Source organism: Muntiacus reevesi, chromosome 1, assembly GCF_963930625.1.
Source record: "Muntiacus reevesi chromosome 1, mMunRee1.1, whole genome shotgun sequence".
Taxonomy (NCBI): Eukaryota; Metazoa; Chordata; class Mammalia; order Artiodactyla; family Cervidae; genus Muntiacus; species Muntiacus reevesi.
In genome coordinates this window covers 83643483-84136129 of record NC_089249.1, presented here as the reverse complement: position 1 = coordinate 84136129, position 492647 = coordinate 83643483, and the positions used below count along the sequence as shown (strand labels likewise).

At 43.9% G+C, this 492647-nt stretch overlaps 14 protein-coding genes, 3 long non-coding RNA genes, 33 other non-coding genes and 2 pseudogenes across 70 annotated transcripts; 27 read left to right on the top strand and 25 right to left on the bottom strand.

Moving 5' to 3' along the window:
* Window positions 1-16446: 16446 nt before the first annotated feature.
* Window positions 16447-16554, top strand: LOC136156717 (U6 spliceosomal RNA). Its single transcript, XR_010661203.1, has one exon. It is a non-coding gene; the product is annotated as a U6 spliceosomal RNA (small nuclear RNA).
* A 26296-nt stretch (window positions 16555-42850) lies between these two features.
* Window positions 42851-110612, bottom strand: RNF115 (ring finger protein 115). 2 transcript variants are annotated; one of them, XM_065905602.1, is made up of 10 exons: window positions 110352-110414; window positions 91410-91468; window positions 90613-90664; window positions 87259-87301; window positions 69435-69646; window positions 49367-49417; window positions 48107-48179; window positions 47080-47173; window positions 44859-44974; window positions 42851-44171 (listed from the first exon to the last, which is right to left on the bottom strand). In XM_065905602.1, the coding sequence occupies exons 2-10, from the start codon at window positions 91417-91419 to the stop codon at window positions 44040-44042; spliced, it is 783 nt and encodes a 260-aa protein (XP_065761674.1). In that variant the 5' UTR covers window positions 91420-91468; window positions 110352-110414; the 3' UTR covers window positions 42851-44039. The 2 variants fall into 2 exon arrangements, with proteins under 2 accessions (XP_065761674.1, XP_065761667.1); XM_065905595.1 differs by lacking the exon at window positions 90613-90664 and having other exon boundaries at window positions 110352-110612.
* A 191-nt stretch (window positions 110613-110803) lies between these two features.
* Window positions 110804-123996, top strand: POLR3C (RNA polymerase III subunit C). Its single transcript, XM_065905584.1, has 15 exons — window positions 110804-110948; window positions 112060-112226; window positions 112828-113083; window positions 113192-113377; window positions 114444-114532; window positions 116509-116613; window positions 116744-116836; window positions 118257-118337; window positions 118582-118633; window positions 119125-119185; window positions 119630-119780; window positions 120546-120647; window positions 120757-120806; window positions 121231-121380; window positions 122875-123996. Exons 2-15 carry the CDS (start codon window positions 112080-112082, stop codon window positions 122954-122956), a joined length of 1605 nt encoding a protein of 534 aa, XP_065761656.1. The 5' UTR covers window positions 110804-110948; window positions 112060-112079; the 3' UTR covers window positions 122957-123996.
* Window positions 123997-124892: 896 nt separating this feature from the next.
* On the top strand, window positions 124893-130050 carry NUDT17 (nudix hydrolase 17). Of its 4 annotated transcripts, none has more exons than XM_065905472.1 (8): window positions 124893-125289; window positions 125489-125636; window positions 125866-125891; window positions 126043-126135; window positions 126389-126487; window positions 126701-126837; window positions 127232-127379; window positions 129915-130050. In XM_065905472.1, the coding sequence occupies exons 1-8, from the start codon at window positions 125098-125100 to the stop codon at window positions 129939-129941; spliced, it is 870 nt and encodes a 289-aa protein (XP_065761544.1). In that variant the 5' UTR covers window positions 124893-125097; the 3' UTR covers window positions 129942-130050. The 4 variants fall into 4 exon arrangements, with proteins under 4 accessions (XP_065761544.1, XP_065761552.1, XP_065761527.1 ...); XM_065905480.1 differs by having other exon boundaries at window positions 124898-125145; window positions 125450-125636; XM_065905455.1 differs by having other exon boundaries at window positions 124898-125289; window positions 125450-125636.
* PIAS3 (protein inhibitor of activated STAT 3) lies at window positions 127651-137891 on the bottom strand. Of its 3 annotated transcripts, none has more exons than XM_065905436.1 (14): window positions 137746-137891; window positions 134707-135124; window positions 134463-134547; window positions 134175-134225; window positions 133842-133932; window positions 132991-133125; window positions 132683-132788; window positions 131894-131967; window positions 131591-131751; window positions 130151-130284; window positions 129902-130070; window positions 129635-129768; window positions 129361-129398; window positions 127651-128818 (listed from the first exon to the last, which is right to left on the bottom strand). In XM_065905436.1, exons 2-14 carry the CDS (start codon window positions 135119-135121, stop codon window positions 128552-128554), a joined length of 1860 nt encoding a protein of 619 aa, XP_065761508.1. In that variant the 5' UTR covers window positions 135122-135124; window positions 137746-137891; the 3' UTR covers window positions 127651-128551. The 3 variants fall into 3 exon arrangements, with proteins under 3 accessions (XP_065761508.1, XP_065761501.1, XP_065761516.1); XM_065905429.1 differs by lacking the exon at window positions 137746-137891 and adding an exon at window positions 137029-137127; XM_065905444.1 differs by lacking the exon at window positions 137746-137891 and adding an exon at window positions 137029-137127 and having other exon boundaries at window positions 131591-131694.
* Window positions 137892-140968: 3077 nt separating this feature from the next.
* ANKRD35 (ankyrin repeat domain 35) lies at window positions 140969-158625 on the bottom strand. 2 transcript variants are annotated; one of them, XM_065927063.1, is made up of 14 exons: window positions 158526-158625; window positions 152963-153093; window positions 151827-151915; window positions 151387-151451; window positions 150513-150570; window positions 150251-150321; window positions 149838-149944; window positions 149007-149191; window positions 148324-148361; window positions 146162-148168; window positions 144357-144446; window positions 144065-144130; window positions 143187-143284; window positions 140969-142633 (listed from the first exon to the last, which is right to left on the bottom strand). In XM_065927063.1, the coding sequence occupies exons 1-13, from the start codon at window positions 158562-158564 to the stop codon at window positions 143225-143227; spliced, it is 3006 nt and encodes a 1001-aa protein (XP_065783135.1). In that variant the 5' UTR covers window positions 158565-158625; the 3' UTR covers window positions 140969-142633; window positions 143187-143224. The 2 variants fall into 2 exon arrangements, with proteins under 2 accessions (XP_065783135.1, XP_065783136.1); XM_065927064.1 differs by lacking the exon at window positions 144065-144130.
* Window positions 158626-161958: 3333 nt separating this feature from the next.
* ITGA10 (integrin subunit alpha 10) lies at window positions 161959-179808 on the bottom strand. 5 transcript variants are annotated; one of them, XM_065905367.1, is made up of 30 exons: window positions 179024-179808; window positions 177410-177521; window positions 177101-177210; window positions 176425-176516; window positions 176084-176198; window positions 175012-175139; window positions 174690-174838; window positions 173320-173470; window positions 173005-173170; window positions 172795-172868; window positions 172407-172551; window positions 172052-172200; window positions 171671-171814; window positions 171334-171537; window positions 170207-170337; window positions 169631-169797; window positions 169392-169534; window positions 168855-168968; window positions 168562-168647; window positions 168266-168407; window positions 168022-168114; window positions 167795-167871; window positions 167546-167635; window positions 167027-167111; window positions 166751-166864; window positions 166405-166485; window positions 166139-166252; window positions 164284-164379; window positions 163895-164008; window positions 161959-163600 (listed from the first exon to the last, which is right to left on the bottom strand). In XM_065905367.1, exons 1-30 carry the CDS (start codon window positions 179073-179075, stop codon window positions 163535-163537), a joined length of 3504 nt encoding a protein of 1167 aa, XP_065761439.1. In that variant the 5' UTR covers window positions 179076-179808; the 3' UTR covers window positions 161959-163534. The 5 variants fall into 5 exon arrangements, with proteins under 5 accessions (XP_065761439.1, XP_065761447.1, XP_065761461.1 ...); XM_065905375.1 differs by having other exon boundaries at window positions 167546-167632; XM_065905389.1 differs by lacking the exon at window positions 177101-177210.
* A 121-nt stretch (window positions 179809-179929) lies between these two features.
* PEX11B (peroxisomal biogenesis factor 11 beta) lies at window positions 179930-185589 on the bottom strand. Its single transcript, XM_065905406.1, has 4 exons — window positions 185465-185589; window positions 184520-184635; window positions 183897-184098; window positions 179930-181131 (listed from the first exon to the last, which is right to left on the bottom strand). The coding sequence occupies exons 1-4, from the start codon at window positions 185518-185520 to the stop codon at window positions 180729-180731; spliced, it is 777 nt and encodes a 258-aa protein (XP_065761478.1). The 5' UTR covers window positions 185521-185589; the 3' UTR covers window positions 179930-180728.
* Window positions 185590-185622: 33 nt separating this feature from the next.
* On the top strand, window positions 185623-188464 carry LOC136146501 (uncharacterized). 3 transcript variants are annotated; one of them, XR_010659001.1, is made up of 4 exons: window positions 185623-185718; window positions 186317-186504; window positions 186615-186835; window positions 188198-188464. It is a non-coding gene; the product is annotated as an uncharacterized lncRNA (long non-coding RNA). The 3 variants fall into 3 exon arrangements; XR_010659002.1 differs by having other exon boundaries at window positions 185641-185713; XR_010658999.1 differs by lacking the exon at window positions 185623-185718 and adding an exon at window positions 185803-186190.
* Window positions 188465-191202: 2738 nt separating this feature from the next.
* RBM8A (RNA binding motif protein 8A) lies at window positions 191203-192981 on the bottom strand. 2 transcript variants are annotated; one of them, XM_065905344.1, is made up of 6 exons: window positions 192860-192981; window positions 192528-192587; window positions 192325-192402; window positions 191941-192077; window positions 191531-191667; window positions 191203-191421 (listed from the first exon to the last, which is right to left on the bottom strand). In XM_065905344.1, the coding sequence occupies exons 1-6, from the start codon at window positions 192924-192926 to the stop codon at window positions 191376-191378; spliced, it is 525 nt and encodes a 174-aa protein (XP_065761416.1). In that variant the 5' UTR covers window positions 192927-192981; the 3' UTR covers window positions 191203-191375. The 2 variants fall into 2 exon arrangements, with proteins under 2 accessions (XP_065761416.1, XP_065761426.1); XM_065905354.1 differs by having other exon boundaries at window positions 192325-192399.
* A 3236-nt stretch (window positions 192982-196217) lies between these two features.
* On the bottom strand, window positions 196218-216520 carry LIX1L (limb and CNS expressed 1 like). The gene is made up of 6 exons (XM_065905332.1): window positions 216145-216520; window positions 208561-208724; window positions 205306-205446; window positions 200100-200195; window positions 199462-199539; window positions 196218-198404 (listed from the first exon to the last, which is right to left on the bottom strand). The coding sequence occupies exons 1-6, from the start codon at window positions 216434-216436 to the stop codon at window positions 198162-198164; spliced, it is 1014 nt and encodes a 337-aa protein (XP_065761404.1). The 5' UTR covers window positions 216437-216520; the 3' UTR covers window positions 196218-198161.
* Window positions 216521-218787: 2267 nt separating this feature from the next.
* Window positions 218788-221104, bottom strand: ANKRD34A (ankyrin repeat domain 34A). The gene is made up of 2 exons (XM_065905303.1): window positions 220953-221104; window positions 218788-220400 (listed from the first exon to the last, which is right to left on the bottom strand). The coding sequence occupies exon 2, from the start codon at window positions 220282-220284 to the stop codon at window positions 218794-218796; it is 1491 nt and encodes a 496-aa protein (XP_065761375.1). The 5' UTR covers window positions 220285-220400; window positions 220953-221104; the 3' UTR covers window positions 218788-218793.
* Window positions 219960-242244, top strand: POLR3GL (RNA polymerase III subunit GL). 3 transcript variants are annotated; one of them, XM_065905307.1, is made up of 11 exons: window positions 219960-220098; window positions 220932-220954; window positions 221395-223142; window positions 223250-223408; window positions 231788-231955; window positions 232295-232424; window positions 233264-233332; window positions 233662-233718; window positions 233942-234015; window positions 234145-234258; window positions 240763-242244. In XM_065905307.1, the coding sequence occupies exons 5-11, from the start codon at window positions 231830-231832 to the stop codon at window positions 240928-240930; spliced, it is 738 nt and encodes a 245-aa protein (XP_065761379.1). In that variant the 5' UTR covers window positions 219960-220098; window positions 220932-220954; window positions 221395-223142; window positions 223250-223408; window positions 231788-231829; the 3' UTR covers window positions 240931-242244. The 3 variants fall into 3 exon arrangements, with proteins under 3 accessions (XP_065761379.1, XP_065761383.1, XP_065761390.1); XM_065905311.1 differs by lacking the exons at window positions 220932-220954; window positions 221395-223142; window positions 223250-223408 and having other exon boundaries at window positions 219976-220098; XM_065905318.1 differs by lacking the exons at window positions 219960-220098; window positions 220932-220954; window positions 221395-223142; window positions 223250-223408; window positions 240763-242244 and adding an exon at window positions 234573-235078.
* A 4273-nt stretch (window positions 242245-246517) lies between these two features.
* On the bottom strand, window positions 246518-249528 carry TXNIP (thioredoxin interacting protein). The gene is made up of 8 exons (XM_065905297.1): window positions 249023-249528; window positions 248461-248533; window positions 248196-248343; window positions 247885-247987; window positions 247496-247752; window positions 247235-247391; window positions 246969-247120; window positions 246518-246835 (listed from the first exon to the last, which is right to left on the bottom strand). Exons 1-8 carry the CDS (start codon window positions 249270-249272, stop codon window positions 246800-246802), a joined length of 1176 nt encoding a protein of 391 aa, XP_065761369.1. The 5' UTR covers window positions 249273-249528; the 3' UTR covers window positions 246518-246799.
* A 158-nt stretch (window positions 249529-249686) lies between these two features.
* LOC136146412 (uncharacterized) lies at window positions 249687-275599 on the top strand. The gene is made up of 4 exons (XR_010658988.1): window positions 249687-249904; window positions 256067-256221; window positions 258198-258312; window positions 274801-275599. It is a non-coding gene; the product is annotated as an uncharacterized lncRNA (long non-coding RNA).
* On the bottom strand, window positions 258498-260387 carry LOC136146392 (sharpin-like; annotated as a pseudogene).
* HJV (hemojuvelin BMP co-receptor) lies at window positions 264364-268741 on the bottom strand. Of its 5 annotated transcripts, none has more exons than XM_065905257.1 (4): window positions 268562-268741; window positions 267085-267289; window positions 266110-266672; window positions 264364-265657 (listed from the first exon to the last, which is right to left on the bottom strand). In XM_065905257.1, the coding sequence occupies exons 2-4, from the start codon at window positions 267179-267181 to the stop codon at window positions 265034-265036; spliced, it is 1284 nt and encodes a 427-aa protein (XP_065761329.1). In that variant the 5' UTR covers window positions 267182-267289; window positions 268562-268741; the 3' UTR covers window positions 264364-265033. The 5 variants fall into 5 exon arrangements, with proteins under 5 accessions (XP_065761329.1, XP_065761321.1, XP_065761338.1 ...); XM_065905249.1 differs by having other exon boundaries at window positions 267085-267271; XM_065905266.1 differs by lacking the exon at window positions 267085-267289 and having other exon boundaries at window positions 268562-268740.
* A 1275-nt stretch (window positions 275600-276874) lies between the features above and the next one.
* On the top strand, window positions 276875-277000 carry LOC136156484 (U6atac minor spliceosomal RNA). The gene has a single exon (XR_010661028.1). It is a non-coding gene; the product is annotated as a U6atac minor spliceosomal RNA (small nuclear RNA).
* A 4447-nt stretch (window positions 277001-281447) lies between these two features.
* On the top strand, window positions 281448-281519 carry TRNAE-CUC (transfer RNA glutamic acid (anticodon CUC)). The gene has a single exon. It is a non-coding gene; the product is annotated as a tRNA-Glu (tRNA).
* A 2042-nt stretch (window positions 281520-283561) lies between these two features.
* TRNAG-UCC (transfer RNA glycine (anticodon UCC)) lies at window positions 283562-283633 on the top strand. Its single transcript has one exon. It is a non-coding gene; the product is annotated as a tRNA-Gly (tRNA).
* A 769-nt stretch (window positions 283634-284402) lies between these two features.
* On the top strand, window positions 284403-284474 carry TRNAH-GUG (transfer RNA histidin (anticodon GUG)). The gene has a single exon. It is a non-coding gene; the product is annotated as a tRNA-His (tRNA).
* A 1009-nt stretch (window positions 284475-285483) lies between these two features.
* Window positions 285484-285556, top strand: TRNAK-CUU (transfer RNA lysine (anticodon CUU)). Its single transcript has one exon. It is a non-coding gene; the product is annotated as a tRNA-Lys (tRNA).
* A 2934-nt stretch (window positions 285557-288490) lies between these two features.
* On the top strand, window positions 288491-288848 carry LOC136162507 (cytochrome c pseudogene; annotated as a pseudogene).
* Window positions 288849-293743: 4895 nt separating this feature from the next.
* On the bottom strand, window positions 293744-293817 carry TRNAN-GUU (transfer RNA asparagine (anticodon GUU)). The gene has a single exon. It is a non-coding gene; the product is annotated as a tRNA-Asn (tRNA).
* A 5856-nt stretch (window positions 293818-299673) lies between these two features.
* Window positions 299674-299837, bottom strand: LOC136156513 (U1 spliceosomal RNA). Its single transcript, XR_010661054.1, has one exon. It is a non-coding gene; the product is annotated as a U1 spliceosomal RNA (small nuclear RNA).
* Window positions 299838-306956: 7119 nt separating this feature from the next.
* Window positions 306957-307030, bottom strand: TRNAN-GUU (transfer RNA asparagine (anticodon GUU)). Its single transcript has one exon. It is a non-coding gene; the product is annotated as a tRNA-Asn (tRNA).
* A 971-nt stretch (window positions 307031-308001) lies between these two features.
* On the bottom strand, window positions 308002-308073 carry TRNAE-UUC (transfer RNA glutamic acid (anticodon UUC)). Its single transcript has one exon. It is a non-coding gene; the product is annotated as a tRNA-Glu (tRNA).
* Window positions 308074-308981: 908 nt separating this feature from the next.
* On the bottom strand, window positions 308982-309054 carry TRNAV-CAC (transfer RNA valine (anticodon CAC)). Its single transcript has one exon. It is a non-coding gene; the product is annotated as a tRNA-Val (tRNA).
* Window positions 309055-309654: 600 nt separating this feature from the next.
* TRNAN-GUU (transfer RNA asparagine (anticodon GUU)) lies at window positions 309655-309728 on the bottom strand. Its single transcript has one exon. It is a non-coding gene; the product is annotated as a tRNA-Asn (tRNA).
* Window positions 309729-312865: 3137 nt separating this feature from the next.
* On the top strand, window positions 312866-312937 carry TRNAQ-CUG (transfer RNA glutamine (anticodon CUG)). The gene has a single exon. It is a non-coding gene; the product is annotated as a tRNA-Gln (tRNA).
* A 6653-nt stretch (window positions 312938-319590) lies between these two features.
* On the bottom strand, window positions 319591-319754 carry LOC136156512 (U1 spliceosomal RNA). Its single transcript, XR_010661053.1, has one exon. It is a non-coding gene; the product is annotated as a U1 spliceosomal RNA (small nuclear RNA).
* Window positions 319755-328399: 8645 nt separating this feature from the next.
* Window positions 328400-328563, top strand: LOC136156511 (U1 spliceosomal RNA). Its single transcript, XR_010661052.1, has one exon. It is a non-coding gene; the product is annotated as a U1 spliceosomal RNA (small nuclear RNA).
* A 6653-nt stretch (window positions 328564-335216) lies between these two features.
* On the bottom strand, window positions 335217-335288 carry TRNAQ-CUG (transfer RNA glutamine (anticodon CUG)). The gene has a single exon. It is a non-coding gene; the product is annotated as a tRNA-Gln (tRNA).
* Window positions 335289-338424: 3136 nt separating this feature from the next.
* On the top strand, window positions 338425-338498 carry TRNAN-GUU (transfer RNA asparagine (anticodon GUU)). Its single transcript has one exon. It is a non-coding gene; the product is annotated as a tRNA-Asn (tRNA).
* Window positions 338499-339098: 600 nt separating this feature from the next.
* Window positions 339099-339171, top strand: TRNAV-CAC (transfer RNA valine (anticodon CAC)). Its single transcript has one exon. It is a non-coding gene; the product is annotated as a tRNA-Val (tRNA).
* Window positions 339172-340079: 908 nt separating this feature from the next.
* TRNAE-UUC (transfer RNA glutamic acid (anticodon UUC)) lies at window positions 340080-340151 on the top strand. Its single transcript has one exon. It is a non-coding gene; the product is annotated as a tRNA-Glu (tRNA).
* A 971-nt stretch (window positions 340152-341122) lies between these two features.
* TRNAN-GUU (transfer RNA asparagine (anticodon GUU)) lies at window positions 341123-341196 on the top strand. The gene has a single exon. It is a non-coding gene; the product is annotated as a tRNA-Asn (tRNA).
* Window positions 341197-350592: 9396 nt separating this feature from the next.
* Window positions 350593-350756, top strand: LOC136156510 (U1 spliceosomal RNA). Its single transcript, XR_010661051.1, has one exon. It is a non-coding gene; the product is annotated as a U1 spliceosomal RNA (small nuclear RNA).
* A 4432-nt stretch (window positions 350757-355188) lies between these two features.
* On the top strand, window positions 355189-379909 carry LOC136162496 (uncharacterized). The gene is made up of 3 exons (XR_010662155.1): window positions 355189-355307; window positions 376991-378431; window positions 379003-379909. It is a non-coding gene; the product is annotated as an uncharacterized lncRNA (long non-coding RNA).
* On the top strand, window positions 369916-369989 carry TRNAN-GUU (transfer RNA asparagine (anticodon GUU)). The gene has a single exon. It is a non-coding gene; the product is annotated as a tRNA-Asn (tRNA).
* TRNAV-CAC (transfer RNA valine (anticodon CAC)) lies at window positions 378244-378316 on the bottom strand. Its single transcript has one exon. It is a non-coding gene; the product is annotated as a tRNA-Val (tRNA).
* Window positions 379910-384572: 4663 nt separating the features above from the next.
* LOC136144010 (neuroblastoma breakpoint family member 6-like protein) lies at window positions 384573-471470 on the bottom strand. The gene is made up of 5 exons (XM_065901625.1): window positions 471293-471470; window positions 469381-469495; window positions 468102-468316; window positions 385947-385995; window positions 384573-384786 (listed from the first exon to the last, which is right to left on the bottom strand). The coding sequence occupies exons 1-5, from the start codon at window positions 471468-471470 to the stop codon at window positions 384573-384575; spliced, it is 771 nt and encodes a 256-aa protein (XP_065757697.1).
* On the bottom strand, window positions 405595-405668 carry TRNAN-GUU (transfer RNA asparagine (anticodon GUU)). The gene has a single exon. It is a non-coding gene; the product is annotated as a tRNA-Asn (tRNA).
* TRNAH-GUG (transfer RNA histidin (anticodon GUG)) lies at window positions 406366-406437 on the top strand. Its single transcript has one exon. It is a non-coding gene; the product is annotated as a tRNA-His (tRNA).
* TRNAE-UUC (transfer RNA glutamic acid (anticodon UUC)) lies at window positions 411806-411877 on the top strand. Its single transcript has one exon. It is a non-coding gene; the product is annotated as a tRNA-Glu (tRNA).
* Window positions 414076-414146, bottom strand: TRNAG-CCC (transfer RNA glycine (anticodon CCC)). Its single transcript has one exon. It is a non-coding gene; the product is annotated as a tRNA-Gly (tRNA).
* Window positions 415299-415369, top strand: TRNAG-CCC (transfer RNA glycine (anticodon CCC)). The gene has a single exon. It is a non-coding gene; the product is annotated as a tRNA-Gly (tRNA).
* Window positions 417568-417639, bottom strand: TRNAE-UUC (transfer RNA glutamic acid (anticodon UUC)). Its single transcript has one exon. It is a non-coding gene; the product is annotated as a tRNA-Glu (tRNA).
* On the bottom strand, window positions 423008-423079 carry TRNAH-GUG (transfer RNA histidin (anticodon GUG)). Its single transcript has one exon. It is a non-coding gene; the product is annotated as a tRNA-His (tRNA).
* TRNAN-GUU (transfer RNA asparagine (anticodon GUU)) lies at window positions 423777-423850 on the top strand. Its single transcript has one exon. It is a non-coding gene; the product is annotated as a tRNA-Asn (tRNA).
* Window positions 471471-474492: 3022 nt separating the features above from the next.
* Window positions 474493-474615, top strand: LOC136156467 (small nucleolar RNA SNORA26). Its single transcript, XR_010661017.1, has one exon. It is a non-coding gene; the product is annotated as a small nucleolar RNA SNORA26 (small nucleolar RNA).
* A 16022-nt stretch (window positions 474616-490637) lies between these two features.
* LOC136156518 (U1 spliceosomal RNA) lies at window positions 490638-490801 on the top strand. The gene has a single exon (XR_010661059.1). It is a non-coding gene; the product is annotated as a U1 spliceosomal RNA (small nuclear RNA).
* Window positions 490802-492647: the final 1846 nt, after the last annotated feature.

Here is a 492647-nt window from a genome sequence, read left to right as displayed (position 1 = left end):
CTACCTGGACCTCCTACATGTCTTTCAAAGTAGACAGTAGAAGGGGAAAGATCTGGATGTAAGATCAGAACACCTGGATTCAAATTTTGACTCCATCGCTTACCAAGTGTTTGATCTAGAGGAATTTATTTATTTTGACTGCCCTGCGTCTTCTTTGCTGCACTCAGACTTTCTCTAGTTGCAGTGATCTGGGGCTACTCTCTAGTTGCGATACACGGGCTTCTCGTTGAGGTGGCTTCTCTTATCTTGTTATGGAATTCAGGCTCTAGGGTGTGTGGACGTCAGTAATTGTGGCACACAGGCTTAGTTGCCCTGCAGCATGTGGGATCTTCCTGGACTAGGGATGGAACCCATGTCCCCTGCATTAGCAGGTGGATTCTTAACCACTGGACCACCAAGAAACCTTGAGGAATTCATTTTTAACTCTGTCTCACGTACTTTCATCAGGTAAGTGGTTGTTATAACATTATTTTTAGAAGTCATTTTATATTGAATCAAAACATCTCTCACTTCTGTCCCTGAGTCCTCACAGCTCCCTCTGAGCTACACATTAAGTCTACTCTTTATTCTGCATAGCAGCTCTTCAAATATTTGAAGGCTGATGTATTCCTCATGTGTGTGTTAGTTGCTCAGTCGTGTCCAACTCTTTGCGACCCTATGGAATATAGTCTTCCAGGCCCCTCTGTCTGTGGAATTCTCCAGGCAAGAATACTGGAGTGGGTTGCCATTTCTTTCTCCAGGGGATCTTCCCGATAGGGATCAAACCCCAGTCTCCTGAATTGCAGGCAGATTCTTTACCACTGAGCAACCAGGGAAGCCATATCCCCCATAAGCCTTCATTCCTCCAGAAGTCAATGAGTCCCTTCATTCCTTCAGGTGGGCTGCCTTTGCCATAACTTCAATACTTCTTGTCCTGGATCCCAGCCTGTCAACATTCCTCTTAAAATCAAAGGTCAAAAGGGGAAACTTGGAGGTGAGGGAATTAGTTCTTTATCTTGAGTGTGGGTTTTGCCTACAATGACCAACCAAACTATACACCTACAAGTGGATGAATTGTGTTGCATTGAAATAATTCTTTAATTTTTAAAGTAGCCAAAGTCAGCAGAATTATTCTTGAAATTCCTAAAATAAAAAAAATTGGATGATTAAAAGAAAAGACAACTTCACAGTGCAGTTTACCATTGGTCTGTATTCAGAGACTTCTTAGACTTACTCTTCACCCCAGGCCAAATGGGATAAATAGCAACAGCCTGGAAACTGGAAATAGAAGAGGCCTTGATATACAGATACACTATTGATTCAAAATTAAATAGAAACAAGCAATTGTTTGTTTTAATGACAAAACTCTTCCCCACTGCTTTGTGGAACTGAATGAGGTTTGCCCTCACTAAAATTTGGATTTCAAAAAATCTCATGGCAATAAGTGGCTGTGAGCTGGTTAATGCAAAGCAGAGTATGTCTTTTTACTGATTATTTAAATCAATTACTTAGATCTAGACATTAAAGACAAGGAAAAATAACATTGTCTATTGTGTGTGCCTGGTAAGCCTTTATATCCATTATTGTTAACCCTCAGCATGATCTTATGAGACAATATCCCCATTTTACAGATAAGAAGCCTTTAAATCTTTCCGGTTAATTATCCTATCAGATCTCCGGGCTCAGAAGGCTTACAGAGCCTGTCTGTCTCCTTAGGTAGAATTGTTTTTCCTCTACAATAAGGCCTCCCACCATCCAGGGAATGTGCTCTTCTTCCCTAGAGGTACTCAAGAAGAGGCTGACAATAACCTGTGTCATGTTACAGAAAGAAGTCCTGCATTGTTAGGGGATTGGAGTAGGTGATTTCTTGGGTTGCTTCCAACTCCAAGATTCTGTGAATCTAAATGCTGGGTCTTGCCCATGAGGATATAGTGGAGTCCTGCCCTGGTGTGTGTAGGGGCAAGAGTTATGAGCATGGAATTTGGCATCAAACAGATGCTGAATTGAATCTTAAATCTGCCATTAGCAGTTTTATTTTTATTGTGAGCTTAAGTTTGCCTGGGCTTTATCTATGGAACACCTGGCATCTTGGGTGGAGCGTTTTCTGTTTTGTTTTTGTCAAGCAGATCTTCTCCATACACATAGAATGGTGAAGAAAGACACGAAAAACCTTGGTTCAATTTATGTTGGTTACTTGCTGTAGTGCTTCTAGATCATGCAAATAATGAATGTCAGTTACAGCACCAGCACCTCCTGAAAGCAGATCCATGGTCAGGATCTTGCAAGAGAAGATTCTTTTTCTTCTCAGAGTCCAGGCCAAGACAGATGGTTTCCTTCTTATTCCTGATCCATTTTACTCTGTTCTGTTTTTTCCATAAACCTATCTCCTTTTATCATGTTTATATAATGTTTATTAATTATATTATGTCTCTTCCCCACCAGAATATTATCTCCTCAGGAATAGAGATTTGTCATTGTTTTGTCACTGTATTCCAAGAGCCTAGAATATAAACCTAGCTTATAGCAAGCTTTCCAAAAATGAATGAGTGAGTGAATAAATTAATCTCCTTTTGCCAACAGGATTGGTTTTTACCCCACCCTTTCACTGAGACTGTTCTGAGATTCTGGGCTCCAAGCAGGGTCTCAGTTCCTAGGTCTTAACTCCTGTCCCAAAGTGACCCTGGGAAAACAGACTACTTGGTTACTGGTTTTCAGCTTTCTCCTCACTTTCTTTCACTTCACTTTCTCTTCACTTCTGAACCTTAGCAATTTCTTTCCTCTTTTCCAAGTTCAACTATCTAGTTGAAAACAATTTTTAAAATATATTTTACCCAGTATTTCCATGAACTTTGTAGAGAAATGGATTTCAGATTTTCTAGTCTGCCATGTTTCCAGAAATGATTCTATCACTTAACATTACTTTGCCTCTCAAAACATCAGCTTTAGACGATGCTGCAAACATACAATAATCAAAATAGTGTGGTATTGACACAAAAACAGAAATATGGATCAAAGGAACAGCCTAGAGAGCCCAGAAATAACCCACACACTGATGGTCAATTAGTCTTCAACAAAGGAGACAAGACTATACAATGGAGAAAAGACAGTCTGTTCAACAAGTGGTATTTGGAAAGCCAGGCAGCTGAATCAATGAAGTTAGAACACTTCTTCACACCATACACAAAAATAAAATGGCTTAAAGACTACAATATAAGATATGATATCATAAAACTCCTAGAAGACAACACAGGCAAAATATTCTTGGACATAAATCATAGCAATGTTTTCTCAGGTCAGTCTCCCAAGGCAAAAGAAATAAAAGTAAAAATAAACAAATAGGACCTAATCAAACTTATAAACTTCTGCAAAGCAAAGGAAACCATAAACAAAGTGAAAAGACAACCTATGGACTGGGAGAAAATAATTGCAAAGAATGCAAACAACAAGGGCTTAATCTTCAAAATATACAAATAGCTTATATAGCTCAATAAAAAAGAGGGGGGGGGGGGGGCAAAAGACCTAAATAGACATTTCTCCAAAGAAGACATAAAGATAGCTAAAAAGCACATGAAAAAAAATGCTCAACATCACTAATTATTAGAGAAATGCAAATCAAAATTACAATGAGGTTTCACCTCATACTAATCAGAATGGCCATCATAAAAAAGCCTACAAATGATAAAAGCTGAAGAGGGCATGGAGAATAGGGAACCCTCCTACACTGTTGGGAGGAATGTAAATTGGTATAGCCACTATGGAGAACATTATGAAGGTTCCTTGAAAAACTAAAAATAGGACTTCCCTGGTACTCCAGTGGTTAGGAATCTGCCTGCCAATGCAAGGGACATGGGTTTGATCTCTGGTCCAGGAAGATTCCACATGCCATGAGGTAAATAAGTCCATGCTCTGGAGCCCATGTGCCACAACCAGTGAAGCCCATACTCTGCAACTAGAGAAGTCACCGCAGTGAGAAACCCACACACCACAATCAGCGAGTCACCACCTTTCACCACAGCTAAAGAATGCTTACAAGCAACAGCAAGGACTCAGTGCTGTCAGAAAGAAACTAAAAATATAGTTACCATATGATCCAGCAATCCCACTCTTGGGCATTGACTCCAGAAAAGACAAAAAATTCTAATTAAAAAAGATACATAAACCTCCCCTCCGAAAAAGATACATATACCCCGATATTCATAGCAGCACTACTTACATAGCCAAGGCATGAAAGCAACCTAAATATCCATCAACAGATGAATGGATAAAGATGTAGTACATATATCCAATAGAATATTACTCAGTCATAAAGTAAAAATGATATAATGCCACGTGCAGCAACAAGGATGGATGGACCTAGAGATTATCATACTAAGTGAAGTAAGTCAGACAAAGACAAATATATGACTTGAATATGAAATTTAAAAAAGAATGATGCAGATTAAATTATTTACAAAACAGAAACAGACCCACAGACATAGAAAACAAACTTATAGTTACCAAAAGGGAAAGGCGAGAAGGATAAATTAAGAGGTTGGGAGTACACTACTATATATAAAATTTACAACAAGGTCCTACTGTATAGCACAGGGAATTATAATCAATATCTTATAATCACCTATAAGGAAAAAGAATGTGAAAATTATATATGTATAACTATATAGAGATAGATAGACATATATAACTGAATCACTGTATACCAGAAACTAACACAACATTGTATGTAAATCAACTATACTTCAATTCTTAAAAATTCATTAAAAAAAAACCTCCAGCTTCTTCTTCTATGAAGTACAGATACTAACAACCTTAGAGTATTTCTTGGAGACTTAAAAAGACATTTGTAGATCACCCAGAACCTGATGAACCCTCAATAGAAAATAACATTATTGTTGTTTTTGCAAGAACAAGACTTCTTAATTTATGGGCACACGTTGTACAAGCAAGCTCATGGAAATAAACGGGCTAGAAGTACACAGTGGGCAATTTTGTTTGGGAGTTCAGAATGTTTGGGGCATCATGGATGGCATTTTTGCCCACACACAACACGGCATTTTGTGCAAGTGATCAGGAACAGAAAAACTAAAAGGACATCCCAATGCTTTCCATTTTTTTTCCTATCATGTTCACATGGAGAAACTGGTAACAGTTACATAGCTCATCCCTAAAGTAAACAGATGAGGTTTTTTAAGCCTGGAGTGACCTGCGTAGGGCCAACTGTCCCAAGCTCTGCCCAGACTCCCCAGAGGGTGAGGGGATCAATATTTGGGTATGCTTGTAGAAAACTAGAAAACATCATTGAGGGCTTCCCTGATGGCTCAGTGGTAAAGAATCTGCCTGCCGATGTGAGAAACATAGATTGGATCCCTGATCTGGGAAGATCCCACTTGGCGCAGAGCTAAGCCGATGTGCCACAATTGTTGCGCCTCTACTCTAGAGCCCGGGGACTGCCGACAGCTGAGCCCACATACCACAGCTACTGAAGCCCACCCTCTGGAGCCTGTGCTCCACAACGAGAGAAGCCGCCACAACAAGAAGTCTGTGCACCACAACTGAACAGTAGCCCTGCACTCTGCAAACGAGAAAAGCTCAGGCAGTAATGAAAACCCAGCACAGCTGAAAAATAAGTAAAAATATTTTTAAAAATCATTGAGAGCAACTAAATAAAATTAAATAAATGAAGATTTTACCATATCCATTGATTGAAACTTCAGCACTAAGATAGTTCTCCAAACTGATCTACAGATTATTGTATTTCTAATCAAATTTCCCACAGGGATTGTTTGGTTATATGTTTGGGTTTTTTTGGTGAAACTCAACAAGCTCATTCTGAAAAATAAGAATAAGGAAGGAGTTGTTCTCCTGGGTGGCAAGATACTAGAGAGACAATAACTACTACAATATGGCACTGGCTCAAGGTAAACTGTAACACTGGAATAGACTAAAAAGCACCCAGACCAACTCATAGAAATAGAAGCAATATGACAACAACAGAGGAAAGGGCAAGTCTTTTTTCAATAAATTGCTCTGGTGTATTCCTTTGGGGTCTGGTTTATTTCATTCAATATGATATTTGTGAGATTTACCCATGTTGTTGTGTGTAGTTATAGTTCATTTGTCTTCATTCTGGGGTTCTGTTATATAACGTCCAAACAGCAGTCAGAACTTGGGGTGATGCCTGCTCAGTTGGCAACACAGTATCCACAATTGGAGGGGATCTATATCTTGGCATTGGCATACTTCAAGAATCTTGGGTCTCTCCACCTCAATTGTTTTTATTGTGGTAAAAGTATATATAACATAAAATTTACCATTTTAACCATTTTTTAGTGTCAGAGGCATTATGTACTTTCACACTGTTGTCCAACAATCACCACCATCCATCTCCAGAACCCCTTTATCTTCCCAAACTGAAACTACATGTCTATTAAACAACAACTGCCCACTGTCATCCCCTGGGTCTCTGGCAACCACCATTCTACTCTCTGTCTTTATGAATTTGACTACTACCTTGTACAAGTGGAACAACACAGTATTTGTCTTTTTGTGACTGGCCTATTTCACTTAGCAAATATCTTCAAGGTTTATCCATGTTTAGCATGTATTAGAATTTTCCTTTTCAAGACTGAATAATATTCCATTGTGTGTATACACCATATTTTATGTATTCATTCACTCAGTGTTGAGTGGATTACTTTTGACTATTGTGAATAATGTTGCTATGAAAATGAGTGTACAGACATCTGTTAGAGTTCCTGCTTTTAGTGCTTTTGTGTATATACCCAGAAGTGTAATCGCTGGATTATATGGCAATTTTATGTTTAATTTTTTAAGGAACTGCCATACTGTTTTTCCACAGCAGCTGCTCTATTTGCATTATCATCAACAATGCACAAAGCTTCCAATTTCTCTGTATCTTCACCAACACTTGATATTTTCTGTATTTTTTAAATAATAGTCATCCTAATGAGTGTGAAATGACATCTCATGGTTTCAATCTGCATTTCCCAAAATATTAGAAATGTGCTTATTAAACTTTTGTATATCTTCTTTGGAGAAATGTGTATTCAAGTCTTTTGCCCATTTTTTAATAAAATTGCTTGATTTCCTGTTCTTGAGTTGTACCAACTCAATTTTTTTACTATGCAAAATGACTCAAAGAGGTGAAGTGACTTAACCAAGTCACTTAACCCCAAGTTCAGAACAGAGCCATGGATAAAAAACTTGTGATTTTAGGGATACAAAGATGGTTTAATATCTACAAATCAACCAGTGTGATAAAACACATTAACAAAAGGAAGGATAAAAATCATATGATAAAAATCATATGATCATCTCAATTGACACAGAAAAACTTTTGACAAAATTCAACATCCATTGATTTTAAAGTCACATCAAAGTTGATATAGAGGGAATATATCTCAACATAATAAAGGACATTTATGACAGACCCACAACTAACATTATGCTGAATGGTGAAAAGCTGAAAGCCTTTCCTCTAATATCAAGAATAAGACAAGGATGCTCACTCTCACTTGTATTTAACATAGTATTGGAAGTCCTAGCTACAGCAATCAGAAAAGAAAAAGAAATAAAAGGCATCCAAATTAGAAGGGAAGAAGTAGAATTCACTATTTGCAGATGACATTACACTTAGATAATACTTTGACAATGCTTTGGCTACCTGATGTGAAGATCCAACTCGTTGGAAAAGACCCTGATGCTGGGAAAGATTGAGGGCAGGAGGAGAAGGGGGTGACAGAGGATGAGACATTTGGATGGCATCATTGACTCAATGGACATAAGTTTGAGCAAACTCCAGGAGATAGCGAAGGACAGGGAAACCTGGTGTGCTACAGTCCATGGGGTTGCAAAGAGTGGTACACAACTGAGAGACTGAACAACAATGACAACAAATGACACTAGAAAACCTTAAAGTCTCCACAGAAAGTTGTTAGAACTAATAAATGAATTCAGTAAAGTTGCAGGATACAAGGTAAATATATAGAAATTTGTTATTTTTTCTATACACTAATAATGAACTATCCAAAAGAGAAAATAAGAAAACAATCTTGTTCAAAATTGCATCAAAAAGAATAAAGTACCAAGAAGTAAACTTAATGAAGAAGGTGAAATAACTGGAAACTACAAAACACTGATGAAGGAAATTAATGATACAAATAAATAGAAAGTTCAAATAATCCTAAAATCTATACAGAACCACAAAGGACCCTGAATTGCCAAAGCAATCTTGAGGAAAAAGAACAAAGCTGAAAGTATCACTCCCTAACTTCAGACTATAGACTGTACTACAAAGCTACAGTAATCAAAAGAGTATGGTACTGGCACAAGACATACACTGGAAGAGAACATAGAGCCCAAGAATAAATCCACACACGAGGGTAATTAATCTAGGACATACAATGAGTAAAAGACAGTCTCCACAATAAACAGTGCTAGGAAAACTGGAGTGCTACATGCAAAAGAATGAGATTATAACATTTTCTCATACCTTATATAAAAATAAACTCAAAATGAATTAAAGACCTAATTGTAAAGACCTGAAACCATAAAACCATAAATCTTGTAGACGATAACATAGGCTGAATAATCTTTGACATAAATTGTAGGAATTTTTTTTTATCTATCTCCTAAAGTAAAAGAAAAGAAAAAATTTTTTAAAAATTAGACCTAATAAAGCTTAAAAGCTTTGCACAGTAAAGGAAACTATCAACAGAATGAAAAAATAATCTATTGAATGGAAGAAAGTATTTGCAAATGATATGACTGATAAGGGATTAATACCCAAAATAGATAAACAACTCATATAACTCAATATCAAAATAAACAACCTGATTCAAAAATGGGCAAAAAGGGAGGGAGGTGGGAGAGGGGATCAGGATGGGGAACACATGTAAATCCATGGCTTATTCATGTCAATGTATGGCAAAAACCACTACAATATTGTAAAGTAATTAGTCTCCAACTAATAAAAATAATGGAAAAAAAAAAGGGCAAAAGACCTGAATAGACATTTTTGAAAAAAGAAGAAATATGGATGGCCAACAGACATATGAAAACATACTCAACACTAATTATCAGAGAAATGTAAATCAAAATAATAATGAAATCCCACCTCACACCTGTTAAAATGATTATCATTAGAAATTCTACAAATAATAAATGCTGGAAAAGGTGTTGAGAAAGGAGACCCTTCAACTGTTGGTAGGAATGTAAACTGGTGCAGCCACTATGGAGAACAATAGGCAGTTTCTCAAAAAACTAAAAATAGAATTACCATATGATACAGCAATTCTACTGTTAGGCATACATTTGGAAAAAATGAAAACATTAATTTGAAAAATTCATGTACCCCAATGTTCATTACAGCATTGTTTATAATAACCAAGATATGGAATCAACTTAAGTATCCACCAACAGATGAATAAATGAAGAAAATGTGGTATATACAATGGAATACTAGCCATAAAAATGAATGAAATTCTGCCATTTGCAACCGTGTAGATGGACCTAGAAAGCATTATGCTTAGTGGAATAAGTCAGACAGAGAGAGACAAATTGTGTGTGTTATCACTTATATGTGGAATCTAAACATTAAAACAAACAAATAAATATAATAAAACAGAAACAGACTCACAGATATAGAAACAAACTGTAACTAGTGGTTACAGGTGGGAGAGGAAAGGGGGGAGGGGCAAAACAGAGTATGGGATTAAAAGTTAAAAAGTACTGTGTATAAAAAAAAGTACTATGTATAAAATAGGTAAGCAATAAGAATATATTGTACAGTACAGGGAAATATAGCCATTATTTTTCAATAACTTTAAATGGCATATAATCTATAAACATATTGAATCACTATATTGTATACCTGAAATTAATATTGCAAATCAACTATAGTTCAATAAAAAGTAAATCCAAGGTCAATGTCCTTCTACTACACCAGTCTGCCTGGTTTAGTACAAGATTCTAGCCTCCACCCTTTACATTTCAGATATATCTGTGATATGTTCATATTTTTACCCCGGCTTCAGACCTGATTATCCTTGTCTTTTTAGTAGCTCATTAACTTACCCGGAGCCTGATATTTTAAGCTCCAGCAGTTTTCTGCCCCTGACTGAGTCAATGTTTATGACAGTCTTCTCTGTTATTCCCAAGATTGCTCTGGCCTCATCCAACACCTGAAGAGACATTCTGTTTAGTCTGCATACCTTTGGAGGAATTTATTAGGCCAGGGTCCAGATACAGAATTGAGATAAATGTTTTACAGCAGTACCAGGCAATGGGCAGGAGGAAGGGCAAAGTCATGGTCCTCAGCTGGTTTACACACTGTGGCCCCACATGATTGCTGAGTTAAACTTCCTAGTGTTTTTTCAGCAACCAGGTAGCAGGTCAAGGCAGGTCTGAGGACCCCGAGAGAGCTGTGACTTATTAATACTTGCAAGTTGGCTACAAAGGATACTTTAGTAGTTATTCCCTCCCTCTTCCTTTTCCCAGCTGAGGGGTCAGAATACACAGTACTTTTCCACTGGTGGAGGCAGGGGCGGGAAACTGAGGTGCAGAGCAAGAACAGGCCATGTCCTCCCTTCCTGAATGTATCAAAGTCTGGGCACTCTTGGAATACCGATTAGGGTCTATCCTTACCTGTTTTTGAAAGACACAGAAATGGAGGATCAGTGGTCCTTGGGAAGTTTCGATTCTGTCTAAAAGAGTCAGCTTCTCTGGGGCCCCAAAGGGACAAGCTTAGGGACAGGAAAACAAGGAAGGTGCCAGGGACTTCAAGGCCACAGCCTCAGCCTGACTCCAGCCCTCACAGGGAGACTGAGGACCATCCCATTCAGGAGTGAAAGGCCAGTGAGAGAGAATCAAGACAAGGAACAGATTAATGGACCCAAGTCTATGGCATGACCCCTGCCTCAAAGTACTGCCTCCTTCAGGATGGTCTCAAGACTCCTTGACGCTCTAATTAAGAGAACCAACTAAGTCCTGTGCATGCTGTTTTTCCCCATTGCTTAGAATTCTAACATGTCGGAAACACACACGCACATACAATACTCACCTTCGTTATCCACTGAAGAAAGTACCTCTTCTCAGAAGCCCCAGTCAGATTAAAGATGATCCCATCTGATATGCCATAAGGTGGTATACAGTCTTTATGCCCCCAGCTACAGGAGTGCTGAAATCCTACCCTCAGCAGTGAATACCTTGCTAAACAATATCGTTTTCCTTTCCCCTAGATCAGCCTGGAAATCTTCTGAAGGGCAAAATGTTAAGTCCCTGATTCAAAGACTTGGGCATCAGGAGGCCTGGGATTCCTAGGGGCTGTAGGAAGGCTGAAGAAGTGCAGATGTCACAAAACGCAGGAGGCTAGTTTCCCCGACTCCTTTGGCCAAAGAAAGAGCTCGGCAGCAGACTTACAACAGAGCTCAGGACTGGGACTCACACCTGCCTCTCACAGGGCAGCTGTCAAAAGGTCATAAGCAGAGGAAGATGGGGATCTGCAGCTTCAGAGCCACGTGCTGTGTGACTCTGCTGTCTGAGAGGCAGTGAACTGCAGAAAGGAGCCGTCTTCCTATTTGCTCACACAGCACAGTGTGGCTTTGTGGTGACAGTGAGCTGTGACTGCAGCCACTTCTGCCACCAGGCTGCTGTATCCTGAAGAAACCTGGTATATCGCCATATGGCTCAGCATGTGGAGCAGGTGGCGGTGTTCAGGCGCCGAGCCAGCAGTTCTGCAGGAGGAAGGCCTGGCTGCAGAGGAACTGGTGTCCTCTGTGACCAGGAAGAGGTAAGACACTCTCCTGAACACCAGTGACTTAGGCAGACAGATTTTTTCTGCCTTCAGTTTAAAACTTGAGGTCATTATTCCCAGTAAGCCATTCACTACAGACTGGAAATTAGGATTGAAACTGTGAGAGGCATTGCTCCCAGAGCCTGCCTTGTCATCCTAATACCTACACCCCCAAAGCTGCCACGCCATCCCCATAAAAAACAGCCCTGACTCTCTCCTCATGATATTACCAAGGACTCTGGGCAAGAGGCCAGTAGATACAGAGGCAGGGGGTGGGGATTGAAATGCCTACACAACTTTGCTCTAAATGCCCTCTGGCCCTGAAGTTTGGTTTCCTTCCAGAAAACTATTGGCTGTACCAAAGGGGTCAGTTCACCCTTCCCCAGGGGAGATGCCGGGTCTCCCACCAGGGCCATGGAGCCAGGAGAGGCAGAGGCCAAGACAGGGAAAAGAAGTAGATCCCTTTTCTCTGTCAGCCTCTGACTGCTTCTTCACATGGCCTGTTGCCCAGGTTGCTCTCACAACAGTCACAAAGCAAGTGTAAGCCCCAGGTCAGACCCAGGATCAGAGTGATCTCCCCAGCCAACACCCCACACACAGTAAGAGCCCCATGTGGAGGCAGCCAGGGGAGCTTCAAGGGGAAATGTGACAGAATAACAAATTTTTCCTTATGTGCAGATGTGGCCTCAGGCATTTCATTGCCAAAAAGTCTGATGGGGTCAAGTGAAATGTGGAAATTAGCCATAAAAGCTAAAGTGATCTTTGGTAGCAGTGAGTATACTAGGTTCCAACTATGCTGAGGCCAGTGGCAGGTCTGAGCCCCATGCACACTTGACAAGGGAATTTTACAAACCAGACTGTTTGGAGGAGAGTAACAAAAATGGAGGAAATATTGACTCTGTGCCATAAGGAATAGGTGAAGAAACAAAGAATATTTACCCCAGAAAGCAGAAATGTTAGCTAAAATGATTAACTTTCTTCAGTGATTTGATGAGATCCCACGTAGAGAAGGTTTCCCTGGTGGCTCAGACAGTAAAGAATCCACCTGCAATGTGGGAGACCTGGGTTCAATCCCTGGGTTGGGAAGATACCTTGCAGAAGGAAATGGCAATCCACTCCAGTATTCTTGCCTGGAGAATCCCCATGGACAGAGGTGCCTGGTGGGCTACAGTCTATCGGGTCACAAAGAGTCAGACATGACTGAGAGACTGAGCGCACACACACATGGAGAAGGAAATTCAGGTAATGCTAAAACTCAACATTTGTTGAGTACTTACTATGTGCCAAAAAACAAGCTAATTATTTTATACACATTTTCTCATTTACTCTAAACATATTATTTAGATATTTTAGAAACCTATTATTTCCATTCTACAGATCAGGAAAATTCAGAAAAGCTGAGAGACTTGCCCAAGGTCACATACCTAATGGGAGAGTAAGGAGATGAGCCCAGGCCTGTGACTCAACCACCTTCCACAGACATGTTCTGTGTGGCACTTTCAGCAGAATTAGGAGCAATGGTTGGGTGGAAGTAAAAGGAAGGCAGTTCTGAAGGCAACAGAAGGGAGAATTTTCAAACAACTGGAGGGTTCAACAAAGAATAGTGAGTGGGTGCTGTGAGTGGTCATGAGCCACACACAACTAGAGATGAAAGCTGAGGATTCAAGAAGTATTAAATAACACAGCTGTCAAGAATTACAGCAACAGCAGCACCTGGAAACTTATTAGGAGCCCAGATCCTTGGACTCCACTGCAGCCCTACTAAATCAGAAACTTTGTGGCTGGGCCCAGACATGTATATTTTACCAAACCATCCAGGTGATTCTGATACACACTCAATTTTGAGAACCACTGACAAGGAAGCTTCTACATCCTGCCAAGGACTGGACTAGATGACTGTGTTCATCCCTTCCATCTCTAAGACCTCACAGTTCTACAAAAGTGAGATACAAGTATGATTTAACAACTAGCCAGATTTTCTTTTAACATGGAGCTCGTTATAGAAATATCTTGGAAACAATATATCAGCTGTTAAATTGTGTGATTGGACTCAGGTACCTGAGACACGTGAAGGCTGACAAGATAAATATCTGGGAGACTGTGGGCAATGGGGCTGCCCCTCCAGCCAGCAAGCAACCTACGTTCTAGCCACCTCAGCCACTTCACTGGTTTCCAAACAAGCCCCAAGTGTCCCCACTCCTTGTTCATTCCTATTGTTCTTCTATCTGAAAAGCACTTACCTTTTGAAATCGTCTCTTCTTTAAAAGCTCAATTCAAATGTCACCGTTCATGAAAGTGCCCAGCAGTATCTGGTGCACGGGTTAGTCCCTCTTCCCGCTTTCCTTCCTGGGTGTCCTCTCACTTCTGGGTGACTTGCAGCACCTGGAGCAGTCGGTCGGCTTTGGCTCCCAGGGGTGGGGCCTCAGCAGAGTGTGTTCTCCCGAGAGGACGCCGGCACTCAGGCACGTCAACCCCCCAGTGCCTACCATACAATGATGCTCAGTGCGGAGGGATCAGAAGCAGCACCTTAGGAGAATGATTTAGGCAACTATTTACAAGATGCACAGATGCCGCCTCACTGTGAGAAACAAGCCCTCTATGATTCAGTTTCTAGCCCTGAGGTCTTTGCAGAACTTAGAGGTTTTTGCAGTAACCAGTGTGAATACATATCTATGCTGTTGGGGCTCAGGGGGCCCACCTTCATGCATTTATAGCCCTGTTATGTTCAATTCCTCTTTATGTTCATAACAATCTTTGTTATATAATCCCTGGATGATGAGAAATGCTGAATGCCCTCAGAGCCAACCTTCTAAGTACCCCACAGAGACAAGCATGGACAAATCTCCTTTTTAGGGAACAAGGAGGTCACAAATTTGACCATTATTGTAAGGATAGCAAAGAAGGATACTGGGTTACCAGATACCAGGTCCAATTTAAGAGTTTATGTCAGCAGGGTCAGGTGTTCTGTGGGCTGTGGTGGACTGGTCTTGTGACCAGGATGCTGGTGAGAGTCATGGAAAGGGGATGAAAGACCACCCCCCTTCTCAACAAGGATTTCTATACCACAGGCTCTTGAAATTGACTCATTTGGAATACTGAAAGCTGAATACTTAGATGGAATAACAAGATGTTCCTGATGTATATCTTACCTGACAATGCCCAGACAGTGGTTTCCTTGTCCACTGAAAGGACCTCGAACTCCAAAAGTCCTGTTACTATTTGGGGGTGGGGCACAGAGTACTACAAAAGAGGAATTCCCTTTCCACACAAGTGAGAGGGACTCTGGTCATGAAAAACTTCCCCCAACCCAATTAGGGCCCCTGGGTAGCCCAGCACTGGTTGGCGATCATGGTAGAGTTTGCTGCAGAGCCAGGGGACTTCCTGTCGTGCTGGGTCCCTTCTGGCACAGGGCCTGGTCCAGTCTTGCAGAGTTAGAGTTTCTTGTTCTCAGACCAAGGCTCTTTCTACCAAAGTACACAATCTAGAGTTTAGGAATAATCGCCGCAGTCTCCCCGGCCATCAACAACCAAGGAGGAACAGAACAGAATAGAAAAGGGTGAGGGGGTCATGAGTGAAGAAATAAGGAGGTCAGTCGCCCACCCCCTCACCTCTACGTATAGGACCATTTGACTGCCATCACCCCTCATCGCCCTTGCTCCCCCAGCCTCCCTGCATCACTCCTGGCCCATCTTCCCCTTCATCCTGAAGCAGCTCTGTTCTCTGTCCTGTGCTGTGCTTAGTCGCTCAGTCATGTTGGACTCTTTGCAACCCTATGGACTATAGCCCACCAGGCTCCTCTGTCCATGGAATTCTCCAGGCAAGAATACTGGAGTGGGTTGCCATGCCCTCCTCCAGGGGGTCTTCCCAACCCAGAGATTGAACCCAGGGGTCCCACATTGAAGGTGGTTTCTTTACCATCTGAGCCAAGACCCAGTAATTAGACTGATTGTGGAATGTGGCCAAGGAATGAGCCCAGGACAGGAAGGCATTGTCTGGAGAGTCAAACAGCAGACTCAGGATTTTTGGAGTCAGCAGAAGCAGGCCCACATAGATTAACAGGCCCACCTGGAAAGTAAAAAGTAAAAGCATAGAGAATAAAGATATAAAAATGCCATCACTTAGTCTGGGTCAGAATGCACCCACGAATCAATTTTTGGCACCTTCACAGCTGAGGGAAAAGAAAGAATAACCTGGTAAGGGCCTTCCCAGAGGAGATTGACCCCAGATCCCAATGTCTTTATCAGGACCTTGGTGTCCTACTCCTAAACAAGCCTTCTCTCAAGAAAAGACTAGGCACCTTACTTTATACTTGAGGGCACATTTTGTCCTTTTATCTTCAAGATATTAAGATATTCTAATTTCAGTCTTATCCTTATAGTAAGCTACCAAGTGAAAAATCTTTGTCCCTCAGGGTGAAGAAAATAGAGTGTTTTTTCTCAGCCTTTTCAGCACCTTAGTCTATTTCTAACACACACACACACACACACACACACACACATACACACAAAAGACAGGAAAAAGAGAAAGTGGTAGAGAAGGAGGTAGAGGAGACAGAGAAGAAAAGATTTCACAGTGGGAGTGGAGGAGGAGGAGAAAAGCAGAAAGACCCGTGACTGCTAATAAAGAACTCATTCTCTGGCGTTAAAAGACCACATATAGTGCTCGCTTCGGCAGCACATATACTAAAACTGTGAACGATACAGAGAAGATTAGCATGGCCCCTGCGCAAGGATGACACGCAAATTTGTGAAGCGTAAAAAAAAAAAAAAGAGACCACATATAGCAGTAATGAGGGCACCAGCAATGACAGAAGAGGGGGATGGGGTTTCAACAAAAATGAAGAGCAAGTTGAGGACTGAGAGCTCAAAGAGCTTTCATCAGAGCCCCCAGCCTGAGAGCAGGAAAGAACTTCTGTCCTGAGGTAAAGAGGCCCAGTGGGGACCTGGGGCCTGGGAGCAGGGATGGGACAGTCGACAGGACTGGTCAGGCAAGGACAGGCTTCCAGTGAGGTCCCTGGGAAGCCCCATGTCTTGAAATGTTCTTTGCCCTCAAGAGCCTGGGAAGAGAAGTGTCCCTCACGCCCACGAAGCTGGCATGCTCAATCTTCCCCAGGAGGCATTCAGGGGTACAACCTGTCCTGACAATTTCCTCAAATGGGAAGAACCAAACTGTGTGCATGGGAGGGAAAGCCAGGTGAACTCCTTGAAGTAACTGTACCTGACAAAGTCTAAATTGCTTATGCAGTTCTAAGTCCTCCAACTCCTTTCTTCTGTTCAGTCTTGAGGAACGAATGACAAAGGGTCATTCTTATCAATAAAAAGGAGATAGTTAGCAGAGGAAAATTACCAAGGCTTGAATCAATTCTCCTCTGGATCCCAAGCCTAGCCTGGGAAAAGACACTAGGCTCCATGGAGCTTGGAGCTGGCCCTATGAGGTGCCTTGAGGGGAGCTCACATACCAGATGTAGGCTCTGGGGGTGATGCAAACAAGGGAGGCTTTGGCCACTGGCATGTTTCTGGCAGAGTAAACGTGGAAATTCCAGGATGAAGATATTGGTTTGGAGATAGTTCTCCCCAGGTTCCAGAGTTATGCACTTTAGTGGGAAGACCCTTCACCTAGGAATCAGGAGACCTGGTTGCCTCAGTTTCCCCACAGGCAAAATAAGGAGCCGGTCCTGCAGGACCTTTTAACTGTGGAGTGCATGGATTCACTCATGAGATCGTGAATTAGGGAGAAATGTTACATCTTTATCTTCACCAGTCTCTAGTTAAAAGTTAGCATTTGCTTCCATTATGAATGTAAGCAACAAACCACATTAGAATTCGCCATCAATAGAAATTACAGCTATTTACAAATCTCTTTAGAGTTGTTGCAGACTTTTTAATATGTCATATATGCTCATCACTTCTGTGAAATTACAATTGTTTATTTAGACTGATGCTACTTCTAAAGAAACCCATACACCACTCTATCACACATTCTTCTAATGTTTGGACAACTGTTTTTATATAATTTGTTTCCTTTGTTATTCTATATATTTTATGAATTTTTAAACGTTATTTTGAGAAGAAGATCCACAGGCTTCACCAGACAACAGAAGTGTTGATTAGCACGTTTATGTTAAGGTCGAGAAGCCCTGCTCTAGTGTGTTGAGAGGGGTCAGAATAGGAGGCCTGAGAAAGCAGACAAGTGATCCAAGGGTCTCCTGACTGAACTTTGGCTGACTGACAACTCTGCCTCTACCCTAAGGAAGTTGTGGTGACTGATGAAAACCTGTCTCTGGGTCTCAAGCATTATTTTCAATGTTGTGGGAGATCTGCAAACAGAGGTGTTTGTGAAGTGGATTGCTAACCTTCCAGCTCCTCTGAGAGGCTAGGTCTGAGCTTTGGGAGAGGAGAGAATAGAGTCTCTTCCTTACAATCTTGTCCCCACCAGTAACAGTCTACATGTCCCAGAAAACCTCGGGTACAGCTTCACGTACCATTTAATCATCACATGCCCATGATGCAGCTTGAAACACAAGAGGAATGTGAGCCTGATTTAGGAACGTGCCTTCTATCACAGGAAGCTTGCATCTGAAACCAGGACTCAGCCATCTCCCATTTGAAAAGGTCAGGGAAAGGAGTCAATGCCCTCTGGCTGCGGCTGAGGTCACTCCATGCTGAGAGTCCACAGGCCCTAGGCAGCCAAGGTAGTTCAGGAAACCCCGGGAAAAGGCCAAAAGGTGAGGGTGCCAGACTGGTGCCAACCTAGTCAGCATTCATGTCTTTGCCCGTTCTGCTCTATGAGGGAGATAAGACTTGTCCCCACACATGTGGTGGACCCAGAATGTCCCGACTTCCCGCCCCACCACTTTTCCGGCTATTTAGTGCCAGTTGCAACTCTAGTACAGGCTGTGATCCCAGGACCCATCAGGCCCGGAATTGCATATCCCTACCCTAGACCTCTGCCCCTAGTTTAGGTTTTCCTGGGTGAACCCGCAAGCTCCACCCCGCGCCCGGCTCAGGGGGCCAAAGCCTGGGCTCAGGAAGGCTTCAACCGGAAGGCAGCGCCCTCTAGCGGTCAGAGTGCAGAAACAGCAGGACTCTGCCTGCATCACAGCAGGATGCTCACAAGCACCAAGGTGACTTATTCCAAGAGCATCCTTGTCCCATGGACACCGCCTCCCCACAGCCCTCCATAACGGCCCATGACAGACTTACACGCTCTGCTCCAGCTCGGCCCTAGGCACCACGAAGCCTGGCGACTCTTATATCACCTCCGGCAAGCCTGCCAGACTTGTCTGCCGCTCTCTTCTTGGAAGCAGTCCCTGCACTGCCCCCTCCTGTCCCGCTGCACCATTCCCTTAGAGAACGTGCCTGGAAAAGGGATATGACCTCAGTATCTCACAGCTAGCTAGTGCAAAGCCAGGTTGTTTATTCATTAAGTCCTGTCGGACTCTTTTGCGGCCTCATGGAGGGTAGCCTCCCAGGCTCCCCTGTCTGTGGAAGGGGAGGAGACAGTATTCTCCCTGTCCCAGGCAAGAATACTGCAGTAGGTTGCCATTTTCTTCTCCAGGGGATCTTCCCAACCCAGGGATCGAACCTGTGTCTCCTGCATTGGCAGGCAGGTTCTTTACCACTGAGTCATGAGGAAAGCCCAATGCAGAGCCAGGTCTGGAAGACAAATCTCCCCCAGTCCACTCACCACCCATAAGGCACCAGCAAACATCTATCAAGGCCTAATTCCACTGTCACCTTGAAGCCTTTCCAGATCCCTCATCTAGAATTTCTCCATCCCTATTCCTTGATACACTTTACAACCTTATTATTGTTATCAGTCCCTTGTGTTGCAACTGTTCCTGAATGGCTGGATGGGTGGGAGAAAAGAAGCAAATAAAATTCCAAGAGAAAGACCTCATAACTTAGGAGTTAGAATCCTTGCTCCCCTACTTAGAAGCTGTGATTTTAAAGTGGTCACAATGCCTCTCTAAGCCTCCATGTGCTTTAGCTCAAATGACAAATTTTTAAATAACCATAATACCTCAGTGTTTGATAAGAACCAAACACAGGTCTTCCCTGGTGGTCTAAGAGGCTAAGAATCCACTTGCCAACGCATGGGGCATGGGTTCAACTCCTGGTTCAAGAAGATTCCACAGGCTGCGGAGCAACTAAGCCCCTTCACCACAACTACCAAAGCCTGTACACCCTAGAGCCGGTGCTCACAACAAGAGAAGCCACCACAATGAGAAGCCCACATATCACAACTAGAGAAAGCCCACATAAAGCAACAAAGACACAGCACAGCCAAAACTTTTTAAATTCTTTAAATGTAAAGTTAACAAAAAAGAACTAAACACCAGTCATGTATGTGTATGTGCTTGAGACACTGTAAATTGTCTCAAATGTTAGGAACCATTAAAAACATAATCATGGTTAACATTTTTTGAGCCCTTACTCTATGCCAGGTGCTATAATATATGGTTTACACAGGTTGCTTTGTTTAACCCAAACAACAAATCTGGAAAGAGAATATTATTACCACCATTTTATAGATCAATAAACTGATTTTCAGAAAGGTTTAAAAACTTGCCCAATATTATGCAGCTGATAATTGTCCAAGCTAGATCACAAACCTGTCCTAATTCTACAGGCTGCATTTAACCACTAAAATAGTTTGTCTTTGCATTTTAGTTATCTTTCTGTGTCCTATGTTGCCTGACACATCATAGGTGTTCAGGTTTGTCAAAGATATTCATTTATTAAGGACTTAGTGTAGTGCCTGTCCCAGGAGCCTAAGAAACTTACTTGTCACACAAGTAAATTTTGGGATCAAGAGTTGGACACAAGCTGCTGGACTTAACCACATCCTTTGGTGGAAAGAATCACTGCAGTCCTTTTTATCTTTCTTTTCCAATCAGATAATGCTTGGTAATGAGACCCAACGGGCTTTCTTGGTGACTCAGTAGTAAAGAATCCACCTGCAAGGCGGGCCCAGCTTTGATCCCTGGGTTCAGGAAGATCCTCTCCAGAAGGGAATGGCTACCCACTCCAGTATTCTTGCCTGGAGAATTCTATGGACAGAGGAGCCTGGTTGCCTATAGTCCATAGGGTTCCAAAGAGTCATAAGTGAATGACTAACAACATTACATTTTTAATATCCTGCTGAATTGGTTTGTTATTTTTTTCTTTTGTGTTTCCAGGTGAATATTTAGTACTTTCACATGAATAAGTGAGATTGGCCTGTAGACCTTTATATGCTTTCTTTTAGGATTAGAAAGTGAAAAGTCAAAGTGTTAGTCACTCAGTTGTGTCCAGCTCTTTGCAATCCCATGGATTGCAGTCTGCAAGGCTCCTCTATCCATGGAATCCTTCAGGCAAGAATACCGGAATGGGTTGCCATTTCCTTCTCCAGGGGATATTCACCACCCAGGAATCAAACCCAGGTCTCCTGCATTACAGGTGGATTCTTTACTGTCTAAGCCACCAAGGAAGGTATTAGTAAAAAGAAATGAGATTTCTTCCTTCTTCTATACTGCCAATTTGAATAGCATCAGAATCCAAAGTAGTGCTTTCTGAAAAGATAGTACCAAATAATACTCTCAATTTTTCCCATGGTTATTTGGCCTTTTAGGTTCTTTCTTTTTGACTCAGTTTTGGTTATTTGTATTTTATAGAAATTTATTTGTTTTTCTAACTTGTCAGCATACAATGCTAGAAAAATACCTTTTATAATTTTTAATTCCTTTTATATTTATGATTATTTTTATTCCTAATTTTTACTTTCTTTTTCCTTTTATTCAACTAGTTTATTTTATTGTGTTCCCCACCCCTATAGGGACATGGTCTGAAATTTAAAGGATAATTAAGAGTTTACAGGCAAAGAAAGAAAGGAAAGTATCTTTGGAGAAGTAAACATCATGGACAGAAATATGCAGCTGTAAAATATCTTCGGGGTATTGAAGGGGACGACAGAGGATGAGATGGTTGGATGGCATCACGGACTTAATGGACATGAGTTTGGGTAAATTCCAGGAGTTGGTGATGGACAGAGAGGCCTGGTGTGCTGCAGTCCATGGGGTCGCCAAGAGTCGGACATGACTGAGTGACTGAACTAAACTGAACTTGGCTACAACATCATGATAAGGGTAGGACAGTGAGCAGGTACTAGACTTGGAAGAAATCTCACCAGTGAGTATTATTCCACTGTCACCTCATTTTTTCAGCATACCCTCAAGAGCCAAAGACCTGATGGGAACATCCTATTAGTCCAATTCCTTCTTTCAGAGGGTGGGGAAAAGGTTTATCTGGTCTTTTGGGCTCCTGGAAGGAAATCAGGGCTCTGCCTTCAACCAACACTCTCACAGGGAGATAATGAGGGGAGAAAGGAGGAGCAGCTGGTTCCATCAAAAGATACTATTGAGTAGCCACAAGAATGACAAACACCCACCACAAGGAGTCACTGAAATCTTTCAACTGAGGAGAAAGCCAGGTTCAAATCTGTGTGTTTGTTTTTTCAATATTTAGAAGTAGGCAGCCTCCTCACTTACAAATGAGGAAATAAAGTTCGGGGGAGGACCTGAGACAAGCCAAGCAAAGAGTCATCAAGAGTTGAAATCAGGAAACCATAAACAACGTGAAAAGAACGTATAGAATGAAAGAACATATTTGTAAATGATGTGACTGACAACTGATTCATCTCCAAAATATACAAACAACTCACATGAGTTCAGTTCAGTCGTTCAGTCGTGTCCGACTCTTTGCGACCCCATGAATCACTGCACGCCAGGCCTCCCTGTTCATTACCAACTCCTGGAGTCTACTCAAACTCATGTCCATAGAGTCGGTGATGCATTCAGCCATCTCATCCTCTGTCATCCCCTTCTCCTCCTGCCCCCAATCCCTCCCAGCATCAGGATCTTTTCCAATGAGTCAACTCTTCGCATGAGGTGGCCCAAGTACTGGAGTTTCAGCTTTAGTATCAGTCCTTCCAATGAACACCTAGGACTGATCTCCTTTAGGATGGACTGGTTGGATCTCCTTGCAGTCCAAGGGATGCTCAAGAGTCTTCTCCAACACCACAGTTCAAAAGCATCAATTTTTCGGCGCTCAGCTTTCTTTATAGTCCAACTCTCACATCCATACATGACCACTGGAAAAACCATAGCCTTGACCAGACGGACCTTTGTTGGCAAAGTAATGTCTCTGCTTTTTAATATGCTATCTAGGTTGGTCATAACTTTCCTTCCAAGGGGTAAGCGTCTTTTAATTTCATGGCTGCAGTCACCATCTGCAGTGATTTTGGAGCCCCCTAAGAATAAAGTCTGACACTGTTTCCACTGTCTCCCCATCCATTTCCCATGAGGTGATGGGACCAGATGCCATAGCTCAATATAAAAAACAAACAAAACACCCAATCAAAAAATGGATGGAAAATCTAAATAGACATTTCTCCAAGGAAGACATACAGATGGCCAAAAAGCACATGAAGAGATGCTCAATGTTACTAATTAGTAGAGAAATGCAAATCAAAACCACAATGAGGTATCACCCACACTACTCAGAATGGCCATCATGAAAAAATCTACAAAAATAAGTGCTGGAGAGGGTGTGGAGTAAAGGGAACCCTCCTACACTGTTGGTGGGAATATAAATTGGTACAATTGTTATGGACAACAGTATGAAAAGTCCTTAAAACATGAAATAATGAACTACCATATGATCCAGTAATCCCACTCCCAGGCATATATCTGGAGAAAAACATACTTCAAAAAGACATATGCAATCAATGTTCATGGCAGCACTATTTGCAAAAGCCAAGACATGGAAGCAACTTAAATGTCCACTGACAGAGGAGTGGATAGAAGATGTGGTACATATTTACAATGAAATATTACAGTAATTTTAAAAAAATGCCATTTGCAGCAGCGCAGATGAATCTGGAGATTGTCATACTGAAAGAAGTAAGTCAGACAGATGTCAACCACAAATTGGTACTTGCCATTTACCTCTACAAGGATTAAATCATGTGCTGCTACAGCTGCTGATTTTCAACACCCCCTGAAAGGGGTTCAGGGAGAACAGAAATGAGACACTGTAGACTCAAGGAAAAACTGGTCTTCCCAACTATTTTAACAGATAGTAAGATATTTTAAGGAGTCGATTTTATGAGTCCAATTCTTGTATCTCCTCAGATCTAGGAATGCACTAAAATCCTTCATGGTGACAGCTATTCTTCATGACAAGCAGAAACCTTAACGAGACAAGTGGAAATCTTCCGGAAAAACATGTGCTTGATTGCATGTATTCTCTTCACCAAAATAACTTATTTTCCCTGCCTCTTCCCCCCTGCCTCTTTATAGAGTAGTTCTCAAAGAGCTATCTGAGGTGCAATTTCCTGGGTTGCAGTCCTCATTTTGCCCCAAATAAAGTAAACTCACAACTCTCACAATTGTGTATTTTTTTTAAGTCAACACAGAGAAAAACAAATACCATATGATATCAGTTGTATGTGGAATCTAAAAATAAAAATGGTACAAATGAACTTTTTTTTGATGGTTAAAGGCAATTAATAAAGTATTCAATATTTATTCTTGATATCTTAAAAATTCAATAAAATAGAAATAAACATATATTCCTTAACATAATAAAATAGCTAGCACAATGCTTAATAAGGAAACAATTGAAGAATCCCCCATAAAGACAGGACTCATTATCACCACTATTATTTAATATTTTCTGAAGATATTAGCCAACACAATTAGACAGGAAAAAGAAATCAGAAATATAAAAATAGAAAATGAAGCAATTATCACTGTTTACACTTAAGATGATTATATGACTAGAAAATCCAAAAGAATCAACTGAAAAATTATTAAAAACAATTATAGAATTGAGTAAGAGACATTAACTGGGTATGAAATTAATACATAATCATCATTGGTCTTTTATGTGTGAAAAACACTGAAGAGATAAAAGATATAATGAATGATAACAAAATTAAAATGACAAACATAAAGAATACAATGGGAAAAACATAACATTTTCAATAGTGATGTAAAATATAAAATACTAAGAAATAAACTTAAGAAATGGATAAGACCTTTATTTTAAAAACTTCTAAACATGGCTGACAGACACACATACCAAAACACAAGACTTTTAAAAACGGTAAGGAATATCATGCTCTTGGATGAAATAAAATCAGTGTCACTGGAAGCAACCTAGATGTCCGTCAACAGAGGAATGGATAAAGAAAATGTCATATGTATACACAATGGAATATTATTCAGGCATTAAAAAGGATGAAATAACGCCATTTACAGCAACATGGATGGACCAAGGACATCAACCCTATAGGAGATGAGCAATTTCACAGAAAGGGATAAACAAATGTCTCTTGAACATATAAAATGTGTTTAACCTAGGTCATGATAAGATAACTGTAAATTGGAACTGTATGAAGACCATTTCTCACTTCTCAAATTATCATCATGTTGTTGGCATGGGTATGAGGAAGCATTTCATATGTTGCTGGTAGAAAGGTATGCTGGTGCAACCTCTATGGAGGACAATATGGCAACTTTCTCAAAATTGCAAATACATATACCCTTTGACCAGCACTGCCATTTCTACAGATTCATCGTTAGCAAAATAATGCATGTACAAGGTAGGGTTTAGGAAACTTACATCAGACTAACCAAGTGAGGTTGCTGCTGGTAGCAAGGAGATGGTCTTGGAACTCTGTCAGGCCTAGTGTAGGAGATCCCCTTGTGCTTTCAGGAAAAGTGAGGTCAAGGACACCAGCAGAGCCAACATCTGCTATTCCTGGGGCTGCTGACAACATGCAACATGCTGATGGAGAGGCTGCTGTGCCCTACCCATTCTTCTGGCAATTGTGGACATCTAGCTTCATGGTGATCACAGCCCATCCAAAGATCCCCAGAGCAGAGACAGTCATCAGGGAGAATCCTGGGTTCATGAGGGATGGGACCCATGATTTTTTTTTTTTTTCTGGTGGGCAAGAAAAGGACCCGTTTTTCATGACACTAATGAAAGGGTGAAAAATACAGTTTATGTTTCTTTTTTTTTTAAGAACTAATACTATTGCCCTTCCCATCAGACATCTGCCTCTGCTATATGTTGCAAAAAAGCCTGGTAATCTGGCCCTTAGGCTCTTATATACTATAAATTTATAAAATCCAGGTTTGATATCCAGATACTCCAGTATTTGTCAACTTTAGCAACCACTTAACTACTCTGTGCCTCAGTTTATCTGTAAAATGGGAAAAATAATACCTGTCTCTAGGCCTATACCATAAATATATACAAAAGAACTTTTTAATAGTTAAAGGGCCTATAGAAGTTCAAGCTGAAGAATAGAAATAAAATATAAACCACTTCAGAATGAATGAAGAACTGGGATTGCAGACCTCCCTCAGATACAGGTATAGTCTGTAGGTTACTCTTCTAACAGGGTGGTATTCAGTGTCTAGGGAGCAGCCCCATCTCTACCTCAACATTTTTATGTGAGTGGATTTAGTTAGCCATGTATATACCTGTCTTCCAAGGCTAACACTTTCCTTCCTATTCCAGAATGAATGCACACACTCAGCTCAACTTCCCTGGAGGGAAAGCAACTGTAAGGCTTAAGAAAGAAGAGACTGAGGTGGGAATAGTGTTTTTTGTGCAAGGACAAGTTTTGAGATTGTTCCCCTGAGACAAGCTTGAAGCAACTGAGACTTAAATAGGATCCTGGGAGAGATAGTATTAGTGAAGTATCATCTCAGTTGGTGTTCACCATAAACCAAGCCATTCCATTGGACAGTGAAACCTACCAATGTTGTGCTAGAAGCCGCAAGCTGGATATCCACCTTCAGGGCCATTTTTGTCTATGTGAGTCATAGCTGAGCTTCTGATATTATCCCAATGCCACCAGGTGGGACAGTGAGCAGGGTCAACAGTTAGAGACAGAAGTAGTTATTTCAGGTCCTGGCAAGGCAGTAACCTTGGAAAAAGAGTCCTTCCCATTACTTAGATCCTTTGCCATCACTCCCATTGGCAAATGCTGTCTTTCCTCAAAGCATGGATACAAAGGTATCTCATTTGGTCTTTAATTTATAAATGGATAGGTGTCTCGAAGAGCATTTAGTCATAAGAAATAGAAACCTGGACTTGCCTAGTGGCACAGTGGCTAGAAATCCACCTGCCAATGCAGGGGACATGGGTTTGATCCTTGGTCCAGGCAGATCCTACATGCTGCAGAGCAACTAAGTCCATGTGCATCAACTACTGAGCCCACAATCTAGAGCCTGCAAGCTGCAACTACTGAGCCTGTGTGCTGCAACTACTGAAGCTGGTGTGCCTAGAGCCTGTGCTTTGCAACAAGAAGCCACAATGAGAAGCCTGTGCACCACAATCAAAAGTAGCCCCGAAGAAGAAAAAAAAAGAGTAGCCCTGCTCATCACAGTTAGGGAAAGCCCACATGCAGCAACAAAGACCCAGCACAATAAAAAAAAAAATTTTTTTTTTTAAAGAATAAATCTTAAGAACGTTCATCAGAAAAAAAAAAACTATTAAAAAAAAGAAACAGAAACCCACTCAAATTGTCACAGATTTGGGGGGTGGGGAATAATAATAAGTACAGCAAGCCCTCATGATTTCTGGAACCAGCAACCAGAAAACCAACAGAACCCGAGTTACTGCCTTACTCTTTTCGGGGTGGCAAGCCCTCTCATCTCTGCACATTTCCTGCGTGTATGTTCCCCTGCTTTGTTACTACTTTGTGTGCACGTGTGCAGTCGTTTCAGTCGTGTCCTACTCTTCACGACCCCACGGATCATAGCCAGCCAGGCTCCTCTGTTCATAGATTTTTCACAACAAGAATACTGGAGTGGGTTGCCAGGCCCTCCTCCAGGGGATCTTCCCAACCCAGGGATGGAACTACCGTTTTTGCACTGCAAGCAGATTCTTTACCACTGAGTCACCAGGCTTTAGCACAGCCTAAATATGGGCACTCCAACTTCAACTTTATATATGACTTCCTCCTATTCCTAGACAAGGGAGCAAGTCTTCAAACCTGTAAATTATGTTCTAGTTAGAATTCTATACCCAACCAAACTACCAGTTAAACACAAGGAAAGAATACTCAGTTTGACACACAATGACTCAAAAAAAAAAAAAAAAAAAAAAAAGGTGCTTCAGTAAACCAAGAAAGTGAATCAGTACAGCGGATAAAATGGGATCCAGAAAATGAGAAAATTAATATGGGGAAGGGGAAAAAGAAATTCTAGAATGAAAAAGGGCCCAAAAGGGTAATTAGTTGTGAAGAAAGCAAATGATAGAGGGCTCAGAAAGATCTCTAGGGGGTGAAATGGAATTGACGGATCATCTTTCTGAAGGTCTATGAGAGATCTGATAAAGATATGGATATGGAAAACTCTGCCTGTTTTAGATAATCATCATCTCCAGGAACACGAAATTTCACAAAAGGAAGTACAATTATAGCTCACAATTTGGCTCTGTAATAAGTAACATTTACAGAATTCAAATTATGTAAAAATAAAATTTGTGATATAAAGATTTTTGAAAGATGCAGAGAAGGGTAGAGGTTTAAGAGAACTCTACCCTCATTTTCTGTAACACAGAGTCAGTAGACAATGTCTAAACTTTATCATCAAGAAGTGGCAGTCTTAGGGCTCTGGTTAGGAATGTGGTAAAACATCTCAAAGAGTTGACAGTGTATATGCCAATAAAATGGACAACTTGGAAGAAATAGACAAATTCTTAGAAAAGTACAACTTTCCAAAACTGAACCAGGAAGAAATAGAAGATCTTAACAGACCCATCACAAGCATGGAAATCAAAACTGTAATCAGAAATCTTCCAGCAAACAAAAGCCCAGGACCAGATGGCTTCACAGCTGAATTCTACCAAAAATTTAGAGAAGAGCTAACACCTTTCATACTCAAACTCGTCCAGAAAATTGCAGAAGGTAAACTTCCAAAATCATTCTATGAAGTCACCATCACCCTAATTCCAAAACCAGACAAAGATGCGACAAAAAAAGAAAACTACAGGCCAATATCACTGATGAACATAGATACAAAAATCCTTAACAAAATTCTAGCAAACAGAATCCAACAACATATTAAAAAGATCATATATCATGACCAAGTGGGCTTTATCCCAGGGATGCAAGGATTCTTCAGCATCTGCAAATCAATCAATGTAATACACCATTAACAAATTGAAAGATACAAAACATATGATTATCTCAATGGATGCAGAAAAAGCCTTTGACAAAATTCAGCATCCATTTATGAGAAAAACTCTCCAGAAAAAAGGAATAGAAGGAACATACCTCAACATAATAAAAGCTATATATGACAAACCCACAGCAAACATTATCCTCAGTGGTGAAAATTGAAAGCATTTCCCCTAAAGTCAGGAACAAGACAAGGGTGCGCACTCTCACCACTACTATCCAACATAGTTTTGGAAGTGTTCGCCACAGCAATCAGAGCAGAAAAAGAAATAAAAGGAATCCAGATAGGAAAAGAAGAAGTAAAACTCTCACTGTTTGCAGACGACATGATCCTCTACATAGAAAACCCTAAAGACTCTACCAGAAAATTACTAGAGCTAATCAATGAATATAGTAAAGTTGCAGGATATAAAATTAACACACAGAAATCCCTTGCATTCTTATACACTAACAATGAGAAAACAAAAAGAGAAATTAAGGAAACAATTCCATTCACCACTGCAACAAAAAGAATAAAATACTTAGGAGTATATCTACCTAAAGAAACAAAAAACCTATATATAGAAAACTATAAAAAACTGATGAAAGAAATCAAAGAGGACACAAATAGATGGAGAAATATACCGTGTTCATGGATTGGAAGAATCAATATTGTGAAAATGACTATACTACCCAAAGCAATCTATAGATTCAGTGCAATCCCTATCAAGCTACCAATGGTATTTTTCACAGAACTAGAACAAACAATTTCACAATTTGTATGGAAATAGAAAAAAACTCAAATAGCCAAAGCAATCTTGAGAAAGAAGAATGGAACTGCAGGAATCAGCCTGCCTGACTTCAGGCTCCACTACAAAGCCACAGTCATCAAGATAGTATGGTACTGGCACAAAGACAGAAATATAGAATCAATGGAACAAAACAGAAAGCCCAGCGATAAACCCACGTACCTATGGACAGCTTATCTTCAACAAAGGAGGCAAGAATATACAATGGAAAAAAGACAACCTCTTTACAAGTGGTGCTGGGAAAACTGGTCAACCACTTGTAAAAGAATGAAACTAGAACACTTTCTAACACCATACACAAAAATAAACTCAAAATGGATTAAAGATCTAAATGTAAGACCAGAAACTATAAAACTCCTAGAGAAGAACATAGGTAAAACACTCACTGACATAAATCACAGCAAGACCTCTATGACACACCTCCTAGAATACTGGAAATGAAAGCAAAAATAAATGGGACCTAATTAAACTTAAAAGCTTTTGCACAACAAAGGAAACTATAAGCAAGGTGAAAAGACAGCCTTCAGATTGGTAGAAAAGAATAGCAAACGAAGCAACAGACAAAGGATTAATCTCAAAAATATACAAGCAACTCCTGCTGCTCAATTCCAGAAAAATAAATGACCCAATCAAAAAATGGGCCAAAGAACTAAACAGACATTTCTCCAAAGAAGACATACAGATGGCTAACAAACACATGAAAAGATGCTCAACATTACTCATTATCAAAGAAATGCAAATCAAAACCACAATGAGGTGCCATTACATGCCAGTCAGGATGGCTGCTATCTAAAGTCTACAAGCAATAAATGCTGGAGAGGGTGTGGAGAAAAGGGAACCCTCCTACACTGTTGGTGGGAATGCAAACTAGTACAGCCACTGTGGAGAACAGTGTGGAGATTCATTAAAAAACTGGAAATAGAACTGCCATATGACCCAGCAATCCCACTCCTGGGCATACACACTGAGAAACCAGAACTGAAAGAGACACATGTATCCCAATGTTCATCACAGCACTGTTTATAATAGCCAGGATATGGAAGCAACCTAGATGTCCCTTGGCAGACGAATGGATAAGAAAGCTGTGGTACATAGACACAATGGAATATTACTCAGCCATTAAAAAGAATATATCTGAATCAGTTCTAATGAGATGGATGAATCTGAAGCTCATTATACAGAGTGAAGTAAGCCAGAAAGATAAACACCAATACAGTATACTAACACATATATATGGAATTTGGAAAGATGGTAATGATAACCCTATATGCAAGACAGAAAAAGAGACACAGTACAGAACAGACTTTTGGACTCTGTGGGAGAAGGCGAGGGTGGGATGTTTCAAGAGAACAGCATTGAAACATGTATATTATCAAGTGTGAAACAGATTGCCAGTCCAGGCTGGATGCATGAGACAAGTGTCAGGGCTGGTGCACTGGGATGACCCAGAGGGATGGGATGGGGAGGGAGGTGGGAGGGGGGTACAGGATGGGGAACACATGTAAATCCATGGCTGATTCATGTCAAAGTATGGCAAAAACCACTGCAATATTGTAATTAGCCTCCAACTAATAAAAATAAATGGGGAAAAAAAAGAGTTGATAGTGGTTGTCTCTGGGAATAAAAGCACACTATTATTTTTTATGAACTTTCACATACTATCTTTTTGACTTTAAGAAAAATAGATCTAAATTACACTTCAGTTCAGTTCAGTCGCTCAGTCGTGTCCAACTCTTTGCGACCCCATGAATCGCAACACGCCAGGCCTCCCTGTCCATCACCAACTCCCGGAGTTTACTCAAACACCTACCCACCCTCAAACAGAATCTACCTACAATGCAGGAGACCTGGGTTTGACTCCTGGAAAGATCCCCTGGAGAAGGGAATGGCAACCCACTTAGGTATCCTTGCCTGCAGGAGTCCATGGACAGAGGAGCCTGGTGGGCTACAGTCCATGGGGTCACAAAGAGTCAGACATGACTGGTAGACTAACACTTCACCCCAAATAAAAACCTATCCCAGAGCCTTTTAACAAATTTTTTCATCATCACCTACAGCTACTAGTTAATCCAAATTTTCTACTTCAGCCTAAGGGAATTTGTTTTCTTCCTAGCTTTCTGGTGTCTTCCCATCTGACCTAACTAGCTTAACATTCAGACTTTCATTCTCTCCCTTATTAAACTTTCATCTCTACTGGCTTCTGTGACTATTTTCTGGTTTTTCTACCTTTCTGGCTGTTCTTTTCTTTCCTCTGCCTGTTTCCTCCTCCCGCCTCTCAAACATGAAAATTCATTCAAGACTCACTCCCCACTCCTTCAAACCTTTCTACTCTCTCTCCCAATTTCTCATCCACCCTCATTTTAAACCTGCAACACCCTGAAACTGACCCACAAATGAACTCTAACCTCTTTCCTAAGTTTCAATTTAAAAAATCTATCCTGACAACTGGACTCCTTGTTCTTGAATGCCCTCCCATTTCCTCACTCAAAATCCTATCTCTGAGACCATATTTTTGTCCATGATTCAGTCATAGCCTTGGTTCCTCCTTTTTCCTCTTCCCCTATCCGGTCAGTAAGTACTAGTTCTTTCCCACATTCCTTTCTTTCTTTCCAAAGGTGTTTTCCAGGTCTTCAGCATCTCACAGTTAGTATAGTCTCCTAAGTGGTAAACCTCAGATCTCAAATCTGCTCATGTCTTTTTCAATATTTAACCTCCTACACCTACCTCAGGGCCTGGCACTTAGCTACTGCCTAATAAATAGTCTATCATCTCTAAATACGATCTCTACCTCTAATCCATACTGCCACCAGACATCTAAAACGTAAATCTGTACAAACTACACACCATTCAGAGTTTTGATGGCTTTTCACTGTCATGCAGCAGTGAATTAGTTCAGCCTGGCCCTGGAGGTGCTCTAAGAAATTTCATTCTACTACTTAAGTGAATACTGTTCTGGTTAATCCCCCTAATGGAAACTCCTCTTTTATTCATCTGAACAGATTGATTGCATATCCCAGGCACAGTGCTAAGCCTTGGAGAATAGAATGGGAGTATAAGGAAGTCACTGTCCTTATAATCCAGTATTTGTGTTGTCCTAATACGGCTCAGAGGTTAAAACGTCTGCCTGCAATGCGGGAGACCTGGGTTCGACCCCTGGGTCGGGAAGATCCCCTGGAGAAGGAAATGGCAACCCACTCCAGTATTCTTGCCTGGAGAATCCCATGGACAAAGGAGCCTGGTAGGCTACAGTCCACGAGGTTGCAAAGAGTTGGACACAACTGAGCGACTTCACTTCACTTCACTTCAATACTCCTTAAGTATCTCTATTAATACTTGCGATGGTTCTCCTTAAGATAAAAAGCCTTTCTCATCCTCTCAGCATACTTAAGTACTACAGTCAGTAAATATGGATGCTCACCAAATGTGGAAATAAGGCTCTTTTTGGAAGGTGAAATAAGCCAAAGAGGTAACAGATAATACCAATAAACAATGTCTACCATGTACTGAGTGTTTACTGTGTGCCAGGCATTCTGTTGATATATTATTTCATTTAATTTTCATGGCCTTTTGAGGTAGGCAGTATTCTTGTCATGTGACAGATCAAGCTCAAAGGTAATCCATGTTAAGTTCACTCAGCTAGTAAATAGTGGTAAATAAAAATCCAGACCTATTAGAAAACCCAAGCTTTTAACTTAGACTAAACTGCTTGACTCACTCCAGAAGATGGTTTTCAAATGAGATTTGGGGACACTCAAATCTAAGGTAACTAAGCTATTTTAGCTGTCTCTCTGGCCTTTAGAGTTCCTTCAAGGTAGGCCAATTTGCATCCCCACTGTGACACACATAGATTCTATATTTATGTACTGTTGCTTAAGTACGTCATCATCACCACCCACAAACGTTAAAAAATACTTATGTGGGCAACTAATTATACTGAGAGGTATCCTTGGAGATCATGAAAAAGATGTCCTGAGATTATGCAAAAGGAGGTATTAATTTTCAAAACTTTCTCCTGATCCACTGATTCTCTTCTCAACTGCAGTAATGGTACTGAAACACAGAGGACACCCTGAGTTTGGCCACAGTAAATGTGTTCTCAGCTCAGGTTTCCTGAGAGAACAGTCTGGATGATGCTGTTCACCAGCCTGGTGACCCTTCAAGGTATGTTCAGAAGGGTCTTAAGCGCCACAAGAATTGAGGGTGCTATACCTTGAACATCTTGATTCCTCTCCAGGAGATGAGTGGAAAGGAAGTCCAGAATGGGACAGAGAAATGCTCCCCAGGCTCTGGCTGTCCACAAGACAGTATGAGGGCAAAACTGGTCCAAATGGACTAGTGACTTCATACTAACTAGGGGAGGTAGACGAATCAGACTTTCCATTGGGTGGGAGGTCACACCTATGAGAGAAAGCCTGTGGGAGAGGCAAGCAAACACCCCTAACTTACTGGATGAACAGAAGGCTACAAGTTGAGCCAACAGATGTTTGGCTACAGTGTGAAGATAAGAAAGGCAAGAAACAGACTTAGTCTGGAGGTGGGTTTTAAACAATGCAGCTCTTAAGCAAAGGATGATGGCCAGTCTGAGTACATAAAACACTTGTAGTTGAGTCCTCTGAGCATCAACGTAAATCAGTTTTCCCTATTAAATTAAAAAAGACACTGGAATTTACAATGGTTTACCATTTCATGTCTGCATAATCGGTAACTGATACAGGTTTTTGCCTCTCTTTGACATTTTTAATTTCAAGCCTATTGAGGCCTTAATAGAAAGTAATACTTCCTTACTTAAAGTATTACTTACAGTAAGTAATACTTTCCAAGTGCTACCAGAATGCAAGCTCTATAAATATGGTAAAGACTTTGTCTTTTTTACCCCAACAAAAAAAGTATTAGGCACATAACAGGCTCTTAATAAATTTGTTTAAAGAATTTGTATGATGGGCTAGGCTTTACAAGGTGCTTCTAACCTCACACAACCCTTTCAGGTAAAGATTCCCTGATTACTCACCAGCAAATATGTATAAAGAGGTTAAAGGTTGCCCCAGGGCACAGGAATTAACACAGGACTGTCTCACTCTAAAATCTGTGCACTCAGTGATCACCTGCTACATGCTAAGCAATTTCTCGCTCAACTCCATCACCACTCTCCCCATTCTGAGACTGCCTTCTCCCATTTCCAGAAACAGGACCACCTAACACTCTTACTTCACCCCTTAAGCTAAACTATCAAAAGAAAACAAAGACCTAATGTGTGCTCCTTGGCAAGTATCTGACAAATGTAAGTCTATGCCAGTTTTCAGGAGGAAACTGGTGAATATCACGCAGTCTGACCCTTCAGACATAATTCTTTATTGACTCCAAATCCTCTCAGGTGGCTATTTCATTGACAAAATAAATTTTAATTATTCATACAGATTAAAAACTTTAAAGAGGAAATTTGGTTTAGCCATACAACCTACTACCATTTATTACTACCTCTGACTCCCAAGTTATGCTAGAGGAAAAAAAATCTCTACGCTCTTTTCTCCAGCCAAGTGAAGAGAATGAACTTTGACAGTTCATCCCTTTAATCCCTCTCCCAACTCAAGACTCAGCAGAACTATGGATGTGGTAGTGTTCAGTAAAACAAAAACACACATTTTCTCAGACCCAGAGAAATGACTAGGTCAGGTTACCATGTATACAAGTGACAAAAAATGAGGGAACTTTCCTGGATCTCTATGCCTCAGTAAGTGTCCCTGTCCTTTCACTGTGCCAGGCATTCATTGCTATATATGGAAAACGTACCTTGAAATTGAATGGCATCTATTTCTTCTTTCATTGTCCTACCTTCCAGCAAGGAGAGATCAAAGTTAGGCTTCTTCTCCACTTCCATCAGGATCATGCAGATTTCACAAGATCACAATTGCAACTTTAAGCAGTAAGACACAACACATGTAAGACTTTCTTCCCTCCTTTCCTTGTCCATTCCCTCCAGTCATAAGGGTCTATCAAACACACATCCCAGGATGAAGTACATCAGGTATTTTGTTGCTATTCTTAAGTTTGTAGCATAACACAAACCTTCCTTTTTCTTTCTACAGTTTTGTAAGCTTTGTGCCAGAAGAAATTTTTTTTAAAAAGCTACAGCAAGAGAAAACTGACTTTCTTTAGCTTGGTATCTTTCACATCAAAGTATGCAGAGAAGGAAATAACTGGCAACAGGTGAAAAGAGGCTAAATATGCCAAGAATATGGGAAATATAAGATGGGCAAGTAAATCTATTCCTTCATCTCCCCTCCTCACTACCAGAACAAAGCTAACTTTCTTCCCACCTCAGGCACCAGTAAACAGTGCAGCTCACACAAAAGCAGTTGGTATACAGTTCTCACTCAAATACTGGCTAAGTATGTTGTGTTTTTGTACCCTGGAAGAACTTTTCCTCTATGCCTTCTGAACAAAGTCAAATAAACTAGCAAGTCAAACAAAATGAGAACACCAATGTTTTTGGAAGAAATTTTATTTGACACTGTTAAGGGAAGGTAGATGAAACAAGCAAACACAGTTAGGATAGGAAAAGAACGCCAGACTCAGTAACTGACTTGGCAGAAAATGAGGAAACAAAGAGACCTTCATGTTGAACAGCATCCATGTAGTGGTGTTGGAGAAAGAGAAAGATTTATTTGTGTAGGCCAGGTGCACCACAGATCCTAATTGTCCAGCTTCAATGAAGTATACTTGTCAACCTCTCTGATCATTTCTCTTTTTAAATAAACATCAAAGCAGTATTTGCAGCCTTTTCTTTTCTCCCTAAGTTCACAAATCCTCTTGTCTCTTTGGACAGATAACCTCTTATCATAGTTAAGCAGAGAGGGGGGGGGGGCAGGATATTCCTGATAGGAGGAACTATATGAATAAAGAGGTGAGAACACAATTCAACTGGGGCTAAATGGCAAACCATCAAAGGGAAATAGACACCTTACCTGTGATCCTTGGCCAGGACCTGCAAAATGGGAGAGCTAAAGTTTATAGGAACAGAGGGAGAAAGGCTGAAAACAGATGGGTTAAGACCTTTATTAGTGAACCTCAAACTAAGGATTTTGGATTTTGTTGTCTCATGGAGGTAAAAAGACTAGGCATGAAATCAAAAGGCCTGAATTCAAATTCTGACTCCGCAACATACAAGCTACGTGTCTACGTGTCCTTGGGCAAATGAAGTTTTGAGATACTATTTCTAACTATTTGTATCTACTTATCTGTAAAATGGCATATTTCCTACTTTATTTTCTGTTTCCATAGGATTCTTCTGAGAATCAAATAAGATTCTGGATAATCCAGAATCACTGGAATTAAACCCAGAACCACTGGCATTCTGACTCTGAAGTCTCCAAAGCTTTCTCCACTATAGTATACTCACTTTAATCTTTATTGACCTGTTTTATGTACTAGTGCTGTTCTTTTAACTAAATTTTAAGTTTACATGAGTGGAGATGTCTTATCCTTTTCTACTATTCAAAGACTCTTCTGAAACTACTCCATATTATACAATCACTGGAAGTCTCACAAAGAAGCCATATCCAACTATAGAAAAAGTTTTTATCCATTGTGCTGTGCTAATTATAGCCTACATAAAAAAAGTCTGCAGAAAGGACACATGATTACTGGCCAAGTTTATCAAGACATTCAAGAGCATTAGACTACTAACTCTGACTTGAACTAAGCAGAATAAACAAAGCCAACAGTAAGTCAGGAGTCCCACTTCTAAAGAATTTATTTATTCTGCTTATTTCAAGACAGTTAAACAGAAATTTGAAATACTTACATCTTGACTTTCAAAGTGTATTAATACCACTGATTTCAAATAACCCTATAAATTTCCATGCATGAGTAAGTACTTTTCTGGACATACATCTAAACTTCAATCTATATGAGTGATTCATAACTGAAGGAATTTGAACCTCTGTAAGGCCATGCAGTTACATAAGAAATCTGTATAAGTATTATCTCTAGCATATCTTACAAATAAGTATACACTTCTCTTCAACTGGATGTAGACTGTGTGATTAATAAAGACAAATTGATTTAAAAGCATTACTGAAAGCATAGCAGCTTTTTGCTGTGTGTTTGTTCCAGCAAAAGATACTAAAACTACAATTACAATCTTGTTGGGAGGGAATCTAATAATTTTTGGACCTCAAAAATGATACATCTTATTAGAAAAGGAATCATAAGCTTACATTCCATGATTTACAGATATTAAGTGTTTCAGGTGAAAGAGGAAAGGTAACATATGGACTCTACTTCTGGGGACACCTTAAGTGCAATTCGGCAAAACACAAAGCTTACATGTAAAAAATTTGAAACTTGAGTGTCTTAATTCCACTTATCTGGCAGTATATGAGAGATCAAAACCTCAATAATGTCCATTGGATAAGACATTTTGATCCTCTCTTGATCCTGGAAAAGATTTTTGGTTGTACACTTTGTATTCTACACATTCTATTTTAAAACCCATGGCACAGCCTGCTGGAATGCTGACATTACTGCAACTTACAATTCCCCGCCCCCAAAAGGATGGACACCTGTGATATGTTCACCTCAGTGTTCCCCAACCTTTTTGGCACAAGGGACTAGTTTCATGGAAGATAATTTTTCCACAGATAAGGGTGGGGAAATGGTTTCAGGATGATTCAAGAGTGGTACAATTTATTATGCCTCCACTGATCTGACAGGAGGCAGAGCTCAGACGGTTATGTGAGGGGGACCAGTTGTAAATACAGACAAAGCTTCACTTGCTCACCTGACACTCACCTCCTGCTGCGTGGCACAGTTTCTAACAGGCCACGGACCAGTACTGGTCCATGGCCTAGGGGTTGAGAACCCCTGGTTTACCCCACCAAATCTTTCCCCTAACTCCCTACATCAGAACTTATGCTAGATTCATTTTGGAAATTTTTCAGTAAGAGTACTCTCCCCTGTTAGTACCCTCAAACTGCCAAATCTCCACTGGTAAATTCTTGCAAACAGCACCTTTATCTTCCTACTTCTCTACCACAGAGACCAACGTAATTTCCCCTAGCAATCAAATATCTATTCATCAGCCCTGCTCCTTCTCCTAAATCTGTCTTCCTTCACAGATGTCAGTGGCCTTCTTAGATCAGCTCTAAAAACACAACTCAGAGGTGGTGTCTCTCACTTCTCGAAACCCCAGAGGCTGTTTTGTTGCTGTTCAAAACAAACTACAATCCCGTCCTGATTAGTTTTTGTTAAGTACTGATATACCTGTACTCCTTGAGAAATAGCACTTGGACACCAAGAAGAATGAAAGTGAAGCACATCGAAGGTCATGTGAGAAGTCAATTTGTCATTAATAATTTATCAAGAAAGAAATTTTAAAAACAACAGACAACTGTGTTAGAGTTCACCTAATTATAACACAGGAAAAACAGGTAATGAACATCCTTTCCTCAAAGCCATTTATTCTCAGCCTTCAAAAATGATAACCAGACTTGCAGCTCCAGTGAAACCCTTTGCCACACACCACGTAACAGGATGCCTGCCCAAGCCAACAGTGTCCCATAATAGAGAAGTATAGAGACACATGGGCCTAAGGCAGGGAATCAGACTGTGAGGCTCCAGCCCTCTGCTGCATCCCTGCTCACTTATCTATTTCAGTGCCCACCAAATCCCTTCTTCCTCTAGAGTGAAATGTGCATATATGCATGTGCCTATGGACACACACCACACACACATGTTCAATATAAAGACATAAACAAGGATTTTTTCTAATAATTATTTAATCCAAGTGAGACTTGTTGAGGGGGAAACAAATTCTTCTCATTCAATCTTCCTTCTAACTTGAGAAGTAACTTTTGGACCAGACAGAGTATTGCTTAAGGAAAACATTTAACAAGTATTTGCTCATTTGTTATGCAGCAAATGTTCACAACTAAGGAAGCTATTTGGACTCTCCAGGTTTCCTACCTCTTCAGAGAACTGGTAATAAGAGGAATTTTGAGGGAAAATTAATTGTTAGTACCAGGATTATTCCTTCTCTCTGTTGAATGTTCATCACTTTACCCTGCCCACCCAACTGCCCAATTCTAATTCATCTGAAAACTACCCAAGAAGCAATAATCACTCGGAGGCCAGCCTGGAGCTGACCCACATAACTTCTTAACTTTCAAGTCTACCAATCTCTAGGAAGTCTCTCCTAATTATGTGCTAACAAAGTTTTATTTCCTCTTATTTCAAATTATAATGAAAAAAGATTAAGGAAAAAAAGACATTTATGAATGAGAAAACAATCTGCTTATCTCTGCATGGAACTCAAAGGGTAGGTCATCTAGTACAAATGTAAAGGCCTCAAGTCTAATGCCTAAGATTTGAAATTGCAACTTTCTTCTATTCGCTTTGATAATGAGGGAAAGCTGAATCATCTCTCCTAGTAAGGCTGACTCCAAGTAAGGCTCCAGTTTCCTGAGTCTGTAAACCTTCAGGCTGTAAAGGAATGAACATCTGAAAAGTCTTCTGCCTTGGGCACTATATCAAACTGTGTTTGGATCCATAATCATGTGGCCCAATTCTTTATAATAAATCTCTATACACATGTACACACACAACCTTATGGTTCAGCTTCTCTGGAGAACCCTAAACACTCCTTACCTAAATTAACCTGGAAGTCTGACACATTTCCTATTCTTTGAAGAAACACTACAGATTCATTAAGTAGGAGGGGTCTTGGAAACAGCAAAAAGATTTATCTCCTTTATCTAAAGGAATAAAAAAAAAAGTGAAGGAAATTTCGATAACTTAGATTGATGCTATCTGCTATTCTTATATTGAAAAGTTAAATCCCTATCCAGCACTTTGTTTGCATACTTTTGTAAAGCCACTCAAGAGTGTTTCTAGTTGTCTAGTTTAGATTAGTTCAGTTGCTCAGTCATGTCTGACTCTTTGCAACCCCATGCACTGCAGCACGCCAGGCTTCCCTGTCCATCACCAACTCCCGAGGCTTGCCCAAACTCATGTCCATCGAGTTGGTGGTGCCATCCAACCATCTCATCCTCTGTCGTCCCCTGCTCCTCCTGCCTTCAATCTTTCCCAGCATCAGGTCTTTTCCAATGAGTCAGTTCTTCGCATCAGGTGGCCAACGTATTGGAGCTTCAGCTTCAGCATCAGTTCTTCCAATGAATATTCAGGAATGATTTCCTTGAGGACTGACTGGTTGGATCTCCTTGCAGTCCAAGGGACTCTCAAGAGTCTTCTCCAACACCACAGTTCAAAAGCATCAATTCTTTGGCGCTCAGCTTTCTTTATAGTCCAAATCTCACATTCATACATGACTACTGAAAAACCAAGACGGATCTTTGTTGGCAAAGTAATGTCTCTGCTTTTTAATATGCTGTCTAGGTTGGTCATAGCTTTTCTTCCAAGGAGCAAGCGACTTTTAATTTCATGGCTGCAGTCACCATCTGCAGTGATTTTGGAGCCTAAGAAAATAAAGTATCTCACTGTTTCCATTGTTTCCCCATCTATTTGCCATGAAGTGATGGAACCAGATGTCATGATCTTAGTTTTCTGAATGTTGAGTTTTAAGCCACCTTTTTCACTCTCCTCTTTCACTTTCAACAAAAGGCTCTTTAGTTCTTCACTTTCTACCATAAGGGTGGTGTCATCTGCGTATCTGAGGCTATTGATATTTCTCCCAGCAATCTTGATTCCAGCTTGTGCTTCATCCAGCCTGGCATTTCGCATGATGTACTCTGCCTATAAGTTAAATAAGCAAGGTGACAATATACAGCCTTGAAGTACTCTGTTCCCGATTTGGAACCAGCCTCTTGTGCCATGTCCGGTTCTAACTGTTGCTTCTTGACCTGCATACAGATTTCTCAGGAAGCAGGTAAGGTGGTCTGGTATTCCCATCTCTTGAAGAATCTTCCACAGTTTGTTGTGAGCCACACTGTCAAAGGTTTTGGAATAGTCAATAAAACAGAAGTAGATGTTTTCCTGGAACTTTCTTGCTTTTTCTGTGATCCAAAAGATATTGGCAACTTGATCTCTGGTTCCTCTGCTTTTTCTAAATACAGCTTGAACATCTGGAAGTTCATGGTTCACGTACTATTGAAGTATGGCTTGGAGAATTTTGAGCATTACTTTGCTAACATGTGAGGTGAGTGCAATTGTGCGGTAGTTTGAACACTCTTTGTGTGATAGTTTGAACATTCTTTGGCATTGCCTTTCTTTGGGATGGGAATGAAAACTGACCTTTTGTAATCCTGTGGCTACTGCTGAGTTTTCCAATCTGCTGGCATATTGAGTGCAGCACCTTAACAGCATCATCATCTAACTGGCATCATTCTAGTTCTCTAGTTGAAAGTAAAAATATACCTGCCTGTCCTGGCATCTCCAGATACTAACAAAACTTCCAGGCTAACATCATTTTTCTGAGATAGCTGATACTGTCAATATTGTTTTACTTGAAAACCATAACATATTTCAACTTCGTTTGAGCCTGTCTCAACCTAAGCAATGGCTGTTCACAATATACCTCTTCTGTCACCTCTGACACATCACCTCTCCACATTCAAAGCCAATGTGTATCTCTGGGTTACATTTCAATAACCATAGTGAACAGTTCACATTCTCCAAAGAAACTCTCTCTACAGAGGTATAACATAAGAGGCATATGAGAAAACATCTCATTCTCTCTGGGCCCAACCTGAATTATACCTTATGGTCACAACTTTTAGAAGCAGGCTATTAATTCAGCATTAAATTCTCCCACTTTCTCTCTTCCCTCCCTTACCCCTCTATCCTCTACTAAATTACACAGATATCTCTAACCCCACCCTTCATGCCCAAAACCAGTGTGTGACAGACTCCTAGCCAAGAAAGAGACTCACCAAAGACTCACCTTCTTCTTTTGATCATTCCAACCATGAAAGGCTGATAAGACCACACCAATGGTGCCCCTCTTGTCACCCTTTTTGGTGCACCAACTGTGGTTACATGTTCCCATCATTTATTTTTAAGACTTTGAAGTTCCAACAACATTCTTAAGCTTCTTCATTTATTCAACTTTAAACCCTTAAATGCACCAAAGAGCATGTGCACGTACATGGGAAAAAAGGCTGAAAAAAGGCGGCCTATCTCTCCTAGGCTAAGTTGTTTCAGCATGATCACAAAAATCAATATGACTCCAAGTAAAGCCAGAACCAAGCAAACAAAAAGGTTTCAGAGATGATAAATGGACTTTAAAAATTAAAATGAAACAACATAAAAGTCTCAATTCCTGAAGACCAATGAATTATTAAAAAAAAAAAACAAAACATGAATTAGCTGTAGAAGCAGTAATAAAATAATCCTATTTCTGTGAGGGAAATTACTTTCAGGTCCCCAGGATAAACAATGAGTTGAGAATCACTAAAAAACCTTAGAACCAGAGATTTCAAACATCTGTCTTTCTGAGTCTTTATCCTGCCCAGCTTATTCCCAAAAAGGAACCAGAATCAGATTCCTACCAACATAAGACTCTTAAGACATGTCATTTGTCATGTTGGTTTCTGCAGAAACTGCATCTTACGAAGTAGTTTTCAAAAATAAAAATGAGAAAACCAAAGAGTACAATTAGAAGCCTTCCCAATGTAACTTTGTTTTGATTTGCTCTCTAAAGATTTAAGGGAAAAAAAATCATTAGTCTCATATTCCTGATTTAACATTACATCACTCCATGGCTAATGTGGCCAAGAGTAGATGCTTTTGTACAATTAAAACAGAAGGACTTTATCAGTAGGACCTTAGGGCTCTGGTTCCACTGTATTTACTATAAAGTACACTAAAGACGGTGGAGGTTGAAGAAAGAGGTGGAAACAACCATCACAAGGTAACATGACAGACAGCAGGACCCTAGGCAGACTTTAAGGAACCAATTCTATTCTGGCAGGGGAAACCCACATAATTAACCAATTCTATTCTAGCAGGGGAAACCCACATAATTAAGTTTCACACTTACAAAATTATCACTCTGAATTCAGGAATAAGAGGCATTTGGTTCTAGATACAATTCCATCTGTAGACACTAACTTTAAATTTAGAGAAGAAAAACACTCAGTGAATTAATATTATGAGTTGGGGTTTCTTAAGTGATTCCTAAATCCACCTACTATTTTTTTTGCATTGATACAATTAACAGCTGGGATAGGTCTACCATGGCCCTGGCTCAGACGTGCTCTTTAGTCTCAGAAAGTCCATCGGTCATGGAGCTGGCTGTCACTGCTAAATCTGCTGCTTGCAGAAGCCCCCGAGCTGTGTGTTTGCTGAGTAGAGTCCTCACCATTTAAGCTCTTCCTACATACAGGACATGCGTCATGCTGAAACAGAAAGAAGATACAAGTCCATGTGAACAGCCTGACCCGAGAAGCTGGAAGAACTAACTAAACACTTAAGAAACCTTGACAGTTAGCAGGTAGATAAACAAAAAGGGCATGCATTCTCACAGAGTACCCGCTGGGCTTCAACTGTAACTCCAGGACATCTCCCAAATAGAACTTTTAACAGAACCGACCAAGAATTCAAGGCGGCAACTTAACAATAGCTAACACATACTATCAAACAGAACTAACTAGAAACAATGACCTGAGATGGTCTAGAGCAGGGGTCAGCAAACTTGCTCTATTAAAAGGAAAAACAGTAAATATTACAGACTCTGCAGGCCACACCACCAATATTCTAATTATTCAATTCTGCTGAGGGAGCACAAAAGTAGCCATAGACCATCTGTAAACAAATGAGCATAGCTGTGTTCCAACGAAACTTCATTTACAAAAATAGGTGGCAGGCCACAGAGACCTGTAGGTTATAGTTTGCTAACCCCTGGTCAGAGAAGTTCTGAACAGATTAATAACCTAAAACACAGTAATGGTGCTACTAGGAGTTAGCCAGAAACTAAAATCTGATTTGCTTGGCTCTCCACTAACCGTTAATTATGCCCTTACTGATCCCCCCAAGACATGACTGGCACAGGGGCCCCATCACAGATGAGAGTTGTCTGTACTTACCAGTTCTAACCATGGCACAATACAACTGCTGTGAAAGTAGTGGTTGCAAGGTAACTGCCGGACTTCCTCCTCAACTGTGTAATCCTCTTTGCATACTGGACACTCTAAGCCCTTATCTGTTAGAGGAGGAAATGCCTTTTAAAATAAACAAGCAAAAAGAAGGAAAAAAACCCAGCCGATTGTCTTTACCAACCAAAGGGACACAAACAAAAAACAAAGTGCGTCTAAGGTGGAGGCAGAGAAGAAGCAGAATTTTATTTCAAAATGGGGACAGAGCCAGGGATATGAAAAGGACTGATGAATGGGGCCGTTCCAATAAGGTCCAGACAACAACTCTATGAGGCCTATTTTTCAACATAAAGAGTTGGAAGAACTGGGGCTTAGATTATCTGTTAAGTAAAACAGGAAAAACTTCTTCTCAGATGTGTGAAAGTCTTCTGGTAGTTTCTACTTAGGAAACACTGGCAATCTGTCCACCACAACCAAAGGACTCATCTCAGCAATCTTAGCAGTTCTCATTCAATGTGTCAAGCCACTTTCACTCTGCTACTTTCGACATTACACATCCTATTTCATCATGGTTAACCTAAAGCCCTTTCTACAAGTTGTTTATTAAAAGTTGTACCAGGAGGTACTGCTACAGAACTGCAAGGCCCAAGGGTAACTCAGGCTCCAAGTCCAGAGACAGGAAACCTTCTTCTGAGAGAAAATGGCTACAAACTGAACTAGGATTACCAAGCAGCAAATTCCAAGTTTCCCAAGTTTGGCTAGTAACACCAGCTAGTCCATCTCTCCAGCAGCTGGGGTATGTATGCTACATGCTCCACAGTATTCACAGCATTTGGAGTAAAATACCACTTAAAAGATTCACTCCCTCCTCTCTACTGCCACGACGTTTGCCCCAATTCCAGCTTTTACTTCTCATGCCTAGTTTACTGCAATAGCCTCTTAGGTAACAACTCTGACTCCAAGCCTTCCAAATATATCCTATACTTTGCTACCAGTTAGTTTTACCAGCTCCACAGCAATTCCCAGCTCATCTTTTCTTGGATTCTCAGTTGGCATCCCCAAAATCAACAGATTCAAAATTAAAAATATCACATCACCTCCTTATCCAAACCAGGGCCTGCTCACAATTCTTCCATCCCTGATGATGTCAGCACCACCTCTGTAGTTACAGAGTTGCAAAACTTTAGAATCATCTTTCCCCCTTTCCCCTCCTTATCTTATGCAATCAAAGAGGAAAGCCTTTCTTCAAAAATGATCTGAATCTACCCTTTCCTTTGTAGCACTGCCACTATCACCTGAACCCCATCAGAATGTTGCAATAGCCCATTAAGAATATTTCTGCTCCTTCCCTCTTCCAATATTTTAGATACTACCCTCCAAACTAATCTTCCCCAAAGATCACTCAAATTCCCTCATTCCTCCAGTTAGGGACCTACAAAATTTACCTACTACCTAAAACACCCAGTGCTAACTCCTCTGCCAGTTTCAGGGTCCTCTACAACAAGGACCTATCCAGTCATACGTATCCAATTACATCTCCGATTCAAATATACCTCCCATCACTCCACAAATTAGATTCTATTTCAGATCTAACGAGGTTACACTCCTTATACCTAATTCAGACTCCATGTCCATATTGACACTCTTCATTGGTTCATACTTTGCCATAAACAGAATAATCTAAGATGGCCCATCCTGTCTTTTAAAATCTGACTCTCTAAAGTAGAATTCATGGGGAAAGAAACTCCAAGTCCAAAATAATGTCTCTCATCACTAAGTTCTTTTCATGCTTATAAACAAAATAATATCTATGTCTAATGTACCTAAGTACCTACCTAATTTGTGAAACAAATTCCTAGCCTCCAATTTTTCTCTTCCTTTTCCCCCAGAGTATCATTTGCTCAAGTACTTTTTATAATAATGTCTAATCATTTGGTGAGTTTTGCTTCCTCTAGTAAGTTCTTCAAGAAATCAAGTTTTATATACTTTTGTACTTCTTTATTTCCTGCATGGCAGCTAGAAAAATATCATGGTAATTGATCAGGAATTACCTGTTGACTAACCTTAATGAAGGGATAAGTACCTTTCCTATTTGGCACACAGATAGGAACTTCAGGAGTGCTACAGTTTCATGGAAGATTTTTAATACAGTACATGGCTCAGATTCTGAACAGACATAATAAAATGAAACAACATATGAAAATGAACCTACCAACTTGTTCCTGAGTTACTGTCACTGTTGCAAGAGATGTGATCTTTTCCTTGTCAGCTGGGGGAGGCCCTGTATTTTCCAGTTGTCCTAGAAGCTACAAAAAAAAAAAAAAAAAAAAAAAGGCAAAGAAGAAGTGGCGGACATCGAACTATCCCTAGGGAGGGAGCTGCTCCATCTGAGAACAGTGCAGACATTAGAAATGTTAGTTGCTTTGGCTTCCACAAGGCTCTGAGAGGCTTGGGTTTGCCCTTTCCTGCTGCCAGAATAATTGTTTTACAATTTCAGAGTGACATTAGTATAAGCCTACAGACAGATCCATCATTGCAAGGCTCACCTCTGGGCATAAAGCAGCTTGGAGGCAGCAAAAGGGTTGTGATGTCACAAATAAAACTACACCTTAACAGAAAATGATACTTAACCAGTTCAAAAACTTCGTTTTGCTGAAAGAAAGAAAAAGGTGAGAGTATGGAAAGTAGCATAAGGTAAGCCAAGAAATAGGTAAATTACTGCCTACAAGAAGACCTGGATATAAATGACATGCTTTCTAGTCTCAGCAATCCACAAGGGAAATGAAAAACCAATTAAATTAAAATAAACATAAACAAGTGGAAGCAATTATTCATGGCATGGGAATACCTTTTTCTCTGCTTCCTTCCCCTACTTTGCTCCATCTAGCAGAAATTCCTGCTTCAACATGTGAGGAGACCTTTCTTTTTTGTGAAGTACTTGTGAATAGAATCTTCATAGGAATGAACAAGAGGCCAAAACAGAAAATATTGTTTGTTATAGAAGTTTTTTCCTTTGGAGTTGAAGCTATCTTCTAGAAAGTCCCTAGGACCAAGAAAGTACATGGATGCTGAGCTAAACCCATAAACCATTTATCTCTTTAGCAAAACACAAACCCACAAGCTCAAAATATTAGGGAAAGCAGAGTGACTGCCATTCCAGAAAGTAGCAGAAGGAAAGCAGGAAGCCTGTGGAACCGTGAGACACACTTAACAGACACCCTCAAAAGGCAGCTCCTCACCTGGGTTACAATGGCATCAAGCCCTGTCTGACCCCAGGCATAGTCCCCGGGGTTGGAGTGCAGCATCCCGCTCCTATACATGAGATGAGACAGACAGCATTAGATGGAGTGACCAGGCTCCGCCTTACACCACAGAAAAAGCTGGCAGAGGAATCCTGCTCTCTCTCAGAGCTGGCAAGTCACTAGTTCTCTAGAACCAAGTGGCAAAGAATTGCTCAGTGATTTCAAGGTCAAACAGATTATCCAGAGGCAGTCTCTCATTCTAGAGGAATTTCTGCTTAACTGTATGGAACATAAAATGTGAAGCTACCTAAAATACCACCTGACAAACCAGAGCAAAAAGAGTGACTCATGGCCTGCTGGTTAAAAGTTTGTCTCCTCTGTGCCCATTTTAATTAAACATAGATGGAGCTGCTTTTTAAGGAGATTTTTCCCTTCCTGAGTGGCCAAAATTGACAGCAGAGTTCCCTCATTCTAAGGGGCAGCCTGTAGCCCTACACAATGAGCAGCTTTCAAGTAGAGAAGCAGCCACAGCATATCTCTGAATCACAACTTAGAGCAGTTACAAAGGGGATTTGGCAGCACCTCTTTCTGGAGCTGTTGGTGTACTACCCTGCATGACAGATATCCAGACTCCTTGGCTGGAACATGCTTAAAGAAACTAGAGGCTGGGGGAAAAAAAAGAAACTAGAGGCTGGAAAACAGGGTAACTGTGTGGAAGGACCAAGGTCCCTCTGAGCAAAGAAGCCTTCCGGGGTAGAGTCAGAAGTGGCAAATAATTGTCCAGACAAGAAGACATTTCATCTTTAACCTGTACCGTAGTTAACTGTCACTCTGTTACTGAATTTAAGCCTTTTGTTTCTTCTGAAAAAACCTTCTTACTTTGAGAAAAGGAAGTGAAGCAATGTTTTCAATTTCAGAAATTCTTAAGGAATAAAATCTTCCCATATAATCTCGAAGAGAAAGTCACAAATCAGACACCATACTTGGTAGGGACCACCTTACTCCCTACCTTAGCACGACCCTCAGACCTGAGTATGAATGGAATCAGACACCCTGCAGGACCAGGATGGTCCTCATCAGCCTGAATTATACAAAGTAAGTTCTGATTAAGTCTGGGCTCAGCAGACAACAGCCTGCCAATCACACCTGTACACTCACCTGTGCAGTTCCTTTTGTCTCTCATTATGGCACAGAAACTACAGTACTGGAAATTATGCTACTCCAGGAGCGTAAGACAGAAGGCAACTAGTTACTTACCAAGAAAATGGGGATCCAGGAATGAATCCTGCAATGATCTGTTGTAGTACTCTGTTGAAGAAAAAAAAATTAGGTAAGACAACAGACTCATCAAAGTACTCTATAGATATCCATGGCTGACTCATCACCAACTCCTTCCCCAAAACACAATGGCTTTTCACTGTATACAATAGCACCAGAAATCAGTCTGCTACCTGGTAGATGGCTACTTTGCTATTATGGCTGTCTTCCTGAGCTATGCTGCCTTATGTAATAATAGATTTTTATGAATTAAGCAGGAAAGGACTCTGACTGTATAGTTAGTGTTCAAACTATGATTCCGGGATCCTTGGCAGCAACATGCGAAGCTTAAAGAGATGCTAGGCCAGTGGGATTCTGGACCCACCTCCTTGCAACAAGAGTTGTTCCATTTTTATGTGTTATATACATTGTGCAAAATACTATTTAAAGGTATGGCATCCCCGCCCACCCCTTATTTGGCTGTGCTGGGTTGTCTTTGCTGCTCGGGCTGTTTTCTAGTTGTGGTGCTGTCTGTAAAGGTTTTTCATTTCTGTGGCTTCTCTTATTGCACAGCACAGGCCCTAGGACATGCAGGCTTCAGCAGTTGTGGCTCCAGGGCTCTACAGCACAGGCTCAATAGTTGTGGAACACGGGCTTAGCTCCTCCATGGCGTGTGCGATCTTCCCAGACCAGGGATTGAACTCATATCTCCTACAGTGGCAGGCAGATTCTTTACCACTGAGCCACCAGGGAAGTCCTAAAGAGCCTTTTTAAAAAAAATTCCATGATAGCTAACTAAGACCTTCACAAGTTATTTCATACTCCTTTTTTGGGTGTAGGTTGGACTTAATGACTTTACTTTTTTTTTTTGGTGTACAACTGACATATAACATTGTATTTTTTTTTTCAGGTACAACATGATTTGATGTTTGTATATATCACAAATGATCATCATAATAAAACTAATTCACATTCATTACCACACATAGTTATAAAATTTTACTTTCTTATCATCTACTCTCTTAGCAACTTTCAAATATGCAATACAGTATTAAAATAACACTGTAATGTAATTAACAGTAATGAACTATAATCGATCTCATTGTGGGTTTCATTTACATTTCCCTGATAATACAGTCATTGTGCTATATGTTATATCCCCAATATTTATTTTATAGCTGGAAATTTGTATCTTTTGACCCCCTTCACCGATTTTACTTCTCCCGCTACCCCTGCCTATGGCAACGCACCAATCTGTTCTCTTTTATCTATGAACCTGGATACTGACTTCTTTTTTTTTTTTTTAAGATTCCACCTGTAAGATCATATAGTATTTGTCTTTCTCTCTCTGATTTATTTCACTTAGCATGTCCTCAGGATCCATTCATGTTGTTGCAAATGGCAAGCTTTCAGTCTATTTTAGAGCTGAATAATATTCCACTATATCTATGTACCACAGTTTCTTTATCCATTCATCCATCAGGGGACCCTTAGGTTGCTTCCATGTCTTGGCTATAGTAAACAATGCTGCAACGATCATGGGATGCATGTATCTTTTCAAATTTGTCCTTTTATTTTCTTCAGATGAATATCCAGAAGAGGAATTGCTGGATCATAAGGCAGTACTTTTTTTTTTTTTTTTTTGAGGAACCTCCATATTGTTTTCCACATCGGCTATACCAATTTACATTCCCAACAATAGTGTATAGGGGGCTCATTCTCTTTTCTTGACACCCTCATCACTTGTTATTTCTAATCTTTTTGATTATAGCCATTCTAACCAGTGTGAGGTGATAGCTCACTGTGGCTTTGATTTGTATTTCTCTGACGATTAGGGATGGCAGAGCATCTTTACATGTACCTGTTGGCCACCTATATGTCTTTTTCAGAAAAATTTCTATTCAAGTCCTCTACACATTTTTTAATTCAGATGTTTGTTTTTATTGTTGAGTTGCATGAGTTCTTTGTATCATTTTGGATATTAGTCTCCTGTTGGATATATCATTTGCAAACACTTTCTCCATTTCAGTTGGTTTCCTTTTCATTCTGTTGATTTCCTTAGCCATGCAGAAGCTTTTCATAGTCTGTTTATTTTTGTTTTCATTGCCTCTGCTTTTGTAGTCATCCAAAAAAATCACCACCAAGACTGCTGTCAAGGAGTTTCCTGCCTGTTTTCTTATAGGCATTTTACAGTTTCAGGTCATGTGTTCCAGTCTTTAATCCATTTTGAGTTAATTTTTGTATGGTATAAGACACTGATCCAATTTCTTTCTTTTCCTTGTGGCTATCCAGTTTTTCCAACACCACTTATTAAATAGACTGTTCTTTCTCCACTGTATATTCTTGGCTCCTTTGTCATAAACTAATTGACCACATATGCATAGACTTATTTCTGGCCCTCTGTTACCTTGATTTAGATGTCTATTTTCATACCAATACCATACTGTGACTTACTTTTTTTTATTATTAAAAATTAAATTTATTTCATTACCAAAGTTAAGGAAGTCATATAAGACACAAAGGCTTACTTAAACAGGTTCTTACAAAAGATCCTCTGTCTTATCCAACCCCCTGTTCCTGCTCCTGGGAGGGAGTCACTTTCTGTGGTTGCTTCTGGGATTCTTAAATATTCATGTTCCTAAATACTATCATGATTGATTTGTCTCTTGATCAATCAGCTGCAGTCATTCACTTATTGATTTACTGATTTCCTCTTGGAGTAGATGAGCATTTAGCTCTGTGAACTAATTACTCCAATCTCATCCTGTCCTCCAGCTACTCTGCTTTCCTGTCCAGACAGAGTCTACTCAGTGATTCTGGCTATATCAGTATCAGTTGTGACTTACTTCTTAACAACAGAATATGGTGGGATAACCGTGACTTCCAAAAGTCAAAGTGAAAATGGAAGTGAAGACGCTCAGTCGTGTCTGACTCTTTGCGACCCCATGGACTGCAGCCTACCAGGCTCCTCCGTCCATGGGATTTTCCAGGCAAGAATACAGGAGTGGGCCGCCATTTCCTTCTCCAAGGATAGGTCATAAAAGGCATTGTGGCTTCTTCCTTGCACCCTCTCATGGATTACTTTCTCTGGCAAAGTACCATATCAAGCAATCCTGTGGAAATGCCCACGTGATAAAGAACTGAGGCTTCCTGGCAATACCCAGAACAAACTTGCCAAAATCTGAGTAATTCCCAATTGATTCTTAAGAAAACTACAGCAACGGCCAGTGAACTGACTGTAAGCTCATGAGATTCTGGGCCAGAACCACCTAGCTAAGCTGCCCTCAAATTCCTGACCCACTGAATCTATGAGATAAGAAATGTTTGTTATTTAAGCTTCTAAGCTCTGGGGTAATTGTTACACAGCAATAGATACCTAATACAGATTCTGATACCCAGAAGTGAGTGCATACATGCTAAGTTGTGTCCGACTCTTTGAAATCCCATGGACTGCAGCCTGCCAGGCTCCTCTGCCCATGGAGTTTTCCAGGCAAGAACACTGCAGGAGGGTTGCCATTTCCTCCTCCAGGGGAGCTACCAGACCCAGGGGTCAAACAGATGTCTCTTGTGTCTCTCACACTGGCAGGTGAATTCCTTAGGACTGGGCCACCTGGGAAGCTTGCTGTAAAAAAAAAAAAAAAAACCAAAAAACCCCTAAAACATGGAAATAGCTCTGGAATACAGCAGAGGGCAGAGGTGGAAGGAAGAGTTATGGGTGAGTACTTAAGGGAAAGTGAGGAAAATAGGAGGGAAAGAGATCCTTGTTATGTAGTGGCAAAAGCCTGCCATCAGATGGGAAGTAGAAGTTATGGCTCGTGAACGGGATGATAATCTAGCGAACAAGATTTCCAGACAGGAATGTTGAAGGTCCCTTTTGGTTTCATCTTGCTGCATTAAAATGCAAAAGAAGAGGAATACATTAAAGGAAGAATACTTAAAAAGGAGTTAAGACTGGATCATTCTGAAAATTCCCAGCCTCTCCAGATGGCAAATGATACTAAAATTAAGAAATAGCTTTTAAAAAAAAGAAAGAAAGAAATGGTTTTCAAGCAAAGATCAAATCATGGGCATTGCCAAAAGAAAACAAGAGTATGGCTATAAAAATTCTTTGTGAAGACCTCAGAAAGATAGTGCCTAGAGAAGTATTCAATTAAACAACTGTGGATGTTGTATTATTAATAGTTTCCTGGGGCTGCCATAACATATTCCCACAAACTGGGTAGCTAAAACAACAGGAGTTTATTCTCTCATAATTTTGGAAGTCAGAAATCTGAAATCAAGATGCTGACAGGGGCCTCCCTGGTGATTCAGTGGTAAAGAATCCACCTGTCAGTGCAGGAGACATAACAGACGTGGATTTGATCCTTGGGTTAGAAAGACTCCCCTGGAGGAGGGCATGGCAACCCAATATTCTTGCCTAGAGAATTTCATGAACAGAAGAGCCTGGCAGGCTACAATCCATAGCGTTGCAAAGAGTCAGACACAACTGAAGCATCTGAGCACACACACACATAAAAGACCTTACTTCCAAACAAGATCATATTCACGGCTGAGTTAGGAAGTTAGGAAGTTAGGACTTGAACATTGGTGGAGTATACAGGTCTACCCACAACAAGTATTGTCCTTCAGCAATATTGGCAGAAGTCCATGGTAAAAAAGGGAGTATCTAAAAAAAGAATTGTGAGCGTAGCTTTTGTTAATGGCATGGCCTTTACTAATACAGGAGACTCAAAGTTTTAAAAAGAAACACTACCAGCTTAAATTGAAAAAGCACAGAGGCGGTACAAAATGAAAAGAGATCTTTTAGGCCCTCAAAATTCTACTGGCAAGATGCAGGCTAAGAAAACTATGAAGCTGCAAATCTGGACTACTTTTTATGGAAAAAAATGACTCATAGGGTGGAATCAAGAGCCAGGAAGGAGGAAACAAGAGCCACGGAGAAGCATTCCTGGGCAGAAGTAGAATGAAGTCCTAATCAAGGACCGTCCAACATTTATCCAGACCAACATCAAAATTGCTACGAATCAGTAACTTCTGTGTGCCTTACATCTTCTCCCTTTCTAAACAGAAATCTCTATACCTGTTTATTATATACCTGTCCCATCACTATATGTTGTATATGTGAGGGGTAGAAAACTTGGGTCTTTGGTTTCTAGATCTCCACATCAAAAGGAATTCTGTCTATACCCAAAGAGCCTCATCTATACTCAGACCTAAGTAAATGACACCTGGATTTCAAGTTGATGCTATAAAGGGACAAGACTTCTGGTGGGTCTTGGGAGGAGGTGAGTGTATTTCTCACATGGGAGAAATTTCTGGCCAAAGGTTAAATTGTGGTAGTTTTAAAAAAATATGTCCGGGGTTTCCCTGGCAGTCCAGTGGTTAAGACTCCGCTTGCACTGCAGGGAGTGCAGATTTCAATCCTTGGTCAGAGAACTAAGACCCCCCACATGCCATGCAGCATGGCCAAAAATTTAAGGGAAAAAAAATTTTTTTTTTAATTTTGCAAATAAAAACATGTACACAAATTCTTTAATAGTCCTCCTCATGAAAGTGGGCTAGACTTGGTGACTCACTTCTTACAGATAAAATATGGCTGAAGTGACAGTATTTGTCTTTTAAGATCAGGATATAAAAGGCATTATGGTTTTCCCCTTCTTCCTTTTTCTCTCTTGGAACACTTACTCTAGGGGAAGCCAGCTACCAAGTCATGAAGACACCAAAGAGTCCTATGGAGAAGTCCATACAGTGAGGAATTGAGGCCTCCTGCCAACAGAAATGTTAGTTCACCCATTTTGAAGTGGATCTTACCAGTCCCAGGTAAGTATTCAGAATACTGCTGCCACTGCAGACATTTTGATTACAACATCATGAAAAACTTAACCAAAAACACCTAGCTAAGCTGCTCCCAAATCCTGTCCCTCAGAAACTGTGAAATGATAGATGTCTGTTGTTAAAAGCTGCTATGGGGTTCCCTGATAGCTCAGTTGGTAAAGAATCCTCCTGCAATGCAGGGGACCCAGGTTCAATTCCTGGGTCAGGAAGATCCACTGGAGAAGGGATAGGTTACCCACTCCAATATTCTTGGGCTTCTCTTGTGGCTCAGTTGATGAAGAATCCACCCACAATGTGGGAGACCTGGGTTGGGAAGATCCCCTGGAGAAGGGAGAAGCTACCCAGTCCAGTATTCTGGCCTGGAGAATTCCATGGACTTAACAGTCCATGGGGTTGCAGAGAGTTGGACATGACTGAGCAATAACTCTATCTATCATAAATTGCTAAATTCTTGTATAATCTGTTTACCCAGCAACTAGTATATCCTTGCTTGCTAGTAAAGGCATAGCTCAGCAATATCACAGGTGTGGTTCTAGACCACTGCTGCTGCTACTGCTAAGTCGCTTCAGTCGTGTCCGACTCTGTGTAATCCCATAGACAGCAGCCCACCAAGCTCCTCTGTCCCTGGGATTCTCCAGGCAAGAATACTGGAGTGGGTTGCCATTTCCTTCTCCAGATCACTGCAATAAAGCAAATGCTGCAATAAAATCACTCATATGAATTTTTTGGTTTCCCAGTGCATATAAAAGTTACGTTTACACTTTATTGTTGTCCACTAAGTGTGTGATAAAATTACATCTAAAACAATGTACATACCTTAATTTTAAAATATTTTATTGTTTAAAAATGCTAACCAGCATCTGAACCTTCAGCAAGTTAGTAGTAATACCAAAGACACTGATCAAAGCTCACCACAGCAAATACAATAATGAAAAAGTTTAAAATATTACGAGAATTACCAAAATGTGACAGAGACATGAAGTGAGCAAATGCAGTTGAAAAAATGGCACCGAGAGATTTGTTGGATACAGGGTTGCCACAAACCTCCAACTTGTAAAAAATGCACTATCTGCTAAGCGCAATAAAGCAAAGTGCAATGAAAACTGGGGAGCTGTACAGTTGGCCCTCTGTACCCACAGGTTCTGCATCTGCAAACTACTGAGGGGAGGGGGGAAACTCAAGAAAGCTCCAAAATGCAAAACTTGAATTTGCTGTTCACCACCAACTATTTATATAGCATTTACATTGTTTAAAGTGTTGCTATTTACACAGCACTGTATTAAGTGCTACAGTAACCTAAAGATGACTTAAAAGTATACAGAAGTATGTACTATAAGTTATTTGCAAATACTGTTTTCTATCAGGGATGTGAGTTCTCAGAGTTGGCTACCAGCGGGGGGCGCAGTGAACTTTTTTTAAACAAATACTTTCTTGTTAAAGTAATAGGAGCTAAAAGGGGTGGGGGGAAGAGGTTTATGTATTTAATTTTAGCAACCCACAGAAGAGAAAAATAAACCCACAGGGTCTGGGAGGGAAGATACATGCTAAAATCAGATAAGAGTATTTACTTAAGTCTCCAGAGCTGTATTCTCTCTAGGTTTTCCTCCTAGCTCCCTTCTCAGTCTCCTCTACTTATTCTTCCTACCTTCCAAACTTCTAATCAAAGAGGGCTCAGAGCTCAATTCCCTGAGCTCTTCTATTTTCTATCTTGACTCTTTTGGCAATTTCATCTAGTTTTATATTTAAGTACCATATAAAGGCAACAACTTCCAGGTTTTATCTCCAGTCGAAACCTCTCCCTATTCAACATCATCACCTGAATGTGTGGTAAGCACCTCAAACTTATTATGTCCAAAGCTGAACTCTTAGATCTTCTCCCCTAAAGCATTCCCCATCTTAGCTGATGGTGGCTCCATTTTTCTAGTTGTTCAGACAAAAACCTTTACGTCATCCTTAACTCTTCTTTCTGTTACACCTCATATCCAATCTGCCAGTAAATCCTATCATGCCCATTGTCAATCTTTATCTAGAATCCAACTTTTTTTTTTTAACTAACCCTCATCCAAGCCACTGGCATCTCTAACTTTAACGCAACAGCCTCCTAACTGGTTTCCCTGCTCCTGTCTTTGCCCCTGTGCCCCTTGTACACACACATACCACTGGCCATTCTATTATCAACACAGCGGTTACAATGATCATTTAAAGGTGTAAGTTAGACCAAGTCATTCCTCTACCGTAAAATTCCTACTGGACTTCCACTGCACTCAGAATAAAAGCCTTTATAATAGCCTACCAGTCTCTACACGATCTCAGACTCACCTCCTGATCTCTGGCCCCAACAAGTTCTCTGTGACCTCATCGCCTACTATTCCCCTCACTTACTCTGCTCTCTCTACATCAGACTCTCCTTGTTGGCACATTCCTGGCTCATTCCCTCACTTCTTTTATGTCTATTTAAATATGTTCTGAATAAGGCCTTTGCTGACTATACTTTTTGAAGCTTCACTTCTCCCACACTCCCAAACTCCCTCCCTTTTTTCTTTTCCATATCATTTACTGCTGTTTAACACTCTATTGATTAGGTTTATTTTGCTTGTCTGTCATCTCTCATTAGTATTTAAATTCCACAAGGGCAATCTTTTTTTTTTTTTTTTTTTTTTTACTGTTTTGTTGACTAATGTATGCCCAACATCCTGAATAGCACTTGGCAGCAATACACAAACGCTTATTGAATGACTTAAGAGACTTCAAGATGGGGCCCAATCAGATAGTCATTGAAAAATATATTCAATCTATGAAGATTTAAAAAAGAGACTATAAAATAGGTATAGTATGATTCCTCTTCAACTATATAGATGTAGGTATCTCATATATACTTATGGAAAAGGTCTACATGATTACGTATCAAGAAACAACTGTGGCTAATTTCTGGGTAATGCTGTTTTTTCAACCCAAACCAAAAAAACAAAACAAAGTAAACCTACTATTTTTAAATAACAAAAAAAGTCAATTCTCAAAATTTGAATGTGAGCAGTGGTCAGTAAACAATGGCCCCAGAACCTAGGGTTAACTTCAGGAGAACATATTTTAGGTTGAAAACCTGACAAGCTGGATAAAAAGTTATACTACTTCTCAAATCAACAGGACAAACTGTTATCAGGAAGAAGCCAAGCCAAAATTCAATCAATAAAAAAACTTATAAAATATGAAACTGTACAGTACTTTCAAATCACTGGGTAACAGTGTAATGATAGCTACTGTAACGTAATAACAATCATGTGGAACAATCTGGGTTGACCTGCTAATAAGAAGGCAGAGCAATATGCCCCAAAGATGTGTTCCACTTACACTTACATGAACAAAAAGAAAAAATAAATTGAACTTAAAACTTTCTAAGTTTTACTTATTGACACACTGATATGTGTCCCTTACAAGGAAAATTTTGAGAAATTTAGGCAAATGCTTAATTCTTTTTTTCCCCTAATTGTGAAGACTATAAAACACTATTAAAATTTCTTTAAGTATTTTGAAACATTCATAATCCCACCAACTACAAATATCATCATTTTTGCCATATTCTGGCTCCAATATTTAACTGGCTTCATATCTTCAGGCAATTTACCTAACCTCTCTGTGCCTCAGTTTCTACTGTAAAATGGAATATTCATAGTAACTTATCCAGAGTTATAATGAAGATTAAACAAATAACTGTAAAGCACTCAAACTACTATCTGGCACAAAGTCTTAGCTATTATTACTACTAAGTCATATGTTCCATTTACCTCTTAGAAACATAATTACAATTATTCATTCATTCAACACAAACATAGAGTGTATGTGTTGTGTGTTTGTGCTCAGTGGTGTCTGACTTTGTGAATTTATGGACTGGAGTCAGTCAGGCTCCTCTGTTCATGGAATTTCCCAGGAAAGAATGTTGGAATGGGTTACCACTTCTTTTTCCAGATGATTCATTCAACACAAATATATACAGTATTCACTATAAAACAGACACTAACTAGAAGCTGGGAATACAAATATGAATAAAATGCCACCCTAAACCACTGATCCCAGATATAACTGAAAAGGTTGTAACAGATCTGGTCCCCCAAAAGAGGCTAGGCCCAGATAAAAATTACAGGTAACTTTTATCAAACCTTTAAAAAATAGATAATTCCTGATTTAAACTATTCTCAACCATAAAAACAAAGCAAGATTTCCCAGTTTATTTTACCAAACTAAAATAACCGTGATACCAAAATCTGATAAAGACTATACAAAAAAATTACCAGCTTCCCAAAAATCCTAAAAAAGATTAGGAAGAAATCAACTCCAACAATGCATTAAAAGATCAATGCTTCTTTTACAAAGTAGTTTTTAATCAAAGTCTGATGAATTCATAGTGTTCATTCAATGTTAGAAAATCTATTAATAAAATGCACTAATTGTTTAAAGGAGAAAAACTATAAGGGTCATCTTCACAGGACTACAAAGAGCATTTGATAAAATCACTCACCATCCTCAATTAAAAGCCCATAATAAATCAGGAATAAAATAAATGTGATAGTGCACATATTAGGAACCAAAAGCAAATATGTTTAATAAAGAAACACTAATTCACTCTTACTGAAGTTAGGAAGAAGACAAAGATAACTATTAGGTTAACTTTGTTTTGATAATAAAATCAATGCAACAGATAAGAAAAATAGTGAGGCATAAACACAGGGAAAAAATATGATCAATATTTGTAAATGATACACCTGTTAATCTAGAAAACTTAGAAAATAAAATGAATAACTATTAAGACAACTAATTATTGTTAGTTGTCTTGTTAAGACAACTATTATTGTTAAGACAACTAATAACTATTAAGACAACTAACAAGACAACTAAATTAAGGAGCCAGATGTTGGGTAGCAATCTATCTAACAATCAGTTTAAAAATTAAGTGAAACTATAAAATTTTACTGAATACATCAAAAAAGAACCATACAAATTGAGACATGAGTCTCAGGTCCAGATGAGAAGTTTCAATATTATAAAAAGTACCAACTGTCCCCAAATAAATGAAATTCCAATCAAAATTCCAATGGGATTAAGAGAGGTCAGAGATTGACAAATTACATTTAAAATTCATCTGAAAGAGTAAATGTAAGAGAAGCACTCAGCAGTTTTTAAAAATGAATAATAATGAAATAGATTTTCACTACTAGGTATCAAATCATACTATAAAACTATAGAAAGTAAATCAGGAAGACATAGGCATGAGGCATCCAAAAAAATATCAGATCATAATACAGAATCTAGAGATGAATATGAAACTGTATACATAACAAAGGTAACATTTCAAGTCAGATGGATTATTCAATAAATCATAATGCGAAATAACTTTATACTCATATTTGGAGGGGACATATTAACTCAAAAAATGGACAAGAATAATACCACTCAGTACCAGAAGTGTGTGCAAAAAACACAGAAATCCTCCCTGGAAGTGGATAGAGCCACATATCCACTGGGAAGAACGTTCTAATGTTCTTATAAACTTGGAACTACCATTAGCTGTCAATCATTTTACACAGGAGAGCTATCTAATAATGATGCCAACAAAGAGAGGACAGAGACAGATGATAATAACATACTGACCAACCACTTAGATCCATCTAAGAACATCTAATTTACATCAGTGGTCAATACTGCCCCCACACAGCAACTGAGAAATCCAAAGAGATGGTTTTGCTCGATACAATAAATGGGGTAGTACCATTCATACTCAATAGATAAGAAGGAGCAGTACTAGTCATCCTGCCAAGAAATGGGAAGACAGCCAGGACCAACATGGAACTGTCTTCCAACATGCGTAATTTGTGAACATCCTGCCTGGACATTCATTTGGGGAATGTCTGTTAAGAATTAACTGTATTTTCTAGTAACACATCTACAGTGAAAATCAAGGGAAAATTATACATTCCCACCCCCAGCACTTTCCCAGGAAGTCTTCACCACTTTGGAAAATCCTAACACTAGCAATTACAGGTTCGATCCCTGGGTGGGGAAGATCTCTTGGAGTAGGAAATGGCAACCCACTCCAGTATTCTTGCCTGGGAAATCCCATGGACAGAGGAGTCTGGCAGGCTACAGTTCAGGGGGTCGCAAAGAGTCGGACATGACTGAGCACGTACACATGCACACAACTCTACCAATGCTATTTGTGGTAGACGGAGATGGTAGATATTACACTCTCATACCATCTGCCTATCATATTCTTTCTTTAAAAAATTATAGACATTTATTCTTTAGTTGAAAAATCTATACACATAATCAGAATATACAGTTTAAGATTTCTTTTTAGTGGAAAGGAATCCAAGGTCTCAAGAGCTTTGATAAGCCTGCAACATATTTTCTGGAGATCACTTAACTGAGCCTTTTGAGACTCTGGAACAAAACAGGAGAAAAATTGGTTCAAGAAAATCAGCATTTAAGATTTTGAAATCAAACTATCTATTCTTAATTCTAAACATCCAGAACTGGAAAGAACTGGAACAATTCCTCTTCTATATTTCCAACATGCTCAGATTTACCCTAGCAAAGATATGCCTGCTCTACTGGAAGACATAATGCAAACAGAATAAATTAAACAGAGATGGTGGTATGCTTTTTGGCCACACATGTGGCTTGTGGGATTTCAGTTCACCGACAAGGATGGAGCACAGGCCGTAGCAGTGAAAGCTCGGAATCCTAACCATAAGGCCACCAGGGAACTCCTGGTGGTATTTAAGGAAGACACAATTGATGGCCTGTGGCAAGTTTATGGAATGGTAAGGATTTTGAGAGTGGGGATGAGAAAAATAGCTATAGAAAAAGTAAGACTGCAGATAAGAACTTATATTGATAACTGAACTGAGCAATGATATATACCTTTAAACAAAGGTGGACCTCATTTACCTAATGTCCAATTTCCATCAGTTTCAATACATAGCATTGTGAATACCACTACTGACTACTTTGCATATAATTCAGGATTCCATAGACCCCATGGAGACATGGAATTCAATGAGAAGCCTTCATCTTTTATGTGAAATTCAAAGGCATTATGAAGACTGAGGTCAACTGAGCTAACTAGGTTAACTAGGATTTGTTTCATTTTTAAGAGAACCCTTCTGCAACAGTTCTATTTAATTCCCCTAAAAATGGTGGCACTCTTTTAAACTTTTCTCCTTTCAGAAGCAGCAGGTATATAAATGGGATGCTGATTAAACCTAAAAATAGGGGCACTGGTCAACTTTCATTATTTTTCTACAAATAATCATGGCAAAAAGTTAGGAGATCCCTCTTCCCACTCTACACATTTCTAATCCAAATATAATTTGAAAGTTTGTCCTTGCCAAACTATAAAACAGTTACTTAAAAATAAACCAGAAGAGCACTGCTGTAGGTTTCCTCATATGCACCAACAAATCTACAGGGGTAGTTTCTACACCCCTCTTTTGAAGACTTTATCTCACACCGCTCATACCACACAGCATTTTAAACACTGACATATAACTCCCTAATAAGATAAAGCAAAGATGAAAGTGTTTATAAAGCCAGGGATGAGCAGCTTCCACATGATTTTTAATTCTTTAGAGTCTCAGGATTAAGCTGTCAGTCAGGCTTTGATTCATGTTAAATACTGTATGGATGATGTTAATGTCGCCCCCAGGCCCCATTTCCTGGCCTACTCCTTAGAACTACTTCCATGAAAATGTATTTTAAAATAAATAAAGGGGTGTAAAAGATAAAACTGTTTATCTTATTAAACACACTATCACTTAAGAGTCTTCTAATATGATTGCACTTTAATTTTCAAAATTTCCCAATGCATTCATGAAGCAATCTGCAGAAAATGTTTTAACAAATTAAAGAGCTTTTTAAATCTGATATTTGTATGTATTGTGAAATGATTATCACATAAGTCTAGTTAATATTCGTCACCATACAATTTAAAATTTTTTTAACATGAGAACTTTTAAGACCTACTCTCTTAGCAATTTTCAAATATGCAATAACATTATTAACTATAGCAGCCACACTGTACATTATATTCCCACAACTTAATTTCTAATATAACTGAAAATCTGTCCTTTTTGACACCCTTCACTCATTTCACCCACCTTCCACCCTAAAATCCCTCTGGCAACCACCAATCTGTTCTCTGTATCTATGAACCTGGTTAATGAAATTTTTTTTTTTAAGATTCCACCTATAAGATCATACAGTATTTTTCTTTCTTTGATTTATTTCATGCAGCATAATGCCTGCAAGGTCCATCCATGTTGTTGCAAATGGCAGAATTTCATCCTTTTTCATGGCTGAATAACATACACACACATATATATGTATATCACAATTTTTTTTATCTATTCATCCATCAATAGCTCCTTAGATTGTTTCCATGTCTTGGCTATGGAAAACAACGCTGCAACAAACATGGGATGCCATTTATCTTGTCATATTTGTGTTTTTGTTTTCTTCAGATAAATACCCAGGAACTGCTGGATCATAAAGTAGCCCTCCTATTTTTAATTTTTTTGAGAAACCTCCATATTGTTTCCCACAGTGGCTACACCAATTTACATTCCTACCAACAGTGTAAAGGGGTTTGCTCCCTTTTCTCCGCAACCTCATCAACACTTATTATTTCTTGTCTTTTTGATAACAGCCATTCTAACAGGTGTAAGGTGATATTTCATTGTGGTTTTGATTTGTATTCCTCTGATGATTAGTGACGCTTGGCATCCTTTCATGGCATCCATCTGTATGTCTTCTTTGGAAAAATGTCTATTCAGGTCTTCTGCCCATTTTTTAAACAGACTGTTAGGCTATTTGCCTTTCATTTTGTAGATGATTTCCTTTGCTGTGCAGAAGCTTTTTATCCTTTGATGTAGTCCCACTGTTCATTTTTGCTTTTGGAGTCAGATCCAAAAAATCATCACCAAGATCAATGTCAAGGAGCTTACTGCCTATGTTACCTCATAGGGATTTTATGGTTTCAGGTCTTACATACAAGTCTTTAATCTATCTTGAGTTAATGTCTGTGGATGGTATAAGACAGTTTCATTCTTTTGCATGTGGTGACTCTCAGCCCCACAACAGCATCTAGCTTTCTCCTTGGCAATAGACTGAAGGCTTTGAGCAAATTTTCACTGTTTAACATCCTGATGGACAGGCCTGACATAGGATGCATCCTTAGGAAATGTGCATTTACAGCCACTAAAATACACACAAATCCAATATACAATATAATCTCACTTGGCCTTGTATCCCAGTCTGTGCACTTTATCAAGCCAAGTGGGGCAGGCAGTCTCACAGAGCTCTGAGAGCTGGTAACACTGTACCCTGAGAAGAAAGTGCATTACGTCTACTGCTTCTTCCTCTATAGCTCCTGGATGTATTAATACTTGTATCAATACAAGTACCCATCTTGGCTTACCTAATGGCTGCTGCCAGACAGAAAGGCACTATCACTTTCTTAGTGATTCTACACACAGAAGCAAGCATCTGGTATTTCACAGCCTCCCAAATCAGTCACAGTCAAGTATTTATAAATTTAAAAACATATTTTTATGTATTACTTTTAGTTCTCTTTTATATTAGTTGGAGAATAATAATGTAGGCATAAATGTTTTAATATATTTTATATTATGAATAAATTATAAATCAGGATAATAAGAAATGATATCATATTTGCTAAAAAAGGAGAGACGTTGGTACGTATGCTGATACAGCCAAGAACCACTTGAGTTATATGAACCAACACATTCTAATTTTTTCAAGTTATAATAAAGTGAATTTCTATTGCTTATAACAAGAGTTCTGACCATTATAATCAAAAAGCACTAGATAAGAAAATACTGGGAGAAAATATGGGAATATTTTATTTCTTTATTTTTTATTTTTTGGGAATATTTTAAAATCATGAAATAAGGAGAGAGACTTTCTAAGTATGGTGTGAAATCTAAAATATGGGAGAAGGAAATGGCAACCCACTCCAGTGTTCTTGCCTGGAGAATCCCAGGGATGGGGGAGCCTGGTGGGCTGCCGTCTATGGGGTCACACAGAGTCGGACATGATTGAAGTGACTTAGCAGCAGCAGCAGCAGCTGCAGAGGAAAATGCTGTCTCACTGGGAAAAGATCTGTTTGCTTCTTTCCTACCCAACATTTGGTTCTTTCTACCCAGTGGGTTTCTATCATGGCCACCGTGGGACAGGCCAGCCTGGATTACTCCTTTGCTGATTCTGGGTCTCATTTCACCAGCCAGGTTCAGACAGAGACAGCAAATACATTCTGGAAATGAATCAAAGACCATAACCCACAGGCCTCTTGGGGAGCGAGAAGGTGACTGACAAGGACCAGAGAGTAAAAATGAGGCTTGGTCAAGAGGAATGACTGTGGCTCTGTCCAGAGTCAGCCTTGACAAGCTCTGGGCTGGCTCAGAGGCTTCTTCTTTGGGTGCATCTGAACCGTACTGTTCTAGCCTTCTGGGCAACTTGCTCTGGCTTGCTCTTGCCACCTATGTCAAAGACCATATCGCCATGCATCTGTAGTGGTCATCTTCTTCCCATATCTTTGCTGGTCTCTGATGCTATCTGGTTAATTCAGATTCCTGGGCTGAGAAGAGAGAAGAAAGCTGAACATTCAGCATTGACTTGAAACAAGTTGTGCCTGAGATTATAAACTCTCTTATTTCGGTGGCACACTGGTTCAGAAACCATGAATCTGATGACTGGACGAAATCCAGGGGGAAGCACACTGTCATGTCAGGGGGGACAGACGCAGCAATGCTTATGAAGGGGGCACAGAATATTCTTTTGCGTCATAGGACAAGATACGGGTTTAGTCTAGATGCAAGACTGTTCTTTCCCTTCTTGATAAGGAAAGCTAGCAGAAAGTTTATTTAAATCACTTCTTGAGCTTTTATCTTTTTGACAATATACTGGAGAAACTTTTGAAAAACCAGTTCCAGCTGATACACATATACCTATTTTTTGATAATGTAAATACAGCAGCCACATGTTAATCCACCCTGCACTGCTTTGAGTGACTATACTTCGAAAAAACCTTTGTTAAGAGAGAAGGCTTTTTCCCCTCTAAACAGGAATGTAAATGTCTATTTTACTAGAAATAACAACCTTTTGTTTTTCTTCAATGAAAAATGAAATACGAGATAGGCTGATGATAAAGCATTTGTCTTGCAGACTGGGCATATGTATTTTTAAATATGGTCCTCATTCCCTCCCTGTAAAGTCCCAGCATGTTACAATAAGGGTTGTAGTCAGTATGCAACCTGGTTGGGAAGAGGGGTTTTAGAACCCAGTCCAATCTTTATTTTTTTAACAGAAGAAGAGTCTGAAGCCCAGAAAGATAAAGTGACCTGGTGAAACTCACATATTTAGTGACAGTAAACAGACTTAAAACCTGGACTGGAAAACTGTCCAGTGCTGTGTGCCTCAGAAAGAAACCAACAAATTAAGGCCTGCTAATTAAGGGCAGGCAGCAGAGTGATACCAAGGACAGATCTGCAGCAAGGGTAGGGAGAGCATGAAGACAAAAACAGGAACCTTGCTGGTCTGTGGCTTATTTAGGTCTAAGACTTAAATGAACAATTGTGTTCTGCCAAGAATAGTTTTGAATAGTTTCTACACATAGGACTAAGGATCAAAGGGAACAAGATGGGAAGGCAGAGGGGGCGAAAGTAAAGCAATGGTTTTCATCATTGTCATTAGCTGATTAACTCAAGTTTGGTGAAAACCCTACCCTGAGTCACAGGAAGGGATTATTATTTGCTCCACGTCTTTTTTAAAAAATTAGTGAATGTTAAAAGAGTTTGCTCAGGAGACTGGGGGAGCTGTGTCTTAGTGGACAGGAGTCTAAAGTACACTGGAATTTACTAAGAAACCTGTTTGTAAAAATTATTATTGCCATTTTCTTACAAAAATATATTTTGGAAAGTTGTATACTGTCGATTAAATGGCTTTTGTCTAAAAAAAAACAAGAAATTTAAAATATGTAATATGTAAACAATATATAAAAGATTAAGATCTTTGCTACATAGAGAGAACTCATATAAAACAATTTTTTAATTCTGTAATAGGAAAACCAAGCAAAGAATATTAATAAACAATTCATTAAAGAAAAATATAAATACCTAATAATTATATGAAAATAAGCTTAATCAAATGAAAAAAATTAAAAAGACATAAAAAGTAATATTTAGCATATTACTAGCATATTTTTGTCTATCAGATCATGAAAGATAAAGACTGATAACAGTTTGATAAGGATGTTCCGTACATTTCAAATACTGTTGGTAAGAATATAATGCTATAGTCTTTCAGAAGAGCAATTTGACAGCATCAATTTTCAAATGGTCATATCCTTTGACCCAGCTATTTCTCTCTTAGAATTTTATACTCCAGCAAGAGAATTTCAGAAAAACATCTACTTCTGCTTCACTGACTACGCAAAAGCCTTTGGCTGCATGGATCACAAAAAACTGGAAAATTCTTAGAGACTGGAATACCAGACCATCTTACATGTTTCCTGAGAAACCTGCATGCAGGTCGAGAAGTAACAGTTAGAACCAGACATGGAACAACAGATTAGTTCAAAAATTGGGATAGGAGTACATCAGGCTGTGTATTGTCATCAGGCTTTTTTAATTTATATGGAGAGTACATTATGCGAAATGCTGAGCTGGATGAATCACAAGCTGGACTCAAGATTGCTGGGAGAAATATCAACAAACTCAGATATGCAGATGATACCACCATGGCAGAAAATGAAGAAGAACTAAAGAGCCTCTTGATGAAGGTGAAAGAGGACAGTTGGCTTAAAAACTTTTTTGGCTTTAAGCCAAAAAAACTGGCTTAAAACTCAACATTCAAAAAACTAAAATCATGGCGTCTGGTCCCATCACTTCATGGCAAATAGACGGGGAAAAAGTGGAAACAGTGAACAGTGACAGATTTTATTTTCTTGGGCTCCAAAATCACTGTGGACGGTGACTGCAGCCAAGAAATTAAAAGACACTCCCTGGAAGAAAAGTTATGACAAACTTAGACAGCATATTAAAAAGCAAAGACATCACTTAGGTAACAAAGGTCTGTATAGTCAAAGCTACTGTTTTTCCAGTAATCATGTACAGATGTGAGAGCTGGACCATAAAGAAGGCTAAGCGCCAAAGAATCGATGCTTTTGAACTGTGGTGTTGGAGAATACTCTCGAGAGTCCCTTGGACAGCAAGGAGATCAAACCGGTCAATCCTAAAGGAAATCAACCGTGAATATTCATTGCAAGGATTGATGCTGAAGTTGAAGCTCCAACACATGGCCACCTGATATGAAGAGTCGACTCTGGGAAAGATCCTGATGCTGGGAAAGACTGAGGGCAGGAGAAGGGGGCGACAGAGAATGAGATGGTTGGATGTCATTACAGACTCAATCGACCTGAGTTTGAGCAAGCTCCAGGAGAAGCACAGAGAAGACTGACATGCTATAGTTCATGGAGTTGCAAAGAGTCAAACATGATTTAGCCATTGAACAATAACAAAATGAGCACAGGAACAACACCTACCATTTTACATGGATTAAATAAGTAGAAAAAGCACAAAGCACAATGCTATGCACATGGCAAACACTTAAATTTTAGTGTTTATCATTCCTACTAAATGGCATCCATGAGATCAAGGACCACTATCTGTTTTGCTCACCATCATATCCCCAGTATCCAGTAAAGTGTCCCAACATAAAAGACACTCAATAAGTATTTGTTGAGTGAATGTTTTGCAGTCACAAGACTCTATATTCCTATTAAATTTCATATTTACTCCATCACTCCAATCTATTGAGGTCTTTTTGAATCCTAATGTTATCCAATATATCTGCTATCTCTTTCAGTATCTTCTGAAACTTTGATAAACATATCACCTAGATATTTATCTGAAATATTAATAAAAATGTTAACTAGAGACCTATGTCACTAGTTTTATCATCCTTCAGTTTATCATCATTGCTAAACTGGTACTAGTTGAGTATAGACATTCAATTTGGCTTCATTTTCATTCTGCATATATATTCTCATCTTGTCCACAAAGACAGTAAGTATGAAAATCTTATTATGTCAATTAGATTATGTCAATATGTCCTTCACTGAAACTACCCTTAAAAAGAATTTAAATAACAACTTAGTACTCACCTTTCAAAAGCTGGGGATCTCTCAGGACGAGTACTTCCTCGAGATCTGTATCTCTGAGTCATTGACAGCCGTGGAGGCCGACTTGGACCCCAGAAGTCAGTGTGAGTTTGGTGACTCCTCTCATTGGCTCTGTTATCTTGGTCCAGTAGACTGCTACTTAGAAAGGGTCTAAAATCTTGGAAAAACATCGTGGGGTCCAAACGGTCCCAGAACTAGCAAAAACCAAAAATAAACAACATGTTACTTGTTTCAAGAAAAGGTGACAGAGGAAACAGGATGAAAAAAAAAATTGAAAAAAAGATAGGATTAATTTTTAAGACTTCAAAATTCAGCAGTTCCAAATTTTAAAAATGTATGCTTCCCAATTTCATGGAGGAAAAAAGAGAAGTACTTTAAGTGTATGCACAGGGGGAAAATTTTGTATACCAAGAAATAATTCCCTTCATATAGAAAGAAGCCAATAGCCAGACCTTAATACTGAGCTCATAGCCACATGGCTCTGACCAGTTTCCCACACTAAAATAAAAAACATGAACCAAAGGTTGATCATGAACTTCTGTCCTAAGTACAATCAATCATCTAGATCAACATTATAACCTTGTGTATTGTAACAATGACATCCACATTTCTACCATAGAATAACCTAAGATTAAATAAAATGGATGTATACACTTATGGGGGAAAAAAAAGCATCAACACTACAAAGTGAAGACAGATGTCTATAAAAATACTTAACTTACAGAAGGTGCATGAGAAATCTGTGTCAAAGCTGTGCCAAGGCAGTGCAAGAAGGTCTGATAAGGCCATTCTATTGTACACACTTTTTACTAAAAGTGCATTGGCATGGGATAGGCATGTCTAGGGGCAAGGGGGAAGGGGTTTGTTGGGTTTTACCAAGGAATCACTAAACAAAGAGTAAGAGGGAAAAATCCAAGTTACCTCTAAAATAATTTAAATTTTATTTATTTGGGCATCAGATATTTCAAGAGTTCCACAGAACACAACTTACTGCACTCCATCCAACCAAGTACATAACTCTGGTCACATCCTGGTCTTTTCACGTTGTTTTGAAGTTTTAAATCAAATAAAAAGAACCTCATTATTTATTGTATTTTAGTATGTTACTAAAATATTACACTACTCAGTACATGGCCTTAGATCCTAAAATCCTCACAGCTCCTCCACCCCAGACTGATCTTTCTTCCAGAGACCCATACTAGCAACAGCCTCCTTTAGAAATACTCAGAGAAGAGTTAGCAGCTCAGCTGCACATTAAGCTAAGCTGATTCCAGGACCATTTCTAGTCTCAATCTACCTTCCAATAATTTGTCACATCAATTCTTGAAGTTAAGGGGTTTGTTTATGTTTGTCAATAATGTTATTTTTTGCTAATTTTTCAAATTTATAATTTCTGCTTTATTTTCAAAGATGCTTTCTCCCTTTTTAGTTAAAAATATGCAATAAATATAAATTATAAAAATGCAAGTGCAGAATATAAAATACAAAGTACAATATAGCTTCCATTCTCTCATCTGTGACCAAACCCTACCCCTAATTCCAAAGAACTACTTAGAGGTTAATTTGGTATGCAGAATTCCAGTTTTGTTTTTTTTTTTCTTGAGAGGGAATTGTTAAATTTTTATCTTTTGTTTTCCTTTTTATATTTTATGACTTTGTTGTTGTTGTTTGTTATAGTTCTAGAACATAGGCACCATTCCACTAATAGAAACTGACAGAACATAGAGACAGAACTATCTGATGAATACACACAATGACTAGAAAAGAAATATTAAGAGACTTAGTTTATGAAAAGTTTACCTTAGTTTATGAAAAGACTTAGTTTACCTCTGAGAAATCATCCCCCAAAATAGGTCCTATATTAACAACTGCAAAAACTAAACAAACCCAAATGAAACGAAAGCAAATAAAACTTCAAAACATTAAAATACAGTGCAAAAAAAATGGTATGACAAATTTAAGTCACTTTCCAGCCTTTCAGTCAATAAAAGGCTGTGACTGTGTCCTTCTTTGGATTCAGGTCCTCCTTTTAAAATTACTGCCTAAAGCCCTTGCCCCAAATGATGGGGGGGGTTGAGGAGGGGGTTAACCGGGGCAGTGGAACACCCAGTCTGTGACATCTGACAGCATGCGCTTTCACGGTGGGCCAGCACAGCAACAGTGACACTCCCCTATTCTCACTGGTAAAGCTTTAGAATTTCAGATCTTTAAATATCTATGTGTACATACATTCACCAGGTTTTATAAACATACACACACATTTATTCAGCAAATACTTACTGAGCATGTACTATGTCCCAATCACTTTCTGGGAGTGATTAGAATACAGCAGTTAACAAGACGTCAAAAAACAAATAAGAACTTGTGCCCTAACAGATTTCATTTTCAAGTGGAAAGAGCAACACTCGCCCTCCCTCCAAAAAAACAATGCCATGAAAGGAAAAAAAGGCTTCCAATGAATAACTCAGAACACACAAAAGCATATCATTCTTTTCAACAATAGCACAGTATGGATGTTTTATGTTTTATATAGTCTTTAACATTTCTTATTATAATATATAGTATTTGACACATGTAAAATGACACAATAAATGAGATATAAGAAAATAAAACAGGACTTCCCTGGTGGTGGGAAGAATCGACCTGCCAATGCAGGGAACATGGGTTCCATCCCTGGTCTGAGCAGATCCCACATGCTGTGGACCAACAAGGTCCGTGTGCCACAACCACCGAGGCCCACACGCCCTAGAGCCTGTGCTCCACAAGAGAAGCCAACACAATGAGATGCCTGTGCACCGCAGCAAAGAGTAGCCCCAGTTCTCCGTCAACTAGAGAAAGCCTGCACACAGCAATGAAGGCCCAGCACAAACAAAGTAAAAATAAATAAATTAAAAATTTTTTAAAAGAAAACATATGGTCATGTAACCATCTCTTAGTTCATATGACCAAAACCACTGAAACCCTTTCTCCCTCCCTCCTCCTACCTCCAAGGATAACCACTACCCTCAATTTTTTCTTTACCATTCCTTAAATAGCTTTACCACAAATATACACATCCATAAATAAAATGTGCCTTATAAATTAATATGAAAGTGCCTAATGAAAGCGCTTGCTTTTCTGTCTCCACGTTGATACATTTATTTTCGCACACACTTTATGCCACACTTTTTAAAATCTTTTCTTCCCTCAATAAACATAAGGACATACTGTTCCCAGTTTTTTGCCATTACAAACAGCCACTGTGAACATTTTTATATATGTTTTCTGCTATAGAGATAGGGAGTTTCTGTTAGTGGTCTATACAACTTTATATATGGTCTATATTAATGCCAAATTGTTTTCCAAAGTGGTTGAACCAATTTACACATCCACCATGAGAGTTGAAGGGTTTCCACTGTATCAAATCCTGGTGAACACTTGATAATAGTGCTTTTTAAAAAAATAGTTTTTACCAGTCTTCAAGACAGAAAACAACTGTATCACCTAGAGGTTTCTCTTTTTGTTTTCTGTGTATAAGAATCTACAGGGGGTTGATTTTTAAAATGTGTATTTTTCTGTCCTACTGCAGAAAGTAAACTCAACAGGTCTATAGTAAGCCTGAAAGACTCCCTTCAGCATTTCTTGTATAGATGGTATAAACCATATAGTAACTATGAACTCCCTCAGCTATTGTTTATCTGGGAATGCCTTAATATCTCCTTCATTCTTGAAGACAGTTTTGTTGGATTTAGAATTTCAAGGTGGCCATTTTTTTCTTTCAACACTTTAAATATGTTATCTCACTGCCTTCTCAGTGGAGTTCAGTTCAGTCGCTCAGTAGTGTCCAACTCTTTGCGATCCCATGCACTGCAGCACGCCAGGCCTCCCTGTCCATCACCAACTCCTGGAGTTTACTCAAACTCATGTCCATAGAGTTGGTGATGCCATCCAATCATCTCATTCCCTGTCGTACCCTTCTCCTTCTGCCTTCAATCTTTCCCAGCATCAGGGTCTTTTCAAATGAGTCAGTTCTTCACATCAGGTGGCCAAAGGGTTTGAGTTTCAGCTTCAACATCAGTCTTTCCAATGAACACCCAGGACTGATCTCCTTTAGGATGGACTGGTTGGATCTCCTTGCAGTCCAAGGGACTCTCAAGAGTATTCTCCAACACCACAGTTCAAAAGCATCAATTCTTTGGCACTCAGCTTTTTTTTCAGTTCATCTATACTATACTATCCTCTCACATCCACACATGACTACTGTAAAAACCATAGCTCTGACGAGATGGACCTTTGTTGGCAAAGTAATGTCTCTGCTTTTTAATATGCTGTCTAGTTTGGTCATAACTTTTCTTCCAAGGAGTAAGCGTCTTTTAATTTCATGACTGCAGTCACCATCTGCAGTGATTTTGGAGCCCAAAAAACTAAGTCTGCCATTGTTTCCCCATCTATTTGCCATGAAGTAATGGGACCAAATGCCATGATCTTTGTTTTCTGAATGTTGAGCTTTATGCCAGCTTTTTCACTCTCCTCTTTCACTTTCATCAAGAGGCTCTTTGGTTCCTCTTCACTTTCTGCCATAAGGGTGGTGTCATATGCATATCTGAGGTTACTGATATTTCTCCAGGCAATCCTGATTCCAGCTTGTGCTTCATCCAGCCCAGCGTTTCTCATGATGTACTCTGCATATAAGTTAAATAAGCAGGGTGACAATATACAGCCTTGACGTACTCCTTTTCCTATTTGGAACCAGTCTGCTGTTCTATGTCCAGTTCTAACTGTTGCTTCCTGACCTGCATACAGATTTCTCAAGAGGCAGGTCAGGTGGTCTGGTATTCCCATCTCCTTCAGAATTTTCCACAGTTTACTGTGATCCACACAGTCAAAGGCTTTGGCATAGTCAATAAAGCAGAAATAGATATTTTTCTGGAATTCTCTCGATGTTTCAGTGATCCAACAGATGTTGGCAATTTGATCTCTGGTTCCTCTGCCTTTTCTAAAACCAGCTTGAACATCTGGAAGTTCACGGTTCACGTATTGTTGAAGCCTGGTTTGGAGAATTTTGAGCATTACTTTACTAGCGTGTGAGATGAGTGCAATTGTGCGGTAGTTTGAGAATCCTTTGGCACTGCCTTTCTTTGGGATTGGAATGAAAACTGACCTTTTCCAGTCCTGTGGCCACTGCTGAGTTTTCCAAATTTGCTGGCATATTGAGTGCAACACTTTCACAGCATTATCTTTTAGGATTTGAAAGAGCTCAGCTGGAATTCCATCACCTCCACTAGCTTTGTTCGTAGTGATGCTTCCTAAGGCCCACTTGACTTCACACTCCATAATGTCCGGCTCTAGGTGACTGATCATACCATCGTGATTATCTGGGTCGTAAAGATCTTTTTTGTACAGTTGTTCTGTGTTTTCTTGCCACCTCTTCCTAATATCTTCTGCTTCTGTTAGGTCCCTACCATTTCTGTCCTTTATTGAGCCCATCTTTGCATGAAATGTCCCCTTGGTATCTCTAATTTTCTTGAAGAGATCTCTAGTCTTTCCCATTCTGTTGTTTTCCTCTATTTCTTTGCGCTGATCACTGAGGAAGGCTTTCTTATCTCTCCTTGCTATTCTTTGGAACTCTGCATTCAAATGGGTATATCTTTCCTTTTCTCCTTTGCTTTTTGTTTCTCTTCTTTTCACAGCTATTTGTAAGGCCTCCTCAGACAGACATTTTGCTTTTTTGCATTTCTTTTTCTTGGGGATGGTCTTGTTCCCTGTCTCCTGTACAATGTCACAAACCTCCGTCCATAGTTCATCAGGCACTCTGTCTATCAGATCTAGTCCCTTAAATCTACTTCTCACTTCCACTGTGTAATCATTAAGGATTTGATTTAGGTCCTACCTGAATGGTCTAGTGGTTTTCCGTACTTTCTTCAATTTAAGTCTGAATTTGGCAATAAGGAGTTCATGATCTGAGCCACAGTCAGCTCCTGGTCTTGTTTTTGCTGACTGTACAAAGCTTCTCCATCTTTGGCTGCAAAGAATATAATCAATCTGATTTCAGTGTTTACGATCTGGTGATGTCCATGTGTAGAGTCTTCTCTTGTGTTGTTGGAAGAGGGTGTTTGCTGTGACCAGTGCATTCTCTTGGCAAAACTCTATTAGTCTTTGCCCTGCTTCATTCTGTACTCCAAGGCCAAATTTGCCTGTTACTCCAGGTGTTTCTTGACTTCCTACTTTTGCATTCCAGTCCCCTATAGTGAAAAGGACACGGTTTTGGGGTGTTAGTTCTAGAAGGTCTTGTAGGTCTTCATAAAACTGTTCAACTTCAGCTTCTTCAGCATTACTGGTTGGGGCACAGACTTGGATTACTGTGATACTGAATGATTTACCTTGGAAATGAACAGAGATTAGTCTGTTGTTTTTGAGACTGCATCCAAGTACTGCATTTGAGAGTCTTCTGTTGACTATGATGGCTACTCCATTTCTTCTAAGGGATTCTTGCCCACAGTAGTAGATATAGTTGTCATCTGAGTTAAAGTCACCCATTCCAGTCCGTTTTAATTCGCTGATTCCTAAAATGTCAACTTTTACTCTTGCCATCTCCTGTTTGACCACTTTCAATTTACGTTGATTCATGGACCTGACATTCCAGGTTCCTATGCAATTTTGCTCTTTACAGCATCGGACCTTGCTTCTATCACCAGTCACATCCACAACTGGGTACTGTTTTTGCTTTGGCTCCGTCTCTTCTTTCTTTCTGGTGTTATTTCTCCACTGATCTCCAGTAGCATATTGGGCACCTACTGACCTGGGGGGTTCATCTTTCAGTGTCTTTTTGCCATTTCATACTGTTCATGGGGTTCTCAAGGCAACAATACTGAAGTGGTTTGCCATTCCGTTTTTCAGTGGACCACATTTTGTCAGTCCTCTCCATCATGGCCCATCCGTCTTGGGTGGCCCTACAAGGCATGGCTCATAGTTTCACTAAGTTAGACAAGGCTGTGGTTCATGTGATCAGATTGGTTACTTTTCTGTGATTGTGGTTTTCAGTCTACCTGCCCTCTGATGGAGAAGGATAAGAGGCTTATGGAAGTTTCCTGATGGGAGAAACTGACAGAGGGGGAAACAGGGTCTTGTTCTGATGGGTGGGGCCATGCTCAGTAAATCATTAATCCAATTTTCTGTTGATGGGTGGAGCTGTGTTAATATAAAAACTAAATATTTTTTTAAAAATTTATTGAAGTATAGCTGATTTGCAATGTTGTGTTACTTTCAGGTATAAGCAAAGTGATTCAGTTATATATGTTTATATGTGTGTATGTGTGTAATATATGTATGTATGTGTGTATATATAGACATATATCTCCTTGTTTTTTATCTATATTATATATAGCTTTGTTATCAGTTAATCCCAAACTCCAAATTTATCCTTTCCCCTTTGGTAGTTTGTTTTCTATGTGGGTCTGTTTTGTAAATAAGTTCACTCATATCTTTTTTTAGATTCTGCATATAAGTGATATTATATGATATCTGTCTTTCTCTGTCTGACTGACTTCACATGAAAATGTCTAGGTCCATCTATGCTGGTACAAATGCATTACTATTTTTAATGGCTGGGCAGTATTTTACACTGTGCATATGTATACGTGCGTGTGTACCTCACATCTTCATCCTTTCATCTGTCAGTGGACATCTAGGGTGCTCTCATGTCTTGGCTACTGTTAAGTAGTGCTGCTATGAACACTGGAGTGCATACATCTTTTCAAATTAGACTTTTTATCTTTTTCAGATATATGCCCAGGAATGAGACTGCTGGATCATATGGTAATTCTATTTTTAGTTTTTTGGGGTTTTGTTTTTTTTTTTTTAAGATTATTTCCTCTTGGTTGTGCTGGGTCTTCGTTGCTATGCACAGGCTTTCTCTAGTTGCGGATAGCAGGGGCTACTCTCTAGTTGCAGTACGTGGGCTTCTCATTACGGAGGCTTCTCTTGTCGAGGAGCACAGGCTCTAGGGTACACAGGTTTCAGTAGTTACGAAGCATGAGCTCAGTAGTTGTGGCTCACAAGTCCTAGAGGGCTGGCTTAGTAGTTGTGGTGCACGGGCTTGGTCGGCCCGCGGCATGTGGGATCTTCCTGAACAGGGATCAAACCCATGTCTCCTGCACTGGCAGGCAGATTCTTAACCCCTAGACCACCAGGGAAGCCCTACTTTTAGTTTTTTAAGGAATCTCTATACTGTTCTCCAAAGTGGCTGCACCAATTTACATTCCCATCAACCGTGTGGGAGTGTTCCCTTTTCTCTACACCCTTTTCAGCATTTATTATTTGTAGACTTGTTCGTGATAGCTATCACTGTGGTTTTGATTTGCATTTCTGTAATAATTAGTAATGCTGAACATCTTTTCATATGCCTATTGGTCATCTACATATATGTCTTCTTTGGATAAATATTTGGAATTTTTGATTAGAAGAAAAATTAAGCACCAAACTCATAATATCAATAATCTGCATTGATAATTACACATGAGTTATTGCATCTAACATTTGTAAAAATTCTGAAGGAACCCAAGCTTAGAAGCAGCTTCAACATCAGCATAAGGCATTTTCTACTTGTTTGGAACTGCAAATTAGTGCAAACAGACAGCAGTAGTCAATGTATTTGTCCCAAGATACTCCTGTATGTTGACCATACAGCACCTGATAAAAAGAGCACACCACACAAATTTACACCAAATCAACACTAAGGATAACAATAGCTTCAGGTCATTTGCCTCTGAGCAGACTTAAGACAAACCTAAGAGAAAAAAATAGCTCATACAACAAAACTGGGTATTCAAGACAAGTTAAAAACAGATATTCAGTTTATTTTAATTCTTTTCTCACATAGGTTATCACAAGAATATCACAAGATGGAGTGACTTCCCCGGTGGTCCAGTGGCTAAGACTGTATTACCAATGCAGGGGGCCTGAGTTGGCTCCCTAGTCAGGGAACTAGATCCCATATGCAACTAAGAGTGCCTGCATGCTGCAACTAAGACCTGGTGCAGCGAAATAAATAAATAATATGGAGAATTAACAAAATTTGCTATACACTAACCACGATTATATAAGCTAACAAGAAGAATTATACAAAAAAGATGTTAATGACCCAGATAACCATGATGGTGTGATCACTCACCTAGAGCCAGACATCCTGGAGTTCGAAGTCAAGTGGGCCTTAGGAAGCATCACTACAAACAAACCTAATGGAGGTGATGAAATTCCAGCTGAGCTATTTCAAAGTCCTAAAAGATGATGCTGTGAAAGTGCTGTACTCAATATGAAGGCAAATTTGGAAAACTCAGCAGTGGCCACAGGACTAGAAAAGGTCAGTTTTTATTTTAATCCCAAAAAAAGGCAATGCTAAAGAATGTTCAAACTACAGAAGTTGCGCTCATCTCACATGCTAGCAAAGTAATGCTCAAAATTCTCCAAGCGAGGATGTATGCTGTATGTGGGATCTAGTTCCCTGACCAGGGAGCCAACTCAGGCCCCCTGCATTGGGAGCACAGTCTTAGCCACTGGACCACTGGGAAAGTCACTCCATCTTTTTTATATTGAAACATGTAAGTATTTCAGCCCACATATTTTTTGAAGCATCATCTTTTTACCTCCAATGCAGAGTAACATTTTCAGTTTTTCAAGACAGAACTTGTCAATTAGGTGCTAGCAAAGTAATGGTCAAAATTCTCCAGGCAAGACTTAAAAAGTACATGAACCATGAACTTCCAGATGTTCAAGCTGTAGAAAACACAAAGGAACCAGAGATCAAATTGCTAACATCCGCTGGATCATCGAAAAAGCAAGAAAATTCCAGAAAAATATCTACTTCTGCTTTACTGACTACGCCAAAGCCTTTGACTGTGTGGATCACAACAAACTGTGGAACATTCTTAAAGAGATGGGAATACCAGATCACCTTATCTGCCTCCTGAGAAATCTGTATGCAGGTCAAGAAGCAACAGTTAGAACTGAACATGGAACAACAGATTGGTTTCAAATTCGGAAAGGAGTACGTCAAGGCTGTATATATTGTCACTTTGCTTATTTAACTTATATGCAGAGTACATCACGCGAAATGCCAGGCTGGATGAAGCACAAGCTGGAATCAAGACTGCAGGAAGAAATATCAGTAACTTCAGATATGCATAGGACACCACCCTAATGGCAGAAAGCAAAGAGGGACTAAAGAGCCTCCTGATGAAAGTGAAAGAGGAGAGTGAATAAGCTGGCTTAAACTCAACATTCAAAAAATTATCATCATGGCACCCATCCAGTCCCATCACTTCATGGCAAATAAATGGGGAAACAATGGAAACAGTAACAGACTTTAATTCTCTTGGGCTCCAAAATCACTGCAGGTGGTGACTGCAGCCATGAAATTAAAAGATGTTTGCTCCTTGAAAGAAAAGCTATGATCAACCTAGACATAGAAAGCATACTAAAAAGCAGAGACATTACTTTGCCAACAAAGTTCTGTCTAGTCAAACTATGGTTTTTCCAGTAGTCATGTATGGATGTGAGAGTTGGGATCATAAAGGAAGCTGAGCTCTGAAGAACTGATGCTTTTGAACTGTGGTGTTGGAGAAGACTCTTGAGAGTCCCCTGGACAGCAAGGAGATCAAACCAGTCAATCGTAAAGGAAATCAGTCCTGAATATTCATTGGAAGGACTGATGCTGAAGCTGAGGCTCCAATACTTTGGCCACCTGATGTAGAAGAACTCACTCCTTGGAAGAGACCCTGATGCTGGGAAAGATTGAAGGCGGGAAGAGAAGGGGACGACAGAGGATGAGATGGTTGGATGGCATCACCAACTCGATGGACATGAGCTTGAGCAAGTTTCAGGAGTTGGTGATGGACAGGGTGGCCTGGCGTGCTGCAGTCCATGAGGTCGCAAAGAGTGGGACACGACTGAGCAACTGAACTGAACCATGATTATATGAGCACCTCAAATACTATGGTCAATTCATATGGCCCAGCAATTTCCCTCCTACTTATATACTTGAGAACACATAAAATACATACAGAAAAAAATTATACATATTCACAGCAATGTTATCTAAAATGGTTAAAAGGTGTAAATAATGGAAATGTCCATCAACTGATGAGCAGATAAACAAAATGTAGTATATCCACACAGCAGATCATGCAGCCATAAAAAGGAATTAAGTACTGATACATGCTATAAAACATAGATGTGTCAAGAAAACATTATGTTAAGTGAGCCAGTCACAAAGGTCACATACTGTATCATTCATTCCATTTATATCAAATGTCCTAAACAGGCAAAAGCACAGAAACAGAAAACAAACTCATAGTTTCCTAGAGCTGGGGGAATCGCAGAGAAAACAGAGTGACTACTAACGGATATAGGGTTTCTTCCAGGGGTGATGAAAAAGTTCTAGAATTAGACAGTGATGATGGTGATGTAAGTTTGTGAATACACCAAAACCACAAAATGTATACTTTACACAGGATTTGAATTATATCTCAAAAAAAAAAAAAATGATGATCTACAGAGATGAGTCAGCTGAGGGTGATTTCTAAATCACTGACTTTAGAAATGCAATTTTGAAAAAAGTTCACAAGCAATCTTACGAAAGCACTAAATCAAGATACAGAACATTTTCATCACCTCCAAATGTTTCTTAATGCATCTTAGTAATCCCCTCCTCCTGCCTCTCCCTGCCCTCAAGCAGCCACTGATCACTCTGTGATTTGCATTTTCTCAAATTTTATACTTTCTAGGAGTTCATGTAAAGGGAATCATACTATATGTATTCTTTGACTTCTTTCACTCAGCTTAATTATTTTGAGATTCATTCTAATTTTTACATGAATCAAGGGTTTATGTTGAGTCGCATTCCACATACTTTATATTGCTGAGTAGTATTTCCATACTATGGATATACCACAATTTGTTTATCCATTCACCTGTTGATGGGCACTTGGAATGTTTCTAATTCTTATTATTACAATAGTTGCTATGCACAATTATGTACACATCTTAGGGGAGTACAATGGTTAAATCATATGGCTAATATTTCTAAAAAAAAAAAAAAAAAAAAGCTGTTTGCTAAAGTGGTTGGACCATTTTTACAATCAATTTCAGTTGCTCCACAACCTTACCAAAAGTTAATATAGTCAGTCTTTTAAAGTCTAGCCATCCTGATAACTATGTAGTAGTTCACTTTGGTGAGTTTTTTTGTTTTTTGTTGTTTTTTTTTTGGCCATACCACACAGCATGTGGGATCTTAGTTTCCCAACCAGGGATTGAGCCATGCCCTCTCCAGTGGAAGTTCGAGAGTCCTAACGACTGGGCCACCAGGGAATTCCCTCATTGTGGTTTTAATGGGCATTTTCCTAAGTACTCAATGGACATGAATTTGAGCAAACTCTAGGAGACAGTGGGGGACAGAGGAGCCTGGCATGCTTCAGTCCATGCAGTCACAAAGAATCAGACACAACTGAAACAACAACTGAACAACAACAAACAACAACTAACAATGTTGAGATTTCTTTTGCCATCTGTACACCTTTGGTAAAGGAGATTGTTTAAATCTTTTGCAATTTTCTAAAAATGGGTTCTTTTCTCATTATTCCATTTTAAGAGGTCTCTACATAGCCTGGATACAAGTTTTCAATCATATATAAAATTCCTAAATTTTATAAAAATACAGAGCATTCAAATGCTATTCACAAAGAAAAAAATATGATGTCCAGTGCCCACCCACCTCTTAAAATCTAAACACTGTGCCATAAATTATGTCTTGAAAGCACCTTTTTTTCAAATGAGTTTAAGCTTACAGGCTACAGATGTGGTCAACTGGCAGTCACTGAACAAAAAACTGGCAGGGCTAACACCAAAACTATTTTCTGTTTCATTCTTGTTCCTTCAGTTACCATTGAGTTTACATTATGTTCTTTGCTTGGCAACAGAATTACTGGTGTGAACTTAGTACTGAATTAGAGAAACACAGTTATTCCTTGAACAACTGCTGAAGAGTTCTGGAGTTGATATTTCCAAATGGACTGTATGTAAAGCAGGCAGCACTGTGAAATGAGCTCTTTTAACTCTTTATACTAAAAAGTGAGACAGATGGAAGACTTGGTTGAACTAATTCATCCTTTAAGATCACATCCAGGGTGCAGCTACTCAGAGAATCCAAACTCTACCTGGCATTTGAGTACAAGCCCTCTGGCTGAGACTGAGAAGAACAGCAAACAGCTAAAAGGAAAACTTACTTGGGAAAAGAAAGTTAAAATTTGAAATCTTTACTGTCTTTACTAGGTTTAATCATTTAAAATTACCATCTTTGTAGGTCAAGAACAATAGAATATCAACAATTTTATTTAGCTCAGCTTAATTTACTGTCGTTCTTGATTACTTCAGAGCCTTCTCCACAGGTCCCAGGAGCACACACAAAAGAGCATAGTGGGTACTGGAGAGAGACTTCATGAAGGCAGGCATAATACCGCCCTCCCAGACCACTCATCTCCTCACCTAGCTGCCAGAGGTACTAGTTCCAGATCCTTGCTAACTAGAGACTTCAATTACTAAACTCAAAGGTGACAAGGGAAGACTCAAGAGCTTCCACGTCCACGTCTAACCTCTTTATTCATTCCTCATTACTCTTTCCTACCAGGGGAATGATGCATCTGATTGGTAAGTAGCAAAAACCTAACATCTGCTAAGTCACATTTCTCCAGTTGGTGGAGTTCATGTATAAGGACTCTGCACAAAGGCCAAAAAAGTGATTCTGAGTATTTGTGCCTGCTCTGCTGCCTCTAATTCTCAGGAGGGGCATCCTGTGCAGATTTAGGATGTCCATTTGGCCACAGATCAAATGTGGTTTCCAACTTCACTGAATAAAAATTAAATCTTTATTTCCATCTCTCTAGCATCTATATTTTACTTCTTAACATGTTCTAGACTCTGAGATGAAGTGAAGAGGTATGATCAATGATCAACCATCATGTATAGCCAGACATGTTTTAACACAGGATAACAGTTTAGTATAGAGAAGGCATGAAAGAATATGAAGCCATAAAATAGATAACTCATTAATTAGGAAGAGTCAAGAAAAAAATTTATGCTATAATCCTAAGTAAATTTTAAAAATCAGAAATACAACATAGCATATTCTATGATACATCTGAAAACGGTTATGAAGCATGAATGTGAGAAATGGAAAGTATGAGAAAGAAAGAAAGAAAATGAGAAAGGGAGGGAAGGAAAGGACAAAATAAAAAATAACGTAATGATAATATGGAAGACTTTCTAAAAATCTTCTTCATGTTGTTATAATATCTTTCAGTATCTATGCCTCAGGACAAAACCTGAAAGGAAATATATAAAGAAAGGAGGCTCTTAGAACAGTGGAACTCCAGATGTATTTTAACACCCTTTTTTTGCCCGACGCAGTGCTGCATATGTATCAAAACAAATTTTATTTAAATAAATATAAATCAGGTTGCTCAGAGTACCTTGCCTTCTTGCACACCTAGGAGTTCTTTTTCTAGGAAACCATCTATCTTATTTTCTGCTAATCCGAGGCAGAAGCCATAGCCACTCTTGCACTGAAGTGATATGCTCAGGAAAGCTGAAACTTTCAGATCAGATGTCTCACTGGCACCAGGTCATGGTCAGAAGCTTTCAAGTAATTAATAAAATGCTCAGATAGCAATGGGTTCAATTCCCCAGATTATCAACAGGGACCTCAGTATAGCTATGTCCTCTCTCTCTACAATCTGTTAGCAACATTTCTAAATTCACTCTCCACCAACCCTCACACATTACTCAAACATCGTTCCCATTTCACTGGCAACTCTTCTCCATCCTCATCCACTCTTTCTGTTTCCCCCACCCCAGACCTCATTTAGAAAAAAAAAAAATACACACACACACACACATGCTTGGATTAAGCCTCTTCTAATATATCTAGTGTTTTAAGAATCCAGCATTAATAAATACTAATTAAGAAAATAATCTCTTCATTGTACAAGCAAATCTGAAGAATAGAGCAAAACTGAGCACAAGCATTTGCTGGAATTATAAACTGAAATATAGAAAAGAAAAACAACTCTTGTTTCCAAACATAATTTTCTTTCTAAGCTTTTCCTCTAGGAATATGGATAAAATTATGAACTTAAAGCCTATGAACACTGTCTAGAGGAAAAGTGTTAGTGTTTTCTCATCTCTTTGCTTATCTAAATTCCACCTACCCTTTAAGGCTCTAGTACTTGAAGCCTTGTTTAACCTTCTCCATGAAGTATTAATAACAGCTAAAATTTATTAAGCACTCACTATACGGCAGGTACACTGGCCCACACACCTGGCATATATCGACTCAATCCTCACAACAACTCTCTGAGGTAGGTATTATTATTTTCCCCAATTTACAAAGGAGGAAACAGAGGCACTGAAAAATTCTAAGTAATTTTGCCCAGGTTACACAGTCAGTAAGCAGTAGACCCAAGATTTAAACTCAGGCAATCTGGATCTGGGCATATCACTATGTCATTTGACCTCTTTATTCCTAAACATCTTAGTCTTTTCAAAGACTGCAGCCCACCTAACCTGTCCTTTCTACTGTCTGTCATATACACCCCACAATTTAGTATACCCTCTGTACATTCTTTCTTGTATTCATACTTGTTTCATATGTTTGCACTTGCTCCCCAACTAAATTATAAGTTCCTCACACTCAAGGCAACTGTAACATTTGTTTCTTGCCCCAACTTCTAGCAGAGTGCTGGAAGTGCACTCAACATACTTCTTAGCTGATTTTAATCCTTGACAACTTCTACAATACTAAAAGACAGATTTTTTTCTATATAATTGCAAAATATTTTAAAAGGAGAAAACTGAAATATTCCCTTTGATGACAAGGGAAAACTGGGTGTAATCATGCCCTTGCTACAAATCCTGAAGAACATGATGTCACAGGCTATGATTAGGCCAAATTACTTCAACACCTGAAGGATAACTCACGCAGTATCAGATTTAGCATTACTAAAGTTAGGAAACTGACTAAATATATATATTTATTTTTCTTCTGAATGCATCTTCTCCTAGTGAGTCATAACTACAAAACCTGTATTTCTATCTCCTAAAAGAGAACACTTAAGGAAAATCAGATGAAGTTTTTCCTCTGCATATGTATAACCAGTTAAGTGACAATCTGTGTTATCAGGAATAGCTCACACAGGGAAAAAACAAACTAAAACTGGAAAGGCTTCCAGGCCTGGTGAGCAGAATCAATTTTAAGTAATGTTTCTTCATCCATCAAAACAATAAAATGGGAGTTCAAAGACATAATCTATCTTGAATCACACTAACCAACCCACGTATCAAGTCAGTTCACAGTCAAGTAAAAAGTTTAATACCGAATATTGGGAAGTACCACAGACCATAAGTAAAAGAAAATACCCTTAATAAAACAGGATTGTTACCCAAACATTAAGTTTCTTGACTATAAATCTAATAACATAAAAAATCTGGGGAGCTGAGAATTTCCTGGTGGCCCAGTGGTGAGGACTTGGTGCTTTCACTACTGGGGCCTGGGTTCAATCCCTGGTCAAGGAACTAACTAGGATGGGAACTAAGACCCTACAAGGTGCACAGTGTGGCCAAAAAAAAAGTCTGGGAGCTGCAAGTCTTAAACATAATTTTCAGAGGATAAAGGAGAGAAGCTTAGGGTTTTATGGGCTTCTTACTGAATACCAGTTTTCAGAAATACCTGCAAATACAGTTTTAATTTATACACAAATAAACACTAAAAAGTTTTGCTTGTTCTCAAAACTTGAACTATTTCCAAAAAAGGCAAATGTGATTCTGAAATACAGAGAAATTCCAATTATGGGATTTAATTTTTTTTCTTTTAGCATCTGTTAGCTTTCTAGGGCTAACCAAACTATATGGCAGTAGGAGCAAAAGCAAACCAGTGTTTTCTGTAGGCAGAGGGGGGTCTACCCTTGTGAGATACAGTCTCTCAATGCTTATAAACAAAAAGTACTTAATGTCCCTTAAAACTGTACACCTTAGGGCTTCCCTGGTGGCTCTGGGGTAAGGAAGCCACCTGCCAATGCAGTAGAAATGGGTTTGCTCGCTGATTCAGAAAGATCCCACATGTCACATGGCAACTAAGCTTGTGCACCACAACTATTGAGCCCACGCTCTAGAGCTCAAGAGCCACGTCTACTGAGTCCACCAGTCACAACCACTGAAGCCCACATCCCCCAGAGTGTTTGCTTCGCAGGAAGAGAACCCACATTATATAAAGAACTGGAAATTAACTACAGGTCCTATCTTGAGACCTGGAAGGCAAGTAAATATCTTATCCTTAATCTGGAACCCAAATTCCAATACATATACCAAACCACCACATTCATTCAAGGTAATCTCTAGAAACCAGTACCTCTGTGTAAAACTGTAGGCTGTGCCTCACTGTGACTTCAATTATAACTCATCCCCTGCTCTTTACTTGACAGTCACACCACTAAGAGTCTGCAACACAGTTATTAAAAAAAAAAAAAAAAAAACAAGCTTTACAATCTCACACTACATACACAATATAGATGCAGAAAATAACCGAAAACACCACCTAATCAAAGGTTTACTAAAAATAACATGCCAAAGCCCCAACTATTGAACACAAATCTTTCTAAGACTACTCTTGCCTACATTTTCCTTAAACATTCTGAGGTTTTGCTGCACTGGCAAGTGAAAATCTGTCACCGTTTTAGCACGAGCCCACTACCTAAAGAATCCATAGAGCCAAAGAAAAACTTACCTCTGAAAACTGTGTTGATGTGCTGCTGCCACCACCTAAAAAACTGAAGAGAAAAAGCAATGAGAAGTGATTCTATTTTCTACTCCCAGGAATAAGCTTCCCTCCCAGAACCTAAATATAGAATGGTACAATGAGAACAAATCCCAATAAGGAAAAATAGCTCATTCCAATGTGACACCTACAAAGGAAATTATGAAGAACTTGCATGTGGATTAATCTATGAAAAATACTATAACAAACTACAAAATCAAGGGAAAACCAAGTGAAAAATTAGAGAGGGGACATCACAGAGAAGGAAGAAGGACCCACAGCCAGCAATGCAACTCAAACCTGAGCAAAGGAAGAAAAATATTTATTCTCAGAAGCTAAAAAATAAAACTAGATTCTCCAAATAATATTTCACTAAAAAACCACTAACCATCAGATGAACACACAACATTTGAAACTACTAGAAATGATTAAATGTAGTAATGCAAGGGGTCTGGAACAATATTTAGCATCTTATAAAAGGGCTCAATAAATATTTTTTCTTCTGATGATTATCTTACCCACCCCTCAGAGCCATCCTTCATTAAGACTTTACTAAACTCACCTTTGGAAGGACTGATGCTGAAGCTGAAACTCCAATACTTTGGCCACCTCATGCGAAGAGCTGATTCATTGGAAAAGACCCTGATGCTGGGAGGGATTGGGGGCAGGAGGAGAAGGGGACGACAGAGGATGAGATGGCTGGATGGCATCACCGACTCGATGGACATGAGAGTTTGAGTAAACTCTGGGAGTTGGTGATGGATAGGGAGGCCTGGCATGCTGCGATTCATGGGGTCGCAAAGAGTCGGACATGACTGAGTGACTGAACTGAACTGAAACTCACCAAACAAGACTCATCCACAGCCCTCTGCACTCTTGACTGTGGTTCTATATTTGACCTTATATTATACATATCTAGAACTTGTTTCATCCATTTCTACTTCTTACCCTTCTTTCAGAAACATAAAATTCAGAGGGTAAATACTGTATTTTATTAAAACCACAAATATATGTATTTATTATATATCAGCCACTATACACAGCACTCACCACTTTTGATAATGCTGCTTTACTATATCCTGCATTGATAACTCAAACATAAACATTATTGAATTAATATTGCATGTGTAAACCAATTCCCAAAGACTAGGAAAAAATATTAGATCCCATTGTCCTCACGAAATTTGCAAAGAGAGAAAACTGGCTAAAACACTTTGACAGAAAGGGGATGGAAAGAATACCAAGAACTGCTAGATATCACTTTTACTTCAAGAGACTTACAAGGGCACAAAAGTACACACGTTAGCACACAAGCATGCACACACTCACCCCAATGCTATAAGTCCACAAATTACTATAGCAGCCTTCATTTTCAGAATTACAATAGCAATCCAGGCACTGCACTCAGCTCATTGAGAAAACACACACACCCTGGTTAGTCTGGAACCAAAAGTGAAAAAACGAAAGCTAATGCCATTCTCTATCTATGGCATCATTCTCAAGCCTCATTCTCTGATTAGAAACCATTTAACAACTGTTATTTGTTTCAAAAGTTTAAATGTCTTTTGTAAAAAACACTTCCTATGTAGAACAAGCCTCAAATTACCAGTGCCTCTATAAATAATTAAATAACCACTGTATCCGTTTTATTGCTCAAGCCTAGAAAGACTTCCCAGAGAAGGCAATGGCACCCCACTCCAGTACTCTTGCCTGGAAAATCCCATGGACGGAGGAGCCTGGTAGGCTGCATTCCATGGGGTCACTAAGAGTCAGACATGACTGAGTGACTTCACTTTCACTTTTCACTTGCATGCATTGGAGAATGAAATGGCAACCCACTCCAATGCTCTTGCCTAGAGAATCCCAGGGACTGGGGAGCCTGGTGGGCTGCGGTCTATGGGGTCGCACAGAGTCGGACACGACTGAAGTGACTTAGCAGCAGCAGACAGGCTTCCAGGGCTCTTACTGCCTTTACCATATATTGACAGCTTCAAGGATTCAGGTATCTTTGGTAATTAAAGCTATCAACTCTTTCTTTTAGGGTTCTTCTATCCCTGCAACTCCCCCAGCCTTCCCTTTCCTTAAATTCCTTTGTATATTAAGAATGACAGAGCTGGGGTTCCTTGGTGGCTCAATGGCGAAGAATCCACCTGCCAATGCAGGAGAGACGGGTTCAATCCCTGATCCAGGAAGATCCCACACACAGCATGGCAACCAAGTCTGTACACCACAACCCTTGAGCCCTTGCTGTAGAGCCTGGGAGCTGCAACTACTGAGCCCCACTCTAGAGCCTTCGTGCCTCAACCATTGAAGCTCACAGGCCATAGAGCCCTTGGTCCACAACAAGAGAAGCCACCACAATGAGAAGCCTGAGCACCACAACTAGAGAGTAGCCCCTGCTCGCAGCACCTAGTAAAAAGCCCATGCACAGCAACAAAGGCCCAGCACAGCCAAAAATAAATAAATAAATAATTTTTTAAAAAAGAATGATAGGGCTAACCATTGGGAAGGGATAATAAAAACAAACACATTTTTCTGAGAAATGTTACAAAGCTTAAGAAAATTTACAAGATGCTCCTCCAGATGAATGTCTAACAGCAAATGGAACCCATTATCCAATGTTCACATAAGGACTTGCTCTCATTAATTTTTACCATCCACTACTTAACACTGTAATTGCTAAGTATTCAAATCAGCAAATGTTCATAAACTTTATAGAAGGAAATAAATACCCTGCTACCTCTAAGACACTGATTCTAAGCAAAGATTTCTTCAACTATTTAAAACACTGATCTTTCAAAAGACATGATCTTTGCATTTGAATATCTGCTACCAATAGCACCTGTACAAGACAACCTTTGACTCACAAAAGCACAAATAAAAAACTAACTCAAGTGAGAGCAGGAGCCATAAAATTCAGTTTTCTTCTAGAAAAGATTTATCTTGTAGTTAATCACCAACCTCATGGCTAAAGAAACCAAAATTAGTATTCAAAACCTTTGAAAAAATGCTCCCCCCGAAAACAACTAACATGCTCTATAACACATGCAGAGCATACCCTGCTTGAAACAAGTATATGATGCAATTATAACAGCACAAATAAAAAGCTATCCCAAGTTAGCATGCCATCCACACAAAATTGCTAATTTTGCCATCATGCGAATCTTGTAGATTGAGCTGGTATTGTGTTATTTAAAACCAAGATTATTATATCAAGTGTTTGTAGCAAACTAGATCCTCATGCCATATGTTGCCCCAGAAGCTCCAGGTCAGATTATACATATAATCACTGATCATTAATAAAGTTAAACTAATTGTACATACTGTAAAATGTGTAGTTTTTCCTGGTTGTGGAAGGGAACTTCAACTTTATATTCTGCCAACAGCAACAGTAAAGGAATTATTTACTGCCATTAAAACCCCCAAAGTCACTCCAAAATTAAAAGAAGTCCTCCTATCAACACTATTCTACTTTTTATTAAGCTTTCATAGTTTAATCATATTAATCAAGAAGGAATATATAACATTGTCACTTTCAGAAATAACTTCCCCCTTTTATAGATTTTATACCATCAGTAAGAGCAACAAGAGCCAATTTCAAGCATTACCAACACACTAATACTACTGTGGCAAGATGGTATGTTTGACCACAATAATCCTAATAAGCACAAAGGACCCAATGCTTCCTCAAGAAAAACAACTCAGTTTCCCTGGCTAGAACAGCCTGTTTATCTTACTAGGTAATCTTTGTCACAAGTTGCTCCCCGGCCCACCAAAGGGGTATAAGAGCAATCTACCTTCAGGCAACAGAGTAGTCACTAAAAACCAACCAATAATTCAAGAGAAACCCCAAAGTCTCAGAAAATATATGAAAACTCATCAAATTTACTCTGATAAGGATATAGAGGTTTCCCAAGAACACCACAGTAGATCTCAAGACACCTACTATCACATTTTCCTAATTTTCCCATTTTTTTTCCCCTTTGCTCTGCTACTTTTCTTCTCTCTCTCAGCAGAGAGTGTAAGTTATAAAACAAATTTCTTTCTATTCATTCAGTTGATGCTAAAAAACATAATTTTGATAACAGAATGCCTGATTTATTCATGGGCTTGTACTATACCTGGAATCATCTGTCACTTCTTCAATAAAACCTGATTCACATCTGGGACAAGTATATTCCTATAAAAGAAAGGAAGACAAAAATGAGAGTCTTTCACCAGAAAGCTAAGTATACAGTTACAGAACAATATGCACTACACAAGCTGATGTTGTGAAACGCTGTTTGTACTTGCTGACTCTCAGGATAGTTTTTTCTGTTATACTCCAGCAAGTAGTGAATTCCATGTGATAATTATAGAATGGCTTCATAAGTGATTCCCACTGAAAGCTAAAAGGAAGAATGTCAAAGTTTGTTTTTTTAACTTGAATTTTTTTTTAACTGTAATGAGTTCATTATCTAATTTTCTCTTCAAATCTAGTGAAAAAGCTCCAAGAGATGCATCAGAGCAGTAAAAGATTATAACATTCAATGGGCATAGACAATGCTATTTTTCTCCCGCTATGCCGTTTTTTTCCTTTATCTACTCCTTGCCTTTTTGCCACACCAGCATAACCCAAGCTAGTACTGGCTCTAAACAATGACAGGAGACATAAACTGAATCACAGAATAAATCAATTTGTAGACTAGGAATTTACAGTGAAGTTTTACAGTACTTCTAACCTATTTTTTGATTATCAATGGTTCCAAATAAAACTTAAATATTCTCAGGTATTCTATAGAGATGTTAATTCAAATAACCAGAATAACTCCATTAGATCAGCTTCCATTTCCTTCATTACCAGGAATCTTTCTTTTAAATAAATATCAAGCTTTTGGGCCTATTATCTGAGTCTAGAACTTCTGGGTTAACTTGATGGATTTCTCCACTCCAAGGCTCTAACTGGGTGGCTCAGACAGTAAAGAATCTGCCTGCAATGCGGGAGACAGGGGTCCGATCCCTGGGTCAGGAAGATCCCCAGGAGAAGGAAATGGCTACCCACTCCAGAATTCTGGCCTGGAGAATCCCATGGACAGGGGAGCCTGGCGGGCTACAGTCCATGGGATCACAAAGAGTTGGACGTGACTGAACAACATTGGGGCTGATAAGAAAGAATATACTTCAGAGGTTGCTTTACCACAATTTTTAAAAGTATATTTTAACTTTTAAAAATAGTTAACTATTTTAACTATTAATACCTATTAAAGTAGATCTGGAAAAGACATCTTCAACTATTTTCTTGCTCTCTATATTTTCTAAACCCCAAAGTTCGTCTTATCAGAAGGAAAAGTAAGCTGTATTTGCCTACTCAAACAGAGTTAGAAATGTAACTCAAACATTCAAATGCTTTCTTAAAAGAGGCATAAAGAAAAAAATCAATCCCTTCTGTCAAGATTAGTTTGGTGAGCAGTCAATGTAAGAAAAACATTTAAATTTAATAAAACAATTGCTTTAAGCAATGCACACTGGGAATATAAACAAATACCAAAGTTCTCCTGAGGGAATCAGGGAAAGCTTTATCTGAAACAGAGACTTAGTCTATTTGCTCAATAAAAAAGGAAATTATGAGCTAAAAATCATAATAGAATATAGCATGCATGGTGGTTGGAGGGGAATGGTATGATGAGTGTGAATAGGCATACTGAAACCAGACTATGGAAAACTTAGATTACCATGAAATTTATCCTATAGAGCAGAAACTCTCAACCTTTTTTCTTCTCTACACACATGAAAGATGAGAAACACTAATAATGGGCATACTGTGAATTACCCCAGGCAGAAAATAATCTGGAGAACATATAAATTCCTGAGCCCTTCCCTCTGCTCCTTCATCCCCTATCCTCCCAGGTAGCAGTAACTATATTCCTTTCTCTCCCACAAAGAAAGTTATCTGAAAGCAAGTGAGATGGCCTACAGAAGGCTACCTTAAATCTATTTTAATGTTTAAAGTTAAAAAGAAAAAATCAATTAAAAAATGTTGTGATTTGTGATTTGCATCCCAATGTCAGGCCCTCCTCTTTCTTTTCTCTTCCTCTCTCATTCATTCCCATTGTTTTACATGAAAAATAAAAAAATAAAAATAAATAAATATCCTCTAGGTGCAACAACTCCCAAATGTGTTATCTCCAATCCAGGTCACTCTTCTGGACTCCAGATTCATTTATCCTCAAATGTATTCTCTCTCATGCTCTTTCTTACACACACACTCTTATCAAGAGGTGGCATATCAAATTTGTTCATACTGGAAAAGTCGGGAGCCACTCCCGACTCCTCCCTCTCTGTCATCTTCCACATCCAACCATCAAATCCTGGGACTTCTACTGTGAACACATTTCTCAAATCTACTCCTTGCCTTTTTGCCACACTATCATAACCCAAGCCAGCACTGGCTCTAAACAATGAATAAGTTCCCTCTTAAGTGCTGTCCTACTTCTCTTCCGGGCTCTTCCCATCTGTTCTGTGTGATAAAGTCAGAATGATCTTTCTAAAACATAAAACAGACCATATCATCCCATCTTAAAACCTTTCAACTATTTCCAGAAACACTAAGAATAAAATTAAAGTCTTAAAAATGACTTGCAAGGCCTTGATTCAGCTGGTTCCTGTTTAACTTGCCAACCTCATTTTAGGCTACGCTGCCTCAGTGAATTTCAGCCACAAAGACCTTCTTTCAATCATTCTAACTCATCAAGCTGATCCCTGCCTCAAGCTTTCACACATTCTGCTCCTACAACTGAAAACATTATTCCCCTAACTCTTTGCATGGCAAGGGACTTCCAGTCTTTTAGGGCTCCATTTTGAGGTCATGTCAGAAACCCCTCTTTCACCATTCAGTCTAAAGTGCCTTCCTCCTCTTTTTTGAAAAGAATTTATTTATTTTTGGTTGCACTGAGTCTTTGTTGCTGTGAGCTTTCTCTAGTTGCAACAAGCAGGGGTTACTCATCGCTGAGGTGCATGGGCTTCCCACTGCAGTGGCTTCTCTGGTTGCGGAACACAGGCTCCAGGCACACACGCTTCAGGAGCGGTGGTGCAGGAGGCTCAGCCACTCTGCAGCGTGTGGATTCTCCCGGACCAGGGACTGAACCTGTGTCTCCTGCATTCACAGGCAGATTCCTACCCACCTGTAACACCAGGGAAGTCCCCTCCTCTTCTTATTTTCTCCTTATGGCACCTAATTCATTCCTTTATAGCACTTATCACAGTTTGTAATTATATATTTGTTTAATGCTTTCTTAATATCTGTAACCATTCAGAAAGCTTTAAGTTTCATAAAGGCAGGGTTCAGATCAATTTTGTTTACCATTATATCCCTAAGACAGTCTGGTATTCAATAAATACTTACTGAATAAACAAACCTGAAATTACTTGCCACACACCTCACAACTAGGAGTCAAAGTACCAGAATCTAATACAATCAGAGAATGGTTAGAGTGAAAGTAAACAATTAAAAGAGCTGGAAGTTTAAGAAGTTGGGGTCTGCTCAGGGGATAGTGAAGCCTAAGATTTCAAAAGAAGCAATGTTTTGGATGATCACAAAGTCCAAGATAAAGCTATGAGAGTAGGTGGTGTAATAATTATACAATTATCATTGTATAATCACATTTATTTCATAATCAACATTAAGCATGTATAGAAATATTATACATGTATTTTTTAAATTTTTAATTGGAGGATAACTGCTTTACAATATTGTGTTGGTTTCTACCATACATCAACATGAATCAGCCATAGGTACACATATGTCCCCTCCCTCTCAAATCTCCCTCCCACCTCCTACCCCATCCCACCCCTCTAGGTTGTCACAGAGCACCTGATTTGAGCTTGGTGCATCATGCAACAAATTTTCACTATCTATTTTACATATGGTAAGCTATGTTCCACGCCACTCTCTCCATTCACCCCATCCACTTCTTTCCTCACTGTGTCCACAGTCTGTTCTTTATGTCTGCATCTCCAATGCTGCCCTGCGAATAGGCTCTTTGATTCCATATATAGGTGTTAATACACGTTATTTGTTTTTCTCTTTCTGACTTACTTTATTCTGTGTAACAGGCTCTAGGTTCATCCACCTCATTAGGACTGAATGTGTTCTTTTTCATGGCTGAGTAATATTCTATTGTGTATATGTACCACTACTTTTTTATTAATTCATCTGTCAATGGACATCTAGGTTGCCTCCATGTCCCAGCTATTGTAAATAGTGCTACAACGAAAGCTGAGGTACATGTGGCTCTTTCAGTTATGGTTTTCTCAGGGTATATGTCCAATGGTGGGATTATTGCATCATATGGCAATTCTACTCCTAGTTTTCTAAGCACTATCCATTATGTTCTCCATAGTGACAGTATCAATTTACATTCCTACCATGGAGTAAGTAAGGTCTTTAAAGGGTCATCTACACTGATCCTGAACTTTCAATGTTTAGAACTGTGATAAAAAGAAAATAATTTCAGAAGGTAGATATCATAATTGGGAAGACAGAAGAGAGACTTGAAACAAGAATCACACTGATTTAGAGTAGAGAAATGTACAAGTTCTCTCTTCGTGATCCCAGACATAGTTCTAAGAATCAGATCACTGAATCTGGAGAGTCCTGTGACTTCTTTACCTATAGAATACTGAGCTAATTCCAGACAATGCTCTTAAGTGCCTAACAGTTTCTGCTTTCTGAGTATTAAAGCCCTTAGCAGCCACACAAGTCTGGGCTACTCTGCTGGACAGCAAGCAAAGAGGAACTAAAGAACCTCTTGATGAGGGTGAAAGAAGAGAGTGAAAAGCCTGGCTTAAAACTCAACAGTCAAAAAAAGATCATCATGACATCCAGTCCCATCACTCCATGGCAAACAGAAGAGGAAAAAGTGGAAACAGTGACAGATTTTACTTTCTTCGGCTCCAAAATCACTCCAATCAATGACTGCAGCCAAGAAATTAAAAGATGCTAGCTCCTTGGAAGAAAAGCTATGACAAACCTAGACAGCATATTAAAAAGCAGAGACATTAACTTTGCCGACAAAAGTCTGTATAGTCAAAGTTATGGTTTTTTTCAGTAATCATATAAGGATATAAGAGTTGGACCATAAAGTTGAGTGCCAAAGGATTGATGCTTTTGAATTATGGTGCTGAAGAAAACTTTTGAGAGTCCCTTGGACAGCAAGGAGATCAAACCAGTCAATTCTAATGGAAATCAAACCCTGAATATTCATTGCAGGGACTGATGCTGAAGCTCCAATACTTTGGCCACCTGAAGCAAAGAGTTGACTCCCTGGAAAAGCCCCTGATGTGGAGAAAGATTGACAGCAGGAGAAGGGGGAAGATGAGATGATTGGATGGCATCATCAACTCAACAGACAAGTTCAGCAAACTCTGAGAGATAGTGAAGGACAGGGAAACCTGACATGCTGCAATCAACGGGGTCACAAAGAGTCAGACACGACTTAGCAATTAAACAACAACTCTGCTGGACAGAGAGGTCACACAGACAAGCACTGAGACCTCAGAGGAGGACTGGATTGTAAGAGGGAGAAACTACCTTGGAGGTCCATCCCAGTATGGCCTTCAGACGGCTCCCTCTAGTTTTGTGGACTACAAACATGTGAAAGATCTCAAGTGAGAACTGACCAGCTCAACTCTATAAATCCACAGGAACATGAAAGATAATACTGTTTCAAGTCACTAAAGTTTGGGGTGACTGTTTAGGCAGTAAGAGAAAACCAGAATATTGACCAAGGGATGAAGAGCTTTGAATCCTGGTCTTTCTTGAATTTAAAACCCCAGATTCTTTTCATTACACCTCACTGATTGACAATAATTACTCTTTTAAAGAAAGGAATAGGAACTATAATTTGCTGATGATTGAATGGAAAAGTTTATGTCAAGGCCAAATGAGGACTTGGGAGATTCAGCAACCTTCCAGCCCCCTCCTCTCCTTAACAGGAAAGCATTACCCTGATGAACACACATTCCAGGGTCTGAAACCTTCTATCTTACAAGATCAGAAATTAATCTAGCACCTAGAGAAGACCTGTCTCTTTAAGAGGAAGATTCACATAAAAACCAGAATGCCAATTTAATTTCAATGAAAAAGTGTTACTGAGTGGCTCATTTACTTTTACTATTCAGCACAGTCTTCCTCAATAAATAATTCTACCTGAACAGAGGAAAGACACATGAATAGAGGAGTTCTGGAATCAAGACCTGAATTCTAAACTCAAGTCTCTATTTATTAGTTGTATTATTATAAAGGTTAAGCTGTTTGCAAATTACCTAATTCAATGATTGCCACATTAGACATATAATATAGCTATTGTAGTTATTCCAGATTATAATCACCTGTTAAAAAAGCAGAGACTCGGAGCAGTAGGCAACTGAATATATAGCCTATGTCATCAGGCTAAGATAGCCTAATATATCCATTTCCACTATCAGCATAAAACCAGATTCTCAAAATCAATGATCTGTGTTTCTTCTCCCTCTGGGCAGGAAGAAAACAGCATATGTTTGCCTCTGACTCTTTTTTCTATTCTTTCACTGCTGATCTACAATTTCCACACCTTCCTCTCACAAGTACATTCTTTCTTCTGTTAGAATATAATACAATTACTTGGCTATATTTTCTTACTTACAATCACAGTTCAGTCCTGCCCTACACTGAGATTACAACCAGACTAGATTTTAAGTATTTATCTCTTGGGTCACTTCTAAAGATGGCTAACTTGGCATTTTAATTTTTCCTAATTTTTTTTCAGAAGTATGTTAAGTTCACTTTGGGGGAACATCCATGAATTAAGGAGAATTTATAAGAAGATCAAACAAGAACCAAACCTCGTCTCTGACTCTACACTCTTCCCACACCCAAGCCTTGATCTCAGTATATCATCCTGATATATCCAGATAACAGAGTTTTAAATTTTAAGCATAATAGGATTTGGAGGGGAGGGCAAAAGCAAGGATAAAAGTGAATTAAAGGCTCACTATAGGTCTGGCACTATGCATGTCTTCAAACTAAACTGCTTTCCTTCAGGGTCTGAATATTTACTATATACAACTCCAGTGAAGACACTCAGTAGCTTACACTTGAATGAACTACTTTGGATGATCCACTGCCAGTTTGATCTAAAAATATCCACAAGGAGAAGTATTTTTCACCATTAATAATCTGAATCAGGGACAACTCCCTAAGTACAGCTTAGGCCTGATGTTTACTCACTTAGAATAGTCCTAGAAGACACAAAGCACTCAGAATGTAAGTGAAAAGGGACTTTTGGGGTTTTTCTTTTTCTGTGTGTGGTTTTTAGGGGGAAAGGATGGTTTTAATGCATTATTTTATTTTCCTTCTTATATTTCATGGGCTAACATCACAAAATGTGAGGTCTTGGTAAAACAATAACCTACAAGCCAAGACTTATCTATATTAAATCCCATACTGTGAAATTTTTATACCCTTGAACCTTATACAAATTTATATCCAATGTTTATTCATAATATGAAATACAATATAAAAACTTACTATTTATTTTCTAATTCCACAGCTTTATTTTTCTATGTGTTCACAATCAAAGTCAGTTTTTTATTTTAGATAAAAGAAAAGCCTATTTTCTGTGTCATTTGACAGAATCCAAATCTAAGATCACAATATTAAGTCATTCATGTTCTATTGTTCATATTCTCCAGAGTATCACAAGGCAAATTACTGGGACTCCTAATTAGAAGGATTAGGAACAAACTGAAACACACCACAGTTCCTACCTAGGCTAGAACCCACCACACCATGAATTTCATGTCAACTTACATCTTTAACATCAACCACACTGCTTTTCTCCTAGAGAAAGTGAAAGTTGCTCAGTCTTGTCTGACTCTGCGACCCCATGTACTATATATAGTCTATGGAATTCTTCAGACCAGAATACTGGAGTAGATAGCCATTCCCTTCTCCAGGGGCTCTTCCCAACCCAGGACCAAACTCAGGTCTCCCGCATTGCAGGTGGATTCTTTGCCATCTGAGCCACCAGGAAAGCCCAAGAATACTGGAGTGGGTAGCCTATCCCTTCTCTAGTGGATCTTCTCAACCCAGGAACTGAAATGGGGTCTCCTGCACAGCAGGTAGATTCTTTACCAGCTGAACTACCAGGGAAGCCCTTAAGTTTTCCATAATCTCCTATGATTATTCTTTTACAATCCAGGTGACACTTTCTGACTTTTTAAAAGCATCAAGTGAACCCCAAAACAAAGTTAATAGATCTGAAATAGGCTGGGACTTGGGACCCTTTACTGGAGTGCTTGCACCTGGACAAACTAAGCAACTAAAAGCAAGAGTTTCAGAAAAACATCTGCTTTACTGATTACAACAAAGCCCCTGACTGTGTGAATCACAACAAACTGGAAAATTTTTCAAGAGATGGGAATACCAGACCACCTTACCTGTCTCCTGAGAAATCTATATACAGGTCAAGAAGCAACAGTAGAACTGGACATGGAACAACAGACTGGTTCCAAATTGGGAAAGAAGTATGTCAAGGCTGTATATTGTCACCCTGCTTATTTAACTTATATGCAGAAATCATCACGAGAAATATCAGCCTAGATGAAGCACAAGCTGGAATCAAGATTGCCGGGAGAAATATCAATAACCTCAGATATGCAGATAACACCACCCTTATGGCAGAAAGTGAAGAGGAACTGAAGAGCCTCTTGATGAAAGTGAAAGAGTGAAAAAGGTGGCTTAAAACTCAACATTCAAAAAACTATCATCATGCCATCACTTCATGGCAAATAGATGGGGAAACAACGGAAACAGTGAGAGACTTTATTTTTTTAAGGCTCCAAAATCACTGCAGATGGTGACTGCAGCCATGAAATCAAAAGATGCTTGCTCCTTGGAAGAAAAGTTATGACAAACCTAGACAGTGTATTAAAAAGCAAAGACATTACTTTGCTGACAAAGGTTTGTCTTGTCAAAACTATGGTTTTTCCAGCAGTCATGTATGGATGTGAGAGTTGGACTATAAAGAAAGCTGAGCACCAAAGAATTGATGCTTTTGAACTGTGGGGTTGGCAAAGACTCTTGAGAGTCCCTTGGACTGCAAGGAGATCCAACCAGTCAATCCTAAAGAAAATCAGTCCTGAATATTCATTGGAAGGACTGATGCTGAAGCTCCACTACTTTGGCCACCTAATGCAAACAACTGACTCATTGGAAAAGAGCATGATGCTGGGAAAGATTGAAGGCAGGAGGAGAAGGGGACAACAGAGGATGAGATGGTTGGATGGCACCACCAACTCGATGGACATGAGTTTGAGCAAGTTCTGGGAGTTGGTGTGGACAGGAAGGCCTGGGGTGCCACAGTCCATGGGGTCACAAAGAGTCAGACACAACTAAGCGACTGAACTGAATTGAATAGTAACTGCATATATGTGCAGTTGGGGAAATTATGAACAGTAAGATACAAAAAGGCCACAAACTTACTGACTTTTCGGAGATGTAGGCAGTGTTGGGAACAAAAAGCACATGGTACCTGCACACAGCATCACCTGAGGTGGGCAGACCACCTAAACTATGTTTCCTGCCCAACCCACCCGTCCACCCCTACCCTTACCTCATTTAAGGAACCACTAGCTCACCTCACCTCAGAAAATGAGCAAGAGCACCTGTTTCTTACTTGAAGCACAAGTCCCAATAAAGACTTGCCTGAACTTCTCATCTGGCCTCTCATCAATATGAGTACACAGACCCAGGTCGGTAACAGAACTTCTGGGTTCTATTTCCAGTTCCACCAGTTCACGGTCTTTGGGAAGACCTGTTTCTCCATCTGTAAAACTAGAACACAGTTTGTTCTAGACAACAATGTTGTCTTCATTTACTTGTCTCCTCTAACTCTCCTTCAGGAAAACAGGAAGTCGCATTCAATTTTTATTTTGAGGTTAAATAATACTGAAGATTTGGGGGCTTCCCAGGTGGCTCAGTGGTAAAGAATCCACCTGCCAAGCAGGAGATGCCAGTTTTATCCCTGGGCTGGGAAGATCCCCTCAAGAAGGAAATGGCAACCACTCCAGTGTTCTGGCCTCAGAAATCCCACGGACAGAGAAGCCTTACTGGCTACAGTCCATGGGGCTGTGAAAGAGGAGCACACAACCTAGCAACTGAACAACCACCACACTTAAGATTAGGATATTCACAGAAGTTTGTTTTATATGTCTTTACTTCAATAAGTGGAATTTTATTACTAGAACATAAACTTTGTACATGATTTCAGTGACTTTTAATCCCAGGTTATTTTTCTTTCCCCACCAAGTATGCTTTTCTTTCTGCACAATGCTTAGAATGTAGAGCTTAGAATATAATTGCTGAATGAATGAAGGTTGTCAGTTTAAGTAAGAAGAGTCTATCAGCCTAAACTGAACACAGGAAGACAAACTTTTCCCTCAGACTATGACGGCACACAACAGAACTACGGGCAAACTTTTAGGATCACTTACCATTTTATATCTATGCCACTGAGTTGTTCCCCTTCTTGCTGCTTTTACTGTAAGCAAGCTAAGAACACTATAACTAAACCCTTTCTGGCTCTACTGTATTAACTTTATCTCTGATAATTCTTGTGATTTAGTCAATTTATTTTTTCCTTAGAAAATCTGGCTTCTTGACCATCTGATCAAATTATATCAAATGACACTTTGTCTCCTGACCTGATTTTCTGCCTTGTTACACAATGAACCACAGAAAGTTGGTTGACTATATATTCCTGTTTGGAATCCCTGATAATGTCAAACTTGCAGGTCTGGAATGAAGGAACAAAATGATGAAGGTTGTGAATGTTACTATTCTTAGGGAATAAAGGCAGTTCTAATGGCCTAGAACTCAATCACAGCTCTCCAAACATTTAAATTGTATAGGTATCTTTGTATAACACTAAAAAACTGTGGCCTGATGGTAGACTTTTGTTTCTGTAAACTGGTTTTCTTCCTGAATAACAGCCAGGGGGGCAATCACTTAATACTTAAGTTCAGAGAACTAATTCACACTCAGTAACAGATTTCTTCTTTTATGGCACGAGTGTTGCAAGATGAGAAAGACCAATGTTACATTGCTAACCTTATTAAAAACCTTGGGAACTCTGAATTTGCTCATCAAATACAGATTGTATGCTAAAACAGAATGCTAGTAAAGAACAGTTCTCAAATCTTTCTAAGAGACTGTTCCAGGGTTAAAATCTTCAGTTTGGCCCAAATAAAAATTTCCATTTCAAAAACAAACAAAAAAGAACCAAAATGCTAGTATATTATTAAAAGAAGTCTCCCTAACTGAATTAGCACCTACACTTGGCACAGAATAATAATAAGCCAATAATTTTAGTGATTAGTAAAATAAGGTTGAAAAATTTAGAGAATTAAACACTTTCATTATTCTTATTTGTGAATATTACTTCCAAACACTTTTTAATCATAAATACGCAAATTAAAAACAGCAGTAAAAGCTAATTTGCTGAATTTACCTATTACATGTTATTAAACAAAAAGTAAATGTACCATTATAGTTTTCACACTATATCAGCAATCAAAATAACAGTAGTTTAGGTTCAGATCTGCACAGCATCAAAGTGAGTGGCAAGTAGGTGAATATAGGATACCTTGCCTACTTCCTGTGATACTTGTTGAACTCATCAAGGAAAGAGATCAGTACCTTAACAGATTTTCAAGGAAAACAAAACTAACTGGCCTGTTTTGGGGAAAGAGGCTGGGCAATCTATTTAACATACAAGAAAAGTGTGCCTGGTTTAAAATCACCAGTCACTTCTATTTATTATACACGTATCTGTATACCTCTAAGGAACTCTGAAATAACAACTTAAAAAAAAAAAAGGCTTCAAAAAAATCTTTCAGGATCTAACCTAAACTTTTTTATGTGAAACTGTAAGAACCACCTAAAATGTTTCTACTATAGTAAAGGCCTTATTTCTCTACACAACCTTTCAATCAAAGGTTACATAGCTCCATTTCTCTGAAGGCCCACTCAAGCTTTCAATGGGCACACCTCAGTATTATTTTACAGTGGGATACACCAAGACAAACTGAGAGGGTCAGATGACTCAACTTCAATCCTATGAATAAACAGTATTAAAACAAGGCTTGATAACTTCAATTCATCAACTCGAACCAAGAATTTGGGGAAACTAAAAGTTTAAGCACAAAATCTCCTAAGCTCATGAAAACTCTCAAGAACATTAAGAGAAACAGAGAAAGTAATGCTTAATTAATGTAAAGATGAGCTATAGAAAAACTAAAAGTTAGACTTGGTGTCTGCTTTTTACTTAGTTTTCAAACTGGAATTTCCAGATGTCTTACTAAGTTACATGCTGTGTTACTACTTCAATTAATTTCCAACTGACAAAAAATCTGCATACTTTTAGAAGTTGCCCCACAGTGTGTAACTTGAGAGGCGTGATCCAATTCCTCTGGTCTCAGTAACCACAAGGACAGAAAGTGACCCCAAGCGATACTGCTATAATAGAATGCCACTTAACTACCTTCTAAACAATCCCTCCCATTAGGGCTTTAGTTAAAATTATCTCAATTTTATCTCACAGAAAACTCTCAATAGGATTCCAAAATTAGAAATCAAAGCTACCCCAGGACAAAACCTTCAGCATCAGTGACACAAGACAATGACTATCCTTTTATTCTTCTACACCTGGGTTCTTGAACCACAGTGCTCTGGACATTTTGGGCCCAATAACTTTTTGTTGTTGGGGCTGTCCTGGTCATTGAAGCAGGTTTAGCAGCATCCCTAGCCTCTATCCACCAGGGGCCAACAACCCTGCCTTTCCCATAGCTGCGACAACCACCCTGCTGTAGAAAAAGGTCTACAGACATTGCCAAATTTCCTCCTAAAAAGTAAAACTTCCCCCAGTTGAGAACCACTACTCTACATTATCTCCTTTATTAATCAACATTAAGCTCTGGAGAGATGAAAAGAAGTCAGCATTCACAGGCTTATTCTCAGACCCTTCTAATTTGACTAGAGAGAATAAGAAACAATCCACATGGGTTTTTCCTCTTCGGATATGATGGCTGTCTGAGAGACCTCAGCATCCTCTCCCTTAATGTAAGCAAAGGTCATAAAAAGCCAAGTAAACATAAAGAAACAAAAAGTATTAGCAACCAAAAAGTGTTACTTCCCCTTAAAAATATAAGGAATTTCACCTGTGGTGAGTTTAAGGTTTTTGTTCTTCCTCATACTGAAAAAAATCCCAAGATTTCCCCAAGATATACATAAAAGTCAATGTATCGTATGACAAAACCCACTGAAAAATAAAAAAATAAAGTCAATTTATCAGCAGAATCTCAATACCAGAACTAGCCTTCTACCCATAAGAACATGCATATCTTTCTTCTAGCTCCTTGCAGGGAATATAATTACTGACACTGTTACATACAAACTTCACATGATAGTGGTGGCATTTTGTTCCACCGAAGCCTTTTAGGTAAAGATCTCATACCATTAACAACCACTACTTTTTAAAAATAACTATTGGGTATTCAACTCAAGGGCTTGCTTCCTGACGGCTCAGTTTGGTGGTTCAGCAGTAAAGACTGTCTGCCAATGCAGAAGCTTCAGGTTCAATCCCTGGGTCGGGAAGATCCCCTCAAGAAGGAAAAACCCACGTCAGTATTCTTGTCTGGGAAATCCCATGGACAGAGGAGCCTGGCGGGCTATAGTCCATGGGGTCGCAAAAGAGTCAGACACAACTTACCAGCTCTACAACAATTCAACTCAGAATATTTCAAGAGACATTTAATAAGCAACTGCTATAAAGCACAGAAAGATGCTAGATTATCAAGCAGACTTTTTAGATGGTAAGTCACCAATAGCAGAATTTAAGAAATCTAAATAATTAAAACCTCTAAAATCCAGTTCAAATCACTAATTCCTTCCTTCAGTTCAACAAAACTACTAATATTACTTAAGACACCATTCTAGGATCTTCCTAAGAGTCATGCACTTTTAAAACTCTAGGTCAGACTTCCCTGGTGGTACAGTAGATAGAAATTTGCCTGCCAAGGAAGGGGACAGAGGTTAGATCCCTGGTCCAAGAAGATTCTATGTCACGGGGCAACAAAAGTCTGTTCGCCACAACTACTGAGCCCCTGGCTCACAACTACCAGGCCCATATGCCTAGAGCCTGTGCTCTGCAACAAGCCACTACAACGAGATGCCCACGCATCTCAAAGAGTAGGCCCCGCTCACCGCAACTAGAGAATGCCCACACACAGCAACAAAGACCATTGCAATCAAAAATAAATAAGTAAATTTTAAAAAAATAAAAAACAAGGACAGGGAGCTTAGAGTTTTAAGAATCACAAAGTCTTTAAGAAGTCTACTTTCTAGCTTCTCTTATGGGGTGGTTATAAAGTTTTCCTGTATTAGAGTCATTACAAGTATAGCACAATAACAATGATTTGTATTGTTGTTTAGTCGCTAAGTCGTGTCCGACTCTTGCAATCCCATGGACTGTAACCTGCCAGGCTCCTCTGTTCATGGGATTCTCCAGGCAAGAATACTGGAGTGGGCTGCCATTTTATTCTCCAGGAGATCTTCCTGACCCAGGAAACAAACCTGGGTCTCCTGCATTGCAGGCAGATTCTTTACCAACTGAGCTACAAGGGATTTGTGTAGCACCTGGAAAAGAAACAAACTAGGTAATATTACTTATTGATAAGGACGACATTTTATTAGTCCAAAGGTGATATAATAAAGAGATGGAAGAGGGAGAGAAGTTGGCTACTTTCTTCAGGCAAAGCCTCAGAGGTGAGTAATAAACTTGCAGTCCTTAAGGAGACTGGTCTCCTCTCTGAGTCTAGATACTCTGATCTCCATAAAACACTTAAGAACCACCCTAGTTTCATCAATACTAAAAGTTGTTTACTCTGCATGATTTATCTCACCTGTTCAATGACTCTACAGAATTTAATCTCATAAGGTAATATTCCCTGACCTTGATTTTAAAAGGGGAGAGGATAGTATGGAGTGTAGTTGCATGACACAGTCCTCTGTGGCACCACCCAGTCATCCCTGAGGGGCGTCTCTCAGTGTTGCATACTTAACTCTATCAGTCTTGGCTTCACAGTGTCTCTCAATGGATAAACAGGTGAGGCAGAAGCTTCTGCTACATTCTGAAAATAACTTTAAGTTACTTAAGTATTTCCTCTGTCATCTGATGATCAAAAATATACAATACCAATTTACCCAATGATACTTAATATAAACTTGAAATACTAGGGCTTCAGACCATATAATCAAAATCTATTTTAAAATCCAAGTTTAGAGGAGGACTCACCCTCTCCCTCCCTAACTCATCTGGGGCCGGCAAAGAAGACAGCTGTAAGGTCCGATTCACCCAATGCCAATCAGAGGAAAAATGGCAAGAGGAGGCAGACCTGAATGAAGGATAGAGCGCATGCATTGCTCTGCTTTTGCCTAAGCGCCAACCATGCTGGCCACTTGGAATATGCTGACCTATCTTTGTCCACTTGTCTTGATTCTTCTAGGCTGGAATGCCTCCAAGAAACCTTCCCTGACTCGGACCCCAGCCTAAGGGATCTGCCTCTCCTTTCCTCTTAAGCTATCAGTGGCTTCCTGGATGCACTTGTTTATAGGCCTCTGGACCTTTCTCTGTTCACTCTCAGCTTGATGACAAGTAGGGTCCTGTGGGGCTCCTACACATGGAGGCTGTTTTGTGCCCAATTTCTTATAGGGAAGACTCCAGCTTCCATGACCTTCTCTTGAGTTCCACAGGGCAAAACAATTGCTAATCAAAGGAGGAGCAGCCAATGAACCACCTGAAGCAAGATTAAGGGACCAAAGAGGCTCATCAAGATTAGGAAACCTGAACACCTACCACCTAAGACCCTGCACACAACCCCACCCTCTTGAAACCTTGCAGAAGAGTGCAAGACTGTTACTGCCTTGATCCTTATCATATACCCCTGCCTAACTATATAACGGAGAAGGCAATGGCAACCCACTCCAGTATTCTTGCCTGGAAAATCCCAGGGACGGAGGAGCCTGGTAGGCTGCCGTCTATGGGGTTGCACAGAGTCAGACACGACTGAAGCGACTTAGCAACAGCAGCAGCAACTACATAACCTCTCCCTACTCACCAGGGAAAAAGCTGGCTTGAAACTCAAAATTCAAAAAACGAAGATCAAGGCATCCAGTCCCATCATTTCATGGCAAACAGATGGGGAAACAATGGAAACAGTGACAGCCTTTATTTTCTTGGGCTCCAAAATCACTGCAGATGGTGACTTCAGCCATGAAATTAAAAGACGGTTGCTCCTTGGAAGAAAAGCTGTGACAGAAGAAAGACTTCTGTCTTTCATAGGGAAGAAAAACATAGCGTATTAAAAAGCAGAGAAATCACTTTGCCGACAAAGGTCCATATAATTAAAGCTACGGCTTTTCCAGTAGTCATGTACGAATGTGAGAGTTGGACCATAAAGAAGGCTAAGAGAGGGAAGAACTGATGCTTTCAAACTGTGGTGCTAGAGAAGACTCTTAAGAATCCCCTGGACAGCAAGAACAAACCAGTCAATCATAAAGGAAATCAACCCTGAATAACCTTGGAAGGACTGATGCTGAAACTGACACTCCAATACTTTGGCTACCTGATGAGAACAGCCAACTCACTGGAAAAGACCCTGATGCTAGAAAAAACTGAGGGCAAGACGAGAAGGGGGCAACAGAGGATGAGATGGTAGGATGGCATCACTGACTCAACGGACCTGAATTTGAGCAAACTCTGGGACATGGTGAAGGACAGGGAAGCCTGGAGTGCTGCAGTCAACACGGTCTTAGTTAGTGACTAAGTTAGTGACTTAGTTAGTGACTTAGTGACTGAATAACAACTCACCAGGGAGGAGGGCACAGTTCTTGAGGCACTAGCCTACTATCCCCCTTTGCCTGGTAAAGTAATAAGGCCACTCTTTCCTTCTCCAAAAAATTTAATTAATTAATTTAAAAATAAAATCCAAGTTTAATATTCACTAAATTTTACTAAAACTATTTTCACTGTAAACAGGGAAACATTTTTAATAAAAAAGAAAATTCCTGAATCATTATTCACTTCTAAAATGAAGACTTTTTTGAAACCTAACAACAATATCACTGAATAATATTTTCATTCTAAAATCTCAAAAAAACTGAGTAGTCACTGCCCTTTTGTGAAGAATACTTATAACAGAGAAATCTCCATTTGTAAGGGTTTGTCCCTCTTTGCACCAGAAACAGAAGGATAGTGAAACCTCAATTCTTATCACTGGAGAAGTCCTGACTTAAATCTGCAATCATGCTTGTTCACTGTGTTTTGCATGATAATCTGCCAAAACTGGTTTCCCCTCTTCCCCAAAGTATTCTGTTTCTAGCTGAAGATGTTATTTAACATGATGGCTTTATAGTCATTTCAGGAAGAGATTCAGTTTTCCTTGGCATCTCCCCTGTATATAGGAGGTATACATGTTATTAAACTTTTTTCTCCAGGAAAAAATAAAAAATAAAATTCCCTCATGATTTCCCCCTCATTTCTTAGTACCTCCTTTCTAAAAGAAATTTGTCTTCTTATCTGAGAGGATCCAAATCAAAAACACACAAAGTTGAGATAGATAGATCAAGATTAGCAGTAAGGAGCAGCATGGCCAAAAGCAGACAGACACAAACACAGCCAAAAAGCAGCAAGTAAAACTAAAACAGCATGGAGATGAAACCATGACTACAAAATTGGGGGTGGGGCAAATAGTGAAGAAAGAAAATGCTCTAAGAGCCTGAAAAAGCACAACCTTTAGGCAAAAAGGCTCTACCTTTAGGCACTTTCTCCCTGGCCTCCATTGGTGTTTCTAAGAAATAAGATATACAGACACACTTTAGTAGGCTTTCTTACAGATTTTATCAGAGATGCTGTAAACACCAAGGGAAGTTGTTAGGCACCCTGACTTAAGGCTGAACACAGATACTTCTAAGGAGAAAAACAACCATAACTAGCTAAAGATGGTTGGCCAAAGGCAGGATTAACATTCATCCTGGTGGGTCTATAGCCCAAGCCAAAAAAGCCTGTGTGGTTTTGGTGTTGTAGCTGGCGAGCTTGCTGCAGAAGCACTTTTTTTCACAGCCATAGCACTACCTCTCTAGGGACTAACAAAATCTGGCAGAGTAGTGAAAACCAATTTTACATTAGATGATGCAGTCCCCAGCATTCTGTCCTAGATCTTTTTTATTAAGCGAAGAGAGAACCAGAGGAGGAAGGGTGAGTAAGGCAGGTGGTGCGAAAGACACTGGCAGCATGACAATCAAAATAAGCAAGTTGAAACAATATGTTCTGCCTTCTTCCTAAAGCCATTTCCTTCAATAGTGATAGGGAGCGCAGGCAGTCTGCAAGTCATTAGCACACTGCTGTTTTCACTTTCAGAAGAACACTGGAAACCCCTGAAGAGCAAAATCCCCCTCTCCATCCCAGTTACCTTCCAACCCTCTCTTTCTCTCCGCGTTTTCTCGCTTCCTTTCCTAGGGACGACCGAATAAGGACAATTCTCAGGAATCCGCTATTTTGCTTTAATGAGGAGGGGGAAGGGGGAGGGTCTGGTAAAAAGTGGCAAAGGAATAAAGGTGAGAGGCAACAGCGGAAAGAATATCGAATTGCAGGAAAAGAGAGGTCATCATGGGAAGGAGACAAGGTGAAGAAGAGTGCATGAAAACAGGGGACATGTCAGAAGAGAACTTGCTAAAGGCGGCCAAAAAAATTAAAAATGGAGCGCGGGAGGGGGGAGGGAGGAGCTGGTCAAGAGGGGAGAGAAAGTGAGGGGCAGGTGGAACATCCGAGCGAGAGTTGCGGAGCCTGGGCCGAGACGCCCGGGCAGCAGGGTACTGGAGAGACCGATGTCAGGTGAATCGGGGTTGTATGGGAAGCTTAACCCCCAATCCAGGACATCGGGGAGAGAAATCCGGGCCGATGCCCGAGGCAGAGAAACCGGGCTCTTACCGGTAGTTTGGGGCTGACCTCGCCCTTGCAAAAGTGGCAGAAAAACCGGTGCGCGGCAACCGCAGAGCCCGCGCCGGCCCCGGCCGCCGAAGCCTCCGCCATTTTTCTCTTTCGCCACGGCTGTCCGAGAGGGCAGCCGGCCGGTCTTTCGCCAGGCCGCTACCTCCCGGCTGCTGTCGCCTCCCCGGCCGCCGCCGCCGCTTCCTCAGTGCTGCCAGCCTCTCCAGAGCCCGCGTGAGTCACGTGAGTCCGCCCAGCCCACAGAGGCGGCGGCGCGGCTGCTGACCCCGCGGCCCGCCTCCCAGAATCAAGGAGGCGCAGGAAGGAGAGTCAGCCCGCCGCCGCCCGCCTGCCGGCTTCTCAAACAGCCCCTCGCCGGTCCTCCAAACTCCCAGCGAGAAGAAAGAAAGAGCGTCCCCGGAAACCACCGAAACGCTGGGGTAGAGCGGCACACGTTTTTCCTCTTCCCCGGTCCTCCTCGGTTGCCGTGCTCCTGCGCGAAAGGACCTTGGGCTCCCCCTCTGCCCCGGCGGTCAGCGGGAACCTCACAAAGCAGTCGTGGGGAACTCGGCGGCGTTACGTTGCATTGACCCAGAGGTTAGTGGCAAATGCGGTCTGAACGAGGCAGCCCTGTCCCTGGACCCGGGGATCCAATCCGGAACCGGAACCAGCGGGAAGGGAGTGAAGAGCCAGGACCCAGGCTCTCTAGAAATCCTTTTCGAGGAAGGCAGAGGGTCTGGGGATGTGTCCCGAAAGACCTGTGGATGGGAATAATGAAGCTGAAAGGCAAAGTCTGGGTTGGCTTCTGAGGAATTGGGAGAAATAAATGAACAAACCAGTGTTTAATAGAACTTGTGATTGTGTAGTCAACCATGTCTGTTTCTTTTTGTGTCTACTTAGTGAAGAAATCGAAATTTCAGAATTAAATACTGCCCTGCTAACAACATACTTCATCTCCTTTCTGAAACACCCTGTTGAGAAGCTATCATTTACCTCCTAACTTACCTTGCAAAGTTGTCATTGCCTGTTCACTTCCAATAGGAGTGAAACAATGAAGTATAGAATCTAAGGTCTGTGATAGATCGCAAAACCATCTACACCCAGTCTTTCAAGAAAATTAGAACCATACATGATCCCATAAAGATAAATCTCATATACATAGGTTTCCAGTCTTTTTCGATGCATATGTGGCGGGGGTGGGGGGTTCACAGTAATTAAACTTTCCTCTACATTTTGCTTTGTAACCTGCATCTTTCACTTAATGAATAATTTTCTACACTAATACATATTGTATTATGAATGTTGGCATAGAATTCCATTGTATGCATATACCATAATTTATTGAAATAATCACTTATTAGGTTCCCAGAATATCAGTATTCTAAAGTGACATGTTTTTACTGAAATGTTGTAAAGTGATTGGCCTCCAACTAATAAAATAATATTTAAAAATAAAAAATAAAAAAAAAAATAAAATAAAATAAATTAAAAAAATAAATAAATAAATAAAGTGACATGTTTTTATCATTCTCTTGGAACAGAATATCCAAAACAAAAGCATTAGGTCAAAGATATGCAAGATTTTAAGGCTTTTGGTATATCTACTGTCAAATTGCCATCTAGGAAGAACATGAATTTACATTCAGCAATTCTGCTCCCAACATAAAAGAAAAACTTTCCATCATACTGTCTTTTATTTTTTTCCTAGCTCTGAGACTCCTCAGCATAATGACTCAAGCAGAAATTAAACTGTGTTCTTTGTTGCTGCAAGAGCATTTTGGAGAGATTGTAGAAAAAATTGGAGTCCACCTAATCAGAACTGGCAGCCAGCCCCTAAGAGTTATTGCCCATGACACAGAAACTTCGCTGGATCAGGTATGTTTGGATCACGTCAATTTGCTTTCATTTCATTAATTTCTTTTACCTACCCTTGAATATTGTTACTGCCTGCCCCACAAGGACAGAGGAGCCTGCTGTGCTGCAGTCCATAGGGTCGCAAAGAGTCAGATATGAGTAAGAGACTGGATAACCCCACAAAATGGAAAAGAGCAAAGTCTGCCCTAGGATCAGAATGGTGTTATTTGATAGGAGAGAGAGAATGAGACATAGGGCCCAAGGTTCTGCTTCTCAAAGAGTTCTGGCTCCTTGTATCTTCTTAGGCAAATCTTTCCCCCTCTATCTCATACTTCATTGATTCATAAAGAGTCTGTTAATCTCAGTACTACATTTTAGGAATGAGAATAATAGAGGGGAAGTAAACTGTACTTTGAAAGATAAAGATTGGAGGAAATAGGAACATCATAGTAAGGAATCTTCCTGATTTTTTCCACTCAAGATTCTTACTAACTATTCCAGTGGAGGGAGGGAGCAATTTGCAGCTGTCTCTTGATATTTAGGAAACTGTTGGACAAAACTTGCCAGCAATAATGAACTGCATCTTCAGATTTTTCTTCTCTTTCTTTTATATCCTCTCTAGGTAAAAAAAGCCCTTTGTGTCCTCATCCAGCACAACTTGGTGATATATCAAGTACACAAACGTGGCGTGGTGGAGTATGAAGCCCAGTGCAGCCGAGTGTTGCGAATGCTTAGGTATCCCCGGTACATCTATACCGCCAAAACACTGTACAGTGACACGGGAGAGCTGATTGTTGAGGAGCTGTTGTTGAATGGCAAAATGACAATGTCAGCTGTTGTGAAGAAAGTAGCAGATAGGCTCACAGAGACTATGGAGGGTCAGTACTGTGTCCATGGCTGTTGACAAAAGCATAGATTGACTGGCTGCAGGAGTGAACCCTTAGCTCTCTGAGGCCGTCTCATGCCTGTTTCCTCCTGTCATACAGATGGCAAGACCATGGACTATGCTGAGGTGTCAAACACATTTGTGCGACTAGTGGACACACATTTTGTGCAGCGTTGCCCCTTGGTGCCTGCCACTGAGAATTCAGATACTGGGCCGCCACCACCTGCCCCCACTCTTGTCATCAATGAAAAGGACATGTACCTGGTTCCCAAACTGAGCTTGATAGGTAAGGAATTTTGACCCCGAGATCTGTGACTTGCCCTAATTGTAGATTCTTTCATGAAAGTTTCATAGTGCTTGTTAAATGAATGACTTAATCAATGAAGCAGTTACCAAGGATTTGCTCTATGCCAGATACTGTGGTATAAAGTGATGAAAAAAACATTATGGTCCCTGCCCTTATGGAGCTTGAGTCTAGTATAGGAAGCTTACATTAATCAGATAGTCTCATGGATATGTAACTAACAAACTGTGATTAGTACTGTGAAGAAAAAGTATGAAAAGTGTGTTAGCAGTGTTAGGAAAATATATAACAGGGGACCAGATTTACCAGGGAGTTTAGGGCACATACTTCTTTGAGAAAATGGCATTTGAACCAAGATTTGAAGCAGAAGTAGGAGCCAGTCAGTGAGGTAAGGTGTGAAGAGGTACAGAGGATAAGCATTCTTGGCAAAAGGAATTGTATGTAGTGAGGGAAAAAAACAGTATATTTGAGGAATTAAAAGAAGATCAGTGTAGTTAAAGCATAGAGAGCAAAGGAAAGAGAGCCATACAATAAGGTTAGAGAGATAGGCAGGGAATAGATCATGCAAGACCTCATAGAGCACTTGTTCTTTATCCTAGATGCGAAGGAAAACTACTAAAGGATTTTAGAGGAAGTAACATGGTCTAATTTGCATTTTAAAAATATGTTTCTGTCTGCAGAAAGGATGGGGCAAAGGTAAATGTAGACAAACCAATGAATAATCAGGCATAGAAGGGGTGAGGAAAAGAGAAATCAAGAATGACATCTGGCTGGCGTACATGGAAGGATGAGCATACTGTTCACTGTGAAAGGAAGCCTTGGAACAGAAGCAGTTTGAGGGAGAGAGACTATTAGTTTCTTTTTGAACATGTTGAGTTTCAGATGACTTCATCATTAACTTGAATTTCTTGTAGTTCCTCCGTCTCCTCAACATCTCTTACCTAGAGGCCATTACAGATGTCTTTGGGATAGCGACACCTGCTGTCACCTTCCGCTGTTTCCTGTCATCATAGATGTAGCCTATCAGTGCAACTGTTCTGTTTGGCAGGGAAAGGTAAAAGGAGGAGATCATCTGATGAAGATGCTACTGGGGAGCCCAAGGCCAAGAGACCAAAACAGACCACAGATAACAAAGAGGTAATGATACTTCTGGACTTGGGAGTCTTCACCCTGAGGCCAGCCAGGAAGAGCACTGAGATAACAAGCCCCGAAAGAGCTTCAAGGTTCTTGGGTTGAGAAGTAGTAGGATTATGAACTTCATCAAATGTTGGCCAGGGACAGACTAACAAAGAGTGCACCCCATTACTCCATTACTGTCTCTCTACTGTCCATTACTGTCTTCCTTCTGAGGCTTAACCTCATTGGACAGAGGTAGTAGCTTATGCAAAAATAAAGAGCCTAGAAAAAGTTTAAACTGATCACTGTGACTGGACTATAGAGACCACAGGGATGAGTGGACACAAATGAGTCTAGAAAGATATACGTAGGCCTGAGCTCTTACATTCAAATGTCTTCTCAGCATCCCTTTAAAGGTGTCTGATAAGCATCCCAAAAGTAGTATGACTAGAACAGAGTAATTGATTTCTCATTCCTAGCTATCTATTCTCTCCTAAGCTTTCCTCATCTTAGGGACATCACCAAGACAAACCACCTAGGATACCATTTGCTTAAACCAAAGTCCTGGGAGTCATCTGACCTCACAGTAAAACCTGTCAACCCAATTTCTAAAATTAATTCAAATCTGACTATTTCTTACCAGTCACGTTAGTCCAAACCACTATCACTGTAAAGACTTCACCAACGCTCTCCTAAGTAGTCTGCCTGCCTACATTTATACCTACATAAGAGCCAAAATGACTTCCTAAATTGTTCTTTAAAAAAAAAAAAACCATCACTGATATTTGACTCCTTTAAAACTTCCCATTACTCTTAGAAGCAATCTAGATCTTTACCATGGATTATTATCCTTTACATGAACTAAGTCTTTGCATGATCTGCTGGAGACAAGGCTCTCCAATCTCAGCTCTTCCTTCTGTCCCTCAAATATGTCATACATGCTCTTTCTAGTCTTTTGGCTTTCATCCCTAGGATTTCTTCCTCAGATCTTCATGTAGTTGCCTCTTTTTCATCATTCTGATCTAAGTTCAAATGCTGTTTTTTAAGAGCTCGTGCACCTTTGCCCACTCTCTACTCCATTCTCTACCACATTTTCCCATTTCATCTTCACAGCATTTAAAGGTAGATGAAATTATGTATTATTTGTGCTCCCAATAGACTGTAACTCTTTGAGGACAATATCTTGTCCCTGGTACCTAGAATAATAATATCAATAAATATTTTTTGATTGACTAAGAACTTTACACTTCACCCTGAAGATAAGGGGGAGTCGTAGACAGGTGAATGAATTAGCTAGATTTAAGTTTTAGAAATGTTACTATAGTACAGTGGTTCATAACTTGTACAATTTCATGGATGCATTTCAGAGAGTCCACCTGTACTTGTTCATATGTACATTTTTCTATAGCGTACTCATAGCTTTTTTCATATTCTTCAGGGGAACTGTATTTCAAAAGCTGAAAAAGCACAACTCTATGAGAAACGGGGAGGACAGTGCCAAAAGAGAAAGATTAGAAACAGAAAACCAAATTATCCTCTTTTATAGTGTTCATTAAAAAAAAAAAAGAAAGTTAGGAGGCTACTTATAGTCATTCAGGTGAGTTAAGATTAGAGCCTAAAATAAGGTAATGACAGGATAAAGAAAAGTAAACCTCTAATTGGGCTTCCCTTGTGGCTCAGCTGGTAAAGAATCCGCCTGCAATGTAGGAGACCTGGGTTTGATCCCTGGGTTGGGAACATCCCCTGGAGAAGGGAAAGGCTACCCACTCCAGTATTCTGGCCCGGAGAATTCCACGGACTGTATAGTCCATGGGGTCACAAAGAGTCGGACACAGCTGAGCAACTTTCACTTCACTAAATCCACACAATTGAATGCTTTTTTTCTCCAACCAATTTAGTCACTATTGTATAGGAAAAGGAACAGTGAAATCCAAACCCCTCTCCTGAAAACTTCACTGTATCTAAATGTTTCTTTCTGATACTTTTCTCCTCCTCAGCCCATTCCGGATGATGGGATTTATTGGCAGGCCAACCTTGACAGATTCCACCAGCACTTCCGTGACCAAGCCATTGTCAGCGCAGTTGCCAACAGGATGGACCAGGTGATATCTAAATGGGTGGGACAGTGGCTATCAGGAACATGACACTGTTTACCAGATGTGGCCATTGGCATATAGCCAGAGCCCACGCAGCAGACTGAATTCTGAATTCCAGTTCACTGTTCAAACCTAGACCAGTAGTGAGATCGTGAGGACCATGCTCCGGATGAGTGAGGTCACCACTCCCTCTGGTGCCCCCTTCACCCAGCCATTGTCTTCCAATGAGGTGAGCTTCATGCTTCTTAAACTAGTTTTCTCACAGATTCTTGGATGTTATAATTATTATACGTAGAGCCTGGGATTAGGTTAAGGTCCAGACCTTGAAAGAAAGGGTTTTTGCCATTTGAGGTGGGACAGTGATTATCCCCAGGTGGTACGTACTGAAACATTTGGCCTCTTAGGAATTCAGCCTTTAAAAACCTAAACCACTATTTTAGTCAAAGTACAAGTAATTCTTTTTTTTTTTTTCATTTTTAATATATTTTATTGAAGTATAGTTGATTTACAATGTTAATTTCTGCTCTACAGCAAAGTGATATTACATTATTTGGCTGCTTGTATTTTTTTTCAGTATGTTATATATTTTTTAATGTTTTAATATTTTGTTTTTTAAGTTTTGTTGATTTAATATATCAAATACTTTATATTCTGTTACTGTTTGTAATCATACTAATATTTATCCATGTTAAATATAGTTGTATTTTTACAGTGTTTAGATTTTTTTAAGTTATTATATAACAAAAATTTAAATACAAATGTTTTTCCGATGACAAAAATAATTATGAGGACCTGTATTTAGAGATCTATAGTTCTTTTTTAATATTTATTTATTTATTTAGCTGCACTGGGTCTTAGTTGCTACACGTGGGATCTTTGATCTTTGTTGCAGCATGCATTATCTTTCACTGCAGCATGCAAACTCTTAGTTGCAGCACGTGGGGTCTAGTTCCCTGACCAGGGATTGAACGTGGGCACCCTGCTTTGGGAACACAGAGTCTCAGCCACTGGACCCCCAGGGAAGTCCCTAGAAATGTATAGTTTTTCAAAGTTGTAGTTCCCCAAACTTTCAGAAATGGCAGGCAAGTGCTATGTCTTGTAGATGGTAGTTACATGGGTATATACAGTTATCAGCACTCATCAAACTGAATCCTTACAATCTGTGCTTCTTGTATGTAACATACTCTAGTTTAAATACATATGTAGTTTTGCATAGTCCCAACCCCAGAGATCTTTGTCAGTAGTTTGGTACATATTTTTATTCAGACATCTTATATATAGTCTCATTCAAATGTGGGTCTATGTATATTTTTTAATAAAAATTTTAAAAGGGATTATACTCTGCATACTATTCTAAACTTGCTTCTCTCGTATGACAGTATACATAAACTTCCTTTTCATGATCTATCTCATTCTTTATAATGGCCATATCACATTCCACTTAATGTGACCACACTGTACTATATTTTAATGAATTTCTTATTATTGGACCTGTGAATTCTTTCTAGTTTTTTATTCTTATCAACAATGTTGCTGTGCTTTGGGACATTTTTATACTTGTGATATCTAAAATTAAACATCTTTATTTCAGCAATGTCACCAGTTCTAAGTTCCCAAACCCATTTTCACTGTCTCTTTTTGCTCCATAGATCTTCAGATCCCTACCTGTTGGCTATAACATCTCTAAGCAAGTTCTTGATCAGTATCTCACTCTGCTGGCAGATGATCCAGTAAGTCTTTTTTTTTCTTTTCTTTCTTTTTTCTATTGTGTTTAGGATTAATTTCTGCCGATGATAACTGGTAGCAGTCTTCTGCGGCTTCATTCTCTACCTAGCCAGCTCAGACAACTTCTCTACCATTGCCTGATGGGAGAGCCTCCTGCTACCGACTCTAGCGGATTTGCTCTTCTGGAAACAGAATCACTGGACTTTCCATTCAGATAACACATGTTCTCTCTCCCTCTTTTTTTAATAGCTAGAGTTTGTTGGAAAGTCTGGCGACAGTGGTGGAGGAATGTATGTCATCAGTATCCTTATGGGTGGTTATTTCCTTAACAGTCAGGCAGCCTGCACTATGAGACAGAATGGTGACTTTAGGAAAGATTTGATATTTAGTATACTAAGTGGGGAAGGGAATGGCAACCCACTCCAGTATTCTTGCCTGGAGAATACCCCGTCAGAAGAGCCTGGCAGGCTACAGTCCATGGGGTCGCAGAGTTGGACACGACTGAGCAACTAACACACACATACAGTATACTAAGTAAGTTAGAAAATTGAACTAAAACACTGATGATAAAGAAGTAAAACAGACTGTTAACTAACTAAATTTTAGCTAAGCAAAACCCTGACTTAAGCACCTTTTGTTAATTAAGATTTTGAAATACTTACATAACATAAATGAGACTAATGTGAAAAACAAAAGAGTATTTAAATTTTAAATTAACGACTCAGGAGTGAAACTAAGAGCCCAATATTCAGGCCAAAACATTATGGAGTGACCTTTACCCTCTACATAAAGACCTGCATAAGGCTCTAGGATCTCTAGCCACGGCCACTCTGGAGTCCGTCGTACAAGAGAGGTAAGACGGTTACCCTGAAAGGGTTGGGGGTCAGGTACTTCCTTTCACACCCCATTTGAACAAGTGATTTTATCATTAGGTAAGCAACCAGTATAGGCACACCTTGGCACATCTTGCCCCATTTTCTATTGAACTGCTATGGATCCCATCTATTACTGGTCTTTACCCTAAATATCCTGCTGCTTAATTCCCAGGGATGCCAATTCATCATCCTTCCTAACACCTTTCCTTACACATGGGGGAACTGAGGCATTCAAGTCAGCAGTTGGTGACACTCTTATGATAAGCAGTATTGTCATTGATCTGTGGAGTTAGGAAGGATTCTCTGATTGCTCTTCCTCTCAGGTCCTTGCTCCACACATAAGACACTAAACAACCCTCTGTGACTAAGAACTCAAGCTAATTTATGTTGGCATGCCATTTGCTTTCTTTATTCCTTTCCAGATTTGGATCTCGCTGTGCCAGAATATTCCGTCTAGTTTTACAAAAGAAACACCTGGAGCAGAAGCAAGTAGAAGATTTTGCAATGATTCCAGCAAAGGAGGCAAAGGATATGCTTTATAAGATGCTCTCAGAAAATTTCATATCACTGCAGGTAACAATAATTGCCAACCAGCAGAGGTGACGGATGAGAGAAATTCCTGAAGCAAATATTCTGAACCTCAAACAAACTCTGTATCCATCTTTGAGACAGAATAAAAACAAAAGATTGACAAAGACATAGCAAGCACTTGCAAGATAACTGTGGAGCTTTATCTGGACTTGTAAAAAAGAGGCACAGCCAAGAAATCACCCCAGAATCACCCTACCTTTTTTTCTTTAGCTCCTTGTTCCTGTGATTTATCCTTTCCTCAAGCCTTAAGTTTATTACCAGTCAGTCTATCAATAGCACCTGTTGGGTCCTCACTGCATGCAGAGCTATGTACTCTACCCTAAAAGGAAGTAAGATAAAATGGATTTTGGAATCAGAATCACAGCTCTGCCTATCACCCAGTTATACTAAGCAAATTACCTACCGTCCTTCTTCCCACCTACAAAATGGTGATAGGTGGAGGTAACAGAAATAATATAGTTTGTTGTAAAAATCAAATACAGTCTACTTGGCACATAAGAGTTGCTCCGTAAATGTTAAGTCCCTTCTCTTTCTTCCCCACTCAGGATGTTGACAATCAAAGGGAAAAACAGGACATCCCAGTGCTCCATATGGCCGATTATGCTATAAACACAGATGCTATATGCCTGGGGAGAGGGAATATAGGTGAAAGAGAGGGCTTAGTAACTTCAGATGGCACAGGTATTTACTTTGCCAGTTCTGAAGGAAAGTATAATGTCCCTTATTTTTCTTTCTGTGGACAAACAGGAAATTCCCAAAACACCAGACCATGCCCCATCCCGGACCTTCTATTTATACACTGTGAACATCCTGTCAGCTGCCCGGATGCTGCTGCATAGGTGCTACAAGGTAACTCCTCCCCACTCCCTCTACAGAGATGTCTCACCCTCACACCCCCTTTAGTTGTTTTGCCTGAGCTACTTATATCAAACTATGTGCATTTCTTCTCTCCCCTCAGAGTGTAGCCAACTTAATAGAAAGGAGACAATTTGAAACCAAAGAAAACAAGTGAGTAACATTTTTCAACTGAGTAATGACATTTTTCAAGGCCAAAAAGCTTATGGGGAAATTTCCTATAGAAATGGAAACCAATAGAGATAATAACCTGTCTGGTTGCACTGAATTATTGGCTTAGTTTGGCATAATCATGCATTCGTATACACTTTTCTTATATATCCCCAGTGAAATAGTTTTGCAGATTGAATTTATGAGCAACATATAAACTGGCACCAAATTTTAAGTACAAGGGAGAAGCAGCAAGAGTTTCAGGAATAGTCACATTTCTAATTAAACTCGTAGAAAACATCCTTAGAGAGTGACACTGTCCACTTTGACCAGGAACATAGTAAAGGGGGAGTTATGCCCCAGGTCTATGGGATAAAAGAATTTCCAAGGCTAGGGGACCTGCCTCAGAGTTGTGTTGTTCTGACAGGCGTCTGCTAGAAAAGTCTCAGAGGGTAGAAGCCATCATTGCATCTATGCAGGCTACAGGTGCAGAGGAGGCACAGCTACAAGAAATAGAGGAGATGATCACAGCCCCCGAACGCCAGCAGCTAGAGACCCTGAAACGTAACGTCAACAAGTAAGCCTCACAAACTTCAAAGCTGTGTTTCAAAGTACCCTCCAAACAAATCCACTCTGATGTCCTGCCGCCCCTCCTCCTTAACATGAGCAAACTGAAACTCACTATCTTCCTCCTCACCTCAATTAACAGAATTTAATCCACGTATTTTCCTAAGCTCAAATTTCTGAAGATATTCTCAGCTTCTCGTCCGTCACCTCTCTCTCTCTCCTCTCTCTCTCTCTCTCTCTGTCTCATGTTCACCACAACTGTTGATGTTACTTCAGCTGTGTGTCCCAAATCTGGCCTTTGATCTTGCTCTCCATGCACGCCCTTCTCACCTTTTTCCCAGACCTTTGCAGTCACCTCCCCCTTCAAACCATTTCTTATAATGCTTTCAAAGTTAGTTTCTTTAAAGGGATTGATAATATCACTCTTCTACTTTAAATGCTTTATTGACTTCTTGTTTACAGCAAAAAGACCAGCCTCCTTGGCGTAACATACAAGTCCTTTCATGGTTTCATACTAGCCTGTCCCTTCATCCTCATTTCCTTTCACTCCTCACCATAGACCTTCATAGGGATTGCTTTGAATCTGTAGATTACTCTGGGGAAGATTCCCATCTTAATGATACTAAATCTTCCAACCCATGAATATGAAAGGTCTTTTTCCATTTACTTAGTGCTTCCTTAATCGCTTTCAATGATGCTTTCATTATTCAAGTCTTATAGTTTTTTTGGTTAAATTTATTCTTGTTTATTCTTTTTTGGTGCTGTTTTAGTGTTTTCTTAAATTTCATTCTTGAATTGTTCATTGCCAGTGTGTGGAAATAGAACTGATTTCTGTGTTTTGATTTTACATCCTGCAATTTTGCCAATTCATTTACTAGATGTGGTAAGTTTTTTGTGGATCCTTTGAGATTTTTCTGTCCATAGGATTATGTCATCTGTGAATTAGAAATAGCTTTACTTATTCCTTTTCAATCCAGATGCCTTTTGTTTGTTTTTCTTGCCTAATTTCCAGACTAGAACTTCCAGTGAAATGTTGAATGGAAGTAAAAAGCAGGCATCCTTGTCTTGTTCCTAATCATAGGGGGAAAGTTTTCAGTCATTCTCCACTAAGTATGATGCTCAGTATGGGTTTTTCATAGATGATTTTTATCATTATATCAGTAGAAGCAGTACTCCCTTCTATTCCTAATCACTTTCAGGCTTAGCCACTCTCAGCTTCTATTTTAAAAGACATTAGGTCCTTTTACACCTGTGCCTTTAACATGTGCTTTTTCCTCCTTGAAAATTAGACTATAACTTCTCCTGGGACAGAGGCGTTGTTTTTTGAACCCTCAGCAATTTCCACAGTGCCTAGCACATACGAGATGCTTGGTCAATGGGAGAATGAGCTATTGGTTCTCCTGCTTTCTGCCCAGTACTTTCGAGGGTAACCAGTCCAGCCTCTAATCTTAAATGTGCTGATAAATGTTCAGTATGGACAAATGCTCTCATTTTTTTCATTCAGGTTGGATGCCTGTGAGATCCAGGTGGATGAAACCATCTTCCTGCTGGAGTCATACATCGAGAGCACCATGAAGAGACAGTGACCCAGAAGAAAAGTTTTCCTCCAAAGATCTGAGGGAATTGGAAGGAAGAATAAAGGAGTAGGAGAGGATCCAGATTCTGTACTGACATTCCCTCTCCCTACCACCCAGAGTACACCAGAAAGAGTGTGACCTGTCTTTTTTTTAAGTTTGCTAATCCTGTTTTAGAACCATCATTATATTCTACCCTCATCAAATCTTGGCAGGAGAAAGAACCTTAAATCAACTAGATTAATCATCTGTTAGATGCATCAGTTCCCACCGAGAACACAGCTAAAGCTGTGTTTGAACATCTCTGACAATGAGAAGAACTTCTTCCTAAGCTTTTTATTCCATTTTCAAAAAGCTGCACCTGCTCTTTATTTTGTTAAACTGTAATATTAAACACACACACAGTGTAGAGAATGTGAAAGACTACCACGGAGAGGGGGATAAAAGCTATTTTTAGGGCTAGCTGGTGGATTGGCCCAAGCAGCCATACTAGAATCTATGGATAAATGTCACATTTGCCAGCTCTGGGCTTCTAACACATCTGAAATTATGTGTGTGAAACACTTAGCACAGTGCTTGGCATATGATAAGCACTCAATAAATCACTGCCTTTCTCTTCACCATTATTCCTAAAAACTGGCGATTGTAACTTCCCTCTCTCAGTACTGTGGATAGATGACTATTCTAGTTGGTATAATTTGTCCCAGCAGCTTCATTTCATTTAAAGCAGTTAGGTGTTGTTTCATAATCACTTCAGTTTGTTCCTACCAGTGTTAGTCCTAATTCATTAAACATTGGAATGCCAATTAACTGTAGATACAATATACAAAGATAACTCTTAATACAATACCATCTCTGCCTTCAAGACACTTACCATCATTTTTCAGCACAAGTTACGTCCCCAGTACTAGGATGCAATGATGAATAGCCTCGAGCACACAAGCGTAATGAAAGAAGACAAATAAGTTCAAGGATGTGTTGGGGGACTGTAGTATAAAAGTAAAGGGGGAAAGGGTTAGGCAAGAAAGGAAGCAAAGAGAAGTGACACAATCTGTATTTTGAAAGATAGGGATTTACCAGGTGAAAGGGGGAAAGACCCCAGAGGGAAGTAGAGTGTTTCTTAGGGGAACCACAAATAGGATATGACTAGAAAACGGCATAAGTCCTGCCAGAATTGACAGGCAGGAGCAAGGACTGGTGGGCGCTTGCTATGCTGTGGTAAGTAGCTTAGCTTATCTTGAGAGCGCTGAGAAGCAAAATGAGCAGACTTGTATTTTGGGAAGATCGCTCTGAACTGTAGAGAATGAATTGGTGGGGGCAGGACTATTTCAGTTCAGTCACTCAGTCATGTCCGACTCTGACCCCACGGACTGCTGCATGCCAGGCCTCCCTGCCGTCACCAACTCCCAGAGTTTACCCAAACTCATGTCCACTGAGTCGGTGATGCCATCCAACCGTCTCATCCCCTGTCGTCCCCTTCTCCTGCCTTCAATTTTTCCCAGCATCAGGGTCTTTTCAAATGAATCAGTTCTTTGCATCAGGTGGCCAAAGTATTGGAGTGTCAGCTTCAGCATCAGTCCTTCCAAAGAACATTCAGGGCTGATTTCCTTTAGGATGGATTACTTACAGACTTGTAATAATATCTCAGGCAGAATATGAGGAAGACTTGAACTAGGGCACTGGAGGCTGGAGATTAAGACACGGATTTGAGAACATTTAAGGAGGTAGAATCTGGTGGACTTGGCTGCCATTTGAGTGAAAAGAAAGAGAAGGTGTCAAGAATGTTTCCTGGGTGTCTGGCTAAGAGATAGATGTAATTAATCCGAGGTGTTACCTGCTAGCACAGGTGTGCAGAGTGCCCCGGAGAGATACTTAACATAGTTCCACCCTTGACTAGGAAATGACACATGAGTCCAGGAATCAGTCTGGGGATCATTTTCCTAAACAGAAGATGGGAGGACAAAAGGAGCTGAGGATTTAGAGGCGTTCCGCTTTGTCATTTATTTATTACACTCCTGGATCATCCCCAAGGCTCTTCCCTAAATTTCCCCCTGGGCCGTTCCGGAAGCCCGGCTTCCTTCCGAGCCAGAGGAAGGCTCGGAGGGGAAGCGCTGCTGGGCCACCAGAGGGCGCCCAGCGCGCCGGAGCCCGTGATGGCGGCGGCACGGGTGCTGCTATTCCTCTCTGGGCGCCCGGAGTCGGTGAGCTTCGCGCAGAGTGTGTGCGGCCTCCTGGGCGCCGGGTCGGGGCTCGGGCCGTGGCCCACGCACTGCGGCCTGAAGCGCGGACAACTGGTCCTCTCGGACAAGCCTTTCCCAGGCGCGTCGGCCAGGCTTCCGCTCCAGGTGGGGCGGAGGGGAGGCGATGGGGCGGGTGAAGGGCCGAAGGAAGGAACCGGGAGCGGGGGGAGCTGGAGGCGAGAGGCCTGGGCCGGTCACCTGCCTCGGGCTCCTCCAGTTCCTTGTCTCTTCTGCGATGTTAACCCCAGTGGCTCCCTCCCGCCAGCGACCCCCTTTCTGCCCTTTTGCGGCCCTGGACCAACAGCCCAGGGCTCCGGGGGTCGAGCTGCCCCCGAGTGGTCGAGGTGTGGATCTGGGTGTGGCGGTCATTCTGCAGTCCAGCGATCAGACTGTCTTGTTGACGCGAAGGACAAGCACCCTCAAAGTTTCGCCCAACCTCTGGGTACCGCCAGGTGAGTGACCGGAGAAGGCCAATGTCCAGGAAAGAAGTCTGCCTCTACCCCCACAGTGCTCTTCCCAGTGTCAGAATGACAGAAGTAGGCCCAGAAGTGTGGCAGGTCCCCGAACCACAAGGGGCTACAACTGCACCTGTGTCCTCTGGAGGAGGGGGCAAGCGTAGTGAGTGGGGGGTCCCTGGACAGGAACACTACCTTTCACCTACTGGTCCCACTGTTGTTGCAGGTGGGCATGTGGAACCTGATGAAGAGGTAACCAATCAACCCAGCCAACCTGCACCCTCTGCTGAAGGAGAGACCCTGTCTGGGACCAGGCTGGAGTGTGGGCTGGGGGAAGGGCAAACACCGGACTTGTAGGAGCCAGGCACTGGCCTCTCTGACCTCCTATCCTCTCACCCTCCAGCTGCTGGATGGGGGGCTTCGAGAGCTTTGGGAGGAAAGTGGACTCCAGCTGCCCCAGGGCCAGTTCTCCTGGGTCCCTCTGGGGTTATGGGAGGTGAGACGGGCCTGGGAGAGGTTCCTTCCTATCTAACCAAGAGCACATAATAACTACTAACCCACCAAAGCCCACAGAACAGCCCTACTTGCCTTGACCACAGGGGAACTGATGGAGTGTGGGTGGTTTGGAGTCCCCAATCCCATGACTCTTACCCATGTCCCTCCTATACCATTTCTACTCTCCACTTCCTCAGCTGCATTTTCAGTCTCAAAAAGGGACAGAAAGTTCTCTTTTTTATTTTTCTTCTTAGTCTGCCTACCCCCCTAAGCTGAGCTGGGGTCTCCCCAAATACCATCACATCGTTCTCTACCTACTTGTCATCTCCCAGGAGTCACAGCAGCAGCTCCAGGTAGGGCTGGCAAAAAGGAAACGGGGCTGAGGAGGCCCAGACTGGTTCCAACAATGACTAAGGTGGGGGGAAAGTCAGAGATAACCATGAAATACGATAGCCTCTCCCCTGTCCCTGCTCCAAGTCTCTCCCTTCCACCTGTGGGTAGGCTGTGATCAAGAACAGGTCTTCCGAGAGAGGCCATGACTAAAGGATCAAAATGTCTGGCCCCAGGACCGGATTCAACCAAATGCAGGAGAGGTGAGTGCCTTCATGTGGCTGGGACCAGACATAGCAGCTGCAGTGGCTGCCACAGAGGATGGGACAGAGACCACCAAACATCTTCCCCAGGACCTACCATCTTCTGTCCCGTAAGTAGGAACTTCTCCCTATCCCTCCAACACATAGACATTGAGAAGTTCACCTTCTGTCTCCTCCTCAGGGGAAGATATGTGTTGTGGGGGAGATTTAGGGAGGGAGTTGGTCAACTGATAATGAAGAAAGCACATAGATCAAAGACACTGCCTATGATACTCCCAAGGGTTCCTGTCTAATTGGCTAGCATTGAAGACCTCCCTGGGTTTCAGTCCCACACTCTCATTGGGGCAAGTCATTTTACCCTCCTTTCTGTAAAATGAAGTTAACCCCACCCACCCACCCCTCTCCTGTGGTGGTTGGAGGATCACATGACCTAATGGATATGGAAGCGGGCCTGGCTAAGCCATAAGGCCCAGCCCAGACAGGAGCCGTCATCCTGCAGTGCAGTGGAACTAGCAGAGAATGGAGGAGCCCGACCTCTGGCCTTGCCCACATCCACCCTGCTGCGGACAACACCAGCCACGGCAGACCGCAGAGAGAGGGTCAGCTCTGGGACCAAGTTTGCCCTCACGCTCTGGCTGCAACATCTGGGCAGGTGAGGATGAGGAAGGACATAAGGACTCCACAGTGTTGGGCTGAAGGGGCTAGTGTGCTTATGGGCTTGGGGAAAAGAAAGGGAAGAAAGAGCAACTGCCCTGGGAAGTCCTCAGTATAACACCCCTACCATGAGGAAGTGGAGCTCACTTGGACCCAGGGCCAGCAAGGGAAAAACAGAGCGTGGACCTCCCTCCCCATCTCCCCACACAAGGGATCTGGAAAGCCGAGTGCTTAATCCCCTCCCCCAGCCCACCTCTGTGACACTCACAGAACATTCACAACCTTTATTATGAGTAAGAACTTTGCTACAACTGTGAAAATAAAAAGTAAAATTACAACATAGATCCTAGGCCCCAGAGGAGCCTGAAAAGGGAGACAGGAGAGAGCACGAGGATGCTCCCCCCTCCCAGGAAAGGTGCAGAATGAGCCAGACCTAACCCCGGGCCACCAGCCTTGAGAAGCTCAGGCCCCGGGCTGGTCAGCGTAAGCAACGCTGTGAACTTAAATATATAAATAGAGACCCAGGCAGTCAGCCAGGCCCTTCTCCCAAACGCCTGGGGATCCGGGCTAAGGCCTTATCTCCTCCTCAGTAATACTGGGCAGTAGGAGGCAAGGAAAGTCATCTTTGGAATATTTTGGTTTTTCTTGTTTACGCACAAAATATCTGCAACCCAAAATAGAATTCTCCCTCCACGTGTCTGCCTATCTGAGTTACTCTACCTGTCTGTTTGGCCAAAGAAAACGGAATGGACGTGAAGAGACAATGGAGTGGGAAAGGAACAGAGCCGGCTGTGGGGGCTGGGAAGAGAGGGCATCTGGAGGACACGAGAAAAGCCCCCTCCCCACAAGGCTCAAGACAGTCAAGGCTGAGGACTCAGCCGTTTCCCCAACTCACGTCCCATCCCATCTGCCTCCCACTGCCTAGGTTAACGGACCCAAAGGAATGTGCTGGATGTCAAAGAACGTTTCCAAAAACAGACCCCAAATGTCCTTAAAAAGAGGTTAAATATTAACCCTTTGGGTGCTAGCCTCGTCAGGCAGAGATAAGGCCAAAAAATCAGTGTCCATGAAGGTATTTCTGGCCTTTGACCAAAGCCCCCTCCCCACCCCAAGGGGTCAGAGCGGCCAGGAGTCTAGACTCCACAGCATACTTGTTCAGTGTTGGGAGACTCAGTCCAGGGAAATGATGTCTGACCGACAGCCAGTCAAAGAGGGACCTGAGGGCAGGGGTCCTCCGTGCCCCTCCCTTAATGTCCCCCCAGGGGCCACAATGCTACTGACACGGCCAGGAGGGGGTGCCGGCGTGGCGCTGCGGTGAGAGCTCCCCAACGTGGGGGTGAGCGGGCCCAGGAAGTGGGAAGGGGTCCCTCGGTACTGGAAGAAGTGGCCCAGGGCATCCTGTTCATCTAGTGAGGTGATGACGGAGGGACCATAGTGCTGGGAGGAAGCAAGAGTGCGGTGTAAGATTTTATCCGGACCTTCCTTACCCGCCTCCCAGTCACTCATCTCACAAATATCATATGGGATAAATCAACCCCTCAGAATCCCGAAGAGTTCTCTGAGAAGCAGGAGAGCTCTCCTCTGACTCCTTCCCCCACATCCCCACACCCCATCCCTCTTCCCTGCCCTGAGACAGCCCCACCAGCTTGGCCCTGTGGGCGTCTGAAATGTGTGGAATGTCCGGCTAGGGCAGTCACGGTGCTCAAGTGCACATGGGTTGGGGGCAGGGTAGGGGGTGAGCAGACAAGAGCGGAACTACCCAAAAACTAGAGACAAACAGTAAGTAAACGGGACAGAGGAAGACATGGGTGAGAATCTGAGGACGTCCCAGGCAGGGCCCCCGAGGGAAATAAACTGCCCGTACCACCCCACCCTTCCTTCATGAAGAAGCCGATTTAGGTCTCCCAGGAAAATGAGGGGCCCCATCAGTGCCTAGAGAGGAAGCTTCAGAGATCTGAGGTGGAGAAGGGACTGCTTACCTGACTCTCAGTCTGAAGAAAAGAAAATAAATCTAAACCTGGTAGGAAAAGAAAAATTAAAATCAGCCTCCTATCTAAACATCACACAGACACACACACACACACACACACACACACACACTCTCTCTCTCTCTCTCTCTCTCTCTCAAAGAAGTCCCCTGGATTGTAGCCCTTTGCAAAAGAGCCAAAAACCTTTGAAAAGGAGCAAGGGTTCTGAACGGGTTTGGGGGAGGACGTGGTAGCGCAGGGCCCCACGCTGTGACCCGTGTCATACCTTGGATATCAGCCCCGAGAGGGAAGGCAGGCGGGTACTCATGTAGCGGGAGACTGGACAGGAAGTCCCCACCCAGCGTGCCCACAGCGGGGCTCCGCAGCACCGAAGAGGGCTGGTGACCAGATGTCAGGACTCTGTGAGGGAAGACGTGGAATCACAGGTGCCCTCACCCAGTTCAGCATCCCAAGTCCCCTCTCTGCCCCAGGGTTTGCGCGTTCCTGATTTCTCCCTGTGCCCTGTGCACAGATTCAGTCTGTTTCTCCATACCCTTTGCTTCCAGGTAGAGCCGGGATGGCAGCTGAGGTGACAGGACAGTGCTTCTTCGTCGGGGGCAGGTCCTCCTCGTCTGAGGAGCTTTCTACTGTCAGGTCAATAACTTCAACCTTCTTCTTACTCTCCGATGGATTGCCCTCTTGGACTGGGCTATACTGGAGGCCTGTGGGTGGTAGGAAGACTGTGTCTCAGAGAAGAAGCCACACAAGACTTAGCTGAACTGGGAGACAGGGGGTCACTCACCATCCAGCCCATACCCTGGCGGGGGGCAAACCTCAGATGCCTCCTTCTTGGGTTTCATTGGGCACCAGGATCCATCTTCCATGAACTGGATCTCATCACAATCCGAGCAGGAATTAAGAATCTCCATGAATAAACTGGGGGAGAGGAAAGATGGGAATTCACGTGGCTGGGAGGTGACTGGAACAGTGGCCATGGAATTCTAGGACTCACCTTCCTGAACCTGTTTCCTCATCTGTAAATTAGGGCTGTTATCCACTCTCCTGACCTCTCTGGGTTGTTGGAATCAAAGTAAGGTATATAAAGAAAGTGAAAGTGAAGTCGCTCAGTTGTGTCTGCCTCTTTGCAACCCCATGGACTACAGAGTCCATGGAATTCTCCAGGCCAGAATACTGGAGTGGGTAGCCTTTCCCTTCTCCAGGAGATGTTCCCAACCCAGGGATCAAACCCAGGTCTCCCACATTGCAGGTGGATTCTTTACCAGCTGAGCCACAAGGGAAGCCCAAGAATACTGGAGTGGGTGGCCTATCCCTTCTCCAGGGGATCTTCTCGACCCAGGAATCGAACCAGGGTCTCCTGCATTGCAGGTGGATTCTTTACCAACTGAGCTATGAGGGAAGCCCAAGGTGTATAAAAGAGCTGTGAAAACTTTAAATGCTAAGTTTTAAAAGAAATACATTCTAAAAAATCTGTTTCGTGTGGTACTAGGGACAAGACAGAAGGCGCAGAGGTACAGAACACTACGAAAGTGTTAGCCACTCAGTCGTGTCCCACTCTTTGCGACCCCATGGACTGTAGCCTGCCAGGTTCCTCTGTCCATGGGATTTCCCAGGCAGGAATACTGGAGTGGGTAGCCATTCCCTTCTCCAGGGGATCTTCCTGACCCAGGGATTGAACCCGGGTGTCCTGCATTGCAGGCAGATTCTTTACCATTCAGAGCCACCAGGGAAGCCCTCTGTACAGAACTCTATAAACCACCTCAAAAAAGGCACTGGTAACAAGAACCATAACAGAGGATCTGTAACAGAGTTAAAACTTGCTAGATCAGCACATCCAGGCCCTCAAAAGAACCTGACTGCTATGTACAGTAAGACGTCAGGTGATTGTTTTATGTAATAGTTCATATACTTGGCTCTGCCACTTATTTACAGTATAACTTTGAGCAAGATACTCCATCTTTCTAAGCTTCAGCTTCCCTCACCTATAATGACAGAGTTATTGGCATCTCACAGGATTCAATGAGATAAGGCATGCAAAGTTCTCAGCACAAAGTGTAGTGAGTCCTCAATGTTGGGAAGATACATAATATTTATATAAAATAGACCAGTAAGCAGGTTCAATGGAGGGGAAGTAAGTTATAGATATGGATTTATATATGGAGGGGGAGGGGCAGTCCTAGCAGATATCCTCAGTAAAAGGAAGCAGAATATAGAATGGTCCTACCCGTCAATGATAAGAGATTCATAGGGAGCTTTCTTGTCACACACAGGACATGTCCACGTTGGCTTCTTCTCGTTCATCTGTAGATAAAGGGCAGCATCGAAGCTCTGCAGGTGGGCGCAGGTGAGGGCACGACAAGGGACAGTCAGGCGCATCTTCCCCAGCTGAGAGAGACAAGTTCTCTGGTCAGAGTCCCCATGTCCCAGAAAGCTTTCTGCTAACTGTCCTACAAACCCTCATCTGCATCCAGAAGTTCATCCCACCTCTCCTCCCCCTTCTCCTCCTTCTCCTGTCCCTGGTACCCACCGGGCACATGAGTGACACCCGGAGACTCGTAGTAGCCACCTCACTGTCCGGGTCAGCGGTCAACTTTTCCTTGACTGAAACAAGAGTGGGGCCAGAGCCGCAGGGTCAGCAAGGCTGGAGAAGCCTGGGAGATGCTGAAGCCAGAAGCAGATGGCCCTAGCTGACAGGTAGCTGGGGAGAGCGCCTTTGGGGGCCCATGGGATATCATATGGGGGTGGCCTGGGACCTGCATTATGAAGGCTGTGGGGGAAGGGCATCTCCCAGTCCCTAAAGATGCTTAATCTTTAGCATCTTTGGCAGAGACGACCCAGACACTCGGCAGAGACAAGCTAGAGGGAACTGAAGTATCGCCAAGAGGGTTAGAGTAGACGATACTTAAAGACTCTTTCTAGGGACTTCCCTGGTGATCAGTGGTTAATACTTCATGTTACTGCAAGGGGCACGGGTTCAATCCCTGGTGAGGGAACTAAAACTGCATGCCATAAATAATTAAAATTTTAAGTTTAAAAAAGACTCTTTCTGGTCTGGAGAACCCATATTCCAACAGTTAGGGTCTGTGAGGTTCAAAGCAGATGTATAACTGGGAATGCAAGAGTGTCACTCAATGCTTGGAATGGCCCCACCTTTCAACCACAAAGACTGGTAAGAGGGGTACCACAAGGGTGAGAGTTCATGTAAAAGGTAACAAGGTTAAGTTGTCACAAGAAGGGTGTAAGTTTAACTATAAAGACCAGGGGGCCAGGAAAAACTGGATCTGGGTTGAGGGAAGAGGGACAAGATGTTACTCACTCAGTGCCCGGGAGTGGTCTGGGTTCCGGATGCCCTTTGCTCTGAGTTTTTGTAGCAGGGTCCCTGCCGTCAGCTGCCTCACCAGGTACACAGACAAGGAGTAATTCTACTTGGAGGTGGGGGAAACAATTAGCCTCTGCATTGTACATGACTACCACCACCTCCACTTTGTCACATGAGGGCCAGAGACAGCAAGTTAAGGGAGAGAGACCCACAAAGAGATGGATGTTTCTCCAGCCCAAGACACTTAATGGTTCCCTCTCAATCCGTGCAGGCTTCTCCAGGCTCCCTGCCTCAACCACGCTCACCCGTCCAAACTCAGATGACCAGTTGACCACGATGGTGTTGGGAACAGTGGCTGAGAGACGAGCCAGGGGTGTGATGTTGATGGGGCGGCTGGGTCTCTTGGGTTCAGCCCCGTTCTTGGTAGGGGGAAGGTAACCCTGGAGGAGATGGGGGGCAGACTGGTCAACACATCTTGTCTTAGGTTACTCCCTTTCCGGAGAAAAGGTCAGCTCACTCTCTGACCAAGGAGATGGGGGCCCATTCAGTGACTCAAAAAACTGGGGCACTATCTAGGGTTGGGAGTGAGGTTCACTCCTGGGGGAAAAGGAGAGCTTATTCACTGACCAAAGATAAAGGAAACTGCTCACTGCCTTCTTAAAAAGGAAGAGTAGGGATACCCGATTTCTTCTAACCCTCAACTCTAGGATCATCACTTCTGAGAATCTTCTCTGAGTCTTTGGGTTGAACTAATATCCCTCCTGATGCTGGGAAAGATTGAAGGCAAAAGGAGAAAAGGGCAGCAGAGGATGAGATGATTGAATACCAACACTGATTCAATGGACATGAACTTGGGTGAACTCTGGGAGACGGTGAAGGACACAGAGGACTTGCATGCTATAGTCCATGGGGTCGCAAAGAGTTGGACACAACTTAGCGACTGAACAACAACAACAATGTCCCTCCTCTGGGTTCTAAGAGAACTTTTGTTCAGCCCTATCCTAGTTGTCACTAGACTATATTGATTCAGGCAGTAAACTGAGCACCTACTATGTGTCAGGCACTGTGCTAGGCATGTCTCTTTCATAACAGATGTGTAGCTAACATTGAAGAACTGAAACAAGGACAGGGTGACTGTGAGAAGAAAAGCATTTACCGGCAGGGGGCACAGTTTCCCATTGACCTTGACAAAGAGGTTGGGGGGGAAGTAATCTTCCTGGGGGCAGCTGGTCTCACAGAGACAGAACCTGGTAACAGATAAGAGAAGATGAAAGTGTGGGAGGCAGTTTCTGGAACAAAATCTGACAGAGAGATGTAGGCAATCTCAGAAAATCAGTCAAGGATATCTGTACCCTTTAGCTTCCAAACAAGAACTCCAGGGCTAGGGCGGATGTGAACGGAGCAGGGATATCTCCTAATAGGAACACTCACACCCTCACTGTGTTCCCACCCTCAGTGGGAGTCCTGCTGGGAGACAGCATCAACTCACCTTAACTGCACCTGTATGGTATAATCACATTTGGCTCCTGGCAGAACCTCTCTGAAACAGGGAGGGAGGAGAGATGTCAGTATGTGGCCCCTGGAGGGTAGCATAGGGGTGAACAGATAAACAGAGAGTTAGATGTCCAGGGGATAGAGATGAGACATACAAGAGAATGAGGGAAAAAACAGGTGCAGGAAGATGGTGAGGAGGGCAAAAAAGAAAAGAAGAAAGTCATAGAGCAGAGTCTCAGGGTAACCACTCAAGGATGAGGCAGGAGGACTCAAAGAGACATACCTGGAAGTGAGAATCTGCTGCACTTGCTGAGGGGTGAGGGCAAAGGTGAAGTGCGCTTCCTCGAACCGCTGGCTAGAAGTGGATGCTAAGGACACAAAGGGGCAGTTACTCCCAAGCCCATGCCCAGGTGGCCACAGAAGTGGCCCCTATCCCAGCGTGCTGATCCCACAGGACGAAAGCCTTAGAAAGGCTTGAGGAAGAGGCAGAGAGGCCAGGAAGACCCAGGGACCACAAAGAGCCATACCGAGGGTGGTGGGCCGGATGAGCTCCCCGTAGATTTCATAGAAGGGCAATGGTTTCATGGTAACGTCAGGATGCACAGGCTGGGGCAGGGGAGGGTGCATGTCCACTTCACGCTTGGGGCCCAGCAGGGTACCAGGGGCCAAGAGGGCCGGGGGGATGGGAGCCAGAGGACCGGGAGAGCCTACAGGAGGGGTTCCAGGGGGCAAGGAGAGCAGGGAAAGATCAGAGGGTCCCAGGGTCTTGCGGGGAAAGCGTCGGCGGTAAAGCTCTTTGATCTTCATCTGGACGCTGGGGGCACAGCTGGACTTGAGGAGGTGTAGGGCCTTGGCCAGGAGCTCGTGTTTCCGTCCACTCTTATTCCGGCCAGCAAAGCCGAGGAGCACCTGGAGCTCAGACACCCGGAAACTCATCACCATGTGCTGTGGAGATCAGAGAAGCTTGAGGATCCTACCTTGCACAGGCCTGTCCTGCCAAAGACACTGGGGTTGAGCTATTCGGCGGGCAACTCACTTTCCCTCCAGCACGGATCTGAAAAATGCTCTGCAGACAGTGGATTACTGCCACACTGCCTACCTAGCCAAAAGGACATCCAAGTCCCATTCTAGCAACCCTCAGGTCACCTCTCCACTAACCCCAGGCTTGAGTAATCCTGTCTCCCCATCCCATGAGTTGACCAGGTGGGGGCAGGGTGCATGCCACCCTACACCACACCTCTGAGTCCACTACAGCCTCCTCCCACCTCCCTGCCTTGAGCCTGGACCCTCCTTTAAGCCGCTTATCTCCTCTCCTGCTCTTTCTCAGACTCTCAGACCCATCCTAGCCTCCTGGGAAGAGGACAGGAGACAGGGAGGAGAGGGAGAAGAGGATTCAGGGCAGACAGCCCCGCACGGAAGAAAGGGGCCAGGTGGCTGAAGGATTGTGCCTCAAAGTCAACTCCTCTCCACACCTCAATCTACCTCAGCTATTTTCCCCAAGCTTTTGTGGCCAGGTCAGGGTTCAATGCTCATAACTTCCCAAACCTTTTCTTGGTGTTATTTACATAACCACTCACCCCTCAGTCCTATTTTTTCTGGGAGAGAAAGAGGACCAAATCTTGGGGTGAGGGGTTAACAGTGAATTGTGGAGTCCAGGTATCGTTCCTGTTTACCTGTTTACTTCATCTGCCAGGAACTAATAACCTGCTTCTACCCAGAGAAAGTAAGTGATCCTTCCCTTCCTCCACAGGGGTGGGAGAAACAAGGAGAAAGCTCTAAAGAGAGTCCCTGGAAAAATGGGGAGAAGGTGAGCAGCCCCTGAGCCAGACTGCAGAACTGCATGCTCTACTAGGAAGCTGGAACCAGTGACTAGACCTCAGGCCTTCCCATGACTCTGGTTCCATTTCAAAAGGCAGAATAAAGCCAGGAGGCAAGGGGGTGAACCCCATGGTTTTTAAAGATTCTGCGAGATGGTTATCCTCAAGATTCTGGTAGTGGTAAGCTCTCCGCTTACAGGACTCACTTCTGTGAATCTCCAGGAGACCCTGCCACGGGCTGATCTAACTAGTCATCTGCAATTCTTATGGAGGCATTATGGCTTTGGCCCCTTTTGAGGAATAGGATTAAAAACTTGCTCCTCTACCTTTATCCCCATCCTTATCTCCTTGGTCCTGTCTTTATTTCTCCATTAGCTTTGTCAAGAAATTCTCCTTTTCAATCCCATAGTCTCACACTTCTCTCTCTCTGCCCAGAGATACCGACTCACTAAGAGAGGACCTTCCTCTCAGCCTTCAGGATGCTTCTGCCCCACCCCTTCGATCTATCCGTACAGCCCCGCCCCCTAGATCTCAGCCACCTACTGGTACTTCCCAAGGCTCGGATCCCAACAGCAGCCCCAAAGTCCCTATCCTCTCAGCGCCTTTCCCCCAGGAGCCTCCCGGTAATCGGCCCCAAGCCCCATTCCCATCATCTGCCCCCTACTGTCACATCTCTAGGCCTCGATCGACTCGCCCGCTTTGCCTCTACAGCAGCTTTTCCTCCCCGCCCTGCCCCTACATCTGCCCCTACTACCAAATCCGACTTCTACCCCGCGTCCCCGCCCCCTGAGCCTCGGCCCCCAGCAGCTGCAATTCCCCTCGGCCCCACCCCTACATCTGCCCCGCGGCCCCGCCCCCGGAGCCCAGCGCAGCCCCTTCCTCGCCCACAGCCACTTCTCACCATCCCCAGCAGCCAGTCCCCACCACGTCTCCGGCCCCCACCCGAGCCCTCAGCACCCAGTCTCGGTCGCTTCCCAGACTCGGCGTACAGCCGGGCTCAGTCCAGATGGGGATGGGGGAGGGGGCCGGTACCTTTAATTCGCCCAGCTCCGCCATCTTGAGACATCGCAGGCGCCCGAGCCCGAGCCGGAGCTCAGGCCCAGGGACCGGCGCACAACTCTCCACCCCGGCGCCGGCCGCAAATGCCGCCTGCTCCGCCCCGTCCGGCCCCCTACACCTCCCCTTCCCGGCCCCGCCCGCCGGGTTTCGGACGAACCCCAGCCTCAGCCCCTCCCTCCACAGCCGGACCCAGCCGCTGCACGTCTTTGGCCGCGGTGCCAGACCCATAGACCCTGAGGGAGTGTGCAGTCCGAAGGATCGCGGGGTCCCCGGTGGCATGGGAGAGGAGGTGAACCCGAAGTACCTGGGGGAGGGGGGCCTTGCCACGCCGGAGTCGGGAAGGGATGAGCTTTGAGAAAGCCAAAGATATTTGGGATATGGAGGGAAAAGTCTCGAGAAGGGCTTAATCTCAGAGAAATGGGGGAGGGGAGAGCGAAGTTGGAGCAAACCCCTTCATCTCCCTATCTACAAATTTAACCAGCCAAATTCAAGAGTTCCACGAACTCGGGAAATGGCTGAGATCTAATCCATTTTAGGGACGCTATGGAGTCGTGAATAGTTTATTTCAAGACGGCTATTCTCAATTCTTCACCCCCTCCCCCCCCGCCACCGGGTACATTGTATCTCCTGGTCCCGCAGTAGGACTCAAATTCGCCAGCAAAAAAGTTTCGTGCGGAGAGTGGGACTTACCAGCACAGTTGCAGGGAGCGGGGAGGGGGCTCGGGACGCTCAGAGGGTGGGCTGGGGAGATGGGGGGGAGGGGGCCCGGCGCCGCTCCCAAGGTCTGCACGGCTGGAGGTCGGTCCGGCAGCTGGACGTTGCAGCCGCAGCTCCGCCCGGGCGGGAGCTCGGCCCGGCCCAGCGCTGGGGCTGGGGCCGCCCCCTCCTGGATGAGCCCGCCAGGACGGCGGAGAAGCGGGGAGGGGGCGGAGTCTGAGACGGGAGAGGGCGGGACTCTGAGTCTGAGGAGGAGACATTAACTCCTCTCGGGAGTGGATGGGAGAGACGTTCTTGGATCTCACCATTCTCACTACTGTTCTGCAAGCAAACCCTTCTATGCGTTTTGAGTGGAAGTATGCTGCAAATAAGACGGTGTGGGCCAGAAATCCGATCGCTTAAAGAGGTGCCTACTTACAGTGAGTCTCTCCCTACGGGAAAGAAAACATGAGCTGCTAAAATCCGAAGTGTACCTAAACCCTACCTCCACTTGTGGTCCCCTACTTCCTACCTCAAATACACAGACTGTCACCAGAGACTTAAGAGCTTTAATGTAGTGGAAGGTGAATGGAGGGGAGGTTTTCTCACCGACTAAGGGCGCTTTTTCTGCCTCTCTCTGAACTGCCTACTTTCCTTTCTCCAAAGCCATAGACCTTCTCAACTAAGCTAATCACTCGCAGACAGTTCCTTTGAAAATACCAACTTGAGAGCGGTTTACCCAAACTAGGTATTGGAAAAATATACAGCATTTTGTACTTAGTTGGTTGGGACCTAAGTGATAATGTCATTTTTTCAATAAATATTTGATTACTGTTCAAAGATTGTTAGGTGGTGAGGACATAAAATCCTTGCAGGAGTTTCCAGTCTAGCAGCAGCCAGATGGTTAAACCAATAATTGGCATACAGAGAGAGTACTTTAGTAAATAGTATGAATAATCCTCTCATTTTGCTTGCTTTCAATATAATCCTTCCCATGAGACCCCAAAACTGTAAGATTGAAGGTGCCAGCCTACCAACATCCCCCGGTACCCGCTGAACTGGACCATGCCCAACTGCTTTGTGAATTTTGTCCCTAGAGAGGATGTCTACCCTCTCCTGACATTCAGGTTCTTTCCTTGCTGCTGTGCTACCAGCAGTAGTGGCACCTCAAGCTCAAATATTTGGTTCTAAATCCCACCTGCTACCTCCAACACTTGAGTCTTCATCAAACCCTGAGCTCATTTTTTTGTTAAGTCCTCTATAGCAAAGGAGGAGAAGGGGACAACAGAGGATGAGATGGTTGGATGGCATCGACTTAATGGACATGAGTTTGACCAAGCACCGGGAGATGGTGCAGGACATAGAAACCTGGCCTGCTGCAGTCCATGGGGTTGCAGAGAGTTGGACAGTACTGAGCAACCGAACAACAGCAACAAATCAAAAGTTACTGTGGACTAGTTTATATCTTCTAGAATTTTCAGTGGTTTCAGGGGAAGAAGAATAGGAAAGATTTAAAAAAAGAGATGGGGAAAGTCTTTGGAAGTGATGGGTATGTTCATCATCTTGATGGTGTGATGGTTTTATGGGTGTATGTGCTGTGGTTCATCACTCATTTGTGTCAGACTCTTTACGACCCCATTGACTATAGCCCACCAGCCTCCTCTGTCTATGGGGATTCTGCAGGCAAGAATACTGGAGTGGGTTGCCATGCCCTCCAGGGGATCTTCCCAGCCCAGTGATCAAACCCAGGTCTCCTGAATTGCAGGTAGATTCTTTACTGTCTGAGCCACCAGGGAAGCCCAAGAATACTGGGGTGGATAGCCTATCCCTTCTCCAGGGCATCCTCCTGACCCAGGAATCGAACTGGGGTCTCCGGCATAGCAGGTGAATTCTTTACTGGCTGAGCTACCAGGGAAACCCCTTATGACTTTATAATAAATATGTCAAAATTGATCAAACTGTACACTTTACGTGGAGCTTATTGTATGTCAGTTATACCTCAGTAAAGCTGTAAAAATATAAAGGAAAAAAGTCAACCTCACCTTGATTGCTAGTAATTTCATAAAGGAGGGATCTCCTATAATAGTTAATTTGAATCCCCAAGAAAAAGTGGAAACGCTCTTCCGAGGAGGAGCTGCTCAGCAATGGACTTGAAGAGGTTGCTGGTAGTGTTGCAGGGAGAAGTCAATTCTGACTCCATGTTGGAACTGTTTCTTTGACTTGCTTTCCGTTGTTTTTGTTATTATAATCATATATAAAGCCCTACTTCAGAGAATTCTGCCTCTCTGCCTCACTGTTAGGCAAAAGTGCCTTTATTCATAACCCTGTCCACATGTAGATTGCAGGAAGAAAGAAATTAACACATCCCCTTGCCTGAGGCTTGTCATTCTAGGAGATATTTGCAACATTAATGGCCTTTTGTTTTACTTTGTTTCCTCGCCTACTACCGCCCCCTATCTCTGATCCATAAAAGAACCTGGTATCCAGACCCAGGACAATATGGTTATTTTGAGATGTTGCCATCTTCTGGGTCAACCAGTTTTCCAAATAAAATTCCTTACCTCAACATCTTGTATCTCAGAGTCCTTGGCCTGCCATGCAGCAAGCAGAGTGAACTTGAACTCGGTAACAGTAGCAAGATCAGCAGCTCCAAGAGAAAGTTCCAAAAGCTATCCCAAGGAGACTAGAATGGACATTTCACTGATGGGGCATAACTCATGGAGATATTCCCCAACCCATCCCCTATATCTCACGAAAAACAAATTCACAAGGGGAAAAAAGAAAGTTCATTGCAGTTTTAAGTTCTAGCATCCCTATAGGATAACATAGAACTAGGAACCAGGGCTCCTGGGTCTGATCCTGCCTGCAAGCTCTCTCTATCCCCAGTGCCCGGCACTTAGTAGATCCTCTTCACATCAGTGTAATAAAGTTATGTGACCAGACAAAGAATGAACTGCACATCAGGACCAAGTTTCAGATCAAGGGCATTCAAAAACATGGTGTGGGGTTCAAACCCCATCAGGGCTCACCAAGCTTCACCTCCTCTCATGTATACATCCCATCTGGACAAGGAGAGAGAAGTGAAGCAGGAATAGTTAAGTCCCTACTGAAGTTCTACTAAAGAGACAGTCCAGGAGGAAAGACAGGAACATCAAGACTAGAGTTACTTTGAGAAAGAAAGATTTATTTATGAAATCAAGGAAAATGTCAGGGCTTGAGTTGTTGGGTAACAGTTTATGGGGTTGCATAAAGGGAGACTGCTTAGGAAAACCCATGGCTGGAGAAGTTTCTACTTCTGTGTTAATATTAACATCATTGACCATTCCCACAGCTCAGCCATCCTGGGATCAGCTTTCAGGAACCCCAGAGGAAGCCAAAGGCATGACTTCCATTACCAGAACTGTTTCCTGACTCGAACTTAGCAAAATGATCTCCCCTTCTCTGGACCCTTCTCTCAGCCATCTCTTCATTCTTCCCATCCCGCACTGCATATACAATAAGGAATGTTATATTCCTTTTCTATTCTGTGGTAACTCGAAGGGCAGGAAGGAAAAGAGAAGTTCAGTTCCCCTTAATAGAAATGACTTTGACCTTCTGATGCTTCTTTGACAACTGCACCCTTCTTTTTCCCCATCCATTCCTCCTCTCTTCATTCTCCCAACCTTAAAGAAGTCCTGTGCCCATCCGCATAAACCCTGGAACTGACCTCATCTTCTCTAGGACCTAATCTACATAGCTGCCTTTTTCCTGGCCAAACCCCGGAGACAGGCTCTGCAGCCCTGCGTGGCCCCCCTGTCTTCCACGACAGCCCCTCCCCACCCTTCTCTCAGCCCAGTCAGTCTCTTTACTGCCAAACCGCTGCCGCCTGACCCAGCGTAACCCAGCAGGGGCGGGCTGAGAGAAGGAATTGGGAGGGATCAATGTGGGGGCCACCGTTCCAAATATTTGAGTAACCGACCGCCTCCTTCTCACCTAGCGGTCTGACTGGTGGAGGGGCGGGAAGGGGCGGAGACCCAGGCGAAGTGACCCAGAGATACATTTTTATCAGTCTGAGAACAGAACTGGAGGGAAGAAGCCAAAGCTGAGTATCCCTTTATCCCTTTTCCAGGAATCAGACTTTTCAACCCTCTTTGCACCTGGGGCAAAGGACAGTGACTTCATGAAACCAGGCACCTCAAATCTAGACACCTAGTCTAACATATGATAGAATATTTTAGACTGCACATCCTGAAGAAAATCTAGGTCTCTTAATCTCTCCTTCTTAAAAAAGAGTGAAAAATAAATAAATAAATAAAAATAAAAAAGATAGTGGACTGAGGAGTCCCAAGGTAGAGAGAAAGATTAGAGCTGTTCAGTCAAAACAGATGTTAGGAGAAATGAGGAGTGTCGATATCCATTTTTACAGAGGGCTGTTTTTCCAACTGTGAGAATGCTGTTTTTCAAACTGGGTCTTGACTCATTAGTGGATGTAACCAATATGTTTTGATGGAATATAGAATAGAATAAAAATAATAAGGGTAAATATTATTTCAGGTATGTACACACAGGACGTAAAATGTATTTCTTTGGATCATAATCAAAGTTTGAAGGCAGCTAATTTACAGGGCCATTTGTGATCAAAAAAGAATGAAAAGATTCCTTCCCCATGCCCCCTTTAGAAGAAACAATGACACCCAACACCATCCTGCCTCCTGCTTTATTCTCCATAGAGCCGGCTTCCACCCACACCTCCTCTGATCTCATCCATGCTGATTCCAGGGTTCAGGTTCTCAGGTCTGGGGTCCACAATGTCAGGTGAAGCTCCACCCACACCAGCCCCAGTGGCCAACCCACCACCCACCACAGCCTGATGGAGCCTCTGCCAACCAGGATGCTCTGTTCCCTGAAAGAGGAAATTCAAGGATGAAATGCACACACTTCTATATCCTCAATCTCCTCCCACCCATGCCAAGAGGCTAAAGATGATCCTCACCTATCCAGACTAGAGAAGATAGCCAGCTGCATGGAGATCGGGAGAAAGAGAGAGGATGACTACACTTAGAATGAGTGGTGGGGGAGTGAAGGAAATTCTGGACTCTGTAGAATCCCACTCTAGGAAAAACCGTGCATCACTGTCCCACCATCACTCATCTTTCACTGGTTTCTCTCCGCCCCAGACCTTAGGAAAGTCACTCAACTCCTCCTTTCCATCTCTTATCCTGTAAGTCAGACCCTTTCAGTCTATCTGCTCACTGACTCCTGACTCCACCCAGGCATTCCCCATATCATGTCTACTCAAGTGACCTCACCTCAAACAGTCTATGCCCCCACAAGATATGTCCCACTCTTTCTCCCTAGTGTCAGTTATTACCTGGGGCAAAAGGAGACTCCAGTTTCCATCCTTAACCCCCTTTCTCCCAAGCTCCTTCCCTCATCATCCTGAGTCCATAACTCACAACAGAGAGATCCCATATTCTTCAGGGCATGGGTTGCCTCACTCCTGTATGCTGAGGATTCGCAGGAGGATATTATACACGTCCTGTTCCATGTAGCCCTGTAGGTGACAGGAAAGAAACAAAAGGAGATGAACAGAACATGAGAGGGAGAGTTTCTGCAGTACAATGCAACTTACTATGTGCCCTCACTTAATAGTACTTCTCCATAGCTGTTGCCTAATCTTTACAAGGAAGATAATGACATCGACTTTTCAGGACTGCTGTGAGGATTACAATTGTGAATACGGAGCAAAGCACCAGGTACAAAAATAAGTGTTCAATTCTTTGTAGTTAGTATTAGTTCCTAATAAAGGAGCAAGCCACTCACCTGTTCTTCCTTGGTGAGGGATAAGCTGGCTCGGGAGGAAACTGAGAAAGGGCATGTCTGTGTACTAAGTTGCTTCAGTTGTGTCTGACTCTTGCGACCCCATGGACTGTAGCCTACCAGGCTCCTCTGTCCATGGAATTCTCCAGGCAAGAATACTGGAGTGGGTTGCCATGTCCTCCTCCAGGGGATCTTCCCAACCCAGGGGTCAAGCCCTTGTCTCTTACACCTCCTGCACTGGCAGGCAGGTTCTTTACTACTAGCACCACCTGGGAAACGCCCCAAGAAAGGGCATAGGGACAGGAAAAAGCCTTTCAGTGAATTGGAAAGGAGGGGCAAACACCTCTTCCCTTCACATTCATACTCTTGATCTGCCTCATGAGGTCCAGAAACCTGATACTGGAACATTTAAAGTCCAGCTTTCTGAGAGATGACGTCTTTGCAGTTAAGAGAAGAGGCGCCAAATGCAATGCCCCCTGCCCAGCTCGCTGCCTCTACCTCCCCCCAGGCTCACCTGAGCAGCATTCAGCAGATGCTTCCTATAAGTAGAGATGATCTCTTCATGGGTCTTCTGGGAATCCTGGGAGTGAGCATCAGTGGGAGGTCATGTGACTCACCCTCCTCCCCCAAGCATGAGGAAAACAAAGGGAAGTGATCGGCTGTGGCAGGTGGGCTCCCTTGGCCCCTGAGCACCTCAGCCTAGACCACCGCCTGGCCTCTGGATCCCCAAAATCTCTCCCAGATAAATCACTGCCACTCTGCACCCTCCTCTCTAGCGGTGCCCATCTCCCGAGGACCAAACATACCTGCAGCTGTAGGGCAAGGCGAGCATTATCTCCCCGAACAGCTAGAACCTCCTCTGAAAGCTGCTCCAGCTTCTTCAACAATTCCTTGATCTGAGGCCAAAAGAAAACGGAATCAATGCGGCCCTGGTCATTTCCCACTCCAGGACCACTCAAAGTCAAGGTCAGTTGCCATTTATTGGGTATTTAATATCTGCCATGTGCTTTTACACACATTGTCTCATTTAATCCTCAAAACAACTCTTCTGTTCTAAGAAAAACAATACTTCTCTGAGGGAAGTATTATCATTCACGTTTTGTAGATAAGGAGCTGGAGTTAAGTAATTTGTCAAAATCACACAGCTAATAAGTGATGAAATCAAGATTTGATTTTGAATCAAGATATCTCTGAATTCATGGCCCACACTCTTAGCTCCTTACTGAATCCTGACCGACTTCTGGCTGCTGACCACTGAAGGAAATGGAGATGAGTTTTTGTGGTTCGTGAGGTTGAGACACAAATGCAGTTAATCATAACCAGCTGTAATAGGAATGGTGACAGGAATGGCAGGAGTAGCTAACCTTTACTGGGTATTAGCCATTTGCCAAAAATTTTCTGAGTATTTTCAATGTAATATTTAATGAATCCTCATAACAACTGTTATTATCCTCATTTTATATATGAGAAAACTGAGGCTTAGATAACTCACACGAGGTCAATCAGTTCAGGTTTTTTGTTTGTTTTCTGTTTGGCCACTCATGGCATGTAGGATCCTACTTCCTAGACTAGGGGTTGAACCTGTGCCCCTTGCAGTGGAAGCTCCAGTTCTTAACCACTGGTCTGCCCGGGAAGCCCCTCAATCAGTTAGTTTTGAAATTGAAATTCAAATGCAGACAGTCTCAATTAAGAGCCACTACACTATTTTCTTTTGCTCATTTGTCTAATCATCTTCAACACCAACATAAAATAACTTCTTTAATTAACCCCACCCAACACTGATTCCTATTCTATATAACATTCCTTCTACGTTTATGTACTTTATATTCTGTCACATGTAACTCCCTATAGTTTCTAATCCTTCTAAATTTGATCATGTACACAAATTCTAATAAGTCTGAACTCATTGCACAAGTAGTTCTAGAATTACTAAATTCATTTGTAAATTGATTTTTTTAGAATTCATAAAAACATGTCTTTTAAAAATATATAGACTTATATTCACTTTTGGAGCAATCATTAGTAAACTCGAGTATCTAACACATTGGTTTTCAAATTTTTTTCTCTGCATGGCACCCTCTTTGCCAATGAAACTCTTTTGTAGAACCTACTCTGATTGAAGTGAGAGGGGAGCTTCCGAACCCTGAGCCCCAAATTTTAATATCCAAGCTCCCTTCTCTCTTGAATTTATACCTTACTTCCAATTTTCAACCCCAAACCTCCTCAGACCCAGGAGAACATTGTGTGGTCCTTGCAACTGACTGGTATTCTGCTTGGGCTATTAATCTGACTGGCCAAAGATGGTTTCAGGTCGTACGTGCCTGCCAAGTCGCTTCAGTCGAGTCCGACTCTGCCACCCATGGACTGTAGCTCGCCAGGCTCCTCTGTCTATGGAATTCTCCAGGCAAAACTACTGGAATGGGTTGCCATGCCTACCTCAAGGTGACCTTCCTGACTCAGGGATCGAGCCCGTGTCTCCTGCGGCTCCTGAATTGCAGGCTGATTAGTTACCGCTGAGCCACCGGGGAAGCCCCAGTTTCAGGGCCGCAGACCCTAAGCACGCAGAAACCTTCCCTGATTCTCCCTTCGGCTGGCTGGCTGGCCTGCTCACCTTGGCCTCCTTGTCCCGGCAAGCGCCGATGAGATGCTCCACCTTCTCTTTGAGCAGCTCCGCCGTCTTCTCGAACTGTTCGGAGCGTCCGCGCATCTCGCTGGCCTGGCGCTCGTGCTCCGCCGCGCGCGCGGCCAAGTCCCCGCTCCGGCGCCGCTCCTCGGCCGCCGCCTCCCGCAGCCGACCCATCTCCCGGCAGGCCGTATTATACTTTTCCAGCAGGGCCTTTAGCTCCTGGCCCCAAGCCTGGGCCTGGGCCACCAGGGAGCCCCGAGTTTTCTCGTGCTGCCGCAGGCTGGCCGCCTCCCGGGCCCTCAGCTCCTCCACTTCCTCGGTGGCTTGGTAGAGCAGCTGCTTCAGCTTCCCTATCTCCTGGCTCTTCCCGCTCATCGTGGCCTGAACCGCCCGCAGCTCTTCCTCCAGCTTCCCCAGGTCTTGCTCCAGAGCCGCCACCTGAGGGGAAGCCGAGGCCTCCCCACAGCGAGGCTCGCCAGGGCGGGAAGGGGAGCCCCGCAGCTGCTGGTTTTCCTCCTCCAGCCGAGCCAGCCGCTGCTGGGCCTCGCGGTGCCTGGCCACCAAGGCACTGATGCAGGCCTGCAGCTCTTCCAGGGGCGCGGTGACTGTGCTCCGTGCACTCCCCTGGCCTACCAGGTCTGGGGGCAGGCAGTCCCACAGCCCCTGGAGGCCTCTGTTCTGGGAGGCCAGGCGCTTCCGCAGCTTCTCGGTGGCCTCCTTCTCCAGGGCCAGTTCATCTGTCAGCAGCCCCACACTCCTCCGCAACTGCTGTAGCTGGACCTGCGCCTCCGGCCTGGGCACAAACTCCCGCTGTAGCCGCTGGCTCAGGGACTGCAGCTCCCCCTGCAACCGCTGCCGCTCCCGGCCCAGCTCCCCCAGCTCCTCCAGCAAGTTACTGTTGCTCAGTCTCAGGGCGGACACCTCCTTCTCCAGCTGTCCCCTGGCCTGGCCTCCTCCTGGCATCTGGTCCCCTCCAGGAGCCCCTAGAGGCTCTCCCCGGGCCCCGGGGACCCTTTTCTCCTTTTCTTCATCTTCTTGGGTGATGGTCCCTGGGACTGACTTGAGCGCTCCCTCTCTGGGCTCCTGGGCAGGGGCCTCGGGTTTCATCTGCAATCCTGCTTTTGCTCGATCCAGTCTCACCAGCACCTGCTCCAACCTGGCCTCCATCTTCTCCCAGGCAGCTGCTGCAGCCTCAGCCCGGGGTGTCCCCAGAGCTCCCTCCAAGATGGGTCTTGATAAAGCCCCCCGGGCTGCATCCTTTTCTCGCCACACCGCAGCCAGCTCCTCCCTCAGCTGTAGCAGGAGCTGATTCATGGCTGCTGTGCCCACTGGCTCAGCCACTGTGCTTGTGGGTTCAGCCCCTGGAGCCTGGGGCCTCTCCTTCCGGCCAGCAAACAGCTGGTCAGTATGATCAGGGCAAAGGGCCTGGCCATCACTGTTGGTCAGTTGCTGTCCTGTGGTTTTCCCTACAGTCTCAGACTTTGGGCTCTGGGGTGGCTCCTGGTCTTCTGGTTGGGACTTTCCCTGGGCTTCATACTGGATCTCCCCTGGGACTGAATCCTCAGCCTTCTTGGAAGCTAATACTGGGTTGGCTGCTGCTGCAGCTGTGGCCTGCTGATGCTTCTTCAGCTCTTGTATGTGCTTAGCCAGCAGGTTGAGGGCACAACCCTGTTCCATGCCATCTCCTCCAGGCCGGAGACTAGAGCCCTGGTCCCCTGGAGCTCTGGGCTCTTGGGACAGGAGGAGCCCCAGCTCCCGCACCTGTTCTTGAATCTGTTTCTCCAGGCCCAGGTAAGCTGTAGCTTGAGCCTTGCACTCTTCCGTCTTTCGCAGCAGCTCCTGCTCCAACTGAGAAACTTTTCTCTTCTCCTCTTCATACTTCCACTCCTCTGAACAAGGATCCTCGTCCTCTTCTTCCTCCTGCTCCTCCTCAGGCTCTGCCCTCCACGGGCTCTTAGGGGGTGCACCCACCTGAGGCTCAGAGGGAGAGGCCTATGTAGAAAAAGGAACAGTGACGTCAACCCAGGCAGCTAGCCTTTCTTCTCTTAGACTGTCTGGATGCCCCAACCATCCCTGCCTGGGAGACATCCCAGCGGGAAAGACTGGGGTGGGTCAGAAGCAAAAGGAGTAGGTGCTTAGGGTCTTACCTGGGATGCAGGATCCAGGTGTTGAACTGGCCCCTGACCTACATGAAAAGATATGGGAGAAATGAAAGAGGAGACAGGGCCCACATGCTTTTAGCCCACACTCTGGCTTCAGACTTTCTCTGAAAGGAGTGGCCCCTCAGTGTTCATCCTTAACTACACGTGTCTTGCTGGTGCCAGAAGCCACCCCTATTTGATGGATCCCTAAGTAGCCAGCAATGTAGGTTCCCTGTCCCAGAGAGATGTCAGCTCATTTATTTCTTTCACTCACTTATGTATTGGACACTGTGCCAATAAGTACTGTTACAGTTAGAAACCAGGAGCCAATGGTGAGCGAGACAGAGGAGGTTATCTGAGGGCGTTACAGTATAGTAGGGGCAAGAGAAAGATTGACCATTGAATCACACAAATAGACATACAATTACAACTCATAAATGCTAGCAATAGTGCTAGCCCGAGTTGCCTTCAGGGAGAGACAAGGTTGCATTAAAGAATTTTGTGACCTTGCTTTTGGGAAGTGGGAGGCATCTCATAGCAGAAGCAATAAATAAGTAAATTCTCCACTAAAGTGACAGTTATTTATCACATGGATTGTTTCCATGGAAACAAATGGGATTCTAAGAAGCTTCTTTGATTCTCAGGCTATCAGGGAGCATCTTGGAGTCACAAAAGCAGATTGGCTTTACCCCCTCGGCCCTGCCGGTTCAGGGCCTGCCGCAGCAGCCTCCACAGGGTCCTGTCTTGTGTGCGTAGGGCATAATGCAAAGCATCATGCCCTGTGCTGTCCACTGCCCCCGCATCTGCTCCATGGCTCAGGAGCAGTTCAGCCACCTCAGCACTGCCTTTTTCACAGGCCAGGATCAGAGCCGATCTGTGGGGTGAGACAAATCTGAGCATAGGCTTTTCTCATGAAATCCTGGAGTCCTGGTTTCCAAAAACAAAAACAACAACAAAAAATCCACTTGCAAGGTCAGCTCTCACTAAGTGTGGTCAAGAGAACCACAGACTGTCACCAGTAAGTGACAAAGCATTAGGCCAGAACAGAACTGTTCAGATGTCATTCCAGGAGCTGTGACATCAGAAAGCGGGGAGCCCACATGAGGGGCTCCATTTTCCTCTGCTTTATATGTTGAGTTTCTATATAAATTCTTTACTGGGTAAACAGATTCTATATCTTAGAACATAGTTTGAAAACCAGTCAATTAAAATAGTGGTTCCAAGAGTATTAATTCTACTTCCAGAGTCATCTATGCTGGAAGGATGGTGCTGGCAGCAGCAGAATAGGAAAGTATAAAGAATAAAGAAAACATTCTTAACTCACCAAGAGGAAAACAATGAAGCACAGGCAGGGCGCTTCTGAACCACCACTGGGAAGAAAGGCGGTTCCCAAGAAAAGAGAGACCAATTTCCCCATCTCAAACACACACACACACACAAACACACACACACACTTTGCCCAGTGGCTCCTTTTTAGATTGTCAGGGTTGGGATTTGGGATGGGATGACAGACGGCTCACTTGTCATTCTTGTCGGTGACATTAACCCGGGCACCTCTCTGCAGTAGCTGTGAGCAGATAGCTGCGTGACCTCCCAGCGAGGCAATCATTAGGGGTGTACGTCCATCCTGCACAGATTGTGGGAACAGGGTTCATGAGGAGACAGGGGAACCAGGGCTTTGGCACAGTCCTACCAACTCCCTTATTCCCACACCTCTCCAGGAAAAGAACGCCAATTCTGGAGCTAAATACTCCTTCTCAGAGGGTTGAAAACTCTCCAGAAGATAAGCCTTAACCTTTCTGTATGGAAAAGGAGGAGGGGCAGAGGGAGAAGGAAGAAGAGGTGGTACCACACAACCCCTGGTCATGGAACTTGGCTAATTAACTTCAAAGAAAGCAGCAGCCTCCCCGTATAGGGTCCTGCCAACACTCACATTATCCAGGACGTCCAGGAAGGCTTCATGATCACACAAGAGGAGCACACTTGAGGCACAGCCAGAGGAGGCTATGGAGGGTTACAGGATGATTGGGTTCAGCAGAAGCAGGAAGGGCACCTCTCAGACCACAATGCAATATCCTCTCCAAACCTTTCAGCAGTCAACTCTGGCCTGCCCTTCCCCCGCAAACATTATCCTCCCCTCCCTCCCCACCTCTGGTCCCAGCAGCCCCGTTTCCCTCTAGTCCCCTGGCACACACCTGCCCAGTGCAATGGACTACGATTTTCTGCATCTACAGCGTCTTCATTGGCACCATGCTGCAAACAGTCACAAAGGGAAGCAGCGTGGAGCATGGTGTTAACACTGTCATCTCCCACCCTGCTGTATCTGTTATAGAACCAGCTTTCATCGTACTATAGGGAGGGGCAGAGGGATCATGGCTATGGCCAACTACTAGGCAAGTCCAGTTTATTCCTTGCAGACGATAGGCAGTCTTGAATTTCAGCCCTGGTTCATAAACTTAGGGCCTAAGAAAAATCAGATTATAGGTAAATAAACACATTAAGGAAATAACACCTGAGTCCATGTCTGGTACTTTAGGATCATAAATGAGAATCTTGGAAAGAACTAGGGAGAACAAAGCAGAATATCTGTTGGCACAATGGCATGGTTGAACTGGGCCTTTTGAACTTTGAGAAGCTTATTTCTGAACTGTCCACATGTCATTTCACATGTATATTTCTCTTTGTACTCCTAGACTACAAACTCCTCAAGAACAGACAGCAGACTTTGGGTTTAACATGAACACCTCTGCCATCCTTCCACCTGCCCATCATCACAGCAGTCAGTCTCTGCAGTGGCTCTGCCAATGGTGAAACTCGATACACGCATATTGACTGACTGGGTGTCAGTCCCTGACAGTGCTGCTTTTTGATGTGCCCTGGAGGGCAACATTAAGCTGGGTGCCTGCACATAGCAAATATTAAATAAATACTGATGAATTAATGAATGAGAGATTACCAGGGGATGTGAGGGGTACATTTGACCAAATGTTGCTAGTGAGTACAAGACAGTCAGGAGTCTCTGGGTCCAGTTCTTCCTTTCACAGGAGTAGTATCAGGGATCTCTCTTACCTGCAGCAGGACCTTGACACATTGTGGCTGGCAAGAAATGGTGGCCAAGTGCAGGGCGGTGCTTCCTAGAAACAGAAAGAAGCAGGGAATGGGGGTAGGTGGCCCCACGGATGCTGATGACTCACCGGGAGGGAAGGCGAGAGACGCACAGATAATCAGAGGGAGATTAGAGAGAGAAACTCTCAGCCACATGGGGCCAGAAATTCCTGTTCCCCAAGTGCCTGGTACCCACAGTGGAGGTGGGAGTGAGAGTGAGGTAGGCCCTCACTTGCAAGGAGGGGAACCTCTGGAAGCAGGCTGGCTTGGGACTTACAAGAAGAGAAGCAGGGGGGACCACAGTTTGAACACCCAGCAGTGCCCAGCACTGCCCCACCCCGCCCCCTCACTGCTGCTATAAAGGGAAAAGCAAGTAGCATGATCCAGTGCTCAGTCTAACTCACCGTCCTCATTCTTGCTGTTGATGTCAGCCCCATTGGCAAGTAGTATAGTCAGACATTCTGTCAGGCCTTTAGAGGCGGCCAGATGAAACCTGCCAGAGGCAAGGCCAGGAGGCAGAAAGATAAAGGGGCCTCATAAAGATGAGGAATAGTTTTACTCAGTCAGTCATGTTCAATTCTCTGTGACCCCATATACTATAGCCTGTCAGCTCCTCTGTCCATGGGATACTCCAGGCATGAATACTGGAGTGGGCTGCCATTCGTTTCTCCAGGGGATCTTCCCCACCTGGGAGAATCTTCTAAGCCCTGCTTGCTATGCTCCATCACCCCAAAGCCAATTCCAAAGGCAGAAAGGGAAGTTCCCTTAGCCTGACTTTCTGAGAAAGAGAAGCCTATGTAAATGGTCTACTGTTATAACGTCAGAGGAGGCTAGAAGCAAAGTAGAAAGAAGAGCTATGGGTCTTAAGCAATCTGAGTATCTCAGGGTGTCCAGGGTACACATAATTACCTGTCACTCTGAGCCCAATACCCTTAGCAGACTGGAAATGTCACAGAAAGAGTGGGCCAGAGCAGAGGGCTGGACATTTGCAGGTGGACTTGGGCAGAGACAAGGAATAACATCCCTCTTGTACTAATCACCTCTTCCAGCCACATGATGCTCATGGCCACCACTGTACTCCTAGTTTCTCAAGCACATACCCTCTGACTTGTGCAATGAAGAAATACCCTACTTAGTGTATGTTTCAGTTTTCCATTTGTTTCATGGCTTTATTCCTTTCTTGGTCGGTTTTGCTGATGTGGGTCATGTGGTGTAAGGACCTCAAGGACAATCTCTTCTTCTCCCACTGTGTGCAGCACTTGAGAAGTAGTGATTTATTGATATACTTGCTAATTAAGACAAAAAAGGGCTCTGAAGTTATAGATGTTTCCTAGTCTTACATCATATCCAGGCTTGAGGTTTTTAAAGAGAACCGCATACCAAGGGGGAAAAAGAAATGGCAACCCACTCCAGTATTCCCTGGGAAATCCCATGGACAGAAGAGCCTGGAGGGCTACCGTCCATAGGGTCGCAAAGGGTCAGACACGACTTAGCAACTGAACATGACACACATACCAAGGTGGGGATCAAGAGGACTTACGGGGACTGGCCGTTTGAGTCTAGCTTAGTGGGTCGGGCAGATTTCCTGGAGGCCAGGGCAGCCACGCGTCCCACGTCCCCCCGCTGCACCGCCTCCAGCAGTTTCTGATCACGGCGGTTCCATCTCTCCACCTGGACCAAAGCAACACATTATGAGAATATAAGAGGTGGGGGTAGAGCTGAGGAAGAAAAAAGATGGTTAGGAGGCCAAGCAAGGGAAAAGGGACATCCCTGAGGTCCTTTCAGTGTTCTACAAGTCACTCACCCTAGGTCACTGAATGCTTCACAGTTGGGCCAGTTCAGTATTCACCAATGTACATGCCACTTGGGACTACTGCCAATTATTGCCTGCTCTGCACCAAAAGAGGCTTGGACTACTGAATTAAAAATCATTGTTTGAGTCCTGAATGCTAGTGTTTCAAATGTCTTTTTTTTAAATCAGCACTGTGATTATTTGTAGGCGCACAACCTCCCAGCAGTCCTAACCTTGACTCCTTCCCTTTTGGTTGTTAGGTCTTGCTAGAGCAAACTGAACCAAACTGACCATCCCAGACTTGGGTTCACCTTGCCTCTCAAGCCCCTCTGCTGCTCTGTTTTTTGTTCTCAGATATTTGAGAAATCAAGGTACCTAGCTTTGGGTCACAGTTAGGAGTCTAAGTACCTAGCCATACCGTCTCTACCCATTGGCTTTGGGGTGCAAAATTTGGAGGAGAAGCACAGAGTTTCCATTTTCTCTTCTCATACCCAGCCCTTTGGCTAGTCCCTCTTCCCCTTCCCTGGCAACACCAACAAAAAAGGCCAAGATAGGTCTCCAGCTAGGCTGGAGGAGGCAGAAGAGACAGTTGCCCTCCTCCACCCTGCCCTCCCTCCTCATTTTCCTGGCAGAGAGCAGCTGTTCCAGACAAGATCCACACCTGGGCATACATTGTTCTACTATGCCAGCTTGACTTTTTCAGGTGGTAGGGTAATTACAATAATTGAAGTATCACAGGGCATGAAAGAGCTGTGTAAAAGCACCCAGAGCCGAAAGCCTAGAAAAGCCTTGTTTGCTCCAGAGAAGAGAAAGGAAAGGATGGAAGGATACAGAAATCTGTGGAATGGTGAAAAGAGCCCTAGGCGAATACTTGTCAGCAGGCCTAAGTTCAGGGCCTGGTTCGACCACTTCCTCAGCTATGTGACCTAGAGTAAGCCATTGAACACCTCTAACCTGTTTCCTCATCTATAAAATGCAGAAACTAATTACTACTTCATCATGTTGTATGAAATGAGCTAATGTATATAAAATCTGTTTGTAAACTGTAAAAAGCATTATAAGTGTATGGCATCCTTATAAAAAAAAAAAAAACAGGAAGTGGTGGGGGATTGGTGGTGGCACATTGCATTTTATGAGGTGTAATCGAAACAAGAAAGAAGCTATAGGAAGAGGTGGGGAAAAAATAGAGTCTCTGGAAGCCAGCTCATTTTCAAATACTGTTTACATAGCCAGGGCAAATTATTAATCAAGAGCAGGAAAGATTTTAAATGCCTACACCATAAAATTATCTAAGGTAAATGGCTCCTGAGGTAACACTCCTGAGGTAATTCCTCGTAGCCCTTTTAAATGTTATTTCAATTAACCTTTCAACGTTCCTGGAAAGTAGTTAGGGCTGATATTATTTTATCTAGTTGACAGAAAAGAAACTGAAGTGCACTGAGGTTAGATAACTGTCCAGGGGCACACCACAGAATAGTGGTAAAGTTGAGATTAGAACCCAGGCCACCAGATGCCCTATCTTAGTTCTCACCACCAGGTCATATTAATACTGAGCTATGGAAGGTTTATTTATTTTCAAATAAACAGTCTAAGACCGCCTCCAGGGTAAAGCCACCCACGTTCAGACACTAATCCCTGCAAGAGGAAGAGTCTCCAAACAGGTTAATTCTCAAAGGACAAAATAAGCAAAATGACTGCTCAACAGACTGAGATGTAATAACGCATTATCCAATGTCCCCTGAGGGCTACGTCACCCTCAGAAAAGGCAGAGAGCTAGAACTACACCTCCACCACAGGACACCACCATTAGCTGACCTCAATCTGAAGTTCTCTGTTTAAAATTATGATTCTAACACTTTTTATCCTTGTGAACTGAGGCATGTAACAACTTCTCTGAACCATAGTTTCCTAATAAAATAACACTATATAAAGCACCTAGCTCTGTCACATAGGAGGTACACAATAAACATTAGTTCTAATCACTACCCTTCTCAAACTTGCTGGGCACATTCTAGATATTCCTGGGTTCAGAATTCTCCATCCAGGGGAGTGGGAGGAAGGGTTCTTGCTCCTACTGGCCAATAGTCAAGTTGTATAGATGGTAATGGTATTTCTTAGCAATGTAGATAATTCTCTTTCCAGCTAGATAGTTTTAAAATCTGCCTCAGTTACTTTCTATAATCTTGTTATACCAAGAAGAATTTAAAATAGGTAGAAATTCTTCATGGCCAAACCTCTGCAGAGGTAGAGTGAAGAAGAACAGAGGGGGACCTCCCTGGCTGTCCAGTGGTTAAGACTCAGCATTTCCAGCAGGGGGCATAGGTTCAGTCCCTGGTTGGGAAAGCAAGATCCCATATGGCTGCATGGTGTGGCCAAAAAAAAAAAAAAAACCAACAAAACACAGAAGGATGCTTCTGAATCTGAATTCCAAGATCTAATCTATTTTTCATCCCAGCACCTTGGGAAAGAGGCACTGAATAACCATCACAGCCTCAAGGGAGCAATCACCAAATTAATTAGCAAACTCAAAAACAAGGATAAGCTTTGTATTTCTGTAGCCAAGACTAGAGGTGCCTTTGTAGAAATAATTGCAGCCTCTTCTTATCTCTGGCTGTGTGCCCATGAGCGTCCTATGAAGACGAAATATGCCAACAGTAGAGAGAATGGCTACCATTGTATAGGATGGGTAAATGGAAATGGTTTTGCTGCCCTGTAGAAACCAGGAGTTGACTCTCAATTTTTAAAACACAGTTGAGGGAATTCCCTATTGGTCCAGTGGCTGAGACTCTGTGCTCCCAATGCAATGGCCCAGGTTTGATCCCTGGTCAGGGAACTAGATCCCACATGACAATGAAGAGTTCACATGCCTGAGCTAAAGAACCTGCATACTGCAACAAAGATGAAAGATTCCATGTGCTGCAATGAAGACTCGATTAAGCCAAATAAGTAAATAAATAGTTTTTTAAAAAATAACAAAATGCAATTGACATTTCTCTAACCTGATTCAGTGCCTACTGTTCAAAGCTATTTTCTGGTTTACTTCTACATAAGCAGAGTAAGCTAACATAGAAGACACTCCTTGGGACTAAAACAAAATGAGATCATAGGAGTTAAGTTTTTGTTTGTTTCTTGAACTTCCTATATGTATTCTGGATGACTTAGATTAATTTTTAAATGATCACTGATCCTTCAGTTCTCATCTCAGTCTGAGAGTACAGTGAACCCAGGAGTTGGAGAGAGGATGGAAAGGGGCAATCTTCTGCCATGACTAGGAAGCTAGGCTTTGGGAGTGGTCAGGAAGGCTGTGACACTACTTCTCTGACAAACTGGTTCAGAGTGGTTAGCCACCCAGGGAGTGGAGGAATTTATCATGAGAAGTGTGGGGAAGTTTCATGAGGAGACAATTTACAGCTTAAACTAGTCTATTTTCAATCATTGGATCCCTACCCTGACTGAGGAAACAGTTTTCTTTCCAGCTAAGCAGTTCTAAATCCACCTAATTTGCTACCTATAATCTTGTTGTACTATGAAGAGTTTAGAATGGGTAGAAATTCTTTATGGCCAAACCTCTGTAGAGCTGGGACGAAGAAGGACAGAGGGATGCTTTCCAATTTCAATATTCACCCCATTGTTCACCCCAGCTCCCTGAAAAGGAGGCATGGACCAACAACTGGAGAATCAGGAAGAATGAAACAGTTTCCCCATTCCTAAGGAGCAGGCAGACTCCACAAACCTGAAAGGGAAGGGCAATGTGAAGGACTTTCAGTAACTAAAGAAGAGTCCATGTGAATGAGAAAATCATCATGAGTTAAGACACTCTGGGTTACCTCAGTTTCTGGTACCTTTAATAGTCATTCAATAATGTCTTTTGATTGGTTGATTAATGCATGGAAACTAATGGGGAAGCAAACATAAGTGGGATGAGGACAGGCTTCAACAGAGTACCTACTCTTGCCTCATAGCTTGCTTTCAGATTTCTGTGACCTGCTCATGCAGAAGAAGCTGAGCATTTCTCATGTTTGCTCAATGAGTGACAGCACTAAGTCAAGTTAGGCTAAGTAATGTTACTACAGGTAGCTGGCCACATTACTTCTAAATGAGCCACCATCTCAGTGTCCACAGAAAATTTCATCCCCTGATAGGAGGTTTGTCTGTAAGAGATCTTCAGAAAAGAAGCACCTGTACCCTCCCTTGGCCACTCCCTTCTGTAGACTTTCTCCCTGTGTCCTGTTCTGGGAGAACCTTGGGAGCGGATTGACTTCTAGGAACTCTCAGAGTGAATCCACTTTATTCTCTTCTTCTCTCACCATCACCATTCCCCAGCTGACTCAAAGGAAGAAGAGTAAGAGCCCTAAACAACTGGGTGAGGGTTTAGTATGAAGGAAGGTTCTGGGGAGAAGCAGGCAAAAGGCCTTGACTGACCCAAGAACCCGTCTGATGACCAGGCACGGCAGTGAACTGGCCAGAGTGGAATCTGCAGGCAATTTACCCATTCCTTGGGGAGCAGCCAGGCAACTGTGCCTCCTCTGGCAGTGCCTGTCAGTGTGGCCAGACTGGACTGCAAGATTAACCCACAGAGAGCAGGTAGGAAGAGATCGGGGAGTTGAACCACCACTAGGCAGAGACGGGCAGAGGTTGAAGAGGAGAACAGGAGAAGGCTGCTGCTGTGGGGATCCCAACTGGAAAGAGGTTTTGAGTGCTGTTGTCTGAGAGCCAGTGGTGGCGATGAGAGTGGGAGTGGAAGTGGTATGGGGTGAGATGGGGACAAGGACAGAGAACACTATGAAGGAGGGCTAGGGAAGGCACGGGGCTGCAGGTACTTGTGGGACTGAGAGCAAGGATAGGACCATAGAGGAGAGCAGGGTCGTGAGGATAGGGCAGGGCTGGGAAATGGAGTGTGGGGCAGTACGTGGGAGATAGAAAGGAGAGTGGGGCTGAGCCCAGGCTGGGGATAGGACAGACGCCTGATGGTAGTTCAGTACTGGGAAACAGGATAGAAGTAGAAAACAGCGCCTTTACGAGAGAACCAGGGGCTCCAGGGAACGTATCAGAAGCTGGGGTGTAGATTCTAGGACAAGAAAGGGTCAAGGGAAAGAACCTTGGGGAGGGCAGAGGTTAGGAAGGCAAGTCAAGGCTAAGGTACAGGGTCTTGAGGAAGGCAGGGCTGGAGGGCTGCACTACGGAGTGGAAGAGCTAGAAAGACGGATAGAGATAAAAGGCCATGATGCATGGAGTTGGGACTCAGGACTCTGTCACCACAGGGCTTGGACCCCAGCCCCATGCCCAGCCTCCCAGACATTTTAGCACATACCGCCACCTGTGAGCTGGAGCAGGAGAAGATGCGCTTCATGGCCGGGGCCGGGGCCACGGGGGGAACGGGGACGCGCGGAGAGCCGGGCCACAGGTTCCTGAACACACAGGACTCGGCTGCAGCTGTGTTAGAGAGCTGTCAAATGCAGAACGGGATCCGCCCCAGACCCGCCCCAAGACCTACCGCGTTCAATCAGAGACTAGAACCCGAGGGCTGGGCTTAAAACTCCGCCCCTCACCCATCCCTGCTCGGCCGCTGCGGAGGCAGAAGTCCTGCAGTCTCCGCCCGAGAAGTGGGCTTGGTCTCAAACCTCGCTCTCCCTAGCCGAACCCGCTCCCAGCTCTGACTTGCTCAATCCTAAAAGGGACGCCACCGGCTCTGGCTAAAACTCCTCCCCTGGCTCCGCAGCTCCATGCTGCGGTCCCGTCCTCAAGCCCTGCCTCGGGCCCGCCCCTCCGAGCACCAACTCCGCAACTGCTCCGATCTTAGCAACTGTCACATTTAACCGCTCGTGACGACGATCTGATTCTATCCAGAGACCTTTGGCAACTCAGTTACCTTTGCTTCCTCTCTCCATTCGGCAGCCCAAAACCCAGGCACAAAAAAGGGTTTGAAGAGAGCGTTTTGGAAACGGCAGGAGATCGTGGTACCGAGTCAAGGACTGAGCAGGATGACCCACCGCAACCTGAAGAAAGGGGACCAGGTTTAATATTCTAACACATCTCTAAATTAGAAAAAGGCATAGGGAGAGGAAGGTTTTCTTTTTATTTTTTAGCATCCCTTTCCACAAAAAAGGACTTCCCTGGTAGCTCAGACGGTAAAGCGCTGCCGACAATGCGGGAGACCCAGGTTCGATCCCTGGGTCGGGAAGATCTCCTGGAGAACGAAATGACAACCCACTCCAGTATTCTTGCCTGGAAAATCCCATGGACTGAGGATCCTGGTAGGCTACAGTCCATGGGGTCGCAAAGAGTCGGACACGACTGAGCGACTTCACTTCACTTCACTTCCACAAAAATACTCACAAAACTGTCTTCACTATTTCCATTGTCCTTTAAATTCACATTCTCAGCAGTTCATGCTTGGTCGGTTGCAGCCAGTCTACCTGTCTCTTCTCCTTCATCCAAAGAGAGCACACTCAAGTGCATATGAAAGCCTACAGATTAAAGTTGAGTTCTCAGTGTGATGTACAAGGTTTATTAGGAGCCGCACCCTGCCTTCTCAAGTCTCATCTCTCACCACTTTCACAAACAGCCTAATGTTGAGGCTGTTCTAATGTACGACAGTTCCCTTTCCAACTGGTGATTAATCCTCCCTGGAATATCTCCTCTCACACTTGGTGGTCCTTCACACTTGGTGGCCCCTCAAGACACACAAAATTTTTTTCTGTAAACTTTTAAAGTCCTGCCAACCCCACCTTAAAAAAGTATGCCTCTTGTATGTGACACACTTCTTGTGTGCGACTATTGTCTAGCAACCAGCTCTCTGTATTTGCCATTTGTTTACATGCTTTTTTCCCCTACTAGACTGGGCTCGTTGATGGTAGAAGTTGCATTTTATATTATTCCCATTGCCTAGCACATATTAGGTGCTTAACATCTTATGAGTGAATGAACAAAATAATGAATGAAGGAACAAAGGAGCAACAATGAGAAGAAAGCAACACCTTTCTGTGTGTCTGAGGCAAGCCTGTTGTTCTACAGTTTCTTCTCAAACTGCCTGTGCCTCAAAGGAAGAAGTAACAGGCTTATAGAAGAATAGATTGGGGTTAGAGGAAGTCCCATCCTGGAGCTGAGCAGTAGAGAGGAGAGGGATCTCTAGGTGGAAAAAAATATTAATCATGTGGAGAGAGAATGAGATGAACCAGTCTTTGAGGATATCCATCTCCCTTTGTGGGCTGACTCAGGATAAGGAGGGGGAATCTGTCAACATAACCATGGCCTCAGTCCCTGACCCAGAAACAGTGTGCTCCATAAAGGTTGATGAAATGATAGCCTATGTGCTGAGGGCCACCATGGATCCTCCAGCTACAAAATAACACCAGCTTGCCACAGAATGGTTGTCCCTGCCTAATAAGCTAGAAAGGCCACTATTCTCAGGGTTAGGCAACAAAGACAGAGACGTGGTCTCTAGAAGCCCATTGCTGAAGCGCCCATGTCCCTTGAGGATAATAGGAGAACCCTGGGTGTCTAAAGAAATCTAATCAATCGGATTTCTACCTTTAGAGCCTTAAGTTAATCACCTAATTATCATCTTTCTGGGCCTGAGGGCTTATATCAAAGGGGATGAGGCATAGGGTAAGATTTAGTGGCAGGAGATAATAACACATAGGAAAACAAATCTTGAGAGTCTGTGAAGAGCAGGCAAGTCACCAGATCATGAGCATCACTTGGTGCTTCAATATACCTCCTCAGTCCTCACAGTGCAGGTTATATAGGGTAGGTTTTCTTATAACAAATTATTTTTATAACAGTAGTTACCATTTATTGAGTACTGACTATATGTTCACTTTACTTCAATTACCTCATTTATTTTTTTTTCAATTACCTCATTTAGTCCTCACAATCCTAATACATTTATTTTTAAATATTTGGCTGAGCTGTGTCTTAACTGTGACTTGCGGGATCTTCAATCCTCATAGCAGCATGTGGGATCTTTACTTGTAGCATGTAGGATCTAGTTCCCTGACCAGGAATTGAACCCTGACTCCCTGCAATGCGAGCATGGAATCTTAACCACTGAACCACCAGGGAAGTCTGAACCTCAATAAGTTTAAAGTCAAGAAAGTCAAGACTTAGAGAAGTTAAATCTGTTCAGTGTCCAACAGGTTTTATGTGGTATGTTGTTTAGTTGATAAATCATGTCCAACTCTTTTGCAACCTCATGTTCTGTATAACCCGCCAGGCTCCTCTATCCATGGGATTTCTCAGGCAAGAATACCAGAGTGGGTTGCCATTTCCTTCTCCAGGGATCATCCTGAACCAGGCATTGAGCCCGCATCTCCTGCATTCGTGGATGAGTTCTTTGCCACTGAGCCACCAGGGAAGCCCTTCAAGTGGTATAGCTTAAACTCAAGTCTGTCTTCATTCTTAACTACTGTTCTACACAGCCTCTTAATCTGAACTTCAGGGTAGTCATGGCTTGCCCAAGGCCATATAGCTCATAAATGGCAGACCTGGAATTTCAATCCAGGTCTATGTGCTTTCCAAATCAAACCTACACATTTTACACTCTATGCTTACGTAAACAGGTGAGGATTGCAGGAGGCTAGGGCACATCTCCAGTAGGAGAGTCACAGAATCACTTCAAATCCTTCATAACTTCATCTTCTAGGGACTCAACTATATAGGGTCTCAGGTGAATCAAGTCTCCACCTCTCACAATTTTGAGCAGTCTATATCCCAGGGAACTCAAGAAGAACCAGAAGTCATTTGATACTGAACTTTATTTGTTCTGACCATCTGATAAACTGTCCACCCTATTAGGAAACAGAGACAATGCTGTCTGTAAAAGGTCAGAGACAAGTCAAAATAAACTCTCTGATCAGATCTCAAGAACAGCCCTGGAGGAGAATCTGTGGCTGCTAGTTAACTGCCCAGTCAGGTCCCCTCTCTCCTTGGCTGTAAATGGGTGTTGATTCTTCAAGTGGCTGTCAGAGCTGCTCTCTGGAAACCAATATCTGACTTTGGTATCCAGAGTCTTGGTTACAAAGAACTGAAAGTTACCCAGTTGTCAAGGAGAATCCACTTCTCTTTACTGGCCATGACCAAAAAGTGAGAGTTGGGGTGAGGGGGTGGAGGGTGGGGGTTGTTCAGAGATAGAAATTAACTTGGGAATTTCCAGTAAACATTAGGCAAGGGCTGGCAAACTGATGCCACCATAGAAGCCTCACAAGGTATGGCTGGAGATGCCCCAGAAATATTTCGTAGGAGCTATTTGTGCTATATAACCAGTGCCAAACAAGTAAGGGCTTGCTTCCCAGAGACCTCTTGCCACCTTCTTCAGCTTCTTCCTTAATTCAGACCCCACTTGTTCAGACCCCTTGATGCTTCTGCCTCCCAAATCTAGTAAGGTGAAAGGGTTTCGCACCATCAAGCAGCAATCCTGTCCCTTCTCTCTAGTTTCTATAAGGAGGCTCCAAGGAGGGCTTAAGAGGGTGTGCGGCCTGAGAAGAAAAAACTGCCTGGGGCATCCAGTCTTTCCTGTTATTCCAGCTCTAGCCACATGGGGGCCCCTGGCTCCAGAGAATCCGGCACCCAGCCCTGGCTTTGCTCCCAGGGAAGGTTGCAGAGCTGGGACACCCTTGCCCAGCAGGCCTGGAGCAGTTCCCTTTCACCAGCACCTGAGGGCGGGCGAGCGCTGGGCGAGTGCATCACGAAAGTCTCGGGTTTCAGGGGGAATGGCAGTTGCCTGTCTAAAGGCTTCTCTGTTTCTTGGAATTGTACAGAATGTCTCTGTGGCTTTTCCCTCCCTCCTTTTTTCCTGTTGACTCTCCCCATCCGGCCCTCTGAATCACCAGACTCCACAGGAAAGCAGCAGATGTTGACTTTACTTCGTGCAAGCCAACGTCAGCACTCTCCTGTGGAGTGGGGAGAAGGCAGGAAGGTGAGAGGTGGGGGAATGGTGGAAGATAATCCCCGTCCTTTCCAGTGGAGGAATCTGAAAGAAGTCAGGGAACTAGGCAAAAAAAAATGCTTGATTCCCAGGGACAGGGGAAAAAAGGGGCCCTACACTAAGGCCCCAGTGTAAGCTCTGGAGCCAGGATCACACGGAGGGAAGCACAGGGTGGGAATGTTCCTGGTTTTAGTGCCAGCCCTTCTTGTCTGAGGTGAGGCCTCATCTCTTGCCAGCAGCATCCTCATGACTCAAAAGTCAAGTCGGGCTGCAGGTCGGGGGAGACAGTCCAGAGGCTTTCTTCCTCTTGCACCATCTGAGCCCCCAAACTTCTGCTCTTAGGCAAGTCTTTTGGAGAAGCTGTAAGAGAGGTCTTTATGGATTTTATTCTACATTCATTGCTCCAATTTCTCTTCTCTTTTTTCTCCCTCGGGGATTTTCTTCCGGGCAAAGAAGCCAAGCTGTAGGGAAAGAGATAAGGGTCATCACCAAATGCCCTGCCTGGGGACCCTGCCAAAGGCTCTTAGAGGTATCTGAAGCCTTCAGTTTGTTCTGCTTCCAAAAATGAGATTCAAATTTATTTTATTTGACTTTGGCTTAATTCAACTAAGATTTGTGGAGGACAGTGAAGGAGATCTGGAGACATGCACAACCTGCTTAGTTGCCCAGCACAAACCCAGTTTTCCTTGCTGTAATGAAGGATACCTTAACTCATGGGTACCATGCCCCATACTGTCCACTACAGCAGTGCTTACCTTCCAAAGGCAGAAAACAAGTAGAGCAAGCAGGAGCAGCCCTCCCAGGACACTGCCAATGAGGATCCACAGAGAGATGAGGACAGGGCGGGACTGAATCACCTCCAGGAGGCTCTGCATAGAGAGGAGAGGTGGTTTTTACTTGCACCCTTTTGCTCAATTAGCTTCACCTCACACTGTAGCAAACTCAGCCCCCAAACAGAAGAATAAAAGGGAAGAAACTGAGGTCAGAATGGAGGCAGGGGGATCCACCATTCTGACTTATCGCTTCTGACTCCCTGAATGCTGCTTAGTGAAGACACCCCTGTTGTGAACAAGCTAACGGGTGCCCTGATGCTATCGCCACCCTTACTAGTTTCACAGCTCTCAAACTCAGTCTCCAGCCCTACCTCACTCCACCGGGAGGCTTCAGTCAGCAGTAGGACGCTGCCCTCTTCAGTGCCCAGTTCGAAGGTACTGACCACTGTCAGAGACTTGAATTTGGCCTGTGGAATGGAAACAGATTTAAAGTGAGCCATGAGAAAAAAATGTTTTTAATAAATAAATAAATAAAAATTAAAAAAATAAAATAAAGTGAGCCATGATTGGCTTCCCTGGTGGCTCTACGGTAAAGAAACACCTGCCAATGCAGGAGACTGGGGTTCAATTCCTAGTTCTGGAAGATCCCCTAGAGAAGAAAATGGTAACCCACTCTAGTACTCTTGCCTAGGAAATCCCATGGACAGAGGAGCCTGACAGGCTATAGTTCATGGGGTTGCAAAAAAGTCAGACACGACTTAGCGACTAACAACAACAAATACATCATCAGGTGGAACAGGTCTCAGGACCCTAGTGGCAAAAATGAGGCTGGGGGGATAACTTCCAGGACCCTCAAGACCAGGAGAAAAGGTTGGAGAGTGATAGGGAAAGAGAAGAAGGGTAAAAGATGGAAAGCCTGTGGCCCTTCATAGACTCTGCATGCTCTACTCCTCAGGAAATGCATTCAACTCCTCTTTTTTTGGCTAACTCCTACTCTTCCTTCAGGTTGAAGTTTAGATGTCATCCCCTCTGGGAAGTAAAAAGGTGCTTCCTCCTAATCCCCATCACCCTGGACTAGGTTATAAAATTCTGTTTATTTCTCTTTCACCTCTGTTGAACTATAAGATCCTTGAGGTCAAGTGTTAGTAACTTATGTGTCCCTAGTGCCTAGCACAACTTCTCAATAAACCTTTGTTAAAAGAGTAAATAAATGAATGAAAAAAAGATATCAAAGAGAGATAAAGAGAGAATCAGACTTAGAGAAGGATGGTCTGTCAGACTTAACTTTCCTGAAAAATGCCTACATCCCAGGGATCTTATATTATTCAAAGTAGATGGCACACAGGAAAGTACAATATAAACTCCTAGTAGTAAACAGCTGTTATAATTAAGATATCATTGCCCTGCTAAGGAACTCACACTGACTCCTGACTGCCTATCATGTTAAATTCAACTCCTCAGCTTTAAAGAATTTTCATAATTTAGATCGCTTTCACTATACAATATCACTTCCCACTACCCTCCATGCATATCCTACATGTAATATCAACTCTTTACTGGTTCATTTAATAAAATTATATTAAATCACTATAATGAGTTAACTAGACATGCTCAGTCATGTCTGACTCTTTGCAACTGCATGGACTGTAGCCTGCCAGGCTCCTCTGTCTATGGAATTTTCCAGGCAAGGATACCAGAATGGGTTGCCATTTCCTTTTCCAGGAGATCTTCCCAACCCAGGGATCAAACCCGCATATATTACATCTCCTGCATTGGCAGGCAGGTTCTTTACCCAGGAACCTTTTACTAGTGTCATCTGGGAAGCCATGATGCTAAATGTTGGGTATATTCTCCTTAGTCACAGGGGAGTATATATATATAACACAGGGCCTTTTATATAGTAGGCATTTGATAGATTGATTGAATTTAGGTATCCTATATACCTTAGTGATAATAACACTAAGGGATGATAAGTGGAGGATAATACAAGAACAGTAAGTAGCTTTGAGTGAGTGCATCTCATTAGTTTGTTCTTTACAACAACCTCATGAAGTAAATATTTTCTTCCTTATTTTACAGATGAGGAGAAAGAAGCTTAGAAAAATGAAATAACATTGCTAGTAGGAGGCAAAGCTCAAACTTGAACATGAATCTGTCTCCGAAATGCCTATGCTAAAGTCCCAGAGAGCAGCAGCAGGGGAGAGTAGTAGAAAAGGAAAAGTTTACCCTCCGGAAAAATTCATTGTGAATCAGCCTCAGTAGTCCAACAGAGATCTCGGTCCCCTTTGCCAGCCGCCCCAGGTGGCACCTCACAACCTGGCAGCGGGTATTGCTCTCATTCTACCGGAAGAGAGAGACTGATCAGGACCCTGGAGGGGGAACAATCTCCATGCCCCACTCCGGGCTCTACCTTCCACCCCAAAGCTCTGAACTCCACAGCTCCTCCCTGCATTCCTGCTCTGGACACCTTCTTCACCCTCTATGACTCATACCAGCCTGCTTGTGTGCTGAAGCTCCTCTGGATGCACAGGGGGCCCTGGGGGTTCGGTCAGGTTCTGCACTGTGCAGCTTGCCTAGAGGAAGAGCCAACTTGAGGGATCCCCTGGATGGTGAGAGGCCGGCCCCTCCAGGCTGAGCAGGAGCACACCACCCACACTCTTGAAGTTCTTCCCTGGGTAATCCCTTTCTTTCTTCTCAAAGAAGGTACATATGGAAAAGAAAGCACCTCACCCCCCAGAGAGGGAGGATCCCTGAGAGCAGAGACCCAGCAGATGAGGAGCTGGGTGAGTCCACCAGATCAAGGTGGCAGGGTTCCATTGGCCCCCAGGCCAGACTCACATTGTTAGTGATGACTTGAGACAGTGACAGGAAGTAGTTGCCCCCATAGGCCACAGCTGGAAGGAGGGCTGAGATGATGAGGCCGCTGACCACATAGCAGCCAAGGTTCTGAACCTAAAGGGAGGATTGGAAAAGGAAGGGGTGAGAGACAGAGACCCTTCCTTACCTGTTCCACTTTACCCTCGAGGCCACTGAAATCTAAGAGACCCTTCCCATGCTTTTCACAGGACTCCTCTCCATCCCTCTGCTCATGCCAAGGCCCCTCTGGCTTCTTACCCTAAGAGTGGTTTTGAATTCGGGGCCAGGGCCCACTGGGAGGGTTCCATAGGGGTGGACCTCATAGCGGTGCAGAGTGGACTCGCTGCGTGGACACCAAGTCAGGAGGTGTATGGTCACAGCCATGACACAGAAACACAGGCATATGATCAGCACACGGACAGATTCATGGTAGGAAGGGCCAGCACATGGATAAAAATACGGGGGTACACAGCAAAGACAGAAATGAAATATGACATAGACTTGGCATAAACTTTATGGCCACATCCCACCACCCCAGCTCCAACCCCCAGGGTCCAGCAAAGCCCTACAACTAGGATGTATAGGTATACCCATACCTAGGAAAGAGAAATGCTTAAAAGGGAAGGTTCAGCATGAGTGGGATTAAGGCCAAAAAGATGGGGCAACCCCAAGGGTTTGCTGTTCAGAAACACTGAAGCACATGGAGGGAGAGGGAGCGAACATAAAGAGGACGAGTCTGGGGTCAGAATGGGGTCCCAGTGAGGAGCTAAGCCATACCTGGAGAATAGGAGGTGAGGCTCATACTGAATGTAGGCTGAGGTCTGGGCTGTGTTATCTCGAAGTGTTCCATTTCTCTCCAGGCTACTGCTGTAGGGTCAAGGGGAAGGCTCACATCCCAGCCCTGTCTCAGACACCCTTCTCTGGAGTGAGGGAGTCATGCTGCTTCCACCCCCCACCCTCACTCCCACACCACCACCATCAAGACCTAACAGGAGAGGGCTGGGAGGAGATGCCCACTCCTCTCACCTGGTGGCCGTCAGCCTCACAAGGACCTGGCTCAGGAGGAAGGAGCAGCTAAACTCAAACTCTAGCAGGAAGGTCACCTAGGGGCAAGGGACATGATAGGTTTCTCTTCATGAGACAACTACAGAGGAATGTAGCCTCTGTGAGCCTCCTTCCCTAAACTCCCAGGCCCCACAGATTCCAGCCCCTAATCTCTCAAAGCCCCCTTCTCATCCTGGGCCCTGACTCACCTTGGCTCCCATCTGGAAGACAGGATGCCCCACGCTGCAGAGCCGGGCATGTGCGGAGGGGGCTGCACACTCCACCTTCACTGGGCTGTTGCTCTGAGAACAGAGGAAGCAGGCTGTGCTGGGGCTGCGACTGCCCTCTTGCCTGCGGCCTCTAAACACAGCCTTTCCCAGAGGCTCTCAGAGCAAGCACTCCAATTGGCTTCCTCCTTCCCTGACTCCCCTGAACTCCCTTCCCCAAGGGCACCTGAGGAGTGAAACTGGACAGGTGGAGGTTTCTGGAGAAGCCGAGACTCAGGCTAGTGTTGTAGGCATTCTCCTTCTTGTTCTCCAGAGTTGCTGACACCAGCACTTTCCGCCGACCACCTCGAACCACGAACGGGTCCTTCCTAGGAGTGGTGGATAAAGGACAGCCCAGAGTTGAAGGAAAGCCAGAAGCCTCGCTTCTGTTTTCTTGGGCAAGAAACAGCCCTCCATCTCCCTTCAAGTCCCTTCAGGTCTGTCTCAAGTCAGCCTGGTTTGGCCCATTCATGTCCATCCCACCTGGAGCCTCTGATGTCCATATTAGCCTGAAGTACCAAATCTGTGACACATTCATTGTCAGGGCCACAGTCCTTGGAGAAGGGGACCTAGAGGAGAGAGAAGGTGCTGAGGACTGAGAGGAAGGCATGGGAGAAAGGAATGGGATTGGAGGACAAGTGAAAAGAGAAGAGTGGGTGCCTAGGTCAGATTCCACTGTGATCTCATGTCTGCCCCCACCCCTTTCTCCTGAATTCACTGAGAAGTACAATGTGGTGACGCAGGGGCGGGGGCGGACAGGGCTTGGCACTGCTGACCAGCTTTCGGATGGAGGTGGGTGAGCCCTCATCCAGCACGGGCCCTGGCTTTGTGGTGTTGTCCAAAGCAAAGGTCACAGTCAAGGACACTGGCCGGAGGTAATCTGAAGTATCCTGAGAGAAACCAGAGTGAAGGATCATGGGGAACCAGGGTAAGGGAGAAGACCCAGGAATCTTGGTAGAATGTGGCAATTACACTGATCATTTACTGAGCACTTCCTGTGTGCTAGATACTGTCCTAAGGTTTTATCAATACTATTACATTTAATTCAAAGACAACTCCTATAACGTTGTTATTATTAATCTCCCCTTTTCAGGCAAAGAAACTAAGGTTTGCAGGTGATGTGACTTGCCAAAATGCACAGGTGCTAAATGGCAGAGCAGGATTCAAACCCAGATCAACCTGCCTCCAAAGTCTGAACTCTCTCACTTTTCCGGCTTTGGCTTTCTTGCCGATCCAACAGAATCTCCTTCTCTGATGCAGCCTTCCTCTCGCTCCCAGGCCCTGATGCCAAGCAGTTCCTGCCCCCTCCTCACCAGCACGTGGAAGTGCAGTTGCTCACAACTGATGTTCCCCACACTGAGCCGGAGCCGCCGAGGGGACAGCCTCTGGCCAGAGCCGTCAAATGCTGCCCGGGCTGCAGTTGTCCACTCGTCCAGCGATGCTGTGAACCGCACATCTGAATGGGGTGGGCAAGAGTGCGGGTGGACAGGGATCCTGAGACTAGGGCAGGGAGGGGTTGGACTGCTGCCCAGGGTGCACTCTAGTCACTCACAGAATTGGCGATCCCAGCGGCCAGGAGTGCGGGAGGTCACTTGGAAGCAAAGGGCTGCAGACAGGCAGGTTGCCTCCTGGCCTCGCCGCTTACAGTCCCTCTGAACCACGCTGATGGCCGGCGGGGTCACATCTAGTGAAGGGGCCAGGCGGACAATGGGCCGGGAGCTGGGAACAGGTTGGGAAAGAAAGTCTAGCCATGGGAGGAAAGCCCTTAGAGAAAGGCGATCCCCAGTATTTGCCTCCCTGAGGTCAAAGGAAAGAATAAGGAGCTGGGATGACACATGAGTCACCCTCCCCTGAACCTCTGGACAGAAGTAAGCTAATAGCTGATATTCAATAAGCACTTGCCATGTGCTCTAGGCACAGTGTTTAGATCTTTGTACAGATTATCACATTTAATCCTCACCACAAGCCTATAAGGCAGGTATAGTTATTACTCCCATTTTATAAACTAGGAGAATGGAAGCACAGAGTAAGTTGATCAAGAAGCCGGATGTAAGTCTGTGACTCCAAAGCCCTTGCTTTTAACAACTGTGCCACGTTGTCCACTGCTGCCTGAGCTGGGACTGCTCACCTGAGCAGGATGGCTGCCCCTTGGGCACCCACAGCCACATCGACCAGGTCATCACCATCGAGATCCAGCCGGCCATCCACACTTCGGCCAAAGTAGCTGAGGGCCTGCGGCATGGAGACGGCGGCAATCCGCTGAGAGGGAGAGAGGAGAGACTGAGCAGGGACTCACACACCTGGTTTCTGAGGCCTCCCGTCCGGCTTTTTCTAATTCTCCCCTCAAGCATGAGGCTGCTGCTACTGCTGCTAGGTCGCTTCAGTCATGTCCGATTCTGTGCGACCCCATAGACGGCAGTCCACCAGGCTCCCCTGTCCCTGGGATTCTCCAGGCAAGAACACTGGAGTGGGTTGCCATTTCCTTCTGCAGTGCATGAAAGTGAAAAGTGAAAGTGAAAAGTAAAAGTGAAGTCACTCAGTCGTGTCCAACTCCCAGCAATCCCATGGACTGCAGCCTACCAGGCTCCTCTGTCCATGGGGTTTTCCAGGCAAGAGTACTGGAGTGGGTTGCCATTGCCTTCTCCGCAAGCATGAGGAGGAAGGAGAAAAACCTGTGTGTGTTCAGGAGTCCCTAGTACAGCAAATGTTTCCTGCCCCCATCGCCTCACCTCTTTGACTACTGATTAAAAAAAAAACAAAGGCACTTGTTGGACTTCTCAGGTGCATAAGACTCCACCTGCCAATGAAGGGGACATGGGTTCAATCCCTAATCCGGGAAGATTCCACATGCTGCAGAGCAACTAACCCCATGTGCCACAACTACTGAGCCTGCGCTCTAGAGCCTGAGGGTCACAACTATTGAGCCCTCATGCTGCAACTACTGAAGCCTGCACTCTTGGACCTGTGAGCCACAGCTACTGAAGCCTGAGAGCCTAGAGCCCGTGCTCTACAACAAGAGAAGCCACCGCAGTCAGAAGGCCGAGCACCTAAACAAAGAGTAGCCTCCACTCACCACAACTAGAGAAAGCCCTTACAAAAGCAACAGACTCAGCCCAGCCAAAAATAAATAAAAATAAACAATAAAAAAAAGGCACTTGTTCAGCTTGGGTCTCAAGCCCAGGGGAACAATGATAAGAAAAGGGTGTGTAGCCCCTTCCCCGCACCATGCCCCTACTTCATCGGGGCTTTTCTGACCTGTGCAGGACGCGGCCGGACTCCTCTCTGGGCCCCGTGATAGAGGTACAGGGCTCCACGGTGCCCATCCTCCAGAGGCGCCCCCACAGCCACATCAGCAAAACCATCTTGGTTCAAATCAGGAAGAGCACTCATGGCAAAGCCAAACCGAGCATCCTGGGGGGATTCTGGCTGAAGTGTTCTCTGGAGTGTAAGCAAGGACGGCTGGTGGCGGTGAGGAGAAGACCGAAGGTGCCGATCAGAGTCCTGACTTGTCGGCCAGCCCTCAAATGTGTGTGCCTCCCCTCCCCCCTCTACCCCCTAAAGACAAGTTCTAGGGCATCCCAGCAAGTCTCACCTGGCCCACCAGATACACATAAACACGTCCTGTCTCCTTGTTCTGGGGCCCCAGGAACATGGGGGCAGCCACAAGTAAGACATCAGTTGTTCCATCCCCGTCGATGTCCAATGGGCAGAGTTCGCTGCCAAAGTACGAGCCAATCTGGAGAGTGGTGGGCAGTGGTGATCCCAGGGGAAAGGGAAGGCAAGATTATGGACAAGTGGGAAGCACCTGCTGATCTGGTCCTCGCATCCCTGACAACCAGAATTCATCACACATTTCTAAGGCCCCTCTCTTGCCCCTTCACCATCTTCCCACAGCCTGGAATCCCTCCCCCAGCAGCCTGGAGTCCCTGGGGACCCAAGGGCCTCAGCCCACCCCAAAACTTGGATGCCCTACCTGCTCCCCCTGGAGGCTCTGGGCGACCCTCACAGCCCCATCTTTCTTAAGTTGAAAGGCGATGACCTTTCCTCGATGTCTAAACCGAGGAGCCCCTGAGAGAAAGAGGCGGCGACCACCCCGCAAAAACATGGAGGAAACAGAGTAACCTAGAAGTGGAGAAGGAATCAGGGGTGAAAGGGAAAGAAAATGGAGTCAGAGTAGGAGGGTTCCTTAAAGGCACAGAAGGGGGTCCCAAGGAAAGTAGCAGATCAGTGAGAAACTGCATGAGTTAGCAGTGAGTACCTGATAGCCCCCACTGGGGAAGCATTTTCCCCCGCCACCCTCTAGTCCTTTGCAGCTCTCTGCTACTCACCCAGGTAGGCAGCATGGTTCTGCAATGCAGGCGGGAATTCATCTTCCAGGGCTGTCCGTGGTGGGAAGAGGCGGCGACCTTCTTCAAGCCATAACACTGAGCCCCCCCAGTCATAAGCCCCCACCATTCCAAAGAGAATCCCATCCTGTAGGGCAGAACCAGATGGGGTTGCTGAAAAGACAGTGGGGAATAAGAAGAAAAATCTCTCCAGGAGTGAGAGGGTCACTGAGGGCAGACTGGGGTCAGTTGGAAAGGCATGGGAAGGTCAGCATGGACATTAGTTAAAGGGGCAGTGTAGAAGAGCACTGGGATTGAAGTTGTCTGAGTTAGAGGCTGGAAGGAGTCAGATGTTGAGAGGGGTCATGGGGGTGGTCGGAGTCTGTCCAACCTTTAGTTGATGAGTAGAGAAACCAATCTGAGACATTTCCAGCCCAAAGGAGCTTTCATTTTCTCCATGGGACCCTGGAGTGTAAGAAAATATTGAGGCAATATAATGGAAGATGGTTCCCCCTTTGACCTAATAAACTTTTTCCAGGACTCCACCTATACCCCAGAACTCCCCCTGCCCTGTCCTCTTTTTCTCCAGAGTAATCATTACCCTCAAGGCCAAAAATCCGGTCCCCTAATGCATCCACAATGTCAGTCAGTGCTGCTTCATCTGTGACATTGAAGAAGAATTTCTCGTCTGGATCACTGGCAATAGCTCTGATTTCTCTAAGGAAAGAACTGGGGTCTCGCTGCCGCCGGAGGTAGTGACCAAGGACCTGGGGTCAGGAGATCAAGGTGGGGTGTGTTAGTTATATGTTGTGAGTGGTCTGTGAAGTTATCAATACCAGTTTTCCTTAAGTTCCCAGTCCTCAGTGTCACCATCCCCACCCCCTCCCATCCTTCCAGATCCAGAGTTGATTCTCACAGCAATCCCGTAGCGTGTCACTCTTCCAGCCTCACAGGCCTGCAGTGCTGTGGGAAGCTCCTCTCCATCATGGGACTCCCCATCAGTGACAACCACCAGTAGCCTGGCAGCCTCTGGTCGGCCCCCACGGGACTGACTGAATCCTTCTGTACTGAGAAGAGAAACAAAGGAGTGAGGTGGGATCAGATGTGTGCAGATAGATACAGATACCCAGTACTTAACACTGTCAGATGTTCACTGAGGTCAGACTTTTGCCTTTTAGCCCATTTCCCCAAATGTCTAGCATAGAGACTGGCACACAGTAATAAAAGCTCGTGTCAGGGTGTCCTGTAACATACAGAGCAACATATCATCAATGCAAAAAAGTATAAAATCCATCCACTCATAGATTCATTCAGCAAATATTGTATTTAGGGGGGTAAATATTAAGGGTGAGGGGAAAAAAATGAAAGTGTTAGTTGCAACCAAATCTTTGGACCCCATGGAATATGTAGCCTGCCTTTCAGCCTCCTATGTCCATGGAATTCTCCAAGCAAGAATACTGGAGTGGGTTGCCATTCTCTTCTCCAGGGGACCTTCCCAACCCAGGGAATGAACCCAGGTCTCCTGCATTGCAGGCAGATTCTTTACCAGCTGAGCCACCAGTATGTAGAATAAAGAATGGTCAGGTCAGGGGAGTCTTCCCAGAGATGAGTTTTGTTAGGAAAATGGGTAAGAACATGAGTGGTGGAGAACCCAAGGGCCAACATCAAAGTGGGAGTAAAGGGGCTTCCCTGGTGGTTCAGTGATTGAGAATCCACCTGCTAATGCAAGGGACACAGGTTTGGTCCCCGGTCCAGGAAGGTTCCACATGCCACAGAGCAGCTAAGCCCATAAGCCACAACTACTGAGCCTGCACTCCAGAGCTCCTGAGCTGCAACTACCGAAGCCCAAGAGCCCTACAGCCCATGCTCCACAAGAGAAGTAACCACAGTGAGAAGCCCATGCACTGCAATGAAGAGTAGGGCCTGCTCGCTGCAACTAGAAAAAGTCTGCACGTGGCAACAAAGACCCAGAGCAGCCAAAAATCAATCAATCAATCAATCAATCAATAAACAAATAACAAATAAATCTTTTTTTTAAAAAGGGGGAGTGGAGGTATACAGACAGAATTCCATCTGCAGACGTAAAGCAGAAACATGGAGAGACACAGACAGACACTTTGTAGAAAGGCAATGAGGAATGCAAATGATGGGCAATTTAGACTCACCCCACCTACCATTAGCATGCAAGCAAACATAAGCAAGCAACACATGTCGGGATGTACACACTGCACTCCAAACCTTCCCCTAACCCTTCTGACCTCCAAACTCCCCTTCCCAGTGTCTCACCAGGCCATCATTATTGCTTGAGCAGTTTTTGTTTCTCGTCCCTCTCGCCGGCTCAGGTTCCTTGCTGCTCTCACCACTTCTTCCTTGGTTCGGAAATCTCCCAGGGACCACTCATGGACAGAGCTCTCTCCATATTGTACCAGTCCCACCTGAGAATAAAGTATGCATGCTCACGGAGTGTGTGTAATGGGCAGGAGGTGGGAGAAGGAAGTATGTGAGGGAGGGGAGATGAGCACCCGGATACTACTGAAGAAACTGCCTACATTCATCTTCTCTCTCCCTGATTCTTCCCTCCATGCCCACCCATCCTGCCTTCTCTTACCTGTATCTGTTCCGGATCAATAAACAGTCTCCCTACCAGTCTTCGTAGGAAGGTCTGAACTTCAGACCATGGATAGATGCTGTTGGAGCCATCCAAGACAATGACGACATCCATGTATGTGGGGCAGCCTAAGAGAAGGGGTAATGGTGATGGGGAACAGAGGGGCAAAGGATATTGGACGTGGGGGCAACAAGGAAAGAAGTCACAGGAAATTGTTAGTCGTTCAATAGTGTCTGACTCTTTGTGACCCCACAGACTATAGCCCACCAGGCTTCTTTGTCCATGGGATTTCCCAGACAAGAATACTGGAATGGGTTGCCATTTCCTTTTCCAGGGGATCTTCCTGACCCAGGGATTGAACCCACGTCTCCTGCAGGCAGGAGTTCTTTACCACTGGCAGGCAGATTCTTTACCACTGTGTCACAGGGGGGCACATTTAATTCAAACTATTAGGCACTTCTTACATACAGGGAAGATTACCCAGTCCTGGGTAAATATAGAAGTGAATAAAAGAGAAGATGGGAATACATACAATTGACTCAAAAACAACAAAGAGGGAATTAAGCACAAGTGGAAACTTGGCACCATTTTATGTTGTGAGAGAACAATAGAGGGTCAGTTCTGATGGTGGGGAGTAAAAGGAGGCAGCAACTGAGAAGATACTGAAGACTGGAGATGTTTGAAGAGAACATAAGGAAAGGCATTTGGGTGGAGAACACTTTAAATAAAAGGAGATGGAGGTATAAAAACAGATGACATACACAAGAAAAGTGAAGTGAAGGCTATAGCCAAAGTGTAGGGTATGGAGGGATATAGTGAGAGTTGAGTTCTGAAGTTGGTTAAATTAGTTCGGACACAACTGAGTGACTGAATAAATCAGTTCATGGAGTCTTGATGCCCTGGTAAAGAGTCTGAATTCTTATCTGTTAGGAAACATGGAGCCTTCGCAGACATGTTAGGTCACAGTGAGGACAGCCATGCAGGTCCCTGGTCAAGCATCATAAACTGACGCCCCATCTTTTTCCCACCCTGCACCCCCTATTCTGGGGACTTGGCCCTTCTCCTCGCTCACGTTGTGCGGTGGGTGCCAGGCTTCCCTGGGGCCGAAACGAAGCATCTACACGGGCACATATTCCAGAACTGAAGACAGATGAGCCGCAAGCACGAGACCAGAGAGGGGCACAAGCCTGGGGATTGGTGAGGGAAACAGTTACTCCCAGGCTTGTGAGGGCATCCTCAAAATATGCTCCTTGTCAACGGAGGCAGTGAGACCACTCCCTGAGATTTCCCTTCTTGCTTTCTAGGGTTTTTAACTCCTTGACCTCTTCCCATAGACCAATTTCCCTTACCAGACTGCCCTTTTCTCTACCACGAACTTTCAGAGACCATACCACCACTTTTTCCTTAGCTTACCATGAATCCCCCATTGCCATCTGTCTCTAACAGAGACATCCCCAGGTGCATGTTCACAGCAGGACGAGATGAATTTCCCAGTGGATGGTCACCTGGTTGAAGGGGAGTGGAAGAACATGAGGTCACGAGGTCACAGATGGGGTGATTGAGTTCAAGGTGATTTTGGAAGAGGATGAGAAGGGGTCAGGATCAATTCAGGAACGAGGAGTGTGTGGGATATAGAGGTGAATAAGTGAGGTGTGATATCACTCATATGTGGAATCTAATTTTTTTAACTATATAAATGAACTTGTTTACAAAACAGAAACAGACTCACAGACTTAGAAAACACATTTATGGTTACCAAAGGAGAAACGTAGGGTGGGGGATAAATTAGGAGCTTGAGATTAACATACACACAGTATTAATAATAAAATAGATAACCAACAAGGACCTACTGTATAGCACAGGGAACTCTACTCAACATTCTGTAATAACCTATATGAGAAAAGAATCTGAAAAAGAATGGATATATGTGTATGTATAACTGAACCATTTTGCCGTACACTTGAAAATAACACAACATTGTAAATTTACTATAATACAAAAAAAATTTTTTTTAAAGAAGTGAGATGTAAGGGATCAAAGCCACTAGTATATTAAGGTTAGGGGTTAGAAGAGTGAGGAATCTTCTTACCCAAGTGGCCCTTGGCACAGGGGGCACTGTGGGAGCCCCCTACAAGGCAGCGATAAACGTCCCCCCTTCGGTCACCTGAAGGCCCATCCCAGGGGGCACCCACCAGCATCCTGGGGGGAGGAAATGAATACAAGCACAGTGTGAATATGACACTTAAGGCAGGCCAGAGGGAAAGGGCGTGGTGACGGCAAGTCTAGAGCCCCAGTCACTTCCAAAGAACCAGGTTAGTTTCTATTTCCATCCACCTTGCCTCCCCTTTCACAGCTCTACTCCAGTCCCAACCCCTTGGCCCCCTGATTTGCTCCTCACCATCGTCGTCCACCCCCAACATGTTGTAAGACACTGTATCCAAATTCAGTCTCCGGTGGGCCTAGAAATAGGCGTGGGCGATGCACATCCAGGTTAAAGGGGGAGCAGAGACCTGGGGGGGGGGGTGGGGGTGAGGGGGCAGGATCATAAGGTTAGCAGGAACCAGTCAGAAAGGCTAATGAGTGCACAGAGGAAAAGGTAGACAAGAAGCCGCAAAGGGAACATACTGATCTCAGCCTAACTCCCTTTGTCTTACAAGCTGCCCTGGACTCCATCAATGTCATGCACTCAGAGCTCCAAGCAAGGATGATTTCCTTCCTGTGTTTGGGTAGAGATGTCTAAGCTGTGGCCCTCTGCCATGCTGTTGCACAGCTGTATTTCCATTCCTATCCTTGAAATCTCATTCACAGACATGCCTGGAAGAGGCAACTTCCTCTTTTCTGTATCATTCCTCCTACACATTCTCCTCTCCAGGCCAAGTGAGGGTTGCCTCTCTGCAGCCCCAGAACAACTATTCTTTACAAATTCTACCCAAACCCAGGACCATAGGGAGAACAAGAGGAGGCTAGAGAACACTGCATGTTTGGGTCTCTTCTGGTTTCTTCTTGACTCCCAGTATCATTGTTACTTGCTCACTCTTTCTCCAGTGTCTAGGTCTCTGGTTGATTCCAGCCCTGGAAACCTCAGTGGTAATTAACTGGGTGGAGCCACTTGCCTGCCTACACACATGGTTTGCCATCCATCCTTTCCAAGGGTCCCATCACTCCCAAAATTTCTCACCATCTGCTTCCTAACTCATCCCTCTCCTGACGCCCCTTGCCTGCTTGCATTTCTTCCTTAACTCTCAGCCCACTCTGAAGACCCCCACAATCATGTCCTAGCTGACTCTTTCCTCCCAACCCCAACCCACTTAAAAATCAGAGCTGGTATTTTAGGAAACAAAGATTACAGGGCACTGATGAGGAAAAATTCCAGGCCTCTTGTCCCTCCCATGCTTCTTTCCCTGAGACTTGCTCCTTCAAGTAACCCTTCAGGCCACCCCACCACCACTTTCACCAATGGCTATTGCTCTGTCTCAAAACATGCTCATTTTCAGAAAGGTATTTTGTAAGTGAGCCTTACTGCATCTGGGAAGCTGGCAGGGCTATGCTACCAGTAACTGTAGCTCATTGGTTAGATAAACCCAGAGTTCTGACCACCCTGTTAGTTATTCCTCAGGAGCCCACAGACCACCAAGGATAGGGAGAATTAGGGGGGGTGGGGGCGGGTAACAGTAATCAGACTAGCCGCGTGGAAGTTCACATCATGTTTCTTTTTGGTCAACTCCAAGGTTTAGGACAAAGTTTTATATAATTGGACATAAATATTACACAAGGCAGTGGACAGCTTCAGCCTTTGCCAGGCAAGTCATATGTGTGGGCATAGGAATGCAAACCCATGCATTCATGCGCACACATGTACACACATACGTACACACACACACACACACACACACCATAGAACCAGTTAACCTCACCACCTAACTCCCAAAGAATTTTAACTGTAAAGGTCCCAAGGCCAAAAATCTGTGTATCTTCCATTCCCACCAGAAACCAAGAAGTTAACCTCCCTCACCTGTCAGGAACATCAGGGGCAAGAACAGGTGAGGGATGAGGGGGAATTCCATGCCTTGATGTTCTCTGTCCGTGTGAGAAGTCCTCTCTGCCTCTGTCCCTCTCCTTCTCTGTTTTCTTTACTTTCCCTCCCATCCTGCCCCCTCCCACCAGCAGCTAAAAATAAAGTTGGAAGGAATGGGAGGAGTGATGGTGGGGAACTGTGGGGAGCCCTAGCCCAAGGAAAGGAGGAATGAGCGATTTTAGTGTATTTCTCTGCCTTGGTGCTGCCCCCTGGAGGCATCATTTCAGTTTCCAAAGAGAACATAACTCTTGACTTTCTGTCATTTCTTTCTATTCCTTTTTTTCTGTCCTTTGTTGTTTGAAGCAATAATGCTTTCCCCGAGTTTGGAATAGAAGATAGGAGTAGGAAATAGATTCTTTTTACATCCTAACCTTACTTATCTCAATCTGGAATATGGAAAATTAAAGAGTTGACAACAGTGATACCATTTCCCCACCTACTCAGAGTCCGAACAAGTGAAGACACAGCCCCCCCACAAACCAAGACTCACCCACTCCACTTAGTTCTGCTTGTGACTCTTAGCCTATGCTACCTATGATATTATAGTTTTTGGAGAAAATATAAACCACAAATTGGTATGGGGTATGTTTTGTGGAACCAGTATAAATACTTTACCATTATACCCTCATCTCCTCAGCTAGATTATAAACTTCTGCAGTTGGGACCATGGTGCCTCTTAGCTTTTATATCTCTACCACTTAGTATTATGGTCTACATACCGTAGACACTCAATAAAAGTCTTCAGGTAATGATGCCAGTGGCTAATCCCATGGAAAACCCAAACCAAAGTAACAGAAATAGGGGCCTCAGATGACCAGAACACACAGGACCAGACCAAATATCAATGAGCAAATTGATCTTTAATCTGCTAACCTGGAAGGCTTGCTCTCCATCATGGGCTTGGGCCTCAGCTATTTACACAGAATCATTGTACAATATTTACAAGATGCTAGACATAGCATCATTCTGGATAGGCAAAGAAGGGGTATGGAAAGGCTAGAACAAAACCATGAAATCAAAGTGTAAGCAGAAACTTGCATGTGTGAGTGGAAAGAAGGGGAATGGCAAATCATGAGGGAGGATAGTGAGGTAGACATAAGCGAGGAAAAGGAAGCATGAAACTACTTCTGGTGCATGTGGGAAGAGTCCATTGGGACACGAAGCCTTTAAAATTATGATCTGGAGTCTGGAGGCAAAAATAACTGCCACAAGTCACTTTTGTGAGGAAAAGGAAGAAGGCAATTAGAACCTTACAGACCATACCTTCTACTTCTCATACCAAAAAGTAATTCTGCTGATTAAATTCCTATGACAGGGGGCTGAGAAGGTACAAAAGGGATACAGAGACAGAATATTAAACAGACTTAAGAGACAGTAAAAAGAGACAGGGGAGACACAGACAATGCAATGAAGGAGGAAAAGAACGAAAGCTCCAATAGATCTGAACATCTGAATCATCCAGTTGATTTCACAAATCACCTTTCCTTATCTCATCTTCCCCAAAGCTCCTTCCTTTTATTCTCAAATCTCTGGATTTTAACTTTAACCAAGGAGTGGAGTTAGAATGAGGCTGGGACACAGAGACGATCTATAAAATTCCATCTCACCAATTCAGGTCCCCTCCTTATCCTGTAACAGCATATCAGGGTTTGAGTCGTAGCCAAGGGCAGATTAGGGTGAGAATAGACAGGATGGAGGACACGAGGCCACAAAGCCCCACAATCCCAGGGCCACAGCGCCAGAGGCCTAGTTTGTCCAGTGGGATGAAGAGATCACAGGCATTTCTGACCACATCCAGCAGGAGAGGGGGATGACCCCGAAGGACCCGAGCCAGCAGCAGAACCTGGAGCCGAAGCTTCAGAGCCACCTGGGGCAGACCTCCTCCTGGAGCCCCTGGACTCCCAGGTCCTCCAGTTTCAATTCCTCCTAGGACTCCTCCAGAACCCTTCAGTCGCCGGCTACAAGCTGAAGACTCTTGTTCCATCAGTAGGCGGATCTCATAAGCATCACGGCTCAAATTCATGATGAGGGAAAACAGATAGTACCTGGGATACACAGAGAAGAAGGGTCAGGACGGGTACATATACCCACCGAGCAAATCCAACAGAACACTTAAACTTTTTTCCCTCATAGTGCAAACAGATTATATATTAGAATATCAGAAGTGAATGTTATTACCCACTATTAGAAATGTCCTTCCACCTTTCTGTAACTAATGTGTTTATGTATGTGTACCTCAAGATCCTGGTTTAAAAGTAATGAGGATCATGAAATAGTCCAAGATTAACTTCAAACTTCACTTTTCCACTTGGCAACCGATTAGCACACATGCACTCAACCTGAACTATAATAATGCGACTTTTTTAAAAAAAAGAACAGCTTCAGTGGTTTCAAAGATTCACACACATAATTTAAATACAATCCTTTTGTTAAAAAAAAAAAAGAAGCCAAGTTTGCCAAATGTGATAGATTGTAAATTCCTTAAGAACAGCCTACATTAAAAAAATTTTTTTAAATCCATTCTGAAAACAGTGGTCTGTATTCAGTTTAACTGTCCTACCTCTAATATATACCCTGAATCCAATCACATCTATCTATTACACTTAGACCATAGTCTAAGTCAGGGGTGCCCAATCCCTGGAACTGGGCAGTACAGCAGGAGGTGAGTGGCAGGTAAGTCAGCAAAGCTTCATCTATATTTACAGCCTCTCCCTATTGCTTGCACCCCCTTGGTCTGTGGAAAAATTTTCCATAAAACTGGTTCCTGGTGCCAAGAAGGTTGGGGACCATTAGTCTAACCCACCATCATCTCTTGCTTGAACTGCTACTTTAGTCTCTTAACTGGTTTCCCCATGGTCACTCTTGCCCACCACACCTAACAATCTAATTTCATATAACAACTGGCATAAATGTAAATCACATTATACCCTTTCTTAAAACTCTCAATGGTTTCCTTCCTATCACATTTAGAATAAAATACTACAGAACTCAACAAGCGACTCTGCTTCTCTGTCTTGTACTATTCTTTCCCTCAACCACTATGCTCCAACCACACTGGTTTCTTTTTATATTTTGATCCCATTTAGCTGATTCCTGCTTTAGGATCTTTACATTACCTAGTCCCTCAATCTGGAATATTCTCCCTCAAAAATCTTCACATGGCTGGCTCTTCCTTGCACTTCATGTCTGAGCTTAAATGTCACCTCTTCAGAGAGGTCTTCTCTGACCTCCCATTCTAAAGTAGCAAGTCATTTACCATCTTATCACTTGACCTTATTTTAATTTCCTACACAGCATTTACCACTCTCTGATGTTTTTCTTATTTACTGTGTCTTTGTCCCTTCCCATTACAATGTAAGCTCCATAGGAGGAAGGATCTTGTTTGTCTTTACCACTGCATCCTTGTGTCTAGACTTATGCCTAGCACATAGTAAGAGCTAAATAAATATTTATGAAATGAAAGAGTAGACATGACATAGAAACTCTTCTAGGGAGTTGCTTTTCCATACCATTCAAGCCATGCCTCTGCCCCACCCCTCATATACCATAAGCCTTGTTATAATTGTAAATCACTGAGAAAGATGAAAAGCAGGACATAAGCAGAGATGGAAAGAAGCAATATAATGTAAAATAACAAAGCGAATCATAGGGAAGCAAAAAAAAAAAAAATAGGTGATATACAGACAGAAAATTTTATTCTCAAATCATATTCCTTTCCACCTTCACTACCAGCCTGCTCTTTAATCCAAGCCAACATCATTTCATTAGAGAATCTTCTCCTCTTTAGTTCGACTGCAATCCATTTTCCACAGTACAGAAAGAGAGATCTTCTAAATGCAATTTGAATCATGTTACATCCCTGCTCAGAACCACTGGACTTGGGATAAAATTTAAACGAAACTAAATGAAAAAAATCCTACCATTACCTAGACGGGCTTGCATGAATGATCTGGCCCTAGTCTACCTCTCCAGTTTGAACTTATGCCCCTTCTCAATACTGTCAACCACACTGGCTTTCTTTCTACCTCTCTAATTCCAAGAAGTCTTTCTTGCTTCAAGGCCTTAGGATGAGTTATTTTCTGTTTCTTCTTTCTACTGCTTGCTTTGCATAACTTCTACTCAGACTTCAGGTCTGAAACAAAATTTAATTTTTTCGTAGGGTTCTCTTTTTCCTGACCTTTCTATCTAGATTAGCTCCCCCTGTTATAAAGCTCTAACATCCTATGTATGTGCTAAGTCGCTTCAGTTGTGTCTGACTCTGACCCTATGGACTGTATCTCGCCAGGCTCCTCTGTCCATGGAGTCCTCCAGGCAAGAACACTGGAGTGGGCTGCCATGCCTTCCTCCAGGGGCTAACATCCTATACTTTCCCACAAATATTCGGTTTGGTGATTATTTGTTTTAATATTGGATTCCCCTACTAAACTAGAAGCTTCATGAGAGCAGGAACCATATCTACTTAGCTCTTTGCTTTATTCCCTGGCTCACAGTAAGCAGCTACTAAGTATTTTTAGAATGAATGTGTAGACAGTGAAGGGCATAAATCTGTGGTATAGACAGAAGAAGAATTAAAGCAATATAATTAATATCTAGTGTTGCCCAATCTTAGTCATTCATCATGAAAGAGCATCTGTCTTCCATCTGCCCCCATTCATTCTTCTCTGATGGTTTAAGATCTAAATGAAGATTGAAGCCAAGTGATTAAGATGTGTATATTCTGGGAAGACCCTAAAAGATTGTTCTCTCATGAAAGGCAAGGTAGGCAGTATGAAGAATACGATAGACCTTGTAGGATAAAAGAATATCAAACCTGAAAGAACGCTGGGCCCACTTCTCCTGATCCACACGGGGAGCGAGTCCAGACTTCCCAGCCCATAGGACATTGTCACAGGCGAAGTACAAGGCTCTATTGAGATGACTAACAGTGATGCAGAATCTCAGGACAACATCTGATAGGTGCACAGCTCGTTTGGCTGACTCAAGGGCATCTGCTGAGTTACCGAGGCGTAGAACTTGTGGGGAACAACAACAGAAAGCAAGGATTTGAAAGTAGAAAGGCAAACAGAGAGCAAGATACAGAGAAAGAGAGAAAGCAAGAGAGTGAAAGTCAGGCAAGTGATAGAAACAATAATAAACAATTTTTTAAAAAACAGCAGAAGTTTTTTAAAACAGAAAAAGTTCAATCTTTTTTAGTTCAAATTTTTTATTAATTTGTGTCCCAGTTTAGCTTTCTCAAATCTGCCTCATTTTCTCCAATCCTTCACTGACGTTATCCCTGCTCTCTTATCTCAGCTGGGAGGCCTGCACAGGATAAGTACAGAGGCAAACCACGATGAATTGGCACTGGTCAAAAATAGGAAGGAGGGACTAAGGAATAATAGCTGGGGATGGAGGAAGTGTTGGAGTAATAAAAGGAAAGGCCTAGTTACTTACGCTTTCTTCCTAGGCTCAGATGACCTTCCAGTTGTCGAATCTGTTTCTGTAACTCAGGACTGGCCCCATGTTTCTGCAGTGCATGGCCAAGAAGGGAGCAAGCATATTGGGCAGCCCTGGAGGAGAGAGAGGTAAGGAAAGGTGGAGACCTCCTTTATCTCCCCCTCAAAAATGTCCTCCAAAAGGCAACCATGGATCACCCCTTTCCCAGTTTGAGACCATTCCCCTTCCTCCTCTTCAAGCCTATATCTTAGTTTCTTCCCCAGGCCAAGGGAAGAGTAAGGCATTGAGGATAAAAAGGAGCCTAGTAGGGGCTGGGAAACACTACTTGGAACTGAGGAAATAAGAGATTTAACAATGATGCAGCCTGAAGAGGACAGTGAAGAAGGCAGGAGGACCATCGCAAGATCACAAGCACCTCAGTGTGAGTGTGTAATGTTCTGCGAGGGGGCAGGAGATGGCTGAAGAACAGGTCAGTCTTCAAAACAGGTGAACTAAGAGATCTTCAAGGCCCTTGAGATGAATGAAGACTAGAAGGCAGGGCGGAGGTGGAGGAGCTAGTGGGTGACAGTAGGGTAAAGGGGACAACGGGAACTCAGGAGTGCCTCCTTAGCTCTGGGGACAGAGTCTACCCAGATCGCTATCTGTCACGGGGAGAACGCTCCTTGTCCCACCGTCGCCCAGGGAGGAAGGTGTTGGTCTTATGTAAACACACAACCCTGAGCCGCCTCCCCGCTGGCCCACTCGTGCCTCAGTTTCCCCATCTTTCTCACGATCAGGAACGAACCAAGGCCTCGCGGCCGGCTCAAATCAGCCCCTCGCGGTCCGTCCGGGCCCCCGTAGCCCGAGTTGACCCTTTTTGACCCCCGTAGTGTGAACTGACCTCGCCTCACGAGGCTCTTCCTCTGCCCGCCCTCCTGCCCCCCTTTCCTATTCGGGCCGCACCTACACAGTCGCTCCCGGGCCTGGCTCTGGGCGCTGAAGCGGACCCAGGCGTCCATGACAGCGGCGGCACCCGTTCTGCAGCTCCGCTCCCGCCCCACTTCCCGCCCCACTTCCCGCCCCCAGTCACGCCTCCCGGACGACCCAACGGTGCCGCGCGAGGGACAAACATCATCAGAAAATAAAGCGAGTGGAGCCGGCCCCTGAAACGGAATTTCAGAACGAGAAGCACCTGTCTCTGGGCAAACATCTGTATGGTTTGTGTGTTTGGCGGGGGGGATTGGGGGAGGTGGAGGGGTGTGTGTGCGTGCGCGTGGTTTCCGTCGTCTCATTCTCTTATCTGAAGATCTCTATTTCCTGAGCAAGCTTCCACAGGCACAGTCTTCTTTAAATATTCTGGACCAAGGATGAGGTTTGCAGGAGTCAGGGCGGAGCGAGAAGGCGCCGCAGTGCTCTCTCCAGGACCACTAGGATGCGGTTGCCCCTGACTCAGGGGTGCTTACAGCGGAACACTCGCAACACACACACACACACACACACACACACTCACTCACTCACTCACTCACTCACTCACTCACTCACTCACTCACTCTCACGCTCCTATCTAATTCAAGGCTCCAGGGGCCTAAAGGAGTCTTTGGAAGTAGAAGCCAGCACCAGATTCCTAGTCCCTGCAAGCCCCTGACAGTTGGACAAGTGACCTCCAGATTACAGACGGAGTCTCCAGAGGTAGAGGCTTTAGTGGACAAAATTCGCAAAATAACCATCTCAGATCCTGCGAAGGAGAGAGAAGAAACTGGACGCAGTTCACCTCTTCAGACCCACGCTTCATTGCCCCACCCCTTTTCTTTCCAGGTCACCATGTCTGCAGGCAACGTCACCCCTTGGGGGTCATCAGCGGCGGGGGAGGAGGTCTAGGTAACATCAGGAGTAGAGGTGGAGGGCGCAGAGCTGCCCACCTTCTCAGTTGCCGCCAAGGTGCGAGTGGGAGTGACTGTCGTGCTGTTTGTTTCTTTGGCTGGAGGGAACCTGGCCGTGCTGTGGTCAGTGACAGGACCGCAACCCAACCAGCTTCGTCCCTCTCCGGTAAGACGACTGTTTGCCCATTTAGACGTTGCCGACTTACTGGTCACTTTTGTGGTTATGCCCCTAGATGCGACCTGGAATATTACTGTTCAATGGCTGGCCGGGGACATTGCATGTCGGACACTCATGTTCCTGAAACTAGTGGCCATGTATGTCGCAGCTTTCCTGCCTGTGGTCATTGGGCTCGACCGCCAGGCAGCTGTATTCCACCCGTTTGGACCGCACTCAGCTGGAAGGAAACTTCTTGGGGTAGCCTGGGGACTCAGCTTCCTGCTCGCCTTGCCCCAGGTGAGTGACTTGGGACTCAGGGCTAGACTGAACAAGAATTTGAGTACACATGAGCCTTTGGATTCAAGGGGTGTGCTTGGCCATGGTCAACATTAATCCTCAGGGTGGGGTGAGAGCCTCTGCTCTTTTCAAGTTAAGATCATTGCATGTTAATTTGTATTTCTATTGAGTCTTTTTTACTACACTTGTCTTCCATCTCTTTGCATCATCCTAGTCCCACCTTCTCCAGATATTGCAGGGAAGCTTCAGAGCATGGAGTTTCCTCCATGGGAAGATATTAAGAAGACAGTGACAAGAAAAAAAAAAAAAAAAAAAGAGTGAAATCTGGGACTTTGGGTAAAACTTTGTGATACCTTCACTCATCAATTAAAAAAAAAAATGCAGTTCCCCCCGGTGCATTAAATGCTCTATCAAGGATAGAGCAACAAACTCCTGCCTTCAAGAAATTTAAAGATGAGTGCAGAGTCAAATAAGTAGGCAATTACAATATAATGTCAAGTGTTATGCTAAAGCTAAGCATAACAGCTAAGGAACAATGGGGGGTGTCTGACCCACTTTTGGTCATTCAGGGAAAGCTTCCTGACTTCCCAGAGATATTAAAATTTCATTCTTGAAAGATAGGTGTTAAAACAAAGCGGGAGGAATGCTGGAGAAGGTGGAGGGTATAAAATCTCAAAAGTAATCACAGTTATTTAAAGTTGAGGGCTAGAAAATGGCAAGTAATGAGCCTGGAGGGGAAGGAAGAACCAATTTCACAAATATTAAGCTTGTACTTTATCCTAAGGGCAGTGGGGAAACACTAAAGTAAAAAAAGTAGAGAGTGACATAATCAGATTTGTATTTTTTACTCTAGCTTTATTGTGTTAAAACTGAAACAAAAGGGTGCATCTGAACTTGAGTACCAATTAATCAAACCTCAGTAGTGAAAACAAACTATAAATCTAGGAAAAAAAAAAAAAAAGCTAAATATGGAGCAATTCCTTCAAAACAAAAACAAAACCACTAACACCATCTGGGAGAAGGGAGTAAAGCAGCATCTCTGAGCCTAGGGTTGGGATTATGTCAGGGATAGGGGTAAAATTTCAGTCTCAGGAATAATGCATTGTAGTCACATTTAAGATTGGATTCCCAAATCCTCAAATATTAGAAATGTAACTACCAAAAGTTAAGTCTGACTGCAGTTCTAAGACAAATAAAACACACTGCTTCCAACAGTATGTTGTAAACAAGACCCCTTTGCCTGTTGCCTCAGTGCAAAGAAATTGAGTTTATATGAAATGAATTTTAGAAGTGGACTGGGAACTAGAATTAGGACTGTTTTTGTTGTTTGTATTAATTTGCTCTGTTTTTTTCTGAGTCTAGGCTCTACCATTAACAAGCTGGATGACTGGCTGAAACACTTGAAATGCATAGACCACAAGATTATGAAATAGATGAATTTCATCCTTCCTTGTAGCCTGACAATCCAACAATGCAATTTCTATTTGCTTCAATAGCAAACTGATGGTAACATGATTCAGGTGCAAAAGATGTTATTTTGGGTTCCAAATTATCAACCTCTTGTATAAATTCTGCAATGCCCATATGTTGCATTTAAAATATGTCAATAAAAAATTGTTAGCATGGTCAAGGGAATACTGGTGTAGTTAGAGATTATTTTCGTAGACTCATTTCCAGGTATCAGAAGTAAAGGTTTCTATAGTAGGTGGTAAAATATAAAATGCATATAAAATAGTCAGAAACTGGACTAAAATATAAGTCCCCGAGCCTTGCCTATTTTTAAACCTTCTCGTAAGTCAGATGTTTCTAGGCATAGTGCCAAGCCATGCACAAACATCACCTTCACCACAGCGCTCCCCCTGCTCCCCCACCCCCACCACCAAAAGAAAAAAAAAAAAAAAAACCCAGCCAGGAATATATAGACTCAAGATAGGGTTAAAGGAAAGACCACTCCCCGACTAGAATAGCCTGGTCATAACGCCAAGCAGTTCATAAAATCATGTCTGTGACTAATACTATTCACTTTTCCTAAAAGTCCCTCATGCCAGCTGAAATTCCTTTCTGAAAGGCCTCATATCTAAGAATTTGATACCTACTAAGCCTGCCTTTTATCAAACTGACTCAATCTACCTTACCTGAACCAAGGTACAAACCCTGAAGCTCTCAATTGAAAAATACTGTTTACTGGTTCAAACCAAAAACCAGTTTATCAAACAAAGGAGGGGCAGCCAACAGCATATGGAAAATGTTAAATTTTATTAATGTTATTTCACCATTATAGTTATTGTACATAGGACTATTACTAAAGTCACTTTAGAGAGTGACTGCAAAATAGCCTGTAACTCTAGCACCTCCCATTTTATACAAGATTTCTTTTTTCCACAGAATTAATCAGACACATCAGGAAAATTATTTCAGCTAAAAAAGGTGAGGGGAAAAAAATGTTGGTGAGATGGTAGAGATATCCTCTTGTAAAATGGTAGACAGTACTCAAAAGTCAGGATTCTTTAAGTTCTGGATTTAATAAGCATAGCCTAAGAGGAAAATAGGGATTTTCAAGATACATTTCTGACCTTTTAAATATGGCACCACGGATGCACCATTACTCAGCACTGCAGGGAATTAAGAATGGATTGAGATTATGCACTGTTTTAGCTCCCAAATTTCCTAACAATCACACACACAAAAAAGAATGAATTAATCAGGAGGAGACAGTGTTGAACTGGTAGGTAGCCTGGCAGGGGAGAAGGAAGGGAGACCAGTTCTAATAGTCCTTGACTCCAATCTAGCTGTTCCTGTTCCATACCGTCTGACGCGCTGGTCCAGTTCCCTTCACTCAGTGTCACCAAAGGCAGCTTCAAGGCTCGATGGCAAGAGATCATCTATAACCTCTTCACCTTCTGCTGCCTCTTTCTGCTGCCACTGACTGCAATGACCATCTGCTATAGTCGAATTATCTGCAGTGTGTCCACTCCTCAGACAAGGAAGGGGAACCATGGTGAGACTCCAACCCCCAGGCCCTAACCCATACCCTAAAACTATTGTCTAACCTCATTAACATGATAGCTATCTATCAAACCAAGGGGCTTGCCCAGTGGCTCAGTGGTAAGTAATCTGCCTGCATTACAGGACATTCGAGTTCAATCCCTGGGTTGGGAAGATCCCCTGGAGAAGGAAATGGCAGCCCATTCCAGTATTCTTGACCGGGAAATCCCATGGACAGAGAAGCCTGGTGGGTTATAGCCTGTGGGGTCACAGAAGAATCGGATACAACTTAGCAACTAACAACAAACTGTACCTCTAGCAGCTAATGCCACACTAATTTCATTGAATGCATTCAATTCTAACCAGCCACTAGCCATCATTCTCTAAAGTTGACCTAACTTTAGAGAATTAAGGCAAGAATTAAGGAGAAGGGTGATCAGTATTCTCCTTTGCTCTTGGACACCAACAAGACTTCAAACAGACTTTGTAGCTTCATGTACCACAGCACCTCAATTGAAACCTTTTTTCCAGCACATTTGTCATAATCCCTAATGGGAAGGGAGCATATAGTCCCAGATTGGGAAGGGGAGGAGGGCTTGCAGCAGTCTCTTATAGAGGGAAGAGCTTTATCTCACAATTTTTGCCTATCAATTTAGAAGCTGAGTGGTTCTGAATTTGAGTGTATTTTCTAAATTCCCAGCCCCTGCAGGTGAATTTGCCCTCCGCCGCTCCTCAATCGCTCCCGTGCTCGTCATCAGGCCCTAGGACTGGCCCTACTTGTCCTGCTGACCTTCATCTTCTGCTGGACACATTATTACCTTCTGGGTCTTTGGTACTGGTTCTCTCCCACCATGCTAACTGAAGTGCCTCCTAGCCTCAGCCACATCCTTTTCCTCTTTGGCCTTCTCAATGCTCCTCTGGATCCTTTCCTCTATGGGGCCTTCACCTTAGGCTGCTGAAGAGGGCATCAAGAACATAGTATAAACTCCTCCAGGGAAGGAGGTTCTGGAAGAGTGCCCCAACAGGAGATTCAAGCTCTTAGACAGATGGAAGTACAAACAAATTTGGCAGTAAGAAAGGCAGGAGAGAAAAAAGAAACATTTCAATGATACCATTTGCTCAGGACAGCCTATATAGGAACAGAAGGATTCTTCCTTACTGTCATGAGAACATCTTACTTCTACCCCTGCTCTCTTAGTTTCAAAGAAAAAGAAATACTGAGCAGTGTCACTGCTTGACCCTAGCTGACACTGGAGACTGTATCTAATGTAGAAACTCACACAGAATTCAGGCCCTGGGAGAAATATCTCACAGTGACCCATACTGCCTCACTGTAAATAGTACTCCAGAACTTACAAGATTAGAAAAGGAAAGGAAAGTAATTTTAGAAAACAAAAATTGGACATTTATTCATAATTCAAAAGAAACACTAAACAGGGTAAGAGATTAAATATAAACACAGTGAGTTCCACCCCAGCCCTGTTTCTCAAAGGTTTCACCATCTGCATGGGCAGATGGAATCTCTGCAGAGAACACCTGAACAACAGAGGGCGGATTAGCGACGTCTCCGATCCGGACTCCTGCTGCGTCTTCGGCCACCTCTAGAAAGGAAACGGGGCAGAGTCCATGAGAGGAACATGATACTAAGTCCTTATTCTGTTTTGCTCATATTCCTTCCACTAAGATAATGTTTTGCCCTCTGCACTTTACCTCCTCTTGCCCTTGGGTGGACCCCGAACAAAACACCAGTCCACACTGATTGGCTGTCCCATCAAATCCTGGCCATTGAGTCCCTCCATAGCAGCCTGGGCCTCCTTGTATGTTTCATACTCAACTAGAGTATACCCCTGAAACAAGAAAAAGACAGATTATCAAAACTCCATCAAGCTTTTTTCTACTCAACTAGAAAAATCTATCAACTTTAAACAACAAATGCACGTCACATCCCTATTATATATACAACCTGTCTGTCTGTTTCTGCCTCTTTGCTGTGTCTTAACAATCAATTCCCAATCTCATTTTATTTCAACTCTTGGCCAACCACAGCCAACGTGGGAGAACCACCAATGCTGTTTAAGGGTTATGGATGAAGAGAAGCAATAGACTATGACTCAGGATACCTTTAGATATCCTGTACGTCTGTCCAGATTGAGGTGGATATTTTTTATTTCTCCATACTCTGCAAATTTATCATGGATGTCTTCTTCCGTGGCTTCCTCATGGACTCCAGTGACAAAGAGAATCCAACCTTCAACAGCTGTAGGGAGGAAAGTTGTTTAAGCTCAAGAAACACTTACGCAAGATCACAGAAGTAGAGTGTGTGCAGGCTCCAAGGGAGGAAAGTTGTCTAAGCGCAAGAAACACTTAAGCAAGATCACAGAAGTAGAGTGTGTGCGGGCTCCACAGAGATCGGTTAAGCGACCTCTGACTCCATTCCTACTGGATTTTATTTCATTGGTCCCTAATTCTCTACAGACAGATCTCTATAGGTTCCATTTACTTACAGCGTTGTGGTCCGGGTTCATCGCCGTCCTGCTCCACGCTGTCATAATCCTCACGCATCCGCGCTCGAGACCCCTCTTCTATTAGAAACACACAGCAGATCACCGGAAATCCCCCTTCACCCACTGTTCACCGTAGGTCTGAATGGGGATTCCAAAACTCGTAGCTCTCGCCATTCGACCGCATTCCACCCACAAACACTCACCGGAGCCAAAGCCACGGCCCTTCCGTTTCTTCGCTTTTTCTTTCAGTTTGTGGATGCTCTCTGGAGCCCCAAAAGAGAAAGAATAAGTGAGAAAGGTAACAGTTGTTTACAACAATATTCTCTCTGCAAGACATTTGAAAGCAAACTCCACCACCTCCAGGTTGTCCCTTCCCGGCCCGCCCCTCTTCCTCCCAAAGGGGGCGGAGTCTCCAACCAACAGAACCCGGTTCCCCGGCTCGCATCCTCCCCACTGGGGAGAAAGATTGTATTTTCCTGAAACGTCCTTCTCTCGCACCTTCCCCGCTTCCCGCAGCCGCCTCCACTGTCCTCACCGTCCCCATCCTCATCCATGGCGAAATCCTCGCCCCCGGCCTCATGAAGATCAAGTACGTCAGCCATCTTGCCTTCGCTCCAACTCTCGCCCGTGCCGCTCAGGCACTTGGCTCCTCGGAAACTGTCGCGGAGGGAAAAGGTCATCAATCAAGTTGACCAATTAAAAACTAACACTAGGTCCCGCCCTCGGCGCGGTAAAAATACGCAATGGAGGCGGGCCTAGTTTGAGAAGATACCGGAAGTGTTTCTGTAGCCATCTTGAACGGGTCAAGATCTGAGCGCGGCAACTGTGTGTGGCGAGGTAGGGAGTGGGCGGGCCTAGTGAGTTCCTCTTAACCAGAGCTTCAGACAAGACTGAGCGCCTAACACTAAGTAACTTAACCAGGGCAGCCAACGAAAAGTAACTACTGACTGAAAAGTGAAAGTGTTAGTCGCTAAGTCGGGTCAGTTCTTTGCGATCCCATGGGCTGTAGCCCGCCAGGCTCCTCTGACCATGGAGCTCTCCAGGCAAGAATACTGGACGGGGTTGCCATTTCCTTGTGAAGCCCAGCCCAATTTTTATTAGCGGATTGCTTTTCGTCTCTTGTCATTCCATACCAGGAAATGGAAGCCGAAGAGTTTTTTCTCTAAAAACTTTGCAGGCCTATACTGTTCCGAGGAGCAGCCGTATCTGTGATGGAAGCATTAAAAAAAAGTTCAGTCAGCAATGCTACTTTAAAAAACTGCTTCTGGAACGTACTGTAGCAGCGGCTTTCTCTCAAGAAAATCAGCCGACCTGGTTTCCCGTGAAATACTATTGATGAGACAGATATCAACTTTTCTTTTTTTTTTATTTAATAATGTCTTAGGAAATTCCGTGGCGGCTCCACACTTTTACTTCGGAGGCCCCGTTCAGTTCGTGGTGGGGGAACTAAAATCCCGCAAACCCAGGGTCACGCACCCGCCCCCCCAAATTAAAAATAGTCTCTTAAATTCTACCCATCGCTTCTGGGAGGTAAAAAGAAAAAGTCGTGATTTAAAATAAAACAGAGGCTTTAGCTTCTTTGAGGATAGTACAGATATTTCACATTTAAAAACCCAGGAGCTGAGCCGAAAAAGAACTTTGCTCCCACATCCGACGTAGGCCTTAAACAAACAGTAGTGGATAAGTAGTCACTTATTTATTAATTTTTAAATCAATTGTGAATGCCTATATGTGTGTCTAATATTAGAAGAGGTGCTAGCAATACAAGGGGAAATACAGTATCAACAATCACTTTATAATAACATTATGAAAGTGATCATTGCTATTACAAGGTACTACAGCAATACAAGTTTCTAATAGGACTGGAAATAAGGAGAGTGCATTTAAGGGAGTGCTTCCATTTAAACTGTGCTTGTAAGGCTGTTTTGCTTTCCAGGCAAAACAGTTGTATTGAGACTAAGACATATTAATCCATTCTCTACAGTACATAATATGATCTTTAAAAAAAAAAAAAAAAAAAGTCACATCTCTACTGAAATCCCCTTTACTTATTATTTGCACTTAGAATAAAATTCAGACTCACAGCCTGCTCTGCCTGTCTCCAGACTGTTTCACCACCATTCTTCCCTCTCACCTATTGCTTTACTATACTTTTCTCAATTATGTTTACTCCCTATACTCAACTATGTTGTACACTTTCTTATCTCTGGACATATTGTAACTTTCTGTCCCTGATGAGCTTCCTCCAGCTTTTCACATGGCTGGTTCAACCCCATCCTGTAGGTCTCCCTGAAATACTGCTGTCACCCAAAGGAGTCTTCTCTATTTTATCCTTCACTCTTATGTCCTTCACAGAACTTAAAATCAAATCTTGAATTACTTTGTTTACTTTCTAGTTTGTTTACTGTCTGTCTCATTTGCAGAAATTCTTATTTACAACTATATCCTCAAGGTTCAGACCAGTGCCTGATTCATAGTAGACAACTGCTAAATACATATCCAATGAATATCAGGAGGGCAAGAAATTTTTTATGCTTGATGCTGTCTAATTAGGAAACAAAGTCGGAAATACAGTTTAGGGTCAAACTGAATGTATGTCATGCTAAAAATTTTTAACGTACCCTATAGGCAAGAAATTTTTCTAATTCAATATTTTAGTATTCATAATTTTTAACATTTGCAAGTAGCCACCATACTATTTTTGATTTGTCTTTTTCCTTAAATAGACTGGCATTTTAAATTTACCTGCTGTGCTGTGTGTGCTTAGTTGCTTAGTCGTATCCACCTCTTTGCAACCCCATGGACTGTAGCCTGCCAGGCTCCTCTGTCCATGGAATTCTCCAGGCAAGAGTACTGGAGTGGGTTGCCATGCCCTCCTCCAGGGGATCTTCCCAACCCAGGAATTGAACCTGGGTCTTCCACATTGCAGGTAGGATTCTTTACCATTGAGCTATCAGGGAAGCCCCAAACAAATTTATACTATTTAAATATCACTGCCATCAGTGGAGACCACATTTTTCTATTACAAATTCAGATAAAAGCATAACTATTAAAAATAAAAAATATTTGGCCATCTACCACCTAAAATCTTGTCAGATAATGCCAAGGGTTCACATATAAAACTTTGGGAAGTGCTGCTAAAGGTAAACATAGCTAGATGATAGTTTAAGCAGGGGAGTAGTACAGTGATAAGTATTTTAGAAATAAATCTGATAGTAATGTAGAGGATGTGAAGAATGAAAGTAGAGATAATTAGGAAGCTGTTGCAGTGGTCCAGTCCTGAGATGCTAAAGGAATGAACGAAGACAGTAGATATGGACAAAATAGATTAGGAAGTTTATATAGGGTTAAACTCAACAGTAAGTGATTGATTAGATGATGGCAAAGAGGAATTGAAGGATCTCTCTTTTTTTTTTTTTTTGAAGGATCTCAAGGAGAATTGAGGTTCTAGCTTATATTGCTGGGCAGTAATTTCAGTAATGGGAGTCAAAGAGGAGCATGTATGGAGATATGGATTTTATTTTAGATAAGATCAAAGAGCTTGTGTCATTCAGGTGGTAATGTGCAGCATGTGGAAATACAGACGTAAAAGCTCAAAAGAGGTTGAGGTGGAAGGAACAGGTTTTAGAATTATGTGTTTGATAGAGTTTAAGCCGCCACAGTGGGTGTGACTGCTAGGGGAAAGGGGCAGAACTTGAGGAGAAAAGGTCAAGAACCAAATTCAGGCTCCTCAAATATCTGGAGATGGGGAAGCAGATGCCATCTCCCAGCAGTATAATCTTATTTCTTCCACCCTAAAAATACTAAGAAAAGTTCTTTTTTGAACTTTTTAAGAGAAAGGGTCATTTTAGAACTTCTCTGATACATGGGTCTCAAGAAAGAGTCAATATGGCTCACTAGACAAAAATCTATTTTTAATTGTATAAAATTATACATATAAAATACACAGAGAGTACTAAAAAGTAAAATTTTAACACCAAAAGTGGACATATCAGGGAACAATTATTTTCAAGTTCTTTGGGATCTTACTGGTTGGTATTTGAGAAAAATAATCAAGGAGATGCAAAGACAAGTTCTTTCCATAACTCACACCCCTTCCCAGAGAAAACAGCAAAGGAGAAATGAGAGTTTGTGATTTCTGGATTATAAACATAAATAAAAACTGAACAGACACACATTATTTAAAAGTAGGGAGCCTCTGCTCCAGCCTTACATGTGTTTCATGGAAAAGAATACAGAAATGGGGCTTGGATAATTCAAAGAAATTCCTTTCAAGTACTAATAAAACTGTTGTTAGATTCCTTACCCTCTGATCCCATATATACTGGTCACTAAGATGATTTCAAAAGCAAGAAAGCTGACTTTCATCTTTTCCCTATCTGATCCAAATGTGCAAATTGTAGCCTGTTTCCTAACCTATTTCTAAAAGCAAAGTATATAATTGTTAAACGGAAAGTGTATTTGCAGGAATATTAAATTTCCCAAACTCAGTTTAGGAAGTGCACTAAGCTATAATATAGTATAAGGTGATTACAGAAACAAGAAGAAAATATATCTTAGAGAAATGTACAAAAAATTCTCCCAAAGGGGAATGCTTTAGCTATACTCCAGATCATCTTTCTCCTGTTTTACCCAGGAAAGAGGTAGGGGAAGAGAATAATATTCATATTAAAAACATAAGTAGCTGATCATTGATTCTCTTTCCCCTCCTGGAGTTTCTTATGGTTCCCATTAGGAAGTGCCATAATGCCAAAGTATCTTCTAATTTTCCTGATCGGCTCATGCTCTAATAATCATTTTGGAGGAAGAGGAAAGGAAAGAGGAATACCAATGTGAATCTAGTTATATACATCTAAGGTCATAAACAGTAGCCACTTCATGGGAGTAGGAGGAACATAGCCCTCACCAAATTGGACAGATGTTTCCAAAAACCAAAATGATGGGAGGACATTTTTAAGAAAGGGAAATATGTTTTACCTTCTACCAATCTTTGCAGCAGGAAGATCTATAGACAGGGCTTAACTGAGCTTGGTGAGCAGGGAGGAGGAGTGAAAAGAGAATATTGAAAGATAAGTAACTTCAACCCTTACCCCTTCAATAGAGTCTGGTATGGTATGGTATCTATGCCCCAGAAGCAACACAGGTGATAAGCCCCTGCAGACTGTGTTTATAATTCCTCTCTTGTTCCTGGGAAGTTTCTCAGCAATGATTTTAAAATTAAGAAACCACCAGCTCTCCACTTCCTTTCAAATAATAAAGTGAGGAAGCCCTAAAATGGAGTACCGTTTGTAGGCAGAAGAGGAGTAAGGTGGTAGTGTGGTGTGGTGTAGGTTGTAAAGTAACCTAGTTACTGAGGGAACAACTTGGTACCAAGTAGGCCCAGCTCAAGATAAAACCAAAGCCAAAGTTCTCATTTTCATGCTCTGTTTGGTCCAAGAGAAAGCAGGAATGAGGATAAGGGTGGGGCTCAGAGTCCTTATTCAAGCTCCTTGTTATTTTAAAAGGAGACATGAACGCCTAGTAAGTCATTTTGTGCTATTGAAATGACTACACAGAGTTACTGGCAGTGTAAGAGCCCACAAAGCTCTGAAGACAGCCTGCTTTTCTTGTAAAGCAGTGTGGATATGTTTCAAAAGCAACTACGTCCAAAAACTAGAAGTAAGAAAAGGGATATCTCAACAAATAGGAATCTAGGTGTAGAATTTATACATACACATATATATATATCTATATTTTAAAGTATAAAATTGAGAAAGTATGTACAGAAGTCACACTAAGTCTTAGAAAGGACATACAAAAACCGGGCCTGGAGATGATATGAGTATGTGGGTAGACGCCTAGCAGTTGGAGGAATGCATATTGCCCAATTGCCCAGCAGCCAGCATGAGAATATCTTTCTTCTCCTTGTGGAAGCGCAGCTCCTTGCCTGCCAGCCGGGCTTCATCCAGCTCCCGCTCAGTAGAGGCCAGCTCTCTAGACAGTGCCCCTGGCACACTCTGCTCCCGGCTCACCCAGTCCAATGCCATTTGGTGGCGAATATCATCATCTAGGGCTCGGTGTGAATAATGAGCCAACACTTCCTGGAGGGGGAGAGGAATGTGAAAGTCACAGACAAAGTAAAGATTCATTCCTCATTAACCCAACTGGGACTAGGAACTCTCAGCCTTTGAGTCCTAACCAAAGTCAGCACTGGAGTCCTCTGAGTTGAGTCTCATGGGAAAACCTCCTGGTGGGAGAAGCAAGGCAGGTAAAAGAATCACAGTTAAGATTATAGGAATGAAGTGGGCACTTTACGTAAGACTTTCAAGACTCAAAACCTGGTTCAGTTCTGTCGCTCACTCGTGTCCGATTCTTTGCGACCCCATGAATTGCAGCACGCCAGGCCTCCCTGTCCATCACCAACTCCCGGAGTTTACTCAAACTCATGTCCATCGAGTCGGTGATGCCATCCAGCCATCTCATCCTCTGTCGTCCCCTTCTCCTGCCCCCAATCCCTCCCAGTATCAGGGTCTTTTCCAATAAGTCAACTCTTCACATCAGGTGGCCACAGTATTGGAGTTTCAGCTTCAGCATCAGTCCTTCCAGTGAACACCCAGGACTTAACTCCTTCAGGATGGACTGGTTGGATCTCGTTGCAGTCCAAGGGACTCTCAAGAGTCTTCTCCAACACCACAGTTCAAAAGCATCAATTTTTCGGCGCTCAGCTTTCTTCACAGTCCAACTCTCACATCATACATGACCACTGGAAAAACCATAGCCTTGACCAGACGGACCTTTGTTAGCAAAGTAATGTCTCTGCTTTTAATATGCTAAGTTGGTCATAACTTTCCTTCCAAGGAGTAAGCGTCTTTTAATTTCATGGCTGCAGTCACCATCTGCAGTGATTTTGGAGCCCCCCAAAATAAAGTCTGACAGTGTTTCCACTGTCTCCCCATCTATTTCCCATGAGGTGATAGGACCAGATGCCATGATCTCAGTTTTCTGAATGTTGAGCTTTAAGCCAACTTTTTCACTCTCCTCTTTCACTTTCATCAAGAGGCTTTTTACCATAACCTGGTAGACCTGCTTCTTTATAACACAACAGCCACCTCAAAACACCCCTTCTGCCAGACTCCCCTCATCCACAGGAACTCTTACCTGCCGAGAGCACTGTCTTTCCCTCATGGCCTTAAGGCTGCCATTCCAGTGCAGCAGTTGAAAAACTGTCATTAACTCCTGAAGGAAGAAAACATGAAGTGCCAGGACAGTGGTATATGGAGGTTGTATAAGAATTAAATATGGGGGGGAGTACTTCCCTGGTGGTCCAGTGGTTAAGAATCTGCCTTGCAATGCAAGGGGATGCAGGTTCGATCCCTGATCAGGGAACTAAGATCCCACATGCCACAGAGTAACTAAGCCTGCTTGCCACAACTAGAGAGTCCATGCACCCAAACAAGAGATCCCACATGACACAGTGAAAATACTGCATGGTGCAACTAAGACCTGAGGCGCCCAAATACACAATTAAATGTTGTTTCTTAAAAAATAATTAAATGGGGAAACTTTCACAAAATTTATTTGTGGGAGCATGCCTTATACCAACTCTGATATGTCCTTGGGGCCTTGGGGGAAGGAAGGTATTTATATTTTGATAAATATTCTATAACCTTTTCTCCCTTCCTTTCCAACTGAGTCTTAGTACGAGGCATGTGTGTGTGCATGTGTGTGTCTGTGTGTGTGTATACAGTCTGATCCATGTTATCAGAGCCAGGGAAGTAGGTGGAATAGTATAGTACCTGAAACTCCAACATTGACTTGCCCTTGTTGGATTCCAACATGAATCGAAAAGCACCAATCCCTGTATTTGGGTTGTCAGCTTCCTCCCTGTTGCCCTGGTAACAGAAGAAAAGAAAAGACAATAGATTTTCAGTCAGGATTATCACCTCGAGCAGCACTGTCTAGGAGAAATATAATGCAAGTCACATGTTTAATTTAGTTGCCATATTACAGTAAAAACAATTAATTTTAATAGCATATTTTATTTAACCTAATATACTTAAAATATTATTTCAACTATAATTAGTGTAAAACTTATTAATGAAGCATTATTTTTCTTATACTAAGTTTTCAAAATCTGGTGTCTGTTTCATCTTACAGCATATCTCGATTCAAGTGCTCAATAGCTACATGTGGCTAGTGGCTATTCTGCTGCTCAGCACAGTCCAGAGGCCTCTGGAGCCATCACACATTTTAACTTAGGTGACAGAGATAAGTCAATCTGATTTTTCCTATTTTACAAAAGGGAGAGCACTGAAACATAGAGGAGAGTCTTGATTTAGCTAAAATAACAGTGAGTTCAGCATATAAGACTGGACTAACCTAGAGGACAATTAGCAAATGCATTTTAAAGAGTGACTGTAAAAGTCATAAGCATGGCAAATTCTGGGTGGCAGTTTGGCCTCCTGGACATTTGCCTCATGTGTCTTCTACTGGCGATGTGACCCAGCCAGGGTCGAGTTAAGATACACTGTCCTACCTGTAAGCCTAGAGTGTATGCAAAACAATACAGTATAGAAGTTAAGAGCATGGACTGGACTACTCTTATGGTCTTGGTGAAGTCATTTAACCTCTCTGTTCCCCAGCTACCTTATTTGTAAAATGAGAATAATCATAGATCTATCTTACAGTATTATTTTAAGGATTAAAGATATTCTTTTAAAAATTTAAATTTAAAAAAGATAAATTTAGTCTAACAATTCCAAGCATATAATGTAAGTGCATTATCATATTGCACCTGGTATCCAGTTACACAATCCAAATCCATTCTGGTACTGGCTCTGGTTTGTGCCATTTGGTGGTGGTTTCATATTATTGAAGATAATTCTAGGTCCAGGGTCTTGCGGGGACTTCCAAAATGAGAACATCTCCTGGTTTACTAGTGATCCTTTTTGTCAACCTGATCTAGAAACATTAGGCCAGGAGACTACTGGGAACACAGGGATCCAACTTTCTCCTCTTGCTTCCTAAGAGGTTTCCTGCTCTTTCTAGCCAGTTCCACACACACACCCCCAAACTCCCAAGATACAAAATTTATTCTGCTCTTTTTGAGCAAAGGGATCAGGTAGAGGTCAGGAGCCAATCAAGTTATATTAAAATTCAGTTTATTGTGGGATACTTTATCATGGGGTTTTACTGTATATGTATCACACCTTAAATACTGTCAGGCACTTAGTAAGCATACCATGCTAGTTTATTATCATTCTTTGCCTTCACTGTGCTAGAATCAACAGGAAGTCAGAACTACTCAAAATCAACCCAGTTTGTTTTGTGGCTCATGAGAAATAATCATGCCATGCATGGTTAAATCTTTGTGGTGAAACAAAGATCATAAAATTTGGATCTAGAAGTGAAAATCTAGAGGATGGGAGGAAAAAAGTGGTGATTTTCATTATTAGGATTTAGGGCTCTGAAGCAAGCAAGAGTCTTCATTCTTATCTAGAATTGTTCACTGCGATACCTCCATGATACAGCACAGAACAGCTGCCAGCAGAGGCTGCAGGGCAGAGTCCATCTGCCCCACGCCTTTCTCAGTTCCCCTGAGAGTTGAGGGAATCAGTATCATGGCACATCTGTAAACTATCTGGAGTATACCAAATGGCACAACCCAACATTGGCAAGTTCCATCTCATAGGATACTTCTACACCTAACAAGGTTATAAATGAACTCCATTTATTCAATAGACATTTAATCACAGAATACTTGATTAGTGATAGGAACATTAGAATATAATTGGAAAGGAATTAGAATTAATTTAATTTAACCTACTTATTTTACAAATGAGGAAATTCAGAACCACAGAGGCTAGGTGATTTGTCAGAAGACAGAATACAGTGTCAGATTCAGGACTTTTAAAGGACAAAAGTTAAAAGCAAAAAATGTGGACATCACTCTTTACCCATGGCTAAGACCAAATGAAAATCATTTTTTTTTTTGGAGAAGGAATTCCACTGGGGTACTAATGAGAAATCCACTAAGTTCTCAATTTGAGAGGTTAATCAAAAAAGAATAGTGGCATGAGAATAATAATAGTTTACATTTCTTAAACACTTTCTAACAGACACTGCAGGTGACCTACCCAATGTCTATTTACTTCTTCCATACTACAGGACCTACTCATCTCCCAATTACCTCAGGGAAGAATGATTTTATCCTAACTCCAAGTGGGTAAATCCTAATCTCTTTTGCCTGTAACTGATTTTAAGATGAGAATTCTGGGCATGGGTGGTAGAGGAAAGGTCTGCTGGAGAGCTTTTGGGAAAAGAGTCCTTGCTACTAAGGAGATACTAGAAAAGATGGTCTCTTTCTCTCTCTCAATGTCATTTTCTCTGTATTTAACAAATGGAACTCTGTCTCTATCTCGTATCCTGAGGGGAGTCAGCCCAAGGGCAAAGCCAATATCTAGAGGATGGCTGAGTGGAGAGATGGAAAAAGTTTTGACCAGTAGATGACGATACTCTAGGAGACACAGGTTTGATCCCTGATTCAGGAGGATCCCACATGCCACAGAGCAACTAAGCACCACAGCTATTGAGACTGTGCTCTAGAGCCTGGGAGCCGCAACTACTGAAGCCCAGCGCTCCCTGGAGACTGTACTCTGCCACAGGAGAAACCACCCCAGTGGGAAGCCCACATACCGTAATTAGAGAGTAGCCCCCGCTCACCGCAACTAGAGAAAAGCCTGTGTAGCAACAAATAGCCAGCACAGCCAAAAGTAAATAAATAAATAAATAATTGTTTTTAAAGCCTGCTTTGGACTTCCCTGGTGGTCCAGTGGTTGAGAATTTGCTAGCCAATGCAGGGGGCTCAGTTGGATCACTGGTCCAGGAAGATCCCACATGCCAAGGAGCAACTAAGCCTGTGCTCCACAACCACTGAGGCCCATATGCTCTAGGGCTCACATACCATAACTACTGAGCTAACCCGCCAAGAGCCCACGCACAACTAGAGAGTAGCCCACAATCACCACAACTAGAGAAAGCCTGGGCACAACAATGAAGACCCAGTACAGACAAAAAAAACAGTCTGCTTCGTTCAGACCTGGTGACTAGACTCCCAGACAGCTGATTTTGCAGGAAATTTTGCACCTGAGTGTCTCCCCACTTTATCCTCCCAAGAGTGTGCTCCTGCAGATAGGACGACAGAACTCGTCCTTTATGTTAAAATGGGACTGGTCTTCAGGCTTGAAGTCCAGGTTGGAGCTACTGTGCTAAATGATGACATTCTTAACCCATGGAATCATCCAGTCCTGAAATCTGCCCTACTTCTAGACTTCTTATCACGTTAGGTACATTTCCTTCCTTTATTTATTAAGTCAATTTGAAGTGAGATTTTCTATTATTTGCATCCAAAGGCACCTAAACAGATAACATGTGCTAAATGCTGGAACATAATCTCTTTTATCCAATAATCCTATGTGATAGGCATAACTGTTATTCTATTTTACAGATTAGGAAACTGGAAAAGACTAACTTGTTCAAAGTCACATAACAAGTAGGACCAAAATTTCAAAATAAATTCAGAGCCCATGCTCATAAGCACTACTTTCTATAATCCAAACTGATGTTTCATTTTATAATATCAATACATTAGATGATTTAAGACTGAAAAATGTGCTTTTGAAATTTTAACTGATTTGATTAATATAAAATGTTTTGTTCCCTGCAGACACTGCTTGACAGGGGCAAAGACTAATAGGAGAAAAACAGATGGGTCCTAGGTAACAGAAGGATTATGAGTCAAAGTGTTCAACACTAATCTACAAAACAGATAACTGAAGCAGTTTAGTATATGTAATTACATCTTAAATGTAAAGAAAACAGAAACAGAAAATTGATCTGACTTTATCTTCCTATCAATGGTCTTTTGAGAGGAAGGATGAAGGCAGTACTAATTTTTAAGATGTACCTCTAAGCTAGAAAACTTTGTAAGCTGACTTGGGTTCTAGTCTTGGTTCTACCATCTACAAGCTATATTACTTTAGGCAAAACTTCACTTCTATGTTTTTAATTTCCTCATCTGTAAAAGAGGGGTATCAATAGTACTTATACCTCATAGGGAGGGCTTCCCTTATAGCTCAGTTGGTAAAGAATCTGCCTGTAATGCAGGAGATCCAGGTTCATTTCCTGGGTTGGGAAGATCCCCTGGGAGAAGGAAATGGCAACCGACTCCAGTATTCCTTTTTTTTTTCCCCCCCCCCCAGTATTCTTGACTGGAGGATCCAGTGGGCAGAGAACCTGGCAGGCTACAGTCCACGGGGTCGCAAGAGTTGGACACGACTTAGCGACTAAACCACCACCACCACCATACCTCGTAGGACTGTTGTGAAGATGCAATGAGATAAACTACGTATAAATCCCCTAGTATAGTCCCTGGTACGAAATAAATACATAGTTAGGATTAGCTATGGTTATCATCATTATCATTATCATCTGAAAGAAGAGATGTTCTTTTTAAAGACAGTAAATAAATTATCCTCCACATTCCTAGGAACATGAGAAGACAAGACACTTATATTGTAACATGTTCTTTATTAATAAGATGAAGTAATGGAGGCAGGAAACAAGTGACAATAGAAACAGTTGTATAAAAAAAAGAGTGAAGGAAAAAGGGAGTAAGGTCTTAAACCAAAATTGGGAAAAGCAAAATTCCGGTTCAATTTTTATTCTATAATATCTCTAAAAGCCCATAAATCTTGAAATAAAGATTTCTAGATACCAGAGGCATAATGAAAGAGACAAAATAACAAAAACTTACATAGATTTAGAGACTGAAGCATTTGGAGCATGTAATACAAAAGACTGACAGAAAATAAACAGAACAGAAATGTAGACAGGAAAGAAAACCAAGAATTCATGCTCTGTTTCCCAGTAATACACAAGATTTCACAATCAGCCAATTCTCCCATCCCCCACTCTCCTCCTTTCCAACTCCAAGTAACTCACATTGAAAGATGCCAGGGCCTCAGAGACACTCTTCTCAATGAACTCATCAGTGATTCTTCGGGAAGGATGTTCATTAAACACAGAGTTCATTAGTGCAATCTTTGCAGCACTCCGCCGGGCTTCAGCTTTTGTGGGGCAAAACTAGGCAGTAAACAGAGAAAATATGTGTATATGTGTATCTGAGAGAGAGGAAGAAAGAAGTGGAAGGAAACACTTGGCATAGACAACACTTGGATACTCTGGAAAAGTCAGTTTGTTCTACATGTCCTCCAAAGTTTTTATTGTAAAATGGTCAGGGAACTTGGAAACATAAGTTTGATTCCACATCCTGGAGTCATTAAGGAACTGGAGACAGCTGTAGCTCATACCAAATTGAAGGCAGGATGGAGGAGATTGCTGAAGTCAGCATATAATCACTGGATACAAAAAGTACCTCTGTTTAAACTGTCAACAGAATTAATTACTCAAAAGCCAGATTCTGGCCAGTCTGTTAGAAATCTGTATCTTGTTCTTTTATTCTGTCGACGGGCAAGATTTTTTTTTTATCCCTCTATATAATCTAAGATTAGAACAAAGCTGTATCTAGGCTACTTCTGCAGAGGAGCCCTCTAGTCTCTATCCGAAGCACCCATTTGGGATTCTTGGACTTTACCCTTAGCTATGTGCAGGCAGTTTCCCCAGTAATGCAATGAGCTAGGGAACTATCCATGAATGGAGTCTAAGATCTGAGGAAGGATTTTATAGTCTTTCCCCCACCCCCTCCCAGCAGAGGCAAAGAGAAGAGAGGTAGCTAGGGAAAGGAAAGCTGACTTGAGGAAAACAATAAAAACTTAAAAATTAACTCATGTTTTTATATTGTATCCAACATATGTATCAAAAAGAAAGTCTGATTTTCAAAAGTCTTGAATCACTCAACTTCAGATCCCTAGCCACCTCTAAAATTCATTTTTACTGGCTGTTTCAAAGGCCTCTATGCCCTTTGACATTTATGATTAGGATAAGAGAAAAGAAAGAATGTGATGTAATTTTAAAAAGTAGACCAGATTATGTTTGCTACTTAACCATCCTTAATTTCAGTAATTCCCAATTTCCTTTAGCTGACAGGTCTCTCTGAGACAACATATGGAGTTTGGTACATTAATCCTACATCTTCTTGCTTATTCAGTTTCTGTTTCCACTTCTCTCACTATTTATTAGCCTGCTGCCCATTCGGCTCTTTCTGAAAAATCATCTATGAAGAAAACCACCAGGAGAAATCTCACCTGCCAGAGTGGATATAAAAGATAAGCTAAAAGAGGCCAGGAGAGATAATTCTACTCTTTCAGGAAATAACAGAAATTGAGTTACTGTAATGGCCCAGTTTGGGGCATCCTGGAGAAGGGAAAGGCTATCCACTCCAGTATTCTGCCCTGGAGAATTCCATGGACTGTATTGTCCATGGGGTCTCAAAGAGTTGGACACGACTGAGCGACTTCCACTCACTTGGGGCATCACCATAAGATTATTACATCTTTATTCAACGGTATGATGAGGTAGGAGAAGGAAGGAAAGATCTTATTTTCTAGAAGCAAAAGATAAACATTAGTTACCTTGGGCACATATTTATTTCTCTGAAATGGCTGGGGTTCTGAGAGAAACATTGAGTCACCCGATTTGAAATGAAGCTCCCTTTAGACAGTTTCTATTTGAGACTGCAACTGAGCTACAATGGCACTTATTCGTGCAACAGATTTATTAAATGTCTATTCTGTGCTGGGCACTGAGTTGGACGGTAGAGATTTAAAACTGAATAAGAAAGAAGACTGACACTATCTCTGCCACCGTAGAGCATAGTCCACTAGGAGAGAGAAACACTCAATAACGATATGTTGTGGTAAGTGATTTGATACTGGAAGTTCAAGGTGCTATGGAAGCACATAGCGGAGGGTATAACTTTGTCTAAGGGTTATTCAAGTCACACAGAAAACAGAACAAAAGTGTCTAGTTCAGTTCAGTTCAGTTGCTCAGTTGTGTCTGACTTTTGCGACCCCATGAACTGCAGCACACCAGGCCTCCCAGTCCATCACCAACTCCCGGAGTTCACCCAAACCCACGTCCATCGAGTTGGTGATGCCATTCAATCATCTCATCCTCTGTTGTCCACTTCTCCTCCTGCCCTCAATCTTTCCCAGCATCAGGGTCTTTTCAAGAGTCAGTTCTTCGCATGAGGTGGCCAAAGTACTGGAGTTTCAGCTTCAACATCAGTCCTTCCAATGAACACCCAGGACTGATCTCCTTTAGTATGAACTGGTTGGATCTCCTTGCAGTGTCTAGTCTCCCCCCTAAATTCCTATTCAGGCTCTAAGTTGACATTTCAGGAAGCTATTCTCCTGTCTGCAATATGAAAAATTCATCTTTGTTGATAATATTCACACTGGTCAAATTTTTTGTTACCCTATAATACCATCAACTCTTTTCATCATCATATACAAGTCTTTTATATAACTGTAGAATGGCAGTACCAGAAATACTGGCTAGAAATAATCTACTCTATCTCCTTCATGTTATAAATGGAGAAACCGAGGCCCATAGAAATTACTTGACTTGCCCCGCTGCCAGTCAGGGGAATGAGAATTTGGATTTGCTAACTCTTAGATGAGTACTATTTCCACCATACATAGTCCTTCTCCTTTGATTTCTTAGAGAACTCAAACACTGCTTTCCTTGACCACAGCCTATGAAAAAGTAGTGTGTGCAATGGATATTAACCTATGTCCTCAAAAAGAGACAGCAAGAAACTGGAAAGCCAGATCAGAACATGAGTTAGGTGCTAGTAGTTTACTTTTCTTTCAGCTTTCAAAACTCAAACCCATCTGACAGAAAACAACAAAATTCTGTAAAGCAATTATCTTTCAATTAAAAAACAAATAAATAAATAAGTAAAACTCAAACCCACTGGAAGAGGGCATGACAACCCATTCCAGTATTCTTATCTGGAGAATCTCACGAACAGCAGAGCTTGGCAGGCTCCACTGGATCTCAAAGAGTCAGGCACGACTGAAGTGACTTAGCACACACACTAAAAAGAAAAGCATGCTACAAAGGTTGTTTTCTGGTCAAATGAGCCTCAGATGCTTATTAGAATAATTTACCCAGAACTGGTCCAAGTCTTCAAACAGGTGACTTTGGACAGAGATTTAATGACCAAAGTGATAGAGAAAGCCACTACTAGCACCTATGCATTTATCTCTGCTACATTTGCCTCCCAGCTCTTACCTGGAAACTCCCAAAGCAACTTCCCCCAGGCAGGGTGACATAGCAGACATAGGGAGGACTGTTGGCGGGAACCATCTCATAAACCACTAGGGCCCCATTCTTCAAGTCAGCCCCTCGTGACTGTTTCATCTGCCAGAATTCCTGAAGTGCCTCCACCACATTCACTATAAAAAGAGAAGTAGGTAAGTTCAGCAATAAGAATGCTTCCAAATGGTGCTCTGCTTCAATACACTATCTGTAACCTGTACTTACATGAAGAGACTACCCCCTCTAAGATCCCCACCTATCACCATTTAAAAGCATTTAAACCCATGTCCATCGAGTTGGTGATGCCAGTCAACCATCTCATCCTCTGTTGTCCCCTTCTCCTCCTGCCTTCAATCTTTCCCAGCATCAGGGTCTTTTCCAATGAGTTGGCTCTTCACATTAGGTGGCCAAAGTATTGGAGCTTCAGCTTCAGCATCAGTCCTTCCAATGAATATTCAGGGTCAATTTCCTTTAGGATTGACTAGTTTGGTCTCCTTGCTGTCCAGAAGACTTTCAGGAGTCTTCTCCAGCACCACAGTTCAAAGACATCAATTCTTTGGCGTTCTGCCTTCTTTACGGTCCAGCTCTCACATATAGTAATTAGTTGTAAATAGGGTAAAATCAAACTCCAGACTTGACACTGTATTCCAGGACAGTTCCCCGCATCCCCTAATACCTAGATTCAATTATTCCACAAAAATTATTGAGTACCTACTGTGTGCTAGACTGTGTGCTGGTGCTAGGCTACAATCATGAGCAAAACCCTGTTCCTTTTCCCTTGCAGCTTACAGTCTAAACAGGGAGAGAGAGATTAACCAAATAATCTCAAACAAATTAAAAACTACAACTGAGATAAATGATATAAAGGAGTGGTAAATGGTCGGAAATGTAGGAACATGTGACCTAATTAAGAAGGTCCAAGAAAGCTACCCTGACAAGGTAATATTTAAGCTTGGATATAAGTATCACTAGGTAAAAAGGTGAGAGAAAAGTGCTCTGAACAGAAGAAATAGCACGGACAACGGCTCTGTAGCAGCAGGAAGTACAATGAACAAGGGGACTAGTGTGGCCAGAAAAGAGACAGTGAGGGGTAATATAATGCAAGATGAGGTTGCAAGAAAAAAAAAAAAAAAAAAGCCAGGGCTAGATCAGGTCAGATGTGATGGGTCATGTTAGAATACTGGCTTTATCCTGGAACAATGGGAAGCTACTGAAAGGTTTTTAAATGGACGGCGGGATAGAATCAGTTTGCCTTTGGAAAGGATCTCTTTGACTCTAGGGTTCCAAAATTTCAAGTGCCTTTAACTAAAAGCCTCATAACAATAAATTATCATACACATTCACCAATATCTTCCATGACCACTCTCCACCCTTTGTTACAACAAGGACTTGTTAATTCTACTATATTATGTGAGTTAAGGTCTGACAAGGAGAAGACACCAAGATGGGTCAGAAATCCAAGAGATTTGTTGGGGAGGAAGGAGGAGAAGGGAGAGCCTTCAGACCAGGTTCAAGGTCTGACACCTGTGGAAGGAGAGAGTGAAGGCAAGAAGTGTGGATATGAGAGTCTCAGACTGCAGCACAGTTCCAAGAAAGGCATGGCCAGGTACTCAAGCCAAAGGAATCCCACATCTCAGGATGTGCCTGAGTTAGCAGCCCTGCTGCGCTCAGTCACAGACAGCAGCCTGCAGGCAGTATGGCCTCAACGCAAACATGGTGATGAGCTCAGAGGGGACAGCAGTTTAAGACTGTCAGTCAGTTATGCTCCCTGCAGCACCAGATATGAGCCAGCACATTTTCATGGCTGCCACATACACACTAAGCAAAATGTTGAGCACTCAATAGGTGCACAGCTCTGTTCCAGACATTAGAGATGCCAAGACGAGTAACATAAATTTCCTGCCAGGAAGGTGTTCAAAATATAGTGGACAAGAATAACTTAGCTGCTCTGCAACTGAAGCAAGCACTCCATGTACCAACCAGGGTTTGAAAAGCAGCATAAGCTCTTAACTAATACCCTATATTTAACTGACTTTTTAAAATATTCATTCTCCCATTAAAAGACAGCATGAAAAGAAAACTTTCTCCTTCCCATCCTTAGTTTTAGCAGGGACTCTTCAGAGGTCATTGCTGCCCAGAAAGCTTAGCCACCTTAGTTCTTTACATTGAGATCTTTTCAGGCTCAGTTCCCTCTTTGAGGCAATCTAGCACAACGTGTTGGGTGACAAGTTCCCTGACATAAAAACAACAAGGAGAATATTGAAATAAAGAGGAAGGGGAGAAGACTGCTATAATGGGGAAGGTCCTATTAAAAAGTATATGACCATTATATATCCAGTTAAATCCCTTTTGGCACAGACTATAGGACTTTTTAAAAAATTTTTAGGACTTTTTTTTAATGATTACTCAAAGCCAAATGAAATAGGGAGTCTTATTTCAGAAATGTGAGTATGAAATGAGAAATTGGGCAAATGATCAGGGAAAAAGGCAATGAATTGTGATCTGCGTTTGAAAATGCTCATAAGTGTTAGTCGCTCAGTCGTGTCCAGCCCTTTGCGATCCCATGTAGCCCACCAGGCTCCTCTGCCCATGAAATTCTCAAGGCAAGAATGTTGAATCTTCCCTCCCATTTCCTTCTCTAGGGCATCTTCCCTGGCTAGGGATCAAACCTGGGTCTCCTGCATTGCAGGCAGATTCTTTACGTCTGAACCACCAGGGAAGCCCATGAAGCTCATTCATTTCTAGAGCTAAAAGGGACTTCAGAGATTATCTAGTCTATCTCAGGCTAAGGAAGGGTAAGTGACTTGGTTGAGGTCACATAGCTGGAGCAGAACCTGATGCCAATGTTTTTTCCAACTTGGGAATCTTAACCCAGGGTCCAAAGTCCAGTCCATGGTTGAACTTCATAAGGGTTCACAAGACCTTTAAAACTCTAAGTAAAATTAAGCATGTCTGTGTGTGTGTGTGCATGTGCATGTGTAGGAGAATGCTCATAGCTTTTATCGCAGGATTTTCAGTGACAAACCATGGATATAATGGTTTACATAAGGATGGCTAAAGGACAGTGAGGTATAAGGGTAGCAATTACTGAGACATACACATCTGACAGCTACAATTGGTTTTTGGAGGTAACTAATAGACGCTGGGCTGAAAGGGACAGGAAAGATCAAGGTAGTGAAGAACATTTAAGTGCTTGTACCATAATTTTGAACAACAACATGAAAGAGAATACTTTCAGTTTTTCCCTTAGGAGATAAAATATTAGATGAATGTCTAAGTGGTAAGAGAGACAGAGTGCACATACACCAGAGTAAAAATACTAAAACAACACATGAAACTATAATAAAAAATTTTATAAAAATCAAAAATTTTATAGTGGGGCAGCATGGATAAACAGATAATGAAAGTAAGTGAGTGAGAAGGTTCTCTCTGATCATACAAGATGGTAAGAATAGTGTGGCCTGGCTTAATTCATGTTACTATGAAGATAGGGAAACTGGTTAACAATATTTCACCTGACTTTTCCTAATTCAGCTTGTAGAAGGCACCCCTGAATAGCCCACAGTGCACAGTCTCCAGAAGGGAGGGATTGAAAAGTGACAGTGACTTTGGGAGAGGACTATGGTAAGTGGAATAATGTGCCTGCCAAGAGGTTCATGTCCTAATCCTTGGAACCTGTGAACATTACCTTATGTGGCAAAGATTTTGCAGATGTGATTAAGTTAGGGATCTGAGATGGAGAAATTATCATGGATTATCTTGGTGCGTCCTAAATGTAAACCCAGGGGTCCTTAGGGAAGGAGACTTGATGAAAACAGAAGAGGAGAAAGCAGCAGGAACATGGAGGCAGAGATTAGAATGGTGCTGTCACAAGCCAGGGAATTCTGGTAGCACCAGAAGCTGGAAGAGGCAAAGAAACAGATTCTCCCCTAGAGCCTCTGGAGGGCACACAGGTGTGCTGTGACACCTTGACTGTGGCCCGGTGATACTGATTTTTAACTTCGGGGCTTTAGAACTGTGAGAGAATAAATTTCTTCTGTTTTAAGCTAAGTATGTGATAATTTGTTAGAGCAGCCACAGGAAACAAATACAGGGTCTAATCCTACATTTCAAACTTTGGAAATATCCAGACCAATCATTTTATTAATAACTACATAGTCACTTAGAACAAAGAAGCTGTCTGTGATTCTGAGGAAAAGGAACAACTAAACAGAAAATACCACATAAGATTCATTTGTTCAGCCTAGTGGAGTAGCTGGGCTGAATTTCCAATCATGTAACAATATGCAATATAAAAGGATAGCAATATTTTTTAAAATTTATTTGGCTTCAGAGGATCTTTAGTTGCAGCATGTGGGAATCTAGTTCCCTGACCAGGGATCAAAGCCTGGTTCCCTGTGTTGTAAGTGAGAAGTCTTAGCCACTGGACCACCAGGAAAGTCCCATGGGACAGCAATAATTTTTTTTTTAAAAGATAGGTTTGAAAAGGGTAACACAGAAGTTACAGATCAAGGAAAGCAACTTGGTTGTTCAGGCAATTGTGCCAGATTAGAGATTACCAGCTGTGAGTCATTAGAAGAAGGGGTCTCTATGCCATGTGGAATAGGGGTAAATGAAATGGTAATGCTAACAGTACCTATCAAATGCACAGTCTTCAAAGTATTCCACATGCGTAATAATAGCAACCACCCATTGAGTACTAACTAGCTGCTGCATGCATTCATTTAATCCACGTATAACTATTAAGATAGGCATTGTAATACCCACTGTACAAATGGTGAACAAGTTAGGAAACAGACCACAGTGGCAGAACCAGAATTTAGAACCAATGTTTGTTTGCCTCCCAAACCAATCCTCTTTCTGCTGTATTGTCCTGTTTTAGTGCATCATTAATTCTCACACATGCTCTATAAAGTGGACTGTGAGCTCCATGAAGATAGGGACTGAGTGTCTTGTTCACCCCTGGTGATCAATAAATATTCATTAACTGAATGACTAGAACAGGTGAGGCCTAGAGAGAGAAAGTAATTTATCCAAGATCACACAGCCACTATTTGACAGGGCCAGATTCTCTGATTCCAAATCCTGTGCACTAAACTGGTTAAGAACCTACAGCATACTAAACTAGGTGTGCATCTTGGGTGGGGACTGTAGGGAGAGATATAGGACAAATAAGTGAGATAACAGAAGAATCTAATGCTGAGAGCCTACAGGAGGTAAATCTAAAGACCATGCCTGGAAGGTGAATTTGGAGCAGTCAGGAGGAAGTTGAAAGATTTGAATTGAAGATAATCCAGTAAAGCATTGCTGGATTGAGGACTGGTCTGGGCAAAGACTAAAGTAAATTATATGCAGGGGAATACAGCCAGCCCCCAAATACCATGCCATCAGTCACAAGGGTGTGTGGACACAGGCCAGTGGCAGTTTTGCCTATTAATTGAAGCAGAGTAAGTGATTCCATGTGGTGAAAGTCTTCTGAGCCAAATCGGCAGAGATTCTGCTTGCCTGAAGCTGAACTATCTGCCAAACTTTCCCAAAGTACTGGCTGGACACCCAGACTGGAAATGAGAAACTCAAGAATAACGAGAAGGACTGTGGTGGGAGGTAGGCAAGCTGGAGGACTGAACTGCTGAAGAGTCTGAATGCTAACTGGTTGCTCTTTGTCAGTATAATTCCCTTATAATTACCCTCACCCTCATTTTTTCTAAGGAAATGGAAAAGTTCTTACAGGATGCTCAGTTTAAACCAGAGCCTCTTGAGGTAACACAGACAAAAGAAATTGTCACTCCTCTATAATTTTAATAAACACCTATAAGATTCTAGGAAGAAGGGATCAGATTTAGGGTTGCTACTCCTATGCTCAGAAGCAAAGACGTTCCCTTGGTCTCAATTTAAAAGAGGCCTGAAGTAACAGGACAATAACTAATGACAATTCCATTACAGTGCCCTGTTAAATCTAGGAGTTAAACTAGAAAAAACAATTAAATTCCCTCATGATGCATTTCAAGATAATATGCATTTGTATTCCAAGCACCTAGCAGAGTGCCAGCCCCTTGGTAGCAGTTCAAAATGAAGAACAAAGGGAAACTGATGGGAAATGTATCATTGTGCAAATAAAGCAAAATAGATCTTAAAATGTTTTCATAGGAATCATTGGTTTTACACTGTTAGGATTTAACAGTGGGAGAAAATATGTGTTCTTTCCCAAAGAAATGAACCAGTAAACTTGAGAGGATATTTATCATTTTTAAAGTACCCATTATATCTATCAGGTGCAATATCTCATTTATTGAGACAATAATTCCAAAGAAAATCAAAGCTCAGTGAAGTTAAGTCTCTTCCACAGAGACATAGCTGGCAAGTGACAGAGATTTAATCTGGAATTTAATCAGACTTGTCTGACTCCAAAGCCTTTGTGTGTGCTCTTCTCACTGCACTTTCTCAGGAAGAAAAAAAAAAGTCATTACTATCTATAAAGAAAGCCCTGCAACCTTCCTCTGTACTAAAGAGATAAACTAGAAAGTTAGAGATACAGTCACTTCCAGGTCAAGCAGGACTTAACCATGCAGAGAGAAATGATGTCTCAGAAATTTCAGGCCTGAATTCTGTACCCCACACCCCTTACTATATATTTCTTTTTACACTATAAATCTTGAAACTCAAACTCATGATATCCTGCACTAGTTAAACACAAACAACAAAGAAAATCCTCACAGCCCCTTTTTCAGAAACCCGGGAAATTACGCATCTTTAAGATGAAGATTTCTAAAGGAAATAGGGTTTCTGTCTGGCTCATTTCCACTGAACTTAACATTGAGAGAGCCAAGGCCTGGGATTTATCCTCAGTTCCTGGGCAAGGGCCAGGAAAACAGAGCCAGACAGACAGAGAGGCTGGAGTTGTGTGAGGCTCCATACTTAAAAAGACACCGAAGTAGGGCACTAAGTCATAGGAAGCTGGCAGGGGTCCAAATTTAAAAGCACAATTTACAGGTGGCTTATGAAAGCCCTGCCTAATTCCCCAGTAAATCTGAAGTTGCACTGGAAATCTCAGAGTGACATAAGTAAGAAAAGAATTTAAAAGTCAAGGTTAAGGAGATAGAGTAAATTAGCTGGGAGCCCAGGAATTGCTGAGATCACAGGAGAAAGACTGAGAGGATGTGGCTGAGAAACGTCTTGGTTCTGAGATAAAGGATAGGATCCCACACAATGGGGGCTAGTCTGTAAAGGCAGAGAGATGCTAAAGCACTAAGCTACAGGAGGAAGTCCATTTCTAAAGAGGAAAGGACTGGGAAGAAAAGAAGGCTACATCTGTAAAAACGGGTCCCTGGAGAATATAGTAGTAACTCAATAAAGGGGAGGGGTGAGAGGCTTAAACGTGTGTATGAATATGCGCGTCTGTGCGTGTGCGTGTCTGTGTGTGTGTAGCCCTGAAGGAAACTCCCCAAAAGGAAATGCATGTGAGGGCTCTGAGCCAGGAAAAGCGATCCAGAGGACTGTGGGAGCAAAGCTCTCTTACAGAGAGGGTGTCCCGGAGGAGGCCAGACCCCGCAGACTCACCTCGGCCATAGCCCTGCGTGTGTTTGGCGAAGCTTCTCACCACGGCCTCCACGGCCTCCCGCAGTACCACAGGGCTGCCTGCGGCGCCCGGGGGCAGCGGCAGCCCGGCGGCCCCGGACAGAAGCAGAGGCGGCGGGGGCGGTGCGGGGGGCGGCGGGGCCGGCGGGGGGCCCGCTGGGGGTGTGGCGGTGGCAGCCGCGGCCCCAGTCACTCCGGGCCGAAGCGCTCGCAGAGTGCCCCTCCCGCTGGTGCCCACTCCAGGCTGCAGTCGCTGCGCTCGCAAGGTCTCCATCCCGGCCGCCAGTGGAGTAGCGGCCCGGAGCCTGCCAGCCTGGCGAGCTAACGGTCCCAGCCGCCCCCGCCAGCGAGCGCCCAGGGACTGAAGGAGGTGCCGGAGCCCAGCCGTCAGTCAAACGGGGGCGGGGACGAGCCAAGTCCCATGCCAATCACCAGAGATGGGGCGGGAGCTGGCCGGCTGCCCTTCCACCATAGGCAAATTATTGAGGGCGGAGGTTCTGAGCAACCAATTACAAAGAGAAAAAGCGATACCGCTACCCTGGAGAAGCTTAGCTCTGGCGCATCTTTTCGAGTACTAGAAAGCGGGCCAGACTCATAGGGCGAGGCTAGAGGGGGAAAAAAGGGGGGGCCTGGATGCATGACTGGGGAGAACTGTAGACAAAATGAGTAGATTCTTAGTCTTGGTCCGATCACTTCATTTCATAGATGTAGATGAGGAAAATGACTCAGAGAAGTGATATGACTTGTTCAAGATCATATGCAGTTGATAGTAGAGCTAAAGGAAGAAGAGATACTGACATTTAATGAGCACATAATTACTGTACGTCAGACACTATACAGTGTACTTTAGTGAATTGTCTTATCTAATAATTGCAATCACTAACTACATTTTATTATCTTATGGATAAGGAAACTGACAGGCTAGATACATGGTCCAAAATTAAATCGCCAGGAAGTAGCAAAGGAGGGTTTAGACAATAGGTCTTCTGACTTCCAATATTTTAATCTTTTTGTTATAACGCATCGTTGGGTAATTTTCTGATTTCACCAATTCTAAGTTGAAGGAAGAAACAGTAGAATTGCTCCCTTACCTATTGTTATAGCAAGGAAGAGTTAGAGTATAGGAAGAAAACCAGCAAGCTGAAAGGTCCAGGGGGCAAATTAAAACAGGTACCTTTGTTCATAGAACGTTTCAGGCTGGGTTCCTCCAATTACTGTTACTGTTACACACACACTACACACATGCACACACATACACACACCCTTTGTCAGTTGAATATCATACCATTTTTACCTAGGTGGAAGTTATACTATTTCTCTCTCTCCCTCCCTCCCTCTCCACCCAACAGGGCCTTGGAAATCAAGCATAGGTAAACAGAAGAAGTAGGAAAAAAAAAAAAAGGATGAAATGCAGTTGGGGAGATGAAAGTTAGCCCTCCACCAAGGAAAAACTGAGTGGTCAAGAAGCAGGAAGCTTGAAAGAGGGACAGTTAATCTACTGTAATATAGCTGCTGATGGTGGAGGGGGCAGATTCTTTGTAGGAATCTTAAAGAATTTAAGGATGGGCATGGGGAGACTGAGGGAAATGAAAACCTATCAGATGCCTTAAAATCTTCAAGACATGGGACACTTGCCTCTTCTTCTACAACCACAGTTGTTTTCCTGGAAAGAAGGTGGATGGAGCCTTGAAGAAACCCTCGATCTTTATAGCTATAGTTAGTATCACCCTCCCTCCCTGGTCCTCATCCCCCCACACCCTCCACCCCCAGCAGAAGTGACAAAACAGAGACTTCTGAACACATTTATTTGATATATCAAGTGGAGAGAGGAATGATTTAAGGTTACTCCCCATGTCAACCTGTGGGGGGTGTTCATAAGCTCAGATGGGCAGAAGAGCAGCTTAGAGCCCATGACCCACCTCCTGGGAAAATGAAACAACCTGGTGTATTGGTTAGGGGTATGGGGTGGGAAGAAAAAGCTGGAAGCTGAGAAGTAAAGCTGAGAGCAGGAAGGGCAGCAGCAGAACTGAGGCTGGGGATTGCTGCAGGATATTCCCAAGGGGAGTAAAGAAGCTATCCTGAAGAGTGTTTAGGGCTAGAAGCAGGGTGTGAACAAGGAGCCAGGCCTGGATTGAAAAGCAAGACCTGCAGAATGGGGTGGGATATTCACGAAGACGGTAGCATGTCCAAAATCATGAGCAGGCTGTGTTGCAGGGCATACATGGAAAGCAAGGGATACTATTGCAGGAGGGCAAAGAGATTGGAGATTACCCATAAGTAGGGGCTCCCTAATGCTTCTGAACAAATGCAAGTTGAGTTTGGGACCCTTTGGGGGCCCTAGCACAAGTGGCCCTGGGTGCGCTGTGCCCATGGGCACGAGAAGTTCCCATATGCACTGTGAAGTGAGGAGGGCATGAATGCATGAGTCTATATGCCCAGTAAATAGAGTACTTACCCTTCCCTGCAAATACGAGTACTGTGCTTGTGGACACATGTTTACCCATGTATGTGTGCCTCGTGCCCATGAGCACATGCAAGAGAACTCTCTGTCCATAGTGTGTGCGTGTGAACTGGTTTTCCCACCCGTCCCAAGGTCCTGATCCCCACCCGCCTTGGCTCCTCTCACTCCTCTCAGCGACCAGGCTCCCCTGGCCCGCCTAGACTCTGGAAGCCCCCTAGCAGGCGGATCTGCTCAGTCTGCATGGAGTGGCGTCTCACCAACTTGCGCTTGGTCCTGGGAGAGCCTGGCGCCCCCGCCTGGGGAGGGGCGGGCAGCGAAGGCGCCCGACCTCCCGGTTGGGGGCGAATGTCGGGGATGGGAGGATGGGGGCTGACATTGAGCGGGGGCAGGAAACCTGGCCGCGTTTGCGCGATGTGGTCCAGGAGCAACGTCCCCGAGCCCCTCCGCTCCAGCAACCCGGGACTCCGCCTCCGCCCGCTCAGCGGAGATACAGCCCCAGGAAGACTTTCCTGGGACTGGCGCGGGGAGGAAACCGAGCCGGCTGGAGGGAGGGTCAGCGGGGAGGCGCTGTATCTGCGGCGCTCCAGGGACGGGCGGCTGCACTCGGGCGAGTCGGGGCAAAGATTTCCGGGAGTATCGAGCTCCACCGACTCCATGCGGCTCAGTTTCTGCCTCAGCCCTGAAGAGGGGCAAGGCTCCTGAGCTTCTGGCGCTGTGTTTCTGCGAGAGAGAGGACCCCCACCCGTCACTTTCTCCGCCCACGGGGGCGGGTCCTCTGGGCCTTCGGTGCTGTGACGTCGGGAAAGACGCGGTCGACCTGTCAGGGTCAGGCCGTTGAATTCGGCGGTCAGGCGCTCGACCCCCGGCCTCCCTTCTGCAGGCGGGAGCGGTTGAGGAGGGGCCACTAGGCCCCAGGGCTCGGAGTTGAGCCTTTTGAGGGGTTTTGGAGGATGGCGGGGTGGTTTGGGGAGTGGCTCGGAAGGGGAGGGGTCATCGGGGGGCTTAGGAAGAGGGAATTCAAATACGTCCCTCTTTTCCTCTTCTTCCTGGGCGCGAGGGGATAACAATCCTCGTCCTCCCACTCCTGCAGTCTGCAGTTGGATTTCCGAAGGCGATGTGCAGACCCCCGGGCTAGAAGGAGTGGGAGCGGGGTCCTCCACCCCCGGGGACGGTGGGGAATTGAGATACTGGCGTGTCTTCTTGGTGCCGGAGGGCGAGGTGTCAGTGGTAATGATGATGACCTCCGTGCCCTTGGCCTTGCAGGCGTCCAGCAGCGTGGCAAGGGTCTCGCGATCCCCGCGGTCCAGGGCGTGGACAAGTGCCGAGGCGCCGGCGTGATCTCGGACTGAGGGGTCCGCGCCATGGGCAAGGAGCAGGGAGGCCACCGCGGCGCCCCCGCCGCCCGCGCAAGCGTGCATGAGCGCCGTGCGCCCTAGGCGATCTGCGATGTTGGGGTCCGCGCCTTGCTCCAGAAGGTAGCGTACCATGCGTGCCTTGTTCTGGGGGTCGTCGTACCGGGCTCGACAGGCCGCCATTAGCGCAGTCTCCCCTTGAGCATCACCCTCATTCACGTAGGCGCCCCCCTCCAGAAGCAAACGGGCCAAGCGTAGCTTACCCTGACCCACGGCCCGAAGAAGAGCGTGGCCCTCGGTGTGCAGCATAGCTGCCGCTGGGGAGAAAGCACCGTTGGAGCCGGGATTGGGACCTGCCGAGGACGCCTAGGGGGGTGAGGGTGGTGGCTGGCAGAGGCCTGCGGGCTCAGTGGCGAAGCCAATCCCTGCAAAAAAGAGAAAGATCTTATTTACTGATTCAGGCAGGGAAACTGAGGCACAGGTGGAAGGACCCGCGTGGGATGGGGGAGATCTCCACGGCATGGCACATAGTCCTTCTTCTAACTCATGCCTCTGAGCCGCCCCCATCCCCCCAGCGCATGCCTGAGGAGATGAGAAGGGTGCACCCGCACTGAAGGACGAGCGCGCGTGCAAACGCGTACGTGCACGCGCAGGGATATCCGCACCCCCACCCTCACCCCACGGCTTATCAGACCTTTCCAGCATCCCCCTTTTCTTATCCGCACTTGGAATCCCCCTTTCTAGGATGTTGAACGCCACCCACCCACACACATGCACCCATACATTCACACACACAGTCCCATTCCTAACCTCTTTTAGGTTGCCACAGCCCCACAGACTGAATGGGGGGAGGGAGGCAGCTTGCGTTTGGGACCTAAAACGGGTGGGGGGGAGAATTGGGGGGTTCTTTTGCCCCTGCTATATACCCCATCACTCCTTGTTCTTTCCCCTCCCAGGTTGTGCACCCAAATAGATACCTGTAAGTCCGCAGAATCTCCTCCAGGCCAGGGCTGAGGCCAGGGCCACGGGGCAGCTGGGGTGGCGGAGCCGGGTTCCTGGGGGCCCACATGGCGTGGGGGTGGGCACTCGGATTCCCTTGGTGTCAGTATCTGCGCCCGGGCACAGAATCCTGGTCCCTCCTCCCGGTGCGCCCCGGGCACAGCGCCGGCTCCGGAGGAGAGAAGCTGGGGGGGGGGGGGGGGGGGGGCGGAGCTATGCCTCGCTATTTATAGCCTAGTCTCTGCGGGTGGGGGCGTCGGGCACCAAACCATTACCCCACCCATGCACACATAAACCCTCAAAAGCTAGAGGCTCCAATCCTGACTTCCCTTTCTTAGCCCCTCAGTCACAACAAACCTAAATGTTCCTTAAGAGACTCCTCCGCGACCCAGACTGGGACCATCCCAATTCTTCGTCTAGCTTCAACAGATCCCCATTCTCCGCTCTTCGTGCGTTGATGCGCGCCTGTGCACCAGGTCTGGCCTGCCACACGCGGTACATGGTACACTATACAGAAAGGTGGAGAGAGAGGCGATGGGATCCACAGCTGGAGTCCTTACTGTACAGAGGGAGGCAAGAGATCTGGCTGCCTTCTCCTAGTTTAAATGTCAGAGGGAGCTGGAGTCAGACACAGCGATACATTTTCATTCCACCTCCCAGCAACCGGAACATGCATCACAAATAAACTTGGACCTCAGCTCCCTTATACAGACTTCTTAGATAAGTATGCAGAGGTTGGGTCATTTTTAGATACTGCAAGGGGTTATTCCCAGATACCTACTCCCCATATTTTTGGAGGGATGGGAGGAAGAGAGAGAGAAAATGGGCAGAGAAGAGTGAATCTTGTAACACATTCTCTCTCATTGCATCTATTTGTTCTCGGCCTTGCTTAGACTCATTTTCCCATCTTGTTTGAAGGTCTCTGAATCGTTCCTTAAAGTCTTCTTTCTCCCTATCTGTAGCAGTCGGTTTCTCTCAGTGTCTATCTCTGCCTCTCCTCACCACCTGCCCTGTCTCCATGGTTACCATAGCTTCCATCTGCATATTTTAGGAATGAGTTTGTGTCCAGCTGGAAGGCATCAGGGGAAGTGGGGGGGGGGGTGGTGAGGAAAAAATCCTAAGGATTTGGAAAACTCACCTGAGATAATTCAGAGGCTGGAGGCCACCAGACACAAGATATAATGTTCCTAAAGAAGGGGGAGAGAGAAATATTTGCAGGGAAGCTACCCATTTTTACTAGGTACCATGTTTTGATTCCTGGGTCTGGAAGATCCCCTGGAGAAGGAAATGGCAACCCACCCCTGTATTCTTGCCTAGAGAATCCCATGAACAGAAGAGCCTGGCAGGGTGCAGTCCACAGGGTCACAAAGAGTTGGACACACCTGAAGCAACTTAGCATGCACACACCATTTACTGAAAACCAACTATGTGCCAATTATGTAAGTACTTTACACACATTATCTCCAATCCTCACAACAATGCTATAAGGTAGGAATTATTTTCTTGTTATAAAGAAACTGTAACTTTAGTAAAGTTAAGCAGTTCTCCAAAGCCTCACAGTTGTTTTTGTCCTATTCCCAAGGCTGGGTGCTTGCCACTCCACCAACAGCCTTCCCAGTCCAGAGACTTCACTCCCAGGGCCATTTTCTGACCTCAGGGTTATTCTTGACTAACTTCTAGATTCTATCTCTACTCTGATCTCTTTCCCATTGTTTCTGTTTTTTGTGAAAGTGGGACCTCTCCTCCCAACCCCACCCTCTTTAACCAAAGGCTAGGAGGAGCTGGAAGGAGGTCGAAAATAGAGTAAACACTGGACTCCTGCCCTATCTCCCCAACTCTGGTTATCTGATTTCCTAATCCTTCCTTTCCCAAAGCCTCTTTCCATCTTCTCACAGACATGGCAGCAACCTACAGGAAAACATTTTTCTAGAAAAGAAATACTCAGGGGTGGTGCTGGAGGGAAGCAGCGCAGAACTGAAGGGAAGACTGGAGGAATGAAGGAGAGGCCAAGTGTGAAGCCACAAAAAGAATGATCCTTAAGGGAGCAGGTTTCACAGAGTTTTATTTCTCTGTGGAAGCTCTTTCTATAGAGTCCCTCGGTGAAATCTAAGGATCAGCTTCCCTCTGTGAATCGTCGCCAGGCCAAGCGGTCCTCCATCTGAGATGAGGTCTGAAATGACTGACCCCCTGGTTGGTTCTGCAACCCCATCTTTCTACTCACTCGGCTTGTCTAGCCTGAGTTCCGGCTAACTCCCTCCCTCCCTCCCTTCCTCAGCTTCAAGTGGGCGGGCCTCCTCGGCTTCCCCTAGATTGGCTGGGAGAACTCACCAATGGGGAGCTCTGGGAGGCGGACCTAGAACGCCACCAGCTAGAGGAAGACAAGCAAATTTCAAGTTGGCCGCGGCGTGTTTTCCGCCTGGGGGAGGGGGAGCAGGTAAGGCCCCGACTTGGTGGCTCTGACCTGGTGCCATCCCGCACCTCCCGATCTAGTTCACCAGGGACCAGCTGCTAGCTAGAGAGACAACGCTTTCCGGCAGCCTGTTGGATCTGCCCCCTTCTACTTCCCCACCCTCTCCCTGTGGGCTCGCTTTGCTGTGTTGATTATACAGTGGAGAACCGTAGTTTTCCTTCGCGCAAAGGGAAGATATATTAAAGGAGAAAGTGGAAGACTCTGTCTGGTACCTCTGAGTCTTTACTATGAACCAGCTTCTCCTAAATCTATTAGTATTAAGAGCTTGACAGACTCCCGTTGTCTATCAAAACTCTGATGAAATATTACCTCCTACCTGTAGCTTTCCTGGACCAATTTTTTTTTCAGGATTAATTGTTCCCCAGTCTGACAATGGCATTTTATGCGTACTTTTACTGGAGCCCTTACTGCCTGCTCCCTCTTTAATGTTTCTATTCTACCTAGAATATAAAGTTTTGTAGGGCAAGTTCTAGGATTTAATACAATGCAATGTATTAGGTATTAAATGCACAGTGCCCAGTAAAAGTTAATTGGACGGAATTGATTGGAAAGGAAGAATTTAAACTTCTAATGTAATTAGGGAGCAATTAATAAAACACAAAGTACAATACAATACAGTATATCATTATGACCTCTTAAGTTGGTGATTCATAGTGTAATTGCTCCCAAAGTCCAGAGAAGGGTGAAAGATGGTGGGATGGTGAAGGGAGCCTTTAGGAATCACAAGGTCTCAAGTTTGGAACAGACCTTAGGAGTCATGTATTCATTCTTTCAGCACATATTTATTGAGCATCTACTATATGTCAGACATAATTCCTGAGAATGGCGATCATAGTGAATCCTTTACTTTAGATATGCATCCTTCCTCTGATAAACCATATTTAGTAAATTATTATTCAGCTTCTGTTTAAACTTTTTAGTAAGAGAATTTCCTATCTCACTTTGCTCTGCAATCAATATCCAACAAATACGACAAGAAATATATGGCTCAACAAAATGTATTCCACATTTCCACTGTAAAAGAGACAGAACTGTCCTAATGGTAACATTCTTAAAGATATAGAAAATCATCTCTATGTTTTCTGTTTATAGAAGTAATATACATTTATCATAGAAAACCATAAAATGTCTATTATATCATGACATATATATATCATGACAAATAATATAGTTATTATTTTAATATATATCCCTTCAATTTATTTCCTGCATGTATACCTATGTATATATTTGTGTTTTTTGTATATATTACACACATAGGGATATACAACAAATACAACCTTTTATCATGCTTTCTCCACTTTACATCATATTGTGAACATTTTTCTGCCTTTAAATATTATTTGAAATTTTTATGATGTCTACATAATAGTCTAAGATGGATATTTGATTTCTTTTAACCCTTCGTATTTTAAAAAATAAAGCCCACTTATTGAAGTTGGTCATTAGGTCTTTTTTTTGTTTAAGATTTATTTATTTATTGGCAGTGGTGGGTCTTCGTTGCTTCAAGTAGACTTTCTCTAGTTGTGTCTAGTTATGGCAAATGGGGGTTACTCTTTGTTGCGGTGTGCGGGCTTCTCATTGCGGTGGCTTGTCCTGTTGAGCACAGGCAAGCGCATGGGCTTCAGAAGTTGCAATGCGTAGGCTCAGTAGTTGCAGCAGATGGGCTTAGTTGCTCCATGGCGTGTGGGATCTCCCAGGACCAGAGACTGAACCAGTGTCCTTTGTGTTGCAAGGCAGATTCTTAACCACTGGACCACTAAGGAAGCCCCTGCTGCTGCTGCTAAGTCGCTTCAGTCGTGTCCGAACGTGTGTGACCCCATAGACGGCAGCCCAGCAGGCTCCTCTGTCCACGGGATTCTCCAGGCAAGAACACTGGAGTGGGTTGCCATTTCCTTCTCCAGTGCATGCATGCATGCTAAGTCGCTTCAGTCGTGTCAGACTCTTAGCGACCCCATGGACAGTAGCCCAGCAGGCTCCTCTGTCCATGGGATTCTCCAGGCAAGAATGCTGGAGTGGGTTGCTATTTCCTTCTCCAGTGAGGAAGCCCCAACCATTCATTTTTTGTTGGACTATTTAGGTTATTTCAGAATTTGTGCTCCCATGGATAGCTCTTTGATAAACATGATTTTATATCTCTGACTATGTATCTGATGATTTCTTTGGATAAGTTTTAAAAGTGGGATTACTGGATTAAGGATATTAACTTTTAAAAGGCTGTAGATTCAAAGAGTCAAATAGTTCACCCAAAATATTGTATTTATAATTCTTCCAGTGAGGTATGAGAGTGTCCACTTCAAAAAAAACTCATGGAAGCCTGATTAATTTTTAAATCTTTGCCAATTCTATAGATAAAAAATGGTTTGACCATTCTTGTTAATTGCCTATTCATGTTCTTTGCATATTTATCCTATTGGGATGATTTTTCTTTATTTCCATGAGTTCTAATATAATGAGAGTGTTAACTCTTTGTCTTATTTATTACAAATATAGCGAATTCTAAACGTTAGAGTGCTCCAAGCCCCTGGATCTCTTCTTTTCTCTCTTCACATCCACTCCTTTAGGAATCTCTTCCCAGTCTCATGACTTGAAACATTTGTATATTGAGACCTCCATTAGAATGTAAGCTCCTTTTAAACTCCATGGGTGCAGCAGTTTTTTGTCCATTTTACTCACTGCTACATCCCTAGTATTTGAAACAGTGCCTGACATTGAATAAGAATTCAGTAAATATTCGTTGAATGAATTAAGATGGTTTTTTATTATTATCTCCATTTTACAGATAAGGAAACATCAACCCTCCCTACTATTCACTCTTGCACTCCCCTTCCCCCACAAACAACAGGATCTCACATATATTATACTCATTCCCAACTGTGCCGAACTGTGTAACGTAGTAGAAGTTATTAAGAAGCAGTTTGCAAAAAAAAAAATACAGAAAAGCAATAACATCAAATTTAAGAAAGGCTTTTTAGTAAATTCTACCATATTAAAACAGTTATGGCACAGTTGGGAATGAGTATAACATATGTGGGATGTTGTTTGTGGGGGAAGGAGAATGCGTGATATTTATGGAGGGGCAATTTGGGACCAGATTATAGGAAACCTTTAACATCTTCAAGAATCACAATCACTTCATCACAATCTTAAATAGAAGAGCCTTGTAGATTCCTGAGCTGAGTAGGGTACAGATGGATGGCTTACAGTTTCCTAACCACCAGTTTAGTGCCTTAATTAAATAAAAATTTGTCTTCTTTTTACCCCACATTTCTTGAGGGCCACTTGGTCAGTATGTGGAAATGGAGTTAGATTTGTCTAACCTCAAAGCTCATGACCTTTTCTTAACTCCTCACTGCTTTGCAATCAAAACAGCTCCTGTCTCCACTGATAGAACTGTGTCTATGAGGTAGAGGGACACCTAAGCTGGCTAGTTAAGAGTGTTTTCCCTTGAAAGGGCCTGAAAACACAATGGCAAATTCTTACTCCCTCTCTCACATCCATAAGACAGGATCTCTCACCTAACGTGTTCTTTAAATCAGATCACAGTTTAATCTGTTAATTAACAGCTGTGTTTTGTTTGTTTATTACTTCTTATTGGACTTTACAATGTGTTCGTTTCTGCTATACAGCACAGTCAATCAGCTGTATGTACACATATATCCTCTCTTTTTTAGATTTCCCTCCCATTTAGATCACCATAGAGCCCTGAGTAAAGTTCCCTGTGCGGTAGGGTAGGTTCTCATTAGTTACCTATTGTATACATAGTATCAATAGTGTATATATGTTGATCCCAGCCTCCCAATTCATCCCACCCACCCTCTTACCTCTTGGTATCCATGTTTGTTTTCTATGTCTGTCTCTATTTTTGCTTTGCAAATAAGATCATCTACACCATTTTTCTAGATTCCACATATATGTGTTAATATATTGATTAACACATATTAAGATATTGATTTTTCTCTTTCTGACTTACTTCACTCTGTATGGCAGTTTCTAGGTCCATCCAAGTCTCTGCAAATGGCAGAATTTCATTCCTTTTTATGACTGAGTAATATTCCATTGTATTATATTATATGGATCACACCATCTTTATCCGTTTATCTGTCGATGTACATTTAGATTGCTTCCATATCATGGCTATTGCAAAAAGTGCTGCAGTGAACATTGGGGTGCAAGTATCTTTTTGAACTATGGTTTTCTCCAAGTATGTGCCTAGGAGTGGGATTTCTGGGTCATATGGTAGTTTTAATTTTAGTTTTTAAAGGAATCTTCATGATGTTCCCCATCATGTCTGAACCAGTTTACATTCCCCCCAAATTTTGTAAGAGGGTTCCCTTTTCTCCGCACCCTCTCCAGCATTTATTGTTTGTAGACTTTTTGATGATGGCCATTCTGACTAATGTGAGATGATACCTCATTAACAGCTGTCTTTTCCTCACATTTTTCATGTCAGTTGGACTTGAAGCTTTCCAGATTTCTTAAGCAAACATTCCCCTACCCTCTCCTTCCTGCTACATATGTTAATCTCATCTACTATTCAGGTACTATATTTTTAATTTTCTAATGAATGTTTTCCTCTTATTATAAAAGCAATACCTTTTTGGTACAGAGGAAAAACAACGCTTAAAATACACATTACCAAAAAATCTCCAAAACCCATCACCTTGAATTAACCAATGTTAATTCTTGCTGTATACCCTTTAAGAACAACTTTTCTGTAAAACAATTATCCTTCAATAAAAAATAAATTAATTTTAAAAAAAAGAACAACTTTTTTACTTATATGTATGGGTGTGTGTAAGTTTGACAAAATAGATTACCTTGAATATATTTTTAAATCTTTCTTTTCCCTGACTAATCTTTTATGGAGTGCATTTTGTTGAGTCATGTATTTCTTGTTTTATTTATTGGATTTTGATTAAAGAACAAATATCCAAAAATGGAATGGCTTGTTTAAAAAGATTTGCTAAAAAAGTTTAAATTGAAGCTGGATAACAGTTTACTAGATATGGTTTATCAAAGGAAAGCTGAATGTCTAAAGTAAAGGATTCACCATGATCTCCATTGTCTAGCATGTCTGGCTTATAGTGGCGATGGTTGTGGTTTAGTTGCTAAGTCGTGTCTGACTCTTGTGACCCCATGAACTGTAGCCTGCCAGGCTCCTCTGTCCATGGGATTCTCCAGGCAAGAATACCGGAGTGGGTTACCATTTCCTTCTCCAGGGGATCTTCCTGACCTGGGAATCAAACCTGGGTCTCCTGCATTGTAGGCAAATTCTTTACCAACTGAACTACAAGTTATAGTAGATTACAGTAGATGCTCAATAAATATTTGTTGAAAGAAAGAAAGGAAACATGATTTCTAAGGTCTGATCCAAACTTGGGACCTTGTGATTCCCAAAGCCTCCCCTCACCATCCCAGTCCTCTTAGCTTTCTCTCTTCTCTGGACTGTGGGAACAATTATATTATGAACCACTAATTTGAAAGGTCATGATTATGTATTATATTGTCTTTTATTGTTCCATAACTAACCTGTTATTAATATGTACGCTTATATGATGTGATGAAAATGTCACTTTATCTTGTTGATCATCCTCCTCCAAATCTACAACCCCAGTCTAATCCAGAGAAAAACCTCAGAAAAATTCCAATAGAGGAACATCCTATAATATATTTGACCAGTAATCTTTAGTAAAACTGTCAGGGTAATGAAAAACAAGGAAGGTCAGAGAACTGTGAATTTTGAATTGATACTCATGTTTCTTTCTTTATTAATAGATTTTATTTCTTAGAACACTTTGAGATTTACAGAAAAACTGAGCAGATAGTACAAAAAGTTTCCATACACCCTGGCACCAGTTTCCCCTATTATTAACATCATATATTAATATGGTATATTTGTTATAATTAATGAATAAATATTGATACATTGTAATTATGTAAAGTCTGTACTTGATTTTCCTTAGTTTTACCTAATGCTCTTTTTCTGTTCCAGAATCCTGTCCAGGATACCACATTACATTTAGTTATCATGGCCTTGTCATGTCTATATGCCTCTTATGTACCTTTGACAGAGCCCCATCAATGTGTATGCTGTTTTTTGTTCCCACACATATATATGCACAAACTGTATATATAATACAGAAATGGAATTGAAAGGATACATATGCAAATATTTGTAATGATTATTAGTACATCATGGTTAGTAAATATTTTTCTTTGTACCTCATTTGTATCTTTTCAGGTTCTCTAGAATAAATATATACTACTATTGTAATTAGAAAACGAAAGGAATTTTTTTTTTAAGAATGCTACCACTATGACAGCTCTCTCTTTTACAATGGAAGTGTGAACTTTTCTTGTTTTTGATGACCCTGACAGTTTTGAAGAGTACTGGTCACATATATTATAGGATGCTTCTCCGTTGGAATTTGTCTGCGTTTTCTCTCCTCTTTACAGACTGGGGTATCAGTTTAGGGGAGGAAGATATCACATCTGCTAGTGGTAAAGGATCTGCCTGCCAATGCAGGAGACGCTAGGGACACAGATTCATCTCTGGGTCGGGAAGATCCCCTAGAGAAGGAATGGCAACCCACTCCTGTATTCTTGCCTGGAAAATTCCATAGCCAGAGGAGCCTGGTGAGCTACAGTCCAAGGGGCCACAAAGAGTTGGACATGACTGAGCACACAAGGGTACATACTAATGATATGATTTAAAGTTGTTCATGTTGACCTTGGTCACCTGACTGAAGTAATGCTTGTCCAATTTCTATACTGTAAAGTTACCCTCCCCCCCACCTTTCCAAAATTGTTTTGGACAAAATTCGCTATGCACAGGCCATACTTAAACAGTGAGGAATTACACTCTCCCCTTTTAGGGTGGAATTCCCTGGTGGTTCAGATGGTAAAGCATCTGCCTGCAATGCAGGAGACCTAGGTTTGATCGCTGGGTCAGGAAGATCCCCTGGAGAAGGGAATGGCTACCCACTCCAGTATTCTTGCCTGGAGAATTCCACGGACAGAGGAGCCTGGTGGGCTACAGTTCTCGGGGTTTTAAAGAGTCAGGCACAACTAAATGACTAACCCTTTCTTTCTTTGGAAATTCGGTATATGGGATTTTTTTCTTTTCTCTCCCATGTATTAATTTGTTCAAATGTTTATTTATATCAGTACAGTCTGTTGGATATTTATTTTATACTTTGATATTACATTCCAATACTACTTTATTTTATGGTTCCGCTTGTTCAGCCTTTGACTGTTGGGAGCTCTTTCATTTGCCTCTTATGTACCTTTGACAGAGCCCCATCAATGTGTATGCTGTTTTTTGAGCACTTTCTTACTTTCTGGCATTATAAGATACTTCAGTCTCATCTTGTGTATTGCCCCATTGGAGAAGCTGCATTTCTCCAAGAAGCCCTGGTTCCTTTTGCTGGACAGTGGTATGAGAAGCCAAGATCTGGGTGCTAGGTATCTTCCCTGCTACTGTGATATAATTTCTTTCAAGTTTCTTTTTCATTTGGTGACTTTCTTTATTCCCCATCCTATCTGACTGGTTTTTCAAAAATCATGGTAAGAGGCAGAGTTCAGTTACAGTAGCAGGAAGAACTTTCAATTCATCACAGTTGATTACATGGAAGGGGCTGCCTTGGGTGAAAGTGGACACCATCTCTCTAGGAAAATGCCACCGGAAGCTGAATGACTGACAGTTTACAGAAGATAGTACTGTACTGGGAGGATTATTGAGCTAGAAGACTCCATGTGTCCTTCCAGTTCTAAGATTCTGTGTTTCCAAGTGGCGTTTAAAAAGATCTGTTTGAGTGTAATATCTATTCTCACACGCACACCCCCCACCCCCAACCAATTGACAGTGACACTGATGACTCATTTCTGTTCCCTCACAGTGTCTGGCACACTACCTTTTTCATGGTAGATGCTTAATAAATGTTTTGCTGAAATGCATTGCATTAGATTGAATTGGGGCCTAGTTGGGTTTGGAAAGTGAGGGAGAGAAAGAATTCAAAGATCATATGTAGATATGCAGCTGATGATAAAATCCGGTTAACTTGGGAACATAGGGAAATTTTATCCAAGTGTCTAGTCACTTTCCTCCTTGTGTTTCAGTTACACCAGTTACGCCATGTTGCAATTATCTGTCCTATTGGGACCATGTCTCATCCTGATTTATATTTTCAGTAATACCTTGCCTGGCACCACGCTTTCTCAAAATTCATTGAGTTAAACTGACTTTTCAGGTCCCTGGGAGAAACAATTTGAGTGTGTTGTACCTCCCTGGTTTCCTGTCCATTCTGCTGTACTTTTTCTCTTTGTTTTTGTCTTTATCAGGTTTTTCCCATTGGATGTCTGAATCCCCAGGCCCCCTCCATCATGGCCAGCCGGGGTGGGGGCCGGGGTTGTGGCCGGGGCCAGTTGACCTTCAACGTGGAGGCTGTGGGCATTGGGAAGGGGGATGCTTTGCCCCCACCCACCCTGCAGCCTTCTCCACTCTTCCCTGTGAGTGTCTGCCCCCCTTTCCCAAGACTCCCTTATGCCCTTGACTGACTGTATGCAATCCTGGATTCCTCCTGGGTCATCAAAATCATCCTCATCTGGTCCCTCCCTGTCTCTGTACTTGCAACTTACATGGGATGTTTTCCAGACTAGGAAGTGTCTGCCCTTACTTTTTATACTCTCTGCTCCCCAGCTTTCAAAATGCTGTGTTGCTCCCAGCATTTGCCTTTGGTCCCCTGCTCAGTGGGAGCATTGGATAGAAGTGTGGGGAGAGGAGATGCCCTCCCACATTTATACTCCAGCATTTTTTCTCTGAACTGACCATTGCCTCTGCCTTCTTAGCCCTTGGAGTTCCGCCCAGTGCCTCTGCCCTCTGGAGAGGAAGGGGAATATGTCCTGGCCCTGAAGCAGGAGCTTCGAGGGGCCATGCGGCAGCTCCCCTACTTCATCCGGCCTGCTGTCCCCAAGAGAGGTCAGTTGGATGTTCTGAGTGCCTTTCATGAGTAGTGCCCTGTACTTAGCACCACTGGGGCCCCAGAGAGGTCAGAAGAGACACAGAAAGTTCACTGCCTAGCTGGGGAGATCATAGTAATTACCCCTGCATTTGAAATACATTATGGTATCCATGATTTGTTTTGAGTTTCACAATAGTCTTGGACAGTAAGAACTTAAGTATTAAGGTGCCCATTTTACAGATATAAATGGGGAGCTGTATTAACATTTTTTAACAATCTGGATATTGCAGGCACTAACCAGTCGGAAGGAATTGAGAAGGGTCTCTGAGAAGCCCTGCAAATTAAAATATTAGCCCTTTGGTTTGTGGCTCATGGAGAGGTCATGGAGCCAGGAGGGCCTGGAGAAGGGGGCATACTTGGGAGGCCTGGGATAGTGGGTATTTACCAGTTCTGTGGAAGTATAGTATTTCAGTGTATTGACAACTGGTACTTTCCTCCTAAAGCTCTAGAAGCTGAAGTTCAGACAGTTGAAAGACTTGCCCAAGTTAGTCCCATGAACAAGGAGTAGAGGGAAGACAGAAACCCTATTTTCTTGCTCTAGTATGCTTTCCACTGTAACACACTCCCAATCAATATAGCCATGCCTTGGGGTTAAGAGAGATAGCAAAAACATTGCAATTTGGGGTGGTGAAAAGACAGGTTAAAGGAGTGTTGAAGGTCCCCCCTGAAGCTGCCCTCCCTGGGCTCTGGGTTTGGGGTGAGAAAAACGACAATTTCTGAGTTTTGAGAGACCCTCAGGAGGAACCCGAGGGTTCTGATAGGATAAAACTTTGACCCTTGACCTCTGATCCCTCAGATGTGGAGCGTTACTCAGACAAATATCAGATGTCAGGGCCGATTGACAATGCCATCGATTGGAACCCTGGTAGGTGATGGGCCTTTTCATTGACTTCTTTTCTTTCAAATGCTTGAGCTGCCTCAAGCCACCACCTTATCCACCCTCCTCTGTCCCCAACCTCCACCCTATTCAGGAGGCTTAGATGTGCTCCAGTGTACTCACAGACTCTAAAAACCTGGTAAATGTCCCCTACTCCTCTGGAGGTATCCAGACCACAGTTCTGTTCCAAGCAACTTTGACCCAATCCTTTCCGTCCTCGCCCTTACCCTGATCATCATCTCTCCTTTAAAAGAGTCACCATTCATAGGAGACCCCAGGCAGGGTCTGGCTGATTTTTACATTCCCACTGTTTCTAGATTGGCGACGTCTGCCCCGGGAGCTAAAGATCCGTGTACGGAAGCTACAAAAGGAACGTGAGTGTATCTAGAAAAAGGAGGGAAAGTAGAGATCTCCTTCATCAACTGGAGGGCCAAGGCTGCGGGTTCTCCGATGCCTACCTACCCCATCTACCCAGTATGGCTGCTGGGTGCCCTAGTGGCCACGTGAGGGCAGCAAAGTGACATGGTCTACGCAAGAGGGTGCCAGAAAGCTAAGAAGTTTGCTCTCTCATGGTTCGCTTTGTGATCCTCTCACCAGGGACCACCATTATGCTCCCCAAGAGACCCCTTAAGACCACAGAAGATAAGGAGGAAACAATACAGAAACTAGAGGTAAGGAAGAAATGTGAATAGAGGCCATCTGGGCCCCAGATTCATTCCTCTGCTTTGGCCCATGGGTGCCTCAGTTCTTCCCGTCTGTGAGCTGAGTCTGGTTTCTCTTCCTGTTCATCCTCACATAAGACTTTGGAGAAGAAGGAGGAAGAAGTGACTTCAGAGGAAGATGAGGAGAAAGAAGAAGAAGAAGAGAAGGAAGAGGAAGAAGAAGAGGAGTATGATGAAGAAGAACATGAAGAGGTAAAGGGAACCACCTTTCATTCTCAGACCCCATCTTTTCCACTCATAAGCTCTAGGGATCTCAACTCTGTCCACCAGGGATGTTCTCTTCAGAAGGTTGGAAGGCCAAAGGAGATACTGCCCACAAAGGATAGTACCTTCCAATATATCTGTCCTTAGGCTCTTCTTAAGAGTGAAGCACAGCTTGAAGGGACCTCCCAAGGCTGGAGTGCTGTGATTATGAGGGGAGGAGACTGGTACCTAGGGAGAAAGGAGAACGCTGAAAGCATGCCTGACCTAACCTTTCTTCCTCCCTTCCTTTTTTTCTATTTCAGGAAACTGATTACATCATGTCATATTTTGACAATGGGGAGGACTTTGGGGGTGACAGTGATGACAATATGGATGAGGCTATATACTGAAGATGGACTCTAAACAATACCCTGGACCTTCATATCTTTCTTGATTTAGGACGCAGAGAGTAACTGTCCCCTATTATTTCATTTTGTGGACAAGCAAATCCTTTGCTTAGAATCCAGCTAACCTGTTTGGTCCCTGGAGACAGAAATGGAGAGTGACAGTAGATAGCTCTCTTTTCTGCCCTTACCCTCCCTCTCTCCTGTGGTGTGGTATCACTTCTGATATCTTGGGGAAAAGGGCAAAGGACCAGTGTCTCAGTTGTATGAAAGGAAAAAATGAGGGTCAAAACGAGGACTGGAGTTGTTAGAGCTGAGGTAGCTGTACACATACTCCTAACTATTTTTTATAGTTCTTTCTGGGTGTGAGCGATTAAGAGGAATAAGGGCAGTTTTACAGTTTCAATAAAATGATTTTATCTGTCTCTCTGTCCAGGGTGAGGCCTAGTTGGGAGAAGGCTGGAGGAATGAAGGGGATGACTAGTAAACCTTTCTTCTCTCCTTACCTGTTGAGAGTCCAGTGTAACACACTGGCCATTACAGCCTTCCTGTTCTTTGCCCCTTCCCTCCTACCCCCATGGTGGGACACTTTCTTCCAACCTAGCTCTGCCAAGGAACATTCAGGAACTCATTTGCAGGGCTCCACGGAGTGAGCTGTAGACAGCCCATGCCCTGAAGACCAGCTGGCTTCTGAGCTTCTGGTCCTCAGGCAATGGGGACGTGATTGTCTCTGTTCACATGTGTTCATGGAACACAGGCTCTCACGTTCCCACACTTGACCTTGATCTTGTCCTTGTTTACAAGGAATGATTACAGCTATTTTTGTGGAGTCAAGAAAACCAGGTGTGGGGAGGGAGGAGGTGCTGATTGTTCTTTAGCACACTCACGCACCCTCTTCCAGGCCCTAGGACCCTCACTTTGAAGGGTGTGTTGTGAAGAGGGAGCCTACTGAATATCTTAATTCTCCACTTGCAGAAGCTGCTGTGTGGCTGAGTTGCAGTTTCTCTTCTGTGGAATTAGCCTTTCTCTCACTCCCTTGGTGTGGAGGGGGATGGGGTAGGCAGTACTGCTTTACAGGAAATAAGGAGGGTGCGGAGGAAGGGAGTGACTTAGGGACACTCAGCTCTAGGAGGTGCTTTCTGCCCACACAGTCCTCCCGTTGGGTGAGATCACTTCCCTAGGCTCTGATTGGCTTCCGAGGAAGCCTTGGCCGTACTGATTGGTTCCAGCCACTTGACATGCAACAGTCACGGGCGAGCTGCGTGTCCAGAATAGGGACTGGATAAGGAGGCAGCCGCAGAGAGCTGTGGATGCTGTCATAGCGACCTTACTAAACATTTGAAAGCCATAGAGATGGGAGGCGGGAGAAACTTCAAGAAAGTTCTCAGCCATATTTAGGCAGGCAGATTGAATTCCCTGCGGCATTGAGTGATAAAGACTGGCAATCTACTGTTAGATATTTTTGACCCCACTGTAAAGAAGGAACAGAGGCTGTGAGTCCATTGAGGGAAGGCACCTTAAAAACCAGGTTTGGGTGTGGTAGTTAAGTGTTAGGTAGTCAGTGTGATAGGAAGAAGCAGCCAGGAGAACAGAGAAGGAAACTGAAATAGAGACAGAACATTCCAGAGTTATTGAGCAATTTGTGATGATTGATGTGTTTCCTTTTCTAGTTCTCTGAGGTATTGTGTGAGTGTGTTGGAGGGAGGGGCCAAGGGACCTATCTCAGGGGTTTTCCATAGATGAAGCTTATGATTGTGGCTAGGAAGAAATCAGCAAGAAACAAAAATAAAAGACCCTGAAAAAAATCTCCTTTTGCCTAACTCACCTGCACATACACACACACCAGACCTTATCTGGTTAACTAGATCTGTGTCTATGTAGGGGGCACAGCTGGCCTCCTTAATCCCACCTAATGCCAGCATGTGTACTTAAAAAAGAGTGGGAACAAAGAAGAATTCTAGATAAGAGACTGAACACACACCTCTGCCTGCCGCTTTACACTTACATCCTCTTCCCATGAAATAGGGGAAAGGATAAAGGTTAGAGTGGCCTCTGGGGAATCTGTTGTACTGCCTCAGGGACCAAGTGTCAAGAGAGACCAGTCCATTCTTGGACTGTTTCCTATCTGGCCTTCTGTCCTTCCTGGCAGGTGACCTTGCTGAACAAAGCCAGAGACAAGGGACCCAGCAGCTTCCCCAGATTCCGGAACAGTTCCAGGAATGAGCTAGACTGTTTCCATTGACCTTTCCCCTACTTTCCATAGGCTCTGTTGGGCAGGCTGAAGCTGAAGCCTAGGGCTCAGTACATGGCATGGGTACTGCTAGTACCCATGGGGTACTAGTACATGCTAGTACCAAGGGCTGAGGTCAAGACACTGCTTACAGACACTTAGAGAGGCCCCACACTGTTCTTGCTCAGCCCTGTATTACGTGTTTGCTAGTGCCGAACAGATTGTTAACATGCCCATGACCTAGGACGCTCTGGTCCCAGGCAGGGTAGATTCTTAGGCAAGAATCGTATCCTTCCCTACCATATGTGCCATAGCCTATTGTTCCCCTCCTGCCTTGGGCTGGAAGCTTGAGATTGGGGTCTGCAGGTTTGGGCTCAGGAACTCAAGTGATTTGAAGGAGTGCTAAGTGGGAGATGCAACATGCAGTTTAGAAGATAGGGAGTGGAAACTGAAGAAAATTAGAGGGTCAAATATTGGATGCCCAGAACACCCATGGTTGAGAAAAGGCCGCATATTTTCCTCAATTCATTTTTTAAAGATTTTTTAAAATATGGACCATTTTTTAAAAGTCTTTATTGAATTTGTTACAGTATAGCTTCTGTTTTATTTTTTGGCCACCAGGCATCTGAGCTCTTAGCTCCCCAATCAGGGATCAGATCCAGCCTCCACTCCCACCCCCACATTGGAAGGAGAAGTCTTAACCACTGGCCCGCCAGGGAAGTCCCCTCAATTCATTTTTATTGCTGTTGAGCTTTGAAAGGAAGGAAGGGTGACTTGTAGGCGTAGGCTAGTTTAAGAACTAAGCCAAGGGGGAAGCTGCCATTTCAACTGGGCAAAGCACTGATTTGTGGTCCTAGTTTCACCATTTCATAGCTTTGTGCCCTTGGGGAAGTCACATCCAGTCTACGAGTCTCAAATTCTTCATGTGTGAAGCAGAATTTAGATATCCACAAGGAATCTTTCAAGTCGTTGTTGATCCGCTGCAAGAATCCAAATAGTCCTGAGAACAAAAGTGAAGATGTGTCCAACTTTTGCTGAACTCATTCCATCCGCTGGGTTTCCCCACCTCATTTTCAGCTGGACATGCTAAAGATATCTCAGGCATCTAGCAGTCCTTTCCAAGAAACTGCTTCAGCCCAAGTAGCCGGAGGATCAGCAATTCCATTAACTAGCAAGGAAGAAGAGTTCAAGGTCACAACCACCAACCCAGGACTCAAGGAGGCTCCTAGGGAATTTCTGACTGAGGAAGGGGCCTATGGGGCAGATCTCCTCTATCCCTCTCACATAGCATGTCTGGCCAGAGGATAAAAAGGAGAAATGAGCTAAGCAGAAATAGCTCCCTTAGCTAATACAGCCAGAACAGTGGTGACCTCTTCTTCACTGACCTTTCCCCTACTGGGACTTGCTTTTTCCCCAAGATCATTTGGGACTAGAAAGCTGGAAATAAGTTCTAGTTTCCTAGAATCACCTCAAAAAGGGCTTTGCCTTATCCCCAACAGGACTTAATTTGCCATTTTGTATTCTGGAGGGAAAGGAGGTTCCCTCTGCAACTCTAATGGGAGTCAGTGGAAAGAGAGTGATCCAACCCTAACTGTAGGACCTGAGAGGCAAAGTGTGAGCAGCCTGGGCACCAAGACTTTTGGGAAAGGAATCCAGGGATTCGTCAACCCAGTCCTGACCAATGCAGGGGATGGTGTGCCCCAACGACCTCTGACTCTGGGACTGTTCTCCATTCTCAAACTTCTCCTCCTCCTGGGATTCTCAGCTGCGGACTGGGGGTTCCCAAAACTTGGACCCCTGCCTCTCCTTGAATCTTCTCCACCCTGTAATTCCATTTCCCTTAGTATAAAATGGACAAGGAGAAATATCCAATTGTGTCTCTAACATTCTCTGTTACACTCAGGGTGGCATTAATAGTGGACTTCCTTGGTGGCTCAGAAGTACAGAATCTGTCTGCCAACACAGGAGACATGGGTTCAATCCCTAGGTCTAGAAGATCCCCTGGAGAGGGAAATGGCAACCCACTCCAGTGTTCTTTCATGGGAAATCCCATGGACAGAGGAGCCTAGCGGACAACAGTCCATGGGTTCGCAAAGAGGTGGACACGGCTTAATGACTAAACCACCACCACAACAGCTTTAATAGTGCTAGAACAGGAGGGAGGTTAGACCTGTCTTTGCCACCAAAGGAGTGGAGGAAACAAACTTAAGCTGAGTTAGGGACACAGATCTGGTGTATTTCCTATCTTGAAAAGAATAGATGACATCCCATGTAGATGGGGAAAGGAGTCCCAGTGCTCATCCTCCTTATATTCTTCTGTGGCCAGAGAAACAGACATACTAGAGAAGAAATTTCTACTTCTAAGGAGGTCAAGGTAACTCTTTGCCTCATTTTTTCTTGGGCAGGGGCGGTAAGAGGATGTGAAACAAAGATGGGCTCAGTGAGAGAAAGGACAAATGCTGACTAGTCCTTTTCTCAGCCCTCCGCTTCCTGTCTGCAAGCCTCTTCCTTGGCCCCTGGACAGTGATTCCTGTCTGACCATACTTGGCTGGTCTTGGCCCTTCACCTCTCCCATACTTGGCCCCTATTTTGACACTAGCTTTTCACCCTGAGCCACCACTCTAACACCTGTCCAGAGCTATCAGGGTTGTCTACAAACTTCTCAGGAGCTGGGCTGGGCTAGGTCAGAAGGGGTGGCTAAGAGGCAGAAAGCAAGCTTGTCCCTCCAACTCATTGTCTTTCAGATTCCTTTCCTTTTCTGACTCTCTAGCCACATCTTTCTTTCCATGTCTCTTTTTGCCTCATGTCTTTAGCATCGTGCTACTGAAATTAGTTTACCAACGGGTGATATGGTGAATATATTTGGAGCCGCAGACTACACATGGCACATCTTCCAGAATGTCAATTTTACTTTTAAGATTTGGTAGGGGAAGATACACTATTCTTATACGAAAACTACACAAATATATTCTACCATGTAAATCAAAACTTGTAGTTTTTAAACATAAAACAGATACTTCAAAGACATTTCTGGCTTGTGACAAGTTACTTTGGATGGTTTTGGAACCCTGGGGGGGGGCGGGGAATTCAGTCTCCGTAATCTTAGGGGTCCTTCAGAGGAAATACTAGGGAAGCTCTGCTTAGACCAGATGTAACAACCTAAGACAAACCTTAACACCAGACAAGGGTATAAAGAAGTGAAGCAGGTGAGTGGAATGCAATAGGGGATGGCGAGAACTGATAAATGTGAGTCTGCTTAACTCTTAGCTCCAGCGGGTTGATGCTGCCAAGGAGTGTGGGCTCAGTGTTACCAAAGATGGTTACTTTCTAGGGGGAGCCAGACAGTGGGTTTTACTGCCATGTGATTGTTTAGTGTTTGTGCTGTACTAAGCCACTCAGTTGTGTCCCGTCTCTTTGCAACCCCATGAACTGTAGCCCGCCAGGCTCCTCTGTCCCTGGGGATTCTCCAGGCAAGAATACTGGAGTGGGTTGCCATGCCCTCCTCCCAGGTATTTAAAATGTTTACAACCAATTCAAATATTGATATTTGAGAAAAAACTGTAGAAATATCTAAATACCTGCAAGCTGATTCCACCCATGGGTCCATGGTTTGCTGCCTCTGACCTCTACCAACATTTCTTCTACTTTCCAAAGGTATGTGTGGCCCAAACTTGGCCTTCCAAGACCTCCAATTCTCTTCCCAAGAGCCGGGGGCAGTAAGGTTCATGAGGATGTAGGAGAGAATGAAGCTCTCCTACAGGACAGCTCGGGAAGTATAACTAAAGAGAAGCCTTTGGGTACCAGTAGCAGGCAACATTTTCTCCAGCAAAGCAAAGGAGCCGTTGGTCACCACCCAACCACCTTTCCCCTGATCTTCAGGGATATGGAGCTGAAAACATATCGGGATCTGAAACAGAAATCAAAGATTCCTCAGAGTTGGAAGATGAGTCAAGCACGAAAGATGAAACAGAGAAATGGGAGAACAGGAGGCGAAGGAAAGAAGGAAACTGTGAGCCTGGATGGGCGAAGGAGGAAGTTGAAATATAGACAGGTGGACTGGAGAGGGAGGGGTCTTTAGCTACAGAACCATACAAGGAAAACACAGTTCTCGCAGTCATGAATACCACCTCTCCTCCCAGCAACTGAAATCCTTCCTCTGTCCATCTATCCAAGAGGTTAAAAATATCTGAGCTGGGTTCCCAGCCAGACATTTCCAAGAACCTGTTTACTGACTGTTTGATTGACTTGGAGAGATGGTCAGCAGCTCCATCACTCATCAAGGAATAAGAATGGACCCTGAGTGACATCTCAGAACTCAAAGCCTGTGGGTTTCACAATTATATGCCCATGTTCTGCCTCTCCTCTTCCTTCTCCCATCACCTTATTACCTGAAGGTGACCAACCAATTGGTAGTCAGAAAAACTCCAGCCCTCAGAGCCTGTCCATTCTTTTCTCCATACATAACAGGCTCCCTAGGGGCACAGCAGGGTCACACCAAGGGAAGGGTCAAGACAAGACAGGAATAGCCTAAATTGGCTGAATTGGGCTTCATCAGTGGAGCTCACCTCCACTGGTTTTTGTGCTACTCAGTCATGCATTTACCTTAGGGAAGTAAATCAAATGAGATGCAGTGCCTTCAAATGAGGAGTCAGAGTTCTTCGTAGTGTCACATTGTATATCCATCACTCTCTGTTTCTCAGTTTATCACTTCAAGTGGGAATCTTTCCCCTGAAATTGTGTACTGAAAAGATTGTTGTTGTTTAGTTACTGAGTCGTGTCCAACTCTGGCAACCCCACAGTACTGAAAAGTTGAGAGCTCAATTAACTAATTTCCAGAAGGTGGAGTAATTCCAGAGGCCTGTGAAGCATGCAGGAGTGTGAAAGGACTATACCATGGGAGTGTGCAGAGGGCCTGTCCTGGCCCAGTGGTCGGGAGTCCCATTAACGGGCCACCTCTCTCCCACCACAAAATTAACTAAGGTGGAGTCAGCTTCTGTACCCTGACCTCTTCTCACACTCCTTTGTTCTCCCAACATGGGAAGGGAATTCAGAGGAGCAGAGAGTGGTGTTATTTATGACAGGTCAGAGGAAGACAGTTCTGGGGACATACCTGGGACTGAGCTAATCAAGGTGGTGGTGGTGAATATGCCTTTGTAATATTTTAGATAATAAGCACTTGTTTCCAGACTCTCCTGGTGGCACAGTGGATAGGAATCCACCTGCCAATGCAGGGGACATAGGTTCGATCTCTGGTACAGAAGGATCCCACATCTTCCTTAGGACAACTAAGCCCGTTTGCCGCAACCACTGAACCCAAACTCTAGAGCCCACAGGCTGAAACTATGGAAGCCCGTGCGCCTAGAGCTCATGCTCTGCAACAGGAAAAGCCACCACAATGAGCAGCCCGTGCACCAGAGCTAGAGAGTAGGCCCTGCTCTCGTTAATTAGAGAAAGCCCATGGGAAGAATGAAGATCCAACACAGCCAAAAGTAAATAAATATTTAAAATTTTAAAAAAGCACTTGTTTGCCATTGTTGAAACACTTCCTGCAGATTTTTTAAGTCATTATAGCAATCTTCTAAGGTAGGTAGTATTATTATTTTCCATTTTACAGATAAACTGTAGCACAGGTTAAACAAATTGCAAGGTCATACAGTTTCTTAAGTGGTGGAAGTAGGATTTGAATTTAGATAGCTTGACTCCAGGGTACATGTGCTTAATTACCACACTATACTATTTCTCCTTAATAGTATATGAAGGCTGATCTTGAACTTCTTCTAGACTATAGACTCACCTATTGGGCCAGGACCGCAGCCCTGGATTTGTAGCTATCTTTGAGAGGGAGTTTTTCAGCTTAGGAAATGGAAGTGGATATAGGGACAGAACAGAGACTGGGACAAAAGTTGCTTTGTGTTTTTTTTTTTTCCACTCCAGAACTACTGAGTTCAGGATGCTTGAGACAAGGGCTGGGCCACTGGAGGGTCCGCAAAACATTTTCCTTATCCATCTTACACATTCTGTCACCTAGAGATAGTCCATGGAAGGAATTCTAGGAAAAGGTCTATATAGTAGTGAAAAAACTGGTCAAAAGACACTTCTTCAGCCCAGTTCATAACCTTTAGCTCTTATGTGATTTTTTTTTTTTTATTGACCAGGTGCTTGGGCAGATCTTCTCCATACTTTTCTCTCCCAAATTATATCTTTGTTTTTTCCAGTCTGTTCAGAGTTATCAAGGTGGCCCAGGACCCTGATTGTAGAAGTATCAGTTATTTTCTTATTAATTTTACTTTCTCTAGCTATTTTCTCTTTTTAGATAGTTTTCTTTCTGTCTTCTTTTAGATCTTCCTATACCAGGTTAGACCTAATGAATAAATGGTACTAAGAAATGGATCTCCTTTAATGGGTGTATGTGTAGGTTATAGTTCCTTAAAATTTAATAGACATATGAGAAGAGTATGGGAAAGGAAGACACAAAATATCGACCCACTTAAATGGAGAAACAGCTGGGCTAGGACCCAAGGAAGACTACGTAAGTGGGCCCATATGTAGATGTCCTGAGGTGAGGTAGTTGTGTATCAAAGTCAAAAGGAAGTCCAGTAGAGACTTTTGTGCTTTAAGGGAGGGATCTATTTCCCCTGGGTGAACAGCTATAGCTGCCTACTTCCTTCCTCAGATTTTTCTGTGCTGTTCAACAGTCACTAGTCACATGGAGCTAACTAAATTTAAAACAAAAATAAAAATTCAGTTTGTCAGTAAAAGCAGCCACACATTTCAGAGCTCACTTGTCACCTGTGAACCAGTGCCTACTGTATTAGTGCAAATGTACCACCTTTCCATCATTACAGAAGTTCTGTTGGACTGTACTGGATTCGAGCTATTAGGTTCCTGCTATCAGGAGGGGGTGCATATGTTCTGGCCTTTCAAGGCTCAAGTCTCTATGAGACCTTGGCTGTAAGTTATTTACCCTCTCCGTCCCCTTCTTGTATCACACTCCAGTAGCCAGGCTGTGTACACAACCAGAGTTGTGTTCTCCATGGTCTCCCCTTCTCTTTGTCCTGCCCTCTGGCCAGCTCTTGTCCTTGCCCCACCCCTCCAGTCCCTGGAAAACAAGCTCCAGAAAAACTTTTCCATCAACTTTGACCTGGTTTCAAATCTGGTCATAGATTTGAAAGAGGGAGGAGGCCCTAAATTCTTGAATAGGTAAGAAATGGACGAGGTAAAGGTGAGAGTGAAGGTTACAGTCACCATGGCAACAGAGCTAGACCCTGATGCCTTGATAAAGAAAAAACAGGAGGCGCAAAAGAGTTACTGAGAATGAAAGCTAGACACAAAGACTGAACTGGGAAAGAATCTTTTCAATCCCACTTTCTGTTCAATTTACATTGATTTTATGAACACTGTTGGCTCAGATGGTAAAGAATCTGCCTGCAATGCAGAGACCCAGGTTTGATCCCTGGGTCAGGAAGGGCTACCCACTCCAATATTCTTGCCTGTAGAATTCCAGACAGAGGACCCTGGTGGGCTACAGCCATGGGATTGTAAAGAGTCAGACACAACTGAACTAACACTTTCATTTTTAATGAACTTTCAGGAGTCTGAAGTTGGGAATTACTATGTGGAGATCCACAGAAAAGCCAACCCCCCTCTCCCAATAAAGGCTAAGACTAGATTTGTCTGCACAAGTTTAAATGGAACAGAAATCAGAAAGTATGTTAACCTCTGCCATCTCAGGGTTTTATCACTGTAAGTCACTCCTTTAGGAATAATAATCATTTCAATTAGAGGTGGAGTTGTGGTATCAATCTGTTATTACTCTACAAAGAAGTAACAGGAACTGTAAACTATACTGTAAGGATGAAGGTGGATTTGAATGTTCAGCAAACATAGTATTACTGAGTTATGATCATGTGCCTGGATAGGAATTGTTCTAGGAGCTGCAGTGATTAAAAAAGAAAATGGTAGCTGTCTTCAAAAAACTTGATATTCTTAACTGTAAAAATCCTTTAGTCCTGTATTATCTTGTCTTCCTACATATAAACCACGTTTTTACTGGCAAGAAACTATGATGAAACCAAAGTAAGAAAAGTACCGTAACACTTTCCTCCCAAATGCCCTTACAAAATTCATTTCTCTGTATTTCAGGAGCTCATTAAACAAGCAAAAAAAGCCTTATATACTCCAAAGTTGAAGAAATTTAGTAATGATTAACTAAAGATGTAGAAAACTAGCTTAGACCACCAAAAGACCCCACTATTCACTGAAGTTAGTAAATTGGACAAAAGACAACGTAGCTCAAATTCCTTCCCTCCTGACTCTCCTAACCCCCATGCTGACTATAGTCCTTAGGATCAATAAGAAATGGTTTCTCTATAGGGTTTTCAACAATCTGAGTTCTGAAGTAAGGGGGAAATCTCCTTTAGGCACATTTTCTTTCTAATAACTTCAATATTATCTCACAGACAAGAAGAGAAACATTTTTTTGCCATTAAAAAAAACTTTATTTTTATTTTATTTTTTTTACAAAGAATACCCCCACTTGGGGTGAAAAATATATCTGGTTAAGTACAAAATATAGTTTTTCTCATACAAAAAGATATACAATTAAAAAACAAAAAATGAAACCACCTTCAGCCCACATACTTTTTTCAGAAAAGGGTAGATAGAGCTCAGAGCTCTGACACAGGACAGTGAACAAAGTGCTAAGGCGGAGAGTGACTGACCAAGTGCTACAGACTGCAGTTGAGACAGGGGCTGTCAACAACCCTGTCTCCTAACACTGGGCAGGAAGTGAGCCCTTGGGGCTTCTGTGAAGGTCTGCCTTCTGATTTCTCATGGCAACATCTGGATGCTCTGATCACAGTGTTGGGGCATTTTATCTAGGGTTTCTCCTTGGGTTTGGAGAAGTCACAGTGGGCAAGGCTGATAGCAGCAACCCTTCTCACGTAATCAGTGTCAGAACTGCAGAATTCCGAACACTGGACAAAGTCTCAAAAGCAGTAACACTTTTTTTTCCCTGTCATTGTGCTTACCCCTAGAGACATAGTAGACCAGTTTTAACTTCCATCTGAGAAAGGAAAAAACCCCAAATTTGACACAAACTAAAGTGCTAAGGATATCGCCTCAGAATCAGTTCCAAGGAGTCACATGAAAAAAAAAAACAAACATTCTCCCACATAAAAATGTCTGCCAACAGGAGAACACAGTGCAATAGGCTCTAAAAATGGCTTTTAAGACCTCTGGTGGGGCACAGTTACTACTGCTTTATGACCGATTAAAACTACTTTCTAAACAAAGAAACTTAAGAGTTCCTCCCCTTTAATTCACAGGGGAAGCTTGCTCCAAAGTCCAAACCCAATCAATTCTGGAGGGCTTTTCTTTTTTTTTCTGTAAGTATACAAACAATGCGGAACAATGGTTTTAAGAACATCCTTTTCCCAAAGTTTTGGCCATGACCATTTTTTCTTTTCACTTTCTTAGTTTTCTAAATGGGCTCTCCTCCACATGGCAGAGATTCAAGATCTATTGTTAAAACAATATCTATTATATAATCCCCTCCATTCAACCGTGGGAACACCATTCCAGGATGCCATTTCTACCCCTTACTCAAAATTACTGAAAATGCCTCAATTTTCAAAGAGATTCAAGAAAATGGGATGGGCCTTAGTTTTTTTTCTAATGTGTTTTTAAACCCATCTAGCAGAAAACTCTATCACATCATCTCGCTGGCTGAGGATGAGTGCGCACCCTTTAAGGCCCAGGAGATTGCCTGCAGATCACCTCCTACACTGGAGAGTCAGAGGCTGGGGTGGACCTGTACCCCACTGTGGAGACTTTTGAGTCTCTAAAAAATTAAAGAGTCCAGGAAGAGAGCTAAAAAGAAACAGGTAGGTACAACTGCTTCTTTTCTTCTACATGCTCACTGCACATTGTTGTTCAGGATGCAGGGATCAACCTGGGAGGAAGAAAAGAAAAAGAGTATTTTAGTTTGGGTAAGGAAAAAAACAACAATCCAGTCTGGCAATCCCAGGAAGTTAACTTCCTATAAAAGGCTTAGCACAAATGTAGTGGTAAATGACAATTCTCACCTCAGAATAAGTAGGTGGTGGCATGAACCTGAACTCCGGAGCATACATAAAAATAGGGCTGTCTTGAGAACCATCTGTGTCATCCAGCAGAGGAGTAGTGGGGCTCTCCAACCGGTGATCTTCAGCAATGCTATCCATATAGCAAGGAGGAGCTAGAGAGAGAAAGCATGGAGATAAGAAGCCCAGCCAAGAAAAGCCTAACCATCACAAATTTACAAACCCACCCAGGCCAGAGGGGAAAAAATGATATTAGGTGTCTGGCTCACCTTCTGGGGTATCTGGGATGTTCAGGTCTACCCAACTCATCTCAGAGCTGGTTTGGCTGGCCATGCTGGACGTCCGGCTGCTGAGGCCTGACCTGCTGCCAATAACCAGAGGCAGGTCAAGAATGACTTTTTTGGAGCCAGGGACGCTAACGTAGATCTAGAAAGGAAGACATCAGTTTGTCAGGCTAGAAATCTGGAGAAACACCACTATCATTTTGACGAATGAACAATTTCTCTCTCCAACCCCATCCACCCACTCACCAGTAAGGAGTATTCAACTCGCAGGATATTGCAGCCCAAGATAGAAGGCCTGATCTTCTGCACCCGAAGGGTCTTGCCACGCCATGATGCACAGGTTCCGGAAATAATATGATTGCCTCTGACTGATGACAATTTCTGCGTCAGCACCTTGGTTTGGCCATTGGCAAGGTAAGTGTGGCGGGCTACAATGGCAGCTTTGGGGATCACGATACGGGAACATGTATTCTCAAAATCAGCATGGATGTTAATCTCATCACCTGGCAATGAGAAAGATGAAAACTGATGCTCAGTGCAATCCATGACTTTTAATCTGTCCCTGCCTCCTGCCCTTACTCCCAAACCCACAGTTCGTGTTTTAAGTCTCCCATTTTAAAGCACTAGATTTTTACCTTCACAGAATCCTTTTCTGTCAATTCGTGCAGAGACAGACACCCGCCCATCAGGTATGAACATGCAGGAAACTTTCTTCTCCTTTTTAGCTGACACAGGTTCCTAAGTAAAATGAAGTGGAAAAAGGCGTTTTGAGAATCTCTAGAAATCCTTTCTCTGCTTCTCTTTCCACTGCTTAAAGTAGGTAGTTTTCCCTCCCACCTTAATGACTTAAGGACTTGATTCCCTGACGGGCTTCACTTTAATGCCCTAAAAACCTGACTATTTATCTCTGAAACCCAGAAGAATAGACTCTTAAAATGAATCTCACCAGTAAATCAGGAGTATTGACATCCACTAGATCCATCACTTCAAAGTTTTTCTTTGTCTCTTGAGTTGGCTGACTGGGGCGATCAAGAAAAGCCTTCACCCAGTAGTCCACACACCCGTATTTTCCTTTGAAAGATGTTCCCAGAGGCCTTTATCAAGAAAAAGCAAACAATTTAAAAATGCTCTCCAAGAAGAGTAACTGATCAAAAGTGGGGAAGATTTTTACAGACAGATAAGATCACAGATGTATTTAGTTCATAACCTACCCCTGAGGAAGTTCAAAGCCGAACTTGTATTCATATTTGTTTCCAGGTCTCATGATCACCATCTCATTCTCACCTGAAGGGGGAGAAAAAGGAGTAGTTTCTAGGTTTCTTGTTACACTTAAAATGCATCTGTGCGATAAGGAATTTTGGGGCAGCATGCAAGAGTTATTGCAGAACCCCGTATGTTCTTAAATGAGATTCTGATGCATTTGCTGAGCAAAAAGTTGCAAAGCCCTGCAGTGCTGAAAGGCTCAACCTATTATCATCTCAAACAAGAAGCAAACAAAGAACAAGCAATTTATGAAGACATAAAAATCTTTCAATAGCTAAGTCACCATCCCTCAGAATCACCCGCAGAACACAGCACCCTAAGAAGTTGCACAAATCACCCTTTTTTGGGGGGGTGGGGGGGAGTTTGCAAGCTAAAACTAAGAAAGATAAGGAAGCCACACAAAATTCAAACCCCACAACCCAAGCAACTTAGGATCTACAGTGTGGGCTTTATCCGTATCAATTCTCTTCTGGAATCCGCTTTCACCCTCCAAACAGGTGGGTCACTCACCAGCTGGTTGGTCGTCCAGGAGAAGCGTGTCTTCGTAGCGTAGGTAGTCCAATGTCTGCTTGCACTGCTGGGATCCCTGCATCCACAGGACTCTGGCCACTCCGCAAGCCAGGATCCTGACAGCTTTGACTCGAGTGACTTCACACACTTCCACTATCACCCGGCCAGCCACCTTCTCCCCACTGCCGTACACCTTTTCGGGGTCGTTAAAGACCACCTCGAAAGACTTGATCTTCTTGAACATCACCATGTTGGGCTGGGTTTTCTTAAGAGTTAAAAATGAGGACAAAACAAAACTCTCAAAGGATCCTTTGCTGTTAAGTTAAAACTTTTTCACTTTTCACTTCTCTACTAAATTTTCGAAAACACGTCCACCCAAAAATGTAAGCCGCGAATTATACCAAGAGATTGCAAGAGAAAAAGAAGCTTTCTTTTCTTTCTTTCCCTCTAACAGCTGGAGGAAAGCTCCAGATCTCAGCGAGAAGTCTTCACGAGCTCCACCTCAGAAGAGGAAAGGCTAGTTTGCAACTGAGAGCCGGAAACTGCTTTATATAGTAGCCCGGCAGGCAGGTCCACGCGAGCGCTGGCCTGGAGGCTCGTGCTGCCCTCGTGCACAGCTCTCCCATTGGCTGCCCGCTCCTTGTTTACCAGGAGCCCCACCAATCAGCGAGGTCGCAGCAGCGCGTGGACACAGTGTGCTCCTGGCGGGGAAAATGGTTGTTGTGCATCGCTGCGGGGCTGGGAGGAGGGGGCGGAGGGGCTATAGGGCGGCTTCCCCTGTGCCCAAGGAAGGAATGCTTCGCTGACTCCAAAATTTAGCCGAGGCGAGTGGTCTTCGAAGGGCGGGTGCGGATGCTTTTGGAGTGGGAGCTATATTTTGAGGTAAAAAGAAAATGTGCTTATGATGGAATTTCGTGCCTAACCTCAGCCAATGTAATTAATTTAGAGGCGACTGTTTATTCCTGGCTCACAATTCGCAAGTCGTGTGAAAAACAATCCCAGAGCTCCTAGAATACTTTAGGATGGGGCGGAGGACAGGGAGTTCAGTCGTTACTGTTCAGGAAGATCCCCTTTGTCCTTCTCTTGTCCCCCCCCATCGCTCTTAAAAAGCAACAAACAACCCCCTGCTCCTTCCCGTTCCCCTCATAAAAAATCCCGGCTGTGTGGGAAGGAAAAGAGAACTTGTCACAAATTTTTAACCTCTCCAGTGGTCACAGCAAAGCGAATGTGTGGGGCTGACTGGCCACCCACCACCCCCTTTCTAGCCCCTTGGCTGGAGGCTGGGGGCTCTGGTCCGTGTGCGTCTGCCCCTGCGTCCTCCACTCGGTTCTCTCTGTTCTCTGGACCGGTACAGTACGGGCGTGTCCACATCCTGCCGCTTATCCCGTCATCTCTTCAGTCCCTGATCTGCAGAGCTAGGGAACACTTTATTTATGTTCTCCCAGTTACCTCATTACCTCTTCGTTAAAGTGTGTTCTTTGGACTCTGAGTATCTCACTCACTCCCTGCTTCTCCAGGAAAGTAATTAAAAAAAAAAAAAGATGCTTCACTCTAGTCGTCTTTTCCCTGAGTTATTTTAACTCTCTCGTCTTCCTCCCCTTTCCAACTTACTAAATCAAAGGTACACCTCTAAATCTGCTGCTCACACTCCTCACAGCCTTCAAGTTAGTTAAAAGCAGGAAAGTTATCATTTGTCACAGAGAAAGTGTTGGGGAAAGAGGGCTGTATTTCTGTTAGAAGGAACCATTCTGCAGTCTTTGAAAAGTTTTTCCCTCTAGACTGTTTAGAAGTAGGTAAGAAAGGGAAGAAAAGACAAGGATCTTTAGCACACTGTATGTTCAAGCTAAAAGAAACCCTGACTCTTCATCCTGTGTTATTTGGCTCTCTGTCAGATGGGTTTTTCCCTAGCTGGCCGTGAGGTGCCTTAGGAGCTGACTCCTGAGAAATTTTTCATAGATGCAATAAGAAAGACTTGTATGCACAGATACAGGAATTCTCCCTTTTCTTTGATTCCTGAGTTCCTCCCTCCCATGGGTTGGAGAATCAGGAGATTATTACCTCATTTCTTGTGCTAGAAAGAGGAAGACAGTGTTCCCAAGATTGAGATGGGGAAGTAAACAAGAAGCATTAGAATATATAGAGATCCTACCCTCTTAGCAAGAAGATGGCTATTCGTTGCTGTGAAGGATCCTTCTTATTGCTTGCACACCCTAACTGGGTTGACACCCTAAGGCTAACAAGTTACAACCTAACTGCACTATTAAGCAAGCTCAATAATCAGGCATCAAGACTACTGGAAAACACACACCCACAGGACCAACCCCCAGAACAAAAAGGGGAACATGTTGATCCTTAGGGTGTGTGGGTTTGAGGCGGCACCCTGTTTAAGAAAGTTAACCAATAAGGCCTGAGTTGTTTTTAGTTGGTTAACAATATTGGTTGAAGTAGGTAGAGCAGGGAAGGCGAGACTCTCACTAAAGTAATTTTAAAATGTTTAGTTGTAGCTTCTGAGAGAATTTTTAGGTTGATAGATGCAGAAGTGTACGTAAATCTGAAATACCAAAATGTTGACAAATAAGTACATACATAATGACAATATTATTAAATAGTGTGTGATGTGTAACTGCATAAATGTTGAGGGGCAGGGAGGAGAGGTGAGTGTGACAGACCAGGGTGGTATATATTTGGAACATCTTAGAGAAAGGGGAATGCCAATATTTACTTGGGCACAGCTATGGAGTACTGACTTGCTTTTTTTTTTTTTAATCTTAATACCATTTTCTTTTGCTTTAAGTCCCTCTCTTGGGCTCCAGTTTCTTCTTTCTTTCCCGGTTTGCAAAACTTAGTGCAGACCACTTGTTTGCGCTCTTTTGTGCCTGGGTTCCCTTAAATGCCAGAAAACGATTTCACTTTGGCAGCTGCTGCCTACCAGGCCTGTAGCCAAGACATGTTCTGAAATGGAGTTGTCCTGGACAGAGTTGTTTACAACCTTTCACCTTATAACCTGGTATTCTGATAAAAACGTGCCTTCTGATTCTTTTTCTCAGTTCCTGTGCCAAAGAAGAAAAAATCTTACAAACTTCTGTCCTGAAAACAGAGTACAAACATTTGTGGCATGCAAGGGAGGAAAACAGCAGGTCCAGTAAGGAACAGCAAAGGAGGGCTAAATCCAAGAGTTTTGCAGATTAGATCATCTTTACCTGTTCCTTCCCCACCCTCTTCAATCCCAGTATCAATAGGAAACCAAGCGATGATTGTTGTTTGCTTTACAGGAGGTGGTTGAGCAAAGCCAAAGCTTCTAGTGAGAGAAGTGCCCTCTACGCTCAGTTCCGATCAGATACAAGGAGCTGATTGCATTTCTCTTTTCTTTATGTTCTGATAAACATTTAGGACTCTAAAGACTCAAGGTTCCTAATAGCCCCCTTTTTATTCCCTTTTAATCACTGCTTTCATTTCACTCTGAAAATTTCCCTTTTACTCTTACCTTTCCCATTTTCCTCTAGAGAATATTCATTTAGAGACAAATAAAGGTTTAAAAGAGAGTGTGGCATTTGAGGCTGATCAACTTTGGCTATTCCTCCAAGTCACTAAGCACCTGTAATGGACCAGGTCCTTGACATAATTATCTCAGTGCTATTTTATTTATAGGTTCATCTGTCACCTTGTTCTAGAAGGATTTAAGGTTAGATTATTTCATTTAATTCTCACAATAACTCTGTGACTCAGAGTTAAGTCAGGCTCAGAGGGTTAAGTAATTTGCCTGCAGTCACTGATTCTGTAAGTAGAGCAAAATCTTGAACCCAGGTCTGTCTGATCTAAAGTAGATACTCTTGGGGACTTCCCTGGCAGCCCAGCCATTATGTCTCCCTGCTTCTACTGCATGGGGTGTGGGTTTAGACTCTGGTCAGGGACTAAGATGCCTTGAGTGTGGTGTGGCCAAAATAAATAAATAAACTAGGTACTCTTTCTAATGTGTTGTCCTGCTTCTCAGTGCTTTAACATATGGTTTCTTGTTTGATCTTCACTGTAAAGGGTTTAGGATAAGACTCATAAAATATTAAAGTTGAAGGGGACTCTAGCAGTCATATTTTTTTTAAAGAGAGGTACTTCTTATTTTAGTTAAGTAGACTTGCTCTAGGACGTATAGCTAGTAACTGGTGGAGCCACTCTCCACTCAGTTTAAACTGAGGATTCTTAATACTTAATCTAGAGTCTTGTCTCTAGTTTGTTTTCTGAAGGTTCTTGTTTCTCAGTTTAGCTTTAATTATTAAAAGAAAAAAAAAAAGACACTTCATCTGAACAAATTGCTGGTTGCCTGGGGTAGGGAGTAGGTGAAGTGGGTGAAGGGAGTCAAAAAGTATAAACTTAACAGTTAAAAATTAAATGTCATAGAGATTTGGTGACTATAGTTAATAATACTATATTGCCTATGTGAAAGTTGCTAAGAGGGTAGATCTTAAAAGTTCTCATCATGAGAAAAAAATCCTGTAATTATATATGGTGACAGATGTTAACTAGGCTTATTGTGGTGATCATTTTGCAACATATCTAAATGTCAATCATTAGATTGTACACTTGAAACTAATATAATGTTGTATGTCAAACATACCTCAATTTAAACAACACTGATCTTGGGGCTTCCCTGGTGGTTCAGTGGTAAAGAATCAGCCTGCCAATGCTGTAGACACGGGTTCGACCCTTGATCTGAGAAGATCCCACATGCTTTGCAGCAGCTAAGCCTGTGGGCCACTATTGAGCCTGGGCGCTAAAGCCCAGGAGCTGCAACTACGGAAGCCTGTGTTCTGCAACAAAAGAAGCCACTCAAGTGAGAAGTCTGAGCACTGCAACTAGCAAGTAACCCCAGCTTGCCTCATCTAAAGATAAGCCCCAGCAGTTTAGAAGACCCAGAACAGCCATTAAAAAAAAGGAAATCATCTCATCTTGAAGTCCATATTTTATGTTTATTGGTGTCTCTATTTTTCTACTATGTTGAGGAAGGAATGAAGATCTGAGAGTTGTCCAACTTCAGGGAAAGATGGAGAGAGGAGGTGAATTAATTTGTTCAAAACCACTGCAGACTCCTTTAAGATATTTCTTAAGGTAGCCTTATGATATAAAAGACTTTTTCCCCTTTTCGTGCTATCACCCATATGTTTTCTTTCATTTACTGTCAAATTTCTTAAGAGAATAACTTTTACCAGCTTTCTCTGTTGGCTAAACTTGTCCCTTTGTAGCCTGGCTTCTGCTGTCACTGAAATGATTTTCTTTAAGTTTCCAGAGGAAACCAGAGTGATTTTTTAGGTCATATTCCCCTTGACTTCTATGTAATTTGAAAACTGCCATCTTTGTAAAATTTAAATGTTCTTTTGGACTTTATCCTTTTCTCCCTTGTCAGAAATTCCTTTTTTCTCTGCCCTGCTGAGAGTTTTTCTGCTTGACTCTCTCCTTTTCTGTCTTCAGGCTTTGCTGTTCAGTTTTTCCATCTGTACATCACTCATGGAAACCTCTAGCCTGTCTTGAAAGTTCTAGTTGGCATCGCAAACTCAACTTGTCTAGTATGGAATTCATAATCTCCTCCCTGTGCTCAAACTCACTTTTTACCCTTGTTTCTTTTAATGGGACCATTATATGTTCCCCTAGATATCAAGGCATAAAATCTAGAAACTGTTTTCAGTTCCTTCCTTTCTGACATTCCTCACATTCAGTCAATTGCCAAATTCTGAAGAGGCCATCATTCCAGTGTTTTCCTAGAAGCTGTTATTTCTTACTCTCCTGCCATCACTCTGATTCATATCATTGTTATTAATACTTTTGCATAAATTATTTTTGATAGTTTTAAACTGATCTTTCTGCTGTAATCATAAACCTCAACTACATTAATCTTACACAGTTGAGTTCCTATCTGTTCTTTGATGCTCCCAAACCCTCTGCTTACTGAATCAGATTAAAATACTTCAGTCTACTTGAAGCCTTCACAAAGTGACCTCAACTAAACTTTCCAGTCTCATTTCCCACTATTTCCTCAGAAATGTACCCTACTCCTCAGCCAAACCTGAGTACACCGTGTTCCCCTAATATATCTTTCTCTGCATTTGCTTATACTTTTCTCTCTACCTGGAATGCCTGACTTTCCTCCCCATCTCTACTTTTTAAAATCCTACCCACTCTTCAGTAGACAGCCAAATAACTTTTCCTCTATGAAACCTCTCCTGATTCCCAAATCCCCTTATCTCTCACTTTATAGCCAAATAGAATTCCATTCTCTTTGAATACTCCATTCCACATTTTTTTTATATTTCTCATATGGAACTTACATGTAAAGTTTCTTTTCTCTCCTATGGAATGAATTCCTAGAGAGCAGGATCTGTGTCCTTTTAAATATTTTTATTCTTCATAGCATCTAGAAGAGTACATTTCATAGAGAAAATATGTTATTAAATATAAATTGAATTGATAGATTGGGATATGTCTGTGCAATAGAATATGCCACTAATTCAGAACCTAGTATTGTTTCTTATCAACAATAAGAAACCTAATCTCAGTTCCTTCTGCTACACTTGAACATAACCAGTCCCTCTTCCTCAAAGCCTATGGCCCAGTTACGTATAGAGCAAGGGTGGTGAGGCGGTGAGAGGTGATGGTTTGTTTTCCTATGAGGGACAGTTGGACTGTACTGAGTTTATAAATATGAGGGAGCTGGGACATTTTGTGCTTAACCCAACTTCCCCTTTTCTGAGAAGTTCTTTCTTACACAATTCTGTGATTCAGTTGGCTCAGCCCTGCCACCCAGTGGATAAATTAAAGTACTACCAAGATCCTTTGCTTCACTGACTATGCTAAAGTCTTTACTGTGTGTGGATCACAACAAACTGTAGAATTCTGAAAGAGATAGGAGTATTAGATCAGCTTACCTGCCTCCTGAGAAAACTGTATGCAGGTAAAGAAGCAACAGTTAGAACCAGACATGGAACAACAGACTGGTTCCAAATTGGGAAAGGAGTACGCAAGGCTGTATATTGTCACCCTGGTTATTTAATCTTATAGGCAGAGTACATCATGAGAAATTCTGGGCTGGATGAAGCACAAGCCAGAATCAATATTGCTGGGAGAAACATCAACAACCTCAGATATGCAAATGATACCACCCTATGGCAGAAAGTGAAGAGGAACTAAAGAGCCCCTTGATGAAGGCGAAAGAGGTGAGTGAAAAAGCTGTCTTAAAATTCAACATTCAGAAAACTAGGATCATGGTATCTGGTTCCATCACTTCATGGCAAATAGATGGGGAAACAGTGGAAACAGTGACAGACTTTACTTTTTTGGGCTCCAGAATCACTGCAGATGGTGACTGCAGCCATGAAATTAAGAGGCTTGCTCCTTGGAAGAAAAGCTATGACAAACCTAGGTAGTATAGAATTGAAATGATACTTTTGAACTGTGGTGCTGGAGAAGACTCTTGGGAGTCCCTTGGACTGCAAGGAGATCAAACCAGTCAATCCTAAAGGAAATCAATCCTGAATATTCATTGGAAGGACTCATGCTGAAGCTCCAATACTTTGACCACCTGATGCAAAGAGCTGACTTACTAGAAAAGACCCTGATGCTGGGAAAAATTGAAGGTAGGAGGAGAAGGGGACGACAGAGGACAAGATGGTTGGATGGCATCACCGACTCAATGACATGAGTTTGAGCAAACTTTGGGAGGTGGTGAAAGACAGGGAAGCCTGGCATGCTGTAGTCCATGGGGTCTCAAAGAGTTGGACACCACTGAGAGACTGAACAACAACAGCAAAATAAAGATCCTTAGGCCACACAGAAGCATTTATGAGACCAGAAACTTGACCAGATGGTTCCCCTGAGTGAGGAAGATGATTTTTTGATCTCAAGAAGAAGGAGATATTTTTGCAGAAAGGAATATTGCAATATAGAGAGCTCAAGAGGCTTGCTTAATTCACAGAACTAGGACTAAATTCGTCTAATTTATGGTTTGAAAATCTTGCCACTAGCACATCTCTGATCCTTAAAAAAAAAAGTCATCTCCTTTGTAAAGATTTCTCTGATTTTTACAAGCAGATTTGTCACTTTCTTTGTATTCTCAATAGCATATTGGACATATTTATCTATATTATAAATGTTAATCATATGTCTGTTTATTTGTTCCTCCCTACTAAACTGAGTTCCCCAAAGATAGGAACCATGTTTTCTTATGGCCTGGCATAGTTTAGGTGTTCCAAAAATTCTAAATAAGGGTCAAAGTCAATCCATAGGATTATTTTAGCCTAATCAGTTAATGTGCCACATATTTAGCACATCCCATTGCCCATTCTTCTGGTTTTGGTTTCTTCTCCAGCACTGATGGTATTCTCCCTGTAGGCTTGGTCGTGGCAGATGCAGTGCAGTGACCTCCATAAAGAGAAAATTAAACCATGGCAGAACATTTTCTGTTTCAGGCGCTACACTTTTCAGCAAAGGACTTTTTGATTCTTTGCTGGAGTAAGGTGGGGTTGGAAGGCAGGATGAAAGACTGATTAATTTTTTAAAAAATCCAGCTTAACTAGTTCCTCATAGGTAGAAGTAGAAGAATGCTGTATCAAAGACTGACTACAGTTTTTATTGGGCCTTTGTTGCTGTGCAAGGGCTTTCTCTAGTTGTGGAAAGCCGGGACCACTCTTCATTGCAGTGCACAGGCTTCTCATTACCTTGGCTTCTCTTGTTTTAGAGCACGGCCTCTAGGCATGAGGGCTTCAGTTGTGGCCTGTGGGCTCTACAGTACAGACCCACAGGCTTAGTTGCTCCAAGGCATGTGGAATCTTCCTGGACCAGGGATGGAACCTCTGTCCCCTGCATTGGCAGGTGTATTCTTATCTGCTATACCACCAGGGAAGTCCACAAAACCCTTGATATTCAAAATATCGGTTCTTTAAACCAGTAGCAAAGAATGATTCCACAGTAACCCTGCAATAGAGGCAGAATCCAATTATATTTCTTGATTTCGCTTTCACTTTCTCAAAGCTGACCCTCCAATCACACACATATTATATCTTAGGAAACACATGTGACTTATTTCTTCCTAATAACTATTAGGAGGATGATGAATAATTTGGTTTGGGAGTGGGCAGGAAAACTGAGGAAGGCCTATTATTGTCTAATGTTCTGCCTTCCTTCCTTTCCTTAGTGCTGCTGCAGATTCTTGGCACTGATTTTGAGAACCTGCAATTACTGGACCATGGAAATTATCTCTACTTCCTCGAGAAGAAATGTGGAAAGGAACTTGCAATGAAGTATACAAGGTGGGGTGAAGTGGGTAGGAAGGGAGTTGGGTGGGTTTGAAAAATGATGGAGGTGTCTACAAGTATAAGAAGTTAAGGGAAAAAAAAAAAAAAAAAAGAAGTTAAGGGAAAACACTCAGGACTGTCCAAGGTAGAAATGCAGTCTCTTTTATTTATTTATTTATTTATTTTTCCAGCTCAGAAGTGTCTTTAATGATCCCAGCGAGCAATCAGCAGAGGTTCCCTGAGAGGTTCAGGAGGGGGTCCAGGGACCTTGGGCCTGGAAGGGAAGGGCCATCTTATCTCCGCGTGACCTTTGGGAGCTGCTGGGTGGAGGCTGTGGGAAGGGGGTCCCAAGCACAGGGCCTCTGGGTGCTGCACATCTCACAGCCGGGGCGGCCTGGGTCGTTGAAGGTGCACGAAGGGCAGGGCCAGCCGGGCTGAAGGGGGCTGGGCAGGCTAGAGTTGGCTGGTTGAGGGGTTGGGGGCAGCCCCAATGACTGCGAGAACAGGCCGCCTAGTTTCCCATCCACCTTCTGGGGGCGTTGAGGACTGTGTCCTGGGGCTTCTAGGGGAGCTGAGAGCAGGTAGAGGAAAGCAGGGTCTCTGTTCCGCCGGATCCCATAGGAAGCAAGGCTGTGTTCAGGGACACACAGGCACCTCCCGACGACCCAGTGCCGCATGACCGGTGGGAAGTCGAGCTCTGAGAACACCTGCTCCTGAGGGCCCTGATGGTCAGTGGGAGTGAACCTGCAGTGAGACATGGGCAGAGGACGCAGCGTCTTTACCTGTGACCTGGAGCCCGATGGGGCCAGGAGGAAAGCAGGCCTCCTGGGGCTGGGCCCTGAGGGCCACACGATGCTGTGCCAGGATGGCTGCTGCTTGAGCTGCTCCCTTCTCATCCCCACCCTCTACAGCCCCGGTCAGGCACCCTGCCAGCTCTTCTTTCTCCAGCAAGTCTCCAGGGCTCCAAGGATGATCCGCCTTGGGTTGGGGGACCTTGGGTGTGGATACTTCAAGGGGACTGGGTGGGGCGCATTTCTGGGCCTAGGACTGGGGGCAAGCTGTCACTGCCATTCTGTCCTGCCATGGTAGCATCTTGGACTAGGGCTGCCCACCGCTGAGCTTCCTGAGGGTTGGCGAAGTGCAGGCTGAGAGTTCCAGGCCCTCACAGTGGAGGCTGCAGTTCATGCTGGCAGGGGCCTCGGACTGTGTATGACACTGACTCCAAGGGCCACTCCAATCTACCGCCCCGGGGCCCGCACCCAGCATCTCCAGCCGGAAGCGCCCTGGTCGCTCGGGGTCCGCACTCAGCTGCAGCCTTCGAAGCTGGGCCTCCACGTCCAGGCCGGCGCCCAGCGGCCTCACCGCGGCATGCACGGCCGGCAGCACCGTGGCCGAGCCGGGGTCTGAGCCTGCGGCCCAGCCACCCGCCGGCGGCCACAGTCTCTTTTTTAAAATCAAAATAATGTAATATAACTTATTCAAAAATTCCATAATTTTAATTCTTACATAAAAAAAAGAAGTTCTCAGTTCTAATTATTTCTCTTTCAATTATTTTAACTTTTTAATCTGGTATTTACTTCATATTTCTTTTTCATGAATGAATTAATAATTGATTTTTGATTTTGGCTGTGCTGGATCTTCGTTGCTGCAGGGCTTTCTCTAGATGTGGTGCGCGGACTTCTTGTTGCAGTGGCTTCTCTATTGAGCACAGGCTTTAGGTTCACGGGCTTCAGTAGTCGTGGTGCACAGGCTTAGCTGTTCCTTGGCATGTGGGATCCTCCCAGACCAGAGGTCGAACCAGTGTCCCCTGCATTGCAAGGCAGATTCTTAACCACTGGACCACCAGGGAAGCCTCTCATATTTCTAAATTATATATTTCTTCTTTTATTTCTTAATTTATAAGTATTTGACATGAATTTGAGCAAACTCTGGGAGATAGTGAAGGACAGGGAAGCCTGGTGTGCTGCAGTCCATAGGGTCAGTCGCTCCATCATGTCCAACTCTTTGCAACCCTTGGACTGTAGCTCCCAGGCTCCTTTGTCCATAGGATTCTCCAGTCAAGAATACTGGAGTGCATAACCATTCCCTTCTCCAGGGTATCTTACCCACCCAGGGAGAGAACCCGGATCTCCTGCATTGCATGCTGATTCTTTACCATCTGAATCACCAGGGCAGCCCAATATTAGACATATCATACTCTCTTTTTGCTACAGTATTTGAAATTTTATGTGTCTTATACTCCCTATCCCTACCTTCCCATTCCTCCTACCTCATCCTCCTGATAGAGTTATATCACAATTTTGACCAAATCAGTAGTCAATATTTACATTATTATCACTATTATTGTTGTTTAGCCACTAAGTGTCCAATTCTTTGTGACCCCACAGACTGCAGCACGCCAGGCTTCCCTATCCTTCACTGTCTCCCAGAGTTTGCTTAAATTCATGTCCATTGAGTTGGTGATGTTATCTAACTATCTCATCCTCTGCCGCCCTCTTCTCCTTTTGCCTCCAACCTTTCCCAGCATCAAGATCTTTTCCAGAGAGTTGGCTGTTTGCATCAGGTGGCTGAAGTATTAGAGCTTCACCATCAGTCCTTGCAATAAATATTCGGGGTGGATTTCCTTTAGGATTGACTGGCTTGGTCTCCTTGCAGTCCAAGGGACTCCCAAGAGTCTTCTCCAGCACCACAATTCAATTATGACTATATTAATTCTACATCATCACTATAAATAACATCAATTGTGGAGTCAAGTAGTATATTTTGATTGTTTCATGTCTTGAACAACCCTTTGTTTGTTATGAAGCCATAATTATTTAAGTAATTTATTTAGTTTATTATGCACCTACCTTTAGTTTATTTCTTTTTTAAATTTATTTTTAATTAGAGGATAATTGCTTTATAGTGTTGTGTTGGTTTCTGCTGTACAATAACATCAATCAGCCATAAGTATATACATATGTCCACTGCCTCTTGAACCTGCCTCCAGTAAGTTTATTTCTGAAATGCCAGTTCTGTCAAATACTTATTAATATTTTCTCTCAGATAGTCAGCATATTAGACAATCTAAGAAATTTGTTTTCTTTCTCCTGAAGACTTGCTCTAGCCGCACTGGGTAATTCTTTTTAGTCATCAGCGCCATCTGCTGACTGTTAGCGGAGTGGAAAGACAAAAATGAAGCACCAGGTTGTTTTTAAACCAGAAAATGTCCTTTCCATGATCTCTGACCTTGAGAATCTGGAGGAAGAATCTGGAGGAGAATCTTGAGAATATGGTCCTTGTGAGAGAAGAGAGAGAGTATAAAATATTTAAATATTATCTTTCCTTCTTTTTTTTTATGTGAACCATTTTTAAAGTCTCTATTGGATTTTGTTACAATATTGCTTCTGTTTTATGTTTTGTTGTTACAACATTGCTTCTGTTTTATGTTTTATTGTTTTGGCCTCGAGGGATGTGGGATCTTTGTTCCCAGATCAGGGATCAAACCCACACCCCCTGCACTGGAAGGCCAAGTCGTTATCACTGGACCAGCAGGGAAATCCCTAAATGCTCTCTTTGCCTTGTCAACTTCTTCTTTCCTGTTTTCCTAGAAGAAGGAAATTCTGCTTTAATCTTCCTTTTCATACAATGGTATTTCTAAGCCTTTTGACTGACCCACCAAAGAAAGAGGGAAAGGTCAGCTACCTATTTATTTTACTTACACATTTATTAGATGTACTAATGTTTGATAAACTGCACATATTTGAAGTGTATGGTTTCATAATTTTTTAAATCATTGCCACAATCAGGATAATGAACGTTCTACTCCAATTTCCTCATGTGTCTTTGTAAACCATCCCTCTCTCCCTCCCCAGACCATCCACAGGCAACCACTGATCTTTTTTTTGTCAGTATATATTAGTTTACACTTTTAATAATTTTATACAAATGGGAACATACAGTATGTACTCTTTTTTTTGTTGTTGTTTGGCTTCTTTCATTTACATTCTTATTTTATGAGAATACATAAATGTTACATTCATTTACATTCTTATTTATGAGATTCATCATATTATTGTTTGTATCAGTAGTTTATTTCACTTTATTGCAGAGTGGTATTGTATGCAAGTCTTTATCCTTTCTCTTGGAGAAATACTTAGAGGTGGACTGTTTAGAGTGTATGGTAAGTATATGCTTAACTTGTGAAGAAACTGCCAAAAATTTTACAAAGTAGTACTAATTTATACTCCCACCAATAGCATGTCAGAGCTTCACAATTTGCCAACATTTGATATGGTCAGTCTTTTTAATTTGAACCATTCCAGTGGTTATGTAGTGTTTTCTCCTTGTTTTTCAAATTTGATTTGCATTTCCATGATGAGTAATGATGTTGAGCATCTTTTCATGTGCTTATTTTGAACTACTCATTTTTAAATACTCCATTGATAATAGGGTTAACCCTGAGTTTGGGCAAATGAAGCAAATGACAGGTGCCATAAAAGAATCTCACTCCCCGATTGGCTATGAAATTCTTCTTAACTCACTTGAAATTCCCACACTTGAGGGATGAAGTTATGTACTCTTTTGAGTTAACCAATATAAGGAGCAGTTTCTCAAAAAGATGTTTTGAGTTAAAATGCCTAAGTTATTTGTAAGTGAGGACAGCAATGGATATGTTTCCTCTAATTTTCTTCCATTAGAACAGATTGTTTTCTGGATTAGCTAAGTGTCTCAGTCGCATTCGACTCTATGCGACCCCATGGACTGTAGCCCGCCAGGCTCCTCTGTCCATGGGATTCTCCAGGCAAGAATACTGGAGTGGGTTGCCATTTCCTCCTCCAGGGGATCTTCCTGACCCAGGGATTGAACCCATACCTTACAGGCAGATTCTTTACCATCTCAGCCATCAGGGAAGCAGGTCATCTTTAAAAGTAAAGAGACTGTGCTTTGGGGGAATGGCAGAGTGGCTGCAGTCCTTAGAGAAGATAGAGAGTCAGGAATAGAAGGTAAAGAATTGCAAAAGAAATTTGAAATAGCAGACCAAAAGGACGCTCTGTCTGGTAGGCACTGGCTGGTGTGTATGTGTGTCCTGGGGAGTTAGGTTAGATGGGTGAGACTGAGAGAAGAGGGAGCAGTAAAGCGCTGTTACCTTAGAACATCCTGGACTAGAACAGCTTCTATTTGCTTTTCTTCTACAAACTAGATTCTTTCTATCTGGGGCTTCCCCCTACTTTCCAGCTCTCCCTTTTGGGTTTCATATGACAGAAGAAGAAAATAGTTTTTGTGATGGCAGCCACTGCCTGCAGCTCCCTTTCCCTGCCTAGTCCACAACTAAAATCTTCAATAGCTGTTTTCTTGACAGGACAGTATAGTGTCAAGATTAAGTTAAGTCTCCGAAGCCAGATTTCCTGGATTCGGTTTCTAACTCTACCATTTGTAAGCTGCGTTACTGTGGAAAAGTTGCTTAGTCTTCCTGTACCTCATTTTCCTTATATAACAATAGAGATAAGAAAATTACCTTCCTTAGAGAGTTGTGAGTATTAGATGAATTAATAATTTTAAATTGTTTAGAAAATGACCTGGCAGGTTTTAAGCTCTCAGTAAGTGTTAGCTGTTAATTGAATTTTAAACTCCTTGGCCCCACTTTCAAGGCACTTCATAATCTCGCTTCTATCCATTTATCCCTTACTTCTTATCTATTTCATTTGAATTTTGCTGATTTCTTCACTGAATCATGAATCTGTGAATGTCTAGATGGTTTCCTCTGCCTGGAAGATCCTTAATTCAAAACCAATCTTACCCAGTCTTCAGAGATCACTTCAGATCCTATCTCCTCTATTACCTCTTATTATTTATTATTTGAGTTCTTCTCAATCATCTTCCCATTTGAATTCATAGTATCATGGAATTTAGTGAATAATTACACACTCATCACTCCATGTAAGTCAGTTTGTCTCGCTAATAGCCTGTAAACTTCCTGAAGGCAGAACAATATCTCATGCTTTTGAGCCCTCTTTCGGTGCAGTGAACACATTGACTTTATGCCATCTTAAGTGTCTGTAAAGAGATTCAACATAGACAACAATGTGAAGACTCCATAGCTTTAATATCAGATTAGTTAGGGGTGGGGATGATAGCTTCTTTCCTACCCGTGTCATTCTCCAAAGACAGAGATTCCTTTCACCAAAAATCCAAACAACTCCCACTTCATTTATGAACCAAGAAAGCAGAACACATCTTACCCACATTATACTTATCAAATAGATTCTTTTCCTCATCATTTCCTCCTCTTTCTACCTTCCAAGAGAAAATATCATTCAATTTTGAGTTTCTGATGGGTAATGATCATGTCTTTCATGTCTGAAAGAAAGAACTCTTTCAGTTCTTCTCTATTAAAAGTCTCAACCCTTAAGTTTTCTACTGATCCTCAGGACCCCATAACCTCTACGTTTGTAGGGGTGGTCTCAGGAGGAGATGGACTGGAACAATTTGCTTACTATAAATGAGACTGGGAAAATTAGTGAAGAGCCCCTACTGAGGTCTGGAATGCAGAAACCTTGCCCAGAATCCTTATTCTGTGATCATTTCAACCCTAGACTGCCGCCTTCTCTCGTCTTCTCTCACTCTGGAAAAATGTTATTGTTTCATGTGTTTCTTACCCTTATTGTTTCCCTTCAGTGATTCTTATGTTCTCCCTTGCCAATCTCTATCTGCAAATCACTTCTAGACCCATCATGGTTACCGAACGTTGGCCTGGTTACTGAATGCAAAGCCACAGAACAAAGAGCCCAGAAAGAAGTGGAGCTAGGAGGGTTGCTGAGGAAAGAGGAACCCCAGCATCTGAGGGGAAGAGGTGTAGTTTTTCCAAGTTTGGCAGGAAGGCCCGGGCGTCCTCCAGAGCTGCCTGAGCTGCCACAGTAAAGTTAGGGTCACCGGAGATGACAACATCAAACACACAGGAATGAAAGTAAGCGTCTTCAACCGGCAGCCCTTCCTTGCACAGCTGTCTGGCAGCATCCATGGTTATAGTTCCCCGACGACTGCGCACTGAACGGGAGAGCCGCTGACTCGGAGGACATCCCCCAACGCAGAGCTGCAGGTCCTGCTCAGCTGAGAAGGCCCTGGCCACATCCTCGGCCACTCTGATGGAGAAGGAGAGCTGCCCAGCTGTCTGCCGAATGATTATAGTTGTGCCAATGTAGGCAGCTCGGATCTCCACATGGCTCCCAGGGTTAGCCGTTCGAATGGACAAACTTGAGCCCCCAGGTCGATCACCTCCATTGATAGAACCATCTTCAAAGGCTGCGGGAAGGTTGTCTACCTCAGCCTGGTAGACCTTCTGATCAATGCATTCCTGCATGTTCTTAAATATAATGGTGAGCTGTAAGGGCAAGAGGGAAAACAGTTTATTTGGGGCTCAGTGCAACCCTCCCCCCTTCCATGAACCAGGCCTCATTATTGTACATAGTCAGGGATCTGATCCCAGCAGAGATGCAAGGCTTATCACGGGCCTCACTCCTTGATCCTGTCTTTATGTTCTGATACTGTTTCATCCCTGCTCCATCCGTTTCCTTCCTGTTTGGGCTCAACCTCAGCTCCTCCCATAGAAGGAAAAGTTTCCTTTCTGTAACTCCTCAACCCAGGGCTTCTCAACTTTCCTCTCCACCAGAGGGAAAGTGATTTACAGGAGCAAGTGTTCGGTAGGAAGGAGTGCTTCAAGATGTGGGAGTGGTTGAGGAGGAAAGGGAATAGAGCCGCGCTGCTGAAAACTGGTAGGGTTGGCATGGCAGTGGAACCCTGGGGTGACCATGGAGGAGCAGTTGAGTCCCTGACCTTCCGTGTGGTGGTGGCGTTGGCTCCCGATGCCACGGGGGAGCTGGTGGCCTGGACAAAGAGGAAGTCATTATCCAGCAAGGGCCAAGCTCCTTGGACACGGCACGTGTGAAAGTGGTGATGGAAGGTGCGCACGTGAGGGTCCCCGAAGGAGGCGCAGTGCAAGAAGCCTGGGGGCTGTCGGTGCAGTCGGGAAAACCGGCCTTCATAGTCACAGGGGTCTGGGGCTGGGGAGCCAGAGGCGCGGGTCGGGCCTGCGCCAGGAAAGACGGGGCCCCGGGGTGGGGGAGGGGCCGTGGGGCCCTGGCGGGAGCAGTTGTGCTGAATCATCAGGTCTTCGATGCCGTGCACAGCAGAATGGAAGGCGAGGTCCCCGCGGCAGGTGCGGGCCGTGCGCCGAGTGCAGAGCGCGTAGGAGCGGAGGGCTCGGCAGAGGCCGCTGGAGCCCACCCCTCCACCCCGGCCTCCTCCTCGAAGGGCTCCTGGTGAACCCCCACCTCTAAGGCTCAGAGTGGAAGATACATACTCAGCATTGCAGCGGAGGATCTTGCATTGAGAATAAGCTGAGGGAGGAAGGGAGAGAGGAGTGTGAGCTGGTCCCCAGATGCCCGCTCAACCTCAACCATAATTCTCCCAGGTCTCATGGGGGGATAGCAGCAGATCCTAAAACCCAGCTGAGAGCCTCCCCCAGTTCCTAATCCCCAGCCGCCAGCCCCCAGCTTCCTAGTCTTGTCCTCATTCAGTCTTGCTAAAGATGGGTAAGCCCTGCTAGATCTCTTCTGCCTGTGGATCAAGGGCTTTCCCAGTGCCCTTCCCCAAGTTGAATGGTGAATAAAATATACCTATCTGAGAGTGGGGCAAGTGACTGGGACCCCTCAGCACCCATCTCATCTCATTCACCCAAGCTCACATGCCCACCCCTACATTGCAGCCTACCCCCTAGACCCCCCAAAGCCTTACCTAACCCTTCCTTACCATGTCCACAGAGGAGCAGCAGGAGAGTGAGAATGCTTAGAGTTGGGGGACTGCCATGGGGGGACCAGGGACTAGGGGACTGGCCTGGGTCCCCCATACCTATCCAGCCAGGTCCCCCCAGGTTCCGGTTCTTTCCAGCTGATGACCCTCCTACCTAGTGAATTTTGACCGGACGTCCTGTAAGGGACTGAAAAAAGAAATGTGGCTGGGCATGGGGAAGAGAAGAGTTGAAGATTGTTCAGAATGATGTGAAGAGAATCTGGGAAGATCAAGAAAAGAATGAGCTAACTGGAGTTTAGGGGAAATGAGACTCCCTGAACTAAACATGAAGCTGTTAAGCCTCTGTGCCCTGCTTTTGTGACCACTTTCAGGCCCCTTATGCAATACCCCTAGGTGGGGGTGGAAGAAAAGTTGAGTGGACTCGGGGGGCAGAGTCCACTGTATTGCCCCATACTGAGCTACCAAACAGCAGAAATGTCAAAAAGAGGAATCATGTGGATAGATCAGATCTCAGTCATACCAGTGGGCTCCCCAACAGAATTAGGATCTGAAAATATATCAGAGACTACCTCTTATTTGCTCTTCCTAATCAGGAGGGGACACCCTCCAGAGGTCATTCATTGATTTTCCTCCTTTGTGTCAGAATTTTCAGTAAGGAGGAGTAAGGGTGGGATACACATCCCATCTCTGGAATCAGTATTCAAATGAAAAGGGAACCAGTCTCTTTCATCTACTGTAGAGAGCTAAAATTATCCCTCTGTCTCATGGAACAATGGATGCAAACCAAGCATGCAAATCAATATTTGTTATGAGTCAACATTTCTTCTTCATGAGTCAACATTTCTTCAAATCTGACTGAAGAACCACTCTTTCCATTGATCTTACCTTTCCATCGATCTTAACTTTGCAAGTTTAGAAGTCAGTCTTTTGATGAGGACAAGGCTTGGGGAGGGGCTAACTCCTTCTTGCCAAACTACTCTCTCTGGAGTTAGGGATATGACTGAGGGAGAGTCATGCAGGAGGGAGAATAGGATGATGGGACTAGAGATGTAGGGAGAAATCATTTACAACAAGGAGTAATCCCCACCCTTGGAAGCCCAATGTGAAGGGCACTGAAAAGTAGGAACAAGATAGAGGGTATCAGTGACTAATCATCTGAAGCTAAATTTGGCCTTGGTGAGAAAACCACAGAATAGGAGCTGTAGGAAACTTCTACTAAAGAAGGAGACTTCATCAGAAGTCTTGAGGTAACAGGAGGAGAGAGCTAAGACTCCCAGAAGAGAGATGGAGGTTTAAACTTCTAGTGACCAGAGGCCAGAAAACTTAAGACAGAAGGAGAAATGGCGACTGGGGCACCTTGGTATGGAAGAGATCCTAGATTTGCACCAGAGACATCCAAGTTGATGTCATAATTTTATGAGATTCTAACTTTAATTTAGAAGCTTTTTAAAGGAATTGCAATTTAATTTTGACTTACTGTTTCCAGAGGTCAAACATTAGTCTGATATCCAATTCTCCAGCCATGACTGTCTACTGTATCAGTCAGCTCCAGCCAGGGGATCCCCCGTCTCTTTCTCCATGTCTCCCCTAGGTCCCCAGACCGGCTGCAGTCTCACTGAGGTCAGGGAACCAGAGAAGGTCTGGTGTGGGGGGAAGGGGGACTAGATGGCTGGCCGGAGTACTGGACAGCTGAGCGGGGGAGGGAGGTGGCTACTGAGTTGACTGTTTTAAAAATAGCTAAGTCCAAAATTCCAGGAGTGTTGATGGGGGTAGCGCGTTGGAGTATTGGCAAGGGAGTGGGGAGGGTGGAGAGGGTAGGAGGATTAGAAAGAATATGGAGTATAGGGTGCCAAGTGGCACAACAAGGATAGAAATATGACCAGTAAATCAGATATCCAGTTTGAGCTTATATGATTCTAGTCCCTGCCTACTCCAAGCAGCCCTCCAGCACTGTCAATAATTTAAAAGCCCTCAGGCCTTTAAAAATTAGAATGGACAACTGTATACCTTTAGCTCACCACCCTCATCCCTGCCATATTGAATATTGCATTTAGTTTCTACAGAACATATCTAGGAGGTAGCTGACTTTAAATAAGGTCCATAGCAGAGGTAGTTCACAGCCCCTCCCCCATCTTTGTAGAGTATTTCAGAAGGACTTAAAAAGCCAGCTGTCTAGAGAAGAAATCTGAGCTCTGAGTTGTTTAGGATGAGTGTTTGTTTCAGTCTACCAGCTCAGATCCTTGCAGCTGTCTATTCCCCAACCGCCTTCATCTTCATTACCTTATTTATATAGCAGCTCCTCTTTGCAGGTATACACACAAACACATAAGCTTCTGAGTTGCTGAGGGAGGAGGCCAGCAAAGTCAATGAGGGAAAGAAAGAATGGGGATACAATTTTTTGAAGGGGAGAGGAACTTAGATAAAGTGAGAGAAAAAGAGATTCAGAAAGATACTTTTGTGGAGTAACATAATCTTGTGACCTTTTAAGAGACTGCAACCAAGGAATTTAGCCACGTTGTATTTTTGCAGCCATAGGCATCAGGTATCATCATTTCTTAGTACTTGCCAAGTGAAATTAACACAAGGACTGATTTCAAATAGTGTCACTAAGGCATGTGCACTAATTTGCTCTACACTTAGTTCAGAATCCAGAAGTCCACAGAGTATTCTTCTCTTTTTTATACATCCAGATCTGAAATTTTTTTTCTCTTCACCACATTAAGCCATATCACAAGGGTTTTATTACAGAAATGTAAAATGACCCCACCCAAACAATCCAAGTGATTTAAAATCAATAATTTGACTGTGACATCCCAAGTGGTATATACTTTTAAGGACAAAAAGAAGTGCAAAGATATTTTAAGTAGTCATATTATTGGTGGTAGAATTGGTATTGTTATTCTGAAAGTATTCTAGGTGGTGGTGGTGTTCAGTCGCTAAGTTGTGTCTGACTCTTTGTGATCCCACGGACTGCAGAATGCCGGGCTTCCCTGTCCTTCAGTATCTCCTGGAGTTTGCTCAAATTCATGTCCATTGAGTCGGTATTGCTGTCTAACCATCTCTTCCTCTGTTGCCCACTTCTCCTTTTGCCTTCAATCTTTCCCAGCGTCAAGGTCTTTTCCAATGAGTCAGCTCTTCACATCAGGTGGCCAAAGTATTGGAGCTTCAGCTTCAGTATCAGACCTTCTGATGAATATTCAGGATTGATTTCCTTTAGGATGGACTGGTTTGATTTCCTTGCAGTCTAGGGGAAGAGCCTTCTCCAGCACCACAATTCAAAAGTATCAGTTCTTCACTGCTCAGCCTTCTTTATGGTCCAATTCTCACATCTGTACGTGAATACTGGAAAAACCATAGCTTTGACTATAGAGACTTTTGTTGGCAAAGTGATGTCTTTGCTTTTTAATATGCTGTCTAGGTTTGTCATATCTTTCCTTCCAGGGAGCAAGCGTCTTTTAATTTCATGACTGTGGTTACCGTCCACAGTGATTTTTAGAGCCCAAGAAAATGAAATCTGTCACTGCTTCCATTTTTTCCTCTTCTACTTGCTATGAAGTGATGGGACTGGATGCCATGATCTTAGTTTTTTGGATGCTGAGTTTTAAGCCAGCTTTTTCACTCTCCTCTTTCACTCTCATTAAGAGACTCTTTAGTTCCTCTTTGCTTTCTGCCAGTGGTATCATCTCCGTATGTAAGGTTGTTGATATTTCTCCTGGCAATCTTGATTCCAGCTTGTGATTCATCCAACCCAACATTTCGCATGATGTACTATGCATAGAAGTTAAATATGCAGGGTGACAGTATACAACTTTGTTGTACTCCTTTACCAATTTTGAACCAGCCAGTTGTTTCATGGAAGGTTCTAACTGTTGCTTCTTGAGCTGCATACAGATTTCTCAGGACACAGGTAAGGTGATCAGGTATTTCCTTCCCTTTAAGAATTTCCCACAGTTTGTTGTGATCCACACAAAGACTTTCATGTAGTCAATGAAGCAGGAGATTTTCTGGAATTCCTTTACTTTCTCTATTATCCACTGAATGCTGACAATCTGATCTTTGGTTCCTCTGCCTTTTCTAAACTCAGCTTGTATATCTAAAAGTTCTCAATTCAAGTGCTTCTGAAGCCTAGCTTGAAGGATTTTGAGCATAACCTTACTAACATGCTAAATGAGTGCAATTGTCTGGTAGTTTGAACATTGTTTGGCCCTGCCCTTCTTTGGGATTGGAATGAAAACTGACCTTTCCCAGTCCTGTGGCCACTGCTGAGTTTCTAAATTTTCTGACATATTGAGTACAGCACTTTAATAGCATCATCTTTTCAGATTTAAAATAGCTCAGCTGGAATTCCATCACCTCCACTGGCTATAACAAGAGATATTAGAAAATATTTGTAATAGAATAAAAATGAAAAGAGAATTTGCAAGAATTTGTTGCCCTTCCTTAGGCCCCCTTGACTTCACACTCCAGGATGTCTGGCTCTAGGTGAGTGATCACACCATCGTGGTTACCTGGGTCATTAAGACCTTTTTTGTATAGTTCTTCTATGTAGTCTTGCCATGTCTTCTTAATCTCTTCTGCCTCTGTTAGGTCCCTACCATTTCTGTCTTTTTCATGCCCATCCTTGCATGAAATGTTCCTTTGATATCTCCAATTTTCTTTTTTTTTCCTTTTTTTCTCCCCAATTTTCTTGAAGAGATCTTACCCATTTTATTGTTTTCCTCTACTTTGCATTGTTCATTTAAGAAGGTCCTCTTATCTCTCCTTCCTATCTCTGCAACTCTGCATTCAGTTGGGTATATCTTTCCCTTTCTCCCTTGCTTTTCCCTTCTCTTCTTTCCTCAGCTATTTGTAAAACCCCCTCAGACAATCACTTAGCCTTCTTGTATTTCTTTTTCTTTGGGATGGTTTTGGTCACTGCCTCCTGTACAGTGTCATGAGCCTCTGTCCATAGTTCTTCAGGCAGTCTGTCTTCCAGATCGAATCCCTTGAATCTATTTGTCACCTACACCATATAATCATAAGGGATTGGCCTTATGGCCTAATAAGTTTTCCCTAGCTTCTTCAACTTAAGTCTCAATTTTGCAATAAGGAGCTAATGATCTGAACCATAGTCAGTTCCAGTTTTTGCTGACTGTATAGGGCTTCTCCATCTTTGGCTGCAAAGAATACAATCAATTGGATTTCAGTATTGACCATCTGGCGATGTCCATGTGTAGAGTCATCTCTTGTGTTGTTGGAAGGGGTATTTGGTATGACCACTGTGTTCTCTTGACAAAACTCTGTTAACCTTTGCCCTGCTTCATTTTGTACTCCAAGACCAAACTTGCCTATTATTCCAGATATCTCTTGACTTCCTATTTTTGCATTCCAATTCCCTATGATGAAGAGGACATCTTTTTTTGGTGTTAGTTCTAGAAGGTCTTGTAGGTCTTCATAGAACTGGTAAACTTCAGCTTCTTTGGCATCAGTGGTTGGGGCATAGACTTGGATTACTGTGATGTTGAATTGTTTGCCTTGGAAATGAACCGACATCATGTTGTCGGTTTTGAGACTGCACTCAAGTACTGCATTTCAGACTCTGTTGTTGACTATGAGAGACACTCCATTTCTTCTAAGGGATTTTTGCCCACAGTGGTAGATATAATGGTATCTGAATTAAATTCACCCATTCCTATACATTTTAGCTCACTGATTCCTAAGATGTCAATGTCCACTCTTGCCATCTCCTGCCTGACCATGTCCAATTTATGATGATTCATGGACCTAACATTCCAGGTTCCTATGCTCTATTGTTCTTTGCAGCATTGAAGAACTTTCACCACCAGACACATGCACAACAGAGCACTGTTTCTGCTTTGGCCCAGTCTCTTCATTCTTTCTGGAGCTATTAGTAATTGCCCTCTGCTCTTTCCCAGTAGCATACTGGGCATCTTTATATCTTTTTGCCTTTTCGTATTGTTCATGGTTCTCACAGCAAGAATACTGGAGTGGTTTGAGACTCCCTCCTCCAGTGGACCACATTTTGTCAGTGTCCACTATGAACCGTCTGTCTTGAGTGGCCCTGCATAGCATGGCCCATAGCTTCATTGAATTACGTAAGCCCCTTTGCTCCAACCAGGATGTGATCCTTGAGGATTGTGGGTATACTATTGGATAAAACAAATGAGTAATAATGTTAGTGTCTTTGTGAACCAGGATTTTTTTTTAAGATTTACTTATTTATTTTTGGTTTTGGTGGTCTTCATTGCTGTGCACAGACTTTGGCTGTGACTGGGGGCGGTGGGGCTGGGCTACTCTTCCTTGCAGTGTGCAGGCTTCTTATTGCAGTGGCTTCTCTTGTTGCAGAACACAGGCTGTAGGCACATGGGCTTCAGTAGCTGCAGCTCCTCAGGCTTAGGGATTGTGGCTCATGGGCTCTAGAGCACTGGCTCAGTAGTTGTGTCACTTGGAGCTTAGTTCCTCTGTGGTATGTGGGAACTTCCCAGACCATGGATCAAATCTGTGACCCCTGCATTGGCAGACAGATTCTCAACCACTAGACCACCAGGGAAGTCCCATAACCCAAGGTTTTTGATGTAGAATAGAGAGATGTAGGGTCTTCCCCAGGGGCTCAGCAGTAAAGAATCCACCTGCAATGTAGGAGATGTGGGCTTGATCCCTGGGGTCAAGAAGATCCCCTGGAAGAGGAAATGGCAATCCACTCCAGTACTCTTGCCTGGAGAATCCCATGGACAGAGGAGCCTGGCTGGCTACAGTCCACAGGGTCACAAAGAGTTAGACACGACTGAAGCGACTTAGCACACATGAGTTTACATTTAAATTAAATATAAAGGCATTCATTTTTCATAGTTTGGGATGTTGCTGTTTTACTCTTTTGGAGCTATTATATAAAGATGTATTCTTTGTACCACCTCACATTTAATGTTTTTATCAATTCCTGCAAAGGTGAAGAATGTAGTGTTTGCATTTCCCTGTATTAAGATGAGCGCTCCAAAAATAAAGTGTTTCTAAAATCAAAGACTGCAAGTGAGCAAAAGATAGGTGTTCTTTCGTTGAACTGCTTAGGATGGTGGCCATATGAGATTACTTGGGATTAAGAATTTATAAATCAATAATTCTTAATTTTTTTGGATCACAAACTCCTCTTGAAAATCTAATGAGAGATATGAGCCCCATCATCAGAGAATGCTCAAGTATGTCTGTGCTTTTCCTGCTCCAAGAGTATTTTATATTCCCTTTGAAGCAATTATACTATGGACATTGTGCAAGTATGCTAAGTCCCTTCAGTCTCATCCAACACTTGGCAAGCCTATAGACTGTAGCCAGCCAAGCTCAACTGTCCATGAGATTCTCCAGGCAAGAGTACTGGAGTGGGGTTGCCATTTCCTCCTCCAGGGGGTCTTCCTGACCCAAGGATCAATCTGTCATCTTCTCCATTGCATGCAGATTCTTTACCACTGAGCCACCGGGAAAGCCCCATGCTGGAGGTGGGTTGGGGGGCTGTATGCATTGAGTAGCTCTAAAAAACTTACCCCAGTTGCTGAAAAATATCCACTGTAGTATATACCCTCACAGATTGTGTTTTGTTTATTTGGGTTTATATTAATTTCTATCTTGAGGTCTTATAGGGGAGAGAATTAACTAGTTGGATAGAAAATCCCGTCATGTTGCCATAAAGTATTTTTATATTTCATGTTTCTTTTGTTGTGTATTCAGCATCTGGATCACTAGCACACTTATTTATTTATTTTATGGACCAGAGGCTCCTGATCTCCTTGGAAACTGTGGATCTTCTAACGTCTGAAAATGAATTATCCTCTCAATCATGAAGGTGAATTTGAGAAACTGAGCCAGGTAGAGCAGAGGCAGTGAAAGTAATGAAAAAGGGAGATTAGGGCTCAAAGCTTACTGAGGTGTGTCACAGGCGCTTAAGTATAAAACTGCCTTCAGGGTTTCTTAATGGGGCCTTATTAACATTATGGGAGGGACAATTTTGTGTGTGTGTGTGTGTGTGTAGAACTGTCCTGCCCAGTGCAGTACATTTAGCATTCTTGTCTCCCCTCCCCTGTCAAGTGCCATCCCCAGTCAATGTAAATTTTTAAATGCCCCTACATGTTTCCAAAGGCCCCCTAGAAGGTGGTACCACTCTGGTTGAGAAATACTGCCATATATTCTCAATCCTTGGTGGTCTCATACTACCATGACCTAAACTGGTTTAGCAGAAGTCTTTTCTCTATAGGGACTATCCTTGCTTTAGCAAGATACAGGACATTTCTACCAAAGGATCCCCTATGTAGCCCCACTCACTTCCCTCCTATCATCATCTTCACCTTAATATCTAGCAACACCTAATCTGATCTCCATTTCTATAAAAATACTATCTAAACAGGTTAGAGTATATAACCTTTGGGGATTAGCATTTATCACACAGCAGAATTCTCTGGAGATTCATCCAAGTTAGTGTATATCGATAGTTTGTTCTTTTTTATTGCTGAGTACTATTCCATGCTATAGATGTACCACAGTTTCTTTAACCATTCACTTGTTAAAGGACATCTGTGTTGTCCAGTTTTTGGCTTTTCATTAATAGATTCGCACATATGATTTTTTGTGTGAATATTAGTTTTTATTTCTCTGGGATAAATGCCCAGGAGTGTAAACATTGGATCATGTAAAAATTACATAGTTAGGGTTTTCCTTTACATAAACTGGTTTTTTTTTTTTTTTGGTAAATAAACTGTTTTCCACAGTGGTTGTACTGTTCTACATTCCCACAAGCAATGTATGACTGATCCAGTTTCTCTGCATTGTTCTCACCAGCATTTGAGATTGTCATTTTAAATTTTAGCCATTCTGATAGGTATGTTGTGATATCTAGTTGTGGTTTTAATTTGTATTTCCCTAATGGCTAATGATGCTGAACATCCTTTCATGTGTTTATTTGCTATCTGTATATCCTCTCTGGGGAAATGTTCCATCATGTCTTTTGATCATTTTCTCATTGTATTTTTTTTGTACCATTGAGTTAGAGAGTTCTTGTATATTCTACACAATAATCCTTTCTTGGGTATATGGTTTACACATATTTTTTTCCCAGTTAGCTTGTCTTTTTCATTCTCATAATAGTATCTTTTATAGAGCAAATATATTTACTTTTGATGACATCTTCTTATTCAATTTTCCTTTTACAGATTATGTTTTTGGTGTCAAATTTTTGTCTAACCTTAGATCATGAAGAATTTCTCCTGTTTTTTTCAAAAAATTTTATGCTTCACATTTAAACTGTTGATCCACTTTGGTGTTAGTTTTTGTATAAAGTATGAGACTTAGGTTGGAAGTTTTGTTTGTTTGCTCTTTATTTGTTTGCCTATGAATATCCAATTTCTTCAGCAATATGTATTGAAAAAGCTATTCTTTCTCCATTGAATTGCTTTTTCACCTTTGTAAAAAAAAAATAAACTGGCATATTTGTTTTGGTCTGCTGCTGAGTTTGCCATTCTGTTTCATTGATCTGATATTTATTTTTCTGCCAAGACCATACCATCTTTACTGCTGTAGCTTTTTAATAAACCTTGAAAGTGGATGAGCTGATTCTTCCCACTTAATTATTTTTCAAAACATGTTTTAGCTATTCTAGTTCCTTTGCCTTTCCATACAAGTTTTATAATAATTTTGTCTATGTCTACAAAAAAAATCTTGCTAGGATTTCCCTGTTACTAAGTTTTAAATTGTGGCAAAATACATAAAACACAGAGTTCACAATTTTAACTGTTTTAAAGTATACATTTCCGTGTTGTATGAAAGGAGAGAAGGTTAGCACTCCCCTTGACAAGGATGGAAGAGGCTCTCGGGCCTGACAACACGCATACGGTTAAGGCATTGCCACCTACTTCGTGGCATCTAACCACTGTTTTTAAAAAAAAAAAAAAAAAAAAAAAAAAAAAAATAAAGTATACATTTCCATGGTGTTTAGTACCTTCGAATTGTTATGCAACCATCACCATTATCTAGTTCCAGACATTTTCATCACCCCAAAAAGAAGCCCTGTTCCCTGTGAAGTCATTCCCCAACTTCTGGCAATGACTGATTGCTTTCTGTCTGTATGGATTGGTCCATTCTGGACATTTCATATAAATGAAATCATATGTGGCTTATGTCATTTAGCATGTTTTAGAGGTTCATCAAAGTAGTAGCATGTCAGTACTTCATTCTTTCTTTTTAAAAAATGTCTAATATTTATTCATTTGACTGTGTCAGGTCCCAGCTGTGGCACACAGGGTCCGTGCTGCATCATGCAGATCCTTCATTGCAGTGCACCGGACTCTCTAGTTGTGACACCAGGGCTTAGCAGCTGCATGGCATGTGAGATCCCAGCTCCCCAACCAGCAATCAAACCCACGTCCTTTGCATTGTAAGGCAGACTCTTAACCACTGGACCACCAGGAAAGTCCCTTCATTCTTTCTTATGTCCAAATAGTATACCATTGTATATATATACTGCAGTTTGTTTATCCATTTATTCATCAGTGAACACTGGGGCTATTTCTACCTTTTGGCTATTGCTAGTTTCATGCTGCTATGAGTGTGCATGTACAAGTATTTTTTTGAGTACCTGCTCTCAGTTCTTTGGGATCTATACCAAGCAGAGAAATGACTGGATTGTATTCTATGTTTAACATATTGAGAAGCTGCCAAACTGTGCTCCACAGCAGCTGCAACATTTTATATTCCTGCCACAAGCGGATTAAGGTTTCAGTTTCACCTTATTCTCATCAACACTTTATTTTCCATTTTTAAAAATTATAGCCTTTTTAGAAAGTGTGAAGTAGTATCTTACTGTGATATATTTGCATTTCCTTAATAACTAATGGCATTGAGCATCTTTTCATATGCTTGCTGGTCATTTGAATATCTTCTTTGGAGAAATTAAATTCAAATCATTTGCTCATTTTTTAATTGAGTTGTTTGTCTTTTGTTGTTGAGTGGTAGCCTCTTCCTTCTTAAAGGATATTTTTGCTGGATATAGGAATCTGGATTGACAGTCTTCTTTCAGTGCTTGAAATAAATTGTGCCACTTCTTATGGCCTCCATGGTCTTTGAAGAGAAATCTGCTGTCATTCAAATTGCTTATCCGTTGTAGGCAAGGTGTCATTTTTCACCACTTTTAAGATTTTTTTGTTTTTAGTTTCCAGCAATTTGATGATGATCTTTCTTGGCATGAATTTGTTTGGGTTTATCTTCTTTAGGGTTTGCACAGCTTCTTGAATCTGTAGGTTTAACTTTTGCTAAATTTGAGGAGTTACTTATTATTTATTTTAGTACTTTTTAAAGTCCTGTTCTTTGTCTCTACTCCTTCTTGGAATCTGATGACATGAATGTTAGATTTTTGTTATAATCCCACAAGTACCTGTGACCCTGCTTTTTTTAAATTCCATTTCGTCTGTTGTTCAGATGGAGTAATTCCTGTTTTTTTACCTTTCAGTTCACCAATTCTTTTCTCTGTCCCCTCCACTCTGCTGTTGAGCCCATCCATTGAGAGTTCTTGTTGTATTTTTTAGTTATAAAATTTCTGTTCAGTTTTTCTTTATATTTTCTATTTCTTTGCTTAAACTTTTCTTTGCTGGAACTTTCTAATTTTTTCATTTGTTTCAAGCATGTTCATAATTGCTTGTTGAAATATTTTTATGATGACGGCCTTAAAATCTTTGTCAGATAATTCAGCCATCTCAATCATCTAGGTATTGTCTGTTTTCATTCAATTCAAGATCTTTCTTATTAATATGATGAGTGCTTTTTAATTAAAGTCTGAACATTTGGGACCCTGGATCTTATTTAAACCTTCTGTTTCAGTTGGCTGCTTCTGACAGTAATCAGGTAGAGGAAGTGGTGGGTAAGATGCCTTGTGAAAACCACATAGGTGTAGAATTCCAGGTTCCCCACTTTGTCTCCATCAACACCTGAGGAGAGGGGTTCCCTCGTTACTGATGAGCAGGAGTAGGAGTTCCAGCTCCCCACATGGCCTCCACTGACACTGCAGGATACGAGTGCCTTTGTTATCACTAGGTGTTGGTGAAAGTACCATGGTACATGGTACAAGGTACAAGGTACCATGAAAGTACCATGTTTCCTCTGATAGCAATCTGGCAGGGAAGAGGAGGAATACTTCCTTACAGGCCTGCTGAGAATGGAAATCTGGGTATCCCATTCCGTCTTTGCTGGTGTGGGTTGACGTGGGCCACAGTTCTTTCTGTGGTATTTGGATGGAATAGAGCAGTTATTATCTAAGAGTTTTTTTATTTTGCTAGGCTACCTCTTTCCCAGTCTTGTGACTAGAGAGAGCAGGCTTTTGTTGTTATTGTTTTGGTTTGGTTTGGTTTTATTTGGCTGCATCCATTGCATTTCCAGGTTGCCAGCTTCTTCAGCTCCAAGTCTGGGGTATATGAGACACTAAGAAAACCCAGGGTAGTCATCACTGTGGTTCCTTGGGCCCTGAGGCCCCTTGCTAGTCTGCTGCTTTCTATTTTTCAGAGTCTCGTATGTTTGTCCTATATGAAATGTCCAGGGTTTTTAGTGGTATTAGCAGGGAGAACAGAGGAAAGTACATTCGCTCAATCTCCTCCGATCCATTCTCTTTTATTCACTTGCTTATTTGATTTTCCTCTAGATTGTGAGCTCTTTATGTATATTTTTTGTATCTTCGGTACCTACTCTGGCACATAATCTGTAAATGTTTGCAAAAAGGAAAAAAGAAAATAGAACATGGAATGAAGTAAATGAATTGTACTCCCCCTCATTCATCTTTAGGAGGAGGCTTAATCCTGTTCTGAATGATGAGATTTCTCCTGATGCTTTGAGGTTGAGAAAGGAGGCTTGCTCCAAGCAAGAGCGAATACTGCAGTACTTCCCAATTTTTCATGTTACTGAAAATTACCAGCAGGTGGCAGAATAACTGATGAAAGTAGACTGTTGACCAAAACATAAGGAGGCTGATTTCCTTTGTGACATAGAAAAATAAAATGGATTGCCTTGTACCCACCCTGGATACAATCCCAAAATGTTGCTCTGAGGATTTGATTTTTTTTTTCCCAGCATTTGAATACAGGTAGCTGCCCAGTGGGAACAGAGATGGAGTAAAAGAAAGTGGGCTTTGTTGGGTTCCTTGGTGACTTGTGACACCAGGATTACTTGGGTTTTGTGAAAATAAATCTCTAGTGTTTATTTACTCTTCTCCCTAGGAAAGTGTGGATTGGATGACTGGAGGATTGACACTTTCCTTACACAGCTCTTTAATATGGATACTTTGAAAGCAAAACGAAGCAATAAACTCCCCATAAACATTTGGCATCCTACCATTCATTTTTTCTATCAGGCCCTGCTGATTTTTGCTTCAATTTTTTAGTTCTCTTTTTCACTTATTATCAAAAGTGTTTTCTGATCTTAAATCGTGGGGGTTGCTTTTTAAACTTTATTTGAACTTATGTGCAGAGAATTAATCACAGTGACCAAAAAATGTCTGAGAGGAGACTTGATTGTCTCTTTCATTTTTGGTTTTCTCAAATTTTTATTTTGAAAAATACCAAACGTACAAAAATTTAAAATAATACAATTTCAATTACCCTTCACCAAGATTCGTTAACATTTTGTCATATTTGTTTTCTGTCTCCTATAAAGCGAATTTACATACATTGAGGGGTATGGTTTTTAAGATTCCTTCAGTCTAGGTATTCACTCCAGTTTTCTTTTCTTTCTCCTCTCTCCCTCTCTTCCGTCTTCATATTTGAAATTTTTGAAGCTCCAAAAGTCTTCTCTTAGTCTCCCACAAGCTAATTATGCTCAGATCCTGCTGACAACCAACCACCCATAGGCTGAATCACTTTTACTTGTCTGTAATGTTCGCTTTGGTTTACAAAGTTTGGCCTAAATTCACAAGCGATTTAAAAAAAAACTGCTATAGGATCTCTATATTCCTTAAGGAAAAATTCCTGGGAGAACCCAGCTAGGGGCTTTTACTTTTCCGCTGATCGCAATTCAGGAAATACTGCAAACACGGGAAGCTGAGAGTCTTTAGTTAGTCTTTAGATCTTTTCTCCGGACAGTTGTCTTTAATTTTGGAAACTGCGATCGTGTGCATACGATCCTCACTTAGCTTTGGGAGCCAAGCTGGAGCGTTCTTTTCAGGATTTTCTACTTCAAGAAAAAAAGAGCGTTTTCTACGAGGAAAAAGTAGTTTCGGCGGGGTGAGAGCCCAGTAGTCAAGAATCTCAAAATCTAGATAGCTGAAAGAACACACGTCACAGAGTGAGTACACAGAGACACACACTGCCTTAGCCTCATATATTCGTATTCGGAATGACTCGCTATCGTCCCTGGTGGTCTAGTGGTTAGGATTCGGCGCTCTCACCGCCGCGGCCCGGGTTCGATTCCCGGTCAGGGAAGTGTTTGTTTTCTCTCCTAAATACTTTTTAATGATTAACTTCGTTTCTTCTACTCGGTTCCCACATGGGTGACCTTAGCTGAAACAGGAAATACAGAACATAAAAAATGGCTTAGAATTCTACCCGTTTTTAAAATACAAAATGGAATAAGGCTCTACATACTGTTTTATTACAAACTATTTTTAAAGTTAATATATTTCTAACACTTTTCAGTGGAAATAAATATACTTAAGCAAAATAATATTTTCTTTTAATTTAATTATTTAATTTCTGTAAAGGTAATATAGTCACATGGTTTAGGATTCAAATATGCAAAAGGGCATAACTATCAAACCTAATTTTCACCTCTGCCTTCTAGTTTTCTTCTAATAAGGCAGTCAATAGTACGTTTTGTAATTATACTGTAAGTATACTATATATATATAAAATATAAATTTATTCTAAATTCAAATACATTCATACATATATATATCTAAATACATTTCTCTGTCTTACACATATGATAGCAATCCATGTACACTTTTCTGAACTTTGCCTTTTTCACTTAACATATATTTAAAAAAATAGTTCCAGATTACACATGAAGACCTTCCTCATTCTTTTGTATGGTACATAGTATTCCATTGTATTGATACTCCATAATTAATGGAACCAGTTTCCTATTGATGACACTTAGGATGTTATTCTAATCCCTGGCCGCCATGAAAATAATCTTCTACATGTCATTTTGTCGTCATTGTTTAGTCGCTAAGTCGTGTCTGACTCTTGCGTCCCCATGGACTGAGGCCTAACAGGCTCCTCTGTCCAAGGAATTCTCCACGCAAGAATACTGGAGTGAGTTGCCATTTCCTTCTCCAGTCATTTTGTACATGTGTAAAATAAATGTCCAAGAACTGAAATGCTGGTTCAAAAGATATGTGCTTTTGTGGATGGGTAGTGCCAATATGCCCTCCTTCGAGGTCCTATCAATTTATACTCCCACCAGCAATGTACAATATAAACGTATTTTTTTTTACAAGCTCGTGGGTTTTCATCAAAATGAATTTGATCAATTGTGTTTCTGAACTTTCAGGTTTTTGTCCTTAAAATTTTGGCTTTACAAATAACACTTTAATGAACATCTGTGTGAATATATCATTGTCTATCCTTGGATACTGCTTTCTGATAAATTCATAGAAGTGGAATTACCATTTCATATATTAGATGGATTAAATAATTAAATATAAGAACTGAAACAATTAAAAATAGTGGATAATTATCTTATTGGGCTGGAGAAGACTTTTACAAGATAAAAACAAACAAAAATCAAAACTGACAGTTAAAACTACATAAAAACAGAAAACTGCCCATCTGAAATCCTATAAATAATATTAAAAGACAAATGGCAAACTAGCATGTCAGTAATATACATAAAATACAAATACCCAATAGAAAAAGTCAACCAAGTGTATGATTTAGTTCTCAAAACTAATACAAATAATTAGTAAAGTTTATGAAAAATGGTCAACTACAGTAGTAGTACAGTAAATACAAGTTAAAATGAGACTCCAAATTTTTATGTTACACTTTTGAAAAATGAAAAGGAAGATGATATCTAATTGGCTGATGTAATTTGGTAATACACTTTGGGTGAGGTTACGCCACACAGCAATTTGGCAATATGTATCCAAATCTTAAAAATGTAGCTTTTCAATGGCAACTTTACCTCTATGCATTTGTGCTGAGGAAGCAGTCTCAAACGCTTAACAATATGTGTACAGAGATAACACCCACATTAAGGCCTGAACTTGTCCGCTGGATTTCAGAGGCACGGTTCAAAAGACAATAGATAAGCTAAATCGATTTTCCTTAAACCTCTGAAACAACTAAAAAACTACTAAAAAATTTTTAATATACTCACAGAAGAAATCCTAGAGGTCTTCTTTTTCTTTTCGTCCTTTGACTTTATGTTGAATATTTCTCAACATAAATCCCTAAACATGAAAGTCAGACCAAAATAATCAACTCGTCATAGGGAAATAAACCAGCTTAGTTTCCTGTGTGCGTTGGTGGTATAGTGGTGAGCATAGCTGCCTTCCAAGCAGTTGACCCGGGTTCGATTCCCGGCCAACGCAGAGCGTTTCACTTTTATCAGGCCAAACGGAGGGAGAAAGATCTTTTGACCACCCATTTGTCCTCAAAGTCTAATCCTTCAGGGAGTTTCTAGCGAGAGTGAAGCTCCAGGTTTCTTGCAGCTACCAAGCCAAGCCTATTTGCTGGGTTTGGCCTCTTGCTTCGCACCTGTTTACGATAATTGTCCTTTGGGGGGCCTTTAGGTAATGTCCGTAAAGGACTATGATTTGATCTGTTTTTCTGAATACTCCGAGACGGCTTAGATTTACTGAAGAGTCAGCCCAAGAGTCCTTAGTTTCTGAGAGCGGGCGCCGAGGAACGGTGAGGGAAGCAAGAAAAAAATAAAGGGACCTCAAAGCCTTTCGCAACTCACCAACTCCGCTTCTCTTTCGGTTCTAACATTCAGGAAACAAACATCAGCTCCAGGGTACCAGGTGGAGGTTTAAATAGGCCGAACGCCTTGAATATTTGGAGGGGAAAGAGAGATGTGGTTTGAGGAAGGCGACTGGGGACGCGGTCCCCTGGCTGCAGGCGACAGACCTCTCAGATCTCGACAGTGCGCCGCCGTCCAGCAGAGGGGGTGATGTTGGTGCAGGCACCGTGGGATTCTGGGACCCAGATTCGGGTGTCAGACCTGGCTTCGAAGTTGTGAGTGGAAACATTTGGGTTTATGTGCGAATAGCGCCAACTAGGCAAAGAAAGCTACAGTAAGATAACCCTGTTTCAAAGGATATTAAATCCAGCCGCACTGCGCCGCCGCGAAGGTAGCACGCCGTGATCGTATAGTGGTTAGTACTCTGCGTTGTGGCCGCAGCAACCTCGGTTCGAATCCGAGTCACGGCAGGTGGTTGTAAATCGCGTCAGCAGTCCTTGTTTTTCCGGGAACTTTTAGCGACTAAAAAAAAGGTTTGTAATCCACTTTTACTCAAGACTGCATCGCAGAATATGCAGTCTATGAATTAGACGAATAACTGTCTCACCTCGCGGAGCTCACTCTGCGGCTCATCGACCTAGGCGAATCTGACCAGCCCGGGCAGAGGCGCTTTCAGGGCGGTGTGAAGCGCCTCGGAGCTGCGAGAAAAGCCTGCCTTCACCTGAGCAGAGAAGACAGCTTTTCGCGGGTGACTCCGGAACTCAGCACTTCTTCGAGAAGTTGGAGAAACGAACGTTTCGGAGAGTGGAGTGAAATCTCCCTGGGCCCCCAAGCCTGAGGTTCTGAATTCCATCCGACTTGAAATCTCAGTGGGGTTTTTACACGTAATGAATATGGTCTTTTACTCAGGTCACACGAAGTTTAGTATTTAAAAACAAAATCGTGCCCCAAATGAATAGTGAATTGGACTTATTTTCCCGAGACGCGTCCGTCAGCTTCACCTCCACCTCACCCCCTGGTCCTAAATGGCTGAACGGGGAAAAGGGTTTCGGACCCGGAAGGAAGCAGGAGGTTTCGGGAGAGCAGGTTCCCGCTCCCCTCCTAGTCCCTGCGGCAGTTTGCGCTTGTCATCCCCGTTCCCTTGCGCTTTGTCGCCTCTCCTTCAGTATTCCGGGTCCCAGACACCGGGTTATCAAAGGAATTTGCTAACCAAAAGGTCTCAAAACCGGTCTAAAAGGAATCTGAAGAAACGTCGGGGTTTCAGGATTCGTGATTCCTGGGTCCTCGGCAAGCCCCCCTGGCCTCGCGCAGTCCCGTCACTATCGAAGCCTCGAGTTTTTTGGTGGCAAAGGCTTCTAGTACATTTATAAAATCCTAGAGCCCGAGGATTCTTTCAAATTAAGTTGCGTATATCTTTGACCATGCAGGTAGGCCTTTGAAAGAAACTACACTTCTGTAGGAAACGTGCTTTGCACTGGCGCCCGGCTAGCTCAGTCGGTAGAGCATGAGACTCTTAATCTCAGGGTCGTGGGTTCAAGCCCCACGTTGGGCGATATGAGATTTTGCTTTCCCCCACCTTCGGTTTTTATTACATCTTTATTCGTTGCCAACTGAACCAGCAGCTTCTAAATAACTATTGTGGTCACTGCTGTTTTAAACTTCAGTAAACTATTCCAGAAATCGCCTCTATTTGCCCAAATTTCAGCAAAAAGAGGACTCTGGGCTACGGATTCCAGCATCTCAGGTTGAGACCAGGGGTCCCTGATCCACGGCTTCCTGGCCCCAGGTTCCTCCGAGGACCGAAACCGGGGCCCGCGGAGCTCCCCCTTTGTTGTGTGCCGGAAGTGAGCCTCACCTGCTGTTCCCCATCGCCCCCCATCCTTCGTATTACCTCCCGAACACCATCCCCGCACCCCGCACCCCCCCCTCACCCTCACCCTCACCCCCACCCCAGCTGTGGAAAAGCCGTCTTCCACGAACCTACTTCCTGGTGTCAAAAAGTTGGGGACTCACTGACTTAGGACCTGACCAAACGGAAACACTTTCGTTCTCTTTTAGTCAGTGGGAAATTTTGGGTGAGGTGTTGAAGTGCCTTCTTCGGTAGTTGAAAAGTTCGCCGTTAGGTGCTAAGCAACGTGCTTTTGCTTTCTTGGTTTTGAAACGTCCATCAGCCTCAAAGGACTGATCTCCAAAAGAAAAAGAGGAGAGGGCCCGGGAAAAGCTGAGGAGGAGGGACGCGGAAGAGCAAAGAAAGGGGGAAAGGATCGGAAGGAGCAAGGATGAAGGCCTGGAGCGGGGCAGGCGGGGAGATTGCAGTACTGTCATTGGGTGAATATATCCGGCCTCTCTGGAACGCTGCACGCAAGCTTTTTGAATTGGCTATTGATCGGTCATTTTGAGTTAACTATGGATCGAACTTTGCTCTACCCGGAAGGCCCGAGGTTGTTTACGTTGTCCCTGCTAAATCTCCCATTCACTGTTGGGATGGGTGGTGTGAGTAAAGTCCGTTTTCAAGGTGAGTGGAAGCGGAGTTTGGCACCAGTCGTCAGGCTTCTCCACCACAGTGCGGACATTCCCTCTTAATTCATCAGACAGATCTTCCCACTTCTCCGGAAGGATCATTGACCAGTCCTACTTTTTTTTTTTTTTTAAAGTTTGTAAATGTTTAGACTCCATTATTTATGGAACCATCTCCAAAATCATCAATACAGTAGCTAGTTATTCTCAAGGTATTGTGTCAAGATAAGCATCACCAAAATCCCCTGGAAACTTTTGAGAAATGCAAATACTCAAGCCCTACCTCAGACCTACAGATTCAGAAACTCTTGAGGTGAGCCCAACAGACAGACTCACCAGGTGATTTGGATAAATGCTCAAGTTCAGGAACAGATGTGTTAGAGCAACTTCCTTTCCTATCAACCAAGATGTACCATGTTCTTGGGTAGGATACTCAACATCAGAAAGATAACACCTCTCCTTAACCTGGTGTCTGAATTTAACAGTTTTCATTAAAATATCAAGAAATTTTTTAAAAATTCAAGCTGGATAACATATAATCAAAAAGTTTAAATGGAAAAATAACAAGCAGTAACTGTCAGGGAAATTCTTTTTTAGAAAGAGGAATAAGGACGGACTAACCCTATGAAATATTAAAATACCATAAATTATAATGATTAAAGTGGTAAAATATCTTGTATGAATGAAACAGCAATCAATAGGACAGCATAAAGTCCAAAAATAGACCAAAATATATAAAGAAATGTAACATAATAGAAAGAGGGACTCGAATCATTAATTCTAATGAGCAATTTTTTAATAACTAGGTAGCTGTCTGAGAAAAAAATAATGGTCAATAAATCATAACCTTTGTGTGTTCAGTCGCTTAGTCTTGTCAGACTTTTTGAGACTGCATGGATTGTAGCCTGCCAGGCTCCTCTGTCCATGGAATTCTCCAGGGAAGAATACTGGAGTTGGTTGCCGTGGCTCCCTCTAGGGGATCTTCCTAACCCAGGGATCGAAACCACGTCTCCTGCATCTCCTGCATTACAGGCAGAGTCTTTACCGCTGAGCCACACCAGGGAAGCCCAGTGATATCCTTTACATAAAAGTAAATTCCAAATTGATCAAAGATTTAAAATAAAAATGAAAAGGAATATAAAATTCTTATAGAAATATGAAACAATTATTTTGTTTTCTTGGGGTGTGTGTGGAAAAGGCTGTTCTAACTATGACACAAACTCAGTCCTGAGAGAAAATATTGATTAATTTCACTATATAAATGAATGGAATCTCCGTAAGAAAAGTCGAAAGACAAATGACAATTTGGGGAAGTATTTGCAACTCATATTGTGTTAAAAACCCTCCATTTTGAGTTAATTCTTTGGTGTATCAACATCCTTCTCACAGGCCCCTTGTGAATGCACACACAAAAACAACTGAAACCCCTTGAAAAACGACCCAACCGGGACTCTAACTTTCCCCTCCTCCCTCCACTTCTCTGTCTCCCTGCTGCTCCCTCTTCCTCCTTCCTTCCTCTCTTTCTCCATCTTGGGTTGCTTTCCTTAGACCCCACTCAGGACCCCAGTGAAGGCTACAGTGCAAAGGCCCTGGCTCTCACTGCTCTCCACTTGTTCAACTGAACACCCTGCCCACTGTGCTTCTGCGTGGCCCTGTGCTTGCCAGCGGTGACCCCACTCTGGGACCTGAGAGTATAATAACCTCCTCTTCTGTTTCTCCTCCCTTTCTGTGGCTGCACCAAATTTATCATACCATGCTGGAAATCTACATTCTTAGAACACACATCATGTACAAAAGACTAATTTCCCTAATATTTACAGAACTATAAGCCAACAAGAAATAAACAGATAACCCAATAAAAATTTCAAACATATAAAGAATAGAAAATATAAAAGGCTATTGCCCCGAGAAAGTGGGGCGTTCGGCTTGCGAGCGGGAACTTCTTGGTCGCGCCCAGAGAAAGAACGATTTAAAAATGGGTGATGTTGAGAAGGGCAAGAAGATTTTTGTTCAGAAGTGTGCCCAGCGCCATACTGTGGAAAAGGGAGGCAAGCACAAGACTGGGCCAAACCTCCATGGTCTGTTTGGATGAAAGACGGGTCAGGCTGCTGGATTCTCTTACACAGATGCCAACAAGAACAAAGGTATCACCTGGGGAGAGGAGACGCTGATGGAGTACTTGGAGAATCCCAAGAAGTACATCCCTGGAACAAAGATGATCTTTGCTGGCATTAAGAAGAAGGGAGAGAGGGAGGACTTGATAGCTTATCTCAAAAAAGCTACCAATGAGTAATAGTTGGCCACTGCCCTTATTTATTGAAACAGAAGTGTCTCATGACTTTTTATGTGTACCATATTTAAATTGATCTCACACACTAAAATTCAGATCATGAATGGCTGATGGAATAATTCTGTTGGACAGTCCTGATTTAAATAAGATTGGTTTGTGGCTAAACAAATATGGTCAGCTTTTTTAATTTTGATAGTAATTCCGGTTCAACAAGTACTATCACTTTTCCCATTCTAAAGAGATGATTGAATTTGAATAAGGAATATTAAACTTCTTAGGGAGATGGTGCATTCCTTCTCAAACCCTATAAGAGATTGGTTTTATATTTAGATTTCTATAACTGGTTATATTAATATATTTAAATACTGAAAAGGTCCCGTCACTGTCTCATAGAACAGAGGAGGATTCAGATGTGTTTGAAGTTGTGTTCATTAGCCTGTTAAGGCAAGAATTGAAAATACACTGACAAATTCCACTTTATCTTTTTGGTTTTATAAACTATGCCAATTTAATTAAAATTCTCTATCTAAAAAAAAAAAAAAGGCTATTGCCCCTATGAGAAGATAATTAACATTCAACCTTGCTGTTAACAAGAGTAGTGCAATTTAAAACTAAGTTGAAATAACATTTCAGTCATAAGAAATGGTAAATTTTTTGAAGTTTAATATGTTGGAGAGTGAATAAACATTAACAAGAGAGTGAATTGGTACAGTTCTACAGGGTGCTTTTTGAACAATATAAAAAATTTTCACAAACTTTTTTTTTACTTCAGCAATCCACATTTAGAACTTTATCCTACAATATAGCTATACAAGTGTGAAATTGTGTACAAAGTTATTCAAGAAACACTTTTTTTTAACTAAAAACCTGGGAACTCTCCAAAGGTCCATCAGTTTGGGGGTGACTAAATGAATGGCAATACAACCACACAATTAAATATAGCTGTAGAAAAGAATGAGAAAGCTCTTGAGAGAAGACTTACAGAAGTTGGTTATAATTCAATGATAAATACATGGAAAATTAAGCAAATGGAAAAGTAACATAATTGTTACTGCCAAGGGAAAAATATATTCAGAAAGCGATAACATTAAATTCTGTTACTAGTTTGTATAGTAAAAATGATAATCATTAATCTCTCAAAATTATGACATAAGCATATTGATATATTAGGGTTTCCCAGAGAAACAGAACTAATAGAAGATACACACATATGTATATAGAAATTTAGTTTGTATATAGAGATGTTATTGTGGAGGGTGGGTGGTAAATCTAAAACTCTTCAGGGTAGGCCAACAGGCTGGAAACCCAGGGAAGAATTGATGTTGTAACTCTAATCTGAAAACAGTCTAGAGGCAGAATTCTGCCTTTCTTTGGGGATCTAAGTCTTTTTCTCTTAGAGCCTTCAATGGATTGGATGAGGCCTACTCACATTTTGAAGGGTAATCTGCTTTACTCAGTCTACTGACTTAAATGTTAATCTCATCTAAAAAATACCTTCAAAGGAACATCTGGATTAATATTTGACCCCAGTATCTGGGTACCATGGCTTAGCCAGATTGACACATAAAAATTAACCATTACAATTGGGAAAATGGAAAAGTGAAAAATGTATATGTGTGTGTAGTGGTCAGTTTAGTGGGAGTATGTAAAGGAGAGATAAAGTGCCTAAAACTAGAAAATCAAAAATTAACAATATTTATTTATAGAAACAGATGAATAACCAATCACTGATTAAAAGAATTTAAAGTAGTTACTTCTAGGGAGCAGGAAATGGCGGAGAGGTTCAGGGGACTGTCAGTTTTCATTACCAGGTTTTTAAGTGTTTGACTTTCTAAACTATGTGCATATATAAGCTTGCTAAAAATAAATACTAAATGAAAAAGCTTTTCATATGTTGTAATGTTTCAAGTATTTTACCAATTTGTTGTCTTTTGAATATTGTAGAGGAACAGTTCTGCTGTGGCACCCCGGTGACCTTCTATGTATTTGCACAGGCCACAGAAGCGAAGACCTTTAAATGAAACTATTGTGAAACTTACCACAAGGCAAAGCACCTTGTGATTGTCCCCAAACAGGAGAGGACGGGAGGCTTGTGAAGAGCAACCAGGAGAGAGTTTCCATTCTCCTCCCTGTCTACCCTGGGACAGTTTTTCATTGCCTTGCAACTTCTAATCACACTTAAGGCATTCTGCTTACCTTCTCACTCCTTCTCTGAGGACAGCTGCAGACTGTAAAACTCTTAGCTGCAGTCTAGAATTAACTCCTCAATAACAGGGTATCCCATAACTTGCATTGCAGTCACTGACCCTTTTTGTTTCAGTGACATCCCTTTGGATGTTGGAGATGAGGACTCGTGAAGTCTATACCCTCAACTACTCTTCCTTTTGCTGTATATGTAAGTAATAAACCATCTGAATCTAAAAGTGGCTTGTCATTGCAATGAGAAGGCCGTGCACCTCAACTAGAGAAAAGCCTGTGCAGCAAGGACCAAGCAAAGTCAAAAATTAAAAATAATGACAATAATGATAAAAGTGACTTGTATCTTTACAGGCTGAATCACCCAGGCCTTGACTTTGCCAGATGTTGAGTGCTTCATTTACCTTTTTTTTTTTTTTTTTTTTTTTACTACATATGTACATGTGAAAGTGACTCAGACCTGTCCAACTCAGTCCATAGAATTCTCCAGGCCAGAATACTGAAGTTGGTATTCTTTCCCTTCTCCAGGGGATCTTCCTGACCCAGGAATCAAATTGGGATCTCCTGCATTGCAGGCAGATTCTTTACCAACTGAGCTATCAGGGAAGCCCTTTTTTGCTAAACAAATTCTTAAACTTTTTATGTATGTAAAGGTATTGGGTCTTTTTTTCTTTCCCTAGGGATTTTGAGTTTTACGTCATTCTCAGAAAAAAATTTTCCCTACAAGACAGTAGAAGTTTTATTACAGGTATTTTCTGAAGGAAGAAAGTTGTAATTGTTCTTCTGCTAATGAGCTGAACAGATGCAGTGAGCTCTCAAATAACTTTGTGGCATATTCCCTGAAACCCTCTGAAACCCAGACCTGCTGAGGAGTAAGAGGGTTTCCTGGGACCTCCCAACTCAGGATTCTTGGGCTCTAAGAAGGGGATGCAGTCACTAAATAGATGGTGCAACATTTTGAGGGCTAGCTATAGTGAAGAGCAGTTACTAGGCCTGATTGGCCAAGGGGAGAGAGCTGTTTCTAGAACCTGGGAAAGCAATAGTTGTAGGTACGGCTGTAACTATAGTATAGTGCCACCGAACAGTAACTGTCCTGGGGAGTGGCAAAGAACACAACTACTGCCATCCTGCAGGAAACAATGACCCTGACTTCATATTCCTCCCACCCTCCCCATTCCCAGTCAGTACATCCCATTGGCTGTAGCCAACAAGAAGCAGTGGGCAGAGGAGTCTTTCTGCACAGTTCAAGAAGACTCTTTCTGGGGTGTGCGATAGGGTGGCTAATGATGAGAATATATACGGAGGAACAAATGCATAATACCCAGCAAATACGGTCTTTCCATTCTTGAGATTAAAAATAAATAGTCCCATGTGTTCTCTCTCCTTCACCCGCACTGCTTCCCCTGTTGGTGTGGTACATTTGTTACAACTGATGAACTAATATTGATTCATTATTGTTAATGTTAATGGTTTCCACTGGGTTTATGCTTTGTGTTGTGTAGTTCTAGTCCTGAGATTTTTAATTGTGAAAGCATCTCATTAGCTGCATTTTCAAAAAAGTTTTTCAAAAAAGGTTTTTTATTTCCTGAATTCTTTCATTTACTTGAGAATATTTGTTTGTCATTTTTAGACCTGTATATCTGGAGTGGAGATATGTATGCAAGTATACTTTTAACTGGCTGCTTTTCATACCATAGCTAGATTCTCTTTTCCACAAAAATGCTGGTAGTGCAACTGAAATTTCAAAATGTAGTGGTTTTAGACTTTTTCCTTTCATTTTTGTTTGTTAAATTAATTATCTGTGCGCTTCTAGCTCAAATCAGACAAGCAAACAAGGGGAGAAAGAAGCAAAAGAAAATTTTGTGGAATTTCTAGATTCCGATGCTTTAAGAAGTCATAGAAATTGTTATTTGCCCAAGATTGCAGAGGAAAGGCTGTGACTGTGGGTTCATGGCTAGCCTTGTGGCTTCAGCATCCTTTAGTTAAGTTTGAGTTACAGCAGGTGAATATAGCCTGGCTTGCCCAAGGTTTTTAATATATATATTTATAAAGTAGGTGACTATTTTGTTATAAAAATCATAAAGTCATGCTGTTGACTTTATTAAAAATAAAATTTTAGTTTTGTTAAAAATAAATTTGTTTATTGATAACCATCAAGTTGGTATTTGTTTGGCCTTTGGGAATGAGTAGTGGAGGTGAGAATTTTCTCAATATATGTCCCGTTCTATAATTCCTTGATTTTTCTGTGTACACACACACACACACACACACACACACAATCTCTCCAGGAAGAAAAAATAAAAGAACTACACAGGACAACTTCTCTCCCACTCATGTGAGTATTAAGTCTGTGCAATTAAGTCACTATGAAGGTATTTTAGACACTTGAGGAATGTCTATGTTACCACCTATTTTGCACTGAATATTGACGTCCCTCCCAAGTTCATATGTTGAAGCACTATCTCCTCATTGTAACAGTATTAGGAGGTGGAGCCGTTGGCAGGTAGTTAGGTTTAGATGAGTTCCGGAGGGTGGAGCCTTCACTAATCATTCTGGGATTAGGTCCTTATAAAAACAGAAGAGACGCTCAGTGTACAGGCCTTCCGCAAGCCTCGGGTAAGAAGACCCTCAACAAGAACTATATCGGTCCCGGACCCTGACCTTGGACTTTGCAGCCTCCAGAACTATGAGATAACCTGAAGTTGTAAGAAAGGACTTTGAGCAAGTAAAATGGTACGTCCCTGGGTGGGCTCGAACCACCAACCTTTCGGTTAACAGCCGAACGCGCTAACCGATTGCGCCACAGAGACACAGGAGTCTAACCCTCTAAATTTGTGTCCTGATCCCAGAAATTGCTTTTCAGCCTCTCGCCGGGACTATCTTCACATTCCCATACTTCAGAAACCCGAGTTGTGCGCGAGACCCTGAAGCCCAGAGCTGGTGTCGCTGGTCACGTTTGGTAATCGATAGAACTTCTGGGAGTCAGCTAAGGGGCTCTGACAGCCGAAGGCCAGATCCACAGCCTTCCCACCGGCTCCTCGGCACCTCAACACCCGCCCTGCACCAGGTGACTACCGCAGCCTCCCGGGCTGAGGGCGTCCACGTTACCACTCCGTGCCAAGGACACGAACCGGCTGCGCCCCCACTGCGCTGCCCACGCCCTGTGCCTCCAGCTGTGGATTCCGACCCACAGGCACCTCGGAATTGCTCGCGATGCAGCGGGTCCTCCAGGGCAGGGCCTCGCACCTAGTAGTTCAGTTCAGTTCAGTCGCTCAGTCATGTCCAACTCTGCGACCCCATGGGCTGCAGCACGCCAGGCTTCCCTGTCCAAAACCAACTCCCGGAGCCTACTCAAACTCATGTCCATCGCACCTAGTAGGCACTCATAAGTGCCGGGCGAAGGAGGCACACCACCCCCAAGGTCCTAGGGCAACCAAGAATTTCAGTCTGTGCTTGAAGCTTTTGGACCTAAGAGGAACTCCGGAAACGGAAGGCGGAAAAGGTTTCTCCAAGCCGGAGGCGCTTTTGTTCCCGGAGCAGATTAAGAACAAGGCAAAAGTCCCGACTTTGGACATGTGCGCACTGGGACCCAAGCGAGCTTCCCACCGTGGACTGCGACTCAGCCGCAGTCCCAGGTCGTCCGTCCTGAGAGGAGGGGAGGGTCGACCAGGGAAAGCTGAAGAGGAGAAGAAAGCGGGTGGGAGCGCAGGCAGCCCGGGGAGGGAGAGAGAGTGCGCGTGCTAGCGCTCTGGCCATTGAGGGGAAAGGCCAGAAGAAACGGGAAATGCCCATTTTCGTTAGATCGCTTTGATTACCATCTCCCTGCCTTCTTTCTGTCGGCCACGATTGTTTACTGTTGTATGCTCTCGAATTGGAATGACTGATGTTCCTCTCTGAAATGGTTGGCTAAAGACCATCACTCTCTGAGGAGTCCAAAACTCTAAGCGCGGAGAGGGTGCACACCTCCGGCTCACCCCAGGAGGGTTGAAAACGCTCCCCCAGGGGTACTCCGACTCCGCCCCAGCCCTCTGCGGCTGGGAATCGGCGGCGCGATGCCTCTCCGCCCTCCTTGCCGAGGGGTGTTAAATGTTACTAACCCGGCGTACTGTCAAGTAGATGCACGGTCAGAGAAGGCCTAGTATCATTCCTGGAGTAATGCTGACTGTTTACTAAAGATAGGATGATGACAACTGTAGCTTTAATCCCACATTAATAGAGCTGGAAGTCCACAATAGTTTTGTAGTCTTGTGTGGGCTACCTGCAAGCAGGAACTCTGACTTTTCCCCCTCAGTAATAAACTTAGCTAATACTCTGTTTATCAATATGCGTGTTCCTTTGAGTCAGGATTTCTTATTTCCCCAACAGCCCCCACAGAAGAGGTGGAAGATGCCGGGGTGGGGGGGTGCTGAGACACAGAAAAGTGCATTTGGTGCTTCGTGAACTCTCCATTGTGAATGAAGACCTTGGAGAAAAGTACTCACAATTGTCATGGAGTGTCAGAAAATTCCAATAACAGGACTAAGGAGGTGGATCTGTTAAATCTCAGTGGGACATTCTTGGGATGAATTGGATAAGATCCTTTCGTTTTGGATGTCTGAGGTTCCATCTGGGTAGAAATGAGCAGGGAGAGGCCTTTCTACAAGACCGGGAGAAGGGTGAAGTTGCTCCCTCAACCCGACCCCACCTCTGAGCAGTAGTTTCTACCCACTAGCTGGGTCTCTCCTTGAGCTCAGAAGTAGCATGGTCGTAGGCCTGGTTTGTGACTTATGCTGATGAGCCCTGGGGAGGAGGGAATCCATTACACTTATTACAGACCTATTTCCTCATTAGCAGCTCTCGGAGTTTGCCTTCGGTCTTCACCAAGCCATTTTACATTTGGGCAAGTGATCCCAAGCTGGTAGGGAGGAAAGTTCATGGCTCTTCATCATCCTGCTAGCTCAGTTTGTAGCGTGCAAAACTTCTAATTTTAAAGTCTTGAGCATAGCCCAGCATCCAGTGCATTTTATTTGGTTTTCTTTGGATTAGTAGCCGCAGTTTCAGGGCTGTACTGCTCCCTACAGTGACCATGAGGGAGTTCCAGGAACCACTACTTTTTCTGTTTTGGTAGTAAAAATAGTGATGTACAGTAGTTTTAATTCCTCTGAGGCTGGCAGAACCCATGATCTTTTATTTTGCACCACCCCAACTCTAGGGTCATCTTGGGTCTAAGCAAGGGAGGTCGATTGTGTAAGCTCAGTCTTCCTGCTCATTCTTTCTATGATGCTGTGGAAGCCCCCAGAGACAACTGTATTTGATTCTATGCATTAAAATTTATTGATCTAAGAAGGCTGTGCAGGTTTCAGCAGATCATCAAGGGAGGTTTTTGGTAGAAGAAAGATTAAAAACCCAAACACATAGAGATATTTGTGGGACTAAGTCCCAGGCCCTGGGTTCATCCTAATGACAGGCGGGGAAGAAATGGAAAGGAAGACTCAGAAGAAAGAAGGGCAGAACTGGGAGGAAGAATAGGAAAGGGGAGGAAAGAGACAGATTCAAAGGAGAAATTTAGTCACTGGTCCCCAGTTACATGACAGCTTGTCTCTCTGGGTCTCCCCTAGCAACCTTTGTCCTAAGACAGACATCCTTCCACCCATCTGATTCTGGGAATTCTAACATTTCCTATTAGGTCTACCAAGCCTACACCAAGTGCCCTCTTGTCCCTTTTAGATAGCTTTTTGCTAATCCTTTCTTTTGTGGTCCTAGGAGAGTCTGCAGGAGAGGCAAACTTCACCTTAAGCCTCTTGTGGTCTCCAGCTGGGCCTGAGAATTAGATTGACATAAGACAGACTAACAGGAGGAAAACATACTGATTGTCACATGTCCATGGGAGCTCCAATAGGAAAGTGAAAACCCAAAGAACTGACTAGACCTAAGTATTTATATACAAGGTTGAACAAAGAGAGGTCATGATGGAAAAGTTAAATATATGGGAAGACTAAAGGAAGATATGAGTTAACAAAATCTGTTTGTGTGGATTTCTCTGGGCCTTGACTTTCTGTCTCTGGTGATAAAAATGTACTTGCTGTTTTCCAAATGCCTTTAGCTTAAAATAATTCTTAGGCCAAATTGGCATGTTTTGGAGTAGCATGTAGTTGAAGCGTTGGAACATAGCCAAAGAACAGGATACTGAGCCCTATCTTCTCCTGGTGCTGTGAGGTCACTATGCTGAAAGTGAATTCAGCAGGCCCAGATCAGTCTCAGTAGCACTTGTTAATAAAGTTAAAAAAAAAAATCCTTCCAGGTCATTTGTAAATATGGAAAACAATGTTCAAATTATTTAGATATCATAATGTTCCTGCCTAAACCTTAATTTTAAAACCACTGAAAATAATCCAGGACTTCCACCTACAGTCATAGTATAATAATGTCACTAGATTAGACTCATTGCCTTCAGTTCAGTTCAGTTCACTTCAGTCACTCAGTTGTCCGACTCTTTGCGACCCCATGAACCGCAGCATGCCAGGCTTCCCTGTCCATCACCAACTCCCGGAGTTTCCCCAAGCTCATGTCCATTGAGTTGGTGATACCATCCAATCATCTCGTCCTCTGTTGTCCCCTTCTCCTCCTGCCCTCAATCTTTCCCAGCATCAGGGTCTTTTCAAATGAGTCAGTTCTTCGAATCAGGTGGCCAAAGTATTAGAATTTCAGCTTCAACATTAGTCCTTCCAGTGAACACCCAGGACTGATTTGCTTTAGGATGGACTGGTTGGATCTCCTTGCAGTCCAAGGGACTCTCAAGAGTCTCCTCCAACACCACAGTTCAAAAGCATCAATTCTTCGGCGCTCAGCTTTCTTTATAGTCCAACTCTCACATCCATACATGACTACTGGAAAAACCATAGCCTTGACTAGACAGACCTTTGTTGACAAAGTAATGTCTCTGCTTTTTAACATGTTGTCTAGGTTGGTAATAACTTTCCTTCCAAGGAGTAAGCGTCTTTTAATTTCATGACTGCAGTCACCATCTGCAGTGATTTTGGAGCCCCCAAAATAAAGTCTGACACTGTTCCCACTGTCTCCCCATCTATTTCCCATGAGGTGATGGGACCAGATGCCATGATCTTAGTTTTTTGAATGTTAAGCTTTAAGCCAACTTTTTCACTCTCCTCTTTCACTTTCATCAAGAGGCTTTAATTCCTCTTCACTTTCTGCCATAAGGGTGATGTCATCTGCATATCTGAGGTTATTGATACTTCTCCCGGCAACCTTGATTCCAGCTTGTGCTTCTTCCAGCCCAGCGTTTCTCATGATGTACTCTGCATATAAGTTAAATAAGCAGGGTGACAATATACAGCCTTGACGTACTTTTCCTATTTGGAACCAGTCTGTTGTTCCATGTTCAGATCTAACTGTTGCTTCCTGCCCTGCATACAGGTTTCTCAAGAGGCAGGTCAGGTGGTATGGTATTCCCATCTCTTTTAGAATGTCTGCCCTAGTGGCTCAGTGGTAAAGAATCTGTTCGATCCCTGGGTCGGGAAGATCCTCTGGAGGAGGACATGGCAACCCACTCGAGTACTCTTACCTGGAGAATTCCATGGACAGAGGAGCCTGGTAGGCTACAGTCCATAGATTCCCCCAGAGTTGGACACGACCAAAGCGACTAAGCAGCTGTGTGCCCATCATCAAGTCCAACAACCATCAACCGCTTCTCTTCCACTTCTCCATTAGGACCTCACAAGCGTGGGCTCACCCAGCAAAAACTGTTGAATCTAATCCATTTCAAGTCTCTGTTATTAAGAACATACCAGGGTGCTTCTAGGATACACGTTTTAAAAACTCAAACTGTGTAAACGCCAAGGTGACACGGAGAGTGCAATCAAAATGGAAACCAGAAGGTAAAGTTCAGAGGATGTATATGAAGAAGTACTTATCTCCTGGAAAATAACGTAGAGTCGGGAATGACTTAGCGATTAAACCACAGCAACATCATGTCATATTACCAAGTGAGTACGTGCACAAAGTCGCTCGCAGCATTAGAACAGGACAACCATCAGGAATACCCGTAGCCAAAAAAGAAAAAATTGTACTAAAAAAAAAAAAAAATCACCACTCTCCCGATTACAAGAGATCAAACTAATAAATGCTAAAGAAAATCAGTCCTGAACATTTGTTGGAAGAACTGAGGCTAAAGCTTCAATAGTTTGGCCACCTGACGCATAGAACTGGTCCACTAGGAAAAAACCCTAATGCAAGAAGACAATTAAATTAGAAGAAAATGTGACAATAGATAAACTGACACAGTTTAATACCATCACCGACTAAACACACGTTAATTTTAGTAACGTGACGATGATGGAGAACAACTACTGAAACTTACCGTGTCAACAAGATTATTCTACAATCCGCCTGCATAAAGCCACAGGTTTTCAGTAATGGTGAAAAACTGAATAAAAAGCTAAACGTCGGAATTTCAAAACATTGTTGATATCTTCTTATATCTAAAGACAATCTAACAACCAGTTCTAGAAAAAAAACATACAACTCCCAGGAAAAAATCATCCGGAACTTGAGTTTCCAAAAAAAAAAAAAAACTACGGTTAATATACAAATACAACTTACTAAAAGTGAAAGTGGCATATTACTAGCTACTAATCGAGCTTTATTCTGACTTTAGACAAACAAGATACCAGGGGAAAGCGCGAACGCAGTCCCCCACTACCACAAATTATGCAGTCGAGTTTCCCACATTTGGGGAAATCGCAGGGGTCAGCACATCCGGAGTGCAATGGATAAGCCTCGCCCTGGGAAAACCACCTTCGTGATCATGGTATCTCCCCTGCCAGGTAAGTATGAGTTGCTAGCCTGCCGCCCCACCTCAACCTCACGCGCCCTCCACTTTACACACACGCTCACTTTACTCCCCGCATCCCTGACCCTTCGTCGACCTTCCACACAGCGCATCCACGCACTTTCGAGCAAAAAGTCCTGGATTCTCTCCACGCCACGGGAGATCACATGGAGTTTAAGCACCAGATCACGGACCAGCAGCCCCTGCGCTCAGATATCTACATACGACATGCCCCCATCCGTGACGTCAACGGGAACCCGCGCTTCCCTCCAGCCGCCGCCCCGCCCTAGTCCCCGCCTCCGTCCTCCCACGCCGTCCGGCGCGGCCGACCGGCCGGCGGGCGCCCTCTGGGGGAAGTGACTCCCGCTCCTGTTCTCCCAGCCTCTACGTGTTGGGACCCGGCTCTCTCGGCTGCCTGCCTGCCTTTTGTCCTGCCCAGCACCGTTCTGGCGGTCGGCTGAAGCCTGTGCACCTTTTTTCAAATAACGGCGTTCCATGGGGAGAACAGAATATTTAGCAGTCCAGGGGACACCGGTTCCCTTCAAATCCAGTTGTCTTTGTCATGTAGTGTTGTGCCTATGTCTAGTAAAACGCATTAACCGTCGCGACTGGCCTTGAACTCAGTTCCATTCGTGAAAATTGTGTCACGAATTTTTGAAATTCATCAAAAATTTCATTCATTTTGTTTCCAGCTTCAGGTGTGGTTTTGACTCTGAACAGATTTTAACATCTGTCTGTATCCTCTGTCTGATTGAGACAGGCTGGGACCTGGTACACTTTGCTGAGGAAGAAATTCCATGAGCCCCACGCTGAGCAGCTAGAATCTCTCTCCTGTGAACAGATACTCCAGACTAAGGACAGGGGCTTCCCTAGTTGTCCACTGGCTAAGATTCCACACTTCCCAATGCCTGGGGCCGGAGTTGGATCCCTGGTCAAGGAACTAGATCCCGTCTGGGACAACTAACAGTTTTCATGCTGCAACTAAATATCCCATGTACCTAATACAATTTTTTTTTTAAAGCTTCTTTAAGATAAGGATATGAGTAGGAGCAAGGAAGAGCTGAGCACCGCTTGGACAGAAAATAAAGAGACCAGCTATTTCGTATTTTTGAGGTCAAGGAGATCTTTGCAGACTATCCATACTTACAAAGCTTTTCTCTGGGTCAAAAAGGAGGTAGACAGAACTACCCCTTAATAGGTGGTGGTAACCTCCACCAGGCCTCTGCGCTACAATCCTTCTTGGCAAAAAGATGCACATGCAAGTCAGGAACAGCCCAAGGACAGGTCAGGTGTGGAAAAAGAAATGAGAACTCATCCAAAGGTAAACAAAGACCCGGAAGAAATGTCCTACGTAAGTGATTTGAATCACCACTCTGATGCACTCCTTCTCATTAAGGAGGACACACACACCCTTTCCCTCTGAGTGTATATCTCTGCCTTGCTTCTGTCTTAAATAAACTGTGTATCTGTGTGCTGTCCGACTTGTGCTGTGGCTCTAATAATAAACTCTGTACCTGTCTTTACAGCTTTTGTTGCTTTAAGAAATTCATTTTTCAGTGAAGGCACTAGTCAGGCCAACTTTGCTCCTAGCCCTAGCTCTTGATGGACTGGTGGCTAGGATTCCTGCTTTTCACACAGGCTACCCTGGTTCAATTCTTGCACAGGCAACAAAGATCTTGCTTCAGGCCACCACTCACTGCTGTGTCCTTGAGATCCAAATGTCTTCTCCAGCAACAGAATACAAAGAAACAACAGGGGACAAAAAATAACTGCATGTATGCCTGTTGGTGGAAATTGTGGACAACAAGATACAAAAAGACCAAAATCCCAACTGTCATCTCTGAAGAGGAGGTGCCAAAAACAGGGAACCCAGAAAAGCGCCGGGTACTGCAATTTCCCCTGCACACAACACCAGGAAACACATAGGCGAACCACCTGAGCCAGTCCTATAGCCTGACCCCTACCCCGACCCCTATCCTCATTCTGTGTAAGAAACAAGCACACCACCCTTCCCCTGCCCCATGGCAAACAAGGGAAACTGTTACTTGTTTTGCTGCAGCAGGGATCCCAATGAAGCCTTACCTGAGTTTCTAGTCTGTCCTCTTATCAATTTCTGTTGATTAAGGAAATCTAAGGTGATGGTTTAGTCACTAAGTTGTGTCTGACTCTTGTGACGCCATCGACTGTAGCCTGCCAGGTTCCTCTGTCCAAGGGATTCTCCAGGCCAGACTTCTGGAGTGGCTTGCCATTTCCTTCTCCAGGGGATCTTCCCCACCCAGGAATCAAGCCCAGTTCTCCTAAGAACCCTTGATACATAGATAAGCTGAAAGCCATCAAACAGCTAGTCTGGACTGGTTGATCTGGTGAAGATGACTAATGCTCCAAAACTTTACAACATTAAGGTTATGATTCTGAAATGTCAGAGCACTAAAAACAACAAACCATTGCACCGAGCTTTCGTCAAGGGGACACGTAGTAATATGCTCAGCATCGGCCACATACGAACAAGATATAGACATATTTGTGAACAACAACAGCATTCCCCAACTAAAGCGGTATTTCTGCTGTCAGCCAGTCTACCAGGAAATTAGGGCAAGCAGGAAGGACAAAGAGAGAACAGACTTGCAGGCAACGAAAGACGATTCATTCATTAAATCAACTCAATATAGTCAAAGGATTAAAGCTAACTTGGATCACAAATCTGTCATTTAAGCAGACACATGTTGGAACACGAAAATGTTGAAATCATATATTGGTATATATGGAATCACATATTATAGGACACCTAAATATATATGCCAAATATTGTAGGGGGAATGACTGAGTATGCTGGTGTCTAGAGTTGTAACGATTCATTCCCCTTTAAAGGTATTAGTGTATTCAACATACTTGAAGACATAGATTTAAATTTCTAAAAGTTGAAATACTCATTGGCTATGTTGGCTTATCTGAGCAGTACAACCAGTATAGCACACTAAGGGAGTCCAATGTAATTCAGATTTTCAACCTAAACAAACCAAAGACTTAAATACGAAAATATTATACCACCATTATTTTCTACACCTTTATAAGATAATCTGAAAATACACATAGAGTTGGTGTTAGACCAAAAGGAGAAAAACAATGTCATTTTTCTGAGTCGCTTCCATGAAAAAAAAAAAAAATGACTAAACATTTTGAAGGCCAGTATGTAAATTATTTAAATTGTTTAAAAGTATTCAGAATACTCTGTTATCAATTTCATTCCTTCATGGTTGCTGTTCCAAGTAATCAAGACCATTTACTCAATCTACAGTTAAATCTTTTTTTTCCTTGTCACAAATTTAGCAACAAAGTTTTCCTTATATAAATACCACATGGAAGCATAAACAGTAGAGTATTTTCCCCAGAAATTCTTCATGTTTTAATTTTACATTTATGGAACTGATTATTACCTTCCTTAAGAGAAGTGACACCTTTAAATTTTGAGAGGCCTAGCTTGTCTCTTCTCCCCAGAGTGAGAGAAAGTCTATTGACTTGTTTCTGAGAAAATATATTTAAACGGAGGATAAAAATACATCAAAGCAGTGGGCCTTGCTTGACTTCCCTGGGGGTACAGTGCATAGGAATCTGCCTGCCAGTGGAGGGGACACAGGTCCGATCCCTGGTCTCGGAAGAGTCCATATGCCGCAGAGCAAGTAAGCCCCCCAGCCACCGTTACCAAGCCTGTGAGCCGCCACTACTGAAGCCCAAGCACCTAGACTGTGCTCTGAAACAGGAGAAGCCCCCGCAATGAGAAGCCTGCACACTCCAACTGGAGAGAACCCACACAAAGCAACGAATACAGGGCAGCCAAAAATAAATAAATACATTTTTAAAAAGTTAGTAAGCCTAAAAAAAAAAAATTAGTGAGCCTTACTGAAGGTGAAAGCAGAGTCAATGATGTATATTAACAACACTTGCCAGTGTGGGAAACAAAATGAAATATGCTTAAGCGATATTGGAGGAATCTCACTGAGGAAAATAGGAATTCTGTACTACACTTATGAGTCCCCAGTGTATAAAACTGTGCTTGAAGTCATTGCTAGTCCTTCCTTTTTCTTGAGGGTTGAACTTGCTTACAGTTCTGGAAGGATTCAATCTTGATTTGCAGGGTTGTCAGAAGTGCTCACGTTGCTGACTTCATTGCTTCCTTGCAAAGATATCAATGTCTTTTCCTCTGCATTCTGTAGTCTGATTTCAACAATCCTTACCTCACTCACTGAATGTTTTCAGCTATTTAGAAACTTTCACATACCAGTGAAAGAAACACCCTGTTCCATGCAAAAAATCCAGTATCCTTCCTGTGTTAATCTCGTCTATTAATCTTGAGTTTCTCATGAGGGAACAATGCATAGTAAGATGATCCTTCTGTAGATAGGACACGTGTGCAGTGCTTGATGAGTATAGACGGGGCCCCGTGGATTTTACCGAAGAAAGGAAAGAGGAGAAGCGGATGACTTACCGCTGCCGTGTCACATCCCAGGGAATACCTGAAGCATCAAGACAAGCAGCAGTGAAAAAAGCCTCGTGGGCCAGAGTAACTGGCATCTTCTACCTCACAGGGAATGGACCCCTGTCAGCCACCACTCAATGTGGATTATCCCCAGATTTCACTTCCTAAAATGAGACCAGATTCCCACATGGATAGGAGAAATTGCTTCAGTCGTGTCCGAATCTGTGCAACCCTATGGACGGTATAGGCTCCTGCCAGGTTCCTCTGTTGGATGGGATTCTCCAGGCGAGAACACTGGAGCGGGTTGCCGGGCCCTACTCCAGGGCATCTTCCTGACTCAGGGATCGAACACCGTGTAACTGACCTCTTCTATAATGGCAGGCAGGTTCTTTACCACTAGCACCACCTTATCACTGATGAACAGAGAGAGAACATCGGTTCGGTTCGGTTCAGTTCAGTCGCTCAGTAGTATGCGACTCTTTGAGATCCTATGAATCACAGCACGCCAGGCCTCCCTGTTCATCACCAGCTCTAGGAGTTTACTCACACTCATGCTCAACGAGTCGGTGATGCCATCCAGCCATCTCATCCTCTGTTGTCCCTTACTCCTCCTGCCCCCAATCCCTCCAAACATCAGGGTCTTTTCCAAAACGTCAACTCATTGCATGAGGTGGCCAAAGATTGGAGTTTCAGCTTCAGCATCAGTCCTTCCAATGAAGACCCAGGACTGATCTCCTTTAGGATGGACTGGTTGGATCTCCTGGCAGTCGAAGAGACTCTCAAGAGTCTTCTCCAACACCACAGCTCAAAAGTATCAAATTTTTGGCACTCAGCTTTCTTCACAGTCCAACTCTCATATCCATACATGACCACTGGAAAAACCATAGCCTTGACCAGACAGACCTTTGTTGCCAAAGTAAAGTCTCTGCTTTTTAATATGCTATCTAGGTTGGTCATAACTTTCCTTCCAAGGAGTAAGCCTCTTTTAATTTCATGGCTGCAGTCATCATCTGCAGTGATTTTGGAGCCCCCAAAAATAAAGTCTGATACTGTTTCCACTGTCTCCCCATCTATTTCCCATGAGGTGATGGGACCAGATGCCATGATCTTAGCTTTCTGAATGTTGAGCTTTAAGCCAACTTTTTCACTCTCCTCTTTCACTTTCATCAAGAGGCTTTTTAGTTCCTCTTCACTTTCTGCCATAAGGGTGGTGTCATCTGCGTATCTGAGGCGATTGATACTTCTCCCGGCAATCTTGATTCCAGCTTGTGCTTCTTCCAGCCCAGCGTTTCTCATGATGTATTCTGGATATAAGTTAACATACTTGTCCCCAAACCACACGGTACAGAAATGTCAAAACGCACAGTCTCTGCACATAAGATTGAATAGAAGAACAGAGCAAACAGGAGCCAATAGCTCTAAGGGTCTACGTCTGAAGCAGGAGGCTGTAGGGGCAGGATTCCGGGGGATCCCTTGACATGTCTTAGATGGGCTAGTTTTTATCAGTTCAGTTCAGTTCAGGCGCTCAGTTGTGTCCGACTCTTCCAAAGAATAACCAAACCAAAAAACTGTCAAGGAATAAAGTAAAGCGGGTGTTCCATAAAGTGACCCCCCACTTTATAGGAGGAGGGACAGGCATCAGATTTTTTTCCCTCAAGTTAAAAGTGTGACCAAAGTTTTGTAAATAAAAGAAGAAAGGAGGGAAGGAAAAAGCCTCTGGGATCAGTGAGATTTTTCTCTCTGGATAAGTTGCTCGGCAGAAAGAGGTCACCCTGGCTGTCTTCTCTGGACCCGGTTGACCAGGTCACCAGACAAAACAATGGACAGTTACTGGAGGGCTTTAAAAATGTTCAGTGACTAACTCTCCACCATAAGGGACAGAGTATCTCTGTGTAATGCCTCAGCATCCCCCTATTGTCTTTCCCCGTGGTTGGGTCGGGAGGCCACGGCTCCCTGTGTTAGTTAGGAGGATCATAGGGAGATGTACACAAAGATTGTTGTGCTGCCAAAGTAATTGAAGAAAGAGACACCGAACGACCGGAAAATAATTTGAAATACGACTCAGTCCCACTTCTGTGGAAGGCAAAGTTGCAGGATTTACCGACTTAAGAAGCATATAAACACTAAAGGTAGCAATTGCACTTCCAGGCTTCTACACTGTGGAAACAAATACCTGCACAAATGGTCAGAAGTGTGAGTACAATAATGATGGTTGCCGCATATCTGTCATCATCACACCATGAAACCAAATAATACATGAACCATGTAGGAAATGCCTTTCTAAAAAAATAATGCAGAGGCTGCTGCTGATGGTGGGTTCACTGATAACATTACTGACAGAACAACTGCTAAGTGCTGGCCTCCTTTCACAGGTGAAAACCCTGGGGCACAGAAGACGTGGGCCACTTAGACCTGTCGAAGTCTAGGCACTTGGCAGAAGAAAGGCTTGACCCCACCCGAAACTGGCTTCCTTGATCTCTGTCAGGAGGTCCTGCGTCAGGCAAGTATGAGTGAATAGGAATATACTTGCAGAGTATAGGGCTGGAAAGGTGAGGTGGCCCAGATCGGCAGCAGTCCGGAGGTGAAGGGACCGCTTGAATGGTCTTCAGCACGAAACACCTTGAATGGGTTCTAAAACCTCGACCGCCCATCCCTGGGTGGGCTCGAACCACCAACCTTCCGGTTAACAGCCGAACGCGCTAACCCATTGCGCCACAGAGACAGCACCGCACCGCGTCCCTCCACTCTTTGTGCTGGAGACAAAGAGTGCCTCCCGCTCCGCCGAGAAACGGTGCCAGCTCCAAAGCCTCGGGAAAACGCAAAGATGAGAACGGTGAAATCACATTGGACCTGAGACTGGGTCAAGGCCAGGAGAAGACTACACAAAACCCCATTATCCCATTATCCTAGGGCAGACAATTCCGGAAAGCTCTTGAGAATGCTCCCCCTCCCTCTGATGCATTTCCCACCCGGTCCACTCATCCTCCTACCACAGGAAAGAAGGCTTCCCCTTTGTGATCTGGGCACAGAGAGCCAGGCAAGAGCCAAGGGGGCAGCTGCCCTTCCCCATGGGTCTTCCCGAGGTAGGTGGTTCTAGCGCTCAGGCTGACCCAAGACCCCACTGTCCACCAAGACGACCCGGAGGAGTCCGGATAGCAGAGGATCCTGGGGGTGGGGGATTCCTTCAAGCGCAGAGCGTGCCTGGCCTGCACGTCCTGGAGAACCGAACCAGACTCCCCCTGAAGCTTCTCTGCATCCTAAAGAGAATGGATTTCAGGTTTCCATGGAGAGAGTGAGAAAGCAAACGTGGGAAAACGTGAACTGTGCAGTTGAGTACAGAATACACGATGTTACGATTCCTGTAACTTGGATGTATGTTGTGGAGGGTTTGGGGTTTGGTTTTGAATGAATCTTTGGAACTCGAGTCCCTGATGCTCTTTGGATGAAAACTCTGTAAGGAAGACTCCGGGTTGGTATCAAGCAGAGAGAAAAGAGTGGAGAGGAGAGCTGGGCAGCCCAGGCTGTTCACTGCACACGGGGAGTCTCCTCCAGCCTGCCTGATGTCAAGGACCCTGAGGCCAGGACTCACTGGCATTCGGGACTCTGTGCAGACGCTCTTCTGCATTGGACCTTGAAGCAAAAGACGAATTGATATGGGCAGGAAGACTCCGAGGAATGGAGAAGAAAAGAGGTTTCCCTGACCGGGAATCGAACCCGGGCCGCGGCGGTGAAAGCGCCGAATCCTAGCCACTAGACCACCAGGGAACCATACGGAAACACCGCCTGGGCTGTCCAGGAGATAATTGAGAGTGGAAAGATGAAACCAGAGATGCAGAGGACAGGAAAGGAAATGTCCCAGCGCCCCCATGGCTGCATGCAGCTGTGCAAGGCTCCCAGCCCTTGACCCGCTGCTCATCGCCCTTCAAATGCCCGTTCCTGGGCGACGCTTCTCGTTCTGAGACCAGGTCACAAACTATCCGGTTGGGTCCCTCCTTCCTGGTCCAACTCTAGCGCTGTGTGCTGCCGAGCCCAGGTCGTGCTCTCTTTGTGAACCTCGGTTTTCCCTCGAGTCAGGCGCTGACTTGGCTTTCAGCGGGTCGGATCCGTCTACCTCCAGATCTCTGACCTGGCCTCGGGGCCTCTCCTGACGACCGCGCGGGTACCGGTTCCTTTCCCTCCGCGACCGGCTGAGTGCGCGGAGCCTTAAATTCTTCACGTCCGTGGGTTTGCCTGGAGTCCACGGTGAGACCCGGGTGCTGTCTCTTTTCTTCTACCAGGGATTCAAAACTGCTCCTCAGGTGTTCCGAGGTGGGGGAAAGCAAGTGAGCGTCAAGGGAGTGAACTCCATGGTGTTCAGAGACAATCTGTGAACACGTGGAAGAGACCCAGGCGCCCGACAGGGAGCCGAGGGGGTTTCCGGACGGAAAGGTGACTACGAAGTCAGTCTTGTCCTTCCCCGCCCCTCCGGGATGAACTGGGCCTGGACTCACAGAGACTCGGAGCAGAGAAAGGAGGGCTGCTTCCTAGTGCAGAGTAGACTTCCAGGTGGTCACCAACTCCGCCTACAGCTGCGGTGGTCTGCTTCACCCAGAGCCTTTGGAACCTTTTGGTTTTGCCCATCAGATTGCACATCTCGGCGGGGGAGCGGGGGGACTGGAAGAAAAGAAGCAGTCTGTTTCCGCCCGGTTTCGAACCGGGGACCTTTCGCGTGTGAGGCGAACGTGATAACCACTACACTACGGAAACAGGACACGCGGCAGGGCCTAACACTGTATCCATGAAAAGCCGAGGTCCCGCCATCGGCATTTGGACCACCAGTTTCTAACACTCAAACAGGAACCTTGAAGCCCCAGGCTCTCTCGGGCACGGAGACGGCGGCTCCCGAGGGCCCTGCGTTAGGGTTCCTCCTCTCCCCTGAAGTGAGGACCCTCGGGCCCCCACAGGCTGCCTTCGGGGTCCCGCACCCAACGCAGAGTCGTCAGACCCTCAGCTCCGCACTCCATCGCAGGGGTCGCCCCCCCCGCCGACTCCCCAGCTCCCGGAAGCCGCAGGGGGTGGGGGCTGCGCCCGAGGCCCAGGAGACCCCGCAGCCCAGCGGTGTGGACGCCGCCCCTCCCGCGCTGCGGACCCGCGCCTCGGCGGCCCTTTCCACGGCGCCGGCGGTCAGCGCTCCGGGCTCTCAGGAATGACGGCCGCTCCCAGTCCACCCGGGCCCCGCCCTCCCCGCTGCTCCTCTGCGCCTGACTCCTGCGCTCTTTCTCCGCAAGCCGGTTCGCCGCAGCACCTCTCCGGTGTCCCCTTGGCAAAAGGGAATCCCTTTGGTGTTCTCTAAAATCTCACCCCCACCGTCCCTGGGTGGGCTCGAACCACCAACCTTTCGGTTAACAGCCGAACGCGCTAACCGATTGCGCCACAGAGACAGCAGCACAGGCCTTTTCTGGACTCTGTATGGAGTAGACACTTACTCGTTTCCGGGGGACGTGCCCTGCCCCCAGGGATACGCTGCCACGTCCTTGCCCCTACCCGCCACAGATGCCAGCGCCCTCAGAGATCCCGGGATCCAGGGCTCCGACCCTCCGGGCCTGAGCTGGATGAGATCCAAGGACAGCTGAACACCCCCGGTGGGCTCCCGTGATGGCTCTTCCTGTTTCCTCGCCTACACCCAATGAATGAGAGTTTGCCCACCCTGGCAAAGGCCTCCGGGCCGAGGTTGTGCTTAGGTTCCCTGTGCCCACCAGGCGATTTCCACCAGGGCAGAGGTGGTGGGGATGGTCGCCCTGTGTCCGCCCGCCCAGGACAGGGACTGGCACTCAGCGGGACGCTCTAGGACTTGGATGAATAGATTGTCGTCTTTAGCCCTTGTCCCATCAAGACCCCTGAGAACGGAAATACCGAAAAGTTTTCCAAGAGCGAAAAGTTCGAAGGGAGGGGAAAGATGACGGAGGAAGGCCAGGGAGGGGAGAATCATAGAATTTGTGCTTCCACCCGTCCCTGCTCCTTCTCTTGCCTTCCCTCTTCTTCTTGCTCTTCTTCCCAGCCCTCCAACTGTGAAATGTTGACAGGGCCACATCTGAGAAGAAAGACCCGACGAATCTGTGCTCAGGAGCACAAGCTCTGGGTTGTAAAAATGGTTCTGCCCTGGGTGGCCTTGAACAAATAAAGAAAACTTTGGGTATCTCCCTACTTTCTTCTGCAAAATGGGAGCAATAGGAGCATTCTTCTTCATTCTGCTCTTGTCAGATGTGCCTGGGTTTAGAAACTACTGGATCAATAATGCTATAGGCAGCAAAATCATAAATACTATATCATCACAGTCCTCTGAATCTTTTGACAACCACTGTCCTTGTTTATTTCCCCTGAAAGTAGCTTTCTGCCTCTAGAAATTTCTGTAAACCGATTGCTCTTGCAGTTTGCTCGACTGTGGCCAGGCCACCCCCTTCTTCGCCAGTTCTCTGCTTGCTAGACGGGGACCCAAGTGCAGGTTGGAGGAAATGGGAAGAGCACAGAGCGGTGGGGAAAACGGGCTTTTGGGCACCCTTTGGAGAGGCCTCTGGGACCCGTGGGGTCCTCCCGCTGCCTTCTTTGGTTTCAGGGGAGCTCCGGGAGGGCAGGGATCTGGTGGCGGTCGCTCTTGTGTCCCCTCGCTGAGAACAACTTGAGGGCCTCCTCACTCAGTCTCCCAGAGACCCTCAGAGCGTCCTGCCCAGAGAGCAAGGTACTGGTGCTTCCTGGCATGGTGGGAAATATTCCCGCATCTTCCTCCTAACCGTGGAAACCGGAGGTGGTGGAGGAGCACTAGCAACAGAAGGAGAAGGTCCAGAAAGACAGGGTGGAATGGGAGGGGAAGGGGCTGCAAAGGGGGGGATGAGGAGGAAGAGAGCCAGGAAGAAGCGGAGATGAGAGCGAGGTGGATGGAGCCCTACAAAGGGAGGCAGATAGAGTGGGAGGACCAGCGAGAGGGAAAGGGCAGTGGAGGGCAGGGGGGAGGAGGCGGAGTTACCTCCCCAGGGCAGTTCTGTTCACTGGCCCCCAGCACAGGCAGCTCCCACCACATACACCCCCACCGGCTCCTTGGCTCTCAGATCCAACACCCAGGCTTTCGTCCGTCACAGACGGCCTCTCCACCCGTTGCAGTTCTAACCTCATTTGGTTTTCCTCCCTGCCCCTTGTGAGAGCCTGGTTCTCTAGGTTTCCTGGCCATTCTGTGATCTGTCAACATACTTTCTGTGCATTTCTTCTCTTCCTATATCAGCCAGAGACCATTACTGATCCTTGCACTCATAAACTTTGACCGACCTCCAAGGGCTCCTGGAGGGGCACTTGGTGGTGTTTGTTACCCCTCAGTTTCTTGAATTTCCAAAAGGAAGTTTCATCTTTTCATCCCGGGGCTGCGTGCGAACTTCCTCCTCCTAAGAGGCGCCTCCCCTTTGCCTCCTTCCTCCTGTGTCAACCTCTGTCCAGCCTCTGGGAACAAAACACGTGTCTCCAGGCAACACTGGCCACCTTTCCGACTCCTTTCTTTGGGCTGCAGCTCTCTTCTTCAGAGGCTGTTTTTTTCAGTTCTGTGTACTGGATGAGGGAAGAAATGGCTTTGCGATAGAATGAAGAAGTAAAGATTATTACTTGGAGACATCATGTGGACTTATATTATTATACATGTAAATATTTAGTGTGGTGGTATTTTGTGTACATAAGTACTGTCTACACTGTAAGACAACTTGGATACATACCTTCTAAATAGGTGTGCACTCTTCTTTGTTAAACTGTGCAGTTTCTGAATATGTTGAGAAATTGGAATGAAACTGACGTGACCAAGCTCTGACAAGAGTCTGTGACTGCCTACGTGTCAGAGCCCTGCCTCGTGGGCTCCACGACATGTGGCTGATCTTGAGCCACCCCCAGGTGCTTTCGGCCTGGTTTGTCTGAGGGTTTTGTGTAAATGTTCATCTTTCCTTGTACTGTAAACCTGACAAACTTGGGGAGAAACACTTAACCCCCCCCCCCCCCAATCAGAACTGTATGGAGAAGAAAAGGAGGGTTCTGCCTCCATTCCCACTCCAGACACTTTATATGTTACACATAAGAGGTGGTGGTGGTGGCTTTGGAGTGCTACAGGAAATCCAAGGGACCCAGGAGATCCCACCTCCTGCCCTGACGATCATCCGCCCTCTCTGGGCTCCGCGGAAAGGGTGAAGGCCAAGGAAAGGAAAAGAACACTCTTATCTGCAGAAATTTTACCTCAGCATGGGACACTCTGGCAAACCGAGGCAGAATATGCGGTTGATGACGGTGACTTAATTAAGGGGGCCCTTCCCTGACCCGAAACCCAGAGTGGAAAGTTTACTTCATTTTCTGAGGTGCGCTGTGAACTGAGAGATGTCAGTCAAAGGAGAGGAGCAGAGAGAAACCAGAGAGGGCTGAACATCAAAGCGGGTCATCCGTACTCAGATCTTGTCGGGTCCTTGGAAGAACTGCCCTGAGATTATGGGTGGGACGTATGGAGCCTAAAGAAGCGGGTACCGTTCTCTGGCGATGGAAAGAAGTTGGCTCTCAAAGGGGTTCCATGGTGTAATGGTGAGCACTCTGGACTCTGAATCCAGCGATCCGAGTTCAAATCTCGGTGGGACCTTTCTGTTTAATTTCAAGAAGGACACGTTTTACTCCCCTGCTTTCCGGCTCCCGCGACCCCCAGCGGCGTGGCTCACACGGACACGGCGGACAGGTGTGGGACCGAACGGGAGCGGGGGCGTCCTCGCCGGGCCCGGACGGCTCTGCCCCTCCCTGGCCGTCGGAGGGCCGGCGCCTGCCCTGCTCTCCACCTCCCGGCCAGGGGCGCAGCGACGCCCCCTCGTCGAGCGCAGCCCCCTCGTCGGGTCCCCTGGGTCTCGGCGGGTAAGAGGCAGAGGCTGCGCCCACCGAGTCCTGCCCCGCGAGGGGGCTTCGCACCGCACACCTTGTAACCGCACGGTTGTCCCGGTGCGTAAATGGTGGCGGGGAGGGGCTGCGATGTCGCTGATCAGCCGGGATGGCAGCCTGGACCAGGACGGCAGGTCCAGGGTTCCAGACCTGGCTGGGATGAACTGTGCTTTATTCAGGTTCTCTATTATTCCGAATATTAATTGATCTTGTCCCAGTTTATTAGGATTTTATTCAGAGTTTCTCGCTCCTAAGTCTCCGCTGGGCACGCAAAGCCGCTGTTCGGCCAAGGTTGGAACCTTGACTTCTGGAAATCGCGCCCTTTGGTCCCAAGCTCAGCCCGAAATGGGAGCGCGGGCCGCGGATTCCGGCGTCTGAGGAGACCCCAGGTCCCTGGCCCACGGCCGCCCGGCCAGGCTGCTGCGGGGCCGAAGGGGAGACGGGCCGCTCGGAGTCCGCACCCCCGGCGGGGCCCCCTTCGTCCTGCCGAGACTCTGCTCCACCGAGAAGACACCCCACGACGTGAGCGTGGGGTGGACACCCCGCTTGTGTCCTCCACTGCTCGGGAGAAAAATTTGGATGAGACCCGTGATGGACTTGAAAAGCTAGTTAAAACGCTCCCTTCGCGGTGCTAAGGAGCGTCTTTCTGACGCTTAGATTTTGGATCTTTCAGCGGTTACAAAGGACTCAATGACGCAGCTGTCTTTGGAGGACGGGAAAAGAAAGGTGTGAGGCCGGCGAAAAGATCCGAGGAAGGGCAAGGGCAGGAGAGAACAGAGGATGAGCCCGAAGGGAGAAAAGGACTGGGAGGGAGAGGAGCGGGCGGGTGCCGCGGTGGGGACGGTCGCTGGGTTGGGGCGATCACAGCGAGCGCCTCACTCTGGAGCAGTTCCCACTCTTTACTGACGTGTCCGGGAACCCGGTTCACCCTAAATTGCAAAGTTGCTGGCCTGGCATTTGTCCTGGCCAAGTTTCCTTCGCGGGTTCCGTCCGGAGCGGTGAGGTGGGCTCTGCCAGTCTGCAGGTGAGTGGAAGTCCTGGCGGCTGCCTTGGGGATGACTGGCAGGCAGGGAACCGCACACACTCCACTTTCCCCCTTTGCAGGCCGGTCTGCAGGGCCTGGGATGGGAAACTGGAAAATCCAGCATCAACATTTATTTAGAGATAAGGAGATAAATAGCCAAACAGTTGGTTACCTGACCTGAAAGTGTTTATTCTTGGAAAAAAAGAAACGTGGGATGGGATCAGGGTCCACTTTCTCCCATAACAAGTTTTGGGGCATATGTAACTGACTATATATATATATATATATATACACGACTATATATGTACATATATTACTGCATCTAACGTATACATATATATTGTATGAGTAAAACTCACTGCTTGTGTGTCCAACTTAAATTTTTATGTAATTATATGTACCAAGCTTTAAAAATTCTGGGTCTAGTGTCATGTGTAGGAATGTTTCCCACTGTAAAAATGTAAAAAAAAAAAAAAAAAGAAAGAAAAGAAAAAGAAAAAATCGGGGGAGGGGGGCATTCTCGAAACAAGCAATTGGACCATTATTCCCCCTTTGATGGGCTGATCACACGAGCTAGTAAACAAACTGGCAGATCCTCTCAGCCCAGGAGGTCACTGCTTTCGTCTCTCTAGGAAGGTTCGTAGTCACTGAAAAGTGTCAGTAACAAATAAAATCACACCCAATCTTCATGCAGTGTTGCTCCCAAAATGCAAGAGCTTACACCCAATGAAGACACGCAAAGTGCCATGTGCCCAGGCATGGTCTACAAGTTTTAAATGGGTTTACTCACTCAGTCCTTTCAAAAGGCTGGTATCACGTCATCATCCTCATTTCACATATGAGAAACCTGAGACATAGAAAGGTTAAGTAACTTGTCAAGTCAGTTCAGTGAGTGGGATCTGAAAGCAGGAATTTGAACGGAAACCTTCCTGGCTCCACAGGATATCCTACCAGTCAAAGAGAAACACAAACCGTAAAAATGCTTGACAAGAAATTTAAGTCCATCTATTTCTTTTGAAAAATCACCCAAGAGGAGTCACGTAACAGGCATTCAGTTCAGTCGCTCAGTCGTGTCCAACTCTTTGCGACCCCATGGGCTGCAGCACGCCAGGCTTCCCTGTCCATCACCAACTCCCGGAGCCTGCTCAAACTCAAGTCCATCCAGCCAGTGATGCCATCCAACCATCTCGTCCTCTGCCGTCCCCTTCCCTCCCGCCTTCACTCTTTCCCAGCGTCAGGGGCTTCTCCAGTGTGTCAGTTCTTCGCAACAGGTGGCCAAAGTATTGGAGCTTCAGCTTCAGCATTAGTCCTTCCAATGAATATTTGGGGCTGATTTCCTTTACGATGGACTGGTTGGGTCTCCTTGCAGTCCCAGGGACTCTCAAGAGTCTTCTCCAACACCACAGCTCAAAAGCTTCAATTCTTCGGCACTCTGCTCTCTTTATGGTCCAACTCTCACATCCATATGCGACTACTGGAAAAACCATAGCCTTGACTAGACAGACCTTTGTTGGCCAGTGCTGAGTTTTCCAAATTTGCCGGCATAATGGGTGTAGCACTTTCACAGCATCACCTTTTAGGATTTGAAATAGCTCAGCTGGAATTCCATCACCTCCACTAGCTTTGTTCGGAGTGATGCTCCCTAAGGCCCACTTGACTTCACGCTCCAGGATGTCCGGCTCTAGGTCAGTGGCCACACCATTGTGGTTATGTGGGTCATGAAGATCTTTTTTGTATAGTTCTTCTGTGTATGCCTGCCACCTCTTCTTAATATCTTCTGCTTCTGTTAGGTCCATACCGTTTCTGTCCTTTATTGTGCCCATCTTTGCATGAAATGTTCCCTTCGTAGCTCTAATTTTCTTGAAGAGATCTCTAGTCTTTCCCATTCTATTGTTTTCCTCTATTTCTTTGCATTGTTCACTGAGGAAGGCTTTCTTATCTCTCCTTGCTATTCTTTGGAACTCTGCATTCAGATGGGTATATCTTTCCTTTTCTCGTTTGTCTTTTGCTTCCTTTCTTTTCTCAGCTATTTGTAAGGTCTCCTCAGACAGCCATTTTGCCTTTTTGCATTTCTTTTTCTTGGCGATGGTTTTGATCACTGCCTCCTGTACAGTGTTACGAACCTCCGCCCACAGTTCTTCAGGCACTCTGTCTAAATATATATATATATATATATATATATATATATATATATATATATATATAAGAAAATAAACTGCCACCCGTAGTCCCAACCCCCGGAATTAACTACTGTTATTCTAAGTTTTGGCAAAACATATATATGCTTAGTTTATAACATTCAAATGATGCAGAAAACACAAATATGTAAAATTTTGAGACACGTTAAATTAAAAAATAACTTCTGTTAAGGTAGTTACATATTGATGGAGTCATTTCGGTATATCAACAGAGAGGAAAAAATATATATTGTAGCTCAGTTGGTAAAGAATCTGCCTGCAATGCAGGACACCCGGGTTTGATTCCTGGCTCTGGAAGATCCCCTGGAGAAGGAAATGGCAACCCTCTCCAGTATTCTTGCCTGGAGAAGCCCATGGACGGAGGAGCCCGGCAGGCTACAGTCCATGGGCTCACAAGAGTCGGACACGACTTAGTGACTAAACCACCACCATACTCTTATAAAATAGAGCTCTTATAGATTCTATTTTTATTTTTAAGCATTCAACTTAATAGTGCATAAATTTAATGGAAGAAAAATAAAGAAAAATGAAGAAGTTGTTGAACTTTCAATCAAATTGTTTACACAAGAGATGCTTTTCTGAAAGGATTCCCTAAGGCTAATAACAATAATAATTTAATGAAGACATTACATTTTGGAATGATTCTTCTCATTACGTTTAAAAATCAGATTTCTTAAGGTATAATTTGAAAATAATACAACACATCCATTTCAAGTTTGATGACTTTTGACAAACAAACGACCGTACCCACAGAACCACTATCCTGTTCAAGGAAAAAGAATGTCTCCAGTACTCCAGACTGTCCTCTGCGCCCCTTTGCAGTCAATCCCCCTACCGCTCCCCGACCCAGGTAATCAGTGCTCTAGTTCCTGTCTCTGTGGATCAGTTTCTCAGTTCTCGAAATTCACATAAATGGAACCACAGAGCATGTACTTTTTTCCTCACTCAGCACGGTGCGTTTGAGAGTAATCCATGCTGTTGCCATGTATCAGGTATTTGTACCACTTGAGCGAGGAGTAGTAGTCCTTTGAATGAATATGTCACAATCATATATATCTATTCATCTCAGGATGGACATTTGAAATGTTTTCGATTTGGGGACTATTATGAACAAAGCTACTATATAAGCAAGTCCCTTTTGTGGGCTTATCCTTTGTAAATTCCATTTACATTTAAAAAAATTCTTTAATACGAATTTACTTTGTGAATGGATGTTACATTCACAAAGACAATTTATTGAAGAGTTACAAGCTCATCTTTGATTGTTTCCTATCAGGACATGCGTACTATAAGCCACAGGTGTATTTTTGGTTATCCCATTTAATCTACACAACAACTTTATGAAGTACTTTATGATTATCACTTTCATAGGACACTTGCAGAATTGGCCTAGCAAATGGGAGCCGGCCCAAGGCCAAACCGGAAGGCCAGTGGTGGCAACAAGACTGAAAAGGAGGCCCCACCCCGCACCCCCCAGAAGCTGCGTTCCTAACCGCAGACCCACCCCCGACGTCTTCCTAATAACCTCGGTGTGTCTGACAGTCCTGGAAACCAATATTCAAGCCGGTCCTCGGCACGGTATTGCTTACTGATCGGCTTCTTTTGGTCAGAAACTCCTCCATCAGCGGTCCAGAGCCTAACAGCGTGGACAACCTTGAGGGTGAGGAAATCTGTTAAAAACTCCAAAAACCGGTTTTCTCATCAGTAAGCCACTAAAAATTAACCTTGGTCTTGTTGCAGATATTTCATATTTGAGCAGGGAAATCTCCCGCTGTTGGGGAGACAGGGTAGGATGTTCTACTTTCACTTTCAATGACCTAGATCCTGGATCCGCATCCTGCGTGCTTTTTGGTTAGTTTTCTTTGGCCCTACCCTCAAGCATCACCTCACTCCCAGCACCTCCTCCGATCTCAGAGGCTTCTTGGGGCTGAGAGTGCCGCCCCCGAGGCAGCCACGAGGGGGAGGACAGTCCTTCCCGCCATGGTCCTGCCTTTTCTGTCTGGCCCAGTGGTTTCTATTTGCCAGGAGGACTTTGTGAATCAGAAGGGAGCACAACACATCCTGAGAAATGGGTTGGCAAATAGCCCACAAAACTGCCTACGACTTGGCCTGGGCCTGGGGTTTTCTTCCAAACTGCAGTTCAATGTTTTCAGATAGGAAGAAAAGGAAAACTACTTTTGACCGAAAGAAAACAAAACAAAACAAAAGAACGCGTTAGGTACGATTTCTACTGCCATTTAAGGAGAAGGGATGTTAAGGAGGTTGCCTAGTTTGCCAGACTACTTAAGCATTCAGGTGCACATTCGAGGCTGAAACAGGGGCACTGTTTTCTGACTGGGAAGGTAACAAGAGAAGGCCTAAAGAGAAAGGCGGGGGTGAAGAGAGAACTGGATCCAGAAATACGAAGAGGCCCCAGAAATACGAAGAGGCCGCTTGGGGTGGGAAGGGGTGAGTGGGATGGTATCTAAGCCGTGTCTCCAGCAATGACCAAGGCGTTTATTACACCCAAGGCAGCCGAGCACGCAAGAAATGACGCCTCTGAAAGCAGGACACTGCTGGGAAAACGGCTAGTTGCAGCCTCTCACAAGACAGGCAGACGAGAAGTTGGTCACGTGGCGCCGCCTGACTTCTCATCCTACTTCGTGCGTTTGGCCCAGATAAGAGCCGCTGTGGTTGGATCCTGCGCCTGCGCCCCAGGCAAGCCTTCCCCCCCACGCACAAACATTTCATGAAGAGCTCCACAGAGCGTTCATCAGCGAGCCTGCCACGAAGTCGACAGTAAACGTACATCGGAAATCCGCACCCACGCTACTCTCAGCAGGCTCCTGTTTCTACAAAGCCGGAAACAGACGCGCGTTCCTCCACGGATGAAGAACGACCCCTCGTACTCCTTTCCTCCAGCGCCAATTGCGGTTGTTAGCAGAGTTCCCACCTATCGGCCCCACAGTCGTGCCCAAGACCTGAGATGAGTAGCTCTCATAGACGGGCAGCACCCAGACTCCTCTACTTTACTGGAACTCGACCCACCTTGCAAAAACCAGCAATATCGCCAGAGCGTCTACTACGCTGGCTTTGTCTAAACTGACAAACCAGCTACACACAGCAATTTTCCGTCGCTCCTTCTACTTTTCCACTCAGAAAAGCCAGGGGAAAGCGCGAACGCAGTCCCCCACTACCACAAATTATGCAGTCGAGTTTCCCACATTTGGGGAAATCGCAGGGGTCAGCACATCCGGAGTGCAATGGATAAGCCTCGCCCTGGGAAAACCACCTTCGTGATCATGGTATCTCCCCTGCCAGGTAAGTATGAGTTGCCAGCCTGCCGCCCCACCTCAACCTCACACGCCCTCCACTTTACACACACGCTCACTTTACTCCCCGCATCCCCGACCCTTCTTCGACCTTCCACACAGCGCATCCACGCACTTTCGAGCAAAAAGTCCTGGATTCTCTCCACGCCACGGGAGACCACATGGAGTTTAAGCCCCAGATCACGAATCAGCAGCCCCTGCGCTCAGATATCTACATACGACACGCCCCACCATGACGTCAACGGGAACCCGCGCTTCCCTCCAGCCCACGCCCCGCCCTAGTCCCCGCCTCCGTCCTCCCACACCGTCCGGCCGGGCCAACCGGCCGGCGGGCGCCCTCTGGGGGAAGTGACGTCCGCCTCCCGCTCCCGTTCTCCCAGCCTCTACGTGTTGGGACCCGGCGCGCTCGTCTGCCGCCTGCCTGCCTTTCGTCCTGCCCAGCACCGTTCTGGCGGTCGGCTGAAGACTGTGCACCTTTTTTTCAAATAACGGCGTTCAGTGGGGGAGAACAGAACATTTAGCAGTCCAGGGGACACCGGTTCCTTTCAAATCCAGTTGTCTTTGTGATGCAGTATTGTGTGTGTGTCTCGTAAAACGCATTAAGCGTCGCGACTGGCCGTGAACGTCTATTCGTCAGAATTGAATTTCGCTCGTTGAGAATTTCACTTACGTTTAGTTCACACATTTTTTGTTAGTATTCCTAAAGACCTTAGTTTATTTAGTAATTGATGTCTCAGTATCTTATTTTTTTGAAACTACCTAGTTAATTAATTTATTTCCATCAGTTAAATCAGCGCAACTCTAGGACTTTACCAAATATCTGGAAAGATCATTTGAAGTAGACATCTCTAAAACATAATTTTTTTTAAAGAGTTTACCCAAAGCTCTTATCCCATTTACATTTACTTTAAGCTTTCATCATATCAAGTTATTTTCCTCGCAAAAGGTATACTAAGGTCTTATTTATTAAACCTAGGTACAATAAAGTTCAAAATTGGGAAAGGAGTAAGTCAAGGCTGTAAAATATTGTCGCCCTGCTTGTTTAACTTATATGCAGGTACATCATGCAAAGTGCCAGGCTGGATGCCTCACAAGATGGAGTCAAGATTGCCCAGAGAAACTTCAACAACCTCAGATATGCAGATGATAGCACCCTGATGGCAGAAAGCAAAGAGGAGCTAAAGAGCCTCCTGATGAGGATGAAAGAGGATAGTGACAAAACTGGTTTAAAACTCAGCTTTCAAAAAAAATTAAGATCGTGGCATCTGGTCCCACCACTTCATGGCAAATAGATGGGGGAAAAGTGGAAACCGTGGCAGATTTTTTTTTCTCGTGCTCCAAAATCACTGCGGACGGTGACTGAGAGCCAGAAGAACCGACGGTTTCGATTTGTGGGTGCTGGGTAAGACTCTCGAGAGTCCTTTGGACAGCAAGGAAATCCAACCAGACAATCCTAAGGGATATCAACCCTGAGATTAACAAAAATATGCAGATGACAATACCCTTATGGCAGAAAGCGAAGGAGAACTGAAGAGCCGCTTGATGAAAGTGAAAGAGGAGAGTGGAAAAGTTGGCTTAAAACTCAACATTCAGAAAACGAAGATCATGGCATCTGGTCCCATCACTTCACGGCAAATAGAGGGGAAACAGTGGAAACAGTGACAGACTTTACTTGGGGGGGGGGGGGAATCCAAAATCACTGCAGATCGTGACTGCAGCCATTGAAATTAAAAGACACTTGCTCCTTGGAAGAAAAGCTATGAGCAACCTAGACAGCATGTTAAAAAGCGGAGACCTTAACAAAGGTCCGTCTGAAAAAAAACAAAAACAAAAACAAAGGTCCGTCTAGTCAAAGCTATGGTTTTTCCAGTAGTCGTGTATGCATGTGAGAGTTGGACTGTAAAGAAAGCTGGGCGCCAAAGAAATGATGCTTTTGAACCGTGGTGTTGGAGGAGACTCTTGAGAGTCCCTTGGACTGCAAGGAGATTCAGCCAGTCCATCGTCAAGGAAATCGGTCCTGAGTATTCATTGGAAGGACTGATGCTGAAGCTGAAGCGCCAATACTCTGGCCACCTGATGCGAAGAACTGACTCGCTGGAAAAGACCCTGACTCTGGGAAAGAGTGAAGACAGGAGGCGAAGGGGACGACAGAGGACGAGATGGTTGGATGGCATCACCCACTCAATGGACATGAGTTTGAGTGAACTCCCGGAGTTGGCGATGGACAGGGAGGCCTGGCGTGCAGCAGTCCCTGGGGCTGCAAGGAGTCAGACACGACTGAGCGACCGACTGAACTGAACTAACAAAAATAGACACACTCAAGTAGAATGAACTTTAATGCTGACATTAACAAAGTATAGGCTCAATTATAATGGCTTCTTTGCAGGGGCAACCTCCTCTCTCTCCCCTGTCAGGTCAACAGTTAAGGAAGCCCTTCCAAAGTTAACCTGGCTCCTTCCCTATCTAGGCCCTTTAACGACTGTTGTCGTTCTCCTACTTCGCCCTTGTTTAACACTGTTGGCTTAAGCTCAACATTCAGAAAACGCAGATCATGTCATCTGGTTTCATTACTTTATGGCAAATAGAGGGTAAACAGTGGAAACAATGACAGAGTTTATTTTGGGGGGGCCTCAAAATCACTGCAGATCGTGACTGCAGCCATGAAATTAAAAGACGCTTACTCTTTGGAAGATAAGTTTTGAGCAAACTAGACAGCATGTTAAAAAGCGGAGACATTACTTTGTCAACAAAGGTCCATCTAGTTAAGGCTATGGTTTTTCCAGTGGTCATGTATGGATGTGAGAGTTGGTCTATAAAGAAAGCTGAGCGCTGAAGAATTGATGGTTTTGAACTGTGGTGTTTGAGAAGACTCTTGAGAGTCCCTTGGACTGCAAGGAGATCCAACCAGTCCATCCTAAAGCAAATCAGTCCTGGGTGTTCATTGGAAGGACTGATGTTGAAGCTGAAACTCTAGTATTTTGGCCAGCTGTTACGAAGATCTGGCTCATTTGAAAAGACCCAGACAGCAGGAAAGATTGAGGGCAGGAGGAGAAGGGGGCAACAGAGGATGAGATGGTTGGATGGCATCACCGACTCAATGGACATGAGTTTGGGGAAACTCCGGGAGTTGGTGATGAACAGGGAGGCCTGGCATGCTGCGGTTCATGGGGTCGCAAAGAGTCGGACACGACTGAGTGACTGAACTGAACTGAACTGACACAAGATTGAATTTTAATTATAGTACGCATCCCTCCTTGGGCAGCTTTAAGCACGTCTAAAGCCATCCGATTTTGAATCACTGCCTTTCTCATTTGTATTTGTTCTTCATTTAAAGCTTGAATTGCCTTTGCGTTGTCCAGGAGGGCCTGTTTCGTGAAGTCAGTTAGAACTTTTATTTTAATCTCACAGACTTTGCCCATCCTGCATGTAAATAAGGGAAATTTCCTGGGGCTTGTTGTAAGGATGGCTTAACACTTCCGTGAGCAAAGGCAAATCCTAATAGCCTTGTGTGCAGATGCAAGCTCCCAATGTGCCAAGAATAGCCAAGAATAACGCGTCTCCCAAGAAGACCATGCCTCCCGGAATACAATGATAGGGGACCACTCTGCCGGAACCTGCTGGCAAATGAACAGGTCGAGGACGCAATCACCAGAGAACCTGAGAAACAAAAGACTCGGAAAGATGGGGTTGAGAGGGATGGAGTCAGCTTGCGTCTGATTCCGACAACTTTATTGAGGGGTAACATACATATATATGCTAACAGGACTCACTAAATTTAGATCAAAGACATGCATACATGCAGAATCGCAGACATTAGTTTTCGCTCAGGAATTTTATCTCAGCTCTTTAAGACTAGCAGAGCATGGCACTGGCGTCTTAGTATGATTACAATCAGTTAAAGATTACCTAGACATAAACCATACACAGGAGCCTGACAATCTCATCAATGTCAGGAAAATGGGTAAAAGGTCGCTGCAGCAATTTCCTTAAGGGAGGTAAGAAAGGCCAACTTGCACTTTAATAAATCAGGGGTGGCGGGACAGAGAGGGACCTCTTGATCTCTCTCAGGGCCAAGAAGGAGCCTGAGCAGTCAGGCCTGCTCCCTGCACCGCTCCATTTAAACATCTAGAAGTAGACTTCACTAAGGTAAATCCATGCCGAGGATACAGATATTTGCTGATGATGGTATGTACTTTTATGGGATGGGTAGAAGCTTACCCCACCAAGACTGAAAAAGCGAACGAAGTGGCCCGATTCTTGCTGAGAGGCATTATTCCTAGGTTTGGGTTTCCACTGAGTATAGAATCAGATAGTGAGCCCACATTTGTGGCTGAATTACTCCAACTGGTCTGCAAAGCAGTAAATACTAAATGGAAACTATATACAGCGTATAGGCCACAAAGCTCAAGAATGGTTGAGAGAACGAACCGGATCATCAAGGTGACTTTGACAAAATGGGTGCAAGAAACTGGCACCTCCCTGAATGGACTTGTTGCCATTAGTGTTAAAGAGGATCAGAATGACCCCCCCCCCCAACCCGGTTGTACGGATATTCCCCCTATGAGATAATGTTCGAGAGGCCTCCCCTACTTATTTGGGAAGTAAAGGGAAATTTATTACAAAGGAGAGGGATGGAGGTGTTGCGGTAACTGGAACAGTTGGGGAAGGTAATCCATGACATCACCCCTTATGTTCAGAAAGAAAGAATTCCCTTTTCTTTAGGTACTAGTGTACACCCATACTCACCAGGAGATTTAGTATGGGTAAAGGATGGGAAACGGCAGACATTATCCCCCACCTGAAAAGGGCCATATGCTATTGTACTAACCACTCCCACTGCAGCTCAACTGCAGATTGATTCGCCACACCCGGCTCACGACAGCAGCAGAGGGAGAGGGACCTTCCTTCCTAACCCGAAGGAACCACTGAAGACCCGTTTCATTTTTCATCAGCGACCACAGATTCAGGATGAGCTGCTGTGAATAATTCTGCTGTTCCTGATTGGCATGATGACCCTACCAGGACTGCAAACTCAGGATAATGTGTTCTGCCAGGGCCCAGCCTCAGCAGGATCCAGGGGTACCCTCAGGATTAACGGCGTCGGCGAGAGAGAGAGAGAGAGAGAGAGAGAGAGAGACAGACAGACAGACAGACAGACAGACAGACAGACAGACAGACCAGGCTGGGGGTATGCAGCAGGGTCTGGCGGTGCTTTATTTTTTACCGTAGCTTTTATACCCTAAGTTAGTACATTTCTAAGGGGAAGATAGTTTAACATTACATCAGCTTGTCCTTAACAAAACCAGGGTGTTTTCTGCATACTTCTTTGTTTATGAGAGTCTTGTACGTTATCTTCTGGTCTTGGGGCCTATTGACATTTTATGACCTAGGTGAATGGAAAGTTGTTTTCTGTAATCTAGTCTTTATTGAACACAAAGGTCAGTTCTTTTGCAGAAGTTATCAGTTAAATTTATCTCAAAGGTTTACCACACAAAGACTTTGCAGCTCCAGTGAGACAGCCCCTGTTTAGCATTCCTGGTTAAAATTAACAACGGTAAACTCTTACTTTTCTAAATCTTTAACTATAACCACTTTTAGAATAATATTTTTGTGTTCTCTAATAGGGCTTCACACCCCCCGAAGGGCTCTGTGCCTATTAGGACCTTTTGTGTGATCAGGTTCTTTATGCTGTTTATGATTAAGGTGTTGTGAGCAGTCATGTGCATTAGTACTCATTTGCCAAGCAGGCTAGAATGCCAGCAAAGGGGTCTAATTTGAAACACTCCTTTCATCCTGGATGATCTTATAGGATACCACAGTCCAGGGGACATATTAATTAAAGTTCTAAGTTGATTCTGTTTGGAGAGAGAGCGGGGAAGGTCTTCTACCTGTGTCACAGAAATTAGGAGTAGTCTAACATAGCAAGCATCAGAAAGACAGATGAGGTGAGCTTTAAGGTGAGCTTCATCTTTAAGGTGAGCTTCGGGGCAGCGTTTTGAAAATCCCTGAAGTCCTGATTTGCCTTGCTTATAGGGTCTTCTCCTCGTGACCTTGTCATGGGTAGGATCTCGAGTGCTGGCGCCCGGCAGTGTTCCTATTCTGGGTGCACTCTAGATTCCCCAACAGTGTTAAACAAGGGCGAAGTAGGAGAACGACAACAGTCGTTAAAGGGCCTAGATAGGGAAGGAGCCAGGTTAACTTTGGAAGGGCTTCCTTAACTGTTGACCTGACAGGGGAGAGAGAGGAGGTTGCCCCTGCAAAGAAGCCATTATAATTGAGCCTATACTTTGTTAATGTCAGCATTAAAGTTCATTCTACTTGAGTGTGTCTATTTTTGTTAGTTCAGTTCAGTCGGTCGCTCAGTCGTGTCTGACTCCTTGCAGCCCCAGGGACTGCTGCACGCCAGGCCTCCCTGTCCATCGCCAACTCCGGGAGTTCACTCAAACTCATGTCCATTGAGTGGGTGATGCCATCCAACCATCTCGTCCTCTGTCGTCCCCTTCGCCTCCTGTCTTCACTCTTTCCCAGAGTCAGGGTCTTTTCCAGCGAGTCAGTTCTTCGCATCAGGTGGCCAGAGTATTGGCGCTTCAGCTTCAGCATCAGTCCTTCCAATGAATACTCAGGACCGATTTCCTTGACGATGGACTGGCTGAATCTCCTTGCAGTCCAAGGGACTCTCAAGAGTCTCCTCCAACACCACGGTTCAAAAGCATCATTTCTTTGGCGCCCAGCTTTCTTTACAGTCCAACTCTCACATGCATACACGACTACTGGAAAAACCATAGCTTTGACTAGACGGACCTTTGTTTTTGTTTTTGTTTTTTTTCAGACGGACCTTTGTTAAGGTCTCCGCTTTTTAACATGCTGTCTAGGTTGCTCATAGCTTTTCTTCCAAGGAGCAAGTGTCTTTTAATTTCAATGGCTGCAGTCACGATCTGCAGTGATTTTGGATTCCCCCCCCCCCCAAGTAAAGTCTGTCACTGTTTCCACTGTTTCCCCTCTATTTGCCGTGAAGTGATGGGACCAGATGCCATGATCTTCGTTTTCTGAATGTTGAGTTTTAAGCCAACTTTTCCACTCTCCTCTTTCACTTTCATCAAGCGGCTCTTCAGTTCTCCTTCGCTTTCTGCCATAAGGGTATTGTCATCTGCATATTTTTGTTAATCTCAGGGTTGATATCCCTTAGGATTGTCTGGTTGGATTTCCTTGCTGTCCAAAGGACTCTCGAGAGTCTTACCCAGCACCCACAAATCGAAACCGTCGGTTCTTCTGGCTCTCAGTCACCGTCCGCAGTGATTTTGGAGCACGAGAAAAAAAAATCTGCCACGGTTTCCACTTTTCCCCCATCTATTTGCCATGAAGTGGTGGGACCAGATGCCACGATCTTAATTTTTTTTGAAAGCTGAGTTTTAAACCAGTTTTGTCACTATCCTCTTTCATCCTCATCAGGAGGCTCTTTAGCTCCTCTTTGCTTTCTGCCATCAGGGTGCTATCATCTGCATATCTGAGGTTGTTGAAGTTTCTCTGGGCAATCTTGACTCCATCTTGTGAGGCATCCAGCCTGGCACTTTGCATGATGTACCTGCATATAAGTTAAACAAGCAGGGCGACAATATTTTACAGCCTTGACTTACTCCTTTCCCAATTTTGAACTTTATTGTACCTAGGTTTAATAAATAAGACCTTAGTATACCTTTTGCGAGGAAAATAACTTGATATGATGAAAGCTTAAAGTAAATGTAAATGGGATAAGAGCTTTGGGTAAACTCTTTAAAAAAAATTATGTTTTAGAGATGTCTACTTCAAATGATCTTTCCAGATATTTGGTAAAGTCCTAGAGTTGCGCTGATTTAACTGATGGAAATAAATTAATTAACTAGGTAGTTTCAAAAAAATAAGATACTGAGACATCAATTACTAAATAAACTAAGGTCTTTAGGAATACTAACAAAAAATGTGTGAACTAAACGTAAGTGAAATTCTCAACGAGCGAAATTCAATTCTGACGAATAGACGTTCACGGCCAGTCGCGACGCTTAATGCGTTTTACGAGACACACACACAATACTGCATCACAAAGACAACTGGATTTGAAAGGAACCGGTGTCCCCTGGACTGCTAAATGTTCTGTTCTCCCCCACTGAACGCCGTTATTTGAAAAAAAGGTGCACAGTCTTCAGCCGACCGCCAGAACGGTGCTGGGCAGGACGAAAGGCAGGCAGGCGGCAGACGAGCGCGCCGGGTCCCAACACGTAGAGGCTGGGAGAACGGGAGCGGGAGGCGGACGTCACTTCCCCCAGAGGGCGCCCGCCGGCCGGTTGGCCCGGCCGGACGGTGTGGGAGGACGGAGGCGGGGACTAGGGCGGGGCGTGGGCTGGAGGGAAGCGCGGGTTCCCGTTGACGTCATGGTGGGGCGTGTCGTATGTAGATATCTGAGCGCAGGGGCTGCTGATTCGTGATCTGGGGCTTAAACTCCATGTGGTCTCCCGTGGCGTGGAGAGAATCCAGGACTTTTTGCTCGAAAGTGCGTGGATGCGCTGTGTGGAAGGTCGAAGAAGGGTCGGGGATGCGGGGAGTAAAGTGAGCGTGTGTGTAAAGTGGAGGGCGTGTGAGGTTGAGGTGGGGCGGCAGGCTGGCAACTCATACTTACCTGGCAGGGGAGATACCATGATCACGAAGGTGGTTTTCCCAGGGCGAGGCTTATCCATTGCACTCCGGATGTGCTGACCCCTGCGATTTCCCCAAATGTGGGAAACTCGACTGCATAATTTGTGGTAGTGGGGGACTGCGTTCGCGCTTTCCCCTGGCTTTTCTGAGTGGAAAAGTAGAAGGAGCGACGGAAAATTGCTGTGTGTAGCTGGTTTGTCAGTTTAGACAAAGCCAGCGTAGTAGACGCTCTGGCGATATTGCTGGTTTTTGCAAGGTGGGTCGAGTTCCAGTAAAGTAGAGGAGTCTGGGTGCTGCCCGTCTATGAGAGCTACTCATCTCAGGTCTTGGGCACGACTGTGGGGCCGATAGGTGGGAACTCTGCTAACAACCGCAATTGGCGCTGGAGGAAAGGAGTACGAGGGGTCGTTCTTCATCCGTGGAGGAACGCGCGTCTGTTTCCGGCTTTGTAGAAACAGGAGCCTGCTGAGAGTAGCGTGGGTGCGGATTTCCGATGTACGTTTACTGTCGACTTCGTGGCAGGCTCGCTGATGAACGCTCTGTGGAGCTCTTCATGAAATGTTTGTGCGTGGGGGGGAAGGCTTGCCTGGGGCGCAGGCGCAGGATCCAACCACAGCGGCTCTTATCTGGGCCAAACGCACGAAGTAGGATGAGAAGTCAGGCGGCGCCACGTGACCAACTTCTCGTCTGCCTGTCTTGTGAGAGGCTGCAACTAGCCGTTTTCCCAGCAGTGTCCTGCTTTCAGAGGCGTCATTTCTTGCGTGCTCGGCTGCCTTGGGTGTAATAAACGCCTTGGTCATTGCTGGAGACACGGCTTAGATACCATCCCACTCACCCCTTCCCACCCCAAGCGGCCTCTTCGTATTTCTGGGGCCTCTTCGTATTTCTGGATCCAGTTCTCTCTTCACCCCCGCCTTTCTCTTTAGGCCTTCTCTTGTTACCTTCCCAGTCAGAAAACAGTGCCCCTGTTTCAGCCTCGAATGTGCACCTGAATGCTTAAGTAGTCTGGCAAACTAGGCAACCTCCTTAACATCCCTTCTCCTTAAATGGCAGTAGAAATCGTACCTAACGCGTTCTTTTGTTTTGTTTTGTTTTCTTTCGGTCAAAAGTAGTTTTCCTTTTCTTCCTATCTGAAAACATTGAACTGCAGTTTGGAAGAAAACCCCAGGCCCAGGCCAAGTCGTAGGCAGTTTTGTGGGCTATTTGCCAACCCATTTCTCAGGATGTGTTGTGCTCCCTTCTGATTCACAAAGTCCTCCTGGCAAATAGAAACCACTGGGCCAGACAGAAAAGGCAGGACCATGGCGGGAAGGACTGTCCTCCCCCTCGTGGCTGCCTCGGGGGCGGCACTCTCAGCCCCAAGAAGCCTCTGAGATCGGAGGAGGTGCTGGGAGTGAGGTGATGCTTGAGGGTAGGGCCAAAGAAAACTAACCAAAAAGCACGCAGGATGCGGATCCAGGATCTAGGTCATTGAAAGTGAAAGTAGAACATCCTACCCTGTCTCCCCAACAGCGGGAGATTTCCCTGCTCAAATATGAAATATCTGCAACAAGACCAAGGTTAATTTTTAGTGGCTTACTGATGAGAAAACCGGTTTTTGGAGTTTTTAACAGATTTCCTCACCCTCAAGGTTGTCCACGCTGTTAGGCTCTGGACCGCTGATGGAGGAGTTTCTGACCAAAAGAAGCCGATCAGTAAGCAATACCGTGCCGAGGACCGGCTTGAATATTGGTTTCCAGGACTGTCAGACACACCGAGGTTATTAGGAAGACGTCGGGGGTGGGTCTGCGGTTAGGAACGCAGCTTCTGGGGGGTGCGGGGTGGGGCCTCCTTTTCAGTCTTGTTGCCACCACTGGCCTTCCGGTTTGGCCTTGGGCCGGCTCCCATTTGCTAGGCCAATTCTGCAAGTGTCCTATGAAAGTGATAATCATAAAGTACTTCATAAAGTTGTTGTGTAGATTAAATGGGATAACCAAAAATACACCTGTGGCTTATAGTACGCATGTCCTGATAGGAAACAATCAAAGATGAGCTTGTAACTCTTCAATAAATTGTCTTTGTGAATGTAACATCCATTCACAAAGTAAATTCGTATTAAAGAATTTTTTTAAATGTAAATGGAATTTACAAAGGATAAGCCCACAAAAGGGACTTGCTTATATAGTAGCTTTGTTCATAATAGTCCCCAAATCGAAAACATTTCAAATGTCCATCCTGAGATGAATAGATATATATGATTGTGACATATTCATTCAAAGGACTACTACTCCTCGCTCAAGTGGTACAAATACCTGATACATGGCAACAGCATGGATTACTCTCAAACGCACCGTGCTGAGTGAGGAAAAAAGTACATGCTCTGTGGTTCCATTTATGTGAATTTCGAGAACTGAGAAACTGATCCACAGAGACAGGAACTAGAGCACTGATTACCTGGGTCGGGGAGCGGTAGGGGGATTGACTGCAAAGGGGCGCAGAGGACAGTCTGGAGTACTGGAGACATTCTTTTTCCTTGAACAGGATAGTGGTTCTGTGGGTACGGTCGTTTGTTTGTCAAAAGTCATCAAACTTGAAATGGATGTGTTGTATTATTTTCAAATTATACCTTAAGAAATCTGATTTTTAAACGTAATGAGAAGAATCATTCCAAAATGTAATGTCTTCATTAAATTATTATTGTTATTAGCCTTAGGGAATCCTTTCAGAAAAGCATCTCTTGTGTAAACAATTTGATTGAAAGTTCAACAACTTCTTCATTTTTCTTTATTTTTCTTCCATTAAATTTATGCACTATTAAGTTGAATGCTTAAAAATAAAAATAGAATCTATAAGAGCTCTATTTTATAAGAGTATGGTGGTGGTTTAGTCACTAAGTCGTGTCCGACTCTTGTGAGCCCATGGACTGTAGCCTGCCGGGCTCCTCCGTCCATGGGCTTCTCCAGGCAAGAATACTGGAGAGGGTTGCCATTTCCTTCTCCAGGGGATCTTCCAGAGCCAGGAATCAAACCCGGGTGTCCTGCATTGCAGGCAGATTCTTTACCAACTGAGCTACAATATATATTTTTTCCTCTCTGTTGATATACCGAAATGACTCCATCAATATGTAACTACCTTAACAGAAGTTATTTTTTAATTTAACGTGTCTCAAAATTTTACATATTTGTGTTTTCTGCATCATTTGAATGTTATAAACTAAGCATATATATGTTTTGCCAAAACTTAGAATAACAGTAGTTAATTCCGGGGGTTGGGACTACGGGTGGCAGTTTATTTTCTTATATATATATATATATATATATATATATATATATATATATATATATATTTAGACAGAGTGCCTGAAGAACTGTGGGCGGAGGTTCGTAACACTGTACAGGAGGCAGTGATCAAAACCATCGCCAAGAAAAAGAAATGCAAAAAGGCAAAATGGCTGTCTGAGGAGACCTTACAAATAGCTGAGAAAAGAAAGGAAGCAAAAGACAAACGAGAAAAGGAAAGATATACCCATCTGAATGCAGAGTTCCAAAGAATAGCAAGGAGAGATAAGAAAGCCTTCCTCAGTGAACAATGCAAAGAAATAGAGGAAAACAATAGAATGGGAAAGACTAGAGATCTCTTCAAGAAAATTAGAGCTACGAAGGGAACATTTCATGCAAAGATGGGCACAATAAAGGACAGAAACGGTATGGACCTAACAGAAGCAGAAGATATTAAGAAGAGGTGGCAGGCATACACAGAAGAACTATACAAAAAAGATCTTCATGACCCACATAACCACAATGGTGTGGCCACTGACCTAGAGCCGGACATCCTGGAGCGTGAAGTCAAGTGGGCCTTAGGGAGCATCACTCCGAACAAAGCTAGTGGAGGTGATGGAATTCCAGCTGAGCTATTTCAAATCCTAAAAGGTGATGCTGTGAAAGTGCTACACCCATTATGCCGGCAAATTTGGAAAACTCAGCACTGGCCAACAAAGGTCTGTCTAGTCAAGGCTATGGTTTTTCCAGTAGTCGCATATGGATGTGAGAGTTGGACCATAAAGAGAGCAGAGTGCCGAAGAATTGAAGCTTTTGAGCTGTGGTGTTGGAGAAGACTCTTGAGAGTCCCTGGGACTGCAAGGAGACCCAACCAGTCCATCGTAAAGGAAATCAGCCCCAAATATTCATTGGAAGGACTAATGCTGAAGCTGAAGCTCCAATACTTTGGCCACCTGTTGCGAAGAACTGACACACTGGAGAAGCCCCTGACGCTGGGAAAGAGTGAAGGCGGGAGGGAAGGGGACGGCAGAGGACGAGATGGTTGGATGGCATCACTGGCTGGATGGACTTGAGTTTGAGCAGGCTCCGGGAGTTGGTGATGGACAGGGAAGCCTGGCGTGCTGCAGCCCATGGGGTCGCAAAGAGTTGGACACGACTGAGCGACTGAACTGAATGCCTGTTACGTGACTCCTCTTGGGTGATTTTTCAAAAGAAATAGATGGACTTAAATTTCTTGTCAAGCATTTTTACGGTTTGTGTTTCTCTTTGACTGGTAGGATATCCTGTGGAGCCAGGAAGGTTTCCGTTCAAATTCCTGCTTTCAGATCCCACTCACTGAACTGACTTGACAAGTTACTTAACCTTTCTATGTCTCAGGTTTCTCATATGTGAAATGAGGATGATGACGTGATACCAGCCTTTTGAAAGGACTGAGTGAGTAAACCCATTTAAAACTTGTAGACCATGCCTGGGCACATGGCACTTTGCGTGTCTTCATTGGGTGTAAGCTCTTGCATTTTGGGAGCAACACTGCATGAAGATTGGGTGTGATTTTATTTGTTACTGACACTTTTCAGTGACTACGAACCTTCCTAGAGAGACGAAAGCAGTGACCTCCTGGGCTGAGAGGATCTGCCAGTTTGTTTACTAGCTCGTGTGATCAGCCCATCAAAGGGGGAATAATGGTCCAATTGCTTGTTTCGAGAATGCCCCCCTCCCCCGATTTTTTCTTTTTCTTTTCTTTCTTTTTTTTTTTTTTTTTACATTTTTACAGTGGGAAACATTCCTACACATGACACTAGACCCAGAATTTTTAAAGCTTGGTACATATAATTACATAAAAATTTAAGTTGGACACACAAGCAGTGAGTTTTACTCATACAATATATATGTATACGTTAGATGCAGTAATATATGTACATATATAGTCGTGTATATATATATATATATATATAGTCAGTTACATATGCCCCAAAACTTGTTATGGGAGAAAGTGGACCCTGATCCCATCCCACGTTTCTTTTTTTCCAAGAATAAACACTTTCAGGTCAGGTAACCAACTGTTTGGCTATTTATCTCCTTATCTCTAAATAAATGTTGATGCTGGATTTTCCAGTTTCCCATCCCAGGCCCTGCAGACCGGCCTGCAAAGGGGGAAAGTGGAGTGTGTGCGGTTCCCTGCCTGCCAGTCATCCCCAAGGCAGCCGCCAGGACTTCCACTCACCTGCAGACTGGCAGAGCCCACCTCACCGCTCCGGACGGAACCCGCGAAGGAAACTTGGCCAGGACAAATGCCAGGCCAGCAACTTTGCAATTTAGGGTGAACCGGGTTCCCGGACACGTCAGTAAAGAGTGGGAACTGCTCCAGAGTGAGGCGCTCGCTGTGATCGCCCCAACCCAGCGACCGTCCCCACCGCGGCACCCGCCCGCTCCTCTCCCTCCCAGTCCTTTTCTCCCTTCGGGCTCATCCTCTGTTCTCTCCTGCCCTTGCCCTTCCTCGGATCTTTTCGCCGGCCTCACACCTTTCTTTTCCCGTCCTCCAAAGACAGCTGCGTCATTGAGTCCTTTGTAACCGCTGAAAGATCCAAAATCTAAGCGTCAGAAAGACGCTCCTTAGCACCGCGAAGGGAGCGTTTTAACTAGCTTTTCAAGTCCATCACGGGTCTCATCCAAATTTTTCTCCCGAGCAGTGGAGGACACAAGCGGGGTGTCCACCCCACGCTCACGTCGTGGGGTGTCTTCTCGGTGGAGCAGAGTCTCGGCAGGACGAAGGGGGCCCCGCCGGGGGTGCGGACTCCGAGCGGCCCGTCTCCCCTTCGGCCCCGCAGCAGCCTGGCCGGGCGGCCGTGGGCCAGGGACCTGGGGTCTCCTCAGACGCCGGAATCCGCGGCCCGCGCTCCCATTTCGGGCTGAGCTTGGGACCAAAGGGCGCGATTTCCAGAAGTCAAGGTTCCAACCTTGGCCGAACAGCGGCTTTGCGTGCCCAGCGGAGACTTAGGAGCGAGAAACTCTGAATAAAATCCTAATAAACTGGGACAAGATCAATTAATATTCGGAATAATAGAGAACCTGAATAAAGCACAGTTCATCCCAGCCAGGTCTGGAACCCTGGACCTGCCGTCCTGGTCCAGGCTGCCATCCCGGCTGATCAGCGACATCGCAGCCCCTCCCCGCCACCATTTACGCACCGGGACAACCGTGCGGTTACAAGGTGTGCGGTGCGAAGCCCCCTCGCGGGGCAGGACTCGGTGGGCGCAGCCTCTGCCTCTTACCCGCCGAGACCCAGGGGACCCGACGAGGGGGCTGCGCTCGACGAGGGGGCGTCGCTGCGCCCCTGGCCGGGAGGTGGAGAGCAGGGCAGGCGCCGGCCCTCCGACGGCCAGGGAGGGGCAGAGCCGTCCGGGCCCGGCGAGGACGCCCCCGCTCCCGTTCGGTCCCACACCTGTCCGCCGTGTCCGTGTGAGCCACGCCGCTGGGGGTCGCGGGAGCCGGAAAGCAGGGGAGTAAAACGTGTCCTTCTTGAAATTAAACAGAAAGGTCCCACCGAGATTTGAACTCGGATCGCTGGATTCAGAGTCCAGAGTGCTCACCATTACACCATGGAACCCCTTTGAGAGCCAACTTCTTTCCATCGCCAGAGAACGGTACCCGCTTCTTTAGGCTCCATACGTCCCACCCATAATCTCAGGGCAGTTCTTCCAAGGACCCGACAAGATCTGAGTACGGATGACCCGCTTTGATGTTCAGCCCTCTCTGGTTTCTCTCTGCTCCTCTCCTTTGACTGACATCTCTCAGTTCACAGCGCACCTCAGAAAATGAAGTAAACTTTCCACTCTGGGTTTCGGGTCAGGGAAGGGCCCCCTTAATTAAGTCACCGTCATCAACCGCATATTCTGCCTCGGTTTGCCAGAGTGTCCCATGCTGAGGTAAAATTTCTGCAGATAAGAGTGTTCTTTTCCTTTCCTTGGCCTTCACCCTTTCCGCGGAGCCCAGAGAGGGCGGATGATCGTCAGGGCAGGAGGTGGGATCTCCTGGGTCCCTTGGATTTCCTGTAGCACTCCAAAGCCACCACCACCACCTCTTATGTGTAACATATAAAGTGTCTGGAGTGGGAATGGAGGCAGAACCCTCCTTTTCTTCTCCATACAGTTCTGATTGGGGGGGGGGGGGTTAAGTGTTTCTCCCCAAGTTTGTCAGGTTTACAGTACAAGGAAAGATGAACATTTACACAAAACCCTCAGACAAACCAGGCCGAAAGCACCTGGGGGTGGCTCAAGATCAGCCACATGTCGTGGAGCCCACGAGGCAGGGCTCTGACACGTAGGCAGTCACAGACTCTTGTCAGAGCTTGGTCACGTCAGTTTCATTCCAATTTCTCAACATATTCAGAAACTGCACAGTTTAACAAAGAAGAGTGCACACCTATTTAGAAGGTATGTATCCAAGTTGTCTTACAGTGTAGACAGTACTTATGTACACAAAATACCACCACACTAAATATTTACATGTATAATAATATAAGTCCACATGATGTCTCCAAGTAATAATCTTTACTTCTTCATTCTATCGCAAAGCCATTTCTTCCCTCATCCAGTACACAGAACTGAAAAAAACAGCCTCTGAAGAAGAGAGCTGCAGCCCAAAGAAAGGAGTCGGAAAGGTGGCCAGTGTTGCCTGGAGACACGTGTTTTGTTCCCAGAGGCTGGACAGAGGTTGACACAGGAGGAAGGAGGCAAAGGGGAGGCGCCTCTTAGGAGGAGGAAGTTCGCACGCAGCCCCGGGATGAAAAGATGAAACTTCCTTTTGGAAATTCAAGAAACTGAGGGGTAACAAACACCACCAAGTGCCCCTCCAGGAGCCCTTGGAGGTCGGTCAAAGTTTATGAGTGCAAGGATCAGTAATGGTCTCTGGCTGATATAGGAAGAGAAGAAATGCACAGAAAGTATGTTGACAGATCACAGAATGGCCAGGAAACCTAGAGAACCAGGCTCTCACAAGGGGCAGGGAGGAAAACCAAATGAGGTTAGAACTGCAACGGGTGGAGAGGCCGTCTGTGACGGACGAAAGCCTGGGTGTTGGATCTGAGAGCCAAGGAGCCGGTGGGGGTGTATGTGGTGGGAGCTGCCTGTGCTGGGGGCCAGTGAACAGAACTGCCCTGGGGAGGTAACTCCGCCTCCTCCCCCCTGCCCTCCACTGCCCTTTCCCTCTCGCTGGTCCTCCCACTCTATCTGCCTCCCTTTGTAGGGCTCCATCCACCTCGCTCTCATCTCCGCTTCTTCCTGGCTCTCTTCCTCCTCATCCCCCCCTTTGCAGCCCCTTCCCCTCCCATTCCACCCTGTCTTTCTGGACCTTCTCCTTCTGTTGCTAGTGCTCCTCCACCACCTCCGGTTTCCACGGTTAGGAGGAAGATGCGGGAATATTTCCCACCATGCCAGGAAGCACCAGTACCTTGCTCTCTGGGCAGGACGCTCTGAGGGTCTCTGGGAGACTGAGTGAGGAGGCCCTCAAGTTGTTCTCAGCGAGGGGACACAAGAGCGACCGCCACCAGATCCCTGCCCTCCCGGAGCTCCCCTGAAACCAAAGAAGGCAGCGGGAGGACCCCACGGGTCCCAGAGGCCTCTCCAAAGGGTGCCCAAAAGCCCGTTTTCCCCACCGCTCTGTGCTCTTCCCATTTCCTCCAACCTGCACTTGGGTCCCCGTCTAGCAAGCAGAGAACTGGCGAAGAAGGGGGTGGCCTGGCCACAGTCGAGCAAACTGCAAGAGCAATCGGTTTACAGAAATTTCTAGAGGCAGAAAGCTACTTTCAGGGGAAATAAACAAGGACAGTGGTTGTCAAAAGATTCAGAGGACTGTGATGATATAGTATTTATGATTTTGCTGCCTATAGCATTATTGATCCAGTAGTTTCTAAACCCAGGCACATCTGACAAGAGCAGAATGAAGAAGAATGCTCCTATTGCTCCCATTTTGCAGAAGAAAGTAGGGAGATACCCAAAGTTTTCTTTATTTGTTCAAGGCCACCCAGGGCAGAACCATTTTTACAACCCAGAGCTTGTGCTCCTGAGCACAGATTCGTCGGGTCTTTCTTCTCAGATGTGGCCCTGTCAACATTTCACAGTTGGAGGGCTGGGAAGAAGAGCAAGAAGAAGAGGGAAGGCAAGAGAAGGAGCAGGGACGGGTGGAAGCACAAATTCTATGATTCTCCCCTCCCTGGCCTTCCTCCGTCATCTTTCCCCTCCCTTCGAACTTTTCGCTCTTGGAAAACTTTTCGGTATTTCCGTTCTCAGGGGTCTTGATGGGACAAGGGCTAAAGACGACAATCTATTCATCCAAGTCCTAGAGCGTCCCGCTGAGTGCCAGTCCCTGTCCTGGGCGGGCGGACACAGGGCGACCATCCCCACCACCTCTGCCCTGGTGGAAATCGCCTGGTGGGCACAGGGAACCTAAGCACAACCTCGGCCCGGAGGCCTTTGCCAGGGTGGGCAAACTCTCATTCATTGGGTGTAGGCGAGGAAACAGGAAGAGCCATCACGGGAGCCCACCGGGGGTGTTCAGCTGTCCTTGGATCTCATCCAGCTCAGGCCCGGAGGGTCGGAGCCCTGGATCCCGGGATCTCTGAGGGCGCTGGCATCTGTGGCGGGTAGGGGCAAGGACGTGGCAGCGTATCCCTGGGGGCAGGGCACGTCCCCCGGAAACGAGTAAGTGTCTACTCCATACAGAGTCCAGAAAAGGCCTGTGCTGCTGTCTCTGTGGCGCAATCGGTTAGCGCGTTCGGCTGTTAACCGAAAGGTTGGTGGTTCGAGCCCACCCAGGGACGGTGGGGGTGAGATTTTAGAGAACACCAAAGGGATTCCCTTTTGCCAAGGGGACACCGGAGAGGTGCTGCGGCGAACCGGCTTGCGGAGAAAGAGCGCAGGAGTCAGGCGCAGAGGAGCAGCGGGGAGGGCGGGGCCCGGGTGGACTGGGAGCGGCCGTCATTCCTGAGAGCCCGGAGCGCTGACCGCCGGCGCCGTGGAAAGGGCCGCCGAGGCGCGGGTCCGCAGCGCGGGAGGGGCGGCGTCCACACCGCTGGGCTGCGGGGTCTCCTGGGCCTCGGGCGCAGCCCCCACCCCCTGCGGCTTCCGGGAGCTGGGGAGTCGGCGGGGGGGGCGACCCCTGCGATGGAGTGCGGAGCTGAGGGTCTGACGACTCTGCGTTGGGTGCGGGACCCCGAAGGCAGCCTGTGGGGGCCCGAGGGTCCTCACTTCAGGGGAGAGGAGGAACCCTAACGCAGGGCCCTCGGGAGCCGCCGTCTCCGTGCCCGAGAGAGCCTGGGGCTTCAAGGTTCCTGTTTGAGTGTTAGAAACTGGTGGTCCAAATGCCGATGGCGGGACCTCGGCTTTTCATGGATACAGTGTTAGGCCCTGCCGCGTGTCCTGTTTCCGTAGTGTAGTGGTTATCACGTTCGCCTCACACGCGAAAGGTCCCCGGTTCGAAACCGGGCGGAAACAGACTGCTTCTTTTCTTCCAGTCCCCCCGCTCCCCCGCCGAGATGTGCAATCTGATGGGCAAAACCAAAAGGTTCCAAAGGCTCTGGGTGAAGCAGACCACCGCAGCTGTAGGCGGAGTTGGTGACCACCTGGAAGTCTACTCTGCACTAGGAAGCAGCCCTCCTTTCTCTGCTCCGAGTCTCTGTGAGTCCAGGCCCAGTTCATCCCGGAGGGGCGGGGAAGGACAAGACTGACTTCGTAGTCACCTTTCCGTCCGGAAACCCCCTCGGCTCCCTGTCGGGCGCCTGGGTCTCTTCCACGTGTTCACAGATTGTCTCTGAACACCATGGAGTTCACTCCCTTGACGCTCACTTGCTTTCCCCCACCTCGGAACACCTGAGGAGCAGTTTTGAATCCCTGGTAGAAGAAAAGAGACAGCACCCGGGTCTCACCGTGGACTCCAGGCAAACCCACGGACGTGAAGAATTTAAGGCTCCGCGCACTCAGCCGGTCGCGGAGGGAAAGGAACCGGTACCCGCGCGGTCGTCAGGAGAGGCCCCGAGGCCAGGTCAGAGATCTGGAGGTAGACGGATCCGACCCGCTGAAAGCCAAGTCAGCGCCTGACTCGAGGGAAAACCGAGGTTCACAAAGAGAGCACGACCTGGGCTCGGCAGCACACAGCGCTAGAGTTGGACCAGGAAGGAGGGACCCAACCGGATAGTTTGTGACCTGGTCTCAGAACGAGAAGCGTCGCCCAGGAACGGGCATTTGAAGGGCGATGAGCAGCGGGTCAAGGGCTGGGAGCCTTGCACAGCTGCATGCAGCCATGGGGGCGCTGGGACATTTCCTTTCCTGTCCTCTGCATCTCTGGTTTCATCTTTCCACTCTCAATTATCTCCTGGACAGCCCAGGCGGTGTTTCCGTATGGTTCCCTGGTGGTCTAGTGGCTAGGATTCGGCGCTTTCACCGCCGCGGCCCGGGTTCGATTCCCGGTCAGGGAAACCTCTTTTCTTCTCCATTCCTCGGAGTCTTCCTGCCCATATCAATTCGTCTTTTGCTTCAAGGTCCAATGCAGAAGAGCGTCTGCACAGAGTCCCGAATGCCAGTGAGTCCTGGCCTCAGGGTCCTTGACATCAGGCAGGCTGGAGGAGACTCCCCGTGTGCAGTGAACAGCCTGGGCTGCCCAGCTCTCCTCTCCACTCTTTTCTCTCTGCTTGATACCAACCCGGAGTCTTCCTTACAGAGTTTTCATCCAAAGAGCATCAGGGACTCGAGTTCCAAAGATTCATTCAAAACCAAACCCCAAACCCTCCACAACATACATCCAAGTTACAGGAATCGTAACATCGTGTATTCTGTACTCAACTGCACAGTTCACGTTTTCCCACGTTTGCTTTCTCACTCTCTCCATGGAAACCTGAAATCCATTCTCTTTAGGATGCAGAGAAGCTTCAGGGGGAGTCTGGTTCGGTTCTCCAGGACGTGCAGGCCAGGCACGCTCTGCGCTTGAAGGAATCCCCCACCCCCAGGACCCTCTGCTATCCGGACTCCTCCGGGTCGTCTTGGTGGACAGTGGGGTCTTGGGTCAGCCTGAGCGCTAGAACCACCTACCTCGGGAAGACCCATGGGGAAGGGCAGCTGCCCCCTTGGCTCTTGCCTGGCTCTCTGTGCCCAGATCACAAAGGGGAAGCCTTCTTTCCTGTGGTAGGAGGATGAGTGGACCGGGTGGGAAATGCATCAGAGGGAGGGGGAGCATTCTCAAGAGCTTTCCGGAATTGTCTGCCCTAGGATAATGGGATAATGGGGTTTTGTGTAGTCTTCTCCTGGCCTTGACCCAGTCTCAGGTCCAATGTGATTTCACCGTTCTCATCTTTGCGTTTTCCCGAGGCTTTGGAGCTGGCACCGTTTCTCGGCGGAGCGGGAGGCACTCTTTGTCTCCAGCACAAAGAGTGGAGGGACGCGGTGCGGTGCTGTCTCTGTGGCGCAATGGGTTAGCGCGTTCGGCTGTTAACCGGAAGGTTGGTGGTTCGAGCCCACCCAGGGATGGGCGGTCGAGGTTTTAGAACCCATTCAAGGTGTTTCGTGCTGAAGACCATTCAAGCGGTCCCTTCACCTCCGGACTGCTGCCGATCTGGGCCACCTCACCTTTCCAGCCCTATACTCTGCAAGTATATTCCTATTCACTCATACTTGCCTGACGCAGGACCTCCTGACAGAGATCAAGGAAGCCAGTTTCGGGTGGGGTCAAGCCTTTCTTCTGCCAAGTGCCTAGACTTCGACAGGTCTAAGTGGCCCACGTCTTCTGTGCCCCAGGGTTTTCACCTGTGAAAGGAGGCCTGCACTTAGCAATTGTTCTGTCAGTAATGTTATCAGTGAACCCACCATCAGCAGCAGCCTCTGCATTATTTTTTTAGAAAGGCATTTCCTACATGGTTCATGTATTATTTGGTTTCATGGTGTGATGATGACAGATATGCGGCAACCATCATTATTGTACTCACACTTCTGACCATTTGTGCAGGTATTTATTTCCACAGTGTAGAAGCCTGGAAGTGCAATTGCTACCTTTAGTGTTTATATGCTTCTTAAGTTGGTAAATCCTGCAAGTTTGCCTTCCACAGAAGTGGGACTGAGTCGTATTTCAAATTATTTTCCGGTCGTTCGGTGTCTCTTTCTTCAATTACTTTCGCAGCACAACAATCTTTGTGTACATCTCCCTATGATCCTCCTAACTAACACAGGGAGCCGTGGCCTCCCGACCCAACCACGGGGAAAGACAATAGGGGGATGCTGAGGCATTACACAGAGATACTCTATCCCTTATGGTGGAGAGTTAGTCACTGAACATTTTTAAAGCCCTCCAGTAACTGTCCATTGTTTTGTCTGGTGACCTGGTCAACCGGGTCCAGAGAAGACAGCCAGGGTGACCTCTTTCTGCCGAGCAACTTATCCAGAGAGAAAAATCTCACTGATCCCAGAGGCTTTTCCTTTCTCTCCTTTCTTCTTTTATTTACAAACTTTGGTCACACTTTTAACTTGAGGGAAAAGAATCTGATGCCTGTCCCTCCTCCTATAAAGTGGGGGGTCACCATGGAACACCCCCTTTACTTTATTCCTTGACAGTTTTTTGGTTTGGTTATTTTTTGGAAGAGTCGGACACGGCTGAGGGACTGAACTGAACTGAACTGAACTGATAAAAATTAGCCCATCCAAGACATGTCATGGGAGCCCCCGGAATCCTGTCCCTCACAGCCGCCTTCTTCAGACCTGGACCCTTAGAGCTATTGGCTCCTGTTTGCTCTGTTCTTCTATTCAGTCTCATGTGCAGAGACTGTGCATTTTGACGTTTCTGGACCGTGTGGTTTGGGGACAGATATGTTAACTTGTATACAGAGTACGTCATGAGAAATGCTGGGCTGGAAGAAGCACAAGCTGGAATCAAGATTGCCGGGAGAAGTGTCAATCACCTCAAATATGCAGATGACACCACCCTTGGCAGAAAGTGAAGAGGAACTAAAAAGCCTCTTGATGAAAGTGAAAGAGGAGAGTGAAAAAGTTGGCTTAAAGCTCAACATTCAGAAAGCTAAGATCATGGCATCTGGTCCCATCACCTCATGGAAATAGATGGGGAGACAGTGGAAATAGTATCAGACTTTATTTTGGGGGGCTCCAAAATCACTGCAGATGGTGACTGCAGCCATGAAATTAAAAAACGCTTACTCCTTGGAAGGAAAGTTATGACCAACCTAGATAGCATATTAAAAAGCAGAGACATTAATTTGCCAACAAAGGGCCGTCTGGTCAAGGCTATGGTTTTTCCAGTGGTCCTGTGTGGATGTGAGAATTGAACTGTGAGGAAAGCTGAGCGTCGAAAAATTGATACTTTTGAACTGTGGTGTTGGAGAAGACTCTTGAGAGTCCCTTGGACTGCCAGGAGATCCAGCCAGTCCATCCTAAAGGAGATCAGTCCTGGGTGTTCATTGGAAGGACTGATACTGAAGATGAAACTCCAGTACTTTGGCCACCTCATGAGGAGAGTTGACTTATTGGAAAAGACCCTGATGGTGGGAGGGATTGGGGGCAGGAGGAGAAGGGGACCACAGAGGATGAGATGGCTGGATGGCATCACCGACTCGTTGGGCATGAGTTTGAGTAAACTCTGGGAGCTGGTGATGGACACGGAGGCCTGGCGTGCTGCGATTCATAGGGTCTCAAAGAGTCGCATACAACTGAGCGACTGAACTGAACTGAACGGAACGGTTGTTCTCTCTCTGATTTGTTCATCACTGATGAAATGGCACTAGTGGTAAAGAGCCTGCCTGCCATTGCAGAAGAGATAAGTTACACTGTGTTCGATCCCTGAGTCAGGAAGATCCCCTGGAGTAGGGCCCGGCAACCCGCTCCAGTGTTCTCACCTGGAGAATCCCATCCGACAGAGGAGCCTGGCAGGATACCGTCCGTAGGGTTGCACAGAGCTGGACTCGACTGAAGCAATTTCTCCCATCCGTGTGGAATCTGGTCTCGTTTTAGGAAGTGAAATCTGGGGATAATCCACATTGAGTGGTGGCTGACAGGGGTCCATTCCCTGTGAGGTAGAAGATGCCAGTTACTCTGGCCCACGAGGCTTTTTTCACTGTTGCTTGTCTTGATGCTTCTGGTATTCCCTGGGATGTGACACGGCAGCGGTAAGTCATCCGCTTCTCCTCTTTCCTCTCTTCGGTAAAATCCACCGGGCCCGGTCTATACTCGTCAAGCACTGCACAAGTGTCCTGTCTACAGAAGGATCATCTTACTCTACATCCTCCCCTCATGAGAAACTCAAGATTAATAGATGAGATTAACACAGGAAGGATACTGGATTTTTTGCATGGAACAGAGAGTGTTTCTTTCACTGGTATGTGAAAGTTTCTAAATAGCTGAAAACATTCAGTGAGTGAGGTAAGGATTGTTGAAATCAGACTACAGAATGCAGAGGAAAAGACACTGATATCTTTGCAAGGAAGCAATGAAGTCAGCAACGTGAGCACCTCTGACAACCCTCCAAATCAAGATCGAATCCTTCCAGAACTGTAAGCAAGTTCAGCCCTCAAGAAAAAGAAAGGACTAATAATGACGTCAAGCACAGTTTTATACACTGGGGACTCATAAGTGTAGTACAGAATTCGTATTTTCCTCAGTGAGATTCTTCCAATATCGCTTAAGTATATTTCATCTTGTTTCCCACACTGACAAGTGTTGTTAATATACATCGTTGACTCTGCTTTCACCTTCGGTAAGGCTCACTAATTTTTTTTTTTTAGGCTTACTCATTTTTAAAAAAATTTATTTATTTTATTTATTTTTGGCTGCCCTGTATTCGTTGCTTTGTGTGGGTTCTCTCCAGTTGGAGTGTGCAGGCTTCTCATTGCGGGGGCTTCTCCTGTTTCAGAGCACAGTTTAGGTGCTTGGGCTTCAGTAGTGGTGGCTCACAGGCTTGGTAACGGTGGCTGGGGGGCTTACTTGCTCTGCGGCATGTGGAATCTTTCCAGACAAAGGATCGGACCTGTTTCCCCTCCACTGGCAGGCAGATTCCTATGCAGTGTACCCCCAGGGAAGTCAAGCAAGGTCCACTGCTTTGATGTATTTTTATCCCCCGTTTAAATATATTTTCTCAGAAACAAGTCAATAGACTTTCTCTCACTCTGGGGAGAAGAGACAAGTTAGGCCTCTCAAAATTTAAAGATGTCACTTCTCTTAAGGAAGGTAATAATCAGTTCCATAAATGTAAAATTAAAACATGAAGAATTTCTGGGGAAAATACTCTACTGTTTATGCTTCCATGTGGTATTTATATAAGGAAAACTTTGTTGCTAAATTTGTGACAAGGAAAAAAAAGATTTAACTGTAGATTGAGTAAATGGTCTTGATTACTTGGAACAGCAACCATGAAGGAATGAAATTGATAACAGAGTATTCTGAATACTTTTAAACAATTTAAGTAATGTACATAATGGCCTTCAAAATGTTTATTCATGTTTTTTTTTCATGGAAGCGACTCAGAAAAATGACATTGTTTTTCTCCTTTTGGTCTAACACCAACTCTATGTGTATTTTCAGATTATCTTTTAAAGGTGTAGAAAATAATGGTGGTATAATATATTCATATTTAAGTCTTTGGTTTATTTAGGTTGAAATCTGAATTACATTGGACTCCCTAAGTTTCCTATATTGGTTGTAGTGCTCAGATAAGCCAACATAGCCAATGAGTATTTAAGTTTCTAAAAATTTAAATCTATGTCTTGAAGTATGTTGAATACACTAATATGTTTAAAGGGGAATGAATCGTTACAACTCTAGACACCAGCAGACTCAGTCATTCCCCCTACAATATTTGGCATATATATTTAGGTGTCCTGTAATATGTGATTCCATATATACCAATATATGATTTCAACATTCTCGTGTTCCAACATGTGTCTGCTTAAATGACAGATTCGTGATCTATAGGATCTATAGTTAACTTTAATCCTTTGACTATATTCAGTTGATTTAATGAATGAATCGTCTTTCGTTGCCTGCAAGTTTGTTCTCTCTTTGTCCTTCCCGTTTGCCCTAATTTCCTGGTAGATTGGCTGACAGCAGAAATACCGCTTTAGTTGGAGAATGCTGTTGTTGTTGTTCACAAATTGGTCTATATCTTGTTCGTATGTGGCCGATGCTGGGCATATTACTACGTGTCCCCTTGACGAAAGCTCGGTGCAATGGTTTGTTGTTTTTAGTGCTCTGACATTTCAGAATCATAACCTTAATGTTGTGTGCTGCACAGCTTCTCAAACTTTCTCGAAGCGTCACCTTATTTCTTATTAGGCATCCATTTGTTTTGCGTGGCACTTGCTTTCTATCATAGCAACTACCAAAATCCAGTTTTTCAGAGATATGATATCATAGTAAAGAGTGTAAAATAGTCTAATGTTGGCAAATTTTACTATGTAGATGACACCTCAGTAAACTTAAGAAGGAAGAGTAAAAAGGCAAACAATACCAAAATTTCACAGGACGGAGAGCACTGTAAATTCTTTTTCATTTCTAAAAGGAGCATTAGCAAGCTCAACAGAGTCGCAGAGGAATTTGGCAGCATCAGCTAAGGGTCATACTTATACTATCATGTGCCGTGGTCCAGAAATCGTACTTTTTCGTCTGTGCTATATATTTGACCTGTGCTGTCCAATGTGACAGGTAGAAGTCACAGGTAACTACTGAACGCTTGTAGTGTTTCTAGTGTCACATGTGGTAATGATGAGATTTTTCCTAATGCAGTAATTCTCACAAAGTTTTAAAATAGATTATAATTGAAGACTTTAAATTCCAGGTGACTGGTGTAATGCTAATAATGGGAAACCTCACTAAAATTGAGTCAGGAGACCAGAAGGGGGAGCTCTCATGGATTACCACTGGAGTTCAAATACAGGAGGAATTGTCAATCATGGACCTAAACAGACGAATCATCAATAGGAAAGAACAATCAATTATAGGCCCGGACAGTAAAAGATGTACCTTGTATGTCCTGCAAGATATCAGGAAAAAAAAAAAAAAAAAGATATCAGCAACTCAGGCAACGAGAAGCTGTCACCACCCTGAACTTTCACTTTTTCCAGTATCCATTGCTTCAAAAGAAGCCCTCTCAGTTTCTTTCTCTTTCTCTCTCAAAGAATGTTCCTTCTTCTCCTTTGTGTGCAATCTGCCTATGCTTTTGCCATAGTTTACTTGTCCTGCTTTGTGATCCCCCTGCTATTTCTGAATCAACCCAATTTGTTTGGGAGAAAATCCTAAAATTTTTATTTTAAAGGTCAACGCTAGCATTATTTTATTGGAATGGGCTGCCCTAGAGAAGTGTGTATTTCCTTGAAAGGTCATAAAAGAATGTTTGTATCGTACCGTTTCAGAATATCCTCAACTGGAAACAACTCAGATGTTCAGCAGTAGACAAGTATACTGAGACATATTCTTACAAGGAACACAGCCGAGACAAAGAACTACCTGAAAACTGTGGTTACATTTCAGAGACGTTACGCTGAGTGAAAGAAGTCAGGCCCATACCCTGCCTTCCAAAAAAACAAACCCAGTTCTTTGGAGGGGTGTGTGTGTATGTGATTACTCTGAGCTCTTTCATGGAAGTCATGAGGAAGCCTTTTGTGGTCTGGTGATTTATCATACCTTAGATCTTTGGGAATGCTTCATTAGTCATTCAGGTTGGTGGACACTGGTAATCGTTTTGGAAGCGTATACTCTTTGAACTTTACACATGTTATTCCTCATTTTGTCAAACATTTAAAACCACTTGGTTATGGCTAATGTGATGTTGATACTTCTTCTTTTCTTTTGGCCTGGGCTAGGAGGCAAAGTAAATTTGAAATATTTATTGGGCTATTTAGCTTTCCTCAGACTTTTGGCTGTCCTTCACTATCAGATAGCTGATTACTTATTTATGTGTTGCTCACAATCATTATATTAAGTTGACCTTCAACTGTTAATCCTGTGTCAAAGAGAAAATGAAGGGTTATTTTAAGAATAATTAACTATAATAATTATATTTAAGAATCTACCAAAAAAAAAAAAAAAAAGAATCTACCGACCAAGGCAGGGACACGGGTTTCATCTCTTGCAAGGGACTGTTCCGTGTGTCGTGTGCCACACCTACTGAGCCTGCTGGCCTAGAGCCTGTGCTCTGTAGTAAGCGAGGTTACCGCAAAAGAAGCCGGAGCATTGCAACTACAGAGTAGCCCCTGCTTGCCACAACTAGAGAAACTCCTACGCGCAGCAGAGACCCAGCACAGTCAAAAATAAAAGAAATTAATTAATTACGGATGAAAAAACAATTATGAACCAAGGGAGAGGGTGGTATATGAAATTGAGAAATCCTGATGAGGAAAGTAGTTCAATCAGGCTTAGCTATCTCAGAGGTGTCAAAGGGAGGACTCTGGCAGGTATGACACACGGAAATTTGACACATTTATTTCACTACTGAACTTTCATGAAGTTCTGGAGCATTCACACATAGCCACAAATATTTACCTGATTAGTCATCTTCACCAGATCAACCAGTCCAGACTAGTTGTTTGATGGCTTTCAGCTTATCTATGTATCAAGGGTTCTTAGGAGAACTGGGTTTGATTCCTGGGTGGGGAAGATCCCCTGGAGAAGGAAATGGCAAGCCACTCCAGGAGTCTGGCCTGGAGAATCTCCTGGAAAGAGGAGGCTGGCAGGCTATAATCCGTGGGGTCACAAGAGTCTGACGCAATTTAGTGACTAAACCACCACCTTAGCCTTCCTTAATCAACAGAAATTGATAAGAGGACAGACTAGAAACTCAGGTAAGGCTTCATTGGGATCCGTGCTGCAGCAAAACAAGTAACAGGTTCCCTTGTTTGCCATGGGGCAGGGGAAGGGTGGTGTGCTTGTTTCTTACACAGAATGAGGATAGGGGTCGGGGTAGGGGTCAGGCTATAGGAGTGGCTCAGGTGGTTCGCCTATGTGCTTCCTGGTGTTGTGTGCAGGGGAAATTGCAGTACCCGGCGCTTTTCTGGGTTCCCTGTTTTTGGCACCTCCTCTTCAGAGATGACAGTTGGGATTTTGGTCTTTTTGTATCTTGTTGTCCACAATTTCCACCAACAGGCATACATGCAGTTATTTTTTGTCCCCTGTGGTTTCTTTGTATTCTGTTGCTGGAGAAGACATTTGGATCTCGAGGACACAGCAGTGAGTGGTGGCCTGAAGCAAGATCTTTGTTGCCTGTGCAAGAATTGAACCAGGGTAGCCTGTGTGAAAAGCAGGAATCCTAGCCACCAGTCCATCAAGAGCTAGGGCTAGGAGCAAAGTTGGCCTGACTAGTGCCTTCACTGAAAAATGAATTTCTTAAAGCAACAAAAGCTGTAAAGACAGGTACAGAGTTTATTATTAGAGCCACAGCACAAGTCGGACAGCACACAGATACACAGTTTATTTAAGACAGAAGCAAGGCAGAGATATACACTCAGAGGGAAAGGGTGTGTGTGTCCTCCTTAATGAGAAGGAGTGCATCAGAGTGGTGATTCAAATCACTTACGTAGGACATTTCTTCCGGGTCTTTGTTTACCTTTGGATGAGTTCTCATTTCTTTTTCCACACCTGACCTGTCCTTGGGCTGTTCCTGACTTGCATGTGCATCTTTTTGCCAAGAAGGATTGTAGCGCAGAGGCCTGGTGGAGGTTACCACCACCTATGAAGGGGTAGTTCTGTCTACCTCCTTTTTGACCCAGAGAAAAGCTTTGTAAGTATGGATAGTCTGCAAAGATCTCCTTGACCTCAAAAATACGAAATAGCTGGTCTCTTTATTTTCTGTCCAAGCGGTGCTCAGCTCTTCCTTGCTCCTACTCATATCCTTATCTTAAAGAAGCTTTAAAAAAAAATAATTGTATTAGGTACATGGGATATTTAGTTGCAGCATGAAAACTGTTAGTTGTCCCAGACGGGATCTAGTTCCTTGACCAGGGATCCAACTCCGGCCCCAGGCATTGGGAAGTGTGGAATCTTAGCCAGTGGACAACTAGGGAAGCCCCTGTCCTTAGTCTGGAGTATCTGTCCACAGGAGAGAGATTCCAGCTGCTCAGCGTTGGGCTCATGGAATTTCTTCCTCAGCAAAGTGTCCCAGGTCCCAGCCTGTCTCAATCAGACAGAGGATACAGACAGATGTTAAAATCTGTTCAGAGTCAAAACCACACCTGAAGCTGGAAACAAAATGAATGAAATTTTTGATGAATTTCAAAAATTCGTGACACAATTTTCACGAATGGAACTGAGTTCAAGGCCAGTCGCGACGGTTAATGCGTTTTACTAGACATAGGCACAACACTACATGACAAAGACAACTGGAGTTGAAGGGAACCGGTTTCCCCTGGACTGCTAAATATTCTGTTCTCCCCATGGAACGCCGTTATTTGAAAAAAGGTGCACAGGCTTCAGCCGACCGCCAGAACGGTGCTGGGCAGGACAAAAGGCAGGCAGGCAGGCAGCCGAGAGAGCCGGGTCCCAACACGTAGAGGCTGGGAGAACAGGAGCGGGAGGCGGACGTCACTTCCCCCAGAGGGCGCCCGCCGGCAGGTCGGCCGGGCCCGACGGCGTGGGAGGACGGAGGCGGGGACTAGGGCGGGGCGGGGGCTGGAGGGAAGCGCGGGTTCCCGTTGACGTCACGGATGGGGGCGTGTCGTATGTAGATATCTGAGCGCAGGGGCTGCTGGTCCGTGATCTGGGGCTTAAACTCCATGTGGTCTCCCGTGGCGTGGAGAGAATCCAGGACTTTTTGCTCGAAAGTGCGTGGATGCGCTGTGTGGAAGGTCGAAGAAGGGTCGGGGATGCGGAGAGTAAAGTGAGCATGTTTGTAAAGTGGAGGGCGTATGAGGTTGAGGTGGGGCGGCAGGCTAGCAACTCATACTTACCTGGCAGGGGAGATACCATGATCACGAAGGTGGTTTTCCCAGGGCGAGGCTTATCCATTGCACTCCGGATGTGCTGACCCCTGCGATTTCCCCAAATGTGGGAAACTCGACTGCATAATTTGTGGTAGTGGGGGACTGCGTTCGCGCTTTCCCCTGATTTTACTGTTTAAAAGTAAGAGTAATGACAGGTGTTGTAGGGTTGAATGTGTTAGTGAGTGTTTAGCTATGGAAGGGACCAACGCTGAAATACAGTCTAAGTAAACAGGGACTGTTTTCGTGTCTCCTGTTTCTGCCAGGCTCGAAAAGTAAGCCTTTTAGGGTGTTGCCGGTTTCATGAAAATCATTTAATATTTGGTAACAAATGGGGATTTTTTTTTTAGTTAGGACTTTTGCTGACAGCCGCAGTTGACGCTTGAAAAAAGAGATACGAAAGTCCTGTCTCACCCGATTAGGAAAGCTTGCCGGTTTCCACTCTTGTGGTAGTGGGAAGCTGCTAGGGATAGCTTGGGGGCGGATTTCTGATATATGTTTATTGTTGACTTCGTGGCAGGGGATCTCTCATAAAAGCTCTCTTTAGTTCTTCATGAGTAGTTTGTGTGTGAAAGGAGGCTTTTTGGTGCGCAGGATAGAACCAGAGACACCCTTACCTGGGCCAAACACACGAAGTCGGATGAGAAGTTAGGAGGCGCCGCGTGAGGAACTTCTTGTCTGCCCATGTTGTCAGAGGCTATAACTAGCCATTTTCCCAGCAGTGTTCTGCTTTCACAGGCTTCATTTCTTGAGTGGTTAGCTGCCTTGTTTATTACACGCCTTAGTCATTGCTGGAGATACTTAGATAGCATCCCACTCATCCTTTCGCACCCCAAGGGGCCTCTTCCTATTTCTGGATCTAGTTCTCAGTTAACCCCTGCCTTTTCTCTCAGGCCTTCTGCTGTTACCTTCCCAGCCAGAAAACAGTACTTCTTTTTCAGCCTCGAATGTGCATCTGAATGCTTAAGTAGTCTGGCAAACTAGGCAACCTCCTTAACAACCCTTCTTCTTAAATGGCAGTAGAAATTGTACTTTTTTTTTTTTTTTTTTGGTCAAAAGTTGTTTTCCTTTTCTTCCTATCTGAAATCATTTACAATCTAGAAGAAAACCCCAGATCGAGTTGTCGGCAGTTTTGTGGGCTATTTGCCAACCCCTTTCTCAGGATGTGTTGTGCTCAGATTCACAAAGTCCTCCTGGCAAATAGAAACCACTGGGCCAAAGAGAAAAGGCAGGACCATGGCGGGAAGGACTGTCCTCCCCCTCGTAGCTGCCTCAGAGACAGCCCTCGTAGATCCGCTCAGCCCCAAGAAACCTGAGATCGGAGGAGGTGTTGGGAGTGGGCGTGGGAGTGAGGTGATGCTTAAGGGTAGGTCCAAAGAAAACTAACCAAAAAGTACACAGGATGCGGATTGAGGATATAGGTCATTGAATGTAGAACATCCTACTCTGTCTTCCCAACAGCGAGAGATTTCATTGCTCAAATAAGAAATATTTTCAGCATTACTGATTGGGGCATTGACATGGATTACCATGATTCTGAATGATTTGCCTTGGAAACGAACAGAGATCATCCTGTCGTTTTTGAGACTGCATCCAAGTGCTGCATTTTGGACTCTTTTTGTTGACTATGATGGCTACTCCATTTCTTCTAAGGAATTCTTGCCCGCAGTAGTAGATATAATGCTCATCTGAGTTAAATTTACCCATTCCAGTACATTTTAGTTCGCTGATTCCTAAAATGTTGATGTTTACTCTTGCCATCTCCTCTTTGACCACTTCCAATTTGCCTTGATTCATGGACCTAACATTCTAGGTTCCTATGCAATATTGCTCTTTACAGCATTGAACTTTTCTTCCAACACTAGTGACACCCACAACTGGGTGTTGTTTTTGCTTTGCGACTGAAACCCAGCCAAAACCCATGGTACCTGGTCAGGTTCTTGATGTCTCCGCAGAAAGAATTCAGTGAGAGACAAAGTGATAGGTAACAAGTAGATTTATTCAGATTCAAGAGAAACAAACTCCACAGACAGAGTGTGGGCCATTGCAGAGAAAGAATGTGGCGGCAAAGTGTGGCATGGTTAGTTTTTATAAGCTGGGTAATTTTGTATGCTAATGAGTGGGAGGATTATTCTGTTTTGGGGAAGGGGTGGAGATTTCCAGGATTTGGGCCACTGCCCACTTCTTGGTCTTTTAATATTGCCTTGGAACTGTCATGGCACCTCCGGGTGTGTCATTTCACTTGCTGATTGAGGATCAAGGTCTAGTCTTGTCTGCCAAGTTGGTCCCATTGATTGGTCCCATCTTGGTCCCATGACTCTAACTGCTTTATGTTGTGTCCTTGGGCTATGTCATTATTTCAAAAGTTTTGCCCTGCCCCTTTCCCTCCTGTTACAGAGGGGTCAGGCTTTAGAGTTGACTTAGGTGGTTTACCTTGGAGTTTGGTTGGGTTGTGTGCCAGGGGAATGTGCAGTATTCTGCTTTTGCTCCCAGCTTTTGAACTGTGGTGTTGGAGATGACTCTTTAGAGTCCCTTGGACAGCAAGGAGATCCAACCAGTCTGTCCTAAGTGACATCAGTCCTGAATATTCTTTGGAAGGACTGATGCTGAAGCTGAAGCTCCAATACTTTGGCCATTTGATTCGAAGAACTGACTCATTTGAAAGGACTCTGATGTTGGAATGACTGAAGGTGGGTGGAGAAGGGGGCAACAGAGGATGATATGGTTGAATGGCATCACCGACACAATGGACATGAGTCTGAGTAAGCTCTGGGAGTTGGTGATGGACAGGGAAGCCTGGAGTGTTGCAGTCCATGGGGTCGCAAAGAGTTGGACACGACTGAGCAACTGAACTGAATTGAACTGATCCTCTTTTTGCCACCAGCTCTTCATAGATGACACTTGAATTTTTGATCTTTTTGTATCTTGTTAATAATTTTCTCAGACTGCATACATGCAGTTGTTTTTAGTCCCTATTGTTTCTTTGTATTTTGTTGCTGGAGGATACATTTTGATCTTGAGGACACAAGCAGTGAGTGGTGGCTTGAAGCAGTGAGTGGTCGCTTGAAGCAAGATCTTTGTTCCCTGACCAGTAATTGGACCAGGGTAGCCTGTGTGAAAACCAGGAATCCTAGCCACCATTCCATCAGGAGCTAGGACTAGAAGCATGGGTTGCTACTGAAAAATGAATTTCTCAGAGGCAAAAGCTGTAAAAGTAGGTACAAAGTTCATTATTAGAGCCACAACAGAAGTCAGAGAGCACATAGATACACAGCTTATTTAAGACAGAAGTAAGGCAGAGATGCACACTTGGAAAGGGTGTGGGTGTCCTCCTTAATGAGGAGCAGTGCATCAGAGAGGTGATTCAAATCACTTATATAGAGCATTTCTTCCAGGACTTTGTTTACTTTTGGCCAATTATCTCATCTCTTTTTCCACACCTGACCTCTCCTGGGGCCCTTCCTGACATGTATGTGAAACTTTTTGCTAACACGGATTGTAGCACAGAGGCCTCCTGGGAGGTTGACACCACCAATTATGGGGTGGCTCCTCCCCTACTTTTTAATCTGGGAGGAACTTTTCTGAGTATGTGAAGTCTGTAAAGGTCTCCTGGACCTCAAGAATGCAAAATAGGTGGTCTCTATCTTCTATCCAATAAGGACTCAGTTCCCTCTTGCTCCTCCTAATATCCTTATCTTGGAACATCTTATCTTTATACAAAATATTTATTTATTAGGCATGAAGGATCTTTAGTTGCAGCATGTAAACTGTTAGTTGTCCCATGTGGGATCTAGTTCCTTGACCAGAGACTGAACCAGAGTATGGAGTTAATCACTGGATCACTAGGAAAGTCCCTGCTCTTAGCCTGGAGTTAACTGTCTACAGGGGATAGGTTGCACTGCTCACCCTGGGGCCCATCAAATTCCTGCCTCAGTGTGTCCAGGTCCAAACACTGCAGCAAAGGGTCCCAGGTCCCAGCCTGCCTCAATAAGACAGAGGATACAGACAGGTGTTAAAATCTGTTCAGAGTCAAAACCACACCTGAAGCTGGAAATAAAATGAATGAAATTTTTGATGAATGGCAATTTTCACGAATGGAACTGAGCTCACGGCCAGTTGTGACACTTAATGCGTTTTACGAGACATACACACAATACTGCATCACAAAGAAAACTGGATTTGAAAGGAACCGGTTTCCCCTGGACTGCTAAATGTTCTGTTCTCCCCATGGAACGCCGTTATTTGAAAAAGGTGCACAGGCTTCAGCCCACCGCCAGACCGATGCTGGGCAGGACAAAAAGTTATGCAGGCAGTCCGGCGCCCGAGGCCCCAACACCCAGGGGGTGGGAGAACAGGAGCGGGAGGCGGACGTCACTTCCCCTAGAGGGCGCTCGCCTGCCGGTTGGCCTGGCCAGACAGCGTGGGAAGAGGGAGGCGGGGACTAGGGCGGGGCGTGGACTGGAGGGAAGGGCGGGTTCCCGTGACGTCACGGATGGGGGCGTGTCGTATGTAGATATCTGAGCGCAGGGGCTGCTGGTCCGCCATCTGGTGCTTAAACACGATATGGTCTCCTGTGGCGTGGAGAGAATTCAGGACTTTTTGCTTGAAAGTGCGTGGATCCGCTGTGTGGAAAGTCGAAGAAGGCTCGGGGATGCGGGGAGTAAAGTGAGCATGTGTGTAAGTGCAGGGCGTATGAGGTTGAGGTGGGATAGGAAAGTGAACCTGGTAGTGCATAAAGAGAGCCCAAAAAGGCTGTTTGGGTTGTTTTCCGCCCCTTTGATGTTTATCTAACAGGTTTCGATTGTGTTGACTAATGTAATTCCTCAGAGTATGAGAGGAAAAGTCAAGTGCTTTAAGTTGTGACTAGAGGTTCTGGCGTTCATGGTATTCATTTTCGTGTGTGTGTGTGTGTGAAAAACGCTCTGAAAGGGTGAGTTGTTTTGGTTGCGTTCATGTGTGTGCAAATATAGCAGTTGTGAGGTATGATGCAGTGATTTGATTATTGTCAGTATATATTAGAAATTCTATCGCTATATCGCGTCAGACTCTTTAACCGAAAGAGCTACTACAGGTTTTCCTGTTTCTTGTTACTGAATGCTTAATCTGTTTCATTACTTTAGCTATTAACCCAGTGTTTTTTTAGAACCCGATTAACGTCACAGTATTTCGGGGAGTGTTGGTTGTGTTCTTGTGCTGCCAGTAGTTTTTGCGTACTTATTTAGCTTTTAATGTGAAATCATTTTGTCGTGATTTGATTGGTAAGTCGTGCGCGGTTATACGTTAGTGCCACGAATTGTTTAAGCACTTCTTCATGCGCGCTTGACTTTACTGTTATAGCTTCCATTTTGGTTACTTTCACTTTCTGTGCTACCTTAAGACTTCACACAGTTTTGGGCTGCTAAAACGTGTGTCCTGGAAGTATGTTGTATTATTAATAAAGGAAAAATTATATTGGGTTAGATTCGACAAAGTTTTCGCTAGGATGCTGAGCCGACGCTTGTGAGGTCTTAATGGAGAAGTGAAACCCCCCAAGAAACAGCTAGAACCTGCTTCAGCCTCTTATTGCATCCAACTTCTGAACCCTAAAAATAGGAATGTCCTTATTGCACTTTGTCAAAGAACAAAACAACTAAAGGCCCATGGGCTGTGAAACACTAGGAATAGATCTGGTGGGAGCTATAACCATTTCCCAGCATCAGGGAGGGGATGCTCGTGGTTCCTGGCACGTTGGGCAGCTACCTGGCTCAATTATATTTTTGAAATCTCTAGGTTTTCCCAAGTAGACAACTGAATGGATGTGTCTTGGGTTTGGTGGGATTTTAAAAGTTATGTTATGGGGGACAATGGGGCTTCCCAGGTGAGTCAGTGATAAAGAACCTGCCTGCCAGTGCTTAGGTCTCGGGTTTTTTCCGAGTCAGGAAGATCCCCTGAAGATGGGAATAGCAACCCACTCCAGTATTCTTGCCTGGAGAATCCTATCGACAGAGGAACCTGGCTGGCTACAGTCAATGGGGTCATAAAGAGTTGAACACGACTGAGTGCATACGCGTGTGTATGCTGGTGACCTCCCATGGCCTGCCCAGGGTCCAAACCAATATGACAGCCACTTCAATTTCTGCTTTCCATATCTCAGTATCTTCCTATGGGCCCAAGTTAACCCAGAACTATGCAGGGATGGAAACTTTGGCAAATTTGCTTCCAGTTTAGCAACCCTGACACAAATCTACCAGGATCTGCTTCTTGTGGGCTTGGCATGTGTGTATGTATATAATTACATCCTTTCCTCCCTCTACCCTGCCTTCTTTTGAAACCATTCTTAACTTCCAAATAAACACAATAGCAAAATCATGCTTACCCCAAACAATGAAAACATGCTAACCCTTCCACAAAAGAGGATGAAGTCTCTGTCTTTGATTTTCCTTCTTCTTCTGAGTCACATTCATTCTAATTTATATTCTCTAACTTAAAATACTGAGATTAAAAGTTAACTCCAAAAAAAAAAAAAGTTAACTCCTATCAACACATTTTATATTAGCCTGTACTAGGATGAGAAAGAAGAGGAAAATATTTTTTGATACGTATAAAACTATTAGTATTATAATAAGGAAGTGGTAAAGAACTCGCCTGCCAATCAGAAGGACTGATGCTGAAGCTGAGGCTCCAATGCTTTGGCCACCTGATGCAAAGAACTGACTCCTTGGGAAAGACCCTGATGCTGGGAAAGATTGAAGGCAGGAGGAGAGGGGACGACAGAGGATGAGATGGTTGGATGGCATCACCGACTTGATGGACATGAGTTTGAGCAAGCTCTGGGAGTTGTTGAAGGACAGAGAACCCTGGCATGCTGCGGTCCATGGTCCGACTCTTTGCAACCCCATGGATTGCAGCATGCCAGGCGGCCGAAGTATTGGAGCTTCAGCTTCAGCATCAGTCCTTCCACAGAATACTCAGGACTGATTTCCTTTGGGATTGACTGGTTTGATCTCCTTGCAGTCCAAGGGACTCTCAAGAGTCTTCTTCAACACCACAGTTCAAAAGCATCAATTCTTCAGCACTCAGCTTTCTTTATGGTCCAACTCTCATATCCATACATGACTACTGGAAAAATTATAGCTTTGACTAGATGGACCATTGTTGGCAAAGTAATGTCTCTGCTTTTTAATATGCTGTCGAGGTTGGCCATAGCTTTTCTTCCAAGGAGCAAGTCTTTTAATTTCATGGCTGTAGTCACCATCTGCAGTGATTTTGGAGCCCAAGAAAATAAAGCCTGTCACTGTTTCCATTGTTTCCCCATCCATTTGACATGAAGTGATGGGACCAGATTCCATGATCTTAATTTTCTGAATGTTGAATTTTAAGACAGCTTTTCCACTCTCCTCTTTCACTTTCATCAAGAGGTTCTTCAGTTCCTCTTCACTTTCTGCTGTAAGGGTGGTGTCATCTGCATATGTGAGGTTACTGATATTTCTCCCAGCAGTTTTGATTCCAGTTTGTGCTTCATTCAGCCTGACATTTTACATGATGTACTCTATATATCAGTTAAATAAGCAGGTTGACAATACACGGCCTTGACGTACTCCTTTCCCAATTTGGAACCAGTCTGTTGTTCTGTGTCCTGTTCTGTTACTTCTTGACCTGCACACAGTTTTCTTAGGAGGCAGGTCTGGTGGTCCGGTATTCCCATCTCTTTAAGAATTTCCCACAGTTTATTGTGATCCACACAGTCAAAGGCTTTGGTGTAGTCAAGAAAGCAGAAGTAGACGTTTTTCTGTAACTCTCTTGTTTTCTCTATGAGCCAATGGATGTTGGCAATTTGAACTCTGCTTCCTCTACCTTTTCTAAATCCAGCTTGAACATCTGGAGTTTCTTGGTTCATGTACTGTTGAAGCCTGGCTTGGAGAATTTTGAGCATTACTTTACTAGCGTGTGAGATGAGTGTAATTGTCCAGTAGTTTGAACATCTTTGACATTGTCTTTCTTTGGGACTTGAATGAAAACAGAGCTTTTCCAGTCCTGTGGCCTCTGCTGAGTTTTCCAAATTTGCTGGTGTATTGAGTGCAGCACTTGAACAGCATCATCTTCTAGCATTTGAAATAGCTCAGCTGGAATTTCATCACCTCCACTAGCTTTGTTCTTAGTGATGCTTCCTAAGGCCTACTTGACTTTGTACTCTAGGATGTCTGGCTCTAGGTGAGTGATCATATGATTGTGGTTATTTGGGTCATGAAGATCTTTTTTGAACAGTTCTTCTATGTATTCTTCCCACCTCTTCTTAATATCTTCTGCTGCTGTTAGGTCCATACTATTTCTGTCCTGGTGATCTAGAACTGGTGGTCTAGTGGCTAGGATTTGGCGCTTTCATAGCTTGGCTGGGGTTTAGTTCCTGCACTTGTAGGAGTTATCCTCTTTCTACCAAGATTGGAATTGTCTTTTGCTTCAGGGTCCAATGCAGAAGAGCTTCTGCTCTGAGTTTCTGAATGCCACTACATCAGGGCCTAGGGGTCCTTGACCTCAGGCTGACTGTTGGAGGTAGGATACCATGAATAGCCTGGGCTGGTCAGCTGGCATCTCCACTCTTTTCTCCTGGCATGTTACAAACCTGGAATCTTACAGAGTTTTCATCCAAGGAGAATCTGGAACTTAAGTTTCAAAAAATTCATTTAAAACAAAAACCTTTTATAATATACTAAAAAGTTGTAAGAATACTAATATCGTATATTTTGCACCTAAGTGCACAGTTAACATTTTCCCACATTTGCTATCACACTCTCTCCTCATATAAGAATTAAGACACCACTTGATAGTAACTTGCCCATACCTTGGGATTGCTTCTTTCGTCTGGTGTCCCTCTCAAAGTTAACTTCTGTGGGACAGGATATCGAAGGTCAGGGATAGCTTTGTCCTCTGGAAGAGGACCCTCTTGCCCCTTCAGGAACCTGGAATCCATTCTCTTTAGGATGCAGAGAGGCTACAGGCAGTGTTGTATTTGCCTATTTCCCAAGTGCATGCCAGTCTTGCCCTGTGATTGTAGGAACCCTTCTAGGCTCCCGTCTCTCTCCCTCCACAGCACCGGCTGCCCTCCGGGCCCTTGCTGGTTGCCTTGGTGAGCCGTGGCATCTTCGGTTAGTCTGAGCAGTAGATTCGCCTCATGTTCCTGGTCAGTCGCTCAGTCCTGTCCGACTCTTTGCGACCCCTTGGACTCTCGCCCACCAGGCCCCTCTGTCCATGGGACTTCCGCGCTCCTTTGCTAGAAACCCATCGAGGCAGTGCAGCTGCCCCCGTGGCTCTTGCCTGGCTCCCTGTGTCCTGGGGAGCATCAAGTGTTCTGTCAGGACACAGGGGTGAAGAATCCTTCCCTGTGGTTGGAGGCTGAGAGAACCAGATGGGAAATGCTGCAAAGGGAGGAGGAGTATCCTCAAGAGCTTTCCAGAACTATTGTGTGATTGCTGTCTGGTGGGGTGCTACCCCATGACAATAATGCTTAGTCTTGTGTTGTCCTGGATTTGACCCAGTCCCAGGTCCAGTCTGAATTCAAGCACAGAGGCACCCTGCTTTCCCACACATATTCTGCCTCTCTCCAAAGTGGGGTAGTGATCCATCTTCTATTTCCAGAATTTCAGTGGATAGAAACCATGTAGGTTTGTTTTCTTTTCCTTGAACTTTCTGTTTTGCTGAAATGCAACTCAAGAATATAAAAAAGGTTTAGCTTTAGATAAATTAGTGCTCTCCATCCTAGGCACAAGAAGAAAAAGCAAGTTGATAATAAGGATGAATATCAAAATACTTTTAACACTCTAGAGGATTCTAATAGTTGGTGTATGATTAATTGCATAGAAAATGTTTGTTATGTATAATACCAGAGATGACTCCTTGTATGCATCACACTGGTTTAATAATTTTGGTCTAAAAACTACTTCATGTTGACTTTCAGATTTTCTAACAATGTGGAAAATATTGGTGGCATAGTATTCTAGTTTTTACAAGTCTTGGATTTATTTTCTATTCATAATCCTCATGAAAGTGAGGTAATTAAATTTCCTATGTTGGTTTTAGTTTCCCTTAAGCAGATTTGAATTCCAAAAAGTATTTACATTTATAAAATTTAAAATTATATGTCTCAGTATATTAAATATACCACATAATATCTTTGCAATGAAGATTAGTCTTATAATTCTAGAAATCATAGTGCCTTAATTATTCCACTTAAAATTTAGGGGTAAGTGTTTTAAGTATCATCTAATATGTAATTCCAACTTGCATTTGTCTGTTACAGTTCAGCTCAATTTGTGATTTTAAGATCTATTGTTAACTTTAAATTCTTTGACTGATGTTAAATTGGTTTAATTAATGTATAATCTTTGTCTGAAGAACTTCTAATTAAGGTAGAAATAATAAAATACTGTTTTAATATAATGCTGCCTCATATTTTTATAGATTATAGAATGGTCATAGGTTAACAGATTAAGAGAATGTGTGGGTACCTTTAGGAAATTTCCTGAATGTAGCCATAATGTTACTTGAAAAAGTGTAAAACACATAGACTCTCTAAACTGGGAAGTAAGGACCTGGGACCTGTTGTTTACCTGAGGTACTCATTTATTTATTTTTTAAAATCTCGATTCTTGGTTACTTGCCTTATAGATCTCAAGTCACCCATTTTCACATGCCATGAAATTCTTATTTTACTCACTGCTGGGGCCCTTAGGCCCTGGAAGGTGGATGAACCTGGAAAGGACATGACAGATTGTGCTCCCACTGTGATTTTGTGTATGTACGTGTGATTCTTCTTCTGATGCCTCCCAGTATGGGTGCAGCAAGGACTGGGACCTGGACTTTGCTCCTGATACAGTGGTTTTCCTGGAGAAGGGCCTCGTACCTGGAGAGCACCTAATAAGTGCTTGCTTATTGAAGGAATCCTAATGCACAGTCCCAGAAAACTGACAAGGAGGAGAGAAAGGGGGTAAGATCCACAGCAGCCTAGAGTATAAGGGACAGAGAGAGACAGAAGGGCACACACTCCAAGAGGGAGAGAGAAAGGCAGAGAGAAATGCCCTAGAACCTAGAGACATCCTAGATTGAGAACAGAAAATCCGAAGAGCTCCAGTTTCCTCATGAGCTTCAACAGAGGAATCAGTGGAAGGTGAACCAATAACTCTGTAAGGATCCAGGTTTGCACAAGATGTATCATCAGGTGCAGGATTCTGTCAGTTGCAACAATTTGTCTCAAATGAGATAATCTTTGCAGATCAGCCACATACTGTCAAGGTGTCTTATGAAGACAGTCATGGCCATGCAAATGATATTGGAGGGAGACCCCTCGTTAGATTGTGTGCATCCCACCAAAGCAAAAATGCAACTCATAAAGGAAAGGGAAGAGAATAAATGTCCAGGGTCAGTGGATTTTGTTTTATTTTCTCTTTAATCAATAAGCTGCTCTGCAAGAAGCTTTTCAGAGTTATTCTGACTGGTTTTCATTGGATTCAATTATGTAGGTCACCACTGAAAACAATTATAGTTATTGAAATACTTTCCAGACATCTTGGAAGTTAAGCTGCTGAACATGTGCAACATAGTATCTCTGGGTAATGCCCTCATTGTTCTTCCATTGTACCTCCCACTAAGCTGAGTCAGTAGGTCACTACTCTCCTTGTCAGAATAATAGATCCATGTATAGAAAGTTTGTTGTGATGGGAAGACCATGAAGAAAAACACTCATTCCTTGAGTTGGAAAAATACTTTAGAATATAAATTAGCACAACTATTGAATAAAATTAAGAACATAAAGAGATGCCTTCAGTTTCTGGCCAAGGTGCAGTGTCAGGAATCAGATTTAAATCTGATTTAAATCCTCCTGCCTAAATCTCACTCTCCCCCTTTTCACCACCCCCAAAGGAACAAAAAACAAAAGATATGAAATACTGGTTTCCAAGACACTGAAAATCAGGCAGCAAAGGACAAAAGCCTTGAGAGATGAGAAACAAACAAGATGAGTTCTGCCGCTGGGCCCAGCTTACTGCTTTCGGAGAATTCCGAGGCTGGGCATCAGGAGAGGGATCTGAGGTCAACTCCTTGGACTGTGAAAATGAAGCTGAGTCTTGGTGGAGAGTAAGGCAGCTAGAGTTCACAGGACAAAGATCAAGTGATTCTTATTTGCAAAGCAAAAAGTAGAGACACAAAGGTAGAAAACAAATGTTTGGATGTCAAAGGGGAAAGGGGGGCTAGTATTGGAATATTGGAATTTACATATATACACTATTGATACTATGTATAAAATAGATAACTATTGAGAATCCAATGTATAGTATAGGAAACTCTTGATGTTCTGTGGTTACCTAAATGGGAAGGAAGTCCTAAAAAGAGGGGATATGTGTATATGTATAGCTGACTCCCTTTGCTGTATAGTAGAAACTAACATAACATCATAAAGCAACTATTCACCAATAAAAGTAAATAATAAAAAAGAAACATTAAAAAAAAAAAAAAAAGGTCCAGTGATAAGAGAGAGAATGGGTGGGAGAGAGAGAGAGAATCCAGGGATATGAAAGGGTTTCACGCAAGTATTCAGCAGAGTAATGATCAGGGTGTGGTTATGAGAAAAGTACTTGTGACCAAGGAAAGAAACTTTTAAAAAGGTCCTGGAACAATGCTTGGTGCTCATACAGGACAAACAATTGTATTCGGTCCCCCCGGACAGTCTGGACTACTTGTAGTTCATTGACCATTGGTCAGGAAACTTTTTACAGTGATGGGAATAATTAGCATTAGACTGACCTACCTAAAAAATCAGGAAAACAAGATCCAAAGGAATCTAACCATTTACAAGTCACTCAACTGTACCCCAGAGTAAAACTCAAGAAGATTTATAAAAATATCAAAATAGCCAGTGTCCAGAAGGGGGAATTTTGATTATGTCTGGCCTCCTACCAAAGAATGCCAGCCATGCAAAGAGGCAGGAAAACAACAGATAGGGAGGAAATCTCCTAATGAATGAATGAATCAATTAATCAACCAAAACTGAACCAGAACTGACATGATATAAAAATTAGCAGAGAAGACTTTAAACAGTTATTGTGACTGTGTGCATATGTCCCCAAAGTTGATTAGAACTGTGGAATATACAAAAATGGCCAAAAATCAAACTTCAGAGATGAAAACTGTAACATCGAAGACAATCAGGTTGAACAGCAGATTAGATATTGCAAAAAAAAAAAAAAAGAACAAAATTAGGGAACACAAAGTCAAGGACAGTTGTTTCCAAAAGGAAACTCACCCCAAAATAGAATGTTTTTAATGAAAACAGTGTCACTTAATGGTAGGGCAACATTAAAATAGATGATACACAGGTTATTAATGTTTCTGAAAATACCCAGGGACAAGAAATAGTGTTTGGAGGAACAATGTCAGATATTTCCAATTGTAGTAAAGATTATAAGCCCACCGATCCAAGGAGCCAAGTTAACAAAATAAATGAGCACAACAGTGCTAAACTAAACCATGTCTAGTCACATCATAATTAAAATGCTCAAAGCCTTTGAAAAAGAATACAATCCCCAAAAGACCAGAGGAAAAAGACCAGTATCTACAGAAGCAAAAATAAAGACATCAGATTTTTCATCATAAACATGTAAGTGAGGGACTTCCTTGATGGTCCTTGTTGTGGGTTGGATCCCTGGTTAGGGAGCTAAGATCCTACATGCCTTGTGGCAAAAGGGAAAAAAGAAAGAAAGAGAGAAATAGAAAAAGTATTGTAACAAATTCAACAAAGATTTAAAAGAGAGAAGCATAGAAGTGATAAGACAACGGAGCAACCTCTTTAAAGGACAGAAGCCTAAACAGTCAAGGTGGAATTCTATCACTACCCACCCCCAAAAGTCTTTCAAAATGAAGGTGAATAATGACCTTTACAGACATACAAATGCGGAAAGACTTTATCACCAACAGACCCACATTTCAAATAACGTTACAGTAGCCCTCCAGGAAGAACACCACCAGGTGGAAATCTAGATGTACACACAGGGATGAAGGAAAAGAGAGACGGCATCTGCCTGGGAAAAATACAAGATTTTTGATTTAAATCTCTTTGGAAATATGGGACAAAATTTTCAAAAACCGTGAGTTATGGGGTTTATAACATGCACAATGAAGGAGGAACGTGAATAGATACAGTTAGTTGCTCGTTGCACTCATTCTTGGAGCTGGAGGGTGATAGAAGAGGCGTTTTTGGCGTTTCCCGGAAAGGATGCGAGGAGTAGAAACCACAAAGTCTTTAAGTACTTACAGGTGCTCACAGGCAAGGCGTCCCTGTGTAGGTTTGAACCACCAAACCTTTTGCTTAGCAACCAAACGCGCAAACCGATTCCGCCACAGAGATACGCGTACGTCAGGTTCTTCTCATCCCCATGGATGAGCGATCAGTCCTTCCACGCCAGGTGGAGCCACCCACGTTTCCTGGGAGAGCGGCGCCGGATCCAAGCCTCGGACAGCCGGAGAAGCCGTGGGCAAGTCGGCCGTCGGGCGATTCCGAAGGCAGAAGTGCAGCCGAGCGTCCCCGCCGCAGAAGCAGCGCCCAGGAGATGCCCCGGGCCTGAGCCGGAGCGGGGGAGCGGTGCCGAGGAAAGCTGAACGCCGGGTGGGCTTGTAAAGGTTCTTTCTTTGCTCCGCCTTCACTTAGCCGTCTGCGCCGCCAGCGCTGCCCTCACTCCGATCGGCCGCGGTCGGTGGGGCAAGAGTTGGAACCAGCGGGTTGGGAAGGTCGGTCCAAAGGGACAAACGCGAAGAGGCAGGAAAGAAGCTGGCGAGGTGGGGACGAAGACAGCCAGACTTCCCAGAAAGAGCGTGCCAGATCTGGGGAGGTAGAATTGGTTTTCGGTTTGGTTTCGTTTTCTCATCATGTATCAGGATTGAGAGGAAGAGAGGGAAAACCAGGAATTGGAGATGAAAGAGAGAAAAAATACCTGCAGTTTCCAAGAATAAAGCGGCGCAATGATTGGAATCATTTTAAGTCAAATAACATAGATCAAAGTCAGTTGTCGTAGCTTTGAGTGTGGCGCGCTGTGATCGTGTAGTGGTTAGTACTCTGCGTTGTGGCCTCAGCAACCTCGGCTCGAGTCCGAGTCACGGCATTAGGTTACACCTGTTATCTGCTTCCCTTTTAATGGTCTACACTGGGTTCTCTGAAATGTGACCGCCAGTTCTGTCCAAAAAAGGAAATTATCAAGGCGTGTAATCACAGAACAAGATGCACAAATGAACAGTTATTTGATGTGAAATAATTACCAGGATCAAGATGTAGAAAATTTTTATCAGCCAAGTATGGATGATACACTTTGATACATGGATGAGACCCTTCGATACATTTTCCGGGTAATGCCTATCCATCCCCTGCTACTCTAAGCTATTCTGATGGCCACTCCACAGTTTAAGCTTGTCCTTTCTTCAGACTCACCTAAATGAATATACACATTTTACTATCTAGGGATTATCAAGTAGAAATTCTGAAGTCGAGTTTCCCAGTAGTAAGGAAATCACAGAGTTCAGCACCACATGAAGGCAATGGACAAGCCTTCGCTCTGGATAAAGCCCTTTCAAGATCACGGTATCTTTGCTGCCAGGTATCCCATGAGCCACCATCTTTCTTTCAGGGTCACCCTCCTCCCCTCCACCCTTACTAAATCCCTCTCTGCAAAGTAATTCTAGTAAAGATCTCCCAATCTTCCTGCTCCTCCCCACACAGGCAGAGCACACACGCTCACCCACCAGCCTGACTGCCTTTCAGCAGCTCTTCCAGACCCACACACACCCACAGCCACTGTGCTGTCTCTTCCACTGCTGCCTCTGCAGGCTTGGTCCACACCCCCGCACCCCTCATACACCACCCCCACTCCCTCGCTCACCTCTTGCCCTACAGTGGACATAACATTTGTCCTAACAGGTCTTCTGAGCAAGTGTCCAAGGGAAAAGGGAAAACGTGCCCACTGCCTGGTAGAGACCAGGGGGATTCCAAACAGCAGTATCTGGAGAGTCAGGGCATTTATCTAGATCACCCGGAGATGCCCCGGGCCTGGGCATTGATATTTTGGTGTTGATTTTTATAGTAACTGTCTGCTTATGTCACCAATAACAGGTTTTTCTTTGTGGTAGTGAGATGAATTGGAAATTCCAGTTACTCAGGGAAATGAATGTGAATGAATAGATTGAAAGAGAGTATTTTAAAAATATATTCCACCCTGCTCAACTGACAAGTGGGTGGAGATGACAAAAACCTGGGAGGCTGGCAGCATTTGCTTCTGCTGGGCCAGTCATTGGATGTGAACCAGTGGCCCCTGGGAACAACTCTAACTTGAATCTCTGTCTACCAGAGATACTTTGGAGGATCTGTCTGCACTGCAGGGATAGATCACAGCACCCCTTTTCCTTTTGCTGGGAAACCTAAGCCAGGGTCTTCCTGGATCACAAAGGTAGATATTTTAATGACCAGGCGTTGTAACAAAATATTCTTAATAATTTTACTCATTAGGGAAATAAACATTAATACTATAAGGAGATATCATTACACACCCTCCAGCATGACTATATTTAAAAGAATTTGTACATCAAATGCTGACATATGTGGAGCAATTGCATCTGAAGTAGTTGGTTTGATATCATTTTGGAAGACTGTTGGCAATTTCTAATAAAGTTAAAGTTAATCTTTAACTCCATGACCCAGCAATTGCAGAACTTCTGTGAATGTACACGTACACAAAAAGTCTGTTATGGAATATCCATCAAAATACTAAGAATATTCATCAAGAACACCAATTAACACCAGAAAATCCCCACCAAAATTACTCCAATAATACTAAAATTAATGTGATATGCATAATAATATGAATATGTTTAATGAACAAAATTTTGCATCAAATAGAAGTTACCAAAAAATGTGCGTTCATTCATCTGAATTTCAAGAGTAAGCAACAGCACACTATTGCAATAGACCTTACAATAATAATTAGCAATCGATCTAGTGTAGGGATTGTCTAGAAATGGGGCTCAAATGACTTTCTAGGATGGTGGGAGTTTTCTATAACTTGATCCGAGTGATGACTACATTTGCCCAAATTCAACAAACTGCCTATGAACTAAAGGTGTGTACTTATTATACTATGTAAAATATAGTTCAATGATTTACTGTTTCCATAAAAGTCAGTGAATAGTGAGTGGAGACAAGTTGTTGTAGATAGACTGGGAGGACTAGTTTGCATTTATTGTAAAGCCATTAAATACTTGTTTTCCTTTAGTGTAAAAAAAGCCCTCACTGATGTCAGAAATATCTTTACTCTCAGTAAGAGAAAAACAAATACTGTATATTAACACATATATATGGAATCTAGAAAGATGGTACTGAGGAACCTATTTGCAGGACAGCAGTAGAGACACAGACATAGAGAACAGACTTATGGACACGAGGGAGGGGTGAAGGGGAGAGTGGGACGAATGGAGAGTAGCATGGAAACATATAGGCTATCGCATGTAAAGCAGACAGCTGGTGGAAAATTGCTGTATTACTCAGGAAACTCAAACCAGGGGCTCTGTAACAACCTAAAGGAGTGGGATGGGGTGGGAGGTGGGAGGGAGGATCAAGAGGGGACATATGTATACCCATGACTGATACATGTTGATGTATGGCAGAAACGAACACAATATTGTAAAGCAATTATCCTTCAATTAAAAATAAATAAATTAAGTATAAATTTAAAAACAAAACAAAAAGAAATAGCTTTACCAGAAAAAGCCAGCAATGACCATGTTATTTCGTTAGTGCAAACTATAGACAAGTCTCCTTGAGAGGTGATATTTCAACTTTGGGGATGTGTTCTGCTTAACAGTGAGACAGGTAATTGTCCGAGGTTTTGCTTTGACCAGTAGATTTGTGCGCTTTGGGATTTACTCCTCTTCTCATTGTATATCACAACAAGGCCAGTGGCAAACTCTGCTCTCCCACCACTGCTAAGGGACATAGCTGGTGCTGGAATTAAAAGCAAACAGTTGGAACAGTACTCAGACGTAAAAAAGAATGAAATAATGCCAACTGCAGCAACTTGAATGGGCCTAGAGATTGTCACACTAACTGAAGTAAGCCAGACAAAGACAAATATCATATGATATCGCTTATATGAGGAATCTAAGACACAAAATAAAAAATGATACAAATGAACTTGTATACAAAACAGATGGCCCTGCAGACATACAAAACATTATGGTTACTAAAGGGAAAAAGAGGGAGAGATAAATTAGGAGTTTGGGATTAACATATACACATGCTATATATAAAATAGATAACCAACAAGGACCTACTGTATAGCACAGGGAACTATGCTCAATATTTTGTAGTAATGTACAAGGAAAATGAATCTGAAAAAAATAGACATATGTATATATAACTGAATCACTTTGTTGTACACCTGAAACTAACAGAACATTGTAAGTCAACTATAAGTCAACTGAAAAAGAGAAAAAAGGCAAATGGAAAGACAGGTTATAGACACTACCTTGCTATAGCCCGGATCGGAACCGAGGCTGCTGCTGCTACAATGCAGCACCTACACTATACGAGCCCAATGCACCACAGACCTGCATAACTGTAGTCATAACTGCACAGACAGGTCTCCACATAAAGGTACCACACTGTTTTTGCTGTTTCGTTCATGCACACTTAACAGAAGTTCGTGCTTTTCTCTCTTTGATGTTTTCTCCGATTCTCCCTCCCTATTCTGCTACTTAATAAAAGTAATTTTTCTCTCTCAGGATCTGGCCCGAATTTCCTCACAGGTTTTCTGGGAGGTCTCTTTGTTTCATTCATGCCTTTTCTTGTTCTCCCTGCCTTTCACTTTTCCTCTTTGGATCTGATTTCTTTCCAGCTGCGGCCACACGGACCTCACCTACTGAACAGCTGCCCAGTGGCGCAGGTGGTTGAGTAAAGGCATAGCAAACAAGGAGGCATCACCGAACCCATTGGACCTTCAGCTTCCTTCCGGCCCGCCTCAGCTCAGGCTCGGGGCGTCTCCCGGCGCTGCATCTGAGGTGGGAGAGGAGCAAGGCGGGGCGGAGACGCTCGGCTGCCCTTCTGCCTTCGGCATCGCCCAGCTTCCCCACGGATCCGGGATCCGACGCGCTGAGTGGACTCCATTTCCATGGTCGTCCGAGGCTTGGAGCAGAAGCCGCTGTCGTGTGATAGACAGGTGGCTCCGCCTAGCTTGGTAGTTAGGATTGCTTTCGGTGAAAATAGAGAGCAATAACCTTTTGTGTCTCTGTGGCGCAATCGGTGAGCGCGTTCGGCTGTTAACCGAAAGGTTGGTGGTTCAAGCCCACCCAGGGACGCATGTCACTCTTTTAGAATGTAAAGAATGAACGAATGTTTCTAGTTCGCGCATCCTCTCCCAAACTCACTACCCAACTGCCCCCTGTGTCTTGTATACACACACATACACACAAGGTCCAGATATTCCTTCATCCTCTCTGGAGGAAAGCAGGTCACTGGGAATCCTGTAATTCATGAAAGAGTAGGCTTATTTTGTTTACTCTGTAAACTCCTTTTACCAATGAAGCTTTCCCACTGTTGTAGTAGTTTCTATTTAACCCCTTCCATGTACTTTTGAGATTTGGCTCTGTGCTTTTCCTCTGACAGTCTTCATTCTTGTACACAAGGGGACACGGTAGAATCCTGGAAGAGTAATTGCTCTATCGCAGCCTTTACATGGTTTTGTATGTGATTCCTTTTTCTTGTCTTTGTTTACTTATTGGCTATAAATATCTTGTTATTTCAGCAATTGCTTTAGGTGTGATAGCATACATACATCTGTAATTCAGTACAGTCTGCCTTCGAGGGATGGCACACCTCCTCACATTTCTCCCCTGCCTGCCCTTATGCTTTTGTTGTCCGGTATTTTACTTTGCATGTTATGAACCCCAAATTCAAGGTTGTTACTTTTCCTTAAATTGTTCCATATTTTTTAATGAGATTTAATAGATAATAAAAAAGCATGTATTTTCCCATGCATATACCATGTCTCTTTTCTTTCATTTCCTTGTGTACATCAGGAATTCCATCTGATGTGAGTTCCCTTCTTCTTGAAGGATTCCTTTAACTTCTCTTGCTGTGTGAATTTGCTGGTAATGAAATCTTTCAGCCTGTGTATGTCTATAAATGTCATCATTTGACTTTTATTCCAGGTTTTTGTTTTTTTTTTTTGCAGGGAGTAGGCATAGACTTCCACCCTGACTTTTTCCACTCTCAGTCCTTCAAAAATGTTGCTTCACTGACTTCTCACTTCCATTTCTTTTGATGAGAAATCTGACACAAATTTTATTTTTGTTTTCAGAATGTGCTGTGTCTTCTCTGTCTGGCTGCATTGTGTGTGTGTGTGTGTGTGTGTGTGTGTGTGTGTGTGTTTTCTTCCATTTTCAATGGATTAGAGCAGTTTAATTATAATGTGAGTGGGTATGGTTTTCTTCCTGTTTCTTGTACTCACAGTTCATTTGGCTCCTTAGATTGGTGGGTTCATAACTTTCATTATGATTGGAGTATTTTCTGTTGTGTTTCCTCAAAGTTTTTTTTCTTCAAAAAATTTCTCCTGGATTTTCAGAGACTCCAACCACTCCTATATTAGGCCTTTTAAAGTTGTTCTACCTTTCAATGGTGCTATGTTCATTTTTTTTTTTAATTACTGGCATTTAATTTTGGACATTTTTAGTTGTTCAAGGCTTAGTATTCCCTGGCCTTTTCCTACAATGTCTAATCTGTTGTTGATTCACAGATATTATAATTTTCATCTCTAAAGTTTGCTTTTATGCCATTTTTGTGTTCCACATTTCTAATAAACTCTTTGATCATATGTAACATAGTCATGGTAACTGTTTAAAGCCCTCTCTACTGAGTTTTACATCATGTCAATTCTGGTTCAGTTTTGATTAATTATATTCTTTCTTTTGCATCATATTTTCCTGCCTCTTTGCATGCCTGGCATTTTGTTGTTGTTTGGATGCCGGACATCATCAAAAGTCCCCTTCTGGATACTAGCTATTTTGGTATTTCTATGAATTACCTTGAGTTTTGTTTTGGGGTACAGTTAAGTGACTTGTAAACTGTTTGATCTCTTTGGATTTTGCTTTATGATTTTTTGGGTAGGTCATTCAAGGGCTGACTATTCTAGAGCTGTGGTCTTCTCCAAGGTTCATGAGTTATATCAGTAGTCTAGTCTGACTGGCAACAGTGAGTACAAGAGTACAATTGCCTGTCCTAGATGAACATTAAGCACTGTTCTATGATCTTGTTCAAAATTTCTTTTCTTGGTCTTCGGCATCTCTCCACAAGCCTACTCTTATTAGAACTCTACTTACTACTTAAGGCAGACTTTTTCGTATCTCTGGATCACTTTCTCATCACTGGACCTTTGTTCTCTGAACTCTGGCTGCCTTAATCTCCAGCAAAATTCAGCTTCCCCTTGACAATCCAAAGAGTTGGTCTCAGATCCTCCTTCTCTTGCCCAACCTGGACACTCTCTAAAAGCATTAATGTGGGCCAGTGGCAAGACTCACCTTGTTTCTCTCGTCATCTCTCAGAGGCTGCTGTCCCCTTTTGCCTGATTTTCTGTTTCTAGAAACTGATACTATATAATTTTCTTTATTTTTCCTTTGGGAACAAGCAAGAAGGGGAGGGTGAGATCTGATTTCAGGTTGGAGGGTAAATCTGATTTTTTCACTCCACCTTTGTAAGAATCTGAAGGCATTTTAAGTGTTCTTAGTTTGATTTCAATAGCAGGTGTGCCAATTTGTATTTCCATTTTTCCAACTCCATGAAACAGATTTTTTCTTCATATTCTTGTCATCATGACAAACATAATATATGTCTATATGATCCTCTAACAAGGGAAGTGGTACCCTCCTGATTCAACTAAGCTAGAGGTACGACAAAAGTCCAAGTGGACATCACCCTGTTGCATATGTTCAGCAGCTAAACTTCCAAAATGTTTCTAGAAAGCCTTCCAATAACTCTAATTAATTCTGGTGGTGACCTACTTATTCAAGTCCAGAGAAGACTGACCAGAATGACTCCAAATTGCTTCACACTAAGTTTATTGATAGGAGGGGGAAAACACTGATCTCAGACATTTATTCTTCCCTTTTCTTCATAAATATATTTTTGCCATCTGGATGCACACATTTAATAACTGGTTGACCTCTTATTTAATGCTACCTTCACATGCCAATCACTGTCTCTATGTGATTCCTTGACAGTGTTTGACTGTTTCTGCAAAAATTATCCCATTTGAGACAAATTGTTAGGACCAGTAGGATTCTGCACCTGACAATCCATCTTGTGCAGACCTGGTACCAAGAGTTATTAGTCGAACTTCCCTGAGTTCTTCTGTTGAATCTCATGAGCACTCATGAGCTCTTAGGGTCTCACAAAGTAAATCTAACTCTTGGAGATTCTCTTTACTCTCTCAGTGTGTGTCTTTATCTGTCTGTCATTCTCTGTCCCTCGTATTCTAGGTCTCCCTAAATCTACCTCATTTCTTCTCCTTTTCATCTTTTCTTCTACCACTGCACTAGATTGCTTTTAATCACTGAGCACTACTCAGGCAATTATTAGATGCCAGGCCCTGCTGTGGGGGAAGGGGGAGATAAATGCTGCATTTTGAGTCAACTCAAGGTCTCTGCCCTGGTGAGTCCACATCTGGAGGCATCGAAAAGGGTCAGTGCAGTGGGAGCAGAACTGGTTCCTGGCAGTGTGTTTTTTCCAGGCTAATCTGCTCATCTCTGCCTAGGGTTCTAGCAGTGATGGAGGTAAGAGAAGCATAATGAAGATGATAACACTAGGATGGATGACTTCAGATTTAGAAGGCAGGAAACCAAGAACCAAAACCTTTTTTTAAAGTATTATTACATAAACAAGCACTTTAAGGAAACAGCAGGCTTTCAGTGACAGCACCCCACTTCCTGGAGCAGACATTCCATGTGTTCCACAATTCTTGCAGTGACATTGATGGACACAGTCACTAACCTACTTATAAAATGTACCTGAGCCTCCTCTTAACCTGTTCACATATGGCCATTCTACAATCTAGAAACATAGGAGGCAGCATTGAAGTAAAACAGTGTTTCTCATTTCTATCTCAGTTATACATTATACAGGCAAAGATCACACATCAATGAATTCAATATCAGTCAAAGACTTCAAAGATAAAATAGACCTTAACATCAAAAGTTGATCTGACATATAATAGAGAAATATATGTTGGAATCATACAGTAAATGATACCCTAAATTGTAAGTAGAATAATTAAGTGACTATGATTTCTAGAATTATAATACCAATCTCCATTTAGCATATATGGTATACTTAATTTACTGGAACACATAATTTTAAATTTTATAAACATAAATATTTATTGGATTTTAAAAAATTTGATAAACAAGTAAAACCAGTATAGAAAATTTAGGCAGTTCAGTGTTATTAGAATTTTGAAGAGAAAATAAACCCAAGACTTGTGCAAACTAGAATACTATGCTACCAATATTTTCCATATTATTACAATATTTGGAAAACAAAGTAAGTTTTTAGACCTAAATTACTAAAGTGGTGTGATGCATACAAGGAATCTTCTCTAGAAGTACAGCAATTTCTGTATGATCACATATCAATTATTATAATTTTCTATAGTGTTAAAAATATTTGAGACTTATCCTTATTATCAACTTGAATTATTATACTAGCACACTAGGTTACATACTAATTTGTTTCTATGATAAAATAAAGCTAAATTTTTTGTTTTCTTCTTCTTCAGAGTTACAGTTCAGTGAGAAATTTCAACAAAAACTCCTTGGATGCTATCCACTGGAATTCTCAACCTAGAAGCTGTATCAGTACCTTATTTTGGGGAGGGACAGAGTGGAATAAACACAGACACAGTGGAATCAGTACAAACTACAAATCAGAATGCCTGCAAAAAGGAATCAGACCCAGTCTATGGTGGTGAAAGTCCCAAATCCTAGTCACAAGACCACCAGGGAACCTCACAAAGTGTCCTATTTAGCGTCTGCATGTAAAAACTAAAGTAAATATTATATTCCATAGTTGCTGAAAGCAGGAAAGGAGGCGATTCCCAGTGGCCCAGGGCTGAATAAAGGCTGTGCAAGTCTCCCAGCTTGTGCCCCGCTGTTCATTAATTACCCTTCCCCTCTCCTCTCCCGGGCCATACTTTGGGCTCTGGGGCCAGGCTGAAAGGTGACAGGCTGGGTTCCATCCTGGTCTACCTTTAGCTCTGAATGCATCAGAGCCAAGGTCAAGCTCTTTCTGAACCTCTGCTGTCCTGATGAGTCAGGTGCTGACTGGCTCTCAGGGGGTGATGGGTGGATCGCCCTACTTCCTGATCTCTGACCTGGCTCAGGTGCCTCTCCTGCTAATGGCACGTGTATGGGCACCTTTTCATGCCCAGACAGCTCAGCTGAGCAGAGTTCTTTTCTATCCGTCTTTGGCTCCAGCCCTCGGTTTCTATTGCTCTTTCATGCAAACCAAGTGTGCTGAGGTGGGAAAAAGCCAAGTGTGCTTCAGACGGATGAACTTCTTGGTTTTCAGAGCCATAGTGTAGAGGTGTAATAGTGAGGGTGTAGAGGAAATATAGGCGTCAGAGGAGCTGAGGGGATTTCCGGAGGTAAAGGTTTTGTTCTGTGCCTTCCTTGGAGTAACTGGTTGTGTGCTGGAGTCCATAGTGACTCAGACAAAGGAGGCTTGGTTTGTAGTGCGGAGCAGGCTTTCAGGCTGTCACGGAATTCCTGTTTCTTGGGGATGGAAAATGCAGCAACATTCGAGGTCTCTCTCCATGCCGCTGGCCTCTTTTTTTGTGTTTAAAATGTAAATCTGAAACTCTGGGTAAAAGCAAAGCTTTTTCGAACCGGGGACCTTTCACGTGTTAGGCGAACGTGATAACCACTACACTACAGAAACCACACGGAGGCATATCCCTAATGACATACCCAAGAATTCTATGTTTGACCACAGTGGCTCTCAAATTTTCGAAGGAAGGGGATCCTGTAAGCACGGGCTATCCCTTAGATAAGGAGACTGGCTTCTGAAAGGCCCTGATTTAGGGTTCCTCGCTTCTGGAGCGAGGTCCCCGGGTACCCCCGACAGTTTAACTTCGGGATCCTGCAACTAGAGTACAGCTACGCACCGGAAAGCAGGGCTCGCCCACTTCCCGAAAGCCGCAGGAGCCTGGGGCTTTAGGTGCCTCTCAGACCCAGACCATCCCGACGCCAAGCAGGAAGGACACAGCCTCTTACAGGCTGCAGACCCGCGCCTCGGTGGCCTTTTTCATGGCGCCGGCGGTCAGTGGGCTCGGCTCTCGGAAATGATCCGTGCTTTAAAGTCACCCGGGAGCCGGAGGACCCGCCCTCCCCTCTGTTCCGATGCGCCTAACCCGCGCGCTCTTTCCTCGCAGCCCTTTCACAGCCTCGCTTCTCCAGCGTCGTCCCTGGGAAAGGGGATTCCTCAGGTTCCTGCCTCTGTGACTTATTCTAGTCAAGTTTAAGTCCAAGTCTTTCGTCACACTTTCACGTTTTAGCAGGAAGGGCAGCAAAGGCTGACGGCTCAGGGCTTTTGTCTGTTTGGAAATACCGAACATGAACGGGGGTCGGGCCTCCCAGCCTATGCTGAGTTTGCTTGCAGACCAGGCCCTGCATAGGGCCGCGGAGGAGCCAGGCTCGGTCCACACAGATCTCATGGTGGTTCATCCCCACCTTATTGTGCTTGAGATTCTGCTTGAAGGACAGCTTTGTTTTACCTTTTACAATGCCTGAAACGCCTTTTATTTGCCTTCTATAATATTTTCCAACAGGTCTTGGAGCTCGAATTTTAACCTAGGAGGAGAGATAAAGGTGGTTTCCCCAGAAAACAGGGATTTTCCTGCTCTGTCTGGAGGGGTTTTCGTGTTCACCTCACAGCAGGCAGTTTCTTTTTGCTGAAAGACTTTAATGCAAGGTTGTCTGTGTGTCGGTCTGTCTCTGGTTTCCTTTAGAAGGGCAACAAGTTTGGAGGCGCATGTGCCGTTTTCTCCGGCAGTGGTTTTCTCCTTTTCTTAGTGCGCCTTTTCTTCCGGTCAGGGGCTCCTACTCTGGGGAAGGCACGGGCCGCGTGTGCACCGGCCCCCAGGCCGCGGGTCTCCCTTCTGGTTCCGCGTGGACTCCGAGTGCAATCGAGGGTCCGACCGCGCGGCAGCATCCTCACCAGCGCTGGAGCCTGAGTCCCCAAAGAGGCGGACTTCAAAACAGCTTTAGATCAGGACATTTCATGAGCTTTCCCCTGTTTGCCTCCCCTGCAGGTCCTAGTTTTCACCTTCCACGTTCAGCCAGAGGAACGGATTCGCCAACTTTCCGTCGCCTCTGGCGGCGCTGCCGTCTCACGTTTACTGGACCGGGGGTCGATGGTCGTTTTCCGGACGGGGCGGACGGACAACAGGCGTCCGACGGGCCACAGACACACGGCTCCCTGCATCCGCAAGGGAAGGCGCGGGGCTCCTGAGCCCGCGAGGGGAGCGCGCTGAGGGGACCCGGCCCTGCCCCTGCCCCTGAGACCGGGCCCAGAAGAGGGAAGCCGCCCAGCATGGAGCCCAACGGCTACCCAACTGCCCCCACCATCCTCACCTGAGCTTCAGGGTGAGGGAGCCGAGCGTTCCACTGATTTCCCGCCTTGATCAGGAAAGTCGTTTACACAAATCCAGAGTCTAGAACAAGAGGGCCTGTGTAGGCCAAAGTCCACATGGGCCGAGAAGCAAACACAAAGTCCTAACTGGATGTGGGGGTCTGAGGAAAGCCCTGCATCAGAGACTACTCTTGGTCTGAGAGCGAGGAAGTTGGAGTCATCCAAGGTGCGGATACAACAGGCGCGGCAGATCTTGGGAGAAGACCTGGAATCCAGGTTTGGTGAGAGATCAAGCTCTCCTTCTGAACCTGTTTCCTTGTGAAGCAGGGGCCACTTGGCTGTCAGCCGGTGATGAGCGGGTCCGTCTACTCCCTGATTTCTGACCTACTTCAGGGCCTCTCTTGATAATGGCAAGAGGACCGGTTGCTTTTCCTCCGCGATCAGCACAATCCGCAGAGCCTGACGCTCTTCGTCCTGCGTCTTTGGCTCCAGCCGGCGGTGTAGAGTTGAATTCGTTCTGTTTTGTTCTGTGACTCAAATTAGGTGTGTCTCACGTGTGCTGGGGTGAGGGAAAGCTAAGTGTCTTCACAAGGAATAAACTTCTTGGTTTTCAGAGACATAGTAGGTGTCAGCGGTAGAGACTATTTAGGCCCCAGATGAGAAGGTTGTGGGGATTTCAGAAGGCAAAGGTATCCTGAAGTCAGTCTTGTCCTGTGCCCTCCTTGGAGTCACTGACTATGGCTTGGTCTACAGTGACTCAGAGCAGAGAAACCAGGGCTGATTCTAGGGCCGATGGGGCTTTCAGGTGGCAAGGAACTCCTCCCATGTTTCTTGGGCCAAGGATAACTCAAGAGAACCCACTACTACCACACCTTCTGCCCCCTCTTTTTAGTTTCTTAAATGGGAATGTAAATCTCAGGAAAAGAGCAAGCCTATTCCTGCCCGGTTTCGAACCAGGGACCTTTCGCGTGTGAGGTGAACGTGATAACCACTACACTACAGAAACGACGTCCGTGCTGGAGTTTGACCCTATGTCCACTGAAAAACCTCAGGTCCTGCCGGCACTCCCGTGGTCACCAGTCTTTCAAATAGAAGAATGAACCTGGAACCACTAGTCTCAGGTGAGGAGACTGCGGCTCCCAAAGAGCCCCTGCTTTAGGGCTCCTCCCCTCCCCCGAAACCGGGCCCCTCGGGCCCCTCAGTCTGACTTCCGGATCCCACACCCAGTGCAGAGTCTCCGGCTGTGCTGCTATGCACCCGGGGGCGGGGGTCACCTCTGCGGACGCTTCAATTCCCGGAAGCCACAGGAGTGGGCATGGGGGGTTTGGCTTTGTTTGAGACCCGGGTGACCCGGTTGCCCAGCAGTGTAAACGCCGCTCCTCGGGTGCCGTGGACCAGCGCCGGCGCCACCGTGTTCACCGCGCAGGGAGTCGGCCTTTTCGGCGCTCTTGGAAATGACCGATGTTTCGAATCCACCCGGGAGCCGTGGGACCTGCTGTTCTCGCTCTCCCTCTGCTTCGAAGCGCCTGACCCGCGGGCTCCTTCCTCGCAAGCCCTTTCCCCACTGGGCTTCCCCGCTGTCCTCCCCGCAGAGGCCTGGGGGTGGGACTGCGGGCGCCCCGGTTCTGCTGCTGTGGTGTATGCCAGTCGACTTTTAGAGTCCTGTGGTTTAATCCCATTTTCACGTTTTAGCAGGTACTGTAACAAAGGCTCTGCTTTAGGGCTTTTGGCTCTTTGACGCGGAACATCAACGCAGGCCGATCAAACTTTCTAGGCCTGTACTGAATTCAGTTGAAGCTCTGGCCACCAGACTGTTCAAGAAGCGCTAGGGGCTCTGGACCTGCCTGAAGATCCTGGAAAAGTCAGTACAGATTTCAGATCACAAGATCTCTCCCCTTTTCTGAGATTATTTTCAAAAGGGCAGCTTAATTTCAACTATTAGAAATTAAACTTCGTTTTATTTGCCTGCTTAATTTTCCTGCTTAGCGGGTCATGAGGTGGGATTTTAACCATGAGGAAGAGTCATAGTTTTCAGAGAAAGGTAGTATCTGAAAAGTTCACACATTTTCCACATAGCAAAAAACCATGAGCAGAAAGCATTTCCTTTGTTGAAAGATATTAATGTTTTTTCTTCTTAAGGAGTTTTTGACATGAAGTTAAAAATAAAAGCTAGTTGAGCCGTATTCTTTTTTCCCCCATCAGTTGATTTTCCTTTAAAAAAAAAAAAACCAACCCAGGTATTTATTTATTGATGCTTTGGGTTTTCATTGCTACACTGGGTCTTCGTTGCTTTGCTGGGGCTTTCTCTAGTTGCTGGCAGCCGGGTAACTCTTTCATGCTATGGGCCTGACGCCACGTGGGATCTTTCCAGATTAGGGATCGAACCCATGTCCCCTGCACTGGCAGGTGGATTCTTAACTGCTAGACCACCAGGGAAAGCTACCAGCAGTAGCTTTTCTTTGTATAATAAATTCCCTCAATTGTTCATACTCAAAAAATTCACCCCTCATCCCCCAAGGCAGGAACAGGAACATCCTGTCCTCAAGGTCAGTGTTGTTCTGCTTTGGCTCAAAATGGGACAGGAATTGACTCTGTCAGCCACACCAGAGACTGGAATGACAGTTCCAGGTGAGGCAGATATCATGATAGCTTAATCAGAAAATTTCCTGATAGTTCCCTTCCCTCTTTGATCTATCTCCCTCTTTCCCCACCCATTCAGGGAACAGGATTCATTCTCTTCTTGCCTTGGAGGACACTTTGGCATCCCTTCTAGACAGAATAAAGGGAGTGGCTGCCCTTTCCCCTACAGGACTGGGAACAGCTAAGGGCACCAAAGGAACCACAGACTCAGTTCCTGGACCCCTGGGCACCTACACCTAAGGGGATCCTGACAAACCCCAAAAAGCACTGCCTGAAGCTTCTCTGCCAGCTAAACAGGGATGTGTGGGGTTCCTGACTCAGAGGAGCAGCCCAACCAGTCCTCAGATGTGTCCCTGAGCTTCTGGGACAGGCCTGGAAAAAAGCTGAAGTTGAGGGTAGAGCCAGGGAAAAAGTGCAAAGGACAGGCTAACCCCACAACCTTGAGACTGTCTGGAAACTAAGATCTTGAAGGAGCTGAGGATCTCATTTTAGGTTGGTCTCTACTTTTATCCAATCTCATTTAGAGAACAGGAAAGAGTAGGATTGTGAAGAGCAAGGTCCAGACTTAACAAACAAGAAAGCATGCATTCCTGACTAATTAAATATGGTATTTGAGTAAAATATTGGCATCAAAAAGAACTCTATGGGGAATTTTTTACTCTAAGCATTGGGAGGGTGGGAGCAAAGAATTTCCGCTAAAGATGAAAACAATACGGGTGCAAAATGGTTTTCTCAGGGGAATATCCAAAGTTTTTCCCCAGGCCCTAGGCCTTGATTAAAAGAGATAATAAACTTGAACAGATAGTTCAGAAAGGAAGATATATTCCTGTCCAATAAAGCACATCAAAGTGTGCTTTATATGATTAGCTATCAGAGAAAGGAATACTGAAACCACACTGTGAGACCACTATTCCTAGTAGCATGGCTAAAATTAAAAAGACAAAAAAACACTCAATCTTGGCAAAGATGTGAAAAAAAATCACAACTTTCATACAATGTTGGTGGGGATATAAACTGATAACAACTGCTTTGGAAAATGCTTGGGTGGGTTTTATGAACTTGAGGTATACCTTGCTTGGGTATCAGTAATTCTTCACCTAGATATTTTTCCAAGAGAAGGGGAAACATATGCACAAAATCTCCTGTGTAAAGAATGTTCAAAGCAACTTTATTTACAACAACCAGGACTGGAAAAACTGGAATGTCCATTATCAGGTGAAGAGTAAGGAAACTTGGTATATCCAAGCAAAGGAATACCACCGAACAACAAAAAAGGAAGGAGTATCTGATATACTCAACAATATGGATAAAATTTAGAGACATGGTGAAAAGAAGCTGGACACAAAGGCATACATATGCTTTGCTTCTGTTTACATGAAGTTCTAGAAGATGCAAGACTAAAGTGAAAAAAAACTGACAGGCCACTGGTTGTCAGTAAATAATCCAGAGGATAAAGAAGATGATGTTGTTGATCCTAGTGATTTTACATTATTTTTAAGCTTTAATTTTTTATTTAAAAATTATTTATTTGCTGGTGGCAGGTCTTAGTTGTGGCACACAGGATCTTTGCTGCATCAAGTGGGCTGTTTCCTTGTGACCCATGGGCTCTCTCTAGTGACGCATGGGCTCCAGAGTGCATGATCTTATTTGTTCTGCAGCATTTGGGATCTTAATTCCCTGACCAAGGACTGAACTTGAGTCTCCTACATTGCGAGGTGTATTCTTAATCACTGGGCCACTGGGAAAGTCTCCCTGAACTTATAAATATTACTTTTATTGACATGTAGTTGAACTACATATTATACTACTTTCAAGTACACAGCATGATTTAATACTTTTTAAACGTTTAAAAAATTTTTTTTTAAATGTGGATTATCTTTAAAGCCTTTATTGAATTTGCAACAATATTGCTTCTGTTTTTTATATTTTGTTTTTTTGGCAACAACAAAAAATGGGAACTTAGCCTCCTGACAGGAGCTATTGAACCTGGACCACCCTACATTAGAAGGTGAAGTCTCAACCACTGGACCACCAGGGAAATCCCATGATTCAATATTTTAATAGATTATACTCCACTTAAAACTTTAAATATTGGTTATAATCTCTGTGCTACACAACATATACTTGTAGCTTATTTATTTTATATAGTAGTGTGTACTTCTTTATTCTCTATCCCTATTTTGCTCCTTCTGCCTTCCCTCTCACACCTGGTAAACCATTAGTTCATTTTCCAAATACGAAAGTGTGTTTCTGTTATGTCATATTCATTCAGCTCATTGTTTAGATTCCACATATAAGTGATAATATACAGTGTCTGTCTCATATAAGCTCTCTGACTTATTTCTCTAAGTGTAATACCCTTCAGACCCAGGAAATGGCAAAACTTCATTCTTTTTTAAGACTGAGAGCTATTCCATAGTGGTGTGTGTGTGTGTTTGTGTGTGTGTGTACATTTATCTATTGAGTGATGTGAATTGCTTCTATATCTTGACAATTGTAAAATAATGCTGCTTTGAATATTGAAATGTATGTATATCTTTTAGAACCAGTGTTTTCATCTTCTTTGGATTATGCCCAGGAGTGGAATTGCTAGATTATATGGTAGTTCTATTTTTAGTTGAGGAACTTCCACACTGTTTCTACAATAGTTGCATCAATTTACATTTCCATTAATAAGTAGTGTACAATGGTTCTCTTTTCTCCACCTTCTCACCTACCTTTGTTATTTGTAGACTTTTTGATAATACTCATTCTGACAGGTGTAAGGGTTTTGATTTGCATATTTTAAACACACTAAGCTCATCCTCCTTCCCCCCCAGAAGCCTACTAATATTGTAAATACCTCAAGTAGAAAACATGGCTGTGTCAGCACCATTTCATTAACGGAAGCTTCAGACAAGGTTTCTTGAGAGAACCATTTCACTTTTGAGGGGTGGTTTCTGAGCATGGGGCGTGTCCAAGGTTCCCAGTAACCTAGCTCAAGGTTCGTTTGCTGCAGGTTTTCCTGCTCTCTGACTGCAAATAAGGGTCATATTTGGTGCTGAGATTAAAACCAAACTGAAAGATGTATCACTTCACATCCAGATAGACGCCAGATGCAGCACTTTTAGATTGAAGCCAGGGTTACTGCAGCCAAAACACAGACTAACTTTGCTGGAAAAATCTGCATTTCCTTTAATATTTTTGATATACGATATCACAATATTTAGTTGCTTTGTTCTTTCACAACTTGGTCCTGACAAGATGCAGTAGGAAGCAAAAATACTATGTGCTGATTTTTCAAAAAATGTTTAGTTTGATCAGAATGTAGGACACTAAACAAGATGATTAGCCTGTCTTCTTCAGAAATTCAATACCATCAGTAACAACAAAAGCAAAGAAATCAGGAGAAAGTTCCAGGTAGTAAGAACCAAAGTGCAATTTAGAAATTTTAATTGGAATGGGGCAGATAGCAGTACCACAACACACACACCTAATTCTTAATCCCTCACTCATATATATATACATAATATAGATGCATATATTAAGTGCATCTATATTTATATACATACCCATGTATATATCTATATAGATATGACATTTTTAAACATTTAAACAATTTATACCTGAAGCATATATTAGTAGTCATGTATGGATGTGAGAGTTGCATCATAAAGAAAGCTGAGCACTGAAGAATTGATGCTTTTGAACTGTGGTGTTGGAGAAGACTCTTGAGAGTCCCTTGGACTGCAAGGAGATCCAACCAGTCCATCCTAAAGGAGATCAGTCCTGGGTGTTCATTGGAAGGACTGATGTTGAAGCTGAAACTCCAATACTTTGGCCACCTGATGCGAAGAGCTGACTCATTTGAAAAGGCCCTGATGCTGGGAAAGATTGAGTGAGGGCAGGAGGAAAAGGGGATTACAGAGTATGAAATGGTTGGATGGCATCACCAACTCAATGGAAATAAGTTTGAGTAAGCTCTGGGAGTTGGTGATGGACAGGGAGACCTGGTGTGCTGCAGCTCATGGGGTCTCAAAGAGTCAGACACGACTGAACAACTGAACAGAACTGCCAAGATCAGAGCCTTGGCCTAGAGATACAACCTGACATTTTAATACTGAGATGGAGCCTTAATGGGAGAGAAGCCACCCGGGGGAGGATGGACACTGATACTTGAACACAGGAAGCATGATAAGTGAACTTTGAATATGGGCAGGACTGCTGACAGTGTTGGAAACTTGAAAATCCAAGACGTTGTCAGAAGCTGTAATTAGCAAGAACATTTCAGGAAAGTTAAGATGCTTCATCTTCAACAAGGAAGTTTACTAGACAGATTCTGTACATGTGCTGAAGGGTGGCAGAGAGTTTCTTATGACCCATTTACTCTCTGCAGTCTGGTTTACCAGGGGTTCCTCAGCTTGCATTTGCCAGAGAGGGACAGAGGAAGGGAGGTGAGGTCTGGACCAGGAAGAATGCAAATGAACAGATCCGCTAAGGATTGTTACTTGAAATTTGGTCCCAGAGCTGTGTTCAGCCTAATCACTTTTTCAAGGTTAGTTCTTAGGTTCTGCCTGCATAAATGATCTCAATTAACCTAGACAGAGGTGGTTAGCAGGTTGCAGCTACCAGAGCTATATTATTCAGTCTTCTAGTTGTTGGGGGTTATTCTCTTTATATTGGGAGTACTCACTGGCTCTGTCCACAGCAGAGCTGGCGTCCTGCACATCACACACACAGGCGTTGCTGCTGGGAGGCTTGCGGGAGTCATGCTGACCGGAATGCATCAGATACTTTTCATCTAGTGAGTCCTCTAGGACTTCATTCGCTTCTTCTTCCTGGAGCCCCATGCTGAGCCTGAGTGGGGATGGAGAAGGAAACAGACAAGACAGGAGATGAAAATAAGGCAACCTGAAACCACAGCCTGACAGCTGGTGCTCATCTGAAACTCATGGAAGTGACACCAGAAACTAAAGGGGTCATTCTCTCAAAGAGAAAAACAAACAAACAAACAAATCACTTCTGACTGGTGTTTCGGTGTGCCCACAGTTGGGGTAGGGGAGAGAGCAATATGTGTTCAGTGGACTGATCTCATACCATGGATGAGGAAGTAGACTCAATGTCTCCTCTAAAATATATTCCAACACACAGGACACATAGAGACCTATAATACTGACATTAAAATGCTGTGAACAAATTTTATGCAATAGTATATGAAAGGGTCCATTGAATACTGTCTCCTGACAGAATAACCTCCTAGGGCTCTTGTAGCTTTTAGGTCTCTCTCTCTTTAAATATTTAATGATTGACTTTACCTTGGACTGCAAGGAGATCAAACCAGTCAATCCTAAAGGAGATCAGTCCTGACTATTCATTGGAAGGACTGATGCTGAAGCTGAAATTCCAATACTTTGGCCACCTGAATCAAAGAACTGACTCATTGGAAAAGACCTTGATGCTGGGAAAGATTGAAGGCAGGAGGAGAAGAGGACAACAGAGGATGAGATGGTTGGTGGCATCACCGACTCAATGGACATGAGTTTGAGCAAGCTCCAGGAGTTGGTGATGGACAGGGAGGCCTGGCATACTGCAGTCCATGGGGTCACAAAGAGTCGGACACGACTGAGCGACTGAACTGAACTGGACTATGAAACATCTCCCAACATACATTAGAATGAATGTGCAGGAATATAAGGTAAGCATCTCACTTTGGTCTTTAACTAGGTTTTTAGAAAATAGAGACTAGTGTTCTCTACTCAGTTTACCTTTAGTTCAGAATGACTCTTAAGTAAACTTGAGGAATTACTAAGAAATGGCAACCAATACAAGAACTTCAATGAGAACAGATAACATGGGTTAAAGGACACATCATTGTATGATGAATGAATGAAATAGGAACAATCAGCAACTTCTGGTTTCTCCTGGATCTGGGACCTTTGGCCTCTGGGTCTCTTGCTTCTGGACTCCTCTCTAGGTTTCACCACTCCATGATCAGCCCTTTCATCACTCAGAGTTACCTGGCTGCCAGTGACTCCTGTCTGTCTTTACCCTTCTTATCATGATTTTCTGTGAACCAAAAATAGAGCTGGTCGGTAACTGAGCAGGACCCATTTCATGTTTTACAGAATACAAGGGCCTATCTGACCGTAGACACAATACTCTATATGTTTGTTCAGAATGCTCTGGGAGAATTATTCCAGAAGGGCTCCAAAAGCTTGTGATGAATGAGGCAGTTGTAATAATGTGGCCTCCAGCCCCGTGTATTCTCTACTGTCCATGCCCCCAGCCAGTCTGTGGAGATTGTCACGGTCCCCAGAATACAAGGTGAACAGCAGGTGTCGTGCAAGCACCTTCTTTTAAAATTGTAACCCAAGTGAGTGATATTTTTACTGATTCCTGAGGCATTCACTTCAAAGACAGCTGTTTCAAAGAATCACAAGGAGAGGTACAGGACTAGATGAAGAGACAGGCTGCCCCATCTCTGAAGTTTCTCTTCTTTCAGGAGACCCTGCTGGATTTAAATAGCTGGTGTTTGACTGCTTGTTTTTCCTTACTGTGGGGCTTCCTAGGTAGCTCAGTGGTAAACAACCCACCTGCCAATGTTGGAGATGTGGGTTTGATCCCTGGGTCAGGGAGATCCCCTAGAAGGGGAAATGACAACCCACCCCAGTATTCTTGCAAGGAAAATTCAGGAGACCGACAGATCCTGTCAGGCTACAGTCCATGGGGTCACAATGAATTGCCCACAATTGAGCATGCACCACCTTTACCTTTCTGCACTTTAATTCCTTCTTCTGTTTTAAAGTCACCAATAAAAAGTGAAACTATGAAACCCTAGGCAGGGGGGAAGTCAGGTACAGAAGTGTTGGACAGGTACATCTGGTATTAGTTGAAAGGATGAAAAGAAAAATCAGTGTCTGTCAAGATGAAAAGCATTGTTTTGAATGACATGAACATAAACCATAGTAGTAAGGAGGCCCTTAAGAGTAATTAAAATTCTGAGTAATAATTGCATCACTCTGTGGGATTTCATAATTTTGTAATTATTGTACAAATATTTCTCATAGATATCCAATTAGAATGTGAGCTTTGTGAGGCTAATGACAGTGCCATATGACCCAACTTACAGTACACATTACAGCATACACGCCCGAGTAGGCAATCAGTTAATATTTAGAACCACATAATCTTAATGCTAGACTAAAGATTGACAGTCATCTAACCTATCTGATGCCTGAATTGCCTCACAAGTAAATGATCTTCTACAGATTGTCTTTTGAACTCTATTTCTTGTTGTTGTTCAGTCACTATATCCTGTCTGACTCTCTGCGACCTCATGGACTGTAACCCACCAGGCTCCTCTGTCCTCTACTAAGTTTGCTCAAATTCACGTCTGAGTCTCTGTTCCTTAGAGTTGCTATAAAGTGTCAGAGGATGTGAAGGCAGAGACTAGGGAGAAAGAGGATCTCCAGACCTAGGCTTCCTTCAATCAAGTATCTCTGCTTTAGTGACTCTTTCACATTTGAGCTACTCAGATTTCACTTCAACCAAGGTTAAAAAATGTCTTGAATGCCACAATCTATTAATACCTTTTATTTGAGACTCTCCAAGGATGGGCAATGTTGGTCCTTTCAAATTAATAACTCATTTTCTAGGCATAGCTGCTCAATTATCTATCTAGTCAATGGCCCTACCAGCTAACACCCCTCATAGTCTGACACTTAGAAAAAAAAATCAAATGTTCCAGAGAAACATTATTATTAAGAAAGACACTTGAGAATGTTGGAGATTAGGAGTGTATTTTCCCAGTCATGGCCAAGTTTCAGGCTTGTCAAGAGCAGAGGTCCTCCCAGTCCCCTGCTGCCACTCCCCAGAGGCCTAGTCTTACAGAGGCCCAGGCCTGAGACAGGATAACCTGGGGCAGACACCATCAGGAAGCCCCTCTCAGGAGCCAGGACTGTTTTGCCACCATGGATTCCTTGAGTCGGGACTGCATAGCTGACACAGTAGCAGGTTATTCACAGCTTACTTTCCAAATGTGATTTGCAGTTGTGTAGAAACACTTTGCCCTCGTATGTGCTCTACAATATAAACCAAATCTAATATTAAAAAAAGATGACAATCACCACACCTATAAAAAAGTAAAAATAAGTATTATAATTAAGCAAATATTTGTTCAGAGCTTCACATGTGTGTGAGATGGTTCTAACCACTGGTCATCATGCATTTAATCTTTATAACCCTCTGAAGTAAATACTGTTGGTGTTCCCATTTTACAGATGAGGTTGCTGAGGTAACTGAGATGCAGTAAAGTTGAGTTCATTTGCCCAAGGTCACAGCTAGAAGCTACATTACTAGTGTTCCAACCCAGGCATGTGACTCCATTCTATTTGTATATTACTTCAGGGAGAATCCAGAGACTTAACTAGTCCTCCATCAGTTCCCACAGCTTCGCAGGCTGTCTTTGTCTAGCTCTGTGCCTGCGTGTACATTTCTGCCCTTCTGTTCACTCTGTATTCTACTGCCCTGGGCTTCCCCACTTGACATACTTTCCCACACAGCTTCCTCCTAATCCAAGCTGTGTAGCCAGTCTCCTCTTCTCTACCAACTCCATCTCCTCAAAGGGCACTTTCTCCTCCAGCACAGATCAGTGAGGTCCTTATATTCTTCATACTTGGGGGAAACAGAGACACTGTCTTAAGGAAAGCTGACCCTGCTGCTGTGGTCCCACCTTCAAGGGAGGAGGAGGGGCCACCCCAGGACAGATATCACCTGGGTACCAGGTTCCACGCAGGGAATCCCACATCTGATTCCTCAGCCTCCCAGCTACTAGCATTTGATTCTCCCCAAATTAGAGCTGGGGAGAGAGAACCTCATAGAGGGTAAAATAACTCAAGGTGATTCAACTGGAATGAAGCAAATTCAGAATTCACATATGCTGAGTTCTGACTCCAAATCTTGGGTCACTTTACCAAGCCTCATAGCCTCTTAAGGAAAATATGAACCTGGGCACAGAGTAGGAATTCCCTGTGTGTTTGGGAAGGCTCTGAGGACTGTAGGGCTGATAGTTTCCCCATGCTGAGTTTCAGTAATTCCCTTAATATTTTGAAGTTTTTAAAATTTATCTGGATACTTCTGTGCAAAAGTGCACGTGAAGAGAAAAAAAGCCTGAAAGATATATGCTCAAATGCTAAGGGTGTTGTGTTAGGTTGGAAGGAGGACTAATGCACTGTGTTTGCCAAGGCCCTATTCTAGTAGATTTTCGAGAATTATCATCCTGTAATCATCACCACTCCCTAAGGAGGTAGATACTACTGTTACCATTACAGATGAGGAAACTGAGGCATAGAGAAGATGAACAACATGGATTTGAACCCAGAAGTCTGGCATCAGGACACAAGCTCTTAATCTCTGCACTGTGCTATCTTTACATGAAGATGTTGGATGGTATCCTTCTTTTTACAATTTCAAAGAAGCTGTATTATGATAACAATAAAAGATATAAAGAAAGAATCTCCTTACATTCCCATACCCCAATGCTTGTCATTTCACTTCTTTGATAAGTAGGCTTTAATTTAAACTTTTTTTTCTTCATGTAAGACAACAAAATAGATGATTTATTGTAGACATTACTTTCAGCCACAACTGAGAAGAGAACTAGTCCATAGTATCACAGGTCCAGGGCAAAGGACCAAAAGGGATAGCTTTGATACGAGCAAGGTGGATCTCTCAGTGGTGGTCGAGACAATCAAAATGGTCCTAGATGTTCCAGATCCATTGAGACAAGTTCTAGATAGTAGGCATGCAGTCCACAATTTGTACCAGCATCCCTGGCCTCTGGCTTCCCTTGTTTCTGCTTCTGTGGCTTCCATTGGTGTACAAATTCACTTGGACCTCTGCCTCATCTTCTTTTGTGCTTCAGCCTGCACATTTGCTTCTTCCTCCACTTCACTCACATGGTGCAGAAGTTTCTCAAAAGATGGTGCTAAGGCTGAGAGCTAATTTTAACTTTTTAGTCCATGTCAGTAAGTTGGATAGAAAATTTTATCCCCCATAGGTTTATTGAAAAATAATCATAGAAAATTGAAAACAAACAACTTCAGTGTCACTAAGAATCCTCCCCTTATATCTCTGTCCCTCTTGTGCTCTCATTCCCTCATTCCTTTGTCATGACAGCTCCACTCGTCCTCTCAGTCTTGAACAGGCTTGAGATGCTCCAGTGGATTTTCAAATGTGAAGGCTGACTGTGGAGCATGAAGTGCTAGCTTCTTCACTGACCTGGCCCATTCCTGGGACTGGAGGTCTCCTTCACTTGGCCTCATTTTCATTTGGGCCGTGTGTCTCAAAGTCCAGATCCTGGACTTGCTTGCTGTCTACAAATTCAAATTCAGGGAGAGACAGCAAAGGTGTTAAGGAGCCTCTGAGTTCCAGGAAATACCCTCAATCTCACAAGAGTGTGAGGAATGTCTTTTTTGAACATATACGGGGAAAGGATCTTGCTCCAGACATCAGGACTTCCCTTGCTGTCTGCTATTAGTGTTCTCATCTCCAATTTATATGGTTCAGTTGGGAGCAGACAGCTTTAAGCTCCTTTAAGGTAGGCAGGATATCCTATCACTTCATTCTGCCCTCATGCAGCTAATATAGTGCTTTGCAAATGGATGAGCTGCAAAAATTTGAATTAATCCTAAGACGTTTAAGCCAACAATGACATTATATTATATGTTTATAGAATCTGATATTATATTATCTGTTTATAGAATCTGAAATGTATTCCTGGGAGAGAAAAGAAAGTTTAGTGCCTGAATGAGATCTTAACCTCTATTCCTCCTACACTCTCACGGCAAACTTTACTCTTTTGTGCCTCAGTGTCTCCATCCTCTGCAAAGTGGGGGCAAGGTACCTGTTTCTACCTTTCTAGGAGTGTAGTAAGGATGAGATTATCTTGATGAAGGAGGGAAAAGAAAATCTGGAGCTTGTTTAGTTTCTTTGGGGAAAGATGGACAATCTTTTATCACTATGGTGACTGTGACCCTGAGGACTTACTGTATGCGACTAGTTGGCCAGGGAGTAAACAGTAGCTTGGGACATGAGGAATTTCTCTGTAAGTTTCTGAAAGTCCTATTTCCTTCTTTCCAGCTGGGAGCTCAAGCACTGGTTGGTTTCCAGGATGCCCATTTCTGTCCTCCGACCAGAGAAAGTGGTGAGAGATACTGCCATGCTGAAGCTTAGGGTGGAAGAGGTAGAGCCAGAGCCCTGGGAGAAGAAACCCAAAGAAATAAGAAATTAAAGACAAATGAATGAATTATGGTGATGGATGTACTGCCTGGTAAATTACTGAAATCAATGAAGCAGACAATGATACTGGGTGAGTATTATAGTATGTAAATTATACCTTCATAAGTTTTCATTAAGTGAAGAAATGTCTTTTAACAGGTTTGTAAAGAATATAGATATAATTTATTACTTACTTTTGGTCTAGACTTTGTCAGCATTTCACAACTCTGAGAATCCTTAACTGCAAAAATAAGGCACAAGAAGCCAAAGCTCAGAGGTCAGGCTCTGACACGAGTGCCAGAGGGAGGACCCAGCTTGGCAGGTAACCACGTGGAGCTGCCATAACAGAACTGGGAAATGGGGGTGTCATGTAATTTTGGGAGCTCCTGTCTTCCAGTGGACTAGGCCATACTGATACTAAAGGCCACCTGGTCTGTTCTGAAGGTCGCCACTGACAGGGACATTCCCTCAGCAGCCACTCTCCATATTTGTGTACCCTTGTACTGATACCACAGAACTATCTCTTTCTAAATTTTAAGCCTATTTTGTAATGTTTACTCTTGCAAGCATAGAAAACATGAAGGAATTGAGATTTTTCCAATTCTTTCATTAAGGACTGTCATGAAGATACTTTTTCTTGTAGAAAAATGGAAAACTTTTAGATAGTCTTGATGTTCTTTGTTTCTCTAGTTTTTTCACACCATTTTAACATTGTAGGGGAAAAAAGTCTTGAGTATAATACAGTGACTGTAATATAGCCCGGCTGAGTGCAGCCCTTAGCACAGGCTGTTGCTGTGTGCCATTACCCCACACCCTGTTAGCAGCAACAGTTACTGCGGGACCTTCAGGAGTTCTGCTTAGCCCTTGGTTGGTGCCACAGTGGGCCCTGTCCACAAGTGAGAAACTGTCAGTGAGCTTTCATCAGTGAGCGACTCAGCCAATAGTAGGTGGAGTGGTGGTCATCAGGTGGAAAGTGAGGTAAGAAGTGGACCCCAGCCTTCTCCCTGGGGCCTTCCAACTCATCTGGCCTTGGGCCAGCGGATGAGCTGGGGGCCCAGGGAACAGGCTGGGGGCTGTGTAGGGTTCCGGGGCCCTCACCAAAGCTGCCCACTGACTGGGCCCAGGCCTTGAGGCAGCAGTGAATTTCTCTGCACCGCCACCCCACACATCCCTGTCTCTGCGACCTAATAGTAGTGTCAGTCTGCCTGGGTCACAGTCTTCATGACTCCCACCTCCCACCCCACCCCCCATCTGGGGACCTGAGAAGCCTGAGGGTCAGTGGGTTGGGCACTGGCTCCCTCAGCAATGACTGCTGGGCAGGATCTGGGGACCTTGCCCTGTGTAAGCCACCAACTGAGATCTGCCTTCTCTTAACCAGAACTAAGACCTCAGAGGATGAAAGTTTTGTTTTGGGACCTTGCCCTTTCTTGCCAAAACAGAGAATAACATTCGTTTGGAAGAGATTCACAGGAACATCATTACATGATCATGACCTGAACTCAAGAACAAAGTCTCTGACACCAAGAAGTTTGCAACAACTAACCACATCCCTCCCTCACTATTCCTATAAAAGGGCTTTGCCAAAAGCTTTGGGTGAGTTTTGTGTTTTTAAGGCATGAACCACCCATCTCCTTGCTTGGCCCTACAATGAACTTTTCTCTGTTCCAGATTCCAATGTTTTGGTATTGTTTGGCCTCCTTGTGTGTTGAGTACATGAATTTGCTTTTAAGTAACAATTTAATTTACAAGGACTACTGAGCAAATTGTGCCTTTTTAATTATTTGTTTGCAACATGTGGGACCTTTCGTTGCATTGCATCGATTCTCTAGCTGTGGCTTGCTGCCTCAGTTGCTCCATGGCATATGGAATCTTAGTTCCCCCACTAGGGGTGGAACCTGTTCCCCCTACATTGCAAAGTATATTCTTAACCACTGGACCACTAGAGAAGTCCCCAGATTGTGTCTTAATTACCTTCTTGCTGTAAACCAGTGTTATGGAGGCTTCTTTTCCCTTGCTGGGAAAACATAAAGGCTTCTCATTAAACTTGAAATCAGGTTTGACCTCCCTGCCTCCAGCCCCATCCTCCTCTTCTCCTGTGGGTTGCTTTGTGTTTTAACCTGTATATAAGATTTTGTGCTTGTCACTTGTGAATGTCATCCTAGCACCACAGGGCTTCTTTCAAACTTGTCAAAGTCACTGACATAGTTTTTGTATGTTTCTTTGAATATCTGTAGTGGCCCCCTAATTTGGGATGACTTGTAAGCAAATGCTATTCCTTATGTCTAGAGCAGTTTTCATAGAACTTTGATTGATTGTGTTTACCCAAAGCTATTGACCTGTATTTGTCTTCTCAGACAAAGTAAACATCAAGATCTATGTTAAGTAAACACCAAGGCCTATGGTGGTTTAGTAAACATCAAGGTCATAGTAAACATTAAGGTCTGTGGTGGTTGGTGGTAACCTACAACACTCCAGTGCGGTGGGATTTAGTGACATAGAAGCTGAAGGTTTTTGTTTTTTTTTTTCTTAAGAAGCTGAGGTTTTAAAGAGAGGCACAGATAAGCAATACAGAAAGTCATCCCCTGACCTCGGCTTACTTCCTACTTATCAATTCCTCCCTGGTTTTGGAAGCCTGAGACTAGGGTAACTTCCCTGAAATATGTATCTGCCTAGATTTTCCAGGTGGCCTACACATGTCTGACCACTGCCACCTCCATAAGAGTCCCTGAATATTCATGACAAAGTGAAGGAAGACACACTACCCAACCCCCTTGCCACCCTCCTTCTAGACTAGTTTTGGTGTGTCCCAAATTGTATATGACTTCAGTCTTTTTAAATGTATTTCAACTTATTCTATGGCTTAGTGTATAGTTTCCGCTCTTGTTGGGTGGAGTGTCTACAGGTGTCTGTAAGGTCATGTTGTTTAATTCTTACGTGTACTTATTATCCTTCTGCCTGATTGTTCTATCCACTATTGAAAGTGTGGTGTTGAAGTCTCCAGTAATTATTGTGGAATTGTCCATTTCTCCCTTTGATTCTGTCATTCTGTCATTTGTTGCTTCATGTATTATGGGACTATGTTATATATACTATCTTTAAAACTGTTCTAGCTTTCTGATGGATTAACCCTTTTATCATTATAAAATATCACTGTTTATCTCTGGTAACATCTTATCATTGTAAAGTCTCCTGTCTATTTTGTCTGGTGCTAGTATAACCACTCTTAGTTTCTCATGGTTGCTATTTGTGTAATTATGTTAAGTGGCAAAAGGTACTTCTGTAGATGTAACAAAATTGATCTTGAAATGGGGAGATTATCCAGATGGACTGATCTAATCACAGAAACTCTTTTAATCTGGGCCAAGAGGTCTAGGGAGTTGGAGAGAGTAAAAATTTAGACTGTGGATTTTCATCCACAAAATCTTTTTCTTGATCTCATTTCGGTCTTCGACTCTCCTGATATAGGCGTGGAGATTGTTCAACTGACTTCAGGGTTTGACACTTTAAAAAATAATAATAAATTTATTTATTTTAATTGAAGGCTAATTCCTTTACAATATGGTATTGGTTTTTGCCATACATTGACATGAATCCGCCACGGGTGTACATGTGTTCCCCATCCTGAACCCCCCTCCCACTTCCCCATCACGTCCCTCTGGGTCATCCCAGTGCACCAGCCCCGAGCATCCTGTATCATGCATTGAACCTGGACTGGCGATTCATTTCACATACAATAATATACATGTTTCAATGCCATTCTCCCAAACCATCCCACCCTTGCCCTCTCCCACAGAGTCCAAAAGACTATTTTATACATCTGTGTCTCTTTTGCTGTTTCGCATACAGGGTTATCATTACCATCTTTCTAAATTCCATATATATACACATTAGTGTACTGTATTGGTGTTTCTCTTTCTGGCTTACTTCACTCTGTATAATAGGCTCCAGTTTCATCCACCTCATTAGAACTGATTCAAATGTATTCTTTTTAATGGCTGAGTAATATTCCATGGTGTATATGTACCACAGCTTTCTTACTCATGGATCTGCTGATGGACATCTTGGTTGTGTCCATGTCCTGGCTATTATAAACAGTGCTGCAATGAACATTGGGGTACATGTCTCTTTCAATTCTGGTTTCCTCAGTGTGTATGCCCAGCAGTGGGATTGCTGGGTCATATGGCAGTTCTATTTCCAGTTTGTTAAGGAATCTCCACACTGTTCTCCATAGTGGCTGTACTAGTTTGTATTCCCACCAACAGTGTAAGAGGGTTCCCTTTCCCTCACACCCTCTCCAACATTTATTGCTTATAGACTTTTGGATGGCAGCCATTCTGACTGGTGTGAAATGGTACCTCATTGTGGTTTTGATTTGCATTTCTCTAATAATGAGCGACGTTGAGCATCTTTTCATGTGTTTGTTAGCCATCTGTATGTCTTCTTTGGAGAAATGTCTGTTTAGTTCTTTGGCCCATTTTTTGATTGGGTCTTTTATTTTTCTGGAATTGAGCTGCAGGAGTTACTTGTATATTTTTGAGGTTAATTCTTTGTCAGTTGCTTCATTTGCTATTATTTTCTCCCATTCTGAAGGCTGTCATTTCACCTTGCTTATAGTTTCCTTTGTTGTGCAAAAGCTTTTAAGTTTAATTAGGTCCCATTTGTTTATTTTTGCTTTTATTTCCAATATTCTGGGAGGTGAGTCATAGAGGATCCTGCTGTGATTTATGTCAGAGAGTGTTTTGCCTATGTTCTCCTCTAGGAGTTTTATAGTTTCTGGTCTTCTGTTTATATCTTTAATCCATTTTGAGTGTATTTTTGTGTATGGTTCTAGTTTCATTCTTTTACAAGTGGTTGACCAGTTTTCAAAGCACCACTTGTTAAAGAGGTTGTCTATTCTCCATTGTATATCCTTGACTCTTTTGTCGAAGATAAGGTGTCCGTAGGTGTGTGGATTTATCTCTGGACTTTCTATTTTGTTCCATGGATCTATATTTCTGTCTTTGTGCCAGTACCATACTGTCTTGATGACTGGCTTTGTAGTAGGGCCTGAAATCAGGCAGGTTGATTCCTCCAGTTCCATTCTTCTTTCTCAAGATTGCTTTCACTATTCGAGTTTTTTTTGTATTTCCATACAAATTGTGAAATTATTTGTTCTAGTTCTGTGAAAAATACTGTTGGTAGCTTGATAGGGATTGCATTGAATCTATAGATTGCTTTGGATAGTATACTCATTTTCATGATATTGATTCTTCTGATCCATGAACATGGTATATTTCTCAATCTATTTGTGTCCTCTTTGATTTCTTTCACGTGTTTTATAGTTTTTTATATACAGGTCTTTTGTTTCTTTAGGTAGATATATTCCTAAGTATTTTATTCTTTTTGTTGCAATGGTGAATAGAATTGTTTCCTTAATTTCTCTTTCTGTTTTCTCATTGTTAATGTATAGGAATGCAAGGGATTTCTGTGTGTTAATTTTATATCCTGCAACTTTACTATATTCATTGATTAACTCTAGTAATTTTCTGGTGGAGTCTTTAGGGTTTTCTATGTATAGGATCATGTCATCTGCAAACAGCGAGAGTTTTACTTATTCTTTTCCACATTTGGATTCTTTTTATTTCTTTTTCTGCTCTGATTGCTGTGGCCAAAACTTCCAACAAAACTATGCTGAATAGTAGTGGTGAGAGTGGGCACCCTTGTCTTGTTCCTGACTTTAGGGGAAATGCTTTCAATTTTTCACCACTGAGGATAATGTTTGCTGTGGGTTTGTCATATATAGCTTTTATTATGTTGAGGTATGTTCTTTCTATCCCTGCTTTCTGGAGAGTTTTTATCATAAATGGGTGTTGAATTTTGTCAAAGGCTTTCTCTGCATCTATTGAGATAATCATATGGTTTTTATTTTTCAATTTGTTAATGTGGTGTATTATGTTGATTGATTTGTGGATGCTGAAGAATCCTTGCATCCCTGGAATAAAGTCCACTTGGTCATGATGTATGATTTTTTTTTAATATGTTGTTGGATTCTGTTTGCTAGAATTTTGTTAAGGATTTTTGCATCTATGGTCATCAGTGATATTGGCCTATAGTTTTCTTTTTTGGTGGCATCTTTGTCAGGTTTTGGTATTATGGTGATGGTGGCCTCATAGAAAGAGTTTGGAAATTTACCTTCCTCCAATTTTCTGGAAGAGTTTGAGTAGGATAGGTGTTAGCTCTTCTTTAAATTTTTGGTAGAATTCAGCTGTGAAGCCATCTGGTCCTGGGCTTTTGTTTGCTGCAAGATTTCTGATTACAGTTTCAATTTCCATGCTTGTGATTGGTCTGTTAAGATTTTTCATTTCTTCCTGGTTCAGTTTTGGAAAGTTGTACTTTTCTAAGAATTTGTCCATTTCTTCCAAGCTGTCCAATTTATTGGTATATAGTTGCTGACAATAGTCTCTTATGATCCTTTGTATTTCTGTGTTGTCTGTTGTGATCTCTCCATTTTCATTTCTAATTTTGTTGATTTGATTTTTCTCCCTTTGTTTCTTGATGAGTCTGGCTAATGGTTTGTCAATTTTCTTTATCTTCTCAAAGAACCAGCGTTTGGCTTTGTTGATTTTTGCTATGGTCTCTTTTGTTTCTTTTGCATTTATTTCTGCCCTAATATTTAAGATTTTTTTCCTTCTACTAACCCTGGGGTTTTTCATTTCTTCCTTTTCAGGTTGCTTTAAGTGCAGAGTTAGGTTATTTATTTGACTTTTTTCTTGTTTCTTGAGGTAAGCCTGTATTGCTGTGAACCTTCCCCTTAGCACTGCTTTTTTACAGGTTTGACACTTTTAACCTCCGGTGCACGGATTTCCGCAGCCGTTGAGGCTTTCCCCTGCCTAGTCTGTCAAAATCTGCCGCTACCGGGCAGGTCCTCGATGGCCCGGCCGCCTCAGCGCAGCTGCTCTTGGGGTATCTGGAGCCGCACACCTCGTGCGACGCTGGCAGAGGAGCTTCGGCAGAGTGGATTCAAATTGCCCGGAGCTTGAGAGGCGTAGCTGCTCGCGGGCGCACGAGGAGACTTTGTGGTTCTGCCGCTCCTGCTGCCTGCCTCCTTCTGACACCCCAGGGCAGTAACGTCCTGGCAGGAAGAGACCGGTAGGAGAAGGGTGGCCTCTCCTTTAAAGTCCTGTCCAGTCAGGATCCAAAAACTATCTTGAGACAGAGGGAGAGGTGGAAATACATTAAGGGAGAAGAAATCCTCGGTGATTTCTTCATCTAAAAGCACCCTGTCTGCCCTCTGATGGATAAAGGCAGACACACTGAAAACCACAATCACAGGAAATTAACCAGTCTGATCACATGGACCACAGCCTTGTCTAACAATGAAGCTATGAGCCATGCCGTGTAGGGCCACCCAAGACGGACAGGTCATGGTGGAGAGTTCTGACAAAACGTGGTCCACTGAAGAAGGGAATGGCAAACCACTTCAGTATTCTTGCCTTGAGAATCCCATGAGCCGTATGAAAAAGCAAAATGATAGGACACTGAAAGATGAACTCCCCAGGTCAGTATGTGTCCAGTATGCTACTGGAGATCAGTGGAGACTCCAGAATGAATGAAGAAAGGGAGCCAAAGCGAAAACAACATGCAGTTGTGGATGTGACTGGTGATGAGAATAAAGTCTGATGCTCTAAAGAGCAATATTGCATAGGAACCTGGAATGTTAGGTCCATGAATCAAGGCAAATTGGAAGTGGTCAAAGAGGAGAGTGAACATCAACATTTTAGGAATCAGCGAACTAAAATGGACTGGAATTGGGTGAATTTAACTCAGATGACCATTATATCTACTACTGTGGGCAAGAATCCCTTGGAAGAAATGGAGTAGCCATCATAGTCAACAAAAGAGTTTGAAATGCAGTAGTTGGATGCAATCTCAAAAATGACAGAATGATCTCTGCTCATTTCCAAGACCATTCAATATCACAGTAATCCAAGTCTATGCCCCAACCAGTAATGCTGAAGAAGCTGAAGTTGAATGGTTCTATGAAGACCTGCAAGACCTTCTAGAACTAACACCCCAAAAAAGATGTCCTTTATATTATAGGGGACTGGAATGAAAAGTAGGGAGTCAAGAAATACCTGGAGTAATAGGCAAATTTGGCCTTGGAGTACAGAATGAAGCAGGGCAAAGGCTAGTAGAGTTTTGCCAAGAGAACACACTGGTCATAGCAAACACTCTCTTTCAACACACAAGAGAAGACGCTACACATGGACATCACCAGATGGTCAATACTGAAATCAGACTGATTATATTCTTTGCAGCCAAAGATGGAGAAGCTCTATACAGTCAGCAAAAACAAGACTGGAAGCTGACTATGGCACAGACCATGAACCCCTTAATGCCAAATTCAGACTTAAATTGAAGAAAGTAGGGAAAACCACTAGACCATTCAGGTATGACCTAAATCAAATCACTAATGATTACACAGTGAAAGTGAGAAATAGATTCAAGGGATTAGATCTGATAGAGTGCCTGAAGAACTGTGGACAGAGGTTTGTGACATTATACAGGAGGTGGTGATCAGAACCATCCCCAAGAAAAGGAAATGCAAAAAGGCTGTAGCCCGTCAAACTCCTCTGTCCATGGGATTTTCCAGGCAAGAATACTAGAGTGGGTTGCTGTTTCCTTCTCCGGGGGATCTTCCTGACCCAGAGATCCCAATGAACCCAAGTCTCCCGCATTGCAGGCAGATTCTTTACCATTTGCGCTACCAGGGAAGCCCTTACTTGGGGTAAGAGTACTTTAAAATCTTTTAGCCAAGAAAGTGATTTCTGAAGAGTTTTAAAGTGAAGACCTGTAGGTGTTGGGGAAACGAGACAAAACAACCACACACTACTGAAAATATCTCACACCCAGGGCCACTTCAGCCAGCTTGGTTTGACCCTCAGATTGGGCCCATTTTTCTTTCAATGCATCGTTTGTGGAACTCAAATAAATATGTATTATATGTAGCAGGGGGACTCTTGAAATGTGGGCTGGTGGTAAGAGAGAGAGATCAGGCTCAACTGTGAAAACAGCAAAGAAAAGTGGGAATTTATAGCCAAGATGCACGGTGAGGGTTAGTTGATGGAACGTTACTAAGAGGAAATATCAGGAGTTACGGGGAGATTATGCTAAGCCAACCTAAGGGATTCTTGCTGAATGTCAGCCAAAGTGATCAGGCATCAGCTGGGGTGTGGTGGTGGTGGAGGCGGAGGAGCCTTTTTAGGAATCATGGTAGTGGTGTTATGTTTAAAATGACTTAGCAGGATTTGTGCTGAAATTGGACAATGCAAAGACCAATTCTGAAGATTGAAATTCAGGCTCTAGTTGAGAAGAGAGTTCAGAGGAGCCTGATCTAGACTTTGGTCAAGGAGAGAATTTTTGTGAACAACCATAGCTCTCATACATGTGCTGATGTAACTATAAATTGGTAAAAGCATTTGAGGAAATATTTAGGCAGTTTCTTGTAGAATTAAATACACACCCTTCCTCTTAGGTTCCATCAGATCCTTCCTCAAGTAGTCAACCCAGAGAAATGGGGAAGGGGAGTGTGCCCACAAAAACACTTTATAATAAGAATGCCCATAGAAGCTTTTTCACAACAACCAAAACTTAAAACAATCCAAATATCCAACATCAGGAGAATGATAAAGAAACTGTAAAATATCTATGCAATGGATTACTACTTAGCAACAAAAAGGAATGACATACTGAATGCAAGAGTTTTTAAAAGATGCAAAACTAATTTAAGGTGAAATAAATAGGAATAGTGATAGGCAAAAGATGAAAAGGATAATGAAAATTTTCTTGTCTATGATTTCCCTGCATTTAACATTATTGATCCAGTAGTAACTAAGTCCAGGCACATCTAAAAACAACAAAATGAAGTAGAATGCTCTTATGGCTCCCATTTTACAGATGAAAGAAGTGAGGCACAAAAGATTTACTTTATCCAAGGCCACACAAGGGCAGAACCATTTTTACAACCCAGAGTTTGTGTTCCTGAGCACAGATTAGTTGGGTCTTTCTTCACAGATGTCTGTATATCAGAATTTCTCAGTTGTAGAGATGAGAAGAAGAGTCAGGAGAGAGTGGACAGGAAAGGGATCGAGGGAGGGATAGAAGCACAAATTCTTTCCTACTCCTCCCTACCAATCCTGGGAGTTAGTATGTGTCTACTCCAGGGCTTCCCAGGTGACTCTGTGGAAAGAATTCAGCTGCTAATGCAGGAGAGAAGGGTTTGGGAAGATCACCTGAAAGAGGATTTGTCAACCTACTCCAGTATTCTTGCCTGGGTAATCCCAGGTACAGAGGAGGCCTGGTAGGATACAGACCATGGCATCACAAAGAGTTGGACACAGTTGAGTGACTTAGCATTCACTCAGGCAGGCACTCCATATGGACTCCAGAAAATGTGCACTACTGTCTCTGGTGCACACTGTTAATGCACTAGGCTGTTAGCCAGGAGGCTGGTGGTTCTAGCCCATCCAAGAATGGTGGGAGTGGTTTTTATTCCATTTCATTCATGGTTTTCTATTCTGGGTCTTGTCTACCTTACAACTACTGCCAGGTTAGCGCTAGCTATGTTCTCACAACACACCTTCTGTAAGAGTGTTCTAACTCAGGAACTCTGGAAAGAGACCTAAGAATCCATGTTCTGCTGGGGTGAAATATGTATTCAGGGTTTAAAGGCTTGGACAGTAAGTTAAAATATATTTGCCTCAAGTTTTTCACTTTTAATAGACCAGTGATTAGTATTTGCTCTATCAATTATGTTATCAGAGAAATCATTATCATAATTATCCTCTGCATTATTTTTGATAAGGGTATTTCTTCCATAGTTTATGTATTACTTGGTTTCATGGTTTTATGATTATGAATTTGCTGCAGTCATCATGATTGTACACATACCGTTGACCACTTTTGCAGGTATTTCCATAGTCTAGAGAACTAGATGTGCAATTGCTACCTTCAGTGTTTATACGCTTCTTATGTTGGCAAATCCTGCCAATTTGCTTTCTACAGAAGTGAGACTGAGTCATATTCCAATTTATTTTCTAATCTTTCAATGTCCTTTTCTTCATTTACTTGCCAACACAACAGTCTTTCTATGTATTCTCTCTGATATTCTAACTAATAAAGGGAGCAGTGCCTTCCTGACACAACAAGGGGAAGGATAGCAGACGGACACTGTGGACATTACACAGAGATACTCTATATTGTATGTTGGAAAACTAAACATGCAATATTTTTAGAGTCTTCCAATAACTGTAATTGCTTTCTCTGATGACTTAGTCAAGGAGGTGTAGAGAAGACTGGCCAGAATGACTTCTTTGACAACCTCCTACCAAGCAACTTATCCGAGGAGAAAAATCTCGCTGATCCTGGATGTTTTCTCTTTCTCCCTTTTCCTCTTTTATTTATACATTTTCGTTTGATGAAAACAGTCTAGTGCCTATCCTCCCTCCTATAAAATGGGGAATTGGCATTTGAATTTGTCTATTATTCCTCCCCCTGCCCCAACTATGTCCATAAAAATTAACGCATCATCAGAGTCAATATAGAATCCTGCCCCCGACAGGCTCCTCCTTCAGACCTGGACCCCTGGATCTTTGTTCCATTCTACTGTTGAATCTCATGAGCAAAATTGAGCTCTTTGGCTTTTACATACTAAGTGTGTTTATTGGACAAGTTTTTTTTCTTCCTCTCATTTGTGCATCATTGTTTTCTCCCATCACTGTGGGATTCTGCTTGTAATTTAAGAAGTGAACTTCTGGAGATAATCCATGTTGAGTGGTGGTTGACAAGGATCCATCCCCTGTGAGGTAGAAGTTGACAGCTTATCGGGACTGTGAGGCTTTCTCAATTGCTGCTTGTCCTGAAGATTCTGGTATTTCATTAGTATGAAATAATAACACTGCAGTAGGGAAAAGGTGTCCACCTCTTGTCTTTCCACAATTTGGTAAAAACCATATGAGCCCAATCAATAGTGGTCAATAACTGCAAAATGGGAATATCTAAAACAAGGATGATCTTAATACACAATGGTTCCCCCCATAAGGAACTCTTAAAATTAATAAATAGCTACACTTAAAAAGAATTAGTACAGGAAGAATACTGTTGCATGTTTCAGCATGCAACAGGCAGCTCTCTTTCATTGGTATACTCAAGTTTCTAAATAAAAAACCATGTAAATGACCTTTAAGGATTGTTTAAATCAGACAACAGAAAGCTGAGGAAGAGACATTTATGTCATTACGAAAAAGCAATGAGTCAGCAACATGAGTACTTGTGACAGCTCTACTAATCAAGATCGAATACTTCCAGAACTGTAAGCAAGTTTAGTCCTTATTAAAAATGGATGAAAAGCAATGACTTCATGCATAGATTCATACACTAGTGACTCATAAGTGTATCACAGAATTACTCTGATTTTCAGCAATGCTGCTGCTAAGTTGCTTCAGTTGTGTCTGACTCTGTGTGACCCCACAGACAGAAGCCCACCAGGGTTCCTGTCCCTGGGATCCTCCAGGCAAGAACACTGCTATTTCCTTCTCCAACGCATGAAAGTGAAAAGTGAAAGTGAAGTCGTTCAGTTGTGTCTGACTCTTTGCGACCCCATGGACTGCAGCCTACCAGGCTCCTCCGTCCATGGGATTTTCCAGGCAAGAGCACTGGAGTGGGGTGCCAGTGCCTTCTCGGTTTCAGCAGTGAGGGTCCTTCAACATTAAGCAATAGTGCTGCTTAATTATTTCATTTTGTTTCCCTCACTGGCAAGTGGTTTTGCTAGATATCATTGCCTCTGCTTTCACCTTAAATAATACCCTCAGTTTGATGGAATTTTCTCCTTTTAAATAGAGTTTCTTAGAAACAAATCAACATACTCTCTCTTCCTCCAGAGAGAAAGGACAAATTAGGTATGTGAAAATTTAAAGGAGCTAATGACCCAGTTAGTTTAGGGAAAGTAATAATCATTTACATAACTTTAAATGTAAATTTTAAATGAGAAAATGAAGAATTTTTAGAGAAAGAGTTTTATGCCTATATTTAAATGTAATATTTCCTGAAAGAAAAATATGCTGCTGAATTTCTAACATGAGAAAATAAAAGATTTAGCTATAGATTCAATTGATGTTCTTGGTTACTTGGTACAAAAAAAAAAGAAAGAAAGAAATGAAATTGATAACAAATTGTATCTTAATATATTTAAGAAGTTATATAATTTAAATATTTGATGTGTAATGGTATTGGAAAGGTTTATATTATTTTTTTTGAGGTGACTCAGAAAAGTTAGAATGGTTTAATAATTTGGTCTAAAAGTAACTATATATTTTCTTTCGCATTTTCTCATAATGTAGAAAATAATAATAACATAATAGTCTACTCTATACGAGTCTTGGGTTTATATTGACTTGAAAATCCTAATTAAATTGCACTTCCTTAATTTCCCCTAGTGGTTGTACTGATCAAATAAACAAATATTGCATCCAATAAATATAAAATTTTAAATTTATGTGTTCAAGTATATTAAATGTACTAGAGAGGTAATATCTTTAAATGGGAATTAACACTTACAATTCTAGAAACCAGAGTACTCAGCTATTCCACTTAAAATTTTTCGTAAATATTTTTAGTTGCCATCTAATATATGATTCCACATATACCAAAAAGTGACTGTAAGATTCTTATGTTCCAACATGTGTCAGCAGAAATAGAATTGTATACGAACAGTGTAAACACTATGTGACAGAGCAATTACTTTTCCAGGACTCTTCACTATAGAAGACCTTGTACAAGGGGCCAACGATGTGTGTACAAGGATGACTACAGCATTATTTGTAACCATGAAATCATAAAACCAGCTTAATTTCAAAAGCATATGGAAAGGGTTAAATACTCTATTTAATACTACATGCAAAAAAAAGGACGGTAGTAACTCCGTCGTTAAAAGCAATTCAGAAATTAACGATGACATCCCAGGGATTTCCAGGGGACCTATTTTCCGCTTGGGGCTTTCCTGATAGCTCAGTTGGTAAAGAATCCGCCTGCAATGCACAAACCTGGGTTCGATCCCTCGGTTGGGAAAATTACCTGGAGAAGGGAAAGGCTACCCGCTCCAGTATTCTGGCCTGAAGAATTCCATGGACAGTCCATGGGGTCTCAGAGTCGGCCACGACTTTCACTTTCACTTTATTTTCCGGGTGAGCTCTTCTGTATGGCTCGGTAATGGTCTTCTGATCCTGCCTACTGTCCCTGTGAGGTGGATAAGACACAAGAGACAAGAGGAGGAGCCTTTTTTGGCCTCTGCAGTAGAGGACGGGCAGAGAAGAGCCAAGAAAACCTATAGGTTCTAAAAAAGTAGGCGGAAAGCGTCCCTGGGTGGGCTCGAACCACCAACCTTTCGGTTAACAGCCGAACGCGCTAACCGATTGCGCCACAGAGACTAACGAGTGTCCCAAACCTCTCAACGCCGTGGAGAAGAAACAGCCCTTCCAAGCCAGGCGGAGCCACACGCCTCTCCCCGGCCTGCTACACCCTCTCAAACCCTCGGGCAACAGGAGGACTGACTTCGACGCACCGCGTTGGTTCTCGTGCGGAAACCGGAGTCGGGCGATTCCGAAGCCAGAAGGGCAGCGGTTCGTCCCCGCCGCGCCTGGCTCCTCACCCGCCGCAGATGCAGCGCCCCCGAGACGCCCCGGGCCTGAGCCGAGGGGGGCCCGAGGGAAGCTGAACCCGCGGTGGGCCCTGTGACGGCTCTCCGATGGCTTCGCGGGCGCTGCCCTCCCTCCGCTGGTCCGCGGTCGGTGGCGCGGGAGCCGGAACCAGGGGGTGCGGGGGGTCGGTCCGAAGGGACAAACGCGGCGAGCCGGGAAAGAAGCCGGCGAGGTGGGGACCAGGATGAGGAGACTTCCCTGGAGGTCTGTGCAGAGGCACGTGCCTGATTCTGGGAGGCAAGAATTGGTTTCTGTTTTGATTTAGTCACCATGTATCAAAATTGAGAGGAAGGGACTGGAAAACAGGGCGGGGATGAAAGAAAGTATATGAATACCTGTTGTCGTCCAGCAACAGCGCAGTGACTGGAATGAATTTACGTCCGCCTTGAAAGAGCAAGGGCTGCGACGGCAGCAGGAGCCGTGGCGCGCCGTGATCGTATAGTGGTTAGTACTCTGCGTTGTGGCCGCAGCAACCTCGGTTCGAATCCGAGTCACGGCACTCTCATCCGTCGGCCCTGACGGCTGCCGCCTTTTTACTTCGCCTGGAAACTTGCACAATTGTAACCCACAGAGTACTCATCTCAACGTTCTCATCCCTGGTCTGAGCAGAAGGAAACTGAAGGCGGCGGTTTCTCCTTCCGCGCGGCTGTGATATAGGGAGCCCAGCAAGGAGCCTCCTGGGCTGTAATTGGTGGAACGCCTAGTTTCTTTGTTACTCAAGATGGGCAGGAGAAAGACCCGGTAAAATCTGTGTCAGATAAGCGACTCCTCCCTAGACTTGTTTTGCCGGTTTCGTCTGGGGTCCTGGGAATCTCTGCTCCGAGGACTTTTTCAATCCTTGGCCATTGTTCCCTTCCTAGTCATCGTACTGACCTCTCTAGTGCCCTTCGTTTTATACTCTCAAGGATCTTAAATGCCTGTCGGCAGCCACTCACTAGACAAATGGTATCCATCAAGACGGGACTACTGGAGGAACTTAACAATCACCGCTTATAGATGATGAAGAACGGTGGCTACAGCACCCTCTGCTCTGACAACCAACTAGCGGAAACAGCGAACATGTGATTCTTCCGCCTGACTACAGCTTTGCTGGCAACAGACAGGAACGTTATACTGAGAGCAGGACCCAAAGCGGGGAGTTTGGGTCAATCACAAATGGGGATCAGACTTGAAGATTCCCTGAGTAAAGGAAACTGTTTAACTGTGCGAACAAAGGTCCCTTAGCTTATTTTGCAAAATGAACGAAACTTACCTTGGGCCATTCTTGTTTATGCCTCTGAAAACCAAACAAAACAAAACAAAACTGTTCGCCAAATTGATAGAAAGCAACCACTTTTCACCAAGTCCCTATCACAAGGAAGACTCTAATTTATTGATACAACTAATCATTGGTGAAGAATAAACAGCCACTACCTCCTCACTATATAAGCTGCTTTATGACAGTACACCTCTGAGCCTCCTTCCGTAATTTGTTAGAACACTCCCTCTTCCCAAACCGTCTTTTTGGGCACTGTCAACCTTTACTAATTGCTGTTTTGGTGACCTGGTGGTTTTACTTCTGCTGTATATGGACTTTGACAGTGCCTCAACATTTTTGTCTATCAGACTGGGCCAACAAGGGAACTCTCAACCCTACTGTTATTTTCCCCTTTGCCTGGATTTAGTGACTACTCAATCAGCAATGAGGAATCATTAAAATCATTGTCATTGGCCTCTGATTTATTTGTTAACATTTACTGTCCAGACTCCTTTCATTTGTATATTTGCCTCTTCTAGAATGTCATGAAAATGGGATCATAGCGCAAATGCTGTTTTTTTCACACCTCTTTATCTGCATAGTCTCTCTGACTTTATCCATTGTTGAGTCAAGCAGATTTCATTTCTCTTTCATTGTTGAGATATATTCCATGGCAGTAACACAGTACAGTCTGTTTACCATTCACTTGATAGAGAGCATTTGAGCTGTTTCCAGTATTGGCTATTGTGAATGAAGCTGTTTTGAACATTCTCTTCACAAGAGATTTTGTAGACATTGGTTTTCATTTCTCTTGGGAAAAAACCTAGTGAATAGGCAATATTGCTGGTACCAAAGAGTAGTATATACTCAATTTCATGAAACATTAAAGCTTTTACCAGAGCAGTTGTACCATTTTATATTACCCCCAACAATATGAATGAGAGTTGTGGTTATTCCATTTCTTTGCAATATTGTTGGTGTTTCTTCTCCTTATAATTTTAGCCATGCTACTAAAAGAGTAGTGGTATCTCAATGTGGTTTTGATGTCCTTTTCTCTGGCAGCTACAAATAATGAGCACTCCTTGTATCCTTTGTTGGCCATGTGCGTATCTTCTGAAGTACCTGTTCCTATCTTTTACCCATCTGAAAAAAAAAGTTGGTTGATTGCTCTTTAAAAAAAATATTATTGAGTTGGAGAAGGACATTATACATTATAATCATGGGGAGGTGGGGTTGTAAGCTATGTTTTGTGAATATTTTCTTCTTGTCTGTAGCTTGCTTTTCCACTTCAGTGGCATCTTTGGCTGAGAGGACATGGTTAACATTGATGATATCTAATGTATCATTTGTCTTTGTTTTATATTCTTTGTGTGCTGGTTAATAAATCTTTGCCTACCACCAAATCACGAAGTATCCTCAAAATGCCTTCTAACTTCTATGTCTTGGTCTACGATGCACCTCAAACTAATCCTTGTCTATGAGATAGAAATAAACTGCCCCGTCCCCAATATTGAACCGATTTCCTTTCCCCGTTGAACTGCTTTTCTTGGAAATCCATTCACTTACTGAGCTATGGGTCAGTTTCAAGTCTGTCAACTCAGTCCATTTTGTATTTCTGTACTTTGATGCCACTTGCACTTTGTTGGTCTCTAGGGGGTCGTGGTAACTCTTCTAGTCAGGTAGAGCAAGAAGTTTTCCTGTTCTGTTTACTTCCACACCAAATGATACATTTTGCAATATGTAATAACTCATGTAACCATCACCCAGGCCAAGATATGTCACTTCCTCATCTGCTTTCCCTTTGGGCCACAGGCCCTCCCTCACATGTACTCGTTGCCCCCTTGTGGCCAAAGACCCTCTATTGCGCCCTCTTTGGAGAACAAATTCCCAGTTACCTGCAGCGCTGAAGAACCTGCAGGAAAGACCTACAAACCGCAGAGCACTCTGCATTTCCAGGTGATGGGGCGGGTGGGTTGAGGGGTGGTGGTGGTGGTGAAGGGAGGTGAGGAGGCAGCGGGAAGTTAGCTCAGTTTTTAGTCCTTTGATGAAGAGGAAATTGTGCCTAGGGAAGTTCAAATACTACCAAGTGGGAAGACTGGGGATTGCCTACTTACTGGTACCCAGGCCATCCTTGTCTGCTTTGTCTACTTGGGTAGACTGGACAAGGGGACTCCATTGCCCTTCACCAGCCAGGGGGATGTTCCAGAGGTGGTGGACTTCAGTGGTAACTCTAGATCCTGAAACCTCATAGGATTTTTCTTCACTTTCCCTTTGATCTCTCTTCTGCCTACCCCAAAAGAGAGGATTCACTGCCTTTCTTTCTCAATCAGGACACTTTTGGGGTCCCTTGGGGACAGGACTGAAGTGGGCATCTGGCTTCCCCTAAGTGTCACTCCTGGTTTGGGTGTCTCAGGAGCTCAGACTGACCTAGTATGAACTCCCAATGGGCGGGACCCCTGAGAGACCAGAGGCTGCAAAGCAGGGGGCTGGAAGTGTCGCCCCACATGTCGGACACAACATTTAAACCCTACTCATCCCTGTGCACCTCCTCCTCAGGGAAGCCTAGGGCAGCCCAAATAAACTAGCCCCAGAGCTTCTCTGCAGGCTGAACTCAAAGAGACCTGAGATTCCAGATGGGGGCGAGAGGAGCCTCATTGAGCAGACCCGACATCTGGCTGCCCTTGGCGGGCAGGCTCAAAGAGGTTGATTTCAAGGATGGAGACAAAGATAAGTCTTCGTGGCAGAAAAGCCCAGGATCTAGAGATCAAAAGCTTCAATCCTAACGTCTAGATGAGCAGGGGGCTGAGTTGAAAACACCGCTGCACCCTGACCAGGACAGTCATCTGCCCAAATTCAGAGGCCAGGAACAGGAGACACTGGGCACATCACTGGTTCTCTATTATGAGTGATTGGGCTCCCACCCTCACTCCCTGCCCACTCTGTGACACTAGGCCCTGTGTGGAGACATCTTTTACTTTGTAAGACTGGGAGAAGGGGGATGGAGAGTTTCCACTGGCGTCTAGATGGAGGAAGGGTGAGAGGGGAAGTCTCTAAATATGCTTCGGTCCTCAGGCAGACTGCTATCCCATGAAGAATGATCCCATCCAAAATATCAACACTGCAGAAGTTGAGAAACCCTGGTGTAGATCAATATCCATACACGTGAGAGTCGAGAAAACACCAATTCCTGAGTAACTGGATGTGGGGTCTGAGGAAAACTGGTGGCAGAGAAAACTACAAGATTTTTGACCTGTGTATAGAGAAGGATGGAGCTGGCATGGACTAAGTTGGGGAAAATGTAGCTGCAGCAGGTTGTAGGGGGAAACTCATCCTCTGGGATTTTTCCCAACAAGAACACCGGAGTGGGTTGCCACCTCTTTCTTCCTGACCCTGGAATCAAACCCCATGCCTCCTGTGTCTTCAACATTGCAGGCAAATTCTTTACCCACTGAGCCATCGGGGGACCCTTTAGTGCTGAAAATCTGTTTTCAAATGGCACTCGGGGCCTCCAGCCCATTGCACGGAAGAGCCAAGCAACTGACCACGTGGAGGCAAAGGAAAGTACCCCTTTCACTGCAGGGTTCTCAGCAAGGAGAACAGGCCGCTGATGCTCAAAAGACCCCAAGTCACGGATGGCTTTCAGGCAAGTGTCAATACAGACAGTGTGGAGGAGAGGGTGCCAGGGTGTCTGACCAGCTCCCTACAGTCCTCTGACTGCTTGATGGTGAGGTAGCAAGGTGAAGTTTCTGGAATCAACATCATCATAATGACCTTCTAACCTCTACTGGGTCTATGTGCTTGTTGTGGTCAGCAGTTTCCATCTGGGTTCTGTGAAAACAACCTCAGAACAGGCATCAAACATTGTCATCTATGTCCTAAAGGGAGAAACTACAGGTCCTGTGATGCTGCTATGTGACTCATTTATTGTGAAAATTGTTGGCAGTCCACCTACCCGACTGCTGCTCTTTGTCTCTGCATGTTCTCACTCCTCTCAAAACTAATTCTTGAGCCAGACTTTTGGCAACTCAGGGATGGCTCAGGAGACAGAAGTTTTTCTCCACGCCGAACTGGGGAACACTGAGGTATGGGTGAACCGAGAAAGCCCATTCAGGGATTGCTCGACTTTGGATCCAGAACCCAGATCGCAATCTTGGAGCCAGACTCCCAAGAGCTTTCCGTTCAAGCCCTCCCCGTTGCTGCATCCGCCCGAGTCCTTCTGGACCTTAGAGATGTGGGCTCTCCGTGAGCGGTCCCTTCTCACCCCGGGCACAACGCCTCCCGCCTCCTCCGGGCCCCTGGCCGCCGCTCCAGCTCCCGGGGCCCCAGCGACCTTCTATGCTATTCACTCCCGGGCACCTCGCTAAGGCGGGTCACCAGTCCAGTTCTGAGGTGCGGCCGGAATGAGGCAACTTGCTCCTGACTTGGGGACGAGGCGGGACTCGGGGGCGCTGGGTGCCTCACCGGCAGGTGCCTTTTCTGGGGGAAGAAGGGAAGGGATGGCCTTTGGAAAGGATTTCTGGAAGTGACGGCCAAGACTCAAGACCTTAGAGAAGGCGCAAGACCTCCCCCGGGGAGAAAGGAAAACGGTGATTCTAGTCAGAGGCAAGAAGAAGGGTGTCTGCGCCAGCGCTCCCTGGTGGTCTAGTGGCTAGGATTCGGCGCTTTCACCGCCGCGGCCCGGGTTCGATTCCCGGTCAGGGAAACCTTTTGTGCATCCCCTGATTCACCGTGTCGAGAAAAACTACAGTCGCCAATTCTCCGACCAGACGATGAGACGCTGCTGGGTCAGAGGGTCGGGCGGAGTGGGCAGTCGGCGCCGTTCCTTGAACAGCTTTGCGGAGCGCGGTTTGGAAGAGCAGCGAGGGCAGGGTGTTGACCGTGAGTGTCGCTGGAGGGATGGGAGGCTGCACCGTGCCTGCGGGCGGTGGGCTCACACTTAACCGGGCACCGGAGAGACTGTGGCTACGAAGGTAGTCTTTCTCAGAATGAGGCTCGTCTATTGCACTCGGGACCTCCAGATGCCAGGATCTCCGCTACTGCGAACCGCCTTCATTCTCTCCGCCGATATCCCGCGGTTCATGACAGGCGACATGTCTTCCGTGGTGCCTCGCTGTGCTCCGCTCCCCAGATCCAGAGCGGGAGGCTCACCCCCAGCCAGCGCGCCACTGCTTGGAAATAGGGTCTGCACCCCCATCTGCCCGCTTTCCTGTTTCGTGACCAAAGCGTCTGGATGTGTCCCGCGTCTTGAGGCACGCCTCCTGTCTGTCCGCAAGTGCCAGACGTGCCTTCTCCCGCAGCCTGCAGCCGGCCACGCGCGTGTGGGCCAGGAGGGCATCTGCCGGGGAAAGGCCGCGCGGCCCCGGTGCCGGGAAAGCGCGGGAGCATCGCTCGGAAGCCTCGCGCTCCACAGTCCCTTTGGGGCCAGGTCAGAAGGAGGCACCCCTTCCAGGAATGCGGAGGTCCGAGACCTCCCTCCGCCAGGAGGCTCCCGGGGCCGGCGCGCAGTATCCCTGGCTCGGCCTAGCCAACCCCCCACCTGCTAGCCCATCCCCCTTCTCCTCTTCCACCCCAGCCCTGTTCCTGCGGAGAGTCAGCGCTCCCTCCACGCGCCCCTCGCCCGTCGGCCGCCCAACCCCCAGATATCACCTAGCCGCCTCGCCGGTGCCTGCGGAGAGACTTGGACCTCTATTTTCCTACAACGGGAGGAGCGAGAACGTGCGGACTCAGGCGGCAACCCGTTCCCTTGCCGGCTCTCTGGACTCTGCCCATCCAGGGGCCTAGCTCAGGACCCTGGGTCTCCCGCGGCCCAGGGAGCCGGCCACGCTGGGCCGGCTCTCCTACTGCTCCTCAAGAAAGAGCAGCAATGTCCTGCGGGGTCCGGAAGAGGCACCGGGGAAATCACCCAGCACAAGCCGGGACACTGCGCAATGGAGCCCTTCGGAGCAACGCTTCGGTCGGCGCGTCCTTCCCTCCGAGGGCTTCGGGCAGACAAGAATCACCCAGGACGATGAGCTCTCCACTGTCCTGAGACCAGAGGAAAGGAGGGCATCTCACAGGAGAGCAGCAGCTCTGAAGCCTGTGGTCGCAGAGAGGCTTCCGGAGCCAGAGCGCCCTCCCGCCACCAGAGCTATCCAGGGGCTGTAGAATCTCACCCGGCCGAGTCCGCCTCCTCCCCTGCCCCCCCCGCCCCGCCCTCCCCCTCCCCCTTCTACACCTTCCCGCGTCTCCTACCCCCTCCGCCCGTCTTCGTTTTCTACCTTGGTGGTCTTTCTTCGAGTGCCTTGGGACCTCTCACCTCCGCCACAGATTGCTTATTTCCGGCAGTTCTAAGCTTCAAATAAGGAAATGTATGTAAGAGGGTAACGAACGCTCAACAATGATGAGCACCCTCCTCGCCCCCCACCCCGTTTTTTTTTTTAAATCAGTAACATTATCTGAATTATCAGGATTGTCTCGTTTGTAACAATTACATTTTCATTGTCGGAATATACTGATGGACATTTAAACCTTACATGTTGAGTAATGAATCGCTTCTGCTATTTTCTTATGAATAATGATGTGCAGAAGAATATTTTTACACATACATCCTTGGCAATTCTGCAGGATAGAGACCGTTCCTTTATTTATCAGAGGACACTTGCAGGTAGAAAGACAGAAAGAAACTGGCCAGCGAAGTGGTGACTGGGAGGCACGCCAAGTGCTGCTCCCTCACAGCCCTGGGGCTCTGGACAGTCCCAGTTCCCACGACTCCTTAAGTATCTTCTGCTCAGGGCTGCCTTGGAATTACCGTCCCTTTTCTTACTCCTTGTGGGTAGAGCCACGACCTAACTGGACTTGGCGCGGGGAACAGGCAAAACCAAGCAGTGAAAGGTCTGGGATGAAAAAGTAGGACGAGCACGATGCATTGGCCGGGAATCGAACCCGGGTCTCCCGCGTGGGAGGCGAGAATTCTACCACTGAACCACCAATGCCCCGCTTGTTAGGCTTCCTGACGGCTCTCGGAAAAGAATCTCCAAAGCGACTGCGACACCCTCGGCGGGGAAACAGGCTTACACCGCTCTGTCCAGTATAACCAACAGAGAATGCCTAACCAACCAGGTGTTGTGTGTTTGTGTGTGTGTGTGTGTGTGTGTGTGTGTGTGTGTGTGTTTTCCCTTCAGTTTTTCTCTGCCTCTCTATGGAAGAGGCCTATTCCCCCTCCGCCCCCCCAAAAAAAGTCTTTCCTGAGCCACTTTCTGAGGAGACCCGGGTTCGATTCCCGGCTAATGCATATGCTTTTCGATAAGCTCTCCGCTTTTCTATGGCCAATATCCTTGGGCTAGACAAGTCGTTTCCTACCTGGAATTTTACCAAGACCTGAGAACTCGGATCTACCTCACCAGGAAGGTCTGAGGCTCCATTCCTCAGCTTCTTGTGTCTCCGAAGGAATTGCTCCGACAAAGCATCCTTCTCCTTGGACCCCTAACACCTCTCCTGCTACAGCTACTGTCTTTCAGTGATCTACATTTCTAGAAGACAGGATAAAAGTAACAACGGTTTTAGTTTCAAATCTTCCAAAATGCAGGGGTTCAGCAAACACACCTGGAGCTTCAAAGAGATGCTCTCTTCACAGTATGTGAGGGCTGCAAAATTCCTGATGTCGAGAGCACTTTCTAAAACGTATGGTGAGCGGTACCTGTTGCTGTTCTCTCCTTACTACCTTAGATGCTTGGTGGAAACGTAAGTTTTGGGAGAGCCGGCCAGAAAACTCACGTGTATTGTCCAGGAATCGAACCCAGGCCTGCAGTGCAGGAGGCGAGAATTCTACCACTGAACCACCAATGCCCTGTTCTTTTGAGCTGGACTATGTCTCCTCAGAAAGTGGCTCAGGAAAGACTTTTTTTGGGGGGGCGGAGGGGGAATAGGCCTCTTCCATAGAGAGGCAGAGAAAAACTGAAGGGAAAACACACACACACACACACACACACACACACACACACACACAAACACACAACACCTGGTTGGTTAGGCATTCTCTGTTGGTTATACTGGACAGAGCGGTGTAAGCCTGTTTCCCCGCCGAGGGTGTCGCAGTCGCTTTGGAGATTCTTTTCCGAGAGCCGTCAGGAAGCCTAACAAGCGGGGCATTGGTGGTTCAGTGGTAGAATTCTCGCCTCCCACGCGGGAGACCCGGGTTCGATTCCCGGCCAATGCATCGTGCTCGTCCTACTTTTTCATCCCAGACCTTTCACTGCTTGGTTTTGCCTGTTCCCCGCGCCAAGTCCAGTTAGGTCGTGGCTCTACCCACAAGGAGTAAGAAAAGGGACGGTAATTCCAAGGCAGCCCTGAGCAGAAGATACTTAAGGAGTCGTGGGAACTGGGACTGTCCAGAGCCCCAGGGCTGTGAGGGAGCAGCACTTGGCGTGCCTCCCAGTCACCACTTCGCTGGCCAGTTTCTTTCTGTCTTTCTACCTGCAAGTGTCCTCTGATAAATAAAGGAACGGTCTCTATCCTGCAGAATTGCCAAGGATGTATGTGTAAAAATATTCTTCTGCACATCATTATTCATAAGAAAATAGCAGAAGCGATTCATTACTCAACATGTAAGGTTTAAATGTCCATCAGTATATTCCGACAATGAAAATGTAATTGTTACAAACGAGACAATCCTGATAATTCAGATAATGTTACTGATTTAAAAAAAAAAACGGGGTGGGGGGCGAGGAGGGTGCTCATCATTGTTGAGCGTTCGTTACCCTCTTACATACATTTCCTTATTTGAAGCTTAGAACTGCCGGAAATAAGCAATCTGTGGCGGAGGTGAGAGGTCCCAAGGCACTCGAAGAAAGACCACCAAGGTAGAAAACGAAGACGGGCGGAGGGGGTAGGAGACGCGGGAAGGTGTAGAAGGGGGAGGGGGAGGGCGGGGCGGGGGGGGCAGGGGAGGAGGCGGACTCGGCCGGGTGAGATTCTACAGCCCCTGGATAGCTCTGGTGGCGGGAGGGCGCTCTGGCTCCGGAAGCCTCTCTGCGACCACAGGCTTCAGAGCTGCTGCTCTCCTGTGAGATGCCCTCCTTTCCTCTGGTCTCAGGACAGTGGAGAGCTCATCGTCCTGGGTGATTCTTGTCTGCCCGAAGCCCTCGGAGGGAAGGACGCGCCGACCGAAGCGTTGCTCCGAAGGGCTCCATTGCGCAGTGTCCCGGCTTGTGCTGGGTGATTTCCCCGGTGCCTCTTCCGGACCCCGCAGGACATTGCTGCTCTTTCTTGAGGAGCAGTAGGAGAGCCGGCCCAGCGTGGCCGGCTCCCTGGGCCGCGGGAGACCCAGGGTCCTGAGCTAGGCCCCTGGATGGGCAGAGTCCAGAGAGCCGGCAAGGGAACGGGTTGCCGCCTGAGTCCGCACGTTCTCGCTCCTCCCGTTGTAGGAAAATAGAGGTCCAAGTCTCTCCGCAGGCACCGGCGAGGCGGCTAGGTGATATCTGGGGGTTGGGCGGCCGACGGGCGAGGGGCGCGTGGAGGGAGCGCTGACTCTCCGCAGGAACAGGGCTGGGGTGGAAGAGGAGAAGGGGGATGGGCTAGCAGGTGGGGGGTTGGCTAGGCCGAGCCAGGGATACTGCGCGCCGGCCCCGGGAGCCTCCTGGCGGAGGGAGGTCTCGGACCTCCGCATTCCTGGAAGGGGTGCCTCCTTCTGACCTGGCCCCAAAGGGACTGTGGAGCGCGAGGCTTCCGAGCGATGCTCCCGCGCTTTCCCGGCACCGGGGCCGCGCGGCCTTTCCCCGGCAGATGCCCTCCTGGCCCACACGCGCGTGGCCGGCTGCAGGCTGCGGGAGAAGGCACGTCTGGCACTTGCGGACAGACAGGAGGCGTGCCTCAAGACGCGGGACACATCCAGACGCTTTGGTCACGAAACAGGAAAGCGGGCAGATGGGGGTGCAGACCCTATTTCCAAGCAGTGGCGCGCTGGCTGGGGGTGAGCCTCCCGCTCTGGATCTGGGGAGCGGAGCACAGCGAGGCACCACGGAAGACATGTCGCCTGTCATGAACCGCGGGATATCGGCGGAGAGAATGAAGGCGGTTCGCAGTAGCGGAGATCCTGGCATCTGGAGGTCCCGAGTGCAATAGACGAGCCTCATTCTGAGAAAGACTACCTTCGTAGCCACAGTCTCTCCGGTGCCCGGTTAAGTGTGAGCCCACCGCCCGCAGGCACGGTGCAGCCTCCCATCCCTCCAGCGACACTCACGGTCAACACCCTGCCCTCGCTGCTCTTCCAAACCGCGCTCCGCAAAGCTGTTCAAGGAACGGCGCCGACTGCCCACTCCGCCCGACCCTCTGACCCAGCAGCGTCTCATCGTCTGGTCGGAGAATTGGCGACTGTAGTTTTTCTCGACACGGTGAATCAGGGGATGCACAAAAGGTTTCCCTGACCGGGAATCGAACCCGGGCCGCGGCGGTGAAAGCGCCGAATCCTAGCCACTAGACCACCAGGGAGCGCTGGCGCAGACACCCTTCTTCTTGCCTCTGACTAGAATCACCGTTTTCCTTTCTCCCCGGGGGAGGTCTTGCGCCTTCTCTAAGGTCTTGAGTCTTGGCCGTCACTTCCAGAAATCCTTTCCAAAGGCCATCCCTTCCCTTCTTCCCCCAGAAAAGGCACCTGCCGGTGAGGCACCCAGCGCCCCCGAGTCCCGCCTCGTCCCCAAGTCAGGAGCAAGTTGCCTCATTCCGGCCGCACCTCAGAACTGGACTGGTGACCCGCCTTAGCGAGGTGCCCGGGAGTGAATAGCATAGAAGGTCGCTGGGGCCCCGGGAGCTGGAGCGGCGGCCAGGGGCCCGGAGGAGGCGGGAGGCGTTGTGCCCGGGGTGAGAAGGGACCGCTCACGGAGAGCCCACATCTCTAAGGTCCAGAAGGACTCGGGCGGATGCAGCAACGGGGAGGGCTTGAACGGAAAGCTCTTGGGAGTCTGGCTCCAAGATTGCGATCTGGGTTCTGGATCCAAAGTCGAGCAATCCCTGAATGGGCTTTCTCGGTTCACCCATACCTCAGTGTTCCCCAGTTCGGCGTGGAGAAAAACTTCTGTCTCCTGAGCCATCCCTGAGTTGCCAAAAGTCTGGCTCAAGAATTAGTTTTGAGAGGAGTGAGAACATGCAGAGACAAAGAGCAGCAGTCGGGTAGGTGGACTGCCAACAATTTTCACAATAAATGAGTCACATAGCAGCATCACAGGACCTGTAGTTTCTCCCTTTAGGACATAGATGACAATGTTTGATGCCTGTTCTGAGGTTGTTTTCACAGAACCCAGATGGAAACTGCTGACCACAACAAGCACATAGACCCAGTAGAGGTTAGAAGGTCATTATGATGATGTTGATTCCAGAAACTTCACCTTGCTACCTCACCATCAAGCAGTCAGAGGACTGTAGGGAGCTGGTCAGACACCCTGGCACCCTCTCCTCCACACTGTCTGTATTGACACTTGCCTGAAAGCCATCCGTGACTTGGGGTCTTTTGAGCATCAGCGGCCTGTTCTCCTTGCTGAGAACCCTGCAGTGAAAGGGGTACTTTCCTTTGCCTCCACGTGGTCAGTTGCTTGGCTCTTCCGTGCAATGGGCTGGAGGCCCCGAGTGCCATTTGAAAACAGATTTTCAGCACTAAAGGGTCCCCCGATGGCTCAGTGGGTAAAGAATTTGCCTGCAATGTTGAAGACACAGGAGGCATGGGGTTTGATTCCAGGGTCAGGAAGAAAGAGGTGGCAACCCACTCCGGTGTTCTTGTTGGGAAAAATCCCAGAGGATGAGTTTCCCCCTACAACCTGCTGCAGCTACATTTTCCCCAACTTAGTCCATGCCAGCTCCATCCTTCTCTATACACAGGTCAAAAATCTTGTAGTTTTCTCTGCCACCAGTTTTCCTCAGACCCCACATCCAGTTACTCAGGAATTGGTGTTTTCTCGACTCTCACGTGTATGGATATTGATCTACACCAGGGTTTCTCAACTTCTGCAGTGTTGATATTTTGGATGGGATCATTCTTCATGGGATAGCAGTCTGCCTGAGGACCGAAGCATATTTAGAGACTTCCCCTCTCACCCTTCCTCCATCTAGACGCCAGTGGAAACTCTCCATCCCCCTTCTCCCAGTCTTACAAAGTAAAAGATGTCTCCACACAGGGCCTAGTGTCACAGAGTGGGCAGGGAGTGAGGGTGGGAGCCCAATCACTCATAATAGAGAACCAGTGATGTGCCCAGTGTCTCCTGTTCCTGGCCTCTGAATTTGGGCAGATGACTGTCCTGGTCAGGGTGCAGCGGTGTTTTCAACTCAGCCCCCTGCTCATCTAGACGTTAGGATTGAAGCTTTTGATCTCTAGATCCTGGGCTTTTCTGCCACGAAGACTTATCTTTGTCTCCATCCTTGAAATCAACCTCTTTGAGCCTGCCCGCCAAGGGCAGCCAGATGTCGGGTCTGCTCAATGAGGCTCCTCTCGCCCCCATCTGGAATCTCAGGTCTCTTTGAGTTCAGCCTGCAGAGAAGCTCTGGGGCTAGTTTATTTGGGCTGCCCTAGGCTTCCCTGAGGAGGAGGTGCACAGGGATGAGTAGGGTTTAAATGTTGTGTCCGACATGTGGGGCGACACTTCCAGCCCCCTGCTTTGCAGCCTCTGGTCTCTCAGGGGTCCCGCCCATTGGGAGTTCATACTAGGTCAGTCTGAGCTCCTGAGACACCCAAACCAGGAGTGACACTTAGGGGAAGCCAGATGCCCACTTCAGTCCTGTCCCCAAGGGACCCCAAAAGTGTCCTGATTGAGAAAGAAAGGCAGTGAATCCTCTCTTTTGGGGTAGGCAGAAGAGAGATCAAAGGGAAAGTGAAGAAAAATCCTATGAGGTTTCAGGATCTAGAGTTACCACTGAAGTCCACCACCTCTGGAACATCCCCCTGGCTGGTGAAGGGCAATGGAGTCCCCTTGTCCAGTCTACCCAAGTAGACAAAGCAGACAAGGATGGCCTGGGTACCAGTAAGTAGGCAATCCCCAGTCTTCCCACTTGGTAGTATTTGAACTTCCCTAGGCACAATTTCCTCTTCATCAAAGGACTAAAAACTGAGCTAACTTCCCGCTGCCTCCTCACCTCCCTTCACCACCACCACCACCCCTCAACCCACCCGCCCCATCACCTGGAAATGCAGAGTGCTCTGCGGTTTGTAGGTCTTTCCTGCAGGTTCTTCAGCGCTGCAGGTAACTGGGAATTTGTTCTCCAAAGAGGGCGCAATAGAGGGTCTTTGGCCACAAGGGGGCAACGAGTACATGTGAGGGAGGGCCTGTGGCCCAAAGGGAAAGCAGATGAGGAAGTGACATATCTTGGCCTGGGTGATGGTTACATGAGTTATTACATATTGCAAAATGTATCATTTGGTGTGGAAGTAAACAGAACAGGAAAACTTCTTGCTCTACCTGACTAGAAGAGTTACCACGACCCCCTAGAGACCAACAAAGTGCAAGTGGCATCAAAGTACAGAAATACAAAATGGACTGAGTTGACAGACTTGAAACTGACCCATAGCTCAGTAAGTGAATGGATTTCCAAGAAAAGCAGTTCAACGGGGAAAGGAAATCGGTTCAATATTGGGGACGGGGCAGTTTATTTCTATCTCATAGACAAGGATTAGTTTGAGGTGCATCGTAGACCAAGACATAGAAGTTAGAAGGCATTTTGAGGATACTTCGTGATTTGGTGGTAGGCAAAGATTTATTAACCAGCACACAAAGAATATAAAACAAAGACAAATGATACATTAGATATCATCAATGTTAACCATGTCCTCTCAGCCAAAGATGCCACTGAAGTGGAAAAGCAAGCTACAGACAAGAAGAAAATATTCACAAAACATAGCTTACAACCCCACCTCCCCATGATTATAATGTATAATGTCCTTCTCCAACTCAATAATATTTTTTTTAAAGAGCAATCAACCAACTTTTTTTTTCAGATGGGTAAAAGATAGGAACAGGTACTTCAGAAGATACGCACATGGCCAACAAAGGATACAAGGAGTGCTCATTATTTGTAGCTGCCAGAGAAAAGGACATCAAAACCACATTGAGATACCACTACTCTTTTAGTAGCATGGCTAAAATTATAAGGAGAAGAAACACCAACAATATTGCAAAGAAATGGAATAACCACAACTCTCATTCATATTGTTGGGGGTAATATAAAATGGTACAACTGCTCTGGTAAAAGCTTTAATGTTTCATGAAATTGAGTATATACTACTCTTTGGTACCAGCAATATTGCCTATTCACTAGGTTTTTTCCCAAGAGAAATGAAAACCAATGTCTACAAAATCTCTTGTGAAGAGAATGTTCAAAACAGCTTCATTCACAATAGCCAATACTGGAAACAGCTCAAATGCTCTCTATCAAGTGAATGGTAAACAGACTGTACTGTGTTACTGCCATGGAATATATCTCAACAATGAAAGAGAAATGAAATCTGCTTGACTCAACAATGGATAAAGTCAGAGAGACTATGCAGATAAAGAGGTGTGAAAAAAACAGCATTTGCGCTATGATCCCATTTTCATGACATTCTAGAAGAGGCAAATATACAAATGAAAGGAGTCTGGACAGTAAATGTTAACAAATAAATCAGAGGCCAATGACAATGATTTTAATGATTCCTCATTGCTGATTGAGTAGTCACTAAATCCAGGCAAAGGGGAAAATAACAGTAGGGTTGAGAGTTCCCTTGTTGGCCCAGTCTGATAGACAAAAATGTTGAGGCACTGTCAAAGTCCATATACAGCAGAAGTAAAACCACCAGGTCACCAAAACAGCAATTAGTAAAGGTTGACAGTGCCCAAAAAGACGGTTCGGGAAGAGGGAGTGTTCTAACAAATTACGGAAGGAGGCTCAGAGGTGTACTGTCATAAAGCAGCTTATATAGTGAGGAGGTAGTGGCTGTTTATTCTTCACCAATGATTAGTTGTATCAATAAATTAGAGTCTTCCTTGTGATAGGGACTTGGTGAAAAGTGGTTGCTTTCTATCAATTTGGCGAACAGTTTTGTTTTGTTTTGTTTGGTTTTCAGAGGCATAAACAAGAATGGCCCAAGGTAAGTTTCGTTCATTTTGCAAAATAAGCTAAGGGACCTTTGTTCGCACAGTTAAACAGTTTCCTTTACTCAGGGAATCTTCAAGTCTGATCCCCATTTGTGATTGACCCAAACTCCCCGCTTTGGGTCCTGCTCTCAGTATAACGTTCCTGTCTGTTGCCAGCAAAGCTGTAGTCAGGCGGAAGAATCACATGTTCGCTGTTTCCGCTAGTTGGTTGTCAGAGCAGAGGGTGCTGTAGCCACCGTTCTTCATCATCTATAAGCGGTGATTGTTAAGTTCCTCCAGTAGTCCCGTCTTGATGGATACCATTTGTCTAGTGAGTGGCTGCCGACAGGCATTTAAGATCCTTGAGAGTATAAAACGAAGGGCACTAGAGAGGTCAGTACGATGACTAGGAAGGGAACAATGGCCAAGGATTGAAAAAGTCCTCGGAGCAGAGATTCCCAGGACCCCAGACGAAACCGGCAAAACAAGTCTAGGGAGGAGTCGCTTATCTGACACAGATTTTACCGGGTCTTTCTCCTGCCCATCTTGAGTAACAAAGAAACTAGGCGTTCCACCAATTACAGCCCAGGAGGCTCCTTGCTGGGCTCCCTATATCACAGCCGCGCGGAAGGAGAAACCGCCGCCTTCAGTTTCCTTCTGCTCAGACCAGGGATGAGAACGTTGAGATGAGTACTCTGTGGGTTACAATTGTGCAAGTTTCCAGGCGAAGTAAAAAGGCGGCAGCCGTCAGGGCCGACGGATGAGAGTGCCGTGACTCGGATTCGAACCGAGGTTGCTGCGGCCACAACGCAGAGTACTAACCACTATACGATCACGGCGCGCCACGGCTCCTGCTGCCGTCGCAGCCCTTGCTCTTTCAAGGCGGACGTAAATTCATTCCAGTCACTGCGCTGTTGCTGGACGACAACAGGTATTCATATACTTTCTTTCATCCCCGCCCTGTTTTCCAGTCCCTTCCTCTCAATTTTGATACATGGTGACTAAATCAAAACAGAAACCAATTCTTGCCTCCCAGAATCAGGCACGTGCCTCTGCACAGACCTCCAGGGAAGTCTCCTCATCCTGGTCCCCACCTCGCCGGCTTCTTTCCCGGCTCGCCGCGTTTGTCCCTTCGGACCGACCCCCCGCACCCCCTGGTTCCGGCTCCCGCGCCACCGACCGCGGACCAGCGGAGGGAGGGCAGCGCCCGCGAAGCCATCGGAGAGCCGTCACAGGGCCCACCGCGGGTTCAGCTTCCCTCGGGCCCCCCTCGGCTCAGGCCCGGGGCGTCTCGGGGGCGCTGCATCTGCGGCGGGTGAGGAGCCAGGCGCGGCGGGGACGAACCGCTGCCCTTCTGGCTTCGGAATCGCCCGACTCCGGTTTCCGCACGAGAACCAACGCGGTGCGTCGAAGTCAGTCCTCCTGTTGCCCGAGGGTTTGAGAGGGTGTAGCAGGCCGGGGAGAGGCGTGTGGCTCCGCCTGGCTTGGAAGGGCTGTTTCTTCTCCACGGCGTTGAGAGGTTTGGGACACTCGTTAGTCTCTGTGGCGCAATCGGTTAGCGCGTTCGGCTGTTAACCGAAAGGTTGGTGGTTCGAGCTCACCCAGGGACGCTTTGCGCTTTACACCTTTCTAGGACGTGAAAGCATTTTGGTTCTTTCTTTTCTGCCCATCCTCTACTGTAAAGGCGGGAAAAGGCTCCTTCACTCTTACCCTCTCGGCTCCTGTTTCCTGTCCACCTCACAGGGTCATAAGGTGGGATTGGAAGGCCATCACCAAGCTGGATAGAACTCACCTGGAAAAGAGGTCCCCTGGACATTCCTGAGATGTCATAGTTACTTTCTGAATTGCTTTTTAACGAGGGCGTTACTAGTCTTTTTTTTTTTTTTCTTTTGGCATGTACTGTTAAAACTATTTATTTAACCCTTTCCATATGCTCTCAGGGTTACAAATAATGCTGTAGTCATCCTTGTACACACATCGTTGGCCCCTTAACAAGGTCTTCTATAGCGACAAGTCCTGGAAGAGCAATTGCTCTATCACTTAGTGTTTACAATGCATAGTGTGATCAATGCAAAGAAATAGAGGAAAACAATAGAATGGGAATGACTAGAGATCTCTTCAAGATAATTAGAGATACCAACGGAACATTTCATGCAAAGATGAGCACAATAAAGGACAGAAATGATATGGACCTAACAGAAGCAGAAGATATTAAGAAAAGTGGCAAGAATGCACAGAAGAACTGTACAAAAAAGATCTTCATGACCCAGATAACCACAATGGTGTGATCACTCACCTAGAGCCAGACATCTTGGAATGCGAAGTCAAGTGGACCTTAGGAAGCATCACTATGAACAAAGCTAGCAGAGGTGATGAAATTCCAGTTAGGCTATTTCAAATCCTAAAAGATGATGTTGTGAAAGTACTGCACTCAATAGGCTAGCAAATTTGGAAAACTCAGCAGTGGCCACAGGACTGGAAAAGCTCTGTTTTCATCCCAATCCCAAAGAAAGGCAATGCCAAAGAATGTTCAAACTATTCAGCACAATTGCACTCATCTCACATGCTAGCAAAGTAATGCTCGAAATTCTTTAAGCCAAGCTTCAATAGTACGTGAACTGTGAACATCCAGATGTGTAAGCTGGATTTAGAAAAGGGAGAGCAACCAGAGATCAAATTGCCAACATCCGTTGGATCATTGAAAAATCAAGAGAGTTCCAGAAAAGCATCTACTTCTGCTTTATTGACTACGCCAAAACCTTTGAATGTGTGGATCACAACAAACTGTGGAAAATTCTTCAAGAGATGGGAATACCAGACCACATGACCTGCCTCCCGAGAAATCTGTATGCAGGTCAGGAAGCAAGAGTTAGAATGGGACATGGAGCAACGGACTGGTTCCAAATTGGGAAAGGAGTATGTCAAAGCTATATATTGTCACCCAGATTATTTAACTTATATGCAGAGTACATCACGTGAAATTCTGGGCTGAATGAAGCACAAGCTGGAATCAAGATTACTGGGAGAAATATCAATAACCTCAGATATGCAGATGACACCACCCCTATGGCAGAAAGCAAAAAAGAAATAAAGAACTTCTTGATGAAAGTGAAAGAAGAGAGTGAAAAAGTTGGCTTAAAGCTCAACATTCAGAAAACTAAGATCATGGCATCTGGTCCCACCAATTCATGGCAGATAGATAGGGAAACAATAAAAGACTTTATTTTTGGGGGGCTCCAAAATCTCTGTAGATGGTGACTGCAGCCATTAAATTAAGTCGCTTGCTCCTTGGAAGAAAAGCTATGACCAACCTAGACAGCATATTAAAAAACAGAGACATTATTTTGCCAACAAAGGTCCATCTAGTCAAACTATGGTTTTTCCAGGAGTCATGTATGGATGTGAGAGTTGGACTATAAAAAAAGCTGAACGCCGAAGAATTGATGCTTTTGAACTGTGGTGTTGGAGAAGACTCTTGAGAGTCCCTTGGACTGCAAGGAGATCCAACCAGTCAATCCTAAAGGATATCAGTCCTGAATATTCATTGGAAGGACTGATGCTGAAAGTAAAGCTCCAATACTTTGGCCACCTGATGGGAAGAACTGACTCATTTGAAAAGACCCTGATGCTGGGAAAGATTGAAGGTGGGAGGAGAAGGGGACGACAGAGGATGAGATGGTTGGATGGCATTACCAACTTGATGGACATGGTTTGAGTAAGCTCTGGGAGCTGGCGATGGACAGGGAAGCCTGTTGTGCTTCAGTCCATGGGGTCGCAAAGAGTTGGACTGAAGCAAATGAACTGATAGTGTTTACATGTCTCATATACAATTCCGTTTCTGCTCCTTCTTGGTTAGCTATCTACTCCTTCTTTTCTTATTTAAGTGACTGCTTGAAGCTTTACAGCAGACATCTGTAACTTACCACAATCTGCCTTCAAGTTCACATCTTCACATTTCTTTGCTGCGGCCCCTTCTGCTACTGTCATCATGCATTTTACTTTGCATATGTCATAAACCCCACAATCTCTTGTGATTACTTTATAAAAATTAGCCCCACGTTTCTAAAGAGACTGAAATAATAAGAAAAAGCTTATGTATTTTCCCACACAGATACCTTTTCTGTTGTCCTTGGTCCTTTTGTGTATATCCAGATTTCCATCTGAGGTCAGTGGACTCCTTTAACATTTCTTACAATGTGTGTCTGTTGGTGATGAATCCTTTTAGCATTTGTAGGTCGGTCTGTAGATGTCATTTTTCACTTTCATTTCTGAAAGATATTTCTTGGGGAGGAGGCATGAACTCCAGGTTGACTGCTGCCCTCCAGTCTTTTAAAGATGTTTCTCCACTGTCTGCTCACTGCTTCTGATGAGAAATCTAACATAACCTTTATTTTCATTTTCTGTTTGTACTGTGTCTTTTCCTGCTGACTTCTTCGGAAATGTTTTTTTTCTTCAATGGAGTTGAGCAGTTTAATTCTGATATGGCTCCCTGTGGTTTGTTTAAAGTTTCTTGTGGTCATAATGTTCATTTGGCTCTTTGGAAATTTTTCTGTCAAAGTTTCTTGAAAAATTATTTCTTCCCTTCTGGTCTTTTCAGAAACTCCAAATCACTCATATATTGGACCTTTTATACATACCCTCTTCCTCAGAGATGCTATGTTCATTAAAAAACATTTTTTGTGTATGGTTCATTTTGGATATGGTCAATTCTTCATGGCTTATATGTTTCCTAATCTTCCGCCCCCCCCCCCCCCACCTCCATTCCCCAGCAATATCTAATCTGCTATTAATTCCATCTGGTGAATTATATAATACTAGATGTTATCATTTATATGTCTAAAGTTTGCTTCTGGCCATTTGTATATGTTCTACATTTCTACTTAACTCTTGGGTCATATGCAACATAGTCATGATAGCTATCTTTCTGCTAATTATAACATCATGTCAGTTGTTGTTCAGTTTCAATGGACTGATCAGTTTACTCCTTAACATATCACATTTTCCTGCCTCTTTGCATTCCTGACATTCTTTGACAGACATTGTCAAAGTTTCTCTTCTTAGACACTGGCTATTTTGGTATTCCTATAAGTCATCTTAAATTTTGTTCTGGGGTACAGTTAAGTGACTTGTAAACAGATCCCTTTGGATCTTGCTTTTATCATTTTTAAGGTAGGTTATTCTCAGGGTGATTATTCCCACTACTGAAACAAGAGTTTTTTGAATGTTCTTCCCAATGGCCCATGAATTATGAGTAGTGCAGTCTGGCTGTGGGGGAAAGTACAATTGCCTGTCTTATGTGAGCACTAGGCATTGTACCATGATCTTTTAAAACGTTTCTTTCCTTGGCCTCAGGCAGCTTCTTCACAAGCATTCTCTTACCACTATTCTAGTGAGTATTTGAGGCAGACCCTTTCATAGCCCTGGATCTTTGATCCACTTATCACCGGATTTTTGTTCTGTGAACTCTAGCTTCCTTGCTGTCCAACCAACATGCGGATTCACCTCCACCATCCAAGGATTTGGCCTCAGATTCCCCCCTCCTGGTGTGCAGCCTGGACACTCTCTGAAAGCAGTAAGCTGGGTCAACGGCAGGGCTCATCTTGTTTCTCATGTCTTACGGGTTGCTGTCCTTTGCTGTCTGGTTTAGTGTCTGGAAAACTGGTTATTTCATATTTTTTATTTTTTTCATCTTGAGGGTGGTGTTTGGGGGTGTGGGTGAGATTTCAGGGAAGGTGGTGACTTTGATATCACTCCACCTTTGCCAGAAGCTAAAGGCGCTCTTTTTGTGCTCCTAGGTTCAATATTCAATTCAAGAAGAGGTATGCCAATCTGTATTCCAATGTATTTTACTAACTAAATGAAAGAGCCTTTCCTACATACTCTTGCCATCGCCATCTGATATGCTATCAAGTGGAGAGAGTCCCTCATGGTTCACATAAGCCAGAGGTACAGTAGAAGGACAACATAGACATTGCCCAGAGGTACCATATTTTGCATAGGTTCAGTACCTAAACTATCAAGATGTTTAGAAGGTCTTCCAAAAATTTTTGTTATTGTTTTTGGTGGTGACTGATTTAATCATGTCCAGAGAAGACTGACTAGAATGACTCCTGATTTCTTCCTGGTTCGACACTTATTCCTCTTCCCTTATCTTTTTGAATTGTGTTTTTGCTTTCATTGGATGAATGCAATCTGATGATTGGTCTCCTTGCTATACCTCCAGGTTGCATTTATGTGACCCTAACTGTCTCTGTAGGATTGTTCAACAATGTTGGGCTATTTCTGCAAATATTCTCCCATTTGAGACAAATTGTTGGATACAGGATCTTGCAGTTGATAATGCATAAGATTATGCAGACATGGGTCCTTAGGGTTTTTGCCTTCCCTCTGCATGGTTCTGTTGAATTTCATAAGCAAAAACAAGCTCTTCAGCTTTTCCATACTGGATCTGGAAGGACATTCTCTCTCTCCCTCTCTCTTTGTGTGCCCGTGTCTGTCTGTTTCCTTCTGTCTCTCACACTCTAGGCTGCCCACAGTCTTACCCAATGTCTTCTGCTGTTCAGCTTTCCAGGACCTTGCACTGAAGGCCTTCAACACCAAGCCTTTAGTTAGGTGCCTATGAGGTCCTGTTCCAAGTCCTGTTCAGTCACCTCCTGTTCCAGGAGAGATGTTGAATTGTAAACAAACCCTATGTCCCTGCTCCCACTGTGCCCAGATCTTGAGGCATGAAAAAGGGGCAGCCCCGTGGGGGCACAATCAGTCTCAACCATCTGCCAGAGCCTAACGGCAGGTACTGTGAGAGAAATAAGGGAAGGATAGCAAAGAATGGAAAATGGATATGACTTCATTTCTATGGCAGGTAACCAAGAACTAGGATTGTTTTTTTTTTAAATCAAACACCTGAGAAACACAGCAGATCTCCAGTGACAGCTCCTTACTTCCTGGAGCAGATACACCATGTGTTCTATCTGCCTTCAAGTGACATATTGGCTGTGTTCACCACATCCCCTACATGTGCCCACACCTCCTCTTAACCCGTGCAACTTTGACCACTCTGCAGCCTATAAAAATATGCCTCAGCATTATAGTAAGACAGTGTTTGCTTTTCCTGTTTTAATTAGATATTCTCTGGGCAAAGATTATATGTTAATGAACTCAGTTTAATATCAGCCAAAGAACTTAGAACAATAGATCTTATAATTGCAACTAAAACTGACTCTTAATAGAGAAATGCATGTTAGAATCACATATTGGGTGATACCTAAAACTGTTTACCCCCCAACTATAGCTGACTTAATTAGGTCCCTGTGATTTTACAGAATTATGAGACCTTTTTATTTAAAAGATACTATATGGAGCCTTTATTTTACTGGAACACACAATTTTAGATTTTATGAGCTTAAATATTTATTGGAACTAAAATTCGCTTCAAGCTCTTGGAGTTGGTGATGGACAGGGAGGCCTGGCATGCTGTAGTCCATGGGGTTGCAAAGAGTCGGACATGACTGAGAGACTGAACTGAACTGAAAATTTGCTATTTGGATCAGTAAAATCAGAAGAGGAAATTTAGGCAGTTCAGTGCCATGACAATTTTGAAGAGAAAGTAAATCCAACATGTGTGCACACTAGAATACTGTGCTACCAATAATTTCCACATCATTAGAAAATCTGGAAGACAATATAAAGTAGTGTTTAGATAGAAGTTCTTAAACTGATGTCATGCATACAAGGAGTCACCTTTAGAAGTAAGACATGACACATTCTATTCTTTTTCAGTCCTAGAATATTATGAGTGAATGATGAACCTGTGATGCATAATTTCATGATGTTATCTTTCCCTGAAGATTGTTTATCCTTTTGCCTCAGCAGGCAGCAGAAGCCCCATCCCCTCGACTCAGTATTTGACTGAGCTGATCTGCAACTTGCTTGCACTCAAGGGAAGTCTCAGTCCATAACTAGTTCGCTCATACTGCCATGCTGTAGATGGCTAGGGTCCCTGAGACTCTGAGGGTTTTCCTGGGCCCTGACTCTGGGTGAATTCTGAACTTCAGTTTTTATCTCCTTAGTACCATGCTGCTGCTGAAAATTCCACTCTCTTTCAGCCACACTGTCCAGCTTCATAACCTCTTACATGAACATGGCTTAATCTGCAGATGTCTTAAGGGGAAATGCTTGGAAGCAAGCATCCAGCTCACTCATCACCACACTCCAGGACCTTGACTCCTCAAGTCTGAATACTTGGATAGTCCATGGCTTTTTTTCTCCTTTTTCCCCCCTCTCTCCTTCTCATCTCCCTTCTCTTCCTCCTGCTCCATCTCTTTATCTTCCTTCTTCTCCTCCTTCCTCATTCCTTCTTTCTCCCACCTCCTTCCCATCCTCCTCATTTGTTCTCTCCAGATTTGTTAGATTACTTAAAGTGTTACAGTTTTCTCTGACCCTCAGCAGTTGCCCTCTCCCTAGTTTCTGGGTGACTTGTGCCTTGTTAAAAACTGGCAAATGCCCTGAGAGGAAAAGGTAGAGAACCAGTTTCATTCCAACAACCCTCTCCCTCTCACTGGCGTTGATCCTGTGGGTCCTAGCTACACTGTATTTCTTCAAACACCTCAAACAGAATTTCTTTAAACCAGAATTTATTTGGTTGCCTTCAGGATGAAAGCTACTTTGCTACAAATACTCCATTATAACTGAAAGAGGAAATAATCTACAACTTCTAGATAAATCATATATCCCTCCTTTGATTTCTTACAAGCAAATAGACAAACAGACAAACCCATGGGTCATGGGTACATACTTAAACATTTCTCAAAATGTGAGGTCACTCTTACTGTTATTAAAAGTTCTTTCTAGAAGCATGTGCACAATATTGTCTATCTTGAGCTAAATAATCACCATGCCTGTCCAAGGCCCAAGAATATGGTGAAGCTGGATCCAGTCTGCTGTTGCAGCTAGATCACCAGCAAACCCAACCAGTTTCTGGATGATGGTCACTAATATGGGGGAGAGGAGATCAGTCAAATCATTAAACACTCCTAATTTACTCTGGAGAATGTAGAAAGTCAGAAGTGGTACCTACAGTTAGAAGTGGAAACAATACCAGCTTTCTCGGAGCTTTACTGTGTAGTTACTTATTAAGTCCACATAATAAACCTAAAAGATAATGTAGACTATTACCACTCCCTTGTTTCAGATGAGAACGCAGAGGCCCAGAAAGGCTGAGCTAATTTTAAGGGTCTCACCGATGCAGGAGACGTAAGAGACATGGGTTGGATTCCTGGGTCAGGAAGATCCCCTGGAGGAGAACATGAAAACCCCACTCCAGTATTCTTGCCTGGAGAATTCCCATGGACAGAGGAGCCTGGTGGGTTACAGTCCACAGGTCACAAAGAGTTGGACAGGACTGAAGCAGCTTAGTGTGCACCTCAGTGATGGTGAGAGCCAGCACTTAGACTTAGGCAGTTTGCCTCCAGAGCCCTTCCCCTTGGCCATCATGCTCAGTGGTCACCGAGAAGACTTCACTAAGATTTGCATCTCCTCCTTCATGTTCAACCTCAAGATTTCAAAAAGAATAATATTGAAAGGAAGGCCTACAAATACTCAGAACCAATTACTGCAAAGAAGAAGAAAAGGAGAGTAAACAAAACCACTTATCCTTCCCCAGAAACAGATTCCCTGACTCTGGAGATGATTCAATCACACCTCCCAACCAGAAGTGTTTGCGGGCCTTGAATCTCCTGGTGTGAAACAAGGGCATTCCCAGAGGAGCTCATAGGAAAAAGAGGGAGTAGTACCTTCCGTGTTCAAAGGGTAGAGGGAACAGCTAAGCATTCCTGCCTTTCTTGACTTCAGGGAGAGGGAGTGCTCCTGAAGGGAAAAGAAGTAGGGAGGACATCCAACAAAAATCAGACAAAAGCATGCTTTTTACAGTTCATTAATGAACACATCACTTTAATGTTTAGCCACATCCATGTATCTTTATCATTGGCTACCTGACATTTCCCATACTTGGATTCACATTTTTCATTTTGAAATTGTGTTTTGAAAATTAATTATATCTCATTATCACAACTGAAAGGAAGCCTGGCATATTGCAGTCCATGGGGGTCTCAGAGTCAGACACCACTGAGCGACTGAATAACCACAACCACAGTTGAACTGCCACTATCGATTGCCACAAGCGGGATGGAATTATAAGATGAAATAAAAAGAAAGCAGGTGTTATTATGGTTAATAACAGAGTTAATAAGCGGAGCTTGAGTTTGCACAAACATTCCCAGGAGGCCTGGGCAAGGGCAGCCTTTAGAGGAACCTAGAGCAGCAGTGAGGCTGGAGTGATCACTGTGAGAAAATCTTGGTGGTGCCTGGTTTACCACTGCAGTGTAGTAGCCCCCTAGAGCATGGAAGGCTCTTCATAGCAGCAAGTGACATGCTAAATTTGCAACCAAAGCTCAGGGACAGCACATGGATCAGTACAGACTCACAAACTACTGGTACTAGGGATGAAGGAAATGGACTAAAATGTCAATAATATTGAGTAAGAAGACAGAACCTTGGAATTAAAAATTTTACATGTACTGATTCTCTAGATGAATGGCCTAGATCTGCATTTTCTGATACAGTGGCTGCTAGACAGATGAGATAGTTGAGTGCTTAAAACGTGGCCTCTGTGGAGATGTTGAATAGTTGAACAGTTCTTTTTTTACTTCGTATTATGTAATTAATTTAAATTTAAATATCTACACATGGCTAGTGGCTACACTGTAGGATAGCACAGGGTGAGATTAGCCAATGTGCCATAAAGCCATCTGCTGTATCTCCTTATAGCAATAAATGGATTTTCATAAGGTCTCACGTCTACTAACAATTTTCAATGCCTTTCTCTATCTGGTTAGATACAGTCGAATGTCAGCTCATCCCCAGCATCTCTAGTGGCAGCTCTGCAGCAGCCTTTGCTTCCTCATAGATTCCCCACACCTTCACCAAGGGGCCAAGAGCCTCACCTGTCCTGCTGTCTCACAGATGGGGTCTGAGCTGCCTTGGTGGTAACAAAGCCCCACCTCTGTGCTACTGCTTCCCTCCTTTCCTCCCACCTTTGATTAATGTTGCTGCAGCACTTGTAGGCCCAGTGCTGTATACTGCAGGGGTTTCCTTGTTCTGGAAGGCACTTGGAACAAGGGTAAGGCAGTCATGTCAGCAATAGCTGGACAGTGGTAGAACTTTTGTCCCATCCCCTGGACACTGCTTTCGATTCCCAAGAACTGGGATTTACTGAATTTTTCAAAGTTATTTCTTTATTACACAGATAAGACTGCAAAATAAAAAAGACTGCAGAATCAGAGAAACAACTCCCTTAGCGGACAATACAAAAAAGTTTTACAGTAGGGCTTGAGGGGTCCTGGAAAGGTCTTGACCTTCAATGGGAGCCAAACAACCAAGCCCAGGGAAGCTCAGCACCCAAGGGGCTTCCACTCTGGAGGCCTTTACTCCGTCATTCCCCAAGTCCCTCCTGAGAGCATAGAGCATCCTGGAGCAAAGTAAAAGCACAACAGGCCTCCCAGATCCACCAGGAACAGAGGCTGAGACATGAGGAGCACAATGGAAAAGCAAAGAGATTTAGACACCGAGAGAATTATGATGTATTTGTTACTGATACACTAATCAGAAACTGGCTTTATTTAAAGAGTAAGAGGTACTAGTGTTCCAACAGTTCAAGGACTAAGTTTTCCATGAAAGGAAAATTTCCACTCTAAAACAGATATCAAAGATACCTATGTAGTGTGTACAGACATTAATATAAAACTTATACTTTTCTATTAGTAGTAAAGAGATTTTGAATGAGTTATCTCACATATTTACTCAGAAAAATCAGAGTTATTAGAATGTTATCATTAAGCAGAGCCAAAAAAAGGATTTATGAAAGAGCCAGAAAACAGAAAAGAAAGAAAACACACACACACAAAATGTTTGGAAATGAGAAGTTCTGGTTTTTCTTTTCTTTGGAATAGTTGAGTTGGAAGTCATCAAACTGCTAGTCTGGATGGATTGATCTGGCGAAGCTGAATAGCTAATCCGGTAAATAGATTTGGCAATATGTGGACGCTCCATTAATTCCTGAACGTTTAATTGTGAAATGAACATGGCAGCTTTTCTAGGTGTAATAGCTGCCAGCCAGTATCCTCCCTTTGGCATCTCTTGAGTTGTTGTTCAGTTACTCAGTCGTGTCTGACTCTGCGACCCCATGGATTGCAGCACACCAGGCTTCCCTGTCCTTCACCATCTCTGGGAACTTGCTCAAACTCAGGTCCACTGAGTTGGTGATGCCATCCAACCATCTTGTCCTCTGTTGTCTCCTTCTCCTCTTGCCCTCAATCTTTCCCAGCATCAGGGTCTTTTCCAATGAGTCAGCTCTTTGCATCAGGTGGCCTAAGTATTGGAGCTTCAGCTTCAGCTTCAGCATCAGTCCTGTGATGAATATTCAGGGTTGATTTCCTTTAACTGACTGACTGGTTTGATCTCCTTTCAGTATAAGTTAGTTAAGCCTAATTGAACTACCTTCTGCATCAGGATTTCTCAGTTTAACCTCTCCTTCCTTGACTCATAATTGTTCCTGAAAGAGTAGATTTGATCATGAACATTTTGCTTTCTCTTTGACACAGTATTAACAGTTGGACGTCAGCATAAGATAATGGTTGTGAGCAACATGTACATAAGTAATCAGATATCTGATAGTGAAGGAGAGCTGTAAGTCTGACAGTAGCCAAAGTATCACAGTATTTTGAAGTGACTTTGTCTCCTAGCCTAGGTCAAAGCATATGAATCAACATCACTCTGGCAATAGCCAAGTGGCTCTAAACTTTTTGAAACTGAATTTTGTTTATGTTTTCTTGTGCTGAGCAAAATTTGGAAGTTTAATTAGGTCCCATTTGTTTATTTTTGTTTCCATTTCCAGTACCCTGTGAGACCGATCCAAAATGCTATTACTGAGATTTATGTCAAAAAGTGTTCTGCCTATGTTTTCCCCTAGGAGTTTTATAGTATCTAGCCTTACATTTAGGTCTTTAATCCATTTTGTGTCTCTTTTTCTTTACGGTGTTAAGAGAAAGCTCTAATTTCTATATATTTTTTAAACTCCACTGGATCTTCATTGCAGGTGTGGGCTTTCTGTAGTTGCAGCGAGCAGAGACTGCTCTTGGTTGCGCTGTGCGGGCCTCTCATTGCTACGGCTTCTCTTGCGGAGAACAGGCTCTAGGTGTACAGGCTTCAGTAGTTGCAGAATGCTGGCTTAGTTGCTCCACGACATGTGGGGTCTTTTGGACCAGGAATGCTGTGTATCCTGCATTGGCAGGTGGATTCTTAACCACTGGACCACCTCTTAACCATTGGACCACCTGGGAAGTCCCTCTAATTTCATTCTTTTACAAACAGCTGGTCATTTTCCCAGCACCACTTACTGAAGAGACTGTCTTTTCTCCGTTGTACATTCTTGCCTTCTTTGTCATGATGAATTAACTGTAGGTGTGTGTGGGTTTATTTCTGGGCTTTCAATTCTCTTCCATTGATCTTTGTCCCATTTTGTGCCAGTACTATACTGTTTTTGTTTTGTTTGCTGTTTCTTTGAAGTATATTCTGATGTCAGGGAACGCGATTCCTCCAGCTTTGTTTGTCTTTGTCAAGATTGCTTTGGCTATTCTGGATCTTTTGTGTTTCCAAACAAATTTAAAAAATTATTTTCTAGCTCTGTGGGAAATACCATTGGTAATTTGATAGGAGTTGCATTGAATCTACACATTGGATCATACAGTCACTGTAACACAATATATCTTTCCACCTCTTTGTGTCATCTTCAGTTTCTTTCACCAGTGTCTTACAGTTTTGGGAGTACAAGTCTTTTGCATCCTAAGTTTCCAAAGTAAAACATAAACAAAACAAAAAGAATGGGAACCTACAGAATGGGAAAAAATACTTGCAAATGATACAACCAAGGGATTAATTTCTAAAATACACAAACAGCCCATAGAGCTCAATAAAAACAAAAACAGACAACCAAGTCAAGAAATGCTCAGAAAATCTAAACAGACATTTTTCCAAATAAGAAACACAGATGGATAACAGGCACATGGAAAACTACTCGACATTGCTAATTGTTAGAGTAATGAAAATTAAAACTACAATGAGTTATTACCTCAGACTGGTCTGAATTGCCGTCATAAAAAACCTACAAATAATAAATGTTGGAGAGGGTGAGGAATAAATGGAACCCTCCTCCATTTATGGTGGGAATGTAAATTGGTATAATCAATATGGGGAACAGTATGGGGATTCCTTAAAAAGTTAAAAATAGAGTTACCATATGATCCTGCAATCCCACTCCTGGACTTATATCCAGAGAACACTATAATTAAAAAAATATACATGCACCCCAATGTTCATTGCAACACTGTTTATAATTGCCAAGAGATGGGAAAATTTGATATATAAAGGGCATACATTTGAGTGGGTTGAAATAATGCAATAAGGTAATAATTCTATAAAGTAGGTAAAGACAGAAGAAAAAAGCAAACAATGTCCTCGATCATCACAGTAGTAAGTAGTTGAGGTCGATAGATAACATTTAAAATATATACGTCAAATATTAGAAATGTGACAAAATACTAAAGGACTAACGTGTCAAAAATGTTAGTGCACTAACTAGCTATCCTGGCCTTCCAAAATACCAAGCAGAACACACACACACAAATACGCATACACAAAGAAAATAAAATCACAGAGAAAGAAACACAGTAGATACCATCTACTACAAATGGTAAACATAGATGAAAAGATGTGAGAGGAGTTTAAGATGCAAAGCTGAATAGGAGAAACAAAGGGATTTCCCTGGTAGCTCAGTTGGTAAAGAATCTGCCTGGGATTCAGGAGACCCCGGATCGATTCCTGGTTGTCGGATACCCTGGAGAAGGGATGGGATACCCACTCCAGTATTCTTGGGCTGCCCTGGTGGAATCGCCTGAATGGGGGACACCTGGCCTGGATCCCTGGGTTGGAAAGATCCCCTGAAGTAGAGCATGGCAACCCGCTCCAGTATTCTTGCCTGGAGAATCCCCATGGACACAGGAGCCTGGGGGCTACAGTCCATGGGGGTGCAAAGAGTCGGATACGACTGAGCAATTAAGCACAGCACAGCACATGAGAAACAGAGTCTTTATGTTAATAAAATCAGTCATGTTAATAATGGACCCTGGGCGGGGGAGGGGTGGGAAGGCGGCTCAAGAAGGAGGGGACGGATTTGTACTGACGCTTGGTTCCCGCTGGTGGATGGCAGAAACCAGCACAGCATTGTAAAGCAGACAGCCTCAATTAAAAATAAACGTAAGGAAATAAGGGACTATAACACTGGAGTTTAAAAGAGCATGGGTCCACGGTGAAACACAGAAATATTTTTAATAATATGTTAGGGGTAGGGGTTGTCTTTTCCACAGCACAAAGCTGGCAGTACCACAGATATGATAATTGACACACATCAGGGATCAATAAAGGATGGTAAAATTTTTACAGAAAGAGCATCATAGAATACGATATTCATACACTCTCAAAATACCACTCATCAAATTACTCATTACAGACACAAAAGCCTGTCTTTTCAATGAACAGATCTTCTAAGCCTCTGCATAACAGTGTTCAATGCTAAAATGATGATAGTGGTGACAGGTAAAGTGGACACTCTTAGCCTCCAAACAGGCTGCACTAGGAAGCACACAGCATGTACTAGATGGTGTTCCTGGCAGAAAGGGTTCACCTGAATTTAATCATGAGGAAATGATCAGACAACTGCAAAATGTAGAGCTTTGAGTAGACAACTGACCTATCCTCTGCAAACAAGTCAATGCAACATCCATCAAAGACAACTACAAGAAGCTGAGGAGATGTTTGAGGTTCCAAAAGACTAAAGAAATTAAGTAACATGATCTTTTTAGTCCTTTGGAACCTAAAACATCTCTTCTCCTTTTTGTTGTCTTTTTGGTGCAAACATTGACTGTTTGAAGAAAGACAGGCCAGTTGTCTGGTTCAAAGGTCTAAATTCTGCAGTTATCTGATATCTACCTCAATATTAAACACAGGATAAACACTTTCAGCAAGAACAATGCATAGTAAATGCTGTCTGCTTTGAGCACAGTCCATCTGGTGGCAAAGAATGACCAGGTTGATATGTTGTCTTTTTCCAATTGTTCCCATGCTGGTTATGGAGGATGAATATTTAGAGGCGCAAGAGTTAAGGTCTTTCCAAACTGTGTGTCCATCAAAGCACTGATCACGTTACTGAGGATTACATTCTGAGGCTGATGACTGGGATGACTCCCATCAATTCTGTCCCTTGGGGTGTGGAGCGTGGTTGTCGGTTGGGATGCTCATTCTCAGGAAAGGATCCCTCCAGTGTTGCTGAGGTTTAAATTGAGCTGCTGTCATAGATTTTTTTTTGCATCAAATGGAAAAGGTACATTTTATAGAGTGGTTTCGCAAATTGACAATATCGTTCCTTAGTTCCTAAAGTAATTGGTACCTGTGAAAGACAGAGAGAGGGAGAGAAGCAATGTGAGTGTTTGTTAGGTCCTGCTGAGACTGGAGGGATGGCCACATGGTGGCTGGGGCCAGGGGCAGACAGAGCTCCTGTAGACAGGACAATCTGAAGGGAGAGCACAGGCTGGCTGGAGAGGAAAGTGAGATCCGTGATTTAGAAGGAATACCTCCCTAAACTTTCCTCTAGCCTGTGGTGCAGCATTGAAGGGCCCCTCCTCACCCCACCTGTGCTTGGTGATGTCTCAGCTCAGAGCTGCTTCAGAGCCTTAACTGGATCCCCACCGCTCAGTCCTCAACAGTCATTTCACTCTTGAATCCCCTTCATCTGTACGCTTTCCCACACATTCAGGGATGGACGTGCTGAGCATCCCTCCTACACAGCTGGAAACAGACTGCTATGGGAGCAGAGGATCCTCATTGAGAAAGAAGCCTCTTCTACCTCTTCATCCCTGCCCTCTGAGGAGAAGCAGGCTACCGAGAGTCCTGGATGTGAGCACCAACAGGGACCTCAGAATGTATCCAAGTCCAGTTCCATAATTTACAGGGGAGGAGCTATGTTTTCAAGGTCTAAGGACTATCCAAAACCACATGACTTGTTACTGACAACCCAGGCCACAGGCCCTTCCTACACATTTGCGGGAAGGGAGAGGAGAAGAGGAAAGCTCCCATCTGGAGGAGTCAACAGTTACTAGAGGCTGTTTGGTCATCCTCCTGGACAGGAATAAAGCATTCCAGGGAAATCCTGCTCCAAAGAGAGTGAGGAATGAGTGGAAAGCAGGGAAACTCAACATAAAATGAGCAAAAAGAGAGCAGGGAGTGTAACTGTGTCTCAACCCATTTGCATCATGTGGACACCAAAATGCTATGAAGGTGATTTCATGCTGGATCTACCTTAAGGCATTTCTAGGAATATCCTTGACATCTACACAAATCAAACTCTGAAGTGAAAGAGCATTCAGTTTAGTTATACTAAATTCTCATCACCATTTTCCCAAACTTTTCTCTAAGAAAGAGTCTCTCCTAGTATTTTCTGCTAGTGTATAGAAAAACACCTACTTCTGCATTCTTGACTAGGCCAAAGCCTTTGACTGTGAGGATCACAGCAAAGTATGGAAAATTCTTAAAGAGATGGGAATACCAGACCACCTTAGCTGCCTCCTGAGAAACCTGTATGCAGCTCAAGAAGCATCATTAGAACTGGACATGGAACAGGGAATGGTTCCAAATTGAGAAAGGAGGATGTCAAGGCTGTATATTGTCATATTGATTATTTAACTTAAATCCAGAGTACATCATGAGAAATGCTGGGCTGGATGAAGCACAGCTGGAATCAAGATTGCCAGAAGAAATATCAATAACCTCAGAAATGCAGATGACACCACCCTTATGACAGAAAGCAAAGAGGAACTAAAAAGCCTCTTGATGAAAGTGAGAGATGAGTGAAAAGGGTGGCTTAAAACTATGCATTCAAAAAAATGAAGATCATGGCATCTGGTCCCATCACTTCATGGCAAATAGATGGGGAAATAATGGAAACAGAGGCAGACTTAATTTTCTTGGGCTCCAAAATCACTGCAGATGGTGCCTGCAGCCATGAATTTAAAAGACTCTTACTCCTTGGACGAAAGTTATGATAAACTGAGACAGCATATTATAAAGCAAAGATGTGACTTTGCCAACATAGGTCCATCTAGTCAAAGTTAGAGTTTTTGCAGTAGTCATGTATGGATGTGAAAGTTGGACCATAAAGAAAGTTGAGTGCCAAAGAATTGATGCTTTTGAACTATGGTGTTGGAGAAAACTCTTGAGAGTCCCTTAGACTGCAAGGAGATCCAACCAGTCCATCCTAAAGGAAATCAGTCCTGAATGTTCATTGGAAGGACTGATGCTGAAGCTGAAACTGCAATACTTTGGCCACCTGATGTGAAGAACTGATTCCTTAGAAAAGGCCCCGATGCTGGGAAAGATTGAAGGCAGGAGGAGAAGGGGACAAAAGAGGATGAGATGGTAGGATGGCCTCACCGACACAATGGACATGAATGTGAGCAAGCTCTGGGAGTTGGTGATGAACAGAGAAGCCTGGCATGCTGCAGTTTATGGGGTCACAAAGATTTGGAGACAACTGAGGAACTTAAGTGAACTGATAGTTGAGTATGTAAAAGGATAAACATAGCAGGATAAAGCCTAATATTCATTATAGGGTTTTTGCATAAAGAATATATTCAATGAAAAAAAATTTGCTGCATCTACTCTTCTGAGCCAGTTAGTAGTCTGTGAAACATGTTTAGTGAATAGTTAAATGCAAGTTGCATTTTAACATTAGAAAAAGAAATACTAAATTGTATTCTTGTGGCAAGGGAAGGGTCGATTTTATACTTTGAGGCATTTGTAATGTTTTTTTGTTTGTTTGTTTATTTTATTGTATCTTGTACTATGAAAATTGTGAGAAACTTGAATCCAAACAGAGAGATTATATATCTAACTTAAATATCTACATCTCTTTTTTTTCTTTTCTCTTCTCCCGGCTGTACAAAATAGTTCTGTTGAGAGAAGAATGCAAATTCCCTTAATTGTTGATATTCAGCTTTTTGGGGAAGCAGCCACTCATAGGCCATTGCCATATTGGTTACTTATATCCTATCAGATCCACTGTCCTCTGATCCTTGATGCATATTAGCAGAGCATTGAAAGATACTGATATCCAAACCTCATCCTCAGAACTTTAAAATCAGAATTTCAATGGATGGGGTTAAGGCATTCATGTTAGCTCAAAACCCAATCTGTTTTCATTTTACAATAGCATGATTTAGAACTGCACCCTAGACCTACACTATTTCACATCACTCGTTTTATTTTCTCCTTCTAGTCCAATATGGACTTCTCCCCACTGGCCCTAAAGATTTTTTGGTCTTTTTCTGTTACTCTCATATATAATTGGCCTTCTCAATTGGATGGTCAGAAGCAATGATTATCTTGTATTCTTGTGTATCTCCCTGGGTCTTCATAAATGTGACGCAAGTTAATTCAGTATAATGCTGTCCTACATTCCCTGGCCTCAGACTTCAACTCAGTTCATTTTTCTGGGCTTTGACTAATACTGAGAAGGAATAATGTGAGTAAACCTGGAGAGGTCTGAGCGCTGTCCATCTCACGCTCTGTGTATTTTGAAAACCTGGCTTCTCTATCTCCTTTTCCCCCATGTCCCTTTAGGGAGCCATTTACTGCACTCCCCTAATGCCAGCTCCAGTGAGTTCCTGGAAGGCCCTGCAGAGTAGCAAAGGTCTGCCCATCAGGGCCTGAGTGGAATCATGACTCAGGCCAGTCCAGCACTCCCACCTATGACCCAGGTTCTTCTTTTCTTTTAGTAATCAAGGTTTTTTCCTTCAGTTCTGACATTTCTTATTCAGGTGGAAAAGCTGAGGGTTAAGGACTGTCGTAGGTTCATTTCTCCAGAAGCCAACTCACATGTGAGTGATTCCTTCAGACATGATCCTGAAAGAAAGAGGCAGTGGACTTGGAGGCAGGGGGGAAAGTCAGGTGAAGAAACTAAGAATGTGTGTGATTGAAGGCCAATGTTTTCAGTGGCTTAAATGCTGCTCTTCTGATGAGGAGGACCATGGATCTGGGCTTCCCTGTGGCTAATAGGAAAGGACAGAGGGAATATGAGGACGGTAGCAGTGGGGAAACAGTAGGGGTCAGAGTGGAAACAGGAGGGTGAGGGGGAAGGGCACTGCAGGGTGGCAGCCCCCACGGAAAAGAGAGGAAAGACCACACAGAGGAGTGTCAGCTGTTGAGTGAACAAATAAGGGAGAGAAAACAGTGGGAGGTTGAGCCATGACAGATAAAGAGCATAAGGAGGAAGTGCATGGGATTACCTCTGTACCCTAAGCTTGAAGGCCAGGGAATCTGCACGCTAGTCTCCACTTGCCAAACAGCAGTTTTCTTCTGAGAATCTTCTGTTTCAGGACACTTAAGCCTTTAATCTTGTTATAGACTGGATGCTCGCGTGTGCTTGCTGTGGAGCCCTCACCTTCCAGCTTGGGAGGGTTCTTCATTGTGATGGAAGCATCCAGTTCTGAAGAGAAAAACACAGCCAACAGGATCCATTGTTATTCATGATTTACAAAGACTTACTCCTTCACCCAAGAAGGACATCAGGTACCAAAAGTGTCCAGGAACAAGAAAGGCCATCTGAAAGCCCATGGGTTGGTGAAGCCAGTGGAGGTATTTTTCTTTTTTTTTTTTTTGCTGATCTTCCTTGTACTACCCAGTATTGTTAAGGGTGCCAAAGGGCAAATGTGTTTCCAGATGCCAAAAATGAGTCAAGAAAAATAAGATGGATGAAAACAAAAACTTCCTAGGTAGAAAAGACAAAGGCAAAAAACTCCTCCAGGATGCAGTTTGTACTGTTGGGAGGGAAGAGATGAAGCAAAGTCAAAGTTGAAGGAAAACCTCATGAGAGAAAAGAAGTGGGGAAGTCTAAATTGGAAAACTTTTAAATGTGCATCAATATACACTTCATATATATGTACATACACTACATATGATATTTATACATAATTTGTATAAGGCATAGATGATGTGATAAAAATGGAAGATAACTCACAGGTGAGTGTTTTTGTGATGTAATAAATGAATGAAGGATTTGAGCTATTGAATGGATTGTTCTATTGGCTTTCTGATGAGTTGAATTTGGAAAAGAAAATAGAAAAATAAGAAGAATGAGAAAGAAACTCTATTTGGCGACAAAAACTAGGAGATATGGGGGGGGCAGGTGGGAGTCACAGTGTGAAGGGGTGTGAAAATAAAGGGCATTAAGACTACCCTTTGCTGCAAAATCTGCTGTGAAGCCTGGATTTATGCTCAGGTCTCCATGGAAGGTGAGCAGGAAACAGAGTATCTGAGCCAGTGGGGTTCAGTATTGGCTGAGAATGTGGGAGACCAAGCACAAGAAAAGCAGAGACGAGCGGAAGAGGAGAAAATAAACACCACAAGACCTACTGGCTCTTGTCAGGCTCTGCACCCCTCCCTCCCTGAGCTCTTTCCGTGAGACTCTGCATGCTGCACCAGGGAGCTCCTTCTCAGCTCAGCTCCACCTGAGGACGTGGGTCTCTCCTGGATCCTCACATGAAGCCACAGCCTGAGGGAGGAGCACCAGGCAGCCCCAGGCTCCAGTGGAGGATATGGAGAGCGATGGGGGGTAAGGATGAATACGTCCCAGACGAAATGGATGTGAGGGTCTGAAAGCTCTTTGAAGGAAACTTGAACAGAGGTGGATCCAGAGGAGAGGAAGACTAGGAGACGCAAAAGGAGATGAGTGGAGAGAATGAATTAAATGGAGGGTCATAAAAGAGACTGATGGGTGCACTTCAAGAATGAGGGTAGCCCTTTATTTTAAAATGAGGGGAAAATGAGGAAAAGAAACTGGATATGAAAAGCAAACATGGGACTGAGTTGCAGGGCCAGTGTTTACACTCCTATTGCATGTTGCTAATACACTGTTCCTGGGAGCACCCAACAGGAGTAAATTGCCTTGATGACAGATGTTGAAAGGAGAGGAAAATACTGGCCAAGCTACCTTCCTGAGAAAGCAAGGGAAGATGGGGTTTAGAGAAAGCGGAGACCATAAAGCTTATGCTACAATAGAGGAAACAACCATTGTGCAATCATTTTGTAAGCGTTAAAGTACCAGAAAGACACAGTGCTTAGATACTATATATTCATAGTGGTTATCAAACAAATTTTAGGGAATCAGATGCTCTGGACATTATATTGTTTAAGATTCCCAACAATCATGCAAAGGAGATAGAATTTTTCAAGAGTTCAGTTGAGGGACGAAGGAGGTAAGTACTTAGGAAGATAAATAAGTTGGCCCAGTTAAACAAGCAGGAGTTTGCAGAACCAGGGCCTGAGGCTGAGTTGGTCCTAAGTCGCAGGCTCTTGATCACCTCACTCTGGTAGAGTGTCACCGGTTTCAACTGGGCCGTAAGCGGGTTTGGGAGAGGCCCTCTGCCTCCTCCACCCACAGTTTTGTGATGACCAGCACATGGACCAGAGCTTTCTAATCCCCTTTTCTTTCTTACCTAGAAAGAGTGGTCCTTGGTTTTCAGAATCAGGGTTGGTGGTAAAGGCCCAGTTGATGGAAGAAAGACCAAGAATGGCTTTGCTGTCACCACAGTCAAGATGCTGGTCCAGCTGCCACTGCAGACAATCAGTCATGTGGGTGCTTTTCTGAAGCTGTGCCTGTGAAGTTGGCACCTCTGACCCTGGGAAACTCACAGGTTCTTGGTGAGAGTCCTCCCAGGTGTCACCTGAAAGGAAAAGAGGGTTCGTTGGACCAATGAAAGCTTTTTCTTGCTAAGCCCTCCCAGAGGGCCCATTTCTGCTGTCCTAGCCCATGAGTGAAACCACCCAATAATGCAGACAACAAAGGCAGACATCAATGTGAAGAAGGCGCCATATTTACGGCTGGGACTGGGGTGTTGAGAAGGCAGGTGCTAGGCTGCAATTTCTTGAAATGAGAAATCACCCACTTGAGTCGAGATGGTTTGGGTGACACAGGAGGTCAAGCCTCTTATTCTGTTATTAGCCTTAGCTTGGAGCCAAGAGAGAAGGTTCTAGACAAGCATTTAGGCATGGGGGAGAAAGAGTTATTGATATCTACCCACAGGAATAAAAGAACAGGAAGAGACATATGGCCTGAAAGCTTCAGGTTCTACTAGAATTTGAGCTGAGAAAATACAGTACATTCCAGACCCTTTTGAACTTCCTTGCTTGAAATTTTTGTCTACCCTTCCACTCACCCGTACATGTACATATAGAATAAAATCTATTCCCACGTGGGGCAGAATGGGGATGGATGGTATTAGCAGCTAGAACTAGTGGGGGAGAGGGCTGAGACCCTGTTGGAAACACCTTTGTGTCTCTTTGAAGAGATTATCTAAGTACACTCCTTCAATACACGTCTCTCCACTGGTGCCTCCACAGTGCTCGTAATGAAATCTGTTTATATATTTCTACTGGGAAATGAGTACATATTCTCAGAACCTGGGCTAACCAAAGGCACGAAGTAGCCTCCTCTGGTGCAGGTCAGGCCCCTGTGAGGTCTCGGCCGCCAGGGCCTGCTCTCCATTGCTGTGAGGCTCTCATCTCACCTCCTTATTCATCCGCACCCTCAACGTTTGTTTCTGTAACTGTCTCTCATGTGTCTGTTATCTCTCAGTCTTCCAGAGAGCATCTCAGTTTGACTCTTATCAAAGATTCATCCAACCTCCTTCCAACTGCTTTCTCTGATTCCATCCTCTCCACACTCTCAAAGGTCACCTGGCTTATCACCCCCCAATCCTGTTTTATCACATGTGCCTCAGTTTATGGAAATTCATCCTCCCTTCCCTGCTACACAGATCTAACCTCCTCGCCTGACTTTCCAGTGCTCCTGTCTTCTGTCCCTCTTCCTACTGCAACATCACTTCCCACAACTCCCTCTGCAAATCCTCCTAGGACTCAGGCTGGCCCCTTTCTGACCCCAGCCCTGTACCAGGAGCCTCTGTGAGCTTCCAGGGCTTTTTCCAAAAGCACCTCTCTCAGTCTGGTGTGCCCTTCATATTTCCACCAGGCAAACTTCATTAAACATTAATCATTATGTTTTAGGACACTTCATCAGATTTTATGATAATTCACATTGTGCTGAAGGGTAAATCCTTGTATATCAACAAATTTGGTGTTTGAAAGAACTGTCAAAACTAATATTCTCCAGTGTTATTATGAATCGATGTCTAGGATTGTCTTTAATTAGCATTGTGTAATTTCATCATCTAATTTTATTTGCCTTTCTTGAGAATGGGTTTTATTAAACCTATGCTTTGAATATTCTTTGCGTTGACAGAATATATAATAACCAAACATTTTATCAATCATCAACAATACTGGCTAATATTGTTAGCGTGGGGAAGAGCCTGCAATAGAAGATCAAGATATAATTTAAAAATCAAGTGTCTGTGTTGTTTCTGCAGGGTTTCTTCTTGTACAGAGAGGACGGGGTAGACCTGACTACTCGTATCCGAATGGCTGCATAATGGCTATTCACACTGTCCTCAGGTTATCATGTGAACACAGACGCAGGATGGATCCTGTATAGTTAGATATTCTATTCATTCATCTCAATCCATCTGTGGGGATTTGGCCTTTCCTGGCCCATTGTGAACAATGGACTCCCAGGACTGGGCCATATCACACACTCACAAACATCTCAGACACATATCTGAGTCACGTGTCTGAGCCTCACTCATCCTCTTCACGGGAACCCACACCCGGCGGTCAGTGTCTCTGAGATAGAGCTCCACAGTTTTCAATGGCTTCAGCACAGCCAAATTCAAGGTCTACCTGGACCTGTCGTGACAGCAGGTGACCTGGGGGCAGGAGTGGGGAGTGGCGGGGACTCTCAGCCTGGCTGATCCCAGAGAGAGCCCCGTGGAGCTGTGGCTCCACCTGGAGGGGCCGGGGAGCCGCTGGCTCTGTCCTTGGGACACAGTGCACAGAGGGACTGGGAGCTGGCCGGTCTGAGTGAGGGGCCACAGGGGTCCTCTGCAGTCCTCTGGCAACTTTCTGTTGAAGACTAAGATACTTGCAAATCATTTGGATAGGGCAAAGAGAAAAACGTGAGCAACATCCTCTCTGAGTCACTGATGGTCCAACTGCTGAGAGGAGACGACAGAAGCTGAGCTAGGGAGTCGGGCCCAGGAGAGGTCAGTGTCCCACCTGCCAGTGGCCAGGAGTCTGGGTCCAGTGAAGGGACCTGCTGATCCTCAGTGCCCTCGGCTCCGCCATGAGACTCCACAGCTACCTGAGAGGGTGCCTGGGAGGGCTGAAGGGGTTATAGTGCACTAGGAGCTCGCTTAGGAAGAGCATGGCGGACAGCAGGTGCACAATGACTGCGTGTTCCCTTTCTGGTTTGTGAACTACTGTGATCCTGAGAAAGCCTTTGCTTCTCTGCTCCTCAGGGAAGAATGAGAAATAATAAAGAAACTGCTTCCAAGGGGAAAAGGCACCAACTGATTGACGGACAACAGTTGTATGCCAAATATCATTTTAAAAGAAGTCAGATAAAGTCTGATACATAATGGAGTTTCTTCTGGTTTATCAAGATGATCTTATGTATCAAAGTCCTAACAATAAGAATGCTTCTCCTAAAGAAAAAGTCAAAAAAATAGCCCAAGAAGGATTTCACATCAGGTTTTAATCTCCACACCTTATGAACTGTTACCCAAGTGGACCTGGCCTATAAATTAGGTCAATACCCCCATCAGATACACAGGTTATGGGTGTTTCCATGAGATTATACCACTGAGATTGCTTAAAACATTGAAACTATAACCCACACATGGAAGACTCCTTTTTGCTGCACAAAGGATGAAACACAAGGTTGTTTCTAGAGGGTGGAACAACAGAGACAGATATTTGGCTTCATGGAAATGACAGGGCATAGGCAGATTTGATGCTCAGGACCTAGTATGTAAATGCTTCAGATGGAGATAGGAAGCAAAGGGGTAAGATTCTGGAGTTGGGGAACAATATAACATGCATTATAAATATGGAGCAGATTGCAATCATGAATGCAAAGCCAGAGAGCTTGCCAGAAACTATTCAAGAAATAAAATTAGGAACAAAATTTCATGACTACAAGTATTCTTATCTTGATCAAAAGAGCTCTGTTACACAAATTCCTGCAGGTGAGACAGCGGTCGCTGAGATTCTGCCCTTATCCCTCCACTTGCCCTCTCTGGTCTGACTTGATACCACAAGCCTGTGCTGGGAGATGAGTTCAGGTGACAGAGGGCAGCCTGGGGCCAGGAGAATGCAAAGGCTCATGACGCCTTTTAAAAGTTCAAACTGAGAACATAGTTCTAATCGACCCGAGCCCAAGAACCTGTCTGGGAGTACTCACCGTTTACATCTAGAGCCAAGAAAACTTCTCTCTTCTCTGTTGGGAAGGAGACACTCCTAGAAGGAGGACAGGAGTCTTCCAGATGATGGCCAATAGAAGCAGCCAGATAACATTCATCCAGTGAGTCCGGATGGACTTCATTCTCTTCTACCACCAGCTGCTCCATACTGAGATTTGTGGGGTTGGGAGAGCAGATGGTTAAACAAGAGGGACTAGTCAACCTGGAGCCATAGCTGGTTTTGATGGGAGGGTTAAGAGACACGTTGGGAAAGACAAATGGGGAGTCCCCTTAAAGGGAGGCATAACAATCCCCCCACCCACAAGACCCATCTGGGGCCTGAAGGCGCTTGCAAAGGGAAAGGGAGAGAGAGTGAGGGAGAGTGTGCATGAGATTCTCTGAGCCCAGAGAAGAAATGAGTTCAGGAGGAAGGAGAGGAGCCACCCCAGGACACATAGTCATGTCACACATGCCCTCAGAACATAAAGGTAGCTTCAAATGCACCATAAGTTGTGTTGAAATCTATATGCTGCATCCAGATGAACGCCAGCTCTGGCAGCATAATGGACTCCTAGAAATCTTTTGTCTACAAGACCAATTTTTCTAATACTGCGATGGGACATGAATTTTTTTTCCTAGTTACTTTCCTTGCCATGAAATACCTGCCAAGGTCTTAAGACCAAAGACAGAGGCAGATAAGTATGGCATGCTGGATTCAATGAAAAGGGGAGGTCAGAGGAGCACAAGAATTCCTGTGGCTGATCAGTAGCCCTGCTTCAATTGACTGCAAGTTACTCTAATTGAGAGGGATTCATAAAGGGTGAAAACAGACAACCTTGTTACAGGGAAACTTTGTGGTGGTCTGAATGGAAGAAATGTACATGTTCAGCACTTTCTGATTCCCCTGCATGTGACATGACCAAATGTCACCACTGATGTCAGACGCATGTTTCTCCATAGTTACCTAGAACAGATGATGTCTTGATTTTCCTCGTCCTCAAGATCAGCAAGATTTTCTATGGATAAATTCAGACAAGTTGAGAAACATTTAGCAGATCTCATTGTGTAAATTAATAATCCAGTGTCTAATACTACCATAGGGACATTTATATCAGCAATGAGATGATAGGCCTTTTAAGAAGGATATTCCAGATGCTTCAAGTTGGATCTCTCGGACTCTCCTTGGTTTACATGATAAGTCAAAGGAAAAGAGAGAGTCTATGGGTTGATAGAAGTGCACCAAAATAGTGACACCTCCAAAGGTGTAAACAAGCCTGCCAAAATCCCTGGACAGGTGTAGGACTCAAGGATATTACCCAGAAATGAAAATTAAAGCATTTCATATGAGATAAGAGGTTCACTCAAAATTAGGAAGCCTGAAAGGTACCTCCTGTGCCACAACTTGGTTTACTTTCCTGAGCCATCAGCCGAGATCTCCCTTCCCTGGTAGATCCTCACCACAGTATTCTCTTGCAAGTCTCAGTAAAAAGTTAAAGATTCATCTTCCCCACAGAGTCTGTGGCATAGCCCACAGCATTCTTGCAGAATACTGTAACACTCATGATCTTTCTCATACTACCCTGTATTGCTAAGTGTGCCACAGGGCAAACGTGTTTCCAGATGCCAAAAATGAGCAAGAAAAATACAATGGATGACAACAAAAAATTCCTAGGTAGAAAAGACAAAGGCAAAAAAAAAAAAGAAAAAAAAGTGAAAAAAAAAAGAAAAGACAAAGGCAAGAAACTCCTACAGGATGTAGTTTGTACTGTTGGGAGGGAAGAGATGAAGCAAAGTCCAAGTTGAAGGAGAACCTCATGAGAGAAAAGAAGTGGGGAAGTCTAAATTGGAAAACTTTTAAATGTGCATCAATATACACTTCATATATATGTACGCACACTACATATGATATTTATACATAATTTATATAAGGCATAGATGATATGATAAAAATGGAAGAAAATTCACAGGTGAGTGTGTTTGTGATGGAATAAATGAATGAAGGATTTGAGCTATTGAATGGATCATTCTGTTGCCTTCCTGATGAGTTGAATTTGGAAAAGAAAATAGAAAAATAAGAAGAATGAGAAAGAAGCTCTATTTGGTGACAGAAACTAGGAGATATGTGGGCGCAGATGGGAGTCACAGTGTGAAGGGGTGTGAAAATAAAGGGCATTAAGACTACCCTTTGCTGCAAAATCTGCTGTGAAGCCTGGATTTATGCTCAGGTCTCCATGGAAGGTGAGCAGGAAACAGAGTATCTGAGCCAGTGGGGTTCAGTCTTGGCTGAGAATGTGGGAGACCAAGCACAAGGAAAGGAGAGACGAGCGGAAGAGGAGACAATAAACACCACAAGACGCACTGGCTCTTGTCCGGCTCTGCACCCCTCCCTCCCTGAGCACTTTCCGTGAGACTCTGCATGCTGCACCAGGGGGTCTTTCACAGCTCAGCTCCACCTGAGGACGTGGGTCTCTCGTGGATCCTCACATGAAGCCACAGCCTGAGGGAGGAGCACCAGGCAGCCCCAGGCTCCAGTGGAGGATATGGAGAGCGATGGGGGGTAAGGATGAATAGGTCCCAGATGAAATGGATGTGAGGGTCTGAAAGTTCTTTGAAGGAAACTTGAACTGAGGTGGATCCAGAGGAGAGGAAGACCAGGAGACGCAAAAGGAGATGAGTGGAGAGAATGAATTAAATGGAGGGTCATAAAAGAGACTGATGGGTGCACTTCAAGAATGAGGGTAGCCCTTTATTTTAAAATGAGGGGAAAATGAGGAAAAGAAACTGGATATGAAAAGCAAACATGGGACTGAGTTGCAGGGCCAGTGTTTACACTCCTATTGCATGTTGCTAATACACTGTTCCTGGGAGCACCCAACAGGAGTAAATTGCCTTGATGACAGATGTTGAAAGGAGAGGAAAATACTGGCCAAGCTACCTTCCTGAGAAAGCAAGGGAAGATGGGGTTTAGAGAATGCGGAGACCATAAAGCTTATGCTACCATAGAGGAAACAACCATTGTGCAATCATTTTGTAAGCGTTAAAGTACCAGAAAGACTCAATGCTTAGATATTATATATTCATAGTGGTTATCAAACAAATTTTAGCGAATCAGATGCTCTGGACATTATATTGTTTAAGATTCCCAACAATCATGCAAAGGAGATAGAATTTTTCAAGAGTTCAGTTGAGGGACGAAGGAGGTAAGTACTTAGGAAGATAAATAAGTTGGCCCAGTTAAACAAGCAGGAGTTTGCAGAACCAGGGCCTGAGGCTGAGTTGGTCCTAAGTCGCAGGCTCTTGATCACCTCACTCTGGTAGAGTGTCACCGGTTTCAACTGGGCCGTAAGCGGGTTTGGGAGAGGCCCTCTGCCTCCTCCACCCACAGCTTTGTGATGACCAGCACATGGACCAGAGCTTTCTAATCCCCTTTTCTTTCTTACCTAGAAAGAGTGGTCCTTGGTTTCCAGAATCAGGGTTGGTGGTAAAGGCCCAGTTGGTGGAAGAAAGACCAAGAATGGCTTTGCTGTCACCACAGTCAAGATGCTGGTCCAGCTGCCACTGCAGACAATCAGTCATGTGGGTGCTTTTCTGAAGCTGTGCCTGTGAAGTTGGCACCTCTGACCCTGGGAAACTCACAGGTTCTTGGTGAGAGTCCTCCCAGGTGTCACCTGAAAGGAAAAGAGGGTTCGTTGGACCAATGAAAGCTTTTTCTTGCTAAGCCCTCCCAGAGGGCCCATTTCTGCTGTCCTAGCCCATGAGTGAAACCACCCAATAATGCAGACAACAATGGCAGACATCAATGTGAAGAAGACGCCATATTTATGGCTGGGACTGGGGTGCAGAGAAGGCATGTGCTAGGTTGGAATTTCTTGAAATGAGAAATCACCCACTTGAGTTGAGAGGGTTTGGGTGACACAGGAGTTCAAGCCTCTTATTCTGTTATTAGCCTTAGTCTTGGAGCCTAGAGAGAAGGTTCTAGACAAGCATTTAGGCATGGGGGAGAAAGAGTTGTTGATATCTACCCACAGGAATAAAAGAACAGGAAGAGACATATGGCCTGAAAGCTTCAGGTTCTACTAGAATTTGAGCTGAGAAAATACAGTACATTCCAGACCCTTTTGAACTTCCTTGCTTGAAATATTGTCTACCCTTCCACTCACCCGTACATGTACATATAGAATAAAATCTATTCCCACGTGGGGCAGAATGGGGATGGGTGGTATTAGCAGCTAGAACTAGTGGGGGAGAGGGCTGAGACCCTGTTGGAAACACCTTTGTGTCTCTTTGAAGAGATTATCTAAGTACACTCCTTCAATACACGTCTCTCCACTGGTGCCTCCACAGTGCTCGTAATGAAATCTGTTTATATATTTCTACTGGGAAATGAGTACATATTCTCAGAACCTGGGCTAACCAAAGGCACGAAGTACCCTCCTCTGGTGCAGGTCAGGCCCCTGTGAGGTCACGGCCACCAGGGCCTGCTCTCCATTGCTGTGAGGCTCTCATCTCACCTCCTTATTCATCCGCACCCTCAGCGTTTGTTTCTGTAACTGTCTCTCATGTGTCTGTTATCTCTCAGTCTTCCAGAGAGCATCTGAGTCTGACTCTCATCGAAGATTCATCCAACCTCCTTCCAACTGCTTTCTCTGATTCCGTCCTCTCCACACTCTCAAAGGTCACCTGGCTTATCACCCCCCAATCCTGTTTTATCACATGTGCCTCAGTTTATGGAAATTCATCCTTCCTTCCCTGCTGCAGAGATCTAACCTCCTCACCTGCCTTTCCAGTGCTCCTGTCTTCTGTCCCTCTTCCTTCTGCAATATCACTTCCCACAACTCCCTCTGCAAATCCTCCTAGGACTCAGGCTGGCCCCTTTCTGACCCCAGCCCTGTACCAGGAGCCTCTGTGAGCTTCCAGGGCTTTTTCCAAAAGCACCTCTCTCAGTCTGGTGTGCCCTTCATATTTCCACCAGGCAAACTTCATTAAACATTAATCATTATGTTTTAGGACACTTCATCAGATTTTATGATAATTCACATTGTGCTGAAGGGTAAATCCTTGTATATCAACAAATTTGGTGTTTGAAAGAACTGTCAAAACTAATACTCTCCAATGTTATTATGAATCGATGTCTAGGATTGTCTTTAATTAGCATTGTGTAATTTCATCATCTAATTTTATTTGCCTTTCTTGAGAATGGGTTTTATTAAACCTATGCTTTGAATATTCTTTGCGTTGACAGAATATATAATAACCAAACATTTTATCAATCATCAACAATACTGGCCAATATTGTTAGTGTGGGGAAGAGCCACCAATAGAAGATCAAGATATAATTTAAAAATCAAGTGTCTGTGTTGTTTCTGCAGGGTTTCTTCTTGTACAGAGAGGACGGGGTAGGCCTGACTACTTGTACCCGCACGGCTGCATAATAGCTATTCACACTGTCCTCAGGTTACCATGTGAACACAGACGCAGGATGGATCCTGTATAGTTAGATATTCTATTCATTCATCTCAATCCATCTGTGGGGGTTTAGCCTTTCCTGGCCCATTGTGAACAATGGACTCCCAGGACTGGGCCATATCACACACTCACAAACATCTCAGACACATATCTGAGTCACGTGTCTGAGCCTCACTCATCCTCTTCACGGGAACCCACACCCGGCGGTCAGTGTCTCTGAGATAGAGCTCCACAGTTTTCAATGGCTTCAGCACAGCCAAATTCAAGGTCTACCTGGACCTGTCGTGACAGCAGGTGACCTGGGGGCAGGAGTGGGGAGCGGCGTGGACTCTCAGCCTGGCTGATCCCAGAGAGAGCCCCGTGGAGCTGTGGCTCCACCTGGAGGGGCCGGGGAGCCGCTGGCTCTGCCCTTGGGACACAGTGCACAGAGGGACTGGGTGCGGGCCGGTCTGAGTGAGGGGCCACAGGCGTCCTCTGCAGCCCTCTGGCAACTTTCTGTTGAAGATTAAGATACTTGCAAATCATTTGGTTAGGGCAAAGAGAAAAACATGAGCACCATCCTCTGTGAGTCACTGATGGTCTGACTGCTGAGAGGAGAGGACAGAGCCTGAGCCAGGAGTCGGGCCCAGGAGAGGTCAGTGTCCCACCTGCCAGTGGCCAGGAGTCTGGGCCCAGGAAAAGGAACTGATGATTCTCAGTGCCCTTGGCTCCGCCATGGGACACCACAGCTACCTGAGAGGGTGCCTGGGAGGGCTGAAGGGGTTATAGTGCACTAGGAGCTCGCTTAGGAAGAGCATGGCGGACAGCAGGTGCACAATGACTGTGTGTTCCCTTTCTGGTTTGTGAACTACTGTGATCCTGAGAAAGCCTTTGCTTCTCTGCTCCTCAGGGAAGAATGAGAAATAATAAAGAAACTGCTTCCAAGGGGAAAAGGCACCAACTGATTGACGGACAACAGTTGTATGCCAAATATCATTTTAAAAGAAGTCAGATAAAGTCTGATACATAATGGAGTTTCTTCTGGTTTATCAAGATGATCTTATGTATCAAAGTCCTAACAATAAGAATGCTTCTCCTAAAGAAAAAGTCAAAAAAATAGCCCAAGAAGGATTTCACATCAGGTTTTAATCTCCACACCTTATGAACTGTTACCCAAGTGAACTTGGCCCGTAAATTAGGTCAATACCCCCAATCAGATACACAGGTTATGGGTGTTTCCATGAGATTATACCACTGAGATTGCTTAAAACATTGAAACTATAACCCACACATGGAAAACTCCTTTTTGCTATGCAAAGGATGAAAGAGAAGGGTGTTTCTAGAGGATGGAACAACAGAGACAGATATTTGGCTTCATGGAAATGACAGGGCACAGACAGATTTGATGCTCAGGACCTAGTATCTAAATGCTTCAGATGGAGATAGGAAGCAAAGGGGTAAGATTCTGGAGTTGGGGAACAATATAACATGCATTACAAATATGGAGCAGATTGCAATCATGAATGCAAAGCCAGAGAGCTTGCCAGAAACTATTCAAGAAATAAAATTAGGGACAAAATTTCATGACTACAAGTATTCTTATCTTGATCAAGAGAGCTCTGTTACACAAATTCCTGCAGGTGAGACAGCGGTCGCTGAGATTCTGCCCTTATCCCTCCACTTGCCCTCTCTGGTCTGACTTGATACCATAAGCCTCTGCTGGGCGATGAGTTCAGGTGACAGAGGGCAGCCTGGGGCCAGGAGAATGCAAAGGCTCATGATGCCTTTTAAAAGTTCAAACTGAGAACATAGTTCTAATCGACCCGAGCCCAAGAACCTGTCTGGGAGTACTCACCGTTTACATCTAGAGCCAAGAAAACTTCTCTCTTCTCTGTTGGGAAGGAGACACTCCTAGAAGGAGGACAGGAGTCTTCCAGATGATGGCCAATAGAAGCAGCCAGATAACATTCATCCAGTGAGTCCGGATGGACTTCATTTTCTTCTACCACCAGCTGCTCCATACTGAGATTTGTGGGGTTGGGAGAGCAGATGGTTAAACAAGAGGGACTAGTCAACCTGGAGCCATAGCTGGTTTTGATGGTGGGGTTAAGGGACAGGTTGGGAAAGACAAATGGGGAGTCCCCTTAAAGGGAGGCATAACAATCCCCCCACCCACAACCCCCATCTGGGGCCTGAAGGCGCTTGCAAAGGGAAAGGGAGAGACAGTGAGGGAGAGTGAGCATGAGATTCTCTGAGCCCAGAGAAGAAATGAGTTCAGGAGGAAGGAGAGGAGCCACCCCAGGACACATAGTCATGTCACACACGCCCTCAAAACATAAGGCGGCTTCAAATGCACCATAAGTTGTGTTGAAATCTACATGCTGCATCCAGATGAACGCCAGCTCTGACAGCATAATGGACTCTTAAAAATCTTTTGTCTACAAGACCAATTTTTCTAATACTGCGATGGGACATGAATTTTTTTTCCTAGTTACTTTCCTTGCCACGAAATACCTGTCAAGGTCTTAAGACCAAAGACAGAGGCAAATGAGTATGGCATGCTGGTTTTAAGAAAGTGAGAGTACAGAGGAGTACAAGAAATCCTGTGGCTGATCAGTAGCCCTGCTTCAACTGACTGCAAGTTACTCTAATTGAGAGGGATTCATAAAGGGTCAAAACAGACACCCTTGCTATGGGGACAATTTGTGGTGGTCTCAATGGAAACAATGGGCATGTTCAGCACTTTCTGATTCCCCTGCATGTGAGATGACAAAATGTCACTACTGATGTCAGATGCGTGTTTCTCCATAGTTACCTAGAAGAGATGATATCTTGATTTTCCTCGTCCTCAAGATCAGCAAGATTTTCTATGGATAAATTCAAACAAGTTGGAAACATTTAGCAGATCTCATTGTGTAAATTAATAATCCAGTGTCTAATACTACCATAGGGACATTTATATCCGCAATGAGATGATAGTCTATTTAAGAAGGATATTCCAGATACCTCAAGTTGGATCTGTCAGACTCTCCTTGGTTTACTTTCCTAAGCCCACAAGCAAGATCTCCCTTCCCTGGTAGATCAGTATTCTCTTCCATGTTTCAGTAAAAGTTAAAGATTCATCTTCCCCACAGAGTCTGGTGAATAGCCCACAGCATTTTTGCAGAATATTGTAATATTCAGGCTTTTCTCATCATATGCTGACTGCTTTAGCAGAATGATGAGTGGAATGAACAAAATCTCGAGTCACATGAATCCTAGTTGTTACATGGACCATTCAGTCATTCATGGGGTGGGAAAATGCCAGGGCTCTGCCTTGCTTCATGAAACACACACACAAGGTGATGGGAGGGCTTTTTGCATCCTGGGGCCCAGATGATTGGTTTGCTAAGACAAGCAATTTAGAGAAGCAAACACTGGGGTTGATAGCAGTGACACCAGGGGAGCAACAAATAATGAAGGCTGTGAGCACCTTTGGAAAGGCACAGAAATTCAAGGGACCCTTTGGGTATGAAAATGGAAGCGTTATGGACAAGAAGTGACATTGCATAGGAATCAGGAAAAAATACAGTCATCTCCGGACACCTGCACACATACAAGTGAGTGAGTGTTTCACACTAGCCTTGGGTCCGTGATCTAACTTGGGGCCTGACCCATAGGCTTCACCTGAATGAAGAAGACAGCACAGCTCCCAGATCCATCTGATGTCTGTACTTAAAACTCTACCACAGAGTCCGATTCAAGTCACTGTCTACAGAACTTCCAACAGGATGAGAAACCTCAGCACCCCAGAGGTGAGGAGTATGAAGCACACAGCGTCTACCTGGGCATCCAGGTGGAGTTCTATCACAAGAAAATACTCACTGGTTACATCCCGAGCATAAGAGACGTCCACGTCCTCAGGTGAGAAGATGACAGTGCTCCTATAAGGCCAGAAGGAGTCTGACAGGCTAGGAAGAACCGAGTAAGTCAGATAATAGTCATCCAGAGAGTTCTGTGGGACACCATCTTCTACCATCTGTGGCATCTGTCTGCTGAACCTGGTGGGGGAGGGAGGGCAAAAGATTAAGCCAAGACTGATCAGAAACTCTACAGTTCTACTTGGTTCTAATGGAATGTTTGAGTGGTGAAGCACGCCAAGGGTCTCATCCATTAGAGAGAGAAAAGTCTGTTTTGTGTGTGAGACACAGCGTGGTTTCACAGGGGCAGAAGAGAGAAAGAGCAGTAGGGGCTCCGTGCTCTGGCCAAAGAACAGGCTGATGAACAGACCGAATTCTCTCTGATGGTGCAGTCATGCCTCCCATACAGGGACACAGAACATTGGCTTTCACACTTCCATTTACACTGCATTGACATTACTATGACACACACGCCAGCATGCTGACACCAAACAGAAAGCAGATACGCATCTCACTCTGTAAACCACACCTGATATAAAGGTTGAGTGCAAACACACCAGTCTGACTTAGTTCACCCAGGTCAACTGATTTGGGTTTTAAACTTGACAAGTAAATAAGAAATGGGAAACAATAGAAGTACCACAGTGAAAGCAGAGAACATTATGAAAAAGGGTAATAGTAGTGGGCAAAACTGCCGACACAATATATTCAGCACTTTCTGGTTTTCCCTGGATCGGGGTCTGTAGATGTCATCACTGTACAAAGAGCCCACAGATATTCAAAATTACCTCGGGGCAACCACCTCTGGTCCTTTCAGGTCATCATGATCATTCTGCTTTTCTGCAAATAAATTAACAGGAGAGTTCTATCAGGCACATGCCTTTAAAAATGCCCAATCCTGTGCCTATGTTCACAATGTGGTAACAGGCTGTTGAGACAGAAATCATCCAGGAGGCCCTAGAAAGAGCCTCATAAGAAGGCACTGGTTTCCTTTTTGAGCCATTGGGCAAATTTCCTTGATATCCTATGTCATTGGCAGAGTATCCTGGTCGTGAGTCTGTGCAAACAGCTAAATAAATCCTTTTCCCCACAGTTCCTGGGGAACAACTTTGCTACATCCTCAGCCTGCTATAATACTCAGGATTTTTTCATCTGAAATGTTGTTTACTAATGGGATAAGTGATTACACAGTGAGATTCAATGGAAGTGGAACCAATACACCATCAAGTCAAGTGAATCTCAAAGCTGCAAACAGTGGCCATTCATCAGATTGGGAAGTTCCAGGGCCCTGCCTTAGCTCAGAGAAACATACCAAAGGATAACAGTGTGGCTTACCTTCTGGTTTCAGAAGACTTCAAACAAGATAAGTCAAAGGAAAAGAGAGGGCCTATGGGTTGATAGAAGTGAACCAAAGTAGTGACATCTCCAAAGGTATAAACAAGCCTGCCAAAAGACCTGGACAGGTGTAGGAACTCAGGGACATTACCCAGAAATGAAAATTAAAGCATTTCATGTGAGATAAGAGGTTCACTCAAAATTATGAAGCCTGAAAGGTACCTCCTGTGCCACATCTGCTGAGGTACCCATGAGTCTGGCTGGACCACCTTGGGTAGAGTGGTTTACCACAGGGACACCCATGACAGTGAACTTAGAAATGTTCATTCAGAGAATGTCTTATTTTAAATGGAATTATAGAGTCTGGTTCAAACCAGGTTTCAGGATGTAAGCATAGGGTCTATTAAAGGGGATTAATTCTCCAGGAGTAGACTAACAGATGTAATGAAGACTACCTGTGAGACTAGTTGGAAAACCACAGGCTCCATCCACGGCAGACTCCACATTCTCTTCATCAAATGCAATTTTCCAATCACTGTGAGGCTGGTTGCAGGCAGAACCTTCCTGGGGAGTGGAAGCTACTGAAACACATTCATCCTGGGATTGTGGGAACACCACCTTCTTTTCCACATCCTGCACGTTCACACTGTGTCAGATGGAGAAGGGAGGACAGAAGATTAAGAGGACTCGACTCCAAGCAATCTGGCTGGTTTTGATGACAGGCATTGAGAGTGGTCACGGAAAGCAAAAGGGCAGGCCCCTTAAGGAGGGAAGGAACTGCTCCTGATGTGGAGTGGAGTGTGGCTGCCCTGGGGTGGGAGAGAGACAGCAGGTTCTCCGGGCACTGGCCACACAACCAGTGGTTGAAGGAGGAGACGGAACGTTCCCTGCATGCTAACCTCATGACGCCCAGCATGCACAGAGGACTGGGACAGCAGTTCAAACTTTTCTGCACACATTGTGTTGATCTGGATATCCTGTGTCCAAGTCAACACAGCTGTTAAGAAGTTAAAAATTTGTTTGTGTTTGGACTCTATTCCATTCAATTTAAAAACTTTTATTTGCACAAATATACATTCCCATTCAGCTTTTCAGAGTTGGAGAAAAAGGAGTTATAGACTAGATATTCTGCCTTCAAGAACTATTTTTTCAATATTTTGTTGTAATATGAATATCGTTCTATTTTCTTCCCTTGAAATCCAATATTTGCCAACATGCTGATGCCAAACCAATGTAAGACCATAGGATCTCACCCTACATTAACCACTCAGGAGAAAGCACATGAACACAGGAATTCCTAGGTTTGGTTATTTCACCTGGGTCAACTCACTGTACATTACTAAGCTTGAAGAATTAAAAAATTGAAATCCACAAACTTGTGAAACATAAATAGACAACGTTGTTAAAGAGATAATTGCTGTTGAATGAATAGATGAAAGAACTATATAGACTACTTTCTATTTTTCTCTGGATCTGAGGTCTCTTGCTGTCACCACTGACATTCACAGCCCACAGATCTTCAAATTACCTGGGAAATGTGAGCTCTTGTTCATTCACTTGCTTGTGATAATTTTCATTGTCTAGTAAGAAATTCAGAGACAGCAGGTCATAATAAGAAAATCAGACCTCACACATATCTACTCAGTAATCACATATACAACAAGGACTTTAATATTCTCATTGTAAGAACATAATTCTTTAGCAAAGTTATTCTAGGACACTTAAGTCTTATGAGAATTAGACTGGACTGCTTCCAGAACCATTGAGGAAATTTGCTGCTTGAACTCGTATCTCTCCCAACATCCTTTGTTCTGAGTCTGTATAAGCAGTTAAAAATGTATTTTCCACAGAGATGCTGGAACATGAGCTGAGTCATTTTCTAGAATTATTTTGTAGTACTGCTTAGTCCCATCAGATTATATGGTTGTTGATGGTTTAGAGGAATTTATACTTGGGACTAGAGTGATGGGTGAATTGTGAAAGTGTTAGCTGCTCAGTAGTATCCGTCTCTTTGTGACCGCATGGACTACAGCCCGCCAGGCTCCTCTGGCCATGGAATTCTCCACACAAGAATACTAGAGTGGGTGCCATTCTCTTCTGCAGAGGATCTGCATGACGCAGGGATTGAACCTGGGTCCCCTGCATTGCGGACAGATCTTTACCATCTGATCCACCAGGATAGCCCAATGAATTGTACTAACCCTCAAATCAAAAAGAATCTTTGGTGCTACACAGAAACCATGGCCATTGGAAGCTGGAGGAACGGCCAGAGCCCAGCCTTGCTGCATGGAAACATCCAAGCGAGGCTATGGTACAGTTGTGTCTGTCTTGGTGTCAGATAACATCTTAGCTAAGACCTGGCAACATCGAGAAAAGGGAGACTGGAATTGAGAGCAGTAAAACAAAACCTGGAAATCACCTCTCCTTATAAAGAGGCACGTCTGTCCTCATTTCTGGAGAGGCCAGGAACATTTACAAAAATTAGATCACTGCAGGTAACAATACACTGGCTCCAAACTAGTTCTGACAGATACCCACTATGGATTTCCAGCTGAGGTGGGTGAGAGTTGTCACAATTCATTTGGGTCAAATGCCTGACACTGGGGTCAGGGTGACAGAGGCAAGCCCGGAGTCAAGAAAAGAATGAAAGCTCCCTGACCCACCTGATGTCTCTGTTCCATAATAGACCCTTGTCCCTGGTTTCGACTAAGATGTGTCTATACAACCTGTCCTAAGAGATGACCTTCCTTGGTCTACACAGCTTGTGGGGAGAAATAATATGGGGGCTACCTGAGATATTGGTTGGATTTTCATCTTCTTTAGCATGAGAGTAACCACATGTTCCATCCGGATCAATGTCTACTTCCAGTTCATTAAAGTTAAATTTGTCATCACTGTACGGCTGGTGCTTATCAGAACTTCCTTGGAGAATTGAAGGCATCAAAACACATTCATCCTTGGATTCTTCATGCACTTCCTTCTTTTCAACCTCCTGCAGCTCCATGCTGTGCCAGATGGGAAAGGAATGACAGAAAATTAAATGAAGAAGATCTGACCCCAAGTCATGCTAGCTGGTTTTGACAGGAGGCATGCGGAGTGGTCACAGAGAGTACAAGAGCAGGCCCCTTCAAAAGACAGAAGGAACTGTCCTCTCTTATATGAAGTGGAGTGTGTCTGTCTGGGGATGGGAGAGGGGGTCAAGCAGGTACTCAACAGACCAGTCACAAAGTTCTGATGAGGAAGGAGCCTCAACCATCCCAGGATGGTACTATCAGGAACAGGAAGCACAGATGAACTTCCACACCAAGTGCTTCCCCACAGGTCCTAAGCCATGTTGAATTTAAGATGAAGTAGTCAAGTGAATAAAGGCTTCCCAGGTGGCTCAGGAGCCTGAGTGGCTCCTGCCAATGCAGAGATGCGGCTTCGAACCCTGGCCAGGAAGATGCCTTGGAGCAGGAAATGGCAACCCACTCTAGTCTTGACGGGAAAATGCATGGGACAGAGGAGCCTGGCATGTTCCAGTCTGTGGGGGTCACAAAGATTCAGAGACAACTGAGCAACTGAGCATGCACAGTGAGGTGAGTACAGATATTAAAGCTTTACAGACTCTCTGAGATGCTCTCCCTTCTCTTTAGGGATTGAAAGGCCTCTAAGGCCTCTTTCCCTTACTAGTATCACAGACACTAGATTTCTTTTCTGGACAGTTGTCCTGGTGTTTAATTTTGCTAGGTGCGTCCCTAGCAAAACTAATTCCGTTGCTAGTTACCTTCCTTCCAAGGGTTGAAAACAATTGTGTGGAAATCGATATTTATCTCACTTGGATTTCCTGTAGAAGAGAACAGATGCTCTCTGTGTATACAGGAAATCCTAAGGGTGGTGCATTCACTTTGGGTCATACATACAAGTAGCACAGAGACAGCAGACAACCAAGTTACAGGGACACTTCCATGTGGGTTGAGTGAAGTAAATTAATACCATGTGAATTTGTGCTTATACTGATATCAGGCATGTGACTCTCTTGAGTTCACTTATTGTTCTTTTGTGACCCTGTCCATGTTTTCCCTACACATTACCAGCTCCTGACAGACAAACTGAGAACCACAATCACAGAAAACTAACCACTCTAATCACATGGGGCACAGCCTTGACTAACTCAATGAATTTATGAGCCATGCAGTAAAGGGTAATGGTGGAGAGTTCTGACAAAATGTGGTCCGCTGGGAAGGGAATGGCGAATCACTTCAGTATTCTTGTCTTGAGAACCCCATGAACAGTATGAAAATACAAAAAGATAGGCCACTGAAAGATGAACTTCCCATGTTGATAGGTGCCCAATATGCTCCTGGAGATCAGTGGGGAAATAACTCCTGAAAGAATGAAGAGATGGAGCCAAAGCAAAGACAACAGCCAGCTGTGGATGTGACTGGTGATGGAAGCAAGGACTGATGCTGTAAAGAGCAATACTGCATAGGAACCTGGAATGTTAGGTCCGTGTTTCAAGGCAAATTGGAAGTGGTCAAACAGGAGATGGCAAGAGTGAACATCGACATTTTAGGAATCAGCGATCGAAAATGGACTGGAATGGGTGAATTTGACTCAGATGACTATTATATCTACTACTGTGGGCAAGAATCCCTTAGAAGAAATGGAGTAGCCATCACAGTAAACAGAAGAGCCCAAAATGCAGTACTTGGATGCTATCTCAAAAAGGACAGAATGATCTCTCTTTGTTTCCAAGGGAAACCATTCAATATCCCAGGAGTCTGAATCTATGTCTTGGCCAGTAATGCTGAAGAAGCTGCAGTTGAACAGTTCTCTGAAGACCTACAAGACCTTCGAGAACTAACACCCATAAAAGATGTTCTTTTCATTATAGGGGACTGGAATGCAAAAGAAAGAAGTCAAGAAGCACCTAAAGTAACAGGCAAATTTGGCCTAGGGGTACACAATGGAGCAGGGCAAAGGCTAATAGAGTTTTGCCAAGAGAATGCACTGGTCATAGCAAACACCCTCTTCCAACAACACAAGAGAAAACTCTACACATGGACATCACCAGATGGTCAGCACCAAAATCAGATTGATTAGATTCTTTGTAGCCAAAAGTGGAGAAGTTCTATACAGTCAGCAAAAAGAAGATCGGGAGCTGACTGTGGCTCAGATCATGAACTACTTAATGCCAAATTCAGACTTAAATTGAAGCAAATAGGGAAAACCACTAGACCATTCAGGTATGACCTAAATCAAATCCCTTATGATTAAAGAGTGGAGGTGAGAAGCAGGTTTAAGGGACTGGATCTGATAGAGTGCCTGATGAACTATGGACGGAGGTTCGTGACGTTGTACAGGAGACAGAGATCAAGACCATCCCTAAGAAAAAGAAATGCAAAAAGCAAAATGGCTGTCTGAGAAGGCAATAGAAATAGCTGTGAAAAGAAGAGAAGTGAAAACCAAAGGAGAAAAGGAAAGATATTCCCATTTGAATGCAGAGTTCCAAAGAAGAGCAAGGAGAGATAAGAAAACCTTCCTCAGTGATCAGTGCAAAGAAATAGATGAAAAAATAGAATGGAAAAGACTAGAGATCTCTTCAAGAAAATGAGAGATACCATGGGAACATTTCAAGCAAATATGGGCTCAATAAAATTGTATGGACCTCACAGAGCAGAAGATATGAAGAAGAGGTGGCAATAATACACAAGAACTATACAAAAAAATTTTCATGATCCAGATAACCACGACGGTGTGATCACTCACCTAGAGCCGTACATCCTGGAATGTGAAGTCAAATAGGCCCTAGGCAGCTTCACTATGAACAAAGCTAGTGGAGGTGATGGAATTCCAGCTGAGCTATTTCAAATCCTAAAAGATGATGCTGTGAAAGTGCTGCACTCAAAATGCCAGCAAATTTGGAAAACTCAGCAGTGGCCACAGGACGGGAAAATATCAGATTTCATTCCAGTCCCAAAGAAAGGCAATGCCAAAGAATGCTCAAACTACTGCACAATTGCACTCATCTCACATGCTAGTAAAGTAATGCTTAAAATCCTCCTAGCCAGGCTTCAACAATACCTGAACCATGAACTTGCAGATGTTCAAGCTGGTTTTAGAAAAAGCAGAGGAACCAGAGATCAAATTGCCAACATCCGTTGGATCAATGGAAAAGCAAGAGAGTTCCAGAAAAAACATCTATCATGCTTTATTGACTATGCCAAAGCCCTTGACTGGATAAGCTAAGCTAAGTCACTTCAGTTGTGTCTGACTCTGTGCGACCCCATAGATGTCAGCCCACCAGGCTCCCCCGTCCCTAGGATTCTCCAGGCAAGACCACTGGAGTGGGTTGCCATTTCCTTCTCCAATGCAGGAGAGAGAAAATTGAAAGTGAAGTCACTCAGTCGTGTCTGACTCTTAGAGACACCACGGACTGCAGCCGACCAGCTCCTCCATCCATGGGATTTTCCAGGCAAGAGTACTGGAGTGGAGTGCCATTGCCTTCTCCGTTTAACTGTGTGCATCACCACAAACTGTGGAAAATTTTGATAGAGATGGGAATACCAGACCACCTGACCTGCCTCTTGAGAAATCTGTAATGAGGTCAGGAAGAAACAGTTAGAACTGGACATGGAATATCGGACTGGTTCCAAACAGGAAAAGGTGTACATCAAGGCTGTATGTTGTCACCCTCCTTATTTAACTTACATGCAGAGTACATCGTGGGAAATGCTGGGCTGCATGAAGCACATGCTGGAATCAAGATTGCCAGGAGAAATATCAATAACCTCATATATGCAGATGATACCACCCTTATGGCGGAAAGCAAAGAAGAACTGAAGAGCTTCTTGATGAAAGTCAAAGAGGAGAGTGAAAAAGTAGGCTAAAGCTCAACATTCAGAAAACTAAGACCATGGCACCTGGTCCCATCACTTCATGGCAAATAGATCGGAAGACAGAGGAAACAGTGTCAGACTTATTCTGGGGGGTCCAAAATAACTGCAGATGGTGACTGCAGCCATGCAATTAAAAGACGCTTACTCCTTGGAAGAAAAGTTATGACCAAACTAGATAGTATATTGAAAAGCAGAGACATTATTTTGCCAGCAAAGGTCCATGTAGTCAAGGCTATGGTTGTTCCAGTAGTCATGTATGGATGTGAGAGTTGGACTATAAAGAGAGCTGAGCACTGAAGAATTGATGCTTTTGAACTGTGGTGTTGGAGAGGACTCTTGAGAGTCCCTTGGACTGCAAGGAGATCCAACTAGTCCATCATAAAGGAAATCAGTCCTGAATATTCACTGGAAGGACTGATGTTGAAGCTGAAACTCCAATACTTTGGCCACCTGATGCGAAGATCTAACTCATTTGAAAACACCCTGATGCTGGGAAAGATTGAAGGTGGGAGGAGAAGGGGATGACAGAGGATGAGATGGTTGGATGGCATCACCAAGACAATGAACCTGAGTTTGAGACTCTGGGAGTTGGTGATGGACAGGGAGGCCTGTTGGGCTGCAGTCCATGGGGTCACAAAGAGTCGGACACGACTGAGGGACTGAACTGAACTGATAGATAATCATCACCTGGGGGGTGGTGTTTCTTGTGCTTGTTCATCGACTTCATCTTCATCTTCTTCAATTTCTGCAAACAAAATCAGAAAAACCCAGTCAGCTTTTAGTCACTTCACCCACTGCAAACACAGGGACTCATGGTCACAGGACCATAAACATCTATGTATGAGTCAGTACTGTACAGAAGTTGTATTGCATTGTCTTTAAACAACTGCCCAAGCATGGATTTCTGATCCAACAGGCAGTCTGTTTCTAAACTGGTAGATCATCCTCAGGACACCTTCTGCTTGAAATTGGGCAAACATCTAAATTGCCGTTTCTTCCTTATATCACCTCACATTGTCCACCTCCCATCTCCACTTCTACAAATGTATCATCCATCCTGCCACAAATTCTGCCAAAGACACAGGCTCCATATAGCTTTTCAGGTCTCACAAGATGCCCTTCTTTCTCTAAGGAGAACAACCACGTCCCACATCCCTCCATCTGGGAACATCCTGGCTCTTCAAGGTAGCTTTTGTGTGTTATCTGGGAAATTCTCCTTGGAAAGTGAGTGCTCCAGTTTAAACCATCTTCCCAACACCAAGTCCAACTCTATCAAGTACCTTATCCAACATCACAAAGTGAAGGGCTTTCTCTTTTCTGCAGTGTATTTGTAAATATTCCCAAATTTCATCACTATAGCTACCATCAACAGATTATTTCATCCATTTTACAGATGAGAACAGTTACTAACATAAGGAAAAGCAATCATTCTCACAGTTATAAACACAGCACTCAGTCTGGAACCTGGGAACTTCCAAGCTTCTTTGAGGGCTCTATTCACTCTAACAAGCTGCCTGTCACCTCCTCCTTTCTGCGCTTCAATGCTGGCTGGATGTTGCCTCCTTCCCCAGTGGCCACGGTCCATCAGGGAGGAAGCAGACCATTGGGATACGATGGCCTCCACCCTGTGCATTTCTCCTCCGTCCTCTTACTAAGACAATCCTTCTCCTTCATAGCTCCAAATAGAACATGAAACAGGAAAGCTGATAAACATTCCCAGTGGAGGTGTTCATCTTGTCAACTGGGGACCTAGGAGAGGATCAGTGCTCTCAGGGCCTGTGGCCCCCTCACCTGGGCAGAGCTTGCAGGCAAGGCGCTCTGCCAGGCGGTATCCCTCAGACAGGCTCTCTCGGAAGTCCTGTCCCTGGTGGTTGTTCAGGTCATTGTGGGTGAGGAGGTCCTTGAGGTGCTGCTTGAGCAGGACAGAGTCATCTTTCCCATCCTGTAGTGTCTGCCGTAGCTGGGTCAGCTCTCGTACCTGACTTCGAATTAGGATGTCACATGTTCTAGGTGGAACAGAAGACACAATTGTAAAGGGCAGAGTTAGATGAAAGATGGTTAGGGATTTCTGTGAGAACATCCCTAAGGAGACCTCGAAATAGAATTCTGGCACATATCTGATGTCTTGCTCAGTCACTCAGTCATGTCCGACTGTTGCGATCAAATGAAGTATAGTGCACCAGTTTCCTCTACCCATCGGCTTACCCTGTCAAGAATACTGAAGTGGGTTGCCATTTCCTACTCCATATCTGATGACTGGCCTGTGTCAAAGACAAAGAAGGGAAACAAAGGTTTCCCCTGTATCTGAGAGTACTCCTGTAAGATTCCGTGACATTCCATTCATCTTGTCCTTCCGTAAAGGTAACCTAATGTCTTCCCTGGAGGCTCAGCTGGTAAAGAACCTGACTGACAATTCAGGAATCACAAGAGGTGCAGGTTTGATCCCTGAGTCGGGAACATTCCCTGGAGAAGGAAATGGCAGCCCATTCCAGTATTCTTGCCTGGACACTTCATGGACAGAGGAGCCTGGTGGGCTACAGTCCAAGGGGTCATAAAGAGGCAGACACTACTGAGTGCACACCCATGCATCAGTGTCTTCCTAAACCTGCATCATGAAGATGTCTCTTCAGTTCCTCACTCGGCCATGCCCATTTTCATTAAAAAATACACAAAATATTTTCTGTATTTTTAATGTGGCAACATAAAGTATTGTCCATTGAATGATACACAGCCAGATATAGAGTGTGGACATGTATAGCTGGTGTGAATTGGGAAGAACGTAAGAATGACAGGGTCAAGAAAGCATTCCAGGATGTAGTCAGTCAGGAGGCGGTTGTGATTTAAAGGCAAATAAGGTACCGATGGCACAACATTGTCAATGAGCTAAGTGCCACTGGTTCACTTGAATGTAGTGAATTTCATGATGGGATTCAAGTCACTAGTTTATTTAAAAGCAAAGTAAATTACTTCCTGAATAACAACTCGAGTCCATAATTCACCAACTGGTGTTCTCCACCTATTTTATCACATTCTGCCCTGTGCCTGTGATGAATATCCCTACCCTCCTTACCTCAACCTTTCATCAAGTGTTGGCTTCTCTGCCAGCTTCTCTGCTGGCCTCCGCACCTCAACTGGCAGCTTCTCCCCCAACACGGATTCAACGATGTCCTTACATGCTTTACAGTCTGAGGAAAGAGAAGTTCCTAGGCACAGAACACAACTTGACAAGATGAACTACCTTTTGGCAAAGTCAGAATTCACATCCCCTGAGACTGACCCTGAATCCTGGGCCACTGAACCAGGACCTGCAGCCTCTTAGGTGAGACACTGAGCCGGTGCCTGGGTGGCGATTCCTGTGGGGTCGGGAAGGCTCCTAGGACTACAGCACTGCTGGTTCCCTCATGCTGGGATCTCAGTAACGAACAGGTGTCTCAAGTTAAAACTCACCTGGACACATTGGTGTGAAATAGAATACGTGAAACCATAAGGACCTGAAAGAGATAGGCCCAACCCCGAGAAAGCCTGTGTCATTAGGAACAGTAGAACTATGAACTAAGTGTATTTACACTGAGCTAGGCACTGTTGTCAGAGCTTTGTCAGATTTACTCAGTATTCACTATAACTCAAACAAGAGTTACTATTACAGCACCACACGGACAGAGAAGGAAACCGAGACACAGAAAGGTTCCCAACAGGGGTGTGAGCCCAGGAAGCCTGGCCCGGAGTTCACGTCTTTCACACTGTGCTGCGGTGTGAAAGGTGACCCTGACCTCCACACCAGGGTCCTGGTGAGACATTTCTTCTTCACCAGCCTCACAATGTCTTTCCTAGAATTTTGTGGCTATCGTAAGGAGTGGTGTAAATAAAACTTAGTTGGTCCTTTCCGCAAAGCTCATCATTTCACTTTCTTAAACCGGAGGCTTTGCCTCTTATGTCTCTCTGTGTCAGTCATTTTTCATGGACTCCCTCATCACTTCACTGAAAATGACTGTAGGAAAGTGACACAGACACAAGTTGTCAAGATTCCTCTCATCCCCTTGTTGTTCATGTACCCTGGTCATGATTTCTTTCCTTAATCCAGGTCCTTCTTACTGAACAGGCAATAATGATTCCAATTGCCAGGCTGACTGTGGGTGCAAAGGGCCAACTCACACTCAGCCTGAGTTTTTACTGGTGCTGGTGATCTCCCCACTTACTGTCATCTTCATGTTGGTCACACAACTTATAGCATAGACTCAGGGTCCCCCGGACTCCTGGTCAACCTGTATCACCAAAGTTTCACCAGCTCAAGTGGGGAGAGAGTGGAAAGTGCAGATTGTCTGATGTTACCAGAAACACCTTCATTCTTGCCACAGAGTCACATGACTTTTTTGGACTCAGGAAGGAGAACCTGCACCCTCAGAAATCACCGATTCCTTCTCACCAGGGAGTCCCTGTCCTGATGGCGTCACAGAGACCATGGTTTCAGTGAGAAGATTCATCCTCAAGCTCCTTTAAATCATATGACTGCTTCTCACAGTGTATAACCACGCGTTACCCCAGTGCAAATAGCACAGGGCTTTGCCAATGGAACTTCAGGGAACCTCGAACTGATGGAGTTCATTAGTCCCAGAGGTTTAGCCAACAGGCATGCAGGATCAGATACAGAACAGAAAAGATTCCAGTCAACGCAGCTTAGTTTGTGCCTGAGAGACACAGGCAATCCTGTGCCGGCACCAGGAATCACTGTCTGGAATTTTAACTCTAATCTCACCCTACACATCACGAAAACTTGGAAAAGTGCCTCCACTCCTTGTGCCTCAGTTTTCCCAGCCTCAGGAACTGAAGGCAAAAGAGCCACACTACTACCTTTCCTGCACTGTGGTCAGAATGGAATTCAAAATGACTAAGGGAAAAGGAAACCAATATTGGAGACTTACAATTTCTTAGAGGGAAGACAGTGATCATTCATTGCTTTGGTGACCATGATCTCGAGGACTTACTGTATTTCTGCAGATGGTTGGCCAGGGAGTAAGCAGTAGCTTGGGACACCAGGAATTTCTCTGTGAGGTCTCTGAAGTCCTGCTTGTACTTTTCCAGCTGCAGCTGAAGCTCCTGGTTGAGTTCCATGAGGGTACGTTCTGCCCTCAGATCCAATAAAGAGGGCAGACATACTGCCATGGCGACACGTGGTAGAAGAGGGAGAAGCCAGGGGTGGGGAGGAGACTCCCGATATATGGGGGATTCACACAAGCAAAATCACATTGGCTTAACCAGCACTGAGGGAGGACAAAACGGAATTCCTGACTTACTGTTGGAACAACTAGAGGGTTCTCAACTGCAAAGAGAAGTTGAAGAGGCCAGAGCTCAGAGCCACAGGTGCTGTGTGGGGCTCAGACTAAGACAGGAGTGAAGGAGGGGGACCCAGCGTTCTAGGTAACCATCTGGAGTTGCCATAACAGAACTGGTAGGGGGAGGGGTTCATGGAATCTTGGGGGCCCCTGCCTTCCAGGTGCCTAGGCCATGACCGTTTATGAACATCACCACTGATAGCACCCAATCCCTCAGCAGCCACTCTTGAGTTGTCTACATACGTTCCGATACCACTGACCTATCTCCTTCCAAAAACTATCTCAGCTGAGTTCCCATTGTTCATTCATTTGTGTATGAAAATATTCATGGTAAAAATACTTTGCCAGCAGGTCTTAATTTCTGTCGGGCTGTCATAAAGTCACCTCGGTTCAGTTCAGTTCATTTTAGTTGCTCAGTCATGTCTGACTCTTTGCAACCCCGTGGACTGCAGCACACCAGGCCTCCCTGTCCATCACCAACTCCTGGAATTCAGTGAAATTCACATCCACTGAGTCGGTGATGCCATTCAACCATCTCATCCTCTGTCGTCCCCTTCTCCTCCTGCCTTCAGTCTTTCCCAGCATCAGGGTCTTTCCCAATGAGTCAGTTCTTTGCATCAGGTGGACAAAGTTTTGGAGTTTCAGCCTCAGCATCTGTCCTTCTAGTCAATATTCATGATTGATTTCCTTTAGGATGGACTGGTTTGATCTCCATGTAGTCCAAGGGGCTCTCAAGAATCTTCTCCAACACCTCATTTCAAAAGCATCAATTCTTCGCCACTTGCTTTCTTTATAGTCCAATTCTCACGTGCATACATGACTACTGGGCAAACCATATCACCTCATCTTCTCTTTAAACCGATCTTAAGGCTTTTCCACAAGTGAAGGACATCAAACTTGTAGACTGTCATGAACTTCTTCTCTGGGTCTTCTCCAGTTTACTCTGTATCTTAAAAACCGTAGGATACAAATCAAAGTAGGATACTAAGTGGATAAATAATTTTTAAATATATTTTTTATCCCGTCTTAGTGATTTTGCTGCATCCTGTTGTTATGTCATTTTCTTCTCTTTGCTGGGCAGCATGTTGTCTTCAGAATAAACTTAAGTTTGATATCCCTACTTTCTAAATTCTTCCTCTGGTCTGGGTTGTTCTATTTGATTTTTTTTAATGTTACTAAACACTGCATTTCATACTTTCACTTATGTATTTCTCTGTAGCCTCACAAGAGCTCTTTCCAAGCTGTTAAAGTGACTAGAAGAGTCTATGTGTATATCCTTGAAAACATGGTGTGCTTGTGCCATCACTTCATTCTTGTCTGACTCTTCGTGATCCCAGGACTGTAGCCCGTCATGCTCTTCTCTCTTGGGGATTCTCCTTGTAAGATTCCTGGAGTGGGTTGCCCTGCACTCTTCCAGAGGATCTTCCTGACCCAGGGATTGATCCTGCATCTCCTGTGTGTCCTCCGTTGCCAGCTGATTCTTTACCACTGAGCCACTGAATACATGGGGTGCCTGTCTGTTTAGGAAGATCTGACAGCCTCGTGCTATCGTTCTGTGTTCATTCAGTTCACCCACATATTGAACAGACCAGGGCTCCAGAGCAGTGTTGGTGGCACACACTTTGACCCATCTCGTTGAGTTTTCCTCATGCCATTGACCTGTGGTTGTATTCCAGATACAGAGCATGGTTAAGTTCAAGGTCACAGGTCAGGGATCATTCTGATCCAAAGTGAACATAAGGATTGTGTTCAGTGACATAGAAGCTGAGTTTGAGGAAATAGATACAGGCAGCCCTGGGATAGTGATGGTCTTAACCAACTCCTCATTTCCCTAGCATCTCTTTCTACCTGGGTCTTGTGAGTCTGAGACTTGGGGAACCCTTACAGCATCCATCTCTTCAGCTTAGCTGTTGGTCTCACCTGGATGGAGGGTGAAATGGTGTGACAACAGGCCACCGAGCGTTTGTTCATGTTAAGGTAAGAGATACAAAACTGGAACAACTATTTTTGAAAGCTTCTCTTCCCCACACCCCCACACAATCCTCCAACTACAATGCTTAGTGATAATTGCTGTGTGAGATTCAAGAAAGAATTTAAAGGAATCTATTTTTCAGTTGCTGTGGGGCCTGATATTCTGTGGGGGAAAGAAAAATGTGTCAAATTTCTTCATTATAAATAGGATGAAACCAAAAAAGCTCACAGAGGGTATCTGACTTGAGGTCAAACTGGCATGAATTTTGCCATGCTAACATAAGTGTATAACAGGTACAGTTCATTGACGGATCCCGTGCCAGGCATTTCACACATATTATGATACTTTCTTTTATCATAGTCATTCAAGGTAACATCATTGTAGAAGAAGTACATTAAAAAATTTATTCAACCAAAGTTAAAAAAACCAAACATTTTATCAAGGCAAGTAAGCTATTGCTTTGCATTTTGTAGGTAGGAGAATTCTATTGTTTTTATCCTGCCTTTATCCCATTTCATACTCCTCTTTTTCTCTGTGACCTGACTTTATTCCTAGAGCCCTACCTTTATTCAGCTGAACCATTTCTATGCACTGAGCAATAGCAGAAGTGCTGGCTGGGCCCTTCTAGGCTCCCTGAGTGCTTTCGTGTGTCAGGACACCAGACACCATCTGGAGGCAAGAGCAGCCTGTCTGTCAGATTGTGTACCGTGCTAATTTGCTTCAGTCGTGTCCGCCTCTTTGTGATCCCATGGACTGTAGCCCTCCAGCCTCCTCTGTTCATGGAATTTCCCAGGCAAGAACACTGGGGCGGCTTGCCATTTCTTCCTCCAGGGAATCTTCCTGACCAGGGATCAAAACTGTGTCTCCTTCACCCTTTCCATTGCACTTTTAAGGCTGATGCAGTGCCTTAAGAGGCTAACACAGGAGGGTAAAGAAAGTCTCCGTAAAACCCAGAGAAGAGATTTTTAGAACTCCTCTCTGGATCCTGTCTGGAGTCACAACCAAATCGGAAGATTTTAAGTCTTAGCACTTACTAGTATGTGTATAGTTAATATCAAAATCATTAAATTTAAACTTGACCTTCGATTTGACAATAAAAAGAAAAACAACAAACCGTGTCTCTTGCATGTCCTACATTAAGAGGTGGGTTCTTTACCACTAGCCCCACCTGAGAATCCCATCTGTTAGAATGGGCAGCTGCTTTCCCAGCCCACTGAAGTTAGCAGGACGTCCCAGGACAGAAAGGGATCACTTCCCTCCAATTCAAGAATCTTTTCTCTCAGTGACTGTGCTCTATTGGGCCAAACTCTCCTGAAATTGAATGCTCTTGCTAACTTTTTGGTTTCTTGTTAGATGGCTTGGGTATTTATAAAATTTTCTGACAAACATCTTTGTTGAAGTTTGCATTTATAGCAATGCACTTTATTCTTTAGAAAGTGGTGGCTTGGAGAAGATTGGTCCCATCAATGAGCAAACAAGGGTGAATTTAGCTTTCACTCTAAACCAGACTGAATTAAAAATTAGGCCTCTCACTTTCCTCAAGGTGGATGGTTAGCTGCCACAGGCATGTGTCCCCAAGAACTTGTGTCTCTGCTGTAAACTGGACAAGAGTAAAATGGGGTCAGATGGGCCTAGTCCTTCGATTCTAGAGTCTCCCAATAGTCCTCTGCTTTAGTCACCGGATTGGAAACACCCCTGTGCTTCTGCTCTGTTCTACTTCTGTGTTTGGGTAAAAGTTACACAGTTCAGTCTGCTCTGTCCCGAAGCTGATCATTGTAAAAATCGCCCCGGAGAGTTAGCACCCAGACAGGTGCACAGTCCTCTCCTGAAGCAACTGTGGTTCAGTGAGTTGAGGTGGGACCTGGAATCTATTTGTTAAAGGTACTCAGGTGTGCACTTAATTTTACCCACTGACTTCATTGACCTCCCTCATGATTCGAGGGGATGATTATTTCATTTATGGTATTTATAGTGTTCAAAATTGACTGGTGCCAAAAGCAAAACTCTCTGCTGCTTTGCAGTTGAAGAAACTGAGGCATAGAGAGGGTCTCTAACGGGCCAAGATCCCCTTGCTGTAAGTGCTGGAGCCACACCCGGGTAGTATCCCTGCTACTCCGAAACCCCAGCCCACATTTTCCAGTTCACTCTTGTGTCAGATTCTTCCAACTAGCTGTTTCCTTCACCTATACTGCATTTCTACCAAAAACTTCCCCAATGTATCAATAATTTCTCACTTGATACTGTTTATCACAACAGATATTTTTCAGAAAAGTCTATCATTACCCCGTGATGCATATTGGTGACTTTATTAAAAAACTGAATATGGGTGTGTGTAATTTTACTACTCTTTCCTCTTTCATTCATTTGCGTTCTGTTTACTTACACCAGTATAGTGTCTAAATTACTGTAGTTTTAACCTGTGTTTTGAAATCTAGTAGAGCAAATCCTCCAATTTAATTCTCCTTCAGTGTGTCTTGGCTAATTGAGATACTTTGATTTCCACTTATATGTTATAATTCGCTTGCAAAACTATACCTCCCCCCAAATGCCAGCTGCAATACTATTCAGAAGAACAAGGATTTGACAATCTAAAAATATTGTCTTCCAATCTATGAATATAATCTATATTTCTATTTATTTAGATCTTCTTTAATTTCTCTCAGCAATAGTTTTTAGGAGTCGTCAGTATCTGTATTCTTAAGCATTAAATGATCATGGATGTTTCTTTCTATTATGTTTTACAGAATTTCATTTCCTAATACTGCTGGTATGGAGAAATGTGGTAGATTTTTATATGAGTCCTGTTGACTGCCCCATTTAAAAATATACAACTAAATGCATTTTGATAGATGTATACACTATGGAAACCACAGCCAGAATCAAGATGCAGGGTGTTTCCATTGGTCACAACTTTCCTTGTTCCCCTTTGCAGTACATCACTCCCTCAACTCTTAGCCCCAAGCAACCATTGCCAGTTTAGATGAATTTGCCTTTTTAAGAAATTTATACAATGGAACAGTATACATACTCTTTCTTGCCTGCAAATTAAGCACTCAACACATAGTTAAGAGATGATGTGTGTAAAGCCTCAAAATTGTACATGCAGAAGAATATTACTACCATCTCTACTTCAGAAATGAGTCCCATTTTCCCGGCCCCTGATAAGAATGAAGATCTCTACTTTCCTCCAAACACCATTTATCCACCTTATTGCACACTTACTTGGAGGACATCCACATGTGGGTGCTTCCAAGTTTCAGGCTGGTGGTCTAGGGCAGAGCCTCAAGGTCTCATCCTCCGCCTCCTGGAACTGGTGTTTCCAGCAGTATAGACCTCATCCTCCTCCTGGAATTGGTGCTCCCAGCAGTATAAGCCAACTGGATCCGTCGTGTGGATCTCCTCGGCAGGTGCACAAGTTCACTGTGGACTAAGTTACTCTCCTGGTCTTTCCTGCTCAGCTCAGTTTGCTCCTTGGGAACTTAGATAATGCTGTGCATTCCTCACTTCCTATTGAACTTTCCAAGCTCAACTTGTCCTTATCCTCACCTCCCTTGGCAAACAGCTCCTCGACAGTTACCTTGCTTTTCTTTGGGTTTTCTCATCCTCTGAACCTGCTGATTTCCTTTCTTTCATCCCTCTCTCCTTTCTGTGTTCCAGTGTGTGGGCCCAGTTGAGGCTCCTAAAGGAGACACACAGAGAAGGAACCAAGATCAGGTCTTGGCTGCAGATCCCAGTGCACATTGAACATGCATCTCAGTCTCTTATGCACTCAGAAAAAACTCAGCAGGAAAGGAATTTGGAGAATTGGAATAACCTTCTCTTACAGATGAGGAAACTGAGGCCCAGAGAGATGTGGAGATTTCGCCTAAATTCCCACACCCTTATGCAGCATAGCTGCCACACAAACCTTGACCACAAGTTTTTGTATCCAAAAGCACCAGGAACCCATGGCTAAATTTCAGGGGACATTTGATCAAACATACTTCTTATTTTCCTTCCTAAAATAAAAATACCTGACGGACATTTCCCCAAAAGAATTTCATCCCTTTTCAATAGTGCTATATTTATACTTGGCATTTCTTTCTCCAGAGTATCTTCCTGACCCAGGAATTGAACTCAGGTCTCCTGCACTGCAGCCAGATTCTTTACCATCTGAGTCACCAGAGAAGCCCAATCTCCTTCCAGTAGTCCCATATTTATACTGTGTTTACCAACTTGGTGGACACAGTGGGACCAAGGAATGCATGAATGTTAAATACGTCACAGTCTGTATTTTAAAATTAGATGTGCTTCTCTGTAAAACATCTGGCTCCTGTGTTAGAGGCCATGTTCCTGAGATCCAGGCCTTCTCTGAGCCTCAGTCACCCTCCACCCGAAGTCTCTTCAAAGCCTGCCACATAGAATATTCAGTAAATACTTGTCAAGCACATCCACACTAGTTACCAGGAATCACTAACTCTTACTGAGGTCTTCTGCTCCCTACCCGATTTCCACTAATCCCATCCTGTGTCTATGTGAAAACAATGAAAGCACAGCCCTGGTGACAGAAGTCCAAGATGCAATTTCCAACTCCACCAAAATACCAAGTCTGCTTTGCATGGTGATTTCATTACCCTCTTTGAGCATATGGATCTCATGTATAATGGAGAAGAATGTATCATGTAACATAGAGAAAGTAGTACTAACCTTGATGATTAACTGTGATATCATACAGGAGACAGGCCCCAATCCCTGGGTGCTGGCTGCACAGTATAGGAAATCTACACCAGAGACACTACAGGGCCTGTTGTAAACTTGGGGATAAGACTCAAGAAACTGCATTTCAGACAAAAATTCCAGGGAGATTCTCATGAAGGAAAAAGCCCCGACATTAAACAAATGGCCGAGAATGAAGACCTGGAAATCCTAGCAGCAACAGGCATGACTCAGCTTAAGTAAAACAAGTCCCTTGTCAAGGGGGCTTCTCAAGGGAAAATGTCTCCTTTGTAGGATGGTGCCCAACCCTGCCCAGCCCCACTCTCTTCTGGGACAGAACTGGGCAGCAGTGGCCAGTGGTACATGATGAGACCTCAGGAAGTGAGCGTAACTGGAGACCTATCCTCAGGCTCTCCATGTGCCAGCTTACCCACAGGTAAACACAAAGCTGAGTGGGTCAGCCTGTGAAATGAAGTCTCATTTAGGATCCACTTCTTTTCTACCAGGGCATCCTCTTCCATTTCTCCTCTAGACCCTGCTCACAGAGTGAGGAAAAGGAAGGGCCCTAGCAGTGCCAAGTCCTTCCAAGTGCACCCCTCATCCTCCCCACCCTGGGCCTCGGGGCGGAGCAGGGGTGTGAGTGAGTCAGTGACTACCTCTGTGCTCTCATCACATCCTTCTCGGTCCCTGCACCCTGGTCCCCTCGCAGCCCACTCTCAGACCCTTCCAGAATGCCAGGTGCCAACATTCACAGAACATTTTCCATCATAAAGAGTTACAACAGAAAGTGGGGCTGTTTCTACACAGATCCTAACCCCATGAACGTGCCCTGTGTACCAACACAATTCAAACTCTCCTTCTAACTCCTAGGTCCCTGGTCTCCACCTGGTGGAGAGGCACAGCCACACAGGTGAATGCTGGGATGCAGCCCAGTTCCACCAGAAGAGAACTGGGATTCTCAGACAAAGGCTGTGTCCAGGCAAAATGAGACATTTGATGGAGTCCGTCATCAGCATCCCACCCACTGCCCTTTCCTGCATCTTTTGTTCTTTTCTTTGAGGTGTTTTTTCCAACTCTCTACTCAGCTTTCAAATTCCTACTTCAGTGTCTTACAGACAAAGATAATGTCATACTAGAGATGTTTTTATGCAAACACAGGTGCAGCCATTTATGGAGGAGTAGATAATTGTGACTGAGACTGAACTGGCAGTTCCAAATCAAGGTTGGAGGAAGAAGAGCTAAGAAAAGGCATTTTAAGGTCTGTTTGCAAATAACAGGACATAGAATCGGCCAATCTCCTTTGGAAAAGCAAATTCACCTGGATTACCTGCTGGAAGGACTGGAGATGGCAAATATTCAAAACTTTAGCAACCAAAGGCAATGGCCTTGATGAGGCAAGGGATGGTTAGTTGAAACATTAAACAGCAGACATCAGTACAATCATTTCTGCTCCCAAAGACCACATCACAGAACTCTTGAAAAAGTTGAGTGAGCTTTCTTACTTCCACAATAAAAGTGATTTCAGGGAATTGTTGAGTACCAATAATTAGCCACACAGGATGAATTGACATGAGGTGCTAACGTTTTAAAATTTATTTATTTATTATTTTTAGCTGTGCTGGGTCTTCTTTGCTATGCAGGACCTTGCTCTATCTAGTTGCAGCAAGTGGAGGTTATTCTCTAGTTACGGTGCACAGACTTCTCATTGTGGTGCCTTCTTTTTTTATGGAGTCAGGACTCTAGAGCATATGAGCTTCACTAGCTGTGGTGAATGCATGGGTTTGTTGCCCTGCAGCATGTGGAGTCTTCCTGGTCCAGGTATCAAACTCATGTCCCCTCCATTGGCAGGCATATTCTTAATCACTGGGCCACCAGGGAAGTCCATGAGATACCCACTTTTACTTTAGGCCGTCTCTCTAAGGGTGGAGGAAGAGCATTGTTCCTTGTGAAGGTGCGTTCAGTCGAGGGTCAGTGCAAGGAGAGGAATTAAGGTTAATTGAGCACCTCCCTAGTACCCTCAAGTCAACTGAGGAAAAGGTCACACCTGTCTAGGGTCTAGACCGAGATCCACAGCCTTCAGTTATTTTTCTAGACAATGGGAAACGCCTTACACCTACCAGTTGCCCAGGGATCTGGCCATGTATTACAACTCCCTTACACATACCCCTGTGTGGGAGGAGGCCATTGGGGCTTGCTTAGCATCACCTGTCCTGTGTTTGAAGCCAGTTTACTCTTCACTCAAGCTCACCTAAACTTCTGGATGTCTGTGTGAGAGAGGATGGTGATCTTTAGGGATTTTGCTGGTCGAGCCCCACCCCAAATGTGGGCCCCACTAGTGACCAGGGTGCTCCATCCCCACTTCCTCCTGTCCTGCTGGGTGACTGCAGGGGCTGACCTGCTAGAGGAATATCTTGGTGAAATCTGGAATCTGCACCAGCGCCTAGAGGAGTCCATCTGCATTAACAACCACCTGCAGGAGCAACTGGAATACAGGCTCAGCTCCACAGGCCCACGAAAGCAGTAGGTGAGGCCCAGGGTCTCCTATTTCTGGTCTATTTAGCGAAAATCTGAAGGTAGCCATAGGGAAGAACTTCGCAGATTTCAAAACACTGTGGTAGGATTTCCTCTACTGGCTTTTTACAGTCAGCAAGGCAGGGGCAAGGACCATTCCCCTCCCTTTGTTGCTGTATCTGAGCTCAGAGGGTAACTCTCCTCACTGCAGATCTAACCAGGTCTGGTCTCCAGAATCCTGACTTCTCATCCATCCTGAATCTACTCCTGTACTGCCTGCTGACTTCTGTGCCCTGGTCCTGTGATTGGCAAGTGGTGGGGCCAGGTCTGTAGGGCCTCCCCCAGCCACTGACCGAGGTGGCCTTGCTGCCCACACTCTCCCCCAGGTTGCTGACACTGGGGATTTGGCCTTGCCCACACCCTTGTCCTGCCCACACCACAGCAGCAACAGCTATTTAGGGAATAAAGCCTCCTGAACAACTCACCCAGGGCATGTGAAATGCACACAAGAACCCACACGGAGTAGAGACAGGGCCCACAAGGCTTTATGTTCAGGAGTTGAGGTCCTCATGGTCTTCTGCTGGTTTGGGCAAGATGTTTGGAGATACAGAATGAGCAGAGAGCCTCTGCTACCCAAATGTGTGACTTGCCTGCCTGCATTGCCCAGGACAGGCTCCACCTTTTACTTCTACAGTCCGGGCCTGGAGTCCACACCTCAGCTCTGCAATGAGAACAGAGTTCTCAGAGAAGAAAACCAGAGGCTTCAGCCTCAGTTCAGTCACATTTCCAGGGGTGGGAGGGCACTCCCAGGCCCCTTTCGTCCCTGACCACACCATTCACCAATTAGAGAAGCAAAGAGAGAAGGTGGAGAGAACAGAGCTGAACAGACCCACCCGCTCAAACTTCTACGCTATTCTCAGTCTAGAAAACATCCTCTACTTCCTACAGGAGATCATGGCTCTATGCGCATGTTTCATACTAAGCTCTCGCCCCCCCAGGGAATGACAGAAGCCATTCTCTTGCTCCCAAGTGAACTGGAGAGTGAGCTGGCCCCTGAAGAGGGAGCCGTAGGGTCTGGCCACCTGGTGTGCAGTGGCTTTGAGCAGAGACCTGGCCACAGGTGGTGCGGGAAGCTTTCACTCTAACTTGGGGGCACCAGCTGCTCCTACAGACCTCAGCCCTCCCTTCAGCTCATCCTCCTGACAGGCTCCCACTGCGATCCTGGCTTCTGTCACCACTCAGCCCTCTCCAGCCTCAGTGAGCCCCAGCAGGACCTGATGAAGGACTCTTACTTCCACTGTGTGACTTTGGTCTCCAGGTGAACCCCCTAAGGGCCCTGCCATGCACCCCAGTCCTGTGACCCTTGCCTTCCAGGGGACATGCAAGCAGCGAAGCCACCAGAGGTCCTTAAAACAGCAGGAAGGGTGGGCCTGCGTCCCTTCTTCCCAGCTCCCTGTCTGCTGAGGAGGATCTGGGCCCTCCTCCACACCAACTGGAGGGTCTGGAAGGAGTCAGACATGTGGCCTCCTGAGCAGGGCGAAAGGCAGAGGGCATTTTCTGCAGTTGAGGAATAACCAGCCAGGGTCCCCGTGGCTCAGCACTAAGGAAAACATGCCTAGTGAGCAGAGGACCTTGTGACGCTGCTTCTGAACACCCTGGGGCGTGGGAGCCAGCGACAGACATCTGTTGCCTCATCACCTGTCCTCAGAGGGTCAGGTCAGGGGAAACAGGACCTGCTTCCCCCCACTGGAGCGTGTGGTCCCCACACTGGAGCTCCTGGGCAGACCTGAAAGCACAGGCCTGAGCAGCGGGGCCCTGCAGGACAGTGTGGGCAGGGGCCTGACTGCCTGACTTGGGGTCGGCACAGCTGGGTCACCGTCAGGCTGGGCGTCAGTCTACCCTGCAGCACCTGAGTTCTTTGAATCCATGGGGTGGGAGTGGTGACTCCCAGATGTCATCTCGTGTTTAGCCTAGACCTCCTGTTTGTATTGTTGTTCAGTCGCTCGGTCGTGTCCGACTCTTGGTGACCCCATGGACTGCAGCTCGCCAGGCTTCCCTGTCCTTCACCATCTCCTGGAGCTTGCTCAAACTCATGTCCATTGAGTCGGTGATGCTATCCAACCATTTCATCCTCTGTCATCCCCTTCTCTTCCTGTATCTATTAAGGTCTCCAAAAAGTGTACTGACCTCACTCTTAAATATGCTTTCCTATTTGGTCATCCTAACTTCACTTTGAGATTTGGGAAATAAAGGCCACAGCAAGCCTATTGAAAGTCTTGTGTAAAGCAAACCAGTGATCATTTTAAAGTGATACGTAAGCAGCCCCTAGCTGTGTGAAAGCCTTGTCTGTGTCTTCATAGTGCTTTAGAAAGTGTGTATATATGAACAAATGTGGGATATTTACTCATATACATTGCTCTAAGTGTATGTTTAAGACTGACGTAACTGGTGCACAGGGTTGGTGAGAGGAAATGAAATAGCCTTTTTGATGGCCATTAAAGCAAAGAAATAAGTTTTTCTTCCCCTACTTCATTTCTGATTTCAGCACCAGTCTCGTGGCTGTGTGGGGAAGAATAGGGAAGACAAACTGTCACCAAGAGCTCACCTCACTAACACTTAATGTCTAGGTTTAAAAGAAAGATTTACTGTCTTGCCTTTTTATAAGAATCTCCTATTTAAAAATATTAAAAAGTGGTTCTTAAATTTAGAGAATCTTAGAATGAGCTTTTGTGATTAAAGAAGCTATTTCCTGGCTTCCATTTCCCAGAGATTTACTTGGTGTGGTGTCCTAGAGTCTGAATTTTTCACATAAGCATAGCCATATGTTTCTGATGTGGGTAAGCTGTAGATCACAGTTTAAGACCTATTGTTCTATAACACTGATTCGAACCCATATATAAGTTTGTTCTCTTTTAATTAAAAATCTTTAATTAAAAAGTAGATTAGACCCAGAGGGATCGAGTAGAGAGGGAGGTGGGAGGGAGGATCGGGATGGGGAATACATGTAAATCCATGGCTGATTCATGTCAATGTATGACAAGAACCACTACAATATTGTAAAGTGATTAGTCTCCAACTAATAAAAATAAATGGAAAACAAAAAAAGTAGATTCGTTGAACCACAAATTAACATGAAGACCTTCAAACATTCCTTGGAAAATGTCTTTAGTTACATTCTTTTGCCTTCCAGAATTAAAATCAAGCACTCATTCTACAGTTAATTCCTAGTAACAGTTGAAAAATAAAACAAGCAACAACATGAACAAAAAACTCACCACCACTACCACCAATTACAAAATGATCCGCCCTGAGGTAGAGAGACATGCCCCCTTTTTGAAATAGATGGAATGACCTCAACTTCTGCTTTTTTTACACTTAGCTAATTACATATTTTCCATCAGCACCTCTGGCTGTCACTATAGAGGAACTCACTGGAAGAATCAGCAGAAAGGGTGAAAAGTCAGCCAAGCTATGAACTATTATTTTAAGATAAAGTAGTAAAATTTGAGTATCTTTTGCTGTGTGGTGATTCAAGCATCCCAGAAATTTCCCCTTCATCCCAGTGTTGCTGGGGCTTCTAGGAATTGACAATATAATCAGCAATTAATGGAGGACTCAAGTAATGCTTTTAAAAACCTTCATTTTGTGGACAAAGATTTTACAAAAACAACAGCATATGAATCATGTAAATTTCAGACCTGGTCAGGATCAAATCACAAATTACTTTTGGGGAAAATTCCTAAAAGCTATTTTGTGTTTCACCCTTTGAAAGGTAGTTCTTCACCCGAATTTTTTTAAAAAGTTGCAAAAAAGTGTATCTCTATTTTTTTTTATCTTTAAGATGGAGTATTCTACGATATTTAACTTTTCATAAATTATATTATTTCCCTCTACATGTTAGAACTCATTCTAAAACAAATGAAATCAACCTGTGTCATCACTAATGTCTTCCAATTTGCTGTAAATGAGAACCACGTTGGGTACAACTGTGCAGGAAATAGGGTGAGAGTCCTTGAGAAAAAAAAAAAATAGAAAGGAAAAAAGACACCTAATGAAATGGTTCAAAGAAGTACCAATATTGCTTGACCTGTCAGCAGACAACCTGCAGATCCATACAGGGTTCATTATGTCCCCTATCTTATAACTTCTAAAGTGAATGTAACAGACACATTGAATTGATGTTCTATGTCTGCTGTGATAAGTGACCATGAGTTTAGCCTCTTAAAAGAACACACTTTTATTATCTCCAATTTTGTTGGAGGCCAACAAAGTTATCATTAGACTAAAATCAAAATGTCGACAGGACTGCCTTACCTTCTGAAGGCTCTAAGGGATAATATGTTTCCTTGTCAATTCTAAAGGAGGAGGAGGCGAAAACAGAGGCAGAGTAAGGAGGAAGATGACCAGAGCCTGAATGGCAAAGAAGGTTCTAGTCTCTGGTCCCAGAAGAGCAGCTGCTCTCTCTTGCACTTCCCCTGACCTCATGGTGGAGAGTTACACATGCCCACCCACCTCTTTTATCCTCCAACCCCCTTGATTCCCAAAAGAGCAGCCTCTTATCACATCCCCCTCCAGCCCCCTTCCGTGCTCTGATTCTAGGGATTTTTTCTATTCTGCCTAGGTCTCCTTAGAGCTAGCCACAGATTCCTCACCAGCACCCAAACCCTAGTCTGTGGCTCTGGAGAGTCCAAACCACAGAAATCTCCCAGGAGAAGACGAAATGCAGGCCACATGTTCTCATGGGGTCACTCTGCAAAACTCTCAATCCGCCTGTTCAAAACATGCCAGGTTGTTATTTGGGAAGATGTAAAAACTGTTTACAAAAAAAAAAAATTACCAAAAATCAACTCCGTTGTGCAGGTTATTGTTACATGGAATAACGTACACTATAAAATCCTAAACCAGGTGATCAATTCTCATTCTAAAGTCACAGATAAGCCTTAACAAGGGAAAGCAGGCTGTGAGTACTATTTACAGGAAATGAACAATATTGGAGCAGATCCCACAAAGGCCCAGGTAGGAGAAGATTCTTAGGCCAATGGTTAAGCAACCTCCTGTATTAGTCAGCTCAAGCAAGCCATACAAAATTACCATAAATTGGGTGGCTTAACCATCAGTCTGTTTTCACATATTCTGGAGGCTGGTTGTCCAAGATAAAGACTCATGTTCATGTCAAATCAATTTATGATGCAAACACTCCTCCTGGCTTGCAAATGTTATAGCAGATTTCTCACTGGGTCCTCTCCGGGCTTCTTCTCTGTGGTTGAGCTGGGGTAGGGCAGGAGCCCAAGCTCTCTGGTTTCTTTTCTCACAAGGACACTAATCCTATCAGATCAGGACCCCAAGGCTATGGCCTCATTTAATCTTATGAAAGTGAAAGTTATATCGCTCAGTTGTGTCCGACTCTTTGCAAGCCCATGGACTGTAGCCTACCAGGATCCTCCGGCTCTGGGATTTTCCAGGCAAGAGTACTGGAGTGGGTTGCCATTTCCTTCTCCAGGGGATCCTCCCGACCCAGGAATCGAACCCGGATTCCTGCATTGTAGGCAGACACTTTACCGTCTGAGCCACCTTAACTACTTCCTTAAAGATAGAAGGCGGAGAAGGGGAAAATAGATGACAAGATGGTTGCATGGCATCACCGACTCAACGGACATGAGTTTGAGCAATCTCCAGGAGATGTAAAGGAGAGGGAAGCCTGGCATGCTGAAGACCACAGGGGTTGCAAAGAGTTGGACATGACTGAATGACATCTTCCTTAAAATGCTTTCTCCAAATACAGCCCCACAGGGATTAGGGTTCAACATATGAATTAGGTGGTGGTGTTGGGGGGGTGGTGATATACATTCAGTTCCTAACACCCTCCCCAGTCTTCTCCTCCCATGAAGGCATTTGCAGCTCTCAGCTCTAGTCCCTAGGAACTTCCCAGGCACTGGCTACTCAGATTCCTCTCCCCATAGACTTTCTCCTTCTCTCTCTCTCTCTCTGACTCTAGTGCCTGAGCTCAGGGCACAGCTGTTGACTGGCTGATGCTAAGAAGCCATGGACTGACTTGCTTTCACCTGGATGACTTTCAGAAGGGAGCAGACATGTGGTCACTGAGGAGACTGGCTGTGGTGTCAGGCTAATACTTTCCCAAAGATGTCCACACCTGGGTCCCTGGAATCCATGATTATGTTACTTGACATGGCAAAAGAGACTTTGCAGTGTGATTAAATTAAAGATCTTGAGATGGGCACCCCATGGAATCACAAAGGTCCATATAGAGGGAGGAAAGAGAGTTGGTGTCAGAATAATGTGTTGTGAGAATAACTTGATCAGTTGTAACTAGCTTTGAAGATGAAAGTGGCCTATGAGAGTAGAATGGGGGCATCTTCTAGAGGCTGGACAAGGCAAACGGATTCTCCCCTAGCATCTCCAAGAACCACCACAACCCAGCTGTCACATTGATTTTAGCCCAGGGAGATGCATCTAGAACTTCTGATCTCTAGAAGCATAAGATAATAAATGTGTGTTGTTTTAAGCCACTAAATATGTAGTGACATGTAACAGTAGCAATAGGAAACTCCTACAGTGGACCTCGGTGAATAAAAAATATTTAAAACCAGTTATGGTGGGAATTTGTTACCATAGCTTTAGACCAATTACTCTATCCCCAGAAATGCGAACTTTCAAACTGTTTAAATCTCAGTGTAGAAAATGTAAATAATACTGGATGAGGTACCAACCATCCCCATGTAAGAGGCTGAAACCTCGTTTGCACTCAGGGATAAATGTCTAGTGTGCTCCAAGACAGGGTTGTGCATGCCTGGTCTATTTGACACAGGGTTGCACTGTGTCAAATGGGGCACTGAATTTATAATGTTCTTCACTGGGCTAGCTGCAGGGCTGTCCTTTGTTATATCTTGATCAACTACTATCTGAACCCCCCTTTCCGCTGATGAGGGATTTTCCATATTCCTCAACTTCTGAGGATCCCACACTTAGTTTTCTGAGGGGCTAAGATGTGGATCTATTACCAGGAACTGGCCACTGCCTACAAGTAACAAATACTCCAGCATTTAATAGGAGGTGAGAGACACAGGAGTAGGCCCTGGGAAAACTCTTTCTGGCCACTGCAACACAAGAATCCCCCCACCACAAGATCTTTAGTTGAACACCAAGCAGGTGGCGCAGAAATCATGGAACCACGGGTGGTGTCTAGTGATCAGGCCCAACAGGGTCAGCTGTGCAGTTAGAGGGTTTGCCACTGAGCAGAAGGCACCAGTGTCCTTTCCATTTGGTTTGTGTTCTCACTTTCATCAGCCTTTTTTATTCCTCCCAGTTTGTATAAATTCATTCTCCAGTTCTGGAGATTCTCTAAGGTATTACTAGCCCTGGATTGAAGTTTATGTCACATGAAAAGAGCCAGAATCTATTTCTGATATTGCAGAGATAGAAATGGGGGTGGGGAGGGAGGCAGAAAGCAAGATTCTTCCTGGAAGTTAACTGCATGCTGAGTTCCTTTGCTGTTTGCCCCAAGATTTTCCAGAAGTCACCTTCCCCCTTAAACCAAAGGCGCCTCAAGGATCAAGTTACTCCATTTCCCCTTGCTCTCTGGTCGGAAAACACAAGTTGGCTGTCTTCTCCAGCCTCCCACTTCTCCACCCTCAGGTCTAACCCAGTCTTCTGCAGTTTAAGAGAAAACAAATAAACAAACCTCACTCTCCAAGCAAACACGTCATCTTTCTTGCCCTTATTTTAGTCATCAGTTTCTATTTCAGAGTCCTCATTTCTTGTATTCTCTATGGTAGGCAAAGGAAAAGCATGGTCCTTGCGATATCTTGAGAATGAAACAGAAGAATCTGCACAGAAAACAAGTCCACCGAGTAGTACTTTGAGATGTAAACTGAAATCCTTATGTTTACAACATGAAATATACATATGCTTTTATTTTGTCTCTATATTTCTATTCACTGTTTTCAGTTCAGTTCAGTTCAGTCTCTCAGTCGTGTCTGACTCTTTGCGACCCCATGAATTGCAGCACGCCAGGCCTCCCTGTCCATCACCCACTCCAGAATTTACTCAAACTCATGTCCATCGAGTTGGTGATGCCATTTAGCCCTCTCATCCTCTGTTGTCCCCTTCTCCGCCTGCCCCCAATCCCTCCCAGCATCACAGTCTTTTCCAATGAGTCAACACTTGGCACGAGGTGGCCAAAGTACTGGAGTGTCAGCTTCAGCATCAGTCCTTCCAATGAACACCCAGGACTGGTCTCCCTTAGGATGGACTGGTTGGATCTCCTTGCAGTCCAAGGGACTCTCAAGAGTTTCCTCCAACACCACAGTTCAAAAGTATCAATTCTTCGGTGCTCAGCCTTCTTCATAGTCCAACTGTGACACCCATACATGACCACTGGAAAAACCATAGCCTTGACTAGAGGGACTTTTGTTGGCAAAGTAATGTCTCTGCTATTTAATATGTTATCTAGGTTGGTCATAACTTTCTTTCCAAGGAGTAAGCATCTTTTAATTTCATGGCTGCAGTCACCATCTGCAGTGATTTTGGAGCCCCCCAAAATAAAGCCTGAGACTGTTTCCACTCTTTCCCCATCTATTTCCCATGAAGTGATGGGACCAGATGCCATGGTCTTAGTTATCTGAATGTTGAGCTTTAAGCCAACTTTTTCACTCTCTCTTTCACTTTCATCATGAGAACTTTTAGTTCTTCACTTTGTGCCATAAGGGTGGTGTGATCTGCATGTCTGAGGTTATTGATATTTCTCCTGGCAATCTTGATTCTAGCTTGTGCTTCTTCCAGCCCAGCGTTTCTCATGATGTACTCTGCATGGAAGTTAAATAAGCAGGGTGACAATATGCAGCCTTGACGTACTCCTTTTCCTATTTGGAACCAGTCTGTGGTTCCATGTCCAGTTCTAACTGTTGCTTCCTGACATGTTTTTACAACTCATTTATTACTTAAAAACTTTTGCATCAGCGTAACACACGATCCCTAAATTTCTCTCCTCGGCGTGCTATCCAGCCCGAAGGGTCAGACTCCGAGGAGGCTGGCAAAATCCGTCCGTATCTCCATGTATATGTATGGCTGAATCCCTTCGCTATTCACCGGAAACTACCACAACATTGTTAACTGACTATACCCAAATAAAAAATAAAAATTTTAAATTAAAAAAGAAGTGAAAACCAGTCTATCTCATTTAAACGGTGAAGGTTTTATTGCTCAGTCGTGTTCGACTTTTTGCAAGCCCATAGATTGTAGCCTACCAGGATCCGCCGTCTATGGATTTTTCCAGACAAGAGTACTGGAGAGGGTTAGCCATTTCTTCAGGGGACCCTCGCGACCCAGGAATCGACCCCGGGTTTCCCCTATTGTAAACTGACGCTTTACCGCCTGAGCCACCAATGACGCCCCAGGTCTCTTCTATCGTTGTAAGTAGGTCCATTGCTAACGTTGATGAAATCATGACGTCACTTCCCGTCACAGGGGACTCGCCATTGGTCATCTCGACAGGGGTGGGGCCGGGCTTGGGTTGAAGAAGAGGAGCCGCCTTAGAGGTCCCGAATGGGGTTGGTTTATGTAAATCTTGCAGCGAAGTGGTCCTGTTCCCAGAGAGCCACTTTCTCGGTTACGGAAATTTTCCTGAGATTTTGTTGGATTTTTTTTTAGAAGAGCTATTTGGAGGGACTGAGGGGCGTGGCAAAAGAGAGGGTGCGGAGGATAGTAGAATTTCAGGGCAACGGCAAAGTCAGCGTGTGTGTACAGTGTACGTGTCTAATGCTGTGCGGGGAGGGGAGGGGGTAGCAGGGGGAAGGTCAACTCATACTTACCTGGCAGAGGAGATACCATGATCAACAAGGAGGCTGTCCCAGGGCGAAGGTCATCCATTGCACTCCGGATGTGTTGACCTCTGCGTTTTCCTCAAATAGGGGAAACTCGACTGCGTAATTTATGGAAGTGGGGAACTGCGTGCGCGCTCTCCCCTGATAACTAAGTAATAACTGCAGGCTTAGTTTATGTTTCCTTGTCGGTGATTTAGTTATTAAGTTGTATCTGACTCTTGTGGTTCCCACGGAGTGTAGGCACCAGGAGCAAACTGAAAACCAGCCCAGTGGACCTTGCTGAGTTGAGGACAAGTTCCTGGATGTCAAAGGAGCTATATCTAGTCCAGAGGACAAACTCCCAGGGAGGAGAGAGATGCTGAGGGTAGTCAGGAGAGCCCTGTAAAGGAGGCTCCTCCAGAGGGCAGCAAAGTATTGATCAGTGTAGCCCTGGGAGAAAACTCCCCAAAGTCAGGGGGAAATCTTCCACAGGGTCAGAGTGAACAGAGAGCCTGGCGCTCACAGTCATGCTTGCCCTCAACAGGTAGACTAGAAAATACTAACAATAACCTTGTGATTAAAGAGATCGTGGAGTGGAGTGCTCAAGGAAGTCTTAGCTCAGTAGCAGGAATTTGTTAGCCTTAGACTGAGTGTTCAGCTGCTCCAGATCATTTAGCTAATCATAAAAGCAAGACCTGAGACCATCAAACTGTTTACAAATAACTTAGGGGCAACCCTGAACAAAACTCAACATTTATAGGAACACAAAACTCTCCAGCACCCAACAACATTTACAGTGTCTGGCATTCCATCAGATTTTTAGGTATCCAAAGAGGAAGGGGAAATGACTCACAATGAAGGGACACATTGATCATTTATGAGTGACCGAGAGCTGACACAGATGTCAGAATAACCAGGGAAGGACATTTAAACTTTTATTCCAACTATATTCCAGTCAAAGCTATGTTTTTTCCAGTGCTCTGTGCTTAGTTGTGTCAGCTCTGCGGACCCCATGAACTGTATGTAGCCCTCCAGGCTCTTCTGTCCATGGGGATTGTCTAGGCAAGAAAACTGAAGTGGGTTGCCATGCCCTCCTTCAGGGAATCTTCCCAACCCAGGGATCGAACCCATGTCTCCCACATTGCAGGTGGAGTCAAAAATTTCAGCAAATGAGAAGATTGCCTCAAAATCAATAAAAAAAACATTGGGAAATGTAAAATGGCATCCATATTTTGAATTATTCTGAACAAAGCATTTGTAGACACATACACATGGAAAAAACTTCAATATGTTACCTAAAAATGCAGAACATGAGATAGAAGTAAACAGGAAAGAAGAAATGAGAAATTGGAACTGGCAGAGATTAAAAATAATTGAAGGTAAAGAAAATTCTTTGAAAAAAAAGGCTAAATGACAAGGTACATAGAGAACATATTTATCAAAACTAATAAGGGACACTGCATTAAAAATGAAAGCATCAAACAGAATAGAAATGAACAAAAGATAGTGAGAAAGGATCGGAGAGAAAGTTATAGAGACCTGGGGGAAATAGACCTGGAATGGTCAGTTCTAAGACCTATCCTAGTAGAGCTAAAAAGACTTGCTTTCTAAAAGAAAACATGTCCTGAAGCTCCAGATCACTCTTTGTCCTCAGTGGAAAAAAAATCAATTTACATTCTACATCTCAGCAGAACATACAATGTAAGACAATATTTTTGTTTTCAAAAATCAATAGAACTCATTGTGGATAAGTTCTTTATATTTAGCCAAGGTGTCTGTACTGTATCAAAGCAACAGAAAAAAAGTATTAATTATATCAAACTTAAGAAGTCCTCAGACCATCATGAGAAATCTTTAAAGATGAACTCTGCTCATCAAAAACTGACAGGAAACTGAGTTTTGTACATCTGGTCATCACTGAATATATGTGTTTGTAGATTTATTAAGCCACTGTGTTGTGGGCCCTGCTGTGGGGACAGCCTAGGTACACCCTCAAACTTCTGCAGGAAGG

Excerpts from the sequence above, each read along its gene's own strand:
- TXNIP (XM_065905297.1), bottom strand. The coding sequence starts at position 249,272 with ATGGTGATGTTCAAGAAGATCAAGTCTTTCGAGGTGGTCTTTAACGAC. Across the intron at positions 247,121-247,234 it reads CATCCCAGATACCCCAGAAG|CTCCTCCTTGCTATATGGAT; the intron begins GTGAGCCAGACA and ends TTCTCTCTCTAG. Across the intron at positions 246,836-246,968 it reads CACCACCTACTTATTCTGAG|GTTGATCCCTGCATCCTGAA; the intron begins GTGAGAATTGTC and ends TCTTCCTCCCAG.
- POLR3GL (XM_065905307.1), top strand. The coding sequence starts at position 231,830 with ATGGCCAGCCGGGGTGGGGGCCGGGGTTGTGGCCGGGGCCAGTTGACC. Across the intron at positions 232,425-233,263 it reads GCCTGCTGTCCCCAAGAGAG|ATGTGGAGCGTTACTCAGAC; the intron begins GTCAGTTGGATG and ends CTGATCCCTCAG. Across the intron at positions 234,016-234,144 it reads AAACAATACAGAAACTAGAG|ACTTTGGAGAAGAAGGAGGA; the intron begins GTAAGGAAGAAA and ends TCCTCACATAAG.
- PIAS3 (XM_065905429.1), bottom strand. The coding sequence starts at position 137,052 with ATGGCGGAGCTGGGCGAATTAAAG. Across the intron at positions 131,968-132,682 it reads AGACCACTCCCGGGCACTGA|TCAAGGAAAAGTTGACCGCT; the intron begins GTGAGTAACATC and ends CTCTTGTTTCAG. Across the intron at positions 129,399-129,634 it reads TCTCGGGGCTGATATCCAAG|GTTTAGATTTATTTTCTTTT; the intron begins GTATGACACGGG and ends TTTTCCTACCAG.
- POLR3C (XM_065905584.1), top strand. The coding sequence starts at position 112,080 with ATGACTCAAGCAGAAATTAAACTGTGTTCTTTGTTGCTGCAAGAGCAT. Across the intron at positions 113,378-114,443 it reads TCCCAAACTGAGCTTGATAG|GGAAAGGTAAAAGGAGGAGA; the intron begins GTAAGGAATTTT and ends TCTGTTTGGCAG. Across the intron at positions 116,837-118,256 it reads AGCCATTGTCTTCCAATGAG|ATCTTCAGATCCCTACCTGT; the intron begins GTGAGCTTCATG and ends TTTGCTCCATAG.
- RNF115 (XM_065905595.1), bottom strand. The coding sequence starts at position 110,453 with ATGGCGGAGGCTTCGGCGGCCGGGGCCGGCGCGGGCTCTGCGGTTGCC. Across the intron at positions 91,469-110,351 it reads AGGTCAGCCCCAAACTACCG|GAATATACTTGTCCCAGATG; the intron begins GTAAGAGCCCGG and ends TTTCTTTTATAG. Across the intron at positions 44,172-44,858 it reads TTGTGCCATGGTTAGAACTG|CATGACGCATGTCCTGTATG; the intron begins GTAAGTACAGAC and ends TTTCTGTTTCAG.
- HJV (XM_065905257.1), bottom strand. The coding sequence starts at position 267,181 with ATGGGGGACCCAGGCCAGTCCCCTAGTCCCTGGTCCCCCCATGGCAGT. Across the intron at positions 266,673-267,084 it reads GCTGCTCCTCTGTGGACATG|CTTATTCTCAATGCAAGATC; the intron begins GTAAGGAAGGGT and ends TTCCTCCCTCAG. Across the intron at positions 265,658-266,109 it reads ACGCCACCACCACACGGAAG|CTCACCATTATATTTAAGAA; the intron begins GTCAGGGACTCA and ends TTGCCCTTACAG.
- PEX11B (XM_065905406.1), bottom strand. The coding sequence starts at position 185,520 with ATGGACGCCTGGGTCCGCTTCAGCGCCCAGAGCCAGGCCCGGGAGCGA. Across the intron at positions 184,636-185,464 it reads GCCCGGGAGCGACTGTGTAG|GGCTGCCCAATATGCTTGCT; the intron begins GTGCGGCCCGAA and ends TCTCTCCTCCAG. Across the intron at positions 184,099-184,519 it reads TCTGAGCCTAGGAAGAAAGC|TTCTACGCCTCGGTAACTCA; the intron begins GTAAGTAACTAG and ends GTTCCCCACAAG.
- ANKRD34A (XM_065905303.1), bottom strand. The coding sequence starts at position 220,284 with ATGCTGCACACCGAGGGCCACGCTCTTCTTCGGGCCGTGGGTCAGGGT.
- NUDT17 (XM_065905455.1), top strand. The coding sequence starts at position 125,098 with ATGGCGGCGGCACGGGTGCTGCTATTCCTCTCTGGGCGCCCGGAGTCG. Across the intron at positions 126,136-126,388 it reads TCCCTCTGGGGTTATGGGAG|TCTGCCTACCCCCCTAAGCT; the intron begins GTGAGACGGGCC and ends TTTTCTTCTTAG. Across the intron at positions 126,488-126,700 it reads AGTCACAGCAGCAGCTCCAG|GACCGGATTCAACCAAATGC; the intron begins GTAGGGCTGGCA and ends GTCTGGCCCCAG.
- LOC136144010 (XM_065901625.1), bottom strand. The coding sequence starts at position 471,470 with ATGGCAGTATGTCTGCCCTCTTTATTGGATCTGAGGGCAGAACGTACC. Across the intron at positions 469,496-471,292 it reads CAACCATCTGCAGAAATACA|ACTGTAAAGCATGTAAGGAC; the intron begins GTAAGTCCTCGA and ends CTCTTTCCTCAG. Across the intron at positions 385,996-468,101 it reads TGCCTGCAAGCTCTGCCCAG|AAAATCATGATAAGAAGGGT; the intron begins GTGAGGGGGCCA and ends TTTGGTTCACAG.
- RBM8A (XM_065905344.1), bottom strand. The coding sequence starts at position 192,926 with ATGGCTGACGTACTTGATCTTCATGAGGCCGGGGGCGAGGATTTCGCC. Across the intron at positions 192,588-192,859 it reads CATGGATGAGGATGGGGACG|AGAGCATCCACAAACTGAAA; the intron begins GTGAGGACAGTG and ends TTGGGGCTCCAG. Across the intron at positions 192,403-192,527 it reads GGGCCGTGGCTTTGGCTCCG|AAGAGGGGTCTCGAGCGCGG; the intron begins GTGAGTGTTTGT and ends TGTTTCTAATAG.
- ITGA10 (XM_065905367.1), bottom strand. The coding sequence starts at position 179,075 with ATGGAATTCCCCCTCATCCCTCACCTGTTCTTGCCCCTGATGTTCCTG. Across the intron at positions 173,471-174,689 it reads CAAGCAATAATGATGGCCTG|TACAGAAGGATTCAGTCAGT; the intron begins GTGAGACACTGG and ends TTCTCTTCTCAG. Across the intron at positions 171,538-171,670 it reads ATGTGTATCTGGTGGGCCAG|CCGTCCTTGCTTACACTCCA; the intron begins GTGAGACTTGCT and ends CACCGCCACCAG.
- LIX1L (XM_065905332.1), bottom strand. The coding sequence starts at position 216,436 with ATGGAGACCTTGCGAGCGCAGCGACTGCAGCCTGGAGTGGGCACCAGC. Across the intron at positions 208,725-216,144 it reads CACGCAGGGCTATGGCCGAG|TGAATGTGGTGGAGGCACTT; the intron begins GTGAGTCTGCGG and ends CTCTTTTTATAG. Across the intron at positions 200,196-205,305 it reads AGGCCCTGGCATCTTTCAAT|GGCAACAGGGAGGAAGCTGA; the intron begins GTGAGTTACTTG and ends TTCTGTTACCAG.
- ANKRD35 (XM_065927063.1), bottom strand. The coding sequence starts at position 158,564 with ATGAAGCGCATCTTCTCCTGCTCCAGCTCACAGGTGGCG. Across the intron at positions 151,452-151,826 it reads CAACAGCAAGAATGAGGACG|GAAGCACCGCCCTGCACTTG; the intron begins GTGAGTTAGACT and ends TTCTGTTTCTAG. Across the intron at positions 150,322-150,512 it reads TAGTCCATTGCACTGGGCAG|CCTCCTCTGGCTGTGCCTCA; the intron begins GTGTGTGCCAGG and ends AACCCTCCATAG.